The sequence below is a fragment of the Cnephaeus nilssonii genome (assembly GCF_951640355.1).
Source record: "Cnephaeus nilssonii genome assembly, chromosome: 15".
Classification (NCBI taxonomy): domain Eukaryota; kingdom Metazoa; phylum Chordata; class Mammalia; order Chiroptera; family Vespertilionidae; genus Cnephaeus; species Cnephaeus nilssonii.
The window spans coordinates 57917256-58424085 of record NC_137086.1 but is presented as its reverse complement, the minus strand read 5'-3'; the positions used below and the strand labels follow the sequence as shown (position 1 = coordinate 58424085).

The 506830-nt window shown below is 47.2% G+C and overlaps 4 protein-coding genes across 10 annotated transcripts; 2 read left to right on the top strand and 2 right to left on the bottom strand.

Annotated features, from left to right (window-relative positions):
- Nucleotides 1-90627: 90627 nt before the first annotated feature.
- On the bottom strand, nucleotides 90628-136244 carry BCL2L11 (BCL2 like 11). Of its 6 annotated transcripts, XM_079792795.1 has the most exons (5): nucleotides 134493-134810; nucleotides 133549-133685; nucleotides 133291-133380; nucleotides 105773-105882; nucleotides 90628-94745 (listed from the first exon to the last, which is right to left on the bottom strand). In XM_079792795.1, the coding sequence occupies exons 1-5, from the start codon at nucleotides 134753-134755 to the stop codon at nucleotides 94647-94649; spliced, it is 699 nt and encodes a 232-aa protein (XP_079648921.1). In that variant the 5' UTR covers nucleotides 134756-134810; the 3' UTR covers nucleotides 90628-94646. The 6 variants fall into 6 exon arrangements, with proteins under 6 accessions (XP_079648921.1, XP_079648923.1, XP_079648922.1 ...); XM_079792797.1 differs by lacking the exon at nucleotides 134493-134810 and adding an exon at nucleotides 136014-136244 and having other exon boundaries at nucleotides 133291-133685; XM_079792796.1 differs by lacking the exon at nucleotides 133291-133380 and having other exon boundaries at nucleotides 134493-134820.
- Nucleotides 136245-139068: 2824 nt separating this feature from the next.
- ACOXL (acyl-CoA oxidase like) lies at nucleotides 139069-391632 on the bottom strand (the record flags this gene model as incomplete). The annotated part of the gene is given in 25 exon segments (XM_079792227.1): nucleotides 139069-139147; nucleotides 139149-139261; nucleotides 166383-166420; nucleotides 166423-166474; nucleotides 185748-185810; nucleotides 185814-185818; nucleotides 199015-199102; nucleotides 223212-223323; nucleotides 228198-228240; nucleotides 228243-228263; nucleotides 228266-228305; nucleotides 247290-247321; nucleotides 247324-247377; nucleotides 248482-248534; nucleotides 276348-276464; nucleotides 330586-330620; nucleotides 363013-363145; nucleotides 366491-366521; nucleotides 366524-366562; nucleotides 367662-367761; nucleotides 372709-372807; nucleotides 373309-373431; nucleotides 378032-378112; nucleotides 390792-390866; nucleotides 391606-391632. Coding segments are annotated over 25 exon segments (1653 nt in total).
- On the top strand, nucleotides 277726-283201 carry LOC307111572 (high mobility group protein HMG-I/HMG-Y-like; the record flags this gene model as incomplete). Its single annotated transcript, XM_079791586.1, is given in 4 exon segments — nucleotides 277726-277758; nucleotides 282937-282988; nucleotides 282991-283014; nucleotides 283017-283201. Coding segments are annotated over 4 exon segments (294 nt in total).
- A 20541-nt stretch (nucleotides 391633-412173) lies between the features above and the next one.
- BUB1 (BUB1 mitotic checkpoint serine/threonine kinase) lies at nucleotides 412174-456338 on the top strand. Of its 2 annotated transcripts, XM_079792045.1 has the most exons (25): nucleotides 412174-412301; nucleotides 415268-415327; nucleotides 415407-415545; nucleotides 416310-416506; nucleotides 419163-419206; nucleotides 420280-420368; nucleotides 422957-423009; nucleotides 423095-423279; nucleotides 426768-426919; nucleotides 431239-431498; nucleotides 433230-433288; nucleotides 434883-435011; nucleotides 435106-435216; nucleotides 436364-436463; nucleotides 437440-437521; nucleotides 439245-439419; nucleotides 441092-441179; nucleotides 444290-444528; nucleotides 446043-446186; nucleotides 450894-451009; nucleotides 451309-451470; nucleotides 451649-451806; nucleotides 451907-452081; nucleotides 452610-452716; nucleotides 454608-456338. In XM_079792045.1, exons 1-25 carry the CDS (start codon nucleotides 412276-412278, stop codon nucleotides 454801-454803), a joined length of 3246 nt encoding a protein of 1081 aa, XP_079648171.1. In that variant the 5' UTR covers nucleotides 412174-412275; the 3' UTR covers nucleotides 454804-456338. The 2 variants fall into 2 exon arrangements, with proteins under 2 accessions (XP_079648171.1, XP_079648172.1); XM_079792046.1 differs by lacking the exon at nucleotides 452610-452716 and having other exon boundaries at nucleotides 454608-454765.
- The last annotated feature ends 50492 nt before the right edge of the window (nucleotides 456339-506830 follow it).

The following is a 506830-nucleotide window of genomic DNA, read 5'->3' as shown; positions in this document are numbered from 1 at the left end:
TGGCCCCCCGCTTCCTACCCAAGAGATTCAGACAGAGACACCTGCTCCAGGAAGGAAATGTCAAGATGGTCGCCTGAGCCTCATGTGAATGAAGTAGGAGTCCCAGGAGCTAGAAACCCCTGCATCCCAGTAAAGCAAAAATGTACCTGCCATGTGTGTTTAGCACGTCCTCAGTTACCTGTAAATCACCCAAAACGCCATCCCCCTTTTTCTCCTTTGTCCGAAATGTCATATATACTCAGTGTGGACTCACTGTCTTTAGAATTTCCATGCTTACGTGAATGTCCCGTGTGCACATATTAAAATTATTTTCTCTTGTGAACCTGTCTCTGTTCATTTGATCACTAGCCCAGTTAGAAGACCTTAGAAGGTGGGAGGAAAAGTGTTACTGTTTTCAGCCCCCACACTGTAAAACAGCATCCCTTTTGTGTGAAAGCTGAGCAACTAAGGCGGCAGGGCCAGAGCACAGCTGGGACAGGGCAGGGCGTCTCGGGCAGCAGGGGTTGAGGAGGGGGCCTGGCCCCTAGCATCTCTGTGCCCGGCAGCGGGCACCGGCTCGGTAGTGCCCAGATGCTGGGAAGGGTGGACCCCAATTTAAGAGGCTTCTGACCACCCTTCTACCATATATGCTACATCGTATACGTGCAAGCCTTAAAAGGGCCAGAATTTTCCTCCCCTCCAGTGTCCAAGTTTGGAACCACGTGTGTGTGAATGATCAATGCTGGCCTTCCATCTGGAGAGGCTAGAATGAGCCAGTGACCCCAGTCTTCAGACTGGAAACCAAGCCCCGGTCATAATCCCTGCCCTTTCTCTCTCTCTCTCTCTCTCTCTCTCTCTCTCTCTCTCTCTCTCATTCCCCCCCCCCCCCCCGTTTTCCATTTACTTATTTATTGTTCTTTATCCAAGTGTTGTGTGCATCTTCCCAGTGCCAACTGCTGTGTTGGCTTCCAGGCGACAACGGCCCCCCTGTTCCTGATCTCGGGGCTCAGCAGAGGAGGGGTTCCAGCCTGGAGGTGAGGGCACCGAAGGGGTGGCCCTGGGTCCTCCTGGAGCGGGTGCTGAGCTGCCCTGAGGCCCCAGAGCAGCTGCCGGGCCGCACTCTGTGAGCCCCCACCCCTGATCCTCTCCAACCCTCGATCCTCCCGCAGGGCACCCTCCGTGAGCCTGGGGGGGGGGGGTCCCAGCAAAGGCAAACGGATCCCTGACCATGCCAGGCAACTTCGAAGACGTCGGGCTTCCCTGGAAGAAAACAGACCTTCTCTGAGCTCCTGCCGTGTGCCGGGACCACACTGCGATGCTCCAAGGATGGCATCTCATTTCCATTGGCCGTGTCCTCAGGACAGCGTTTCCCTCCCACGGGGACCTGAGCCCAGCCGCGCCGAGTTAGAGAGCCACGCGCCAGCCTCGGTGACGGAGCGGGGAGTGCCCTTTCCTCCTTGGACAAGAGCAGGTTTGGAATTTGCCCCACTTTTCAGGAGTGTGTGCCCCATCGCACACTGGCGGTGAGTGTTCTTATCCCATGTCAGCCTTCCCCGTCTCGTGGGGTAAATCACGGGACCAGCAGGCGGTGGAGGCAGGGGCATTCCGGCCCAGGCCCTGGCACACCCACCGCCCTGCCCCCTCCAGGGCTCCACAGAGAGACACCTTGTGTTTTATAATCGAGCACATGCTATCGGACCTTTCCTGCAGGAGCCGGCATGGGAAAGCAGTCGTGTCCGTCTGCCGGCACAGCACAGCGTGGACGGCACCTGGGCATTGGCTTCCGCCGTTACCGGGCGCAAGCTCATCTGCTCCTGCAAAGCAACAAAAAGAAAAGAAAGAAACTGTTTTAAGAATCACATTATCACATTCAAAATCAACCTTGGGCCTCCCCATATCACTGAAGTGTAGAGATGCGTGCTCTCGGCCTCTCCTTGCTCACAGGAAGCTGGGCTCCTGCGCGCGCGTCCTGGCAGGGACGCCCTGAACCTGGCACAGGCATCTCACCGGAGCAGGGGCCTCACCTGTTCTCGGGAGCACGGCGCCTTGGGATGGACCCGAAACTGAGCAGAATCTTGATTGACCCTGTAGCCTGCGTTTCTGCCCCTCAGCTCCCCGCCACAGAGAGTACCGCTTTGGTCTCCCATCCCTCCCTGCGCTCCCTTTAGCCCTTGGGCTTCGCCCCCCGCCCCCAGATGCCCTCACGCGGGGTCTCTCCCCTCGACCCTGGGAGCGCCACATCTGTGGTTCTCAGCAATCCTGGACAGTTCGTGTGGGGGAGGCACTGGTGCCATCAGAACCCAGTATTGTCCTGTTCACCTGCCTTCCCCACCCCCACCCCCGCTCCTCTCCAACCCGCGATCCTCCCGCAGGGCACCCTCAGAAACAACACGCACTACTTACCCTGTTTCCTGCCAAAAGAGGGGTCCAAGCATGAGTGTGCGGGGCCGGGAGGTGCTGGGGGAGGGGGTCCAAACTTTCAAGGAGAAAAGGCTCAAGGGAGTGGGAGCCCAGGAAGGTTTACAGGATAGTGGGTTCCCTTGGGGCCTGGCAGAGGAGAAATTTAGACAAGCAAAGAGGCTGAGAAGGTGTGTTCTGAGCGAGGCAGGGGCCAGCCGGGCGGAGGAGGGACGGCTGGTGAAGCTTGGAGTGGGTGGTGGGCGCAGGCCCTGGGAAGGTCCGGAGTAAGACAAGGCTGAGCAAAAACCAGGAGGGGCTACAGGCTGTGGGGGCCTTGAAAGCTGAGCTGAGGGGCTGGAACCTTCCTCCGGGGGCAATGGTGCCTCTGAAGGCTTTGAGAGGGAATCCCTTTCACTGTCATTTGTGACTATTCCATTTTGGGGAGTAAAATTTGCAGTCAACTGCTTCTCTACATTCTTTAAAATATGTATATTTCAGAGAGGAAGGGAGAGGGAGAGAGAGATAGAAACATCAATGATGAGAGAGAATCATTGATAGGCTGCCTCCTGCATACCCCCTACTGGGGAACAAGCCTGCAACCCAGGCTTATGGTCTGACCAGGAATCGAACTGTGACCTCCTGGTTCATAGGTCAATGCTCAACCACTGAGCCACGCTGGCCGGGCATCTCCTCTATCTTCTTTAAGCATATGAACCACCCTCCCTTTTCTGGCCTTAAGGATCCCTGGCTTTAGTTTCTCAACCCTGCTGCTGCGGGGCAGCACCTGCACTGCCAAAGGAAGGCCTCAACTATGCAAGTCTCTCTCACAGCACAAGGGTGCGAGTCTGAGGTTCCTGGTCACGTAGGAGGGAGGACTCAAGAGGGAGAGAGAGAGGGGGGGGGGGGAGAGAGAGAGAGAGAGTCCCAGTCAGGATTGGAGGAGAGAAACAAGTGTGGGTTCATGGCAACAGGATCAGGGAGGGAGCCGCAAAGGGCAGCCGCTCCCTGCTCCCTGCTTGAAAGCATGTCCAGTGCAGCCGTGAACGGAAGAGCCCCCTTGTTTGGCTGGCACATCCTCTAATGTTCGTCTCTTGCCAAGCCCTGCATTTGCCAGAGAAGTGTGTGTGGCTCCCAGAGAGTCTGGGGTGTCCCAGGTGACTTGCATTGCTAATTCTCATAGTCCCATAGATAGCCTCCTGGTAAGCAAGTCCAACGATGGGAGAGGGGGTATTTGCTAACAGGCTCCTGCCTGTAGCCTTTTGTTAAATCAGACGAAGGCAAACATCCTAAAATCTCTTCCCTGAAGCAGATTTTTCTGTTTGAAACTTTTGGGGCAGGAAAAGGGGGTGGGGGGTCAAAGGTATTTTGTTGTTTTCATTTAGTGTTTTTGTTTCCTAATAAACAGCTTAACATTAATATACCAAAAAGCAGTTTCAAGGGGGCAGAACTCGGGTCCCTTCAGTCCCGCCTTTTAAATAATAAGGTTTTACCTCCCAGAACAGAAGCTGGCAGACTGTCCTATATTTCAATGACTCAGCTATGTAATCCTGAAAATAAGTCAGTTTCATTAAATTATCGAGTCTCATTTCAGGAGGTGGTGATGCAGATGGACTCCAAAGTGAAGCCCATATTGTGTACATCGGGTATCTAATAGGAGGGGAGCCTATGAAAACAGAAGAAAAAACAAAGCTTAATGACCGGAGCAAATCATAAACCAGTGTCTGCATCTGTAAGACTGTCAGCGGAGAAGGTTTCTGGATGTAAATCTCAAGGTTCCCTTGCTGGGATGAAGGCAGGCAGTGACGGTCGGTAGATCCTCCCTGTCTGCAGTGTGAATGCCTCTGGTGATGTCATCAGGTAAATCCTGTACGGTTTGCACAGCATCGGTCACTGAGATTGTTTAAGCTGTTGTGGCAATTTCTCAAATTTATGTCAAGTAGTTTGGCTGCAATTTGCAATTGCAAAACTCGGAGAAAAATCTTTAGTTCTCAGTAATTCCAAATCAAAGGATGGGAGGAAAAGAAAACATTAGTTTGGAAGGTTATAGCCAAATATTTAAGAAAATAGAAAAATTCAGGACCAGATTCAATTTATAGGTGAAAAAAGAACAAGCCTTTAAAGACAATTACTGAACTAGAGTCTAATATCCACAACTGTGTATTATGGATTCTATCAAAACACAGTTTCCCCCCATAAAATCATTTTTATCCAAGACAGATAAATTAAAATTACATACTACATTAAGTCCAGTTTCAATTTGGCCTGAGGATTTGCATAAGCACAACAAGAATAGCAAGTGGTCATATAGACTCTCTTAAATCTGCTTTGCTGGAAACTCATAAGGAATCTACAGATTGAACCTTAATTAGCCTCTCAGGGTGAATCCAAGCCACATAGTTGCTATCAGTCTTGGTCTGCAATACTTATAGGTTTGGGTAAATTCCTCAAATTCCTAAGGACACCAAAAATGTCTTGAGATTCTTTCTTTGCCATCTCCCAGGAAAGCGACCTTCGTTCCTTACCTGGAAAGATTGCCATGAATGGACTATGCAAATAAGGAAGGTACCAGGCTGTTTTTCAAGGGGCTTCTATAGGCTTCCAAAGTCAATCTTAATTTCTTAAAGCTTTCTGATGACACCCAAAGTCTATGCAAGTCTCTCTCACACATGACATTTTAGTCAAAGTCTTGGTTAATAAACCAGTTTACAATTGTGTCCTGTTATAAAAAGAACAGACTCTTACTGAATTCATACAAATAAATATATTGCCATGAAGATGTTAATATTCATTAAGGGCTTCCAAATTCTGGAGGGATAAGGTAGGGAGAAAATATGAATGCTTTAATATTGCTTATTCTATATAATAAAGAGGTGATATGCAAATTGACCATCATGCCCTCGCACAAGATGGCTGCCCCCATGTGGTCACAAGATGGCCACCACAAGATGGCTGGCAGGGAAGGGTAGTTGGCGGTGACCAGGCCTGCAGGGGAGGGCAGTTAGGGGCAACCAGGCCAGCAGGGGAGGGCAGTTGGGGGCAATCAGGCCAGCAGGGGAACAGTTAGGTGTCGATCAGGCTGGCAGGGGAGTGGTTGGGGGTGATCAGGCAGGCAGGCAGAAGTGGTTAGGGGCAATCAGGCAGGCAGGCAGACAGGTGAGCAGTTGGGAGCCAGCAGTCTCGGACTGTGAGAAGGATGTCCGACTGCCGGTTTACGCCCGATCTGGCAGGGATTGGGCCTAAACCGGCAGTCGGACATCCCCCGAGGCATCCCAGATTGGAGAGGGTGCAGGTTGGGCTGAGAAACCCCCCCTCCCAGTGCACAAATTTCATGCACTGGGCCTCTAGCAAAGGTATAATTTGCCAAATTGCTCTTAAAAAATAAGTTTTCTTGTATTTAGAAAACAGAAAGATGAACAATTAGCAATATTTTCAATAAAAAGTAATAAAAATTATAATTAACTTCAGTTCATTCAGTCCCATAATCAATTTTTGTTTATCCTGATTATTTGCCAGTATGTCCACGAATCCAGTTATTCTTTAAAGTTTTATTCATCTTCATTCTGTTTAAAGGTATGACCTGAAAATTTAATCTCAGAAATATGTAATTTAGAATACGTCAGACTCCTTTCCATGGATCGTTCTGAAGATGTGACATATTTCAAATGCATCAGAATAAAACATCAACTGTCTCTAAGTGACAAAATAATAACTGAAAATGACATGGTTATAGATCTAATTGTAATGCAATTGACAAAGGATTTGCTTTCTGTGTGACAACATTTTAATATAAAAATTAGAATTATAAATGAAAGTATATCAGAACTTTGTGGACTCTTGGAGATTTTCATATAATCTCTAAAGCATCCACTTTAATAATAAAAGATATGCATAGACCTAATTAGTTTAAAATTTCTCTTTTATAAGGAGTAAACAAATCCTTATGGTATTCCAGGGACCACTGGAATAACTTGAAGCCATTTCTAGGTTAAGAAGTCTCTTAAGACAGGCTCTAGTGGCTCAGTGGTTGAGAGTCGACCTATGAACCAGGAGGTCAAGGTTCGATTCCGGGTCAGGTTATGGGCTCAATCCGAAGTAGAAGGCAAGCAGGAGGCAGCCAATTTAATTTTAAATTATTTATTTACCCAGTGACATTCAAAGATATCAAACATACATACAGGCTAGCAAAACATTAGTTCTTAGGATTAAGATTTTTACGTAATCAAGCACCTGATTAACACAATATGACACATCACTATATGAATAAAACATAGAATCTTTGCTTTTTAGGCAGATACAGGAGAACCTTTCCCCCTGTAACAGACTGAAAAAGAACAAAACCAGTTCTATATTAGCTTACTTTTGATACTTAGGTTTATTTACTTAATTATATTTACTTTAATATTACTTAATTTAAATCATATAAAATTTCCTTTAAGACTTTTCTTTACAAACTTTCTACAACTTTTCTACTCCCTAGTTTACCTCTTTTTGAACTCATTTAGAAAAACAACCAACTTTAGAGCAACCCAATTTTTTTTCTATTTTCTAAAAGAATGTATTTCCATACTTTATACCTTCGATTACCAAACCATACAATTTCTTTCCAACCTAACTGAATTCTTAACTCTTGGAAACCTTTATTTCTAGTGACAACTAAAAGTAATTATCATTCTTTAGATTGGCAAATTTATGAATATATTTCATAACTTCTAGAAATAGGTTTTTTTCATTGGCAAACACACTCACACTTTCAAGAAACATACTTCAAATAAAGTACAAGATACATTCATTAACAGATCCAGATTTATTTTCTAGTTTCTCTGTAATAAGAAGCCAAAAGTAGATAAACTTAGGTCAATTAATGTTTTAGTATTTTGTTATTTCAAAATATCTAGATATTTAATACTTTTTATTATTTAATGTAGTAAAACTCTAAAGTTTTAAGTTACCAAAGACTTTGGAAAACTATGTTTGACATCCTATCTAATAAAGAGGGAATCTGCTAATTAACCATCACTCCGTCACAAAGATGGCTGCACCTACAGCTGAAGTCAAGTTCCCATAAGGAGCCTTAACAAGCAATCAGCAGGGACCTGAGGCTATGCCCGAGCCTGCCCCTGTGGGGCTTGACAGGGGACCTCAGGCCGTGTCTCCCACTTGGTGGGGCTTGACAGAGGACCTCAAGGCACGCCCCCTGCCCTGGTCTGGGCTGGGGGACCTCAGGCCACGCCCCCCATCCTGGCGCAGGGCCAGGGGACCTGAGGCTACACCCCCTGCCTAGCAGGGCTTGACAGGGATGGGACTGGCCGGGTCTGGATCTAGCCCAATGCGGGGGGGGGGGGGGGGGGGGGCAGCTAGGTCTGGGTCTCATGCAATTTTGAGGTGCATGTGGGTGGGCGGGGACTTGACTCTGGGTCCTGTGGTGAGCCCCAGACTCTGACAGGAGGAAGGTTTTCATATACATTTTACTAATTTTCTATCAGCTCTGACACTTCTATTATAGAGAAAGGGCAAATAGCAATATTAAATTATTTCCTCTAATTAATCCCCTTTTAATGTGCACGAATTTCATGCACCAGGTCACTAGTATAGTATATTATCATTACCAAAAGCTTTATCAAAAACCTTTCATTTTAGTTACATACAGTTATTAGTTCTTAGCAACTCTATGAGATTTTAAAGTCATTTTCTTGATAAATTTGGTAACAGAGATAAATAGCATGAATTTGCTTTTGTAAACCCAGGCAAAATAAACATATATTTTATATTAATAACTCTAAAAGACATCAACTGAACTTAAACCAGCTTTAATATAAAATATTTTCCCAGACCACATGATCTTGAAATAAACATTTGGGATAGTTTTTACCAAACACATAAACAACATTACTGATCATTGTAAAGAAGACAAGATTTTTCATTTGCCCTTAACAACTCTTAAGGAACTTGGAGGTTGGGCGACTTCAGCTGCTTAAGTTTTATTTTTTTAATTTTCTTAAATATATTTTTATTGATTTCAGAGAGAAAGAGAGAGATAGAAACATCAGTGATGAGAGAGAATCATTGATCGGCCGCCTCCTGCATGCCCCACACTGGGGATTGAGCCCACAACCCTGGCTTGTGCCCTGACTGGGAATAGAGCCCTCACCTTCTGGTTCATAGGTTGATGCTCAACCACTGAGCCAGGCCAGCCTGGTCTGCTGCTTAAGTTTTAAAGTGCCAGTTTTTCCCTTCAATTACCCTAGCCTCATTTACATTTCTAATTACCCAGCAGGAAGACTTGTTGAGACTCTCAATGAAAGTTGCAAAGGCTGTGAATGAGCAGTGGAAACTGCAAGTCTTGGCTCCCATTCTAGGAATGCTATATATGCAACATCCCAGAGAGCTGTTCAAACGGGAGGCTAAGTGCTGAACAAGGTTAAGAATATCCAGTCCCCAAAAGAAGAGAGAAAAGTTTGAAAAGAAGGTGTGCTGTTTGAAGCAGAAGCAAAACAGGGCGGGTCCATTAGGTTGCTGGGGTAATCTGCCCTGGCTCCTGGCAGCACCCTGCTGAGGGCAGACTTACCGCGGTGGCGGCCGTGACTCCAAGTTCTCACGCTGGGTTCACTCCCTCAGACAGGAGACTTAGCTCCACACCACAACAGTAACGGGAAATAGAGGAAAGTGCAGGCCTCCTGGCTGGCTCACCAAAAGCTGGTGCAGGGCAGCGCCCAGGGAGGCTTCAACCAGATCCAGGTCCTTGTCACAGAACAAGAAGGAATTCAAGAGCTGGCAGGAAGGTTTAGCAAAGCACGGTCAATTTACTAAAGCAATATAGTGTGCACTCGAGAAGTGAGAGCGGGCAAACTTGGAGAACGGGACACCACGTTGGGGTCTGGGTGGGAGGTTTTTCTTAAACGTGGGCAGGCGGGGAGGGACAGGGCGATCCTCTGCTTCTGACGCTGGTGGGTGACTGCCCACAGCCTCTCCGCTCCAGACAGCCATTTCTTTCTGGTCCTCCCAATTACAGGAAGTTGGGCAGGAGGAAGCCAGGACAGGTGGTCAGTGAAGGTCACGTCTGTGATGTCCCAGCCAAGACGGAGAAGGGGAGGGGTAGAGCTGAGGCCTTTGTTCCCTGGTCTGACTTTCCTGCTCACCACCAAGTTCTGGGGTGGCCTCTCTTGGCGTCCAGGACACCCCGTCCTGTTTCAGCCAGGAGTGGGGTGGGCTGGGGAGTGTCTGCAGGCTTCGGGATGGCCCCATCATGTGCCTGTCACCCGGCAGACTCAGGACGGCAATGCAATCAGGATCTGGTTCTGGAGGCAGGCCTGATGCCGGCTGAGGTCTGAGGGGAACAGAGCCCAGAGAGCTTTCTGCTTCCCCCGTTGGTTCCAGATGAGCCACTGCAGTATTTGCTTAACACTTCAGATCGAACAAGAGTAACTTGTGAATTTTTATTTCTAACACAGCTTGAATTTTATCCCATTTTCATTGGACTCCAGGCAATAAAGTCCCCCACTTCTATACCTGGAATTGTCAGAACAGGACAGAGGTGTGCCTGCCTCCGAAGGCAGAAACTTTTATTTTGTAGCTACTGTCTCTGCTCCTTAACGTCTGGTTTTGTGTGTGGGAGTCTCGGGGTGATGGTGCTGCAAGATAAAAGCTGTAATGAGAGAGAGGGAGGTGGGGAGGGGTCAGGTGGAAAGCAGGGCGGAGAGTAAACACTGCTCCAATCCCAGGTCCAGACTGCAGGGCACACAGTAGGTCTGCAGAGGGACTCCAAAGGCCTATGAATGCTCTCCATTCAGGAGTCCAGGCTTTTGTTTGAGTCTGGGCTACCTTCTGGGGAGGGGAGAACGGGCTGAACCGGTCTGGCGACTCTGGCTGGCTAACACTTCCCCTGGGGCCTGACTCAGTGAATGAAGTCATCAGGGTTTGGAGGCAGGTCTACCGTGTGATTAGCTTTTATCTCTGTGGTGAAGGAGCAGCCTCCTTTCAGCCTGGGAACAAAGAGGAAAGTGGCTGCCTGGAGGGCCGTTTAGTGCTGGGCCCCAACCAAGAGGCAGCAGTAAACGGAGGCAGCCCTGAGACAGTGGGGGGCGCCCCTGGGGGACGCGAGGTGAAGGGGGTGGCCCTTGCTATTCTTTAAACACGCTGTCCTGGCTTCCACCGCAGCTCGCCCTCTTTCTCCTGTCTCTTCCTGGCTAAGGCCTGACCATGGGCGCGGAAGCCTTGATAGAACCACCCAGGGATTTTTGAGTCCTGCCTCAACCCGCCTGCACTCCCCCAGTGAGCACAGCTCAGGACCTTCCGTCCCCCTCCCCCCCCCATACCCTCCAAGTGCAGGACACTGATTTCTCAGACCACAGACGCCATTATTTTTCTAAAGGGCACATTTGCTCCCGTCCTGCCTTTCGCTGAGGTTCCTACTTCAGAAACGCTTGAGCCTAACACTGAAGGCCCTTGGCGGTTCTCAAACTTAAGGCCGTGGGGAAGTTCAGAGGTGAACCAGGCAGGGTTAGGGTTAGGGAAAGCCCACCCTAACACTAACACTAACCTGTGCTCGTTTGGTCTGCAATTTGTTTCCTTAGTCTGGATGGAGACAAATATACAAGAGACACCAACAACACAGCAAGGGTGTTGTTACCATTTTCACATGGCCTCACTGTTGGGGAGACAGTAGGGAGGGGTGGGGAGTAAAGCTAGGACTATGGCAAAGCCAGCAAGGGGCCCAGGCACTTCCCCTGGGGTCCTGCCAGTGCAGGGTGGTACCTAAAGTGATGTCGTTTTAAAGTTTGCTCCTGGGCCTCACTTGCCTCACCCTAGTTAGCCCTGGCGATGGCAGTGCTGGCATGGAGTAGGGAGAAGGGATGGCTGCCTGTTGGCTTCAGCTAATCGTTGCCAAAAGGCAACACTAGTCCCATTGCTGCTGGCAGGCACAGAGAGGTGTCCAGGAAAGTCAAGGGCAAAATGAACTCAGAAACAGAATGATGGAGCCAGGATGAGTCTTAAGTTAGCATCGTGCTTCATGCAAGAGCTAAGGATTAAGAGCCAGCCGCTCCGCTGCCCTCGGCCCAGGAAGCAGGCAGTGGCCTGCGCCCATGTCCCGGGTGGGATTCCCTCAGGGTCTCAGGACCCAGACAAACCCCTTCACAGCTTCACGCCAGTTCTCATTGGGTAACAGAGTAAGAGAAAAGCAGGAAAGAAGAAAAAAGAATTTTTTTTAAAAAGCACACAGAACACATAATTGCAAAATAATAATATATTGAAAAATGCCAGTAATTCTAGCGGCTATAAATAGACTTAAATTTACCTACTCCAAGAGAGAAATTATCAGATTGGATTTCTAGAGAATCTAGCTATATCCTGCTTCCAAGAGACCATCTGAGACAAAACCACATAGAAAGGCTAAAAATAAAGGGATGGAAAAACATACACTGCGCCATTGCTAGCAATAACAAACAAACTATAATATAAGGAGCGAAACCACATAATAACCAAGACACCAAGCCACTGGGAAGCCATCAGAGTTCTAAATGTACGCACCTCACACAGGCACACCTCAAAGCACAGCCAGCAAACGGGCAGAATTGCCAGTGGTGGGCCGGAGAAACTGCTCTCTCCCCTCCAGCTGCTTCCGGCTGGTCTAATAATCACACAGGCGTGAGACCCAGTCGCAAGAGAAAACGACCCAGGTTCATGCATACCGATGTATGGGAACCCGCAGGCAGGAGAGAGTCAGACCCCACATGCAAGAGGCTCAGAGGTAGAGAGGGAGCCTGGGCAGGAGGGCATCCTGAGAGGGACGAGGTGAGGTGCCTCGGGGCTTCCAAGGGCCGCTGCCGGGAGAGCGCATGTTCAGTAATTAGTAGTTTGCCCTGCCATCGAGTTGGGTCAAAAGTCATCTCTGGCTTTAACTCTTATCTGGGGCCAGGCTCCTAATTTACATTCTTCTTGGTAGTTAAGGAGGGAGCAGAAGTTTCTCTTGAGCCCTCAGGGTCTCAGTTGCCTAAGCTCAGAACAATCTGCATTCCACAGAGGCACATCCTGTGGCGCCTCGTCCTGAACCCTGACAAAGGCAAAGGTTTTCACTCATCGAACTTCATCAGAAATTGGTAAAGCAAGCAACTGGGGAAAAGTCAGGATATAAAAGATTTGGGAAATAAAAGTAATGGGCATTATATAATGGCTGTGTGTGTGTGTGTGTGTGTGTGTGTGTGTGCACGCACCCAAAACTCTGCAACCAAAGATAAACAGTCATCACTTTCTTTGGCAACACACAGATCATTTAAAAAGTTGGCCACACACTAAGTCACAAAGGAAGACTCCACAAGTGCTAGAATTCACCCCAAATCACACCAATCCTATCCTCTAAGCAAACCCAATTAAATTAGAAATCAACTTGTATGTTTGTGACTCAATAACTCGGATGTTAAAGAGGAAATTACAATGGAAATTTGGGGGATGGACTGGTCATACAAGTATTCTGTACCCATAGAGTGGATGACTACTCAAAGAATATTTAGAGGTAAACAAGTAAGTGAACAAGTTTATTTTTAAAATATGAGATTTAAGGTAAATGAGCTGAGGGTTCAAAATAAGAATTATAGGGAACTTCGTGAACGTGATCAAAGATGTACCAGAAATGTACAGCAAACGTTGTAACTAAGGGTGCAACTTGGGAAGCTGCCCATCAACTCAGGAACAAGGCAGGAGGTGCCTTATCAATGTGTCAACACCCAGGAAACCACACGAAGGCAATAAAACAAGCTACAGAAATAAACGTAAGCATCAACCCAACGGCAAAAATGTCTTTATTTGCAGGAAATATAACTTACATAAACTATTCCAGTGGGAAGAGTCCAGCAAATATGCTAGATGTAATATCCACACACAAATGTCAGTCCCATTTTATGGATTAGTTATACCATTAGAAAAACAACAGGAAAAAATATCTCATTTAAACTGGCAACAAACCTAGAAGATCTCTGTGCGTACATTTAATAAAAAAATGTGCAAGTTGTTTTGGTTTTGACTTAGGTTGGAGGGAGCTTTTTTTGGAGAAAACTTGGGCCATGAAAGAAGCTGTGAGTCAGCTGAGTGATTTTCCATGTCTTGAATGAGAAACTAGACTTTATCAGCAAAGATGTCAATCTTTGCTTAATTACTCTCTAAATTCAAGACAACTTTATCCAAATATCCAAGGGCATTTTTTTAAAATTCAAACAAGCTGATAACCACAAAGACTGATAAAGTGATAATAACAAAGATGGTGAAATATTGGAACAGAGGTAGCAAACAGATCAGTAGGGAAGCAGAGAATTCAGACACTTCCCTATGCAGGTAGAAATTTGATATATGATAGAAAGATCATTACATATTAGTAAAAAGGGGGTGGATTCATTCAATAAATAACTTGGGAATAATATGTCATTCATACAAGAATAAGTTAGATACTATCACAACACATGCAAAAATAAAGTCTATGTTTATTAAATACAACAAGTGCTAGAATTCACCCCAAATCACGCAGCGTAAAAAGCAACTACTTTAACAATTTAGAAGAAAATATAGAAGACTATCTTTATAATCTCGGAGTAAGAAATTTTCTCAAACTAGATACAAAAAGACAAACTTTAATGCAAAAATTAGAAGACCACTTATTATAACAAATAGGATTACATTAAACTTTTTAAAACATTGTTCATTAAAAAGGTTAAATGTCAAGCCAGATACAGATATTTGCAATGCTGACAAAGAGCCAGAATCTGGAATATATGAACACCTACAAATCAATGAAAAAAAAAATAACACAAATAGCTCAACTTAAAAATCTGGACAAGTCATGGATGAGGCCATCCAAATGTCAAAGTAGCATTTGATTAGATGGTCAACCAGAGGAATGCAACTTAAACAACAAAGAGATACCATCTCTGTATTAGGCAGGGTTATCCAGCAAAATAGAACCAATAAGATGTGTAAATATTTGGAAAGAGATTTATTTTAAAGAATTGGCTCACATGATTGTGGTGGTTGGCAAGTCCAAAATGTGTGGGGTGGACCAGTAGGTTGAAGACCCAGGCAAGACATGAGGTTGCAGATGAAGTCTGAAAACTAGATTGCTGGAGAATTCTCTCCTGCTTGGGGAAGTCAGTCTTTTGCTCTACTCAGGCTTCAACTGATTAGATAAGGCCCACCCACATTATTGAGGGCAGTCTACTCAAAGTCCTCCATTTTTAATGTATATCTCATCCAGAAACATTCCCCCAGAAACACCCAGAGTAGGCCTGGCCAAACTGACACATAAAATTAACCATCACCATCTCTAATGCATCAGATTGGCCAAAGTGTGCATCTGCCGGTACCAAGTGTTGACACGCATGGGGAGCACTGGGAACTCACATTGTGCTGATGCTATGGCGTGGGGCCATCTTTTTGGAGGGCGGGGGTCCACACTGGAGAAACTCACACATATGTGCATAAATATAGACTGTAGCCTTGTGTGTAGCAGGGAAAAGTCAAAAGGAACTGGAAAACCATCAATTGGAAACAGATGAATTAACTGGTGATACCTCCACACATAGACTATTATACAGCAGTTAGAATAAAGGAGTTAGAGCAACATGTACCTGCATGGATAAATTTAAAAACACTGGTTTCAGAAGGATATATACAGTAGCGTATATTTCCATAAGATTTAAAAGCATAAAACAATACTATGTATTATTTATGGATGAGCCCTGTAGGAAAATCTAAAACCTATAGTTGACATTAATACACACTAAATTCAAGATTGGGGTATCTCAGAGAAGTAGGGATGAGGAATGAGGTCATGGAAGCCATCAGCTGTGTTTGTAACTTCTTATGTACTACTAGAGGCCTGGTGCATGAAATTCGTGCACGGGGGTTGGGGGGGGCGGTTGTCCCTCAACCCAGTCTTGGCCTGCAAAGATGCCAGCATCCCTCACCCCAGCCTCTAGCCAGAGGTTCCTTCCCTCCTTCTGCACAGCCTCTGGGAAAATGCTTGTCCTGGGGCCTCCTCAGGGCCCTGGCCCACGAAGCTCTGCAGTTTGGGTACTCGGGGGCTTGGGCTTTCAGGTCTGGCTTCCTCACCTGGCATGGTGAGCATCAGCTGCCATGGGAGCCTTGCCTCAGGAGTCGCCCCCTTGGACCATACTACTTGCGAGTGTGTATGGGGGGGGGGTGGCCTCGGCGGCAGTGATTTGATGTCTGTAGCGTGCCCGTCGGACACCCCCCCACCCCCCGCCCCCGCTGGTCCCGTCTGGACTGCTGGCAGGGGGTTTCCAGTCTGCGACTGGGGCTGCTGGGCTGCAACTGGGGGCTGCAGGTGGAGGACCCCGGCACCCATAGGGCTTTGTCAGCATCAGGAACTGGAAAGATCCATTTTTCTGGTTCCTCCCCTGCTGGGCGGACGCTGGGCTCACGGCTCCACAGGCCTCTTCCCTCCTGCCACAAGGCAGGCCGGGGCATGGACTCTGGGCACACGGACTCTGGGCTAGCACCCCAGAGGCCCCTTCCCTCCCGCCGCACAGCCGTGGCACGGACGCTCACAGCGGCACAGGCCTCTTCCCTCCCTCTGCACAGCCAGGGCGCAGACTCTGGGTGCGAGGACTCTGGGCCTGCGGCCCCATAGGACCCTTCCCTCCCGCCGCACAGCTGTGGCTCGGGTGCTGAGCTCGCACCCCCGCTGGCGACGTGAGCTCAGCATCCCGCTCCCAGTCCTCTGGCCAGAGACTTCTCCCCTCCCTCTGCAGCCAAGTAGCAGATGCTGGGCTCCCGTTGCTGGGGCAATGCCGCCAGCGTCTGCTATGCGTGCCGCCATTTTGTTGCAGAGTGATGGCTAATTTACATATTACTCTTTTATTATATAGGATTTTTAAAGGCCTGAAACAAATGGCAACATATTAACACTTAGTGAAGCTATGGGATGCTTCATTGTGTGGGTGTTTGTCATATACTTCTGTATACTTGTTCACAGATTTAAAATATCTCCCCGAGCCCTGGCTGGTGTGGCTCAGTAGTTAGAATGTATGCCTGCGATCCCAAGGATCTTGGTTTCAATTCCCAGTCAAGGGCAGGTACCTGGGTTGCAGGTGCGTTTCCCGGCCCCAGTGGGGGTGCGTGCAGGAGACAACTAATTGATGTGTCTCTTTCACACAGATGTCTCTCTCTGTCTCTGTCTCTGTCTCTGTCTCCCCCCATCTCTGCCTCCTTCCCTTCCACTCTCAAAAAATCAACGGGAAAAACATCCTTGGGTGAGGATTAAAAACAACAAAAATATCCCCAAAAGAAGTGTATAGGGAGGTGTGTGTGTCAGAGGAGCTACTGGAAAAATAAGCCCCCCAAGGAGCAGCCTGGATTGTTCCTACCTGCTGGTGATAATCCCCACAGAGCAGGAGCCCCGGGGACAAACAAAACACAGGGTGACAGATGCAGTGAACCCCCCTGTGGTACGATGAGTCAGGCACAAAGCGGGACCCCACAAAGACCAGGGCTCTGTCTGCTCAACACGGCCAGCGTGGGGCCATTCATGAGGCTTTGGGGCTGTGGTCATTGATTACCCTACAGCGTGGTGCTACTTTTCTCCAGAGAGCGGTTGGCCCACGTCCCTCATGTGAGTTATGTTTTCCTCCCAAGAGACCTGTGGACAGGAAAAGATTTGAATCATGCATGCAGGCAGGCATCACAGGGTCTCCTTCCAAGAATTGGCTGGCATTTAACTCCCCTTGTCTGGCCTTCTGCGTGGCTCTCAGGCTCAGGGGGGTGAGACACAGGGGCATGTGCTGAAAACAAGGCTCATCAAGGTATGAGTTCAGCCACCTCTTGCCTGAGTTTAGTTTGCTTTGTTTTTGCAAAGGGCGTTTTGTGTGTGTGTGTTTTAAGCATTTGTTCTCACAAAATATTTTCATCGTGCTCCCTAAATGGGGTTGAGAAATGAGAAAAGGGCCGTGTGGTAGCAGGAAATAGGGCTGAGATTTTCCACTGGGCTCCGGTCCCCGACCAGGGCTATTCATAGGGCCTGAGGCCTCGGCAGGTGGCCCTGCAGGGTGTCCTGCAGGTGAGTCACGTGGGAGGAGCTCATCTCCAGCCTTTGCACATTTTATATTTAAAAAATATATATTTTTATTGATTTCAGAGAGGAAGGAAGAGGGGGAGAGAGATAGAAACATCAATGGTGAGAGAGAATCATTGATCAGTTGCCTCCTGAACGCCCCACACTGGGGATCGAGCCCAAAACCCGGGTATGTGCCCTGCCAGGGACTCGAACCATGACCTCCTGGTTCATAGGTCGATGCTCAACCACTGAGCCACGCCAGTCGGACCACATGCTAAAGTGCTCAGATGCCTTTTCTCTGTGTGCTTTTTTCTCAGTTCTGATAGGAAGCCAGCCAGAGCCAGCTGTCTCCCTCCCCAGGTTCCCAGGGACCCACAAGAGCTGGGATGGGCTAGACCAGTGGTCAGCAAACTCATTAGTCAACAGAGCCAAATATCAACAGTACAACGATTGAAATTTCTTTTGAGAGCCAAATTTTTTAAACTTAAACTATATAGGTAGGTGCATTGTTATTAACTTAATTAGGTACTCCTAAGCTGGCCTTTGCTAAAAACTCAAGGGGCCAAAGAGCTGCATGTGGCTTGAGAGCCGCAGTTTGCTGACCACTGGGCTAGGCAAATAGCTACTGAACCAAAGTGAGTGGAAGGGGACAAGGCAGCAGCTTAGTCCTCGCTTTAATTGTCCCATGGCTCTCAGGTCCGCCTGGGAAGGAGCGATGGCACATGGACCGGGACCTGCAGATGAGCCCAGACATGGGCCCTACGGTCCCCATCGAGGCCTCGTCATGACTGGCTGAAAGGTGGACACCAAATGAAGATGAGGAGGACAGCCAGCCTGTCAGGACCCGAGGCCTGCCTGCCACCACCACCACCCCCCCCCCCCCCACACACACACACACACAGCCCATGCTGGTTCTGGGACATTCCCCACAACAGGAGCGCAGGGGTCCGCCTGGGCGGGGACCACAGGCAGAGCTGGAGGATGGATCCACGCTGTGAAGAAACTGCGCTGAGTCTGGAAACAAAGACGCTGGCTGGTACGAAGGGAAACGGAGGCCTCTTGGTCCTTCCCAACAAACGGGGAGATGCAAGGAAGTGAAAGCCAGCTACTGAGGCGCGTGATGTGAGAGGCCAGAGGAGCGCTGGGCTCAGTAAGTGGAAGTGTGCTGCCGGGCCCAGCGCGGGGCCCAGCGCAGATCTCCGGGAGGCACCGCAGAAACCCGATTGGAATTCCGGGGAGCCTCCCAGAGGCTGGGGCTCAGGGGCCTTCAGCTAAAGCGGGAGTGGACGGAGGCAGCTGCCCTCTGCCCACCACGCCCCTTCTGCTCAGCCCTGGCCTCAGAGGCTGCCCGTCCCCGGTGGAAGCTGGCACTTTCAGTATTAGTCCATCATTGCCTTCCTGTGTCATTCAGTTCGGTCTGTGGGTTGACCTTTGTCTTACAGATAAGATGACGAGCATATTTGGGTCACAAGACACTGTAACACCCACACCTGCTCCGTATCGACTGGCTCCATGGACCAGGCACTGGGCGGGGCTCCGGCCTGTGTCAGCTCACGGGAGGGCCTCCTGCCCAGGTATTAGGACCACCACTTTCCAGAAAAGGAAACGGAGACTCAGAGAGGGGGTGGTTTTTAATTCAAATCACACAGCCAAGTAAGTACAAAGCCAAATTTTGTCCAGAGCCACTTTCCATGCTCCTGGAGATACCCACTTTAAGATGAGAATACCACGATTAAATATTAGGTTTTCTCCTAGGATCGTGCATGGGCGTGAAGGCAGGAATTCTGTGGGACAGATGCCCCTTGCTATGTGTTGAAAGTGCCTAGCTGGAACATGGACAGAAACGGACATCAGCAGAGAGGAGGGGGCTCTGATAAGAGTTTTAGGGGCGAGGGGACCAGGCCGCCGCCCTCTCTCTGGCTCCCTCACTGCTTAGATGAGGCTGAGCCATGCAGCTTGCATCTCCCCGTGCGGTACTTTCTGACACCAAATACCTTGTTTCGATACCAGTTCTCCAACTGGCAACACCAGCTGCAAACTCAAGTCCCTTCAGGCACTAACTAGCAGAGTTAGAGAAGCCCCCACGAGTGAAGGCGCAGTCCCCCAAGACGGCCAGCTGCGAACGAGGTGCCCAGGCTGTCCTCACGTCTGCCTGTCTGACCACAAAGTTGGGCTTCCCCTGCCCCTTCCTCAGGTCCAAACATTTGCTAGAACAGCTCACAGAACCAAGGAAAATGCACTCCTTATAATCCCGGCTTATTATAAAGAATACAGCTCAGGAGCAGCCACATGGAGGAGATGGCCAGGGGCTGCCACACACACCCGTCCAGGTGGGCACCCTCCCAGCAGCTCCACATGCGCACCACCTGCAAGCCCCAGACTCCTTGACTTGGGTTTCTTAGTGGTCCCATGGCACAGGTATGATTGGTTAGCCACTGGCCGGGAGTCGGGGGTGGGACTCAAAGTCCTCATTCTCTAATCCTGGGGCTGGTTTTTCGGGCTGACTAGCCCCATCCTAAAGCTATCTGGGTCCTTCCCCTGGTCATCTCATGTGCAAAAAGAGACAGCAAATTCTACGGGTTTTAGGAGATCTGTGCCAGGAATCCAGATCCTGTTCCCCAAGGCCCAGGACCCCCAGGGCCCCAACTCCTAGGTTCTCAGGGAAACCTCCCGCTTCACTGTCATATGGAAACCCGGCAGCTCTGCGAGTCTTTTCCGGGCAGCCAGGAACAGGCCACATTTTGATTTGGCTTATTAACTGGGCCATGTTTTCTGTAGCTGACCCAAGCTGTATTCCACAGTGGCCAGAGAACCCACAGTCTGCTTTCTATTTGGGGAACTTAGTTATATTCCCTTTGTGTTGTAGTATGACCTTGTGTGCTCTGATTTTTATTTAAGTACACACACATTTTTCCATCCATCCATCCATCCATCCATCCATCCATCCATCCATCACCCATCCACCCATTTACAGTGCTCTTCAAACCGCTACAGAGCCTGGCACACGGGTTCTCACATTGGCCAGGTCACTCAACTCCCGGCTCCTCAGCATCTTGGAGTGTGTGACACTCACCGCCAGCCGGGCTCCTGGCCCCTGTGCTCACTTGCTCTGTCACCCGAGATGGCTGAAGGCAGGGACACTGCCCAGTCCTTGCCGGACCCTCAGGAGGACAGAACAGAGGCTGCGGTGTCTCCCGCCCTTCCGGTTTTGTCAGTAGGGCTGAGCCCGCAGAAAGGTGTGGAAGCAATGCACAGAACCCGAACTGTAGGTTATCGCTAAGTAACACTGATGAGAAGAGCTGCTCTTTTCAGAGGCAGGCAGCAGTCCCCTGAATCATGGCTCCCACCCCTGTCCTTAGAAGCTCTCGGAGCCTCTGTTTCCCTGTCTGTATCAATGCCTGTGTCTGGGCTCCTGGGACCTGTAACAACACCGCACGCAGACTGCCCGCACAGGCAGCCGATCGTGGTGGCCCCGGCTGGAGGCGGGAGCAGTGCCCAGCCGAGGGCAGCATCACCGCCGACCTCGTTCCCTTACTCGCTGGGTCCCATCAAACTCTCCTGTTGCCACAAAACCGGAGGAAAGAGAGCCAACTACAGCGCCCTGAGGCTGCGGTGGGCAGGCAGAGTCAGCCATACGGAGTAGGATCAACGTAAAGCTCATTAAGAGTAACAGCTGCCGAAACCGGTTTGGCTCAGTGGATAGAGCGTTGGTCTGCAGACTGAAAGGTCCCGGGTTCGATTCCGGTCAAGGGCATGTACACTGGCTGCGGGCACATCCCTGGTAGGGGGTGTGCAGGAGGCAGCTGGTCGATGATTCCCCTGGTAGGGGGTGTGCAGGAGGCAGCTGGTCGATGATTCTCTCTCATCGATGTTTCTAGCTCTCTATCCCTCTCCCTTCCTCTCTTAAAATATCAATAAAATATATTTAAAAAAAAAAAAAAAGAGTAACAGCTAATGCGACTGTCGCTCACCACGTGCGGGCAGGATGCTGACCGCTCCCCATGTGTTCGCGCCCCTAGTGCTCCCAGTGGCCCCATGATGTAGATGCTCTGAGGACCCCCTTCTGTAGGCCCTGAAAGTCACAGCTCACCCCAAGTCACCCAACTAGCAAACCGACCCACCTCCGGAGGTCCAAGGAGATCAGCTCTAAGAACAGGCGACTCTGCTCTGCGGCGACATCGGGGGCTGCTCCTGAGGGTTGGAGAGGCTGCCGAAGCCCCACCAGGAAGCAGAGGCTCAGGCTGGGATTGCGCCCTCCCACCCGCCTTCCCCTGCCCTCCCCCGTGGTCGGTGCGACTGCGGGCTCCACGTGGCCTCTCGTGCCTCTTCTCGAACCCTGAACTACGCTGCACGTCCTTTCCTGAAGTCCTCACATGTGAGATGCTCACCCGTGGCATCTGCGCCTTTCTCATTTTTACCAGAACCTCAATCTCTCGCCCTCGTCCACTTCTTGCCAGGCTAAGGGCTAGATAAGTTAGCTTTTGCTGTGGAACAAATGACCCAAACTTGGCCCCTTAAAACAACACACATTTCGCCCTGGCCAGTGTGGCTCATTGGTTGGAGCGTTGTCCCGTCCACAGGAAGGTGGTGGGTTCGAGTCCTGGTCAGGGCACATACCCGGGTTGTGGGTCCGATCCCCAGTCAGGGAGCGTACAGGAGGCCAACGATCCATGTCTCTCTCTCACATCCATGTTTCTCTCGTCAGGACATGAACACAGCTGGGCGCCCGTAACTCAAGGTTTCTCATGACGTTGCAGTCAAGCCATTGGCTGGGGCTCTGGGGCTTCTGAAGGCCTGCTTTGGGGCCCAGGGGTCTGTTCCCAAGCTCCCCCGGGGGGTGAGCCCGGTGTGCCCCTCACCCTGGGCCGCCCCACAGGCAGCCTCTTGGTGCTCAGACACTGTGACCAGCCGCTAGGCCCTGTCATCCCAGAGCAGGTAAGAGAGCACCCAGGATGGAAGCCACGTGGCTCTCTCAGGACCCCGCACTTTCACACCCAGACCAGCGCAGCCTGGCGTAGCCGTCAGTGCTTTCACGAAGCCCCGCTGTCTGCTGGGGCCGTGGGGTCACAGGGCCGCCTCCGAGACTGCCTACCACAGAACCCCCGTAGTTTCTCTTAAAGCAAAGGGGAGAAAGAGAAAGACCCGTATTGCATATCTCTGCTCTCCTCTGAGCCCTGGGGCTGGGCCAGTGCTGTTCTCGTGGCTTAAAAGCACCCTCCCCGGGCACGGGGACAATTTCAAACGGTCACGTGAAAAGAGCGGTTTCTTTCCAGGACCTTCTGTGACCCGCGTGGTGGGGCCTCTCCACAGAGCTGCCCTGGGCAGCGGGAGCGCGGAGGGCTCCTCAGGGGCTGTCAGATCCGCGGGCTTAGCCACGTACAGAGGGGCTTCGTGAAAGCACTGACCGCTGCGCCAGGTCCGCTCATCTGGGTGTGAGCGCTGGGGTCCTGAGAGAGCCAAGGTCGCCTTGCGGGGAGCCCCCAGTGCTTCCGGTGAGTGATCTGGGGAGGCACCGGCCTCCGGGAGCCCTGATTTCCAAAGGTTCTTAACAGAGTATGTGTGACACCCTCAGAATCACAGGGAGTCTGGGTGTCCCTGTGGGTGTCCCGTCAGCAGGAGGGTGACAGGGACTACCCTCTGACACACGTCTCCGCCTGGGCCACCCCATCTGGCTCGGTGCGCGTGGTGGTGGCTTCAGCACACGCCGTCCAGCGCCACCAGACCACGGGCCTGGAGCAGAACCGCATCAGGGAGGGGTGGCCGCGGGCACATGCTCAGGTCCAGGTGGGTGCCGGGCCCCTGGCCACACTGAGGCCAGGGCCTGGCCGCTCTGCTGCCAGCTCTCCCATGATCCAGGAGGGGACATAAGTCCAGATAGAGGGCCCATTTTCAGTCCTGGCCATCCCCTGCTGCTTTATTCTGCCTCCTGTACCCTGCTCAGGGTGCGTCCCCTGGCCAGCTCCTCCTGGCTGGGGAAACCGCTGGAGAAGGTGCAGATTCCGGTGGAGCCAGGTTGGCCTCTGCAGTTTCACACGCCCGCCCCACCCCAAATCCCGCCTCAGACCTCGCATGTGGGGCCCGCTCACCGGGTAACGGATCCCACCTCGGCTACCACGGCCACATCCAGGGGCAGGCGGCTGGCCTGTCTGGAGAGGAGGCTGCTGCGTCCTGGGAGGTGGGCTCCTGCATGAGGCCAGAGGCCAGACCTAGTCCTGCGGGTCACCACCAAGGTGGGGGAGGCACGGGATTCTGCGCCCTCCCTTTTCCTACCCAAATGCTAACTTGTAGCCTCTTCTAGATGCTTTCCCCATCGGGAAATCAGAAAAATATGGAGAATCTGTCAAAATAATCGATGTGGAAGAACCCCGAAAATGGTGTCATTCGACGTCAGCAATAGCCCTGCCCTTCTGCTAAGCGTCAGGATGCTTTCTGAGCAGGAAGCCAGACAGAGACATAGACACAAACAAATGTGTGAAGAACCGTCAGCAGGTGACAGAACGAGGGCGTGTTTAGTAAGAGGTTCGGATCTGGCAGGGATGAGCGGGAGCCCCGCACCGCCCTGGGGGAAGGACTGCAGCAGAGGGGACCCCCAGGAGGGTGTGTCTGTGTTGGAGCTCTACCCTGGGGCGGGGGCGCCATCCATGAGACAACAGAATGCTGGCACTGTGAGCCCCGGCCACAGCCCGGAAGACACAGCATGGGAAGTGTCTTTGCTGGTTTGTTGAAAACAAGGTACAAAAATCACTCAGCAGGAAAGTGAAGCTGATTGAGAGGAGAAAGTCCAAACTGGCTTCACAGCCCACTCAGCTCCGATCGCCCTGCTCTGCCCACACCCCCAGCCTGCAGCACCAGCCTCGCCAGCAGCGCAGTCCTCCCTGCAGTCCAGCCTGGGTTGCTGCGTCTGACACCTCCAGGCCCACCCCACACCTGCTCTGTAAGACTCACCTCCAACACCTCCTCCTCCATGTAGGCTCACACTGTCCCGGGGCCGCCCTGGCCTTCTCTTAGCCTGCACATCCCTCCTTTGCCATCCTATTGCCCGGGGCCCCTGGGAGCTGCTCAAGAGCCTGCCTCCATCTGTGGTGTGACAGAGTGCTTGTGGGAACCGGGGCGAAGGGGCGTGGGACATGGGACAGGGTCTCCTGGACGAAGTGGAGGTGAGTCACCTGTGAGGTAGAACCGAAAGGGTCCCCGTCTGTTCAGAATTACTCCGAATACTCCAAGTAAATTTTCATTAAAAAGGTATCTTTATTGTTTGAAAGTATTACAGATGTCCCCTTTTCTCCCCGACTGACCCCTTTAGCCCACCCCCACCCCCCACCCCCCACCCAGGCCTTCACCACACTATTGTCTGTGTCAAATTTCCATTTTGATGTTATCTCTGTGGTGAGTGGTGACTTTATGTCATTGCAGAAAAGGAGTGATGCTATGGGTCCTGTCTACAGAGCTGGCTTCACAGGCATTGGGACAGCCCTGCCAGGTTTCTGGGTTAACACACGGGACACAACACCGCTTTCCTTCTGGAAAGCTGCAGGAGACACGTGGCCTCCCGACAGGATCCATGATCCCACCAAAGAGGTGGAGGCGGGCCTGACTCCCCTCCTCTCACTGAGCACATGCTGACCTGCCCCCCTCCCCCCCCCCCCCGGAGCACCAGTCCTGACCCCCCTGGAGCCTGCACCTCAGCTTCCTCAGCCATGAAACGGAAGCAGCCCTGACCTGGAGAAAGACTCTGTTTCCTCAATTCCAAGGCACACAATTGTTCAGATTGTAATTATTCTGGAATCAGGATACGTCTTACAATTAGTGGGTGCACTCCATGTGCCATTTCTTTTTTCTTTCTCCCTCCCACCAAAAAAAAGAAAGAAAAAAGAAAGAAAGAAAGCTGTTTTTAAAACAATGGTGTCTCTTACAATCGATGACATCTTAGAATCAAAGAAAATAGCACTTAAATCGCGGGGTGCAGTGGGTGGTGCAACGTGCCTGACCCTGGCAGCCATTGTGAAAACCAGGCTTTGTGCTGCTTTAAATGCCTGTTGGTGTGAACGCTGAGCAACCAGGTTCCTAGAACCCCGAGGTCCTGGCCGCGCGAGGAGCATGGCAGACAAAGGGAGCGGAGCGTGGAGCCACCACATGCGGTCCTCGGTGCCTGTCTGGCCACTGGCCTTTGTACTTCTCATTCCGGATGCATAGAGGCGGCTGCCAGAGAGCAGAGGCAATCTCGGGACACACAGCCTCCAAGAGGCCTTAGGATTCCGGAAGTCAGTGGCCAGAGCTGTGCCGAGCCAGACAGGACACATATGGGAAGACAATTACGGGGAAGCCAGAGTGGCTGGAGGGGAAGAGGGCCGGGGGCAGGAGGAACCAGCATTGTGAGCAGGCCCGGGTCTGGGCGCTGGCGGCAGGTCCCGCACAACCTCACAGCCCAGGGTGCACGCCCTCGACAACCCCGCCCTCACAGTCTTCCAGAACAAACTCCACCCACATCTCAGAGAGCTTAAGAGCGCCGCTGGGAGTGCCACAGCACATTAAGGCACTGAGAAGTCCTGCAGCAAAGAAACTCACACATTTCTGTTTCATGGTCTTCAAAACCCTTTTATTTGATAATGTCTTACAAAATCGGAAGATTTTCTGCAGAACAGTCACGGGGCATGCCAACTGACAGCATGGGCATCACTCTCCAGTTGATCCTGGAAAGGAGAAGACAGCGGAGAAGTGAGGGGCAGTACTAGAGAGCAGGTTCTTCTGGGCGGTCCAACCCATGGCCGGGGCAAGGGAACACCTGGGGCATTTACACATCAGGACTGGCCTCCCCTGGGAGGTTGGCGTTGGCTCTCACAGGTGTCCCCAGGGCAGCACTGGTCTGACAGGGGTGCCGGCCGGGTGATGTGCCTGCCACGGTCTTGACACACGGGCTGAGTTGCTTTGGGGAGGGTCTTTTCTCGAACAGGAACTCGCACACAGGAAAACCACAGCAAGGAGAAGTCCAGGTGCCAGGCCGTGGGCTTTGACCAGAATCCGCCCCCGTGGAGAGGTGGTGGAGGCGGGGGGGGGGGGGCGGGGGGGGGCTGTCCCCACCCACTGGGGTCAGGGATTGGTTATGACCCAGCTTTGCTCAGCGCCGGGGACTGCCTGCTGCCCACACAGCCCAGATGTGTTTTTCTGACCTGCACGGTGACTGTTGAAAACCAGGGAAACTTCATAGAGGATCCAGATTTGGGGCTTCTCTTGACAAATTGAAAGCCTGGCCTTCTGGCGCCTGCACCCGGCAACGCCAGCCGGACCCGGTCACAGCGCTCCGCTCCACGACTGTGGCACTGAGACTCCCCAGCATGGCGGGCCCCACTCCTCTGACGGCTCGTGCCCGGGCGGCTTCTCTCCTGTGACCGGGCAGCTTCTCTCGTGTGCCCGGGTGGCTGCACTCCTGCCTGGCCCCACAGGCATCTGGGCTTGCAGCCTAGATGCAGACCATGTGCACACAGGAGAAAACATGTGTGTGTGTGTGTGTGTGTGCGTGTGTGTGTGCTTGTGCCTGCATGTAGTGCGTGTGTGCATGAGTGCACATGTGTATGTGAGATGCAGCTTGCACCCAGGTCCATACTCCCGGGCATGTGGGGCCCAGGAAAGGGGCTACCTTTCCTCCTCCCACCACGATGCCCGTGGATCAGAGGAGCTGTGCCTGCAGTTTCTCTCGGGCGCCGTGTTGCTCTGAATTCTGCACGATGGAGCACGTCACCCTCGAGAAGGGGAACAACTCGGGAGCTGGGAAGGAGAGGGCACGGCATCCCTGACACATTGCTGGGGCACCTGGAATGACATCTGGGCATCAGGATGCCGCACAGTCACGCCTGGCTTTGGGAAGGTCGGCAAGCGTGCCACCCGCCATTTGATGCCCAGAGAAGGTTACACTCGCCTCTGCTGTGGGTATAGCCACTCACAGCATCCAGCATTTCCTTCTGTCCCTCACGGCAGTCCTGTGGATCAGCTGTTTGTTGTTTTAATCCTGGCTCAAGGACATTTTCATTGATCTTTAGAGAGAGGGAGAGAGAGAGAAATATCGATCTGTTGCCTCAATGGGAGATGGAACCCGCAACCTAGGTTTGTGCCCTGACTGGAGATCGAACCCAGGTCCTTTCTGTGTATGCTCCAACCAACTAAGCCATACCAGCCAGTGCTGGATCGGCTGTTTTTATTTTCCTACTTCTCAGATGAGGAAATAGAAGCTCACAGAGGTTAAGTGATTGGCCCCATGTCACTGCCCATAATACAAGTGCCTATGCGAACAGCCAGAGTCCCCTCCCCCGCTGGCTGGGCCGAGCACTTCACACATCTTTTCTCATTTAATCCTCCCTCCCTCCCTGGGTCTCCGAGGGGGAGACCAGCCTGGGAGGGTCTGCCTGAGTTCTAAGCCCGTGTTCTGCCACAGTAATAAGACCAAAGGCCACACCTAAGGGCTGATTAGTGAGCGAAAACGTGGGATCAAACCCAGGTCTTCAGTCTAGATCCACGTCCCCCCGCCTCCCCCCCTCCCCCGTCACTGGGACTCCTATTCATTTTCAGTGTTAGCCTCCCGGTTCCCTGAGCAGAGACGACGCAGGATACTGGACAGGAAACGCCACCATCTGACCTCCACGGGCTCCTAACAGTCGGAGGCTGTGCCCCTCCTACACAGACCCCTGTGCTTGTGACTCTGCCAGTGCAGGGTTCGGCGCCAGCCTGGGTCCCAGCCCGGCCCAGACGCACTGGTGCCTCGCCTGGGACAGGAGCACAGCCTCGGGCACGTGTCCACGTGTCGTGGGCCTTGGGGCCTGGCGAGGTTGCACCTGGGTGGGGCTCAGGTCTGAAGCCGGGAAGGAGGCTCTGCTTCTCAGCACTGGCAGGGGGGCCAGCAGGCCACGAGCAACAGGGAGGGAGCCCTGAACCAACTCAGAGCAGGGCTGGAGGTGCCCTTGGGCACAATCCGGTTCCAGGGACAGGCCAGAGGGGCGCGCCTTCATCTCACACCAGCACAGCCACACATCCCGACTGCGGGGCAGGGGAGCCCCTGCCTGCTTCCCGCAGACCTGCATTGCCCGGGATAAGGGTGCAGCCACCCTGGGAAAGGCCTGCCCAGGACCTGAGCCCCCCACCCACCCCGCGAACTTATAAATCTGGCTGGCCCTGGCCCACTCAGCCCCCAAGTCCCCATGTCTCAGGCAGCAGGTGGCAATTGACCCAGCCTCCCCAGGCTCTCCACAGTGCCATGCCGAGGCATTCTGCTCTTCCAGAAGCTTCTGTGACCCAGGCCAGGTGGCTGCTGAGTTATTTTTCTCTGTCCCTGAGATGACCGCTAGGCTTATTACAAAACCCCAGGAGCCCTCACACTCAGGGGTCAGGATGGGGGAGGACAGGAGCCCAGCTCCCAGCTCCCATTTTCACACTCTGCCTGCAGGTGTGGGAGCTTCGCCATCCCCCAGGGGGAACCCACGTGGAGGGGACCATTAGCCCCCCAGCTGCTGGATCATGCTCCAAAATCCTTGACAATATGAAAACCTGTTTAGAAGAAAAGAAACAGAAAACACGGCTTCGTGGAGTTGAAGCAGCCCTGACAGGGGCCGGTCAGTTGAGCTGGGGGATTGGGTGGGGGGGGGGGGGGCGGGAGGTGTGGGGTGGTGAGAGCCAAGCACCAGCAGCCAGGAGGCCTTGGGTCCTGGATTGTTTGTCCAAGTACATCCTGTGAATGTGCGATGCTCCCTGGCCTCTGCCAGGGCCAGCTCCCATCCATCAGGCATTCTAACATTTGAAAGCAATTACAGTGGTTGGAGCTGTTGGCTGGGCCTGTTTTTCCCAACAGACAGCATCCAGGCGCCCATCCCCCCAGCAGAAGGGGAAATGCCACTGTGAGCGGCCTGGTCAGAGTCCCCTGAGGGGCACCGGGTCAGAGCACCTTGGAGGGAGGCCTGGGGAGGTGGAGCAGGAGCGGAGGACTCTGGCTCTGCTCTGACAGGTAGATGGATAGGAGCATCCCGCCCAGGACCTGAAGCGGGAGGCCCTCGGGAGGGGGATGTGGAAGGAGAGGGAGAGTCAAAGGGAGGGAGGGAAGAACATCTCCAGGGCAGGGTTGGCAAAATTCTCCTTCCAAGGAAAAGTGTGCGGGATGCGGGAGGGAGAGAAGGGAGGATGTGAGGATCCAGTTTCAATCCAGTTTTCAGGTGCAAATGACCTCTCTTTAAAAGCCCAAATCTGAGAAGCTGCCTCAACTCTTCCATCTGGGGAATGGGTCAGGGAGGGCTCCGGAAGGAGGATCCTGTGGGGGGTACCAGCTTGTTCTCGGAGCTTTCACTTTTGGAGCCAGAAGGGACCTCGCTCTTGAATGAGAAAGCCGAGGCCCTGGGCCATCCAACTGATTTGCCCAAACTAATGCAGCCTGAATTCAAACCCTGGAGGGTGCTCTAACCACTTCGCTCAGAGGGCCGTGGGACTTTCCAGGTGGGGAAACAGAGAGGAAAAAAATGTGGTGTAGTTAAGTGAGTCCGTTCTCGGCAACATGGAATTTATGATGGGCTGGAGCAGAGAGATTGTGGAGAGGGAGGAAGACTATAAAATAAGGTTGGATCTTGGGTCAGCAGGTGATTTTTTTTTTTTGGTTTGTTTGTTTTTTTCTTTTTTTAAAAAATATATTTTTATTGATTTCAGAGAAGAAGAGATAGGGAGGGATAGATAGAAACATCATAGATTAGAGAATCATTGATCGGCTGCCTCCTGCATGCCCCCTACGGGGGATCAAGCCTGCAACCTGAGCATGTGCCCTTGACTGGAATCGATCCTGGGACCCTTCAGTCCACAGACCTACGCTCCATCCACTGAGCCAAACCGGCTAGGGCTAGTACAAAGGTACTTCTGTTTTTTTCCTTAAGAATTTTCTATTTTATTGAGTTTTAGAGAGAGAGGGAGAGAGAGAGTGAAACAATGATGTGACAGTGGGACATCGGTAGGCTGCCTCCTGCATGCCTCCTACCAGGGATTAAGGATCTAACCTGCAACCCGGGCATGTGCCCTGACCAGGAATCGAACCAGCAACTTTTGGGTGCACAGGACGACGCCCAACCAACTGAAGCACACCGACCAGGGCCACCAGTGTTTCTAAAATAAGACAATGACTTGGTCAGAGCCACACTTGAGGACATGACCAGGGTGGCACAGCAGGAAGTGAGCTTTAGGTGAAAAGTGCAGAAGCTGAACTGCTGAGTTCCCAGAGGGAGGACAGGAGGCCCTCTGGGTGGTGGGGTGGATGGTGGGATGGGCAGCAGAGGGACCACTGGTGACAATGCCAGGCTGTGCCAGGTGCTGCAAGGGAGGAGAGAGGTGGCCGTGTGACCCTGGGCAGGGAGTTCTCCAAGCAGAAAATGTGGAAGAGGAGTACATTTGAAAGAGAAGACTGTTTCTATGGAGATATCCAACAGGCAGTTGAAAATGAGGGATGGGACCTTGAGAATCTCATCTCAGGGCTGAGAGGCAGATGGGGAGCTCAGCCCCAGTAGGAGCCCTGAACATGACCCCTCTCACAAGGGACTTCCATGTGGGTAGGTAGGGCCAACATGCAGAGCCATCAGCCCCCAGTGCAGGATCCAGCACAGAAGAGCGGAAGGGAGTGCGTGGCTGCCGCTGGCAGCGTGGGCCAGGGTGGGGCAGAGGACATCAGTTATGTCTTGAAGGAGGAACGGAGTCTGCTTAGGAATGGAGGAGACATGGAATAACTTGGGAGAAGGCCCAACAAAGTAACTGGGCCCTCGGGAATGGAGAGAAAGGGTTGGAGCTGATAGGTGGGTTTCGAGGACAGACCACTTGTCTCAGTGCAAAGGGAATACAGGGAGCAGTGAGTTGAAGAGGGCGCCATAGACTGAACCGCAAATGAAGGGGAGCTTTAAAGGAAACTGTCTCTCTACTCACATTTCTGACACCAAATGCCTGGGTTTTCCACACCAAGCTACTCTCAGTTCCCTGTAGGCACCAGTGGGATGTCCTATAACTTAATTCAGAGCATGAATTAGCATAGGCCCCACAGGTTAAGGGCTCAGGTCCACAAAACTCCCCCACTTTGGATGTCAATCACAAATAGCGGGTCCCCAGGTTGCCCACACTTCTGTCTGATTTGGCTACAAATTGGGGGTTCCCATGACCTCCTCCTCAGGCTCAATAGTTTGCTCTAACAGGTCACAGAACCCCATGACAATGTTTACTTGCTGCTATGGGTTTATCATAAGAGTGTATAAAGGATGCCTATGACCGCTGATAAGAGGCACACAGCAGAGGTCTGGAAGCCCGAGCGCAGGGACTTCTGGCACTTGGATGCATTCACCAACCCAGAACTTCTCCAAACCCCTTCATTTGGGGCTTTTATGGAGGTTCCAATACATGGGAGTGATTGATCCAGTCATTGGCCATTGGTGATTGGGTCAGTCCCCAGTCCCCCTCCTCTCCTTGGGGGCTGGGGGTGGGGCTGAACGTGCCAACCCTCTAATCACGTGGTTGGTTCCTCAGGCCGCCAGCTGCTATTCTGAGTCCACTTAGGGAGCCCACGGAGAGTCAGCTTATCAGCACAGACTCAGGTACGGTTTAAAGGGGCTTATTGTGAATAACAAAAGACGCTCCTCTCACCCCTAACGCTCAGGAAGTTCCCAGGGTTTTGGGAACTCCTGTGACTGGAACTGGGGAGAAGATTGAAGGGGGCAAAGTTTTTGCCACCCTGAAGCTGCCTTTGGGATACTGCTTTTAAGCTGTTTATTAAGAAACAAAAGGCTCAGACAGAATCTTTGACCTCCCGCCTCCTGCCAAGAGATTCAGACAGAGAATCCAGGAAGGGACCTTAGGATGCTCACCTTCGCTATTGATTTGAATGAGGACAGTGGATGGGAGGGTGGCTAGCGTGGGCCTGTTTATTAGATTCCTCGGGTCCCATTGCTTCTGGGTTGTCTAGCAAGAATTTACCTGCCATGTGTATTCTGCTCTTCCTGAATTATCTGTAAATCCCCTATTCTCACTTTTAAAATCTCAGACCTCTACCCGCCCAGGGTGCCCAGTGCCCTGGGCAGCTAAGGAGGAGGGAGACAGCGACATCTCCTTTGTCCAAAATGACCTATGTACCCAAGGCTGTCTCCCTGTCTGGAATTCATGCTTACGTGACTTCCCCATGCACATGTACTAAAATCTGATTATTCTCCTGTTCTTCTGTCTCTGTGAATGTGGTTATGAGCCCAGGTAGAATTTAGAAGGTGGGAGAAAATGTTTATTTTTTTAGCCCCCAACACCCCCTCCCCAAGATCTGCAGCTTCCTTGTCTCCCACTTCTACCCTTCGGGTAGTTCAGCGTGGCCACCGCCTCAGCCCCACAATGTTCATGCCCAGCCCATGGCCATGTGCAAGGCCTCCCTGCCTCGCCTGCTGCGCAGGTGTCAGAGGCCACAAGCAAGTGAGGTGAGGTCAAGGGTCCCCCTGAGTCTCTACCATAGACTCAGTGTCCTGGCTGCCAGCCACCAGGCTGCACCTACTGGCCTTATCTAAACCTGGGGCGGGGGCAGGGGAGGGGCGCTTCCCACTTCCCCTCAGGGACTGGCGGTCCTGGCAGTCCTGGGATCTCCTGGCGGGGAGCTCATCCTACCTGCCCTGCGCTCAGAGGGAGGCCCAGTGCTCAGGCCTTCGGATCCCAGCTGAGCTTCCTCTTTGTGCAGTTTAAGAAGGAAATTGTGGCGTCTCCTCCTCGTAATAAATGCCTTTGCATATTTGAAGATGGCAGGTAAGTCACTTTTGAGCTTCTCAGCTCCAAACTAAACGCTTGGCCCCTGAAACTGTAAGGCCCATATGCCCAGGAAAAGCACAGCAGTCACCGGGGCTGGGGGAGTGGGGGGTGGGTGGGTGGGGGGATAGGGCCTCCTGTCTCCAACCCAGACGGTGCTTTTTGGAAACGTGGTCTTCCTTCAGGTCTCCAATTACATGTAAATTCAGGAGCTGCAAGTGTCTGAGCCGGGGAGCCCGGTGCTGCCAGGCTCCGGCAGGCCCTGACAGAGGCTTCCATTCCTTCTGTTTCAGATGCATTTGGGGGACAAAAGGTACGTGGAAATTACTCAGAAGCCTAGTCAGCTAAAACTTCCTGTCCAGGTCCCTGGGGGTGTGATGGCACAAGAGCTTCCTGAGAGCCAGGCGGACTGCTGGGAAGGCTGCCCTCTGACCCCGAAGCTGGCCAGACCGGTTCTCCAGGTCCTCTCAGTGGGGGCTGGTAACCTTACCCTCCAGCCAGCCCTCCCTCCCAGACTGCCTTGCTGAGGGCCCTCAGCGAGGTCCGGACCACATTCAGATCCCTCCTCGCCTGCTTTTCACTGCGCTGTCTTGGGAGCCGGTCAGTGTCCTCTGTCCCCAGAGAGGTCTGCTCTGGGCGGCCGGGAGCTGGCTGCTCTCCTGTTGGTCTCCAGGCCGCCTTCTGCCTGCAGAGCCCAGGGCTGTAGCTCAGCTGCGCTTCGGAAGACAGAAGAAGAGAGTGCCATTACCAGCTCATGGCATCACTTACACACATTCAACACGTGTTTCCAAACAAAAGAAGTTATTTGGACAGGGCTGGTGCTTCTGAGTGCCATCTGGTTATCCCCAGCCGTGGATGTGGGCAGAGGGTCAATTAGCATGGCCGTGGGTCAGCCTGTGCCCTCGGCCTGGCCGGGCCTGTCCTCCCTGCTCTCTGCTCAGCCTGGGAGCACCCGGCTTTGCAAGGGCCGATCCTTAGGAGACAGAGTGTGGCCTGCACAGCTCCCGACTGGGAGGCCTCCACTGGTGCTGGGCCAAGAAAATGAGCCGCGTGGACGCTTCACCAGCGAGGGAGTGGGTTTCAAATGTGATGGCTGTGTTAGGATTTCAGTTCTGACCACACGAGCCAATGGGCCTTGGGAAGTCTTTGGAACCTGCCGGTCCCTGGCTGCGGTCTCCGCTGCTCCCAGTGCCCAGGACAGTGCCTGTCACTTAAGGAAACTTAAATAATGTCTTACTCTGTTGATTATTTGAATTAACTCATCAGAGAGGCAAAGCCCCACTTGGATAGTTGCGCAGTGTCTACTGTGTACCCTTCTCTAGGGGTTCAAAAAGACAAAAATCACACTTTCCTTTCCCAAAATGCCCGATGCATGAAATTCGTGCAAGGGGCTAGGCCCCCTCCGCCGTGGTGGCTGTCTCTGACTCGGCCCCCACCCCCGCGGCTTCGTCCGGAAGGACATCCGGTCTAATTAGCATATTACACTTTTATTATTATAGATAAACATGATGAATGTAAATAAACTATAAAATGATGTACCCCAACTGAGCCAAGGATTGCTCACAGAAGCACGGTCTCTTGCCAAACTCCTCTGTTTTCTAAGCACTTTTTCCTAAAACATATTGTCCAGGACAGCAGTTTCTCAGGGTGGAGTGTGAGAAAAACCCTGGTGGCAAGTGAATTCAGGACCAAGTTAGGCAGATTTCTGTGCACAGTATTTCTCAGAACCTTTAAATAAATAAAAACTTTATTGATATAGAATTTACATATCATAAGGTTTACTGATGTTAAGTGTGCAATTCAATCGCTTGTAGTATATTTAGAGAGTTATACAGCCATTACTACAATGTAACTGCACATTTTCCATCACCCCAAAAAGAAAGCCGTGGCCATGTGCAGCCACTCCCCACCCCCTTCTTTCCCCCATAGGCCCCATTAATCTGTCCTTCTCTGTGGATTTGCCAATTCTTGTCATTGTACATAAATGGAATCATACACAATATGTGGTCTTTTATGACTGGCTTCCGTGGCATGGTATTTTCAAGGTTCATCCATGTAGTAGCGTGTATCGGTGCTTCATTTGTTTTTACTGAGTAATAGTATCCCATTGTGTGCATATGTGACATCTTGGTTATCCAGCCATCACTTGGTGGACATTTGAATTGTTTCTGCTGCCCCAGGAAAATGTGTTCTTTCACGGGATCACGTGGAAAGCGTCCACAGACCCAGGCACGGGAGATTGTGGCGTGGCAAGATTTATTTGGGTGGAAATAGAAGGCTGCCCCCGGGGTTTCCAATTTCCCATCTCTGTCCTCCATGGAAAAAAGTCCAACCTCGTCTTCATCAAGGCCAAAACAAAGGCCAGTGTCCAGAGTTTCTGTTTCATATTAAAGCTCAGTTCTTCGGAGCCCGTCTGGTCTGCTGTGGGCCCTGTGGCTGCTGCACTCGCGTGGTCGTGTTCCCAAGACAGAGAACTCTTTGTTTCCTGGGATTGTAGTCGCTCAGGCTGGGGGAGAACCAGGTGCTTTTTCAAAATAACCAATCAGCTTCCCAAGTTTTTGCAGACTTCTTAGGGGTCCACCCCCTAGCCAACTGATCCCTTTCCCAGGTTAGACCAACAGGCCTCTATGGTTGCCATCTTGGCTTCTATGTGTATGTGCTCATCTCTCCCTCATTATTCTATCTCACCGCCCCCCCTCCAGTAATCTGTGGGGCATGCGTGAAGCTGTAATTTCCTTGGGAAGCCAGCCTATGCTCCCTAGTTGATTATGCTTAATAATGTCTACTTTCCTTTGCTTGCTTTTTTTATTAATATCCAGCCACCTACGCTAACATTCCCACTCTTTGGCTATCAGAAAAAATGCTGCTCTAAGCATTCTTGAGTGAGTTTCGTGTGACTATGTTTTAAATTCTCTGGGGTGTACACCTAGGACCCGAATTGCTGGGGGGTCATATGGTAACTCTGTGCTTAACTTTGGGGAACCGTCACAGTGTTTTCTAAAGTAGCTGCACCATCCAACATTCCCACAGCAACGTATGAGAGCTCCAATTCCCCCACATCTTCTCCAAGGCTCGTTGTTGTCCATCTTTTTTATTCTTCCATCCTCGTGGGTGTGAAGTGGCACCTCACTGTGGTTGTGATTTGCGTTTTTCTAATAAGCAACGATATTGAGCCTCCTCTCCTGGGCTGTGGAGCTTAACTATTGTGATTGCTTTGTGAATCTTCACAAGGGGATACAGTGGGCAGCAGTTCCCAATGCCCTAAACCATGGGCTCATCCTGGCAAAGGGCAGCGCCTGGAATTCAAGCGCACATGTCAAATGGGAAAGCACTGACCCTGGCAATATGGGTTTGGTGAACACTGTTAGGTCATTACTTTTAGAAGTTTTGCTTAAATTAAAGAAATCTGAGCTCTGCTGCTTTACATGGAATTTTACTAAAACAACAAGAACAAAGGAGACTAAAATCTCTCTCCTTGAAACATTGTGACGATCCTGTGTTTGATGGGGAGAGGTGAGGACTTTGGTTGCAGTGTGTCCCTCCTGTGATGAGCAGTGGCACATGCTATGGGATTGTCTGGTGCTCCTGTCCATGAAGCAGTTCAGGCACAGACCCAGCCCAGCCCTGGTGCCGAACACCTGTGCCATGCTAAGCTGCTCAGCCTGACAGGGGCTCCTGGGTCACAGAGGTGGCTGCACAGGGCTCTCGGCCACTCCAACCCCAGCTTTATCCAACACATGTAGTAATGAGGTCCTAGGTGTCCGAAGGACAGAATTTCCCAAGTGCTGGCTGAGGGGTGCCCATCCACAAGTCCACTCATTGTTCTGGCGTCTTCTCAGGCGCATCCTCCCTCTGTGGATTTTTTTTCCCAGCAGGAGACTGGCCTCATCTCCACGGGCACAACCACGACCTCTTCCAGGTCCTCTCACCGTGTCCCATTCCTCCAACCTCTCACCGTGTCCCTTTGCTGGCCCTGTGGTCATGGGCTCTGGGTCTCCTCCAGGGGCCTTCCTGAAGCCGATCACGTGGCTCCCAGACTCACTTCCCTCCTTCCCCCACCATTTACTTGCCCCCCAAGCCAGTCACAGCCCCTCATCTGAGTCCTGTGAGAATTCCTGTGCCAGAGGCTGAAGTTTCTTCCTCAGTACAATTCAAGTGCATCCCATCCTCCAACACCTCAAACCATGGCAGGGGTTATTCTTTTAGTAAGGAGATGGGGATGGAAAGGGGGACATCGGAGTCTCCTGTGTTGTATAGCCATGGCCTTGGCTGAACCTATAGGTGACCTGATTTTCATAAACCGCTATTTTGCTGTCTCCCTATTCTTCTTTGTGTGGAGTCAATGACACCTGCCTCCTTGGTACTTTACATCCCTCAGACCTCCTTCTAACAAATGAGAATAACTGGTCGTGCTGGGTGACCTAGGCCACGATCTCCGGCTTTTTCTCTGAGTCAGATTCCCCTGCTCCCTTCTTCTCAATGTCAGGATAGGAGAAGATCTCAGAGGGGCCCCTCACACTCAGCCTCATGGGCTAAAGGGGCACAAGGCCCACTAGGACCTGGGGACAGGCACTTGAGGAGGCCAGGAACCTCTCAAGCCCTACATTCTTTTCAGAAAATCTATACTAATAAAAGGGTAATATGCAAATTAGACCAGATAGACTGGATGTCTTCCGGACGTCCTTCTGGACAAAAGCCACGGTGGCGGGGGCCCAGGCAGAGGCAGTTAGAGGAGATCAGGCAGGCAGGCAGAGTGGTTAGGGGTGATCAAACCAGCAGGGGAGAGAGGTTAGGGGTGATCAGGCTGGCGTGGGAGCGCGGTTAGGGGCATCAGGCAGGCAAGCAGAAGCGATTAGGGACAATCAGGCAGGCAGGCAGGCAGGCAGAGCAGTTAGGGGTGATCAGGCAGGCAGGCAGAGCATTAGGGGTGATCAGGCCAGCAGGGGAGAGTGGTTAGGGGCAATTAGGCAGGCAGGCAGGTGAGCGGTTAGGAGCCAGCAGTCCCAGATCGCAAGAGGGATATCCCAGATTGGAGAAGGTGCAGGCCAGGCTGAGAGAACACCCCCGCCCCCAGTGCACAAATTTTGTGCACCAGGCCTCTAATATAGAATAAAGCTCTATAATTTACTTTATAATGGCTGTAGCTGATTATAAAGCTATAGTAATCAGTGGGATTTATGTCAAGATAGATATATAGATCAATGGAATAGAATTGGGAGTCCAGAAATAGACCCCCCCACACAAGGTCAATTTATGTTTGACAAAGGTACCAAGGAAATTCAATGTAGAAAGTGGTTCTGGAAAAATTTTCCAGCAATATACAACATAAAAGAAAAGAAGAAGAAACTCAATTCTTCACATCATATAAAAAATTAACTCAAAATAGATTATAGAATTAAATATAAGAGGTAAAATCACAAAACTCCTAGAAGAAAACAAGGAAGAAAATCTTAGTGACCTTGGTTTGGGCACAGATTTGTTCAATTCAATTCACACAAATCATAAAAGAAATAATCTATTGACTGAACCTCATCAAAATAAATAAATAAATAAACTTCTGCTCTTCAAAAGATACTTATGAGAATGACAAAGAAAGCCATATACAAAGAAGTTATTTATGAGAAGACAAATATAACTTTTTAAGTGGGCAAAAGATCTGAACAGACACACTTCACCAACGACTGTATAGGGCTGGCCAGTAAGCAAATGAAAAGGGGCTCAACCCTGTTAGTCATTAGGAAAATGTAAATTACAACCACAATGAGATACCACGAAACAACCACTGGAGTGGATAAAATGAAAAAGACTGAGCACACCGAGCCTTTGCAGAGGTGTGAAGCAGCTGGAATCTTCATTTACCGCTGGTGGAAAAAGAAGGTAGTATGGCCACTTTGAAGAGCATTCTGTTTTTGTTGTTTGTTTTTTCAGAAAGTTCAAAATATATCTACTGTATGACTCAGCCATTCTACCCCTGGTTGTTTATACAGTCCTAGAAAAAAGAAAGCAGAGATTCACACCAAGACTTGTACCCAAATGTTCATAATAGCTTTTATGTGAAATGATCAAAAATGGAAAGCAACCCAAATGAACCCCAGCAGATGAGTGCATTAATAAATTGTAACATATTCATACAATGGAATGCTACTCAAAAAGGAAGGAACTATTGTTGAGATCCATGAAAGCATGATTGAATCTCAATTATCTATATATATAAAAGGCTAAGTGACCAACTGTCTGACCCTCTGACTGACCGACCGGCTGGTACATATGACGTGCATTGACTTGCACATGCATGATACATATAAAGCTCTCGCTGGCGCCAATCGCACACGTGTGTTTTGATCTGTCATTGTCGATCATGAATTTGGTTGACACTTCTATTATAGAGAAAGGGCTAATAGCAATATTAAAATATTTCTTCTAATTAATTTCCTTTTGATGTGCACGAATCCGTGCACTGGGCCACTAATGTTGAATAAGAGAAGACAGGCAAAAAGGAAGATATACTATGATTCTAGTTATATGAGCTTTTAGGACATACAGCTAATCTATAGTAACAGGAAGCAGACAGATTGGCAGTTGCCTGTTGGTGGGGAGAGGGTTGGAAAGCTGAGGGAGGCACTAGAAAGTGTCAGAAGGGACCTTTCTGGGTAATGCATATGTTCATCACGTTAAGAGGACGACAGCTTCAGAGATGCGTAAATATGTCGCAGCTTCTCAGATGTAACTCTGATCAATACGGTGTACCGCATGGCAATCACACTTGGATAAAGCTGCCACAGAAAAAAGGACACATCGTCTGGAGCTACATCCTGAATGTTTTACAAACAAAATGATCTAAGGACTAGAATTTTCTTCAAGATCACACTGGAGTGTGGTGTGAAGTGGGTGGTGACACCGATCCCATCAGGAACGGCAGCACTGGGTGCCGCTGCTGTCACTTCAAGGTGGCGTAGAAGATGGGCCACCAGTTGGCAGTGGGTTCGTTTTCATGTATGTTTGAGCTGCTACATTGAAAAATGCCTACAAGAAAAAGGGCCCTAACCCTAGACTGTGGTACTGCTTACTGCCTAGTTTCTGTCTTTGGAACAGGTGAGAGGCCCGGTTACCTTGGCCAGAAACCTCATTAGGTTTGCTTTAGTTCAATAAAAAATGTGTACAGGTGATATAGTCTACAGGAATTGATTAAAATGGACGTGAAACACAATTAATCAATAATCAATTCCCGTCTTTTGGCAGGCTGAGTTTCCTCAAAGAAGGCACACATGGAAAGGGCTGGGAGATCTTGACAGGAAGGGTTTGGGAGGGCTGCAAAGCTGCCCTTGTGTAACATTTATAGATCAGAAGAGCGAATGTGCACCAAAGCAGTGAAATTATTGAGAAATGTGGACAAGCAGTTAAGGTAAACCCTGAAGGTCTCCTCCCCATCATTATTCTACCCCTCCACCCCGACCCCTTCAGCGTGGACACTGCAGCTGCAGGGGATGGATAATGAATGGCCTGTCTGAAATGTTCTTGAAGGCCCTGTTAATTCTCCTGTGTTAACTCCTTAGATTTTACTGTCTGCGAGGGTTGCTAACTTGCATCTGAGTGGAGGCATCCTGCAGGTTGGGTGTTGCATGGTGGGCATGCCGACAGGGGAGTGGGGACACAGGCTGCTGTCGCATCCCAGTCCACGAGGGCACCGGAAGAACACTGGTCACAAAGGTACTTAAGCCCACAGAAGTTTGTTTCTATGGATCGGGCATATTGTTAAGGTTGCCTGATGGATGTGTCTTTAGAATTCTAAATTCTAATTTATTGATAAAATGTTTGAAAAGATAATGCATTCTGGTGACATGAGCAAAATTGTGGAGCAAGAACCTTTAAAAAGTCTATCTTCTAAAAACACAACGATAAAATTGATAAAGACGTCCAGATCCAAGAACTCTTGAAATTATCCAAAGGTTTGCAGGTATCTGGGAAATGTTTCCTTAAGCAAAACAGCTGAATTTCACTAAGTACAGTGAGCTTTGGGGCGTTTTACCTTGCCCCTTGCCCACTGCCCCCTCTCTGGCTACTCAGTGGCCTTGAAAACTCACCGCTTACAGCCATGGAGTCTGCTGATTTTCTGGAAGACCCACTCGCAAGTGTGTCCTTATTTAATCTGACTTGGACTCTGCCCAGTGTGAAAAGCCATTTCCTCTAGTGCATTTGTCAAAAACATTTTAGAGCAATTGTTCAACTTCACGTAAGCTGGAAAATAATTGAGACAAACAATGGGCTAACCAAAAAGTTTAAAATGAAAACTGGGCAATGGGATGTCCCCAGGGGCTCTGAAAAGCTAGAGGCCATGAGCAGCATGCCTAAACCAGTCTGTGCATATGGCCAAGGCTGTGTGTATGCTCAGAAAAAAACCACGAAGGCCTTAAGCTCTCACCTCCAGCTACCTGGGATTCTGCCGAAGGCAAGGCAGGGCTGTGAGCTGCTGGGAGAGTGTGAGGAATCCTGAGCTGGTCAGCAGAGCCTGGGACTTCAGCGACAGCACAGCTCAGAGAACATAGACTTGACAGAAAGACATCAGAAAAGTCACTTCACAGACAACAAACAGCAACACCAACAAGCCCTGGAGAGTGGAGGGGAGAATCTAATTTCCAGAGTTTCAACAAAAAATTTACAAGCTATGTAAAGAAATAAGAAAATGTGGTCCACACAAAGGAAAAAGGAATCAATAGAAATGGTTCCTGAGGAAGCCCAGAGATCTTACTAGACAAAATCTTTAAATTTTGTTCAAAGAGCTAAAGAAAGCAATGGCTAAGGAACTAAAGAAAAGGCCCGGGCCAGGTAGCTTGGTTGGTTGGAGCTTCATCCCAAGGTTGCAGTTTGATCCCTGGTCAGGGCACATACAAGAATCAACCAATAAATACATAGATAAATGGAACAACAAATCAATGTTTCTTTCACTCTCTCTCTTTCTCTCCCCCTTCCTCCCTCTCTTTAAAAATCAATCAATAGGAAAAGGAACTAAAGAAAAGTGAGAGAAAAAATATCTCACTTAAAAAAATATGGAGTTGAAAAGTACAATAGCTGAAATGGAGAATTCATGAGAAGGGCTCAACAGCAGATCTGATCCAGCGAAAGAATCAGCAAACTCACAGAGAGGTCAGTTTAGGTAATCCGAACTAAAAAGCAGAAAGAAAAAGAAGGAAAATGAACAGAGCCTCGGAGATCTGTACAATACCATCAAGCCTATCAACACACACAATGGGGAGTCCCAGAAGGAGCAGAAAAAGAGAGAGGGGCAGGAAAAATAGTTGAAGAAATAATGTCTGTAAATATATCAAGTTTTATGAAAAAACATTAAACTATACATTCTGAGAAGCTGGAGATGGCTTCACTGGTGAATTCTACCCAATGTTTAAAGGGTATACACACAAATCCTTGACAAACTCTTCAAAAAATAGAAGAGGTGGACTACTTCCCAAGTTACTCTATGAGACCACTGTTACCCTGATAACAAAACAGACAAAGACACCACAAGGAACCCTCACCAAATACTAGCAAACTGAATCCAGAAACAAATGAAAATAATTATACACTATGACCCAGTGAATGGTTCAACATATGAGAATCAACGTAGTAAACCATATTAATAAAGGACAAAACCACATGATTATTTCAATAGACCAGAAAAACATTTGACAATATCCCAAACCCTTTCATGATAAAAAAAAAAACACAAAAACAAACAAACAAAAAAAACACACTCAACAAATGAGGAGTAAAAGGGAAGTCTCCTAACCTGCTAAAGGCATCTATGAAAAGCCATCAAGGAGCACCATGCTTCCTGATGGAAGACAGAAAGCTTTCTGTCTAAGATAAGCGATAAGGCAAAAATATCCACTGTCCTTATTTCTATTCAAATTTTTATTGGAGATTCTAACAGGGTTTAGGCAAGAAAAAGAAAGAAAAGTCATTCAAATGGAAAACAAAGAAGTAAAATCATCTTCAATTCTGTATATAGAAAATCTCAAGGAATCCACTATAAAACTATTAGAAATGATAAAGGGGGTTAGCAAGATGGTCAGATAAAGATCAATATTTTTTAAAAAATCAATTGTATTTATATATATTAACAAGGAATAATCCAAAATTTAAATTAAGAAAATGATTCAATTTTTATAATAGTATCACAGAGAATAAGATACTTAGGAATAAATTTAATCCAAGAAATACAAAATGTATATATACTCTGTAAACCACACAACATTGTTGAAAGACATTCTTTGTTTGTGGATTGTAAGGTAATATTGTTAAGATGGCAATGCTCTCCAAATTGATCGACAGATTCAATGCAATCCTTACAAAATCCAGCTGCCTTGTTGGAGAAATTTACTAGCTGACTGTAAAATTCATATGGAAATGCAAGGGACTCAGAGTAGTCAAAATAATCTTTAAAAGAACGAAGTTAAAGAACTCTCACACTTGCTGATTTGAAAATGTACTACAAAGCTACAGTAACCAAGACTGTGTGGTATTGGCAAAGGAGTAGATGTATAGATCAGTGGAAGCAAATTGATAGTCTAGGCATAAATCATGTACTTATGGAACTCAAGAAGAATTCTAAGACAATTTAATGTGAAAAGAATAGTCTTTCAACAAATGGTGCTGGGAACTGAATATCCACATGCAGAACAATGAAGCTATTCTCATCCTCACACCATACACAAAAATTAACTTTAAATGGATCAAAGACCTGAGGTAATAGCTAAATCCATGCAATTTTTAGAAAAAAAAAACCGTAAGTTTTTGTGACCTTAGATTAGGCTATGATTTCTAAGATACGATACCAAAAACACAAGCAACTAAAGAAAAAAAAGATAAACTTAACTACATAAAAACTAAAAACTTTTGTATTTCAAAGGACATTATCAAGAAAGTGAAAAGACAAAATGGAAAAAATATTTACAAATCATATATCTGACAACAATCTGGTATCCAGAATATATAAAGAATTGTTACAACACAACAATAAAAATGCAAATATCCCAATTTAAAAATGGGTAAGGAGTGTGAATAGGCATTTTTTCAAAGACATACAAATAGCCAATAAGAAAATAAAAGGAGGCTCAACATCATTAGTCATTAGATAAATGCAAATTAAAACCACAATGAAATGCCCCTTTACACCCACAGGGATGATTAAAATTTAAAAAAAAAAAAAGGTGTTGTTAAGGATATGAAGAATTTGATCCCTCAATATATTGATTGTGGGAATGTAAAATTAGTACAGCCACTTTGAAAAAGAGTTTGGCAGTTCCTCATAATGTTAGGCATAGAGTTACCATATGATCCAGCAATTCCATTCCTTAGATACATATATATCTAAGAGAATTGTAAATATATCCACATAAAAACTCATACATGCATGTTCATAGCAGAATCTATACTAATAAAAGGGTAATATGCTAATTAGACTGGGAGACCTTCCAGGAGACCTTCCGGACGTTCTTCTGGACAAAGCCATGGTGGCGGGGCCAAGGTAGAGGCCAAGAGGGGAGGGCAGTTGTGGGTGATCAGGCTGGTGGGGGGCGGGGCCATTGGGGGTAAGTAGACCAGCAGGGAAGCCAGTTGGGGGTGAGCAGGCCAGTGGGGAGGGAAGGTGGAGGCGAGCAGGCCAGCAGGGGGGGCAGTTGGGGGTGAGCAGGCTGGCAGGGGAGGCAGTTGGGGGTGAGCACACTGGCACAAGGGGCAGTTGGGGGTGAGCAGGCTGACAGGGGGGCATTTAGGGGCAAGCAGGCCGGCAGCAGGGGGCAGTTGGGGGCCAGCAGGCCGGCAGACAGAGTGGTTAGGGGCAATCAGGCATGCAGGCAGGCAAGTGAGCGGTTAGGAGCCACCAGTCCTGGATTGCGAGAGGGATGTCCAACTGCTGGTTTAGGCCCGATCCCTGTAAACCGGCAGTAGGACATCCTTTGAGGGGTCCCAGATTGGAGAGGGTGCAGGCCAGGCTGAGGAACACTCCCCCCCATGCACAAATTTTGTGCACTGGGCCACTAGTCTATATATATAAAAGCCTAAGCGACCATTCAACAATTCGACCAGTAGCTATGATGCACACTGACCACCAGGGGGCAGACTCTCAACACACAGGCATGGAAACATGGAACAGACTGATGAATCTCAGAGGGAAGGGGGAGAGAGGAGGGTGGAAAGAGATTAACCAAAGATCTTATATGCATACTAGAGGCCTGGTGCACAGATTCATGCACCGGTGGGGTCCCTCAGTCTGGCCTGTGGGGTCAGGCCAAAACTGGCAGTCTGACATCCCCCGAGGGGTCCCAGATTGTGAGAGGGCGCAGGCCAGGCCGAGGGACTCCACTGGTGCACAAATCCATGCACAGGACCTCTAGTTATTTATAATAGACAAAGAGCCAAAAGAACCCAAATGTCCATCAGTTGACAAATGAGAAAACAAAATAATAAAGTTTTCTTCAGCCATGAAAAAAGAATAAAGTATTGACACAGGCTATGACATGGTTTGAACCTTGAAAACATTGTACTACATGAGAGAAGCCACTCTCACAGGCGACCTAATTCATGGTTCCATTTATATGAAATGCCCAGCTCGGCAGATGCAGAGACACAGTAAGTAGATTAGTGGTTGTCAGGAGCTGGAGGAGAGGGAAGGAGACTGACTGCTCAGGGTGCCAGGTTTTCTTTGAGGGTTATGCGAATGTTTCAGAATTAGATAGTGGTGATGGTTGCACAACCTTGTGAATTCACTTAAAATCACTGCACTGTACACTTTAAAGGGGTGAAGTGTATGGTATGTGAATTGTAACTTAATTTTATGAAAAAGGTAATGCAGTCTAATGGTTCAAAATTCAAGACACAAGTTAGCAGTAAAAAGTCTTCTTTCTCCGACAGCAACTGCCTGTCGCCCTGCAGCCCAAGGCGCTTCAGGAATCCGTGTTCTATTGTTCAAAATGTCGTTCTGTGCACATATGTTCCCTTTCTATACTGTACACACTGCTTTGCACTTTGCTCTTTTCTTAGGAATTTATTTTGACTACAGTCTATCAGCCCCTTTGTATTATATATCCTGGGACCATTCACTGATGAGACATGTGTGGCGCTGCTGTTTGACTCTATCGTATCACGGTCATTGGTGAACAGTCTTTATCAAGCCCAGTCCAGATCAAGGGGCTTGGATTAGATTTGGGACACCCCTGTGCTGGGGTTTTGCTTTTGGCGCAGCCTGTGGTTATGTGATTCCTGGTGAAGACGTGTACAGCCGTTACTCCTCTGAACACCTTTACTCCTCTGAACACTTCTGTTTCTGGAGACTTCTGAGCAAACTCCTTACCTGAGTTACACAGGTGAAGAGACGAACTGGTCTGCCTTGGGCCATAGCAATCAAAGGCCAAATACAGGGACCTGGGGCCCTGCAGAGCCTGAGAGGTGTGCGGTCCCCTAGGGCCCTTCAGAGATGCCCGCCGACCTCGCGGGCATGGGTTAGAGGAGGAAGTACCAGAACGATTCCCCTGCTCCTCTCCTGGGGCCACACTGCTGATATTGTGCCAGGCTCCTTAAAATATCCATAACCTGAAGTCTTGGGGCCAATTTTTGTGTGTTCATTCATTTGTTCATTAGAAGTTTCTACTTGAGCACCAGCCAAGGGAGCTGCCCTGGGGCCAGCTCTCCCCTCTGCAGTCTCGCCACCACTGTTCCCGCCAGTTCTGCTACCTGAAGGGTCCCAAAGACCTCCCTCTGTGATTAGGAAGTCAGTGGGGCATGTACCCTGTGCGGTGTTCTCAGCGGCTTTCCAGTCCTTTCCAAGTGATGGTCCCTCGAAGCCCTGACAACACGGTGCCAGGAGCTCTTCCAAGTAAGAGGACCACGCCCTGTGGGGGAGGGTGCAGGAGCTCCCCACAGGGCCCGGACAGGAGGCCATGGAAGGGGACAGAGTTAAAGATGGGGTGGGCTTTAAAACTAGGGAAGCAGAACCAAGGGGGAGGCCCTGGATGCTGAGAGAACCTACCCCACAGCTTTGTGGGGAGGATTAAGTGAAACTGTGCGGTCATGCGCCAAACATGCTTAGGACAGTTGCTGCGGAAGGAATGTTGGCCTCAGCAGCGAGAGGGTGGAGCGAAACGGCTGTTTGCAAAGACAAGGGCCATCGAGGAAACTGTTTTGCAGAAACTGCAGAGGCCATCTGGCCTTGGATGAAGGACCTGGTGAGCGCCTGGGGCCACACCATTGGGAGGGCAACAAGGAGTCCGCTGGAAAGACCAACAGCCTGGCAGCTGCGAGAAGGGCCCACTTGAGTCAGAGGAACGAAGTGGAGTGGATACTCTCGGTTGGCAAGTAATTCTCAGAACGTAGTGTTCTCACCCCGCAAGTGGAAATAATTATATTACCTAACTCATGAGATCCTTGTAATAATATGTGTAAATGCCTGATACAAGATGAGTACAGGATAGATGGGGGTAGTGGAGGTGATATTTCGAGGAAGATTTTTTGGACTCAGCTTTGTTGGGCAGGGGTTTGAGGGGCTCCCTTAGGTAAGAGCCAAGGCCGGCACCTGGGCTGCAGAGGGTGGAGAAGCTACTCCATATAATAGAGTAGAGACTCCATGTTCCTGGCTGAGGGTGGAAATTCCGGGGGGAGGGAGGTCAGGGATGAGGTCTCAAAAGAGAAAGAATTTTGAGAAAGAAGACAAGTGCGCAATAGGGAATTTGTTTGGGCTTTGGAGTATGCATGGTTAGCCTTTTCCCTAGTCCCCTCAATGTCATCTATAAAGTCACCAACAGTTTTGGTTATCTCAGAGAGAGTTTGAGTTCTGTCTTGAGTTCTGTGATGGAAACCAGACCGATCCCATGGATGCAGGATCCAGAACAGGGCACTGCCGACATGGGGGACCTGTTGTTATTGCTATGACCACAGTGAGTCTAGAGGAGGGGTCAGTGGTGGGGACACGAGATGTGGATGTGGGCTAAGTGAGGGAAAGAACTCGGTGACTGTACATTCCTCGAACAAGCCCCAAAGGGAATCGTGTCAGGAAGAAGGAAGATGGTTTCAATGCCAGAGGTAGGAAAGGGGTCCCGGATGTACAAGTGAAGCCGGGATGGAGGGTCCCGAGCCCTACAAGGGCAGGCAGCACAGTACACGCTGGTGGAGGCTGGTGACGGCGCTGAGGACCAGGTCTTGTCGGGAGGCACGCATCGTGCAGTTGCACTTTTTCTTGTGATGGTCTTGGAGAAGGTCACATTTCTCAAGCTCCAGGCGCTGACATACTTTTTGTGCTCTAGTGCAGCGCTCGCCAGCCTTTCGGACCCCACGGGCCACCAGGGGTCCGCGGACCACCGGTTGGCGACCGCTGCTCTAGTGACAAGGTAACTGACTTTCATGTCTGAAGTGTCCACTAGAGGAACATAAACAGTTTAGGAAACAGAGTTCAGGGCTAAGAGGAGCTGGCGGGGCCTCTTTATTCAGGCTTACAATTCAGAGCAAGAAGTGTTGATTGAGTGCCTCCTGTGTACCTAGCGCTATACCCTTATTTCCAAACTGGAGGTGCAGGACCCTTTCCTCCAATTAACGAACACGTTTTAAGCGCCCCCTGCATATAGTTTTAGGTTCCACTGAAAACTGCCCAAGATGCCTGGCACATACATTTTTCCTTCCCTTTACCGCCTTGTAACTGTGTTCACTACTCAGGCCTATTTATAATCCCCTCAGCACTAATTTTATGGAAGAGACACTTGACTGAGCCAAAACCAGCATTAAACTGCATGTCCTTTGGTCAGTCTCAGAGTGGAAATCAAAACGAAAACGTGACGATGACAATAATGATGATCACAATGACATCATCACCAACAGCTGCTACGACCTATGGACCCCATAACATATGATCATCTGTTACCTCTATCCTCACCACAGCCCGTTTCACAGATGAAGAAACTGAGACTCAGTGAGAGTTGATCCCTTCGCAGGAGCCAGGCTTCGGTCACTTGGTCTGTAGGGCCCCTTCTTCCACTGAACCACATACTCGCTGTGGGCTGGGATGCCACCTCAGACCACAACCACATGGTGACAGCCCAACAGACGTTTCCTCAAGTGGGCCTAAGAATACGTCCCCGTCTCCCCTCCCCCCGTTTGAGGGGATATTCAGAAGTGGAGAAGGGGCTTGTTTTGCGACTCAGGGGCAGGCCTGGAAGAAAAGGGTCTTCACCTGAAGGTGTCCTGGGCAGAGACCCGGCCCAGCTCCCTTCCCTCAGCACCAGCTCTCGGCTGCTGGTGGGAGCTCCACCCTCAGAGCACAGCTGCGGTGCTGGGGGCAGGGGAGGGAATATCAAAGAGTGAGGCTGGGCCCAGCTTCGAGGTTTTGAGGTGAGAGGTGTTTAGTCCACGTGGCTGGATATGGTGACAAAACACACTGTCCACTGGGCTCGTCAGAAACCCTGACTGTGCTGGAAGCGGCTGACTCAGTAAACATGGTCCCCAAGGTGCTAGTTCACTTCTTGGTAAAGGGATTTCCAGAAAATTCTCAGAGCACATAAATAGCACAACCATAGAGACAAAGGTAATGATTCAAGGAATGGAGAAGTATATTCTCAAAAATGACACCCAAGTGAGCGCTGTGGTTCAGAAAGGGGTTTTTACATTGTTGTTGTTGTTTCAGTTTTGGCCTCAGAGAGGATGCGCTGCTGTGCCATCATCAGTGTCTCTGCAGGGGCAGGGGCCTCACGGGGGACAGAAAGACATAGGTAGAGAGACACGAGGACCCTCCCGGACAGTCCTGGGTGCACTCAGGAGAGCCCTGATCCAGCACAGGAGCATTTCTTCTGAGAAGGGAGCCTCTAGAAGTTTCTAGAGAACGTGCTGTGCGTGCAGTGCGCTGGCCCTGCTCCTGCAGCTGGGGTGCCATGTCCATCTGACGGACCGAGAAGCTACGTCTGGTCTTGATCTGGACTCTCTCCACACTGAGCACGCAGACATCCCAACAGACGCGAGAACTCTGGTGCTGCCAGGAGCACGTGGGGAGCTCCTCCAGTCCTGTCACGCCCGCTGCCGTGGCCTTGGGCTCAGGGTACGTTTCTGCATCTCCTCGATGGCCCACCCGTGACACCCTGCACCACAGCCCTGCTCCTGCCAGGCCTGTGCACAGCCTGCTTGTTTTCAGTAATTGCTCCTGGGAGCTGATCTCCGAAGAGTGAGGAATGGAGGAGCTCCTAGGAGTGGGTCACAATACAACCTCACCTGTCCAACGGGCTCTTTCCAGACCACTGTCCCTTATCTCCGGGAAGAACAACGAGATGTGATGTGAGATGAGCTCGCTGCTCTTTGCAGCAGTCTCTAAGCCAGAAACGTGCTTCCAGGGAAAATCTCATTTGGGGAAGTGAAGAGGCTAGAGTTCTTTATTTTGGAAATAGAGAACAACCCTTTTTTTCTCTCTTTCAACCAGAATATCAGCTCCCTGAAATAAAGAGCCAGTCAAATTTCAGGGACAACTGGGTGAAGGGGAAGAAATACCTGGAGGGCAAACTTTGTCGCATGAGCTGTGGGTCTTTGAATTCTGAAGGCAAACTGTTCCCCAAGGACAGAGACCAGACCTTCCTCACCCACTGAGCACCCTGCATGCATGAGGGCTTGGAAAGAAAGGACCAAAATGCCCATTGCCATTCGATGTCAGGCACTTTGGGGAGAGCCAGTCTGCCTTCCTTCCACCATTTCCAACCTCACACACACACACACACCTGATCTCTGGTTCCGTGGCCCCAGTGTGGTATCTGACAGTCCATCTTGCATCTAGCGGTCATGAACCTGTCACCAAATTATCTAGGTATCTTGCCACAGGAACCATAGCAACAGGCAGCTGATGACAGGGTGGGGTCCACTCTGAAGTCTGGTGCCCTGAAGTCTGAGCCAAGGGCGGGCTGGGCTCAGTCCACCTGTGTGTAGCGATCTTCCTGGATAGCAGCTCATCCAGGTGGGTTCCAGCAAGTTCCATAGGGTGGGTCTAATTGGATGGTCCTCTTGTTCTCGCTTAGAGAATGTAGCATATGCTAATTTTAAGATCCACTGTAGATGACTTGTTCAATCAGAAAATTTTAAAGCAATGTTTTGATGAACACTTAGGAACATAGAGAGACCAGTCCAATATTTATTGAACTAGTGACATAGGGACACATACACATTTGAAATAAACATGACTGGAAATGTTGCTTTTTTTCATCCTCTCATCCTTCAGAGCACCAGTACCTTTGTCATCACCAGATCCCTTTTTGCTTATGTCACAGATAACTCACTTCAGCTGCATCGTTTAAGATGCAGTGACTCAGTCTGAGGCATGCACACCAAGGAATGAAGTCACACAGACATTGATGGAGCCTGAGATGGAGCATTTTGCCCTCACCCCGTAGGTTTGTAATGTTTATCTGCACAGTGACAACATGGTACAGCATGGCTTTTTAAAGGATTGCAAAGGCTGGATGACACATTCAACCCCTGATGGTAATAGCTTCTAAAACTAGTCTTGTTTGAGAATGTTGGAGCCAATGGTTCTTTCCCAGATATGACGTTGTGCTTCAAAATAAATTGTTCAAAGTCATCAAGCAAATCAGTGCCCTGTAATATGAGAAGTTTTATGAGGATTTGACTCTATAGTGACTTCCTCTCTTCTGCAGTAAGAGTTGAGGAACCAAAGCAAACTTTCTGAATGTTGGGGTCCAGTTCAAACGCTGTGTGTGTGTGTGTGTGTGTGTGTGTGTGTGTGTGTGTGCGTGTTGGGGGTGGGTGAGGAGGAGGAGGCCTCAGTGTGTGTTGACAAGGTCACTGTGACGACAGCAGTGCCTTAGCAAGCCTGGGCCTGAGAAGCCAGCTCTCTTAAGTCCAGAAGGGCCAACAGAGCTGGGCTAGTCCAGCTGTCACTCACAGGCCGAGACTTTGCAGGCCCAGGGGACAGAGGGCTGTCCAAGACTGGAGAGCAGAGGACCGACAGGTTAAGGCTCAACCTAGGTCTCCTGACTCACAGTCTCTTCCCAGATTGCCCTTCCCCCTCAGTCATGGGTCCCAAATTGTCACCAGATCTCGGGAAAGCACTGGCTTTGTGTGGGATAAACACCAGCCCCACAGCACACCCAGTCATTACCAGGTCGGCCATTCTCATCAAGGTCTTGTGGTTTTCTTGGCGTTTTCTCCGGTGTCTTTCTCCCAAAACTTCCCCCTTCCCTTTGCTTATGTTCACAGAAACATTCGGCGGGCAGTGTAGCCCCAGTGACTTCTCAGCCGTCACTCGGTTTACCCATCTGGTTTCCCTTTGCAGCTCCCTATCAACTATTGTCTGAGGTCCATCCTCAGCTTCTCCAGCCTGTTGGGGGTGGGGCTCCAACCTACTTCTCTCTCCTTCCCCTACTCCTCTCCTGGGAAGACCTAGCTGAGGGTCCTGAGGGAGGAGCCGTGAGGTTAGATGGATGACATAATCCTTTAAGTCTTGGGAAAACAACCCTGTGGCTCCTGGCTCTCTCAGCTCTCATTTTGGTCGCCTCAGGGCACCAGGCAGCAGGCCAGGGAGCCCAAGCCCCACCCAGAGACTTAGAGCCTTGGGAGCACAGCCGTGGGCTGGCTACTGCTGCCTATTCCCCCTTGCCAAGCTCTCTATGGAAGCTGAGACAGGCCCCAAGACTCCCCCTGGTGCCCCCCAATGTCTGCAATTGCTTGATCACACACTGCTTCTACTACTTCCACTTCCTCTCCTTGTGTGTTTTGACTGTTAACTCTTAACCTTCTGACGTCAGAAAGTGGGTCAGCTGCGCTCAGGAAAGAGCAGGTTTATGGAAAGCTGAATGCCTATTGTTCTGGATCTTTTTTTTTTTTTTTTTAAGTGAGATATCTTGAAGAAAAATGAAGACAAAACACTGAAGGGTGCTGAATTTACAAAACTTAAGGGGGAAAAGTCCATCAGGCACAAAATGGATAAACAAATCCTGGCATATTCACACAATGGAATACTACCTACCAACCAAAGAAATGAGGTGCACATGGACACAAAGACATGGGTGAGTCTACCAGACACCATGTGTGAAGGAAACCAGACAAAGGAGCATACACTACACGAATCCATTCATGTAACATTCCAGAACAGGCTGAACACTCCATGCTGATGGGCATCAGAGACTGACTGGGAAAGAATATAAGGGGCTTCTGGAAATACTCTGTCTCACTCAGGGTGATGGTCTCAAATACAGATGCGTCTGTAAAAATCCATCAAGCTCTACCTTCGAGAATTATACACTTTACTGTTGTATGTTGTTGATTCAAGAACACCAAACTTATAGAGAAATTTTATTGAGATTTTATAGTTCTTTATGAATTCTAGATATGAGTCTTTAATTGGATATCAGATATTGGAATTATCTAAACATAATAATTCTAATGTACAGTTTGTCTTTTTATCCTTTTAGCAGGCTATTTCACCAACAAATGTTTTCAGTTTTCATGAAGTCCAATTAGTCCATCTTTCTTTTGTTTTTAGTGTCAAGTCTCACCTAGCCCTAGGTCCTGAAGATTTTTTCCTAAGTTCTTCTAAAAGTTTTATAGTTTTACATTGACATTTAAGTCTGTGGTCCATTTAAATTTAAAAAAATAATAATGGCTGAAACCAGTTTGGCTCAGTGGGTAGAGCATCAGCCTGAGGACTGAAAGGTCCCAGGTTCGATTCCGGTCGGGGGCGATGTTTCTATCTCTCTCTCTTCCTCTCTGTAAAAAAATCAATAAAATATATATTTTTAAAATAAAAAAATAATGTAGGAGGTATAGATTTAGGTTCATTTCTTTTGCCTATGGATGCCCAGTTATGCCAGCACCATTTGTTGAAACAGTTCTTTCTCCTTTGAATTATTTTTTTAATATATGTTTATGGATTTCAGAGAGGAAGGGAGAGAGGGAGAGAGAGATAGATACACCAATGATGAGAGAGAATCATCGATCAGCTGCCTCCTGCCCACCCTACACTGGGGATCCAGCCCACAACCTCGGTATGTGCCCTGACCAGGAATTGAACTGTAACCTCCTGACTCATAGGTCAAAGCTCAACCACTGAGCCATGCTGGCCAGGCTGCCCATTGAATTTTTTTTGTGCCTAGGTCAAAAATCAGTTGGCATATTTTTATGGGTCTATTTTTGGATTTTCTGTTCTGTTCCATTGATCTATGCATTTATCCCTCTGCCAACATCACACTGTCTTGATTACTGTTACCACATAGTACACCTTTACTTTTGGTAGAGTAATTCTCACTTTATTGGTATTCTTGTTCAGAATTGCTTAGTTATCTTAGTTCCTTTGACTTTCCATATAAACTTTAGCATAATCTCGTCTATAGCTACAAAAAAATGTTGCTAGTAGTTTCATAGAAATATTGTTAAAATTGTGTCTCAGTTTAGGGAAAATTGATATCTTTACTATGTTGAGCCATGAATAGAATATTTCTTTCCATTTGTGTAGATCATCTTTGATTTCTTTGATCAGCATACAAATCCTGAACATATTTTCCTAGATTTTCACCTAAATATTTTTTATTCATTTGTGATTATAAGTGTTATTTTATTTTTTAAAATATGTTTTTATTTATTTCAGAGAGAAAAAGGGAGAGGGAGAGAGAAATAGAAACATCAATGATGAGAGAGAATCATTGACCGGCTGCCTCCTTCACACCACCTACTCTGAGTCAAGCCTGCAACCTGAGTATGTGCCCTGACAGGGAATCAAACCATGACCTCCTGAGCCACAATCACGGAGCCAAACCAGCCAGGCAATGGTATTGTCTTTTAGAGAGGGTAAAAGGAGGGAGGGAGGGAGGGAGGGAGGGAGGAAGAGAGAGAGAGAGAGAGAGAGAGAGAGAGAGAGAGAGAGAGAGAGAGAAACATCGATGTGAGGCACATTGATTGGTTGCCTCCTGCATTGCCCCAACCAGGGCCAGGGATCGAGCCTGCAACCGAGGTATGTTCCCTTGACCAGAATCAAACCCAAGATCCTTCAGTCCATGGGCTGAGGCTCTATCCACTGAGCCAAACCAGCTAGGGCTAGTATTGTATTTTTAATTTTGGTTTCCATGTGTTCATTGTTAGTATATAGATGTACAGTTGATGTTTGATTTGTGTTATGTTAGTCCTGTGACTGGGTGAACTCACTTATTAGTTCTAAAAGTTTTTGTAAATTCCTTGGGATTTTCTACTCATATATAATCTGCAAGTGGGGACAGTTTTATTTATTTCTTTCTGGTCTGCATGTCTTTTTATTTCCCTTTCTTGCTTTATTGCACTAGTTAGAGCTTCCAGTGCTGTGTGAATTAGGCTTGTCTTGTCCATGGTCTTAGGGGGAAAGCATTGTGTTTTTCATTGCCCAGTATCATGTTAGCTGTAAAGTTTTTTGTAGATGTTTTATGAAGCTGAGGAAATTTCCCTTTATTCATATTTCCTGAGAGCTTTTATTATGAATAGGTATTGAGAGTTGGTTTGTCTTAGCTGCATCAATTGAAGTGACCGTGTGATTTTTGTTCTTTAAGCCTCTTAATACATTGATTGATTCTAGATGCTGAATCAGTTTGGCATCCCTGGGATGAAACCCAGTGGGCCGTGGAGTATTATTCTTTTTTACAGTGCCAAATTCTAGTTGCTAATATTTTCTTAAGAATTTTTATGTCTATATTCATGAGAGATAATTGGGCGTAATTTTTATGTACTGTCTTTGGTCTTAGTATCAAGGTTTTACTGGCTATATACACTGAATGGCCAGATTATTATGATCTCTGAATGCATAATAATCTGGCCACTCAGTGTGTGTGTATGTATATATATATATTAGAGGCCCGATGCATGAATTTGTGCATGGATGAGGTCTGGCCAGCCTGGTCAGGGGGAGGAAACCAGCGGTTGGCCGGCCTGCCTGCTGGTCAAACTCCTGGTCGAGGGGACAATTTGCATATTAGCCTTTTATTATATAGGATATACACTGAGTGGACAGATTATTATGCTTTCAGAGATCATAATAATCTGTGGCATTTCCCTTCCTTTTTTTTTTTTTTTTTTTTTTTACCATTTTTTGGATTACACTGTGTAACATTGGTGTCAATTCTTCTTTAAACATTCTGTAGAATTCTCCAGTAAAACCCTCTGAGCCTAGAAATTTCTTTTATGGAGTTTTAAAATAATAAGTCAAATTTCCTTAATAGTTACAAAACTGTTCAAATTATTATTTCATATTGATAAGGTGTGGTAGTTTGAGCTTTTCCAGCAAGGAGTCCATTTCATACAAGTTACTGAATTAGACAGATGTAGATTTATTTATAGTGTTTTCTTATTAACCTTTTGATGTCTGCAGAGTCTGTAGTAATGTCACCCATTTCATTCCTGATCTTGGTAACTTTTGTTTTCTGTCCCTTTTTGGTGAGTTTTGCTAGAGGTTTGTCAATTTTATTTATCTTTTCAAGTCCAGCTTTTGTTTTATGGATTTTTCTCTGTTTTTGTCTTCATTTCATTGCTTTCTGTTCATATCTTCTTATTTTCTTCCTTGTGCTTGCTTTGGGATTATTTTCCTCTTCTTTCTACAGTTTCTTAAGGTGAGAGCTTGGATTACTGATTTGAAAATTCTGTTCTTTTCTAATGAAAGTATTAATAGTATAAAATTTCTTCTTGGCACTGCTTTCATGCATCCCACAAATGCTGATTTCCATTCAGTTCCATCTCTATTTCCCTTGAGACTTTTTCTTGGATCCATAGATTATTTGGAAATGGGTTATTTGGTTTCTAAGTATTTCCCTGTTACATTGCTGTTCTTGCTTTCTACTTTGATTGCATTGTAGTCAGAGAACACACCTAACTGATTTCAATTCTACATTTTCTAAAGTTTTCTACGTTTTCTAAGGTTTTATGGCTCAAGATAAGATACGTCCTGGTGTATGACCTGTGGGCACATGAAAAGAATGTGTATTCTGCAGGTTTTGAGTGGACTGTTCTATAAATGCCAATTGCATTCTGTTGGCTGATGGTGGAGTTGAGTTACATATCGTTGCTGAATTTTTCTGGTTTTTCTATCAGTTGTAGAGAGAGGTCCTGAAGCATTCAACTATAATTGTGAACTTGTCTATTTCTCTTGCAGGTCCATTAGTCCTGCTTCACATATTTTGGGTGTCTGAGCTCCCACACACACTCTCCACTTACAATGCTGGAGTGAGGGCCATGGCTCCTCTTTATTCTGCCGGCTGAACCCCCTGGTCCTGCCTCTCTGCTCGGCCTCTGTAGCACCACCCCAGTGCGGTAGACATTTGGGGGCTGAGGTCCTAGTCTGTCTGCCTTTCAGAATCTTCTTATGCTCGTTTTATATGATGCCCAAGGTTTTGGCTGTACTGAGTGGAAGAACATGGAAAAGTGCATCTATTCCATCTTTCTGGAAGCAGAAGTCTCAGTGTTGCACTTTAAAGTCACGGATTTGATCTGCTTTATCGTGCTACGCTTGAGTGGCGAGCAGGGCCGGTGTGTCCCCATCTCTCAGGGGCAGCCGCTGGAGCGGAGGTGTGCACTGCACCAGGACTGCAGTGGGCGTGGTGTGTCTTGATGACGAGCTGGACACTGGGCCCTGCGGTATCAGAAGTGTTAGTTGGGCGGGAGCGGGTAGAGGAGTGGCCATATGATAGGAGGCGAGGGTACAGGTGCTGAAAGCACAGCTTCCTGCAGTCCTGGCACCACTCAGGCCTGCCCTCTTCATGCAGCCCCCCCCCCCCCCCCCCCCCCACACACACACACACTGATCAAAGCATCAAAGCAGGAGGAGCCTGGAAAATTGGGTGTTCAGTGCTGCCCTAATGCTATACCCCTTGGATGCCACATTAGCATTTTAATAGGGCTTTCCAGTCCCCCACCAGGCATCACCGGCACTTGGGCTGAGATCTGAGGAGAGAGGCTCCCCAGAGGCACCTGTCACCTGCTGGGCTGATGCTGCCTCCAGGGCAGACCGAGAGCGAGAGCAGGAAAGGAACTTGAGGTGTGTGGGGAGCGGGGCTCAGTCCTCCGGGACTGAAAAGAAAGACAGACGAGGAAGAAATAGATTAATTTTATTCTTCTCTCATGGATGAATGGGCATGTCTTCCCAGAAACAGAGCAGAGTTCCGGGCTGTAACTGTGATAATTGCCATCCAGCAGGGGCAGGGAGGAAGGACACAGGGACAGGGGCATGGATGGAGAGCCTAGGAGGAGTGTGGAGAGCCCTTTGTTCTCTGTGGCAGAAGAGCTGGTGGTGGAGCAGGGACGGTGAGTTGGGGATGGGCGGGGGTGGGGGGGGTGAGGAGGGCTGAGGAGGGGGGCAGAGGGGGGAGACAGCAGCAGAGGCGGTGCTGTGTAGAAGTGGGGAGGAACACGTGGAGTTGGGCCTGAGAAGAGCACTAAATATTCTGCCATGTTCTTAGCTGGCAACCCCAGGGTCTGTGTGGCAGACTTGGCCAACACCATGGTCTCCCGTGTCCCTATCCTGACTCCAGGCCCCTCCCCCACCTCACCTTGCTCCAGTCCTTCCAAGGCCACAGGAGACCCTTGCACCCCAACACAGCTCCACTAGCAAATGTTTACTCCTTCCCAGTGCTCCCACCTACTCCCCTCTTCCCCAGCCTGTCCCTGCAGTCACCCCTAACAACCCTCCACCCCCCAGCACGGACCCAGGTCCTGGCTGCCAGTTCTCCCACTGGCTTGGCCCCATCTGTGCTCATGACCATCCTGGCTCCCAGGACTTCTCATTTTTTTCTAGTCGGCACTCCATCATCCTTGACCCCCTCGCCCCATTGTCTTCCCATAGCACCTGCCCAGAAAACCCCAAACCCCAAGAGCACTCCAGCTGGTCATCCCCAGGGTCTGGGGCTCTGTGAAGAACTTCACTGATGTGGCTGAGAGTCACTGGCCCGGCCACAGCTGAACCATAGGCCAGTGCCCTGTGCCAAGCACCCGCTTCCTCCATGGCCCCAGCATCCCCCTCCCCGTCGGGCTGCCCTCAGCCTCCTCACCCCTCTCAGCAAAAGGCACTGCTCTCCATGCCTCTGGGACTAACTGCTCTCTTATCCATCCTGTGCGTGGCCCTGCCTCCCTGCTTCCCCTTCTTTCCAGCAGAATCTAAATCTTTGGATCACCCCACCCCCCCTTTTCAGAGCCAGCTAGTCTCTGTCAGCCTCTCTCTCCGTTTTCCTCAGAAACAGAGCTATTTGCTGAAAGACAACCTGCCAAAAGTCAAATTAGTCAGTGACCAAATGCCAATGTGTGAAAAACCAATTACTAGTAACCAAGTAGTCAACTCCACAGCCTGCCGAATCCCCCCAAACTGATTTCTGGTTATAAAACGTGTAAGATGTGTGCTGCACATTATTGCATGTGATGTTTCCAGCACTCTGCCCTTTCGGCTTTTCTCTCAATTACAAGTTTTACTCTCCGCTGCTGTCTTATCTTGGAGTTACGAGTCTGTGATTCACATTTCGGAGTCTGTGATGCACATTTCCGAAGCTCACTGCTTCGCAAAAGGTACTCACAAAGGCCGTGGTCCGTCACGAGCCTTTTGTCATTGTAACCTTTGGTTGGCAGAAAGATGGTCTTGCTCTTCAAGTGTAATTTGACACCATTTGCATCTTCTCTATTTTTTCAAAGTGGCTTGGCAGTTGGCCAAGTGCGAGTTCCTTCTGCATGTTAATTTCCACATATCCATGACAACTTCCCAACGGCTAACTCCCACAGTGGGAGTGGAGTCCAGTGTAGGCACATGTCTTCGAAATGAGGGTTGAAAGTGAGTGCACCTGAAGGAAAACCACTCCATTGGTACCAAAAACATATATTGTGCATTCAAGAAGCGGCCTGCTCCTAAAATATGCAAACCCACGTGAAATTGACATTTACCAGAAATGGACTGAGAAATCCAAAGCAAAATGTCTGGTGAAAATATACCTGACAACTGGTAAACCAAACTAAAAACAGCTTAACACAGGTGAAATGGAATCCTTCAGTGTTGTAGAAACCATAGAACACAAATTACTATAATGTTTAAAGTAATTCTCCAAAACAACCTGTGGGTCAATTCCTGGGATCATTCATCAAGGAAACTGGTTCTTTTTAAAGAATATGTATATTATTGATTTCAGAGAGAAGTAGTCATTGGGTACTTGGGCAGCATAAAGGTGCTACAAACATCTATTAATTGCACACGCAGAATGCATTTGGCTCTGCCTCACGGTAGTGGGCACACTTGCACCAAGACCTCCCCTTGGGCCCCATCATGCTTGAATTAGAGAGACCCTGGCCCTCTCTTGGCTTACCTTCTCAGCACTGAGGGGCCACGCATGGTGGGTGGTGGCAGTTGAAGAAGACAAGTGGTTTAGAGCTTTCCCTGGTGAGGCCATCAGCCCTCGAGGGGTCTCACTGCTGGGCCACTCCTTACATGCCATTGATGTGACCAAACACAGTCCAGGTGGATCCAAAGTAAGTGCCCCTTGGGCACTTCAGGTATAGGTATCACCAAGAGGGCAGCCAGGAAGGAGGTGGCACCTTGTATCCTAATCTAACCCAACAGGCTGATTCCTCAACACAAGGGAGACAGGTACCTAATTTACCACAAAGGATAGAACTCTTGCCAAGTCCTCTGAGAGAGGGAGAACCACTTCAAAATGACAATAAAGCTGTGTCTACAAACCACGGTATTCCTGGACCAGTGGTTAGAGTGACAAGCCCGCCATGGCTCTGTGAAGTATGGTGTGCCTGGCATCAATGGCCAGAGGTGAAGTGCTTGCAAAATGCTATGAAAAAATAGCCTTTAAGGGTGTAGAAACCCAAGGGAAAGACAGCAGGGCACTTTACTGGCTTGGAGCTCCTGAGACTTAAACAGTCTACAGATAATTATTTAACAGACACATCAGTAATCACATAGAAATACCAATGAAGAACCATATTTTAGCCTTGTACATTAACAAAAATTTACATTTTAATGACAATTTGTCACGTTGGCAAGGATATGGTAAAACTGCTATCTTCACACATTGCTCTTGACAGTATATATTTGTACAATCTCCCACAGGGGGCAATTTATCATTATGTGTCAAGAATTGCAAGAGTTCATGACCCTCTCTCCAAAGAAAGTAATCCAAGATGTGGAGGAAAATTTTATCAGAGTGTTCATTGTCATTTTGAAAGTCGTATCGAGTACTCAAATTATGGTTGATGACAAATGTTTTAATATTGTGTTGTGCATTGAAATGGATGATGGTGAGAACAATGTAGCAAGATAGAGGGGTGCTTGTGACAACAGGACACAACACCGTGGGTACCACAAGTGAGTGAAATGACCTCCACAGGACAGGGGAGCCTGAGCAGATCCACCTAATGATAACTGTGCTTGTGTCTGGGTATGGGGGATAGGATTTGTTTTGTGACATTACAATAAAAATATATTTTTTAGAGACTTGAGCATTGCCGTGGAGATAAAAAGGGCAACTGAGACTCTGTTCCAGGTGGGTGGCCTGACCTTCTAGGGACTGGATTTTGCTTTGGTTTGGACAGGGCAGGGTACAGACTGGGCAGAAGCCAGAACAGGCCTTTGCTACCAGCATTTTCTTGGGAACCTAGGAAGTGGGGGGAGTGACAAGCTGATCTTAACTGGGAAGCTTTGGAGATCTCACAAAAGGCCTCTTGAGAAGCCTTCTGACTCTAAAAGGAGGGGTCTCTGACTATCTGGCAGGGCCCTGAGGACCCCACGCAGAACCTGAGGAAGTGAAGACATCAGCTCTGAAGAGGCTCCAAGGAAGGAGGCCAAGGAGAGGAGCCAGGGGTAGGCTCATGGGCAGTAACAGCCACAGTGCCCGGGCTTGGAGGACCTGGAAGGACCTGGAGAAGGCATCTAGTCCTCCAGTGGGAGGGAGGTGGAGTAGGGCTTTGAGATGTGTTCATAATTGTGTCTTCAGAGACTCAAGTTGAAGGAGTCACTGGGCCAGGCACATAGGACACACATATAGGGTTAGTGACTAAATGGATGGGTGGATAAGTGAATGCATGAGCCTTTATGCCAAGCATTTGCGGGGGGCGGGGGGGGGGGGAGGGAGTAATAACATGATCTCAACTAGATCTGACATTGTCCAATCAGAACTCACTGTTCACCGTTGGTCACTGCAACTTGCTCTTAGAAACATCAAAACATTTTCTTAAATAATCTGTACTGAGAAAATTCATCAACCAGAAAGCATATATGGAGATACTGTGAGCTCCTTAGAGCTAAGCCCTGAGGATACAAAGACGTCTAAGACAGAGTCTGTTCTGCAAGGGGCGCCCCATTTACTCCTCAATCACACACTAAGGGCTTATTTTTGTCTCATATTCTATTACAGCCAACAAAATAAGGGGCATCATATTTGAAATGGGCACAATTGGTAATCTGGGGCATTGGAGAAGGTCATGGACCAGCGAAAAATACATCTGAATGTGAATCAGGTGAAGGCAAACATAATTTAGAGTTAAGAACAAATAAGAAAATATGCAAAATTCAGGGAAAACATTTCACCTGCTTGATCTGGGTTCTATACTCTTGTTGGCACTGGAACTGACTTTAACTCACCAGTTTATTTGCATTCGGACAAAGAGGAACCTAAAGCCCTTTCATTATCATAAAAGAGCAATTAGTCAGCTGGAAAGAATGTTCCTCCAGACAGCAATTCATCTTGGTCAGCCTGCTCTACGCTCCCAGGTCACTGCTGGGCTGAGTCATTGCGAGGCAGCCCCTCCCACACAGAGCCCAGCTGCCCCCTGCTCACCAGAGGCCCAGGGCCCCTACTGCAACCGCGGAACTTCAGGGTCTTGCTATTGGGGTTTTCACTGCTGTCAGCTTTTTTTTTGGTCCTTAAATAAAAAGCATAGTATTTGGGGGAAAGGAGACATATGTAAAACTTTAGACAATAAAAAGAAAAAAATAAGCCAAAACCAGTTTGGCTCAGTGGATAGAGCGTCGGTCTGCGGACTGAAGGGTCCCAGGTTCGATTCCGGTCAAGGGCATGTACATTGGTTGCGGGCACATCCCCGGTAGGGGGTGTGCAGGAGGCAACTGGTCGATGTTTCTCTCTCATTGATGTTTCTAGCTCTCTGTCCCTCTCCCTTCCTCTCTGTAAAAAAATCAATAAAATATATTTTTTTAAAAAGCATAGTATTTACTTCAAATTAAGTATTTAGGTAAAATTTGTTAAGATCAAGTCAGACCTTAAAAAATATGGATAAAATTGACATAATCTTGGAATCCAAAGAGAAAGGACCTTTGTTTTTATCTGGTTGTTCCTTCTGCTTCTAAACAGCTGTTTATTCTGTTTTATAAAGAACTCCAAGTAGAATGCTTAAGAGGAAAAGAGGAAGCAGCAGAATGGCAGGTGAACTATAAAGCAAGTTCTACACACACACACACACACACACACACACACACACACACATACACACACACCTGAATGGCTTACCAAACCCTTGAGAGTAATCCTCTCTAGGGCTGTGAGTAGAAACTCATTTTCTAAATTTTGCTTTTCTCTAATGTGTGATTATTCTGCATTGAACTTATATTCCTTTTGTAATTAAAACCAATAAAGGTCAAGTGTTAAAAACAATGGGCACGATGATGCTCTTTGTGGGGGAGGTTTTCCTAGTGAAGAACTATCTTTCTAATTAAGCTACATACACTCTCTCTCTCATAGCAATTTATTCCCCTTCCTCCTTGCTTTTGTTTTCCCTGGAAATGAAGAAAGCGGTCAGCATCCTCTTTAGGTCAGAGGGACTATACATATATCTTCATTTTTACTGTGAAAATTTCAAAAATACACAAAGTGAGCAGAAGAGTCTAATGTGCCCTGGCTGGGTAGGTTGGTTGGTTGGAGCGTCATCCCAACGCCAAAAGATTGCGGGTTCAATCCCCAGTCCAAGCACGTACAGGCGACATCTTTCTCTCACATCAATGTTTCTCTCTTCCTCTCGCTCTAAAAATCAATAAACATATCCTCTGGTGAAGATAAACAAAAAAGAGTCTAATGAACCCCATGTGCCTATCACCAGCTTCCATAATTATCCACTTTCTGTCATTCTGCTTTCATCCTTACTTTCATCTGCCTCATACCCCCACCTCAACCCAATTAATTTATATATACAATTCTTTTGGGTTTTGAGGTAAAGTGTATAGACTGTGAAATACACAAATCTTAACATTAAAAGTTTGAAAAAATATATATGCCTGTGTGATCCATGCCCCATTAGAATACAAAAATTCCCATCCCCCTCAAAAAGTGTGTTGGGTGGAAAACAGTATGGAGTTTCCTCAAAAAATTCAAAATAGAACTCCCATTCGACCCAGTAATCCCACTTCTGGGAATATATCCCAAGAAACCAGAAACACCAATCAGAAAGGACATATGCACCCCTATGTTCATAGCAGCACAATTTATAATAGCTAAGATTTAGAAACAGCCTAAGTGCCCATCAGCAGATGAGTGGATTAAAAAAAACGGTGGTACATCTACACAACGGAACACTACGCTGCTGTAAAAAAGAAGGAACTTTTGCCATTTGCAACAGCATGGATGAATCTAGAGAGCATTATGCCAAGTGAAATAAGCCAGTTGGAGAAAGATAAGTATCACATGATCTCACTCATTTGTGGAATATAATGAACAATATAAACTGATGAACAAAAATAGATCCAGAGAAAAAGAAATACTGAACAGACTGTCCAACCTCAGAGAGAAGACAGGGGAGGGGAGGTTAGAGATCAACCAAAGGACTTGTATGCATGTATATTAGCATAACCAATGGACATGAACACTGGGGCGGTGGGGGCTTATCCTGGGGGGTGGGAGTGGCTGGGGTGGGGAGGTCAATTGAGGGAAAAGGAGACATGTAATACTTTAAACAATAATACTAAAAAAAGAAATAGACAACCTATTTTTTTTTTAAAAAAAGTGTGTTGGCACCTTTCATAGTGTCTCCTCCTAACTTTTCCCGAAACAACCACTGTTCTGACTTTTCACCATAGTTAACTTAGTTGCTTGATCTAGAACTTCTGTTTATTGTTTTTTGATGTAATAAAATGGTTTCCATTATAAAAGCTGTACGTGTTAGAGAACATGTTGAGAAGAAAAAACCTAGAAGAATAGAAAGAAAATGGATAATTAATAGTCCCACTACAGAAAGGGAAAATAGTTAACATATTTATTTCCTTCTAGTCTCATTCTAGGTATAAATTTTGCTTGTTTTACATACCTGTGATTGTTTATAAAATTGTGTAGCATACTTTTATCTTCACATTGCTCCCATAATAGTTTCATATGGTAAGCATATCTCCTGTAATATTCTCAAAGGATAAAAATCTGTCAATGTAGAATTTAATGCCCAGCAAAAATATCCTTTAAAAATGCAGATGAAATAAAGACTTTTGCAGACATACAAAAGCTGAAAGAATTCTTCAGCAGCAGGTTCACATGACAAGAAATGGTAAAGGAAGTCCTTCAGGCTGAAGAAAAATGACAGGTAAAAATATGGACCTGCACAAAGGACAAAGGAGTACCAGACATGGTAACCAGCTGAGTAGATACATAGGACTTTTATCATTTTATTTAATGTCTTTAAAAGGTCATCGAGCCCTAACTGGTTTGTCTCAGTGGATAGAGCGCCTGCGGACTCAAGGGTCCCAGGTTTGATTCCGGTCAAGGGCATGTACCTTGGTTGCGGGCACATCCCCAGTAGGAGGTGTGCAGGAGGCAGTTAATCGATGTTTCTTTCTCATCGATGTTTCCAACTCTCCCTCCTTCTCCCTTCCTCTCTGTAAAAAATCAATAAAATATAAAATAAGTAAATAAATAAAAGGTCATCGAGGACCTCTAGTTCCATCTGAGATGAAATAGTCTCCCAGGTTCCATCATCTCACAATGACAAGTCCCTGGACATAACACAGCACAGCAAAGATATTGAGATTCAGAATAAGAATCAAGCCAAGTGCCCAAGACCCCAGGACTTGAAGAGCAACACAGCAGGATGTTCCCGGTCTGGTGGTTTAAATTTTTTGTATGTTTGTTTTTGTCTCCTACTCATCCTGAATGGGATACTTGTAACCCAAAACTGTCAATAGGCACAGAAAAAAATTCCAAGAAAAGCTTGCTTCCCCTAGCAAAGAACCCATAAAAGGTGGCATAAAAACAGAAACTTGTTTGAGTATATTTGCCCTACTCCAGCCAAACTGGTTCCCATGGAAGTTTCTGCTTCCTTGGGAAATTTTCTCTCACAAGATGTGGTCATTTCTACTTGCTTGTCTGTCTCTCCAATGTGGAGAGAAGAGGTTTCCACTGTGACCTCCCCTCTCTGACAGACCTAAGCAGAGTTGTTGATTTTTCAGTTTGTTCAGTTTTTTGCTTGTTGTTGGGACAGGATGATAATATCCCAGCTCCTTACATGACAGACCAGAAACAAGTAGTCAACTACTCTTTAAGAATGAAGATGCTCTAACCCCATGATCGGCAAACTGCGGCTCACGAGCCACATGCGGCTCTTTGGCCCCTTGAGTGTGGCTCTTCCACAAAATACCACGGCCTGGGCGAGTCTATTTTGAAGAAGTGGTGTTAGAAGTTTAAGTTTAAAAAATTTGGCTTTCAAAAGAAATTTCAATCATTGTACTGTTGATATTTGGCTCTGTTGACTAATGAGTTTGCCGACCACTGCCCTAACCGGTTTGGTTCAGTGGATGGAGCGTCGGCCTGTGGACTGAAGGGTCCCAGGTTCGATTCCGGTCAGGGGCATGTATGAGTCTTGGTTGTGGGTGCATCCCTAGTGGGGGGGATGTGGGAGGCAGCTGATCGATGTTTCTCATCGATGTTTCTAACTCTCTCTCCCTCTCCCTTCCTCTCTGTAAAAAAAATCAATTATATATATATATATATATATATATATATATATATATATATATATATATATATATATATATAAAAGAATGAAGATGAGCTCAGCCAGTGTGACTCAGTGGTTGAGCATTGACCTATGAATCAGGAGGTTATGGTTTGATTCCCGATCAGGGCACATGCCCGGGTTGCAGTCTTGATCCCCAGTGTGGGGTGTGCAGGACGCAGCCGATCAGTGATTCTCTCTCATCATTGATGTTTCTATTTCTCTCCCCCTCTACCTTCCTTGCTGAAATCAATAAAAATTATTTTTAAAAAAAGAATGAAGATGGAAATAAAGACATTCTCAGATGAAGGAAAACTAAGAGAATAACCAGAAGACCTACCATTAAGGAATATATATATATATATATATATATATATATATATATATATATATATTCTTTATTCTGAATCTTTTAATTGCAAGCGAAAAAGAAGGAAGTATTCGTATAAAGACTTTGGCTCCAATAGTCATAACATTATAACTTACAATGATAAAAAAGTGGAAACAGACCAAATGTCCAGCAACAAGTGAATGGAAAAACAAATTGTGGTACATCCATTCAATAAACTATTGCTCAGGAAAAAAAAAAGAAAGAAAAAATAAATGATTTATCATACAGACAACATGAATGAATCTTGAAAATAATTACATTGATTGAAAGAAGTCAGACCTAAAAAAGACTATATACTGTGTATTCCATTTACATAAAACTATAGAAAATGTATCAGACAATTAGGGATGGAGGCGAAAAGAAGGGAGAGCTGGGAGGGATTACAGGTGCTTGAAGAAAGTTCTGGGGGGTGGTGGTGGTGATGGAGATGTCCACTGTGTTGAGTGATGCTTTCATGGACACTGACATATGTGAAAACGGATACTGTACACTTTAAATGTGAGCAGGTTTTGGTATGTCAATTATACTGGAATAAAGCTGCTTTAAAAAATAAATAAAGCAGTGGAGGGTATCGAGACTTGACCCTGTGTGACAGCTCTCTACCTGGCCACAAACAGGTGCACACACCTGCAGGTGAGACAGGACCCGCCGGACGGCCCCTCTGCTGCACTCACTGTGCAAGTCGCCATGTCAGACCATTATGTCAGAGCATGGCTGCCTCCACACACTGCTCTGGTTTCCACATATGGGCTTCCTGTGGCATGTGGCTGCCAGTTACCCCCGGTTGGGGCTTTTCTCTTTGTTTAGAGAATCTGAGCCGGAGCTGTGCTGGAGCAGCGTCCAGGGGTGGCTCATGGGCGGAAAGTACCTAGGGCTGCCCACACACCAGAGTTCCCTACAGCGACCTCGGCAGCAATGCTCACTACTGTCTCCTCAGTTGTTTGTTTAAAAAAAAAAAACACAACCCCATGGTCTTGGTGTCAATCACTTCTACATCATCCATAAGATAGACTTCTTTTCTGTTCGGGTAATTTCCTAACGCTTAATTATTGTTGTTTTTTTTTCATTCTGTGGGAGATCTTGTTCTCACTAGAGAATGATGATCCCAACATTATACTCAGTCTGTCCTTCCCTTTTCTGCTTCCCTGGGCAGCCCCTCCAACTCAGCTGCTGTGAAGAGGCTAAGATTTGGGGGCTGTGCTTGGCACCCCAAATGTGCCAGGTCTTCTCACTAAGGTGGCCTTGCCTGGCACAGTCTTGTTCTCACAAGACAAACCTGTGCTCGTGCAAAGTCTCTTGTAGAATAAACCGGTTGCATCCGGTTAAGAAGGGGCAGAGCACCGTGGGCTGGGTTCCCGGAACCCCTCATCAGCTCTGCACCTCATCTCTCTTTGGCAGTACACCTGGGGAACCACTTGACGTTGCATCTGTAGGAGACGGGGAGGAGCACCCCGGGCGGTCCTGTCCTGTGCTGAGGAGGATGTCAGAGGACCATTCCAGCCAACTTCTGAGGCCGGTATCCCCCGCTATAGATGATGCTCAGAGCTCCTCAGCAGCTCACGTGCCCCAGGTCTCAGTAGGATGGGGTAGAACATCCTACCTCAGTCTGGCCGGAGGACCCAATGCTTTCCTCGCTCAGCATGCTGCCTTGCCACTGAGCCGCCACCACTCAGCACGGCCGCCAGGTCACCGTTCCCCACTCTACGGGTCACTGCTGCTCATCGGTATTTCCCGGGTGATTGCTAGGCAATTCCCACTGCTGTTTGCTGGTGGAGCTCACAAACCCAGTCTAATGGGTGCAGCAGAAGCCTCCGAGATGTGACCTACTGTACAGGAGGCTGGGCCTCCGGGATGTCAGGAATGCTGTGTCCTGATCCTCCGGGTTTCCCTGTAGATGAGCCACTCATCCACAAAGTCAAGGCACTGCTCTTTTTTGCTTAGAGTACGGAGTTCGGACTTCAGTCTGAGACAGGGTTTTGCACGGGGGAGTGATACGATCGGATCCGTCCAGAAAGGAAGCGGAGAGACCACCTAAGAGCCCCTTGCAATGACCCTGGGGGCAGCAGAGGGAGGTGCCCTGGACTTGCGTGGTGCGAGGAAGAATGAGAGCAGTGGATTCGTTCAGAAACTCTTTCGGAGGCAGAGTCAAGCTAGACTTGAGAGGCCCTGGATGTGGGAGTGAGGTGGCGAGGAGAAGCAAGGCTGGCCCGTAGGATTTGCCTTGAGGAAGTTGAGAAGCCAAGACAGTTAGAGTGAGGTAAAATCAGGCTTGGGACATACTATGCTTTGTTTGGGACAAATGTAAATGGAAAATGCCGGTTCAAATCTAAGCAGAGTGAACCATGGTAGGCGTGAGCACAGCCTCGGGATGTAGACGTTCAGGAGTCATGAGCATATAGATGATGCTTCAGCCGTGAGAGTGGACGAGCTCGCCCAGGGAGGCGGGGCATAGAGAAGAAAAAGGGGTGGGAAGTGCGCCCCACACAGGGCAGCACCTCAAGCAGAGGCAAGGCGTGGCCAAGAAGACGAAGAGTGGTCAGTGCAGTGGGAGGAGGAAAGAGCATGCGCCGTCAGGAAGCAGAGAATGAAGGGCAGAGGGAAGAGGGTGGCCCATTGTGTGTGGGATGAAGACAGATGTGTCTATTTGGGGACAACTAAAGGTGTTTGTCTGGAATTTACTCTCTGCCCACTTCCAAAGAGGATGTGTGATCACTTCTAGTGAATGGACTATAGTGGCATGCTGCTCCATTAAAGCAAACGGTTTTGAAAAGCCATGCAGAGGGAAGAGGAGGACACAGTCTGAGTAAAATCGTTACTGAACTTGGGCCTCTGTTCCACTGTCTTCCTGCTACCCCAGGGAGAGGAAGCCTCCCTTACCCGGCCGGCACCACTCGATCTGGGGGAGCCAGGGCCGCCGATGGGAGAGGCTCAGTGAGCAGGAACGCTGCTATCAGGAAGGCCGTTATTTTTCAAGCCAGGGAGCTTTCCATGGTGCGGGAGTTGGGCAAAGAGAATGGGTGAAGAGCCGTGTCACAAATCCGAGCAGCAGAAAAACCGCCCGTCCCAGCTGGTCAGCCGGATGCAGGTGTCCTCCCGTCCCGGCGCTGGGACAGGGATCCTGGGGCAGAGCGCAGCCCTGATGAGGGCGCCGGACCAGGGATTCACCCCGTGTCGGGCCCACCCAGATCCTGGCGTGGGCCGGTCCCAGACTTCCTGAAAACGCCCCCAGTGACTGCGGGCACCAGGGGTAAGTAGCCAGGGCCCAGGGAAGTAGCCTGGCTCTGTGGGAACCCGGGGCTCCCGTCCAGACCACACCCGGAAGAGCCATGGAGGAAATTCCCGAAGACGAGGCAGCGTGTCCACCCAAACTGGAAACGCGTGTTTTACTTCAGCGGCGTGATTTTATCAATATGTCCATTGTTTGGAAACTCCTAGTCTTCACTTATTTACTTGTTTGTTTACTTGCTTTGGGGGTAATGTAAATACTATTTATTAGTTTTAATTCTAAGCATTGACCTCTGAGCCATGCGCAGAGTCTCTTTTTTATTGAGGTATAATTAATAGGTAACGTTAGTTTCATGTGCACAACGTAATGACCCAATGGGTTTGTATATGTTTCAAAATGATCACAAGAAAAAATGTTGCAAGTATGGTGAGACCTAGTTTATTTTTTCACAAACAAGCCCAAATATTACTTCTCCCTTTTCCCCAATGCTTGTGTTCTCTCTATAGTTGCTTTTGGGGCAAGATTGAAGGGAAGCACAAAAGACTTGGTAGCAGTGTAGCCGTGCCCGGCTGGCTCTGTGCTAGCGGAAAAAGGCATTTCTATTCCTCAGGAGAGGCTGTTTCAAAGGAGAGCGAGGATGCCAGGCCAGGGCCCTGCCTCGCTCACAAAGAATTCAGAAGGAATGACATCCTCTGTGTGTGGAGACAACAAGTTCTGCCCCACAAGTGAGCTCACAGCATCACACGCAGTCCCACAGGTCTCCACGCGGCCTCGGTCTGGATCCAAAAGGGTTCCTGTGCACACACGTGGTGCTTCCGTGGCAAATTCATGAGAATTAGAACCTTCCAGAGAACAAGTATATTAGCCAGTAATCACCACCATCATCACCATGTTTTGTATCTCAAGAAGTTTGGGGAAATAGTCAAGCCTTTGGGTTTAGTTCAGCCTGTCTTTCATGGACGAGGCTGCCATGTGTCCTTACGGACAGCTCCCTGCAGGGGCCTGGTGAGGATGCTGGATTCTCCGATCTGCGGCCATGAGGGATGCTGTAATGTAGAAGAGTCTTTCAGGACTCGGACAACAGTTCACAACAGAATGGTAAGGAGAAAGGAAGTTTATTCCCAATGTGTGCATTGCAATGAACTCATTTTGCATATCTATCTATATCTTTATATCCATCCATCCATCCATCCATCCATCCATCCATCCATCCACACATACCTTTAAAAAAGGTGCACCAGAATGTCAACAGTGTCCTCTCTGAGTGTTTTATTTCCTTCTTCGTCTTAACATTTATTTTCGGGGTGATGTATCAGAGATGTGTGAATTCTTATAAGGTTTCAAAACAAGATACCAAGAGACACTGAAGGAGCCAAGAACGCCAGGGAACGCACCGGCTGGTGTGACAGTACAGCGGTGAGGTGAAGACCAGCCTCTCGGGCAGGCAGCCCCCAAGGACAGCCGCTCGCGCCCCTGAACCCTCCTAAGCACAGATGTGAGAGCCTCGGCGAGACCCAGCCTCCTGGCCCTGTGATCAACCTGTTACTGAGAATATCCTTGATGCTGTCACATCCATGTTTTCTTGATTTATTTTCTGGAGAGAGTGCACGGCTTAAAGATTGGCATGTTCAAAACCAGACACTGGAGTGGGCAGTGCCCTCAGGCCAGGCGATTAGGGTCCCTCCGTGACCTGCATCAGGGCAGGACACATCTTCCTGTGGCCCTGCAAACACACATCCTTCTCATCACCCAGCTTTCATTGGGAGCAGAGGTTGTGACTTGTTGCTGTTTCTGAGGCAGCACAGATGGTGGCCTTAGAGTGGGTGCTGGGTGATGGGCAGAGCTGATGTGAGGGGGCAGAGCCTCTCACAGCATCGCCCTTGGGTGGGGGCCAGCTCACCTTTCCCCAGCTCTGCCTGCCCTCCACCTATACTGGGAAGGAGGACGGTGCTGGGTGAGCAGGGCCTGGGGATCCAGGCGGCTAAGTGGGGGGTCAGGGGGGGAGGAAGGGGGGTGCAGGCGGATGTCGGTCAAGCAGCCTTCACTTTATCACCTGCAAATGGGCTCTTAGAGAAGCCCCCCGTGCGAGGCTGGGGGAATCCAGGTGTGCACGGAAATTGCCCAAATGCCCGGCTGTTATTGAGTCACAGGGTTGCCAAGAACAGACAAAACAGGAAAACACTAGAAGGTGATTCCTCAGGGGTGGGGATTTGGGTCTGTTTTGTTTACTGCTGTCTTTCCAGTGCCTGGAACAGTGCCTGGCACTGAATGAATGAATGAATGAATGAATGAATGAAACTTGCTAGTATCAAAGTAATGCACACGACAACGATCATGTGTCATTCTTTTGTGTATTAAGTTGCCAAAAATAGCTTCCTGAGAAATATACAGTCCTGGTGAAATTTCATGGGTCTGCTATGTATCTAATATTAACGACAGTATTTAGTAATGTAACTCTTTTGAAAACAGTTTGGCAATGGTGTCATTTAAAAGTCCCGACCCATTAATTCCAGTTCTATAAATTTATGTTAAACAAATAATCCGGAAAAAAGGAAAAAGCCACATGCATAAAATATTCCTTGAGATGTAATTTATAAGAGTGAAGAGACGGAGGCAGTCGGAGCGGCTAGCAATAGTGGGTGGTCAGATAACATGTGCTTATTGAGGCCTGAGCAGTAATGAGGCAAAGGGGTAAGTTTTTGTAAAAAAAGGTAGGATGCAACATAGTATACATATTTTTCCCTCTAGCTTTTGTCATCAACATCTTTTTATCTAAAAAGACCTCAGCCGAATAAGACCTACATACAGTATGCTACGTACCAGTAAGCATGCAGGCGGCAACTGGCTCACACAGTACATGGTCTACCATCCCTCCCACTGCCGGCTCAGCGGGGCCCCAGCCTGCAGGCTTCATGCCTCCGGATGGACAGCTGAGGCCGGGGAAGCGCTCAGGCAGAGTCTGTCATGGGGTCACCCACCCTGGAGCATCAAGCAAGTACAGTTGTGGGAAGAACATTGCTTAGCCCCATCTGATGACAGGATGCAGAATGTTTGCCAGAAATATTCCTTGGGGCTTTGGCAGAGCCGGTATTGAGCTGTACTTTCTGGTGGTGGTGATGGGTAGAAGCGGGGGGGGGGGGGGGGGGCACGGGTAGCGTTGGTGAAACAAGCAGCACAGCTGCGTCTCGATGGCAAAACCACACATGCATCCAGACACTTCCCTTCCTGCTGCAGGAGGCAGGAGCCAGTCCCCCCACAGGGGTGGCAGGTGGTTAATACGTGAGGAGGGATCCCGCCCTCGGAGAGCCTGAGGTCTAGCTGATTCCGAACAGGTGTGGTTCTCAACCTCTCCGCACACAGGATCACTGGAGAGCTTTCAGTCATGGCTCCCTGGCCCCTTCTTCCAGAGATGGAGGTTGAATTGTTTGGTGAGTGGTCCAGGGCACTGCGCTGTAGAAGCTCCCAGATGGCCTGTGTGAGCAGCCAGGTTGAGATGCTACAGTCTGTGGTATCAGGACCTACACTGCACACACGGACGCGGAGTCCACAGGCCTCAGAGGCTTGCCATGCGCTCAGCGAGCAGAGGCCGTCAGGGGCCCCCGGGTTCAGGCTTACGGACAGACCCACAGGCGGGTGCAAACGACGCTGTCACCTAGCAGCTCTGCAGCCTTGGGCAAGCTGCTCATCCCCTATGGGCCTCCCTTTCCCATCTGAGAATGGGATGCTGGTCACCATGCCAACCTCCAGGGCTATTCAGGACGGGGTGAGTCAGTGCAGAGGACTGCAGATGCCTCAGGAAACGGAGCAGGGCTGTTCTCCTAGAGGTCTGGGCGGAAACAGTGCCGTTATCGGAGAATTCGCTGCCGGGGACCTGATTGCGCTCCTGGGTGGGACAGAGAGCTGCTCACCTGTGGCTTATCTGCAGAGTGGACTGGAAACCTCACGAGTCAGTGGGCCTGTAACTTGTAGATAATAGGAAACAGGGAAAACGGAGATATGGCAGATGTGGCTGTGAAACGCTCCCAAGACCGGACTCGGGAGAAATCACCCCGAGGACTGCGGCTCTGCCGGCCCGGAGCCAGCCCCACAGGGAGCTCACGCTGTCCCTCCAGGGAGCCGGGCCAGGGACAGGAACCGCTCTTCCTCTGGTCACTTAAACCGAACAGCAAAGAAGTAAACATGGTACATTTTAGGAAACGTGTGATAGTCACTGGCCACACAGCTGCCAATTGCTTCCCCGTCACTGAGCTGGGAGGAGGCTCCCGGCTGACTAAATGAACTGGAGAGTGGCAGCCTGTCCCTGCGTGGCCTCCGGCCTGTAGGTGTGGCCGGCGGCTGCTGCCTGAGTCCTCCTGCTTCCTGGCTCAGCCGTGGAAGTGGCTGCAGGTCAAGGTCACGCCGCAGGGCTGCTGTGTGCAGTTCCCTGCCGTGGCTACCAGCCTCCCTGCCTCCCTGTGGCCAGTCACCTGCGAGCAGTCCTCAGGCTGTGTTTTGTCTTGAATTTTAAAACAAAAACAAAATCTCTTCTTTTAAAAAATGTGTGTGCAGTAACCATAGAAACCCTCTGTGCATGCACGTGGGTTCAGGAAAAATCCCTCCCGTGTGGTGTGTCTGTCTGGCTCATGTGGTCTCTGTTGAATCGTGGAAGGAAGTCAGACAGAGGCCCGGGCCTTCCCCACGCAGGTTCCTGCTTCAGCGAACCAGGGAACCCGCAGGAGGTGGACGGGAATAAAGACCCCACCCTGCTTCGGAGGGCGTGTGGTAGGCCGAGGTTCTGGTGCAGCCACTCATTTCCTCACTGTCGCAACACTCTGATCACACTACCATCAGTGTCTCCATTTTACAGATGAGGAAACTGAGGCAAGGGGGGCTAAGGAACACACCAAGAAGCCACAGCTACTAAAGGTGCAGAAAGCAGGACAGAATCCCAGGATGTGGGCATTGGACCCCAAGGTCGTACCCACTTTGCCAGGCTGCTGTGCACCTGTGAGGGGAGGGTCCTCAGCCCGGACCCAGCATTTCTCGGGAGATTTGACATGTAGATGGACAACCCATTCCTTGCTCCCCCACACACCTGCCAGGTCAGCTTCTAGGGGGGTTTGAGGCCCAGCGCCTGCACTTCAATTCTCTAGCTGGCCCCATGTTGGCAGGACCCCAGAAAGGGATCAGGCATCGCAAGGACTAAACTAGACGGTGGTGTCTGCGTGGACCTGCCGGGTCTCACTTCTCCTGGACAGACTCGCTCCTGAAGAGGCCTGGGCACGAAGCTCTGGGGGCTGCGGAGTGCAGCTGGAAGGTCGTCTTTCCGGTCCCTCTGGGAGCCGTTCTGCAGAGGAGCCTCTGGCAGCTGCACATAGAGTCCAGAGTCCCTGGCTGGATGCCCCTGCCTCAGAGGACTCGGCTCCCCTCAGACACGGTACTGAGCCTCCACAGGGAGGGGCAGCGCGTGGAGCTGCGGGCACAGCGCCCAGCACGGGGAACAGGCGGAGCAGGCTGCCGACAGGGGACAGTCAGTGACCCGGCCGAGCCTGGCTTTCCTCCTGCATTAAATGCAGATGCTGGTGACAACACCTACCTGGTCTCCACTGCAAAGCGTGAAGGGATCCGCCCATTTTGCCATCACCTTAGACACTCTTCATAGTCTTCCATTTCACAAGCCAGCGGTCCTGGGCATAGAGGTCATGTGCCCACTGTATGGAGTAGGCAGCGAAGGGGTTACAGCAGAGCTGAGGCCACACCTGAGCCTGCGGACCTCACAGTATTTTCACTCTGCTGTTCCAAGTGGTTCAGGAATGACGAGGACCACAACGGTGGTGGGACTGGGGCCTACCATGTAGGACCCGAGGCAGAAAGGGGGCACAGAGTGTATACCCCTCACTTCCGTTGGTCAGTGCTTCCAATGAAGGAGGAAGAGAGAACACAATTTTAAAATTATCTCTCAACACACGCGCGCGCGCGCGCGCGCGCGCGCACACACACACACACACACACACACACACTTTGGTTAGTGCGTGTTGAGTGCGAGTAGATAATGGGATCAAGAGGCTGTCCTGGCCATGCCTCCGCCAGTGTTCTCTCCCAGGCTCCTCTTCCTCCCCGACCGCGCGCGGGCATGAGCCCTGAGCTGCCCTCCTCGCCTCACAGGCTCCAGACTTCACCTCACCGGCCCCGCCAGCAGGGCACACGTGGGAAGGTCTGGGCAGCGCGGGCGCCTCCTCCCTTTCCCAGTTTCTTCTCGGTCCCTCCTTTGTCCTCCTTCCATCCTTCTTTGCCCCGTCTCTCCCTCTGTCCGGATTGGTACAAATTCTTAGAAGACACAACACATCCTCACTATCTTTTTAAACCATTGAGTTTTAATGATTTCAGAGAGGAAGGGAGAGGGAGAGAGAGATAGAAACATCCATGATGAGAGAGAATCATTGATCGCCTGGCTCCTGTACACCCCATGCTGGGGATTGAGCCAGGGATCCGGGCATGTGCCCTGACCGGGAATCAAACCTCAACCTCCTGGTAAATAGGTCGACGCTCAGCCACTGATCCACACCAGCCGGGCCGTCCTTGCCATCTTGATTTCTTGTCCCCCAGTCCTTTTGCCTGTACACTTAAAAAAAAACAAAACCGTCACCCGAGTATTTGTTGGTATTTTTAAATTGATGTTTTTATAGTGAGAGCAAGGGGGAGAGAGAAACATTGACGTGAGAGAGAAACATCAATCAGTTGCCTCCCGTACGTGCTCTGACCAGGGATCTAACCCACAACCTTTTGGTGTATGGGACGGCACTCCACCAACTGAGCTGCCAGGCCTGGGCGGCCCACACTTCTCATTAGGCTCAGAGCTGCCTGTGCTTTGTGCTGCGTGTGTCTGACACGGAGCGGAGGACGGGGAATGCTAGGAAGAGTAGGCCATGGGCAGCCATTCTGTGAGCCAGAAATGGGAATGACGCCGGTACAGGAAAAAGGAGGGCTCAGTCTGGCTTGTCCGGGGTTCCTTCCCACAAGGCCTGTCGCTGAGAGGGCAGGGGACTTCTGGCGGTGGGGGTCAGGGGCGGGGTCCCATCTCGAGAGCGGTCCTGGCTGCACTGTCCGGGCAGGGACAGCCCTGGCTGCAGAGCGAGGTGAGGAGCCATGCCTCCCGCCAGCCTTTCCACCCGAGACTCTGGAGTGGGGGAGGGTGCGTGTGGATGTGACTGCGTTAGGGCGAGCTTTGCTGGGATTACCTGAAGGCGCAGACAGAAAATGCCAGTCTGGTTAATCCCTTTTTACCCCTCCATATCCACCCAAGAGCCTGAGGCCAGGCATTTTGGCTAAAGGGCCCTGACTGCTTGTTCTAGGCCTGTGCACCCCCATCCCTGACCCCCAAACCCTCCCCCTGGGTCTGGGTGGTGTCCAACTGCACAGGCCCCCTGCACTGATCTCACCCCAACATCCTAATGAGGGTGTGAGGGCAGCCCCTGAGGGCACCAGGCTCCACCAAACCATAGGCAGAACCTTTAGGTGGGCTCTTGCCTACACAGACTCTGCAGGGAACTAATCCGCATGAGCAAGGACAGAGACGGAAGCCAGTCCTGCCCTTCCCCCAGACCCCCGCTGTCCACACACACACCTCTGCTCGGGAACCAGAGGGGGCGCCCTGACTCAGGCGGTGGGTGAGGCCCCAGCACCAGGCAGGTCTTGCCCAGGCCTGGCTCAGAGTGGAGCAGAGGGACCTGCACTCTGTTCCCCTCAAGGTTTCCTCTCGGCCTGGCCGCCCCTGTGAGGCGGGAAGGCAGGACCTCAAGCCGGAGTCACTCCGTCCCAAACTCTGGAAAGGACACCCAGGAGGCTCATGTCAGGTGGATGTGAAACGCTGACTAAATGGGAACCAACCTGATTTGGGGGGCCTTTGCCTTCAAGCTCTCCCGGGCCCCAGTGCCACAGAGTCAGGAGGAGACGAGCCCGGGCGGCAAGGGAGGGAGGGAAGGTCAGTGATGGCAGGGGGCTGGGGGAGTTAGTGTTCACAGTGGGGCTCTGAGGAGCCCCTGTTCCACTCAGCTCACAATGTCATAACCATTCACACTGTGCGGACGAGAAAAGGGAAGCTCAAGAGAGCCATCTGCCCAGTCACACAGCTGAGAAGGGACAGACTGGACGCACGTCTGCTCCTTCACACCACACAAGCCTGGCACGAGGCAGACAATGCATAAGGTTGAAAACGATGGATGGATGGATGGATGGATGGATGGATGGATGGATGGATGGATGGCAGAACAAACGGATCAACTACATGCTCTTGAGGCAGCACACGAAACTGTGCCAGGCTGGAGGAAAGAGCTAGCCAGCAGAGTGCCAGGAGACGCCTCAGGCCCTGGGAAGCTGTGCCCAGGGAGGCTGCCTCAGTGGGGTCTTGGGAGGGGTCCTCCCCCAGCACAGAGACCACGGGGCACAGCCTCCCACAGAACCCCAATGGACGATGGTATGAGACTTGCTCCTTTGCTGTGAATGCTCCACTGGATGTGAAGCCACCGAGCACTGGGCTTTATTGTCCCTGCAGCACAACCCAACCTGAGAAGCTCCTGGGACAAAGCCAGAGCGGGCGAGATGAGCAAAGTCCAAAGACACCAGACTGTGGGGTCTGAGCAACTAAGGGTCCCAGAAAGGGCAGCGGAAATGCCCCTGGAAGGGAGTGGGGTAGACTTGAAGGCTGAGCAGGGTCTGGAGGTGCTGAGGACCTGACCAGGCATGCTGTGGGGGTGTCCCGGGGGTCCTGACCAGGCATGCTGGGGGTGTCCCGGAGGAACTGACCAGGCATGCTGGCGGGGAGGGTTGTCCGGAGGAACTGACCAGGCATGCTGGACGTGTCCTGGAAGTGGGTGGAGGGGGAGGGAAAGGGTGATGCAGGACAGAGGTGTCTGAAAGCACTGGGAACGCCTGGCAGAGAAGGTGCTGGCCATGGTCTTAGAAGAGCAGATATCTGATGTCTTTCTCCCTAGGCCGGACGTGAGAGCAAGTTCAGCTCAGGCTCAATGCCATCTCATCACAATTGGGCCTGAGTGGCATGAGACCTGTTGTGACCTGGTGTCCCCACAACAGGGAACAGGCTATAGGGCCTTGTCTGTCTGGATCCAGGAAGGCAGAAATGCTGCTCTGTGCTGTTGGTTATTCTTTTCTTTTCTTTTTTTTAGTATTTTTATTGATTTCAGAGAGGAAGGGAGAGGGAGAGAGAGATAGAAACATCAATGAGAGAGAATCATTGATCAGCTGCCTCCTGCATGCCCCACACTGGGGATCGAGCCTGCAACCGGGGCATGTGCCCTTGACCAGAATGGAACCTCGGACCTTTCAGTCCACAGGCCGATGCTCTATCCACTAAGCCAAACCGGCCAGGGCATGGTTATTATTTTCTCATGCAAAGCCTTTGCTCAGTGTATTTGGGATTCAACAAGAGATGCTGTAAACCCAATGTAAGTGTCCATCAATAAACAAATGGATAAAGAAGATGGGGTACATATACACAATGGAATATTACTCAACCATAAAAAATAATGAAATCTTACCATTTGCAACAACATCAATGGACGTAAATGGTATTATGCTAAGTGAAATAAGTTGTTTAGAGAAAGACAAATACCATATGATTTCACTTGTATGTGGAATCTAAAAAACAAACAAAGCAGAAACTCATAGATACAGAGAACAACTGATGGTTGCCAGGTGGAAGAGGGGAGGGGTTGGTGGGCTGGGTGACAAAAAGGGAGGGAATTAAGAAGTACAAATTGGCAGTTACAGAAACAGTCACGGGGAGGTAAGGGTACAGCATGGGGAATACAGTCAATAACCCTATCTAATAAAAGAGCAATATGCAAATTAACCATCACTCAGATACACCCACAAGCCACACCCACCAGCCAATCAGGAGAGACTATGCAAATTAACCCAACCAAGATGGCTGCGGCCACGGAGTAAACAGGAGGCTTGGGTTGCCCCTGGCGATGGAGGAAGCCAAGCTTTCCACACACCCTGGCCAGCCAAGGCCTCCACTCGAGGCTACAAAGTTTCAATTATAGAAGATAAATAAATACCAGGGCCACCATTTGGGTCGCCTGGGGTTGTGGCCAGCCTGCAAACCACCATAGGCCCCTCACCCAGGTCGCCCATGCCCCAAGGGAACCCCCACCCTGATTCAGGGCACCCTTCAGGGCAAACCAGCCAGCCCCCACCTGTGCACCAGGCCTCTACCCTATCTAATAAAAGAGTAATATGCAAATTGACCATCACTCCAGCACACAAGATGGCAGCCCCCATGTGGTCAAAGATGGCAGCCCCCATGTAGACACAAGATGGCCGCCACAAGATGGCCAGCAGGGGAGGGCAGTTGGGAGGGACCAGGCCTGCAAGGGAGGGCAGTTGTGGGTGATCAGGCCAGCAGGGGAGGGAAGTTGGGAGGGAGCAGGCCTGCAAGGGAGGGCAGTTAGGGGCAATCAAGCCTGCAGGGGAGGGCAGTTAGGGGTGACCAGGCTGGCAGAGGAGGGAAGTTGGGAGGGACCAGGCCTGCAGGGAAGGGCAGTTGGGGAGCACTCAGGCCTGCAGGGGAGAGCAGTTGTGGGGGGGACCAAGCCTGTAGGGGAGGGCAGTTAGGGGTGACCAGGCCTGCAGGGGAGGGCAGTTAGGGGTGACCAGGCCTGCAGGGGAGGGCAGTTAGGGATGACCAGGCCTGCAGGGGAGGGCAGTTAGGGATGACCAGGCCTGCAGGGGAGGGCAGTTAGGGGCAAACAGGCTGGCAGGGGAGCAGTTAGGGGGTGATCAGGCTGGCAGGCAGAAGCAGTTAGGGGCAATTAGGAAGGCAGGCAGGTGAGCAGTAGGGAGCCAGCAGTCCTGGATTGTGAGAGGGATGTCCGACTGCCTGTTTAGGCCCGATCCTACTGGCAGTCGGACATCCCTTGTGGGGTCCCAGATTGGAGAGGGTGCAGGCTGGGCTTGAGGGACCACTACCCCGTGCCACCCCCCCCCCCCCCGCCTGAATTTCGTGCACCGGGCCTCTAGTATTTTAATAATTATGTCTGATGCCAGGAGGGGTACTAGACTTATTGGGGGTGAGGGTCACTTCATAAGTTATATAAATGTTTAATTACTATGTTGTAAACCTGAAACTAATATGATATTGAATGTCAACTGTAATTGAAAAAGAAAAAAGGCCCCTGTTACCAGTGGTCACAAACTCACAGATGGCACAAGCGCACACATGTGAAATATGGCCCAATGAATGACCAGGCAGCCCCAGCACCACACAGATGGTGTCTGGAAAGAGAGGGTGGTGAGCCCTCAGCCTGGGGGCCACTGTAAGAACAAGGTGACAGGCGGGTCTGAAGCAGCTGGGCACCTGGTGCGGGGAGAGGGGCCCTCTTGGAACTCAGTCCCCCGCTGGCCGTGAGAATGAACTCACAGAGGGGCTGGGGCGAGTCGGCAGGTCCAGGCCGTTGGATGAGTCAGCACAGGCCCGTATCTCTCTGACCGCGCTGAGCGGCAGTGACTGCTGTGCTGTCCATCACCCTTCCCCCTTTCTGAGTCCCGGGCAGTGGGAGTCCTCCCGAGTCCACTCGCACTGGGCAAGGCTTACTTACATTCTGGGCATTTTCAACTGGAACCTGTGGTAGGTGTAAGGAAAATGCCTTTCAGTCACAGGACACATGACAAAGATGGTTCCCGGCATTTGGGAACACGGGTAAAGAATTCTGTCCGTCTGAGCTGGGGTTTTGTTTGATGCTTCTTGGAAAGAAACCATTCGGCTTCCTTTATCCAGTCCTTCAGTTCTTCAAAGCGTTCCGAATCAGACAAAATAGAGCGTAAACAATTTTAAAATATACTGTGCTCCATCTTGTGAGCGCTCTTCCCTTCTTCCTCATAAGGTGTACTTGTAAACCCTGAAAAGCAATTCAGGGGAAGACGCCACTCAGCCCAGGTTCATAACAATGGAAGCGCCATGTCCCTGCCTGGGTGACTTAAGTCAGTGTGGAGCTCTTACACAGGCTGACATACATGACCATGGGGGCCAAAGTCCCGCTGTCACCTCTGCTTCTGGGTCTGGACACCTCAGACAGGGGTCTGCAGCCTGCGGGTGTGCCCGTTAACCCGCAGGCTCCTGCCCACTGTTCCTCTCCAGTGTCAGACAGCCTGTGGGCACGCCCGCCTCCCTGTTCATACGGTCCATATAGAACCGGCCTCGCTGGCTGTCCATGGGGTTTCAGCCATGGGGCGGGGGTGAGGGCAGGCGTCCTCTCACATCTCAGCCTGTCTGACTGTCTGTCTGTCTAAGCTTTTCTGCCATGAAGATGGCGGAGAGCCCATTCCCTTTGGTGTTCTGAGAACACGCCCAGAGGCCTCTTTGCAGACACTGGCAGGGAAGAGACTCGGTGCCCAGGTTGCCCTGACCATCTGGTGGGCAAGTGTTTAAGCCTGATTTCTTCTGGGGGTTAGGGGAACTCCTGCCTGGGCACTGTCCTTGGGGCCAGGCCCCACAAAGGGTGCCACCGGGCTCCGGAGGGGCGGGCGAGCCTCTGCCCCGCCACTGTCCATTCTTCTCAGAAATTGTCCAGGTGACTCAAGAACTATGTCATTCCACAGATGTTTCTTGAGCACCTACTATGTGCTGATGCTGGGGATGAGGGAACGGGGCCAAACAGCCCATATTCTCATGGAGCACAGCGCCCAGGCCTCACCAAGCACCGAGGCCCCAAGAGTAGGACCTGAATCCTCCCTGTCATCCCACAGCCGCTCTGAGTCCCGCCCTGGACTGGGCTCCGGGAGTGTGTGCGAGAAGACCACAAATGGACAGCGGGGAGGGCCACAAGGCGAGGGTGACTTCTGAGCAGACCGCTGCAGGGCTGAGGAAGTCAGTCGCGTGGACACTGGGGAAGAGCACTTAGGAAGAGGACAGGCAGCAAGGCTGGGATTCGGGAGTGAGCGTGGGTATTCCAGGAAACGCCATATTGTTGGACTGATTTCCCCAAAGTGTCCGTCTCTCATCACTGAGGAAGACTTCGGATTTATCCTAGCACCAAGTTTAGACAGCAGCTCACTGGTCCAAAGCACACGTGTCACCAAGCCGCAAGAGGCTGCAGCATCGAGGGGCTCCAGCCGCTAGTCCTCAGGGGTTTCTTTCTCAGAACCTGGCCAGCACCAGCTCGGGCAGCGGCTGTCCAAGGAAGGGGCTTAGAGGAGGCCTCCCAGCCCCGGGGCCGAGCAGGTGGGGTGTGGAAGGGGCCACTGTGAAGCAACAGAGGGGCCCTAAAAAGGAGAACCGTTGCCAAAGACTGGACCCACCTCTTAAGAAAGAAGTCGGTAATGTGAAGAGGCCCAGTGTTCCCACCACTCTTAGTTTAAGTGGCAAAAAGTGCAAATCGCAGTCTAGCAGCCAAGCACAGATGTAGGCTTTCCTGAAAAATGCTTTGCCACAGGATCCAATTCAGACATTTAGGCGCACGCACCCACCCCAGGGTCACGTGTGAGGGCCTCCTAGGTGCCAGACACGATGCTGGGCCCTGCTGAACCAGGACACTGCTGGATCCTTACCGTCCGGAGGCCAGAGAGACACAACTTCAGATGCAAGCCGGCAGATGGCTTGCCCGGGCTCAGTGACGGTGCCTGAAGCAGGAGCCTCACTGGGGACCCGCTGGCCTGCCCCCCAGGCTGGGTGGGCGCGGACACCCTCCCCTGGGCGGGGCCGTGCCATGGGGCTGTCACAGAGGCAGAGCTGGTGGGCTGGCAGCATCCTCCGCCCCCCCCCCCCCCACGTTCCCGCGAGTGCTCAGACCTGAACGCACACCCGGAGGCCTGTCTCACAGCTGCCTGCCTGCTCATCAGGGGATCATGTTCCTTCCCTGCTCCCGAGACCCCCTCACAGGTCAGCTTGCTGTGGGAGGCCAGCGTCAAGCACCCGGTGACTCACACCTTCATTCATTACCTGTCCCACTGCCCCGTGGGCCCAGCTAGGGCCCCTTCCCCGTCGCTGGCCTCACTGGGACATGGGCTTGTCAGGAGGAGGCTCCGTCCTACCTGACAATTGGTGGATCGAGGGGCTCCTCCTGGGCTCACGGCCTGGGGCTGCCTCCGCTACACCTGGCCGTGGCCGTGGCCCTGGGCCCTCCAGCCCACTCTGTCCTCCCACGCACCCGAATTTGGCAGGAGGCGTGGATGCCTGTGCCGGGGCAGGAGAGGGAAACAGACATGAGAACTGAACATTTCAAAACGACAACGAAACAAACAGAAGGCGCTTCACCAAGCGCTGTCCTGGGGACACTGTCCTTGGGGCACTTGACCAGTCCTGCCGCCACCGGCCCGTTTCCGGTCATCCTGGGCATCCTGGGCAAGCTGGCTCGTGGCTCCGAAGCCCAGCTACACACTGTAGTGACTCAGGAGCATTAAAAGCTACAACCCTGGAGCCCGCCGGAGTTTGGGGGCCCTGCAGGTGGGCATTTTATAAAAGCCCTGGGAGAGTCTAACGTCCTCCAGCGTTGGGGGCCCCCTTCCCATGCCGTGTCCCCCACGCTCCATCTCTCACGGTGTCCTCACAGTGTGTTTCACAAGAAGGTGGTTCATTACAGCCAAGGCCTAAATATTTACGCTGCAGGCTTTCTTCACTCAGCCAATGGTTTACAGTCCAACTGGCTGGGATTTCTTTCCAAAAACCCAGCGTTTTCTCTTTAAAATGAACTGATAACAGTTTCTGGATAAGCCCTGAGGTGAGCGGGCAGCTCCACACAACAGAGCCCTGGAGCTCCCCCTCTGCCCCAGGCCCCCCCTCCGGCCCCTCCCTGCTCTTCTCAGGAAGTGCCACCCACAGTCACTCTGGCACAGTCCTTCGCCCGGCTTCCCTGTTCTCTCTCCCTCCGCCCAGGCCCCAGGCCCCTGTGAGCACTCCTGACTGTCTCCACACATCTGCTCCCCACCAACAACCAGAGGGTCTCAATTACTTTTTAAATTTTGACATCATTTCAGACTTACAAAAACAGTGTAAACAACTTCCTTACAGCCCCCACCCAAACTCCCCAATGTTAACATCTTGCCCGTCTGCTTTGTCCTCCCAGGCACCCAAGATAATGAGAGTAAATTGCAGACACGGGGTCCTGTGTGAGGGCCTACGAGGTGCCGGGCATGGTGCTGAGCCAGGACACTGCCTGGATCCTTACAGTCCAGAGGCCAGAGACACACAGTTTCAGAGACAGTGATTAACCCCCCCCATGGCAGGGGCGAGAGCATTTACCTGCAAGCCATAGGAGGCCAGCTCCTGGCTGGGGGGTGATGGGAGTCTGCTTGGGAGCCCCGCTGGCCTGAACCCCGAGGGCTGGGTGGGCAGCAGGGCGTCCTGCCCTGGGAGGGGCCGTGCCTGCGAAGGTGCTCGCAGAGGCAGGTCATGACTCTAATTTTGCCTTTCTAAGCCCCTTTCAATAACACATGTAAATCAGGCCTAGAAACCAGGCCTTTGACATTCTGGTACCTTGTATCTCCTCCTTGGAGATAAGCTCCCTGCGGACGTAGGGCTTGCCTTAGGAAGAGTTTTCAGGAGACCTGAGGCACAAGTTACCCCACAGGAAGACTGGAGACCATCACTGTGCCCTGTCACTTTTCATGTCAGCGACCCACTCTTGATCAATGGCAATTTTAACAATCAGCCAATCACGTCACACCTGAATGGCTATTGTGTATAGAGAACTTCCAGCTTTTTTATTCAGTCCTTGCTGACAGGGAGGAATGATTCAGCTTGCGGCTGCCAGCCACAGAAGCCCACTCTGGCTAACTTAGCACAAAGAGAATGAGCACAAACTGGAGGGGCGGGCACTGAGTCCAGGGAACAAACAGGAAGTTGGGGAGCCAGGGACTGGCCTGCTGGTGGCCAGACAGCAGGCACCACAGCCAGGGAATGCCAAGCAGGCCCTGCAGCCTTCCTTGTCCAGCTTGCTTAGACCCCAAGAGCTGGGAAGAGTGTTGGATTGATCATTAGGCCCTGGGCCTGCTCTCAGCTGCACCGGGGTCAGGGAAAGGTCAAAGGTAGCAGGTGGTGGTTATAAGGGGGGCAATTGTGGATATAAGGAGGGCACTGGGTGGGCTGGATGTTGGGTAATCCCACCCCTCCCTAGGAAAAGCTCACAACAAATGTGCAGGATATATGGGAAGAAAAGCCCAGTGCGCTAAAAGCATAGGAAAAGAAGCCTAATGGATGGGTAAAAACACTACCCACCTTGGAAATCATCCTAATAAAAGAGTAATATGCAAATTAACCATCACTCCGCTACACCCACAAAGCCATGCCCACCAGCCAATCAGGAGCGAGTATGCAAATTAACCCAACCAAGATGGCTACAGCCAGAGTGAGCAGGAGGCTTGGGTTTCCCCGGCAATGGAGGAAGCCAAGCTTTCAGCACACTCTGGCAGGCCCAGGCCTCCACTCAAGGCTACAAAGTTTCAATTATGGAAGATAAATAAATCCCAACAAAAATGGCAGCAGCCATGGAGCTGGAGAGAGCAGGAGGCTTGGGTTGCCCCCAGTGATGAAGGAAGCCAAGCTCCCGCAGCCCTGGCCTGGCTTGGCCTCCGCTACAAAGTTTCAATTATAGAAGGTAAATAAATCCCAACAAAAATGGCTGCAGCCACGGAGTAAGCAGGAGGCTTGGCTCTGCTCAAGGCTACAAAGTTTCAATTATAGAAGATAAATAAATCCCAGATGCCAGGGCCTCCGCTTGGGTTGCCGGGAGGTGTGGCCAGCCTGCAAACCACCACAGGCCCCTCGCCCAAGCTGCCCAAACGCCACAAGGGAACCCCCACCCTGATCCAGGACACCCTTCAGGGCAAACAAGCAGGCCCCTCACCCGTGCACCAGGCCTCTATCCTATCTAATAAAAGAGTAATATGCAAACTGACCATCACTCGAGCACACAAGATGGCTGCTCCCATGTGGTCAAAGATGGCTGCCCCCATGTGGACACAAGATGGCCGCCACAAGATGGCCAGCAGGGGAGGGAAATTGAGAAGGACCAGGCCTGCAAGGAAGGGCAGTTAGGGGTGACCAGGCCGGCAAAGGAGGGAAGTGGGGGGCTACTGGGCCTGCAGGGAAGGGCAGTTGGGGGGGGACTCAGGCCTGCAGGGGAGAGCAGTTGGGGGGGGACCAGGCCTTCAGGGGAGGGCAGTTAGGGGTGACCAGGCCTGCAGGGGAGGGCAGTTAGGGGTGACCAGGCCTGCAGGGGAGCAGTTAGGCATCCATCAGGCTGGCAGGGGAGTGGTTAGGGGGTGATCAGGCTGGCAGGAAGAAGTGGTTAGGGGCAATCAGGAAGGCAGGCAGGTGAGCAGTTGGGAGCCAGCAGTCCTGGATTGTGAGAGGGGTCCCAGATTGGAGAGGGTGCAGGCTGGGCTGAGGGACACACACCCCCATGCACAAATTTCGTGCACCAGGCCTCTAGTCTATAATAATAAAAGCATAATATACAAATCGACTGAATGGCAGAACAGCGGAATGACCATCCCGACGTCCTTCTGGACGACCTTCCAAACGCAGCCGGGGCTGTGAGGGCCAAGGCAGTGGGGGCTGTGAAGGCCTACTCTTGCACGTATTTCCTGATAGGGCTTCTAGTCTTGTTATAAAGGTGATGCTTTCATAAATTAATATACAGTCATGTCATCCCATACAAGAGCCCTAAGCGATCTTTAAGAAACAAAACCTATTCAAAAATTCACATGAAAGACTAAAAGTAGAATGGCAGTGACAATCTTGAAAAATAAGGATGAGAAATTAAAAATATATAAAACCACAGTAATTAGAATAGCAGATTAAACAAAAAGAAGGTGCAAAGAAAATGAAGTTAGAGTCACACTGTGTAGCAATAAAAATAAATGTCAGGTGGATTAAAGATTAAAAAACTGTATGGTTATATGAATACGACATAACAAAATATTTAAAACTTTGGCATAGGGAAGGGCTCTTAAAATACAAAATATGGAAATCTAAGATAGATAAAACTGACTTCTAAAATGGCGACAGCCACATTAAGTGCACGACAGCAGTTAAAAGACATGCAGCGAAATAAAACATATTCACAAAAAGACACGTATGAGACTCTATAGGGCAGCCGTGTCCATCATAGCCCCAAAGTGGCACAAGCTCAGTGCTCATTCATGACGGTGCACAGAGAATACTATTTAGCAATAAAAAGGAAATTACTGATCATTGTAATGTGGTTCTCAAAAACATAATGCTGAACAAGAAACCGGACACAGACCACATACCATATGATCCCATTCAAATGACCCATAGAAACAAATCTATGGCGGAAAAATATCAGAATAGGGGCCGCCTCTGGGGACGTGCGGGGTAAGGAGCAGGAGGGAACTCTGGGAGCGCCGGGAATCGGGGTTGGGTGATAGCTGTACCCTTGGTGAAAAATGAGCAAGTGCACACTTAACCCTTTGCACTCGCTTGCTTTTTTCTCGATTCCTTTATTCTACTCGGGATTTAATTTTTTAAATACCCCAGATTTTACAAAGCGCGGCAGTAGAATAAAAAACTGGAGTTTCTTTTCATACAAACTTATTTATTTGGATTTTTTTTATATTTCAAATTATTGATACATTCAGAGTATAAAAAGAGCTGCTACCGATGCTAATCGTGTTGAGTCACACTCGACATCCGAGTGCAAAAGGTTAAGATTCTGATGCTTTATGGTATGTAAATTTCATCTAAAAACAAAACAAAATAACAAAAAATGAATGAACTCTAAATTATATGTATTTAGAGGAAGGGTGCTGATGACTACACTTTACTTTGAAATACATCACAGAGTAGGTGGATTGATGGCGGGTTGATATGTAGATGGGAGGCTGGGCAATGGCGCGTGGTGCTAAAATTCCTTCAACTTCTCTGTGTGTTTGCAAAGCTTCATAATGTTGGAGGAAAAATGGAAGCAACAGACTGCAGGGGAAATATTTCCAACATGAGATTTTTACCCAGAATACATAAAGAGCTAACTCTCAATAGGAAAAATGAGAAACCCATTTGAAAATAGAAACCTCTGCTAACACACACGTGTGTAGACACACACACACACACACACACACACACACACACACACAGCCTGCAGAGAAAAGTCTGGAAAAATTCACTCTCCTGCCTTGCAGAGGAAGTAGGCTGGGAGCCAGAACAACTTGATTTGAAATAATAAATGTACACACACATATCTACACACAGACATATCTAATTACAAGGCCAGATTCGTGTATTGCTTAAAATAAAGCTCAGCCACAGTCTTTAACCTTCCCCGCACTTCCTTCAGAGTAAAAGTGGCAAGTTATGCAATTATAGGATTTTGTAGTTTATATCCCCCAATCAGCCTTTAATTTCTGCACCCCCAATGCCCAGCACAGGCCAGACACTCAATGGGCCCTTTATAGGCGGCATGGTCAGTTCACGGGGCCCTCTTTGGCAGTTCTCTGGGGCCTGGGCAGATGCTGCAGACAAGCCCCTTCTCCCGGATTCCAGCTTTCGGGTTTTTCTTCCAGCTTTGAGCAGGGGTGAGATGACAGGGTCTCTGCCATCATCACTCACCAACATGGTTCCGAGCCAGCTCCCGATACCCCCTCTACCAGGTGCTGAGTCATATCTGAACACGTGAGTCGACACTGCATTGTCTCGCCAGCCACCTCAAACCTCTAGAGTGACTTGCTTTCAAATATAATACGCAGGATCGTCTCCAAGCGAGAACTCACAAAACCCACAGGCAGGTGATATACACTCTGTGGCTGGCAAAGGGTGGGTGTGGGCGTGTACACATTCATATATAATTCCAGCTGTTCCACCACCGTCTTGTGAAACGAATCAAACAGTTTACTAAAAACCAGTTGAAAAGTTTTATTTATATAAAATTCAGTAAGAACATAAAAAGATTGAGTCTTAAAAAAAATCTGCAACTATTTACAGCAGTATTGCACAATAAAGTGGCAATTACCCTGTCAAAATTCATCAGTGCAAACCAAAGTGAGCCAGGGAAATTGCAATACGAATGCTACATACGCTGGGTCCTAGGAACACATTAGTGATGAATCAGTATCCACACAGATCAGTGCTCTTGTACAGGAGTACCTGATGAGTTCCGACAGTGACGAGTGGTCACGGGACCTGGACATAGGACTCGGAGAGCTTCTCAAGTCTGGAACTGCCCAAGACAAGTAGTCAAGTTACTTCGCCGGGAGCTTGAAGATGCTCTTGCACGCCGCACTGTTTGGAGTAGAAGCTACCCCAGCTGGTTTAGCCTCATGTGTGAACACATCCCGCACACACGCACGTGCACAGTGAACACACGCAGGCACCAGGCTAAATCAGCAGGGGTGACAGACCATCTACACCAAACCAGGAAGAAGTCTCTCTAAAGCTCCCACATCTTAACACCCATCCCAGTGGGGCCTCCAACCTCTCCCGAAGCAGGACATCAACCTGAAGAAGCAGGCTGACCCAATGAGGGACCAAAGTTCTGGGCCAGGGGCCTGTACAATCAGCTCCTGAGGACAATTCAGCCCACACCTCGAAGCACCAGAAGCCGCACAGCGGGTGGAGACGGTGCAGCTCACCAGTTGCCAACAGGGGGTGAGTGGCATGAGCAGGTCCTCCAGTCGCTCTGGAAGCAGGAACCCCTCCCACCTGTCCCCTGCCCTCTGAATACTGAGTTGTCAGGTATAAATTTTCAATCTGTCCCAACTATCAATAACACTTTTTTTTCCCCCCCAAGACAAATCCTGGAGCTAATAGAATTTGCTTCCACGAGAAGCTAGCTGTTTTGGAACCAATAGAAAGTCACTGGGTATTTCCCGGAGAATTTTGAAGCCTGCCCGATTTATGGTCTCTCATTGGTGTCTAAACATGAGCTTTATCAAAGGACAGCAAAGACCAAGAATGTAAACCCACTTGACCAGATATACCAGGAACCAAAGCTGCAGGGCCACCGTAGGAAGACCATGTGTCCGGCAGTGAGCTGACCAGTCGCCACCTCAGAGTTAAAGCAAATAACGGGATGGGGAGGGAGGGGCGTGACAGAGGTCAACACTTTACAGAAGTTAAGACATTAAATAAGCAGGAAATAAATATACATTATGTCTACAAGTTACAGCATTATGAACCAGTAGGACACATTACACAGAAAAAGAATCTACAATATTTACAATCCTTAATTCTGAAAAAGTTTAGTAAAAAACAGTGATTTTTTTTTTTTTTTTGCTCATTTATGCTGTACAAAATTTTACAAGAAAGGTGAAGGAGACAATTGCACACAGACATCTGGCTCAGTTGGTAAGTAAAATATGATCTAATCTAATAAATAGTCAAAAATATGTACAATATTAAGAAGGGGAAACAGGAGACGGTTCGACTGAGTACATTTTTTTTTTTTTTTAATAAGAAGGAATTTTTACCTGGTTTCTCCACAACTAAAAACAAATTCTTCATAAACTCATTTCTAGGCTGGACAACGGGTAACTGGAAGAATCACTGTGGAGTTCCTGGGGGGCATTTATTGCATTTCTGTGATAATCACAGGACACTTTCTACAAATCTTGCGTGAGAAGATGTGGTCAAGGCACAAAACCCGCATCTCATAAATTTTCAGAATGGGAGCTATTTTTTTCTACAAAATAATAAAATATAAAAGTAAAAGGCATACCATCGTAGGTATACTTTCTGCAGGAAGCATCTTGATACACAGATACGTACAGTACAGAGACACCCAGCCATCTCTCATGTCCTGGTGCAACATCCTGTTCTTAATACTTCTACACGTCCTAGAATTACTTCCTCACACGCGTGGCCACGGCCAGCTGCCAAGCCAGAGGTAAAGGAGCGCGCGCAGCGGGCCCTCGGCCCGGGTTGCATCCTGCGCTCCCAGAAACAGGGTAAAGTGCTCCAGTCAGAGGGACTGGCACATGAGTACGGAGATCCTGGGAGCGGACGGGCCCAGAACCAAATACATCTTTGGTGTGTGTGTCCAGCAGGCCCACGGCCGCAATGTTACCAGCACCTCCAGCGGTGTGGCCTTCGCGCCCCAGCAAGGGGGTTTCAGACCTACCAAAAACACAAGCTCAGTCTCAACAGTTTTAAAAATATTCAAGACCCCAAGAAAGGATTTGGGGGGAAAAGAAATTTTAAAAAAGGAAGAACATCTGAGATCAAATATTTCTACATAAAGAAAGCGTATATGCAAAATATATATACACACACGTATATACATATATGTATACATATATATTTACACAAAACTATGAAGAGACACATGAATGAATGAATTTATCCTTGCAATTCAATTATGTGAAAACACTGGTCCTTGATGGGCCAAAAGGAAATGCAATAGCTGTTGGCACTGCTGACTCATATTTCTCTTAAAAAACTGTTTCATGATCTGAGGTTTGAAAAACTGTAGGAGTTGTGGGTTCACAGAATGATCTGCACCTTCCTTCCCTGCCCTCTAACTGGTCTCTCTCGGGTCTCCCCGTTGTTTAACTGCCTTTGAAATGACTGATCACCCGTGCGTGTCTCGCTGCAGTCCTCACAGGCGGGGGTGGAGGAAGCAGGGGACGCACAGAGGAGGCCCGGCAAAGCCGTTGTCCGAGAGAAAAGAACAAGTAGACAGCGGTCGGAAGGGACCGCTGCAGACGTGTGCCTCGCGTTTTAATGGCCCTGCTCAAAGTGGAAGGAAGCCTGCATTTCAAAGTGGGTACAGAAGAGTGGGAACCAGTGGTGGGCATCCAAGGCCAGATCGACTTGGAATTGGATGAAAAGCCAGGATGCCCAGGAAGCAGCCATCCAAAGCCCTGCCCACCGCCTGTGCCAATTCCCACGAGGACTCCAGTTTGGACTCCTGCAGCCAAATTCAGCCGCAGGTGGGCTTGCCAGCCACCTGGGGCCTCATGCTGAGAGTGCCTCCTGTGCTGAGGGAAAGCCTGCAACCGGAAAAGCCAACAGTGCCAAGGGCCCTGATACTGTGTCTGCTGTCACCACACTCCCTCTTCAGGACACTTGTACTTCGACGCCAGCCCACCAAACCTTGTGGAAACCAGTACCAAGCACTTCCCGGTTAGTAAGCTCCCCAAAGACTGGCTGAGCTGTGGACGACACAGGCAGATTCCAAGTCACGTTCTGGCCCAGTTACACTTGATCGTAAAGATGCACTGGACCAAATGTGTGTGTCAGCACCCAGGACAGACAGAGGAGCATCACAGAGAAGCCACAGATGCAATTACATGTAAGGAGGTAAGTAAATATTTACAAAGTGGGAGTGGCATACCAACACAGGCTGACAAAAGGCCCTTTACCCCTTTAATCAGTTCCATCTCATAAGAACTTTTTGGTAATAATGATTAAAAGAAGGCGAGAGAGGCAAGGGCAGGGAGGGAGGGGCCATATCATACACACCTCTCATGTTTAAAAGTCCTGTACAGTAGCCTGTAAAAATAAACTAAGGCAGCTTTAGAAATTAGCTGGCTCAGTTTCCACATGAGAGTTTCCATAATAGGTTCTTAAATTTTTAGTAAAAATTCATTTATGAGTTGGTTAAAAATTCCCATTTCCTTTTTTTAAAAAACCTGTTCTTACACCATTCTTGCATAAAATCCTGCTCCAAAGAGCCATGATTAGTAACATTTTTAAAAAGAAAATACTCTCTCATTTACATTCATAACAAACTACACTAGAGCCTCTGCCACATGGCGAGGAACCCATAAGGTCAAGTCCGCACGCAGCTCCAGGTGTCAGGCCACACCGGCCCCTCTGGGACCACCGCTGGCCGCGAAGCAATGGCGCCAGGAGGCCGTGACGCCGGGCTTGTCCGCTTGAACAAGTGAAATGTCTGCACACATCTTGGCTCCACGGGAACCCGTCGTCACTGCATCCTCCACACCAGACGGAGGATGTAACGCAACAGTCGTAAGACCACCATCTGGGGGTGGCCTTCTGCTTGTTGGTAATCATTCATTAAGACCTGGAACAACAAGAGGAAAGCTGCTTACTTTCTCAGCTTCACGGCCCTGAACCAGCCCGTCCCAGCAGCCCTTCCCCCCGGGGCCGGCGAAGGGAGGCCTCACCACCCGCGGCAGGAGGGGCACCTCCACCAAGAGCAGGCACACCGAAGGGTCTTCTTCAAAGAAAACTAAAGCAACCAGAAGACTGTTTGGAAAAGCAGAGCGAATCCTGGCGCCTTCGTGAGCCCCTCTGAGACCACATGTTCCTGTCACAGGCGATGCCCTCACTGGCCGCTGGGAGGGAGCACCGCCCGGTGCAGGAGAGCCACTGCCCGGGCCCCTCGGGCTGGTGTCTGCCAAGAGGGACAGGCCGCCAGGGAGGGAAGAATGACCCTGGTAGGTATGAGTAGCTTACAGCCCAAGTGTGTTTCAGACTCCCCAAAGGGTGAACTTCTGGGGGCTGTAATGAGGGTCCAGTCTCAGACCCCACGCCATCCAGACAGCAGCTGCCAGGAAGTCCCCTTCGCGACTTTCCCACAAGCCCCCGAGCACCGGGGCCCGAGCAGGACCGCGATAAAACCGAGGCATTCCCTGCTCCTTCTGAGCAGACGAGGAAGCCGGCCGGCCGGCGGTCCCGCAGGCTCCCGAACCACGGTCCGATTTTATCTGTCACACACCAGGTGGCTTTGTTTTGATTTAACTTTCAAAATCACTTGGCTTCTTCTGTGTGAGAAGAATTTGGGGGAGGTTTTAGTTCAGACTAATATTAGTAGGTTGAAAGAGGCTTATTCAAAATAAAACCACGACTTACTAAAATGAAGAAAGGGTGTGCAGTGCCGGGCTCAGCAAGCCCTTCGAGAGGGGAAATCGCAGGGCAGCCAGGTGCCAATGTGGCCTCAGCAGGACCAGAGAATGGGGTGAAAATGACACCAACCAGGGGGCCGGTCACATGGGGACAGACTTAGCCAATTTCCTATTCCAGAGCCACAGTGTCTGAGGAGGAGCCCCCCCAAAAAAACTCCACCCCCCCTCCCCCGCAAGGACAGCAGGGGACGTGGAGAAGGACAAGTCACACCAGGAGAGAGGAGGTCTGCCCACGTTTAGAGCTCTGCTTTGATCTCAGATGGAAAGGACACGCAGGGGATTCAAAGATGTGCTGGGAGGGGTTGGTGCGGGGATTTGTGGCTAAAGGAACACAGCACCCGTCCCCCCTCCCCCCGGCTCCCCACTCCTGACAGATGAGAAGTTGCTGCAACATCTCAGCAAGGAGCCAGACCGCCTGCCCTCTCAGACAGCACGCGTGACAACACGGCATACGCTTTTAAGCCAGCGAACAATTGCTTTTGGACAATATTCAACAGAGGAAGCCATTACCACCGATTCCAAGGGCTGTGCCAGCCCAGAAAACCCCCGACAGCTGGCACAGCCACGGAAGCTGCTGCCGGCTCCAAGGGTCCAGCCCCCACCTCAAAGCAGCCGGACGGGCATCCTGCTTCCGCAGGCTCGCTGCCCTCCAACACCTGCACCACAAAGCGAGCTCCAGCATGCTCTGGGCCCGACGACGCTCACACAGGGCCGGGGGCACGAGAGCCACGGCTGGGTGAGGACGTCCCGCCAGGGCCCGGCCATCGGCGTCATGCAGACCCTGCGGCCCAGCCAGCACGAGCCCGCAGACTGCAGGCCTCCAGGACGGGGAAGAAACACGTTTCCATTGTTTAAGCCCCTGTGTGGTCCTTTGGCACAACAGCCTGAGCTGACTCCCACAGCCTCTCGTTCCTGGTCCTTCACACTCTAAGTGAAAACAGCACCCTTCAGATTCGAGTCGTGGAACGCGGTTTTATTCTAAATCATAAAAATACTTCAGATACAAACAAGTTGTGCATCACAGTTCCCTGTTGCTCGCACACGCTCACAGGTACCTGAGTGCAGGGCCATCCCTGTAGGGGAATTCATCTCCATGGTCTAGATCAGGAACTGTACCTGAAGAAACTGACTTTAAGGCCAGCCCACGTGTCTGCAGGGACTCCTTCGCCATCAGTTTTGTGTCTCGCTCCAGGTACCCACTCCTGACAGTCTACCCTCCTCCCTGCAGGGTGCAGGCTCCAGCAGCCCAGGCCTGCCCGAGAGGGAGGGGAGGCGGGGCCCTGGGCTCCAACTCTGATGCCCATGCCTGCACTCACCGGGCCTGATGGGCAGTCCCGTGGTACGGGCACCAAGTGCAGCACAGCCACGTACAGCCCATCTGAGGGCCCCCGTGGCACTGGCCTCCGTGAGGATGGCTGCTGCCCCCCCCTCTGGGGCCAGGTACAGGTTCCCACCTCCAGGAGAAGAAAAACATCTAACATTCCAGAGAAACACAGGCCGGTGTCACAGTGGGCAGCAGAGCGCAGCCAAGACACGGAGGCTCCTTCCGTCAAAAGAAATGCAATGTGAGCACCTACGGAGCTCACCCTGGTGAGGGACAGAGCCAAACAGCTGAACAGAATCCTACGACAAGGGCCACACAGGGAAACCGGAGGGCAGAGAAGGAAGGAGGGCCGGGCAGGAAGGCCCAGGGCCCACCCCCACACGGGTCCCCAGGGAGGGAGGTTCTCAGGAAGGAAAGGAGGACATTCCAGAAGACCAGCGTGAGTAACGGCAGGAGGTCCAAGGGCCCTGCGCTGGGAAGGGAGCAAACAGTCCAGTCAAAATCGTGTTTTAGACAACACATGAGCATCTGATTTCTCACAATAAACCACAACAGAAAACAATGCCAAACTCCAGGGTGTTCCCTCCAATGGCAGTCCCTGAAAAATAAAACAGGAGGATGGAGGATTCATGGGCTCCCAGCTTCCCTGGGACAGGCGAGGCCCACATGACCCTGGAGACACTGCCTCATCTGGGCAGCAGGTAGAGCAGGGTCTCTGGGGACTCCCGACGGCTGGGGGCAGCCAGCAGGGAGGAAGATGCCCGGCCCATGTGCAGGGCAGGAGCTAGGGTGCTGCACAGCCCCGAGGCCCCCGTGTGCAGCAGCCTAGAGCACAGAGGATGACGACACATCATCGGCCACCCCCGAGGACCTTTTACAACTTCCAGCCTAAGTAACATGTCCCAGGTTACACTAGGGAATTTAATTGCATTTTAATGCCGAAATAACAGGCTCTCATCCCAAACCAGAGAAGCAGGCGGGTGGACACCAGGGGCCGTGTCCCAGGCCGCCTGGGATCTGGTGAGGAGGCTGGCCACTGCCCACCTGCCCGGCGGGGCAGCCTTCCTCTCCTGCAGAGAGAGAGGAGCCAGCCCGGAAAAGCCGCCCGGACACCCCAGGCCTCCAGCTCGGAGACAAGAGGACTCATCCACTGCCACCACAGAACTCAACAAGGTGCCACACGCCTGCCCTCCGTCTTCACAACCCCGAGCCAGTGTGGTGGGGAGACGGGCTCCACGTGAGAATCAAGAACCCATGATCCGTGACGCAGCTGCACCTGGAGCACACTGCAGGCTCCAGCCCACCGATCCGCCGCTAAGGCAGGGCCAACGACCGCGTGAGCACCGCACACCACGCTCAGCATCACTCCCACCGCGTGAGCACCGCACACCACGCTCAGCATCACTCCCACCGCGTGAGCACCGCACACCACGCTCAGCATCACTCCCACCGCGTGAGCACCGCACACCACGCTCAGCATCACTCCCACCGCGTGAGCACCGCACACCACGCTCAGCATCACTCCCGCCGCGTGAGCACCGCACACCACGCTCAGCATCACTCCCACCGCGTGAGCACCGCACACCACGCTCAGCATCACTCCCACCGCGAGCACCGCGCACCACGCTCAGCATCACTCCCACTGTGAGCACCGCACACCACACTCAGCATCACTCCCACCGTGAGCACCGCACACCACGCTCAGCATCACTCCAAGCAATTTTTTAACTCGCTCAACAACTCCTTTCTTACAAGGTTTCAACACCGAATGCCCAAGATGTCCTGAACTTCGGGTCTACCTTTCAGTGGTGACAGTACAGGAGCCTGAATTCTGGGCTGTGAGACCAAAAAGGACTCTGACAGAGCGGGAACTGCCCTGGGTTCAGGCAAGGGAGGATGCAGGGTGCCCCAGGATGGCGTTGGCATTCCCAGGGGCTGGCCCGGCATCTTTGGGCTGGAGCTGAGGGCCACCGTCACCAGAGGTGACAAGATGGGGTGGGGACAGAGAGTAGCCAGCGGTACCCAGGGAGGACCACCATCCCTCTGCCCATTCATAACCAATCCATCGAAACAGTATTTTAAAGGCAAGCGAAGGAGACAGGCTGCAGGACAAGGACCCCTGTCCACCGTGAGACCAAGGACCAGTCAGTCACACAGCATCTCAGCTTGGACTGTATGTGGCTCCGCCATCCACTGCTGCTCTCAGCTGGCGGGCCAATGCTGCTGCAAAGCAATCCCAAGACCAAGTTCACTTTCTACTTGTACCCAGGCAACATGGGCGTTCACACAGCTGTGGGCAGAACACCAGGCCCCGATGCCAGGTGCAGTGCTCCTGCTGGGAGCCCCGAGGGAGCTTGCCCAGACAACGCCCGGCTCCCTCCCGAGGCTCCGGCTGACCTGCCTGGGCAGCGATGCAATGTCAAACGTCACAGCAAAACGGCATTTGCATGAATGCCACTTTCCTACTTTTGATGCCTTATTTCAGACTCTGCCACAGTCAAGGCTTTTTGTAGGACCACGAATCACTCCTCCAGTTCACCGTAGTCAGGCCTGCCATGTCCTGGGTTTTCCTCCAACGACACGCATGTCCACCTGCGGTACGAAGCCACTGGCCCTGCCCCGGGCCAGGCTGGCTGGAATGAAGTGCTCCCATCACCTGTGAGGGTCACAGGAGGGGGGCCAACCAGAGGGCACCAGTGTTCCGAAAGGCCCAGCCTCAGAAACAAGCTTGTGAGACGTGCACACTAACCACAGCGCAAACCTCAGCGTGGCTCAGCTGGAGGTCTGTGAGGGCGACGGGGAGGCAGGGCGCCTGCAGGGGCCGAGGCTCACCTCGGGGACATCTTCATTTCCTCCTCCGGAGATGAAAACCCCCGTGAGACGCTCTGAATCCCCCTCCGGGCACCTGCATCTGCTCTGGTTACGTGTTCATGGCCACGTCCCCCAAAGGCAGGCGAGGCAGCGTGCAGGTGCCCCACGTGGCAGACCGAGGGAGCAGCCAGAAGTGTCGCCAGCGCGATGCGGCCAAGCCGGTTAGCACGCACCAGTGCTCGACCTCATTTCACTGCGCTCACCCCGACCGCACCGCCGCAGGGCCGAGGCACGTGTCTGCCAGGCAGAGCTTAAAACCCAGACAGGTGAACAGCTACTAGCACCTCTCCCTGAACTCCAGAGAACCGAGAAACGTTTCTATTATAGTTCAAAGTGGCAGAAGACAGAATGCTGGGACAGGGGCGACAGCGTGTCCTGGCTCCATACCTAAATGCCCTAGTTCAACCTTCATGACATGCCTAAGGGACTGCCCGACAGTGGAAGCCCATGGTGGGACGCACGGACTCGGTGCAAGGTCTGACCCCGAGGCCCCCACACTTGGCCGTGGGCTGTGTTTTCTACGAGATCACACTTGATCCTCAACAAGTCGTGGAAAGTCTCACACAAAACATGCAATCCACGGTCGCCATCATCTAGGCCAGCGGTCGCCAACCGTGAGGTCCGAAAGGTTGGCGACCGCTAATCTAGGCCATCTGCAGGCCTCAGGGAAAGACACACGGAGCGGGAGCCGCAGGAGGGGTGGCTCTGCCGCCACAGGCTCGGCGTCCCCGTGGCGGGGTCTCGGTCTTCGCCCTCTGGTCACTGTTCCTGCGGTGTGGAAACGGCATGAGGCAGGGGTGCAAGACTCTAAAACCAAACGCCCAGGAAAACACCCGCTAAACCTGAGAACTCACCAACAGCAGGTGCCAATCGATTTACCCGACTCCTCACCGCTTTGGCTATGAAAGCGGCCACTAGGAATCCATGTGAGCAAAGGGAGAGACAACTCATCATCCCAGGAGCGAGTTTACTTTTTTCTCTTATTAAACTCATTGGTTCATAGAATCACGCAGGTTTCAGGAATGTAATTCTGTAAGATCTGTATGTTGTATTGTGTGTTTAGTATCTGAGATGCGTATTTTTCATTATTCTCAACTCGGGCAGTAATGAAAAGCAGTTCATTTTATTAAACTCCAACATTCAGTTAACGCAGGCCTCAGAAGAACGCTGCCTGAGAACACGCAGCCCCGGGTTACGTTCAGTTTATGCTCGTACCAAGCAGGCTCAGCGCAGCCCTCTCCCGTGCACGTGATCCGTAAAGAATATCATTTATAAAAACAGCGTGTGAGCCCCTTTCTTCTCTGCTCTGGTTCATGCTGCGCTTCCGCCTGCAGGTTGTCCCTTTGTTTCATGCCCGCACACGCCTGGGACACAAGTAGGAAGTAGGCCTTGTGAACAAAAGACACCCTGTTCCTTGTGATCAGACAATGGAAGGGTTTTCACCCACCTCCTGGCCCATCCAGAGAATCTGCCACAGCTGTGTGTGCGGCTGTCCCCTGCAGTCCACCACCAGGACATCCCGTCACTGCTCAACAGCAGGGACCTGAGCACAAGCCGGCTCGGCTGCACAGGCCCTGGCACTGGGGGCTGGGGGCACGCTGGTTACAGGATGGGCCTAATTACCCCAAGAGCGTGGGATTCCAGGTCTGAAGGGGGCAGCACACGCTCAACAGCCTCAGGCTGTAAGCCTGGCCCATCCACACGGGTGAGCACACGCCCCCCTGCACCCTCGGACGGCCATGCCCACACTTGCTGATGCCCCTCCAGCAGGGAAGGCCGGGACCTGGATCGCCTCCTGCCGTTTCTCAGGGTGAAGAAACGAGCAGAAGCTATTCAGGAACCCAGGGGCACCAGTGCCACCCGTGAGGAGGCGGGAGTCAGGGAACAGGCTGCTGAAGCACAGGCCACCACACTGCACCGCGCACTCCCCGCAAGCGACTCCCCCATCACAGAGCCCACACAGAGCCCTGGCCTCTCTGGGAAGCCCTGTCCGGGGACGATGACTGTCAGCCCTGTGCTCACCTGTCCCCTGCAGAGCCCTGGAGCTCTAAGAGTCAGGACACTGTGCGGGTGCAGGTCGTTTAGCCACAAATCCATCTACCGTCCCACAACACTGTCCATGGGCCTCCTCTACCTGACACTGTATGTTCAATGACGTGGCGAAAAGACACCAGGCTGCTGCCACTGGCCCAACCTGTGACAATCTGAGCATCAAAAGTAGGTACTGAGTGTAACACATCCTCACCCCCTGAATTAAACAGGGACCCATGGCCTCGGCACATGCAAGAATCAACCAATGAATGCATATCGTTTTTTTTTTTCTCTCTCTAATCAACAAAATTAAATGAAATAAATAAAAATACACTGGGACCCATGAACTTGTGATGAGTGAAGCGAAAGCCCGGGGAGAGAGGAGAGCTGTCGCCCTGTGCACGCGTCCCTCCCATCACACACAGGGAAGTGCTGACTACAGCTGAGAGCACGTGCCTCCTGACACTGAGCAATGAGGACACATGTCCCACGGCTGGGACAGTGGGTCACGTGTGGGTAAGGCCCACCGACTACACAACATTACCACAACGTTGTTAGCTTCTGATTTTGATGACTACACTGAGGTTACAGAAGAAAATACTCTTAGTCTTAGGAAATACACACGGAAGTATTTAAGAGTAAAGGGACACCGTGTCTGCAATTTATTCCCAAATACTTCAGAAAACAACATGTACGCAGGTATCAGGAGAGAGCATTAGAGCAAGTGTGGGGAGGGTAACAGTGGAGAGCAGAGGTAGCAGACAGAAGAGGGCTCTTCGTACCGTTCCTGCAACTTCTGTGTAAGTCTGAAATGGTTTCAGGACAAGTCACAAAACCAGCCCGACGTGGCGTGGGGAAGCTGCTATCAGGTGGGGAGGAGGGGTGTCATCGGCTCTGCGGGTCATTTGGGGCATCAGGCGGAGTCCCAGGGGAAGGGAACACGCAGTGGACTTGCTCACCTGTGCCTCTCCCACTCCTGCTTCCAGGATTCAGACTCCACAGCTCCGTGTCACACGCTGCCCCACTGCCCTGACGCGGCCTGAACACACGACAACTACGCGACAACTTCCTCTATTGCTCTAACTGGAAAAACGGGAGAATGTCCTGTCAGGCTTCGCACGCTCCTGGCAGTCAAAGACCAAGACTTCAGAAAAGGGACTGTCATGGTATTAAAGCAAATACAGACACCGAGTATTTGAAATGCTAACATCGTTTCTCTAACCTTATATGGAGTACCGGTGTCCACTCGCCAAGGGGCAAAGCCTTCCGTGCGCAGCCAGCGTGAAAGTTCAAGGCATCACTTTCCCAAAAGGCCTCCCGTTTCCCCCAAATTTCCAGCCCCGATATTCAAGGATAAACCATCAGTGTGTGCAGACAATGGGCTGTTTAACACCGTCAAGGCAGGCATCTGTGGCTCTGGGGGTCACTGTGCCACTACCCTGAGCTTCAGAGTCTGGTGTTTGAACTGGCCACTTATAAAATCCGGAGGATACATTAGCCTCCTTTTTAGAAACATCAGGTTATAACCTGCAGTCTGTATGTCCCTCCTCCTCCCCCCAGTATCCCAGCCGACTTACATAGCAAAAGAATGCAATGAGATTTACACTTATCTTACCAAACACATTGAGAGCAGATAGGTTACATATCTGCAATAGTAGACACAACCATCTTACACATTAAACTGAAATAACCGTGGGAGGAGGGGGAGGAAGGACGGGAAGGACCGAAAGCTACGGACTTGGTAGATGTTGTCACCTCACCTTCAACAGAAAGACGAGGGGATGAAGACGACCTAATGGCCGCTGTCTCATCTGCCCGTGACTAGAACTGGTCACCCCTTCGACAGCCCACGTGAAGGGATGGCTGTGCTCCAACCCCACGTCATCCTTCGCCCTTGTCCCATCACTGACCACCTGAGGGCCCCGTAGAGAGGCATCACCCACGCCGCCTGGGCAGGCCCGGGGGAGAGCTTACTGGGCACCGGTACTCCATGTAAGGTTAGAGTCACGTACAGAACAGCCTTCCACACACCTGGCTCTGTGGCCGAAGGCTCTGGCACAGTCACCGGGAAGGACTGTGCTGACGTATCTGTGTCCGGAGCTCCTGGATACTGAAGGCGCCAGGGCCCTTGGGCCTCATCTCTCGGACAGATCTGGTCCCAAAGCCGGTGCAGGAGGCAGACCGGCTGCTGGGGTTGGTTCACTGCCGGACTCACCCACCCCGAGGGCCTCCAGGCTCCCCAGTGACCTACCCGCTGGATTATGGGCACAATCCAGAACCAGGTTTCGGATCTAGCCAGCCCACCCTCTTGCAGGGAACCCCCACCTTGGTAAGGGGACCAACATCCTGCATCCACTGGGCCCTCGCCCTGAGGAGTGCTGCCCGGCCACACACAGCACCCCCGAATGCCCTTCAGAGACACCTCGGCAGAGGAAGCGGGGAACAATAACTTTACTGACACATTATAAAGCAATCAACCCGTGAAAAACAATTACCATTTCAGATGGAGGCTGAGAAGGAACTCATGTTCTGTGAATGGTCCATGTCAGGTTAGGTCAGAATGCTAGACATTTTGCCGGCTAAAGACAGTATCATAAGAAATTCCTAAGTGACATTTCCCATTTAATGACAGAATCACACTGTCACACATTTCCCACCAATCACCACACACCACCCCCTCCCCCACAGGAAGGTCTGAAGGGGATCAGTGTGAGTTTTCTGCAAGTCCCTGATCCCCTTATGGAGATTCTACACCAAAGAAATGAAAGTCCCCCCATGAAATGGGAAACTGTCTCGATGTGCTTGAAAAAGCTTCAAAGTACGTTTATGGGCAGGAACACAGAAAGAATCAAAAGCTATAACAGGTAACGTCTATTTGCTTAGCAACCGCACCAGCATTCATGGTAGAAACACGGGGGTGTCCTAAGCTCGTCCTCCCTCCGGGAAGAAACGAGATTTAAAAATATCTTTACATGGAACGACAGTGTTCAGAAAGAAAAGAGACAGAGGGAAGTGACACAGTAGGAATGACATTAACAATCATTTCCTACAAAGTAAGATTTAAGTGTCTTCCTTTTAAATAACTAAACAGAAATACCTTCTTCATACATGGTTGTTTGAAAAAAATGTAAACCAGCCAGAATTCCATGAAATCACACACTGGCTAGTGAGCCCCTTACAGGACGTAGTCCAACATGCTCATAAGGGCCCCACTGAACTCTCAGAGTTGAAGCTACACACTCTCAAATGTCTTCATGGGGAAAAGGTGTCCAATGGTACCGCCTACCAATACCAGGCAAGCAGGAAATACACTGCGTCTACCAAACAAGACATGGGGCTCAATTAAAAAAAAAAAAAAATCAACCGCACACCCAAACATGTAAGTGGCAATCAACGTGGGGTGTAAAATCTTTGCGGCAGAGGTGTAATTTTTACAGGCCAGTAATGAATGGCCTCCTAATTCTAAAACTTTTCAATCAATGACGGTCCAAGGACAGCCAATGGGGCCAAAAGGACGACGTCACGTGCTCCGACCCACGTCACCAGCAAACCCCAGGGCCTCATTTCCTTGGCTGAGAGAGGATGGGAAGTTAAATGTTTAACTTCGACCCAAACTGACTAAAGGGAGTGTAGACACACCGATATGGACTGAAGCTATGGTAACATTTATGTGGGACTATTTCAAAGCATATAAATAACCCCCTTTTAGCAGGATGGTTTAAGGCTTGTGCTCACGAACCCCCTTTGCCACCTCGTGCTGGGTTCTGCAGAGCCACCAGCACGTCAGTTCAGCCGTGACACAAACGGAGCACGGGAAGGAGGAAGGGCAGGCCACACGCGGGCCGTGCCTATCACGTCTAGAACAAGCATGGGATGGTTACCGGGCGCTTTATTTTATGTGGCTGGGAGGGAGTGTGGGAGAAGAGGGGTAAGTAAGGAATAAGAAACCCTCATTACCCTCCGTGGGTACTGGGCGTTGAACTCGTCCCCGATCCGCCGCAGCTCCTGTGCGATCCACATCTCCGGACGCATGTCTGCAGGTAGGGCCTGAGACTGCCGCATGGAGGCTGCACCAGAACAAGAACAAGAATTACATCGTTTCCATGGTCAGGTAGACAGGTGTGCAGGCAGCACGCCCTTCGCACACGCGCACTCCTATTTCTGGGAGCCCCCTGACTGCCAGGCCTACAGTAACAGATCATCGTGGCTCACCCGCCACCTAACTCTGCATCAAGAGTAAGGGATGTCGAATGATTGCCTTTCTCGAAGTTGGAGTTGCAGCACTGCAAAATTCAAAAATTTCCCGGCCAATCAAACATATGCTTCCACTTCAAGAAGGCAAACACACACACAAATGAATAAAAATCATTGGACGCACTTGAGGACATAAAAATTGAGGTTGTCCGTAAAACAACTACGTTGATCTTCATACCAGGCACAACTCCTCGGGAACATTTCTAACATCGCAGAGGAGTAAGAGATGAAATGGTTGTTCGCTTAGGAGCACGAGTGCCACCTGAGAAAGGACACCGGGCGGGCGGCCTGCCGCGTGCCTACGCAGGTGGGTGCAGCGCTGGGCTGATTCGCCGGGGCCACCACAGGGCCAAGTCCCAGGGTAACTGTGTGTTCTGCCTATTAACACAGCCAATGGGTGCAAGTCTGCACCCCCACGTGGGGGCAGAAAAAGTTTTGGGTATAAAAGCAAAGGCATCTTGGATGAAGAGAAAAGCGGGAGGCTTTCGTTACACTGTCACCAATGCCCACACCTGCTTGTTAATGGAGCCACTGAAGCCACGTGACAGCCAAAATGAAAGGGAGCAAAAAGGCAAGTCTTCAGGACATCCACCGCGCATGGGAAGAGGTCTGCACACGCCCCCAGGAAAGGCCTTGCCCACACCCGAGAGCAGTGCAGAAACAGGCACTGGAAGCGACGAGCCTCATGGGCTGAAACATATCACATGCAACATGTTATCTTCTTGTTGAACTGTACTCGCAATTAAACACACACGTTCCATTTCAAACACCACAAAATATTTAAAAACCTATGGTAATCAGATCTCATGACAACATAAATATAGCTTCCTCTTATATTTTTTGCAAAAAAAAAATTGTTTTGTACTTTGTATTTTATTTATTGTTATAAATAAAACTGACATTGAGTCACAGCTTCTGAAAAGTACTTAAAAGTACAAAAGGGTTTGGTTTCAATTCCCTATCAAAGGCACGTACCTGAGTTTCAGGTTTGATCCCCAGCCACGGTCAGGGCAGCACGTGCAGGAGGCAACCAATCAATGTGTCTCTCTCACATCCATGTTCCTCTCTCTCTCTCTCCCACCCTCCCTTCCACTCTCTCTCTCAAAAAAAAAAAAAAAAAAAAAATCAATGGAAAAAATATCCTTGGGTGAGAATTAACAAAAACAAACAAAAAGTGAACTCAGTGGCTCAGTTGGTTAGAGCGCCATCCTGTACACCAAAAAAGTTTCGGATTCTATTGTCGGTCAGGGCACAACTTAAGGTAACCAATTGATATTTCTCTCTTTCCCTCCTGCTTCCTCTCTCTTTCAAATCAATACAAAACAAAACAAGTTTTAACCAAGTCTTCTCCAAACTGCTGCCCCATTCTAACTGTCCCCAGCCCCCACCCAAGTGAATCCCACAGTGATCCTACAAACGCAGCACCTGAGAAGCGCAGGGCACCCTGTGTGGGGTGGGAAGTATGGAGAGGGTGAACAAGCAGGAGCTCACACAGAACCTCCCCGGCGATCTGCACTCCGAATTAGGCCAGAGGGAAGCGGCTTTGAAAGGAAGGCATGGCGGAGAATGTAGGACCTGACAATGGGGAACTTTTAGGGTAAGCTAGGCCTGTCCCTGAACACCCATCTAACCACATAAAAATCACTCTGGCTGAACCCTTGTCATGCAAATATTTCCATGGTTACTATGTCAAAGTCCATAAAACTTAAATTTTAAATGACTAAACTGACAGGACACACAATTTCGGGGTAGTATGATGCCAGGTGGTGATGTAATAGTTGACTCACTTTTCCTGGGTTCAGCGCTCTTTAAGGATTGACCCCATTACAGTACCAAACCATGACTGTTCTTTTTATGCTATCAGCAATCAAGCATTCTTTCCTGACTTTCGAAACTTTTAGAAAGAGAAGCCACCCTTGAGGGAAGGAAAGCATCCTTTCTTGGAATGACTCCTTATCCACACCAGCGCCTGCAGAACGTGTCATGTGATCCTGCAGATGGCCCTGCAGGGAGATGCACCTGCAGGTGAGCAGGCCCGCCAGCGGGCCACCCCTGGGCCACTTAGAGCCACATCACCCACCTCTCCCGGGCTCCAGAGCCCACTCATGGCTCACCACACACAGCTTTTTTAAGGAGTAACCTGCTTTCAACCCTGGAGTCAGAAATAAAGAAAATGCCAACCATCCACAGAAAATCTGTGAAATACAGGTTGTTTTTTACAAAGCCGGTAGGCTGGTAAAACTGCTGCAAGTTACCTGATGCTAATAAACCAAGAGAGACACTGCCTTACCAGCAACTATGAATGCCCACGTGCCAGACCTCGTCCTAGCAGGTGTTCTGGGCACAGCAACCACAGAGGCCGAGCCCTGCCCCCACAAAGCTAACGTTCTTTGGATTAAATGCTAAGTTTTAACTAAATGCTGTTTGCTTTGATACAAAACAAAACCATTCCACCCGTTACTTTCCCTCAGCGGCAGCGGAAGCCTGCTGAATGTGTGTGGTTTGAAAGGCTCTGTCTGGAGAACAAAGATGGCGGTGTAGGTAAATGCCAGTACTCGCCGCCTCCCACAACCACATCAAAATTACAACTAAAATACAGAACCATCATTCAGAACTGCCTGAAATCTGGCTGAAGTCCTACAACCAGAGAAGGAAAGAAGAAAGCCCATCGAGATTGACAGGAGGGGTGAAGGCACAGAGAACGGGCTGGTCCGGCAACCACGTGTGCCGTCGTTTTTAGGAGGGATATCTAGGCTGAGCGAGTGGTCCCAGCCCCACACCAGACCCCCAGCCCAGGGTTCCAGAGCCAGGAAGAAAAGTCCCTGTAACTTCAGGCTGTAAAAACCAGCAGGGATTGTGGCTGACGCACATAGAAGCTGCTGGAGACCAGGCAGTTCCTCTTAAAGGGCTGGCACACTGACTGACTCAGATTCGCTTCCTCTGAGCGCCAACGCTGGGGCAGCGGCTTGGGGGGACCCAGGGACATAAGGGGAGGAACTGGGTTGTCTAGCACCAGGCAAAAACTTGGGGGCGGCTTTCTCCCAGACAGGAGTGCTTGCAGGGATTATTATTCCTGTACTGGGACCTCCCCCGCCACAGAGCTGAAGGACAGGCACCATATCTGAGTTTCCATCAGATTGGCTCACACTGTTTGCTCTGCCCTGGTGATTCCCTGAGACCCTGCCCCATCCAATCTGCAGCCCCACCCAAGCTGTTTGTAGCAGCTTCTCCATATGAATGGCCTGCCCTGGCTCAGGCTTCCATTGGTCCTAAAATCCCTCAAACAAACAGTAGCTGGGTTCAGTGTGCCCCATACCTCTCAATAAAGAGGCTCCAGGCCTGTCAATAGCAGGAGCCTGCCTTGTTTTACAGTTTGGCCTCTCCTGGGCACTTCCAAGCCCAACACAAGTAGCAGCCCTCTACAGATCTTTCTGTAGCTGCTGACAGGTAGCCCCAGGAAAGGCACAGGCAGAGGCTGACTGCAGGGGGGACCGCAGAGCCTGTGCACCCAGTGGACAGCTTCAGACCATACCAGGTTACAACTCTACATATCTACAAAGGACACACTCAAGGGGCAGACTCAGGGAGCACCAAAGCCCCACTGAAGCAAGTCTTCCTCCATAGGGGTGTCTCCTGCACAGCAGCTCTTCCACTGTAGTCACAGCTGGTCCTCACTGCCAGTTGGCCTGGGGGTCAATTCCTCCCAGCGATGCCAACAGCAATCAAGGCTTAACTATAAGACAGTGCACACAGCGTACACAAGGGTGTACCAACAGTGCCAGCTCAGGTGACTGTGGAGGCTGAGCCACTGGGCCCTACAGGACACCTATTACACAAGGACACTCTACCAATTCCAGGAGACATTGCAGCTCTACCTAATACACAGAAATAAATACAGGGATGCAGCCAAAATGTGGAAACAAACGAACATGTCACAAGTGCAAGAACAGAAATCTCCAGAGAAAGAACTAAATGAAAAGGAAGTAAGCAAACTACTAGATACAGAGTTCAAAACAATGGTTTAAGGATGCTCAAGGATCTTAATGAGAGCTTCAAGGGACTTAGTGAGAATTTCAAGGAAATTAGTGAGAACATCAAAGACATGAAAAAGGACCAGTCAGAAATTAAGCATACACTAACTTAAATAAAGGATAATTTATAGGTAATCAAGAGTAGAGTAGAGGATGCTGAGAACCAAATCAGCGATTTGAAATATGAGGAAGCAAAAAACACCAAATCAGAAGAGCAAAACAAAAAAAGAATCCAAAAACCTGAAGACAGTGTAAGGAGCCTCTGGGACAACTTCAAGCCTACCAACATTTGCTTCATGAAGGTGCCAGAAAAAGAGGGAGCAAGATACTGAAAACCTACCTGAAGAAAAAAATAACAGAAAACTACCTCTACTTGGTGAAAGAAATAGACTTACAAGTCCAGGAAGCACAAAGAGTTCCAAATAAGATGAACCCAAAGAGGTCCACACCAAGACACATCATAATTAAAATGCCAAGGATTAAAGACAAAGAGAGAATTTTAAAAGCATCAAGAGAAAAGCAGTTAGCTACCACAAGAGAGCACCCATAGGACTGTCAGCTGATTTCTCAACAGAAACTTTGCAGGCCAGCAGGGAGTGGCAAGAAATATTCAAAGTGCTGAATAGCAATGACCTATAACCAAGATTACTCTACCCAGCAAAGCTATCATTTTGAACTGAAGGTCAGACAGAGTTCACAAAGAAAAAGCTAAAGGAGTTCATCACCGCCAAACCAGCATTACATGAAATGTTGAAGGGTATTCTTTAAGAAGAAGAAAAAAGGTAAAAAATATGAACAGTAAAATGGCAATAAATACATATCCTCTCTAATAAAATGGTAATATGCAAATTAACCATCACTCCGCTACATAAACCACGCCCACCAGCCAAGCCACGCCCACCAGCCAATCAGAGCAAGTATGCAAATTAACCCCAATCCAAGATGGCTACAGCCACAGAGAGCAAGGTTTCCCAGGTAACAGAGTAAGCCAAGCTTTCCATAGCCGTTGCAGGCCTAAGCCTCCACTCAAGCTACAAAGTTTCAATTATAGAAGGTAAACAAATTCAAACAAATGGCGGCAGAATGGAGCTTGAGAGAGCAGGCCAGGGTTGCCGGCGGCAACAGGGGAAGCAAAGCTTTCCGCATACCCTGGCCAGGCTCACCCGCTTAAGGCTACAAAGTTTCAATTGTAGAAGGTGAATTAACTGCCACAGAAATGGCTGCCGGAGCCCCAGGCTTGGCTCCGCTCCAGGCTACAAAGTTTCAATTGTAGAAGGAAAATAAATTCCAGATACCAGGGCCTCCCCTTGGGTTGCCAGGGGGCGTGGCCGGCCTGCAAACCACCACAGGCCCCTCGCTCAGGCCGTCCCACACCCCAAGGGAACCCCCACCCTTATCTGTGACACCCTTCAGGGCAAACCAGCTGGCCCCCACCTGTGCACCAGGCCTCTATCCTATCTAATAAAAGAGCAATATACAGATTGATCATCACTGCAACACACAATATAGCTGCCCCCATGTGGTCAAAGATCCTGCCCCCATGTGGACACAAGATGGCCAGCAGGAGAGGGCAGTTGGGAGGCACCCAGCCTACAAGGGAGGGCAGTTGTGAGGGACCAGGCCTGCAAGGAAGGGCAGTTGAGAGGGACTGGGCTTGCAAGAGAGGGCAGTTGGAGGTGATCAACCCTGCAGGAGAGGGCAGTTAGGGGTGACCAGGCTGGCAGAGGAGGGAAGTTGGGGGCAAACAGGCTGGCAGGGGAGCAGTTAAGCATCAACCAGGCTGGCAGCAGAGTGGTTAGGGGGTGATCAGGCTGGCAGGCAGAAGTGGTTAGGGGCAATCAGGAAGGCAGGCAGGCAAGCAGTTGGGAGCCAGCAGTCCTGGATTGTGAGAGGGATGTCAGACTGCCCGTTTAGGCCCGATCCCACCAGGATCGGGCCTAAACGGGCAGTCTGACATCCCTCCAGGAGTCCCAGATTGGAGAGGGTACAGGCTGGGCTGAGGGACAACCCCCTGCCGTGCACGAATTTCGTGCACCGGGCTTCTAGTATATCAATAATTGAATCTAAAAATAAAAATAAACAAACAAGGAATCTAATGAGCAAAATAAACTGATGAATAAAATAGAACCAGAGGCATGGAAACATGGAACCGACTAACGAAACCTCAGAGAGAGAGGGGAGGGGAAGAGATTAACCAAAGAACACGTGCATACATGCATTATCTATGGACACAAACGACAGGGTGGTGAAGGCCTGGGGCAGGGCAGGACTGGGGGTGAGGGGCATAGGAGAAGCTCTTTCCTTCCTTCCTTAAAAAAATTTTCTATGAGGTCACAGACTATGTTGTAGGCCTCGGGGGATATATAAGTAAACAAAATAGATAAAAATTCCTACCCTCATGAAGCTTACATTTCAATCAGAGAGATACAGACAATAAGCATAAATATGTAAATTATAGAACAGCTTTAAGATGGCAAGTGCTATGGTTTAATAGAACAGGGTTAAGGCAGAGCAGGAGTGCTGGGGGCTAGGGAGAGGGGGTGAGCTGAATTGGCCTCACCTACAGGGTGGCATTTGAGCCAATATTTAAAGGAAATGAGATTAAAAGAAAGATAAAAAAAATGGTGAGACCCACATTAACTAGATTATATAAATTAAGAATAAATGCTTTATAATGGAATGACTACTGAGAAGCTAAGTCCCTTTAGAGGAAAAGTTACTTGCAGCTCTTCCCTTCTTCCCTGAGAGGCAAGATCTATAATCTATAACCCAACTATCATCTCAACTGTTAAAGAATAAAGTTTCCATCCTTGTCTCAGTGGTGCTAGCAAAGTTGTGAAACTCCAGTCAGTTCTGTTTGTGCATTAAGTGGTTTGGTCTCATGACCACTAACTGTAATCCACAAAGTGTCTTTCTATACATGAATCAAATGACACATGAAAATGGGAAATACCTTTCAAGAATATGTTACCGCTGGCCAGATGGCTCAGTTGGTTGGCATGTCATGCCATACACCAAAAGGAAAAAGGTGGCGGGTTCAATTCCCAGTCAGGGCCTATACCTAGGTCTTGGGTTCAATCCCCAGTTGGGGAGCATATGGGAGGCAACCGATTGATGTTTCTGTTTCTCTCTCTCTCTCTCTCTAAAGCAATTAGGAAAAAAAAAACATATATTTTTGGGTGAGGATTTAAAAAAAAGGGGGGGAATAGTTTAGAGATACTTGTGTTTGATATAAAAATACAAAGCATTGCCAAAAAGTTTCTTAGACAAAAAACATAAAATTGAGCAAGTTTCCGAATTCCTATACTGGTATAGTAACTGCAAACAATTATTGAGTCTCTACCATGTTTAGATACTGTGTTAAGTATTTTATCTGAACAATTTCTTTTTATTTATTTACTCATTCAACAAATACAATTAACCACTTATTTGTGCCACAAATCATCCTAGACTCTGGAGATACAGCAGGGAAGAAAGCAGACAAAATCCTTACCCTTATGGAAATGGCTATATAATAGGTCAGGTGGAAATAGTGCTAGAAACATAAATCAAACCAGGCAAGAGGGGGGGTGGGGAGCTCCTTTGAGTGGGGTGCTAATTTAATTTAGGGTGATCAGAGGTCTCCCTAATAGGATGATAATTGGTTTGCTGGGAAAAATTGTATATAGAAAGAAGATACAGCAGAAAGTAAGAACATGGTCAGTATTTTACTCTATTTTATAGGAAACTGAAGGCCTAGGGATATTGCTTTTACTGGCATATGTATGTTTGTGTCTCATAAGTAATAAGGGGCAAGTCTACATGACCCCTGGTCTACTGACCTCAAAATGCATCCCTTACTCCCCAGAATACCATTAAATTTACTCAAGAAGTTAAGCTTTTTCTTAACTTCATCACTAGTTTAATCTCAGTGACTGTCATAGTTGGTCTCATGTCACATGAGAACAACCCTACTAAGTCGTCAGCCTGTCAGTCCCACAGTGGTGCTGGTCAAAACCAGAATTAAGTTTGCTTAATTCCGTCCCACTGTCAGGGAGCATGTGGTGAAGGGGTCAGGTGTGGTCTCCAGAAGGTGCAGTTGGAACTGGTGGGGTACAAGGACCGCTCCACCCTCAGTCCCCTAATCCTATCTGGATACTTAACCCAACTACCCCCATTCTAACAATATAGTCCACCTATCAAAACGAGAACCTACCTTCCCATTCCTACTCTATAGAAAAGGTAAGTATCAGGCATAAGTATGTTTATTTTCCTATTTGCAAGATTCCTACCATCTTTAAATGCCAACACCTGATCAAAATGGGCCCTTATTCGAAACAAAAGCTCTTATAACTACATAGGAAGGTCAAATTTTAACTTCTGAGGCAATTTTACATGAACGCAAAAACTCTTCAAAGGGGAAATTCTGATGGGGTGTATTTTTACCCATAGGAAATGTAGTTTTTGCATTTAAGAAAGCATTTCACCCCATAAACATGGCACTGAAACTTAAAAAAAAAAAAGACAATGAAATATAAACTGCTTTAATGTAAACTGCTCAGGGCTGAAGGCCGCACAGGCCAGCTCCAACCCTGCAAGCACCCGAGCCAGGACCACCTGTGAGGAGGTCGAGTTTTCTAACCAAAAGCCCCTTATCAGTCCATGCTACTGTGCCAGGCACAGGCAAATGTGTGATGTCAGGGGAAAAAAAAATACCGTGAGGTATAGAATTAATCCATTTTTCTACACTGAGGGGGCAGGTGAAAAGGAAGGCATTTTTCAATGTCAAAGAACTTCAAGTCACTTAAAGGATGTGTGCTACTTAACAGACTGTTCTGGCTCAGCTACAAAACTATTTTCCAACCCATACGGTAATTTCAAATCTTAAAAGCTCAGCCACTGAAAACATTAATATTGTGGTTAAGTGGCTGATAGTGAAATTAGGCTGGGGCTCTCAGGAAGGCTTTTCTGTCGCACCGCCTGCCAGGGTGAGAAATAAAAACCAGACCGTCGCTTCACAGCGAGCGAAACATCAGTCACCCAACCCGTCACCCTCTGTTACCAAGGCAGGTGCTCAAAGGCACCGAGGCAGCCTCTTTCCACACCCAGCTGTCCCCTTCCTCTGAGGGGTGCTGTGGAAAGCCACCTAGTGGGGCATGGGGGGGTGGGGAGGAGTGTCATGTCACACCTGCATTCCCACCACTGCAGTCTCGTCTGGGGTACAGGACTGGCACAGCTCTCACTTCCGAGGTGGGGGGCGGCCACTTGAGTTCCCATCACGTCACTGCTGAGTGTCAAGTGCGGAACCAGAAACTATATTAAGATTCACGGAAATACTCACTTTACACAGTCTTCAGTCACCTACACATGCCGGGCAGAATCGAGATGAGGTTTCAAAGTAATCCACATGGATGAGGCTGAGAACCCAATTCTCAACTCAGAACTGAGAAAGGACGCCTGTCCCGGAAGAGACAGGGAATGCAGGGCTTTGAAGAAGTGATTTCTGCTTTTAAACACACAACAGAACATACTCGGGGAAATACGTGCACGCAGCAGGGACATCGTGGGGCCATCCGCCTTTTATTCCCTGAGCAGCATCTGATTTGGCCGAAAGCCATAAACGAATGGACCGTTTCTCTGTAGGCTCTCAAACCAGCACTACACTGATTCCAGAAGAATCACTCAGAAACGGTGAGTGGAAGCACTGCCTCTGCAGGTGGCCACGTTCCTGTGCAGAATAAAAATCCTGGGATGGGTGTTTAGCCCCGAGTATCACACCTGAGTGTCTTCAGAAACATCTACCAGTTCAGTCACCCACAGCTCACAAACGACCAGCCTCCCAAGGACTCCTTGGGAAACCCACCTGCATGATCGGCCGTGTTGCCTGCTCCAGGATTCCGGGGGAGCCCCAGGGGAAGGAGGGACATTGTCAGCCGGGAAGCTTTACTGCGGTCAACGCTGCAGGATCACCCCCAACTCTGCCGGATCGCAGACCTCAAGGAGCCAGAATCCAATTTTACACACCCACCCCTACCGCTGGGTCTAATTCTCGCATCATTTTTTGGGTAAATACTGTATCAATTCCACTGAGCCCCTGATGAAAACGAAAGGGTTTAGAAATGAAATAATGTGACAGTACTTGGCATCCGTGCCAGAAAGTTCCTAATCATGTTTCCCGGGTACCCAGCGTCAAGCGAGGACAGCGGCATTACAAACAGCTGCTAGGACGGAATACCACTACGAAGCTGCAAGTCAAAGCCAGGGTTTCTCTCCTTACCCTTGCGATGTGCATGGCCACTGCTTTTATGTGGCTGAGTTAGAAAGTCCAACCCCCTGCTCTGATCATTTGGAAACTGCCAGTAAACCAAGGCTGCGAAGCTGGGAGCCAGTGCCCGGGGTGTCTTTCTCCTTCCACCACGAGCTTTCTTAGTGAACTTAAGCTCTAAAGGCATTTTGGGCAACATGCTCGGCCTTTCCACTCATTTACTACTTTTTTTTTCTAACCCTCACCAGAGGATGATTCTATTGATTTTCAGAGAGAGAGAGAGAGAGAGAGAGAGAGAGAGAGAGAGAGAGAGAGGGAGAGGGAGGGGGGGGAGGGAGGGAGAGAGGGAGAGAGAAACATCCATCAGTTGCCTCCCATATGCACCCGGACCGGGGATCGAGTCCGTAACCACAGTAAGGGACGGTGCTCCAACCAGCTGGGCCACCCTGCCAGGCTCCACTCCTTTACTAATTCAGCATCGGGAGACCTAGTTCTCCACTCCGCCTGCAGGATTCCCACACACTTTACATTTGCTAGAAGCCAGAGACACGCCAGGAGCAACCCTAGAACCTGAGGTTTTATGTCCAAAGCCAGCTGGCTGCCTCCTGGTCAGAGAGAAGCCCAGCTCTCACGCCAGGTGGAGGCCCGTGCGGGAGCCTCTGCACCCTGATGCGTGGCAGCCCAGCCTGGACGCCCACGCTGCGTGTAGGGCCCGTTTCCCTAAGGTCCCACAGTCCTTGCTGAAGGCATCGGGTGCTACAAAGCCCTTACTTGCAGGGAACAAAAATGTTCCCTTCTAACCCCGACCTCCATCTTGACTCTGTTCCCTGGGGCTACAGAGTCTGTAACCCTCAGTCCTTAACCCTGCTTTTTAATCAGCGAAGCTGCCACTCCATGCTCCTCCTTGTGCCTTTTACCAGGAGCCGTGGGAAGACCCCCATCACCACCCTGGACCCCTCGGCCTGCTCCAGAAACCCGCCGTTCTGAGTGGTGTTTCGGGGTCTGCACTGGGTCTGGCCAGGCCGGACACAGAACATGGCTCTTCCTTGCTTTCCCACCACCGACTCAGCCCCTCTGACAGGCCAGCTGCAGCTCGAGGTCTGTAGTCTTAGATGCCTATCAGAGCCCTACAGGGGACCCGACTGTGCCATCTTATTTTGAAAAACAAAACGAACCCCCACACTCAGTACTGTCAAATGAAAGCCAACCCTGAGCTATAAGACAGACAAAAATGCCAAACCCCTTCTCCGGACAGTACAGAAAATGTCCTCCATGGACAACTTATTTCACCACTTACTCCATCAATACTATAAAAACAAATACATTTTAGAGAGCTTTAAAAAGTAAATATGCAACTCCATTCATTAATTTACGGAGAAATAAAGTGCTAACAAATCTGAAGTTGCTAGCTTTTGGTAACGAGACGTTATTCCTAGCCCAAAATCAGATCTTGGGGAGGAAATGTAAATTTAAACTACAAACATAAAAATTCCTGACTACAGAGCCAGTGTGGCTTCCTCTATGAACTTTAGCACTGGCAGCAGGAAACAGGTGACAAAAACCTCTTCTCCATTCGCATTAAGGATCTTAAACGTTACTGTGCTTCATTTCAATGCTAGCGAAGACCGAGGCATGGGACAGACACAGAATCCTAAAAAGCTACATCTTAAACAGCCTTTAAATGAAGACTGTAGAAGTCTACCAGGTTTGCGCAGGCAGGTAACGGTAGTAACGGTGACACACGGCGAGGCACCGGCCTGTCAGACGGGACACAGAGTTAGTGATAACTCACCAGCGAGAGGAGGCCAAAGGAAATCTTCCCTCTTAAAACCAATTCACGAAAAGCCAACTGCATAAAGGAAAAACAAATTTCACACCTCAACTCCAGACACTATTTTACATAATCGCAAAGATGTAATTGTCATGTTTGAACGTCTAATGGTTTAAATATTTGTCCTCAAAGCATATGTCTGTCACAGTTGGGCTGGCTGACTCCTCCCTAGAAAACTGGCAAAACTTGTGCGTCCTGACCGAACACATTTATGCTGAACGGTGGAGGCCGCCTCTAAGAGACACAGGTGAACACAAGCCCACAGCCTTTTGTAGAAACGGCCCTGAAAAGAAGGTCAAGCACAAGAAGGTCAAGCACTGCGTCCGAGGGCGGGAAACGGAAGGCTGCAGCCAGCAAAGCGTGTGAGCGCTGCATGGAGGCTTGAAGGCTTGGTCACAAAGGCGGCGTGAGCCGTTGCTCCACCCACTGACCAGCCTGTCCTAACCAGTCAGGCCACAGCTAACCTCTGCGCAAGGGCAATCCCCAGCGAGGGTCCTAGGCCCCGCCTGCAAACCACAGAGACCATGTCAGTGGCTGTGCTGGGTGCCCCACGCAGGAAAGGTGGGGCTACGGCCCCAATAGCCCAGCAGGAGCCTGAGATGTGCAGAAGCCTCTCCAGACGGCTGGCTTCGAGGGTCTTCGATCTGTTCAGGTCCACACGTTCCTCCCCCTCCCCGAGGCCCCTCCAGGGAAGACAGGGCTGCTGGCCCCACTCACACTGGATGAAGTGGACCGCGAAGCCCACTGTGCGATACAGATGGTACAGGGCTGTTCTAATTCAGTGCAAGCCCCCAGCCCCCTCCAGTACCCACACCCAACCCCCTCCGGTGCCCACCCGCTCCTCTATCAGAGCAGGGCACTGGTCTCCAGCCGGGTGGAGGGACCTGCACCCGGGGGCTGTAACGGGTCACTGGAAGGACCAGGACTTGACCGGGTCGCCTGCTGGAACTTTCCACTGCCACAATCACACTGTGCCATCAGGAAAAGGCCTGGAGAGAAAACAGCTCGTGGACTGTGCGCCAGGCTTTCCTTACAGAGAACACACGTCTAAGCTACACACACGGTAAAATCCAGGGACCAGAAGGCAACTGCGGGCACGCGGACACCGCATTAAATACTGCCCGAACGCTCATTAAATCTACACATCTTTGTGCTCCTGCTATACCACACACCATTCTCTGAAGTTGGCCAGCTGTTTGACTAGCTCAGGTGGAAGTAAAACCAAGGTCTATCTTAAAGCATTTTAACATAATGCATATCCTAACATACTGTATATCCAGAATTCATACTTTGTGTGAAGAGATTTCTCAAGGGACTGAAAAACAAACAAGAAACCTTTTGGTTTTTTTCTGCAACACTCCTGATTCCGGAGAGAAATAACTCAAAAAAAAATTGAAGCTATCGAGCTTGGCTGCACTAAACACCTCCACAGACGCATGTTCCTGGGAGAAAAATAGGTCCCACCCGCGTAAGCAAGAGTCTTCAAATATCTCAGGTTACTCATTAAGTCTATGAATTGTTTTAGGAATTGGAATGGGAAGCATGCTCTGGTCCAGAAATGTGACATATTTTGGGGGAGGGAAAAAGGTCCCGGGAACTCAGCTGACAAGGGTGTAGAAACTACCTGTTTTCACACACACCCCCTCTCTCAGATTGAGATGGCTCTTTCCACTTTTTAGAATTTTCGCTTCCTGGGGAAGGGCAGCAAAGCCCAAGATGGAGCGTCCTGGACTGCGGAGCGTGCCCGAGGCCAGGGTGAAGCTCACTCCCACACAAACCAGACTCCCTTTTCCCACTCAGACAATGACACAGTCCCCAGGCTCAGGTTTGCAGCTACAGCCCGTGCAGTCAACTGGCGTGTGCCTGCTGTGAGTGCAGAGGTGAGAGGGAGATGCGCTGACCCTCACACCAGCCCCTGCTCAGGGCTGGCCCTCCCATCCCTGTCAAACCACGCATCTGGTCCAAGGGAGAGAACAGAGGAAACAGAGGGAACCTGGGCTTCCCACAGGACTCGGGGGACACCAACTCACTCTAAGCAAACACTTAAAACCCTTGGGACCTTTTCAACATTAGTCCAAATGGGGCTGAACTTGTCCACCAGGGATGTGTCATCAGCACGGACAGCTGGTATCAGTCCGGCACCCCGCAGCCTGCGAGGAAAAGTTCCGAAGGATTCACGATGAACTCACTCAGAAGCAAAAACCACAATTTAAATGAATGATGGCCAAAGCAGCGGAACTCTCTCAGGAAAAGCTGTTTTAAATTCTTGATTGAATTCAAGCAAAGAATGTTTCTAACGTGAAATCAACAAGCAACAATCTGCCTCAACGGTGAAGACAGCTGCATTCTCTTGATTGCAGGAAGGAGCAGTTTAGCCTGTGTCTTGTCTCCAGACCTTCTCCTCCAAATACAAGGTAGAGTGGAGTTTCTGCCAAGTCACGTGGGCGGTGTTCCACTGGGTCCCAGGGCTCGCATTTCCAGGTGTTGCTCCGTGGCCCAAAATTTCCCACTGAAGCAGGTTCTTCTGCTCAGGGTGACATGTGATTCACTGGCAGGTCAGAGGTCGCTGGGACCCCCATCCACTCCCACCAAGCCAGTTTCTAGAAAAGACTTCCTTCCTTCTTGCTTGCTTGTTTTGGGACATGGGGGTTAGAATTATGGCAGCCTTTCCAGGCGAACTGCCTTCCCTGTGAGCTTCCTGTGCTCCTGGAGCCACCGCTCGCTGCTGTGGGAAGCAGAACATGTCATCACTGCCGTGGTACTGACCCTCCACGGGTGGGACCGGTCCAGCGGAGCAAGGAGAAAGGTGTGACTGAGGTCTCCCAGATGCTTTCTTTCCATCCGTGTACGCGAAAGCTCCCCGTGACCTCCGTCCTCACTTGATAGACGAGGACACAGAAGCTCAGGGACTCGCAGGTCTGCCCACGTGGCTCGGCGGTCGGAGGGATGGCCAGGATCCCATCCAACCCTGCAGGGAAGGCAGCCGAGGTCCCGGGTGCAGACTCCACCTGGGACCCCATCTAACGGAGGTGTTTCACAATAAAATACTCACGTTGCTACGATAAAAAGCAGATCCCAAAGAGTAGATTAGGGGACTAACACCCGTCCACAGCAATTCTGGGGATGGGCCGAGAGCTCGACCTCACCTGGATGGACTCTTTGCCAGCATAAAGGCCGTGGCAGTTAGTGAACCACACAAATAAAACATCGGTGCCACGCTGACACTGCTGGGCATGCCAAGAGTAAAGATTAATGGAGAGCAAAATTTAAAATATACATTTGCTATATTTGTTCCATTATAAATGCTAATGATGACTTTGCAAATACAAAAAGGAACACACACGCACAAAAAAATCTGTAAGTTGAATGCAAAAACATTCACTATCAACACTTTGATATCATTTCCTCCTAAGCTTTTTGTTATGCTTAGAAACTTTGAAACTGTGTTATGGACTAAAGGTCTGTGCCCCCCTCCACCTCCGATGTTGAAATCTAAGCCCCAGGTGATTAGGTCATGAGGGTGCAGCCCCCATGCTGGGATTAGTGCCTGATAAGAAGGTGAAGAACCGGCCTGCTCTCCCCCTCCTGTGAGGACACAGGGAGAAGGTGGCCGCCACCAGAACCCAGCCACATGGGCGCCCAATCTCAGACTTCCCGCTTCCAGAACCCCGAGATAAAGGCTGTGCAAGCCCCCAGTGTGGTATTTCTGTTACAGCACAAAAGGACTAAGACCAAGGATATCATCAACCAATGTGTGAGCTTCTCAACTTAACATTATGCCAGGAGCATGTCTGCATGTCACTATTCTCGTAAACACCATTAACACGGCACCACCATCCGTCAGAAGAGGAGTGATTGAGGGATGTTCCCAGACCAGTAGGGCTGTCTGCAGTTGTTTGGCTGGTTTAAGCGATGCCGTGATGAGCCCTTTTGTGCAGTGTCGGCAAAGGAAGGTCAGGTGCACTGCAGGGTCTGCAAATCAGGGCCTGAGAGCCAGTGGGTGGCAGGTTAGGGGTCGCTGGGTACCCACAGCCTGCACCCAGCACAGCACGGGACCAAGTCCCGATCTTTAAGACAGAGGTTAGGTTTGTGTCAAAAAGACCTCTGCAGAGACGGAAAGCAGTCTCAGGCCACATGCCCCAGCACAGGTCCCAGCCACGGAGCAAGCAAACGACGGAGGACAGTGACCAGAGGTGAAAGAGGCTGGAAATTCTGTCTCTTCACGACTATGTTAGAAACAGAGGCTGACCTTAACAAAGAAGGAATGGAGACTGGGGTGACTCAGGGGCAGGGAGGGGTGTGGTCCACGGGGAGTCCCCTCCCTGCACAGGCAGGGTGAGCAGACACCAGGGCCGTGAGGAGACTGACCCTGGCAAGAGCTCCACTTCAGTGGTTTGCAAGGCAGTCAGGAGCAGGCACCACCCTGGCAATCACAGTACACGCCTATCTTCAAACCTAACCCACGCCCCCTAACGTGAAACACACATCTAGGGATGAGTCATCTCTTTTTCCTGCCATACAGTCCAAACATGGAGAGCCATGGGCTTACTATTCTCTTAAATAAGAAGATGCCCTGTGGCACGTGGCATCGGACTTGAGCTACCATGTCGTTTTGAGGACCTATGTTTGCGAGCAGCACGGTGCACAGCCCCTGGGCACAGCTCCAGGGCCACGCGTGGGGGTCACCACGACAGATACTGCAGTTATTATTGGCAAAGAGTGGCTGGGATTATGGCACTATCTCTTTCCAATGTTGATTCTCTATTTCTACAGAGTAAAAATAGGGTGAAAGAGGTGATTTCTAAAATCCTGAGTAGTACTTTGCAGCCAGAGCCCATCACTACCACTCAGTTACAAGAAGATAGAGATTTCTAGTTCCATTCAGGCCCCCAGGACCTCCCTTTAGTACTAAAAGCCGTGGACACAACACAGCAAGCAAGCAAACACTGACAGGGACAGAGCACGGAGGCTGCCTGGGAACCCAGGGCTGGAGTCCGGTTTCATTGCCCCCCACACCCAGGGCCCTGCAGCACCGCGGAGGCCTCCCCTGGGCCCCAACGGGCACTGAGAGACAAAGCCCCAGGAACAGCCTGTTCTTCCAGCCAAAGGACGGGGGAAGGGGCCTGGCCACACCTGCCTGACTCCAGCCCAACACCGCACCTGTGGCTTCAGGATGCAGGGGCGGAGTTGATTTTTCAGTTGTGCCCGGCCCAGTGCAGCACTGGTGCAGATGCCACCACGGGGTGGGGTATGGGCAGGCTGGGCACATTGCTGATTCCCCAGCCCGAGGGGCAGAAGCAGGATGATTCCAGGCCCTGCCACTGAAGTGCTGCTGATCTCCACACTCTGCTCCCCTCCCCCACCATGGAAGCAGTGCCACCAGATTCCCCTTCCAGGGCAGCATTAGTGGGGTGGGGGGGGCCCTGAGCCTCCAACCCCACCAGCATGAAGGAGAATGGAGAACTCCCACCCAGAATGGGTGGTGGGAACAGGGTGGTGGGAGGCGGGGCTGATTGGCATTCAGCTGTCCCCACTCTGGTGTAAACAGAAAACATAGGGGAGCTGAACTCCCACAGAAACAAAGGCAGCAAGTAGGTTCCACGCCGCCCCCACCCCGTTCCCCCCAGCAGGTTTTAACAGGGGCTAGGGAGCTGAGTGTACACCCCAGTCAGACACAACGAAGCAGTGCAAGGAAGGACCAGCGAGGCCGAGGCGGGGAATCTGAACTTCCACCTCACCTGGCAGAAGCAGGCCAAACATTTAGAATTGAAAAATACAATTTAAAAAACCTCACTGGACGGGCTCAATAACAGAGTAAATGTGACAAAGGACAGAACTCAGTGGACATGAGAGCAAATTGACAGAATTTACTATCAGAACAGAGAGAAAACATAATGAAAAAAACACAGTCTAGGGACCTGTCCGACTACAACAAAATCCCAATAAAGAGCGAGAAACTGAAACAGTGTACAAAGACATAAGGCTAAAAACTTCCCAAAACTTGGCACAAAACATAAAACTACAGATTCAAGAAGCTGAGTGAACCCCCAAAAGGATAAACCCAAAGATATCAAGGGTAAGACATCATAATTAAATTTCTGGAAACTAAAAGACAAAGAAAAAAATCTTGAAAGCAGCCAGACAGACATGACACATTACTTATAGGACAATAATTCACAGGAGGGAAGATTTCTCATCGGAAACTGTGAAGGCCAGAGGAACTGACACGTTTTTCAAGCACTGAAAAACAACAACAAAAAACTGTCAATGGCAAATTCTATATCCAGTGAAAATGTCCTCTAAAACAAAAGGGAAATGAAGATGTTCTCAGATGAAGAACTAAGAGGGTTTTTGCCAGTAGGCCTATCACTCAAGTATGACCAAAGGGCCCTAGATGGGTTTTCCTCTGAGTAAAGGGTTGCAGGTTCAATTCCAGTCAAGGGCACGTACGTACCTTAGTTGTGGGCTCAATCCCTGGCCCCCATTTGGGCACATGCGGAGAGCAACCAATCAATGTGTCTGTCTCTCCACCTCCCTTCCACTCTCTCTAAAAGTCAATGGAAAAATATTCTCGGGTGAGGATTTAAAAAAAAAAAGAAAATGAGCAAAGGAAGTCCTCTAAACAGAAATGGTAACAGGCTTAGAACTCCCGGAAAAAAAAAAAAAAATGGAATGGGGAAAAATGGGAGTAATAATAACCAACTAGTCTACTTCTTGTGAGCTTCCTAAATGTATACGGAGGAAATAGTTAAGACAACTGTATCTGAAAAGCGGGGCAGGTGAGGGGACCTAGAGGAAAGTAAGGTGTCTACAATGCCGCTGAAGTTAAAAAAATGTTGATACCATTGACACCAGTGGACTAAAGTAAGTTACATCTGCATATTGTATTATCTAGAAAAAAACCACTAAAAAACTATAGAGCCATATATTTAAAAACACTATAAATAAATCAAGATGGACTGTTAAAAATGTTCAGACCCACAGTAAAGTTCAGAAAGAGACAGAGAAATACAGAAACACAGAAACAAAAGAAACACAAAGATAACACAATGGCAGAGCTAAGCCCTAACATATCAACAATTACCTTAAATGAAAATGGTCCAAATACAGTATTTAAAAGACAAAATTGGCAGAGTAAAACAAAGTCATGTAAAAATATGCTGCATACCAAAAACTTACTTCAAATACAACATAGTAGGTTGCAAGTGAAAAGATGGAAAAAGCTACACCATGTAAACATTAACACAGTAAGTCTTTTTGTTTTTGGTGTTTGTTTTTTTTTACAAAAAGCAGGAGTGACTACATCAATATCAGATAAAGCGGGCTTTTACAGCAATGATAAAAGGATCAATTAAACAGGAAGACAGGACGATTCTCAGCACCAAACAGTGTCTCAAAACACATGAAGCAAAACCTGATAGAGACTTTAAAGGAAAAACACAAATTCACCCTTATAGCTGGTGATTTCAACACTGTACTCTCAACAACTGACAGAACTACTAGGCAGAACGGCAGCAAGGAAGAAAAGAGCTAGAGGCAGAGGAAGAGTGAAAATTGGTGGAAAAAAATATCAATAACTTAAAACAACTTCTAATGAAAGTGAAAGAGTCAAAGCAGGACTACATCTGAGCACCAAGAAGATAACCACCAAGACTACAGAAGAAACACACCACTTCAGCCTAGACAACCAAGACGGAAATTGTTACAGCCTTTGCTCACCTTGTGTCAGTCATCAATTTAAATAGAAATTGCAGCCAGGGAATCACCAGAAGGCTGAGACTAGGAAGGGCAGCAATGGGAGAATTAAGAAAGATCTTCAAGGGCACAGAGGTGGCATTAAGAGTCCAGGCTAAGACCCTCCACACCCTCATATTCCCAATCAATATGTACAGATGCAAAAGCTGGACAGGGAAGAAGGCTGGTAGAAAACAACTGATTCATGTGAAACATGGTGTTGAAGGGGAGCTCTATGGTTACCCTGGACCACCAGGAAGATGAACAAGTGGGTCCTAGAGCAAAGTAAGCCTGAAACGTCATTGGAGGCTCATATGACAAAACTGAAGCTGTCCTACGTCAGGCACATCAAGAGAAGGTGGGCTCTTTGGAATAGACAATAATGTTGGGAAAAACAGAAGGCAGCAGGAGAAGGGGAAGGCCAACTATGAGAAGGATAGACTCCATAATAGAAGCCACAGGCATGAGTCTACAGCTGCTGGGGCCAGGACACTGAGCACATCACTCATTCGTGGGGTCACCAGGAGTCGGAGACAACTCAACTGCAGTCTCTCTCTCTCTCTCTCTCTCTCTCTCTCTCTCTCTCTCTCACACACACACACACACACACACAATGTATGAAAAAAATTACCTCGACCAAGTCCAGTTTGTCCCAGGTATGCAAGATAATGTAATAATGCACCTGATCAGACTCACATTAACTCGTATGACCATATCAACTCATGCAGAATAAACATTTTACAAAATCTAGCACCCCTTCCATCCATGAAAAAAAACACCTCAGTAATCAAGAAATAAAGAGAGCCTTCATCTTTTTAAGAAGCATCTACAAGATACCTATCGTTAACCGGGTACTTAGTGGTTAAAGACTGAAAGTTTCCTTCTGTGACTGAGAAAAAGGCAAGGATGTCTGCTCTCACCACTCTTACTCAACACAGCACTGGTTCCAGCAGTGCAAATGGGCAAGAAAAAGAAATAAAATGCACACCGATTAGAAAGGAAGAAATAAAACTGTCTTTATTTGCAGATTACATGACTGTCAAGATAGGATGCCCAAGAAATTTACAAAAAAACCTTTAGAATTAGTGAGTTCAGCAAGGCTGCAGGACACAAGATCAACACACAAAAATGAGTTACATTCCTATATGCTAAAAGTGAACATGTGGGAACAAAAATTAAAAATACAATACCACTAGTGATTGCTCCAAAGTAAATGAAACCTAACAAAACATGTATAAGATTTGCATGCTGAAAATTACAAAACCCAAAGACCTAAATACTTAAAGAAACCTGTCTGTGTGTGGATTGGAAGATGTAACATACTGAAGATGGACATTTGCCCCTAAACTGATCTGTAGTTTTAACACAATTCCTATCAAAAGCCCAGCAGTGGTTTTAAAGGCACAAATAAGCTTATTCAAAAATTTACGCGAGAAGGCATAGGACATAGGCTAACCAATTTTGGAAAATACGGAACACAATGTGAGGAGTCACTCTACTATCATGGCCTAGCATATAACCACAGCAATAATGGCGGTGTAGTGTTGGTGGAGGACCGCAAAACAGAATCCTGAAACAGACCCACACAAACATGCCCCCCGATTTCTGACAAAGGCACAAAGGCACAAAAGCAGTTAGATGGACAGTGGATAACCTTTTCAGGAGACGGTGCTGGAAGGAATAAACACTGATCTAAACCTCACATCTTACACACAAATTAATTCCATGTGAATCACAGATCTAAATGTAATAGGCAAAACTGTAAAACCTTTAGAAAAAAAGAGACGAGGCGAAAATCTCTGGGACCTGGGGCTTGATGAAGACTGCACCCCGGAAATGCGACCCGTAAAGAGAAAAACCGAGGGACTGGACTGCATCGCAATTCAAACCCTTTGCTCGACGAAGAGGATGAAAGACAAGCTACAGGTCTTGGACAGATCCAGTGACACTGGTGCACCCACACTGGGGAATACTCAGCTATGAACACCCACCACCACTGGCACACAGATCGGGGGGGGGGGGTGGGAGGGAAGGGAGGGAGGATCACAGGAATGTCACCAAATAAAAAAGCCAATCCCAAAAGCTCACGTAAAGTGTGCTGCTATTTCTATAGCACACGTGAAATGGCAAGGGTAGATAAGTAAAACCGATCAGTGTCTGTCAGAGGTCAGGGGCCGGGAGGGAGGAGGCTGTGGCTATAAAAGCGCAAGAGCAGGCCTGGGATGGAGCTAGTCAGTATCTTGATCGTGGTGGTGGTGACACAGACCCATGCGCGTGACAAATCACACGGGAAGTTAATACACACCTGCTGACACGTGGAACTGGTGAAATCTGAACAAGGTAGCTGGATTCTACCAAAGCCATTTACGGGCTGTGGGCACTGTACTGCCATGCAAGGCACTGTCACGATGGGAAATGGGGTAAAAGTTACACAGGCGCTCTGCATTCTATTTTACAATTGCATGTGAATCTATAATAGTCTCAAAATAAAGGGTGGTTTTTAAAAAAGAGATAAACTGTCTAGACAGTTATCAATCACTAAGTTTTATTTGGAACCAGTAAAAAAACCTTTTTTTCTTTTGTCACTTTCTATTTCCCTTGGGACCTACAAAGGGTCTCCACGAGTGAAGGCAGGATCTGAGCCTTCACAAAGCAGACTGCCCCAGGCTCCAGGGTGGCCCTGAGGGGCCCGAGGAACCAAACCATCCCACCTTCCGCCTTCTCAAAGCCTGCATGTACCAAGAGTTTAGAGAGGTAAAATGAAATGCATACTCATATGCTTACGAATATTTAAGATGTTTATAAAATGAGGTTAATTACTTTCACTCTCCTAAGTCAACAAAAGCAACCAGAGGAGGAAGTTTCATGGAAATGATGTGATGTGAGTGGGAAGAATCAGGTCCGGCTGCTAAAGCGCCACCGCAGAGGCCGGCTCCTCCGTCTGCAGGGCCCGCCCATCCAGCTAGCACACAAAGCCAGCCACGGGTCGCATTGGACATTCTGCTAGTAGCCATGCTTAAAAAAGTAAAAAAGAAACATGTAAGATTAATATCAAAAATACATTTTATTTAATGGCCAACACACACATGAAAAGATAACTCAACATCACTAATTATTAGGGAAACACAAATCAAAGCCATCATGAGAGATACCACCTCACATCCACTGGGATGGCTACTGTCAAAACACCCAGAATAACCAATGTTGGTGAGGATGTGGAGCAACTGGAACCCCGTGCACTGCTGGTGGGAGTGTAAAATGGTGCAGCCACACTCCTCAAAAAACTAAAACCAGAACTTCCATATGATCCAGCAATCCCACTGGGAACATGCCCCAGAGAAGTGAGAGCAGGATCTTGAAGAAGTATTTGCACACCTTTGCTCTTAATGGCATTATTCATGACAGTCAAGAGAGGGAAGCAACCCAAGTGTCCAGCGACGGGTGGATGGCTAAAGAAAATGTGGTCTCCACATACCATCCAGCCTGAAAAAAGAAGAAAATTCTGACCCAGCTACAAAATGGATAACCTTGAGGGCATTATGCCGAGTAAAATAAACCAGTTACAAAAGGACAAATTCTGTAGGATTCCATTTAATAGAGGAACTGAGAATAGTCAAAATCACAGACACCGAAAAAATGCAGGCTGCCAAGAATCGAGGGGAGTGGGAAATGGGGCGTTACTGTTTAATGGGTATCGTTTCAGTTTACAAGATGAGTAAGTTTTGGGAGTTGGTTGTACAACATTGTGAATTTACTTTTAACACTACTAAACTGTACACTTAGAAAAGGTTACGATAAGTTTTATGAGTTTTTTACCCCAATGACATTTTTTAAAAAATATCTTACCCATTGTATTCAAAATATCTCAACATATAATTAGTATGAAAAGGACTGGGCTATTTCGCCCTCTTGTTCATGTATAAGCCTGAAATTCCCATGTGAGCTGAACTGACTAGTCCCGCCTGAAGGTTCAATGTCCATCGGGGCTCCCTGCGAAGCCTGTGCTGAGCTAGGCCTTACCTGTCACCGCTACGTGACACACCTGATGGCTACATCCATGTAACTACAAGTATCTGGAAGGTCTTTTCCTTGGACAGGTTACTTGTCTCAGGCAGCTCTTTGGAAAGGCTATAGGCAAATCCTGAAGGCCTCGGAACATCTCCTGAGCATCCCCCTCTGCCAGGCCCTCAGGATTCGCAGAACATCGTGCCTCCTCTCCTCAGAGCTCACACTGAGAGAGGGGAGCGAGCAGGACCCTGAAGGACACAGAGAACACGGCTCCAACGTGCCGGGTTGAGTATAAATATTGTCACTTACCAAAGTGACAGGTGGGAGCTCATCACTAGCTTTCGCCCTTATCCTCACCTTTCTCAGCTCGTACTTTCAACAGTACTGACTACACCTTCAAAGCGTGACTCTGGACAGCGTTTAGTACAGTTTGTATGAAACACATCTGGTGAAAGTGTGCGCAACAGGAAGGGCACTCAGCCACCAGCAGCCGTCAGCGACTTTGATTAAAATCATCCTTCTTCCCTGAGAGAGCATCTGGCACTTCATCCTCCCGGGGTGAAAGGAGACTAAAACTTGGTCACGTGAACAGTCATCTCTCACAGATATTCTCTGAACGCAGCATCAGAAAATGGCTCAGAGATGTGGAGGAAAACGTGAAGGTGTTCCTAGCTGCTGTGCGTCCCCCACAGAAGGCCCTTTCTCAGCAGCGAGATGCAGGAACAACACTAATAAATAAAAAGCTGTTCTCCACCCCGTCTCTGAGCAAAAACCATCTATGGACATGGGTGCCCCTGGCTAAGGAGAACCCCCCCCCCCCCCCCCCGCATAACCTCACATTCATGCCCCACTGGAGAAAACAACCACAAAGACTTCTTTGTGAAAAACGTATTTTGCAATACATTATCAAAAGCTTCATTGACGATCTTAATGGATGTGGCCGAGTTAAGGAATAGTGAATATGGCCCAAAAGAAAAGAACCAAGTCTACCAACTCAGCAAATTTCAGTGGCCTTCAGGAACCGAACTATTTCACCAATATCCAGGAAAATGTTCTGCACCGCAAGATGGCAAATGTGATTCCATGGAATGGACTCTCATCTAACTGTTCTCTTCTCCCACCAGTCCCCAGGACTCCCCTCCCCAGCTCAGCCCCTCCTCAACTAATCTCCCAAAAACGAATCCTGAAAACTTACCTTGGTGCATTAACTTCAGACAAACTCTTTATAACTTATCACTTAATCCTATGCATTCCGTTACCACACCAATCTACTGAAGTGTAGTTACTATGAAATTACACCTCAGGATCCATCACTGCACTCCCAGGCATAACCACAACTTTGCTTAGTAACTGAGATTGTGATCTCTAAGGCCCTCCATCTGTCACCTCAAGTAACGGTGCGTATACCTTACGATTAGCTTGCTAAAGAATATGTCACCAAAAAAGCAATCTTGCCACCCTTACATTCAAAAGTACACTAACTGGCCCATACCTGGTTGACAGGGAGAAGAAACGATTCCTGTGCATTAAGCCACCACCTGCAGAGACTGGTTTGGTCTGCAGTGAAACACTGTAACAGCTTTTGAAGGCTCCTTACACTCATAGGTTGTTAAACACACACACACACCACTGAGCCCTGTTAATTCACTTAGTGAGCAAGAAAGCTGCGGGTTCATGTACTCAGGATTATTTTCATGGGCAGAAAAACATTTGCAAGCACCAAGAACTTCCAAGGTTGGAAGGAGTTCAGGAGCTGTACCAACAGCAGTAACGAAAGGAATAGCAGTAATAAAATTTCTGGCTCCTTTTCCCGAGGAGGGGTGCTAATAAAGTACAGTGGTCGCTTGGGACCCTGGGGGATTGGTCCCAGGACTCCTGTGGATACCAAAACCCATGGATGCTCCAGTATTTGCATGCAGGCGACAGCAAGGTGTGCCTGTACATCACTTCATGCACATGGATTCAGAGCAACATTCGGCACACACGGCAAATTCGGGTTTTGCTTTTTGGAGCCTGCTAAGTTTTTCTCCCGACTCGGCCCCCCCAAATATTTTCCATCTACAGTTGGTGACCCCTCCCTGGATTATGAAACCCGTGGATACAGAGGGCCGACTGTATCACTCAGATTTAGCATGAGACATGCAAGCAAATGTAGCTGCTGGTGTTTTTGTCATTTGTGCCTGCCACGTCCCCGGTGTGGACATCCTCTGACAGACAAGTGACCAACCCTCTAAGGTCTTTCTCTCTCTGTGACATGGGGACAGACCTGCACGGTTCTCACCTCACTGAAGGTTATGAAGACCAAGACCTACAGAATTTGCAAATCAAGATTTGTCATTGTCTTCTAGCAGTTAAGGATCTCCTCTGGTGACTTTGTGTCCCTTATGTTTTCATAGTATTAATATTCAATTTCTTAAGTCGATAATGCTGCCAACTTGCTTATATTTGGTCAAAGCAGGAAGGACTAATCTGGAGCAGAGGTAAAGGAGTCCCAGCTGAACCCTGATGAAGAGAGGAGCCTTTCCCATCAGTGGGGGACAGTGATTTGAACCCACACACTCCTCACCCCCTTGCTGCCTGTACTCAAAGTCACAGGCCAAGGGTGAAGGGTCTAACCAAGCTTGTAGTTGCCAATGTCTAAACATCGGGACATTTGGCATCAAATCTGCATTCTTGCATTATCTTACAAGAAAGCCTACCGACTGAGACCACACACCCCCAGGGCCACAAGTGGGCGAGAGGGGGCAAAGGCTCTCCAGTTTACCCTAATCCCACCAGGTCAGCTTCCTCGCTGCTGGTACGGCCAGGTGTTTCTGAGCATTGATTGCCACTCCGCGTTCAGACCCTAAAACTGCCTTTCATCCCTGAAATAAAAACCCATAATCGAATCTCATTAGGACCATGTTAAAACTCTCTGAGCCAACAAAATAAGCCCAAAGAAGAATGTGAACAGAAAACACCATGTTCATGGTTCTGTGCTGGCACTGACTACAGGTCAGTTTGCTTCATCTCTTCACACTTCTGGTTATGTTAAGCTCCCTGCTGTAAATGCCTTGAGTCCTTTCCAAGTGGAATGTCATTAATAAGTAAATCTTAGTGAACAGAACTTGCCATGTCACACAGTGACAGCAGCAAAGGACTCCAGCTTTGCTGCCCAATAAGCTGATGCTTGGACCTCAATTTATGGCTGCCACAAAACTTGGTATTTTTTTAAATGTTGGTTTGATGTCTTGACACCTCCTCCATTTCTATCAAAATATGGACTAAATCGGTGAAAGGATTCTAAAATGGGCTGTAAACGCCACACGCTACAGCCTCTCAGTAAATAGTCAGTCAGCCACAAGTCCACTGCCCCTTCCCCAGAACTGCTTACCCATTGCATTGAGATAATGGTTGAAGGCCTGGCAAGGAGGACTCGGGGTTTGTGTTGATTTGTCACAACTCATGGGTGCTGGGCTCCTGTCTGTGTCAAAAGAGAAATACCCACTGGAGGATCGAGACAGCAGGGAGGATCTTCTCACAAAGATGAAAAGCGGGGATCTGGTAGCAAAAGGCCCCGGGCTGGCCGGTGGGGCCAGCGGGCCCTGAGGGCTGCCGTGGGGGCAGCGGTCCCCTTCGCCTTCAGGATTACCTTGTGGCTCTATCTGTACAGAGCTGGGGGCCCCAGGCCTGAGCTGAGGAGGCCGCTCCGTGGGCTGTAATTGTCCACCTTCTCTGTCACACTCAGAACTTACATCAGAAGGTTGCTTTGCCATTTGGTCTTTTTTTCTGCAAGTAAAATAAAAACTAAGGTTACCTTAAGCAAAATAATCACAACGAATAACTAAATTAGCTAATTTTCATGTACTCGTTAGAAATGAACAAATACTTCAACAGTAAGTATGTTTCTCTGACCATCTTCCAGATAAGGATAAAAACATACGTAAAATAACAAGGGCATTATTATTTGCGTTGGGGGCACTAAACTTCCTGCCACCAAACAAAACACAGTGACAACATCAATGACTGGCGGGGCTGGTGCTGGAACACATATTCAAGTTTTGGGGGAGGCAGCGGGTCTGAAGCCTATTCACAGGGCTCTGCTCAGAGCCCACTGGACTAAGCCAGAAGCTCCCGGGGATTCTGATTCCTTGGTTCCCAGGACTAGACCCTGCGCTTGGGGCACAGGAGTGCGCGCAGAGGCAGCAACTGCAGCCGGCTGGCCGCGCTCCCTGCTCCGGCCCCATTGTTCTGCCGAAAGTGCTGAGGGCAGCAAGTCTGGGGAGCTTTGGCAAGGGCCGTCCGTCGTAGTAAGTGCGTCACAATAGAGTTTGTAACTCTGAGCCGCTCGGCCCGCTCCGCTCCCGCCCGTCCGTCCGAGGTCCTGCCCGCGGGGGCAGCGCAACGCACCCACCCGGCAAAACTTTCCGCAAGTCCAGCGGCACTGCTAGGTGAGCACCTCCAAATAGGGGGTCCCCGAAGCTGGCCCCGGGCGCCCCGACAAGTTAACAGTAACCCCGCACACTAGGCAACCCGGAGCGCGCGGTTCCTTCACCCTTAGATCCTCCATCTCCCCACGAGCAAGCTAAAACTCACGTCCGACCCTTCCCTGCCGAGCGTCGTGTCCGGGCCCGGGCCCCGCGGCGTTGTGCCCGCACCCTTCGCCGACCCGGAGCCCCCAGACCGTCACCGCGAAGGCGGCGCACCAGACAAAGCCAGGGACCCGCGCTCAGAGGCCGCGGGGCGGCGCAGAGCCCGCAGCTGGCCGCGTGCCCACTGCCGCGAACCGCTGGGCCGCCCAGGGTTCCACGCGCCGCGCCTCTGTCCCGCACCGCCCCGGCCGCCGCCGCCGGGAACATCCTCCCCTCGGCCGCTCCTCCCCTCGCGCACTGCGCCCGCCGTCGCCGGCTCTGCCGCCTCCCCGCGCCGCTGGCGCCGGTGCCCGCGCCCCCAATTGGCCCGCGCGCGCACGCTCCGGGCCCCAGCCAATCGCCAGCCGGTAGGGGCGGCGCCTACCGGCTAGGCCGCCAGAGGCCAAGCGATTGTTGACAAATTCGCCTCCGCGCGCGGCGCGGGCCGCGGCGGGGACGACGGCTCCCAGGACTCTGGACCCCAGTGGACCGGCTACCCGGCCTACCCCTCGGCCCGTCCCAACGCCGCGCGCGCCTCAGCGGCTCCCGCCGTCCAGAGAAGTCGGCCGCCTAGGTCCTAGGAGACAAAGCAGGAGCCCCAGGCAGTCCTCTGACTCCGGTCCCCGCCGCTGGCCGCCGCCTCCCCCCGCCCCCGCTCAGGTCCGCCCCCTCCCCCGCCGCAGCACTCATCCTTTCCAACTTCCTCCCTCTTCCTCCCTGAGTGCCGTGGTCAAGCACCAAATCCTAGTGGCCAGCCCGAGGGCAGGGCACCTCTAGCAGCACCGCGAGGAGTCGGGCTGCGCTTGGGCACGCCCGAGTCACTAAGACTACCCGACCGGCCCCACGGACGGAGCAGGTTTGCTGCCCGCGGTTGTCCAACGAGTGGCCCCGGGGGTGGAGGAGGAGGCCTTGGTCTCTCGCTGTCCGTGGCTCGGGGAGCCTGGCAGGTCCGCAGAGCGATCGCAGACGGGGCAGGGACCCGAATGCGTCCGAGAGCGTGGACCCCTCGGCCTGATGTGCACAAGAAGAGCCGAATCTCGTCAGTTAGTCCCCAGCACAGTTCTGCAAATCCCCGGCATCGAGCGCGCACCAAAGACCGGCTCCTGCCGCTCGGCCCGCGAGACTTCCCGGCCGGGCGCTCAGCTCATACGGCGCAGCAGCCTCGGTTCCCGGGCCGGCGCGGGGAGCGCGCGCTGCCTCTCCAGCGGCCCGAGACGTTGCACCACCCCGCGCGCCGCATCACGGTCAGGTCCATAGTTCCACTAAGCGCTAGCAGACTCCCGCAGGACGACATCTCCCCAAAGTGGACCTGCCTGGGGAGAGGACCCGACCCTCTCTGATCGCCGCTTCCCGCCGGGCTACAGGCGGGACTGGGCGTGTGTCTCGGCCAACACGTGCGCGGGAAGCGGGCAGGAGGTGGAACGTGTGGCTCCGGCGCCCGTCATCCACGCGTCCCGCCCCCGCCCGGGGATCCGGAGGTATTTACCTTGCGTTTCTCAGTCCGAGAGTCAGAGTCAGACATTGGGGGGGCGCGGGCCAGGGGAAGGCGCCGAGGTTGTGGCGGCGGGGACGTGGTGAACCGAACAGCCCCAGGCAATGCTGGCCTCAGTGGGCAGGGCGCGCCAGACGTCTGAGAGGACCCGGCGGCGGCGGTAGTGGCGATACGGGTCGGAGCGATCGGAGGAGCTCAAGACCTGTAGGCGGCGCGGAGCGAAGTGAAACCTGCGCGCTTGTGCAGCCCAGCTCCCCGCTCTCGGCCTTGCACCCGTGCCCAATCACTGTGGGCCCCGCCCCCGCCAAGGCCCGCCCCGCCCCGTCCAGTCCCACCCCTTGGCGCTACGGTCCCCTCCCCTCAGCGCTGCGTACCCTGGGGGCGCTAGCCCAAGCAGGTAAAGGCGGGGCCGCCGGCCGGTTCCCGCTGCGCGCGCCGCCCGCCGAACACCAGCCCGGGGTGTTTGCCGAGTGACTCAGGCTGCGGGCTGCCGTGAGTGCACCCTTCCCCCACCCCAAGTGCATCTTCGACTCTCTCTCCCGGTGGCGGGCGCGCTGTGCGCGTGGAACAGAGGGGGCGCTCCTGGCACAGTGAGGCCGCTCGCTGCCGCCCTCGGAGTCTCTGGAGGCGGCCCAGACCCCTGGACTCGCAGCTGGAGTTTCTCTTAGCCGCTCTGGGGCGAGCGCGAGGACCGGTTGGACCCTAGAACGCGCGGGGTCACGGTGGACAAGGGCGCCTCTACGCAACCCCCACTCCCAGAGTCTGATCCTCGGGCCGGACCCGATATTCGGGCTGCTCATCTTCCTCTGGGGCGCCCTGCTCATGCCACCTGCTGGGCTGCCCAGCCTTTCTCCCGCGCCAGACCTCCACTAAGCGGTGGAGCCATTAGTGGGCAGAAACCAGAACAGAGCGCCCAGCGATCCCCAAAGCCTCTTTCTGCAGCGCGGTTGCGAGACGGGAAGCGAGCGTGTACAGAGCAGGTAAAATAAGGAAATGAAAAAGTAACTTTAAAAAAATCCTTTTAAGAAAAAAGAAAAAGAAAAGGACCAAGAAGAGCTACGGCCTCCAGGTGAGAGAGAGGGTGGTGCCTCCGCCCAGTTGGGATCCTCAAGGATTTTTGGGCTCAGGGAACGGTCCTTTGGCTTGCTGAGGCCGGTCGGTGTAGGCGGCCGCGGGGTTCCAGCCTGCATGGGGAGCGCAGTACCTGCAGTCCCTCTGCCTGCGCGCCTTATCCCCTTACTTCTTGGAATCCGAGATCCCAGCCCTCTCCTTCCCGCGCGCATCCCGTGTTTCTTGGGGTCCGCACCCCCACCTGTCCTCCCAGAGCACGTCCGGCGCGCCCCTCCCTGAGCTCCCCAAGCTTTGAGACTCGCGATGTGGTGTGTAAGGTCGGTCCAGAGAAGAAATAGCTCTCGCCGCGGGGGAGCCCAGGCTAGACGGATTAAAGAAACACAATTTAGGGGCCGCTGTAACCAGCACCCCCTGATGGTAAAGGGATGGTCCTCGGTATTGTCCCGCTCTCTGGCCACTTGGGTCAGTTTTTGTTTGTGAGCAGATACAGAAAGGCACCGTGACAGCACAGCCCCAGATCAAAGTCTCAGTGCAAACTCGAGTGAGTCCTGAGTGAGTGAGTGGCCAGAGGGTGCAGGGCAGTGGGGTAGGTTTCCCTGTAGAAGGGTAGGACAGGCGTGGATGTGGCCAGGTGGACGCAGAGGCCGGAGATCTATCCTGACCGCGATTTGGAGCGTCTGCTCGGGATTGTCTGTGACAGCCGCGGGCGAGCTTTGCGCGGTAACCGCTTGGCGTGGCACCGGGAACCAGTCATAGAACCGGCTACGCCCGCCAGGAACCCCACCACTCCCCGCTCCCAGGTGCTCCGGGCCTGGACAAGGCAGGTAGGGGCCGGGAAAAAAGAAAAAAACAAAAACAAAAAAAACACGCCGAGGGTGTCGCCTGCTCCCGCGCAGCTCCACCGCCTCCTCGCTGCCCGCTCTAGCAACCCGATGAACACTTTAAAAAACAAAAGCGTGGAGGAAAGCTACCTATTAGGTGCTTTTATCTGGCACACAACCTGGAGGTCGGCCAGAAGGCGGCTGTTTAGTTCACCCAGACTGTGCTGGGGAGTTTGGGCGAGGGCCCCGCGCCGGTGGCCGGGAGCCCTTCCCGCCCAGTCCCTGGGCATCCAGAGGTCCTCCTGAAACCCGCCAGAGGAGGGGCAGCGTGAGAAGGGTGTTCGTTTGGCACGGATGGCGCCTTGCGGACGCGGGCGGAGCGGAGCGGTGCCTCCTCCACGACTCGTGGAGCGGGAGGACGGGGAATGACTGGAACAGAAAGGGCCGCGGGGACCTGAGACACGGGAAATCCGTGGCCCTCGCCAGGCACAGGGGAGTCGCCAGGGTCGTCTCTCCAAATCCCGAAACCTACTTACTGCGGTGCATTGCCCGTTCGGCCACCCCACGCTTCGCAAGCCGCAAGATAGCCTTCGCATCGCTTCATTTCTTTATTTATCGTGGTATCTGCGCTTCTAGAGAACATAGTACAGTTGCCCTTGGTGAAAACGTTATCCGCGCGCTGTCCTGCGGCCGGCTGCCGCGGGCCTGGGAGGGCCGCTGAGCTGGTGCTGGGAGCCCCCAGCGCAGGCTCCCATCCAGCCGCACATTTTCTCGCAGAGTCCGGGAGGCTCTGACTCACTGGAGCCGCTGAGCTGAACCTCTGCCCGTGGGCGTTTGATGTCTGTGCTTTGATTTTTTTTTCCCCCACTCAGCACCACAGTTTTTCAAAATCACTGGGAATCTTAGGCACCGCTGCCAGCGGGAGACTAAGGGTTGCACCGGCTCTGGGGGTCCCTCCGAAGCTTGAGAGGTGGCATGGGTGGTCGGGAAATAGGGAGAGGGCGCAGCACTGCGTGCACTCCCTTCCAGACAGCCCGGTGAGTCTCGCCAGCCTTGGCGGGACTGGGCTCCGTGGCCGGCCTCTGCTCCAGCTCCAGCGTCAGAGAAGCAATGTGGGTGGCAAATGCCAGCGAACCACCATCCTGCCCCTACATCCGCTACAACCTGGCGCCGGGTTGGGGCCGCCTAGAGCGCGCCCTTTCCTGGGCCTGGGGCTGCTGCAGCGCAGGGTAGAATGGCCCGCGGGTTGGCGATTCCCGCGATCTGTGTGTGCAGATAGGTGTGTGGAATGTTAAAGGCAGAGATCACCCTCAGGGCATCATCCTTCACAGAGTCACACAAGTCCAGCAACTGCAAAACAGGACACAAAGGATCAGGTCAGATGCTGGCTCACTCACAGTGGCTGGACGCCCACCCCCAAGCAACCATGCACCCAGCAGCCGGATTTCCTGGGACCAGGAGGGTAAATGCCTTCGATTTTGAATAACTCTCGCAAGCCTTTTTCATCTCAGAAATTCTTAACTCGGTGACACCTAGTCTGGCAGAAGCCCACTTATTCCGTAAAATTTGAGGGTGGACTCCAAATCAGCTGGAAGCTCCAGACCAGAGACTGAGAATTTATTTTTCCCCTCCTCTGCCCACTCCTGCAGCCCGCCTCCTCCCTCGGGTCCCCTCCATAGTGCCTGGAGTGCCACCCTCTGGCGCTCACAGGCAAGTGAACTGGTAGAACTTAAGAGCCATTGAACTTCAGAGACCAGCTGGGTTCTCCCCAGCAGCGCTCTCCCCACTCCACCTCCCATGTCTCCCCCACCCCCACCCCTAGGGTGACAGCAGGCCACAGCTCCTAAAATGCCAAGCAGTGGTTAACTGCTTGGGGGGGGGGGGGCAGGTGAGGGGGAGTGACGGCATTGGCAACTGTGTGTCTTCCACAGGGCTGCTGCTGGAAATCCACCACCTGCAGTTAGCACCAAGGAACCCCTCCAAGGCCCCGCCACCTTCCCGTGTCTTCTACAACCACTGGATAAGACATCCCCGCAGAAGGGAGGGGGAGATGCAGTCCAGTGACTTTGGAGACGCTGCAGTGGGTGTATTTTATTTCCTTTCCAGGGTTTAGATGCCAGTGCATTTTTATCACCCCCCCCCCCAAAGCTACCAAAAATAACAGATTGCTTTTCTAACGGTAAACAAGGGCTTCCCTTTCCATTAACTAGCTACATACTGTTCTCTATTTTTCACGTTGTCAGTCAGCTGTAAATTTCTTTCACCAAATTACAGTTCACCCCAGGTGTAGAGGGTTTACTTTGATGGTTTTAAACACATCACTTAACCAGCCACACCTTTGCCCTCCTGGGAGGGGTCATCCCTGGAGCGACACTGAAGTTGTGGGACCACAGCTCCTTGGCAGCAGTCCAAAATGCGATCCCAAGTGTTCAGAGAAGGGGAGTGGGTGGTCCAAAACTGGGGTGAGGGTGGCATGGGGGAAGAGCATGAGTTTTCAGAGTCCAACAATACAATACCTCTCCCTTTCAAATGTGCTCTATTACATCAGTAATTTCTAATGAAAACCTTCATTCTTTATGCACTGTGGTTAAGCACCATCAAATCAGTACTGAAAAGACTTTGATCATATTTGCAAGATGCACCGTGATGAACTTTCGCTGACCAAGATTTCAAAGTTTGTAATTAATACTCTTGACAAATCCCTGACTAATCTGTCAACTCTCAAAGTCTTTAACCACAAAGTTCAAAACCATGAGATGGGTAGTCCCTATACCTTCTACATATTGTGATACCAGTATTCAAGATCATTTTTCATTTGCGTTTGCATTAGGAAACTCAACCAATTTTTTTTTCATATAGTTAACAATGGGGAAAATTCAATTATTTGAATGAATGTTGTATGAAAGAGTATGGGTTTGGTCTGTCTGGTGCCAAATACAGAATAAGGATCCAGAAGTAGAAATTATACGAGGCAGATTTTTATTCAATATTTTTATAATTTTAAAAATAATAAAATAGACTGCATTTAAAAAGAAGGAATTGATGGCTGGTGCAGAAGAGGGTTGCCTCACTCGCACTAGTCCAGAGAGTAACCCCTCCAGTGACACAGAAGAGGAAGCTGTGTGCTGGCAAAGACCAGAGGTTGACTGCTAAGACTCTTTAGGGTCCAGATGGAAGGATCAGGCATCGTTCCTGTTATAATGTGTTTCACGGTGATCCCAGGTATTCTCCCACCTCTTCCTGTGAGGAGGAGGATTATGATGCTCATCCTTTCACTTACAGAGTATGCCCTGGGATCCTCGCCTGCATTAGGGACCGTGCGGGACACTGGAGGCTTCGTGGTGCTCTCTGTGGGACTTTTTACAAATATCCTACCTAATAAAAGAGTAATATGCAAATTGACCCTAACTGCCACGCCCACAAGCCACACCCACCAGCCAATCAGGAGCAGATATGCAAATAAACCCAACTAAGATGGCTACAGCCACAGAGAGCAGGAGGGAGGCTTGGGTTTCCCAGGCAACGGAGGAAGCCAAGCTTTCCGCCTGACCTTGCAGGCCTAAGCCTCCACTCAAGCTACAAAGTTTCAATTATAGAAGGTAAACAAATCCAAACAGAAATGGCGGCAGCCACGAAGCTGGAGAGAACAGGCCAGGGTTGCCCCTGGCAACAGAGGAAGCCAAGCTTTCCACTTGCCCTGGCTGGCCTGGGCCTCCACTCCAGGCTACAAAGTTTCAATTATAGAAGGTGAATTAACCCCAACAGAAATGGCTGCCGGCCACAAAGCAAGCAGGAGGCTTGGCTCCGCTCCAGGCTACAAGGTTTCAATTGTAGAAGGTAAATAAATTCCAGATACCAGGGCCTCCACTTGGGTCGCCAGGGGGCGTGGCTGGCCTGCAAACCACCATAGGCCCCTTGCTCAGGCCGCCCCATGCCCCAAGGGAACGCCCATCCTGATCCGGGACACCCTTCAGGGCAAACCAGCTGGCCCCAACCCCTGCACCAGGCCTCTATCCTATCTAATAAAAGAGAAATATGCAGATTGATCACCACTCCAACACACAATATGGCTGCCCCCATGTGGTCAAAGATCCTGCCCCCATGTGGACACAAGATGGCCACCACAAGATGGCCAGCAAGGGAGGGCAGTTGGGAGGCACCAGGCCTGCAAGGGAGGGCAGTTGGAGGCGATCAACTCTGCAGGGGAGGGCAATTAGGGGTGACCAGGCCAGCAGAGGAGGGAAGTTGGGGGCAAACGGGCTGGCAGGGGAGCAGTTAGGCATCAATCAGGCTGGCAGCGGAGTGGTTAGGGGGTGATCAGGCTGGCAGGCAGAAGTGGTTAGGGGCAATCAGGAAGGCAGGCAGGCGAGCAGTTGGGAGCCAGCAGTCCTGGATTGTGAGAGGGATGTCCGATTGGGATCGGGCCTAAATGGGCAGTTGGACATCCCTCGAGGGGTCCCAGATTGGAGAGGGTACAGGCTGGGCTGAGGGACACCCCCCCCTCCGTGCATGAATTTCATGCACCGGGCCTCTAGTGATCTTAATAAAAAATAAACTTAGGTAGGTAATGTAGCATGGATTATTATACAGTTACAGTATATATTATTACCAGGGAGCCCTTTAGGACTAACCGAAGTACTATGAAAGTTTAGTTTTCTTACCAAACATACACTTCCATATAAGTATAAAAATGATGCATGTTGTAGGCCCCCCACCCCATCCTGCCAGTATGTGACCCAGTTATGCCGGGCAAAGCACCCCAAGCCCACCATCTCTACAAAGAAAATTATGGTAAATAGCTTTTGAAAAAGCATCAATGAAGAGATGCCCTTTCAAAGTAAAAGAACACGAACAAGTTGTACGTTTTTGCAAAATGTTTTTAAAAGGACAGACCCAAAGTGGAGGCGGTATCTCTTTAAAAACAATAAGAACGTAAGAACCACTGGAACTTCCCAGTGAGTGGAATTCCAGAATATCTACTTTGAAGACAGCGGAAATACTCGGTCCACACAGGGCAGTATGTGGGTATGTTCATGTGTAGATTTCGGGAGGAGATTTAGAACATCATTTTGGCTTGCCACCCACACCAAGTTGCAGTAGGTTATTTCTTTTCCTTCTCTTTTTGGCTCTCCCTGCATTTTCCTTGTTCTGGTTGGGAGAGTAGGATGGCCCCAGATGGGCAAGGACTGAGCTTTGCAAACCCTATTTTCCCAGGGTGCTTAGGGTGCAAGGTGGCCAGTGCACTTGCAGCAACACCCAGCTATTCTTAAGACTCTGAGTACAGGGTGTTCCTCTTTCCATGTCCCCCACCTCTGCTCATGTAAAGTCCCTTACCCCAACTTGAAACGTCCCTCAATCACCCCTTTCTTGCCCAGGCACTGAGATACAGTCTTTCGATCCTTTGCACCAGCTGCCTGTGACTTGCCTTGACCAATGCAGAGAAAGTGACGTGGTATGAGTTCCCGTGGTTGGGCCTTCAGCAGCCTTGCAACAGCCACCTTGCTCTCCTAGAGCCCTGAGCCCACTGGCTGGCAGGAGCCCAGTCAGCCTTCGGGAAGATGAAAGGCCATGAAGAGGAGGACCGAAGGGCCTTGCCAACAGCCAGGCCTACTGCCAGTATGTGCGGGAAGTCATCATCTTGGACCCCCTAGTTCTATTGAACTAACATGACCACAGCCATAGTGTTAACTGCAGAACCTGGTCCTGCCCTGTTTCTAACAAGACTTGGAATCAACGTTTCAGCCTTCAATACACCACTCACAGGTAACACTTGTAAACCCTTAACTGCTACCTCTTGAACCCCCACCCTGAGTCCTGGAAGAGGAGCGACATCGGAGTCTTGCCTCCTGTCTCAACTCCCAAATAAAGCTCTTTTTTTTTTTCTCTCCAAAGCTGGTGTTATGCTTGTATGTGCATTGGCAGTGGACCCTTGTTCGATAACAACAGAGTGATCTGACCTAAGAATAGAATAGCCCAGTTGCCTATCCACGGAACTGCAAGAAATGAACAACTGTCACTTTATGCCACTGAGCTTTAGAGTGGTATCTACACAGCAATCAGTCACTGAACCCGATACCTTCCTTAAAATTCAAACTGGCACTCAGTGGACAAATTGGCATTCAGTAGGGCCAGCGTCAGCTGCACTTCTGCCACTTAATTATGTGAGGACAATTGTATAATACACAGCTAGCAGTTGATAGTGGAGTGTAGCTGACTGACAGGCTTGACTGTGGAAGAGCATTTCAGTCCTAAGGGAAGTAGTTTATAAAGCCAATGAGTGTCTGGGTGGTGGATACCTGAGAGAGAATTTCAGTAGTGGACTGGAAGACCCCTGCAGGCTACCCCTCACCCCACTTCCCTAGTCCCCAGGGCTTGCCTTACAACCATCTCTGTGAGAGGCTTTAACCTCCAACAAAAGCACTCAGTAAAAACAAAATGTCAAGGATGGGGAAGAAGGCAGCAAATATTTGCCACCAGGGATTAAGTCTTCTAAACGCTTGGGTCCTCCTGCACCATTCGTGGAGAGGAACGAATGGAGCCTGCTAAGGCCCAACCAGAGTCAGCTGGCGTGATTGAGAGGACTGACCTCTCCCTGTCACCGTATGTCACTGGAGCTGCAGCAGCTCCCTACTCCCAGAGATTTCTTAAGCAAGGGTGGCCAAAAGGGGTTCATCTGTAGAATGTGGGTAAGAAGTCTGGCCTCAGAGATGGTTGGGAGGGTGGAGTGAAGTAATTCTGTGAAGGCCGCTCTGTCAGCTGCCAAAGGAAGCAAAACAAAGGGTTGTCAACTCGTGTTCCCTAAAATACCATCATCAAGGCTTTGAAGGTTTTGAAGAAACTCATAAGCAGTAAGTTCTGATGTGAATCTGTCCATTAACACAGAAACTTGGGGGCTGAAGTGACAGGATGTGGGATCCAGCACATACATGGATGTGTGGCGTCCCACGTCTATCCAGTTGGGTATGCTCTGGTGCAAAGGTACTTCTCATTTAAACAGCTTTGAAGGCACATCAACACACATGCCCTCGTCAACTGAGTTGGAGGACTCCACTTGTGATGTGGTGGCAGTCTGAATATGACAAGCTGGGAATAAGTACCAGTATTTCTCATTTGACGATCTGACCCCTTTTATGTGTCTGAAACAAACATAATGATTGTGTGGGTGATTACCACCTTCTCCAGGTGGTTGTTGAAAGTATTAAAGAAAAGAACTACCAGCCTACATCACTCAGGTTAACCTATGTCATCAAGAGAAAGGTTGATTTGCCTTGGTTATGTGTGTGTATCATCCATGGAAAAGGCACCCCTGGTTGCTCTGTTTTTATACCAGAATCTGGTGTGAGACTCCTCTCCACACTCCTCCGTAGCCGCTTATTCAGATCTTCGCCAGGCTCTTTAGAATCTTGCCTCACCAGATTACCTCCCTCCAGTCTTGTTTTGATCTGCTCATTCTTCCCCGAAGCCCAGAGTCTCTTCCATTTGCTTCTCGAGTTAAAGCAAAATCATTGACTTGAACTTGGTCCTTCCATAGCGCTTGATTGACTGAGTCCATCACTGGTTCCTCATCCACCGCTCACACGCAAGCTGCACTTTCCACTTGGGCCAAGGACATGCATCTTGCCGTCAGGTGACGCTCTTCGTATCTCACTGAATCGCCACATTTGCCAGTCTTTCTCACTTGACTCACCCTAACTGAATCGGGTCTCTTTCAAGCTTTTGGTGTCTGGTTAGATTTACTGCCTTCCTAAAGCCATCCTAAAATAGTGTTCCCTAGAGAATATGGACAGGTCATGAACTTTGCTGAGCCCACTTCCTTCATCTGTAGAAAGGAGGTATTATCTCTCTCATAGGATTTTGTAAGAATTAGATTAAACAATAAATATGTAATAACATATTTGTTATATGATAAGTATAACAATGAAGCATTTAGCACTACTGACCTTGTCCCAGAGTAGATACTAGCTAGACATTAATTCCATTTGCTTTCCTATCACCTTGATTTTTCCTGAACTCCTAGTTCTTATCTATATATCTATCTTATATTAATGTATATTTGAAAATTTCCATTTGGCTTTTTTATAGTTTCAATGTCTTTGCTGAGACTTTCTATTTTTGTTCCAAGTGTGCTCACATTTGCTCACTGAAGCGTTTCTATGATGGCTGCCTTAAAGTCACTCACTAACTCTCACATTACTGTCATACCTTCCTCGTTCTTGGTGTGAGGACTGCTTGTCACCTCTCAGGCTCCTGCCCTGTCCTCCAAGGGACAGCAATGGCAGAGTGGCTGCCCCTGTACCTGAGGCCCCTGGGCTTTGGCTGCCTGGAGGACACAACCATCACCTTCACCCATGGTCCCAGGATGGCCTCCCATATCTACGCTGTCCTCGGGGAAGGGCCACCTGCCTGACCACAGGGTGCTGGACCCACTGTACAATGTTGGTTTTAAAGAGTGAGATTTTGGCGCACATCTTTCAGGAGGTCAGGACTGGTTAAAATAAAAGAAGAATGCCTGTCCTTACATTTTTAAAAATATATATTTTTATTATTGATTTCAGAAAGGAAGGGAGAGGGAGAGAGAGAAACATCAATTATGACCCACACTGGGGATCAAACCCACAACCTGAGCATGTGCCTTGACCTGGAATGGAACCTGACCTCCTGGTTCATAGGTTGATGCTCAACCACTGAGCCACATCGGCCGGGCTGCTCTTACATTTCTTACATGCCTCCTACCACATAGGTGCTCTCAGATCCAGTACCTCTAATAGTAGAGCTAAAATAACAGATTAGCACATAATGTGGGAGATGAGAGGGGGAAAAAGTTTATAATGGAAGCTGCCCCCAGGTGCCTGGGAAACCAGGGGATAGGGTTTTGCAGAGAATTCTCTCACTGAAGCTCACGGGGCAGCCAGGGTGTGGACTAGGCACTTTCATGTCCTAGTCCTGGGACTGCAGCCAGGACTTCCCGGCCCGATTCCTTGTGTGTGAAATGACAGAATTGGTGTGTCTTAAAGGTGCTTAGCGAGTGTGCCCTGCTTGGTACCAGTCACCATAGCTGGTTTGTCACAGAAATAGAAGCTTTACCAAACCAAACCACAAATAAACTTTCCACGCGATCTCCATTATGCCTAATTTTCAGAAGGAGTTTCTGCAGCCAACCTTGACTTTCTAAGGGATAGTTAGGTGTGGGTGGGCGGGTCATGTACTTTTCTGCCCATTCTTTTCCAAATGACTTGATTTTGGATTAATAAGATATTGAACAGAAACTTTAAAAGAAGGGGAACCTTAATACAACCAACAAATCATTTTTTAGTCTAAAGGATTGTGATGGGGGAATAGGATGAAAGCAACTGGAGAAATGAGGTGTCATGCTCCTTGTGTGTCATGCGTGGCCATCGCTGCTGCTGTAGCATGTAACAGATGTGCCAGGTGCCTCTGGCCTCCTCTGCCTGCCTTATTGCCCCGCCTCACCATGTTCCTCCATGCTTGTGCTGGCCAGCTCTAGGCCCCAGTGGACATTTCATAGATTGGGTCCCAGCCTTGGCCGAGGATCCGTCTCTCCCACAGTGTCTGTCTGCGCTCCACACCCCATCCCAGGTGGCTGGGCGTGGAAAGGCAACCAGGTACAGAGGCAGCACTGGGCTGCCTGGACTGGCCATCCTGCACCTCCAGCGTCTTGATCACAGTGTCATGCAGTCACACAGCCCTTTGCAGATGTCACCCAGGCTTCCTGTGCCCTGCTCTCTGCTGCCTGGCACTGCCATTCGCTGCACACCTACTGTGTGCCAGTTGACAGAGGAGGTCTTCATGTTAACTGCCTCACACAGCCCTCACCACAGCTCTGTCTGGTTCACCCCATTTTACAGATGAAGCCAAAGCTGAAAGAATTTAGGACTTTGCTCCAAGTTACATACCTCATAACTCAGGCGTCCTCAAACTACGGCCCGCGGGCCACATGCGGGTGTTTTTGCAGTTTTGTTTTTTTACTTCAAAATAAGATATGTGCAGTGTGCATAGGAATTTGTTCATAGTATTTTTAAACTATAGTCCGGCCCTCCAATGGTCTGAGGGACAGTGAACTGGCCCCTTGTTTAAAAAGTTTGAGGACCCCTGTCATAACTAGACCAACTGGGGCTTTAATCCAGAGCTTCCTGCTCCCACAGCCCAGCCGACCTACCATGCCTCCACCTTCCTCTTCATGCCTCACTCACAGTTTCCATCCCTGGAGGGTGTGGGGTGGTGCTTGCCTCTGTCACTGGAGCAAACCAAGGACCCTGGTGCTCTCCCTACGTCAGAGTGGATGTCCGTGCGCGCCTGCTGTGGAGAACATGGGTCTGCCCAGCACACATTCTCCCAGGGGACCAGGGCAGTAATGGGGCCAGGGGGACTGTTAGGATGTCACCCTTGGAGGAAGGTGCCAAGGACACTGGTTTCAGAGCCAGCTGCCAAGATGCGGAAAAGCTAGCCTGGTGGTCTGGATGCTCCTCCTGAGAAGGCCGAGGCTTCACCTCTCCAGAAACTACCCCTGCGAGGGCTGATCAGCCTGGAGGGTGTTCCAGAGACAGCAGGCTCTCCCGGGGAGGGAAGGCTCTCCCGGGGAGGGAAGGCACTGGCTCTGCAGAGCCCCCTCAGGAGGGAGGGGAACGCTCCTGCATGGTCTGCTCCTCCGGGCTACACTCAAGTCACCAAACAGTGTCCATCCCTTCCAAAGAGCAGCTGCTGACTGTCAAACTGTGACCAAGGACAACCACCACGATCTAGCAGTGACCTGCAGCTGCTACCACTTCTCGTGAAGCCTGAACTTCCAAACTCACCAAGCGCATGGAGGGCGCCTTGTCTTCTCTCCATCACACCCATCGCCTCTCCTGACGAACTGACCACACACACTCTTTCTCAGGGGTGAGGGGTAGGCCTGTAACAGCTAGTTTGCCACCTAAGCGCAAATGCCTGGCTAGTGGTCGACATTAAGAACACACTGGAAGCACTCCCATGAGGTACAGTCACGCTGTGTGCTGTCAGTCTACTCTCTCCTTTACCCATCACCACCGGAGAGGGAGCTCTGCTCCTGGTTTTACTGACACTGGCCAGCTCCTCAAGGCAGGGCCAGGCCGTAGTCTGCTGGTCCCAAGAACACATCCATTCTGATGGCTCCTACAACCAGGTTTCATCAGCACGCAATGAAATCCATGGTTCTGTTAACCAAGACACCAGTTTAATATGTTCTCTTAATTGATCTGTTTATCACTTGATAGAAATATTTACCATTATCTGAAATGTTAGAATGAAGACGTTTTCTTTTTTAGGGTACATGCCCAGATTGTGGGCTCGATCCCCTGTAGGGGGCGTGCAGGAGGCCGCCGATCAATGGTTCTATCTCTCGCTCTCCTTTCCTCTTTCTGAGATCAATAAAAACACATGTTTTTGAAGAAAACACCTTTATGTAGCCCAACTAGAGAGTTTATTTGAAGAGAAACAAATTTACCTTCAAAATGTTCTTCCTGGCCAGTTTGGTTCAGTGATTAGAGTATCAGCCTGTTGACTGAAGGGTTCTGAGTTCAATCCCCGGTCAAGTCAAAGGCATGTACCTGGGTTGCGAAGTCCCCAGCCCCAGTAGGGGTGCGTGGAGGAGGCAACCAATCGCTGTGTGTCTCTCTCTAACCCCCCGCCCCCTTCTATCCCTTCCACTTTCTGTAGAAATCAATGGAAAAAACATCCTTGGGTTGAGGATAAAAAAAAAAAAATTCTTCCCATTGTAGTGGTTTTCAAAGAAAAAGCACACAACTCTGTCATCTGCTAAGTATTACTAAAAATGCCCACTTTAGTAAAGGAGTGGGACCTTGAACCCTGCTGATGTGACTTCCAAGACATGAAACCTTCCTTCTCTCTAAAATGTGAGTACTTCTAAATATTATTGTGTGCTCTTCGGTTAGTAATGAAAATAATTTCTTTAAAAGTCTGGCATTTTCCATTACAAAGTATGCTTAATCGCCATCACCTAAGACAAGAATGCTGACACAGGTATCCACGCTAACCACTTAATAAGAACTTCTGACATTTATTCAAACTGCTACTGATTCATAAGAGGAAAAGCTTAAAAAGGAGACGAGAGCACATCGCCTTCCCTTTAGAATACAGGAAACCATATAAAGGTATTGGCAATGGAATTAAAGCAACCACAAGGCCGCCCTTGGTAGCTTTTTCTACAGACAAAGACATTTACATGAAACGAGAAAGAATATGAAATTAGGTGCTTGTAACAAAGCTTCACTATTAACTTCACACCCTTTCATATAAAAGAATACGGCATTTTCATCAACCCATAGTTCAGCCTTGTCAGTAAAGTCTCAAAGAAATGGGAACATACCCAAGAAGGGGTAATTTTTAGTCAATTTTTTTTTTCAAGAAGCAGCTCTAGAAACAGCCAGAACTAAATACGCAATAGGAGTGCAACGTCATTATGGAGAAATTCTGTGCCAGTGGGTCCTGGAACTTTTAATTTCCAAAGCAGTTTGGGAGAGCTTCTACTTCTAGTTAGGACGTAGAAAGAGTCAGGAGAACTTTGCTCCCATGGTGACAACCAGAAGTTGAACCCAAAGCGAAGTCAAAGATTTCTGAGGCTCTAGTCCAACATCCTCCCAGCCCCAGTGCTGAGAGGAGCCCTGGCCGGTGAAGCTCAGTTGATTGTGTGTCGTCCCAGCACCTATGGGTTGCCGGTTCGATTCCCAGTTAGGGCACATGCCCGAGTTGTGGGTTTAATCCCCCGTGGGGGATGTACAGGAGGAGCTGATCAATGTTTGATCTCACATCGATGTTTCTCTCTCTCCCTCTCCCTTCCTTTCTCTAAAAATCAATAAAAGAAAAAAAGAAAAGTGCTGAGAGGACCAAAAATGCAGAATGGGAGTAGAAGTGTGACCAGGCTAAATCCATGAACTCCGTCTAATTAAAGCAGCCCCTGCTCACCTTGACTTGAGGGGGAATCTTAACACTCAGCCCCTCTCCCTAACCCTAAGACAAAAGAGAGGGGAATAAAGAAAAGAAAAGAAAAAAAAAAGAAGAAAAATGTTATACACAATGTCTTGAGTACTATAAAAGTTACATGATGTCACCCCAAATCTAGAGAAAGCACAATATCGTGGGATATTTCATGAGATAAATGTAACCTCTAAAAAAGACCACAAGAAAAATTCTGGAAATAAAAAAATGGAATATTTGAGATAAAAATTCACTGGTGGATTTAATAGCAGATAGAACATTGTAGAACAAAGATCACTAAGTTAGAAAACAGATCAGTAGAGATTATTCTAAGTGGAGCAGAGAGAAAAAAAGAAAAAATATATGAAGAGAGCATCAGGCCCAGCAACCTCATGTGCATGCAGTTGGAATTCCAGAAGTCAGAGAAGGAAAAATAAAATTCTAGGAGATGTAATGGCTGAAATGCTCCCAATTTTGATAAAAAATATCCTCCACATATTCAAGGAAATTGAATTGGTGAGCTGTACGTCATCAAAATTCAGAACTTTTTACTCTGTAAAAGACTATGTTAAGAAGATTAAAGGACAAACTACAGCCTGGGGGGAAATGTTTGCAAGCTATGTATCTGCCACAGGACTAGTATCTAGAATATATGCAGAACTCTAAAAATTCAATGATTAAAAAACCCCAAACAATCCAATTAGAACATGAACAGAAAGATGTGAGCAGACATTTTACCAAAGAGGACATACAGATGTTATATAAACACATAGAAAATAGTGTTCAACATCATTGGCCATTGGGGAAAGGCAAATTAAAACCACAATGAAATATGACTGCATACCAGTCAGAGTGGCTAAAACAGAAAAACAGTGACACCACCAAATGCTGGTGAGGATGTGAAGATCACTCTGCAGGGCTGGTGGAGTGAAAACTTCACACCACTCGGAAACATAGTTTGCCAATTTTTAAAAGAAGATCGACATGTACCCACCCTAAACCAAGCAATGGTATTACTGGGCATTTACTCCAGAGAAATTAAAACCCATCTTCATAACAGTTTTATTCCTAACTAGAGGCCCAGTGCATGATTGAATCATGCACGTGTAGGGTCCCCTACACGCTTTCGCTTTTGATCGCGGGGGAGCTGGGTGCCTGTCCGCTGGTGCACCAGGCCTTTCAGAAGCCTCTGGCGTGGCAGAGGCTTCTGAAAGGCCTGGTGCACCAGCGGACAGGCTCCCAGCTCCCACGCTTTTGCTTTTGATCGCTGGTGCACCAGGCCTTTCAGAAGCCTCCAGCACGGCGGAGGCTTCTGAAAGGCCTGGTGCCTGAGTGGACAGGCACCCAGCTCCCACGCTTTTGCCTTCGATCGCGGGGGAGCTGGGTGCCTGTCCGCTGGTGTACCAGGCCTTTCAGAAGCCTCCGCCCTGCCGAAGGCTTCTGAAAGGCCTGGTGCCTGAGCGGATAGGCACCCAGCTCCCCCGCTTTTGATGGTCCGCAGTGGGACGTGAGCTCGCTGCCCCAGAGGCCCTTTCTGTGCTGCAGCACAGCCATGGCGCAGACGCTGAGCTCGAGCCACCGCTGGCGACGTGAGCTCAGCGTCCCACTGGCCCAATCGGCCACCCCGGCCACCCCGAGTCCCGCCCCCCCGCGCCTCCTGGCCAATCGCAGGCATAGCGAAGGTACAGTCAATTTGCATATTTGTCTATTATTAGGTAGGATAATAAGAAACTGGAAGAAAACCAGATGTCTCTCAATGAGTGAATGGTTACACAGACTGTGGTACATGTATACCATGAAATACTACTCAGCAATGAAAAAGAAACAGACCATTCACACATGCAGCATCTTGGGTAAATCTCCAGAAAATGATGCTGAGTAGAAAAAGGCAATCCTTAAAGGGTGCATGCTATGCAAGCCCCTTTATACAACATTCTTGAATGACAGCATCATTGAAATGGAGAACAGATCCGTGACTGCTAAGGGGTAAATGGGAAAGGGGGAAGGGAAAGAGTGTGGCTGTACAAGAACCCCATGAGGAGCCCATGGTGACGCCGCAGCTGTGTCTACACTGCCTCCCTGTGGCGGTCCTGGGTGTGGCATGGCGCACAGCTCTGCAGATGCTACCACTGCGGGGCTCGAAATCTCAGGATTGCTTCCTTCAAGCATGGGAATCTGTACTTCTCTACAAAGGAGAAAGGTGACTTAGCACCAGAAAAAAGAACAGCAACTACAAACACATTCTGTTTTATACAAAATGTTTATTTCTACCTAGAATATTAATTTCTACTTAAATGGGTGGAGTAGGGATCATTTCTGTTTCAAGTTTAGTAATTCACTTAAATTGTACTATGGAATCATGATAAAACCCACCTTGTCTTTAACTGTGACTGGGGTCAGCCCTGTCCACTTGGGTCCAGGGGAATCCCATCACCTGAAATTTTTTTGTGTAACACGGCTCCTCTTAGGAACAAATCCCACCAGTGGGCAGTCTCACTGCGCACCCTGGAGGACTCTGGTGGACAATGGGGCCTCAGACAGAGCAGCTGCCTAGGAACTCAGAGGCTGGGGCTCAGGAAAGCAGGGGCCCTCCCCTGAGGTGGTTACGCTGGACTGAAGGAAACAGTGACCCCGGTGCACTCCCCAGCCTCACAAAGCGGCACTGTGCAGCCAGCCGGGGGGTCAGCCAGGTGGCTGCCGCTCGGAAACCAGCACCGCAGGGGTGGTGACCTTGGGGTCTCTTCTACTGGCCAAACTGAAGAAACCAAGTTGCACTTGTGTTTCCTTAACCTCACTGGAATGGCCTGCAATTTTGGGTTCAACAGTGTATTTTGTGCCACTGAGAGCAGGCGTGGGCCGGGGAAGAAGGAGAGGGGAAGGGAGACAGAGCCCCCTTTCCAAAGGGCAGCGATCTGTCCTGATCCTACCCCGTCTCTCTCGGAGTGTCTCCAGCTCAGGGGAGGGACTAGACATGCGTATTCTCCTTGGTCCTGCTGTCTCCTGGCAGTGAACCAGGGCTCCTACAGAACAAAGTACCCCAGTCTGGGAGGGCTTTCAGTAGAAGATTTAAAAAAGTGTCTCAGTTGTGTTCCCTTGTGGCCACTCCACTGTGATGCCATTTCAGTAAAACTCGTGGCCTCCTGACCAAGGGCCACAAGAGGAGATGTCCGTCCCCACCCTGATGGGATGACGCCTGTGCTTACACTCGCACCAGCTTCTCCCTCTCAGCCTGGAGGACACAGCCAAGCGCACAACCTCCCCACTTGCTTGTAGCCAAGTCAGACGGGCCTACTGGGGGAATGCGAAGGGGGTGGGAGCTGGAGATCTTTCTCCAGTTCCTTACAGAGAAAAGCAAGAGCCCATGGGTAGTAGATGAGGGGAAGGGACTGAGAACCCTGACCTCCCCTTCCCAGCACTTCCCAGGGAGTATTTTCAACATCCTGTGCCTTTGCTCCCAGCACCTGACCATCTGTTAGGCTGCCTCACTCCAGGTGGTTTGAGAAAAGGGGGATAGAAGGTTGGGAAATCTGAGTGTCCATTAAAAAGAAACATTTCCCGCAGCGTGGAAACAGCCACCGTGGCCTTTGCAGGAAGCGAAGGGCACGGGTACCGTCCTGAAGCCTCAAGGGTACAGGTACGGAGTGTGCATTCATGAGCTGAGCATTTGCGGAGAAGGCTCACGTCCCAGCACCGTCTTCCCAGCTCTGAACTCTCCCGTAAACTCCCCCCGGGCCTGTTTTTCAAGCCCAAGCCTTTTTGCCACAAAGCAGTGACTGCATTTGTATTCTGCACTTAGTTCAAAATAGCAAATGAGGGTAGTCCATCTTCTAAATTTGAGGCAGCCATGTGGCGTCCTGGCTTTGGGGTCTCTGTGCTCTTACTCCAAGCCACGTTTCCTAAGGGCACATCACTGTGCCAGTGGCTGTGTCTGCTCAGAACTACTGGCGTGGCTTGGATGCCCCCCCTCAAAGGTGCCACCATGTGACTGACTGCACTGACACTGAAGCCAAGCCTTCGTGGTGGTTTTAGATTTGAGCAGATTCAGTCCAAAAGCCAAGGTCACTTGCCATCAACAGGCTCCCAAGGCTCCCTGGGTGCAGCCGGGTCCCTGAGTAGCTCCTACTCAGGAAGGAGAGGGAAGGTTCCTTTCCGTGAGGCCGACCAGGTGACGAGTGCTGGGTCCGCTCCCTGGCCTCTTCCCAGCAAGCGTGCAAACAGGCCTTGGGCTGTGCTGGGAACCTGGGCGTCACATGAATGTGAACACAGTCTTAGAGGCATGGGGGGCGGGGGCTACCCAGGGGCTGAGGCACCGGTCACCTGCTGCTGCCACAGAAACAGCACTCGGGAAAAATCAACAGGTCAGGACACAGGACATCGAGGCAACGTTTGGGCGAAGGAGGAACAGGTATGGGCATAAGGTGATCAAAGGCCCCGGGGATGTCAGGATTGCTGGGACATGATCTGTATTTGTCTTCTGCCTTCCTGAACGAGTTTTTTGTTTTTGACACCGCTACTCTTACAGGCAATCCCGTGTGCCCTGTGGGAGGGGGAGCAGAGGCCCTGCTGCTGCTGGGCTCTGCAGCCTCCGTCACCTCCCTCCAGGCCCTGTAGAGACTGTCTCATCACGTGGCTCCATTATTTGGGTTCTGGGCAGGAAGTAGGACCTGATTCAACATTTTGCTAAGTATTATTTTCACCACACTGAATAGGGTCTTTTTTGATCTGCAACCCACAGCTGGGCTGTGGTTCTCTGAACACACAGACTGAACACAGACGGAAAAGCATCCTCCTGTGGACGTCTTAGTGTGAGCTGACCACACGTCCACGTGCATTTGTTTCTTCTCCCTGTGCCGCCCAGAGCTGCTGTTCCGGGCGTGCTGGGCGCTGACGGAGCTAGCCAGCTGTGCCCTGGCGTTCAGGGAGCAAACACTCCAGTGAGAAAAATGGGGCTACTCCGTCTAAAGCTTCAGTTTACTTTAAGGGCTGGTATAAAGTGCAGTAGAGAACTCAAGGCCAAATGTCCACTTGCTTTAAAACACACCATTTTAAGAGGCTGAACTTTTTGTTCAGTTTTCTTTCGTCTTTTTTAAGCAAAATGTAAATGGCTTTTAGTGGCGAGACACAATTATTAACTGTTAGGTTACTTTGGAAGGCTTTCCTCCGTAAAAGGAGCCCCAGCTAATCGTTACTCCCTGATGCTGATCATTATCTAAAGCCAAAGAAATACAAAGGTCTAGGCTAGTGAAGACCGGAACAGGGTAATGCCTGGGCACCAAATTTTTCAAGAACAAAGCACACAATTGTCTGTACGCACCCTGCGAAGGTCTTAATGGGAAGGGAGTAGGAACCTTTCACTCGGGGCCTTGTTATGCCGGAGCCCCGGGGGCCACTGCCACTCGGCCACCTTGGAGCCGATGCCCTGAAATGAGGGCACAAAGGTGGAGCCAGCTCACCGGCCAGTTCAGGCCTGGGCACAGGAGACAGCGGTGAGCCAGGGCCTAGGAGCCGCACCTTCCCCAGTCGCCGTCAGCAGCTTCCCACTCCCCAGAGCGGGCACACAGCTAGGCACACTCCAGGGTGCTGGTGGCCATTACACAGGAGCATCAATGTGGCCCGCTCTGTCAGCACCAAAGTTCAGACAAAAGAAAAGAGATAGTTGTCACACCAAGAAGGGGCTGTGGGGGACTGGCTTAAATTAAAAAAGAAATCAAAACCCAGCCCAGCTCTCCTCTCCTGTGGGCCCCAGTCAGACCCCTGGGGGCTCATGCTGCTTTCTGGATATGTGGGGCCATTGTGCTGGCTCTGGGACGCCGGGCAGGCCGTGGTGAAGCTTTGGAACCAGGTCTGAGTGCCCCGTGTGGACCTTGGGGCTGCACATGAATGTGCGTCTTGCTTGAGCACCTGCACCTGGGGTCAGGAGCGCTGCTTCTAGGCTCCGCTAGAATCCCGGGCGGTCGTCTCACGCCCCCGTTTCTTGGTTTTGCTCATTTGTTACGTGGGGGTTGTCTCAGCCTTACTTACCCTGAAGATCGTTACAAGAATGACATGAGATTTTGTTAACATATAAAGAGGTCCATTGCTGATTATCATTAGACTGGAGCTGGAGCCTAACTCCTGGGCGTTCTGAAGGTTTTAATATCTAGAATTATCCCAGGCTGGTTGCTGTTTCTGGATGTTGAATTTTCTTAATTTTTTTTTTATTTTGGAATACTTTTAGATCTACAAAAAAGTATAGAGAGTCCCATTTGCTCTTCACCCATTTCTGCTAATGTCAACATTCTACTGAATTACAGCCCATTGTAAAAACTAGGAGGTAAAGCCCTAACCGGTTTGGCTCAGTGGATAGAGCATCATCCTGCGGACTGAAGGGTCCCAGGTTCAGTTCCATTCAAGGGCATGTACCTTGGTTGTGGGCACATCCTCAGTAGGGGGTATGCAGGAGGCAGCTGATTGATGTTTCTCTCTCATCGATGTTTCTAACTCTCTATCCCTCTCCCTTCCTCTCTGTAAAAAATCAATAAAATATATTAAAAAAAACAACTAGGAAGTAAATACTGGTCCATTTGTATGAACAAAATACAGACTTGATTCAGATTTCCCCAGTTTATCTACTACTGTCCTTTTCCTGTTCTAGGATGCCATATTGCATTGAGTCATCATGTCTCCTTAGTCTCGTCTGCTTTGTGATAGTCTCTCTGTCTTTCCTATTAATTGACACTCTGAGGCCATTTGGTTTTGCCTGACAGTTTTTCTCAGGCTTGGACTGAGGCTATGGGTTTTGAGGAACAGTGAAATGCTCTTTTCATCACATCATATCAGATCAACATGACTTATTACCGATGATATTAACCTTAACCACTCAGTTAAGGCGGGACCTACCAGGTTTCTCCACTGTAAAGTGACGATTTCCCTTCCCATACTCCATTCTTTAAAATGAGAGAGTCACTAAATCCAACCCACTCTCCCAAAAGGGGAAGTATCTACATAGATTATTTGGAATTCTTCTGTAAGGAAGACTTATCTCTCTAACCCACTTATTTGCCTATTTAATCATTTACTTATACCGAAGGGACTTGTGTCTGATTATGTTATACTTCGGTTTATAATGCAACTAGAGACCCGTTGCACAAAGATTCGTGCAAGAATAGGCCCTCCTTCCCCTGGCTTCGCTCCCAGCCACCAGGGAGGCTGCAAGTCCTTGCTCCCGGCCGGAGCACTGCTCCTGTAGCTCCCTCCACCCCCGCCTTCCCCCTCATAGCAGGTGTCCCACCCCACCCGGGTGCTCTGCGCCTGTGTATGCAAATTAACCCGCCATCTTTGTTGGGTTAATTTGCATATTCACTCCTGATTGGCTGATGGGCATCGCAGAGGTATGGTCAATTTGCATATTTCTCTTTTATTAGTGTAGATACTGCTATTTATTTTGTTACTCACACTGCTCCATCTTTGGCTACTGGAACTCCTTTAGTGTGCTTCCAGCATCCCAGCGCCATGCACCCAACTATGTGCTTTTTGTTGTTTTGTTTTTGTCTTGAGCACTTTCTGACTTCCTAGCTCTAGAATAGTGGTCACCAACTGGTGGTCCACAGACCATTGGTGGTCTGTAAGGTCTGAAAGGTTGGCAACCACTGCTCTAGAAGATATTCCAGGCTCATCTTGAGACCCACTTTACACTAAATTCATTGTCCCAGCCCTAGAATCAGCCATTTCTCCAAGGATCCTTGTACTTTTTGCTGAAAAATGGTATGAGAAACCAATAACTGGGCACTGGGTGTGCTTGTTGTTCCTGGGTGATATAAATTTTTATCCAAATAAAATAAGTGAACATGCTTTACATGAGAGAAATATGGGCTTTTAATAATTGTGTTACTTTGGGCACATTACTTCATCCCACTGGGTCTTAAGTTTCCTCATCCATATGCAAGGATGATGAAAATCCCTCAAAGTGCTGTTGTGGGGTCAAGGGGGATAACATTGATGGAACTTTCTGTTTCTGATACTAAAGGGCTATATTTTTTTTTTTAAAAATCTTCAAAACAACATAAAAAATTATAGGAAAATGGGAACCAAGACAAACAATTAAGAAAATTGCATTTGCCCTGAAGGCATTTACCATCTCCAGCAAATCTGAATTTTCACTTTGACATCGTGGTTGGGGTGAGGCAGGGAGTGAAGATAGTCAAAATCACGGCCAGCACCAGGGAAAAAAAATTAACAGACAGTAAGTTAAATGTCAAAGAACTACAATGATGGGGGAGGGTAAAGAAATTAGTGCCATTATTTGAATACTCTGTCTTCCAGGAAACCTCAAGCCTTGAATTTGGTTTAAGGTGGCTCTCAAACCCAGATTTTTAAAAAATCCTTACCAGAGGATATTTTTTTCATTGATTTTTGGAGAGAGTGGAAGAGAGAGGGAAAGACAGAGAGACATATTGATGTGAGAAAACACGTCAACTGGTTGCCTCCTGTATGAGCCCTGCCAGGGATGGGGCTGGGGAGGATCCTGCAACTGAGGTACATGCCCTTGACTGGAATTCAACCCGGGACCCTTCAGTCCATAGGCCAACACTCTATTCACTGAGCCAAACCAGCTAAGGCAAACGAAGAGTCTTTTCAGATGTCTTATAAGGGAAAGAAGAAAGTACCTTCACTTGGGCCTTCATATAAATCTTACAAATCATTTTTCAATAACAGTGACTAGCACACATTTAAAGATAATTAGACACCCAGCAGAAGCAACAGACAAATATAGACCTGTAAAGACGTGAACTATTGGAATTATTAGCTACAGACTATAAAACAACTGTGCTTCAATGCATCTACACGAATAAAAGAGTAAGATGCAAATTGACAGTACCTTCATGACGCCCACCAGCCAATCAAGAGTGAGTATGCAAATTAATCCAACAAAGATGGCGGGCTAATTTGCATATGTAGGTGCCAAGTGGCCACTCCGGGCCTCTGGGCAGTGTGGGAAGGTGGAAAGGTAGCTCTGGGCTGGAGGGAAAAGGCGGCTCCAGCGGAGTGAAGGCAGTGCCGGCAGCCAGGGGAAGGAAGGCCCATTCTTGCACAAATCTTCGTGCATCGGGCCTCTAGTAAAGAAATAAAAGACAAAACTGACTATATCTTTGGGGAACAGGAAACTAAAAAATGATGTGGATGACAAAAAAATTAAAAAAAAATCCTAATAACTGGGATTAAAAATTTATGGGGCAAGTTAACCAGTACATTAGATGGACCTAAAGAAAGGATCAGTAAATTGAAGTGTTATCATGTGAAAGCACCCAGATCAGTTTCAGTAATACTAATCATCCCAGTCCCTTTTGCTCCTTCACAAGCACACTTCTATTTAGCACCTCCAATTGACCGAGGGACCTAGACATTTTAGTGAAGAGAAGCTGCTAGCAATATTTCTGAAACCTGAGACTCCTGCAAAGAAGTGTGGTAAAAGTGGGAAAGCATTTGTGCCAGCTCCACTATCCTCTCCCTTGGGAATTGTAAGAAAGCCTGGAGAAGGGGCAGTGCTCCTGGCTGGCAGCTCAGAGGTCTGCAGAAGGCAGCCTTGAGATGTCCCATGGACCCAAGCAACCCAGATCTCACCCCACTGATACAGCTTGTTCCCAAGTGGCCGGCTGCTCCTTGCTAACCCCCCTGGCTGCTATGAGGACCTGGTAAGTGAAAAGTGTGGAAAGCAGGTTGCACTTCAAGAATACAAAAGCACTTCAATGGCTTATGTGAAAGTTGTTATTTTTTTTAATTAATTTTTATTGTTGAAAGTATTACAGATGCTCCCTTTTTTTCCCCATTGACCCCTTCTACCCCAAACCCATTCACTACCCCAACCCTTCTCCACACTATTGTCTGTGTCCATGGGTTATTATGCATATGCATATAAGTTCTTTGGTTAATCTTTATCTGTTTGAGATCCATCAGTCTGTTCCATGTTTCTATGTCTCTGGATCTGTTTTGTTCATTAGTTTATTTTGTTCATTAGATCTCACATATGTGATACTTGTCTTTCTCTGACTGGCTTATTTCGTGCAGCATAATACTCTCCAGGTCACTCCATGTTGTCTCAAAGGGCAAGAGATCTTTCTTCTTTACTGCTGCATCATATTCCATGCTATAAATGTACCACAGATTCTTTATCCGCTCATCTACTGATGGGCACTTGGGCTGTTTCCAGATCTTAATTATTGTAAATTGCACTGCTATGAACATAGAAGTGCATATATTCTTTCTGATTGGTGTTTTGGGTTTCTTAGGATATATTCCTAGAAATGGATCACTGGGTCAAATGGCAGTTCCATATTAAATTTTTTGAAGAAACTCCATACTGTTCTCCACAGTGGCTGCACCAGTTTGTATTCCCACCAGCAGTGCACAAGGGTTCCTTTTTCTCCCCATCCTCGCTAGCACTTGTCATTTGTTGATTAGTTGATGGTAGCCATTCTGACAGGTGTGAGGTGATATTCCACTGTTGTTTTAATTTGCATCTCTCTGATGATTAGTGGCTTTGAGCATTTTTGCATATGTTTCTTGGCCATCTGTATATCCACTTTGGAGAAGTGTCTATTTAGGTCCTTTGTCTATTTTATATATTGGATTGTTTGCCTTCCTTTTGTTAAGTTGTATGAGTTCCTTATATATTTTGGATATTAACCCCTTATCAAATGTATCATTGGCAAATATGTTCTTCCATACAGTGGGCTCCTTTTTCATTTTGTTGATGATTTCTTTTACTGTGCAAAAGCTTTTTATTTTGATATAGTCCCATTTATTATCTCCATAGTTTCCTTTGCTCTAGGAGACATATATTGCTATAAGAGCTGTGTGATATTTTGCTGCCTATGGTTTCTTCTAAGATTTTTATGGTTTCACGACTTATATTTAAGTCTTTTATCCATTTTTAATTTATTCTTGTGTATGGTGTAAGTTGGTGGTATAGTTTCTTTTTTCTTTTTTTTGCATCTATCTGTCCAATTTTCTCAACACTATTTATTGAAGAGACTGTCTTTACTCCATTGTATGCTCTTGCCTCTTTTGTCAAATATTAATTGGGCATAATGGCTTGAGTCACTTTCTGGGGTCTCTGTTCTGTTTCATTGATCTATATGCCTGTTCTTATGCCAGTACAAGGCTGTTTTGGTTACAGTGGCTTTGTAATATAGCTTGAGATCTGCTATTGTGATCCCTCCAACTTTATTCTTCTCAAGATTGCTGCAGCTATCCTGGGCCTTTTTTGATTCCATATACAGTTTTGGAGTATTTGTTCTAGATCTGTGAAATATGCTGTTGGTATTTTAATGGGATTGTGTTGAATCTATAGATTGCTTTGGGTATTATGGACATTTAAATAATATTAATTCTACCAATCCATGAACACAGTATATTCTTCCACTTGTTTATATCTTCTTCTATCTCTTTTTTCAATGTCCTGTAGGTTTCTGAGTATAGTCTTTTACCTCCTCAGTTAAGTTCATTCCTAAGTATCTTAATTTTTTTGTTGCAATGGTAAATGGGATTTTTTTTAGTTCCTCTTTCTGAGAATTCATTATTATTATTTTAAAAAATATAACCTTATTGATTTCAGAGAGGGAGAGAGCTAGAAACATCAATGATGAGAGAGAATCATTGATCGGCTGCTTCTTGCACACCCTACACTGGGGGATCAAGCCTGCAATCCTGGCATGTGCCCTTACTGGGAATTGAACCGTGACCTCCTGGTTCATAGGTTGATGCTCTACCACTGAGCCATGTACCCAATACCGGAGCACCTAAATATATAAAGAAACTTCTGGAGGACTTTAAGGGAGAGGTTGACAGCAATACAGTCATAGTAGGGGAATTTAACACACCACTGACTTCATTGGATAGATCTTCCAGACAAAAAATCAACAAGAAAACAATGACTCTAAATGACACACTAGATCAGATAGATTTAATTGACATTTACAGAATATTTCACTCCAAAGCTGCAGAATATACATTCTTCTCAAATGCACATAGGTCATTCTCAAAGATAGACTACATATTAGGCCACAAAACAAGTCTCTACAAGTTCAAGAAGATTGAAATCATATCAAGCAAGTATCTTCTCAGGTCACAATGGCATAAAATTAGAAATCAACTACAGCAAAAACACTAAAAAACATTCAAACACATAGAGGCTAAATAGCATGTTATTAAACAATGAATGGGTTACCAGTGAGATCAAGAAAGAAATAAAAAACTTCCTGGAACAAACGAAAATGAACACACAACAACCCAAAATCTATTGGACACAGTGAAAGCAATCTTGAGAGGGAAATTCATAGCACTACAGGCCTACCTCAAAAAAAAAAAAAAAAAAAAAGAAAGAAAAAAAAATTTATACACTGTCTAATCTACAACTTAAAAAAATAGAAAGAGAACAAGAAGAAAAAGCGCAGAGTAAGTAGAAGGAAGGAAATAATAAAGATCAGAACAGAAATACATGACACAGAGACAAAAACAAAACAATACAAAAGATCAATGAAACCAAGAGCTGTTTCTTTGAAAATATAAACAAGATTGATGAACTGTTAGCCAGTCTCATCAAGAAACAAAGAGAGAGGACCGAAATAAATAAAATCAGAGACGAAAGAGGTAAAGTAACCACTGACACCATAGAAATACTAAGCATTGTAAGAAAATACTATGAACAACTACATGCCAACAAGCTGGACCATGTGGATGAAATGGACAAATTCCTAGAAAAATACAATCTTCCAATATGTAACCAGGAAGAATTAGAAAACCTGAATAGGCCAATAACTACTGATGAAATAGAAGCAGTAATAATAAATAAATAAAAAACTCCCAGCAAGCAAAAGCCCAGGTCCAGATGGCTTTACCAAACATTCAAAAAAGAACTAACACCCATCCTCCTCAAAGTATTCCAAAAAGTCCAAGAAGAAGGAACACTTCTGAGCTCTTTTTATGAGGCCAGCATTATCCTAATTCCAAAAGCAGATAAAGACACTACAAAGAAAGAGAATTATGGGCCAATATTCCTGATGAACATAGATGCTAAAATCCTCAACAAAATATTAGCAAATCAGATCCAGCAATATATTAAAAAGATCATACTCCATTACCAAGTGGGATTTATTCCAGGGATGCAAGGCTGGTACATTATTTTCAAATCAATAAACGGGATACATCACATAAATAAATTGAAAGACAAAAAAATCACGTGATGACATCATTAGACAGAAAAAGCATTCGACAAAATCCAACACTCATTTTTGATAAAAACTCTCAGCAAAGTGGGAATAGAAGGATCATACCCCAACATAATAAAGGCCATACATGACAAACCCACAGCCAGCATCATACTCAATGGGCAACAACTAAAACTATTTCCCCTAAGAACAGGAACATGACAGGGATGTCCGCTTTCACCACTCTTACTCAACATAGTACTGCAAGTCTTCGCCACAGGGATCAGACAAGAGGAAAACATAAAAGGCATTAAATTGGAAAGGAGGAAATAAAACTGTCATTATTCAGGGATGACATGATATTAAACCTAGAAAACTCTAAAGACTCACTAAGTTTAATAAATGAATTTGGCAATGAAGCAGGATACAAAATTAACACCCTGAATGTTGTTGTTGTGTGTGTAGGTTTTTTGTTTGTTTGTTTTTTGTTTGTTTTTTACTGAACATTCAGGTTTTGTTTTTTAATATTAAAAAGTATTCTCCTTTTGCCCTGGTTAGTGTGGCTAAATGGTAGAGCATTGGCCCACGCATGGAAGGGTCATGGGTTCGATCCCTGGTTAAGAGCACGTACGTGGGTTGCAGGTTTGATCCCTGCCCTGGTCAGGGTGTGTGCAGGAGGCAACCAATCTCTCTCTGTCTCTGTCTCTGTCTCTCTCTCTCTCTTTCTCCCTCTCCCTCCCTCCCTCCCTCCCTTCCATTTTTTAAAAAAATACCAATGGAAAAAATATCCTCAGGTGAGGATTAACAACAGCAACAAGTATTCTCCTTTCTTCTTTCCAAAGTGGGCATCTTCTTTGTGAAGGGTGGTCTCCACGATCGCTGCCAGCATCCTTTTCTTCCCTGGATGTACCTGCTACTCCTCACAGGACGAGGTCTTCCCCCGCTGAGTCTGTGCTGGCCTTGTGGTTTGCTCTGGCCGGCGGAATGCAGGGGAGGTCATTTATATTCGTTCTGGGACTGGCCTATGAGATGACCAGCATCTCCCACTTTCTCCTCGGAAGCCAGCCATTGTGGAAAATGTGCGGCCACCCTGAGCCTCTCATGCTGTGAGGACGCCCCCACTGGGCCGCACAGAGAGACAGCGGCCGCTGCTGTTCCTGCTGAGGAGGCTGCCCTGCGAGCAAAGAAGCCAGCCTCAGCGCGGAGCCCCTGCAGGCACCACGTGGAGCAGAAAAGCCACCTGGCTGAGCCCCGTCCAGGCTGCATAATCATGAGAAATTATAAATGGCTACGGTTTTAAGCCACTATGTTTAAGGGGTCATTTGTTATGTGGCACAGATAACTGGGACTTCTTTGCATACACTTGTCTTCAGAATCTCTGTTCTTCTGAAAAGGAGAAAGATTCTTCAAGGCTATTTAGGGCCCGTGGTTGTCTAGCGCCTGCCGATTTCTCCACGTTTCCCTACCACACGAGACTTCCATTTCTTAGCGTGTTTGTCCTATGTGCTCCCCTTTCTATACCCATGCTCACGTCATCAGTCCTACTGAAGGCTCTGGGGCGTTGCCCCTTCTCAACTGAACCACCACCTCCACTTTGAACTGTCCCCTCTTCAAGGTCAAGCACAAGAATGACAGTCACTCCTAAGTGCCACCTGCCCTCTGAACTCTGCGCGTATGCTGTGGCCAGTTCATCAGGAAGCCTCTCCTCCCAGGTTTTGTTATTTGCGTTTTGAAAGTCAGTTTTGTGTCCCCAGACGTGAGGAGCTCCCTGGAAGGCAGAGGCTGTCAGCACCCAGTGGGCCTGGGAGAGGAGTCCTCAGCCAGCGCTGGACCGGTGATGCGCCATCTCACGTCTTTTCCTGTAGAGCAGAGTTTTGGTGGCGATTCACTGGCTCCCCTCATTGTCAGGTGCTGTGACTGTCCTGTTGAGCCCCCATTACTACCACTGACATAAGAATACCACAGGTCTTCTTTCTGAACACGAAGACCGAGTCAGTAGGTTTTGGTAAGAAGCAGGAACATGAAAATCACTTAATACTTTTTTTTTTTTTTTTTTGCCAAGACAAGGAAAACACTTTTAATTTCCTCCTCTCCTTCTCATGTCAGGAAGTTTATGCACAGTGAATCACTTCCTTGTCACTTAAACTGAAGTGTAACACGATCGTGGTAGGCAATGAAAACACATAGATGAAGTCCCAGAGGCATGAACACCCATGCGTGGAAACGGATAGAAGATTGGCAGCACTGTTTTCTGAGAAAGCAAAAAGCTGACAGCTGATCCGCAAAGGGTTGCTCTTGCGTGCCAGGGCGCTTACCTGGCTCCTGATCCTCGCGCGAGTCAGATGCTGATGTCCAGACACCAGGCTCGCTCCGGGAACACCAGCCTGGTTCCAGACAGCAGACTAAACTGAGGGCGGGGGAGGAGGAGAGAACCGAGCAGATAGCAATGTATTAGAGAATGCAGAATCCCAGGAGGGGAAAGAGCAATTGCATATTGTTACATTTCATACAATCACAAAAGTGAATACTTCCTTAATGAAAATGGTCACATTTTGGACATGCATCATATGTTTTATTTTGTAAAAAATAAAGCATATGTAAAAGTAGGAAGAATAGCATAATCAACTCTAATGTCTCCATTCCCGCAATTCAACAAATATTAACTCATGGTCAGTCTCGTTTCATCTGTCACCTCACCTACTTCTCCCCGATCCCAGGTTATTTAGAAGCAAAGTCCACTCCTAAGATATGTTAACACATAAATTCATATTTCTGGTTGCTTTCCTTCGCAGTTCAAGATGGTATTATTCAGAACGTTCATTTATAGTTTCACGAGTTGAGAAAGGAAAGCAAATATTTGAGCATGCTCTCATTAAACTTTCATAAAAACAGCATTACTCACATTTTGTTTCAGTATGTTTTTCCTATTACATTTCTGAAACCTACACACAGAACTCCTTTGCGACATCGGTGGCATTAAGCAATAATAAATGAGTTTCCCTGTATCAACGAGTAACTTTGAAATTAACTATTCATTTAGCTGTTAATAGTCAATAATTCCAAAATTACCTAGGAGTAGAAAGAATAGTATAGTGGACCTCCATGTCCCATTTCCCAGCTTCAACAGCTATCAACTCCTGGCCAATCTTGTTTTCTCTCTCCTCCCACCTGTCCCCTCCTTTCTGTATTATTGGGAAGCAAAGCTCAGTTGTAGCATCTCATCCACGAGCATTTCACCGTGTATCTCTAAAGCAGGGGTCCTCAAACTTTTTAAACAGGGGGCCAGTTCACTGTCCCTCAGACCGTTGGAGGGCCGGACTATAGTTTAAAAAAAAAAAACTATGAACAAATTCCCATGCACACTGCACATATCTTATTTTGAAGTAAAAAAACAAAATGGCAAAAACACCCGCATGTGGCCCGCGGGCCGTAGTTTGAGGACGCCTGCTCTAAAGGATCATGACTCTGTGGAAGTAAGATCATCTCAAAGCCATCTTCCACTCAAGCCACAGCAGCAAGACCCTCCTGTTCAGAGTCAGATGGCGGTGGCTGTCACCAGAAGAAAGGCCCTGTTTTCTGTGGGTCCTGAGACTCAGAAACCATGCAGCGTGCAGCCCTGAGCAACACAGGCTCTTCTTGTCCTGAGGCTCAGGGCACCCTTCAAACAGCATCATTATGAAGAGCCTCGGCGCTCAGTCTTCCCAGAGGGGTCACGGTACGGCCTCGTCGCTTGTCTGTGAACTGTGTTTAAGATGAATGATGGCTCTTTTATGACCTTGCCCTGGTTCTGGGCACTGGCTGCCTGCCGAGTGGAAGCTTCCTTGGGCTCTTTTATATAACAGCCATAAAGACTCTAGCTGTCCTACAGACACAGCGAGAGCAACTGCAACAGGGGTCCTCAAACTACGGCCCGCGGGCCACATGCGGCCCGCCGAGGACATTTATCCGGCCCGCCGGGTGATTTTGCCGCCACTGCCGGTCCTGCTTAGCAGCCAACTCGTCCCGGGCCCGCAGTGCGCATGTGTGGAATGTGCGCCGCACTCTCCGACTCCCCTCCAACGGTCTGAGGGACAGTGAACTGGCCCCCTGTTTAAAAAGTTTGAGGACCCCTGAACTGAAAGATGCCACAATACAGCCCAAAAACACGCTTTCTTGTAAAAATAATAAATCGGGTAGGTTAGGTGGCTAAACTGAATCACAAGTACCTAAGTAAACTTCATGTCACTACAGACATATTTACTGTGGATTCCTGGGTGTAGAAAGTGAAACCTCGTTCTCATTCCTCTGGGGTAAACACAGATAAAGATCCGTGATAAGGAACCAGAGCCAAGGAAGTATAAGTAAGCTTGTTTTTGTTTGTTGTTTTTTTAGAAATAATCTAGGTGTTCATCTCACTCAATCCAGAATCCTGTGTCAGTCAATGTTAACTAAGAAGCAGATGACACGTTCCCATTAGGATGACTCAGGAGAGTTTAATAGCAGATTTATACAGGTGCAGGGGAGCCGCCGGGCTAGGGCAGGACCCAGAGCTAGCAACTGCAGCCGTAGGTTTGGAAAGAGGAGGGCAGGGAGTGGCTACTGGGTCCTAGAAGAGAGAGCTCTGTAGACAGGGCCACCTTAAAAGGAGCTATGACCTTCAGCCCAGGAACACAGAAATCCCAAGGTGATCCCACAGGAAGGCAGGCAGGGGCAAGAATATCTCTCCCTCCTTCCCCCCCTCCTTCTCCCCCTCAACCTCTAGCAGGAGCTCTCTGTTCAGAACCTAACTGGACCCCCAGAGGGCAAGGATTCTACAGCAAGTTACTTCCGGATCCAGAGCAGTTTGGGGAGGGTGGAGAGTAGAGCTGGAGAGGTGAACAGAGGTGAACAGATCCCATCTCTAACCCCTGTGACAGATGGTCACCAGCCTCTAGCGCAGTCCATCCGACTCAAGCTGCCCACTTGGCCCCACAGAGCCCCTGACAAGCCCCTGACTGCCGACACCATTCCCAGGCCGCCTTCCCAGACTCACACCGATTTAAAATGGGCAAAAGATTTTAACAGACTTCAGTAGAGATGATAGACAGATGGCAAGAAAAAAAAAAAAAAAAAACATGTGAAAAGATTTCACCATCATTAGCCATGAGGGAACTGGCCCTTTTGGAATGGCAAAAACTAAAAAATACTGATAATACCAGGTGTTGGTGAGGATACTGATAAATGGGTCTCATACTCTGGGAATATAAAGTTTCTTATAAAACATACATTTATGGTAAAAGTAAAACATACATTTACCATGTGACCCGGTCAATTCCCTCCTAGGTATTTACCCTAAAGCTGTGGTTCTCAGCTGCAGATGATGTTTGTTCCAACAGACATTTGGCAATGTTCACAGACATTTTGCTTGTCTTAACTGGGTGAATCTGTGGGCATTTATAAGTAGAGTCCAGGAATATTTCTAAAAACACCCTACAAAGCTCAGGGCAGCCCCCTAAAAAAGAAGTATCTGGCCCAAATTGTTAACAGGGAAGATAAGATGGAGAAACTCTGGCCTAGAAAAAGAAAATGTATGTTTACATAATATAATAACCTGTGCATGAATTGTTATAGCAGCTCTACTTACAATCAGCAAAAACAGAACAACCCAAATGGCCTTCACTGGATAGACAGATAAAAAAAATTGTGGTACATCCACACTGTGGAATACTACTCAGCAATGAAAAAGAATAACTGTCAACATGTGCAGGAACTTGGCTGACTCTTAAAGACATGCCAAATGAAGGAAGTCAACATCCAAATATTACAAATTGTATTATTCCATTCGCACAAGATTCTCAAAAAGACAAAGCTATGGTGTTGGACAACATGTCATTGGTTCCCAGGGGTTAGTGGAAGAGGGAGAGGATGACTATAAAGCCACACCATGAAGGATTATTTCAGGCTGGTCAAATTGTTCTGTATCTTGATTGTACTGGTAATTACAGGGTTCTATCAATGTGTCAATATTCATAAAAGTATACACCGCTAAGCAAGGTCATTTTGCTGTATAATAATTAAAATGTAGCATCTTTCTATGTACAGGCTCCTCCTCCTTGGATACTGCGAACTCCAGTCCGAGAAGGCGACATCCTCTAAGGGTTCCCTGTATTGAACCCTTGTCCCTGCTGTCCTCCCACTGGTGTCCTTGCCGCTTGTCTTCCTAGCTTCCCGTAACAGCGTGCGCTTCCCTCTGTTACACATTCTGCCTCTTGGTGCAATTATTTGTCCATGTGACCATCTCCCTGAGCACAGCGTGATCAGGAAGGCAGGACTTGTGGCTCGTGCATCCTGGAATTCCAGCAGTGCCCAGCCCAGCATCAGGGCTCACCGTGCATCTGTGGGACTGAAAGCTCAGGGAGCCTGGGTTCCCAGGGGCGTAAGCCCACTGGGACCAAGAACAGAAAATATGGAGGTTGCCTGCGATTTATGACAAGTAGGCAGCCCATACCCATGGCCCAGGCTGCATAATAAGCAAGAAGCTGAGGCAGAAGGACCGAGTTGGACCTCTAGTGTCAGAGAAGATGAACAAAGCTTATTAATGCACGGTAGTACCAGCGTGATATCCGAACAGCTTCCCCAGCAACAACCCAGTTCTCTCACTGTGATAAAGTGCTCTGCCTTCTGCCTCAGACTTTAGCCTTGTGGGATCTGCATTGCTGCCTGGTAAAATTGATGGGCAGTGGTACCATCTCTTAGTTTAAGGAAATTCTCCCAGCATTAGCAAAAAGCATTGGCCTTGCAATTTCTAAGGGCGTTCCTTGAAATAGGAACTTATGAAAAATTGGACCAGACTGGAATGATGCCCATGTCTATTGCATGCAGCTCACCTGCCCAGTCTCCCCAGTGCCACCAGCTCCAGGTGAGAGCTCACACCTTCCAGAGGTGAGGACGTTTTATTTATTTCACTGGAAATGGGTGGAGGGGTCACCTTTGGTGTCCTTTTCTTTGTTTACCCAAGGAAGTTGTTCATATCAGACTTCCCTTCCAAATGGCCTGCACTGTTAATTCATCTTTAAAAAAATCTAACCTCCTCAATATTATTTGAGGCTTCTTACAAGCCTCTCTTCTTGAGAAAGGGGACAGGCTCGGCAGCTGGGTCTTTCTGGTGGCTCAGAGGACTCTGGGAGAGGAGGGTCAGGATGAAGGGGATCGTTTCGTTCTGAGTCTTTGGACACGGAGGAGCCCGCCCCACGCTCTGTGGCAGAGGAACCAGTTTCTGGGGGCTGAGTCTCACATTGGAGTCTGGTCGTGTGCTGGCGTCATGGTGATCAAATGTGGAGGGCACGGTCGGAGGAGAGACAGGCTACAGACAGCCAGCCCCAAGGTGTGTCCTATTTCATGCCTCATTGGAAAAGCCTACACATATCTGTATCCAAATGTCAGGAAATAGAGTGCAGAAAATTCATCTGCAGGAAACAACAAACTTGACAGGCCTAAAGGAGACAGGAGGGAAAGCTCTGGTGAAGGTAACCAGGAGCCATCTTTAACCAGCCTGCTGAAGGCCCCCGGGCAGGGCGAGGCCAGAGCTCAGCTGCTTCCGGATGCTGAGGGTAGACTGACAGGGAAATGCTCACTCTTCTACTGGGGGGCTGACAGCTGGCTGCAGAGCCACGCCTTCCTGCATTGCTGTCCCCTGTCTGTGGTGTTGCAGGGCACTGGCTTTACCATGGCCAGGGGGACGGGGAAATTCAGAAAGCACAGCTTTGCAGGCAGATGGGAGACTACTCCCGCCTCCACAGTCCGCTATGTAGACTGGCTCTGAACACACCCTTACTCTATGTAGACAGGTTAGGCATCCTGTGGGGAAGCTTTCTGCTAGGTGCTTCTCTCTGACTTATATTAACCCAGAATTGGCCCTAACTTCCTTCTGCTCCCAATTTCCCATCTGTCCTTAGCTTTGCAGCTATCACCACCACCCACCTGTCTTGGTGAACTTGACCATCCTAGGTACTTCACAGAAGTGGAATCAGACAGTATTTGTCCTTTTGTGACTGGCTGAAGTCACTTAGCATAATGTCTTCTTCAATTTCTTTCTTCAGTGTCTTTTACTTTTCTGAGTACAGGTCTTTTACATCCTTGGTTAAATTTATTCTTAGGTATTTTAGTTTAGTTCTGATATAATTGTAAATGGGTTTGTTTTCTTAGTATCCCTTTTGGATTGGTCATTATCCTATATAATAAAAGGCTAATATGCAAATTGTCCCCTCAACCAGGAGTTCAACCAGGAATTCGACCAGGAGGTGGGGCTGGCTGGCCAACTGCCTGCAGCCCCCCCCCCCCACCCCCCCAGCAAGCCCAGCCCAATCGGCCCTGATTGGAGCAGGCCAGCCAGACCCCACCTGTGTACGAATTTGTGCACTGGGCTTTTAGTTCGTATATAAAATGCAACTAATTTCGGGATATTTATTTTTTATCCTGCTACTTTACTGAATTAATTGACCGGTTCTAGTAATTTTTTGGTGGAATTTTTAGGGTTCTCTATATACAGTATGATGTCATCTGCAAATAACAGTTTTATGTCTTCCTTTCCAATTTGGATTCCTTTTATTTCTTCTTGTCTGATTGCTGTGGCTATGTTGAATAAAAGTGGTGAAAGCAGCCCTAGCCGGTTTGGCTTAGTGGATAGAGCATCAGCCTGCAGACTCAAGGGTCCCAGGTTCGATTCCGGTCAAGGGCATGTACCTTGGTTGCGGGCACATCCCCAGTAGGAGGTGTGCAGGAGGCAGCTGCTCGATGTTTCTAACTCTCTATCCCTCTCCCTTCCTCTCTGTGAAGAATCAATAAAATATATACATTTTTTTAAAAAAGTGGTGAAAGCAGATATCCCTATCTTGTTCCAATCTTAAGGGTAATGCTTGTAGTTTTTTTTTTTTTTAATATATTTTATTGATTTTTTTTTTTTTTTACAGAGAGGAAGGGAGAGGGATAGAGAGTTAGAAACGTCGATGAGAGAGAAACATTGACCAGCTGCCTCCTGCACATCCCCCACTGGGGACGTGCCCACAACCAATGTACATGCCCTTGACCGGAATCGAACCTGGGACCTTTCAGTCCGCAGACCGACGCTCTATCCACTGAGCCAAACCGGTTTCGGCAATGCTTGTAGTTTTTGTACACTGATTATGATGCTGGCTGTGTGTTTGTCATATATGGCTTTTATTACATTGAGGTATGTTCTCTCTATTCCTACTTTGTTGAGAGTTTTTTTTATCATGTATTAGAGGCCCAGTGCACAAAATTCATGCACTGGGGTTGGGGGGATGTCCCCCAACCTGGCCTGTGCTCTCTCATAGTGTGGGAGCCCTGCTATCGATGGCCCTAAAGAGGTAGGCCCCACCCACCCATCCAAGGATCCTCAATGGATTGCCCCAAAGAGATAGGTCAGAGCTAAGGGTCCTTGCCTCCGTGCAGCACATGTAGCATCAAGTCCCCGCTCACCCGCGTGTACTCGCTGTGCACACAGCCTCCTGGTGATGGATTGTTACAGAGTGAGGGCATCACGGCATGAGGGCGTGAAAACCACATAGGCTTTTATTAGTATAGATGGGTGCAGGATTCTATAAAATGCTTTTATTGCATTTACTGATGTGATTATGTGGTTTTCATTCTTCATTTTCTGTGTGTGGTGTATCATGTTTATTAATTTGTGGATATATTACCAACTTTGCATCCCCAGAATAAATCCCACTTGATCATGCTGAATAATCTTTTTAATGTGTTGCTGGATCCGTTTGCTAGTATTTTGCTGAGGATTTTAGCATCTATTATCCATCAGGGATATTAGCCTATAATTTTCTTTCTTTATCTGGTTTTGGACTTAGGATAATGCTGGCCTTGTAATATGAGCTTAGGAGTCTTCTGTCCTCTGAAATTTTTTGGAATAATTTGAGAAAGTTAGGTTTTAGTTCTTCTTCAAATGTTTGGTAAACGAAATCCAGGACTTTCGTTTGTTGGGAGTTTTTAAAAAATCATTATTATTATTAGTGCTTCAATTTCATTAGTTGTACTCTATGTGTTCATATTCTCTGAATCATCCTGATTCAGTTTTGGAAGATATGACTTTAGGAAATTTATCCATTTCATCCAGATTGTCCAATATTTGGCATATAGTTGTTCATATCATTTTCTTACAACCCTTTCTATTTCTTTGATATCAGTTGTTACTTCTCCTCTTTCATTTCTGATTTAATTTATTCTCTTTTTCTTGATGAGTCTTGTTAAAGGTTTGTCAATCTTCTCAAAGAACCAGCTCTTGGTTTCATTGACCTTTTGTACCTGTTATTTTAGACTCCATTTCATTTATTTCTGCTCTGATCTTTATTATTTTCTTCCTTCTACTGACTTTGGACTTTGGTTGTTCTTTTCCAAGTTCTTTTAAGTGTAAGTTATATTGTTTATTTGAGATTTTTCTTGTTTCTTGAGGAAGGCCTTTAATGCTATGAATTTCCCTCTTTGGACTACTTTTGCTGTGTCCCATAGATTTGAGGTTGTTGTGTTCTCATTTTCATTTGTTTCAAGGTATCTTTTGATTTCTTCCTTGATATCATTGTTAAGCTATTCACTGCTTGCCACCAGGTTTTTGTGTGTTTTTCAAGTGATTGATTTCTAGTTTCATACCCTATGGTAAGAAAAGATGCTTGATATTTCAATCCTCTTAAATTTATTGAGATGTTTTGTGCCCTAAAATGTAATCTATCCTACAAAATGTTCCATGTGCACTTGAAAATAATGTAAATGTTGCTGTTTTGGGGTAAAATGCTCTGAAGCTGGCCTCTGGGAGGGACTCTGGTGCAGGCCAATGTCAGTCACTGCCTATGACTGGCCCTGGGCAACCTGTTTGGAGCTACAAAGCAAGCCACTGTCTGTGGCTGCCTCTCCTGGGCCTTGGTGTGCATGAGAAGGACCAACCTGTGCATGAGGGCTAGCTTTTACCAGTACCAAGCCCAGCAGCAGGCCAGCAAAGTCTCAAGGAACCCCAAAATCTGCCTAAGCCTTCCTCTGCTGCCAGCTGCCTGTTAGGCTTAGTCACTGAAAAAGCCTCTGGTCGTACTCAAGTTGCATGAGATAGATTCTCAGTGAGTCACCTGTTAGGGACAAGTAATATTCACCAGATCAATACAGGTTCAAACTCACTGCCAGAGCTGAGTTTGAGGCCACTCAGCCAATGTCTCAGAGTATTCCAAGTCTGGTTGCTGCCCACTGGGTACTTGCACACCTTTGTGATGCGGTGAGGTCTCAGGGAGTTGTCAGGGTGAGACCAGTAGAGTTTATTAGGCCCAACCAGATCAAGATTTGCCCATGTAAAGGGAAGGCTCTGAACCAATTGGGTGTGTGAGGTCAAAATGTCCCCCATTCTAGAGCCACACAAATCAGTCACTGACACTCCCCGAGTTTGCCCAGACCTCTACACCCCAATCCAGGCACCTTACTCCTCAGCAGGGCACAAGCTCTGCTGGGTGGGATGACAGGAAGTCCAGAGGGTGGGGCTATTGCATTCCCCCAGGCTGATGCCATATGGAGGGAAGTGCTCCACCCAGGAAAAATGATATCTGCAATGTGGGAGAAGAACTCAGCTCAGGGATCCTGGTGGCTGTCCCTTCAGCTCTCTCCCCAGAGCCACAAACCCCAGTCTCTTCTCATGTAATTCTAGTCTGCTCTGCCCTCCCTCCACTGGCACCCAGGGTGAGTGGCTGTAAATGAGATTTTGTGCATTGGCCCTTTAAGAGGGTGCCTGTTGATTTTCAAAGCAAGATATTATGTGGGTGCCTCTTCCCAGCTCTGTTGTTCTAAGCTGGGGAGCCCAGCTTTCGGTTGAGACCCCATGCTTCTCAGGGAAAATCTTTGCAGCTGAGACATCCCTCCGGAATCTCAGCTGCCACCCATGGGAGCAGAGCCAACCCTTTTTGCATCTCTGCCCTTCCTGCCAGTCTTGCTGTGACTTCTTCTTTAAGTCCTTGATTATAAGGCTTTTCTTCAGCTGGTCTTCAGTTGGTTATTCAGGGCGATTGCTCTATATTTTAGTTGTAATTCCTGTTTGGTCCTGTGAGGAGGAGTGTGTAACATCCATCTATTCTGCCACCATCTTGGGACTTTAAAATGCTAAATACCAATATTCCAAAGTGTGATTAGTGAAACTAATCTTTCCAGAAGCTACTTTGGGAAAAAAAAAAAAAAAAGCATTCTTTAGTTAAGCATTGAATAACTACTTTTCTCTTCCTTATAGAATTTTAAAATTACAAGTTCAATTTCCTTAGTAGTTCTATGGCTATTCAAATTATCTATTTCATATCGAGTATGGTAATTTGTGTTTTTGAGAAATTGGTCCATTTCATCTAAGTTGCCAAATTTATGTGTGTAGAATGTTCTTAGTATTTCCTTATTATCATTCTGATGTCTACAGGGTGTGTACTGATACCATGTTTCATTCCTAATTAGTAATTTGTGTGTTCTCTTTGTTATTCTTGTTACTAATCTTTTCAAAGACCCACTCTTTGCTTCATTGTTTTTCTCTATTTTTTGTTTTAATTGCATTGATCTTTGCTCTTGGCTATTATTTCCTTCTTTCTGCTTTCTTTGGGTCTATTTTTCTCTCCATTTTTTTTTAGGCTCTTAAGGTGGTAGCTTAGGTTATTGATTTAAGGCTTTCCCCCTATTTCTTATGAACTATAAATTCCCCTCAGTGCTGCTTTAGTTCTGTCCACAAATTTGATATATTGAATTTTCATTTTCATCCAATTCAATGTATTTTTAAATTTCATTAGAAACTTTAAAAATTTTTAAGGTTTCCTTATTCCCCCATTACCCCCTCCCATCCCCCCTCTCATGCCCTCACCCCCATGTTGTCTGTGTCCATTGGTTAGGCTTATCAATAAAGAAATGTAAAAAAAATTTTTTTTAAATAAAAAAAAATTGAAACTAAAAAAAAAAAGGAAATGTAAAAAGCTAAAAAAAAAATTTTTTTTAAGGTTTACTTTATGTTTCAAGTGATGGTCTAACTTGGTATATGTTCCGTGGGCAGATGGAAATAATGTAATTTGTTACTGGGTGGAGTGTCTATTAGATCCTGTTTGTCAATGGTGTTGAGTTTTTCTATCTAATTGTTCTACCAATTATCAAGAGAGGGGTGTTGAAATCTCCAACTATAATTATGTACTTGCTTTTATTTTCAGGTCTATAATGTTTTGATTCACATATTTTGCAGCTCTGATATTTGCTGTGTACACACTTAACAATGCTACATGTATCTTCTTAGTGAATTGACCTTTTTTATCATTATGTAATGTCTCCCTCCGTTTGTAGTAATTTTCTTTGCTCTGATGTCTACTTTATGTGATGTTAATATAGCCACTTTTGCTTTCTTTTAATTAAAGTTTTCACAATAAATTTCTCTAGGTATTACTAGAACAACTAATAAAAAAGCTATTCAGAGAGATGTACCCCAAAATGCTATAGATAAATAAATATGATATTGTAAAAAATGCTCAAGTACTGCATAGTTAGGCAAGAAAAACATAAATGAAAAACAGAACAAACAGAAAAAAAATAAAATGGCAATCTTAAGTCTAAGTATATCAATAGTTATATTAAATGCAGTGTTCTAAATGCAACAATTGAAAACAGAGCTTGTATTTAAAAACATGAACCAATTACATGCTGCCTACAAAACCATATGCACATAGATTAAAAGTGAAAGGATGGAGCAACATTTCCAGTTCCCATCTGGTTACCAGCAGGGGAGCTGCCCCAGTGGGAGTGCCGAGCTCCGCTGCCATGATTAGGCTCCTTCAGTGTGACTTCCCACGTGGCTTTAGTGCTCACATGCCCTTTGCTGTGTGCAGTGAAATCTGCTACCCTCAACCACATGGCAATTCTGTCAATGTCTGGTGTTCCTGTCATTGAAACTCCCTGATAGAATGCCCCCAATTCTAGGTAAGTCACTCAAGAAGGGTCTCCTGGGCACTTCAGCATCTTGAGAGCCCCTGCTCTCTTCTCCCACTAACTTCAGTCCCTTCTCCCTCTAACTCCTGCTCCCTTCTCCCACTAACTTCAGTCCCTTCTCCCTCTAACTCCTGCTCCCTTCTCCCACTACCTCCTGTTCCCTCCACCCACTAACCCCTGCTCCCTTCTCCCACTACCTCCTGTTCCCTTCTCCCACTAACTTCAGTCCCTTCTCCCACTAACTTCAGTCCCTTCTCCGACTAACTCCTGCTCCCTCCACCCACTAACCCATGCTCCCTTCTCCCTCTAACTCCTGTTCCTTTCTCCCACTAATTCCTGTTCCCTTCTCCCACTAACTCCTCCTCCCTTCTCCCACTACCTCCTCCTCCCTTCTCTCACTAACTTCAGTCCCCTTGGAGTCAAATTTTGCTGTTACCCACAGGTGGCTTTCACCAAATCCTTCTAATTTTCTTATTTGTCTCAAGCAATGTCCTCACCTGCCCTCCACCCTGTCTCCTAGAACAGCCCAAAATGAAATCTGCCCCCGACAGCTGTGCACGGAGGAAGGGGGGCAGAGTGCTCAGGAAGGGACACCCTGCAGGTGTCCTGGGCCACGCCCGCAGGCCAGGTGCCCAGCGTGTGCTCTCACTGCTTTTCCCAACCCTGGGATTTCCGCTCCCAGCAGTTCTCCACTGAGAGATTCATTCTGATGATTGATAAAGAAGTGTCAAGAGCAGAGTAGGTGTAACAGCCTCGCCGATGCTGCCATCCTCCCCTGTAACTGTTTGCTCGTCTTAGCCAGGTGCAGGGAGGGCTTGTACCTGTGGCATTTGGCCTGGGTAAACCTGGTCCATTTCCCCTGGCAGGGGATCTTTGGGAGGGAGATGGATGAACTGCGCAGAGCAGAAATCCCCATGCCTTTCTCTTCCTAATTCCCCACCAACTGGGGAATTAGCCATCTCACTCTCTATCCTGACCCCTGGCCTGGACACCATGCTCTCAAAATTCTGGGGCAACTATTAGCTGCTGATGGCTTCCGCTGGGTTCCCTCTCAGAGATACCTGACTTTGACATTAACCTCTGGAAGTCAGGGAAGTTTTACAAGCGAAAGGAAGGGATATTGAACGCTGTAATTCCAAGAGAGGTGTAGCATGCTGGAAAAACGTGCACAGCACAGCCAGAGTGGGAGCTCTGAGCACCCCTCCCCTGGAGAGGCAGCTGTTGGGTCCCCTGCTTTGGCAGCCCGCTCTCAGGGCACGCATGAGTGCACCCGAAACACTCTATAAATGGAAAACTCAGAATACAGCTCTCGCACTGACCCCACCAGTAAACAGAGTGGAGCCCACACTGTTGGTTCATTTAACTTCCTGCAGGGACAGAGGCTTAGTTCAAATGCCCTCCCCCTCCCCCCCCTCCTCGGCGAGGCTGCTCTAAACCCATGCTGAGGTGGGCTCCCTAGAGGAGTGCTCCGCCCGCAGCCTCCCTTCCCTCCCTGCCCCTGCCTCACCGGACGCCCCTGTGCTTGCTTCGTGGGGCGCGATAAAGTGCCTGCTTCAGTCATTAGTTGGGACTCTACCTGAAGATGAGGCCTTATTGATGGTAGCACCCCAGGGCCTAGCACCATGCCTGGCACATAGTAGGTACGCATAAATGTTTTGGAAGAGGCACCGTGGCAGATTGTGCAGACAGCCACCAAAATAGCTCCTCTGTTGCCTTATTGTGGAGCCTGACGTTCTACCATGCGGCATGTGTTCCTTTAATTTACAAAGTTAGTCCTGTGAAGCCGAGATTCCGTTCCAAAATGACGACTTCACTGGGAGGGAGAACCGTCACCGAGGTTTGGGGGGTTGGTTTGAGGTGAGCCCTGCAGAACCTTCACACAGGGCGAACCTGTGAGGAATGCGGGGTGGAGGCTTTCCGGGGTCTCACTGGCACAGAGATAAGGAATAAGAGAAAAACCTTTATTTCTAGGAGGGTAGGCCTGAAACTTCATTTGTAGTCACTTGTACCTCTTTTCGCTTATTAAGTGAAAAAAATGGGTACATATTCAGGTGAGCCAGGTACCAGAAACACAGTTCCTGGCACATAATGGTATTCAGTACACATTTATGGAATGCCCTGTCTTAGGAGCATGTCAGCCACACGCTCACTTCTCCGTTAGTGGGAGTAGGTGGCGGGAAAAGAGCCGGGGATAAGGACCGGGCTTCTCCCTCGCGGGCCCTGCCGCCCTCCATGATCTGGGCCAGCGGAAGCCGCCACAGCACTGGCCCTGCTCATCCGGCACTGGGCTTGGAAATGCAGTCACACCCCAGATGACAACCCTCTTCTGTGTGGGAGGCAGATCCCATGACCAGCCCCACCTGGCTGAGTGGAGGCTGTGGGCAGGCCTGTGGCGCACACAGGATATCGGCTCCTGCCTGCGGCTCAGGGGCCCAGGATGCTCTCACAGGCAAGGCCAGGGGCCACCGTGGAGTCAGTGGGCATGAAAGAGCCACTTGCAGAGAGAGGCCGTGCCAGGTCACAGTCCTCCCTGCGCGTTTGGGAGGTGCTTGTAACTGAGTACCGGCTGCGAGGCTTGGTGCTTAAACTAGCTGCCACCTACACACGCTGAGAAAAGGAAGAAAGAGCAGTTAGAATGCAGGAAAGAGGGAAAAACCCCACCTCGCCCACTCGACAGGCTCGCCCAGCCGCTGCCAGCCGCCGTGAGGCAGGGACAGTCCCCTGCATCGCCTGCTTCGGAGCCGGGTGGTGTGGTGAGCTCCCATCTGCCTGAAGAGGCTGGGGCCTCCTCCACAGCACAAAGGCAGGCAGAGACCCTGCCAGGGGCTGAAGCTGAACCCGCTCCGGGGCCCAGCTGTGTGGAGGCCGTGGGCGGGCCGTGGGCAGGGTTCAGCTTCAGACCCCATGGAGTCTGAATGGCAATGTAAGGGCCACCAGGCCACTGGCTTGTGGGCTTTCTAAACCTTCTGAGGGAAGGGGAGTCGGTGGAGCGGTCACGCGGAAACATGTCTTTCTCCTCAAACGCAGCCATTCCCATGCAAGTTAAAGCCGCTTCTTGTCCCTGTGAAAACCCGCATCCGAACAGCCCAGGCCCGCTCGGCTGGGAGAACACGGCTGTTGCCAGGAAGAAGTTGTATTTTGTAAACCTGGAGGACGGAGGGGCTGCGTCACGTCATTCACTGGGGACTTCTGGTTTCAAGAAGGACTCAAGTGTGTCCGATTTCCTAGAACATCATTAGACAGAGACAGGGCTCGGTCTGGCCCAGCCAGAGGCGGGGGCCCTGGGGGAGCGCGGCCCGGCATGCTGCCGCCCCCACCTGCCCAGCACCCCCTGCTTGGGGCAGTGTTACTAGTGGCCGCGCTCCAGCCCCGCTCCCTCCTCTCGTCAGCGGTGACCTCCTGGGGAATGTCTGCGGCTCTCCTCCACCTGGGCCTCAGCACCTGGCCACTGTGCCACCCGCTCCGACGCTGCACCTGCCAGCAGGCTGACAGCAGACCTAGCGCAGCTCTGCGCGTGCCGCACACCGCGCCCCAGACAGTGCCCCTCTGCCCGCATCGCACCGCCCTGCTGGAGCATTGTCACCGCTGCAGCCGGGACGGCCCTGCCAAGCCCGCAGCCTGGGGAACAGAGACCCAGGTGGTGCTGCTGTTGCCATTCAGGCAGCCTGGTTCTTGACACCATTTCTGTAGCAGGGGGATGTGATATCGGGTCCTACCACACGGGGTCTCCAGCTGAGGCCTCAGGCGCAGTGGGCCTGCACTGCCAGTGCATCCTGCGGAATGTTCCAGGCCCTGGCTCAGCGTCACTGGGCCTGGAACATTCCGGGCCTTGCTCTGAGCCAGCCCTGGTCTCTCTGTCCTGCTCCAGTTCTGAGACCAGCCAGAGCTCCTTGGGCTGGCTCGTGCCTCCTGTGCAGGGAGCGGCACTTAGGAGGGTCACTCCCCGCCCAGGCCTCCTGCTCGCTCTCCTAAGGAGGCAGGGAAGCCTCCTCCCTCTGGGAAGGCTCATCCCCAGAGGCACCCAGCGGGGCTGCTCCAGATGTGCTGCAGAAAACTCTGAGAGCCACATGACGAAGCTGATCACTTCTATTTGATCTAGAAAATGATTGCAGACTGGCACTGAGAGGCCAGTCTTCCTGACAACGCCCTTCCCGTCTTTTTTAAGAGGAGACAGTTCTGGTGAGGGTGGGGGTAGGGGTGGGGGTAGGGGTGGGGATGGGAGCAGGAGCATCTGGGCCAGGCACTGGGAGCCCGGCAGGCAGGGCAGAGCTGGTTGACCGAGGGAGGGATTTTGGACTTGACTCAAAACCAGGCTAACCCAGTGCCCTGGTGTGCCGACAGTCATGGCTGATGCCCGCCATCCAAGCTTCGTTTTAATGGTGCCTCTTTCGCTCGCAAGAGTCCAGGTTTGAATGACGCGCTCTGTGATCACCCTCGTCCACGGGCCAGAGGATTCATGGCCAGAAGCCAATGCAGAGGCGGCAGGACGGACAGGGGCTTCAGGAACGTGGACTGGGAGAAGGAGAGGCAGGCAGCGAAGGGCCAGGCTCGTGCACTCACCAGGATGTTTAGAAAGGCAGGGTTGCTGGCAACCTCCAGGCCCAGCCTTGCAGAGTGTGGATGCTGGATGGGTCCCTGGACTCGTCCAATGCACCTCTTTTCCCAGAAGAGGAGGAAGGGCTAAGACAGAGAACAGTGCCCTGCCCACGGCCACCCCGGTGCCTGCCGAGCAGGGTCAGGAGCTGCCCCTGGGAGCAGCCCAGGTGCTCTGCTCTGGGAGAGAGGAAAAGGGACGACCCTGAAAGGCGCTGTGAAGGACGAATAGATGTCCTGGGTCGGGCGTGGCAGCCCCAGGACAGGGGAGAGTCACAGACTGTCCCATGGCTCTGGGCTGAGGAGGGAGGAGAGAGGCGGGGGAGGGGCTGAGACCTGCAGAGATGCTGGGTGTGGGACCAGAGCTGATCTGCAGCCACAGCGGAGTGTGGAGCGAGGCGGTGGGCTCTGCGGGCTGTGGCAGCGAGGGGCCGAGCAGACTCCCTGCCAGTAGAACTAGGAATGAGAGAAGAAACAGGGAAGTGTGGAGGGGAAGTAAATTGATGAAGTCTGAATCTTTTGTACCGTTCAAATAGTGGTGGAATCTCAGTGACAGGCCAACCCCAATGACAGCTGGCATGCCCTCAGCATCTCTGTCCTAGCCCCTTAGCAGGGCTCAGGTGGGAGAATTCAAAGGTGCCAACAGCTTTGACCTCTACTCAGGAGATGGGGAAACCGCGCCCTGGAGAAGCGAGCTCACTTAGAAGTGATCAGCTTCGTCATGTGGCTCTCAGAGTTTTCTGCAGCACATCTGGAGCAGCCCAGCTGGGTGCCTCTGGGGATGACCTCTGCGAACGGGCGTGCTGGGCAGCAAGCCAGAGTGATGCGGAGCCGGCCACACGGCACACCTGTGGTTTCATCACAGTCTCACCGCCCGAGTGGCTCTGGTGTGGTGGGGAGTGGGGTGAGCCTGGTCACCGGGGTGGGGGTCCCGGGAAGAAGCTCAGCCCAAGGGCCCCAGTTCCCTGCCCGCTAACTCGAGGTGTGGTGGTGCAATCACCCCACCCTCCCCCCGCCGCCCTCCTGGCCATCAGATGAAGGCTCCTGCCTCTGCCAGCCCGTGAGTCCCGACCTCACTCGGCAGGAGGCACAGCTGCAGGTCGACCTCCTGCAGTGGCTCTGCGGCCTGCACCCCACAGTCAGAGCACCTGTTCACGGGTCTCCGTGACCTCTGACCGCGGAGGGATGCAACAGATCGCATGCAGAGTGCCATTTTAAAACATCATATTCCATCCAGATCAGCATCTTTTGCCTGCAACCACTTTTCTCCCAATGAGGTTGAGTTAGATACTTCAGTGTGCCTGCAGGTAACCCGCCGTGAACAGCTCCCCCATGAAGCTCACACGCAACTGCGGGCAGGGTGTAGCCAGTGTCCCCCCGGCACCCGAGCCAGCTGTCCCACTTGTCAGCACAGAAATCCTGCCCACCACTCACTCCCACACCCACAGGGCACGCTCCAATATCTGACATAAAACCTCAATCTCCTGAAAGAAAATCACAAATAGTTTCAGTATATTTGAACCGAGCTCACATCTTCCTGTAGTGAAACTGCTTTGATGATGCCTGTTCAAATATCTGCAAATATTGAGAACACGCCCACAGACACCGTCCTCGGCTGCCACAGTCTCACAGTCTGCAGAAGCCAACGTGGGGCACGCACGCTGCGTGTCGCTGCAGACAGGCACATTCCAGACATTAGACCCACGACTGGAAGCCTGGCCCCTGACACCAGCTCCAGGCCCTGCCCTCTCTACCCGGCATGACCCGAGACGCCCATGTGCCTCGCTGCAGGTGCACAGGCTGTCCAAGCAGTGCCCGGCAGGCGCGCAGCACGCAGCACCGTGAAGACGGGAAGGGCAAGAGATGACGCTGGACAGCACAGGAGGACAGCGGCCGAGGCTCTGTGTCCCTGTCACCTGGAAGAGTGAGTGACTGGGCCCCACTGCTGCTAGAGGCCACAGAAACACATGCTGTGCCTGGCTTTGAAGATCCTTGGGGAACGGGTCTCAGTGTGGAGCCAGAGCGCAGTGTGCAAAACCATAAAATGCCGAGAAGAGCTTATGGCTGAGGGTGTGCCACTCAAAATGGGTGCATGATGCCAGGTCTCCCAGGCAAACCCAATAGATTTGTTGTCAGCATTTCTTTATTATAATATTAACATCACTGAAAGCAAGAAAAAAAAAGGCAGACCAGAAATATCACCTCTTAGGCAAATGAGCTGAAAATCCCTTACAGCGACACCCTGCTTTTTTCCACTCCCTTCTCAAGCCAGAGGACACCTGGCGTGGCGTTTAGGTGAAGAAACGGAATTCCTGGCGCACACGGTTTCCTGAGGGCACAGAAAATAGTGACATCACGGAAATGCGTGCGCCCCCAGGACGGCCCGAGCCCCGTGTCCAGGCGAGAACACGCGCCTTAGTTGTGAGTGAAAAAGCACGCATGTACCTCTGTGATTTGTGGGTAAGTCCCTGCCGTTTTCTGCCTCAAAGACAAAGTTTGATTTAAATGCATGTCGGGTGCTGGCCAGGTTTCCCACACTTTGGCTCACCTGTGTGCGTAGCCGACATGTAGGTTACACGCCACCTGTGCTACTTGGTCATTCAGAAGGAGATGAAAGGATTGTGCCCAAGAAATAAAGAAGCCTGTTTACATTCCAGGTCAAGGAATCTACGACCTAAGCCTCCCTTTCCAGGGGTGAGAATGAGCAGCCTCATTTGTGCAGCCTTCCCCACGGCGACGAAAAGTGAGGCTGTGGCAGACGCGGGGCGCAGGGGACCTTTGTCTTAATTAACAAGCGCAGTGAGAGTCAGGGAGTTGGGCCAAGCCTCATAAATCTGCTGAAAGAATCAAGACTCTGTCAGAGAAGCTTAACTAGAACCAACCGAGCCCTCCGGAGAATTAACAGACTCCCCGCTAGCGGCTGACACCCACTCTCCTGTCACTTGTCGGAGCTCCGTGGACACGGCTGTGCTCATTAACCAGCAACCCTCCTCCCGCCGATGACAAGTTTATCCCCGCCGAGCACAGAATCCAGAGATGATAAATTTACTACTGCTGGTACAAATGACGCTCTCCTCCGGCCAGTCAGCGCTGCCGGCGCTAAGGAAATCGGACTTCGTGTGATAAGCTACCTTCCTCAGCAGAGCCTGGTCCTCGTGGTCGGGACAGCGCCGCCCTGCCAGGGAGAACTGCTCTCACGTCGCTGGGAGGGAGAGGGCAGGATGAGTGGCCGCCCTCAGGTCAGCGGGCACAATGACAGCAGAGCACGTGGCCATTGTCACAGCCAGACTCCATCCTAGACCACAGGGGTCCTGGGTTCAGCCACCATGGGGCCCGTCCTGTCCCCCAAAGGCCCACGGTACCCCATTTCCTGTAGCCTCCCTCGCTGCACCTGCCTCTGTTGATCCGGCTGAACTTCCTGTCCCAGCCTCCCATCGTGACTCCCGCAGCTGAAAGTTTTCTCTTGGTCTGAACATGCCATGCCCCAGTGTCGACTCACGCAGACTGCCTGCCCCGGCCAAATGTTTAAGTCACGTTTCCCCAACCATCCTCTTCCCATACAATGGCCAAGACAACCTCAGGAAGGCTGGCAAAATATGTTTTAACAATCCATTCAAGTTGCGGTGAAAGCTCGAGCAATCCTAGCCCAGACAATTTATACACATGACACGCCCCCTCTTCCCATCAGGGGCCCAGTCTCATCCCACGCCCACTCGAGGGAGCACCCCTTTGTGCTTTGGCCCAAGTAAGCCCCGACCCACAGACCCCTTCCCTGCACGTTATTTGGACTGCGCTGTTCCACTTGGAAATGCCCCCAGGGGTCCCTGCCAGCCTCGGGTTTAAACCCACTTCTCCCAACAGGCGTTCAGCTGCCAGACGAGCCTCTTATTCCCGGACTCAGAGCCGCTGTTCACACTGCACATGTCATACCCGTCACTGCCGTCTGCCACCACAGCCCTACCTCTCACATCTGGGTCCCACAAAGCTGCCCTCCCTGGAACCCCGCAGGCCTGCACATCCGACCTCTCACAGCCACTGACCGCCCGGAACCAGCCCAGCACACTCGCCCGCTCACAGCTGAGGGACACGCCAAGCCCGCTGTTCTGACCCTAAGAATGTCATGTTTACAGACGCAGGTATTTTAATGAGAATTGTATCAGCAGCAATGAATTCTCACTAGTTAAGCATTTTCGGGGTTATTTTTTATAATTTTCAGTGTTACTTACAAATAAAACTCTTCAGTTTTCATCTATGATAAATTATGCTGCTCGGCCTTAACTGCTGTCAGTTTTCTCTGGTGCTGAGAATTTCCTCCACGTCTAAACTTTTCCTCTTGTCCAACCACAGTGCTCAGGACCCACAGAGGCTGGGCATCGCCAGCGCCCATGTGATGCCCATGGCTAGAGCCAAGGTGAATCACATAGAATTTTAAGTTTAAAAAAAATTTAAACATTTTAAAAAGAGTTAAGAATTGAAGCATGATTTGCTCATACAAGTGGCTCAACAGAAACCTGGAGAACGTGCTGAGAGCCGGAGCTCTGTGAGTGCCCTGAGGCGCTGCCCGCACCCACTGGAGCACACAGCCCCTGCCAGGCGGCCCCACCATGGGCCCCGCTTTGGACCTTCGGAAGCCGGCTCTCTGATTTGGCGAAGGTCTGTGCTGTGACTGGGAATCTAAACACTTGCTACTGGGCTGCTAGATTCTCACCCCCTCACCCTCTCTGAGGCCCACCTCCACGCCTCCCGTGCCCATCACTGGACTCCACGGTGACATTCCTTGTTGCTCAGAAGACGTGGCACCCAATCGAGCAGCTGATACCTTGAATTTTACATCCAATCTAGACCAGTTGGCTGCCAGGCCTCGCCCACCCTTTCCCCATGTTCCCCTTTCTGTGGGCCGGTCACCACCAGCCACCAGGTCTGCCTCCCCGCACCCCCACGGCTGCCGACTCTCCCTGCACGATGTCTCAGGGTGCGCCCCTGCCCACGGCACTGGTGCTGCTTCCTCTCTGCAGATCCTTTCCAACTTGATGCCCAGCCTCCCTCTCCCGCCACCTCGCCCACTGCTGCCGCCATGCAAAACCCGGCCCTGCCGGGGCCGCATGCCTCTCCCCACCTCCCCGTCTTAGCCCCTCTTCCCTGGGGCAAACCACGCTTTCTGACGGATCCTCACTATCGCTACTCCAGGCTCAGGCCTCGGCCCACGCAATCCTCTCCCTGTCACCGTCCACCTGGTAAGCCCTACCCCTCTCCCGGGCCCAGCTGGTGCAGCAGTCACCAGCGCAGGCCTAGTCAGATGGACTGGACTCCAAGTCCTCATCCACCACCTCCAGCTGCTGTCCTCAGACACCTCACATCCTCTCACCGAGCCTCCGTCTCCTCGTCAGTCCTCTGTGCAGACTGGGCCTTGGCCTGAGGAGGGCTGGGAGGCTGTCTCGGGGAGCAGATTGGCCCGGCATCAGCACCCCGTCCCGGGCACCTTTAAGAAGCTTTCTCGGAAGTTCCCTTCCTGTCCACATCTCGGTGTGGCTCGTACGCACTGGGGTTTTCTTTTTAGATCTCCCTTTAGTGTTCAGCTGCGGACGCTGAGCTGTCTCAGGCATGAGACTGTGAGCTCCCGAGGACAGTCTGTGTCTCCTGTTCTCTGACCCGGTTTTGCGGAACTGGACTGCAGTGCCTGTGGGCTCGGGCCCCGGCCGCTGAGGGTCATGGGCGAGCACCTCCCGCCCTTTCTGCACCAACAACAGCCAACCTTCCGGGTCAGGCCAAGCGGACGCCGGGCTCCCGGCCTCTGGCTGTCCCCTCGTCCTGGTGTCAGTGGACACGTGCTCCGCCCGCCCTGGGCTCTCCGCCGCCCGCCCTGACGGACCCTGAGCCCGGAGAGAGGGGCGGGCACCGCGGCCGCTCCCCGCCGAGGCCTGTGCGGCCACGTGGCCTGACCCCCATTCACCACGACACGCTGACATTTCACTCCTGCTCCCGCCTCCCTCCTCAACTTAAGTAGGAAAAAAACACTCAAAATGAAAGCATTGTGGTCTCTGCTCTGTCTTTGTTGCTGATTCAAGGGCTGGCTGCCCGGTGAGAGGGAGGGGTGCGCAGAACAAGCTCCCGCAGGCCAGGCCCTCCCCCGTCCATGCCCCCCTCCCTGCAGGCTGCTCCTGAGAGACTGAGGCCAAAACCTTGTCCTTGATTCAACATCAGCTGGGATGACTGCTCGTCGGTGTCCCAGTGCCGCACGTATGTCCATAGGAGACCCAGAGGCCTGCACCCGCGTCTCCTTCTCCTGGGCTCGACCTTTGCACCTGGTCTGACTGAAGCCGGGCCATGCACACTCTGAGAGAAGGCCCCCCTCTGCACGCGAGCTGCCGGGCTGGGCGTCAGCGTGTACAGCAGCCCCTCCCCGCAGCCCCTTGTGAGAGGGACGCAGGACTTTGTAACATGGAAAGACATCGAACTCAAGGAAATGGCTGCGCCCAGAATAGCTTTCCTGATGACATGTTGATGCAAATGTTGGGGGTGCGGGAGTAAGACACCAAACGCACCATGGAGCGTATCTTCTCTATGAAATGCGGCTGGTGCGGCGGGGACAGCGGGCCGGGCTGACCTTGAACATGGCACAGGGGCTCAGACATCCCGTCTCAGAAAGCTCTTTCACCTCCTCTCGATCCCTGTGACAGGAGCTTGGGGAACGGGGGTCCTGCCCAGGTGCCAAGCTTTAGCGAGCCGCTCTCTGGCATTCCTCCAGCACAGCCTTTCCCAGGGGCATGGGCAGTGCCCCCCTGGAGCCCACACCCTGCTTCTCCAGGTGCCCAGGGCTCAGGCGGGCACACTTCCTGGCGCAAATAGCTGGAGCCTCTTCCCTGGGAACGCGCTCCTCCTCCTGGGCTGGGCACGCCAGGCCTCAGGGGGACCACAGGCAGCTGCTGGTGGGGCACAGGCAGACCCTGGGCGTTGACACTGGAGGGTACACACAGTGTGTGTGTGTGTGTGGGGGGGGGGGGGAGGCAGCAGTGGGAGCAGCAGGTGAGCAGTGAGGCCTGTCCCAGCTGCGGGTCCACACCCCCCAGGAGCCCGAGGATTCCAAATTCGAGCCTGACCTTCTGCATGAGTGAAGACCCACGTGCCCAGGAAAATGGAGTGTTTTCTTCAAACACTTCCCTCCTCGACTTAAGTAGGAAAAAAACCACTCAAAATGAAAGCATCTGTGGTTTCTTGCGCGGTCCTCTTGCCCCTCACAGCGTGGGCAGGTGCGCGCCAGAATAAAGACCGACGCCGACACAGGCTGGCCCGGCTCTTCAAAGCCAGGCCCTGCGTTTGTCCCGGGAAAGTGTTGGGTCCGGCGGGAGAACGAGGCCTTCACTTCACATGCTCCTGGGAGGATGGGGACCAGCCTCTTCTCAGAGGCAGCGGAAATGTGGAGGCCGCCACCTGCCCAGGTCAGCGGGTCCCATCTGCAGGGATGCTCCAGCTGAGCACCAGGGGCCGGCTGTGCCCTGGGCAGTGCCCTCCCAGGCGAAGGCTTTCCTGGCACCAGGGCAGTGGGTCCCACGTCTCCGGCCTGAGCCGGCCTCTCCCTGGGAGCCCCGAAGGTCAGGCTCACCTGTGCCCACGTCCAGGACCCCGGCCGGGACCCTCTGCTCTTCTGTGGCACAAGGTGGGCCAGGGCGGGGCTGTCCCCAGCCCTCTTCTCTCCTGTGTGTGTGGCAGCAGTGCCCTCAGCTCATCTTGCAGAACTGTCACTCCAGGCTTCTGAAGTCCCCCACCCACCCCTTCTTCGCAACAGGGAGATGTTGAAAGGGCGAGCGACGGGAGGCCTTCGGATTGCAAGGAGAACGCTTGCTCTGCTTTCAGAATCAGCAGAGGGGAGCAGGGCCTTGTAGCTTCTTGGCAGCTGGCAGCTGTGGGGTTCCGGCCTCCTGCCATCGGGCTGTGAGGACAGGGTGTGGAGCTGCCCGCAGGCCCTCCATGCCAGGCGAGGCCCTGCCCCTGCCCCTGCCCTGCCTGCTCCGCTGTGGCCACGGGCCCGCTCCTCCTTCCGGTACAACATCTGCTGCAGAAGGCTGGCAGGACATGGCATGTGCCACACTCCCGTCTGCGACCACGTCTGGGGCACAGCGAGAGCGCATGGGCGGCCCCTCTCCGGCAGACATGCTCTGCACTAGGTCTTTCGGCCGAGTACCGGGACCTCGGCACCCCATAGGCTCACCTCCCCCACAATGGGAGGGGCCCTGCTTCCCCAGTGCAGACCCCCCTTTCAATCCCCCGCTACCACCTCCTTGCAGATCCTCGTCCTCTTTCTTGCTGGTCACACTTGGTCTCCTCCCTCCGCCCACCCCACCCAGGGCCTCTTTCTCCAAGGTCCCGGGCCAGGAGAAGTTCCCTCACGGAGCCTGCACGTGAAGTCGCTCTCCAGCCCCGTCCCTTGGCGGCATTCTACTGTCCACCCAGCAAAGGCCACGCTCTGTGATGAAGCGTTACGCACACCCACCACCCTCCCAGCCCACTGTCCCAATGTTCACTAGTGTTTCCGCCCCCCACCCCAAACACTTCCCCTCTGGTGGAGCAGGGGCTTGGGCAGTTCCTGGATGAGTCCTTCACTTTGTCACCTTCTCCCATGTCCACACCGTAGTCCCTCCGACAAGGCACTGCGCATTTCCCCCTTTGGGATCCTATTCATACTTCAAGGCCCAATCCCAAGAGGCCTTCCAAAAGCCATCTCAGAGTCCTGTGACGTCTGTGGCTCCCTGCACCTCTCACGGGCTCATCACATCTTACTCCCCCTGCTGCGCTGCAAAGCGTCCTGAGTCATCCTAGCCCAAAGCCTTGCAAATAAGAGGCACTGAAAATTTTATCTGCAAATAAATATCTTCCCCCACTCCTTTGACATGTGTAAGGACCCTGCCTTGGCGGGGGGGTGGGGGGGGTGTGGACGAGCAGGGACACCCTCTCCAGGCAGGCAAAGGGCCAGTTTGGCCAGGCCCTGGGATGGAGCAGCAAAGGGTCTCACTGACATCTTGGAAACCTTGGTCCTCGTCTGAGCCCTGGGAGAGAGATGCGGATGACTGGCGGCCAAGTTCCAGATGTGAGCAGTTCTGCAGGGGCTGGGCAGCACGGGAGGGGCCAAGCCCTGTCAGCAGCGTCTGGGCCTGGAGGACAGTGGCTTCCCTCTCTCCAAGCGTGAGCATCGCACGCATCTCCTCTGCCTCCTCGGGGTCTTTCCTGCAGAGCTGCTGGGAAGGGAGCCGCCTGCGGTCCTTAGCTCCGGTCAGGCATGACTGCATGAGACTCACCCACAGGTGGCATCTGGTGGCAAATGTGGCCATTCACTCGGCAGAGATAAGGGTGCAGCTCCCTGGGCCTCCTCTCTGGACCCACGGTCTTCCGTGTGTGTGGAGGCTACCATCCTCAGATAACGGGGTACTCCCCCCTCATTCCACGTGGCCCGGCTCACCAGGCGCCACTTGAGAGAGAAATTCTGAGTGATCTTTCGGGCAAAAAAAATCACAGTAAATAGCTTCATCGATCTCTAATTACACAGACGCAAAGTGAAATTTCCCACCGAAATGTCAGTATCCACCCCTCAATGCACCAGACCCGGGGTGCCGAGCATCAGGGAAGGAGGTGAACACCGGTGAGACATCGGTTTGCATTACCTTGTGGTCACTTCCCCTCTACCCGCCGGGCCACTTTAAGAGTATCTCAACCCGTGCCGAACCGTCACCCCACAGAGGCTCGAATGCTTCTTTTTTGCTCTGCTGTTCTCACATTTCTGAGTAAAAGCCATCATTTTCAAGTTAATAGAGCATTATGTTTTCTCTGCAAATAAAATCCCATAACTCATAAGCAGAGGGAGAGGCAACTTCAGCACAGGAGACACAGGGCTATTTTTCCTCCTGACATTTGGGATCTACGCTGGGTTAAAAATGATGTTTTTATCTCCGGTGATTTATCAAACTCCAGATTTCATAAAAGATTAACAGATGCACTGAAGAAAGAATACATCATCTTAATGCTTCATTTTGACACTGTGGGTATCTAAAAAGCATGTGTATCAAAGATCTCCCCTTCAAAAACCCCATAGTCGCCGTGATTTACACATTTAATTCTTGTTTTTAAAACACACTCCAAGTGAGAACATGCCAGGAGGCACCTTCAAGACAATGGTCACACTTGAAACATGCAGATTATTTATAGACAAAACACTCAAAGAACTGAAAGAAAATCTGGTCACCAACAGGCAGTTGCTTTTTCTATGTTTTTCTGTAGCCCATTTTGGTTTTTGTGTGGGTGGCTCATGTGAACTCAAAGGTTATTTGCTCAATGTTTTGTGAGACTAGAACATGTTGTCCTTTAGAACCTAAATTTAAGTGAACGTGTACTGCAAATATGCTTCTCTAGGACATGAGCCACGGGACCGTGTTTTTAACATAAAATCCTACCTGGAACTGCTACGATAGAGAAAAGTTCCTAGGCTCCTACTTTCATCAGCTTAGAAGGTCTTATTCTCAATAGAAGAGTCACAGTGTGAAGTTGCACCGTACAAACGGCTCCTTCCTTGTTTGTGTGCTAGCTCTGCCTGCCGACTGGGTGCTGACCAGCCTTGTTTTGAAACGTCCTAGGCTCCAGGCTGTGGGGTCAGCGTGGATGCACAGTGGACCTCCGTGGCGCATCACACAAGGCGCAAAGGAGCAAACCTGCCTCACAAGCAAGGAGGCTCGGGTTCTTGCCTCCGTGGCAGTGCTGAGCTCCCAGGTCAGGTCCAACAAGCACAGAGGGGCCCCGCCAGCGGGGCAGAGGACAGCCGTCTGTTGGGATGTGAATCCTCCTGGTGCTGTGTGACCCTGGGTAACTTACTTAACCTCTCTGTGCCTCAGCTTCCTCAGGTGGGCCCTGGGTAGCCGGTGTCCTTTCCTCGCTGCTTTCGTGGCGAGTAGACAGTGCTTGGCCATCACATTTTGCCCAGGCCGTGTGTTAGCTCTCCCATGATGCTAAGGCCCTAGGGCTCCCACACATGTTTGTTTTATTTTTTTATTTAATCCTCACCGAAAGCCCGTGATATAGAAAAAATAAGAGGCATTATTCAGAGTCAAACACAGGAAGAGTCCTGAAAGGCAGTCAGGCCAGTTTTAATACAGGCAAGTATGTGCTGAGTAAATATATACCCGGGGAACCTCCGAAAGTTTGAGAATGCTGGAATGCCCACTCCTCTGTGTTCATCTGTAGGAAGAAAGCCCTGGGAGTGGGGTGGGCGGGCTTCCTCCACGCCCGGTGCCTGAAAAGCCTGCTGAGCACAGCTCCGGGTCCGCCGGGCCTGGGTGAACCCAGCACCACACTTACGTGCATGGGGTCCCGGCATCTGTTCCCCCACTCAACGCTCCCCCCTCCCCCCCGTGCCTCAGTTCCCTCCTCGGGCTTTGAGAGGTCGTGGAGAAAGAAATGACAAGAGCCCCTTGGTGAGTGTGGCCCTGGCACGGAGGAGACACTCATCGACGGGAGCAGCAGCTGTCATCACAGTCACCATTGGCCGATGTCATCCGGGCCCAAAAGATGAGTGACGTGTTATTAGCATCCGGCCGAGCACGGTGGTGATGGGCAGACTGCCTTCCAGAACTTCCTCTCTTCTCGGTCCATTTGCTGATGAGGCACAAAATTAAAACCCACTATGGCCCAGGGTGGCCTCTCCCAGCTGCAAAGCTTCAGCTCAGTCCAATTTCTTCTTTTTCTGTTTTCAGAGCCACCACCTGTGTTAGCACGAAAGACCCTCGCAGTCCCCACCTCGCAGGCGCCTCCCCCGGATTTCCCTCGGCCTCCAGCCGTCTCTCCCTCTCCCTGGCGAGGATGGTGCTAGGCAAGTTCTGTGGTCAGGAGTGAGGGACCCCGGGCCTCCACTGCTCTCAGGAGTGAAGGGTCTGAGGTTCGGCCACGAGACCCTGATGGAGAAAACAAAGCCACACACGTTCCTCCCAACATCGGGGCCTCAAAGAAGCTTGTCAGCAGGATTCGTGGCCCCCCAGACGCCCTATCCTGCTTCTGCCACCACAGCTTCCAGGGAAGCCAGACAGAGAAAGGTCAGCCACAGGGACAGCTCCTCGGTCCCTAGACCACCTACTCCGGTGCTGGGACTGCTCTAAAGATTGGTGTCCCCTGCAGAGGTGCCCATGGGAAGGGATGGCAATAGGTCGTCACAGCCAGCGCCCTCCCTCCCACCCGCCAGACCTCCACTTCCAGCAGGAAACAGCGCAGAACCTGTTATTCAAAGAGCAAGGTGTGTGACCTGTGACCTCTGTCCCACCTGAGGTCAGGTTCACCCTTCTAGCTGGAGGGCACAGGTGTGTGTGTGGCGGGGGGGGTGGGGGGGCTTTTGCCGCTGAATGGAGGGCAAGGACTGAAACTCACACGCGACTTCTGGAGGAAGCTGGCATTCTATTTTTCTGAGCTCGCAGAATGTAATGCACATTCAAGGTGATGGTAAGTATCCTATGTGATAAAAGCATAATATGTTAAGTGTCCAACCAATCGGTTGACAGTTCAATCGGCCGCTTGGCCAGTCGCTATGACACTCACTGACCACCAGGGGTCAGATGCTCCCATGGGTAGGTTAGCTTGCTGCTGGGGTCTGGCCGATCGAGACTGAGCGAGAGCTGGACATGCCCTGGAGCCCTCCTGCGGTCCCTCCCCGGCTGGCCGGCCCCCATTGGCCCCAATCGCCGGCCAGGCCGAGGGACCCCACCCGTGCACAAATTCGTGCACCGGGCCTCTAGCATTTCCATAATTTCCCAGAAGGTGGATGTCGAATTGAAACCATAGCAGGGTGACTGTGGTTTGCATAAAGAACCCAGGGTCCCATTAACCACGGGGAGGAAGGTGCTGATCCCCTGAAGAACACTGGCACAAGCCCTCATGGAGCAAGTACAGAGATGATGCTTTAATAACACACTCCATCACAGTTTTATTAACAAAGAAAGTCCTGTTTGGAAATAAAACATCCCTGAGAGGAGTCTGAAATTAATCCTCCAAGAGGCAGAAACCCACACGATTTATGTATCCTAATTATAATTACAACTTGCTCTTAACTCAAACATTCTAAGTTATTAGTCTCTTTACTAAGAACCAAAAAAGGGACTTCCTGCAGCATAATGAGCACTAGTCACAGCTTCGAGAAGGAAAAAAGAAACCAAGAGACAGTTCCGCACGGAGCTGGATGTAATTTATTTAATAAAAGTGCTTAGCTGAGGAATCGGTACACCCTTAGGGGTTCAGACAGCTCCACGCTTCAGAACTGCTATTTCTAGGGCAAGATAAAAATGTGTATCATAGGAAAATAACAATTTATCATTGTAATGGTCACATCCCACTTCAGAAACCACTAGAGACTGCTTAACATTTTTATTTCAAACACGGTTTTCCCAGTCCTCAGGTGACACACGAACACTGATGCCAGAAGGCTTTTCCCCATTTGTTCCTAATAAAAGTGGCTGGGTCCCGAGCTCATTTTCATCTGGGGTGACGTAAAGGTCTGCACATTCACAGACTGAGCCTTCCCTCCCTCCTGTGCGCTCCTTCCAACGTCTCCAGGGGCAACATCAGGCGGTCACCGAGGATGGGGGCTCCTCTGCTTCTCTTCCCCGCCTCCCCACCCCCACCACCTCCCAGGCCTCTGCCGAGGGTCCGGGGCTATTGAAATGCAAAGACATGCTGCCCGCCTGCCTTCTTCCCGGGTCCCGCGTGCCCCGCGCGCCTACCTGGAGAACGCATTCTGTATCTGACAGGCCTCCACGTTATCGATGGATTTCTCTTCAGAACGTTCCCACGATCTGTAAATGTTGCCATTGAACTAATGCTTATTATTTTTCTTCTGTTACTTTATACAGCCAGAGCCTCTTCGTTTGGCATTAAACTTGAGGCCAATTTCCTGAAGATACCGTTGGTTACTAACCAATAAAAGGTCTGGGTTCTCTGTGCTGTGGCAACATCAAATCCTTGCTGCTTCTTCCTGGGGTTAAGGCTTCATACACTGGAACCTAACCTGTTTAGCTTTTCTCTTTTTCTTCCTCTTAAGGAGCAGGGATCTAACGGTTCCGTGTTGGCTATGGGAACTAAGGTTTTGGGAGAGTAGCGATTAATAGTAACAAAATGTTTTCACTGGACACGAAGTATGGGTCAGGCGCTTTCAAGTATCTCCTCAGAGTGGGGGGGCCCACAAGGTAAATCTCGCAGCATCTGCATTTTGTAAATAAAGGTGATTGAAGGTCAGAGAGGTTAATTAGCTCACCTGTAGTCACAGAGTGGGTTGCGGGCAGGGGGCTGGGAGGTGCGCGTAAAAAAAGGCCTCTGAATTCCGACAGCCTGACGGGGGATGAACCCTCCACCCACACGCCTAGCTTTCTTATGCCCTCAACCGTGGGACACGTGGCGCGGGGTGCAGCGGTCAGTGTTTCAAAGCGAAGGCACGAGTTCATGATTCTTTGAGGCCCTCTTCAGACTTATCCCACCTCTGAATGTTTGCAAGCTTTTCACCCAGCGTCCACCTGGCCCATCCGCGTCTCCTGGGAAGCGTGAGAGCCGTGGCCAGTTCCCAGGGGGAGGACCCCAGACGCTGAGACCACGGCCGGAGAGCGGAGCCTCGACAGTCCCCACGGAGTGGACGAGAGGCGGTCGCCTGGAGTGCTGCTTCATCACCCAGTGTCAGCCTGACCCATCAATCCGGGAGAGGGGGGCTTACAAGTGCCCAGGGGAGAGGTTGGTGCTGAGCACCAGGGCAGCCCAGGAAGCAGACACCCTGTGGGCTCCGGGATGAGGCCTCCAGGCTGGTGTGGACACTCAGACCCCCACCGAGAAGCGTGCGGGCAGTCCAACCTCCGCGCCCGTCGGAGGATAGCTGAATTCTACAAGGAGATCTCCCCTGAGAGGCTGGAGCGGGTACACGTGACTCGGCAGCTGGGTTTTGATTTGTGCTGAGAACGTGGGCTTTCTGGTTTCTGCATCTGAGCTTGATTAAGGTGAGTCGGTTCCCCCATGCCTCGTTTATTGTGGGCTGAAGACAAATTGAAATTTCTGGATCTGCAAACCAGGGCACCCCATCCTGCTCCTGAATAACCTGTAGGGAAGGACCCTTGCTCCCTCAGCCCCTGCCCTGGCCCCAGGGAACAGGAGGTGGAGGTCCATCAGGATCAGAGATGCTCTGAGGCATCACCGGATCCGTCCCTGTAAAAAGGTGGGTCCCAGGGGTGGTGTGCCTGAGGGCTCCCACCCGGCGAGGCCCCTGTGCTCTTGGCATTCACCTGCACACTCCTCTCCAGGCCTCCCCCGGACCCTGTGGGCTGAGCTCACCAAGGTCCCCAGGGCTGCCCTGTCTGTGCCCGCACTGCTCGCTGCAATCGCCTGGTCAGCTCCGAGGAGGGTCCTGGGCAGTCCCGCTGCAATGAAGGACGTGGCACTTTCCCTTCTGGAGCTGCTGGCCGGGAGGTCGCTGGGGCGCAGGCTTCCTTTCCTGGGTCACTGGCCCGACTCCTAACAGAAACCATGACGGACTCCGCCCCCGAGACAGTGCCCAGGGAGGCGGACTGGAGCCAGGCCCTGGAGCTGTGGTGACCACGCCTGTCCCTGCTGTCCTGGGTCAGCAGTGAGCCTGGCTGATGGGGAACCCCACACGGCAACCACACAGGGCCTGCCGTTCTCTTTCCTGCTCCCCATGGGGACAGGCATGATGGCAGATCAACTAATGAGTCTTGAGGTTAAACCACAATTTCAGGAATAATTGGGCATATCTTCATGGGTCTTACTCTGTTTTCAATGTGTCCTTTTATTTTATGCGATTTTGCCCTTTTGAGGTCAGAATACACATTCAGGGCTTCTCACCCTCAGCACGACGGACATTTGGGGCAGGACCATGCTTTGTTGTGGGGCTGTTTGTGCTGTAGACGTCCCTGCCCCTACCGACTAGCAACCGCTGCTCAGCGTGACAACCCAAAATGTCCCCAGCGTCCCTGCATGTCCCCTGGAGGGCACCTGCCTCTGGTTGAGGCCACGGCTCTCAGAGGCTGACCCAGGCCTGTGGCTTAAGGATTTGGCGCTGGTACTTGACCTCCTCCAGGCAGTGGTCCTGGGAAGAGGCTCTCCCTTTATCTGTATGCACCGCCCCTCTGTTTACTTGGGAACGGCCGTCACTGCTGGGCAGAGGGCCGCCGCTGCAGTCTGCCAGCTGGCTCCTGCCAGGCTGCTGGCGGCCGCGGGTGTTCAGGGCACTGCTCCTGGGGTTCAGTGTGGGGGTGAGGTACGGGGGGACCCTACATTCAACAGGAGCTCAGACTGGCGGGGAGACTGTCTTTTCCCGCAGTCTCCTTCCCAGTCTCCTAACCTCTGAGACCGTCAATCATGAATATGCAACAGGTCGCTGACCTCTGTGGACGTGCGCCAGAGACAGGCAGGCGACGTGGTGCAGACACGCGTTCCAGGCCCCGAAGACGTCCTCCTTCCTGGCCACCACCTGTCCGGTTGACAGAAGAAAAGGAAACATTGACGATAGTCTGACGGCACGCACTTAGCAGCAAGGCACATAACATTTCAACACGCCCTTACGTGTGGGCGTGTGGCAGGGCCGGCCTCGGCAACCCACAAAGCTATTGACTAGATGAGGAAATGCCACAAGTGTTTGTGCCCAGTTCATATGAATTCCTCACACGTATCAACGTGGCCACCACCAGGCGCCAATTCCGGACTTGTAACAGGCAGGCAAAGAACAATCTGAAGAGAGAGCATGTGCAGGCAGAAAGTGAGATTGTTTAATCTGCCACTCACTGCCTGAAGAGTCCTAATACCAGAACGAGCTACTTACATCTAATCAGCTGCCCGGGCCCGTGTGCTCAGGGTTGGAGCTGGGCCTGCACACCGAAAGGTCGCAAGTTCGATTCCCGGTCCAGGGCATGTGCCTGGGTTGCAGGTTTCATCCCCGGCCCCTATCGGGGCAAGTGCAGGAAGCAACCGATCCATGTGTCTCTCACATCAATGTTTCTCTCTCTCTCCCTCCTTCTCTCCCTTTTATTCTCTCTAAAAACCAAGGGGGAAAATACCCTCCAGTGAGGATTAACCAAAGAAAAAATCTAATCAGCAACAAAACCAACACACCGCCTCTCCCTCCTTCCTTCCACCGTAGTCAGGGGCACCAGTTGCTTTCAAATCGTCTCCTCACCGCCTGCCACCGTCCAGAGCTGGTACTGGTAGCGGCCTGTTTGACATGCATCAGAAATTAGCCCTAAACATGGAAACGAACTTATGGTACATTTAGGTTACATGTTCATCTAACGAATAGCTTTTGTGGGTCCACTCTGTGTGAGGTGTTCTTTCAGTCGCTCTAACAAAGGAAGGTTTTGTATTTTTTTTGCTTTGTTTGGTTTTTAGTTGGAGAGAGATGAGGAAACATAACTGGAATAAAGTAAGAAGGGAGAGAATACCGGAGCAAGAGAAAGGTGCCGAATCACGGAGCTGACAGTTAGCCGTGCAGGTGGAGTGAAAGGCAGATTCTTATCTGACCAGAGTTAAATTTGGCACTCCTGACTTTTCTGGGTTCCTTCTTGCCTTTCTTTGTTTCAAAACCTAACAGTTTGCTATTTAAACTTTTAGCAATTTTTTTTTTTTTTTGCAAAGAAAGAACATTCAAATAGAAGGGCAGACTGTATCTGCTCCCCGCTTGTTGTGGGCTCAGCCCGAGCCCCAAATGGAGGGCAAGCTGCCCCCCACAGCTCCCAGGTCCCGTGGGGGCCTGAGCACCCCTCTTGTGACAGAGCTTTGCGCCCATGGAAAGCAGCGCTGCTGAGAGCCGGCCCATCTATAATTCAACAGCCACCTGGGGCGGCTGGCACAGCTTGGAGGAGTAGGTCACGTGTGCCTCCGAGTCCCCATTAACTGGGGCGTCTGAGGACACGAGGGAGAGAATGTCTGACTCCCTGAATCAGTATCTCTCTGCACCAGTGTCACGGTTACAACCGACAAGGCTGGAGATTTGCAACTCACCAGGCACAGCCCAGAGGACATCTCCAGCGGAGGCGAGGACAAGAGCTGGCAAACACTCCGGGCCCCGAACTCTGCCAGCACACCGCTAGGAAAAGGCTGGGCAACCCATGCCAGAGCCAGCAGACAGGCTGCCTACACCTGCCCTGGCTGCCCCACCACTGCATGGGGAGAGGGGAGGGACACAATATTGTGCAGATGTGTCCAAACAGAATTGAGGGCACTTCTACATAGTTTTAAACTCCGTGTGCAGAGTGCGTCATTCACTGGCCTGACCTAGAGGGAAGCTGGCAGAGACGGCTGATGGGACAGAGCGGAACCGGCCTGAGATGGACTCAGGGGGAGGGAGGTGCACCTTGCAGAGGGCCCTTTGCAAAGTCTGCTGTGACTGCACCCCTCAGAGAGAACAAGCAAAAAGAAAAAGCAAGTCCAAGTGGAGGTGAAGGGCCCCTGAAGGCCTGCCAGCCAGCTTCCCACCACATGTCGGCACCACAAGCTGCTGCGGGACCCGCTCGAGCAGCTCAGTGTCCCCTCGCCCCTCCCCAAACAGCGAGGCTGGCACGACTCCCCCGCCCCCAAAGGATGACACCCAGGACCTCAATCACTTTAACAGAAAGGCAGCTTTGCTAGGGCAGATGCCCAGGAGAGTGACAGGCTGAGAATTCTTTATTCCTTTTTTTTTTTTAAAAAAATAATTATTTATTTTCCAACTACAGTTGACACGCAATATTAGATTAGTTTCAGGTTTCCAACACAGTGATTAGACATTTATGTAACTTATGAATTGATCACGCCAATAAGTCTAGTACCCACCTGATGCCATATGTAATTATTACAATATTATTGATTATATTCCCTCTGCTTTACTTTACATCCCTGTGATTATTCTGTAACTACCAATTTGTACTTCTAAATCCCTTCCCCTTTTACACCCATCTCCCCACCCCCCTCCCATCTGGCAACTATCAAAATGTTCTCTGTATCTCTGTGTTTGTTTCTGCTTAGTTTGTTTGTTTATTTTGTTTTTAAGATTCCACATAAAAGTGAAATCACATGGCATTAGTCTTTCTCTGTCTGACTTACTTCCCTCAGCACAATATGCTCTAGGTCTATCCATTCGATGGCAAGATTTCATTTCTTTTTTATGGCTGAGTCGCATCCCATTGTAATATGTCCCACTTCTTCTTTATCCCTTCATCTATTGATGGGCACTTGAGTTGCTTCCATATATTGGCTATTGTAAATAACGCTGCAGTGAACACATGGATTTGTTAGTTTTGTTGGTTTCTTTAGATAAATACACAGAAGTAAAATTGCTGGGTCCTTCCTTTGTCTTTTGTTATAGCCCTTGTTTTAAAGTCTATTTTGAGTGGCATAATATTGCTACCCCAGTTTTGTTTTTCATTTCCATTTTCATAAAATACCTGTTTCCATCCCTTTACCTTCAGTCTGAAATGAGTCTCTTGTAGGCATCGTAAATAAGGGTATTGTTTTCTTATGCATTCAGTCACTCTAGGTCTTTTGATCAGAGTATTTCGTCCATTTACATTTACAGTAATTATTAACCCTTTGCACTTGCTTGCTTTTTTCTCAATTCCTTTATTCTAATGCTAACCGTGTCGAGTCACACTCAACATCTGAGTGCAAAAGGTTAATAGATATGTAGTTATTGTCATTTTATCGTTCCCATTTTCTATCTTTTTTCTACTACCTCTTAAAGAAATTCCTTTAACATTTCTTGTAATACAAGTTTGGAGGTAATGAACTATTTTAGCTTTTTCTGTCTGGGAAGCTCTTTATTTGTCCTTCAATTCTAAATGATAGCTTTTCTGGGTAGAGTAATCTTGATTGTAGGTCCTTGCTTTTCATCACTGAATATTTCATGCCAATCCTTTCTGGCCTGAAAAGTTTCTATTGAGAAATCACCTGACAGTCTTACGGGAGCTCCCTTGTAGGTAACTGTCTCTTTTACTGCTTTTAAGATTCTCTCTTTGTCTTTAAACGTTTGCATTTTAATTATTATGTATCTTGGTGTGGGCCTCATTGTTTGGGACTCTCTGCACTTCCTGGAGTTGTATGTCTATTTCCTGCATTTGGTTAGAAAAGTTTTTCATCATTATTTATTCAAATAGGTTTTCAACTCCTTGCTCTCTCTCTTCTCTTGTGATGCAAATATTGGTATGTTTGATATTGTCCCAGAGGTGCCTTAAGCTATCCTCATTTTTTAAAAAATTCTTTTTTGTTGTTGTTGATCTGATTGAGTTTTTTTCTGCTATCTTATCTTCCAAATCACTAATTCCATTCTCAGTTTCATCTAATCTACTGTTGATTCCCTGTAATGTATTCTTCATTTCTGACTGTTGTTTTTTTTATGTTGTATATCTCCATTTTTATGTTTCCTATCTTTTTGTTGAAGTCTACAATAAGTTCATCTATTCTTCCCCTAAGTTCATTGAGAATACTTATAACCACTGTTTTGAATTCTGCACCTTGTACATTGTTCATCTCCATTTTGTTTAGTTCTTTTTCTGGTGTTTTGTTCTGTTCTTTCATTTAGGATGTTTCTTTGTCTCTTAGTTTTGGCTCCTCTTTGGGTTTGTTTCTATGTATTATGTAGAGAGCACCTGGGAAAGGCCCCTGAGCTGATTGTCATCTGAATCCAGCGGTGCCCGGCAGAGCCATGCCCTGGAAACATACCTTGCCAGAGGCAGGTGTGTTGTCAGCCTGACCTTCAGCTCAGGTGTCAGGGGGTGGGTTTCATTATCTAAATCCAGCCAAGCACCAGGAACAAACACGATTATCTGGGCCCACCCAGAAGTGACGATTACAAAGAAGCCACAAGAATGCACATAATCTCCTTTGTCTTGGGCTTTAATAAAACTTCCTGGTATTTTGCTGTATAAAATAAATGTGCTATATTGGCTCTGGGTCACTGTCTCTCTCTCAGAGGGACAGCTGTCCCACCTGGCCCCAGCTTTTTCCTTCTATCTCTGTGTCTGTCTCTTTCTTTCATTTTCTCAATCCCCAGCCGCCCCTACTCAGGAACCGGACCACTCTCTAGCTGCACTGGATGTGGAAAAGAGAGAAATATTTATAGTATTAGGTAGAGCTGGTACTTCTCCCAGTCTTGGTAGAGTGGTGGCCTTATGTAGTAGGTGTCCTGTGGGTCCTACTGACACAGTCTCCCTGGTCACCTAAGCCAGGTGCCTTAGGTGTGTCCCTTGTGTGCCCTCTTGTAGTTGTTTAGCCTTGATTGCTGTTGGCACGTCAATGAGAGAAATTGACCCTCAGGGTGATTAGTTTTGAGGATTGGCCATGATTACAGTGAAGGAGCTATAGTTTTGTGGAGTTCTGGTGCCTTTTGAATTAACTCTTTAGGTGTGTGGTTTGTGGAAGTGGTTGGGTGGTGCTGTGGTGTCGTCTAAAGCTGGCTACCAGGTATGTTGGTTCTGGGGACTCACAAAGGAGCTCTGGTGGAGGCCAAGGTCAGTTGCTGCCTGTGTTCTGCAGATGGTTTCCACTTGTGCTGGGCTTGGAGGTGCCTGAGAGAGGCTAAGCTGCAAACTGAGGCCAGCTGCTGCTAGTGATGGGGTTGCTTAGCAAGAAGTGTGGGGCACACTGAGGCCAGATTATGCTTGTTTGGGGTTTGTGAAACTTTGGGAAATTTTAGAAATGTCCACAGCATCAGCCAAGACAGGCTATTTGTATGGAAATGCCACTGAAAATGGCTTGGTTGGGCCCACAAATTGGGTAGGGCAGTGTCTTCGGGAATTACCAGGGTGGTGGAAACAGAGTTAGCTAGGTAGATGGAGAATCAAATATGGCACCCATCTGCTGGGGTGCATGCTAGGTGGGGGAGGGCTCAACAAAAGAACAATGGCTTCTGCCAGCATACCTGTCTGGGATAAATCTGACCCTCCAGCCCCCGCCCTGAAGTTAGACAGTTCAGTGTCCTCCTCCCCGCGCCCCCCCCCTCCATTTATCCCTGGTGGCCTCTTGGACTGCTGCCCCAGTGCTGGAGCTCAAAGGGAGTTAGTCCATTAGAGAGTAATCCATGTGTGGGACTTTTAAGAGGAATGCCTAGGCTCTAGCTGGTTTTGCTCAGTGGATAGAGCATTGGCCGGTGGACTGAAGGGTCCCAGGTTTGATTCCGGTTAAAGGTATATGCCTGGGTTTCAGGCTCGATCCCCAGTAGTAGGTGTGCAGGAGGCAGCTGATCGATGATTCTCTCTCATCACTGATGTTTCTATCTCTCTCTCCATCTCCTTTCCTCTCTGAAATCAATAAAAATATACTTTTTTAAAAAAGAGGAATGCCTGGGACTGTAGCAGCCTTCACCTCCAGCCGGGAGTTATAGGGACTTCTATTCTAGACACCAGAACCCTGGGCTGGGGTTCTTGGTGTGAGTTGGGACTCCTCGCTCCTCAGGGGGGATCTCTGCATCCCAGACATGCCTCCCAATTTTTAATTGCCACACGTGGGTGTGGGACCAGCCCGTTCTGCATCTCTGTCCCTCCTACCAGTCTCCACGTGGCTTCTTCTGTATATCCTTAGTTGTAGGACTTTCTGTTCAGCTAAACTTCATGCAAGTCTCAATGGCGGTTGTTCTGTAGTTTTGTTCTAGTTTTGAATTCAAATTTATTGGCTGGAAATAATAGTCTGAAGCCAAATGGAAGCTGCAGTGGTCCACATGTCCAGGTGGGGTGGCCTGGGACAGTGTGTGAGGTCACATTTCCTTCTACAGTTGTGTGGTCAAAACAAGCAGATCAGGTCAAACTGTCTCAGGTGCAGCCTCAGTGCCAACTCCAGAATGTGTGCCCACCACTGGAGCCCAGCTGATAACTGCCTGTGCAGTGCACAGCCCTTTAAACATGAGTTTACTGCACAGACAACACTGTGAAACAACAGAAGTCAAACAGCCAACCCTCCCACCTTACAAAACCTTAAGGCAAGATTTCTGGAGAGATGACTTTTCAATGCCATGGTTGTTCTTTACTTCAAGCCATAAACCTGCTACTGAATTGGCTGTATGCAAACTAAATTCTTCTTAAAATGCTTCAGACATCAGGCCCTATTTTAAGCCCTTTGTTGCATTTACTCATTTAGTCTTCAGAGGTCCTGGAGGGTAGGTATTATTGATCTTTCTGATATCTTCATTTTGCAGGTGGAAAACTGTAACACAGAAAGGTTGAGGGACCTGCCCAAGGTTGCAGACTGATTCAGACTGGTTGCTGAGGTTTCTGAGCCTGTGTTCCTAATCATAGGCTATACTGCCTCCTGATGGACTAACAAGGAGTTAGTTCCCTGGCAATATCTGTGCCTCCCAAAAACACAGTTCATAAGGATGCACTGTCACACATGGTCACATTTAATGTGAGCCACACCCCACACTTACAGCCTGTAATGAAAATAAATACTTATTTCCTAATAAATCATCACACAGCAAAGACAGAGCTTTGGTAACCCCTTCTGACTTCCCCTTTGGTAGGTGCCCAAATCTTCTTTTCTAGAAAAACCCAAATGACTTTGGACAGCAATATAGCCAACTGAAAATAATTACCTCCCTACAGAGGACCCATAGGGATGGATAGTGAGGTACACCTAAATATTCAGGTGTAAATATTTGATAGTAAAAGACTAAGTGCTTCCCTCCTGTGATTGGGGAAAAGATGAGGATGCCCGTTACCGCTACTGCCATTCAACATTGTATTATAGGTCCCAGGCAGGGCAATAAGGGAAGAAAAAGAAATTAAAGGTGAAGAAGTTGGAAAGGAATAAGTAAAGCTATCTTCATGCAAAAAGACATACTTTTCTATGTAGAAAAACCTAAGGAATAACTACTAAAACTTCTAGAAATACGCAAATTAAGCAAAGTCACAAGATAGAAGATTTTGATAAAAATCAGTTGTATTTTTTATATTCTAGCAATGAACAACTGGAATTTAAAAGAAAAATGTCATTGCCATAGTATCAAGAACATGACATACTTACAGATACATTTTACAAAATAGTGCCATATCTGTACATGAGAACTGCACTGCACGGCCGAGGGGAATGTGATAGGGGTGCCCAGACAAAGAGGGCGATGCCGTGTTCATAGGGCAGGAAAGTCTGTATCGCTAAGATGTCACTTCTCATGTTGAGCTATGGATTCAACACAACGCCAATCAAAATCCCAGCAGACGCCCGGCCGGTGTGGCTCAGCAGTTGAGCGTGGACCCAAGAACTAAGAGGTCATCAGTTCAAGTCCCAGTCGGGTGTGTGTGTCGGGGGGGGGGGGAGGGGTGTTCCTCTTTCATTGATGTCTCTCTCTCTAACCCTTTCCCTTCCTCTCTCTCTCTCTAAAAATCAATAAAAACATTTAAAAAATATTTTAAAAAATCGCAGCAGACTTTTTTTGGGTAGACATTAACAAGTTTATATTAATAAACTTAAAAAAAATACACAAGACCTAAAATCATCAAAACAATTTTGAGAAAATTAGAGGATTCACACTGGTATCAAGACTTACTACAAAGCCATCGTAAACAACTATATTGTACTGGGATAAGGATAAAAATATAGATGAATGAAAAAATGTATAGAGTTCAGAAATAGAGCCACACAGTATTGCTCAACTGATTTCCAATCAAGGTACCAAGGTAACTAAACGGGCAAAAAAAACCCCACAAAAAAACAAAAACAAAAACAAACCCACAAACAAACAAAAAAAACCAAAAACAAACAAACAAAAAACCCCCACAGTCTTTTTAACAGTCACACCCAGGGCCCTTTGTCTCCCACACCTGCCCCCTCCCCTGGGGGCTAGACTGCCCCAGCACCCCTTCCCTCAGAAGGAGGCAGGGGGCAGCACCGCAGAGCAAGGGAGGGAATAGCTCTTGTCGGGGAGTGAGCCCCTGGATGCACAGCTGGGACCCCTGGAGAAACACCCACGCCCAGGAACGATGAAGGACGTGAGGTGTGAAGGGGCGCAGTCGCGAGGACTTGCTGAGCACCCCATGTCCCCGCCTAGGGGAGACACTCTGGCTTTACAGCGCGTCTCAGGAAAGTCCAGTAACAGTCCCTCCATCACACACTGAACACCGACGTCTGGCTCCAGTGAGTATGGTGTGCTGGGCGGGGGTGAGGGGTGGGGGGTGTCCTGCGGTCCTCCGAGTCCCCATCCCCGAGAGCATGGAAAGCACACTGTGCCCTGGCACTGCCGGGCAGGTACGGGTTCCCAGCACACGTGCTTTCAGACACATGCGCATGCGCACGCGAGGCTGCCTCTGCCCTGATTTATGTCCAGGCCCAGGACACCAGGCCTCCCGCATCAGCATCAGACACTGGTGTGTGCAGTTCTCTCCGCCCGCCTCCGGTTCCTCTGGTTTCAAGAAGTGCCCCCGCCCAGCTTCCCGCCCCTGTGTCCTTCTCTAGGCTCCCACCCGGTGGCACATCCCTCCACGGAAGCGCCTGCCACTGCAGTGTGAGTGCTGCTCCGGCCCGGGCAGGACAGTGACCAGCCCAGCCCAGCACAGCGGTCGGGCCAATGACCACAGGAAGGAGCCCCTCACGCAGATGGGGTGCCAGTGGGCATGGGTGCAAGGAGGGAGCGGAGGAGAAACTGGATTCAGAGCACAGAGAGACAGCAAGAGGGAACTGGGCAGAGAGCTGTGGGGTCTGCCAGGCTTGCTTCTGCATCTCTTCTCTCACGTGCACTGTCCTCCACGCTCAGGCCTGGGCCTGGCAGTGTGAACAGACCCCAGGACGAGTGGAGTCCGTTCCCAGCCAAGACCTGACTGTTTCTGTCACACACACAAGCGCTGCAGGAGTGGGGGCCACACGTTTGATCTCACCTGTTCCTGAGTCTCTTCCCCTCCACGAGGCTTAACCGAAACTGTCAGAACATGAACTCGATAGGGTCTTGGCAAAGGGCTCCTCTAATCGACTCTATTACTTCCTAATTTCTCCTCCTTTCCCTCTTGCGTGCCAAGCGAAGAGTCTGCTTCTGATTACCGGCCTTTCAGACTAGAAAGCGATCCTGGGTGACTCGTGTCTCTGGTCATTTAGCGTGCATTTGAACTCCACGCTCCTTCAATCGCTCTTGATGACTTTTGACAACAGATATGTAAATAAACAGATGCTTGATAGCTTCTCCCTTTCTTAACAGCCTCCTCGTTTTAAAAGCCCCTCCCACACTTCTGGTTCTGGTGGATAGAGGAGCAGAGGGGGGAGTCGGAGGCCTTGAATAGATTTCACAGGCACCAGCACGCGCCCCTGGAACACGGTCAGCTGGCGCGATCCTGTTTCAATAACACGGTCCTTGCATTCAGCTGAAGACGATGCGATGGAACCTGACTGTCCTCACGGCAGCTTAAAGCGGACATGAGGCAGAATGATGAACATTTAATACGTGAAAGAAATGAGGCCTCAAGATCTGTTTCCTGAATCTCTGCAGCAGCTCATCTGGTGCTCGGCCCACGAGACGCTGGAGGAGGCATTGCAGGGGCTGAGTGGAAGGCAGTGGGCACGGGGGTTCAGGCTGAATTGGCAAATAGGGGGTTGGGGTGGAAAGCAAGGAACACACTGCAGTTTGGACTTCCCCAGGGCTCTGTGTCCGCCGATGGTGTCCTATCTTCCCAGGGCACAAGCTGGAGCCCGGGGATATCCATGACTCCACCTTCAGCGTTCTCCCCATCACACTGTCCCAGTGTCACCAATAGCCCCTCATGCTCAGGGCACCATCACACAGCTCGGGCTGCATCCTAACTCTTCCTAGGGGGTTGGTACTGTGGCCTCCTAAAGGGTCACCCTCTCAGCACTGACTCCAGAATGATCTTTATGACACCAAGGTGGGCAGGCCATGCCCCATCACCTGCAGGGAAGGTAGAAGGTTCTCAGCCCTGTGCACAGGGTGCACCAGGCTCAGTGAGGACCCACGGGCCGCCCCAGTCACCTTCTTTCCAGCCTTTCTAGCCAGGACCGGGATGCCGACTGGCTTGCTGCTCAGGCCCTCACTCATATCCATGCCTTGCTTCACAGGCCCTGCCCCGCTCTGCCTGGGATGGGGTGGAGAGGAATGCTCTGCCGCTCATCATGCAGGCTCAGTTCAAAGACACTCTGCTCTATGTGCCACCCGCCTACAGAACGGGCGGCCCTCCCAACGCTCAGAGCCTCTCACTGCACCTCCCCCTGCACCTGAATCACTGCCACCCACCCCTCCCGCTGCAGCCTCCCAGCCAGATGCTCGTGCCCAGCGAATTGTGTCATTGGGAGCAACATCTTTCAAATGAGGAACTACTTAATAAAAATAAAAATGGTTACAGGGCATCTTTTTGTTTGTTTATTTAAATATTTATCTGAAGCTCCAACAAAGCATTTCCATTTCACTGTCACTGGGAGGCTAATAGTTTTGGCTAACCTTTGAGGAATTCTAAAACAGCCCATGATTAGAACGTGAGACAGCCTCTGTGTGAGCTCTGTGTGCTCAGGGAGAGGAGCTGAGACGCTTGTGAGAAGCAGCGATTTAACACTGGGATTAACAAATTACAACAGAACAGCCTATTCAAACAGCATGCGGCGCCAGCTCTGGGGAGCAGGGAAGGAAGGGGGCGGGCCCCCAAGAGCTACTGCATGAAGTCTAGGTTGATAAGTGTCTGGCCCTGTACCACGCCACGAAGCTGGCAGGGGGGTGGGTGGGACTTAGCGCTGCCTCAGTGGAGAAGCTCAGCAGGGAGGTGTTGCCATACATCATAGAGATGTATGACTCCCTCCTTTGCACATTGCTGTTTCCCAATGTCAACCACCACCTGTATGTTTGGTCCTAAGTGCCAGCCGGATGGAGGTCCCTGCCGCCACCGGACAACTTCCCTTTTCTCAGTCTTGCAACAAGTTGTTGGCTCTGTGGCAAAGTACCACACCCTAGGCTGCCCCTCATTACAAATGTCCTTGGTCCTAGCTAACCATGAGGGTCTGCCCACAGTCTTTGTGGAAGGGCAGACTGAATAAGAATTATAGGCTCATTCCAGTTGACCCCAATACTACAGTATCCAGTACCATCAAGTCTGAGGACAAGTTGACCCCATCATCACGAGAGCTTCATTCAAGCCCTCAGCTAATATCATACTCAACAGTGAAAGGCTGAAAGCTTTCCCTCGAAGATCAGCAACAAGACAAGGATTCCCACTCTTACCAGTCCTGTTCAGCATAGTACTGGAAGTCCTAGCCAGAACAATTAGGCAAGAAAAAATAATAATAAAAGGCATCCAAATTGGCAAGGAGAAGAAAAATTGACTATTTCTACCAAAACACCATTAGAATATATGCATTCTGTGAAGTTGTAGGACATGAAATCAATATACAGAAATCAGTTGCATTTCTATCCACTAACAATAAAATAGGTGAAAAAGAAAAAAAAAAACTATCCCATTTACAATTGTATCAAAAAAACAATAAAGTACTTAGGAATAAATTTAACCAAAGAGGTGAAATATCTGTTCACTAAAACATTGATGAAAAAATGAAGATACAAATGGAAAGATATCCCATGTTCATGGATCAGAAGAATTAATATTGTTAAAATGTCTATAATAACCAAAGCAATCAATTGATTCAATGCAATTTTTATCAAAGTTCCAAAGGCATTTCCCTTAGAAATTGAAAAAAAAAATCTTAAAATTAATATGGATCCACAAAAGACCCCAGATAGCCAAAGCAATCCTGAGAAAGAACTAAGCTGGATATATCACACTTCCTGATTTCAAACTATATTATAAAGTTATAGTAATAAAAACAGTATGGTACTATAACACACAGACTGATGGAATGGACTCAAGAGCCCCCAAATGAATTCTCATATATATGGTAGTTAATCTTTGAAAAGAAAGCCAAGAATACTCAATGGGAAAGGTAGTCATTTAAATAAATGGTGTTGGGAAAACTAGATAACCACACAGAGAGGATGAAAGTGGATGTTTATCTTACAGAAACCACAAAAACTAATTCAAAATGTATTAAAGACTTAAATGTAAGATCTAGAACCATAAAACTCCTAAAAGAAAACATTTTAAAAAGCTCCTAGACATTGGTCTTGGCAATGATATTTTTGGATACAACACCAGAAACACAAGCAACAAAAGCAAAAGTAAACAAATGGGACTACATCAAACTAAAAAGCTTCTGCACAGAAAAAGAAACAATAAGATGAAAAGGCAGCCTATGAAACGGGAGGAAATCTTTGCGGACCATTTATGTGGTAGAGTTTAATATCGAAACTATGTAAGGAGCTCATATAATTCAATGGTTTTAAAAGTCCAATTTGAAAAATAGGCAGATGACCTGAATAGACATTTCCAAAGAAGAAATACAAATGGCCAACAAGTACATGAAAAGATGCTCAATATCACTAGTCATCAGGGAAATGCAAATTAAAACCACAATGAGATATCACCTCGCAAGTGTTAGAATGGATCTAATAAAAAAGACAAGAGAGGGAGCTGGCGAGGAGGTGGAGAAAGGGAGCTTTTGTGTACTGCTGGTGGGAAGGTAAATTGGTGCAGCCACTATGGAAAACAGTATGAAGGCTCCTCAAAAAAAAAAAAAAAAAAAAAAAAAAAAAAATGGATTGCTGTTTGACCCAGCGACACCACTTTGGAGTACTTATCTGAAGGAAATAGGAAATGAAATCACTATCTTGAAGAGATATCCTATGTTCATTGCACCATTATTCACACTAGCCAAGATATGGAAGCAACCAAAGTGTCCGTCTATAGATAAATGGATAAAAATAATGTGTGTTTATATACAATGGAATATTATTCAGTCACGAGAAAAAATAAAATTTTGCCATTTGTGACAACATGGGGGGGGGCGGTTTGAGGGCATTATGCTCAGTGAAGTATGTCAGACAGAGAAAGACAAATACTGCGTGACCTCACTTATATGTGGAACCTGACAGCACTGAAGTCACAGAAACAGAGGAGAACGATGTCTGCCAGGGGTTGGGGTGGGGAAATGGGGAGATGTTGGTCAAAAGATACAAACTCCTAGTTATAAGATGAGTATGTTCTGGGATCTAATGTACAGCGTGGTGACTACAGCTCACAACACGCCCCCTCTGGGATCGCCACGTCACCACCAGGCAATGTCACCACTGCCTCACTGAATGTCGTTTAGTGGAATCACACTTATTAACTCTTTTGTGTCAGGCTTCTCTCACTATACCTAACGTCTGTAAAATTCACTCGTGTTGCTGCTTGCAGCGTAATTTATCCCTTTTTATTGCTGAGGACAATTCCATCGAGCGAATATACCACAATTGGTTTTTCCAATGTCATCATAATGAACTTTAGGGCTGTTCCCAGTTTTAGGAAACAAACTTTTAGGTTTGTTTCCGCTTTGATTGATAAAGCGGCTACAACCATTCTTGCACAAGCCTTTTTGTGAGCATGTTTTCATTTCTCTTGGGTAAATGCCTGGGAGGGAATTGCTGGTCACAGGGTGAGTATATATTTAACCGTATGAAAAACTGCCAAACTGTTTTCCAGAGTGGTTACCATTTGACACTACCAACAGCAAGTATGAAAGTCCATGTTGCCCGCATTGCCACAGGATTGAGTGCTATCAATCGTTTGCATGCAAACCACTTCAGTGTCACGCTATTTCATTGTGGTTTTAATTTCTATTTCCCTGATGACTAATAAGATTGAGCAAAGTTTCATGTGCTTGTTACCAGTCTTTCATCTTCTTCAGTGAAGTGTCTTTTCAAGTTTTTTTTTTTTTTCACTATAATTGACTTTTATTTCTTTCAAAGAACTACATTATTTAGAGACCATGATGGTCTTTTGACGTGTCTACTTGGTTAGGTTGCCATCTCCAGTTATTCATTCCATACTGGTGCTGTGAAGGCGTTTTGTGGATGTGATTAAAACCCATAATCAGGTGACAGGCAGGAAACATACTGTGGATAGTCAGGGCTGTGCCTGATTCATCAGTTGCTAGGTCCTGAAGACGGAGCCAGGCTTCCCCTCGCTGGGCAGCAGCCTTGCCGCCCCGCTTCCCAGCCTGCTCTGCTGACAGTCTGCCCTGAGGATGTCAGACTTGCCTGGCCAGCCCGGGACTGCAACTATGGAAGTCAACTTCTTGCAGTATCTTTTATTAATGATCTCCCACTGGTTTGTCTTTTCTGATTGAACTATACCGACACAGGGAGAAAATTTTGCTTTTTAGAAACAGTATTGCCACAGAACGTTGGTTGAAGTAGAGAATAAACAACCAAGAGAAGCTATCCGCCTAGTGAATGCAGGAAGTACAGCACCTCATAAAACTCTTTTCAAGTGTCTCATGGCATTTTTCTTGGATTGTGTCTCTACTAGAGTATTAGTAAAAGTTCTTTACATATTCTAGATAAAAGTCTTTTGTCAGATCCATGTATCGTAGATAATTTCTCCAAGATTAGGGTTGGCCTTTTTGTTTGCTTAAAGAACAAAAATATTTTTAATTTTGGAAAAAAATCCAGTTAATCAATATTTAACTTAATGGTTTGTGCAGCTTTGAGTCCTAGACACTTAGTGGATTTTCACACAGCCAAAACATGCAGATCTTAACCAACCAGCACAGAGGGGATACCAACGTAGAAGATACATAGGAGCAAAATAACCTAACAGTGTCACAAATGAGTGACACAACCTCACAGAAGAGTGTAGAGAAGGAAAAACAAGTGAAAGTTGGAAATCCGGAGGAATTAGAATACTATTTTGGTTAGATGCTGTAAAGCTAGATTCACAAACAAAACCACTGTGTTCTCTCCTGAAACGACTTAGTGTGTGCACTAGTGAAGACCAAATAAGGAAACACACTGTAGACAATGAAGGCCAGGTTTCTCACTTTCTCAGAGAAAGAAATTACAAATATGAAAGGGAGAAGACCTGTGGTTTGGGATTGAAATCAGAACTCCCACTGTGAACTTATGGTTTCCAATATACATACATACAGATCTCTGTGAGAATGTGTGAGTTAGGAAACATACATGCATGTATATAATTCCCTAGCCTAGCTCAGAACAGGCGGAGAGGCAGTGACACCCAGTAACGATTAGTACACCCACCAGGTATTGGTTCTTCAATACTTTTCTCCAGTAAAAGGAACCAGGGATTCTTGGAGAAATGAATGACTCCAGGTCTGGCAGGGGAAATACAAGATGCACCTGGAACATTCTGTGGTGCCTGAAAATAAGTAAGTGCTAAAAGAGAGAGAGGATGGGGACATATCACGGAGTCAGAGGGGCTAACCTTAAGGAGCTCTCACTGGCCACAGCTGGAAGAATGAGAGCAAGAAAATAAATAACTATAGTACTGATTGTAGTTCAAACACAGGATAAATATCTGTGAATCCACAATGATATAAACTGAATAAATAAGCAACCAGAGAAGGAACATCTCTTGCTTCTAATTCATAAATGTAGCAGAAATAGGGAAATAGAAAAGTCCCCACTAGGCAAGCACCTCTGTAGCATTGTTACCAGGAAGATCCATAAATGGACACTAAAACTAGTGGGCAAAGTTTGAGGAGGACGAGAATGTTTGCACAATGAAATGTCAGTCTATTATCTGCTCTGGGTGACTGGGTTACCTTGATAAAACCACTAACTGTCTTGATGCTCAGGTTGCCTATCTGGAAATGGGCAGGTCTGACCAGATCTCCCTGAGTCCAGCTCTCACTCCAAAGAAATGACTGCATCTCCCCTGTGGCTCTCAGGGACACACTTCCTTTTCCTTTCCTTTCTCTTCACTTCCCCTTTCTTCTTTCCTTTCCATTCCTTACCCATAATACATTTCTCTAGAAAGAGAATTTAGGTTGCTTTCTATGATAGAAAGAGAAAATTAGAAGTGAGGGGGAAGAGAGAAAATACCTCTCTTAAAAATTAACTGGGTTGCATCTGGCCATGTGGTTCAGTGATTGAGCGTGGACCCATGCACCAAGAGGTCACGGGTTTAATTCTTGGTCGGGGTGCATGCCTGGGTTTCAGGCTCGATCCCCAGCAGGGGTTGTGCAGGAGGCAGCCAATTGATGTCAATATTTCTCTCCCATTGATGTTTTTATCTCTCTCTCCCTCTCCCTTCCTCTCTTTCTAAAATCAATAAAAATATATATTTTTAAAAATCAGCAGGATAAAGAAGGGAGAGAGAAAAACATCACAAAACAGAAACATTTCCTACGACCAGAACCAACAAAGAGGGAAGTGCCGAGCTAAGGCCCGGGAGCACCATTCACAGGGGAGCAGGCATCGGCAGCCACGGTCTTCCTGCCTGTCCCTTCTGGGTCTTTCTACCACCACCTGCCCCTTCCTCACTGCAGCCACCACAGGGAGCTTCCTGTGAGGTACAGTTGGAAGCTCCTCTCTCTGGAGCTTCCCAAGTTTAACCTTATTTCTCACTGAGGAATGGGATTACGTTCCCATTAAAGGATTTTCAAGCACCAGTCAGCAGAGAGGGGGGCCACTTTCGGACAATGTGGCCTTTGCTTAGGCAGCACCCAAGCTCTGAAGGAACAAAGGTCCCTCCATCAGGTTGTCCCAGCCTTCTGGTCGTCTTCCCAACCCAACTCGACCACAGGAGTCAGAAGGTGTATCAAGATCAACATGAACTATGAACTCAGGAAATTTGGTTTCTAATCCTGTTTCCTGTCTTTGATGATCTGTCTCTGGAACAAAGTTATTGATATTTCTGTGCCATAAGTTTCTTTTTAAAAAATATATATTTTTATTGATTTCAGAGATGAAGGCAGAGGGAGTGAGAGATAGAAACATCAATGATGAGAGAGAACCATTGATCAGCTGCCTCCTGTACACCCCACACTGGGGATCGATCCCACAACACGGGTATGTTCCCTGACCAGGAATCAAACCATGACCTCCTGGTTCATAGGTCGATGCTCAACCACTGAGCCACACCAAATGGGCTGTGCCCTGAGATTTTTAGTAAAACATCTGCTGTTCAGGCCACTGTGTTACTTTTAAAGAATGTAACAAACACAACTCAGCTGTTATCTCTGCTCCCCACCCCACCCTCAAACTCCTGGAGAAGCACCAGCAAGCCAGCACGAGGTTTCCTCTCTGGATCCTTGGACAATGGCCTTTTCCCAGCTCCTCTCTGGAGCTCCCGGCTCCCAGGCGGCCAGGGCTCTTGAAGACTCGACTGCTGCAGATTCCAACAGCCCGCCCTCCAGCACCTGCTACGTGTGTGCCCTGCACCTGCCAAGGCAGGCAGCTTGCATTTCCACAGACAAGAACTCAGATAAGATTCCAAACCCAGCACGGTGACCTGAGCGTAGACGCTGTCAGTCTAAAATTATGACAGGAAGACGGCCTTTACAGAAATACTAAGATTGCATGGTGTTTTGAAGATCTAAACTTAGAGCTTCAAAGTCACATGTGCACAAAAGAGCAGTCAGGTCACACACTGACCAACAATGAAAACTGTAGGTGAAATTAATTTTTCTAAACAGAAAGCTCTGGAAAGTTACATCTCTGATAACCTTATTTCCAGCCTCTACCAATTCTCCATCCAAATATAAAATTCTGAATCAGGAAAATAACTGAAGGTTGTTGTTTCCAAGTTAGTTTGCTGCCGCTGGGTTTTGAGCGTGACCCATTTGCACTTCACCTCCCTTCTCCTTGAGACTCAGCTCCAGTGTGGCCAAGGGCAACCTACACCTCACGTTTATAAACCCTGAGGGGAGCCGCTAGTGTGGAGAGACAGACGTGCATCCATACCTGGTTACCTGCAATGATTCCCATCCCGTCTGTATTCCCATCCCTCCACCTGCCCAGCTTTCATCAAATGCACATTTGACACTAGTCATTTGTTAAACATATTGATTACTGAGGAGGGTCTGTATTTTCTCCACAGATATTTCTCCATAAAATGACCCAAGTCCTTAACAGAATATTCTCAAAGGGAGAAGTGGTTGTTCATGGGTTTTTTTTTTTTCTTCCCACTAATGGGAAATGATGCAGCCACCACGATGGGCAACGTTGGTGACGTGAGTTTGGAAAATGAGGAAGTGGGGTTTCTGAGGGAAGGTGCGGGGCTGGGCTGCCTCAGTGGCCACCCACACACCGAGGGGCATTTCCGGGCCCCGGGTGGAGTCAATTCTGGCTACACCAAGGAGGGAAAGGCATATTCTCTCATGAGGACCTAGGTCTGGACTCTCCCGGCCTGACTGCGAGCTGCTGGCCCTTAGCACTGGTTCCAGGTCAGAGGCAGAGGCACCACTGAATGTGCAGAGAGGCTCGGCAAGGCACCTCTAAAATAAAATGTGCTTTTGAGGAAAATTACAGCGCATTATTAAAGAGCTGAGGAGAAAAGGAGAGTTCTAAACCCCACTCATGTTTTTTTTGCCTCTTTAAAAGATTCTCAACAAAATCGCATGGTTATTCTTACAGAACCCTGGCATTCTAGATGAGATCACCCACTTTTGGATACTGTCCAAAGACTCTGGTCCAGACTCTGTTTGGGTCAGACATTCAAACTGCTGGACGGACCATTTTATTTCAAGAGACATGAAATTAATGAAGGCAGACCTAAGCCAACAGACAGCTAGCTGAACAAAAAGCTGAGCCAAAATACAATCTAAAATACGGAAGTCAATATTCTTTCCTCTACCCTGGTAGGTTTTGTCCTAATTTAGCGCTTAGCTCGTTCTTCCCTGCGCTAACCTAGTGGCCTTTATCCCAAGGCAGGGGCATGTCTTAAACGTCTTTGCGCTTTTCCCACGCTTGGTCCTAGAAAACGGGATTGCTCGGCGACTATTTAATTGCCTTGACTATTTAACTGTTTAATTGATTTAATTAATGGTAGTAACTAAGATGATTAACATGAGTACAAAGTTTACCATTTTAAAAAATGCTTTTTAAGAAACATATGCTATGTGATTCTATCCTTGTGACAAGTCTGTATGTGCCTATTCTTACCCCAAATTTATAGTTGTAGAAGCAGAGGCTCAGCATGGCAAAGTATTATCTGATTCTAAAATCCTTGTATTTCTTCACCTCGCCACATGCCTACGATTTTTTTTTAATGTTCAAAAACCACACCCATCTGTGTGTGTGTAAAGGTTTTCTTTGCTCAAAAATCAGAAGATCAACACTTGTGAACAATTTGTTCTCTGGCAGAGAACAGTTATGGGCAGAAAATAGCTCTGGGTATTGAAAAAGCACCGAAGAGCATCTAATATCATGCTGAAATAGAATTAAAAGTAAGTGTTTTACAGTGGACCTATGTTTCTCCTGCCAATAAAATAAAAATATGAAAAGGAGATGTCAGATTTCCTAATCCTGAAGATAAAGCATGAAAACGTTGAGGAAATAAAGTGTTGGGAAAACGGGTGTGCAGAGAGGGGACCCCTGGGAAGGACAGTTTGGTTCAGCGCTTGTGGAGAACAATCTGGCAGCGTGTCAAGTCGAAAATCTGCACACGGTTAGGCATGCTCACTATGGCGCTCTCTACAGTAACCGAAAAGCTAGAAACATCAGAAGCGGTAAAGTAGCATCGCCTGGTTCGAAAACTCTTGCTTTTCATTTTGTGATCATGTTCTTACATGAAAAGAATGACATCTTATATTATTAAGTGGAAATGTTGGATAAAACATTATAGTAATCTCTTTTTTGTATTTTGTTTTAAAAAATATATCAATGCCAAAACTACTGAACACGTTTTGCTTTCAGATGCTGTATTAATTATCTATTGTTGTGCAACAAATTATCTCCAAATTTAGCATCTGAAAAAAAATAACTTTTATTCTCTGACATGATTTCTGAGGGTTAGGAATCTGGGTATGTCTTGATTGGGTGCTTCTGGCTCAGGCTCTCTCATGAGGTGGCTGTCAAGTTGTCAACTGCTCCAGTCCTTGCCATCTCCGAAGACATGCATAGGGCTGGAGGAAACCCTTCCATGCCCGTTCACTCAGGTCTTGGCAAGAAGGCTCAGTGCCTTGCCACATGGGCTGCTCATGACACTTTCCCCAAGTGAGGGGAGGGAGGGGGAAGAGGAGGAAGGAAGGAGCTAAGACAGAAGCCACAGTGTTTTTATAACACAGTCTCAGAAAAGACACCATCACTTGGGCTGTGTTCTATTGGTCAGTGTGGGGCCTATATTAGCGTGTCACTACCTTGAGGCAGGGCCACTGAAGGCCATCTTGGGCTGTGCCTGTCATAGCTCATCCTCACTCTTGCCCAAAGCCCACAAAAGTCTCATCCCATTACAGCACCAGTTAAAATCCCATAATCCCATAATCTAAATCCAGTCTATGTGCACATGAGGCTCCTCAGATGTCATTCCTTCAGGACAGTTCCTCTTAGTTTAAAGTCTGTTGACTGAAGAGACAAGTCATCTGTCCCCTGGCCGGCCAACATGCAAAAGTAGAATAATGGTAAGGTAGTCACCATTTATACTCTTGCCCATAAAGAAAGAAAAATGGGAGGCATACAGGGGCTAGTAAGCCACAGAAATTCTGAAATCAAGCTGAACAAATGTCAGAAGTTCCTTGACTGGGTGTGTCCCACTGAGCCCAGTTCTTATTGTCCATGGCTCTTGGACTCACCCTCTGGGCTCTTGGTTCTTCCCTCCTGGACTTCCAACCTCCAGAACTGTGAGAATACAAATTCCTGCTGTTTAAGCCACGCCCCCCCCCCCCAATCTCTGTCATTGTGCTATGGCAGCCCAAGCAGACTAATTCATCCTTCTGAAAGATATCTGAAAACGTCTTGCTATTGCCCAATCCAAATTTACTCTTCTTTTTAAAAATCATTTTTGATGCATATAACTACACATTAATGTATATAATTTGTTTCTGTATAAAATGCATGTGATTAGATTTGTTCCTAATCTAATCTGAGAGTCTGTGCTTTCACTCAAAGAATTGAAACCTTTCATTTCATGTTAGGGCCCATTTCAGATCTAACCTCCACCTTCTAGAGGTGGAATCCCAAGGGGTTTATGACTGTAGGATGGAAATGTGACAGAAGATGCCTCTCGTGGCTAACTGTGGACTGAATTTAGGGATCACATTGTAATGGGAAAGTTGTGTTCAAGGAATCACCAGATCAGTGCATTTCAAGATCAAATCCTTACTCTTCGGGGTCAGGGAGCAGAGACTTGCACTTAGCCCAATCACAGAAGAGACAAAGGGGACCTCACAATGACAAGGAACCAGATTTCAGAAAGCGATCCCTGGGAGCAGGCAGCCGTGGGAACTCTGCAGCTCCCTGCGCAGCCTCAGTGTAGGTCACCAGGAGCAGCACAGGGTCTCCGAGGCCTCCGAGAACAGAGAACGCGCTTTCTCACTCGTCCTTCGTTGCTCTGTCTCCGATCACACAAACTTCTGGTCACTTAGTTATCTTTTCTATGTCTTCTGTGGTGATTTGCATAACAAGCATCCTGTGTCTAGTACCCATGTTAACTTTCCATTTAATAAAACATGTATTTTAATCTAAGTTTCTCTAATGATCAAAGTCAGAGCAAAACAATGTCTTTTGCCTACCCTGCAATTAAAGTAAGAAGCTGAGCAAGTTTTTACTTTACTTTAGCTTTTATCTTACCCTAAAATTTATTATAAACCCAATCTATTATATAATCAACCAGTCAAGGTTTTTTTTTTAAATTCATGTTTTTCCCAAAAACATTTTTAGCTTCTGAACTTTGTAACTATATTTTAAAAACACAGGGACTACCAATCCTTTTATATCTTGACTTCCTTATATTTAAGTTATTAATTTTGATTTTTTTGTTTGTTTTAGAGAGGAAGAGGGAGAGAGAGAAAAAGACATCAATGTGAGAGAGAAACAACAGTCTGTTGCCTTCCGTATGCACCTGACTAGGGATCGAATCCACAATCTGGGTATGTGTCCTGAACAGGAATCAAACCTGCCACCTTCTGGTGTATGGGTGATGCTCAAACCAACCGAGATACCCAGCCAAGGTGAATTTTTATTTATTTATTTTTTTAGTGTCCTGTAGAGTAAGTCTTTGAATAATTTTTAAGGAAGGCCAAATGGGTGAAATTGCTTCTGATTCTTAGATATCTGAAAATGTCTTCCCACTGCCTGGACTCATGGGTTAAATTTGGCTTGGAATGGCACGCTCAGATCATGAAGTTTCCTCTTTAGAGAAGCAGATATTTCTCCATTTGGAGCTGGTGAATAAAAACGGGAGCTAGCCTTATTTTTTCCCTTTGTAGGTAAACTGTTCCTTTCTGTCTGGTTGCTCATATGATAATGTCTTTTCTCTAGATATGGGCATTCCCTCCTCCTACCCCCCCCCCCCCATCAAAATCTTGATTTTTTTTTTTTATACTAAGGGTAATACTTTCTATTACATCTGTGATTATTATTTCTGCTCCGTTTGTTCCAGCATTTTCAGGAGGATCTGTTATCCACAGTTTGGATTTATACTACTTTCACTCTGTGTCTGTTATGATCTCTTGCCATTCCATCTGTATACTAAACACAGTCTTGGAAAGCGGGTTCATAGATTATATTTTGTCCATTGTCAAGTCTGCTCGCTGGTGCAACTGTAGCATTTTTGTCTTTGCATCCTTCTCTCATTTTGGCTGTCTCCATGATTGATCAGGGCAGGTTACCTGGAGTGACTTAGACTCACCTGCAGGGTGGCATCGGGCAGGGCCTGACCTCAGATCTGTATGAGGAGGAGGGCCTGCCTTGGGCCGCCCTGGCCCAGTCCCCAGCAGGTATCATCAATCTGGCTCTGATGCACCAGGTTGGAGCCAAAGCACGATGTGCTCCCAGGGATGCTCGGCCTCCAGAGCGTTTCCTAAGGGAACATCTATCCCCATGTGGTACTCATCCTCCTCCCTCTACTCCGAGGTGTACGGGAAGTTGTGATCTTGGAATCCATGTGAAAACGAAAGGAGGCATGCATGGGGCCCCCATTTTGGCCCTCTTGGAGCCTTATTCCCATGCAGAGGGTAACAGTGGTCTGGTTTCAGGTTACAAGAGCCCGGCCCCTGAGCCTGGCAGAGGTTGGGATAAGCAGATCCTCTCTTGGGTCTGGTTGTCTATTCAGTGTTGTGATGAGAAGATAAAACAGATGTTGCTGGGGTGGGGACCAGCCCCACAGGCACTGTACTTGGTGAACATTCCCTTTAGATTTCTATCAACGCTCATGCTAGGTTTGTGTCTTTGCAGAGAGTCACGAGTGTTTTCATAGGAAAGAGTGCATCTCAGGCCAATCCAATGGTTAATTTTGACATATGCCTGGCACACTTCCCCCCAGAGAACAATGCACTCGTTATACATAGAGACAATGACTTTTCAATCCCAATTAGGGCCCCAGATTACTTCATTCACCAACTCCCGTGGCAGCCAAATGCTGCTGGCGGGTGGGATCCTGAAGATGGGCACCAAGGGTTCCACTACAGCGTGGGGGCCTCCAGCGCAGGCAGGCGGTCAGCGCAGTGGCCGGCAGGGAGTCCGTCTGTTCCCCGGAGCTTGTCTTTACACTGATTCCGCCCCGACCACAATCAGCAGACAGATCACCAGTAAGAATGTGTCTTACTCACATCAAGATGGAAAGTATAACATGATGTATCCTTACCTTGTAACACATTCTGGCCACCAAACCCCGCTGAAGAACCCTTTCGCGAAAATTCACAGCTTTCCACAGAAAGGTGAGATTACTGACTGTGTCCGTGTTCAATCCCAGGAAACTGAAGGAAAAACACAGTGACCATCATTCTTATTTGTCCTCACCAAGGAACACATCTGAAAGAAATAGACGGGGCTTGTGTTTTCTAAAGGGATTTTCTTCCAGTGGAGAAGTGGTGTCAGTGTATAACCGCGCCCTTGGTTCGTGCTTCCGCCAGTCTTTGCCTCATGAATGTGTGGCTCTAGTTTATCTACATGGTGGTCCTCACGGTATAAAGATAATTTGGTTTCCTGCTTTTCCCACTATAGTTGTTTTATAAGTAATGTTCAATATTTTATATAGTCTTTCTTCACTCACAACTATATAACGTCCATCAAGTGGGTTTTCCCTAATTTGATCACCATTGTTGGGCATGTGGTATAATAATGATGATATGTGAACATTATTAATAAAATATACTTGTCACAAAATTTTTGTCAATGAATACTATTTCTTATATGCATCATGTGTCAGGCGCTGGGCTAATTACTGCTGTGAATTATTCAGTGATTCAATCATTCTACGATGAAGTTATGATAATCATTCAATGTAGAGTCTGAGAAACTGAGGCTCAGCAAGATGTGGGAACCTCCTCAAGGTCACATGGGCAGAACACACTCAAGCTTGGGTTTTGTCCCGGGGGACACTCGGATTAAGGGAAGAGGAGCAGGAGGGGCAGTGAGGGGTGTGGGCAAGCACACGGTAGGGCGTGCCACAGAGAGGGTGGCTTTCTTCAGCACAGAGATGCCCATCTTCCCCATCGGGCCAATGAGGAAATGGAGGCACAGAGGAGTTGAGACTTAGGCACAAACAGACTCCAAACACCCAGTGTGGGAGCCGTGCCCTGCCTCCCTCGCCTCGTCTCAACGACTGAGCCCTCCTGCAGTCCAGAGGGGGCACATGGGTGTCCACGCAATGGCGGCTAATTGGAGGGATTTCAGAGCAACAGGAAGTTCCCAGCCCATCTTTCCTTACATCCCCGTCTCCTCATGTGCATGTCCTGTGACTGCCATCCTGCTGCTGCAGTAGGGTGCGAGCTCCGCATGGCTGAGAACCCATCACTCTGGACCGCCAGTGCCCAGGGAGGTGCCCAGGTCACAGGTGGATGACAAAGGCTTTTCTTAATATAAGTAATAATCAGAGCAAGTAAGGTTTGGGGACTTACGCAGAACAAAGACAGACTGAATCAGAACGTCTGACTGTGTGGGAGAGAGATGTGTACTGTTTTGGAGGTTAATAACCGAAACAAAAATAAATGGACTGGAACTTTCCAAATATTTACAATTGGAAAACTGCCTTTGGCGCATCTCAAGTCTGTCCTGGAACATGTGCTGGGAGCAGAGGGTTGCACATGGGTGAGGGGCTGTTATGCTCTTGGAGTGAGGAGGCCCCGCTCCGCTGTCAGGAAAGGAGAGGAGAGGAGAGGAGGGGAGGGGAAGGGAGGGGAGGGGAGAGGAGAGGAGAGAGAGAGGAGAGGAGAGGGGAGGGGAGGGGAGGGGAGGGGAGGAGAGGAGAGGAGAGGAGAGGAGAGGAGAGGGAAAAGAGGAGGGGAGGGGAGAGAGAGGAGAGGAGAGGAAGGGAGGGGAGGGGAGAGGAGAGAGAAAGGAGGGAAAGGGAGGGGAGGAGAGGAGAGGAGAGGAGAGGAGAGAGAGAGGAGAGGAGGGAGAGAAGAGGAGGGGAGGGGAAATGAGGAGAGGAGAGGAGAGGAGAGGAGAGGAGAGGAGAGGAGAGGAGAGGAGAGGAGAGGAGAGATTCCTGAGCAAATGGAACTGGTGCCGATGGAGACAGTTCTGTCCTTTCACCCCTTGTATGTGGGAAAATTTCAAACTAACCACCTGGGCCAAGGCTATGGGAACTATGAAATGCCCACTCAGGACCAGGCATAGTGAAAAGATGCACTGACTCCATAGAGGGTGCAGGACAAACTGAGACATTAAAACTGAGAGGTACGTGAGACAGTCCTGGGATGCAGGGGCTGATGAGAGAGACTATGGTATGAACAGACAGGAGTCTTCTGAGCAGTAGGAAAAAAGGGAAAGAAGGACAGAGTATAGCTTTCTTAATTCCACTTCATGCCACCAGTTGTGGAAAGTCACACACTGTCATTTATGTGTTTCCCCTGTTTTTAATCAGGATTGTAAGATTATATTTTCTAATGAACAGTTTCCTTAGAAATTAGTTCAATACATTTGGGTTATGGAGATCAATAATCTGCCTCCAAATAAAAACAATAATTTTAAAAATACACAAAGAAAAAATACATGTAAGCTGCTCAAAAGTAGAATAAAGGAGACAATACATTTATGAGCATAAATCAATGAAGTAGGAAAGAGAGGTAGGACAGAGCAGATCAATAAAGGAAAAAGCTGGTTGTTTTAGAAAATATAAACTAGAAAAACATCTGATGAGATAAAACTGTACAACAATACAGAAGAGAAGACACACAAATAATTTTAGCAATGTCAAATGGGAGATAACTACAGACTAGTGAAAGCAAAACAGGTAATTAGAGAATAGTATGAAGAACCTTATGCCAATAAATTAAAAAACAAATGGACAAATTTCTAGAAAAATACCATTTACTATAACTGACACAAAAAAGTCTAAATGGCCTTAAAATAATTAAATGAATTAAATCAGTAGTTTGTTTAAATATTCCCCCAGGCACAGATAGGTTTCAATTAACTTATAAATTCTTCCACAGAATAAGAAACTATCTACTCCCACAACAACTTTATGAGACCAGAAAAGCTGGCTATAAATTCCAATCAGGAAAGTAAGAGAATGGGAAACAGTATGCCAGTCAATGTACAGAAACCCTAACAAAGCTCTGGCCAGGTGGCTCAGTTGATTGAAGTGTCACCTATACACCAAAAGGTTGTGGGTTTGATTCCCCATCAGGGCAAATACCTAGATTTCTGGTTCGATCCCCAGCCGGGGTGCATACAGGAAGCAACTGATCAACGTTCCTGACATGGATGTTTCTTTCTCTCTCCCTTCCTCCCTTTAAAATCAATAAAAACATATCCTCAGGTGAGGATTTAAAAAAAAAAAAAAAGACACCATAAGAAAAAATCTAAAAGAAGCCACAAACTTGGAGAATATCATTGTAACATTTATAACAACAAAGGACAAAAAACCCCTAACAGTCCACAAGAATAAGAGCAAGGCCCTGGCCACGTAGCTCAGTTGGTTGGAGCATCATCCCAATACATGTAGGTTTCGCATTCAATTCCTGGTCAGGGTGCATGTAAGAGCATATAATGAATGCATAAAGAAGTGGAACGACAAATGGATATTTTTCTCTCTCTGAAGTCAATAAAGCCCTAGCCGGTTTGGCTTAGTGGACAGAGCATCAGCCTGTTCAACCTGTTCGCAGGGTCCCAGGTTCCATTCCGGTCAAGGGCATATGCCTCGGTTGCAAGCTCCCGGCCCTGGCTGGGGGCACGTGGGAGGCAACCGATCGATGTGTCTCCTTCACATCGGTGTTTCTCTCTGTCTCTCCCTCTCCCTTCCACTCTCTCTAAAAATCGATGGAAAAATATCCTCGGGTGAGAATTAAAAATAATAAATAAATAAATAAATAAATAAATAAATAAATAAATATTAAAAAGAAAATAATAAGACAAAAAATAGAAAAATTGGCAACACACATGAACAGGCATTTCACATTAGAAGAAACATAAATGGCAATAAACATGTGAAAGCACGCCCAACTCTCACAGCAACAGAAAAATGCACTGTAAAGTCAGTGAGAGACCTTTTCCTTACGCTGTATTGACAAAAAGTAAGTCTCATAAGGCCAAGTGTTGGCACGGAAAGGTCTTCACAGGACACGTGCTGCTGGCAGGTATGAGCTGCACAGTCACGTTAGAAAGCAACCTGGCCCCAGCGGGTGACGTGGAACACTGACCTCTAGGCAATACATACTGCGGAGGAGGGTTTTCCAAACAGCAGACTGAAAATCACCAACGAGTCATGAAATCAGTTTAAAGGATTGAGATCAGAATTTTTTTAAAATTTAAAAACATCCGAAAGCAGGATGAGCAAATAGGATAAGCATCGTTTCATGGCGTGTTTACGTCAGTTGGGCCTGTTGGGTGGGGTGCTCAGTGGATGTGTGGGTGTGACAGTGACGTCAAATGTCTTTCTTTTTCTGAGTCATGGCAGCTAAATGGGAAAACCCTGTAGGAACTCTGGATCATTTCTCCTGAAAACGTGGACAAGGTTCCTTCATAAGAGCTTTTTGCAAAATATCGAAAACACAGCCTGATTGGCCGCTGGAGATGAGAACGGTAAGTAGATGATGGTGTGTGCACGTGGTGAAATGTAGTGAGTGAGGAGAGCTCTTCAGTTACACATAACAGCTTGGATGGATCTTAGAAACAGAATCCTGAGTGACAACAGGCAGCCTCAGAATTCCACATACTTCACACCTTATTCATCAAGTTTAAAGTCCATACTAAAAAAAATCAATAAAGACAACCAAAAGCATGATCCAGAAGCCAGACTGTCTGGGCTCAACTCCTAGCTCCACCCTTCATTAACATGCCACCTAGGGCAACATCCTTAACCTCTGAGCCTCAGTTTCTCGTCTGTGAAATGGAAATAATAACCTACCTCATGTTTTTATAATTAAAACCTATAAAGGGCTCAGAACAGTGAACACGCAATAAAGAAGGAGCACAGTAGAAAGAACAGAATTAGCATCATTACGGTTTTTAAGTTGGGGAGTGGGTCCACGAGCGTTCATTTTACATATTCGTGTATTTTTGTACATAAACCAAGTAGTACACATTTCAATCGAGCGAGCTGCCATGACAAGGCTCTGTGTTCTTGGGCTCAATAATAAGACACTGAGGGCCGAGGATGGTGACAGCCTGAGCAGTTTCGTACCTGGTTCTGAGCTGGTCACCCCCAGACTCGGCCCAGCTTCGGGCAGGCTAACAAGTGGCCTTTCTCCATCTGCCTAGTGTGTTGAGCCAGCAGTTCCCGCACCACAACCTGCGTACAGAGTTACCATTTGTCAGTCATTTGTCCAAAATGTAAAAAATACCAGTGCCTTCACATGCTACAGCCCGGTGAGTTCTAGTTGCTTCTAGTAAACTCCCTGCAAGGAACCAATGACCTCCTCCTTCCAGGGTCCCGTCTGCCCCACAACAAACGAGTGGAGCTTACCATCCACTCTCATCCCTCCCAACGTGGCCAGCAGCTCCCTCTCCTCCGGGACCCCAGGCACAAATGCTGGTCCCAGTGCCACTTACTTCAGCTGCCACTTCAGATAAAACCAACTTGCCTTTCCTGGACCAGTCAGACATTTGGTCTGTTTTCTTTCGTGCCTCTGACAGTCTATGGCTGATTAGGTTTGGGTGGAAAAAGCATTAAAATGTACACGTAAAACCATCTCCATCCATCTCCTCCCTCATTCTCTTTAAAGCTATGATTTGGTCTGAACGTACTGCATGCTCTTCCAGGTTTGTTAAAGATGCTCGTGGCTAGCCTTCGGCAGAGCCAGGCCCAGCTGGTGGCAGCAGCTGCCAGGCCTGTCAGGGAGGCCACCTTGGCCCACCCTGCCCACGAGCCTCCAGCTGACCGCCTTGGTGAGAGCGGCCCAGGCAAGGCCAGCAAGGAATCGCACTGGGTGACCCCGCCCAAACGACCCACAGAACCATGAGCTAACAACTGTGACTTGTTTTAAGCTACTAAACTTGGGGATGGTTTATTATGCAGGAATACATAGCTGATTCATTCTCCTACAAAACCAGTGTCAGAATATTTCCTTCTTTGTTTTATATACGTTCATGTTTTGTATAGAGATGCTATAAAGTATATATGCCTTTGACCAGCAGTATATCATAAGTAGTATTTTTGGTTCACATTGCTGTTTCGAATTCTAGCTATCTGTTTAATGGCTATATGTTCAGTTAGATATTTAGGCTGTTTCCAATTATATAGTGTCACTAATACCTTGACATCAGTACATTCCAACAAAGAGCACTGCCCTCTTTCTGGTTGTCACCTAAGGATAAATCCATGAATCAGCCGACACGGAGGTTTTGGTAAAGGCCATCCTGCCTATATGAGGGATGCTGGTAGCTCCTCCAGTCATGTGACTGCGAAGCTCTCCTGGCAGTGGTGGCAGAGCCAGGTGTGCAATTATTGGACAGTGTCACACCATGTCCTGTCCAATGCCATGTGGCCAAACAGAAGCAGCGGACTGACAACCCAGAGCCTCATGCAGTTACACCGGAGATTTCAGGTTCTCCCCACCCCGGCCTGTGGGAGGACAACACTCCCTGCCCCCTGAAGCCAGAGGTGGCCACAGGGCCCACTTTAGGCAAGTGACATGCAAGCTGGTGTGATGCTCCCACTTGTGACTGCTCCCTAACTCTGGCTTCAGTCTATATCCGAGGCTGCCATGCCAATTCCATGTATAAATGTGGCATTTTTAGGTCTTACAATGTTGTCAGGTTTATTATAAACTAGACCCAGTGCACAAATTTGTGCACGGGTGAGGGTTCCTTGGCCTGGCTGGGGATCAGAGCCGATCAAGGCCGTCTCGCCCAGTCCCAAATGGGGCCAAAGGGGGTTGGCTGGTGGGGGAGGGACCACAGGAGGGCTCCAGGGTGTGTCCGGCCCTCTCGCCCAGTCCCAATCAGCCAAACCCCAGCAGCAAGCTAACCTACCAGTGGGAGTGTCTGCCCCCTGGTGGTCAGTGTGGGTCATAGCAACTGGTCAAGCAGTCGACCAAACGGTTGACCAATGGGTTGGACACTTAGCATATTATGCTTTTTATTATATAGGACTAGAGGCCCAGTGCAGGAAATTCGTGCACTGTGGGGGGGGGGGGTCCCTCAGCCCAGCCTGTGCCCTCTCACAGTCCAGGACCCCTTAGGGGATGTCTACCTGCCGGCTTGGGATCGGGCCTAAGCCGGCAGTTGGATATCCCTCTCACAGTATGGGATCCCTCTTTCAGTCTGGACCCCTAGCTCCTTACCGCCTGCCTGTTTGCTGCTCCTTACCACTGGGCTCACTGGTCCTTAGCACTGCCACAGAGGCGGGAGAGGCTCCCACCACCACCACTGTGCCACCAGCCATGAGCTCAGCTTTTGGCTTAGCGGTGCTCCCCCTGTGGGAGCACACTGACCACCAGGGGGCAGCTCCTGTGTTGAGCTTCTGCCCCCTGGTGGTCAGTGCGCATCATTCTGCCGGTCATTCCACTGTTCAGTCAACTTGCATATTAGGGTTTTATTATATAGGATTACTTTCCTTTTGTTTCTTTTGAGTATTGTCTTGAATTCTTGAATTTATGCCTCTAGATAAATTATACTATCTATGATTTCATTTCAGGATAATAAAGGGGTGTCACAAAATATTGTGACACAGGAGCATTGTCCTGTACAACGAATGGTACTGGGTTCAATTCCCAGTTGGGGCACATACCTAGGTTGCAGGTTCAATCCCCAGACCCAGATGGGGTGAGTGCAGGAGGCAACCAATCAATGTTTCTCTCTCACTTCGATGTTTCTCTCTCTCTCCCTTTGCCTCTCTCTAAAAATCAATGAACATGTCCTTTGGTGAGAATTTAAAAATAATAATTTATTTATTTATTTATTAAAAAGAGGGCATCCGGCCTAATAAGTTTAAGAATCCTTGTATTAGGGATCGAAGGACGTGAACATTAGTATGGCTGCTATACAAAATAAAGGTGAAAATCAAAACATCTCCAGCAGAGGCAAAAATGGAGGGAGATTGGTGAATTTTAACTAGAATTAAAATTATAATTCAAATTACATTAGTAATCCAGTTTTGTTTCACTGACACATCACTAGGATTAACACTTATATTCTTTTTATTTTTTCTAATCTGTTAAGTTTATGATGGCTGTACCTCTAACTCCCTCTTGGTACAAGAGCACTGTCATCCCAAGAATTAAATTTTGCTTTCTCTTTACCTCATACCTTTATCTTTCTTCATTTGTCTTCTTGCCGTTATTGCTACCGGATGACATAGAGCACAACAACCTGTGTATGGCCTCCTGTTTTTCTACTGCTGGAAGGTGAATGCTGGGAGGTCAGAGTGTCCACCGTGTGCTGTCCAAGGGCGCACAGCCGCGCACTGCAAGCTGAGCAATCTTTCCTGAACCCAGGGCTGAATAATAGACCCCCTTCCTGTGTCCAGTATCTCATCCAATCTAACCAATTCCTGAATAACTTCCTTCTGCTTTGGAATGACATAATTATCCAGTTCAGGCGCTAAACACAACGGAAAAAATCACTGGGCCCTGGCTGATTTCACAAAAGCAGATTTTTTTTGCTCCTTTCTTTTCTCTTTGCCTCTTGCTTTTGGCATCTTTCCTCCTTTTCTAGGTCATGAGACAAGAAAACATGATTTTAAAAATGAGTTTATTTTCTGCTGCTGAAGCTCCTGTGGTGAAAGATTAAATGATTGAAGCCATCAGCTACCATGGGATTTGGGGATAACACTCTCTAGATCCAATACTTCACTTGATAAATGACCAGGGGAAGACAAAGATAGAGCAGTCACCTTCTCTATTGGGCGTCCAATGAAGACGAGCTCGCTTCACCTAGGAGATGTGTCCAGAATACACTATAATGTACTATGTGTGCATACATACACAATATATGTACTATATACTAATACCAACATGCTACATGCTACATACTAATATACTGTATACACACACGTATACCCATATAAGTATTTTTAACTTTCTATTTTAAAATAATTATAGATCCCCAAAAAGTTAGAATAGCACAGAGAGGTATTACTGTCCAGTCATCACCCAGATTACCCCAAAAGTGAGATCTCACATGACAGCAGCAATTATCCAAACCAGGAAGTGCAATAGCATTTTTATACATTCAATGTTCCCGTTGTGCTGGGGATCTCGTTATTTAAAAATGAACTGAAAAGTAGATCACTCTGCAACGCGAAGTATCCTTTTTGCAATACAAGTAATTACCTCCTTATCTAAGCCTGGGGTTTTTAATACTTATACCATATTTTCCCAAGATGACTGGTGACGCTATTTCTCGCTAGGTGATTGTTTTTGTGGCTGAGCCATTCTCCAGTTCTGCACGTGAATTCCCTCCGCCGCCCTCTGCGCGTGATTAATCCCCGGCGGCTGAGCCTGGTGCACCTGTTCCCGAGCCTTCTCCGGAGAACTCTAGGGGCCTGAGCAGTCAGCACAGCGACATCCTTCCCTCTGGAAAAGATCCACCTGCAGGTGGAATCACGCTCATCTACAGCCTTGGAAACTCTGAGTCTAGGCAGTTGTGCAAAAAATGACATCATAAGCATGCATTCATAATGGATATCATATGTATCAGGCCACGGCAATCAGGTAACATCAACAAGAGTGAGTTTTTAGGTCAAATGGCTTTTCAAGGCATCTATGAAGCAACTAGCATTTCCATGCATGCAGCATCTCACTGATTTATGCCAGGCTCAGTGAAACTTGGATTAAAAAGTCTAAAAGGTAGGGTCTAGTGCCAAGGCAGAAACACACAGAGCCAATGAGAATAGAAACAGGTGTCTAAGCAAAGCCACCAGACCTCACCCACTCTGCGACCAGGACAAGCCAGGCAGTGGGGTTGCACTCAGGTGTGAGCCACAGAGGGCGATGGAGTCATTCAGAGTGGCAGTACTTATGGCATTGGGGACCCAAATAATGCCGAGCAGGACTGGCCACAAAATTTGGGGCCCAGTGCAAACTGTACGACTATCCAGCTTTCACCCCAGGAAGCTGGATCTGGTCCCCGGGGTCCCAGTAGGACCATTAGACACGAATGTACCTGCATGTCCTGCATCTGTATTACATCTACATCCGGCCACCTCGGTGCCTGAGGGCAGCCCAGGTGTCACCCGGGTATAAGGTTGAAGGAAAGACCAAGTGGATGTGACTCACCACCAAGCATTCTAGCGCTTCATTTCTGTTAGATGCTGAACAACACATCAAAATAAGATTCTTTGAGGAGAATTTTTAAAGATTGCCTAACTAGAAGAAATGAATGAGATAGGGAGGGCCAGGGAGGGGAAAGAACTGCTTTAAAACACATAAACCAACACGTATACTGCTCGGAGTAATTGCTGGGCCTTAAACATGAATTTGAAATTTATTTCTGAGGATGGATGTGTCCAAAGCAGTGATTTAAGCCCTGCAAAAATTCATGCACTTCCCAAATGAACTCAATAGTGGTTAATTTTTTGTTTGTTTAATTAAATGAATGAGATAGGAAGGGCTGGGGAGGAATCTGTTTTCTCAATGTCTCTTCCCCACAGAAAACAAAGTGCGTCTTTGTTGTTTTCCTTCCTTCATTCCACCCCCCCCCCCTTTATGGAGCACCTACTATGTGCAAGGCATCCACTGTCAATAGAGCTTCCAGTCAATTGGGCTTCCAGTCTGATAGAAGAGATCAGCACAGGAACACGCACGACACTCTGGGGGCATCTGTCAGAACCCGAACCCGACAGGCACAGAAGTACAGCAAGTCAAAAGGAGATCCTTTTCTGTGATGATCAGGGAAGACTTCTCTGCCCTCCACCCCCTCTCTTTCCACATTTGCTCACTGATCTATCTCAAAAGGTATCTTTCAACCATGAGAAGGCCACCATTCCATGCACCTGGCCCAAGCAGAATCTGGACTCCTCCTGCCACAGACGTGTGGCCCTCCTCCTGGGCTGCTGGGACCCAGCTCACACAGCCCCCTACCCAAGCCTTGCCCTCCTTCCAAGACTCCACTTAACCTTCCACCCTGATGCTGGGCACAGCCCTGCTGCTTTCTGCCTCCATCCTGATCAAGGCCTTGCTTCTGGAAACACTGCCCGCAGCTGTAAGGAAAGCCCCTCACAAGGTCCAGGCCAAACCAGATCCTTGGCACCACATGAATCCACTATGCATTTACTGAGCACCTACTGTGTGCCCTGCATGACACTAGCAACAGGCGAAGGATACTGAATTTTCATTATGTGGACAGGCATGCCTCGGAGATTCTGCGGGTTTGGTTCCAGACCACCATAATAAAGTGAGTGTTTTGATAAAGTGAATTCTATTTTTGCTGAGGTGTGTGTGTGGGGGTGGGGTGGGGTGGGGGGGGTCTTGCTTTCATTTTGTAAAAAATGCAACATCTGAGAAGTACAATAAAGTGAACCACAATAGAACAAGGTGTGCCTGTGGTTAACACTTTGTGACCCTCACTTAACCCTCCAGAGTCAGCCCCCCATTTAGAGATGTGGGAGGGGGGCTCAGGGAGACCAGGGACTGGCCCAGGTTGCTGCATGCCAGAGGGGAGGGACTGAGCCCTGGACCTGCAGGTCAGTGGCATTTCTGTCAAGTCTGAGGCCACATTCTCTTGGACAAAAGTCAGTGGAGGTGATGGCAACCCCTGGGGTGGGGGCAGGGCCTGTGTGGCCTCAGTCCCACGCACACTGAGTTTCAGGGGCCTGCTGCCCTTATGCTGGTCTCTGCCTGGCCCTGAAGACTTGGACCCCCTGGTCAAAGGGCCCCAAGCAGCTCCTGTAAGAACCCCAGGAGTGAGTCCTGACCTTCCTCTCCCTGTCTCCCCATTGCCCACCCTGATGGACCAGCCATCTGTGACTGGCCAGCTCACAACAGTGGGGCTGGCTCAGGAGCATCCCTACCCTGCAGGACAGCAGCTGGTCAGCTGTCTGCTCCCAGATGCCATGCCCCCACACCCCACACAGACTTTCCTTTCTGGCCGACACCTTCTCTCACTAGAGGGGGAAATGCCCGGCTCACCCCCAGCTCCCATGTAGCTGGGACCTCAGCAAATGGCCCAGTCCTGGTCTGTGGACCTGGAGGAACCAGCTGGGACCCCGGGAAGGGTTTGTTGAAGGCGCTGAGACACCAGGAAGCACACCCGTGTTGTGGAGTTGGATTCCGGGAAGAGGCTGGGGGTCCGAGGGAAACAGCCCCTGAGCCAGGCATGGGGTCCTCATGTGGGGGCGATACGGGTTCTATGGTTTAGGAATCTGCAGCCAGTGTGTCCTGAGGGGTAAACCCCCCGCCCCTCACCCCACAGCAACTGGGCCCAAGCTGAATTCCCCAAAGCTGATTTGTCCACTTGCCGAAGTCCAGGGCCTCCTTGCTGGCCGCCCAGGTTTCTCACCACACGCCCCCCCCACCATGGCCTTCCCTCCCGCTCCCCCCCCCCCCCATCTCTCCCTATTCCAGAAGTTTCCATGCAGTGCATGCAGGTGCCAGGCCATTCCCGATTATCAGGTCCTAACACCAGCAGCAGCGTGTCCAGTGTCACGGGAATAGATGTAAGTGTGCAAACTAAAGGACCATAAGGAGAATGTTAGTAAAAGAAATAATATAAAGTTTTCTATAACTTGACTAATGTACAACCCTCCCCCTGAGGAAAAAAAACATTCCCCTTAACCCCCAATGTTGACTTAAGTTGTTTCAAATTATATTGTTACTGAAATACGTGCAAACATAAAACTAGATATAAACACCTTTGTTTATAGCTCTTGTTCAACTATAAACGATGAAATCGAATACAAGCAAAGTTACAAAACCAAGAGATCCAAATCAACGGCCTAACAACATGTGGCCGGCTGTGGTGTGCAGCCTGGACGTGGTTCCTCGGGCGGGTTCTGCCGGCTGTGCGGGCTGGGGGAGGAGCCCCTTCTCCCCTGGTCTCGAATGCCTGCCACTCCCTCCCTCCAGCCGCACACCGTGCCGCCCTCGGCCTGCACCTGGCACAGATAGAGAGAGAGCCTACATCTCCTCTTTCCTGGTTGGTTCCTGGTGACCTGAGGGGTATTATTTGGTGCCAAAGGGTTTCAATACACGGACACCGGAGCTGGAACCCACAGCGGTCCCTGGTTGTATGGCTGTCATCCAGATAACCTGCACAACACACTTAAACGATTTGTTTAGATCACCATCAAAAGTAAAACAAACAATAACACATCCTAGATTCCAGTTTGGAAAACAATGCCAAACCCGTCAGCTGTACAGAAAAGAGGACGTCATGTGGGAAGCAGAGAAGTGCAGACAGACAGACTGGCCGGGTCCTTTCTCCCAGGCTCACACGCGGAGTCCAGAGGAGAGCTTTCCTACGTGTGCATCCTCCCAGCATCCCTCCAGGCCCCCAAGTGACCCCATTTGTAAATGCTTCGCATCGACTCTGTGCCCTGAGCAGATCTTCCAGCTGCCTCCTCACTCCATTTCCGATGCCGCCAGGCTGGCCTGGGCACCACATCGCCCGTAGGCTGAGCCTGGGTCCCCAGCTCAGGCCTGGCTGCTCCACCATGGCCCCCACCACCCTCACTGGGCAGGCCTCCTGGGTCTTATTCCACACACCTCCCCCTGCTTTTCCTGCCATCATCAGGGTGATTCTGGGTGTAATTCCCCATCTGTTGGTCTTGGGGGCAGATCCCTGCAACCATCTCTCCTAATTCTTCCGGGGCTGGCAGCCCTCAGCCTGGCACCCGCTGTCTCTCAGAAGAGGCCCTGAGGAGAGGAAGGCTCTGGTCTTTCCGTAAGCAGAGCTGTCCTCCACGCCATCACCCCTGCCTTGGCCACCGGGTCTCAGCCCTGTACTGCGGGTGCACCATGGTGCTGCCACGCACTTCACCAACCACCCCTCCCGTGTCAGGACCATCTGCCCTTTCCTCCTTCTGGCCTGACCCCGGGGCGCACACAGCCAGGAGGTGGGGGCCCAGTGAGGAGGTTCCTTCAGGTTTCCTGTGTGGTTCCTTCCAGGATAAGAGAGACCAGGTTCTCCAGCTGCGGCCAGGTCCAGTCCTCACCTGATGCCACGTCCCAGCCCAGCACCTGAGTCCTGCTTATCTGGGAGGAGAATTTGGAATTCTCCCCAGTTGTAGGGGTGGGAGAACACCAGGGCGGGCGAGTGAGGTGTGTGGGGGAGGGTGCAGGGAGAGCTTTTCCTTTCTTTGTTACCCTTCACTCTTTCTCGTCTCTCCCTCAGCTTTCACATTGAAAGGAGAAACTATTTTTAAATGGTTTTAAATATACTTGATTTTTAAAATTCAAGCCAGTTGAAATGGTCTTAAAGAAAGTGCAAGTTTCCTACCCAAACCCCTGCCTCCAGGAATGACCATTCTTAGCAGCGTTGTTCTGCTGGGAGGGGAAGTGTCCAGTGTCCAGGTCAGCCAGACTCCCGTGTCCCGCCCCCGGGTGCCTCATATTACCCGTGCTTTTCTTGAGTGGTTTTGTTTTCCCCCGAGTCTTCATGAACTTTCCCCCTTTGTTTCATGAAGAAACATATGCCTTTCCCATCACATCACTAAGATCTTCCTGCTTCTTAATTGTCCCATTTCGAAGCAAATCGCTTCCTTCTTCACCTCCTTTTGATTCCTCTGACTTCCTGTTCCAATTTGGACTAACTGTGTCCCCGGCTTGCCGCACCACTGCCCTCCAGGTCTATCTTTAAGCATTCTCCTCTTGGATTAGTGCCAGATAGCATACATGTCTTCTAATTCTTAATGCCTTTCACGCTTTTCTGCAGTTCATCTACAAGGAACACTTTCAGAAAGTGCATGGCACACATTTATCAAGCATTGGAAGATCTGTAATTCGTGATTTCACCACAGATTTCATCAAAAATTTGGCCAGCTATAAAGTTTTACATTCAAGACAACTTTCTTCTGAATTCCAAGGCATTGTTCCACTCTCCTCCATTTTCTAGCCAATCTAAGTGTGCTTCGCAGACAACAGCCCTGCATCACCCAGGAGCTGGGAGCAATGCAGAGTCCCGGAGCGCCAGTGTGAACAGGACGCCGGGGACTCCGGTGCGCTGGAGAGGAAGTGCGGGCCAGCCTCTGTCCCAGCGGCTCAGGGGGCCGAGGCCAATCTGACCCTTTTTCTTAGGAATGTGTTTTCAGTCTAAAGTCTGGGGGCTCTCTCTCTCTCTTGGTCCTTACTTGGTACTCTCTTAGGTTCTGACATTTCCAGTGGCCCCTGCCAATTCAAGACTTGTGCCTTCCTTCACATCTGGAAGTTTTTCTTCCTGTATTTCTCTGGTTTTATCTGCGTCTCTGTAGGATCTGTTCCCTCTTTCCTAGGTTGATCATCCATACCTCTTAGCCTTTCCCTTTATTTCTCTTCACTTGGGTTTTCTGAGCTCCGTTCTGAGAAGTTTCCTCAAACTTATCCTTCAGCCCCTATGTTAGATTTTTAAACTTTTGTGAATGTATATTTTAATTTACTATATTCTCTGCACTATGGTTACTAGGGCTTGAACTATGGTTCTCTGAATGCTCGTTTTTCAGAGCAGGCTGTTCCTGTTTTTTGAATAAATCACACATCTCTAGGGACACTAATTGGTTTTAGTTTCTCTGTTTAGTTTTCTTCAGCACCTGTAGTTCTATTTGCTCATCTTGCTCCTTCTTTTTCATGTTGTTGATTTTCCTTAAGTGTCTCATCATCCTCATTAGATAATATTATAGAACTCTTATTCTTTTGCTTAAGTATGATGATGGTATTGTATTTATGTAAGAAAATGTCCTTATTGTAGACAATGAGTGTTGAAGTTTTTAGGAATGATGTGTCTAAGATCCACAATTTACTTTCAAATGTGAGATAGAGATAGAGATAGAAAGAGAGATAGAAAGAGAGAATAAGAAAGACAGCACTGAAATATAGTGGAGTATTAACACTGGGAAGTGGAGAGTATTCACAAGTGTTTTGTGCTAGACTTTCCATTTTCCTCTTGAAATTTGTTTGAAAATATTTATAGTAAAAGTTGGAAATAAAAAAGAACAAAACAAGAATCTCTGAATATCCCGGAGAGAGTACCTCTGGGGCCCGGAGTCCCTAGGGGATCAGCTTTCCTGTAGGAAGCCAGGTACCAACATGGTCTTGAAGCAACTTGGGCTGGAGGTCATTTGCATTTCTATAAACTTGCTAGTCTTGCAGAGTGATGAACAATGTCTGCAGTTGCTGACTAATATTCTTCAGGAAATCTGCCCAAGTGGATTAGGAGGGCTCCTGTCCTGGCGAATCTCTAATGAAGCAAAAGAAAGTGAAAATGGGATTTCATGGGTGTGGGTATAATTGGATTTGGTGGAGGATATGATTAAATTTCTCCAAGGGCCTCCAACCCCTGCCCCAGGAAAATAATGAAAGGGTCAGAAGACCCTCTGTCTTGCTGAGGGACCTATGCAAAGCCTCAGAGGCTCCACAGCACGCGCCTGCCCTGCCCACAGCCCCTCACTCACGGGACAGCAGTCCCAGCACCTTCAGGGGCGCCAGTCTCCCCTTCAGGCCCAGGGCTGTCCCTCAGTCTCCTAACAGTTCTCTCTCTACTTCAGTAAGTGGGGTGAAAGCAGAATCCAACCCGAGCAGGGAAGCCTCCCCAGCAGGGGCAGCTTCCAGCCCTCAAGTGGAAGGCCAGCTGGGCAGTCGGGCAGCCAGCACCACCTTCCCCATCACCGTGTGGGTGCCAGGCAGCCTGAGAGCCCCGGGGAAAAGCCAGGCATGTCAACGGATAAGTTTCTTGTTAGGGAGTGTCGACAACTGGCAAGCAGAAGGGCTGACCCCAGCCCCGTACAAAGCTAACATACGCAGGGGTCTTGGTTCTCCCCACAGGAGACCAAGCCTTCGCTGGGCATGCGGCCCCACATCCTTCCCAGGGTGGTTTCCGGGGCTGGTCAAGTGCTCGGAAGTGGGAGGCAGCCATCCTGCAGACAGGAGCCTTCACAGACGGGCCTGCTGTCTCCCACCCTCTCCTGCTCTCCATCCCTGCGACTCAGCATCTGCCCAGAGACACCCACAGAAACAGCTCCCACCTCGGCTGTGCCCACGGGGTCCACCCATCAAGTCCACTCCACTGGCTTTCTGTTCTCCAGAGTCTGTCCAACTCCTGGCCCCCCAAGGACACCCCCCCTCCCACCGTCAGTGCCGCTGAGGGCTGTTGCCCTCTGTTCTTTCCTCCAGTTATTCCCCAGGGTTTTGAAGAGGGAGGAGCAGCGTCCTGGACCAGAAGTCCTCCTGGTTCTAGGCCTCCGGCTCATGCTGCAGAGTCTGAGTCTGTCCTCCCGGTTCTGGTGCTGTGGGGTCGCCTCCCCAGCCGCCGCCACCTTTCATCTTCCCTCTCCCAATCCTAAGCCAGGAGGGCATCTTCGGATGCAGACACCACTGCGGGAGCAGGAGGGCGGGCCTGACTGCTGCTCTCTGGAAGGCCTGCTTGGGGGGCCGGCCCTGGGGCGTCTGGGAACTTGGAGGTGGGAGGGCGCCCAGCATTCGCGACTGGTCAGCGTGGCTGGCTGGGCCTGAACTGCTCGTGCAAACACTTTGGCTTATGCTACCACCTGTTTTCCTTCTGAAAGTGGAATTTTGGAGGGTGCTCAAGAAAATGGGGATCGTTGTAATAGTGTCCACAATAAAAATGAAGCTTAAAAACGCCTCATGCTGGGTCTCTAACGAGCCTTCCTGCAAACAAGGCCTCCCACGGGCTGTCGCCCGCCGTCCAGGAGAACGGGCCTGTCCAGGCGTTGTGACTCCAGTGGGCGGGGCACGCACGCTCCCGGTTCCCTTCAGACTCCCCCCAACCTTTCCCCTTGCTGACTCGTGTTTCGTCCTCTTGCTACAATAAATCACAACCAGAATCACAACTCCATGCTGAGTCCTGTGAGTCCTCCAGAGCACTGTCAAATCGAGGTGCTCGTGGGGACCCAACACACACCACACCGCTTACAAAATAACTTCCCGCCCTCGACACGCGCCCATCGCAGCGTGGGTGCTGTTATCCAGCACGTGTGGGAAACGTGTCTGCCTGTAAAAATGGCCAAGAAGGTCCACACTGCCTGGTTTTAGGGTCTACGGTGACCTGCCAGAAAGGACAACCCGCTTCCATCCTCAGCCTGCGCTCTGAAGTCCGAGTGTGGGTTCTTCCTGTGCGTGCGCTCTACCTGCCCCGCGTGTGCTGGCACATCATCTCCTCACCCCCCACCCCCGTGTGCTGGCAAACGTCCACCCCCCCCCCCCCGTCCCCCGCGTGTGCTGGCACACGTCCTCCCGAGCAGGCGGCCCAGTGTCCCTGCACGCCTGCTTCCAGGTGCGGTCAGTGCCCCCCTGGCACGCCCCCTGCTCCCACCCACAGGACAAAGAACAAGTCCCCATTTCTCCACATGCTCCCACTCTTGCACAGTGAGAAATGGTGACCACTCCCACATCCAAATTAAACAGCCTTTCCGTGGGACCCACAGGGGGAGCTTCAATTAAAGGTCTGAATTACAGCTTCCAATTCAAGCGCTGTTCACTGCACCTCAAGTTTAAAATACTTGCCCTAAGAGAAAGCTGCCGAAAAACCTCTCACACTTGGGTCACCAGCCAAGAGGGACATGTGAATTAGTGCAACATCTAAATTACTGAATATTCTTCACCAGTATTTGTAACGGAAGTGTTTATCTCAGGAGGGAGATAGAAGAACAGGCAGTTTTTAACCTACCCACATTAAATGGTTTCTTAAATAATCCCCCCCAAATCGTGTGCTTTACTGGAGATGTTTCTAGAAGTTAAGATACGTGGGCAGCAGAAAGGTGTTTAATATCACTTTCCACATGTTCCTTATTAGTATACAGAAATGTGATTCATTTTTGTGTATTGGTATCATATTCTGCAGTCTTGCTGAACTGACTTATTAGTTCTAGGAGGTCTTTTTGTAGATTCCTTGAATTCTCTTTGTAGGCAATGATGTACTATGCAAATAAGTACAGTTTTTATTTCTTCCCTTTAATCTTTGTCTTTTATTTTTCTTGCTTTATTGCACAGGCTATAACTGCCATCTCTGTATTGAACAACAGTGATGCTAGTGGGCATCCTTGGCCTATTCCTGATCTTAGGAAGAAAGCACTTAGCATTTCATAATTAAGCATGATGTCATAGTTTTTTTGCAGGGGCTTTTTATCCTTTTTAGTCAAGGAAATTCTGCTCTATATCTAGTTTGCTGAGAGTTTTTATCATGAATTGTTGTTGGATTTTGCCAAATGCTTTTTTCTAAGTAAACCAATATGATCATGATTTTTTTCTCCTTTAGTCTGTTAATAATGGGTTGTATTTATTGACTTTTGAATGTTGACGCAGCTTTGCATAGCAGGAATGAATCGCACTTAGTCACAACATAGAATTCATATTTATATATACTGCCAGGTAAAATTTGCTGATGTTGTTGGGGATATTTGTATCTAAGTTCATGTGAGTTACTGATATGTGGTTTTTCCTTTTCTGTTCTCTCTGTCTAGTTTTGGTAATCGAGTAATACTAACTATATAAAACTGAGTTAGAAGTGCTCTTAATATTGCTTGAATCTTATTTTTTATCTTTGTCACTCTTGATACAGTGAGCAATTTTATCAATTCTTTTCAAAGCAGCAGCTTTTTATTTCATGGATTTTCACTACTGTTCTCAACTTCATTGATTTATGCTCTTTCCTTTATTATTCTCTTTTGTATGCTTTATGTTTATTTTGCTCTACATTTAGGAGCATAGATTATTGATTTGAGGCCCATCTTCTTTTTTAAAGTAAGCATTTAATGCTATGCATTTTCCTATTAACATTGCTTTATCTGCATCCCATGTATTTTGATATGTTGCATTTTTATTTTCATTTATTTTATATATTTTTCAAATTTCCTTTGAAACTTCCTGTTTGGCCTATGAATTGTTTAGAAGTACGTTATTTAATTTCCAAGTTGTATAGAGATATTTTTCTTGTCTTTTTGTTAACTTCTAGTTTCATTCTATTCTATATAATAAAAGCCTAATATGCTAAGTGCCCAGTCATCCAGTCGGCACGGCCATTCAACCAATCAAAGTGTAATATGCTAATGATATGCTAAGGCTGCTCAAACCACTCGCTATGATGTGCACTGACCACCACGAGGTAGACGCTCCGACCGGTAGATTAGCTTGCTGCTTGGGTCCGGCTGATCAGGACTGAGTGAGACACGCCGGACACACCCTGGAGTCCTCCCACGGTCCCTTCCCAGCTGGCCAACCTCCCGTGTCCCTCCCCAGCCCTGATTGTGCACCAGTGGGGTCCCTCGGCCTGGCCTGCACCCTCTCGCAATGCAATCCGGGACCCCTCGGGGGATGTTGGAGAGCCGGTTCGGCCTGATCCTGCAGTCCAGGCCGAGGGGCCCCACTCTAGTTATGGTAATAAAATATGCTCTGCATGACCTAATTCTTTTAAATTTGTTGAGGTTTGTTTCATGGCCCAGAATATGGTCTACCTAGATAGATGTTCCATGAGTGCTTGAAAACATATGTATTCTGCTCTTGTTGGGTATAGTGTTCTATATAGTTAACCCTTAACCCACACTGGTTAATTGCATTGACCATGTATGCAGGTGAAGATCCACATATAACTAGTCAGCCCTCTGCATGCATTAATTCCCAACCACCAGTAGACCCTTAAACAACATGGATTTGAACTGTATGAATCAATTGAGAAAAGACCATGTGTAAGTGAAACCACTCAATTCAAACAGGCATTGCTCAAGGGTCAACTGTGATCAATTAGATTCTGTTGGTTAATTGTGTTGTTCAGTCCTTCCATGTTCTTTCTGATTTTTGGTCTAGTAGTTCTATCAAATAGCTGAGAGTGATGTGTAGAAGTCTCCAACTATAATTATTGATTTGTCTATTTCCTCTTTTATCTCTATCAAGTTTTTACCCCAGTATTTCACTATGTATAGTTTTATTAGTAGTTGCTCTAAGTATCATTGTGTGTGTGTAAGTGTGTGTGCATATGTGTGGGCATGCATGTGTGTATGTGTGTGGGTACGTACGTGTGTGTGTGCGTGGGCATGCATGTATCATAGTCTAGTGGTATTGATGTTTTATCACTTTGTGATGTTTAGAAACCTCACTTACATTTAGGTCTTTTTTCTCTCCCCTTTAAAAAAAATATAATTGTCTAAAGTAGTTCCTCATACACATTGAGCATTTCACCAAAAGAAGTTATGATTGTTGCTTCAAACATCAAATACAATTTTTAAAACTCACGACAAGGACAGTGTGTTATATTTACCCCTACTTTATATATTCCAGCACCCTTTCCTTTTTGGAGTTCCAAGCCTTCTTTTGTTATAATTTTCTTTTCTGTTTATAGAACTTTCTTTATTCATTCTTTAAGAGCATATTGACTAACAACAAATTCTCTTCGTTCCCCTTAATCTAATAATATCTTTATTTCCCTTTCAACCTGGAAATGCATTTTCACTGGGTATACAATTTGCAGTTGACTGTTTTCTTACAGCGCCTGGCCTCCCTGTCAGATGAGAAGCCTGCTGTCATTTGAGTTAATATTTCCCTAAAAGTGATGCATCATTTCTCTGTCTGCTTTTGAGATTTTTTCCTTGCTCTTAGCTTTCAGAAGGTTAATTATGATGTAACCTGTAGTGAATTTCTTCGGTTCATTCTATTTGGGATTCGCTCAGCACCTTGGATTTTCACTTTCCTGTCTTTCGGGCATTGTTTCCTTGAATACTTGTTAATCCCCATCTGCTTTCCTCTCCTTGTGAGGCCTTAGTGATACAGATACCCTCTTATGTTCTGAGGTCCCCGAGACTGCTCATTTTCATCCATTCTGTTCAGACTGGGTAAGTTCTGCTGTTCTGTCCTCAGTTTTACAGATTCTATTCCCCGTCATCTCTGCTCTACTATCAATGCCATTCTGCAAATGTGCTGTTTCAGTTCTTGTATTTTTCAATTCTACAATTTACATTAGGTCCATTTTGTTCTATCTTTGCTAAAATGTTCTATTATTTTTATTTTTTTCAAGAGTATTTATAATTACCTTTGAAGTTTTATCTTTGTCAGATAAATCCAACACCTGATTCTTCTCAGTGTCATCATCTGTTGCTTTCTCATTCAAGTTGGCTGATTGTATGATGAGCGATTTTCCTACTGCATCCGGGGTGATTGAGATTGAATTTGATCTTGACCACAAGGTCTGGGTGTGTGTCTATGTTCAGCTTCCCAGTGGGTGCTGTCAACACCATTCTGGCAAAACTGGTGCACTGCCTGGCATGGCCTTGTTGCAGAGCGGTGAGCTGAAACTTCAGCTCCCTCTTGGTCTTGCTGATACCTGCAGAAAAGAGTGGGAAAGCAGAGTGCCAACCAGCCCAACTTCCCATCACCTCTTCCTGCCTTTCACTGATGCTGGATAAGGGCAGAGGTCAAGCTTCCACTGGCTCCTTCTAAAACTAGGAGAGGGGGATGTGGACTATCAACTGCCCCAGCTCATTCCACCACTGCCAGGTGTGGATGGAGGCTCAGCTCCCAATGGGCCTCTTTAGTAGGGGGGTGAGAGGACCGGGAGAGAAGGGATCAAAGTGTCCACTAGTCCTGCTTCTCACTGTCTAATTTAGTTTCTTGTTGCTATGTGAGTGTGTAGCTTCAGCTCCTCGATGGGCCACCGCACCAGCGATGGGTCATGTGAGTGGTGACCAGCCCTGACTCACACGTCCTGGTTGTCAGGTGGAGGTAGGGGCTCAGCTCTCCAATGGACCGTGCTGACACTGGGGTGGAGGGTTGGAGTATACTAGTGATTAGCTCCACCCTACCTCCCCTCACTGGGTCTTATTGCTGCCAGCGGAGGTGAAGGCTGGGCTTGCCAAACGGCTCTGCTGACATTACCATGATGGGAGGGTCTGCGCTCCACTCACTCCGCCAGGCAGGTCCCTGAGCCCCACTCACTCCACCAGCAGGGGATGGAAGGTTAGTTCCCTGCTCAGCCCCACCGGGTGGGCAGATGGGGTTGCTACACCTGCTGCCTGCTTCTGCCTCCTCAGATTGGAAGTCAGGGGGAAGACCAGTTTCGGCCAGGCCCTGCTAAAATTGGTGTGTGTGTGACTAATGTAAAGGGAGTGTTGCCAACAAGTTTTCTGCCATTAGCACCTCTCCGTCCTTTGGCTTGGGAGAGCAGGCTTTTCGCCTGTGCCTGTGAGAGACATGCCCTGTCCAGGATTTATGGGAGGCAAGGAGGAGACCCAGAGAGCCGACTGCCATTTCCTTCTTCTGGGAAGCCTGCCTCCTTCCTCCCCTTTCAGCATCTGTCTGTGCTAGTTCGTTGTGTTACATCCAGGGTGTTTCAGTCAAGAGGTGGCCCTGGGGGGATGGGGCCACACCATCTTAGCAGAACCTGAAGTCCCTATTCTTCTTTTTCAATGTCAAATTGTGCTCACATTCCATGTACAATCTTATATCACTTTACTTATCACTTCATAAAGTTTTTATTTCTATAATAAACTCTAGGTAAGTATAATTTTAAAGGCAATATAATTCCCCACTGAGTGGCCAGAACACAGTTTACATAATAATTTTCCGATTGTTGAAAATTTAGATTCCAACATTATTGCTCTAATAAATAATATACCAGTGAAAACATTTGTGCCCTCGAGTTTCTCTGTATTTAGGATTATTGCCTTAGGTAGCATCCCAGAGGACAACCCCACACGGCCCGACAGAAACATGGACGAGTGCCCCCTTTTGTTCTCGCCTACACTGGGCCTCCAACACACTAACATGCAAGCCAGTTTGATAGAGAAAAGAACACGGTGCTACGCATGCCCTCGCGTGCACTTCCCTGATCACTGATGAGGCTGATCAAGCTCTCCTTTTGTAAATTAGCTTTTCACATATTTTGCCTGTCCATCTTCTGGGGCCTTACATACTCTTTGGGACAAGCCCTCCCAGCAGAAGAATCTGACTCAATATGCCCAGGTAGTTTTCTTAAACAAAACAAAACAAATAAAAGATAGAATTCAACGTCAAAGGTCAGCGAGGAGAAAAATGTAATCCCTGTTCAACTACTGCAAAAAGCAGGTGCCCGGCAGGAAAACCCTTGCTAATTACAGGAAGACGTCAGATGAAGATGAAACATAGGAAACACTTCCGATCCCTGGGTAACTCTCGATCCTGAAATTGCTGCTGTTTAAGAAGAATAAACATCTCCTGAATCTTACCTGCAGCATAACAACATTGTCACCTTCAAAGTGACAAACACATCCGTGGCACATTTTAAGCCTGAGATTTGGATTTCCATCATGTTACCTTTTTGCAAAAGAAGAAGAAGAAGAAGGAGAAGGAGGAGGAGGAGGAGGAGGAGGAGGAGGAGGAGGAGGAGGAGGAGGAGGAGAAGGAGAAGGAGAAGGAGAAGAAGGAGAAGAAGAAAATGCCCTAGTTGGTTTGGCTCAGTGGATAGAGCGTCAGCCTGCAGACTGAAGGATCCCAGGTTTGATTCTGGCCAAGGGCACATGCCTGGATTGTGGGCTCGATCCCCAGTAGGGGGTGTGCAGGAGGCAGCCGATCAATGGTTTTCTCTCATCATTCATGTTTCTGTCTCTTTCTCCTTCTCCCTTCCTCTCTGAAATCAATAAAGAAATATATTTTTAAAGAAAAGAATCACATTTTAAATTTTCAATCCCATCATTATAAAAGACTAACATTTTATTTGAAATTTAAAAAGAATACAGAAAATTGAGAAAAACAAATTAACTTATTTCTCCTACTCAGAATAATCATGCTAAGAGTTTTGAGCCATCACAATAGCTTTTGCTGCATAAATTTTATGTTGGTTATTGCCTTCAGTGGTGGTAAAAACATTTAAAAGTAGTCACATCATAGTTTTTTTCAAAATATTTAAACAAATCATGCTAATTTTTTCAAATCTTATAAGTTCTAATAAATGTCAGGTATTTAGTGACTATACCCTACAATATACAGGAGAATGGTGTTTCCCCTCCCAGCCCACCCCACTCCTTTTAAAATGAGCAAATATGCCCTAACCAATTTGGCTCAGTGGATAGAGCGTTGGCCTATGGACTGAAGGGTCCCAGGTTCGATTCCCGTCAAGGGCATGTACCTTGGTTGCGGGCACATCCCCAGTGGGAGGTGTGCAGGAGGCAGCTGATCGATGTTTCTCTCTCATCCCTCTCCCTTCCTCTCTGTAAAAAAAATCAATAAAAATATATTTTAAAAATAATAAAAATAAATAAATAAAATGAGCAAATATACCTATGCTTCTTGGAAGACAACATATAAACCCTAAATTGCCACTCTGCATCTTAATATCATTAAATATCCTGCATCTTAAATTCGCACTCCAGCTTTTAGCTAGGTTTTTCCTCGTTTTTACCTCCTGAAACCCTCCCTTACATGGCAGGAGCCTGCTGCTCATTTCCAAAGTGTCGATAATGTTCCTGCACAAACTGGGAGAATCAGCTGCTCAAGAGAAAGTCACTCAGCCCCAGGCAAACCGTGAAGGGAGCAAAGTCGCCCTTCCTGTGGCCACGGGCCCTCTCTCCTGACGGCCCTGAGTTCCATTTCTTCCAGCTCCTTGCTCTCCCCATTAAACCCCCAGAACTTCCCACTCTCCAACCTCCCACAAACCCAGCCTGCCTCGGGAAGTCGTGTCAGCGGCAACTGCCCTGCCACTCCTGCCAGGAGCACCTGCCTTTGGCCTTCAGCTCTGCCTGGGGCGTGACAGGATCTCACCCTGTGGACACGCTCAGGCCACTGCGCTGCGCCGGCCGCCAGCTCCCAGGAGGGTGCTCCTGAGGGCAGCCGTGCACTCCCATCTACAGGGACCCTGACGCCTTGGGGACCGGCTTCACCTCTGAACGTGGTCACTCGAGGCACAGAAGCCATCACTTCCTGCACATCGTGCAGTCCTGTGAGCGTCAGTGCCTCCCGCCCAGTGGTGTCCCCTCCCCGCCCCCCAGCACGGGCAGGCCGGGCTCCTGGAGACGCGAGGTAAGGTCAGAGAGCAAAGGCATCCACAGGAATCCCGAATGGCTGTCCTGCAGGCACGGGGCTGTGTTTCTGGCTAAGCCAGTCCGTAGCATTTCCCCCGGAGAAGGTCAGCCTCTGCCTCCGCTCCACCAAGCACAAGGCCAAAGCCGCCCACAGGCAAACCACACGAAATTCGATTCTGCCTCCCGCGCCTCGCCCAGCGCTGCCTCATTTCCGACATCATCCTGCCACGTTTGTCAAGGACCCACCACGAGCCCTTTCCAAACTCTCACGTACTATTTCACTTCATGTTCCACCCACACAGCAGCCCTGTGAGGCCGGCGGTACCCATTTTACAGATGAAGAAAGCGAGGCTTGTGGGCTATGTTAGTGTGTTCTTGAGTAATCTCTCAAGGTCTTGTGAAGGAAAGATAACACTGAATACAGTACCTCAGGGTTAGGCAGAAGCGCTAGGCACAGAGGCATAGCCGCTCAGTGCTCAGAACAATACGTTTGCAGAAACAAAACACATTTTATTTACGCTTTCTGCTCTAGTTTCACCCCGCGAGGGAAGGAGGAACAGGATCTCGCTGCTCTGCGACACCCGCATTTAAACTGCTCCCACCCTGCCCCTGAGCCGGGCCAGCGGGCGCTAACAGGACCAGACGGGTCACCTCCTCCCAGGGCAGCAGGATCAGGAAAGGACACCAACACCCCCCCCTCCCCCCCCCCCCCCCCAACAGGCCTGGGCCCTGCGAACACCAACGTCTCATCCTCACCAGCTCCTTGAATGCAACCGAACGGGCTTCTCTTGCAGGTGCTGAACCAGCTCCGAGCCCCTGTCCTGGCTGGAGGCTCGAGTAGAACTGCCTGACTGTTCTGAGCACTCCGGACTCTCAGGGCCCCGACGGAGCTGCGGGGACACGGCTCACAGCCCTTGCCCAGCGTGGGAGCCACCAAAATGACCAGCAGAGAGAAACCCAGAGGCCCACCACCCCCAGGCGAGGCAGTGCTGTGGCCAGCAGGCCACCCCGTCTCAGATGCCGCGGGCTGGCTGAGGACCTGATTTCCTTAGAACAGGCCAAGGGGCCCTTCCTCGTCGATGGTGAAGACCTGGGGGTCTCTGAGGAGGCCTCTTCAAAACTAGCCAAGCTCCCCACGTCCCAGGCACTGAGTTATGAGAACATGTGCTCCAGGGCAGAGACAGACAGCGGCATAGAGAAGTAAAGCCCGGGGCTGGCAGTCAGCTCCAGCTTCTTGAGGGACTCGAGCTCCATATCTGTGGCTCCCAGTTCTTTGGGGACAAGTTATTATAAACCGTGTGTGCACATGCCCACACACAGATGCCTTAAATGTTATTTTCTAATTAAAAAATTAACTTTTAAAATTAATTACTTAAAGCAGTACATGAGCATTGTAAAAACAAACCAACAAATAATGAAACTGAAGAAGAAAAGATAAAAAGTCATCCATGATCTTACGATGTGGGTACCTGAGAAAGAAAGGCCACAAGCGACAGACTTGGGATAGGAACTGAGGAGAGTAAGAAGGGGGTAGACGTTGGGGGGGAGACAGGTGTGGAGACCCCAAAACCAACGAGCTGATCCGAGCAAAGGGAGCCATGGAGAGTTCTAGGGGGAGGAGGAGATGACTGAGGGGGAGGCACCTGTGCGCTGACGCCTCGCTGGGGAGTGGGCTGAACTCTCGCCCTGTGTGTGCATCTTGGCTGGGGATCTCTCCATTGCAAGACCCGATGATTTGGCCCTCAGTGTAGCTCAAATTAAAGCGAAAACTTTACTTTGGGGAGGCCTATCAAAACATTTCAGAGTGTGTGCGTGAGTGTGCGTATTATGGGCTGAACTGTGCCCCCCTCCCCCCAATCCGTATATTTAAGGCCTAACCCTCAGGACTGCAGAATGGGGCTGTATTGGCAACAGGATCTTTAAAAAGGTAATTAGGGTTAAATGAGGTCATGGGGGTGGGCTGCGATCCACTCTGCGTCCTTATACGAGGAGATCAGGACACAGACCCACACAGAGACCACGTGAAGACCCAGGGAGGAGGAGAAGAACATCCATAAGCCAACGAGAGGCCTCGGGAGGAACCAACCCTGCCAACACCTTGATCTGGGCCTTCCAGCCTCCAGGGCCATGAGGAAATGAGTTTCTGTAGTTTAAGCCCCCAGGCTAAGCACTTGGTGATGGCAGCCCCAGCAAATTAACACAGTGCGCCCGTGTCAGGTGCTACCCTGCATCTCGCTGGCACACAGCCAGAGATAATCGATGTGCCTGCTGCTCGATGTGAATAAAGCCTCCGGAGTCTCGGGACGGCCTCTCTAGGCACCACCTCCAGGCACTCACAGCCCCTTGGGCTTTCATTACAAACGAAATGGTGGTTCCCGGCGTTTTTGTTCTTTCCACACAGAAATCTGCGGTAGGGGTGTCTGCTTGTCCATTTCAGATCGGGGGTAGGAGGACAAAGATGAGAAAAAGGAGGGGAGTGAGAAAAGAAAGAGGTTTCATCCAAAAAAAAAAAAAAAGTGAATAATATTTTCCATTAGCTTACTTCACTCTTAATATATTTTTAAAAGAACCATGGAACAGACAGCGGGAACTGTAAATTCCATGCGCCTAAGGCCAAAGGAGCCCTCGGGAGACGCAGCCGGGATCTGGTCTCGGAGAAGCGCTCGGCCCACGGCTCCTCTCTCTGCCTCTGGGTTGCATCGGCCTCGGAGCCGGTAATTGTGACTGTCATCTGGCTGTGTCCCGTTGCAGGGGGAGCCCCACTAAACATACTTTATGATTCAGACTTTGCACACCGAAAGCTTAATATTTCCCTGCTGTTTATAACAGCTCTGATTTTTTTTTTACTGTATGATTACATTTAACAAGTGTATGGGAACAAATTAGAAACAGGCTTTCTTTCCCCTTTTAAACAAATTGAGGGTAAATTTTGTTTATTTGAAGAAGAAGAAACAGACAAAATCAATCTTATCTGTGAGGAGAGGGTCAGTTGAACATAAAGACCAACCAGGAAGGGCTATGTGAGAGTTGCATTAATTTTATGCTGTGCCTTTCCCCACCCTGAGTGGGGGAAACTCATATATGTGACACCCAGAGTGTGTGACATTCACTGCGCCCTCTTCTGGGACAGCCAGATCTGGGTGGGGCCTCCTGACACCCCAGTTCAAGATGCAGAAATGGTGGATGTTCTGATGGAATGAGGGCACGTTGTCCCACCTGCCCCACGTGCTTTGAGGTGACACTGCCCTCTCAGGCTCATGAGCTGGGGACGGGGGGTGGGAGAGAATCACTTCTGGGCCCTTCACCAATTGTATATGGAGGGTCTCGTGGCACTGTCATGACGCCACACGTTGCAAACTGAAAACGTGGTCCTGTCCTTAGGAGAGACAGGTGTTGGTAATAAAATAAATTAAATTAAATAGGTAATTAAAGAATCTGTGACTAAGTGCCGGGGGATGCGGGGGAGGGAGGGTTGGAGATCTAAGTTCATGAGAAAAAAATACCAAGACAGAACTCTTCTAACCGATGCCAGAGGAGTTCACAGGGGCTGTTTAACTTGAAAACGTACAGGGAGTCAGCAGGGTCAGGAATGGGAAGAAGCTTGCTTTGCCACACGAACAGCCTGTGGCAACACCTGAGGCCACAAGGAGCTCAGAATGTGCTCAACAGGAGACGAGGCTGGGCTGAGCCGGGGGAAAGTGGCCCAAACACAAGGATGGAGAGGCAGACGGGGCTCAAGGGACTTGGGGTCTCAGGCGCCATCTTGGTGCAAGTTTAGGTGCAATAAAGTCAGGAGTAAGATGACTTGCGATTTTAAAAGATGGTTCTAACTGCCGACTGAGCACGGCCCAGGAGATGAGAGAGAAGGAGTTGATGGCGTGAGATGGGACACTGGTGGCAGGGAGGTTGGGGGAGGGTTTAGTGAGGGCTGGGTGTGCACGGGAAGGAGGAAAGCTGGACCACATGAACAGCAAGTGTCCGGGGCGGTGCTTACTGAAGAGGAAAGTCCTGGAGAGGAGCCTGTTTGCGGGGGAAGACCCAGCGTTCACCTCTGTGACGGTTAGAGGTGAGAATCAGTGAGACATCCAGGAGGACTGGCCAGGACAAAAGTTAGAAACAACCTCTGGCGATGTGAAGATGCCTGGGATGGAGATGTGAATCCAAGAGTCCTTGGTGTGTAAGCAGTATTTTAAACCTCAGGGAGGGACAGGGTTATCTGGAATGTGACTGCACAGAGAGGACTAGGCTCCCTTTCTGGAAATGGCCACACTCAGGGGTCAGGTGAGGAGCACTGGCTGAGGGGACCAAGAGGACAATGCAGCATGAAGGACCCAGAAGGCATGGGTCCTGGGAGCTGAGAAGCGTGTGTCCTGAGAGCTCAGACAGGTGAGGACCAAGAGAGCTTTCAGACTGATCCACAGGAATCAACGGGAAGGACAGAAACAGTTTGTGGAATGGAGAGAGAGAGAGAGAGAGAGAGAGAGAGAGAGAGAGAGAGAATATGCAAATTAGGCCAGGACTCCGTAATGGGTCAGGACCAGACAGGAGGAGGTTGCGCATACAGGTAAGGCCCGGAGCAGAGACGAAGACAGAGTCAGGGGGCCTGCCCGAGCCTGCACAATGGCTACGGCGGCCCCGGAGCAGACACAAGCAGGGGCGCCGGGGGACACTGCGAGTTAGGCGTGGGTCCCAGCTCCCCGTGGGGTGCCTCCTAGCACAGCGGGAGGCAGGGCGCCTCCTCACGTGATTTCATTTGTTCTCTGGGCCTCTAGTAAGGTGATAAAGAGAAATACTCAGAGGCTGAACACAATAAGAAAGCATGACTCCAACAAGGGTGGCAGGTGCTGAGGACCTGTAGGAGGTTAAAGACACCTTCACAGCACAGTCCTTGGGAAACAGTGCTCACCATGGCAGAAATAACACCACCCTCACCCGAGGAGGTAATGAGGAAATTCCAGCCTCAGCTCTGGCCATGGATGGGGCAAAAACACCTCTCAGAATTTTCGACTAGCTCCTGCATGCATTGCTTCACGTGGTTCTGCGGCCTGAGTCCATGAGGCCCCGGGAGCCCATGCAGGACCCAGGGTAAAGTGGACTGCAGTCTCCAGGCACCTGGCAGTCGATGCCGATCCTCTCTGGCCTGAATTACCCAGATAAAGTTCCAAAATCATGGGATCAAAAAAAAAAAAAATCACAAAACACAAAACATCAAGGGAATCAAAGGAAAATTAGAAGAGATAGACAACCAACAGAGTCAAAACCACAGAGATACTGACGTTAGCCTAAAACACCTACTAGTAGAATGAGATAATAGAAAGAACGTAAGAGACTGTCTTCAAAACGGCAATGACCTAAATTTCCCAGAATTGTTGAAAGACACGAGTCCACACATTCAACAAGCCCAAATGACCCCCAAAGGGAAAAACAAAAAGGAAATTCATATTTAACACAAGATAGTGAAAAACATAGGTCACCAGAAAATAAGTAAAATAGCTTAAAAGAAGTAGAGAGCAGATTAGATTGCTATGAAAAACTGCAGTTAGACAATGAGAACAGTTACTAACTGAAGGCAGTGGTGTCAGCAGCTACACTCTGTGGCCAAATGCCCACGTTTGAGTCTTAGCTCAGCCAACCAGGAGCTGTGTGATCTCGAGCACACTGCTTAAACTCTCATTGTCCACATACTAGTACATGATATTGGGGTCATAACAGTCTACTTTGTAGAGCTGTTGCGAAAATCACATAAATTCATGTGAAATGTGAAGACTGGTGCCTGGCATAAAGCAAGAATTCAACCAAGTTTGCTATTATTATTTTTAAATACCAGACATTAGAACATTTTAAAAACCATACTCAAGTAATTCATGATTCAAATAAATCATGATGGAAATTAAAACAGAATTAATAAACAGAAAATCTTATGTGTTGAATCATGGTTGATTAGTCAACACAGTCTTTTTTTTTAAAAAGTTACAACTTCAAATATTTATAACAGAAAAGGAGAAATGGTAAAAAGTAATGAGATAATACCCAAATGAAGGTACTAGAAACAAACCCAAAGAAAGTAGAAGGAAAAAAAACAATAAAAATAAAAGAAATAGAAAAAATAAACAGATACAACCTGCAGAGGACCGACAGAAAGAAAAGTTTATTATTTGAAAAAAAATATGAAAATATCATTTCAAGAGACACAGAAATGGGGAAAGTAAGCAATATGAGGAATGCAAAGGAGTGTGACTACAGATAGAGCAGAGTTGAAAAAAATATGAATGCATTATAAACTTTATGCCAATAACTTTTAAAACTAAGAGGCAATGGACAAATTACTAGAAAAATATAAATTACTAAAATAGACACAAAAAGAAATAGAAAGCCTGAGTAGCTATAACCACTCAAAAAAAGAATCAGTTATTCAAAATGTTCCCAGAAAGAACAAATGAGCCTTAGATGGCTTCACAGGTACTTGTACAAATAGCAAAGGAACAGATCCTTCAGTTTTGTACAAACTCTTCGAGAGAATAGAAAAAGGAGCACCTCACCCCCAATGATCAAATGAGGGTGGTATAACTTTGATATGCAAATTAGACAAGGGCAGTACCAGGAAGGAATAACACAGTCAACCTCACTTATGATTGCAGATGGAAAAATCCTAAATGAGCATTAGCAGACAGAATCAACAGTGTATTAAACACACACACTCACACACACGCCTCCTCATAAACTAAGGGTAGAACAGACCTTTCTTAACATGATAAAGAATGTATGGAAAATACCCACCCCAAATAGCATCCTCAACAGTGAAACAGTGAGCACATGCCCAAGTTGTGGGCTCAATCCCCAGTGTGGGGCATGCAGGAGGCAGCCGATCAATGATTCTCTCTCATCATTGATGTTTCTATCTCTCTCTCCCTCTCCCTTCCTCTCTGAAATCAATTTAAAAAAATTGTTTTGAGAGTTTAACAAGCTTGCTGGATATAAGAGCAATACATAAAAGTCAACTCCATGTCTATACACCAGTTACAAAAGATTGTTAGAAACTGCTTTAAAATCTATCACATTTACTGCAGTAGTTGTCTGCTCAGCTCCCATTCTCTGAGAACTGTCTCTATCTACATGAGGAGGGAATCAGCAGGCGTGTTCGTGATACGTGACCCCATTTCCTAACCAAAGATGACTAAGTCAGGAAGGACTCAACTCCAACTGAGCTGGGATGCAGCACCAGACCTGCAAGATCCATCTCAGTGCAGCTGAAATGGAGAAGCTACAGACTGCACAGCTGAAGGGCAGCCTCAAATGCAGCAGAGCAAGGAGAGTGGGTAGACACCAGAGAGGCAGAGGCTGAGACCGTGGGAACCAAGGCACCAGAGCCGAGCCACCCAGACACCAGATCCATCCCCAGTTCCTGGCCCTGGGAGCTCTGGACTCCCTCTCTCCCGTAGCATGTATTCACTCTCCTTTCCTGCTTGAGCAAATTTGAAAGGGGTCTCTTGTATCCAAACAAATCTTAGCAAGATGATCAAATGCAGAAGACAACTTGGGAAGCTTCATTTCCCCCTCCTATTTCCTTGATGTGATGGGATGAAGCATGAATCATCATAAAGGAGGGAAAAAGAGAATACAGTAGATTCAAAATTTGGCAAGTTGGCCCAGGATAAATGCCAGCTCTAGCCATTATTCTCTTATATGCCTGGATGCTATCCATTCTATAACAAAATTTATAATCACCTTCTTTACGCCCTAAGAAGTTTGGGCTGACTGAGCTCTTCAAAGGAATGTTGCCAATAAAAATGGATTTTCCTTGGGTCATTTAGGTAATCACTCTTTTCTTTATCAGTGACGAGGGTCAGTTTTACTGCCCAATGCTCTCCCACTCTAATTTGCCTGACAAGATAAGACCTACTAATTAATGTAAGACACAAATAACACATGTGGATTTTCTCACTGTGAGAAGCTCTTTCCCAGTGATTACAGGTTCACAGCAAAACACAGAGTCTTGCTAAAAAAGCATGGATTATGTTCAAGGAGAGTTAAGTGTAGAACATGGATGAACTCGGGGTCCAAAAGCAAAGTTATCACCCTTCTGCCCCCAAAACAAGCAAGGGAGAAGGGCCTTGGACTTGCAAGATCTGAAGTAGCACCCCAGCCTCCACCTTTTACTAGACCCAAAGAAATAGCCTCTCATCTCTGGTCTTAGTTCTGCCGTCCGTGGGAAAACCATGAGGATAATAATTCCACTCACTGGACTACTAGAGGACTGAAGGTGGCCACATCTACACAGACGTGACACTTTATCTACCAGAGGCTCACATGTCAGGAGGTCAAAAATGGAAACATCTTAAAAAAAAATAAGAGCCAATTCCTTTAATCTTAGAGCAAGGTTCTTTCAAAGATGAGAAATAATTTATCATCATGAAGTGATTTCCATTGTGCTGTCTTTCTACATCCCTATAACCAACAGGTGATTGTCTGTGTAATGTTCAGAAGGTGGCAGCAAAGATGAGATTCCTAGAATTTAGTCCAGAGCCCCAGAATATTGGGATTCTTCTTGAAGACCTCCACTCTACCCAGAGAACGGAGCCTCTGATCCATGAAATACAAAGGGAAGGAGTCAGTAAGAGACCTGTTAGTGCCCTTGGAAGATCAGGTTGAGGCTGAGCAAAGGGTCTGGCTGATAAAATCATGTTAACCACTGAGAAGGCCCTTTCTCTGGGGGTCAATACTTGAACCCCAACCAAGCTCTTTTCAGAATAGTTGCCAGATCCGACCTTGGGCCCTTTCAGAGTAGGGGCTATACCTGAACTCCTTCTTCTCTACTACACAGTTACTTGGTGTTAGAGTGAAGCCCATCTTGTCCCTCCCCTGCCCACATACGCAATCCTAGCCATGACCTTCAAACTTAGAACTGACCCTCCACCAGCATCGCTGGCTGCACAAGGTCCAGGCACCAGCCAGGATTTTTCTTGGCTGTTTCTTCTTAAGAAATTGGATGGGGAGCCAAGTGGTCTCGGCCATGTTAGATCCAAGTCAGGCTGACCTACTTATCTGCTTTGCGAGATACAGGTCCAGAGGATTGCTGTGGAAGACTCTTATCCCAGGCAATAGTAAATCTGCAGCGTCCAGGATGGAAGGGTGAGCCTCCAACTGTCCTTGGACCAGCCCGCCTGCCTACAGGACTTCGTGTCCAGAAGAGCTCCCACTCCTCCTCCGGGCTGGGCTCACTCACTTTGCTCTTGGATGCCTGAGCCTCATGCTTCTCGTTCTGGCTCTTCCGTGATCCCAGCACTCTTAGCTGCTTGCATTCGCATTCCCTCTGCCCCTACTCCTCTTCATCACCCCAGGGAACCAGGAGTATGTGTGAGAGCCAACAGTAGGAGCAGGACCCCCGGGAGGGGAGTCAGGGCTTGAGCTTCAGCACAGGGACCTCATGTCACCTCTGTCGGATCCCAGAGTTCTGCTTTGCTTATTTTGGGCCTTGGCTCTGTTCCAGAAAGTGGTCGATGCCAGATGAATGAGGTGGGGCTGAACCTCCCCAGGGAATTTAGTCTTGGACCAATCAACTAAATAACCGGGGGGCGGAGGGGGGGGGAGTGGGGGAAAGGGCTGGCCATCACACTCTTATTTTAATTTACAAACACTTGTAATTGCTTTAGTGCTCTCTTATGCAACCTTTACAATATAAGCCTCCAGCCATTGTCCAGCTGGATCACGTTTCCAAACAGCTCACAGCAGCTCTGCATCCAACATGAAAGGATCGGTCAGCGCGTGCTTGCTGATAACCTTATCATCAGGCTGGGCTGGAGCTCTCTGAGACCTTATCTTGCTCCAATTCTGTACAGATCTTTCTTCGTTCTGCTCTGGCCAGGGTTGCTCTTCCACGTGAGATTCTGGAACAACACAGTGGAGAGGAGAGGAGCAGCTGGGGGCTGAGAGGAGCAGGCTCTCAAGGGGGGCCCAATGGAAGGGCCCCAAATCCTGCCGTGGAAACCGATCCTGAGGCCAGTGAGCTCCGGAGTGGTGTCTTCCAGTGTTGACGTCCAGGGGCCAACGTGCAGGCACAGCCCCTGGCCAAGGACACCCAGGTACAGGTGACACTCACAAGCCAAGGGATGCTCTGTGAATAAAGAATTTGGCTGTGCAAGGCCAAGTCCAGCACCTGGGGCTTCAGTTACAGCCCCACCCCAGTGGCAGCGCAGGGAAACATGCGGCCAGTCCAGGCTCCAGCCTGTCTCTGTAGATCCTAATGCTTTGAAGTCAGATTTGCTGAGTCTGTGACTTACTTCCATGGTCCAAGGCCACACCCCGAAGAGTCCCAACCAGGCAGCTCCCACATGTGTCTAATGGGTCATGGTGGAGGAGGGGAGAGGAGCAGGGGAGAGAGCTGGGGTCCTTCACTGTATAGGTCATACGTCAGAGATATTGTGGGTTTGGTTCCAGATCATCACAATAAAGCAAATATGGCAATAAAGCGAATCACATGCATAATTTGGTTTCACAGTGCATATAAAAGTTATGTTTACACTCTCCTGTAATCTATTAAGTATGCAATAGCATGATGTCTAAAAAATGTACATACCTTAATTAAAAATTCCTTTATTACTAAAAATGCTAACCATCATCTGACCTTCAGAGAGTTGTAGTCTTTTTGCCTCAAGGTTGATGAAAATGCAGTACCTGCAAAGTGCAATAAAGCAAAGAGCAACAAAAGCACGTGTGCCTGTAATCACGCCCAGGAAAAGAGAAGAGGATGAGTCAAGCATTTACTGAGCACCTACTATGTGCTAGAATTTCAGAGATAAGGACACGGAGGCTCCCAGGGTGAGGTCTAAGGTCACGGAGCTCTGGCGGGGAAATCCCACCCCCATGGGCGCCCCCCCCCCTCTCAGAATGCCCCTCTCCACAACACAGCCGTCAGAGGCAGAGATGCAATCTGGATTCTGCGTCCTATCTCTGATGACTGTAGGAAATTCAATCTGGGTGTGTTGGAAGAGGAGGAGAGGCAATGTGCAAATACAGTTAATATCAACGGTTGATGCCGTCACGCCATAAAGAAGGAAGGAGGGAAGCGGGGAGAAGCAGCAGAGCCTGCAGAGCTCCGGCTCAGTGTTTCCACATGGGCAGGTGAAGGGTTTGCATCATGTCTGATGAGGCCGGTGGAGTTCTCACTTACACACTGAGACTTAGAAGCCAACATGCAGGTCGCGTGTGAGCACGAAGCCCTGGCCACTGGGGACGGCGCGGCTGCAGGCCAGGAGCTGGCTTTGCTTCCAGCTCCTGTTCCAGTCCCTCCCTGACTCACAGAGAGTCAGGGTGAGTAGTTTAATCACACTCCCCTCATTTCCCTGCAGCACAGGGAAAGAGCCGGGATCACCTCACAGGACTGAGAGGGAAAGGAGGGTCTGGTCCTCCAGCCAGCCTCCACCATCACGGAAAGAGACGGTTTAGCACTCACTTCTGGGCACCTGCAAACGGGCTCAGGAGGGGGGTGACCTGCCTCAGGTCGCACAGCTGCAAAGTGATGGGTTAAATTCAAACCATACTCATCCCACTGAAATGAACCCAGCTATTTTCTGGAGCATAAGTGCACAGACTCTGGGTTCAAAGCCTGGCTTGATCGCTTTGTAGCTGCTTCACCTTGGACAAGTTCTTTCATCTCTCTCTCTCTGGCCTCAGTTTCCTCCTGTGCAAAGTTAGTCTAATCTATAATAATAAAAGCGTAATATGCTAATTAGACCAGACATCCTTCTGGACCACCTTCAGGACAAAGCTGCGGCAGGGGGGGCCAAAGCAGAGGCAGCCACTGCAGCAGTGCGGGCCGAGCCCCTTGCACGAATTTCATGCATTGGGCCTCTAGTAAAAGTATAACAAACTCATTAAACTTGGGAATTACCTAAGTTACTATGGGTAAAGCATTTGTCAAGATGCCTATCCTATATAATAATAGCATAGTATGTAAGTTGTCCCCTCGACCTGGAGTTCATCCTGGAGTTCGACCAGGGGACGGGGCCAGCCAGGGGAAGGGAGGGAGGCCTTGGCCAGTGGCAGGCAGCAGCTGCTAGGGACCCTACCAGTGCACAAATTTCGTGCACTGGGCCTCTAGTGTGTATAAGAAGTGCTTAAAGACTATTAACAAAAACAAAGGAAAAGCAAAGAGGCCCCTCAGGGCCTGGGTCCTGGGCCATGCACACTGAGTCTCACATGGGAAAGGCTGCCCATTCATCACCAGGGAAATCATCTGGAAGGGCAGGTCTGGAGTACCCCACGGCGGGCAGTACCTCATCTTTGGTGAGCCTCCCAACAGTGAGAGGCTTGTTAGGCTGAAGTAGGACCTGTATGCACATGCTGGGTGTGATGGGGTCAGATTTGTCCAGTGATATCTCCCCATTCCACAGAGCGGAGTTCAGGCTTGCTGCCTTGGAGCTCCCCCAGGCACCCCAGTGTGATTTCCTGAATCCTCTTCTGGCCATAGCCCACCCTATCAACATGGACTCTAGGGTCAGACAAAGCAGGCTTCCCGTCCCTGGAAAACCGTACAACTGCTCTGAGCCTCAGTTTCCTCATCTGCAAAGTGGGGATAACCAAAGTAGCCGCCTCAGAGGATTGTTCCTGGTTTTAGGATCATTATGTCCTATTGATGAATCAGCCCCTTTGTCACTATGAAATGACCTTATTTATCCCTGATGATATTCTTTGCTCTGAAATCTACTTTATTTAATATTAACAGTCACTCCAACTTTCTTCTGGTGTTAGCATGGTATATCTTTTTCCATTCTTTAACTTTTAAACTATTTATTTGTTTTTATATTTGAAATGTATTTCTTGAGTCTTGCTTTTTTATCCAATCTGACAGTCTCTATCTTTTAATTGAGCTATTTGAATTTAATGTGTTTATTAATATATTTGGGCTTGCATCTACCATCTGGCTATTTGTGTTCTATTTCAACAATCTCTTCATTTCCTCATATTTATTCTTTTCCTGCCTCTCTTTGTGATAATTCCACTAGAGGCCCAATGCACAAAATCTGCAAGGGGCTCAGCCCTCGTAACCCTGGCTGGCCCTCGCAGCCCCTCGCAGCCCCTCACAGCCTCGGCCAGCCCTTGCAGCCCCGGCTTCATCTGGAAGGTCATCTGGATGGTCGTCCGGAATGATGTCCGGACAGTCATTCTGCTGTTTGGTCTAATTAGCATATTAGCTCTTTATTATATAGGATTTTAATGACTTTGTTGTTTTATTAGCTATAGCTCTGTTTTATTACTTTAGTGTTTTATTACTTTATTACTTTGTTTTATTACTAATCTCCAACTTATCATAGTCTACTTTCAGGTAATATTATAGTTCACCTATAGTGTGAGAACCTTATAATAGTACATGCTCCTTTTCTCCCCACCCCCCCTCTTCTTACCTTTATGATATTGTCATACATTTTACTTTCATGTTATAGTTTTATGTTAACCTCACACTACATTGTTATGATTTTTGTTTAAACAGTCCATTATTTTTAAAGAGAGTTAAATACTAAAAAAAAAACACACACTCTTATATGTTGACCCATATTTTGGAGCTTTAAATTCCTATATGTAGATCCATATTTCTATATGGTATTATTTTCTTCTGCCTGAAGATTTTCTTTGATATTTCTTATAGTTAAGGCTGTTGGTGATAAGTCCTTTCAACTTTTGCATGAACATGTCTTTATTATACTTTGTTTCCTGAAACATAACTTTGTTGAGTATAGAATTTCAGATTGATTTTTTTTTTTAGTATTGTGGTTCCACTGTCTTCTTGCTTGCATTTTTCCAATGAGAAATCTGCTATCATCCTATATCTGTTCTTATACATAACACTAGGGGCCCAGTGCATGAATTCATGCACCTTGAAAGGAACTGTAGGCCACGAGGCTGTGGTGGGCACAGGGGCGGGTCTCGGCCCATCCTCTGAGCCCCCGCCCAGCCCCTTTTGCCACAACCCCCCGGTCCCCTGTCTGCCAGCAGCTCCACTCCCAAGCGCTGATGGCATTGGCCCCACTTGCACCCGCTGATGACGCAGAGCGATTGGGGCCAGTACCAGCAGTGGGTGCAAGAGGGGCTGTCACCGGCAGTGGGTGCGAGAGACAGTTGCTGGCCCTGATCGCCCTTCAGGAGCAGGGGGAGGTGGAGAAGCCCTGATGGGGCGACTGGGGGCTCGCACCCACTGACAGCACCAAGCGATAGGGGCCAGTGCTGGGTGCCAGCAGTGGGTGTGAGTGGGGCCAGCACCAGCAGCAGGTGTGAGCACCAGGTGGGACCGCAGCAAGAGGGAGCAAAAAATTTTCAGTAACCACCAGAGGTTTGCCTCGATGACAGGGACTCGCAACCCGCCTTGGCCTGGCACCACCCCCCCCCCCCCCCCTCACCTGTTCCACCATCCCACCGCAGCCGACACCTGCCATGTTCCACTTGCACCCCCTAGTGGTCAGTGCACATCATAGCGACCAGTTGTTCAGTTGTTCCACTGTCCAGTCTATTTGCATATTATCCTTTTATTATATAGGAGTCACCCACCCCCTTTAGCTCTAAGTCTTACATTATTTAAATCCTGTGTGAGCATCAGCTACTGTTCCTTCTGATCCTTTCAGGTGACTCTCCTCACACACATGTAGCAATCAGCACTCAGCTGAACATTTAAAGGGAGCCTGCTGAGATCTCCAAGTTCTCTCTTGTCCAGACAAGTTCTCTCTTGTTTCTCTTCTGTTAGGTCATCTATCCTATGAATCCTAGATGCTTTGGTCTCCTTGGATGCTCAAGTCTTCAAATCATGAAGTTTGCTGTGCTTTGCCTCAGTTCCCCCTCCCAAGGCACAGCCTGGAGACCCTCTCAGGCAGTAAATGGGGCAATTATAGGGCTCATCTGGTTTATTTCCTCTGTCTCAGAGAGCACTGTCCTTCAATGCCTGAGGTCCAGTGTCTTGCAAACTGTTCAGTGCAATATATGAACTACACATGCACACACACACACACACACACACACACACACACACACACAATCTAGTGTCCTTTTTTCTTTTTGTTTTAGTCAGAAGGGTACACTTACTGCATGTTACTTCTACCTGGTTAGAAGCAGAAGTCCCCTACTGCTTATCTGATGAAATCTTAGGGCCTCCCAGTTCCATGCCCAGTATGCAGTGTGCCCCCTCCTCTAGCTCTTAGAACAAGGACATGTACCTTGTCCACTGCTCCACAGAGAGAGAGGACTTAGAAACCCTTAACAAGGACTCTTAATCAGCAGTCATTAGACAATGATGTGTTTGCATGAATAATAAGTTCCAACCAGTATTGTTCATTTGATAATCTGATTTTAGGGGGCAAAAGTCTTTTTGTGTGTGTGTGTGTGTGTGTGTGTGTGTGTGTGTGTGTGTGTGGTATAAAATCTAATTTGTCCCAGGTTGTAATGCACAAAAAGTAAAGTTGAAAAGGTACATAGGGTTGAAAAAAGTTTGAGCTTGGAAATAAAGGGGTTAAAAGACAAAAATATGATTTAGTTCTACAGTTTCACTTCTGTTGTGTACTCTGCATTCATCTACTTCACTGCTAAGTAACTAAATGTCACTCTTGCAACATTCAGCCTGTCACCCATAGAAAGCAGTGATGGCCATGGCTCCTTAGAAACAGCCGGCCTCAGATTTTCTCCTGGTTTCCTGACACAAAGTGATGTTATTAACATCTACCACTGCCCCGGCTGGGTGGCTCAGTTGGTTGAAACGTCATCTTATACACCAAAAGGTTTCGGGTTCAATTCCCAGGCATGGCACATACCTAGGTTGCAGGTTCGTCACTGGGTCAGGGTGCATACAGGAGACAACTGTCTGATGTTTCTCTTCTCTCTTGCTCTCTCCTTCCCCCAACCTCCCTCTCTAAAATGAATTTAGAAAACATATCCTCCGGTGAGGATTTTAAAAATTAAATTAAACTTAAAAAAATTTAAAGCATGTTTTTTAAAAAAAATCTACCAAGTGCTAGGGAAACATTGAAATGTAGGGAGTAAGTACCTCAGAATCCAAAGATTTCCACAGAGAAATTAGAAATTTAAGAGCAACTCTTTCCTCACACACATGCAGCAATCAACTCCCTGCTGAACACGTGTGGGAGCATGAGCTCCGCCTGGACCTCACCCTGCTATCCAGTGGCCCTATCCAGGCATGCTGTCCTCACTGCCCAGCACCACCAGGGCAGAAATGACCCCTCCACCCTCCACATTGCAGACAGACCTGCTGTGCATCCACTCTCCCAAGATCCACAATCAGCCAAGCGGACAGGAAGAGCCAGTCATTCTTTGTAAGTGTCAGTGCTTAGGGGACACTGAAAGACCTTTATTTATTTATTTCCCATTTCCAAACACATAACCTGAAGTCCCAAAGGGCCAAATTAGTAACCTTCCAGCGAAAACTGAACTGTCTGAGATCTAGGTCTCAGCAGAAGCCACCCACAGCCTGAACTGGAAAGTGTACCCCCTGAAACCCCAGCTTCTTTCTATCATCCTGGATGCTCTCTGATGACCTGCAGCTCTCAGCTACATTGAGCAAGGCCCTTTCGTCTGATCACTGAGTCTGGGCTGTGTTTTAAAAATAACAGTTTAATAAAATGAAATCAGTTTAATGCATCACAACTAGCTTTTCTTAAAATGATATAAAATGAAAAGAAAATACTAGAGCACAGCTCAGGGGTGAGGTAAGCACTGACTGCTTCAGGAGATTTCTCTCTTTGATGTTGTGTATGTAGGTTTGAATATACAGGGTAGTAATGAAAAGGGTACCTTTTACTTTGGGTCAAGGTCTAGAGTTGATCAATGTCATTGATCCCACAACTATTAAGATTCGTGTTTAACTCCTGGTGGGAGTGGAAATGGGTATAACTTTTGTTGACAATACAAACATTGTCTAAATACCTGATCTCAAGGAAACAATCACAGCTAGGAAAAAAATAGGTACTAATCAACTGGTTGAATAAATTTGGCACATCTACGTGGTAAATGGCACCAGCCATTACAACTGCACTGCAAAGGAGTAACCATACCAACTCTTAGGTGAGAAGGGGAGTTATGGAATTTTAAACACAAATACACACACTGCAGAGAAGAATGCGATGTAAGTGATGCAATAAGCCCAGGAAGGGTGTTTGTGGATATATTTACTTTCCTCTTTGTGTTTGTCTGTCTTTTCAAAAACCTCTACAATGGATACGCATTACTTTTGAAGTTGGTAAAAACAGGACAATAAACATGATGTTTACCAATACAGTAAATGTGCTGAAATATGTCTAAAAGATGCATAAGCCACGCAAAGAGGTGGCTTTCCGTGTCGTCTCAGCAGCCCTCAGATTCCAGTCCACACGCCCTCACCCCTGGAGACCTGCCTGAAGACGACTAGTGTATGGAAATCCAAACTGACAACAATGAGGAGATGCTCATGCTTGCCTCTCAGCAAATCTCTGCCTCCACCAACAGCCTGGCAGTACGTGTTGATGGACACGAGGGTGGGGAGGGGAAGGGAGGAACAGTGTCTGGTTTGTCTGCAACATGGCGGGTGGAGGGGTCATTTCTGCCCTGGTGGTGCTGGGCAGTGAGGACAGCATGCCTGGATAGGGCCACTGGATAGCAGGGTGAGGGCCAGCTGTTTAAGGCAGGCCCACCAGGGCTCAGCATTGGAGGGGGAACAGCCTCTCAGAATGGAGCACGGGGCTGGGTCTGAGGATGGAGGGCATGCAGGACAGGAGGAGGGCAGAGGCCTCTGTGCAGGGAGGGTCTGATGCCGGGGCAAGGAGACCACTGGGCGCGCCGGCCCATGAAGGTGTGAAAGGAAATGAGCCACGGGAGGGAGAATAGAAGACTCAAAGACAACAGTGGCTTTGAGCAGACCCTCGGGTTGAGTGACCTGCCACAGGCCTCAGTATCTGAGTCTGCCCAGCACCCCCAGCAGTGCCCCCACTTTCCCCTGTGCGGGCTGCCCTGCCTAAGGGTCCCTCCAGGTCTTACCTTCCAGCTGCCGGCCTAACCCTTCTTGCTGTGCCAGGAACCCCTGAACTGTTCCCAGGTGCTACCAAGTCCTGTTTGAGGGGCAGCCTCCCTGCAGCTGTAGGTGGAAACGGGCCCCTGGCAGGGCTCTGACAGGTCAGGGGACTAGGGATGGTCATAGGGAGTCACTGTGCTTGGCCTCCTCACGGGGCCTCACCATCCCCATGCCTGCTGTCACTTTCTTCTCCATTCTTCTCCTCCATGTAGACACCACACAATATCCCAGAGGAGAAAAGCAAGCATGTCCATCACCACCACCATCACCATTACCACCACCACCATCACCAGCACCATCACCACCACTACCATCACCACCATCACCACCACCACCATCACCACCATCACCATCACCACCACCATCACCACCACTACCATCACCATCATCACCACCACCACCATCATCACCACCACCATCACCATCACTACCATCACCATCATCACCACCACCACCATCATCACCACCACCATCACCATCATCACCACCACCACCATCATCACCACCACCATCACCATCACTTCCACCACCACCATCACCACCACCACCATCATCACCATCACCACCATGACCACCACCATCATCACCATCACCACCATGACCACCACCATCATCACCAGCACCATCATCACCATCACCACCACCATTACCACCATATCCACCATCACCACTACCACCATCATCACCACCATCACCACTTCCACCACCACCATCATCACCATCACCACCATCATCACCACCACCATCACCACCACTTCCACTACCACCATCACCACCACTTCCACTACCACCATCACCACCACCATCATTACCACCATTACCACCACCATTTCCACCACCACCATCATCACCATCACCATCATCACCACCACCACCATCACCATCACCACCACTTCCACCACCACCACCATCACCAGCACCATCATCACCATCACCATCACCACAATCACCACCACCATCACCATCACCATGACCACCACCACCACCACCATCACCACCACCACCATCACCACCACTTCCACCGCCACCATCATCACCAGCACCATCATCACCATCACCATCACCACAATCACCACCACCACCACCACCACCATGACCACCACCACCACCATCATCACCATCACCATCACCATCACCACCACCACAATCACCACCCCCATCACCACCACCATTACCACCATCACCATCATCACCACTACCACCATCATCACCACCATCACCATCACCACCACCACCACCATCACCATCATCACCACCATTATCACCACCACCACCATCATCACCACCACCACTACCATCACCACCACCACCATCATCACCACCATCACCACCACCATCACCACCACCATTACCACCACCACTTCCACCACCACCATCATCACCATCACCACCATCACCACCACCACCACCACTACCATCACCATCATCACCACCACCACCACCATCACCACCACCACTACCATCACCACCACCACCATCATCACCACCATCACCACCACCATCATTACCACCATTACCACCACCACTTTCACCACCACCATCATCACCATCACCACCATCATCACCACCATCACCACCACTTCCACCACCACCATCACCACCACCACCATCATTACCACCATTACCACCACCACTTCCACCCCCACCATCATCACCATCACCACCATCACCACCACCACCATCACCATCACCATCACCACCACTTCCACCACCACCATCATCACCAGCACCATCATCACCATCACCATCACCACCATCATCACCACCATCACCACCATCACCACCACCATCATCATCACGACCACCACCATCACCACCATTACCACCATCACCATCATCACCACCACCACCATCATCACCACCATCACCACCCCCACCATCACCACCGCCACTATCACCACCATCACCACCATCACCACCATCACCACCACCACCACCATCATCACCACCACCACCACCACCACGATGGACACGATCACATGCATGACTGACCACAGCCCCCATTCACGTGTACTCCTTTACTAAGCCTACTTCAGAGAAATGACCATGCTGGTTCTCAGATGAGAGAGCACAGGAGGTGCTCATTCTCACGGCCATCGTTCACGTGGGGGAAACCCTTGGGCCCTGCCTGTGTGAAGGCCCAGACCACTCACCTTGCCCTCCCTGGGCCTGGCTCTGATGCAGAGGCAGGGAGTCCCCTTTCGAGACACTCATCCCCCCTTTCCCTTACTACAACTGCCCTTGACCTCCTCTTGACCCCTTCTCATTGAGGCTAAAACTCTTCATCCATCACCTCAGGTTCAGAATTGCTGTTTGAGGCAAATAATCAGCCAAGTGCAGGATTAAACTCAGGCTAAAGGTCCTGCTCTCCACTGGGAGGCAACGTCTGAAGGCCCAGGAAGCAGTGCCGCCCCAGGGTTGCAGACACAGGGCTGCCTCTGGGGCTGAACCACAGCTGCCACCACAGCTGACTCCGATAGTCCTGCCATATGACCAAGTCACAGGTCGACAGCCCACACCTGCCTGTCCTGCCCTCAGAGACCATCCTGGGGCCTCTTCTCACCAGCTCTGGGCCCCACAAAGTGCAGAGATTCCCCTGCCTCCCACCGGTGTCTCTGCTCTCAGGGTGGTGGGAACAGGGCACAGGTCCCTGCTAGTCTCAGTCCCCCCAAATCCTCAAAGATTCATACGGGGTTTCTCACCCCTGGTGCCCCTCACTACATAGCCCAGTCTGAGGCTGAGGACTGGGGACACACCAAGCCGTCTAAATGTGAGGCACGTCACCTGCCTCCTTCCCAGGCTAGAAACTCCTGGGTCAGCTCCTGCTCTCTCCCACGGGCCTAAAAGACTGGAGCAGAGCTTTGCTCACCTGACCTCATTGGCTCTTACCCATCCTGTCACCAAGTTCAATGGCATTTACACAGGTCACAGCACCGCCCAGCAGCGGAGTAGCCAGCAGAAGCAGGGCTCCCCTCCCTCTGGACCCACAGGTGTGCTAAGGGTAAGAGGGGTGCAGGGGGGGGGGATCACTAGGGCCTGTGGAGGCAGAGGGAGTTGGGGGTCAGGAACCCGGCCTGATGCCGACCAGCTACTGTAAACCCCCAGACAAGGCAGTGCAAGCTGCATGCAGCAGGGTCCAGGCCCGACTCAGCAGCACTGTGTCTGTCCAGGCCTGGCCAGCCGGGCTGCAGACACAACAAACAGAAACAGGGGTGGAGACAGGCCGATAGTCACAGCCCCACCCTGAGATTTAACAAGCAAGCGGGTGTTGGGCAGCGGAGAGGTACCAGTTTCATTAACCTATTTCCTCATCTGCTGAGGGAGAGGGAGCAGGGTCAGGGAACTAGAGAGACACGGGAAAGCCAGAGGCGTCCAGAAACGCCAGCTTCTCCTAGGCTTGTTTGGGGACATGGACAACTCTCCCCCGACTGCGACAGTTCTTCCCGGGACCCCCTCCCACCAGGGGGCACAGAAGGAAAGCAGAAAGGTGAAGGAGGACAGAGCTGTGATGGGGACTCAAGGACCAGAGGGCACAGGGAGCCGGAAGCCAAGGAAATCTGAAAGGTCTGGCCATGAGCCTGCAGGGGTGAGGGCGAGGCTCTGACTGTCCTGCTCAGTGCTGTCACCTGCACAGCCATGCTCAGGGCTCAGGGTTATTAATTAATTCATTTCCATTCATCACTTCTCGTTTCTGCCTTTGAAACCTAAAGCTAGAACATGACCCCTCACTATGTCTCCAATGTTGGCATCTGGGGAGTGTCTCCCTAAAATCAAGAAAAACTTTAATTTTTAGTATGAGTGGTGATACACCTCTTAAAAATCAAGATATATTGTTTGCCCTGGCCGTTTGGCTCCGTGGATAGAGTGGCAGCCCGCAGACTAAAAGGCCCCAGGTTTTATTCCAGCCAAGGGCACGTACCTTGGCTGCAGGCTGGATCTCCAGCCTTGGCTGGGGTGCGTGCAGGAGGCAACCAATCGATATGTCTCTCCCACATCGATGTTTCTCTCTGTCTCTCCCTCTCCTTTCCACTCTCTCTAAAAATCAATGGAAAAATATCCTCGGGTGAGGATTAACAAAAACAAAAAATAAATAAAAAATGATATAAGTTTAAATCCAGCTAAACAATAAAAATGGAGATGAAGAAAAAGGAAACATGATGCACAAGACACGTTATGTTCCATATAAGGACATGTGTGTATACACATGTAGGATATATGCCACTCTCTGTTGTGTGGTCTAGTCACCCTTTGTGTCATGGGCTTGTAAACAGTGTGAAAAGACTGCAGGGATCCTTGATGAATGGAATTCCTCCGAGGGGATGAGCACCTCTCACTCAGGAGATTGGACATCGCATAAGGAAGGAACAGAGAGCCTGAAGCTGGATCCATGAATATTATCCCAGTTGAAGCAAAGAGAAAAAAGATAGGGGAAAAACCATCACTTCCATGACTAGTAGACAATACGAAGCAATTTAACATCTGCATAATTAGAGACCCAGAGGAAAGGGAAGAAAGAATGGGTAGGAAAAAAAAAATTTAAAGAAATAATGGCTAAATTTATTTCCAATTTAAAACCTCAACCCACACATCCCAGAGGCTCAACAAACAACACAAACACACAAAACCACAAAACCACATCTAGGCCAGTATAATCAAACTCTGAAAAACCAAAGAAAATCTTAGGAGCAGCTGGAGTGGGAATATAAGGAAACAGCCAGAGATATGATGGCTGTTCTCTCATGAGAATCAAGGAATCAAGAAAAATAAAACTATCAACCCAGAATTCTGTATCTATTGGCAATGTTTTTAGAGAAAAGAGAGAAATAAAGACTTTCTCAAGAAAACAAAAACTGGAAAGAATCTACTGTTAGTGGACCTATTCTACAAAAAATGTTAAAAGTTCAGGCAGAACAAATATAGTATCAGTTAGAAACTTAGATATGCACAAAGAAATTAACAATGTTTAGAAATGAAATAAATAAAAATAAAATGAAATTTGATTGTTGTTATTTTTAATTGATCTAAAACATAACTATGTAAAAAAAGAGTAGCAATGTGTTTATAGCATATTTAGAAGTAAATTATATGAAAACAGTAACAGAAAAAAGGATGGGAGGGAGGAACTGGAAATACAATGTTTGTGATCCTTACACCACATGGGGAGCAGTATAATATTATTTGAAGGTAATCTCTGATTCACTAAGATTTATACTGTAAATCCCAGGTCAACAGTTAAAATGTTTTGAAAAGAAGCATGAGTAATAGATCAATTAAAAAGATAAAATGGAATAATTAACAATGTTCAATTAACCCAAGAGCAGACAGGAAAAAAGAAACAAAAATAGGGAAAATAAAAATCAGCTAACAATATGGATTTTAATCCAAAAATATAAAATATCACTTTAAATGTCATTGGTCTAACCATACCAGTTAAATGTTAGAGATTTTCAAGTTAGATAAAAAGCCAAGACCCAACTGTATATTGTTTTACAAGAAACCCACTTAAAAATATAGGTAAGTTAAAAATAAAAATATGAAGGATGATGCACCATGAAAACACTAAACAAAAGAAACCTGGAGGACCTGTATTAATACCACAAAATAGGCTTCAGGGCAAGGAATAGTTTCAGGGATTTAAAACAAAATTACATAATAGAAGAGTCAATTCTCCATAAAGTCATAGCAATCCTGCACATGGATGTATCTAAAAAATAGACTCAAAATACTGAGGCAAGTACTGAACTAGACAAATTAGAATGCCAACCCTCTTCTCTCGGTCATTAATGGAGCAGGTAGGCAGAAAATCAGCAAGGAGTATAATCAATCAACTTAACCTAACAGACATTTATAGGACTATCCTCCCACCTGTAACAGATCACACTTTCTTCTTAACGTGTGCCTGTGTGTGCGTGTGTGCGTGCGTGTGTGCGCGTGGTGTGTTTCCTTGGCCATACATTTAAAAGAACAGAATTCATGTAGAGAATGTTCTTGGGCCATGACTTCTAAATAACCAAAGCAGTCAAAACAGATGTCTCAAGGAAAATTTTAAACTATTTTGAACTGAATGAAAGTGAAAATGAAAATACAACATATGAAAACCCGAAGGAGGCAGCTAAAGCAATGCTTCGAGAGACATTTTAATGTGCGATGATTAGATTAGGCTGAAGAAAAGAAAAACTATACCCTAACAGTGTCATCTAGTTGGTAACGTTTTTCTCACAGTGGTACAGATTCGCAATTCTGAAACTAGTTTACATGCATACTCTGATCAAACAAGAAGACCTATTGTAGCCTGGTGACTATTTTTATAACTGGCAATTTGTAAACATAGTCACTGGGCTACAATAGGTTTTCTTGTCTGACCACAGTATGCATGTAACTTAAAGTACAACAGAGGGAATATAGTCAATAATATCTTAATAACTACATATGGTGTCAGGTGGGTACTAGACTGACCAGGAGGTCACTTCATAAGGTATATAAATGTCTAATCACTATGGACACCACACCTGAAACTAAACAATGCCTGTATGTCAACTCTAACTGAAAAAGTTTTTAATTTTAAAAAACACATTGAACACAATACATAAGAAAATGTAGTGTAAATACTGAGAGTCAGCTTTCTCAGTCAGAGACAGACGTTACAAATGAGGAAAAGGAAACATGCTGGAATAAATCCTGTGGTGCTGGACTGGGGTCGGAGGGCTCAGTATGAACTCATTTGTAAAATGTTGCTACATATACTGATGGACATACATTTCCCAGCCTCGTCCTCTGAGCGGGACTAGACCAGCAACCCTCCAGCTCTAGCCAGCCCCCCAGCACACAGACCTCTGGCTCTGAACATCATTCTACAATAAAAGGAACCAGAAGTTCTGGGGCTGGGACAGGAAAAAGGAGAAATGCACAACCCCGGAGCATCTTAATGAATTAAGGAAGTGCTTTAAAAAAAAGTAATCATTTCTAAAGGATATAGCAGTGAGCTCAGTGGGAAAAATAATTGCGATCACTCATTGATGTCTACTAAGGGCAAGGAACGAAAAGTGGCGGTGTGGACACACACACACGTCAGGTGTTTGACAACTTTGCCCTGAGCAATGCTGTAAGGTGTTCCTCTCCACATCTGTGTGTGACTTACTTAGTAGTCCAGCTTATGTCCTGTCTGTGTGACCATGTTTTGCCAGAATACTAATGAACACATGGTATGCTAACTTAACAGAATTGCCTTACTTGATACTTTATTAGAATATCCAGGCTGTCTGGTCACTAAACTATTTGTGAGAAATGGGGACCAGCCTTGAGTTTCCCATAAGAAATTGGTGCTTTGTGTGAACGAAAGGGGCCACATGCTAACCTGACAAGCTCAGGGGAGGCCTGCATGGCGCTTACAAACTCAGAGACCTAAAGTAACCACAAAGGGTGGTCTGAAATCAGACTTTAACTAAAAGCAGTTATGGTGGGTAGTTACGTCCCAGGCTGATATCTTCACTGACAAGGTCAACCTTTACCTTAACTGAGCCTGTCTTTTTGTATCTATAATAACATACACTTGAAGTGTCTGTGTAACTTGTAACTTCCCTTTTTCCGGACCTCTTGGGACACAACCTAATGTGCTGGGTGCCAGGACAGATACCACAAATTCCTTCATTATTATCATTATGTTAATTGTTCCTGCACCCACCTAAGTATATGTCTATTATTTTACCTTTTATCCAATCCCAGGGGTTTCCTTGATTTGCTTTCTCCTGAATCTCTAGTTTATCACCAATGAATTTCATGTAACCCATCTACATCCCTTCCTTTGATTACAATGTATAAATATAGGTATAGCTCGCCATTCTCCGGAGCATTATCCCAATCCATAGACATTCTGCTTCCTGGCAATTGTCAACAGATTGGCTCAAATAAACTCACAAAAAATTCTTTACAGGTTTGAATGTTTTTATGTTAACATTCAACTAGGGTGTGAGAACAATAAAGAACAGCATATCATTTAAAAAGTGTTAACAAACCTGCATGCACTGGCTAGGTGTTTTTTGACTTATCATTAATAAAAGAATTCAGGTAAAAAATAATTTTAAAAATATTAAGCTTAAGACAAAGCGTGCTTGTCCACAACCAAGGGAGTTTATACAGCGTTTGAGACCTAAACAGGTTTGGCAGAAGTTGGACAAAAGGATCAAGAGATAAAAGACGATATGGGAGTCAACATAAAAGAGCTCCCAAGGCCAAAGCTGGAACAATCATAGCAACTAAACAAATAAGATAAAGAGGAGAGGGAGAACTTCAGTCAAAATTCCACATCTCCAATAAAAATGTTCAGCCAACTAGGATCAGAAGGGAACTTCCTCACCGTAACAGAAGGCGCCCACAAGACCCTGCAGTGAGTCTCACACTAGAGGGGGAAATACTGAATGTTTTTCCTCTAAATCAGGAAAAGAGGCCCGTCCACTCTCACCACTGCAAGTCAGTATTGTAGTGGAGGTTGTCAGCCAGCCCAGCCCGGAAGGGAGCCGTCTGAACCTGGTACCTTCGGGATTCTACGGAGACTTTATCATGTACGCACGATCCATCATCCACTCCATTTCCAGCTCCTCTCTGCAGGATGGGGGTGGGGCTGAAAATCCCAAGTTTCTAATCATGGCTTGGTCTTTCTGGTGACCAGCCCCCATCCAGAAGCCCACCCAGAGTCACCTTGCCAGAATAAAAGATGCTCTTATCGCCCAGAATATCCCAAGAGTTTCAGGAGCTCTGTGTCAGAACTGGAAAGGGCAGCCCCCAGTGTCTGATCTTCAGCATGCAGTGATGACCCACAGCTGCCCGGGTCTGAGCAGGAATGAAGAAGGCCTGGGTGAACCTACAGTGCTGTTACTGCTGTTTATTACAGCCGGGCTCCCCTGCTCCCGACATATTCATACACTTTGATCTATTTTTGAAAACTTCACTGTAAATTAGAACCTTTACCAGAGGAGAGAAATTGTAAGTGTCTGGCTCTGTTTCTCTTAGAAACTCTGGAGAAAAGCTGGTCCAAGTCTCCTCAAATTCTCGGTGATCCCAGTCATCTGGGCACAGATGGCCAGATGTGAGCACCACTTGTAACTCGAGGGCCAGGTTAACCACAGACTCTTTCACGCTCGCAGTGAGAAAGTGAAGCTCCTGCCTCTCCTCTCAGCCCTATCAGTGCCAGAGCCTCAATTCACCTGAGAAAGCAAACCCCGAGGGCATCTCACCTGCTGGCGAAGGTCAGGGCCAAGGTCGTGGCCAGGTGAGGCATCAGCAGAAGGGTCTGTGTTTGGTGCTCAGTGGTCTTGACCTCTTCCTTCTCTTTGGGCCCAAACTGCCTCCAGCTAGAGAGAATCAAATAAACACAGGTTTACCCAAGTCCAGTAGGCAGCTTCGTTCCCAGAGCCGAAAGGACCAAGTGGCCTTTCAGATCGAAGCCATTATAACACTTCAGAAAACAGAATAAAAGTCTCTGACAATGTGGGTAAAACAATCAGGAATTAAAAAGTTCCTGAATACAGTGAAACAAAGCTTTCCTGCCCTTCTGGAAATTACCCTTCCCGCGTGGAATATTTTTTAAAGCAGCATGTCTATTTAGTACACAGAGTAATTTACTCCTTAACATTTACATGGCATTTCACAGTTCCAAGTGTCCCACGATCATTAATTATTCAGCTTTACTGTTAGTGACATAATTAGTAGGATGGGAGCAGACTCCTAGACCATATTTCAAAAGGACATTCTCTACAGGAAGGCGATGCTCATGCTGGTGCTCCTGTCAGACTCACAGGCGGTCATGCCGTTCAGCCCACTCAGGGCCGCTCAGCTCCACAGAGAAGGTGCTCTCCACATCTCGCCTGGGATCCTGTGCTGCATTTTGCTCTGAGGCAGTTGTGTCTGTGGACAAAAGGGGCCACATGCTAACCTGACCAGCTCAGGGAAGGCCTGCACAGCAGTCTTGCAGACTCAGAGACCCAAAGTAACCACAAAGGATGGTCTGAAATTAAACTTTAACTAAAAGCAGTGATGGTGGGTAGTCACCTCCAGGCTGGTATCTTCACTGACAAGGTCAACCTTTACCTTAACTGAGCCTATGTGTCTTTTTGCATCTACGTATAATAACAGACCCTTTGAAATGTCTAGGTAACTTGTAACTTCCCTTTTTCCAGACCCCTTGGGGCACAACCTAATGTGCTGGGTGCCAGGACAGATACCACAAATTCCTTCATTATTATCATGTTAATTGTTCCTGCACCCACCTAAGTATGTGCCTATCATTTTACTTTTTATCTAATCCCAGGGGTTTCCCCGATTTGCTTTCTCCCGCCTCTCTAGTCTATCACCAATGCATTTCATGTAACCCACCTACATCCCTTTCCTTTTATTGCAATGTATAAATATAGAAGTAACTTGCCATTCTCCGGAGCATTATCTCAATTCATTAAGGTTCTGCTTCCCTGCATATGTCAACAGTTTGGCTCAAATAAACTCACAAAAGTTCTTTACAGCTTTCAATGTCTTTTTATGTTAACACATCCATGTGGACTGAGTCTGTCCTTTGATCAGTTTATACTGTGGTGTGGGACTGTCCCCCGAGGCAACACCATGGACCATTCTTGCAGCACCCTTCGGCCCATGGTAGGTCAGCCCTCTGCCCCAGGCAGGCCAGGCCCTACAGTCCTGGGTGGGGCAGCATCCTGTCTTTGTACACCTCTGATCTTTATGTTGATTTCTGAAAGAAATTTCACACACACATATGCACACATGTACACACACATGCATTTATGCTCACACGCACATACACAGGCATATACACACAGAAGCACAGTCTACATTAGCAAACAGGGCACACTTGTGCTTCAGACCCCAGTGAAATGAGGATACCCATCCATCCTCAAGGAGAGAGGGGAAGTAGCAATTTTCTTAAATTTTATACTTGATACTTCATTTGTAATTTTTAGAGTACCATAATCTTTTTAGTGGATAAGGCATCTAGAGTCCATTCCTGGTCCTGTAGCATAGGTGAGAGGTGGTTAGGACCCAGGTGACAGTGAGCATTGTGAGGCAGGTTTTCTATGAGCTCGAGTTCCCAGGCAGTCTGCACTCACAGCTTCCTGTCCCAGGAACACTGCCCGCCCTGCCCTCTGTCCACCCCACCCGACACAGCAGGGTGTGGGACCAAATGAGGCCTTAAAAACTCACCACTCCAACAATGGTGACATCACAGTGTTGGGTCATTTTACAAATTCCATTTGTCCCCACCCTCTTGACTTTCATTTTTAAATGCTGTGATTATAGTGTACCCTATTCTATGGCTGTTTGCCTAAAATACTGTCTACTAAAACAAAACCAGACACGGCCATACCCGATCCACTCCTCGGGGGGATATCTGCACGCCTGCCCATGCCTGCACTACACTAGATGCTGGACACCCACCAGGACCAGGAAGGCCAGGCCCAGCCACTGAGCTCACAGCCCGCACACAGAACCAGACCAGTTGGCATGAGCAGGAAGGCCCTGTGCCAATCACCGTATTTTCCATTTGCTACCAGAAGACCCTTTCAGGAGCCTTCACCAGTGATAGCAAAAGAAGAGACTGACCTCAGACCTTCTCATTTCAGTTTGTTGAAAAGTAATTATAATAACAGTACAATTTTCCAGAGCTGCCCATCAAATTTTCTGATTCGAGTGTGCAGTCTCAGCCTAGGCTCAGCACACACAGACATTCAGTGTCTGCAGAACGAACAAGTTTCACCCACTGAGACATGCAGATAAAGCCCAACAAAGAGGCTTGCTCAGGACCTCAGGGGTCGTTTTTGATGCTGGATCTGAGCCCTTCCCTAGTGTGCCTCAGTTTCCCAATTGAGGCACATGCAATCATCCCATTTCCTCTTTGACCCTCAGTTCAATTGGCGTGACAGGCACAGAGCAAAAAGAGGCCACCAAGGGTCTGAGTGGCAGGCCTCCGGTGCCTTCCATCACGGTGATAAGAAGGGGAATTTAGCTAAGTTTCCACCAAGATACAAGATGACTTCCCAAAACTAAGGGGATTTCACAGCAAGATCTGGATTCCCAGCCTGCCCGAAAACTAACAGGAGCCAGCAACTCTGGACCCCATTCCTATGATGTCATCAGCTGGAGCTCAGAGGCCTCTGACCCCTCAGCTGGGGCCTGGTTGCCCCCTGCAGTCCCCAGACCCCTGTCACTCACTGACATTACCTGCAGGCCTGGGAGACTGATTTTCAGCCCCTGCCTCAGTAGATCTCCCTTTTCATCAGGAATAAATTCACACCATCATCCTAACTTGATCAAGTTCTGTGACCGTGAGTCTGTGAATTCATTAGGAGAACTCCCAGAGGAGACAGACACTGCTCTGCCTGGCTCCTACAGAGTGACGCCTAGGTGCCTCAGCTGGGCATCCAGGAGCCGGCTTTGGCTGTACCTGAGTGTCCCAACCATCTGTTGACCTCAAGAAGGAATATACTTGCCAAGAAGGACTCCTTGTGGTTAACTGGGCTCAAAATCATAACAGAGACTAGGAGCCATTGTTTGTACAGGGGCTTCTCATGCAAACTACATTTCCTGGAAAAGCTGCAGAATGGGCTGCCAAGCCTCCTGCACTGTGTTCCTGCAGGCTGAGCAGTCCCTTATAAAGGGGTTCCAGGTATCATCTTTTAACCAATGGGCTGAGACCTACCCTGTCCAATCAAAACTGCATTTGCATCTTTACTGACCCAATGAGAGCAGCTCTGTAACACCAATCTGAATGTGTTATTCCAACCAATCAGGCTGTGCAAACTTGGGTTCTTCATTAGCATAAAAATGGACCAATCAGGAACCAGGACGAGAACTTTCTTTATAAAAAGGGGCCTTCCCTTAGTCTGGGGGAGCACACGTTCAGTTTCCACCTGAGGCTGTGTTTCATAGGCTGCAAACTGCTCACCTGAACAAAGTTTCTCCTTTCACCACCCCAGATTGTGGACTCCTGTTGGCCTTGAATTGGTGGGAGGAACCTTTCGTTGACAATTTTCTTGCTAAGACCCTTCAGACACCTTCCCAGGGGGCCTCTGTGCAGCCAGAGCTCTCCGTTTGCAGCCAACCTCACCCCTAACTGCCACACATCACTCCTGGTGGCTGAGCCAAACAACCTGCCTGCAGTGAGACTCTCTCCCTCCTCTGCACACTCTTCAAAACCCAACCCAGTCTGAGCAGAAAGCTGCCTCTCCTCAGAAAGCCCAAGCGTTTCATGCTCCTCCCACACGGGAGTACTTTTCCCTTCGCACTGCCGTGTGCACCTGTATTAACCACAGGTTTCGATGCGTTGACATCTGGGCCCTTGCTGACACCGAAGGGACTGCCCCTCCCAGGGCCAGCCAGTTCCTAGAGAGAGCAAACGACTCCTCTGCGAGCACATTTCCACGGCAAACCAATCAACGTGAGCCCACACCCCAGCCAACCACCACCTTTGTCCTGCTTTCCCACTCAGGGCCACGCATCTCCCCAGGGCTGGGTACCAGCCAACCAGGAACAGCCCCCATGCACCAGAACCTTCAAATTGATCCAACTAGCCAGTCCTAACCCTGTTAGCCTGCTGCCCTCCCTCCACATTCCTTCCCATTGAAACTGCAGTGAAGGCTGGTGTCCAGGTCTCCCCATGCTCCCTCTGCCTCCTGACTGCCCTGGTGCTTCCGGGGTGACCCTGTGAAGCATGGCATGCCCCTCCTCTTAGGAACTGTGAGAGCAACTTATCTTCTCAATGGCAGACATCACCATTTCTGAATACTAACAAAATCTGTGTTTTAAACAGTCCTTGTGGCAGGACTCAGAGCTCGCTGAGGGCAGGCTGCTCCGCCTTTGGGTGCCCAGCCTGGCCAGGTGCGGTCCCCAGGAGAGACAGAAAGAAGAACGACAGACTGGAGTTGGGCCAGGTCTCAGCAGCTCCATCCCCTGCCCTCCTCATGCTGCCCACCACTGCTCCTTGAATGCTTGCTTGGTGCTCAGTGTTCTGATAAAAGGATCTGGGTGGAGCAGTGGGCAGTGACGACAGGGTAGAGGAGGCAAATAAGAGAAAGACCCAGCCTGCCAGCAGCCCCACCCACTGCTGGTTTGTTTTGTGTTTTTTGCTATGGTCTGAAAAGAAACCAATGAGTGGGGAGAAGGCGGGCAGCACCACGCTTTCCCTCCCTCTGGACCGACACTGACTCCCCAAAGCAATGAGCCAAGTTCCTGCCAGCCTTGCCCCGAGATGTGTTCTTTGGCTTCTCCAGGGGAATGTGTGACTCTACAGGCTCATCCTTCTCCTGCCCAGAGATGCAGCCAGAGGTCAGCCCCGACAGCCACCAACCGCCCCAAAGCTGGCAGCCGGGCTCCAGCGGCAGCAGCAGAGAGGCGGGCCTCAAGACCGTGCTCTGAGAGGGCGTGGGCAGTGCGGGCGCCCTGCCCTGCCGCTCTGTGGTCACCCTCCTGACCGCACTGAGCACCGTGCAGGCCCCGGCCCTCCTCTGGCTGCCAGGTCCTGGGGCTCAGCCCTGTGGCCGGCCAGCAGCCACTGCGCCAGGCGCCCTTACTACTCCAGGTTACCATCTGCATGGGCACATGATTCTTCCAGTCCTTTTCCTCCACTGGGTTACTATTTCTCCTTAAAAATACATGCAAAAGCTATATTTTCCTCTGTAAATGTAATTTGTAATTTCAGTTCTGGAAAAAATCTCAAAGTCACTGAGCTCAAATTTTTCCTGATCTTTAGAAACAAGTGACGTGTGTGCACGTGCACATCATCCCCGTGAGGATGCAGCCGCCGCTCCGAGTGCTGTGAACGATGCTGTGTAAAATTACGGATTTGAAAAGCTATTTCTGGATCTCAACAACTTGTAAGAAAGAGAGGAAACGTCTATTTTGGGTTGTTTTATTTCATTCCCACTCAATTCTGAACACGGCTGCTTGAAGCAACATTCATGGGAAGTGACACGGCTATTAATCAGCAGCGGCTACTGCCCGGCAGCCACGCGGGGAGGCCGTCCCGCCTTCCTGCGCTCCCTCCGGCCGCTCCTCCCAAAGGAGGCCAGTGACCTACTAAAAAGATAATTGCTTCGCCTGTTTCCTGCTCCGCAGCATCACTGCATCGGCCTACTCTGATGACGTCCCCTCAAACCAGAAGGAGAGGAGCTTTGCAGCTGGGCCTTTGCCTTCACCCCAAGACTTCCTGGGGTGCCAGCCGCTTTGCAGGCAGACCTGTGCCGAGACGTCAGGCTCAGCCTGTTGCAGCCCCCTGTTTTGGCGCGCAGACTTCTAATGTATGTGTGTGCCATAGAGACAAATGCTTCTTTAACTGTAGCCTCCGCTGTGGTTCACTATGGGAGAGGGCCCGAAGGAAGAGCTCTCCACGAGCCCTTCCGTCTGCAGAATTCCCAAGGAAGAACTTGTGCACCTTCCACCCGCCCATTCTCCTCCTCCCCTCAGCAGGCTGTCAGCCCAGCACCAGGGCCGGGAAGATGACCCCCAGTGGTTGGGATGGATCCATGACAAGGACTGTTTTTAAACACGACTGTATTTCGAGAGGGAGAGAAACGAGGTGCTTTGTTGTCAGTTCCAGAAAGGCCGATGCGGTCCTCTAATGGGGACTCCGAGCCGGGCTATTTCTGGCGCTGGCGCGGCTCCAAGAAGGCGTCCAGGTTCGGGAAGCCAAGGCCGGTCCTCAGCGCCCAGCACCGTGGCTTCTAGCAGCAGGAGCGGCACCACAGGCCTGCGCCCAGCTCGCGCATCCCAGCCATCGCTCCTCACCTGCTCCGCAGGGAAGGAAGGTGAGCGAGTTTGAAGTCCAGCCAGCCCTTGGCCTCCCGGCAGGAAAAGGATGGCACTGAGAAGCGAAGGTGGGCAGGCCTCGAAAGCAGCCTCCACGGAGCCCAGCGCAGTGCCAGCACCTGAGAGACCACGGGGCAGACCAAAGGGGAGCAGAAACAAGGGTGCTGGCAAGACCTGGAACACCACCAGGACTCCAGGGAGGAAGCCAGGGCAGACCAAAAACCTGGAGAAGGAGGAAGAAGAGGGCATCTTGCAGGAATCCTCCGAGAAGGAGCAGTGACCGCGCCACCATTCCTCACTGAGGAGCAGGTTCCTTCTGGGACAGCTCCACTCCCACTACTCCGCCCCTCCTCTGGCCCAGCCACCCTCACACACACCGGCGCCCGCCTGCCGGCCACACCACACAGCACACCAGCCGGGCCCTGGTGGCCGAGTGGGGAGCAACTCTCCTTTGGTCTGGTTCCCAGCAACCCCTCACCCCATGCCATCCCCCTGCCCTCCTGACAACACTGATTTCCCACTTGGCCGCACCCCATGTCTGCTGCCTCCCTGCTCCCTCGGTGGTGGGGACATTGCTGACTGGGTTCTTGGTTTAGGGGATCCCTTTCCCATGCTTACCTCTGGCTTCCCTTCCTTAAAGGGGCCCGAGCCCCATCTCACTCTGACATGTCCACAGCACTGTCCTGGCAGCAACACCTGTGGCCATGGATAGCGCTGTTTGACCCCAAGATGCCCCAACTAACCTGTCTCACCAGGTGCGGCTCTCACCCTTACCTTCCTTCCATGAGGTGCCTAGCCCTGCACCAGGTTGACAGCGCTCCTGGGGCACAGGAGGGAAGGCAGAAGGGCTGTGAGCCCCCAACCCATCTGCTTCCACTCCCTCACATGGGTACTACAAGGAGCGAGCCTTGCCCACGCCCACCCCCTGCTCCTCCCCACCCCCCAAGGTTCTGGTTCCATCTTTCCTCTGTTCACAAACTGCCTCCGCACAGTTGTGTTGTGATTTGTTCCATGTTTCATTCTTAGACACCTGTCATTGCTGCTGCTACCAGCGCCAAGTGTTCACCCTCACTGCCTCCTGTCTGCCCACACTCCCCTCCCAGATGCTCTTCGGAAGGGGCCAAGGGCAAAGCAGGCTGGGAGTCGACTGCCCCAGTCCCAGGGAAGATGGGGCTCTGCCCCTAGGATGCTGCAGCAGAGTGAGCAGGAGGCCTGTGTTGACAGCAGAGAGTGTAGGGCCACCTTCTCCCCCTGTTCTGCTGAGGAGGAGGTAGCCATTATTTGTCCCAGCCTAGGCCTCCCCTCTGGTTTCCTACTTGCAGTCATTTGAATAAAGTATATCCGTTTCTGGGGAAGGAAGGAAGGAAGGAAGGAAGGAAGGAAGGAAGGAAGGAAGGAAGGAAGGAAGGGAGGGAGGGAGGGAGAAAGGAAGGAAGGAAGGAAGGAAGGAAGGAAGGAAGGAAGGAAGGAAGGAAGGAAGAAAGAAAGGAAGGAAGGAAGAAAGGAAGGAAGGGAAGGAGACTTCCAGGGAGCAGAGAGCCATGTGAACTTGTGAGCACAGACCCTGGTGCCATGTGTCTCAGCCAGACAGGGCAGAGATACAGCCTTGGCCGATCCTTTCCCCTGTTCTCAAAGGTCCCCCCAAACCAAAATGCCAGGAATATGAAGGTCCCACACAGGAAGCTGTGGGTTTCAAGTTGTGGCCGGCGTCCAGTGGGCTCTGGCATTCAGCCCCCTGAGGCCATGGAGCAGGCTGCAAGACCAGGGGGTGGGATTCGCACTGTCTCCCCCCACAAGCGATGGACAACCTTGTGGAGACCCAGGAGCCCTTCAGCTAGGAGATAACATGGGGCAGAAGAACCTGCAGCACTGTCTCCATATTTCCAGCGAGTGGCCACTTCTGGACAACATTACAGCCCGAGGGTGTAGCCAGTGAGCCCTGACTGTCAGGAACCAGGGGAGGCGGGCCTGAGTCACCTGGATCTGAAGGGTGGCCAATTCCAGCTTCTTCCTGGAGGGTGCATTGTACAAACAAGAGTGGGTCTGCCCACCACACCGAGGCTGAAACCCCTTTACAGTAGACACCAGTGAACAGGGCTGCCTTGCCATTGAGTTTGTTCCGGATACTCTTCTGGAACCTCATGCTGCGCACGGGAGGCCAAGGGACCAAGTCAACATCACATCACCTCAGGCATCACGAGGGGAGGCAGGAGATAGTGGTTAAAACCCAGGCTCTGGATCAGACACACCTGGTTTACACAGAGATCTGACACCTGCAGTGTTATCCTGGGCAAGTTACACCAATTTGCTGCACCTCACACTCCTCAGCCATAAGACGGGTCTGCGAGTGATGGTGAGGACTGAGATATTTCCGTACCTGTTTAGTACCATACCTGACACATAGTAGGTGTTCAAGGCATGGCAGGTGCCATCATCACACTCATTACCATTATTCCCAGTTCCTAGGATTCCCCCCTATTCTATTCATTCTTGATCTAGAAAAGCCATTTAGAAATTTCCCCAAAGAAGCACTCTTTCTTTTCATTTAACCCGAACAAAGCACTAACCTATCCTATAGCACTAAAACTGCTATAAAAAGAGTTTCAGAGGGAAGAGGAAAGTCTCTTTCACCCAACCTTAAAGACACTGAAATTGCTGACAGCGAAGAGAGTAGGCTGTCTACTGAAGTGCTAGAAAAGGTGTGTGTGTGTGTGTGTGTGTGTGTGTGTGTGTGTGTGTGTGTTAGGAAGCATATGAAGCTCCCTAAGAGCAGCTGCCCCTTTCCTGCACCCTAGAACACCAGTCAACTCTTCTTTTCAAATCCAAGGGAGGGACAGAGTGGACAAAACGAAGCCAGAGAAGGTGGTGGCAACCTTCTTGTTGCCATCGAAGCAGCAGCTTCTGCCCAGAGCCCACAGCCGCCTCTAGAAAGGACCCTGAACGTTGTTCAGATAGTCCCCACCCCCCAAGAAATTAATTCACTTCCTAGAATCACAGCCTCAGTAATATCTGTGAGTGGCATGGTGGTTAACGGTAGTCGTCAGAACTGCGACTCCTTGAGATTTCTCCTTTTTTAAAAATCATATCCTAATGAATACAAAACAAAATTATGGTGTGGGAGACATGAAGCCATAAATTATAGCTGAGACTGCCTGTGGTGGGCTAATGATTTCACTGTGGGATTATTTTCATGTTTTTAAAAATTGCATCTGGCCGAAACCGGTTTGGCTCAGTGGATAGAGCGTCGGCCTGCGGACTCAAGGGTCCCAGGTTCGATTCCGGTCAAGGGCATGTACCTTGGTTGCAGGCACATTCCCAGTAGGGGGTGTGCAGGAGGCAGCTGATCGATGTTTCTCTCTCATCAATGTTTCTAACTCTCTATCCCTCTCCCTTCCTTCCTGTAAAAATCAATAAAATATATTAAAAAAAATAAAAAATAAATAAAAATTGCATCTGTATAGAGAAGTCTTCCATCATGAGCACCACTGCAGAGATACTGTAGGACTCCCAGCACTTCAACCCTCCACCCACCCCCCCAGCCCCCAGCCAGCTCCTCTCTCCTCTTCCCATCCAGCCTATAGCAGGTGCAGGGTCTGTGTGCATCATGTCTGCCCAACAGCCAGCCAGAGCCTGCCAACATTCTGGGGGATCCCGTGTATGTGCAGTGAAAGAAAAAAGGCAGACAAGAAGGCCCAAACAAGCTCCAGGTCCCCCCCCCCCGACCCCCAGAAGGTTGAGCATCAGATGACAGCCATCCTTAGGGTTGGCATCCATGTATTAATGCTTTCAGCTGACTTTAGACTCTCCCTGGCCAAGGGACATGCCTGAGGACTTAAGGGCAGGCTGCTGCCTTCACATTCCCTTTTAGTCCACAGCCTGAAAGGTAAAGCAGGCTGTCTACTGAAGTGCTAGAAAAATTGTGTGTGTGTGTGTGTGTGTGTATGTTAGAAAGCATATGAAGCCCCCTAAGAGCAGCCGCCCCTTTCCAGCACCCAAAAACACCAGTAGACTCTTCTTTTCAAACTCAAGGGTCTTTCAATCCATTAACATGGTATGTCTTCCCAGTTCTTTAGATAATCTTTTATCAATGTTTTGTAGCTTTCAGTCTATAAGTCCTATACATGTTTTGTTCCATTTGCACCAAAGTATTTAACTTTTTATGAGCAATTGTAAATGGTATTATATTTTAAATTCTGGGATCTTTGTGTTCATTGCTAGTATATAAAAATACAATTGACTTTTGTATGTTTATTTTGTATCCTGTGACCTTGCTGAACTCACTTCTTAGTTCTAGCACTCTTCTGGAAATTCCTTGGAATTTTCTACATAAACAGTTACATCATCTTGTGAGATAATGGGGAAAAACATATATTGGTCTTTGATCCCCGATTCTGGCACAGAGCTCTTAAAACCTTTGTCATTTGCCGAGTGATAAGGGAGTCTTTTGTTCTAATGGGGTGACTCCAAGTGGGCTCCTGATAACTCCTGGGTGAGGGCTGGTCACCTGCAAAACTAAGCCATGATTAGAAGCTTGGAATTTTCAACCCCACCCTTCGTTCTCTTGAGGAAGAGGAGCTAGAAATGGAGTTAATGATTGATCATACCTGTGATTAAGCCTGCATAAAACCCCAAAAGGGTGAGGTTCAAAGAGCTTCCAGACTGACTAATACACCCACACTTGGAGGATGACACACCCCAACTCCACGGGGACAGATGCTTCTGTACGGAGGACCCACCCAGACCTTATACTAAGCACCTCTCCATCTGGCTGCTCGTCTGTGTTCCTTAACCTGTATTTCAATAACGGTTGTTTTCCTGAGTGCTATCAGCCCCTCCCGCATATGAATCAAACTTGAGGATGAAGTCATTGGAGCCTCTGATCTGTAGTGGGTCAATCAGAAGCACAGGTGACAACCGGAGCTTGTGACTGGGGTCTGAAGCGGGGGTGGGACAGCCTTGTGAGCCCTTACCTACGAGATCTGACACTGCATCTAGAGTGTCAGAACTGAGTTAAGTTGTGGCACATCCAGTTGGCATCAGGCTTGGTTATTGTTGTGAGGAAAAACCCACACACATTTGGTGACCAGTATCAGGAGTGAAGTGTTCTGGGTGAGTAGTAAAGGAGGTTCAGAGGACACAGTAGCACACAGTAGGAAAGAACTAGGTTTTTCCCTACATGTTAGGGACAGAAATAGAATATTGGGGACTAGCTATTAGTTATAAGAAATATTAATTATATTCTGCTCACCCTGATTGTTTTGTTCTGATTAAAGAAAGCACATGGCTGGGAGTTGTATGCCCCCACGACCTGGGAGTCAACCTTGGACCTGAGAGTCAACCTTGGAATGCATGCAGTCCATTCTCATTCAAGAACTATTATCATGGAAAGATTAACAACTTTGTTTCCCAAACAATGGAGTTGCACCTCTGCCCACATTGCCTGCATCCCCATGCCTGTAATACCCATTTTGCATACCCACTCTTATTCCTTTTGCCTACTTCCCCAGGTAATTTTGGTCCCACCAAATATGAGCAGCTGGCTTATGGGGATTGCAGAGCAGAGTTTTGTGGATGAAGTGCTGCGCTCCCATACCACTGGCATTATGGGAATAAGCACTCCTATGTAATTCAACCCTGTCTTGGCTTAATTGGCTTAAGTAGTGACAGGCAGCCTGAACCTATTGGTTGTCTGGTTTCATACAGAGAAAAAAAAAATTAGATTTTCCCTTTTTTACATCTGAATGTAGAAAAGTTTTATTACTTCTTTCCCAATCTATATGGTTTTTATTTATTTTTCTTGCCTTATTGCATTGGCCACAACTCCCATCACTATCCTATATAATAAAGAGCTAAACATGCTAATTAGATCAGATGGCAGAATGACCTTCCTGAACGACCTTATGGAACGACCTTCCAGAACAACCAGTGGACCAGGTGTGGGGAGTGGGGACGCAGGGCCGAGAGGCAGCTGAGTCCCTTGCACAAATTTCGTGCACTGGATCTCTAGTATTGAATAAGAATAGTGAGAGAAGATATTGCTGCCTTATCTCCATAGAGGGAACATTCACTCTTTCACCATCAAGTATAACGTTGAAGTTATGCTCTTTTTATATGATGATATTCCACTTTAATAGAAAAGATCCCTCTTATTATTTTAAAGCTTGTTTTATTTCACCTGGGCATATTTAAGAGCCTTTTTCATTTTTTAAATTTATTTATTTTTCTTTTTTATTGAATTGATCAGGGTGATACTGGTTAATAAAAGTAGGCAGGTTTCAGGTACACAATTCTACAACACATCACCTGTACACCATGTTGTGTGTTCACCACCCCAAGTCAAGTCTCTGTCCATCAGCATTAACCCTCCCATACCCCTCCTCCACTTCCACAACTCCCTCTCATCCCTACAATCACCACACTGTTGTCCTTGACCATGAGTTTTTCTCTTTTTTGCTCAATTCCTCCCCTCTCCCCAAACAGCCCATCTCCCAAAAGTTGTTAGCTGCTCTCTATTTGAATCTGTCACTATTTTGCTTGTATTAGAACCGTGACCTCCTGGTTCATAGGTCGACGCTTAAGCATTGAGCCATGCCAGCTGGGCTACCACAGCTTTTTTATATACTTGAATTTATGCTCTTTACCAAGTTGAGCAAATTTCTCACTATTTCTATTTGAATAAGTTTTTATTAAGAATGTAAGTTAAAATTTTCAAATGCCTTTCTACACAAATTGATAATAATTATGTGATTTTTCTTCTTTAGCTTATTATTATGGTGGATTACATTGATTTTTAAATATTAAACCAGCATTGCATCCCTGGAATAAACCTCACTTGGTCATGTTGTATAAGTCTTTTTATCCATTGCTAAATTCTATTTACTAATATTTTACTAAGAATTTTTGTGTCTATATTCATGAAGAATATTGCTCTATAGTTTCCTTTTATTATATTGTCTCTAATTGGTTTGGGGATCAGGATATGGTTATTTCTACAAAATGAATTGGAATTCCTCTTCTATTTTCTAGAAGAGTTGTTCAGAATTGTTAATTCTTTGTTAAATGTTTGGCAGAATTCTCCAATGAAACCATCTGACCTGGGGATTTTTTTTAAGAGTTTTAAAATAATTCAATGTCCTTAATAGTTATAGGGTTATTCAAACTATCTCTCATATTGGGTGTTTTGTGTTTTGGGAAGTAATGATTCATTTCATATAAGTTTTTAGATGTTCCCACTTACAGAGTTGTTCCCACTATTCCCTTATTATCTTTTTGGTGTTTTCAGTGTCTGTGATATTACCCATTTCATTACTTTGTGGTTTCTCCTATTGTTGTTGTTTTTGTTGTTGTGTTTGTTTGTTTGTTTGTTTTTTGGTCAATCTTAGGTTTGTCTATTTTATTTATTTATTTTTTAAAAAAAGCTCTGCTTTACTGATATTCTCTGTTGTTGCTGTTTTCAATTTCATTCATATCTGCTCTTATCTTTATTATTTCATTCCTCTGCTTCCTTTCAGTTTATTTTGTTCTTTTTCTAGGTTAAAGAAGAGCTTAAAAATTAATTGGAGGTGGAAGTTAGATGTTGAATTGGGACTTTTCCTCTTTACTAGTGTATGCATTAGTGCTACAACTTTTCCTCTAAGAACTGCTTGAGCTGTATCCCACAAATTTTGATATATTGTATTTTCATTTCCATCCAGTTCTATAGTTTCTAAATTTTTTCTTGCGAATTTCTCTTTTTACTGTGGTTATTTAGAAGTGTCTTGTTTAGTCTACATGAATTTGGAGATTTTTGTTGTTGTTGTCTTTCTCTTACAGTTTTCTAGTTTGAATCCTATCATGGTCAGAAATGTACTCTGTGTAACTTCAGTTTTTAAAAATGTGTTGCAGTTTCCTCTATGGAACAGAATATGGTCTATCATGGTAAGGTCAGGAGGCACTTGAAAAGAATGTGTACTCTGCTTTATTGATTTATTTGTTTGTTTATTTTTGGTGGTGTTCTGTAATATCAGTTAGATCCTGTTGGTTGATGATGTTGAGTTTCCCTATATCCTTGTTGATTTTCTGTCTAGTTCTCATACCAATTGCTGAAAGAAGAATGTTGAAGTCTCCCACTATAATTGTGGATTTGTCTATTTCTCCTTTCAGTTCTACCAGCTTTTCTATCACATATTTTTCAGTGCATATTTAGGATTACTATACCGGTATCTTTTTGATAGAGTGACCCTTTTATCATTATTGAATGTCCTTCCTTGTCTTTTGCAATTTCTCTTCTCTGAAGTTTATGTTATATGAAATTAATGCAGTCACTCTGCTTTTCTTTAGCTAATCTTTCCAAAACTTATTTTTTCTATCCTTTTTCATTCAACTTGCCTATATAATTATATTTGAAGTGAGTTTCTTATGGACAGCATAAAGTTTGGTTATAATCCACTTTGCCAACCTGTGTTTTTTATTTTATTTTTTTTTCAATTTTTTTATTAAGGTATTATATGTGTACATATCTTACCATTGCCCCCCCCACACCCCACTCCCATATATGCCCCCACCCCCCAGAGTTTTGCATCCATTGGTTATGCTTATATGCATGCATACAAGTCCTTTGATTGATCTCTTATCTCCCCCACCTCTCCCTAACCTTCCCCTTGTAATTTGACAGTCTGTTTGATGCTTTACTGTCTCTGTATCTATCTTTTTGTTCAAGTTTATAATGTTCTTTATTATCCATAAATGAGTGAGATCATGTGGTATTTTTCTTTCATTGACTGACTTATTTCACTTAACATAATGTTCTCCAATTCCTCCCAGGTTGCTGCAAATGATGAGAATTCCTGTGTTTTTTAACTGAATTATTTAGACCATTTACATTTAGTACAATTATTGATATGTTAGGGACTAAGTCTGACTTTTTTCATTGTTCCCTCTGTTTTTTATTTCTCTATTTTATTATTCTTGCCTTTTTAAAGATTATTTGAACGTTTTAAAAATTCAATTTTGATGTATATATAGCATTCATGAATGTATCTGTCTGTATAGCTTTTTTTAGGAATTGCTCTAGCTATATATAGCATTACATATATATGCTTATCACAGCCTACTGTGTCAATATTTTACCAGCTCAAGAGAAGAATAAAAACCTTACCTCTATTACATCCCTTTACCCTCCTCTGTGTATGATATAATGGTCTTAATATTTCCTCTACTTTCATTTTTCATATAAGACAGCATTATAACTTTTGGTCCAACTATCAAACATAATTTAGAGAACTCAAGAGAAGAAAATGTATTGTATTTATCTACATTTTTGTTACTATTTCCTTCCTTCCTTCCTTCCTTCCTTCCTTCCTTCCTTCCTTCCTTCCTTCCTTCCTTCCTTCCTTCCTTCCTTCCTGAAGCTCCAAGGTCCCTTCTTTTGTTTTCTTCCTGTTTAGAGAATTTTCTTTAGCTATTCTTTTCTGATTTACCTGACAAATTCTTTTAATTTTCATTCATCTGAAAATGTCATGATTTCTTTTTCATTCCTGACTGATGTTTTTGTTGGTATATGGTTCTAACTTGATAGTTCTTTTCTTTAAGGGCTTAAAAAGAGTCATGCTTCCTTCTGGCCTCCATGGTTTCTGATGATAAATCTATGATTCAAACTGTTCCTTTCTCACTGCTTTCAAGATTTTTTATTTTTTTTTCAGTTTTCAGAAGTTTCACTAAAATGTGTGTTGGAGTGACTTTGTATGGGTTTATCCTCTTTGGAATCTACTGAACTTCTTGAACCTGTAGGCTATGTCTTTTGCTAAGTTGGGGGGGTCAATCATTATTTCCTGAAGTGCTTTTTCAGCCCTGCTCTTTTTCTCATTTTTTTCTGAGACTTCAAAGACATAAGCATTAGATCTTTTGTTATAGTCCCACCAGTTCCTAAGGCTGTCCTTGTTTATTTTTATTTTTTAGTCTAGTTTCTCTGTGTTTTTCAGATTGGGTTATTTCCATTGTTTTATTTTCTAATTCACTGGTTCTGTCCTCTTTCCTCTCCATTCTACTGTTAAGACCATATACTAAATTTTTTACTTACGGTACGTTATTGCATATTTCTATTCTAATATTTCCATTTGGTTCTCCTTTATATCTTCCATTTCTTTGCTTAGATTTTCTTTTCTTAGCCAAGACTTTCTATTTTTTCATGTTTCGAGTGTGTTTGTAATTGCTCTTTGAAGCATTTTTATGATGACTGCTGTAAATATTTTTCAGGTTATTCTCACATGTCTGTCATCTTGATGTTGATATCCGTTATTACCATTTTTTCCATTCAGTTTGAGAGCTTCTGATTCTTTGTGTGACAAGTGATTTTTATTGGAACAGGTACATTTTCAGAATGTATTGTGAGACTCTGGATCTTATCTAAACCTTCTGGATTACCCTGACACAATGTAGCAAGGAAGGGAGTCATTCCTGACCAGTGGAGGTAGAAGGGTAGGTTCTCACTTGGTCTCCATTGGCACCCAAGTCATGGGGATGAGTTCCTCGTTATTGCTGGGTAGGGTGGGAGTTCTGGCTCCCCAGGTAGTCTCCACTGACATGCAGTGGGTGGAGTGTCATTGCTGCTGAGTGGTAGTGAAAGTTCCAACTTTCCCCTTGGCCGCTTCTGACACCACTGCAGTGAGAGGTGGGAGGAGGTGCGGAGTAGAAGTCGATGTCCATGCTCCCCATATGGCCTCCACTGACACCACAGATGTGGAGCCCCTCTCCCCTGCCATGGTGAGAGTCTCAGCTCCCTGCATGGCCTTCTCTGACAACACCATGTTGGTGGAGCGGGGGCACCTCGTTACAGCATAGGTAGGGCAGAAACCTAGACCTTTGCTGGCATGGGGCAGGAGGGCACAGTTCTTTCTGTGGTGTTTGACTAACGTGCACCAATACTGTCTGAAAGTTTTCTGTCTTGCTAAGTGTCCTTTCCTTTGGCTAGAGAAAGCCGACTTCATTGAAACTGTTGTTTGGCTGTCCTCATTGGTGTTTCTGGGTTGTCAGCCTCCTTGGTACCCAGTCTAGGGTAGATGAGACAAAAAGGGAACAAGGGATTGCCCACTATGTCATTCCTTGGATTCAAGGCCTTGCTGGTCTGCTTTCTTGTCTCCACCTTTCAGAGTCTCCTTGTATTTGTTTTATATGTAATGTCGAGGCTTTTTAATTGTCCTTAGTGGGAGGAATAGAGAAAAGCATACCTACTTCATCTTCCCAGGAGTGTGATCCTATTGTAAGTTCCCAACCATGACATATTTGGGTTTAAATTTTAGTAAGTTCATCTGGCAGAAGTATGATAATGGATTGATAATGTATTAGACTTATTTAGCTTCCACATACATAAAGAGAGATAGAGACAGAGAGAGAAAGAGAGGTCATGCAGAAATGTTAATATATAACATGTCCTTCCTTTTAAAAATCTCTTAAAGATGTACCACTACTTTCATAATAATCTATCGTGAATAAGGAAATGTTACATGGTAAATGTGTATAAAATTACAGACATCTCAATGCCAGAAAAAGGTAAAATGGACAAGTATGTGTGTTACTATCAAGGGATAATGAATATCTCCAGCATATATTAATATATTCAATTAGCAATATATCATGAAGAGTTCTATATACTGTTTTTCTGTTTACCTAGTAATATTTCATTGTAGGTAATTTCCCATGTCATTAAATTTCCTTGAAATCACAATTTTAATGATTTCCTTAGGGTAAATGTCTAGAAAAAATATTACTGGATCAAAAAAAATGTAATCCTTTTTTTAAAGATCTAGACACATATCACCAACTAACTTTCCAAAAAGATTGTATCAATTTTTATCCCTTTTCCTAGGGCATAAGATTGCCCATCTTATTACACTTGTGCCAGAGCTGAGTATTGTTCTGTCCAAAGTTTTTGCTAATTTAACAAAGTAAAAAATGACCTCATTTTAATTCACTTTTCTTTGATCACTATAATTTAGTTTGTTACATATTGATTAGCCATGAATATTTTTTCTTTAGTTTGTCGGTATTACGTTGCCATTTATATACGGTGGTGCTAGCATTGTTCTTATTTATACATAAAGGCTTTTTATATATTAAGGAAATTAAACCATTTTCAGTCATATTTGCTTAACTATTTCTCTACTGTGCCATGTTTTACCTTTGCTTTTGAAATATGTACATTTTTAAATTTTTACATAATCACTTTAACACTTTTTTGGGGGGGATTTTTTTCTCTTCGGAATGTTTTTAAACTACGCAAAAGGATGAGTCACTTTTCCCCTTCATCTATGTTATTTTGTGGTTTGTTTTAACTTTAGAGATAAGCAGAGGTGAGAAATGTAGGTCTAGCCCAGTGAGATACAGGAATAAATCTACTAACACAGTTCACTGCAGCAAATGTCACCAGGCTGACCTGACCCAGGAAGGATCTATGAAGGTGAACAGACTTGCTCAGATCTGCTTAAAATAGCCGGTCCCTGGTCCCAGACAATTCCCTTGATCTTCCTCCTTCCAATCGACTTGGCAGGCAAGTCCTTGCTTTAACCTCTCTCCCACTTTATTCTCTAATCTGCCAGGAAATTAATGCAAGTCCTGAGCCTCCCTAAACACAGCCTTTTCCAGGCGTGCTTTTTCATCTTTGATTCTCAAATTGAAATAATATGTAAAAGCAAGCTTTGCTATTCTGTTGGCAACAGCATATGTGCCTTCAAGAAATATTTATTTTAGGAAAACAATCTCTTTGAGTGGGTCTGTATTGTAATAACCACCCCTCCCAGCATAAACTAAACACTTCATTCTCCATCTGTTTCTATCTACCCAGTTCTTGGGCCTCATTTATGTCCAGCATCTGAACGTCAGGTGTCAGATGAACACATCTGTCCTTAAAGCAATGGAAAGTCCCCTCAGCTGGAGCTGTCCCAAGAACACTCCCCCATCGGTTTGCTGCCCTGGGCCGCAGGTGGGCCTGCGTGGTGCCTGTGACAGGCGCAGGTTCCCGGGGATTCATTTCATGACATTCGTCCTTCACCGCCCAGACTCCCTACCACGCTTTGCCCTGAAATGTCCACTACCCTGTTACCTGGCCCCAGGCCTCCTGAGCATTCCCAGCGGGCCGTGCCATCATCTGCGTTATGACGAGCCCAGCTCGTTTCTTTGAACTGATGTATCCTTGCACATAATTAAAAATGTAAAACAAAATAACCCGACTGTTGTTTTCTTTACAAAAAACATTTCCAAAGTTAACAATTTATTATTCCTGTGACAAAAATAATTCATCAGCTTCGCAAGGATACTGCCTGGAAATAAACTTCCACAAGGTCATTTGAGTTTTTGTGTATGATCTTAGGATACTGGAAAGTTTCCAAATCATGGGATGCTAAAGAACGTGACGCAAGGTGACAGCGTGGTGAGTGCACTTCGAAGGGGCGCGGGGAGACGAGTCAGGCTGGACCCCAGAGACGCCACCAGGAGTCAGGAGCCAGGCTCCCTGTTCCACACTCTCAGCTCTGAACCTGGGACAACAGCAAACCTCTGGACTTTGCTCCTCAAGGGAACCTGCACAGACTCAACCACGTTTGCTAACCTCCATGCAATGGTACTAATACCCAAATACTTCACTTAACCACTGTCATACAGATTTAAACAGAATGCAACAATATTCTCTCTATAAGAGATGCACCTTAGATTCAAAGATATACATAAGTTCAAAGTGAAATGATGAAAACAGGTACATCATGCAACCAGAAGAGCTGGAATGGGTACGCTAATATCAGAAAATAGACTTAAAAACAAAAATGTTACTAGAAATTCAGAGGAACACTCTATAAGGAAGAAATAAGCTACCTGTGTTTGCAGATATCGTGAATTTTTATATAGAAAATCTTAAGGAATCCACTAAAAATCTGATAGGACTAATAAACAAGTTCAGCAAGGTTGCAGGCTATAAAAATCAACATATAAAAATTAATTTTATTTCTGTACACTAACAATGATCAATCCAAAAATGGAATTAAGAAAACAGTTCCATTTGTAATAGCACCAAAGAGAATAAAATACACAGGAATAAAAATTTAACAAAAGAAGTGTAAGCCTTATACACTGAAAACTACAAATATTGTTGAATAAAATTACATAGCTAAATAAATGAAATATATCCCACGTTCCTGGCTGGGAGATTTAATATCATTAAGATGGAAATAGCCTCCAAACTGATCTACAGAGTCAATGAAATCCCCATCAGAACCCAAGCTGCTTTTCAGAAATTGACACAATGCTCCTGAAATTCACACGAAAATGGAAGGGACCCAGAATAGCCAAAACAATTTTTAAAAAAGAATAATGTAAAGCTCACACTTCCCAATTTGAAGTCTTACTGCATAACTACAGTAATCAGGACAGGGTGGCATGGCATAGGATAGACACATAGATCAATGGAGTCAAATTGAGAGTCCAGTAATACATCCTTACATTTGTGGTCCATTGGTATTTCCATGGGGTGCTGAGGCAAATCATTGGGGAAAGAGCAGTATTTTCAGCAAATTGTCCTGGGACAACTGGGTGTCCACATGCAAAAGAATGAAATTAGAGTCCTTCCTCAGACCATACATAAAAATTAACTCAAAGTGAATCACAGACCTAAATATAGGGGCTAAAACTCTAACGCTCTTAGGAGAAAGTGTAAATCTTCATGACATTGGTTTGGATAATGGTTTCTTAAGTTTGACACCTAAAGCAACAAGAGGAAGGCAAAAAAAAAAAAAAAGACATGTTGGACTTCATCGAAATGTAAAACTTCTGTGCTTCAAAAGACATCATCAAGAAAGTGAAAAGACAACCCACAGAATGGGGGCAAATGTTTTCTAATTATCTATCTGATAAGGGACTTGCATCCAGAATATATAAAGAACTCTTGCAACTCACTAGTAAAAATAACCCAATTTAAAAATGGGTATAGGATCTAAATAGACATTTCTCCAAAGAAGATATGCAAATGGTCAATAATCACATGGAAAGATGCTCAATATCACTAGTCACCAGAAAAATGCAAACCAAACCCCTGATCAAATAGTACTTCACCCCACTCGGATGCCTGTAATAAAAGAGACAGACAACAACAAGTGTTGGTGGGGAGGTGGAGAAATTGGAACCCTTAGGTACTGCTGGCGGGAAGGTCAAATGGTGCAGCCGCTTTGGTAAACAGTCTGGCAGTTCCTTAAACATACAGTTACCATATGTCCCAGCAATCCTACTCTCAGGTAGAGAGACGAAAACATACAACCACACAAAACTTGGGCACGACTCTTAATAGGAGCATTTTTTCACAATAGTCAAAAAAGTGGGAGCAACTCAATATTCATCAAGTGACACATGGGCAAATAAAATGTAGTCTATCCATACAGGGGGATATTATTTGGAATATAAAAAGGAAAGAGGTTCTAATACATACTATGGCATGCATAAATTTGGAAAACATTATGTTAAGTGAATGATGTCAGTCACAAAATAATGCATGTTGTACAGTTTTACTAATATGAAATGCCCAGATAGGCACATCTTGAGACAAAAGGTAGATTACTTCTCATCTAAGGTGTAAGGCGGGAGACAAGTAATGGATGTGACTGCTAATGGGTACAAGATTTCTTCTGGAGGTTGACAAAAATTTTGTTTAAGTTAGATTGTGGTGATGGAAGCACAACTGTGAATACGTTAGAAAGCATTGAATTATATACTTTAAATGGGCAAATATTATGGTAGCTGAAATATATCTCAATAAGGCTGTTTGTTAAAAAAAAAAAAAGAAAGAAAAAAAAGGCTGGGGCAGTTGATTTTACTTTGTCACGAGCTCTTGAGTCCCAGCCCCAGAGTCAGAAACTCGCTGCTGTGGACGAGGCTGCGTGTGCCTCTCACCCAGGCGGGGACGGCGCGAGGCAGTGCATGCGCGTGTGTGAACATGAAGAACCCACAGAACAAGGCAGAATAGCAACAAAAGTGTCCCCATATGTTCATTTTGAAGGTACAATGGGGGACTGCTGAAACGGAAGACAAAGCCCATTCAGGAGCAGCCCACGCCGAAGGCATTCTAGACTGAGCTGCAGGGTAGCTGGCCTGTTGAACAGGGACTGGGCAGGCGCTTTGGTCTGCACTGCAGTCCCCTTTAGAGCAGACAGGTTTGGTCTCCTAACTATGGCTTCCCCTTTGCTTGTACAGTATTCTGTCACAGGATTCTAATAGAACCTGAAAACTTCCTTCAGGTTCTATTAGAATCCGAAGCTGCAACCACTAAAGGAAGGTAAGTTCCAGTGAAGCGTCCCTGTCTTCCTGTCCTGAGGTGTGGCTGTGTCTCCAGGTGATCACCAGCCCGGGCCAAGTGGAAGCAGAGGGCTTGGAGGGCGGCACACGTTAGACCAACTCTACGTACCCACCAGAGTGAGAGCCTTGGCCCCATTCATCTGAGTCCACTGACTCTCCTGGGGGCTAGGAAGGGAGGGGAGGCGGTTCCGGTTATTACTGGGATGTTATGTGTAAGCGCGTTGGGGATAAAGAAAGGAAACAAGAATTTATGGAGCAACTGCCCCTGCTGCTCGGTGCACTCACAGGAGCTACAGCAGTTATTCACAAAACCATCTTTAAGGGAGGCATTATGCCAGGAAACCCGTTTCCAGAAGAAGCCCAACCCAGCGGAGCTGCATCACGTAGCCTGAGGCCCCAGGACAAGCCAGGCCACGTCAGAGACTGACCTCAGCTCATCCCTACTTTCTAGCCTCTGCTGGGCGATTCTGCGGGGGCACGAGAGCCATGGCCAGTGACCATCCCCATGGCCTCTGACCATCCCCCTGGCCAGTGACCATCCCCATGGCCAGTGACCATCCCCATGGCCAGTGACCATCCCCATGGCCTCTGACCACTCCCTGGCCAGTGACCATCCCCCTGGCCAGTGACCATCCCCCTGGCCAGTGAACCTCCCCATGGCCAGTGACCATCCCCAGGGCCAATGACCCTCCCCATGGCCAGTGACCATCCCCAGGGCCAATGACCCTCCCCATGGCCAGTGACCATCCCCAGGGCCAATGACCCTCCCCATGGCCAGTGACCATCCCCAGGGCCAATGACCCTCCCCATGGCCAGTGACCATCCCCATCGCCAGTGACCAGCCCCATGGCCAGTGACCATTCCCAGGGCCAGTGACCATCTCCAGGGCCGATGACTAGTGACCATTCCCCTGGCCAGTGACCATTTCCATGGCCGCTGACCATTCCCCTGGCCAATGACCATCCCCAGGGCCAGTGACCATCCCCAGGGCCAGTGACCATCCCCATGGCCAGTGACCAGCCCCATGGCCAGTGACCATCCCCAGGGCCAGTGACCATCCCCTGGCCAGTGACCAGCCCCATGGCCAGTAACCAGCCCCATGGCCAGTGACCAGTCCCAACCAATGACTAGTGACCATCCCCATGACAGTGACCATCCCCATGGCCAGTGACCCTCCCTATGACAGTGACCATCCCCATGGCCAGTGACCAGCCCCATGGCCAGTGACCCTCCCTATGACAGTGACCCTCCCCATGGCCAGTGACCAGCCCCATGGCCAGTGACCCTCCCTATGACAGTGACCATCCCCATGGCCAGTGACCAGCCCCATGGCCAGTGACCCTCCCTATGACAGTGACCATACCCATGGCCAGTGACCAGCCCCATGGCCAGTGACCCTCCCTATGACAGTGACCATCCCCATGGCCAGTGACCATCCCCATGGCCAGTGACCAGCCCCATGGCCAGTGACCATCCCCATGGCCAGTGACCATCCCCATGGCCAGTGACCAGCCCCATGGCCGCTGACCAGTCCCAACCAATGACTAGTGATCATCCCCATGGCGAGTGACCATCCCCATGGCGAGTGACCATCTCCATGGCCAGTGACCCTCCCCATGGCCAGTGACCATCCCCATGGCCAGTGACCAGCCCCATGGCCAGTGACCAGCCCCATGGCCAGTGACCAACCCCATGGCCAATGACCATCCCCATGGCCAGTGACCAGCCCCATGGCCAATGACCATCCCCATGGCCAGTGACCAACCCCATGGCCAATGACCATCCCCATGGCCAGTGACCAACCCCATGGCCAATGACCAGTCCCAACCAATGACTAATGATCATCCCCATGGCGAGTGACCATCTCCATGGCCAGTGACCAGCCCCAGGGCCAATGACCAGCCCCTTGGCAGTGACCATCCCCATGTCAGTGACCAGCCTATGGCCGATAACCAGTCCCATGGCAGTGACCAGCCCATGGGCCAATGAGCAGGAAGGGCATTGAGTCTGGGTTAGCGGGCAGCTGTCATCGCTGAGGGAAGCAGACTTCTAAGACTTGACTGACTCTAAAGTTCTCACTGAGACAAAGGAAGGCAGCAGCAGTCTCTCTGTTTTAAGCGCACTAAATAGTTATCAGCAGGTACATTCTTGGGGGAATCAGTTTAAAATATTAATTTATTCAAGTAATTGTGTTTCTCTTAAGAGAAATGTTGGGAGTTGTAAGTGTCTATGAGGACAGGAGAAGAGACGCCCTCGGCTGCCAGCAAGAGCAAGTGGCGAAAGCTTCCAGGACAGAAAAGCAAGGACAACACTGGGATATTATCCAAAAGGAGAATGCTGGGCTTTCTGTCCAAACCCGAAAGGCAGCACATACTTTAAAGAAACAGGAAATTAACCCCAGAAGCTCTGGTAATTGGCTCACACTGAGCAACACGTGTCACGGCGGCCACTTGGAGGGGCGTTGGGGGTGGGTGAAAGGCGGGGGTTCGGGCCGCCTTTGCTCTCCGCTCTCATTGGAAGGTGGGAGCATGATCAAAGGAAGCAGAGGAACCAAGAAGCGGTGCCCTGCCTTTTAGATTAGCCGCCTGGTCCTGTGCAAAAGCATTTTGATGTATTTTAAAAGAAGCCAAATGTCCACTCCACACAACGAGATCTGAAAATTCAGAACATGCTAACACAGTCAATGATTTCACTTCCAGATCCAAGGTCATGCATCCCAGGCCACCACTGACACGTGGAGGCTGCCATCTGCCTGGAGAAACCACACCATGCCCCCATTTCCAAAACCGCGTTCTGCAGATCACTTGCGAAACAACAGCATGCTCAGGACAGCGGCGAGGAACCGGACCAGGGTTAACGCATGGCAAGCCTGTCTGACATGTCATGCGGAACCAGCTCAGTGACTGGCAGATCTCAAGAGCAAGTGAGAAATGTTAGCCAGACACCACCTTGCAGGCAGCAGGCCTGGCCTGCACTGGGGGCTCAATTAGCCCAACTGAGACCAGGGAGCCATCCTACAAGATGATTCTAGGCCCAGAAAAGGGACAGAAACCCGAGGTGGCAAAGCATTCCCTTGTCCTTTGAGGCTAATTCTAGGCAAACACTAAACCCTGGCATGCAGCAGGGTCTTGGGAGAAAGGCCAGGCAGGTGGGGAGACTGCAGGGATGCACGGGAAAGGTACATCTGAGAACATACCCATTTGATGCAGCCAAACAAGTGTTAAAAACAATGAACAGTGTTTAATATTAAAGTAATAGCTGCACATGGGTAAAAAACGGTACAAAAACAGAAGACTTTCTCCTTCTCCACCCCTGCCCGCTGTTAGCGATAGTTGCGTATAAGTCCATCAGAAAGCATGTGCACACACAAGCACATGTGTATCCAGCCAGCCAGCCTTTTCTTTACACAAGTAGGATCATGCAGCACCTACTATTCTGTACCTTGCTCTTTTCACTTAATAACATAGTTTGAGCTGTTTATATTCATGCATATTACCCTCCTACCCCATTCTTTGTGACAATCACATAGTTTCTCATGATATGGGTTAGCTACTTTTTGTGTAAGCAATCTCCCTGAGAGATACTAAATGTCTGCACTTTCCATGCTAAGCAAGCTACCTTTTAACATGCATTCTTACTTTTCCACCAAGCACAGTGTATCTTTAAGTACAATTTTAGAAGAAAGTTCTATTACAAAGAGAGCAGGCATTGTCCTGACAAGTGTGGTTCAGTCGTCTGGGCATTGTCCCAGGCACCAAAAGGTCACTGGTTCAATACCTGGTCAGGGCACATGCCCGGGTTGTGGGCTCGATCCCCAATAGAGGGCGTGCAGGAAGCAGCAGATCAATGTTTCCCTCTCACATCAATGTTTCTCTCCCTCTCTCTAAAAATCATTTTTAAATCTTTTTTTTTTTTTAAGAGAGAGTGGGCATTAGTAATTTTGGTGAATACTGAGAATCAAGAAGTTATTGAATAATAATAAAGGCTCTTTAAGTAAAAAAGAAGATGTTTGTCCCTAAAACAACCCCATGCTTAGCAGGGACACAAGGTGCCATTCATCAGGGCCACATCTCATTTCCCAGAACCTGGAACCGAACAAGTTCTCTGGGAATGCCAAAGGATGGACAGACAGACAGATGCACACCGAGAGACACACAAAGACCCACATCCCAGTCAGTATCCCAGCCTGCACCTCTCGGCTGCAGCACATCCACTCCTTGACCCCAAGATCTCCTCCTCCTGGAGGCCATCAGGTGCCAAGTTGCCCCCTCACATCACTGACCCAGCTGCAGCCAAAAGGCCAGCTCTGTGCTCTCCGGGCCCTTCCTGCCCTCACTCCTGCCTGCTGCCCCCGCCTTCCTCCTACTCCACCTGGACCTTACTGTCCAGCCACACTCAGCTGCCCACCATCCCAGGACACCCCTGCCACTTCACACCTCTGTGCCAGGGCTGCGGGGCCCTGTCCGGGAATGTCTGTCCTTTCCCTTCCTTACTCAGCGAAGTCCTGCTCATCCTTCAAGGCCAGACAGAAGTCCTGGGGCCTTCTCCCCCGACACCCAGGAGCCCAAGGCCCCTTCCTGCATCTGTGCATGGCTTTCTCCCTGACCAGACGGGAGGCCCTGGAGGACAGAATCCCAATCTCAGGCACCCGGATCCCCAGCACCTGGCATTGCTCAGGACAGAGCTTATGCCAAGTGAGTGTGGCTTCTTCTGCCCCCTCAACTCAAAGATGCTGCCCTATATGTGCCAAACCCCAGCTCTGCCTCGCATTACTGGACTTCAACAACGGCCGGCACTCCCTTCAGCTCCACCTGCCCGGCACCCCCATGACCACCTGTCACGAGGCCCCCATGCCCGCTGACCACAGTCAGGCACCAGCCGCAGCTCTGACCCTCTGTCGGGGGATAAGCCTGCTGCCCTCCTCCTCTGGGAAATCCTTCTTTCTCTACTGCCTTTCTAAACTAATACCTACCACCCTGGGGAGGAAAAGAAAGGGACTTTGTCACTGAAAGAGCTTCACTTAGACACACTGAGCAGTACAGTCACTTTCCATCCATAAGGAGGGGCGAGCTAACTGAATCTAACAGAGTGTGAGTCAGCAATTTAAACTAAGGCAGATCCTTAATGACAGGGATGGTCTCCACGACAGATCGCCCGTGAAAAAGAACAGCTGCATGAACACATATAGATTATGCTGCCACTCGTATGCAAAACACACATACATCAATGCATACAAGTCACCCAAGCTGTCAATAGTGGTGACCTGGGCACAGGGCCTGGACCCAGAGGGCAGAGAGGCAGGGAGCACTCTAAATTTTATAACATGAATGTGCTCCACATATCACTTGTGTAATTAAAAATAAAAGTTAAGAGTGGATCCGAATACAGCAAATGCTCATTCCTTACTGCCTTTTAGGCGGAGTCTTCTCATTGCGCTCGAAATAGAAGTTGAGTCATCACTCCTCCGAAACAGCCTTTTCTTCACAGAATTGAGTCTCATGCTTAGTTTCAGAATGTGAAATCGGGCCGTGAGCTAGAAATGCAAAGTTAAAAGGACAAGTAAAAACAGAGGTGTTTGAGAGGCAGGTTTGAGGAGGCAGCTTCTGGCAGCTCTGGCCCAACCCCACTGTACACCCCACCACCATGCATCCCCCCACCATGCACCCCCTCACCGTGCCTCCCCCCCCACGAGCACACACCCCACCGTGCACACCCACCGTGCACACCCCACCATACATACACACCCCACCATGCACACCCCACAGTGCACACACCCCATCGTGCACTCCCCCACCCCCACCGTGCACCCCCCCACCTGCACCCTCCACCGTGCACACCCCACCATACATACACACCCCACCATGCACACCCCACAGTGCACACACCCCATCATGCTCTCCCCCACCCCCACCGTGCACCCCCCCACCTGCACCCTCCACCGTGCATACCCCACCGTGCACACCCCCACCATGCACACACCCTACCACCGTGCACACACCCCTCCACCGTGCACATGCAGTGTCCTGCTCTGACCCCCACCAGCCAGGCCACAGGGGCCTCAAGCCAAGGTGTTCCATTCCTTCCTTCAACATTTACAACAGGAAACATACAATTACATTTTTTAACAGCAAACTTAGGTTTGGGAATATTGGTTCTTATATTCCCAGTTTGTATTGATTTTCCCAGGAACCAGAAATTCTCCTGAAGGCCCTGGTTTAGTTCTTTCAGAAGCATGGAAAAATAGAAATACATACACTGTACAGAAATACTAAGAAATGGAACCATCAGCCGGCACTGCGGGAAGCAACCACCTTCCTGCCACCTTGCACGGCCTGACATCCGCACGCCACCCATTCGCTGGAAGAACTGACCAGCAGGTGTCTCATCAGAGCAAGATTTGCTGGCCATGCGACCACAGTGAGACACCAGGAACCTGGGTTCGAGACTGCTCACTGACAAAGTCTACCCAACCCCAGAGCCCCAAGCCAGTGGGCCAGCACGTTCCCCAGGGCCGGGGCCAAGAATCGGACTGTCTCACGGGAGTGAATGCCTGATCAATGCTGCAGACCCACAGTGGAGGGGAGAGCCACCGCCTGGAAACAGCGCGGGGCACACCCCCATCGTACATCCCCCTGGAGGAACGCGTCAGCAGCACGCACCCTCCTGGGAGGGACCTAGGGCCAGTCTCTGAGGAAAGGCTACTCCCACGTGGTCAGCAGGCCTCACACGCCCTTAGCTGAGGGCACATCTCCACATGCAGTACCTGCCCAAGCCTAGAGAAGGTGCCTTCCACTGACACATCATAGGGTGGAGTGGCTCTGGGTCACTGCACAGCCTACATCTTGCTGTAGAAGAATGAACAGCTTTCGGTCCCATGAGCTGGTGGACCCCTAAGAGGTGTGTGTTGGGGGGCTCTTGTGTTCAGTTCTGGGACTTCTCCTCCTCCTGGGAACTGGGAAAATCTTCCCTGAGCATCTTCCCCCGACCTGTCCCGTGGCCCCGGAGAAAGCTGTGTGGGACATGCGCTGAGAAAGGACAGATTTGAGCGAGTCGCCAGAGCAGCTGAGCAGGGCTAGGAAGGGACTCGGTCTTCCCCAGCAGCGACCACGCTGCGCACTGTGCCGCGTCCGCGGTGCAGAGGGCTCTTCTAAGCACGGCGCCACTCCTCCCAGTGAGGGCGCCTGAGTGCCTCTGACTTACCCTCCCTGACAGAGAGGAGCATTCTAAAGGTCCCGGCCATGCAGTTACATGTCACTGTCTCCGGCAGTGAGGGAAGGGAGTGCAGTTGGCTGGATGCAAGAGGAGGGAACAATGGCAATTGGAGGCAACCCAGCCTACATTTGCCACCCCCCGCCAAAGAAATACAAGTCACATGAGCTGTGAAATTAGCCATGCGTGCAATAACACCCCAATTAGCTCTAATTTCTACTCAAGGGCATAGATGTCTGGTTCTTAAAGACTGCTCATTACTAAAGGCAAAACAAAGGACCTGAAATTATATACACCCCCATACAGACAAGCATGCCCACATGGAGCTCACGGGTCCTAGGGGAGACCCTGGGGCCCACCCTACATGCCGGGTGCACAGCTGTAGGCAGCCTGACCCTCCGGAGTGGGACGAGACCATCTGGGAACCGGGGAACTGCCCTGTCACCAACCGGCTGGGAGGCTTGGGGAAAATCCCCAATCATCTAGGCTTCTATTCCTCCCATACTTATTCACGGTTTTCTTTTTTTTTTTCTTTTTTTCTGAATATAAAGCTATGCACATTCCCTGTAGAAAACATGGAAAGCCCAGAATAAAATAAAGAGGAAACCCATCATGGATCATTTCATTGACAAAAAGCAACTGCTGTTAATATTTTGAAAATGTTGCTCCCAGGCTTATTTTATGCATACTGATCATTACTTGTACACTTTGGGAGATAATTAGAGTGTACTGCACACAACTTAATGTCTAGACTTTTAAAAAACACTTTAATTGATTTTTAGAGAGAAAGAAAGGGAGGGGAGAGAGAGAGAAACACAGATGTGAGAGCAGAACATTGGGCTGCCTCCTGCACCCGCCTACAGGGGATCCAGCCCGAAACCTAGGCTGGTGCCCTGATGGGGAATCGAACTGCTACCTTTTGGTGCACAGGATGACACCCAAGCAGCTGAGCCACATCAGCCAGGGCAATTTCTAGTTTTTGTAATCCAATAGCAAAGCATGACCATCTTTCTGTGTTATTAAAGCTGCCTGAGTATTACCTTCACGGCCATATAATATTCCATTATAGGAATGCATCATAACGGGTCAGCCCGCTCCCACGGTTACATTGCTTCCAATTTGTATACTATGGGTAACAGAGGGAAACATCTTTGTACCATGAAATGTTTGGTGCCTCTCGGATTATGTTATTAGGATGAATTCTAAAGGTCCTCGTCATATGTTTACATTTCACTTTCTCCGGAAGTGAGTGCATTGGCTGGATGGAAGAAGAACAAAACAACATCCAGTGAGTGTGAGCCCCTCAAAGGTGGGAGCTGCTCCAGGGCTCCAGCTGGTGGCTGTCCTGTGGGCCAGGAGCCAGGGCGCTGCTGGACTGCCCACTTTTCCAAAGAAGCCGGAAACGCACCGTCTCTGGGGACGCGGAAGCACTGGCAGCAGCGGTGCACTTGCCCTTCAGGCTGGCCGGCAGCCCCCCCTTCCCCCCCTCATCTCTCCACCCCCCCCCCCCCCCCGCTCCCGCAGCGGCCACTCTTCCCCGGGGGACCAGGGGGACCGTGGCTTTCCGGGCATGAGCAGCATCTTGGCCCCGTTAGGGTGCTGGAAAGAGGCTACAATGCGTGTCCCAGGGCCACACCACAGCGTTTTCTAGCTTGCACCAATTGCAAAACTCGGTTGTTCCTTCTCTCTGTTTCTTCCCACACATGGAAACGGCCACAGCACCGACCTCTAAGTCCAGCTAGAGTCCCGAAAGCGGAACCAGAGGCCTGTGCGCTCCTCCTCAATAACTCGCCCCTCGTGTCCAGAAATCAGGCGAGTTCCTGTCCCGCAAAAGCCTGGTGCTCCAGGAGGCCGGCCCCCGGGAAGCGAGTGGCTAGGGCCTCGGGGGCTGAATGGCAGGGAGGCCGGGAGGAGCAGCGCTGTGCGAGCAGGTGTGCACCCACCAGGCCTGCCCCGCACGGGCCGCGCAGCTCTGACAGCAATCACAGCGGGCCTCCACAGCGAGAGGGAAGAAAGGCTTCTGAACACCCAAATCCCTGGTCACAAAGCCCACGGAGGTGCCTTTTATGCCTCTGCCATCTGTCATTGTAAACTCCACAACAGCCCCTGTGCCTCGCGGTGTGGATGGTCCTGTGGGGTCACCGGGAGCGGCTCAGGCCCCTGACAGCAGCACAATGTGCGCCCAGGTGAGGACCGGGAGACAATCCTCCAAACAGACTCGAGGGGTCAGCGGCTCAGAGAGCAAGAGCCACTTAAACCCTCTAATTGGAAATAATTCCGAGGTTTTCAGACATGACGTAGTGACAATAAGGTGCAAACACCGGATTAGTGACCTCGGAAAGACAGAGCACTTTTGTTCCGTCTTTGCAAGAGCAGGATTTCGCCCAGTGTTTTCAAATTGCCATCAACTGCCCTGCGTGAATTTGAATTTAAAGTTTACAATTTAATAACAGCCAGGGTTAGGTCCTGAGTTCCCCGTTCCAGGTCAAGGAGCAGGACATATGTGAGGGACTTGCGGGGGAGGGGGGAGGGCAATAAAGCACAGAAAGTGGCCAGCCAGCATTTTCACTCTGGTCCTTCCCAGAGGCAGCTCACCAAATGCGCACCTTCAACTGCTGTCCCAGGGGAAGAAGCCACATGCATTCTCAGTGGTTTGGGTTTGATTGTTGCCTTTTTCTTTTCTTTTTTTCTTTTTTTCAGAGAGGAAGGAAGAGGGAGAGAGAGATAGAAACATCAATGATGAGAGAGAATCATTGATCGGCTGCCTCCTGCATGCCCCTACACTGGGGATCGAGCCCACAACCCAGGCATGTGCACTGACTGGAAATCAAACCCTGACCTCCTGGTTCATAGGTCGATGCTCAACCACTGAGCCACGCTGACTGGGCAGTTGTTGCTTTTTAAAGCCAGCCTTGTCAAGGACCTTAGCTCTAGACAAGTTTTCTCATTTTGTTTTTCTGTTATTTTAATATGCTTTAGAATTTCACTGAGCTATACAAGCAACACAAAAGAAAAAAGTTTCTGGTTTGGTTTGAGAGGTATAAACATTTGCAAAACTCAATATTGAAATAAAACCATTTTTTCAAAAGGCACCTTGTTGCTCCTAGAAGCCTTGCAGAATTTACTGCCGACGTTGGTCCAGTACAGTGACAGTTCCAGCACCATGAACAGCTGGCAGGGCAGGGCAGCCCCCGGGTGCAGGGGCAGGGGTCCCAATACCCAGACACGCCCACCGCTGCTTCCTGGGGGCTCTCGTTCTGGGCTCCCTGCAACGTGCTGGGCTTGAACACTCTCCCAGCCACAGAGTGGAGGAGCTGGACTTGAACCCCAGTCTGTCTGTCTGCCTGTCTCCTAAGCTCCCAGTCTTTGCAGTGCAAACCTGTGTGCAGCTCGGGCCCAAGAGGAAGGCGCTCAGGGGCCCCTAGCCTTCCGCTACCTTGAGTGAAATACATACTGATGTCCTCCAACGAGCTGTGAGCAGCTGGGACAGTAAGCGTGCCCAGCCCAGCCAAGCTCCATGCCACTCAGGGAGCCTGAGTGACAGGCGCCCGGCCTGTGCTGCAGCTGGGGCGGCGAGGGGTCTTCCCCGAGTCTTTACACAGGAATGCAAGCAGCTGCTCAGGTGACAGGCTCACGTGCACACGGAAATGGAAAGCTTGCTTTCCTGATAAAAAACAACGTGTGAAACCAGCTGCAAAATTGCAAATAAACGCAGGAAGTGGAAGGCGGGGCCTGGGGCCAGGCGGTGTGTGAACCGGACTGGGACTGAGGTGACTAGACATCCCTGTGGCCAAACAAAGGCTTCCCAGGGTTCCAGAAGCTGCCTCTTCTCTGCTCTCTCTTTTTTTTTGGGGGGGGGGGGGGAGGGAAGATTTTCAAATTTACTTGGTTTAATTTTGTTTTTAATTAATTAATTAATTAATTATTGTTGAAAGTATTACATATGTCCCCTCCCCCCCCCCAATAACCCCTTCTAGCCTGCCCCCACCCGCGCCCCAGGCCTTCACCTCCCTATTGTCCGTGGGTCCTCCGCCCTCTTTGGGGGGACAGACCTAGCCTGGTCCCACAGTCAGGAACCCGAGCGCCACCCTCACCACAAGGTGAGCTTGCACACACCTCTCCCTGGGTGTCGCTGGGCACCCCACAGTCAGGAACCCGAGCGCCACCCTCACCACAAGGTGAGCTTGCACACACCTCTCCCTGGGTGTCGCTGGGCACCCCACAGTCAGGAACCCGAGCGCCACCCTCACCACAAGGTGAGCTTGCACACACCTCTCCCTGGGTGTCGCTGGGCACCAGGCACCTGCTGAGCACACACCCTCCACGCGTGAGGAGTAAGAGCTCAGCGCCGCCGCCCGCGCCCCTGCCCGCAGAGCCCCCGAAACCAGAGTCCGAACGTTGGAAATGGAGTCAGCTTCCACCTTTGACCAAGCCCCTGCCATGGAGGCCTCGGGGTCAGTAGCAGCTGTGAGTCCCCCGCCTGCTCCCTGAGCCCCGCTCTGCCTCCCTCCTGCTTCCTGCAGGTGCACTCCTGCCCCGGCCGGCCCATGTCTCCCTGTCACAGGGCTCTGATGAATAGATCGTCTGTGTTTTCCTTTCGCATTCCTTTCCAGGGCCTGGACTGTGTGCCAGCGACCCAGCTGTGCATGTCAAGTAAAATGTATTGGGGCCGGCGGATTCTCACATGGCACCAAAGCACACGGCACGCAAAACAAAGGCCACCCACCCACAGCCTGCTCGCTGGAGCAGGCTCAGCTGGAGCAGCGGAACCGCCTCGACAGCCGCCCGCACCTCCGAACAGCCGGGCACGCGGCACCATTTCGTGTCATGACGCCATTCTCTCTCTCTCTCTCTCTCTCTCTCTCTCTCTCTCTCTCACTCTCTCTCTCTCTCTCTCGCTCTCTTTTACATTTTTTAAGATTTTTCAAATGTAGTAATGCAAAATGCTTCTGTTTTTAATCTCTCTGTGCCAGCACTAACATTTCACAAAGCCCGGCAGATAAAATCAGCTCAGGTTGAGTATATCCTGAACACGAGGCTATAACTGATTCAGCTCGGCAATTTGACCTTTAACTGTCGGGTAGAAGTGGAGACACGTGCTTAGAGAAATGGGGAGTTTCTTTTTATGTTCTGCACAACGGGCCCACCCCTCCTCAAGCATGTGAGCTCTCGCTAAAGCAGCAAATGCTTAAACACTGCGGGAAAATCTGAAGGCAGCTTCCTGTTTCACCCGCGGGGAGAAGAGGGGTCGTTTCCACCTGAGCTGAGACAGGGGGAGCGCAGAAAGGGCCACGGAAACATTCTCTTCCTGCCGCCGCGATATCTTAAAGGAGTAGCATTTGCACTTTGTTCCATAACTAAATAAGATGAGCTCAGGCCTAGGGAAAGTACATGTCTGCAGCCCAGCCCGGGTCCGCCCGTGACTTCTGACATTCTGCGCTGCTGAGGAGGCCTTTCTTCAGCCTGCTGCTGAGGGTGCCCTCCCAGCCGAGGACAGATGTGGCTGCAACGCCTTGTGAAACAAATGCCACGCAGCAGACCGCCACCGCAGGCTCACACACCTGCAGGTGACATCACCGCTCTATCTCGCCCCAGAAATCTATTAACATGCAGAAGCAGGTGTCATCAAACCAAACCCACTCTTAGAAAGCGTTTACCTCATCCGCCTGGGAGTGCAAATGGCAAACGAGATGCTGAACTTCCATTCACCTTCCTGGTCCGGCTCGGGCTCCCCGGACACCTGGCCCCACGCACCCCAAGGACTCCACATGCAGCCAGAACAGAAGCCTGCAGAAAGCCCGCTCCCGGGATATTGCATATTCCTTTGTTTCAGGGAATTCTGTCTCTTTGGCAAAGGTAGTTGTTAATACCAGGTCAGCCTTCACTAATTTCTTGACCCTGAAACAACTTTTCTCTTTGCATCTGTGACTGGGCAGACGGAAGGTACTCAGTATAGGCATGGAGCACATTTCTTAAAATGATGTACTTGGGATTCATTTCAGAATACTTCAGTAGGAGGTAAAGGGCAGGATAGAGATGAACTAAAATTGTCAAAATTTGATAATTCTAGAAACTGGGAGGTAATTGGAAATCCACTATGCTATTCCATTTTGTGATTTGAAATTCCTCAGAATAAATATATTCTTATTTTTAATATATTTTTATTGATTTCAGAGAGGAAAGAAGAGGGAGAAAGAGATAGAAACACCAATGATGAGAATCACTGCTTAGTTGCCTCCTACATGCCTCCTACTGGGGATAGAGCCTGCAATCGGGCATGTGCCCTGATTGGGAATCAAACCAAAATCTCCTGGTTCATTGGTCAATGCTCAACCACTGAGCAACACCGGCCAGGGATACATATATAGTATTTAAATACACTGAGTGGCCAGATTAGTATGATCTCTGAACACATAATAATCTGGCCACTCAGTGTATATCCTTTATAATAAAAGGCTAATATGCAAATTGTCCCTTCGAACAGGAGTTCAACAGCAGGCAGGCTGGCCAACCGCCCATGTCCCCTTCCCCTGGACCCCACCCATGCACCAATTCATGCACCGGGCCTCTAATTTATATATACTGAGTGGCCAGATCATAATAATCTGGCCACTCAGTGTATGTAGCAATATTTCCAGTTGTTAGCCAACTCCTCTTCCCTCCCTCCTTCGTAATAGAATCCCAATTTTGTTCATGTAAGTCACCTTCCTCCATGGACCCACTGTGCTTCACCAAGCCCATCACAGTCATCCCAATTCTCTTGCTAACGACCGCCTTAGCAGTGGGCAGGCGGTGGATCTGGCCAGTGAGTGTTGAGGGAAAGTCCCTTGACAGGTTTCTGGAAAAGAAGTTCCCATGCTGCTACAGAGAAGAGGAAGGGCTGGGTGGGTCCCCTTCTCCGGATAAATGCTGCTGTGTCCGCATGCGACAGCAAGACCCTCAGCAGCCATTTTGCGACCATGAGGGAATCAGCCAAAATCAAAACCAACCCGCTGAGTGTGACAGAGAGGAAAGATCAAAGCAAGCCCGGTCCTGCAGGGTGTCACCAAGCCACGAAACCCCCTCTCTGAATCGGTCTCACTTCAGGAATCATTCAGTTACTGTTTAAAACAGGTGAGCCAGTTTCCTGTTACTCTAGCTGAACGCATCCTACCTGATGTAAAGTAACTGTTCAGTGAACCAAAGAAAGAATAGATGAAGACGAAAGAAAATAAAGGGGAAGACTGGTGTAGAGAGAATAACCCAACAGTCTTAGCAGCAGCACAAGTTTTAGTAAAGTCAACATTGTTGTCATTGCAAGCAAGGGCTGATATTTACATTATCCATGCCCCTAGCACACGGGGTCTTCTCTCTCTTATTGAGCAGCACGCAGTATATATTTTACTTCTCTGGAAGCCAATCGGACCCTTCCTTCTACCTTCTCTCATCAAGTTGCTCTTTGATTTGTTTGCAACATTTCCTCCAATGGTATCTCAAAGTAACAGCTTCATCCAGGTTAATGGGGGCTCCCAGGAGACTGGAAAGTCTTTATAAAGCAGCTGTGTGGCCTTGGACAAATGCCTCACCCTCTCTGAGCACTAGTGCCCCCATCTGGAAGACAATGATGTCCACTGTAGGGCTGAGAGCGTTGAACGGGGAGGCATGCAGCCTGTGGTCTAAACGCAGCCGTCGCCAACCCTTCGGACCTCACGGACCACCAGTGGTCTGCAGACGACCGGTTGGCGACGGCTGGCCTAAAGCATAGCTCACAGCCATTTCATCCACATCAAGACCGGCTCTAAGGTCAGGGGTAACTGTTGGCAACTGGCAGAATCACTGCTTTTTCCTCTAGGCGTGTTTTCAGGGATACAAAAAAAGTAACAAGTATCAAAGAAGAAACAATAGAATTTTCTTTTTTATGCAGTCTTGTCTCCCACACCTCACATTTATTTTTTTTCCGTACCTACTCTGATCACAGAGGACATGTGATTAAAAAGAAGATGCCAAGAGGTATCCTTTCAAACAAAACAGGCAGCCCCTGGAGCTCAGTCAGCTACCCCAGCTGGAAGAGAGCATCTCGGAACACGGGCTGGTCGCTCCTTCCCCGGCCCCACTCCAGCCTCTCCGGTGTGAGGCATCGAGGTGGGGGCAGGCTGAGAGGAGCCCTGGTCTCCAAACCCTCGACCCTCCCCCAGCAGGGCAGGGCCACGGTCTCCTCCCTTTCCCAAGGGAGGACATGAAAACGCATGAAGCCTGGTCCCTCCCGGATCACTGAGCGGGGCCACTCCCCAGGGTTGAGCAGGCGCTCTCCAGACTCTGCCACCTGGGCAGCCCGCCTTGGTTTCTGTCACATCATCCCTCCACCTGAAGTCTCCTTCACACTCTTCCATAAATCTACTCTGTTCTTACGGAAATACCTTTATTTTAGAAGAAAGGTTTCCATCAGCATCACCTGCCCCTCCAGCCCAAGCATCATTTAATTGCTCTCCCACAGGCTGCAGTCCCTGCTGATGACCCCGTACAAGCACCCCGCCCCAGGGCTGGGCTGGATCATGGCTGTGAGCAGCATGAAACCACCACAGGGCCCCCAGAGGGGTTGTTGCCACACTTTGGGAAACACATCTTCTGTTGGGAGTCAATGACCTGAGTTCGAATCCCCATGTCCACCTGGTGTAAAACCACAGGTCCCACCTCCTTCCTGAGCCTCTGCCGGGAAGGCCCAGGTACATAGAGAGGGTCATGTGGGAATTGTAACCACAGTGCCAATTCTACCCTCCACCACATCTGCCTGCCAGTCTCCTGTCCCTCCTCCAGCAGTTGTCTCCAGCCCACCAATAGGCTACAGCACGCACACGCGCACACACGCACACGCACACGCACACGCATGCCCAAGTTCACCAAACATTCCCTTTATCACCTGTACGGTGCAGTGTTCCCACCGGTCCCCAGAGGCAGACGTGTACGTAACCTCTATCACGCCATGGCAGACACTCAATAGGAATGAACAAAGAAATGGATTTACATTCAGTTGGAATTTTTTTTAATGTCCCAGTGTTATTTCTTTTTCATTTTAAGATTTAAAGATGGGAGAAAGGGAGACTGAAATGGGACAGTCAAGGCAAAACAATCAGTTACCTTCCAATTTCCTGTCACACCTTGTGGATTATCAACAGAGCGGGACCTCCTCCCGTGTGTCTCCAATGACAGCCAAAGGCGGGCGGAGGTGGGCGGGCTCCCACAGGCGCCGGGGAGCCGAGCTGTGGATGCGTAGCTCCAAGTCCCTGCACAAACCGCAGAAGTGGGCTCTGGGTGCTGCCGCTCAGCATTTGTCGATCCATTGAAAGCGATTTGATGTCTGTGTTTAGACAAACAAGCAAGCAAACAGAATGGAACAAAAAGGTTTCCAGGGAACACTGGAGCTTTTGTCAACACAAAAGCCAACCCAGCACAGGCCGGCCCTAACGACGGGGACCCTGGGCCCAGGGCAGGTCTCTCATCTTGGCACTGGTCACATTGGGCCGATGATGGATGTGCCTTGTGGGGCGCCCTGGGCCTGCAGACGGTAAGCGGCATCCCTGTCCTCCACCCACGGGATGCCAGGAGCACCCTCCCCTGAGTTGGGGCAGCCAATTTAGAGCCACTGGACGAGGAGGGGTGTAAATAAGCGAACACTAGATGTGTCTGTCACCTCTTTCAAGAGGCCAACACAATGCGAGTGGATGGGTGAGCCTGGGTTCTGGGGGCAGGAATGCTATGGACATTGTGCCTCCAAGCACCCCCTCACGTGGGCGCTACCCAGATGGGGACTATCACACAACAGAATGAGCCACTGTGACAAGCAGTCGTATCCACCTTACAAAAGACGGGGGAGGGGAAAGGGACACGTTTACTTCGCTGCAGGGCACTGGACTCGACCAACCTCACAGGGAGCAACCGAGTGGAAGGTGGGGTGACACCTGCCACATCTGCTCGGCGGCCAGGGGCCAACAGGGAGCTGCGTTCTCACTGCTCGGTCCCTGGTGACATCTGCAAACAGCTGCACCTACCGCCTGGGTCTCCGGCCAGTCTGTTTTCCAGATGGATGGCGATGGATGAGATGAGCAGGGCTTCTTGGAACGTGACCTCAGGCACCTGCACCTGGGTGCTCGCTCCTCAGAGGGGAGCAGGCCAAGCCCACATGTCCAACCAGCCCCTACGGCTCAGTGGACCACAGACTGCAGAGCCGGCCCTGACATCCCCTGGCAGCCCTTAGATGCCCCCCCCCCCCCCCCCCCCCCCCGCTCCACCCTGGCAGCAGCCCTGTGATGAAGAAAAGGTCAAAGCCGATTGCCTCTGGCTGAACCGCCTCCGCCTGAACCGCCTCCGCCAAGAGGGCCTCACTCAAGCACTTTTCCAGCGGAAATGTCCACGGTTGGCAGAGGCCTGCCTGCACCTGTGAGCGGTCCACGGGAGAGCCTAGAAAGACCAGCGCGTCACCGTGGGTGCCGTCACATCTCCCGGGAAACGCCAGTGAGCAAAACCGTCAAATCCGCGCCCGGTGCCGGGAGTACAAACACAACATAATTCCACATGCGGAATCCCGGAGACCTTACCCCAAAGCATGTGGACACAGGACCTCAGCGTGGCCTCAGACAAGGTGGCCTCGGCTCCAGGAGCGGCCAGGCTCCCCCGGCCTTAGCGCTCTTCAATTCAACTCCACTGAAGTGTAGTCCAATTACAGTGAAGTTCTCCGGTTTTCGGCGTTACAGTTTCATGAGTTTTGACAAGCATATACCGTGGTCCCCCCTTATCACAGAGGACCCATTCCAAGACCCCCCAGGAGGTGCCTGAGACCACAGGTGGGACCAAACCCTATCTACACGGTTTTTTCCTACACATACATACCTGTGATGGCTTACAGGTATACATTAGGCACAGTAAGAGGTGAACAGTAATTAATACAATAGCACAATTGTAACAATATGCTGTATGAGTTACATGGTCGTGGTCACTGTTTCAGGGGGTCCCTTGCTGAAGACCTCGCCAAGGCTCAGTGCTTTCTGGGAAACACGTTGCGGGCCCTGAGACACAGGCTGCTCGTGTCTTCCACCCACAAATGCAATGCCCTTTCCACCTAAGCGAGCCCTTGGCACACGCCGTGGCCATGACTTTTGCAGTGTGAGGAGCGACAGCAAATCTAGCATGAATTTCTTTTTCCTTCTTCACAACTTCACGGATCGAAGGTTCATTCTTACCGTAGATCTTAGCAATCAAAGCAGGTGATTTCTTTTCTTTCCTTATTAAATTGAGGACTTCTACCTTTTCATTTATAGCAAACACTGTTTGGCTTCTCTCTGGCATATCCGAGTTACCAACGTCACTACTCTTGCGCCTTGGGACGTGATTAAGTAAAATAGGGGACTTGCCCACAGCACTGCGATGTCACAGCACTCGATCTGATCACAGAGACGGCTCCCAGGTGGCGAGCGGGTGGGGAGCATCTACAGCTACAACACAGAGACGCTGGGCAAGGGGACGGTTCGTGTCCCAGGCAGGACGGAGCAGGACGGTGCAAGATTCCATCACACCACCTGAACAGCATGCAATTTAAAACGTATGAATTGTTTATTTCTGGAATTTTCCATTTAATGTTTCAGATGGCACGCAGTTGACCACAGATAAATGAAACCATGGAAAGCAAAACCACTGTACAGTCATGTAACCACCACACTCAAGATTTAGAATATGTCTATCGCCTCCCCAAAAACCACTCATGCCACTTTCTAATAACCCCTCCCCCTGCTCCTGTCAACCGCTGATCTGCTTCCTTCCCTGAGCTTCCCTTTTCCGGAATGTCACAGAGATGGAATCACACAGTGTGCACCCCCGTCTGGCTTCCCTCACTCAGCCTAACATCTTTTTACTGCCGAGTAAACCGGGCGGATTGGCCACAGTTTATCCGTTTCCCGCTGAAGGGCACCTGGGCTTGGTTTCAGTGTGGGGCCATTCTGAATAGAGCCGCTACAGTCATTTGCACATGAGTCTTTGTGTGGGAGACGTTTTCATGTCTCAGTGTCGTACTCCCAGGAGTGGAGTCACTGAGTCGTATGGTCCGGTACTGTTGAGCCCACAAAAAACCACTGGGTGTTTTCCAGAGCGGTAGTTTTGGCCTTCCCTCCAGCAGGGTATGGGAGTTGGACTTACTCCATGTGCTCACTAGCACCTTCACATTGTCAAGGTTTTAGTTCTGTGTTTTGTTGTTGTTTGAGGAAACTGTTTGGGTTTTTGTGTGTGTGTGTGGTTTTGGTTTGTGTTTTTTTTTTTAAGCCATTCTGATTCATGTGTAATGGCACCTCATTGTGATCTTATTTTGTGTTTCCTTAATGATCTTATGATATTGAGCAGCTCATGTCTCCACTTGCTGCTTACAGCTCTTCTTCAGTAAAGTGTCAGTTCAAGAATTTTCACCCTAACCGGTTTGGCTCAGTGGATAGAGCATCGGCCTGCAGACTGAAGGGTCCCAGGTTCGATTCCGGTCAAGGGCATGTACCTTGGTTGTGGGCACATCCCCAGTAGGGGGTGTGCAGGAGGCAGCTGATTGATGTTTCTCTCTCATCAATGTTTCTAACTCTCTATCCCTCTCCCTTCCTCTCTGTAAAAAAATCAATAAGATATTTAAAAAAAAAAGAATTTCCTGCCCATTTATTAAATTCCTTTTTTTTGGTAAAGGGCTATAAGAGTCTTACACATATTCTAGACACTAGTCCTTTATCAGGTACATGTTTTGAAACTCTTTTCTCCTGGTTTGTGGCTTGTCATTTAGTTCCTCAGCAGTGGTTTTCAAAGAGCAGATGTTTTTAATTTTGATAAAACCCATTTTACCAACTTTTTTGCTCACAGTGTATGCTTTTTGTGTCAGAGCAATCTTTGCCTGGCCCAAGGTCACAAAGATTTTCTGCTGTTTTCTTCTATAAAGTTTTTAGTTTTGCCTTCTACTTTCGACCATCGCCCATTTTTGTTTGTTGTTGTACATGTTATAAGGTATGAGTTAAGAGGTTGGGTTGTTTTTTGTTTTAATGGATGTCCAGTTGTACCAATACTGTTTGTTAAACAGATTGTGTGTTTCCCTTGAATTATCTTGGCACTTCTGTTGAGAATCAATTGGTCATTTATGTGTAGGTCTACTTCTAGACTCTCCTGTCTTCCATTGACCTATGTATCTGTCTTTGTACCAATAGTACACTATCTTGATTGCAATTTTACAGTAAGTCTTAAAATTGGACGGTGTAAGTCTTCCAATGTGTTCTTTTTCAAAATTTCAAATTTATATTTACATATAAGTTTTTTAATTAACTTGTCATATTTTTGAATTAGCTTATCAGTACACAAAACATTTAAATTTATATTTCAGTTTTAATTTGGGTTGTGGAATCTCTAGAACAATTCGAATTGGGTGCCTTATCCTTTTAAAAGTAAAGAAGTGGTCATTTTTCAGAGATATTATAAAAGAAAGACTAATCGGTTCCTCCCAGGCCCACCCGCACAGGATGGCTTTGCTGACCGGCCCTGGCCCTGAGGGCTAGGCTGTGGAGTCCACATGTTCTGATGCAGAGGTGTGCATAGGGGCCAGGGGACAGGAATGCAAACTGCCACTCCAATCTGCTGCCTCAGACAGAAGGGGAAAGACATGGAGTTGAGGTCTGGCCTTCAGCAGCCTGAGACCTAACAACAGAAAGGAGCATGCTTCCTTGACAAATACTTGAAAAGGCGTTGAGTGTAGGAGCCATTGGACAGTGAGTGGGAATTCACTAATGCAGAAGAATGAGGGGAAGTTAACTCCTCAAAGAAAGAGCAAGAGCAAGGGGTAGGGAGGCAAGAAGCCCAGGCTGCTCAGTGGGAGGAGGTAGGTTGGGATAAGGCCTGGGATCCCAAGCTGAGAATCAGAATTCTGATCTGTGGACACAGAAGCCCAGGGAAGCTTCTGAGGGAATGGGGGGAGGCATGATTAGAGCTGTGCTTGAGGAAAAACCCCCTTGGTGGCAAGCAGAAGTTTCCTTGAAGACAGTCCTGGGGATGTGGCAGCAGACATGATGAGCAGGTCTGACTGGGGCAACAGCCAAGAGCCTGGACCAGAAGGTCCCTAAAGGATAAGGCTACCAACATGATACCCGACATGAGATTAAAAGTGGATGGAGAGGCCCAGGATGACACAGCCATCTCCTTACTCCCCTGGACCCTGAAAGCACCTACAACTCAGCCAACACATTCACAACCCCAGCTGAGCTCTGTCGTGATCACTAACAACAACCTTGGCCCTCAAGAACGTCACTAGCCCTGGCCAGTGTGGCTCAGTTGGTTGGGCATAGCCCTGTGTACCAAAAGGGTGACGATGGGTGTGTAGGAGGCAGCCGATCAATGATTGCTGTTTCATTCTCACATCCTTGCTTCTCTCTCACTCCTTTTCCCTTCCTCTCTCTCTAAAAATCAATTTAAAAATCTTTTAAAAAAGCCCTAGCTGGCTTGGATCAGTGGATAGAGCGTCAGCCTGTGGACTGAAGGGTCCCAGGTTCGATTCCAGCCAAGGGCACATGCCTGGGTTGTGGGCTCGATCCCCAGTGGGGTGTGTGCAGGAGGCAGCCGATCAATGATTCTCTCTCATCATTGATGTTTCTATCTCTCTCTCCTTCTCCCTTCCTCTCTGAAATCAATAAAGAAATATATTTTTTTAAAAAAGAACATCACTAGGTAAAAGCATATAACTCAAGCTATCCCACAAATATTCTTATTCTGCTCTCCGGGGGCAATATTTTGTATTAAGGTCATCTAAAAAAATGCAACCTTCGGAAAGATGGCTTTGCTTTTCAGATTCTACCACTGGGGCTGAATAACATTCTTGGCAACCCCATGTATAAATCTGTGAAACCTGAAAGAGAGGCAGATGGAACAGTCAGCAGAGAACCCCAGTGACAGAAACAACTGTTCTCTGGAAGGGGAAGAAAGGGCAGAAAGGCATCTTTGTTTATTTTTACAAAATTTGGAGAACACAGTCTCCCCCAGCTGTCTCCGCAAGATCAAACCAGCTGCAAATGGGAGTCGAGAGGGGTTTGCCAACATCAAAATCAAAGTCCAATGGGCCCGTGCCCTGTTTCTTCTCTGTTCATCCCTTGGGATGTCAAGATGACAATTTCATTTGTTCATTGATGCCGCCTGCCCATTCAATAAGCGTCTGATTCATCTGTGAACTTCAAACCCCGCTTCTAATCTAAATCAGAACACAAAGGCACCACCCGTTCACTTCCTGGTCGGCCCTCTGAGTTCTCGCAAAACCAACACAGAAGGCAATCTGGGGCGACTGTTTAGTCTCGGACCCACGTTATCCCACCAGTCCAGCTCAGGGACGCCCAGACCTGTGGCCACATGCAGGCTCCCTGCTTCTCCCTTCCCCTGCCAGCCTCGGGGGATGCCAAGGACTTTTAGGGGGTTGGTACCTATAACCTGGGTACCAAATCTGGCCTTTCTTAGGGACTATAAAACCCACAGAAAGAAGTCAGTTGTGGGAAAGAGACATCTTCAGGCTCATCTATCAAGTCACGCCCCTGTGGGCGTCCACTGAACTAGAACAGAGCCAGATGACGAGAATCTGCTTCCATTTCGTGGCGTGGCTCAGTGGTTAGAGTGTCAGCCTATGCACCGAAGGGTCCTGGCTTTAATTCCCAGTCAAAGGCAGGTACCTGAATTACAGGTTCCATCCCTGGCCCCTATCAGGGTGTGTTCCAGAGGCAACCAATCAATGTGTCTCTCTCACATCCATGTTTCTTCCCACACCCCTTCTACTCTCTCTAAAAGTCAATGGAAAAAGTATCTTCCAGTGAGAACTAAAAAAAGACAACCAACAAAATGATAAAAACACAGCAAAATACTTCTGATGGGGGTCATTTCGCTGCTCTCATACTCTGCTTTCCTGAGCTTTTCTTGGAAATGTGGGCCTAAGTGCCACATGCAAAACCCCACGCTGTTGGGTCCCGAGACCTCTCTGCCGTGTCAGAGGTTGAGCGTTAAAGCGGCATAGTCACTTCTGGGCCCGGTTCACGGCAGCGGGGTTCCCGCCAGGAGGCAGCAGGCTTCTTCAGGCTGTTGCACGGCGGCAGGCAGGAAGATCATCTAAACTCTCAATCTTGCAGAGAAAGAAAAAAACAAAACACCCACGCAGTGGGGAACAATTTCCCCACTGTGTGGGCGGCGGGGCCCCGAGAGCTGTTATCTGCAAAGGGCACTTCTGGGGGTTACCCAGCTGTCACCACCGTGTGGATTCCACCCGAAAACCTCAAGCCAAACAGTGGGGAATGAACATCAAGAGACAATTTTCCACTCTGCGAAAATGACTTGACTTTACAAAAATAAATGAAAACTCCACGATAATAAACGAAACGTGTGCGGGACCTGTTGTCAAGCGCCCAGGTGGTCAGGGCAGATGCTCTTCTTTGCTTGGAACATCTATACAGTAGGAACAGGGCGCCATCATTCCCTACTTCCCCACTCCTCGGCACCTACCCCACACGATGTTCACGTGCACACACACACGCGCGCGCGCGCGCGCACACACACACACACACACACACACACACACGCTCCTGTACCACACAGACAGGTCTGAGGAACCGGTCTAGCAGGAGTTAGAGGCTGACCCACCATGTCTGGGGACAGGAGTGGGAGAGGCAGGGTGTGCTTGGGTTAGTGAGCAGGGAGATTCCTTACCTCTGAGCATGTTCGTTGTAACAAGGGAGATGTGATAGCGGGGGCACCAATGCACATGCGTGGAAACAGAACCAGGCCCCCCTTCAAGCCTGGAGACCCTCATCCACCAGGGCCTCCTGCTCCAGGCAGCTCTGCCCTGTGTGTCTGCAGCAGCCTGGCCACTAAAGTTAGAGGATTTTAGTGACTTCTTCTCCTCCTTCCCACATTCATGTCCTTGGAGTCCCCGCAGTTCACTCCTCTTCGTCAGTGAACCATCCTCCCAATAGTGTTACCTTAGAACCATGTTTGCCCTCTCCTGTTCCTTCACCCGCCCTCACCTACTACAGGAGGCTGCTGGGTTTTCTCTGCCATTTCTCTTGGCGCCACTCCTCCTGTTAGAATTTTGGGAACAGACCTGGTGATTAGAGCCTGATGTTCCAAACCTTGTTTCTAAAGATCCCCATCATACCATGAGGACCCAGGAAAGCCCTCAATTCCATCATGTGAGTTCTGGGTCAAAGCGACAACAGACATGGGAACCATTCTTTTTAAAATGTTTTTTTAAAAAAAATATTTCTTTATTGATTTCAGAGAGGAAGGGAGAGGGAAAGAGAGATAGAAACATCAATGATGAGAGCAAATCATTGCTTGGCTGCCTCCTGCACGCTCCCCCTACTGGGGATCGAGCCCGCAACCTGGGCATGTGCCCTTGACCAGAATCGAACCCGGGACCCTTCAGTCTGCAGGTCGACACTCTATCCACTGAGCCAAACAAGCTAGGACCATGGAAACCATTTATCAGTAGCAAATGGTCTGGAATGACCTGGAACTATAAAGGCATAGGATGCATCCCCATTTAAAAAGTAATGGCAGTTCCTCAAAACCTAAAAGGAGAATCCCATATGATCCAGCAATTCCACTTGTGGATAAATACCCAAACAAATGGAAAGCAGGATATGAAAGAGATACTTGCATGTGTTCATAACAGTATTATTCACAACAGCCAAAAGATGGAAACAATTCAAGTATCCACTGACTGATGAATGGGGTAAACAAAATGTGTATATACTTACAATGGAATATTATGCAGCCTTGAAATGGAATGAAATTCTGACATGTACTGCACCATGGATGAACCCTGAGGACATTCTGTAAGTGAAATAAGCCAGTCACAAAAATAAAAATACGTATGATTCAACTTATATGAGGTTCCTAGAGTAGTCAAATTCAGAGACAGAAACTAGAATGGGAGTCCCCAGAGGGTGAGAGAGGGAAAATGGAGAGGTAGTGTTCAATGGGGACAGAGTTTCAGTTTGGAAAGATGAGAAAGTTCTGGAGATGAATGGTAGTGATGGTTGTGGTTTTTGTATCCATGGAGTCAACCAACAACAGATCAGAAAGACTCAGAAAGAAAAAAATTCCAGAAAGTTCCACAAAGTAAAACTTGAATTTGTCACATACCAAGCACTGTGCTGAATCCACATGCATGAAGTGATGTGCAGGCTCAGCTTGCTGTCGCCTACACGCAGATACAGGTTACATGCAATTTTATATTTACGCCATCCTATATAATAAAAGCCTAATATGCTAAGTGTTCGGTCATCTGGTCATCCATTCAACCAATAAAAGCGTAATATGCTAATGATATGCTAACGCTGGTCAACTGCTCGCTATGATGTGCACTGACCACCAGGGGGCAGATGCTCCGACTGGTAGGTTAGCTTGCTGCTGGGGTTTGGCCGATCAGGACTGAGCGAGACGGGCCAGACATGCCCTGGGGCCCTCCCACGGTCCCTCCCTGGCTGGCCAAACTCCCACATCCCTCCCTGGCCCCGATCGTGTACTGGTGGGGTCCCTCAGCCTGGCCTGTGCCCTCTCGCAATCCAGGCTGAAGGACAACCGCCCCCCCTCCCCCGAGTGCATGAATTTCATGCACCGAGCCTCTAGTTTTATATAAGGGATTTGGGCATCTATGGATCTTGGTATCCTGGGCAGGGCAGGGTCATGGAACCAATCCCCAATGGATACCAAGGGACAACTGTACTTAATACCACTGAACTAACTGTACACTTCTTAACCTTTTTTTAAGGGTTAAAATGATAAGTTTGATACTGTATTAGATGATTTTACAAAATAATTAAGTATTTGACAAAAGGATGGCAGTTTCAATTAATCTAAATAAGCTAGTAGGACTTTTAAAGAGGGGACACAACCAGAAACCCACACCCTTCATCTTCCTCCTCTCTGAGGACAGAGGTGGGTGACAGGGCCAGACAGCAGGAGGGCCACAAGGGCCACCACAGGGCACAGCGCCATGCAGGCCTCTGAGAGGAGATAATCCCCCTGTGCCCCTCACCCCAGAGGCAGGACAGACGGCAGGCGAGGGCAGGTGGGGCCTGGCCTGCAAATGGCTCTTGGCGACATGTTAGTAAGTGCCATCTTCCTGCACACGAGGGATTTCCCAGAAGATGGGGTTTCTTACCCTCTCCCTCCCACACACACAATTTACAGACACAGCTGTGCTCCCTGGAACTTTAAGAATTCCTTATATTTCAGAAGTAATTTTTGGGAAACACAACCTCTAATAATGCCTTCATTATTTTAAAATGTTGATACACAAGGTCAGATGCTCCTCGGGATGTTCTCACCTTGGCTGCTGCGAACTAGATGTGCGACTCGGACATCGACACTGTTAGAGGCCCTGCCCAACCAGAAAAGCCTGCCCATCATCCGTGAGTGATGGCGATCACTTCCTAACCATCCTTTCTGCTCCCCGAGTCTTCCAACTCCTGTGCAGGGGACACACAGATGCTGTGGGCAGCCGCTTGTGAATACTGGCTTCATTGCTCCGCCATCCACTCCGGGTCCCCGGCCCCCGAGGCAGTGTGAAGGAGCCTGGAGCTTGCAGGGGCGTCTCAGTAGATGTCCCCTCATTTCCTCCTCCTCCATTTCATTACTTTCCTTTCTAACTTATTTAGATTTCTGTTTGTTTCTGCTGTACATATGCAAATATCCATGACTCTCTGCTCTGTACTCGACACCCCAGAGCCAGGACAGGGGACAGGACAGCAAACACCCCTGGACACACAGCACAGGGTGGCTCTGTGAGGGCACAGGTGGCCTGGCTGGAGGACGCACTGTGCTGCCTGGGTGGGAGGGGCCTGGATCCCAAAGAGATTTGCTCACATACCATAGACAGCTGCTGACCTTCCCCTTGACCCCATCCAGCTCTGTGTCGGGCTGTTGTTCCGAGGGGTGCGATCGAAGCTTGTGGTTGAGACTGAATTGTTAAGGCTGCAGAATGTAGACTGAGGCAGCCCAGCTCAATCCTGTCCCTCCACACCTTCCCCCACACTCTGCCTCTCCTCCAATTGATGTCCAGCAGTGGTTTAAAGACTGTGTTCTCAGGACCCATAGGATCAACCTGCCAGGGCAGCTGCCTGAGTGCTGGGCCCACCTCCCACTCCCCCACTTTAGGGAAATAGGAGTGTTCAAGATTCGCTTCCTCTAAGAAGCCCACTTTGATGGGTTTGCTTCCTCCTGTAAGGCTGTGTCTGCCCTGAAGTCTTCATCACACATTCTCATTGTGCATCCCAACTCGTCAGTGAAGAAAACAGTGTCTTCAATCTCTTTTCACAAGGGCTCCAAATAAATACTCCAACACTTGACGGAGTGACAAATTGCGTTTTCCAAAAATGGCCGCATGAAGATCTCCCACCTCTCATGCTCTTATTCTTCCACTGAGAGGTGGGGTCTCATCTGTGACTGCTCCAACCAACAGAGTAGGTGGAAGGCTGACCACAGAAAGGAAACAGCTTCCAGCTGGCTCTATCTTTCCGGGACACTCACTCAGAGGGAGCCAACCCCTGAGTTGTGAGGAAGCCCATGTGGAGAGGAACAGACCCTCAGCCACGAACCAGCATCACCCACCAGACACGGGTGACCGAACCTTCAGATGACTTTGCCACCCGGTCTTGAGGCTGCCAGCATAGGCCCCACGCTCTGTGGAGCAGACACAAGCCATTTTTTCTTTTAATACTAGCTTATGGAGATATAATTCACATACCATAAAGTTCACTCTTTCAAAGTGTACAGTTCATGGTCTTTAAAGCATTAACAGAGCTGTGCAGCCATCACAGCCATCTGATTCCAGGCCATCCCACCACCCCCAATAGAAACCTTGCACCATGAAGCCACTCCCCGTATCCCTTCCCCCGCAAACCTCCACAACCACCAATTCACTCGCTGCCTCCATGGACCAGCCCACTCTGGACACTTCACCCCAATAGGGTCATACAGTACGGGGACTCCTGTGACCAACCTCACTCACCCAGCATATCCTCAAGGTTCTTCCACATTGAGGCATGCACCAGCACCCCAATCCTCTCCAGGCCAAACAATATTCCATTCACTCTCTATCCATCTTCTCATCAACTGACGGACACTTGGGTTGTTTCCACTTTTTGGCTGTTATGTGTAATGCTACTTGAACATTCATGTTCAGATTTTTGCATGGATATATGTTTCATTTCTCTTGGGCATATACTTAGGCGTGGATTGTGGCTCACATGGTAACTCAGTGTTTAATCATTTGAGGAACTGCCGGACTGTTTTCCTTAGTGGCTGCACCATTTGACATTCCCACCAGCAGTGTATGAGGGTGCCAAACTCTCTACATCCTCTCCAACACTTGACATTTTCTGTTTTATTCATCCTAGTGTGTGTAGATACAAGCCATCCTAACTGCCCTTTCCAATTCCTTGTTAACCTCGAGGAGTAATATACCTGCTAAGAAGGACTCCTTGTGGTTCACTGGGCTCAAATTCATAACCAGAGTCTAGCAGCCATTTCTAGCAGACTGGGCTGCCAGCCTCCTGCACTGTGCTCCTGCCGGCTGGGTCAACTCCTATAAAGGACTTCCTGAAATCATCTTTTGCCCAATGGGCTGAGACCTGTTCCATTTGTCCAATTGGAGCTGCACAGTGATATTCTCATTTGTATATTTACTGACCAATGAGAGTGGCTCCACAACAACCATTCAGGATGCATGATTCCAGCCAATCAAGACACTGCTATGTGAACCAATCAAATTGCATAAATTTGGATCCTTCATTTGCACAAAAATGAACCAAATAGGGTGAACACATTCTCTATATAAGCAGCCTCCTGTTGTCTCAGGGGAGCACCCTTTCAGTTTCCCCCAGAGGCTGCATTTTCCTGGTTTGCAATGTTCACCTGCATGTTCTCTCCTTTTACTGCACCCCAGACTGGGGACTCCTGTTGGCATTGGATTGGTGGTGGCAAACTTGTTTTTTAATTTATTGATTTTAGAAAGAGAAGAGGGATAAAACCATCAATTGTTTCACTTATTCATGCATTCATTCATTGATTCTTGTATGTATCCTGAGCAACCAACTGAGCTACCCGGCCTGGGCAGGGTGGTCAAACTTTTGTTGTCACCTCTGACCCACTGTGTGCTAGAGCATAGTAGACGGTAGTTCAGTGACACCAGACAGCCATAGAAACGGGGGCAGATTCCACAAACGAGGCCACGGAGGAGCAAAGCTCTGCCCTGTCTAAAATCGACGTCCCTCTTTCCCTTCATCACAAAGGTGCTCCTGTCAGCTCCTGCAGGGCCGTGGCTTGGGGTCTACCTTTCCTCTCAGACTCACCCACATTTCTTCAGCGAGGCTGGGCTGCCCTGGGGAAGGGCCCAAAGAGAAAACCATTCACAATCCAAGCTAAGTGCTCCTTTCCAGAGCACATCCTGGCCCTCAACCATGGGAGGCGCATCCTAACTGCTGCCCACGGTGGTAAGAGGACATTCTCCCTTCCCAGAGGAAGAACGTGGTCAGCCCGGAGAAGACTCCACCAGCCCAGTGCGGTGTTGGTGACAACACAGAATGGTGCCAGGCACCCACCACGCCGTGGGCGAGGAGCAGGGATCCTCTCACAAACACAGGCCTGGGCCAGGGACCAGCACAGGGACAAAGGCGCCACATAGCCACCCGCAGGTCTATCCGACCCCACCTTCCCACTGGATCCCTCCTTCAGGAAGGCTGATGGTTGGGCAAAGTCCTCTGTGCAACAAAGTTAAAAAGAAAGTTTTCTTCTCCAGCTCCACTCAGACTGGGCGTTTGCCTAAGCTGGAACTCTGCTCGGAGCCACCACGGGGTAACCCTCAACCCCACGGGAAGAGTACCTTTTGTTCCCAAAATGAAGGAGAGCAAGGTCTGAGCTCTCCTAGGAAGAGGCACCTGTAGGCCTCCTGCAGAATCAGGCAGCTGCTTCTCCTCACAGGCAGGGCTCATCTGAGAAGTCACACTGAAGGGCAAGGGAGATGATAAAAACCTCAATCTCTCTCCCCCACACACACACCACATCCAGCGCCCAGTAGGCATTCGCGTCCAGGGTCAGCTGTCCACACCAGCGTCCTCATTGCAGAGCAGCCGTGCATCCTGTCGGCTGCAGGTTTGGCTGTGCTCACAGGGAAGGGCATGCAGCCGCCCTGGGCAGGCACACTTAGGATTCCAAGACATACCAGCCATGGCAAGCTTCTCTGGAGCAGCTGAACTCTGCGGGGCCCAGAAATGCCCACCACGGATGCTTTGCTTCACTCCTGTCCGGGGTTCCAATCCAATCCTGCCCTCTCCTACTCTAACCTACACAGCTCACAGCAGCGGTCAAAGGTCTTGGTCATGGCCCACTTTACTGCCCATTCCCGCTGAGATGTGAGCCTTGCACACAGTGGTTCTAAGCACTTGAAGAAGGCAAACTCGTTGTAAAAGCAGACACCAGGGTTTGTTTGTGGAGAGCTGGCCTAACGTCCTGAGCTGCGCCCAGGAAGGTGAGGCGGAGCCTGTCACCGGTGGGCGGAGCTCTGGGGAGGCTGTTAGCCCAGTAGATTTAAGGACAAGAGGGACGTGCTGATGGCCCCTCCACTGGAGCTGGATTGCATTTTAATAATGCAACACTTTAATACAGTTTGATGTGTGCAAAGGGGAAAGATTGACTCAAACATCTGATGCAATTGAGACCAAGGTAGAAATCATGCCACGAGATAAAACTAGGCTTTTCCCCATTCTCAGATGGACCTAAGATGGGAGGGGGCCTGCGTGGAAGGGCCGGGGCTTCCCTGGCTCTCTGGTTCGCATCTCACGCAGGACACCCCCAACTTCGGTTCTCACTCTTGGACAAAGTGCATTGCTCACTTCTGTGTCCCTGCCCTGGAACATACTTTTTTATTTTAAAAGCAACATGCTACTACCGTCACCTCACAGAAAAGCCTCGTTCCTCCAAACAGCGGCTAACTCTTGCCCGTCAACTAGAACAATGTTATCTAACCGCTGCGGCACTGACATCATGGGGAGAGCAGCCACCGACATGAAGCTCAAAGCCTGCAGACTGGAGCAAGCCAATACTGCCAAGCATATTCCTTTAAGAAAAAGTAAACTTTACCTGTGGCTGTAGCGAATGGCTATCGTCAACCCAAGCTGTAATTAAGAGAGAAATACACATTAAATAATATCCAGAATATGCTGAAGTCACCAGAAAATTAATTTAATTTGGTCAATAATTTTTAAACGTTTCCTATTGTGCCCCATGGCGAGTACTTCATAAATAACACATTTTAATAATAGCTCTTCAGTTTCAACATAGCTTTTAGGGGATAATCACATTTTGAAAGGGTCTTTATGAGGCCTCCCATATTTCACTGTGCACTGAACAGAAGGCATCTCTCCTCAGGAAAGACTTCCAGAACAGGGCTCTTTGTTTTCCCCCATTTTTTCTTTAAAAAAAAAATTAAAACGTTCTTTATTGAGGTATAATTGACAAATAAAGCTGTACACATTTAAAGTGTACAAGTTGGTGATTTGATAAGTGTATACACTGTGAAATGATTACCACACGTTACTGTGTTCAGCAACATAATTATCTGTGTTCACTGAGAACGTTTAAGATCTGCTCTCAGCAACTTTCCAGCACGTAATACAGTTTGTTGGCCATAGTCACATGCTGTACACTAGATCCCTGGAACTTACTCATTTAAAACTGGAAGTGTGTACCTTTGACCAGCATCCCCCCATTTTCCTACTCCAGCCCCTAGCAACCACCATTGTACTCTCTGTTTCTATGAGCAAAACAAGGCTCTCTCGACTCTTGAGACAAGGAACTACAGGGTGGGACTGCTCTGTGTGCTGCTTCTGAGGTTTGCATTAGAAGAGGACCATGTCCTCTGTCCCCCGTACCCCATGGGACTGACCACCTGGACCAGAACCCCCCTGAGGGGTCACACTGACTCCATAAGCTTGACGCCAACAGGCCACAGCTCTGAGGACAGCAAGTCAGTAAGGCTGTGAATCACATGTGACATCAAGACGGGAAACCATAAAAATCCTACAAGACTCCATAGGCAGCAAAATAGCAGACATATGTCATAGCAATATCTTTACCAACACAGCTCCTAGGGCAATGGAGACTAAGGAGAAAATAAACAAATGGGACTATATCAAAATAAAAAGCTTCTGCACAGCAAAAGAAACCATCAACAAAACAACAAGGAAGCCCACTGCATGGGAAAACATATTGGCCAATGATATTTCAGATAAGGGTCTAATCTCCAAAATTTACAGAGAACGCATACAACTTAACAAACGGAAGATAAACAACCCAATCAAAAAATGGGCAAAGGACCTAAATAGACACTTTTTGAAAGAGGACATTCAGAAGGCCCAGAAACATATGAAAACATGCTCAAAGTCACTAATCATCTGAGAGATGCAAATCAAAACGACAATGTGGTACCATCTCACACCTGTCAGAATGGCTATCATCAACAAATCAACAAATGACAAGTGCTGGCAAGGATATGGAGAAAAAGGAACCCTCATGCACTGCTGGCGGGAATGCAGACTGGTGCAACCACTGTGGAGAACAGTATGGAGTTTCCTCAAAAAATTAAAAATGGAACTCCCATTTGACCCAGTAATCCCACTTCTAGGACTATATCCCAAGAAACCAGAAACACCAATCAGAAAGGATATATGCACCCCTATGTTCATAGCAGCACAATTTACAATAGCTAAGATTTGGAAACAGCCTAAGTGCCCATCAGCAGATCAGTGGATTAAAAAACTGTGGTACATCTACACAATGGAATACTACACTGCTATGAAAAGAAGGAGTTCTTACCATTTGCAACAGCATGGATGGAACTGGAGAGCATTATGCTAAGCAAAATAAGGCAGTCGGAGAAAGATAAATATCACATGATCTCATTCATATGTGGTATATAATGATCAACATAATTTGATGAACAAGAATAGATCCAGAGAAAAATGGCAGGGGAGGGCGGTGGTTAGAGAGCAACCAAAGGACTTGTATGCATGCATATTAGCATAACCAATGGACATAGACACTGGGGTGGTGGGGGCTTGCCCGGGGTGGGAATGGCTGGGGGGGGGGCGGTTCAATTGGGGGAAAAGGAGACATATGTAAAACTTTAGACAATAAATAAATAAATTTTTAAAAGAATAAAAAAAAGAGAAAGTGTGTACCCTGGATGGTGTGGCTCATTTGGTTGGGCATCGGTTGGTGGTTCCATTCCTGGTAGGGGATGTGCAGGAGGCTGTTTCCCTCTCACATCAATGTTTCTCTCTCTCATCTTCTCCCTTTCTCTCTCTCTAAAAAAGAAAAAAACAACACACAAAACAAAACAAAACAAAAAAACTTAAAAAAGAGAGAAAATGTGCATGATCACTGGGCACAGCACCAGTGAGGGCCCAGGTGACCCAGTGATTCCCTCTCTACTCTGGGGGTGTCGTGAAAACCTCTAAGGCATAACTAGGGGTCCAGTCACAAGGCCTGGGCCTGGCCCTCGGCTCCTTCCCACAAAGTCAGTTGTGGACATGGAAAAGTCAGTCCAAGCCCTAGCTGGTTTGGCTCAGTGGATAGAGCCTTGGCCTGTTGACTGAAGGGTCCCAGGTTCGATGCCAGTCAAGGGCACATGCCTGGGGTGCAGGCTCGTGGGGGGCATCCAGGAGGCAGCTGATCAATGATTCTCTCTTGTCATTGGTGTTTCTATCTCTCTTTCCCTCTTCCTTCCTCTCTGAAATCAATAAAAATATATATTTTTTAAAAAGTCAGACCAACCATTTCTACTGCTAACTGCCTAACAGAAAAAACTATCCTAACATATATATAAAAACCCAGGGTCCTTAACAACCGACTGAAGGCTCGACTGAAGAGAGAAGTGAAATCATCACTGAGATTAAAAAATAAAAATGAAAGCACAATGACTCTGTCCAGCGCGGCATACAGAGTGCCCCAGCTACTGAGTGACCTGCTCAGCTCCAGAATAACCCTCCGCTGCTGTCATCCCACATACACCCCAGTGCAGAACCAACAACAATGGGCCATCAGCCGTCTGGGAGACTGGCCTCGGCTTTATAAAACACCTATCTCAAAGTGAAGCATGAAATATACAACAAGCTGATGTTGTATCACACTTGCCCGAATTTATACACAATCTTTCTCAACTAAGCTTATATTTCCTCTGCGACTTAGGCAAAAAGCAGAGGAAGTTGCTTTGGGACAATCAAAAACTTAAAGAACAAGGAGGAAACTATTTGGGGAATGAAATAAAAACAGAATCTACAGCCAAAGGTCAGGAGAGCAAATTATAGATCTCACATGCTGGGTAATTCTTACGTTTCCTGGGGTTAAGAGTTCTGGCTTACAGTTAGGCTAATTATAAGATAATTTCACCGACGGCATATTTGGATAAGCTTCGGAGGACTGTTTAGTTGGCGGCTTTTCCGCAGCTGAGAGGCGAGCCCCTGCTGGGCAGGGAGGAAGTGGCGCTGGAAGGACAGCCCTGGGAAGACGCAGGATGGGCTGCTCGGTGGCAGTGTGCTGGTTAAGCAGGGCTTGCCAGTAAACCCCTCACAAAGGTGAATTTCATTCAGCATTATTAGTGTTTTCCTGGCTTTTGAATCAAATATGTTTTATGCCATTTTTTAAAGGACACCTCTGTAAGGAAGAAAGTGTGAATCTTGGAACCTCGCAGGCCGGCCGCAGCACGTGCAGGCCTCCGTGTGCACAGGCCTGGGGCAGCCGCACCAGAAACCAGGTGACCAGAGCCCTTGCAAAGGCACCAGTGCCACATGGGAACCAGCTTACGGGTGCATGGGAACGCAGCATTCCCAGTCATTCTGCAAATGAGGCCAAAACCCCTTATGGAAAGCACTGGATCCAATTAGGCAGCTCTAAGAACATACTAGAACAGTCTGGAACAGTCCTTGTGAGCCTCACCATGAAACCCAGGTTGGAACAGGCAAAGAAGCCAGTTAAGTGGCGGAAGGAGCCTCTGGTGCTTGCTCCTCACTCCTGCATGTTATCTGACCGTGAGGAGGCAGGGGACAGAAAATTCTGAGGCTTCTGTGCCACAGCACGGACCAGGTAAAGGCAGCTGGTCACCACTGAGAGCTGGCCGGAGACCCTTCTCCCTCCGCCTGAGGAACCCCTGGCAGCCAGTCAGGCCCCACCAAGAAGCATCAGCAACTCAGACAGCCTTTAAGCAAGTCTCACTGCATGTATTCACACATATACCCAACACACACGCCCACACACATGTGCACACTAGTGTGCATACACTTCCACACTCACATGTATGCATGTGCACATACACATCGCCCACTCAAGTGTGCATACCAAACATGCTCACACATCTACACATGCACTCATACATGCACATGAGTGCACACATTAATATGCATGTGTGTGTGTGCTTGTGCATGCACTATACTCGCATGCACACACATGTGTGCACCAGCACATATACATTCATATTGGCATTCATACCCCATGTGCACAGACACTGGCATTCAGAGAGGCCCATAGAGCCCCTGGGACAAAGGGAGGCCTCAGACAATTGACCCTTTTGTTGCTGGTCTCAGCAGGGACCCTGAGGAGAGGGAAGAGGGGGGCCGGGGGTTGGCCCCTTGACCCCGGCCCAGCAGGGCTGAGGCCCAGGGACAGGGAGGTCAGCGGGAGTTCTGAGCTGCCACCCCCTGGAAAACACCCCCAGCACATACTGTATTGCCAGGAAGCACTTAACAACCCCCCATTTGGAGCATTTCTTCTTAGATTTACACAGTTTGTTAATAACAAAATTAAATCACACTTTAATGGCAAGGAAAGAGTAATTTAACATTTTTCAAAATCTCCACCAGCTACAAAAACCTTTTTCCTGCTGCTTCAGCCTGAAAGTGCTCCTTTTTTGGAACAGCTGACTGAGGCAGCTGTTTTGTATCAAGTCCGAGCTCTTTCTATATGACCCAGGGAGCTCAGACAACAGGCAGGCGTTCCTGCATTAGGGTAATCTGAGAATAATTTGCCATAAAACACCCAGAAGTGCCCCAGCTGTGGCTGGATACACCCTATAAAGTACCATGTAGACCGCATGGATCTCATAAAATAATCTTAATAATTTTAGAAACCGATTGCTAAAACACACTTTAAAGTTTTTTAAAGGAAAGGAGCCGTTGACACTGTCTTAGAAGCCAGAGGGAGCTCCCCTTACGTGTCCACGGACTGTCAGTGTCTCTCCCCGACCGAGGTGCCCCTGATACTGCGAACCCGTTTCTTATGGGTCCACTGTGCTGGGTGTTCAGTAGGTGCTCTCACACACAGGTGGGCAGGGGCAGGGGAGGGGCAAGAGTCCAGGAAGTACCAGCCCCCCGTTACCCAGCTGGGGACAGCTCAGAGTGCGAGTCAGAACATTCTAGACCAGGGGTGGCGTGCTGGCAGGGGCACCTTCACAGGGTCACTCACCAGCCACAGCCCTGACACTGGCACTCCTCATCTCTCGAGAAAAGCTGGAAACCGAAGGTTTTGTTATTTAAAAAACAAAACAAAAAAACTCCCACATTTTACATTGATTTAAATATTTTTCAAATACTGGGTGAGTCAAACAAAACATGTCAGTGGACGGGGCCAGCGGGCCGCCGGGCTGCAGCCTCTCTGTGCACCTGCCGCGCTGCCGGCCTCTCCTCGGCTTCCCCAAGCTTCAGCTCTGACGTAATGCGTTTGTGACAAACCTGGGGGAAGCATTGGTATTATTTCTGAGTGTCCCCTCCCTTCCCTATCCTATACTAATGTGAACCTTTTCCTTTCGTTTACTTCCCTTTAATTTCAAGATCCCAAAGATTTAGAACATTGCAGAATAAACTAAAAAAAAAAAGCTTGTTTATTATCCTCCTGCCTCTTTACTTTTTCTTTTTTTATATACTATTCCTTCCCGTTTTATGGGAGATACAGAAAAAGAGCAGGCAGGGGAGAGGAGGCACGGCATGGACAGCATCGCACATAAATGGAACCATACGTGCCAGCCTTCCCTTCCCCACCCCCTCCCCCACCTCCGCTCAGGCCACTGCCCCCCGCCCCCCCCCCCCCCCCCGACGGCGCCTCCAGGGCCGGTCCTCCCCAGGCATCACCCAGAGCTTCCTCACCCTCCGTGCCTGACTCTCAAAATCCCCATCACACACACCACAGCCACCCTCCTCAGCCAGGGCCCTGTCTAGGGCTTGCCTATGCTACCTCCTCCGAGAAATGAACCTTGCTGAACCAACAGGTGTGGTCAGCTCAGCTGCAAGGAGCTTTGTGGTCAAGTCTCTGCCTTGTCTTGCTGTTTCCTCACTGTAAAATGGGAACCGTGCTCTCTATCTCGTGGGTGGTTTAGGCAGATTCACTTAGAGCTCAGAGATGAGGCCCAGCAGCAGCCTCAGCATCTCCGAGGAATCTGTGAGAGATGCAGATCCTCGGGCCTGACGGGAGACCTACTGAATCAGGGGTGTGTGAGCCAGGCCTCCAGGCGAGGAAGCCCCGAGAGGACTTAGCATGTGCATGGCACAGGGAACTCTTACTAAGTGCTGTGGCGACGATGATGACGGTCGTGACGCTGCAGCTCACAGTAAAGCTATTTCACTTCACGTCTTCTTCATGTCATTTCAGCGTCCTACATGCAACGTCAGAGGGCATAACCGCTGTGAGCTGGGGCCCTGGCAGGCCCAGGGTGAACTTGGGAGGGGAGGCCTCCTGGTGCACCCAGGTGACCAACCACATGGCAGGGAGAGCTCCACGCCCTGCGAGGGCCACGGGATGCTGTCGACGACGACAAGGGCCAAGGGCCAGCCTCACAGGCTCCCCCCCCCCCCAGCCCCGCCCCACCCCGCACTCCTCTCTGTCACTCCCATCAAAGGAGAAAGAAGACAGCGGGAAAGGCTGGAGGAAGAAAAGCAGCAGCATGCTTTCCTTACAGAGTTTATTTCATGACATTCATTTCATTACTGAGTTTATTTCCCGATCCTTCCTTGTCCCTTAACGTTAAATTTTAAAAACAACAGAAAACTGAGGATTCGGAAAAGAAGGGGCTGCTACACTGTGCAGGCTCCTTCCAGGACTGTCAGAAACCTGGCGATTCAGATCAAAAGCTTTCAAGACCTGATACAAAGGACAAGTGGCTAACTCAGTGGAAATTAGCATTGAACTAACATTGAACTGTAGGCGTGGTTGTTTAACCAGCCGAAAAACACAGGTTGTTTTTAAGTCTCTAAGCCCCAGATGACTGCAGAAGTCAGACCGATTCTGCCGCTGCTCCTCCCACTGTCCCCAAGAGCCTAAGCCCGGCACCAACACTGTGGACTTAAAGTTATAGCGCTGCTGGGGGACCCTGGAGATGTTTCACAAGGACTTGCTGTGGCCCCCAATTTGCCCCAATTAAAAACATGTGTGAGTGTAGAGTTGCTGCCCCCTCAGTGACCGCCCCTGGGACCACTTCTGCTAGGCATTTCCCAGCGACAAAGCCCTGAGGCTCTGGCTGTGGAGGGAGCCTCTGCTCTATGCCCCCTTCCCCCCGCCACCCCCCTGCAGAGAGGACCTGAGACAGAGGGAAGGAGCTGGCAGGCCCAGCAAGCAGAAGGGCTTTAGGAGGCCAGTGTCATCTTCGTCACCGTCATTAAGTGGCTAAGGCCATCCCTGTGGCAGCCCAGTGAGCTGCAGCCGGACCTGGTGACTCGGCGCTGTCTCCGGCCCCCAGAAACAGGGCTGCCCAGAAGTTCGCTCCAGGAACCCCTGGGTTCATACAGCTTGTCCATGAATGTATTTTTTTAGGTTTCAAATAAAATAATTGTGGATTTTGGTTTTTCCTTGCTTCTCTTGATATGAACGGGTGGGTATCTGATATGCATAAGCCACACACACTTCCCAGAAAGCCTACTTCCATGCCCAGGAAACCAGCACACCATGGGCTGGGTGTGTGCGCCTCCAGCATGAAGCGCCGAACCCGGACACCTACACGAAAACCTAGATGAGGTCAGAGGAGGCCGAGAGGAGGAAGAGGCTAAAGAGAAGAAAGGAAACGTGCAAGGGACCAGAGAGAAAAAGCAGGGGCCGCCCGCCAGTGCCGTCAATCACAAAAGCATTTTAGGACGTTTCTAAGGTGGATTTGGTCTGTTAGTGTCAGAAAGTGAAAGGCCTTTCACAGCCCGTCACAGAGCTGAGAGACCCCGCCGCAGCTTGCTGACCCACGCTGACCCCAGGCCCCACCAGAGTCCGAAGCAAACTCCCAGGAAAAAAAAAATCTCTTTTTCATGTAAAACACAAGCATAGTTTTAAGGAACTTGTTTGAAAGCAAGAAAAGCACTTTTATTCTAGCTTTTACCTACTTTCTCCTCTTAAGTTTTACTAATATTACACAAAACAAATAAATAGACAAACAAAAATTCCTTTCACCCATAATGAGGCATTCTGTGACTTATGAGAGCAGCTGTTTAAAAAGTGTAGAAAATCCATTATTGAAAAAGAAAAATATAGCTTGGCCAGTATGCTCAGTGGTTAGAGCGTCAGTCCACACACCTAAGGGTCAAGGGTTCAATTCCCAGTCAAGGTCTAGTACCTGGGTTGCAGGTTCACTCCCCACCCCCAGTTGGGCATGTGTGGGAGGCAACCAGTCAAAATGTCTCTCATCAATGTTTTTCTCTCCCCCCGCCCCCAGTTCCTCCCCTCTCCATCCCACTCTCTCTGAAAATCAATGGAAAAAAAATATCCTCAGGTGAGGATTAACAAAAAGAAAAAGAAAAATATATTCTTAAATTAAACTATTCATTAGGAGATAATTGTAGATTCACGTGTAGGTATTGGAAAGTATAGAGAGAAATACAACAGAGAGGTCCTGTGCATCCTAGCCCAGTTCCTGCCAATGGGAACTCTCACGAAACTGTGGCCATATCACAGGGTATCACAGAGAGTACAGTAACATTGGCCAGCCAAGCTGCAAGACGTCCTGTCCCTTGTGTTGCCCTTTACAAATGCACCCAATCCCTCCCACATTCACCCACGGTTTAGACCCTGGAAATCATCGTTCTATGTTCTATTCCTGTAGTTTTGTTTCAAGAATGTTATGCAAACGAAATCATACAGTATGTAAACCTTGTGGGATCAGATCTTTCCATTCAGCACAATTTCCTGAGGATTCGTCTGGGTGGTCACATGGACCAACAGCCATTCCTTTTGATTGCTAGGTAGTATTCCACAGCATGGATGTACCACAGTCTATCGATCTGTTGGAGGACATCTGGGTTATTTGCATTTGAGGCTATTGTAAGTAAAGCTGCTATGGACAGTTGTGTGCAGGTATTCACATGAACACAAGGTTTCATTTCTTTGGATAAATGCCACGTAATTCCTATGCCTGTTTTTGTTAGATTAATGTGCTATATTTTTGTCCAAAGATAACTTTCATTCTTTGTTAATAAATAACCTATTTTTTTTATATTTTTATTGATTTCAGAGAGGAAGGGAGAGGGAAAGAGATAGAAACATCAGTGATAAGAGAGAATCATTGATCGGCTGCCTCCTGCACACCCCCTGGTAGGGATGGAGCCCACAACCCGGGCATGTGCCTTTGATGGGAATCGAACCTGGGACCCTTCAGCCCTCAAGTCGACTCTCTATCCACTGAGCCAAACCGGTGAGGGTGATAAATAACCAAGTTAGAAATGAGCAATTAAACAAAACACTCAGCTTTGTGGGAACTGCTGGGGCTGTCACTGTCCTTTCGCATCAGGCATCCCTAACACCTCTCTCTGAGGGCTCGGGTGAGTCTCTAAGACTTCTGAAACACCCGGCACTCCCTGTTCTCTCTCCTCTCTGCCATACCTTCCTGCCACTGGACATGCCCAGAAACACCACCCAGGCCTTCAGTGGAAGCAGAAATCACGCCATTCACAAGAAAATGAGTGCTTTCCAGGATTCCAAGAAAAACCTTGCCTGGGGGCCCTAGACATTTCTCCACCAAGACCTCAGAGCAATGTGTAGGGGGACAAGGACACTGGATGTGGTGCTGTCTTTAAAAGCAAAACTTTATAAAGAACATATATGTCCACCAGGAGGGCTCTGGTTAGAGTGGACTACCAAGCACTATATTTTTTAATTGATTTGAGAGAGAGAGGAGCACTCATTTTCTTGTGAATGGCATGATTTCTGCTTCCACTGAAGGCCTGGGTGGTGTTTCTGGGCATGTCCAGTGGCAGGAAGGTTTGGCGGAGAGGAGAGAGAATAGGGAATGGTGTTTCAGAAATCTTAGAGACTCACCCAAGCCCTCAGAGAGAGGAAAGGGAAAAAGAGAGAAATATCAATTTGTTGTTCCACTTATTTATGCATTCATTGGTTGATTCTTGTATGTGCCCTGACCAGGGAGTGAACCCATAACCTTGGCATATTGGGATGATGCTCTAACCAACTGAGTTACCGGGCCAGGGCTACCGTGCACTATTAAAAAGATTGAGGAAGTTGTCTAGATACTAACTTGGAAAGACCTCCAAGAAATAGTATTAGGAGAGAAAAAAAAAAAACAGCAGGAAGAAGTCACCTCCTGCATGGCAGTGTGAGCCCTCTCCAGACTGACCCTTCTACAGATAACAGCTATAAAACTCAGGCAAAACACAACAACTAAACTGCCGAGTATTCTTAAGAGTAAAAATAAGCAATCAGATTGTTGAGGAGTGTCAAAAATTTGAAGTAGCAACTGGCACTGGATTTTTGTTGTGTTTTTTTTTTCCTGGTTTTTGCCCTGAAAGCCTGGGTGGCTAACTCAGAGAAAACCTGTTGCCTTTCTGGCTGGAGGAAATAGGTAGGAAAAGAAGCAAAAGGCAACTTTGGTCACTGGCATATGAGGAGGAACCTGAGAGAGACAGGAGCAGAAGAAGGGGCCCCTGATCCAGTGCATGGACTCTGGGTGGTTCTCAGGTGACCAGTGTCTAACAAGGGTGGGACAAGGCAGAACAACGAAAGCTTTAAGAATTGACTCAGACATGAACCCATAGAAGGTAAGACAAGAGCTCAAGGTTAGGCCTTGAGTCTAACCAGGTTAACTCCCTGCTAAAATAAACCCTCAATGTTCTTCAGAAGAATATAGCATAACTCACAGTCCCCCCAAAATAACATTCACAATGACCAGAAGATAATCCAAAGTTACTCAATTTCTGAAGAATCAGGAAAATGTGACCCATTCCCAAAAGAAGACTATCAACAAATGCCTACCTTAAAGCAACCCAGGTGTTGAAATGATCAGATAAGGGCTTTCAAGCAGATATTACAACCATATTCCATGAGATCAAGGAAAATATGCTCTAATTAATGAAAATATAGGAAATCTCAGCAGAGGAAGAAAAGATAAAAACAAGATGCAAATAAGAACTTTTGTATGGAAAATACAATATCTCAAAATAAAACTTCACTGAATGGCTTAATAACAGAATGGAGATACCAAAAGCAGAGTCAGTGAGCTTGATGATAGAGCAATATAAATTATCCAAAAGGGAGAAAAATATTTTTAAACGGACATCTAAGATGATATAAATAAATGGAGAGATATTTTGTATTTGTGTATTAGAAGATTCAAAATTGTTAAGATGTCAATTCTTGAGATCCCAATGCAATGCCAATCAAGTTCCCACCAAGTCAGTTCATAGATTTGACAAAATGACTCCAAAATTTATATGAAGAGGAAAAGGACCTAGAATAGCCAAAACAGGAAAGAAGAACAAAGTTGGAGGAGTCACACCATCCAACTTCAAGACTACAATAATCAAGATAGCTTGGTATTAGAGAAAAAATAGACACAGAGGTCAATTGAACTGAACAGAGAGCCCAGAAATAGCCCCACATGAACATAGTCAACTGAGTATTGACAAAGCTGCAAAGACAACTCAACCGACAAAGGTTCGTCTTTTCAGTAAATGGTGCTAGAACAGTGGAACATCCATATGTGGCAGGGAAAAAAAAAGTGAGCTAGACACACCTTAGACCCTAAACAAAATTAACTTGAAATGGCTCACAGACCTAAAGTAAACTGCAAAACCATTAAATTACTAGAAGAAAACATAGGAGAAAATCTACATGACCTTGGGTTTGTGATGAGTTTTAGATATGCCACCAAAAGCACAATTCAGGAAAGAAAAAAGAAATATATTTAAGTTTATAAAAATTAAAAACTTCTGCTCTGTCAAAGACACTTTCTTTATTAAGAGAATGAAAAGCCACAAATTGGGGGAAAATCTTTGCAAAACACATACCTGATAATGGACTGATATCCAAATATCCAAAGAACTCTTAAAACTCAAGAAGAAAACAAACAAAATTTTAAAAATGGGCAAAAGCCCTGGCCAGTGTGGCTCAGTTGGTTGGGTATCACCCCATGCACAGAAAGGTTGTTGGTTCAATTCCCAGTTGAGGCACATGCCCTGGTTGTGGACTCGATCCTTGGTAGGTGGCATCCAGGAGGCAACCGATCGATGTTTTGCTCTCACATCAATGTTTCTCTCCCCTTTCCTACCACTCTCTCTAAAATCAATAAAAATATTTTTTATTGGGCAAAAGATCTGAAGAGACACTTCACCAAAAGAAAAAAATATATATATATATACACAGGGGAAATAAGCATATGAAAAAATGCTCAACCTCACATGTCATCAAGTAAATACAAATTAAAACAACAATTAGATCCCACTGCACACTTATTTGAATCGCTTAAATGCAAAATACTGACAATCGCTGGCAAGGATTCAGAGCAACAGGAACTCTTATTCGTTGCTGGTGAGAATACGAATTGATAGAGTCACTCTGGAAGACAACTGGGCAGTTTCTTACAAAGATAAACAGTTTTATTATAATCCAGCAATAGCGCTCCTAGGTATTTACCCATATGATCTGAAAACTTATGTCCACACAAAAACCTGCATGCAACTGTTTGTTGCAGCCTTATTTATAATCACCAAAATCTGGAGGCAATCAAGATGGCCTTCAATGGATGACTGGATGAACAAACTGTGTTACACTTACATAGTAGAACACTGTTCAGCAGTCAAAAGGAATGAGCTATTAAGCCATGCAGGAACATGGATAAATCTTAATCATAGATTGCTAAGTGAAAGAAGTCAGTCTGAAAAGGCTACATACTGTATGATTCTATGTACTGGTATATGACATTCTGGAAAAGGCAGAGCTATAGAGTTGGTTAAAGATTAGTGGTTGCCATAGGTCTGGGGAGAGAAGAAGATTAATAAGTGAAGCACACTGAATTATTTGGGGGTGGTGAAACTATTCTGTGTAATACTGTAATGGCAGGTACATGAAACTATATATTAGGCAGACTCATAGAACTTTACAGCACAAAGAGTGAAATGGTGCATGCAATTTTTTAAAAAATCACTTAGAAGTTGACAAAGGGATCTAAGAATAAGAATGGAATGCAAAATCACCTAACTATCAAATCTATGAAACAACCTCACTGAAGGGGGTGAGATAAAGGTATGCACCAAACTAAGGAACTCTGGAGCTGAGCACAGACTGAAGGCAAAATGAACTGAACATGAGCACCGCACTCCAGCTGGTAGAGCTGCTTCCTGTGGGGTCTGAGTTAACAATTCTGAAACCACTAGACAGGGATGGCAAACACAGGTTTTCAGTTGTGAGTAAGCAAAACACAGAGTTCAGTCTTATATTGTTTTTTATTCATATCTATATATATATAAAAAGGCAGCTACCTTAACGGCTATAACGACCTAACAACTGGTCGCTATGACGCCCACTGTGGCCAGCAAAAGCCAGATCAGGGGGTGGGGCTGGTGGCCAACCTTGTGGCCCCTCCCCCTTGCCGGCCTGCCCCTGATCGCACTCTCCCACTCCATCAAGAGCGGGGCCTGCTGGCCAAATGTCCCCTCCCTCCCCCCAGCCAGCCGCCCCTGATTGCAACCCCCCACACCAACCTCCTGCAGTCCCTTCCCCCCACTAGCCACACCCCTGATGGGCCCCCACCACCCTGATCAGCCTGCAGCCCCTCCCCCCCACTGCCCCAACCCTGATCGCCCCCCACCCCAATAGGGGGCAGAGCTGGCTGGCCAATTTCCTGCAGCCCCTCCTTCCACCTGGCCCCACCCCAGATCGGCCCCCCAACCTGAACAGGGGCAGGGCCAGCCGGCCAACCACCTATGGTCCCTCCCCCAGGCCGCTGGCCCCTGATCGGTACCCCCCACCCACCCCATTCAGGGGCAGGGCCAGCCTGCCCACTGTCCACAACCCCTCCCCATGGCTGGCCCCACCCCCAATCTGCCCCCCAACCCCAATCAGGGGCAGGGCCCGAAGGCCAATCGCCCACGGCCCCTCCCCCCAGCCTGATTGGGCCCTGATCTGGGCAGGCTGGCCAGTCAACCTCCCACCATCTCTTCCTCCCAATAGGCCCAGCCCTGATCCACCCTGATTGGGGCTGGGCCAGCCAGACCCCACCCATGCAAGAATTTGTGCACTGGGCCTCTAGTTGCATTATGTATTTGTATTACAATTGTAAACCTACTTTTGCCCACCCCTGTGCATGTGTGCTGGAATTGACCAATTAAGTAAGTAGATGGCAGGTGGTTAAAGCCACTGTCAGAGCAGAGCAAGGGTCACAGACAAGCAAGGAGAGCAGTCTAGGATGATCTGCATGGTAATGGACTAGAGTTGAGACATCAGTATTTAGCTTACTATAGATACAGATGGGCACATATTTATAGATGTCTGTATAGATGCAGGTTATTATACAAACACATATTCCCTTGCTCTGTCAACTGAGACGACCTAGAAGTAACAACACTCTAGTAGCAACAAAAACACCCAGCACCCAAATCTTGTTCTCTAAAACCATCCTTCAGTAAAAGGAACCAGGGCTCCTTGGGGAATGCCTAATCCAAGAGCCTGGGGTACATGACCATGAGTCCAGAGGTTCTGAGAGCCCAGCTTTAATGAACTGCCCTTGAGGTCACAGTTTGGGTAAAATCCAGCTAATGTGGATATGTATAGATAAGGTATGAGGTATGCAGCCATTCTTGCCATACAGCTTCCCATATGTATTTGTTGGGAGATAAGATCTGTAAGTAGGTCATACGTATTATTCGTTAAAAGTTCCTAATCATCCTCTGGGTATTCAAACACAGTGGACAAGGGGGCATTTCCACACTGGCCACAGGGTCCCTTCCTCCCACTCTCATCTCCTGGGCTCCCTTGACCCATGCCTTCCCAGCAGCATCACCTCACTGCTGCACTCTGTCCTTTTGCAATCCAATAGAATTTCCACATCTGGGCCAACCCAACCATCCTATTTCCCTGCCATGATCCCAGGTACAAACCACATTGCCTGGCACTGCCACAAAGGTGAGTTAGACCCGAAATGCCACTCAAGACCTGGTCTTCAGTGGGCTCCAAAGCTCTCTTCTTCCTTGCCTCTCTCCTTGCCTCCCACCCTGTCGCCCTCCATGGCTGTGAAGACCGAGCCTTCTCTTCTGAAGTTTCCACCCAAATCTTAGCACCCACTCCTCAGACCTTGCCCCACCACCGCATTCTTGAGAGAATAGAAATCACCAGTTAGAATGCTGAAACTTACTGTGTTTCCTCCTCCCTTCATATTTCTGACCCTCCTGTCTCTGAGGAAGAAACATCTACTTTGGTTTCAGGGTCATCCCTCACCTGCATTTGACTGTCATGTCATATGTCTCCCTGTGAGCTTTCCACCAGTCACCCGCCACCCCCTCCCTCTCTGGCAGCATTAATCTCTCCCTTCCTACTTCCTCTTTCCCCTCTGGGCTTAAACTCAGGTCACTCCTACCTCTTAAACTCCTCAACTCCACAAGCATTCAAACTCCAGTCTCATATGACCTCCTTTGGCTGAAGGCTATGTATTCATATATGGGTTCAAATCTCAGCTCCATGACTGAACAGCTGGATGACGCTGGGAAATAGCCAAGAGCCGTGGTCAGCAAACTGTGGCTCGCTAGCCACATGCGGCTATTTGGCCCCTTGAGTGTGGCTCTTCCACAAAATACCATGGCCTGGGAGAGTTTATTTTGAAGAAGTGGCATTAGAAGTTTAAGTTTAAAAAATTAGGCTCTCAAAAGAAATTTCAATTGTTGTACTGTTGATATTTGGCTCTGTTGACTAATGAGTTTGCCGACCACTGGCCAAGAGCATTGGAAAGTCTATGGAGGGCTCCTGCATGAAGGCCCTGTGTGAAGAGCTTCACTCATAATGAGACATTCTTGGAATCATCCTCGGGGACAGGGCCAATATATTTCAGAGAAGAGGCACCAAGTAACTTGCAAAAGTTCACACAGCCAGAGGTGGAACTCACACCCTGTCTCACACCGAAGCCCACATCCTGTCTCCCAAGAAGGCTGACAATCTGGTCCTCGTCCCTTATCTATCAATATCAATATCAGTCCCTTCCTATGGAGCTCCCGTAGAAGAGAAGGAAACGAGGTGTGGACAGCATTTAGCACACAGTCTGGCTCTCTGAAAGGAGCATCTTTCAGCAAATGGTGCTCATTGCTGTGGGGTTACTGACCAGACACTCCTTGAAATTTTCTCCTCTTGGCCTCAACAAAGCTCTGATCTTCTGTTTTTCCCCCTGTTTCTCTCACCCACCTCTTGCATGCCCCATCGTGCCCTTCAGCTTACCATTTAAATGTAGGCTTTGCCCAGAGCTCATCATAGCTCCTTTTTCCCGCACGATGTCACCTACGCCCCAGCTTTAGCCAGTGCCTCCCAGAACCTCCACTGCTGCCTGATGCCTACACAAACTCACACCTCCCACCCTAAACCTGTTCCTCCTCTGTGTTCTCCATTCCTAACTAAGGTGTTCCCTGAACCACAAGCTAGATCTCGCTGCTTCCTTCCTTAGAAACCATCAGTAGCAACCCGTTGCTAACAGAATAAAATGCAAAATCTTTAGCAAGGCAAGACAGACCCTCACAGTCTGGTCCAAACCATCTTCCCAGCTGCCTCCAACAGCCCAGTCTGCTGGAAGGTGGGGTTCATGCCTCTCCACCCAAGATCCATTCTTCTCCCAGCTAATCACGCCCAGATCCCAGCCATGACCTTCCTGCCCTGGGGCTCATCTCCAGACTGGCTGCATTTGTCTGTCTCCACTTTAAAACAAAGCTCAGAAAGCAGCAACACTCCAGGCACCAAGGGAAACCACCCACTCCAGTGTCCTGGAGATTACACTTCTACTGACTCACGTGTCCTAGTCACGCCCGCCCACAGGCCATGCCAGGCTGGCCGCCAACTGCCACAGGGCAGCCGCCTGCTCATGAGCTTCATCGTGCTCCCAGGGCCCCCACACAACACAGGATCCTCTCAGGTTTACACACTCTTCTTTACTCAGAACTGAAACCCCCGGAAGGCAGGGACTTGTACCTCTGTTCTATCCTCCAAAACTTACAATACTGTCCTGCCTTTAATCCATCTGTGGGTCATATAAAACATGGGCTTATGTAAACTGACTCCTCCCTTTTTAAAATTCATTGTATTTTTAAAACAGTATAGGCACAGAGTTTACTTTGCATATTAAGTGCCTCTAGTGATTGGCTGCTCAGAGCCAGGACTCAACACTGACCAAGGATTCTCTAAATGTAGGGAATACTTCGCGGCAGTTGAAGGTATCATTTGGCTGACAAGGGGAATTCTTCTCTTTGATTTTTAGTTATCTTCATTGTTGAAAGTATTACAGATGTCCCTTTCCCCCACCACTGACCCCTCCACCTTGCTCCGAGGGCTGGAGTGTGACTGAACAAAACCTGACTGAGAAGGGGCCGGAGGAAGGGAAGTGCGAGGGAGAGCATGAGGTGAGCAGCCCCAGTGCCTGCCTCCGTGGCAGCGATTTGTTCAGGCATGGAAACCGGAAACCGGAAACCGGGGCATCATCTCACAGTGCTAATTAGACAAAGAAATGAGATATGCAAATGTTTTTTAAAAGTCTACTCACTACAACATTCTCACCAGATGAAAGTTAACAAAGAAAATACAACCTGCTAGGGTCGCTCTGGCACTAACACCATCGCGTCGCCCTGCAGACCTGACCTGTGACATCCCTGGGAACAAAAGTCAAGTTCAAGTCAAGGGGATTTAATTCTCAGAATGTCACATAGGACAGGTCAGCTCAAAGGTCAGAGGTCACCCAAGCAAGAGGCATGACAGTTTCCAGAAACTGAAGCTGTTACACTTGGAGGCCCTATGCCCAGCACTTCTCAGGGTAGCCTCAAAACAAAGGGTCTTTAGCAAGAGGCATTCGGGGGAACCCTCTGGGGCCCACCACCTGCCCACACACGTTGTTTGCCCTTGCCAAGCCACCTCAACTCAGGAGCTGCTGCGAGCCCTGCGTGAGAAAATGCACCCCGAGCATCACCCGCCCAGCCCGCTGTGGGCGGTCAGCACTGGCCAGCCTCCTTCGCTCCTCCCGGGCCTCACTACCGTGCAGATGCCCGTAATGGGCTGGGGTGCCCACAGGGCTGAATCAGTTCACAGGCATTTCTTGAGGGCCTCCCATGCACCTGAAGTGTGTGACACCCCTGCCTTCTGGTAGCCGACAGTCTGACAAGCAAAGGAGAAGCAGACCACAGTTAGCAACTGGGGCTAAAGGGGGCTGGGAGAGCTGTGTGCCGGGAAGCAGCAGGGCAGCGGGTTTCCTGGGAAAACAGCAGAGCAGGTGAATGGGAAAGGGACAGAGCAGAGGGGTCGGCAGCCCAGGAGCGGTCTGTCCAGAGCCAGGAGGGGACGAGGCCTGTTTGAGGAACCGCAATACGGTCTGTACTCTGGTATATGCCATCAGTTTCCTCACTCAGGACGAATTCCCCCCAGCTCCTCCACAGTTTGGGGCTGGAGCTGCTCTCTGAAGCTTTAACCCTATTACACAGCTGTCTTCAGGGGACGAGAAACTATCCCCAAACCCGCGAGTCATCTGCTCAGAATAGCACTCGAGTCTCAACAATGTCGTCAGCCCCGGGAGGCTCGCCCATGAGCAAGCTGCAAGCGCAAGCCAGGAAGCCGGGAGCCCTGCAGGAAGTCAAACAAACCCGTCTCTGCCCCGTACACCTGCCTGGACTGAAAATACCTGCGGTGGGCAAGTTCAACGCTGAGAGACAAAGGTCTGGGTACACACATAGAAATGGAGAATGTGTGCTTCATGTTTTTTGAAGGTTCGGATCAGGGTTCCAGGGCCTATAATGCATTTAAAATGCCACTCACATCTGATCTCCATGAAGCTGTGACCTGACTTTTTCCTCCAAAGAAGCCTTCCCTCCATTACTGAGCCCATCCAGCCAGCCAGCCACCCAGCCAGCCAGCCAGCCAGCTGTTTAACAAGTGGGTAATTAAGTTCCAAGGACAACAATGACCCAGAAGACACAGGTCCTGCTCTCTTGAAAGTGCCATTCCCAAAGAGTAGCTTCAGAAGTTGGGGACCCTGGGCTACACCTACTTGCCCTTGAGTCTGCTGAGCAGCAAATAAAGGTGCTCCCACAGAAGCCCTCCCCACCCAGAGCCAACTTTGCAGGCAGGATGTGCCTGTTCCTCAGTTTACCTTCTCCTGCTCTAGCAACCTCTTCAAATCCAGGCCAAGTTTGACCCAGAGGCATTCCCTATAGTGTAGGCAGAACCCCCCTCCCCCACCCCACCACCACCCCTGTGTTGTATTGTGGTGAGGCCACATATCCTACAGGGCCGGGGACTGTGCTTCTCACTGGGTACCTGGCAGCAAGCACACATTTTAAATGTAAACTACATCCCCTCCTTCTATGGTCCCTCTATTGGAGTTTTGAGGCACCTCCTACCTGGCTTCTGTACAAACTGAGAATAAACCAGGCAAGAGCAGACACAGGCCAAAATATTACCTTTTCTAGTGATTCGAGCCCGGCTAGAGGAAACGGCTGGGGGAAGGAACAGAGGGGCTAACCTTAGACACACTTGCCATGCAGTCCTGCAGCACTGCCCAGGGAGGCCTCCTGGGAGAAGGAGCCTTCCCCGGGCCAGTCCTTAATACCTGCTGCTGGAGGAGGAGGAGGAAGGAGAGCAGGTCTACAGAGGCCCCAGGTCTTGCTATCAAACTTCCCAACAAGGTGGCTCACTCCGCAGCCCCTATGGCAGACTATGTAAAGGGTGGAGAAATCAGTTGTTTATTTCAAGGAAAACCTCTACTGATGGAGGCAGAGGAGGTGCCCCCTTCTTAACTCCATGGATGAATTCAAGCCACATAATCAATCACCAAAGCTAGATCTGCTGTCATCCTTGGTGTCTCACATCCAATCCACACCAACATGCTCTCTATTCTGTCCCCTACCTCACTCCATATTCTCTTCCCCACCCGTTCCACACCAGCTATGCCTCGTGTCTTCCTTGGACCATTATCATCATCCCAGTTGCCAACACTTCACCCCTCTATCTTTTACTTACCAGACATGACAGTCTGTCTAAAATGCATATCTGATCACATCCTTGTCTTGCATGTAACCCTTCCTTCACAGTCTCCCCACGGCTCATGAGTCCTTTTCTGTTATGGCGTTGGCTGGCCTGCCAGCTTGGTCAATGTGGTGGAAAACCACATGACCCCTCGAGCAGCCATCAAGCTCTGGCCATGACAGCCCTCTGTTCATGCACAGTGGGCCGCACCGGCTCATCCCTCCGTGCCTTCACACATGGTCTCCCCTCTGCCTAGAATGTCCTTCCCCACTGCCTTTGCCAAACAATTTCTACTTGTCCTTCGAAAGTCATGTAAGGTCTTTGGGGGACTCCATTGAATGGCTTCACCTAATCCTGGTGGCCCTTGGTACAGGACTAACCTCATATTGGCAATCCCTCGACACCCCCAACCCTCTCTATCCCTCTAATCAACCCCAACCAACCCTCGGGTAAAATTAGATGATTCAGAGAACAGAATTCTGAAAAGCAATTTCCAGTTGCTATCTACAGAGAGATTATAGAAGCAATTGTATCTAAAAAAAAAAAATTCCTAAAGAAAATGGATAGATAAGAGAAAGAACTCTTGAAAATTAAAAATAACTGTGCAAATATAAATGTATACTCAGGAAAATGTCCAGAACATAAAGCAAATTCTGTTGAGAAATATAAGGAAAATTTTTAAAAGCAATCAAGACAAAAATTCCAACTTCCAACTAATCAGAGATCTGAGAAAAACAGAATTACCAAAGAACTAGTAGGAAAAAAAAATCCAGAACGCAAGGAGATACCAGTTTTCAAATTGCAAGAACCTACTAAGTGCCGTGAAGGATAGATGAAATACCAGACCTAGACATGTTGATAAACTTCCACAAATCTAAGACAGACAGCTTACAGAAATGAAATGCAGGTCTCTCATACATGTGGCTTTTCACTATCAAACTTCATGCTTAGAAAACAAGTTCACCTTAGAAGTCTCAGCCGAACTATCAATCAAATGTGAGGGCAAAATACAGACCATTTCATACATACAAAGAATCAAAATAGGACTACATATACCTTGCAGAGGAAATTGCTTAAGGATAAACTATAGCAAAACCAGAGAGAACCCATGCAAAGGAACAATATGGGATAGAAGAAAAAGTTGAACTACTCCCAGAAATCCAGTGGGAAAGTACTTGGATGATGACTGCTGTACATCAGGCTCAAAAACAATAGATCAAAATTAAAATAAGAAATGAGTGGGCTCCACAAGATCTTCAAGGAGAATTATGGATGATTCCATGCAAGAGACAAAATGAGCAAGAAGCTAGAAGACATTACTGATATGGTGATGTGGGCATAAAGACATTTGCTTCTGCTCCCAACAAGAAAACGAAGGTAGTTGGTAACTGTAGGGGAACCAAAAGCACAATGATCTAAATACCAAGCAAAGAAAAATGTGATGTGATTTTAAATAATTTATAGAGTGTGAGAAGTGGTTCCATTTGACCTTGTTCTTCAAATTGTAAAGCTGTTGTGACATTGGACCTGTAGGAAGAAAATAGAATCCTCATTGAAAACATGGTTCTACAGTGAACAATGCTTCAGAGCCCTGGCCACAACAGTGTAACCTGCAGTCCAAGTTAGACTGTGTTTACAGAATAAGATGTCAGTGCCTCAGCCTTGGTGATAGAAAAGTCAGTGGTCCAGTCTACACAGGTGGGAGCAGATGGAAAGGATCAAGGGATGTTTAGGTAAGAAATGGAGGTGTAAGAGTATTTACAGGTACTGTGACAATTCTTTGGAGAATTAAAATAATAATGTAATAATAAAAAATTATGAGGGGGGGGGGACTGAAAGAGGAGAGAAAAATGAGGTGTCACTTAAATGAACTTAACTCTTATCTCTCATAGCAGAAATGTGGAAATCTCTAGACTTGGTAAATAGGAGAGTTGTAATACACAAATATTCCACTAACTATCATTTTGCTTCTCTTTTTAGTGCCTATAAGGGACATGTAGAGACAAATTTAAACAATCCAGTTTAGGTTGTTTTAAGTTTAAAGAAGTGTGAACTTTTTTGGTTTATTATATTTTTTTGTGGTGGGCAAAAAGGTTCAAAATTATTCCATTGGAGTAAGCTCAAAATTAAGCACACTTAATGCATGTTCATCATAAAATGAACCTTTTCTCATAAAAGGACATTGAATATAAAGGCTGGACAATCCCATTTCCCCTGACCCCCTGCTCCCAGCACATGGATGCTCAGGACCACAGTGACCCACAGCTATCAAAGCCGGCGGTGCCACTAAAAAATAAATCGGGCCCCAGGTCACAGAGGGGAAGGAAGCCTGTCTCCTGGCCTAGCGGCTAACCATTTGGCATCTGCCAAATCCCAGTTTGGGTGGAATATCCATATTTTTAAATGTAGACAAACTTTTTCAATCTTTGGTTTGGTTTGGCTTGATTTGGTTTGGGTTGGTTAACCAAAGCAAATACAATCGTGCGCCAAAGTGGCCCAGGAGTGCAGTGAGCAGGGTTTAAGCCAGACTCAGAGAGCCACTAAGTTGAGAATTACAGAAGCAGTGCCAGTGGTGGACCCGGGACTGGCCAGCGCGCTGTGAGGCCCAGGACTCTGTGCCATTACCTCTTCCTATATATCAATTTTCTCATCTTGAAATGGGAATCATGACAGCACCCGTGTCACAGGCTGTTATGATGATTAAAAGAGTCATGATGGGTATCTCAGTTGGTTAGAGCATTGTCCCAATATGCTAAGGTTGCAGGTTTGATCCCCGGTCAGGCACATACAGAAGGCAACCAATGAATGCATAAATAAGTGGAACAACAAATCGGTCTCTGTCTCTCTCCCCCTTTTTCTCTCTCTCGCTCCTTCCCTCCCTCCATCTCTCAAATCACTAAAAAAACAATTTTTTAAAAATATTTTGGGGTTTTGTTGTTGTTTTAATATTTTTTTATTGATTTCAGAGAAGGAGAGGGAGAGAGAGAGAGAAACATCAATGATGTGAGAGAATCATTGATCGGCTGCCTCCTGCACGCCCCCTACTGGGGATCGAACCCACAACCCCGGGCATATGCCCTTGACCAGGATCGAACCTAGGACTCTTCAGTCCACAGTCCAATGCTCTATCCACTGAGCCAGACCAGCTAGGGCTAAAAAACATTTTAATAAAATAAGTAAAAAGAAATAAAAAAGGAAGGATGTGTAAAATGCTCAGAACATGACCCTATACATTCAGTACAAGTCAGTTATGTATTGGCTGTGGTTTGAGCCACTGCCTTTCTCTTGGGGAAACTACTAAGGGACCGATTCATCTGCAGGGCAAAGGAACGGAGTAACAAAATGAGGAGAGAGGGAGGGGGCGGGGACCTGTACAAGCGCCTGCGCTATGTGGAATATCAAGTTTCAGGTCGAAAGCTCCTAAGGACAGCAACCGACCATTAATCATCCTCATCTGACCTTCTGCACACACAACACGCCCCAAAGGCACGCAGCAGGGTTCCCGAGGAGAGAAGAAGCCCCACGGCTCAGCCTGGCAGCCTTCTCCCTGCCCAGGACCCAGCCCACAGCAACTCTGGCAGCAGCATCACTGCCTCCCTCGCAGCAGCACATCCACCACCCCGGGTCTGAGAGACGAGTTGCCCACAAGCCCTGCTCACGTGCTGATGACTTAGATGAAGGGAGCTCTGTTCCTTTAAGTGCCATCACAGTTTCAGACATTGAACATTCCTGGGCCACATCAAATGGGAGGGGGATCCCCAAGACTTTCCTCTTCTACAGCACAGAGCTGCTCTGCATACACGTGCTCTCGGGCCGTCCGTCTGCAAACATGACCGCAATACTTCATTCAAGGGGGAAGGACTGGACGCCAACTCCCAGGTCCCTGTGCCAGAGAGACCTGGAGGCCTCCTTCAGGAAGTTTCCATAAAAGATGTGCACTGGGCTGTAATCTCCCTTCCAACAATGAAAACTCCAGGAATCTCTCCTTATGAAGCACCAGAGGCCCAGTGCATGAAATTTTGTGCACTGGGGGGGTGGGTCCCTCAGCTCGGCCTGCGTTCTCTTGAAGGCCTGCGCTCTCTCGCAGTCCGGGACCCCTCGGGGGACGTCTGCCTGCTAGGAGCGGGCTTAATCTGGCAGTGGGACATCCCTTTCGCAGTCCGGGAACCTTTGCTCCTTACTGCCTGCCTGCAGCAAAGGCAGTAGAAGCTCCCACCACCACCACTGTGCTCGCCAGCCCAGAGCCCGGCTTCTGACTGAGCAGCGCTCCCACAGGGGGAGTGCACTGACCACCAGGAGGCAGCTCCTGCATTGAGCGTCTGCCCCCTGGTGGTCAGTGTGTGTCACAGCAACTGGTCATTCCACCTTTCGGTCAATTTGCATATTAAGGTTTTATTATATAGGATTCCTCTTCATACCACCACCACCCCTCGTGCCAGCATCACCCCGGAGGTTTCCTCACCCAGGAACCCCCCGTGGGACTGAAACATCTGACACTGGACACGCCATGAGCCCCTGGTGGGCACACACCCCTCCTCTAGCCATCTCTGCTCACTGCCCAGGTCCTGTTGAAGCACGTGCTCATGGACTTGAGGTAAATTCACATTGGGGATTTTTTCAAATCTCCATTTCAAATAGTCACAGCATGTGAAAGGTACATTACAAATGGTTATCTGCGGTTGCACTGGGTCTTGAGCTCTCTGGTCTTTGGAGAACAAGGCAACAGACTATCTTTTTAAAAATAAACGTTTAAACTGCAGTTGTTGAAAATGTACGTAACTGCCATGGAAACACCACACACAAAAATACTTAACCATTTCACACCCACCAATAATGCAGCAAACACGTCTGTAAGACATTTGTGAATCAATTGTACCCTGTTCACAGTCAGCCTTGAACCAGACAATACCCAGCTAATGCACCCCTGTTCTCCTTAGATTGACCACTGGGCAAAATCTGCACTCACAGCTGATACGAAGCTACCCTGATATGAACAACAAAATCCTCGCTACTCCTTAACAGAGGAAAGTGTGAAGAAAAATAATCTGCGAGTCATTATTGGTATTTGCTACCCTCTGGTGGTCAACCCCGTTTCTGCACCAGAAACTGGAAACTGTATGCACCTCACAGAGATGGCCCCTCTGAGGGTCATCCAGGCCAAAGCCTTCACTGCCTAGACTTCCCCAGCCTCCGAGCAAAATCCTGCTGCTCTGCTCCCCTTGTCCGCATGCACACGTGTGTGTGTGTGTGTGTGTGTGTGTGTGTGTGTGTGTGTGAACACCAAGGAAAGAATGTCAACCCAAGTAGAAGGACATGAGCAAAGCACACATAATGCGTCTAAAAAGACAAACATGCACCTGACACAGGACAAACCTCCATGAGAACCGCTGACCGGCTTCCTCACAAGTATCAGCAGAATAAACATCAGTCTTTACGTCATCGATCTCCATGACGCACACACTTGACTTCATACGTTCTCAACACACTACTCTGCGGATCCACACTCTCCCTCACTCCACCCTCCACTGTGCCCTCTATTTAAAGGGCAGAGGCCTCACTGTGCTCATTATCAGAGTGTTTTCGTTTCTATCCAACCCCACGCAACTCAGGCTCCCACTGAGCCCTGGTGTGTACGAGGTGCTGTGGAGATGCTGGTTTTCCAGCACTGGCTACTGGAGGGGTCAGGCTCTGGAGGACGGGGTGCCTCCGGCTTCTCCTTACACACACCTGCCTGGGAGTTCTTCTAAAATATGGTGCTCATCACATAGGTAACTGCTTTTCTCTAGAACTTTCATCGTTACATTCAGTCTTTGTAGTGGGATGGGTAGATGGGTGGGTGGGTGGATAGGTTGATCAATGGGTGGTGGATAGATGGGTGGTGGATGGGTGGATAAATGGGAGAGTGGATGGGTAGGTGGATTGGTGGATGGGTAGATGGGTGGATGGAAGAGTAAAAATACTTCCATGATATTTAGTGCTCTATTGGGCCCTGCACTGAGACTTGAACTCAAAAAAAAAGACATGAACTCTGCTCACTAAATGTTCTGTTAATAATCATAAAAGTGAGATAAATCTAGCCCTGGCAGGTGTTTCTCAGTGATTAGAGCATCAGCCCACAAACAGAGGGTTTCAGGTTTGACTCCTGGTCAAGGTCACATACCTGGGTTGCAGAGTCGATCCCTGACCCTGGTTGGGGCAAGTGCAGAAAGCAACCAATCAATATGTCTCTCTCTAATCAATGTTTTTCTCTTTCTCTCCCCCTCCCCCTCCCTTCTTCCCTTCCACTCTCTCTAAAAATAAATAAAGCTTGACCAGCATGGCTCAGTGGTTGAATGTCGACCTATGAACCAACAGGTCACAGTTAGATTCCCGGTCAAGGCATATGTCCAGGTTGCAGGCTTGATCCCCAATAGGGAACATAAAGGAGGCAGCCGACAATGATTTTCTCTCATTGTTGATGTTTCTATTTCTCTCTTCCTCTCCCTTTCTCTCTGAAATCAATAAAAACATTAAAATAAAAATATTAAAATCAATGGAAAAAAATATCCTCATTAACAACAAAAATGACATCAATCTAAATGACAAGAAGAAATGAACATAAAATGATTGCAAAAGAAAATAAAAGTAGGTGATTTCCTAGCAAGAATTAAACAAACCCCTGATAGTTTTATCAGGGAAGCCACAGAAACTGAGGTTATTAATTTAGGGGACTGAGTGAGCTTCAACTCAGAGAAAGGTTTGTGGTCATCAAGGCAGGTAGAATGGCACACTCTGCCATGAGCTGGCCATCCCCTTTCCCAACCAGTGACAGAAGCACACAGACAGCACTGCAAAGCCAGATGCACGGGCCAGAGACCAGGGGGAGAGCACTGATGTTGGGACATCTCTGGGGATGTGTCTGAGCCGGGTGATGGCGAAGTTGCAAAGCAAGACCAGAGGGCAGCAGAGACACGCAGCCTCGCCCAACGCAGTGCAGGCCCGAGTTACTGCACCACCTGTGTCATTTAAGGCCACCTCTGACTCAGAAGCACACTCAGATGCCCCAACCTCCTCTTCCTTATTATTCTAACTCTCCATGGACCCGTACGATCAGATGATCTTAGAAAGGTCATCCAAGGATTCTCTTAAAAAAATGGACTCTACCACCTCCCACAGACCCTTTACTCATGTCCAACAATGCTCACTGTCAGGAAGGCCGTGTGTCTACCACAAGTTCTGAGTATCCCAGCTGAACCAGTGTCTTCCCTTTGCTCTCCCTTCAGCCCCACAGGTGGGAAAAGTTGCCCACCATCTGACATACTGCTCTCTTTATGACTCAAAAAGATGGTCGTTCAGTCTCTTCTCTCATGACCACGTGTCCTTCAATGAACCCCAGGAGAAAAACCACATGGCATAGGCTCCACTGCTCCCATCCCATCCCCCACACACAGCTGACCATGGCCATGGCCACTTTTCAGCTGCATCCAGACTCAGTCTCCCAATTCTCCACCCCCAGCTCCAAGCAGCTACCACCATCGAGAAGTGAGTATGTGTTGTAAACACTGTTTATCCTCATAACCTCCGTATACCTGAACGTCATTATATAAAGGCCCACATACCTTGTAATGACAATGACTGCCTACATGAATACATGACTTAGTACAGGCAGGCACAGGTACTGACTCTCTCGGGTCCTCCGACAGCTCCATGAGGGAGTGCTGTCAGTATGTTCAGAGGTCTGAGGAGGTTCAATCACTAGCCTGGGCCATGCAGAGGCAGGATGCAAATCCAGATAGGCTGCTTCCAAAGTCCTTGCCAGTCGTGACCTCGCTGTGGAGTCCAGAGCAGGCACACATGCCATCTGTTTTCATGCATGCTGATCCCACTTGTGACACCAGAACCACACCTCCTGGGCCCCTTCCCTGGGAACTGGCCCGGCACTGGGCACTGGGGCAAGGTGGTGAGGAGGAGCATCGCTCCTACCAGCTGCAGTCCTGGTGAATGCCACGTGAGGTGCTTCCTGCCCCGGGCTCACTGGCTGGCTCTCAGCCTCCATGACCCAAAGTTGTAACTCAGGTAATTCGCAGCTCAGGCACACATGTGCTGGACAGGTTGCCTCTGTTCCTACTTAACTCTATCCCATCTTTCAATAATATCTACATGTCAATCTTATCTACACAACATGGGGCCATCTACTCCCTTAACCAGGGTCAAAGGCCACATATTCTGTGCCCATCTCAGGCAAATTCTTTTATTTTTCATGCCTCGGTTTCCCCCAGATATAAGGTGCATGGGTATACCAATAGAAATGAGTTAACATCTGTAAAGCACTTATCACAGGAATGGCTTATAGTAAGGGCCCAATAAATATCTGCTCATAATAGTGCTGCTAAAGAGATACGTTAACTTATTGAATTTTCACAATGTTTCCATGAGATGACTATTTTTGCCTCATTTTTACCAATGAGAAAACTAAAGCTCAGAGAAATTGAAATTATCCCCAGGCCCACTCCACCCTAGTGTCCCACCACCCACAGCAGCAGGCCCTGAGCCTGTCCCTGGTGAGGTCTCCTTCCTGCCCACAGCTGGGAGTGGTGGCCTCACCTGACAGAACAGTCACCTGAACTCCCAGCATCTGTCCTCTGCCTGGCGGACCATACCCTGGGAGGCCCGAAGACCCTTCCTGCTGCCCCCCAGGTTCCCCTGGCCGACCGTTCAGCCCCAGAGGGATTTGAGCCTCTCCACACCACCATGATCTCACCAGGCAGGTGACAGACTTGCCAAAAGCTGGTGAGACAAGAAAGATCCAGCTGATCATCTCCCTCAAAGAAATGAGAGGAGCAGAAACAGTGCTTTCTGGCAGCCGCCCGGGTGGACATCGTCTGCTCAGGCCCTGGGCCCCGCACCAGAGGGGGGTTCCCGCCTCCCACACCCCACCTGCCTAGAGGCAGTCCTGACCTTACTCAACATGTGGACCCTGCAGGATGCCCCACGTGTCACCAGTGCACTACATGAGGTGCACACCCCCAGGCAGCACCCCCACATCACCAGCGCCTTGATCCCACCTGCACCCGACAGACTTTGGCAACCACGGGCCTCCTCACAGAGCACGTGAGCGAGCATGTGTATGTGAAGCCGACAGGAAGGGTAGTGCCTGGGGCAGGACCATAGAGAGGAAGGGAGAAGAAGGCCTGTTGTTCTGGGCCAGGGGCTGCGTAGCATTGGAAGAAAGAGGTAACAACATCCTTCTTTTCTTCCCAGTCACTATGGGAGTGAATGAGGGTTGGGGTGAAGGGCACAAGAACATGTACTTGCCTCTGCCAAGAATCTTGCTGGGTGCTCAGTGGTTAGAGCATCGCCCTCACACCAAAAGGTCTCGGGTTCAATTCCAGGTCAAGGGCACGTACCTGGGTTGCAAGTTCCATCCCTGGCCCCAGTGGGGGTGCGGGCAGGAGGCAACCAATCCATGTTTTTCCCTCCCTCTCTCCCTCTCCCTTCTTCTCTCTAAAATCAATAAAACATATCCTCAGGTGAGGATTAAAATAATAACATAAAAGATTAGGGAGACTCCTCAGAAAAAACAACAGGCTACCTTCATTGACATTTCACACTCCCTCTACTTCAGCCTCCAAACTCAGGGTGACTTCCCAGTCTCCTTCCTCCTTGGGAAAGGGACGCCCAGCCTCTCCACTCGCACCACCTCCACCCTTGCCAAACATCTTAGTTTCCTGGTCCTTTTGTTCCTGCTAATCATTTAATTTGACATGGCATTTTGGACATAAATGAGAGGACGGCTATTATGGCAAGCCTTTAAGAGAAATCTGAAAGTACTGAGAAAGGTTATGGAAATGAGAGATAACCATGAAAAGTAAGACATCTGGGCAAAGTTTAAAAGGACCCTGTATGCTCAGCCTTGAATGAGTGTCACTGTGGGGAGCCGCGGTGACAGTTTTCTAATACACAAGGAATGCACGTCCGAGAAAGGGATCCATTTTCTCACTCATCAGTGCGAGCAGAACGAGCAGGACCGGCTCAGGTTTCAGCCCAGAGAACATCTGTCATATGTTTGAGCCACAGGAGAGGAGGAGCTGCCAAGAGGGCTGGTGAGATCATCCTCCCAGACGCTGGCGATGAGGTCACAGTGGCCAGGGTTGCTGTCCATCACGGCCGAGCGAGCAGAGCCCAGGCCTGCCAAGCTCTGCCAGGGGTCTCCCATCACTTGGCAAATCCACCTCCTGGGCAGGGCAGGTGACAGTGGGGGAGGGGGGCGGGGGTCACTGTTGCTTCAGACACCCAAGAATCTGAGACACCATGCACCTCTGTAAACGCATCAGACCGCCTCACACCTGGAGGCCAGGATCCAGGCATTTGTTTCCTGGAAAAGACCATGTAGTTCTTCCCTACAGGCAAGTCCAATCTGCCCAGTAACAGCAGCAGCAGCACCAGCAGCACCAGTGCCACTTGGGTAAGAGCACTGAGCTCTTGCTCTACACCAACACAGCACCCCCTCACTCATGCCTCACATTAGTGGAAAGCCCATTTTACAGAAGGAGAAACTGAGGCCGAGAGAGCTGCTGACTGGCCCATGAACCTACTGCTGGTCACGTCCTGGCTGAGATTGGAGCCCAGGGTATCTGGCTTCAGAGCCCACGATCGGGAGAAGGCCTCCACTCTGCCGGGAATGAAGCACGTGTGTCAGACGCCCAACAAGGAATTGATGGCAGTGTGGCCCTGCAAGAGCCTCTGGGGTCGGCAGGGGCTGGCCCCTCAATGATGTCCCAGAGCCTGGAGAATGCTGCCTTTTAAAAATCACCCATTCTGTCTCCCCTCCCTGCACCCACGCCCCTGCTCCAGACCTGGGATATGTCACATCAGCTCTTTGCTGGGAGGCCACTGGGACAGAGGGCTCCTGTGCAGACTTCTGTCCCATCATCACGGGCTCATCTGGCTTCTCTCCCTTTGCCTCTCTCTGGAGTCCTGAAATGGCTTCTATCACAGACACGAAGTTGGTTTCCTCAGCATTTGACGCCCGTGGGCGCCCTGGCCTCACCCTGTGCCTACATGACAAGCTTCTCTGGGGCCTCGTTCATCCCCCGACAGTTCAACCCAGGGGAGCAGCTGAGCCACTCCCCACACGGGACCTCAGAGCTGCACATCCGCTCACCCCCTTCAAGAGCCACAGAAACACAGGCGCAGGGGCAGCGCCCCAAGTGGGCGTCAGTCGCAGGCTCGGCACTGAGCACGTTTTCAGCGTCACAGCTGTGCCTGCTGGTGGGAAGGGCGCCACACAGAACTGGTGTCTGGCAAGCTTCCTGTGAACGGGACAGACCTGGGAGAAGTGATGAAGGAAGAATCTTCCTACTATTCAGACGACTGTGTGCTGATGTCAGGCCTGGAATCAGGTGAATGAAATGTATTCCTTGTTGATGGCAATGTTGGATCAAGCCACCAATGTGTATCCATGGGCATCTTCATTTTCTTCCAGCTTCACCAAGCTCAGGGGAGCTCGAAGCAGGCTTTTCCCTCATGCAAAGCGACAGAGAGGGCTCAGAGAACACAGTGCTGAGTCCTGAGGGCGGGGGGGGGGGGCCTTCCAGAACTTTCTCTCCTGGCCACTCTTTCCAAACCAATATATGGAAGAGTTGGGGAAGGGGAGGCAGAAAAGGCCTCTGCAGGCCTGACCTCCCGGACTCCAGCTGGCAGTGCTGATGCCACACCCCACGTGGCCCTGTGGACTCAGCCGAGTCCTGCCAGCCTCACCCACGGGGCAGCTCCGGCTGCTTCTCAGCAGACATGCTTGTTCTGAACCAGCCCTGCTCCCAGAGACACAGTCTGTGGCTCTCCTGCCACAGTGCAATGTCACCGCACCATGACTGGCAACATACAGCTGGCTGCAGATGAACGGCAGACCCTGTGGAAATAGTGTGCGGGAATGTTCCGTGTGGCCAACTGGCACTCTTGGTCTCTACCTAGTGACCGGCCATCTTACACCAACTGTGGCTCAGGAAGCTCAGCTCCAGGAATTATCACCCCCGGGACATGCAGAGAATGAACAGTGAGGTAAGTTAAATGAGCGTCAGCTACCTTCATGGCGCCGATAGCCTGGAAAGTCACCGCTAATCTCGAAGGGGTCAGTGCTTCCAGCATCGCGTTGAATCTCCCACTCTTGTTCTTAATAGGGGAATGGTGCTGCCCATCTGGGGGCACGGACCCAAACCTGTGGTGGGGGAGAGGCAGTGGAAAGAGAGGTGGGTTAACAAAGGAGAAGAACATGGCACCCCCAGCAAGGGGGTCAGGCAGCTCCCACCTGCCCACAGGGCAAGTCTCACGGCCTCACATCCTGCAACCTCCCTCAGGAGACCGCAGGGCAGGTGCCTCCCCAGGAGATGCTGACAAGGAAAAGCAGGTTTTCGGGCTCGGCAGTGGCCCTGACAAAGACAGGCATGAGGGCAGCTATCATCAACCCAACACCAGAGCCTGAGTGTGAACACCATCCATAAGTTGTTGCGATATAATCCACACCATAACCCTCTCCCCCGCTTTTAAAGGGTGCAATTCAATGGTTTTTAGTATATTCACAAAGTTGTACAACCATTGTCACTATCTAATTCCAAAACATTTCATCACCCCAAAAAGAAACCCCATACCATACTCCCCACCCTTCAGGTCCCAACAACCTTGATCTACTTTCTATCTCTAGGCATTTGTCTATTCTGGAAATTTCATGTAAACAGAATCCTACAACTTGTGGCTTTGTGTCTGCTTCTTTCACTTAGCATACTGTTTTCAATTTCCATGTATGTTGTAGTATGTATATAAATACTTCATTCTTTTTTATGGCCAAAATGATATTCCATTGCATGGACCTACCATATTTTGTCTACTCATTCACCAGTTTATAGTTATTTGTGTTGTTTCTACGTTCTTGGCTGTTATGAATAATTATGCTATGAACATTTGTGTACAAGTTATTATGTGGACAGATGATTCCAATTCCCGTGTGGACAGTGTTTTCATATGTACCCAGGAGTAAAATTGCTGGGTCATATGAAACCTTTAAAATTTTGAAGAACTGCCAGTATTTTCTAAATCAGCAAAACCACCTTACATCCCACCAGCAATGTATGAGGGTTCTGATTTCTCCAACTCCTTGCCAACACTTGTTATCATCTGTCTCTTTTATTAGAGAGACTAGAGTGGATGTGAAGTGGCAATTCAATGTGATTTCATTGGCATTTCTCTAACAACAATGATGTTCAGCATCTTTTCATGTGCTTATTGGCCATTTGTATATTTTCTTTGGAGAAGTACCTATTTGGATTTTTGCCCATTTTTTAATTGGGTCATACATCTTTTTCATTGTGGGACTATAAAAATTCCATTTATATTCTGGATAGTAGAGCCTTATGACATACATAATCTTCAAATATTTTCTCCCATTCTGTGAATCGTCTTTTTTTTTAAGCATAAAAGTTTGCTAATTTTGATCAAGTCCAATTTATCTATTTTTTTCTTTGACTGGTTGTGCTTTTGGTATCACATCTAATAATACATCATTGCTTAAATCGAGGTCACTAAGAGTTTTATAGTTTTAGCTCTTACACTTAGATCTATGATCCATTTTGAGTTCATTTGTATATATGAAGTAAAGATCCAACTTTATACTTTTGCATATGAATATTTAGTTGTCCCAGCACATTTGTTGAAAAGACTTTTTTCCCCCATTAAACTGTCTTGTCACCATTGTTGAATATCAATTGACCATAAATGTAAGGGTTTATTTCTAGACTCTCTGTCCTATTCCACTGTGGAGATGATAGATAGATAGATAGATAGATAGATAGATAGATAGATAGATAGACAGACAGACAGACAGACAGGTATTCTTATGTCCATACCACACTGTCTTGATTACTATAGCTTTGTAATATGTTTTCAAATAAGAAGTGTGAGTCCACCAGCTTTGTTCTTCTTTATCAAGATTGTTACCACTATTCTAAGTCTCTTACATTTCCATATAAATTTTAGGACCAGTTTCTTACTTTCTGCAGAAAACAAAAGGCAACTGGGATTTTGATAGCGATTTCATCATGTCTATTTACTGACCCATTTTTGATCAAGTGATAAACCAACACCCCCAAAGTGGGACTCCTCCCACAAAACATCTGTGTTGCTGCTGCTGTTCTGTACTATATGTATGGGGGAGTTGACGGCGGGGGGTGGGAAGGGAGGGGGGGTGGGCGGGAACGGCAGCCTACATGTCCATGGAATGGCTTTAAAATCAAATCTTACTTATCAAAGAGTATTCTATGTATGCTCCTATCTTCTACAGACTGGGTAGCTTCCTATCACTTTTCTTTCTGGTCTAAACTACTTTCTAATCTCTGATGCATTAGATGAATGCTAAGCCAGTGGGTCCAGCTTCTGGGAGAGGGCTGTCCAGGCCACGGAGGCCCCGTGAGGGTGGGGGCGATAGGGAGAGCTCACACCTGTAGCTCTGCTGCCCTCCGCCCCATCTCCCAGTGGAGTGATGCCATGGTGATCAGGAAATGTGCAGGCATCTGGGGTCCTGGGCACCGGCTGCTCCTGGGGCCTGAGGGCTTCACCAGGGACGCTGCAAAGAAGCCTTTGTTACGTCCAAGCAATTCAAGGGCTGCGGGCGGGGGAGATAACAAACAGAATTGGGTCCACTTTAAGTCTGTTTCCCACCCATTTTTACTAAATGTTTGGCATCCATGCCATTTATCTGCTGACAAGAACTTGCAAGCAACAAAAAGGAGTGAAGTGCAAATGGAAAATCCATAGGAAAGCAGGAGCGAGCCTGACTGCTTTACAGATTTACCAGTAAATGTGGCTGTGGTCCGGGATTTTAACTGGATGCAGGAAATGCTGCTGAGGAAAGGAAAGGAGCTGGTGTCTCTGAGCCTCTGCAAAGAGCGCTGTGAGCCCCGGACTACGGCTGGAGAAGCCGCCTTCACCTCACTGTCTAGCCACCTGGGCCGCACCCCGGGAAGCTGGGCAGTGGCCCTGAGCACCTGTGACAGTATCCACCCAGCAGCGCTCGTTTTAACACCTGCAACACAGACACTAACACCCTAAATACCCAACAATCGTGACTGAGTACCTAAGTCATAGATCATTTATTTCACGGTCTTTCACAGCAGTGTTAACAATGACCATGCACGTGTGTTTACTGTTGCACAGAAACATCTGACATATAAGGTGAAGCAGAGATTCAAGTTATAAAGAAGAATTCATAAGAGGATCTCATTCAGTAAACTCAAATATATTTCTCTCTTTAGATAGGTATATCACCAGGGAGAAAAGTCTAAAAAGTTAGACGTTAAAGTATGACATACACTATGTCAGGGTAATAGCATCTTGGATCATTTTAATTTTGTCCTGTTTGTTTACCTGCATTTTCTAGTTAGTTGTCAATAGCCGAGCAGGAGTGGTAATGAGAACAAAGTCCTGCCCGCAGCTCAGGAGGCCAAGAGCCAGGCCCGGGCTGGGAGCAATGAGATCACACGTGCAGGAAATGAGGTAAGGAGGGACCACTCACTTATCCAGCAGGCTGTCCCTTGCTATCTGAACTTGTCAAATATTAAAATCCCATTATCCACCGCAGGCAGACCTAGAGAGAGCAGAAAGAAAAGGAGCTGCAGGGTGAATCCACGCCAGCCTCAGAAATGCTGTCTCTGCTACTCCTAGGCCCCATGCCACTTGAATGCAAAGTCCTTTCCAGAGTGTGATGCACTGTGCGAGGGCTGGGGGTGGGGATGCTCTTTGCTGTTGCCTTAAACAGCTGTGCCTTCCTGGGGTCTGTGGGGCCACGCCTGCCTGTCTGAGCAGTTGCTGTGATGGGAAAGGGCGAGTCCAGGCAGCAGAAAGAATGTCAGACAGAACAGAGAGGGGAGGAAAGCCCTTACTCCCCCAGGAACGCAGAACACAGGTGCCTCTCCATCCCAACAGACGGGCAAATGTGTCAAGCAAATGCCTAAAAGACAATGAATCTGGCCACAAGGACCAGGATGGCAGCAGGTGGGTGGGCGACCTGACTGCCAAGAGGCTTCTGAAACCTGCCAACCCACTTCCTCATGACATGTCGGACCTGGGTCCCTTTGTTCACTCACCTTGGGAAGCCTTAGTCTGGGGGGAGAACATCTCTATTTAGAACATCATCCTGGACAAGGACACACTTGAATCTGGGAGCTCAAGGACACCACGCAGGCTTTCTGAGGTGGTGGTGTTTCACCTCGTGAGGGCCAGCCCCTGCTCTCAGTAACACTGACACCAGGGGCACTGTCAGAGGGGGGGCCAGCCAGGGCTTTGGTCCCGGTTCCCACGGGACACATGCAAAGCTCTCACAGACACACCTGCAGCCCAGTCCTGCGGCCTCGCAGTGCCCAGTGCAAGAGGCAGCTGATGGATGTTTCTCTCTCATCCATGTTTCTAACTCTATCCCTCTCCCTTCCTCTCTGTAAAAAATCAATAAAATACATATTTTTAAAAAAGATAGGAATAAAGCTTTACAACTTCCTGGGGCAAGACACAGTTGATCGCAGATAACAGTGTATAACATCTAAATGTCTGGTCAATTTTATCATCACAAATATTACAAGAAAAACACTGCCCTGTGCGTGGGTTTTCAGGGCCAAGTGCTCACTGGGGAGCAGTGATGATGAGGAGAATCATTCTCGTTTTCTGTGGTGACCAGCCTTTAGACCGTCTACCCACAATGAGCTGGGCGAAGACCATGGCGTAGTTCCCGTGCATGGCATTTCCGATGTACATCTTCTCAGCGTCTTCGCACAGTATGTGGATCACAACCTCCTACAGAAACAGCAAAGCGACGGCATTTCTCTTCTTAAACCTCATTCTATCACCTCGGCTCAGTGCAAGGACGACTGTGAAACACCTGCATCGTGAAGTGCGCCCACTCGGGTAACGTCACAGCAGAGGAGACAACAAAGTCGTCTGACTCAGCTTTGTGAGGTCAAGGCCCTATGCCACCACCTCAGCTCACACACTCACCTCCACCTCCCATGAAAATGACTAGAAATGAAAGCACCTCAACGATTCTTCCATCAGGAAAATAAGGTGCCAATTTTCATTGGATAAATTTTCATTGGATAAGAGACCTCCTTCCTGGTCTCTCTGTGATAATGGTGGGCTGACACGTGTGCTACTCCTGAGCCACCGGGCTTCAACATCTAAAGACTTTCTTCAATGATCAACATCTTTCTCTCTAAACACACTGAGGCTCTGATTTTAAATAATCCAACACCCAGACCCCTAAAAGCCCAGTAATATCCATTCTGCTCTCCATACACCCCTGTCCCCCAAACATCCCACCTATGAGGTTCACAAGACAGGATGGACGTCCAATGACCTGGGGCCCAAGTCCATGTCTATGTGTTTCCTTTTGTCTGCTGGGCATCACTCCTTCAGGACTAATCACTTGGTTTCTCCTGCCCATCCCTGTGACCCGGGCCATGAATATCACTGCCTCCATGAGAAAGGCCTGTCATTCAAACAGCAACCAACTAACCAAAGGCCAAAACAGTGTGCTCAATGCCAGCAAAACCAACAAGCAGCCATGCCCTGCTCCCACCACTGCTTAGGCCCTCAGCCCATACCATTTTGACTTGTATAAAGAGAAATAACTTAGTTAAGGCTTTGATGGCTCTTTCAGAACTTCCCCAAAAAGGTTCACACATACAAGCCCTCAGAACCATTTGTAAATGATTCTCTATCTTATAAGAAAAAGAATCTTATATCGCATGATCTCACTCATATGTGGAATCTAATGAACAAACCAACTGATGAACAAAATAGATCCAGAGACACAGAAGCATAGAACAGACTGAGGAATCTCAAAGGGAAGGCAGGGGTCGGGGGGCTGGGTGGGGAGAGATCAACCGAAGAACTTATATACATACTAGTATATGCATAACCCATGGCCACAGACAATAGTGTGGTGAAGGCCTGGGAAGGGGGGGAATGGAGGGGGGGAAAGGGGACATCTGTAATACCTTCAACAATAAAGACAAAATTTTAAAAAGAAAAGAAAGAGAATCTTAGAATGTGTCATACAGGTTGTCTCCTTAACATGATCAAGGATTCCAGCTCAAAACAGTCTGAAAAGAACCCTGATCAGGGAGAAGTGGGAAGAAATGGAGGTTTCTGTTTAAGTCTCTGCTCAGAACTCGGTTTTCCTTCCTTACCCCTGGAAGCCAGCAGTACAGGATCGCAATGGACATGCTCCCCTAACCGGTTGGTTCTCCCTAATTTGGCTCACCACCTGCGTTACCCTGAAACACCACAATGGCCAGCTCTGAATACAAGGCACCTGGGACAGGCAGGGGCGTCCAGGAGAAATACACATTTAATTGGAACCGACAATATTGAAGATGTGACTGAACTAAACCAACAAGCTATTGATCATGGAAAGATTATCTCAGGTTTCAGATTCGAAAGTATGTAGATTCCACTTTCCTTCTGGCCAAGAAATACAGTCTTGAAGCCTAAGAAAACCCGCTCTGACATATGTTTGCGCAGGCAAAGTTTTCACATGTGCAAGGGCTTTGCAGAGATATAAATGGACATGGCTGAATCCTTTTAAGAGAAGTCTCCGGAGGCTGCCCTGGTCTTGGCGGGCCAGCCAGGACTTCTCAAAGAAAGGAACTGTTTGAGGCTGGTGCAGTAAAAAACAAACAAAAAACAACAACAGTTCGTGTGGTGAGGCGAAGATTACACCTCCAGGGAAGGAGGGGTAGTAGCAGAAACCACTGGCCTGGCAGGAAATATGTGGGGGGAGGGAATGGCAGGAGGCCACCAGTCCCCGTAAACATCTGATATACTCTGGGAAAGGAGGTTTGTCACTTCTGGCAAAAACACTTGATTTGGAAAGTTTGCATCAGCCCAAATGCTGGCGTTGTAGCTGATCTACATAATGCACACCATGTGTGCCGGCTCCCAGTATCATGCTTTGCTGAAGGCTAGCATAGTGGTCACTGCTGTAAGTTCTAAAAATTAAGATGGCCCTGGCCAGTTGCTCAGTGGTTAGAGCATTGGCCCTGGTACTGAAGGGGCAAGGGCACATACCTCCATTGCAAGCTCAATCCCCAGCCCCAGTCAGGGTGTGTGCGGGAGGCAGCCAATCGATGTGTCTCACATCAATGTTTCTCTCTCCCTCTCCTCCACTCTCTCTAAAAAAATTAATTAATTTTAAAAAAATCAATGGATGCCCTAGCTCAGTGGTCGGCAAACCCGACTCGCAAGCCACATGCGGCTCTTTGGCCCCTTGAGTGTGGCTCTTCCACAAAATACCACGTACCCTAATTAAGTTAATAACAATGTACCTACCTATATAGTTTAAGTTTTAAAAATTTGGCTCTCAAAAGAAATTTCAATCGTTGTACTGTTGATATTTGGCTCTGTTGACTAATGAGTTTGCCGACCACTGCCCTAGCTGGTTTGGCCCAGTGGATATAGTGTCGGCCTATGGACTGAAGGGTCCCGAGTTCGATTCCGAACAAGGGCACATGCTCGGGTTGCCAACTCGAGCCCCAGCAGGGGGGCGTGCAGGAGGCAGCCGATCAATGATTCTCTCATGGTTGATGTTTCTGTCTCTCTCTCCCTCTCCCTTCCTCTCTGAAATCAATAAAAATGTATTTTAAAAAATCAATAGAAAAATATCCTTAGGTGAGGATTAAAAAAATAAATAAGTAAAAATTAAGATACCTTCACCCAAGAGATTTTAGCATCATTTATTTGTGAAATTTAGCACAAAGTATAAAAATAAAACTTTTACCTCTTAACTATCCATACCACCACCCAACCCCCCCCTAAAAAATAAATAAAACAACCAACATAGAGGAAGGAATAACCCAAAACTGTGAGAAGCTGGGACAGTCCTCAAGGGAGTGGAGGCTCTTTGATACGCTCTAATAGTTTAAAGGGACATGAAAGAGAAACACACCAGCACACGAGGCCTCCACCTCCTCTGTGCTATCCTCCGGAGACTCGGCATCCACCAGAGTCCCTGCATCATTATGGTTTCACACCTGGGAGCTACCTCGTTTGTGCTGTTTAGGGGAAATGAGACCAGCACGGGGAAATTATTTTTGTGGAAAAAATAATTGTAAGATGAAACAAATAAATAATGTGGGTGAGGGTATTTTTCCCTTTAATAACAGCAAGGTGACTTCAATACCATGGTTAGGGAAGAGGAAAAGTTGGTCAGCCCAAACCCACAAGATGTCAGCCCCCATCTCTTAGCAGGAAAGCTAAGCTGTGAGGGATGATCACACTAGGACCCGAGACCTGCTCATGAACTGCACAGCCAGAATCAGTTTCTTAACCCCTGTGAGCCGCAGTTTTTCCACCTGTAAAATAGGGACAGTAATACCTTCCTGTAGGTATAGAACATTTAACCATGTGGCAGGGAGGGCTAAGCCTGTGCCTGGCACGCACGTGCTCAATGAGCAGAAGCAGCGCGCTGACAGTTCCTGGGCTGTGAGGGGATACAGTACACGATGCAGAGGGCGTCTGACATGGTGAGCCTTCACTAAAGGGCGGTCCTCACTGTTGCTGTTATCGTGACCTTGGACATCACCAGCTGCTGAAGACGACCAGCACCAGGGCAGGAGGAAAGGCAGGGCACCCTCCCACACAGCCCTCACTGAACCTGTCATTCTCAACACTGAGCACCTAGTATTTGTGGGTCAGGAAAACCTACTTACAAAAGCCCAGGCTCTAAAGTCCAAACTCAGCAAAAATGAAGACCTGGTCGACCAGCCACACACACATGCATTGGCCACACCCACACTCATGCACATACTTGCATACTTACATGTACACAAAGTCATTTCTAGAAAGAACTTCTAAATGTGTTTGTTCCTTTGTAGGTCTTCTGGATACCCAATATCAAACAAGAAACTATAACGTAAAGTGAAATAAGTACACATCTGTTTTCTCTATTCAGGGGGAGTAGGAGCTAAAGAATGGGGGTGGGGATCTGCAGAGCAGGGTTGCTCGTGGCTGGTTGTTACCCACAATGGAAATATTAATCGAGAGGGTCATGCATCTCAAGCAACTTTTAATTAATGATAAGGGGAGGGAAACTCTTGGAGTTCATCACATGTAGTAAATAGGAAAGGTACGACTGTGAAATGTTAGCTTTGGTTGTCCTATGAATTTTCGTGCAGGTAACGAATAAGAGCATGGCACCGTGCCAGCACAGAGGACCTAGCTCCAGGTGAGGAAGACGCAGCACGGACTGTGCCCTCCTGCTGCACAGTGCGCTGGAGAGTACCAACAATGACATCCTTTCCTGTCACTCACCTGCTATTGTGAAGAAGGACACCCAAGCAGCTTTGGCATCTTTCTCATAGAGTTGTCATAAGCATTATTTATTGAGTGCATGGAAGGTGCTTAGAACAGCACCCACCACATAGTAGGTGCTGTGTAAGCACTGACTGGTATTATACTTGTGGAGGTGAGCACAGCACTTGGTAGGTGCTGTGTGATACTGGTATTAGACTCCTGGAGGTAGACACAGCACACAGTAGGTGCTGTGTAAGCACTGGTATTAGACTTGTGGAGGTGAGCACATGTCCACCTCCACTGAAGCACTTAGATGACTGCTGTGAATCAAAGTGCCTCATGCCAGAGGGCACACCAGAGGGTATGAAGTTGGGCTCGGTCAGAGGGGGAGACACTGGTTCTGTGCAGGTGACCTACTGCCCGGAACTACACAAGGGGAAGAATCCTCACCTGTACAGAGAGGTCAAAAGTGGCTTCGGTCTGGATCCTTCTCACGTTGTTCCCTTGGCCCCTCTCGGTCATTGCAAACATCCCAGTGTATTTCTGCTCCTGCAGTTAATCAGATGTGAGAAGGGGGTTAGCTGCTCAGGTGGCCACTCTGACTATCTAACTACAGACCTTTCAGATGATTAGGAATGTTGGTGAGAGAGGAAGAGGTGAGTTGGAAATAATTATAAAAATTATAATCCAGCCTGGCTGGTGTGACTCAGTGGTTGAGAATCGACCTATGAACCAGGAGGTCATGGTTCAATTCCAGGTCAGGGCACATGCCTGGATTGCGGGTTTGATCCCTCATCATTGATGTTTCTATCTCTCTCTTCCTCTCCAAAATCAATAAAAACATATTTTAAAAAATTATAATCCATCCTGGTGACAGCTAATGTGATGTTAAGAATATGACAGGCTCAATGTAATACAAAAAAAGAGAAGAGAGTGAGAAATTCTCATTCCAAACAAAGTTCTGGCTGACACTAATCCTGTTGCATTATTTTCTGCATAAGCATTCGTAAACACACACACACACACACACACACACACACACACACACACACACTCTAGCCACTGTGAATTTTTAAGGCTCTCCATAAAAGAAGGCTGAAGCCTCTTGGTTACATGTCCCAGGCTTTTGAGATTCCTGACTGCACCACCAAATAGCCAATAAATTATTCCACACTGGAAAGAAGGACAGCACAGGCCATTATGAGCAACAGTCAACAACTGAGTCGCAGCTAGCCCCCAGTCAAACACCATGCCCTCCCCTTTACCCCTTCAGACTCCAGTTCCTCTCGGCAGACATAGCTCACAGTTCACGAGAGAGAGAGGCCACTCCAACACCACAGCGAGTCAGTCCTCCATCCCGGGTGCCCTGTTCACCCCATCAAATGACTTCTGAACGTTCATTCTGCCTGTGTGCTCAGGGTCCAGCTCCCGAGGCCTGGGATGAAAGACATGCAACTGAGCAACAGGAAGGCGAAGAGGCTGGCTGCATCAGACCCCCGCGCAGCTCCCCCTGCTGTGGGACCTGGGACAAATGACACAGAAGCCCTCAATCCCCATCTGACAATGGAGTGAATGATGAGCACCCCAACTAATGAGCACCCCCGCCTTCCAAGCACTGAGCTCCATTCACACGAGGTCATTGGTTCTCATGACAACTCAGAGAAGAAAACATCACCCCTACTTGTCAGATGAGGACCCCAAGGTTCAGGAGAGGGAAGTGACCTGACAGGGCTGTGCTGGAGGAAATGGGCAGGGCTGGGGTTCAAACCCAACCTGCCTGGCATCTAACAGCACTTCATGAAACTTCTGCAATGATTCGGTGAGGGTCAGCAGCCAGGACTTCATCCAGTCTTTTGTAAACCCTGGGAAAGTATTGCTGATGGAGGGTGGGTGAAGAAGGGGGTCCCCTGGCTGGGCCTCTAAGCTTTAGATGGGGACTAGATAGAGGGATGGCCCATCATAGCAGGGAAAGCTGGGCAAGAGCTGGGGTGCAGGCTGATCCCACCTCAGTCTACTCAGTGAGCCTCTCCCTGGAGAGTGTTGGGAAGGGCTCAGCCACATCTCAGGGGTCACGGCCCCAGCACACACCCAGGCCTGGCATGGAGCACATCACAGTTGTCACCAGCTTCCATTTGAACACAGCCTACGAGCGGGCATTGGCAGTGACGTCTTCATGGGAGAGAAACTAAAGCCACTCAGGCCACTCACCATGACCTCAGATGTAGAGGGAACGCGCCAGACCTGGGACTAAACCCCAGAGACTGGACGTGTGCCAGGTCATTGGTCTCCCTGCTGCCACTGACCCATGGTCTGGCATGTGGGCCAGGAAGCAGCCAGCACCAGGCTGTGGCAGGCCAGGCCCCTCCCACACAACAATGAAGGCAGGTCTCCCAAAGAAAATTTGTGAGCATCCGCCGCTTTTCATTCCAAGAGCCAAGGGGATACACTGAGGCACTGCAGGCACTATTTGCGACAGTGGTGACCCCAGTAAGGACAGTGCTATGGACTGAACTGTAGCCCCCAAACTTCATATGCTGAAGTCTTAATCCCCAATGCGGTGGTATTAGGATATGGGGCCTTTGGGAACTAATTAGGCTTAGCTGAGGTCATGAGGGCAGGGCCCTCACCATGGAATCAGTGTTCCTAGAAGAGATATCTGAGAGCTATTTCTCTCTCTCACTCCCTCCCAGCCTCCCTCCCTCTTTCACTCTCTCTTCCACCATCAACCCTCTTGTGAGGACACAAGATGGCAGCTATCTGCAGCAAGAGGGTCCTACACAGGAACTGGACCTGCTGGCTCTGATCTTGGATGTCCAGCCTACAGAATGGCGAGAAGATAAATGTGTGTTGTTTAAGCCACTGATCTATAGTGTTTTATCATTGCAGCCCAGGCAAACTAAGACCGATAGTAAGATGACTCAAGTAAGGAAGGGACCAGTTGTGGGAAGAGGAAAAGGAGGCAGGTCACGCTTCTTTCAGCCTTGAGTCCCTCCGGACCGAATCAGTGTTTTTGGCAGAGGTGTTGGGCGACTCCCAAGCTAAGTGAGGATTCCAGGCTTCCCTGGCACCTCTCTTTCTTTCCTGCCCCTCACTGTGAGCTGTTTGCCGAGCCAACCTAGCGGGCCAGCACTTGGCTGTGTGAGCACAACGGTGTTTGTCCAAAGCGCTCAGGAACACCCGAGTCTGTGGGTAACAGGCATGGAGGGAAAGGAAGGCCCGGCCTGTGGGCACAGATGACAAGATGAACTGATGCTGACACCCCTGCTCAGGTGAACAGCCAGCTCAGGGAAGGTGAAAGGAAGTAGGCAGAGGCCACCAGCGGCTCTAGGCTGGCAGGGAGGTGGGGGACGCCCTGCCCATCCCAGAGCTCACAGGCACTGCTCCCAGTACCCTGCACCCATCCCTCCAGTGCCAGGAAGGGGTTTTAAGCAGCACAGTGATCAGAGAAGCATTTAAAAATATCTATTTCTCTAAATCTACTCAGATTTTTGTTCAAGAGAACAACTTCTTAAAAAGCTTTTGATTGAGAAAAATTTCAAACAAAATAGAAGAGTATGATGGACTAAAGATGACCGACCTCACAATTTTGTCCCCATTCCACACCCCAGGTAATCTTGAAGTTTATCCCAGATGCCCTGTCATTTCGTCCCCAAGCAGGTCCTATCCATCTGAAAAAGGGAAATACTCTTTTTAAAAACATAACCCTAAAACCATTATCCCACCTAGAATATAACCATTCTTTAGTATCACCAAATATGTAATGTACTCATTTCCCCAACTGGCTTGGAATTTTTCTCTAGTTCGTTGCTTGAACCAGGATCTAAGTAATGTGCACATGTTGCAATTGGGTGGAATGTCCCTCAAGTCAGCTTGGACCACAGGCTGCCACACCCCCCCCCCCCGCCCCCGATTCAGTCAGACATTCCCTGCAGGACTCAATGCACCAGGCTCAATTCCATACCATAGAGATTCCAAAAGAGCCCCACCCACAATTCAGGGACACCCGTGGAGATTTCCCAGGTCACACTCCACCGGACCTGGCTGAAGAGAAGGCAGGTGGCGGGGCGAGAGGGACCCTGAGTGTAGACCAGGGTCCTTCATTGTTTCTGAAAGAGGGGACTATCTGGTGCATCTCTGCTGAATTTCTTCTCTCTGGAGCCACAGCTGATGCATCCAGAAGGGAAGGGACCTTGACTGGCTCAAGTCCAGGGAGGCCGGTCTTCCCAGAAGGACCTTATGGTGGGTGCCATCACCCAAGTGGGCACTCATTCATTTCTTTGGTTTTAGTTCCTCCATATTTTTGATGACTACACTGCAGAACAGAAGTAACTGCCACCTTGGACTCACCATCGATCCACAGGCCTTCCTGTCTGGTCATTCTCGCATCCTGTTCTAGTTTCATTCCCCCTGTGGGAACATCAGACTGAGGTGTGGATGTGGGGACTAATTCTGAGGCCCAAGAGTGTCCACGGAGGGAATGATATATGCAGAGCCACATGAATGACCCTCTTCTGGAGACTTGGGGCACCGTGAGGGGCCGCGGCAGGCATGCCCTTCACGCCACTCAGTCACCATCTTTGGTGAGCTGGGACACACAAAGCAAGCCCACTGAGCTGTGCCATTTTATACCCATTTGGTCAGCACAGTGCAGAAGTCTAAGACTTCCCAGTGCTGGGCACATCCACACAAAGGAATACAATACAGCAGTCAAAAGTGAACAAGCTTCCGTTGTGCATCCTTCCGTTGTGCATCCTTCTCAAAATGGCAAAACTACAAAGAACAGATTAGAGGTTGCCAAAAAACAGGGATGGCGGGGGTTGGAGGCAACTGCAAACGGGTAGCACTGTGCATGTCTGGGATGATGAAACAGTTCTCTGTCTTTTTTGTTGTTGTTAATTCTCACCCAAGCATATTTTTCCATTGGTTTGTAGAGAGAGTGGAAGGGAGGGGGAAAGATAGAGAAACATAGATGTGAGAGAGACACATCGACTGGTTGTCTCCCACACATGCCCGGGGATGGATCCTGCAACCAAGGCATGTGCCCTTGACCGGAATCGAACCCATGACCCTTCAGTCTGGGGGCTGACGCTCCCACTGAGCAACTGGCTAAGGCCAGTTCTCTATCTTGATTGTGGTGGTGTCTGTCTGAATCTGTGTATGGAACCTAACTGCACGGAACAACACATACACACACACACACACACACACACACACACACACACACACACACACTCGAATGTGTGGAAAGCTGTGAATCTGAACAAGATCTGGTCCAGTGATCACACTGAGGCAGTGCCAATTTCCTGGTTTCTTACTGCATTACAGCTTCGTATGGTGTCACCTCTGATGGAACCTGGGTGAGGAGTTCTTATGACTCTAGGTACTACTTTTGTAGCTTCCTGTGAGCATTATCATTCCAAAATGAAAAGATTTTAAAAGATAAATATGAATGCAGTGGCATGCAACCATATGGATCCATCAGTGATGACAGTTAAGTAAAGAAAAGAAAATCACAAATGATTGATATGGCTTTTATAAAATTAAACAAATACAAATATTTGATTGATACAATGCAATAAAACCCAATAAAAGGAAAAGCAAAGAAAACACAAACACAGGATTGAATGCAATGAGTAAAGAGGAGGTTGGGGGATGGGTTATAAGCTGTACATTTTACAAAAATCTGTTCCCATCAATAGACTGATAGCTGCAGGAGCCCTTGTCATTCAAAACCAAGTGTCAGTTCATGAGGGCGGTGCCCAGTCCCTCTCACCTTTACTGCTGTGGCCATGTCTGCCGTGGAGAGCACTTCTATGACGAGGCTTCGGCTGGCAAAATTCTTTGTTTTCTCTGCCTGGAAACAGGACAGACCCAATGTCAAGGTTTCCTTATGGTTTTCTGAACTTATGGATTAACAGTTATATAAAAAACATATTTACTTTATAACAAAAATGCAACACAGAGCACTTTTTAAATGAGTATTAACCCCATCATCCTACGGCAGTAAATGTTTTCATTCTCTCTTCCGGTGACTGTCTGGTCTCTGACTATATATAAGAGCTTCAAGATGATGTTCTTACACAATAGAAGGTCAGCTGTGTCTGCCTGCAGGCCAGACTCCCGACAGATTCCCTGGGGCCTTGAGCTGCCTAGCAGGTTTGCCCCTGGCGCTCCACAGCTCCGCAGTCCTGCCGGCAGCCTGTGCGCTGACCTCTGGTCAGCCGGAAGGCCTGGCTCCAATCCAGGGACAGTCTTGATAAAGACAGAGGAGTGGAAGGTTGAGGACACAGGAAGAGCAATATTCTTTACTTCCCTGTCTAACCTAGATCAGCTCAGGCTTTGCTCATTTAAACCCGCCCCCTCACTGCCCCATCTCACTGGCTGTACACAACAGCCACGAATCCCAAAGCCACATGAGCACTTGCTTCTCCACCAGCGAGAAGTGGGACGGTGCAAACGATTGTCACTGCTTTGCCTTAAAATTTCAGAGGCAGGGGCATTTCCTTAGCAGGTGCGGGGCCCCTGACCCACTATTAAAATTACTACTAGTCTTCCTTACTCACCAGTCTCTCCTGAGACCCAGCCAACAAAGCTGGTGCTTGTGGCCTGTGCGCACATGTGCGTGAGTGTGTGTGTGTGTGTACGTGTGTACTATGCGTATTGTACATGTATATGCATTGTGTGGGGTGTGTATGTGTGTGCACATGAGCATGTGTGACTGTGTGTATACGTGTGTAACCTGCCCCACAGCAGCAGGATGAGAGCCGACCTTCCGCAAATGGTTCTCAAGTTTCCACATGGGTTTAAGCTCTCTCCCCATTGCACTTTGCTTTCCCCTCCTATAGGTTTTTACAATGTTTCTCTCAAGAATTATTAATTTTATCAAACAACACACTGTCAAGACTTATTAGTCTTATCGTGGCTCCAACCCAGTGCATCTTGTATTGATTATTTTCTAAAATATCTCCAGGCTCTAGTATGAACCATCGCGTGGCTCCGGCTCCAGCTCCGGCTCCCACTGGAGAGCTAGTTACCATCAAATAATAAAAAACAACTGGAGAAGATCTTTGCAGGCTTTTTCGAAGGGCCCAAGTGTCCTCTGTCTCCCTAATGCCCACAACAACCCTCCACTGAGGCTAAGCAGGACAGGAGGCACTGACCCCATGTAACAGATGGAAATGTCTAGGCTCAGAGAGCTCACAAGGCTTGTCCAACCAGAGTCACCCAGTAAATGGCACCACAAGGGCCTGAGTCAAGTATTTCTGTGTCAATAGCTGCCTTCATTTAGACTTGATATATTCAAACCAGGCTCAATGCCCATATCACGAATGTCTGCTCCCCCCCAGCCCCCACTTACTGTCCCACATGGTGTGATTAAGCTGCAGGAAACCTGGGACTCTGGAGACCTAGCCTTCATCACCAGTGCATCCCTACTTTGTACTCCAGTGAGCACGTGACATCAACGTGTCCCTGTGACCAGGTGATCTTCCTGAGGGTCACCCGCATGGTGGCAACAAGCCCTTCCTCCCCTTACAGCACAACTCAGCTATTGCCAACCTAAACCACCATGAGTAAGCAAGTCCCGTAAAACCTCCAACCTGTCATAGTTTTCTTCACATTTCATTCTCTCCATTTATACTGTTGATGGAGGAGTATGACCTTGTCATTAGTGGTATACATCTGGGTCACGTTACCCACCAGTTTGAAATAAATTGCAATCATATTTGCTAAAGCTTCAACCCCGAATTGAGCCTTCTTGGGGCATATAAATTGTTTCTGACGCTTACTTTCCTTCCCCAGTCTCTGCACGAGAAGGCGAACTTTGCTATTAGAGCCGACGGGCAATGCCAACAGGAGTTTGCCACTGATCTCTGATGTTGACTTAAGCACTCCTTCGGTTTGGTCCCCTTCCAGAGTCAAGCAGAAGTTCCAGAACTAAGACTAGGCTTAATTTGATTGACTGCCCTGCTGGCATTTATTTTTAACATCTTCCCCATACATAAATTCTCCTCTTTAATCATTTCTGATTTGTTCATTGTTGTTAATTAAGGAATGTGTAATATGGACAAGGGGACTCTCATTCAATTGGCCACATAATGAATTGTCTGTGCGGATAATGATCAATCAATAAACGATGTGTATTTCAGCATACACTTTCACAGTATTTCTGTGTCAATAGCTGCCTTCATTTAGACTTGATATATTCAAACCAGGCTCAATGCCCATATCAGAATGTTAATTTGTAGTAACTTTATTTTTGTAATATATTTTATTGGTTTTTTAAAGAGAGGAAGGGAAAGGACTAGAGAGTCAGAAACATTGATGAGAGAAAAACATCGATCAGCTGCCTCCTGCACACTCCCCACTGGGGATGTGCCTGCAACCAAGGTACATGCCCTTGACCGGAATCGAACCTGGGACCCTTCAGTCCGTAGGCCGACGCTCTATCCATTGAGCCAAACCAGTTAGGGCAGTTTGTAGTAATTTTAAATGATAATGGTTCCATAAATGCATGGGGAATATACTTAGGCTCGGAGTTTATCCTAAATTACACCCCACACTAATTACATTTCTGCTTATTAAATTCAGTCTCAAACAAAAAGCAGGTACTTTTCCCTAAAGCAGCCGCCATCTCTTTGTAGAGCACTTGATGTACTAGAACTTTAAGGCATAACAGTCTGTCACAAATCAAATTCTACAAAAATGTATATTTTTAGTTTTATGAGTCCCAGAGAGTCTCTAGCTAAAAGGCAGATATAGTCTTCTTCCACTAAAGTCAACTTGGTCCAGCACTCGGGGTCTATCATCTGAGCTGTCTTTCCTCTGACGTTAAAAGACCCTCGCTGCCCCCTGGCAATCCACCAGCAGCCCCTGGTAGGTGCCAGCCAAGGAGACTGGGCAGATGCCTGATCTTTGCTTTCTCATATCAGTCCCCAAACAGACATATTTGCTTCTTTTGCCTTCTGGTTTCAATTTTTTATTCTAGTTATGTCTTCTCAGTTTTATTAAATACAAGCCCTTTGCTATAGTTAGCCTCAAATTATTTTAGAAAGAGAAGGGGTCAGAGTAAAATGTTCAAATAAAATAAATAAATGGGCTTATGGACTCACTGATCCTGGTCGAAAGAGACCTTTGCCTCTGGGCTAACAAGTTCTGAACCTCCCTCCAGAGCAGAGCCCCAGCTGGGCCCTTCCTGCATCTCCCACCATCAGCTGCCTGGACTCTGGTAACAGCCTCCCCACTGGCCTTCCTGCTTCATTTGGCTCAAACATCAGACACTATGGTGGTACTAATATTATTAATAATATAATTAAGATAATATTGACATAGAGTGCAATGCCCAGAGCTTAAGTGCACGAGTTCTGGTCAATTATCTACCCTTGCAACAATAAAAAAAAAATCACAGAATGTCCCCATCACCTCCAGAAAGTGTCCCCAGGCCCCTTTTCAGAGCATCCCACCGCCACAGGGAACCACTGCTCTCTCTTATCACCATCATTAGCTTTGCCGGTTCCTGACTTACAGGGACCAGTAAGGATGTGCTCTTTTCTGTCTGTGTTCTTTCATCCAAAGAATTCATCCTGCTTATTGGCAGTTCCTTCCTTTTAGGACTGAGCTGTTTGCCACCTATGAATATCCCACAGTTTGTCCAATCTCTTCCTGATGAATATTTGGGTGTTTTCAGTTTGAACTTATTATGAATAAAGCTGATATAAACATTCATAGACCAATCTTTTTGTGGACATATTTCCCCCAGGAATGCAATTGCTGGGTTAAAGGGCAAGTTTCTGCCCAATAGTTTTTCAAAATGATTGTACCATTTCCTCTCCAATCAACAACCCATGAGAGTTCTAGCTTCTCAGTCCTCACCAGGATTGTCAGTCTTTCCCATTTTCAGCTATTTTGAAGGGAGTGAGATGTCATCTCATTATGATTTAAGTATGGTTATTTTTATTGATTTGAGAGAGAGAGAAGAAGAAAGAGGGAGAGAGAAAATATCAATGTGAGAGAGAAACATTGACAAGTAACCTCCTATAGGCACCTCAACTGGCAATCAATCCTGAAACTGGGTATGTGCCCTGACTGGTAATAGAACACAAGACACAGTGGGGGTGGGATGAGGGCATGCGACAGGGGGTAGGGGAGGCTGGGGGAAAGTCAATGGGGGTGGGGGGGAAGGAGATATATGTATTACTATGTGTAATAATTTAAACAATAAAAAAAAACCCGAACACATGACCTTTAGGTGCACAGGACAACACTCAACCGACTGAGCCACACTGACCAGGACTCATTATGGTTTAAACTAGAGGCCCAGTGCATAAAATTCATGTATTGGAAGATTTCCTAGCAGTTGCCAGCTGCCGGCCAGGTACTCCCTCCCTTCCCCCTGCCCTTCTGCCCCCTGGTCCAACTCCTGGAAGAACTCTGGTTGATGGGGACAATTTGCATACTACACTTTTATTATATAGGACTAGAGGCCCAGTGCACAAAATTCGTGCACAGGGGCGGGAGGGGGTGTCCCTCAGCCCAACCTGCACCCTCTCCATTCTGGGACCCCTCTAGGGATGTCTGACTGCCTTTTTAGGCCCAGTCCCACCAGGATCGGGTCTAAACAGGCCGTCAGACATCCCTCTCACAATCCAGGTCTGCTGGCTCCCTACTGCTCGCCTGCCTGCCTTCCTGATTGCCCCTAACTGCTTCTGCCTGCCAGCCTGATCACCCCCTAACCACTCCCATGCCAGCCTGATTGATATCTAACTGCTCCCCTGCCAGCCTGTTTGCCCCCAACTTCCCTCCTCTGCCAGCCTGGTCACTCCTAACTGCCCTCCCCTGCAGGGTTGATTGCCTCCAACTGCCCTCCCTTGCAGGCCTGGTGCCTCCCAACTGCCCTCCTCTGATGGCCATCTTGAGGTGGCCATCTTGTGTCCACATAAGGGCAGGATCTTTGACCACATAGGGGCAGCCATATTGTGTGTTGGAGTGATGGTCTATCTGCATATTACTCTTTTATTAGATAGCATAGAGGCCTGGTGCACGGGTGGGGCCAGCTGGTTTGCCCTGAAGGGTGTCCTGGATCAGGGTGGGGGTTCCCTTGGGGCATTGGGCGGCCTGAGCGAGGGGCCTGTGGTGGTTTGCAGGCCAGCCACGCCCCCTGGCGACCCAAGCAGAGGCCCTGGTATCTGGAATTTATTTACCTTCTACAATTGAAACTTTGTAGCCTGGAGCGGAGCCAAGCCTACTGCTCGCTCCGTGGTTGGCAGCCATTTCTGTTGGAATTTATTTACCTTCTATAATTGAAACTTGGTAGCCTGGAGTGGAGACCTGGGCAAGCCAGGGTGTGCGGAAAGCTTTGCTTCCTCAATTGCCAGGGCAACCCTAGCCTCCCGCTCTTTCCAGCTCCATGGCTGCCGCCATTTCTGTTTGGATTTGTTTACCTTCTATAATTGAAACTTTGTAGCCTTGAGTGGAGGCTTAGGCTGGCAAGGGCAGGCGGAAAGCTTGGCTTCCTTCATTGCCTGGGAAACCCAAGCCTCCCTCCTGCTCTCTGTGGCTGTAGCCATCTTGGTTGGGTTTATTTGCATACTCGCTCTGATTGGCTGGCTGGTGGGCGTGGCTGGTGGGTGTGGTTGGTGGGTGTAGCGGAGTGATGGTTAATTTGCATATTACTCTTTTATTAGGTAGTATATTCATTTCTGAGAAGACTAAAGATGTTGACCACATTTTTATATGCTTGTTGTCATTTCTATAGTTTTATAGAGTGTCTGTTCACCATTTTAAAATGGTGTTGTCTTTTTATCATTGAGCTCTAGGAATTCTTTATATATTCTGGGTACAAATCCCTTGTAAATGGGCATACATTTTTGTGGCATAATCCACATTGCAGATATTTTTTCCTACTTTGGGAATGCCTTTTTTTTTTCACTTAACAATCGATGTCTTTTGATAAACAACAGTCTTCTATGTTGATAAAGTCCAAGTTATCAGTTCTTTTGTTTACATGTTTAGCTCTTTGGGGATCCTCTTGAAATACCTCTGCCTATCCTAAAGTCAAATAGACGGTCTCCTTTGTCTTACTACAAAGTTTGTAATTCTAGAATGTTTGTAAGGATGTAATTCTAGAATATATGTAAGGGTGTCTCAACTTATTTCTGTGTGTAGTGTGAGGTAGGGATCAAGGTCAACTCTTCCTTTGTTTATCTAGTTGCTCACACACCATTTATTGAAAAGACTTTTCCCATGGAATTGCCTTGACAACATTGTCAAAAAATCCACTGATCGTGTGCCTGCGGGTTCATTTCAGGACTCTCCAGCTGTTCCATTCATCTATTTGTCTGTCCTGTGCCAATACCACATAATCTGAGTGTCTTATAATAAGTCTTGAAATCAAGGGATGAGAATCTTCCCAGTGTGTCCTTTTTCATAATTGCTTTAATGATTCTAGGGTGTTTTTTTATTTGTTTCCATAGGCTTTTTGAATTGACTTGTAAATTTTGATGAAGGCACTACAATATTTTAAAAATAAGCATTGTGCTCTACTTCCCTCCTTCCCCTCCCCCACCTCCACCCTCCACTGTAAAAACCCTCCAATGACTCCAAAAGCAAGAAAATCCAACCTTCTCCCTGTGGCCCCCACGTGGGGCCCTTCGTAGTCTCTGCTCACTCTCTGCTGGGGCCTCGAAGTCGGGAGCCTGGGCAGAGTGCTGGGAGGGCTGTCATATAGGCCGTGCTTCTCCATTGGCTTCTGCTCTCCCGGGGCCCTGGCGACTCCAGGAAAGCCCCATGCAGGAATGATGCAAGGTGGCAGCCCCATGGCTCTGTCTACAAATATATTTCTCCTTTCACAATAACAATATTGTAGCATTCTGACAGTTTAGGATTTTCCAGTTCTTGCCTTAAATTCCATGCCTCTTCCTACCAAATTCCTTGCTGCTATGGAAAGTTTTCTGACTATTCCTGCAATCACTAACTTATCAATATCAATGGCATGTAATGATGAACCTATATACTAGTGACATTGCCACGTTGACATGTGCACTTCCTCTTCCGCTCATGGAAAGTGCATGACTTTACTTTCCTTTTAATGAAAAACAGTGGTTGATTTTGTACACCGCCATTTTGTTGAATTTATTAGTTCTAACATTTTGTGTGTTTGTGTGCAATCTTTAGGGTTTTCTACATATAAGATCTTGTCACCTGTGGACAGAGATCGTTTTACTTCATTTCCAATTCCCCATGCTTGATTTTCACCCACAGCATTTACAACCATGTGACACACTATACATTTCTTGGCTGTGAGTTTAGTCTGCCTCCTCCTAGACTAAAATGCCAGCTCCATAAAGACAGGTATTTTTGCCTGCTTTGCTCACTGCTTCTTGAACAACACTTGGCTCATAGTAGGTGTTCAATAAATAATTGTAAAAGGAATGAATCACTTCACCTGGCACATAGGAGGAAATTAGCAATGGTTAGCAAATTATTAACTTACTATTTCATTGCAAGAATAATTGTGACTTAAAATGAGACTATTTCATTATGTAGGATGGTTTAGAGCGCAGAATTCCAGCTGCAGGGGAGTCCATGGGTGGGTCCCAACTCACTCCCTGGCACTTCCTTTCAAGTAATCCCTGTGGCCATCACAGGTGACAAGTAGGTTGAGGTGCCAATCTATACAGAAGAACTTCTGTAAACAGGCTGCTCTGTCCTATTATCTTTGCTCATATCCTCCACGGCCTCCCTTGGGGTCAGGCTGGCCTGGCCAGGGTACCGGCCAAGTGGCCTGCGTCCAAGTCCATGAAGCTCAAGCTGGATCAGGGACTCTCGCCAGAGACAGCACACAAGATAGAGCCAGGGGCAGCCCCATGGCTCACTAGGATAGGCCTGGGTCCAGTACAAACAGAAGCCAGAGGGCCAAGGGCAGAGCCAAGAGCTCAGAGTAGGTCAGGAGCCAGCGCTGGGGTGGGGGAGGGTGCCCCTCAGGGTCTGCAGGACCAGTCAGCTGGGGTTTGTGGGCAGCAGGGCAGGACTGGGAGTATGGGCTGGTGTGAAAGGCCAGTGGCAAGGTCCAGAGAGCATAGACATCCTCAGCCTCTTGGTATCCTCCCTGCTTCTTTCTAGCCCCCGCCCCCCAGTCCCAGGCTTCAGAGTCACGGCTCCTGGGAAAGGCTGCTCCTTCCCGGGTCAATGAGGAACTCAGCTGGCACTCCGTCACTGCCAGGTGCCCTCTCAGATTCTAACCTTAGAATCTCCTCCCATTTTAGATCTGATTGCCCACCCAGTACTTCTCTAAATACAAAACCAAAAACCATCCCAAATGGAGACTACCTAAAATGCTGATAGAAATGATAGGTAATTGTAGTATAATAAATATACACTAAAGCCACACATCTGCCAATTCCCCTACATGCTGAGCTGAGATTGGGCTTCCTGAGAAAACAATGGGTAACTTAAGTCAGCAGTTCTCAAAGTTTATGGTCTTCTGGACCTCTTTACACTGATCAAAATTGTCAAGGATTCCACCCTGGCTGGTGTGCCCAGTAGTTAGAGCATCAACCCACACACTGAAGGGTCGTGGGGGTGTGATTCCCAGTTAAGGGCACATATATGGGTTGTGGGTTCAATCCCCCCCACCCCCCGCACCAGCTGGGGCATGTGTGGGTGGCAACCAGTTGATCTCTCTCTCTCTCTCTCTCTCTCTCTCTCTCTCTCTCTCTCTCTCCCCCCCCCCCCATCCCTCCCTCTCCCTCTCTCCTCCTCTCTCCTCACTTTCCTTCCTCCCTTCCACTCTCTCTGAAAAGCAACAGGGGGAAAAAATAGCCTCTGGTGAGGATTCACAACAACAACAACAAAAAATTATCAAGGATTCCAAAAAGTATGTGTTTATGTGGGTTATAGCTATCAACTTACCATCCAGTGATTAAAATGGAAAAAACTTAAATATTTATTCATTTAAAAAATAAACCCATGTTAATGTAAATGACATGATTCTTACATAAAATAACCATAATTTCCAACCCCCTAAAAAATCAGTGAAAACTGTGGCACTGTTTACATATTTGCAAAACGTATTTTAGCATCTGGCTTAGTAAAAGACAGCTGGACTCTCTTACCTTTCTCTATACTCAGTGTGCTGCAATATGCTGTTCCGGTTGACATTTATGATGAAAACCTGGTATCATGCACACAGGTAGCTGAATGTCTACTTTTAAGGTAGAACCTGAAAGTGTCTTGGGGGCCCCAAGGGTCCTGAGATCATACTTTGAGAACCACTGGTTTAGACAATGATGACGCTACCCTGCCCGCCGCTCATGTGGACCATGGGGAGGAGATCAAGCAGAGCTCAGGATGGGAGAAAGATGGCTGGGGGAGTCGCTGAGTGGATGCTTCATTATCCACATATCTCCCCACTCCTCATTCCACCTTCCAAGAACAGCCCCAGCCAACGGGCTCTCTCCTGGGACAAGGAGCATTGGGATGGAGCGCTCCTAGGAGTCAGGCCTGAACTACGACTGGCAGGGACCGAATGCTGAATGGGGATGATTTGGGGGAGATATTTCAGGGTCCCAGGAAAGTGCTGGACTGTGCAGCAGCACTCCAGCCAGCCAGCACCCCTCATCACCCCCCTGGGATAGTTCCGTGCTGAGTGGACTGGCCTGAGTAAAAGCCTGCATAGCAAGAGTTTGGAAAACTCCCAGATGATGCTAACGGGCAGCCAGGGCCAAGAACCGCCAGATGTAAGATGCTCAGGAAGCAGACCACCTGGGTTTGAACCCATGCTCCATGGATTATATTGCAACTCACTAATTGTATAACTTCAGGCCAATTACTCCACTGCAGTTTACTAATCTGTAAAAATTAGGGATATTGTGACTATTGCATGAGTTCATTCATTGAAAGTTCTTAGCATTGTGGCATAGAGTATGTATTCAGTAGATCTGAACTGTTATTTTTGTTTTGTTTTGTTTGTTTTGTTTTGTTATGATGGCTTGGATGCAGCTTCCAGGGACCAGTGTCTCTGAGGAAGTGGCTGCACACACAGAACAAGTCACCCAAGGGGATCCAGTCCCAGCACTGCCACAAGATAAATGTCACCCCTGGGTCCTGTGTCATCTGGAAATTTAGGGAGTCAGCAACACACACACACACACACACACACACAAACACACACACACACACACACACACACACACACACACACACACACGGGATCCACTGCTAGAATGCTCAGGCAGAGAAGGGACAGGTAGCTGAGAGGCACAAAAGTGATATCAATGGAGACAGGTACAGGAAGTCGAGGAGTTGCAACGATGGTGCTCACAATGGGCCTGCGTGTGTGCATGCACACTCTGTAGTCAAACGCAGACACTGCTTTTTCCTTTTAAAATTATTGGAACATCTCAAATCTATTGCAGATGGAAAAGGGGAAAACACAGTGGAAATATTTTAATGGCTTATTCTTGGCCTGGGGACTGTCCGTAGAGAATTGGAACGAGTGGGCTCGCTCCTCATTTGTCCTGAGAACATCATCATTACACATGACACACCACGTTCTGCCTCGGAGCTCAATCGGATCAGCCACGAATGTGAACAGAAACACAAGAGAAGGGCCGGGGAAGGACCTGGAACGCTCTCTGAGCAGTCAGCACAGCCATGACTCACTATTTTTATTAAGAGGCAGGATGAATCATGTAACACTTCTTCTAGAATTACTGGGCACCGACTGCTCCTCCAGCTGTTTACAGGGTGGAACTCGAGAACCTTCAAGCACAGATGTGCTGCTGAGTCTCGTGACCTCCTCCCGATGAGATGAGCCCGCAGCACCAATGACCGACTCGTTCAATTTCCTTCGGGTTCACTGGCTTTTGCAAATTCCCACAGAGAGAAGCACCAAACAGGCTGAAATAACTAACAGACATGAATACCGGAGGGCTCGCCCAGGGCCTCCTGGAGGAATTAGAGCTGGTCACCCGGGCCAGGGCTGTCCAGGCTGCTGAGGCCACGAAGGGCGCCGTGAAAACAGGAAGATAATTGGATCCAGGAGTCCACACGCCTCATCAGGAGCGAGTTTGCACTGGCTAATCCTTCAGACTCTGGGTCGAACAGCAATTAGTCAACACCTTTAAAGGATTAACCCTCACATCCGGGTCCCAGGTACTGACACTGAGAAAAGCCACAGGCGTGTTGGGCTGATTAAGGGACAGCAGCCAGGCTGCATGTTGGGGTTTCGCCTTGCAGCCCGCCCCATGCTGATGCGTTCGGAAGCCAGACTCTGGTAGAGAAAGTGGCTGGAAGCAAAACGGTTTGGGTTTTCTCTTTTTTCTTTCCTTTGTTGGTTGTATTCTAAACGTTGTGTTCCATTGACAGGCGACTTACTAACTTGGTACGAAATGATTTACAGGCTTTGTGAGCACGCTTCCCTCTATCATGCGGGTGCTTTCCTTCCACACGCTCGGCATGTACAGGTGACAATCGTCACCTTGGAGGTGGCCACAGCGCCTTAACAGGAGGTGCCAAAGCTCTGAGATGCCGCGTTCTGTCCTTGCATCCTCAGGACCGCCAACCAAAGGGGGCGACAGGGTGGCGATCTGTTCTAAACAAGGACCTCAGACCCCACTTCAGTGCGGACCCTCAGTCCACAGAGAAGCAAGCCCACAGCCGTCCCCTGAAATGGAAGACCCCCATCCCCAAATCCTCAGATTCGACCCCCACAGACCCCGCAGGCTCACTGCAGGCTGGTCCGCTTCCCAGCCACCTGCTCACTGAAGTCTCTCCCCAGGTCAGACCCCTCCCCAAGTGGGTCACCAGGAAGCTTGTTTGTTTGTGCTGAAACCGGTTTGGCTCAGTGGATAGAGTGTCAGTCTGTGGACTGAAAGGTCCCAGGTTCGATTCCGGTCAAGGGCATGTAGGTTGGTTGTGGGCACATCCCTGGTAGGGGGTATGCAAGAGGCAGCTGGTCGATGTTTCTCTCATTGATGTTTCTAGCTCTCTGTCCCTCTCCTTTCCTCTCTGTAAAAAATCAATAAAAAATATTTTTTAAAAAAAGAAGGAAGCTTGTTTGTTTGTTTTTCCCATGTAAAGTGTTAGGTTCAAGGACACCATAAAGCTGAATAAACGGAAATAGATTTAAACCTGGCTAAAATGTATAGCTCCTAATGCATCACAGAGGAACTCTCAAATCACACACTTTGTAATGAGGCTAAATTAAAATAACCTAACTGAATTTAGAATGGCAATGGTTAGCCAAACAAGGCCCATACACTTCAGACAAGTCTAAAATGCCTTAAAAGCCTCTAAAAGCAGTTATTTACATTGCTGAGGTATTTGAGTTTTATGCCTAAAATTATATTGGTTTTGTGAACAAATACTTCCTTACTTCTGCTGATCTCCCGGTTCCTTAGACTGAGAGGAGTGAGTGAGTGGCCCAGGGCGGAGGGAGAGCAGGGCAGAACGGGGGGCTGAGGAAAGCACACCCCATACAGGCGACACTGGCAGTTCCCCAGGACACACAACAGCAAAATAACAAAGACACGTACCTGTTCCTGAAAGGTGCATCTTAACAGAGGCAGACCCAGGGTGAACTTCACTCTCTCAAATGTCAAAGCACTCGTCTCCTCCACTCAGGTTGTACCTGTGAAGGCGAGATTCACAATGTGTGTCAAGACGCTGAACTGGTCCTGGCCAGTGTGGCTCAGTGAGCTGGGTGTCGTGCTGGGCACCGAAAGGTTGCCAGTTCGATTCCCTGTCAGGGCACATACCCGGGGTGCAGGAGGCAGCCGATGGATGTTCCTCTCTCACATCAATGTTTCTCTCTCTCTCCCTTTCTCTCTCTCTACAAATCAATAAAAATATTTTTTTAAAAAAACTGACGCCGAACTGATTGGATTGCTGGTGGCTCTGGGCAAACAGACATCCCCTAGTGTCTTCCTGTGCTACTGTGCCTCAGAGCAAGTCCCCTGTGTGTGTAACAGACCATGTGGTCCATCCGGGTGGTCAAAATGGAAGGAAAGAAGGGTTTCCTGACAAGACTCCAGGTAGAAAAGACATTTTCGTGTGTCTGTGGTGACCCAAGAGCAGCATTGGGGACACGGGGGAGACGGGAGCTGTACTTTGGTGGCCACGAGGAGTGTCGTTTAGGCCTAGGGAGCAGAGTTTATCAGCAACCTCCAACTGGCCCCCTTGCAGTTCCCTGTATCGTCTGCCTGAGTCTCCCGGCAGGTGGCTGAGAAGGCAAGGTCCTAAAGCCAGGTCTTTCTTGCTTCAGGAAACCTTTGCCCAGCGATGCCCCCATGAACACTGCAGCTTCCTCACAACCTTTCTTCTCTCCCTCCTCCCAGGGGTCAGCCCTACCTGCACACATTCTGGAGGTCCTCCCATCTCCTCCAGCTCCCTTCATTACCCTTGTCAGGTCATTGGTGCCAATTCGACATCAACAGGGCTCCCCAGCTCGGGGTGCAGTGAAGGAGGAGGCTCCCCTCAGCTGGGTCGTGGTGTGAGGCGGCCTCTCCGGCTACACAGACCTGCTCCTCCTGCTGGGCTCCGCTCTGGTCCTGCAGAACATCTCCAGGGTTTCAGCTGGGGGAGGGGCAGCCCTTAGCGGGAGGAACCTCAGTGTAGGACCAAAGGCTGTGCATCTGGAATCCATATTTGCACGAGGATGGACTAGTCAGGAACAGGGGCCTCTCACCCGCGTAGAAGTGGCTGCTAGGCTCTGTTTTTGAAATGTGAGCCCAGTTAGCTACCCAAGAGCCCTACTTGGTATTTATCTTCTTCCCCGGAGCCAGCACCCTTCAAAGATGTTTCCCCCATAATCACTTGCACTTCCAGTCTCATCCTGGTGTCTGCTTCTCAATGAACTTAAACTGACACAGGAGGGGAGGTCCTACTCTGCCACTTAACATGTCTCAATGCAAAGCACGGCCTGAGCCTGGAAGAAAACTCGACGTCCTGGCTCTGTGCCCGTGTGACCAGCATCAAGTGACCTGGCCTCGGGTCCCTCTGTGCTCCCACTCGTAAGATGAGAACAGTAACTGTACATAACTCAGAGGATCCTCATTTCAGTGCTTATTAAGCCTGTGCTTGCACATGCGTGGTAAGTGCCCAGGAATATCAGCTGCCATTCATACTCTAATTATCCCCCTCCTCCTTCTCTAGGGCAGGAACTGCTAGACCCATTGCGACAGTCCCAGAACCAAAGAGTAAGCCCCATGCAATGGTAGCTGAACTTACACTTATTTGGGTCCCTACAATTTTGTTACTGAATTCAAGGGGTTTACTGCTTGGGGTGCTCTATTCAAAAACGAGATGTGGCTGTCCCGGGTAGTTTTATTTATTTGCAGCAAGTAAAAGAGACAGGGAATTCATATCCAAAGTTCTATCTCCCCGAAGAAGGGAGACTTAGCCACTGCTTATATTACACTATTTGGTCTATTACACATATATTTCTTCTTTGCAGCTAGAAAAATTCTAAAACTGAGGAGCTATGATCTCAAATAATCAGGTTGTAAAAAGGCCTCATTAATTCAACAGGTGCAAACAGGCAGATAGGCCAATGGAATGAAATAGAATGTAACAAGTAAATACACATGGAAACTCAGTATATGTAAGTCAAAGCTGGAATAGCAAGTCACTGGGAAAAACAAAGCACTGGGGACATTCCAGTTGCCTAGCCAACTCGGGGCAGGGGGGCGTGGAGAATTGGATTCCTACCTCACATTATATACCAGAATAAATTTGAAACAGATCAATGATTTCCATGGAGAAAAACAAAACCACAAAGAATTAAAATCAAACATGAAGAATTCTTTCATAATCTTAATGCAAAAAAAATTAATCCTTTCTAGTATACTATATACAAGCCATAAAGAAAACATGGATTTTTTTTTAAAAAGGAAAGCATCAATAAATGTGACTACATAACAAAAACTTCTGAATGACAAAGACACAATAAGAGTAGTCAAGAAACAAATGACAAACTGGGATAAAATATTTGTTACTGGTGTCATTGCAAAGGGGCTACTCTCTCTAATTAAACAGTTCCTATAATATATCAAAAACAGACAAACAGGTGGGCCAATGATTTGAACTGACTGGTCCACAGAATAAGAAATACAAATGACACTTAAATATATATTCTTATATATCTGCTGTCACATGCAATAAGAGAGGCACAGATTCAAACTGCACTGAAAGGGCAATGTTTACCTATTACATGAGCAAAACCCAGACAGTCAGATAACACACTGCATTGGCAAGGTGGCTGTCATGCACTAGCCGGGAAGGAGGGAGGTATGATATGATTGGTACAATCTATCTGTGCAGCAACCAGACAATATATACCAACATTACACATGAACCTGTCTTTTGACTTGGTGATTGCACTTCTAGAGACTTCTCCTTGATGTCCTCATACATGTGAAGAGTATGCATAAATTAGAGTAATATAAGCGATGGATCTTCTTTGTGTAATTACCTGTAGTATTTATTAATTATAAGTTCTGTAATCAAAAAAGAAAAATGTGGATCAAGAGAAACCTAAAATTATACAGACCAGACAGTAAAGCCTAGGGGAATGGCAGGAAGTGTGTTATTCAGACAAGATTCTAAAACATACTATCTATTTTCTTCACATTTCCACTCCAGTAACTTTTCAATGAAATGATTACTATTCATCTATTTTTAAATCCCAAATTTATTCTCACATAAACTAAGTTTACTGCTCATAGTGATACCAAACATCTCATTAGAATAGAATAATAGTAATGATTTTATGTCAATCTATGTAGGAAAATCAGACACAATAAAGAGCAGAGGAGGACCATTAATGCACAGATAATACACACAGAGACCAAAGGAACTGCAACATTATTTAAAACTATAAAATGAACATGCCTCAAGAAAGCTGGGTTACTAATAAACAGCTCTCAATAATCAATACCCATGTTCCTTACATTAAAGAAATTTCTCTACCATTCACAACAGCATGGATGGACATGGAGAGCATTATGCTAAGCAAAATAAGCCAGTCAGAGAAAGACAAATATCACATGATCTCACTCACTTGTGGAATATAATGAACAACATAAATCAGTGAACAAAAATAGATCCAGAGACAGAGAAGCATCAAACAGACCATCAAACTTCAGAGGGAAGACGGGGGGAGAGGGGTAGTAAAGAGATAAACCAAAGGACTTGTATGCATGCATATAAGCATAACTAATGGACACAGATACTAGGGGGGTGAGGGCAGGTCCTGGGGGCGGGGGTGGGGGTGGCCGGGGAGAGGTCAATGGGGGGAAAAGGAGACATATGTAATACTATATGTAATACTTTAAACAATATAAAATTTTAAAAAGAAATTTCTCAACAGAGACACATTAGGACATTTTAATTAAGGTGTATTTTTCCCATTCCTCTTCCCACCCGTACCCCAAAATGCACTACTGGGGTGATTCTAATGTTTCATGAGCAGAAATAGCTATTCACTATAGAGCTGTAACAGCAAACATTGCAAACACCTAAAAGTTAATCAACAGAAGAGTGGGTAAAATACAATACAAATACAGTACAACCATGCAATGGGATACTACATAAAAATCAAAATCTCTTAGTATGCCAATATGGGGAAATTTCCAAAGTGTGTTTTAAATGAAAAAAGCAAGGTATAAACAAGTGAATATATTACTTTTATAGCCATGCTATATAATTTTTATAAATGGAGGGGAAAGACTATATATTTGCTTGCATTTGGACGGTTTTTTTAAATCTCTTAAAGAATCCACCAGAAACTCATAGCAGTGTTTTATCTTTTGTGTACGTGGCATAGATGTGGGGGAAATATAGCAGACAGGGGACAATACCTTTTTATGCATTCTGACTTTCGAACCATATTAAAATAAACCACACACCAAAAAAAAAAAAAAAAAAGTTTAAACATTAAATTATACACTTAAAATAACCACTAGATGGCGCTTGTTCTTCATTGAGCTGAGACCACAAGTAATTTCCTTTTAACGGAATGAAAGCTGGATTTAAAAGTCTTAGAAACTATCTGCCTGAAAGCTTGAACATTAAGAATATCTAATTCCTAACATTTTTCAAGAAAAAAAGGTGATGATCTCTGCAATGGAAAAGTCGGGGTTTTAGGAAGACACCGGAAGCTCTCCAAATTCCTACACAACATGCTTAGTTGTTTACATATTTTCTGTCTTTAAATATCAACCTCCACATTTAACAACCGTAGTAGGCCACCTCAAATAACATTTGTATAACAATGGCGAATGAATTCTAAACAGTAATGTAATTTAATAGATATAATTTCTCTTTTCTGTTTTCTTGGGTCCATAAAATATGAAGATATGGAAAATATTCATCTCCATGCCTCAGATTATAGAGAGAGGCCCTAGGGAATTAAGAGCCGTGGCAGGTCCATTGGTGTCAAGATTAGGAGCTGAGCCTCAAGGCTGGGGACACCTCAGGGTCAACTGTGGGGTTACAGAGAGGGCCCAACTCAACCCCCAGCAGCTCTAGCATCATCTGATTTATCTATTGATGTTCTGTGTGGGATTTAGTGGGGAAAACGTTCTATCACTAAGAATAAGATTGAAAACCTCTGAGCTAGGAGGTGCCACTGGCAAGCACTGAAACAAGTGATGCTCATTTCACCTTCCCTCAGAGAAGCGCTGGTATGGGCCTTCAGTGTAAAACACCTCTGCAGGAAGTCTCACAAGTGAAATTGTTACCAAACTCAATGGGTTCACCCCGTGGGATGCTCTATTCAAAAACAAGAGGAGGTTATCACAGGTAGTTTTACTTATTTGCAGCAAGGAGCCAGGGGCTCTATATCCAAAGCTCCATCTCCCCACACAGAGGCTTAGCCATTGCTTGAACAGCACTATTTGATCAATTACTGTTAATTTCCTCTTTGCAGTTGGCTACATTTATGTCAGTTCCCCCTCAAGCTCATCTTGTTTGCAACTGGTCTGCAAAATACTGTGCTACATTTTAACATTTAGCAAGATTTGCACTTGGTAAGAATGGCCCAAACCTTGACATCCTTGTCCTATCTGAAGAATCAGAACCAATTACAAGGTACTAAGTAAAATAAAATTTAAAAAAATTAAATCTTAAACACTTATTAGAGTAGCTAAAATAAAAAATACTGACAACACACCAAGTGTTAAGGAGGATGCAGAGCAATGGGATCTCTCATTTGATGTTGGTGGGAATAAAAAGTAGTGCAGTGCCGTGGTCAGTGTTGCTTAGTGGTTAGAACATCGGCCCACACACCAAAGAATCAAAGGTGCAATTCTCAGTCAAGGGCACATAACCTGTGTTGCAGTTTGATCCCCAGCCCTGGTTGGGGCAGGTGCAGGAGGCAATCAATTGATGTGCCTCCCTTCTCTCTCTCTCTCTCCCTCTCCCTCTCCCTCTCCCTCTCCCTCTCTCTCTCCTCCCTCCTCTCTTCCTCCCTTCTACTCTCTCTAAAAATCAATGGGAAAAATTTCCTTGGGTAAGGATTAAAAAAAATTTTTTTTTAAGAAGTGCAGCTTCTCTGAGAGAGTCTGACAGTGCTTTCTAAAGTTAAACATACACTTGTCATCAACCCAGCAATCCCACTCCTGGGTATTTAGCCAAGAGAAATGAAACTCTTTGTTTACACAAATATGTATACATGAATGTTCATTGCAATTTTATTTGTAATCGCCAAAAATTAGAACCATCCAAATGTCCCTCAATGGAGGAACAGGTCAACAAACTGTGGTACAAGCACACAATGGAATATTACTCAGCAATGAGAAAGAGTAAGCTACAACCTGGGTCTCAAAGGCACTGTGCTGAACAAAAAAAGCCAACTCAAAAGGTTATATATTGTACTAGAGGCCCGGTGCACGAAATTCGTGCACTCAGGGGGGGTCCTCAGCCCAGCCTGCACCCTCTCGCAGTCCGGGAGCCCTCGGGGGATGTCCGACTGCTGGCTTAGGCGGAGAGCAGGCTTAAGCCAGCAGTTGGACATCCTTAGCGCTGCTGTGGAGGCGGGAGAGACTCCTGCTACTGCCGCTGTGATGGCCAGCCGTGAGCCCGACTTCTGGCTGAGCGGCACTCCCCCTGTGGGAGCGCACTGACTACCAGGGGGTAGCTCCTGCATTGAGTGTCTGCCCCATGGTGGTCAGTGCGCATCACAGTGACCAGTCCTTCTACCATTTGGTTGATTTGCATATTAGCCTTTTATTATATACTACGGGCCCGGTGCATGAAATTCTTGCACAGGGGTGTGTGTGTCCCTCAGCCCAGCCTGCACCCTCTCCAATCTGGGGCCCCTCGAGGGATGTCTGACTGCCCATTTCCAGGATCGGGCCTAAACAGGCAGCCGGACATCCCTCTCACAATCCAGGACTGCTGGCTCCTAACTGTTCACCTGCCTGCCTTCCTGATTGCCCCTAACCGCTTCTGCCTGCCAGCCTGATTGATGCCTAACTGCTCCCCTGCCAGCCTGATTGCCCCTAACTGCCCTCCCCTGCAGGCCTGGTCACCCCTAACTGCCCTCCCCTGCAGGCCTGATTGCCCCCAACTGCCCTCTCTTGCAGGCCTGGTCCCTCCCAACTGCCCTCCCCTGGAGGCCTGGTCACCCCTAACTGCCCTCCCCTGCTGGCCATCTTGTGGCAGCCATCTTGTGCCCACAAGGGGGCAGCCATCTTTGACCACATGGGGACAGCCATCTTGTGTGTTGGAGTGATGGTCAATTTGCATATTACTCTTTTATTAGATAGGATGATTCCAATGTTACAACATTCTCCAAACGACCAAATTACAGTCATGGAGAGATCAGTGGCTGCCAGGGGTTAGGGTTGTGGGAAGACTCTAACTGATGAGGAAACACAGAAGTTTCTCTGTGGTGATGGAACAGTTCTGTATCCTGATTGTGCTGGTGGTTACACAAGTCTACATGTGAGCCACACACACACACACACACACACACACACACACACACAAATATCCTCCAAAAGGTTCAAAGAGATAATTTACAAGAGAAGATAAACAAATGGCCAATAAGCATAAGAAAAGTGCTCAATGTTGTTAAACCACTACAAGGTATCACTACACACCCACCTAAGTGACTAAAAACAAATTGTTTTTAATGACAAAATCAAATGTCAACAAGGACATCGAGCAATGGAAATTCTCATGCTTTGTTGTAAAAACATAATATGGTACAATCACTTTGGGAAAAGTCTAGTGGTTTCTCATAAAGCTAAATACATACCTAATATATACCTATCCTGACCTAACAATTACACTCCTAGGTATTCACCCAAGAGAAACAAAATGACATGTTCATATAGATTCTTTAGAAGAATGTTCAGATCAGCTTTATTCATAATCTCCCCAAACTTCGAGATTATGAAACAGCCCAGGCATCTATCACTGAGAGAACAGATAAATAAGCGATTGTCTGGTCATAGAATGGAATATTACTTAGCAATAGAAAAGAATGTACTCCACACACAGAAGGGCATGTATTTGTCTAGAAAACAGTACAGAGATGCCTGATCACTGGCATCTCTGGAGGAAGCCAGCTGCCAGGAGACTTCTGCTGCCTCACAAAGAGGGCCACCTGGGGAAGAACGGGGGTACCACCAACAGACACGTGTGTGTGCCATCTTGAAAATGGCTCTTCCAGCCCCCATCAAGCCTTCATATATGTATGACTTCACCCCAACCAACACCCTAAATGCAACCTTCTGAGAGACCCATAGCTACCAGCTAAGATGCTATGAAGTTCCTGACCCAGAGAAATCTTGTTAGATAATATGTGTTACTGTTATAGATGGCTAAGTTTTAAGGTAACATGTCACAAATCAATATATAACTAATAGATATGTGTGGGAACCCCTTTCACGTCCCGCGTGGTTCAGGGTTCCGGTTCAGGGTTCGGGTTCTGGAGAAGGCCGCACACAAATGAAAGAGACTAGAAAAGTATTAATTTGGGAATATTGGGGGCCAGGTGGAAGCCCACCTCTAGTGGGAGGACTACCTCCTTGCTTTGGTCTTGCCATCCTTTTTATTCAGGATTGGGATACACCCATTGCCTTTAGGCAGGTAATTCCAGTAACAGGCAGATTATCTTATCAGTAAGGATTTACATGATTATTTGGTGGGGAAGTTGCCTCAGTTACCATTGTCTTAATTAGATAGGGAGTGGTTGGCTCTGACCTTTCAGAGCTTAAAGGTTGACCAGCCTTCCAGGTTCCCTGTCCACATCTCTCTTAGTGGGACAATGATCGGTTTCCGGTAGATATGGTATTGTCACTCACACACACACACACACACACACACACACACACACACACACAACTGCTGAGCATAAACTAGTATCTTATTTTTAAAATACATTATTATCTATAATACACCAAGAACAAGGCATGAGTCACAAAAGCACAGCCAATGAATTATCATAAAGAAAATACATCTGATCATCTCTACCCACATCAAGGAAAATGCCATTACATCACCAGCACCCAGAATCACCCCTCAGTCACTTTCCTTCTTCCCTGCCCAGTGCTAGCTATTCTCCTGGCTAGTAACTCCGTAAATTATTTTTGACTGCTTCTTAATATTAAAAGACTGGGGCTAGACACTATATATCTTTTGTGTCTGGTTTTTTCACTCACCATGGCCAATCAGATTCATCTTCAGTATCTATTGTACAGATATAGTTTTCATTGGTGTGCAAGGATTAAGTTGAATTAATATACCACTAAAAACATGCTAACTGAACATATTGTGTGAGGTAAGGCACAGACTGTTCACAGCAGACTTCAGTGTGTGTTGTAGGAATCATGGAACCATAAAGTGCCAGAGCCAGGAGCCCCCTGGAGCTTGTCCAATCAGTTCCTTCTTTTAGGTGATACAGCAGGGCATGGACTCTAGTGGAATAGCATGGCCACTGTGCTGGGGTTTCAGCAGGGAAATGGGTGATTTGGGAAGCTGCTTTATAGTGTCCCCGTGGGTCCCACTGCTCCCAATCTGAGTCCTTTGGAAGTCCCAGTTTTAGCACTGAAAGTCCCACCTCCAGAAAGCTCCTCAGTCCTGAGCAAACCAGGATGTTGGTCTCCCTGCTCCTTTCCTCAGTTGGTTCCATCACTTGCACGATGGTAGGAGAATGCCCTTGGTCTACCACTCAGTGTCTGCAGAGGCATCTACTGTGGTCATCTTTGCCATTACTTCTTAGAATATTTTTTCTGTCCCTCCTTTTTCTCTTCTCCTTCTGTTATCCCCATATGTGTATGTTGGTACACTAATGATGTCCCACATTTCTCTGAGACTCTTCATATTTCTTTGTGTTGTTGTTATTGTGTGTGTGTGTGTGTGTGTGTGTGTGTGTGTGTGTGTGTGTTTAATTTCTATTCCTTAGCTTCTCTACTGCTCTGGCTTTGAGTTTACTGACTTCTTTTTATGACGACTTAACTGTTGAGCCCCTCTAATGAATCTTTCATTGTGGTTATTGTACTTTTCAACTCCAGAATTCCCACTTGGTCCTCCTTTACACTTTGTCTCTTTATTGATAGTCTCTATTTTATGCACCATCATTATCACACCTTCCTTTAACAGTTTCTTTTAGTTCTTTAAACATATTTATTTATTATATACTAGAGGCCCGATGCACGAAATTCATGCAAGGGGCTCAGCCCTCGCAGCCCCTCACAGCCCTGGCTTCGTCCAGAAGGACGTCCCGAAAGTCATCCTGTTGTTCGGTCTAATTAGCATATTAGCTCTTTATTATATAGGATATTTAATACTCACCTGAGGATATGTATTTATTGATTTGAGGGAGAGAGGGAGGGAGAGAAACAACCATGTGAGAGAGAAGCATCTACCGGCTGCCTCCTGTACTCACCCCAATCAGGAATTGAACCTGAAACTTACATATGTACCCTAACCAGGAATCAAATCCATACCTTTTGGTGTACTGGGAGAAGCTCCGACTAACCAAGCTACCTGGACAGGGCTAGGTCTTTTTTTGTTGTTGTTTTTTTGCTAATCCTTATCCAAGGATATTTTTCCATTGATTTTTAGAGAGAGTGAAAGTGGGGAGGGAGACAGAGAGAAAGAAACATTGATGTGAGAGAGACACATCCCAGGGCCAGGAATGGAGCCTGCAACTGAGGTGAGTGCCCTTGGGCAGAATTAAGCCAGAGACCCTTCAGTCCTTGGGCTGGCACTCTATTCACTGAGGCAAATCAGCCAGGGCAGGGCTAGTTCTTTAAACAGATTTATAATCACTGCTTTGAAGTCTGTCTGCTAAACTCCAACATCTGGGCCCCCTTGAAGCACAATTTTCACAGCAACCGAAAGATTCAATCAATGTTCCACAGAAGAAACTGAAGGAAGGCTCTGTAGCTGACAAGAGGGGTAAGGAGGTGCACAGAGCTAGGCAGGCCAGTTTGGAGAGAACACAGCCTGCCATTCATCAGTGCTCAGGCTGCAAGACTAAACTTATGAAGAACCAAGTTGCCTCCAATCAGTAAGCACTAGGAAAGGGAAAGAAATAAGTCCTCTGTTCTCTAGACCCACGCCCAGGTGGAAATGACAGCTATCACTTGGGTCCTTCATATAAATGCCAGGACAGCATGCACAACTGAACATTCTATCTCAGGTTCCTAGGGAGGGTGTTGGGGGCAGGGTGCTGGGGTCCTCCCACCCCCCCACCCCCATCTTTCTTCCCAGGCTACAACAATTCAGTGTGGACACTGAGTTTTGAACACATGGGCATTTTCTGAACTCACAACACACTCGAGGATGAACAAGGTTTTCTAAGATGGGACTTTATATCTCCCTTTCTACAAATCAACTTTACTGTTAATATTTCATAGTCCCCTAAATCATTCATCAGCTTTCTGTATTGAGTCTACTAATAAATATTCACTTTTATATGAGGTTTCAGCAACACATCTAATACTGCTATTCTAAGTAGCTCTAAATTTCCCAGGGAAAGAAAGATATCTGTTCATCTGTGATTATTTGCTTATGTCAAATAGGCTGAACCTATGGAAAATAATCATTTTTTTCTAATGTAAATACAACACTAACTTTGATATCATGTGACAACACAAGGTTGCTCAAGAACTGAGTGAAGAACTTTGTGAGGTTATAGGACAGGGGACCTCAGAGAATCATTATGAAGACAAGGAACGATATTGCTGTTTTCATTTTAAAGATCAGGAAACTGACTCCCAGATTTGCTGCTTCTTGGGAAAGTCAAGATTGGAGCTCATGTCCTCTGATATGGCCTGCTTTTCCTTGTTCAATAAGTTTATGAAATTACTAGAGGCCTGGTGCACAAAATTTGTGCACGGGGGAGGGGTGTCCCTCAGTCCAGCCAGCACCCTCTCCAATCTGGGACCCATTGAGGCCCGACCACCCATTTAGGCCCGATCCCAGTGGACGGGTGGTTGTATATCCCTCTCACAATCCAGGACTGCTGGCTCCCAACTGCCCTCCCCTGTAGGCCTGGTCCCCCCCAACTGCCCTCCCCTGCAGGCCTGGGTCCCCCCCAACTATCCTCCCCTGCAGGGCTGCCCCCCCAACTGCCCTCCCCTGCAGGCCTGGCCCCCCCAACTGCTCTCCCCTGCAGGCCTGCCCCCCCAACTTCCCTCTGCTGCAGGCCTGGTCCCCACCCCCCCAACTGCCCTCCCCTGCTGGCCTGGTCCCCCCCAACTGCTCCCCTCTGCTGGCCCGGTCACCCCTAACTGCCCTCCCTGCCGGCCTTATCGCCCACAACTGCCCTCCCTTGTAGGCCTGGTCCCCCCGCTCCAACTGCCCTCCCATGCAGGCCTGGCTCCCCCCCCAACTGCCCTCCCCTCCAGGCCCGGTCACCCCTAACTGCCCTCCCTCCTGGCCTGATCGCCCACAAATGCCCTCCCTGCTTGCCTGATCACCCACAACTATGCTCCCCTGCAGGCTTGGTACCCCCCCACACACACCAACTGCCCTCCCCTGCAGGCCTGGTCTCCCCCAACTGCCCTCCTCTGCTGGCCCAGTTACCCCTAACTGCCTCCCTGCTGGCCTGATCGCGCACAACTGCCCTCCACTGCAGACCTGGTCCCCCTCCAACTGCCCTCCCCTGCTGGCTTGGTCTCCCCCAACTGCCCTCCTCTAGTGGCCTGATCACCCCTAACTGCCCTCCCTGCTTGCCTGATCACCCACAACTACGCTCCCCTGCAGGCCTAGTCCCCCCCAACTGCCCTCCCCTGCAGGCCTGGATGCCCCCCAACTGCCCTCCCCTGCAGGCCTGGGTCCCTCCCAACTGCCCTCCCTTGCTGGCCTGGTCTCCCCCAACTGCCCTCTTCTGCTGGCCTGGTCACCCCTAACTTCCCACAACTGCCCTCCCCTGCAGACCATCTTGTGGTGGCCATCTTGTGGTGGCCATCTTGTGTCCACATGGGGGCAGCCATCTTTGACCACATGGGGCGGCCATCTTGTGTCTTGGTGTGATGGTCAGTTTGCAAATTACTCTTTTATTAGATAGGATGATGTTGGAATAACAAATCACTGAAAGGCCAAATACAAATAAAAATATTTCACTTACTGGCCTCCCTAATAATTTAGAAAATCTATTAGTCATTTTAGATACATAGAAATTTGAAACATTGAAATTAGCAGATAAGGTAAATTAGAGCTTTAAAAGAAGAGAAGGTTGTAACTGTAACTGCACACTTCTTTTTTAAAATATATTTTTATTGATTTCAGAGAGGAAGGGAGAGGGAGAGAGAGAAACATCAATGATGAGAGAGAATCATTGATCGGCTGCCTCCTGCATGCCCCCTTCCTGGGGATTGAGCCCACAACCTGGGCATGTGCCCTTGACCAGAATCGAACCTGGGACCCTTCAGTCCACAGGCCAACGCTCTATCCATTGAGCAAAACCAGCTAGGGCTCCAATTAGCAACTTTTAAGAAACAAACAACACTTTTGCCGGCCTTTAGGTATCTTCTACTTTTGTAAAAATTGCCAGCATTTGAGAGTCTACAGATTTTCTTCATCAAAGTATCAAACTGTTTCTTCGTCAAACTACCATATTTTCCGGCATATAAGAAGGCTTTTTAACCCAGGAAAATCTTCTCAAAAGTCGGGGTCATCTTATACGCCTGGTGTCGTCTTATAGGGCGGGTGCTGAAACTTCCAAGCTGGACTGGAGAATCTGCGGTCACCGCATATGGTGTGGGGAGCTCAAAAACGGCCGCACTCCATTCATTTCAATGGACCCAGATGGAAACCGCAAGTGTCTCTGGTCAGCTCCTTTTTGTGCCGCATATGGTCTCCGTCCGGCTCCATTGAAATGAATGGAGTGCAGCCGTGTGCTTGCCGCATATGGTGGGGATGCGGCCGCGGCCGTTTTTGAGCCCCCTCCCCCCCTCTCCCCCACTGTATGCGATGACCGTATGAAAGCAGCAAGGGCGGCACTGTACAAGTACGGTAAAAGAAAATCCACTCACCAGGATTCGTGGAAAGAAGTGACTTAACCCCGTCCCGATGACAAGGTGAGGGGGCGCCTCACCAGGAAGGTGTAAGTGAAGGGTGGAGCAAGCTGCAGGCGTCCGGGACGCCCAGGGTATGGACAAAAGAGATAGAGCTGTGCCCAGAAAAACACGCCTCTTTCACCCATCTGGCCCGCCCTTGTATCCTATTACCATACCTCCTTCTCTGCTTCTCAGATCTCGCTCCTGAGGACTGCAGTGAAGCGGTATTGCTAACTCGCCAGGGACTTGCCAGGCACTTGCTCTCTCTCTCTCTATTGTTTGTTATCTTCCTCCTATCATCATCAGTTCCAGTATGGTTGACAGCTTAGAAAACAAACAGCATGGCAGCTCCCATGGGTTTATTGTCTTATCCTTCCTTTTAGCTTTAGAGTGAATTAGGAAAAGTTTAATCCACTTGCACTGTTTTATGTTTACATGTTTGACGACAAACAGCCTTATGTTTATAAGTGACAGTTTTCCTGCTAAGTACCTGCATGTCATAAGCATTTGAATTAAAATTACCATATTGAAATCAAATCTGATGTTCTTTAAATTTTTATTTGGTGTGTGTTGGAAGAGGGGTAGTCTTATAGGGCGAGTATATCCCAAACTCTCTATATATTTTTTAACATTTTTTTATATATTTTATTGATTTTTTTACAGAGAGGAAGAGAGGGGGATAGAGAGTTAGAAATCGATGAGAGAGAAACATCGATCAGCTGCCTCCTGCACACCCCCCACTGGGGATGTGCCTGCAAACAAGGTACATGCCCTTGACCGGAATCGAACCTGGGACCCTTGAGTCCGCAGGCCGACGCTCTATCCACCAAGCCAAACCGGTTTCGGCCCAAACTCTATATTTTTACTGGAAAAGTTGGGGGTTGTCTTATACGCCAGAAAATATGGTATTTGGAAGTTTTTAATTTATCCCTGAGACTGAGAGAGAATGTGAAGCTCTTAGAAAAAAAAAAACCAGCAGGGACCTAGCTGGCATAACCCAGTGGATAGACCATCGGGCCTGGCATGTGCACCGTCGAATGGTGGGTTCAATTTCCACTCAAGGGTTTTGGGTTCACCCCCAGAGCCCAGTCGGGGTGCGTGCAGGAGGCAACCAGTGGATATGTCTCTAACATCTTTATCTCTCTCTCTCTTTCTCTCCCCCTTTTTCCCTTCCACTCTCTTTGAAAAGCAATGGAAAAAATATCCTCAGGTTAGGATTAACAACAACAAAAAAACGGCACAGGAAACTTCATTTAATAAGCTCCTTCATATAGCCTTTGAACCACCTGCCTGCCTTCCTGCCATTGTGCCTCGTCTTGCTCTGTACAAGGACAAATGCTTGGTGACACTCCAACTCCACGCATCTACAAAGTAAGCCTTCTTTGGCTTCAATGGCCTCTTTCTGCCAATTCTCCTAGGCCACCCAATTTATCTTTCTTTTCTTTTCCTGACATACTGAAGATGTCAGTGTGTTCTGAGAACTCTCTCTCCATGAGATCTGATTCCCTACTTTACCTTCCATTGCTCTGTCTCCAAATTCAGTTCAAAGTCTGAAAATTACTGTCTTCTGCCTCTACTATCCATCCCTCCTCCTGTTCCCAATAAATCCTGACACCACCAGGTTAATTAATCTAATAGGGACATTAAGATGAACACATTGTGGCCCTGGCTGGTGTGGTTCAGTTGGTTGGAGCATTGTCCTGTGCACCAAAAGGTCTTGGGTTGTTCAATTCATGGTCAGGACACATACCCAGGTTGCAGGTTCAATCCCTGGGAAGCAACCGATTGGTGCTTCTTCTTCTTTCTCATCCTCTACCTTCCTCTCTCTCTAAAATAAAGGAAGACAAAAAAGCTTAAAAAAAAAAGATTAACACATTATGTAGGCAGGTCATTGTAGTTCTCCCTCAGAATAAGAATTATGGCAGAGAGGGACTTCCATAAGTAAGGACAAAGAGAAATCATTCAGTAAACCAGAAAATTATTCCTGGAAACATGCCAGTCCATTTCTATTCACCGACAATCATAATACTTGTTTCTATGACTCCTAGATATACCCATAGTGATTGGCATGTGGGCTTTATCATGGCTCACTGTGTCTTTTTTAAGGGGCACTGTGGAAGGGCTACCCAGAATACCTCCATAAACAAGCCTGGTGGGAGAGGAACCCCTTGTAGCAAAAGTGAAGGAGGGCAATTTTTTTTGTGATTTTTCATATTGTTTTTATTGATTGATTGATTTTAGATAGAAGGGAGAAAAGGAAACATCAACTTGTTATTTCACTTATTTATGCATTCATTGGTTGATTCTTGTATGTGCTCCGACAAGGTTGAAGGATCAACCTTGGCATATTGGGATGATGCTCTAACCAACCGAGCTACCCAGCCCAGGGCATTTTTGTGGCTTCTAGAAAATAAGTTAGAGCTGAGTGTAACCACCATGAAGTTCAATGAACATAATACTTGGTCATGATCAAAAGACCCAGTTATGATCATGACCAAGTATAAACTCCTTAATCTAGCCTTTAGGATTTGAAATCAAACTATCAATCCAGACTTTCAAAAAGAATCTCCAGTGGAATTATAAAGTACTCCAAATAGCTGCAGCAATCTTGAGAAAGAAAAACAAAGTAGGAAAGATCACAATACCATACATCAAACTATACAACAAAGCCATTATAACCAAAACAACAGGTACTGGCACAAGAACAGGCATACAGACCAATGGATTTAGAACACAGACCCCAGAAATTGACCCACACCATTATGATCAATTAATATTTGACAAAGGAGGCAAGAACATACATGGGATAAAGACAGTCTCTTCAACAAAAGGTGCTGGAAAAACTGGACAGATACATGCAAAAAAATGAAACTGGACCACCAACTTACACCATACACAAAAATAAACTCAAAGTGGATAAAAGTCTTAAATGTAAGGCATGAAACTTAAAAATCTTATAGGAGAACATAGGCAGTAAAATCTCAGACATCTCACATAGCAATATGTTTATGGATACATCTCCCAGGGCAAAGGAAACTAAGGAGAAAATAAACAAATGGGATTAAATCAAAATAAAAAGCTTCTGCACAGCAAAAGAAACCACTATCAAATTGAAAAGGGAATCTACTGAGTGGGAGAACATACTTTCCAATGATACATCTGATAAGGGGTTAATATCCAACATATATAATGTACTCATACAACTCAACAAAAGGAAGACAAACAATCCAATTAAAAAATGGGCAGAAGACCTGAATAGACATTTCTCCAAAGAGGACATACAAATGGCCAAGAGACACATGAAAAAATGCTCAGTCACTAAACATCAGAGAATGCAAATTGAAACAATGAGATATCATCTCACACCTTCAGAATGGCTATCATCAAAAAATCAACAAACAAGTGCTGGCAAGTATGTGGAGAAAAGGGAACCCTGGTACACTGCTGGTGGGAATGCAGATTGGTGCAACCACTATGGAAAACAGTATGGAGTTTCCTCAAAAAATTAAAAATGGAACTTCCATTTGACCCAGCAATCCCACTTCTGGGAATATATATAAAAAACAACAACAACAAACAAACAACACCCCAAAATCAATCAGAAAGGATATATGCAGCCCTATGTTCATAGCAGCATTATTTACAACTAGAGACCCGGTGCATGAAGTTCATGCATGGGTGGGGGGTGTCCCTCAGCCTGGCCTGCACCCTCTCCAATCCAGGACCCCACAGGGATCGGGCCCAAACCGCCAGTCGGACATCCTTCTTGCAATCCAGGACCACTGGCTCCTAACCACTCACCTGCCTGCCTGCCTGATCGCCCCTAACCCCTCTGCCTGCCTGCCTGATTGCCCCTAACCCCTCTGCCTGCCTGCCTGATTGCCTCTACCTGCCTCTGCCTACCTGTCTGATCACCCCTAACTGTTTCTGCCTGCCTGCCTGATGCCCCTATCTGCTCCCCTGCCGGCCTGATCGCCCCTAACCGCCTTTGCCTCGGCCACAATGGCTTTGTCCAAAAGGATGTCCAAAAGACGTCTGGTCTATGCAGTATAATTAGCATATTACCCTTTTATTAGTATAGATAGCTAACATTTGGAAACAGTCCAAGTGCCCATCAGTAGATGAATGGATAAAAAAGCTGTGGGACATTTACAATATGGAATACTATGCAGCTGTAAAAAAAATAAAAAGAGGGATCTCTTACCTTGGGGGATAGCATGGATGGACCTGGAAAATATTATGCTAAGTGAAATAAGCCAATATGAGAAGGACAAATATCACATGAACTCACTTATTTGTGGAATCTAATGAACGAAATGAATTGACCCACAAAATAAGACCCAGAGCATGGAGGCATGGAACAGACTGACATACCTCAATGTGGGGTTGGGGAGACAAAAAGAGATAAATCAAAGAACTTATCCTATACTAGAGGCCGGTGCATGAAATTTGTGCATGGGCGGGGGGGGGGGGAGGGGCCTCTCAGTCCCGCCTGCACCCTCTCCAATTTGGGACCCTTGGGGGATGTCTGATTGTAAGCAGTTGTACATCCCTCTTGCAATCCGAGACCGATGGCTCCTAACTGCTCAACTGCCTGCCTGCCTAATTGCCCCTAACCCCTCTGCCTGCTGCCTGATCACCCCTAATCACCTCTGCCTGCCTGCCTGATGCCCCTAATTGTTCCCCTGCCAGCCTGATTGCCCTTCACCGCTCTCCCCGCCGGCCTGATGGCCCCTAACTGCTCTCCCCTGCTGGCCTGATCGCCCCTAACTGCCTCTGCCTCAGTCCCCGCCACTGTGGCTTTGTCAGAAAAAATGTCTGGTCTATCCAGTCTAATTAGCATATTACCTTTTTATTAGTATAGATAATAAAAGCCTAATATGCTAAGTGTCCAGTTGTCCATTCAACCAATCAAAGCATAATATGCTAATGATAAGCTAAGGGCACTCAACCACTCACTATGATGTGCACTGACCACCAGGGGACAGACAGTAGACTGGTCAACCAGTCGTTATGATGTGCACTGACCACCAGAGGGCAGATGCTCCAACTGGTAGGTTAGCTTGCTGCTGGGGTCCAGGGATAGGAACTGAGGGAGATGGGCCAGACACACTCTGGAGTCCTCCCATGGTCCCTCCCTGGCTGGCCAACCTCCCGCATCCCTCCCCAGCCCCGATTGTGCACTGGTGGGGTCCCTTGGCCTGGCCTGCACCTTCTCACAATCCGGGACCCCTTGGGGGATGTCAGAGAGCTGGTTTCGGCCTGATCCTACAGGCCAGGCTGAGGGACAACACTGGTGCACGAATTCGTGCACTGGGCTTCTACTATACTTAATATGCATAGCCCATGGACATGGGCAATAGGGTAGTGAAGATCTGGGATGGGGGAGCAGGGTCTAGGAAGAGGGGGTAGGGGCTGGGAGGAGGGGGGAAATGGGAGATATCTGTAATACTGTCAACAATAAAAATATATTTAAAAATGAAAAAATAAAATATGAAATAAAACACCAAAAAACAAAACACACAAAAACAAAAACAATCTCAATTGTTCATTAACAAGAGTCAAGGGTGATCTCCCTCAGTACCCTCTTATATACCAGGAATGACCTCCCCCAAACTCTCCCCACCCACATCCATCCCCACCTCAGGGCCCAATTCAACACCCCCCTTCCTCATGAAGCTTTATCTGACCAACAGGCCCCATTTTCACACTCTCCTCTTAACACTCCTAGCAGATAGTCTGAATACTCACTCATTTAGCACTTAATACACACATATATAACACCTTTAAACAATTTTCTATGACTGTATCTTCATCTCCCAGGCAAAACCACTAGTCTTATAAGGACAGGATCTGTCTGAGTTAATTATGTATAAATCCAATAGCACTAGTACATGATGTTGGATGTTCAATCAACATTTCCTAATTGATGACTGAGCTGTTATCAAGCACAAGTTGAAATCTTGAGCTGGTGGGACTAAAAATACGCTAATTCCTGTGATGGTTAGCAGAACCTAACATTTATCTAAAGAGTGAGTATCCTCTGAGTAATAAACCCACTAATAAGATATGTGTGTAGATCCAATTGATCAACACCCTGGGAGAAATTGTGGACTCTGAGACCATCAGTGTTTCTAAAAGCTGCTAATTAATTATTATTTTTTTAGGTATTTAACTTAAGAGCCCTAAAAGAGCAAACAATCCAAACAGCCTCTCTAGAAGGAATAATCCCATGACTAGTCCTTCATATTTTATTTGCATTGTCAAGAGGTTCTTGAAACAATCTTGAGAGGTAAATTGGGAAATTATGAAAGACCAAAGGCCCAGAGGGCTAGGCTGACTCTTTCTGCTCCCTCTTAGGTAGGAAGCATCAGCAGATTACATACTTATTGGACATCTGGCCTCCTTTATAAAGAGGTCTCTTTATTTATTTATTTATTTATTTATTTATTTATTTATTTATTTTTAATTTTGTAATTCCTGAGAACTTGGTCTCCAGAGCTCCTAGTTCCACAAAAAAAAAAAAATAAATAAAAATAAAAAAAAAAATAAAAATAAAAATAAAAAAAATGTTGAAAGCTGGCATTCCAGGACATCCACGCAGCTTTTCAGATCAGTTCAATCAGATCCGTTCAATCAAGCCCAGAAGTCTCCAAGGGCGCCTATGCTGTGTATAACCAACCCGGAAGTGCCCACCAACCTGCCCTCGCGCTCTAGTCACTAAGCCAACAACCGCGAGGGTTTTTTTCTGGGTCATTGATGAACTGCCCTAACTCTCTCGCCACTGCATTACAGGCTGTGGGGCGAAACTTCACCGGCGTTAGCATCTCCTTTCTCTTCTTTACAGCGTTAGACTCTGAACAGAAAGCTGCGGGATGTGAGGTGCATAGTCTTGCGGGGTGCTGGGTTCACCCCACCAGCCCATCTCCTATACCCCAGGTTCCGCGGCCTCGAACGACGCCACGGTCTGTACCCACAAAGGTATTATTTTTCTTCTTTCCATGAGCCAGGCACAGTGATTCTGGTTCATATATTTGAGAGGAGTCGAAAAGGCACCACTTTCGGGACTGGGGGCCCAGGCCCCACTTTTTCGCCTGGCGGGGCCGGGGGAGGTGTCAGGGTAGGTATTCATCTCCCGCAGTGACTTCCCTGGGATGATCCCTGGGGGAGCCAGTTGCAGCGTGAACAGCTACGAAAAAGATCCACTCCCCATGCCTGAGCCAACTTAGAGAACGCCGCCGCCCCTCACCCCCTCAGCCACTCGCGAGCTTCCGGTTTGTCTACGGCCGCGGAAAGTGGGAGGAGCTGCGGCCCGCTGGGGGAAGGACTTGGTCTCCTGGCAACGGCCCCGGCGATTGGCTAGTCCGACTGCAGCAGAGGCCAATGGCCAGGAGCTTGGCTAACGCTCGTCATTGCTACTGCGGCTGCGCTGGAGATTCGAATTCGCGGCGGCTCCTCACTCCGGGTGCTGGTGGGGCCGGAGCTGGCGTGTCCTCTCGCCATGGACAGCCCGGAAAACGTCTTGCAGTGAGTGTGGGTCTGGTGGGTGGGCGTGCGTGCCCTGGGGCACCTGGGGTTCCAGCCTGGGGTCTGCATGTTCCGCCCTGCCGGGTTCTGCCTCCTGCTCCTCTCGCCCCTTTCCGCGGCCTTTGACCCCACCCCCTCGTTGCCCACCCAGGCTGTGGCCCTTCGAGTCGTGGACCGACTCCGCCAGGTGCCCGCGTCTCCCCCCAAACCTGGCATGTAGCGGTGTGGGGAGATTTGGGCAGTTTTGAGGCGCTCAGAGCCCCGCTTGTCCTCCGTGAGGAGCCCGCTCTGGGCCTGCGCCTCAGGGGGACAAAAACCCAGCGCAACCAGAACCTAAAGCTGCGTGTAGGTTTACTGAGAAACTTTCAAGGCCACTTACTCTTGTTGTTAATCCTCACCTGAGTTTATATTTTTTAGAGAGAGTGCTAGGAAGGGAGGGGAAGAGGGAGGGAGGAAGGGAGGGAGAGACGGAGAAACAGAGAGACAGAGACATCAATTGGCCTCCCCCAGGCCGAACCTGCAACCTAGGCACCTGCCCTTGACCAGGAACTGCGACCCTTCCCTGCGCGGCCTGACCTCCAACCACTGGGCAACACCGTCCAGGGCTCAAGGCCACTTCTTAAAAACAAACAAAAAACTCTACAGAGCAAGGGGAGAATTTAAAATTGCTCTTACCGATCACCCCACAGTCAACTTTTAAAAGCCTTTGAATGACGTGTACTTTAAGAAATAAAATCTACACTTATTGTTATTGATGTCAGCCTCTAATCATTTTTTAAATTCCCAAGCCTTTGATCTATGACTTAGGCGACTTATACCACGGTTTCAAAATCACTTAAAAGTTAAACTTATGTGACAGCACCAGGGGAATCTTACTCTCTGGGATCAGGAGATTCAATCAAAATAAACATCTATTTTCTCTAAGACTTTTTCTTTAGCCTTCAATGTAGCCGCCAAGGATTTCACTTCCAGAAGCTTGCTTCCCTCCCCACTCCCCTTAAAAGGAGAAATCAGGCATTTCTGACCTTATTTTCACTTTCTGAAGGCTTTACATTGGCCTCTGCTCTAGTGAATTGGACATTTCGGTATAGAGTGGACTTGTCATGTTTCTAGGGAAATTGGGTTGCTATCACACATGAAATGTTTGCCTTGGACCTGACATTGTAGGGATTTATCTGCTATGAGGCATGAAAGGGAGATTCATAATTTAGAAAGTTTTTGATTTTTAAAAACAACTAATATATTAATATAGTTGCAAAAAAGATTTAGAAAAGTATTCACTGAGATCTATACCTGTCTACTCTCCCACCATCCCATATATAACCATTTTCTAGTTTATTTTTCAAGTGTTTCTTGTGCAAATATAAATATTTATATTTTAATAATATATTAATGTTAATATATCTATGGTTGTATGTGTACAATTCCTACCTTTATCTCACATAGGATGTAGCAGGGTATATACTACTTTTTTTACTTAACACTATCCTTGGAGATTTCTCTAGCAATATGTAGAGCTCTTTATCATTTTTTACAACTGCATAATATTTCATGTACCATAATTGATCTGAAAAGTCCTCCGTTGGTGCATACTTGGTTGTTGACAGCCTCTTGCTATTACAAATCTTGCTGCCGTGAAAATCCAGTATTTGTGGCATTGTGCACATACACAGATGTATTGTCTTCTAGATTTACAGAAGTGGGTTTGCTAAATAAAAAAGTAAATCCATCAGTAAGAGGGGTAGCAGCAAACTTGTGGGCACTGTCTCATGGTGCTGGTGGTGACAGTGAGGATCAGTGTGGGAGAAGTCTTGGGGATAGGGCAGGGAGCTCTCTGCAGCTGTGTGTTTTAGGACTAAGCTCAGAGGCCTTGGTCTTTTTTTCTGGAAAAGTGCTGCTTCTGACCATCCTGAGTGATGGCTTTCTTAATTTTTATACTAGTAGCCCAGTGCACGGATTCGTGCACATTGAAGGAAATTAATTAGAAGGTGGCCATTGGGGTGGGACTGGGTGAGATGGGCTGGACACGCCCTGGAGTCAACCTCCTGTGGTCCCTCCCTGGTGTCTGCAGAGTAAGCGGGGTCCCTCTGGCAGGTGGGGTCCCTCGGGGGAAACCGGCTCTCCGACATCTCCTAAGGGGTTCTGGAGTACGGGAGGGCACTCTGCAAAGTTGCTGTCGTACAGGGTATGGAATGCAAACAGCAAGTGTGCAGTAAACCAGATTCGGGGCTACAGTGCCCCAGCAACAACATAACCCACAGCTAAAGGTGGAATCGTGTAGCCCCACGAGGAATTGTGCACCCTCCTCTCTGGTATCGGGGTGCATCACCCGAGAACCACTGCTGCTAAGTCACTGCAGTTCAGCAGCTCCTGTGTTGAACGTCTGCTCCCTGGTGGTCAGTGCACATCATAGCGACCGGTCAGATGGTAGGGGGGACACTTAGCATATTAGCCTTTTATATATATATATAGTTAACATTTGAATTGCTAACTATATATTTAAGATTTTTGTTTTAAGGCAGAGGTCCTCGAACTTTTTAAACAGGGGGCCAGTTCACTGTCCCTCAGACCGTTGGAGGGCCGGACTATAGTTTAAAAAAAACTATGAACAAATTCCTATGCACACTGCACATATCTTATTTTGAAGTAAAAAAACAAAACGGCAAAAACACCTGCATGTGGCCCGCGGGCCGTAGTTTGAGGACGCCTGTTTTAAGGTATCTATAATAATAAAAGTGTAATATGCTAATTAGACCAAATGTCCTTCCAGACGACCTTCCTGATGAAGCCGCGGCTGCAGGAGCCACGGCCGGTGGGGGCTGAGGCAAAGGCAGCCACCGTGGCGGCGGGGGCTGAGCCCCTTTTACAAGTTTCATGCATCGGGTCTCTAGCATAAGTATAACATACATTTTTTGCTTTTAGGTATTATCCCTAATATCCCATGTGCATATTTTTCTCTTTTCTAGAATGTTTGAAGCCCACATGCAGAGCTACAGGGGCAATGACCCACTTAGTGTATGGCAAAGGTTAGCATTTAGTTTATTTATTTTCTTGAAACAAATTTTTATGTTGCCTTGAAAACTAATATTATCCATATTTTTCTAGTTATATGCAATGGATAGAAGAGAATTTTCCTGAGAATAAAGAATACTTTATAGTTCTATTAGAACGTTTAATGAAGGAATTTTTAGAAAACAAGAGATACCATAATGATCCAAGATTCATCAATTATTGTTTAAAATTTGTAAGTATAGATCCAGATTCATGATCATATTATACTTTTGCTCTTTTCTCCCAGGTTTTAAGATGATTTTAGACTGTCTTAATTCCTCGTGTTTTCAGTGATAAACTTTTATGGTCAGAGATGTGTAATTTAGAACCTTTTGGCTTCTGTATGGTGGAGTCTGATTTAAACCCTCCTTCTCTGTGTATCAGGTGTATAAATGTTACAACACAAGGTAGAAACTATCAATTAAAAAAAGCTTTGTCACAAGTGTGTTTGGGATGGGGTCCTGAGAATAAATTAAATTCATTCCAAATAATTAAGAAAGTATGAGCTCTCAGAAACTAAATTTAGTACTCAAAGGATAAGGCTGCCTTAGCTTATAGACTTTAAAAGGCTTGGTCTCATTAATCTTGAAATAATGGCTTGGGAACGTGAATTCTAGCAATAAAATCATAAGTGTAATGGCTAGAATAAATATGGATTGGGTCACTAAATTACAAAATACTAGGATAGAGTCACCCTATAGAACTTGAGCAAGCTCGATTAAACAAAAGTAATACTTTATATAGTGGGTTATTATAGAGTTCACTATGTTGGGCAATAGTCTTGGTAGTTATGGGGGATACTGAATGTATAGGAAAGGAATGAGCTTCACTTTTAGGTTTGTCATCAGAACAAGGGCTTTCCCCTATGCAGTACAGCCTGAAACCTCTGGTTGATTTGGGCTAGACCTAGACCACAGGTTCCTTTGTTCTCATGTCTGTTTGCTTTGTGTTTCTTAGGCTGAGTGCAACACTGACCCTCATCAGTTTTTTGAGTTTCTGTACAACCATGGGGTTGGGAAGCTGTCCTCTCCTCTGTACATAGCCTGGGCTGAGCATCTGGAGGGCCAAGGACAGCTGCAACATGCCAGTGCCGTCTTCCGGAGAGGAATTCACAACCAGGCGGAACCTAAAGAGCTGCTGCAGGAACAGTACAGGTAGTTAGAAAATGAAGCTCTGTGTGGTGTTTCCTGCTTTGAAATGTAATATTTGCTCTGGAGATAATGTTATTGTCATCTGTTTGTTGTGGAAGATGTGGCTAATAAGAGTGGAAAGGAAAGAAACTGCCCAGAAATAATACTTCCAATATCTTTTCTTCTGCCTCTGTGTGTGTTTTGTGTTTGTGCATTTTAACAGTAAATTGTACTGTATGTCAGGTTGTATCTGTTGAGCTCTATAATGCTATTAAGAAATTATGAACTTTTATATACTTACTAGAGGCCCCTTGCAGGAAGATTCCTGCAATAGGGCTTCCTGCTATGGTCTCCGCTGCCCCGCCTGCTTCCCTCCCTTCTCCGCAGCCCTGCCGGCTTCTCTCCCTTCTCCCCACCCCGCTTGCTTCCCTTCCTTCTCTGCTGCCCCGCTTGCTTGCTTCTCCGCAGCTTCGCTCCCTTCTGCAGCGCTTGGCTTCTTTCTACGCTGTCTTCAGTCTTTGCTCTGGCCTGGATATGCAAATTAGACGCCATCTTGGTTGGGTAAATTTGCATACTCGCCCTGATTGGCTGGTGGGCGTGGCTTGTGGGTGTAGCAAAGGTACAGTCAATTTGCATGTTTCTCTTTTATTAGAGAGGATAAAGTAGTTGATAAACCTGTCTCAGAGTTCTGTCACAATTTAATGGTTAAACATTTTTATAAAGAAAAGCATAATAGTCCAGGCCAATATTTTCAGTGATTAGAGCATTGGCCCAAGCACTGAAGGGTTGTGGGTTTGATTCCTGTTTAAGGGCACATACCTGGGTTGTAGGTTCAATCTCGGGTCACACCATAGCACGTGCAGGAGGCAACCAATCTATATCTCTCTCTCACATCAATGTTTTCCTCTCTGTCTTTTTCTCCCTGTCTCCCTCCCTTCTACTCTCTAAAAATCAATGGAAAGAATATCCTCGGGTGAGGATTAACAACAACAAAAACTATAATCTTTCTTCTTTTTTTTTTCTTCACTGGAAGATATGTTTTTACTGATTTTAGAGAGAGGAGAGTGGAGAGAGAGGAAGAAACATCAATTCGTTGCCTCTTGTAGGTTCCCCAACTGGGGTTCAAACCCACAACCTAGGTAAGTGCCACAACTAGGAATTGAACCTGCAACCTTTTGGTGTATGGGACTATGTTCTAACAAACTGAGCCACTTGGCCAGGGCAAAACAACATATGTTAATGGATAATTTTGGTTTCCACAATTGTTTACTTTTTCTGTGATTACGTAGTATCCTTCATTTAGGGAAATGAAAGGTATAGAAAACTAAAAAAGCAGAAGAAACTTTTTGGCATTTTAGTTGGCTTTTTGGCATTTCTCTGCTTTTTACAGGATAGCAGCCATGCTTTATGTACATATGCAGCTTTACGTCAAGATTATTTTCCCTCATCATTAAAGTATCTCCTAATATATTTCCTATTTTTAGCTAGTTTCTTCTGATAGATTCTCAGAATTGACACTACTCAGTGAGAGGATATAGGAAGAGTTTTAAGGCTTGTGATACATATCACCAGATTTCCTACTGGAAAGGTTATACCAGAGTTCTGCTGGTCCCTCTTTAGCAGCATATGAGAGAGTTTATCTCACTGCACCCCTTCTAGCATTTAATATACTCTTTTTTTTTTTTTTTTTTTTGAGAGAGAGAGAGAGAGAGAGAGAAACACAATTTGTTGTTCTCATTTATGCATTCATTGGTTGATTTTTGTATATGCCCTCACTGGAGATTGGACCTGCAATCTTGGCATATTGGGATGATGCTCTACCAGTAACCACCTGAGATACCTGGCCTGGGCCCCTTGTGCTCTTTTTAATAGTAATTTTGACAGTTGAACTTGTTTTTTCTAGGAGAATTTAAAGCAAATCTAAGACAGCAAAATATTTTACCCCAATTACTTCCGTAAACACCTGTAAAAGTTGATTTCTTGTGGAACCTTACACCATTTTCACTAAAAAAAATTATCAATAATTCTTTATTATCTAATTTTCAGTTATTCATTGCTATGTAATTTTTTTTAAACCATTGGTTTGTTTGAATTAAGAGTAAAATCAAATTTGGCATCTGGTTGCCTTTGGCTATATGTCTCTTAGTCTCTTCATACTGTGCACTCTTGCTCACATCATTCAAAAATGTCAGCTCTGGATGTTGCATGTGACTTGACAGATTGGCTTGATGTTCAAAAATGCCATAAAATGACATTTAAGTTCTCACAATGTGAACAATTCTATATGTGCCTTTATAAGTAGTAGCTTCTTCCAAACATATTCATTATGTTCCAGGTATATAGAATACTTAAAAAGAGGGTTTAAGTACCCCATGTTGGAACATTGGCATACTTGGTACACAGAGAAGAAGGGTGCATTTGCTGTATGGGTTTAAGAAATACTGATATAAACTGTGCAAACTGATGAATTTTCTAGTCTGAATCTATTGGGTGCGAAGACAATCCCAGAATTTCTTTTTAAGTGTTGGAGCAACTCTTGAATTCATCTTTACATTCTCCCTTGATCTCAGTCTTTTCTAGCTTAGAATAAGCTACTTGGCATGTTTAGGTTTTGCAAATATGTATTAAATTGAAGTGGATTATCTATATTGATTATTTGTGCCTTTCTACTGTCATTTAGGTTATTTCAGACACGTGTTACCAAAACCCATTTGCCAGCTCAAGGTAAAATAATGTTTTGTAAAATATTTAAATAGTTGCTAATTTAGTCTCTGATTTGCACTGCTTCCCACCCCCTCCATCCCCCTTAAACGGTTTTTTTTTTGGTTTGTTTTTTTTGTTTTCAGTTTTATTGATTGTATTGTCTTAGGTCAGGCGTCCTCAAACTACGGCCTGCAGGCCACATGCGGGTGTTTTTGCCATTTTGTTTTTTTTACTTCAAAATAAGATATGTGCAGTGTGCATAGGAATTTGTTCATCGTTTTTTTTAAACTATAGTCTGGCCCTCCAACGGTCTGAGGGACAGTGAACTGGCCCCCTGTTTAAAAAGTTTGAGGACCCCTGTCTTAGGTAATGGGGAAGGTACCATGTTTTTCGGCATATAAGACGATTGGGCGTATAAGATGACCCCCAACTTTTCCAGTTAAAATATAGAGTTTGGGATATACCCGCCCTATAAGATGACAACCTAGCGTATAAGACGACCCCCGACTTTTGAGAAGATTTTCCTGGGTTAAAAAGTCGTCTTATACACCGGAAAATACAGTACTCTTAATCATATTAAGGCCTGCTTAAATAGCACTGGAGATCAGGGGCTCTGTATTAGCACTTTAAAAGAGCAAACCCAAAAGAAATACTTAATTTCATTGTATTCTTAGGATTTAAAAAAATAAATTAAAATTGCCCCAAATTGAGAGTAGTACTTATTCTAGAGTCTATCTGTTTTGATTTGAATCAAATGTGTTTAATGCAACTTTAAAGAAATGTAGTCATTTTCTTCCTTAGAAATAAAGATTATATTTAAGCAGTAAGTGTGGACTAACTTGCCCTTTTTTAAAAAAATAACTACAGTTTACAATATTTTTGGGTATTTCCTTGGGCATTTTGAATTGATCAGAAAACCGTTTCTACAATATTTCTCTTATCTAAAAAGTGTTTTAGTTCTACTTTGTGAGACAGTGTTGAAAGAGCTGATTTATTTTGTAATACTTCTATTGAAAGATCGGGAGAATATGTTTGTAATAATTTTTAATATGGTTTTTATTCCTATTTATTTCATTATTCCTCCTGCCCCATAGCTAGAACCTCAGAACCTCTTCATAATGCTCAGATTTTAAACCAAATGATGACATCAAAATCAAATCCAGCCTGTGTTTCTAAGAATCAGGTAATAACACTTCTGTAAACTGGGGATGGTATTGAACAGTAATCTTCTGCCTTACACATCCTATGACCCTAACCTCCCTGTCATCTACTTGCACCTGTGGTGACTTTCTGACCTGTTGTCATCTATCACTGCTCATTTCCAATATTAAATTTTAAAAACACTTAAATGAGAGAGAGAGAGAGAGAGGGAAACATTGATTTGTTGTTCCACTTATTTATGCATTTATTGGTTGATTCTTGTATGTATGTACCCTAACCAAAGATTGAACCCGGAACCCTGGTGTATAAGGAGCTACCTGGCCAGGACTCCAATATTAAATTTAACTTACTGACTGACCACACCATCTTACATTTATCTGACCTAGGCAACCCCACTATACAACCTCCTGTGTCCATACGCTGATAAGCTCCCCAGCAGCTTCTTCATTTTGTTCTGCTGGCCTTCTCAAGACCAGGAACCCCTACCCTGGGCCACACTCACCTGGAGGCTCCTGAGCCTAGCTTTAAAAACTGAGCCCTGGCCGTTGTGGCTCCATCTGGTTGGAGTGTTGTCCTGAGCAATGGAAGGTCTCAGGTTCTATTCCTGTTCAGGGCACATATCTAGGTTGCAGGTTCAACCCCTGGTCAGGGTGTATATGGGGGCAACTGATCAATGTATCTCTCTCAGATCGATGTTTCTCTCTCTTTCTCACTTTTACTCTCTCTCTCTTCCTTTCTCCCTCTCTAAAATCAATTTAAATCAAACCACCTCAGCTTCAGGCCCTGGCTGGTTAGTTCAGTTGGTTACAGTGTCCTCCCAATATGTCAAGGTTATGGTTCGATCTCTGGTCAGACCACATAGAAGAATCAACCAATGGATGCATAAATAAGTGGAATAACAAATTGATGTTTCTCTCCTTCCCCACCCCCTCTCTAAAATCAGTGAATAAAATTTTTTTTAAAAAAAACCTCAGCTTTAAACATTGGTATCTGTAACATCAAACCCGGGCTCTACTACTTCAGGCAATTGTATTTCCAGTTTCTCAAGCACTCTTTATATTGTATGTATCTCTTATTTTATATATATCTTGTTTCCCGTTTCACTCTAATGTCAAATTATAATGAATTTAAACCCCTTTTTATGCTCTTCAAATTTGGAACTTGGGACGTGACTCTAACCTCTCCCTCAGGAGCTGGCAAAAATACTATTTCATTGATAACAGCAGAAGCCATCAAATGACATCTGTAATCTGCCATCAACCCATAAATGTAACTGCACCCTTCCCTGCCATCTCCATAGAAAAAGGAGGCTTTTCACCTGAGTTTGTCTTTACTCCTCAAGGTTTTTGCCCTGTCAAGATCTCTTCTGCTCTAATGGCTCATTGAAATGTAAAAATGCTCATCTTGCCCTAACGGGTTTGGCTCAGTGGATAGAGAGCATCAGTCTGCGGATTGAAGGGTCCCAGGTTCGGTTCCGGTCAAGGGCATGTACCTTGGTTGAGGGCACATCCTCAGTAGGGGGTGTGCAGGAAGCAGCTGATCCATGTTTCTCATCTATTTTTCTAACTTTCTATCTCTCTCCCTTCCTCTCTGTAAAAAATCAATAAAATATATATTTTTAAAAATGCTCATCTTTCCTTCACTCAGCCTTTTTTCCAGCATCTTTCCTGGCACAACTGCTTTTTCAGAGTTTTCTGGGACCTCCTTTAAGCTATATCCAATGGAAATGGCTCTGACCTTACCTTACATGGCATGTTTTCTTAATGTAACACATTTCTCGAAGTAGAATATGAATTTCTAATTTTGATAGATACTCACACTTCCAATTTACATCCTACACATTCATGCCAGCCTCCTTGTTGCTTCCTATTGTCCAGACTGAGTTTTTAGACGGCAGTGATGGGTCTTGTTCATGGTCACATTCCCAGGACCTGGCTCAGGACAGGCCATGTATGAGGTATTCAGTAAATAGTTGTTTAGTGAACAGATGCTAGCATTGGGAACTTGTAAGGATAGAATAGTACCAGAAGAAAATCTTAATGATTAAAAATGTGGCATTTTGCAATGTTAATCCTATGACACTTAGGCACTGTGGCCCAGCTCCTAGACTGGATTGAAGAGAATAAGTGCCTGCCCTTCTCTACTACCAAGTAGAGAATTTGTAAATCACTCTCTATTGGACATTTTAGTAGAAGTTACAACCAGTAATGCAAACTCTAGTTTCAGATATCTTTATATATATAAAATGAGAAATAAGCTAATTAACTGGGACGCTGTAACTGGTCAACTGGACAGGAAGAGGTTTGGGGCAGGGCGGCAGGGGACTCTGTGGGCCTGTGCTGGGGGAGGGCCTGATCAGCAGCGGCCGGGGCTGCTTCAAGGGCCGGAGAGGGAGGCAGGGCTAGACCGGCAACTTGAAGGTGGACGGCACTGCGTGATTTCAGATTGTGCGCTGGGCTCCTAGTTTATAACTTAAAAGAACATAAATAAATCTATGTGATCATGGAGAGGCCCTTTAAGCGTTTTCATATTGTTTTGTGGAATAATTTGTGTGATGGTTTCTTTTCAGGTATGTGAGTGGTTTTTTTTTTGTTTATTTTGTCTTTTTAGGGTTCAGAAGTTTCTAAACTAACATCTTCAGCTTGTGATAAAGAGTCGAATATGTAAGTACATTAATTTATTCCTTAGTTTTCATCAAGAGCTGCTTTTGTATAGTGTTGTAAATAATGTGTTTTTTTCCCATTATAGGGAACAAAGGGTGGTCTTGATTTCTAAATCAGAATACTCTGCACATCCCTCTCTGACAGCCAGAACTGACATTCAGCAGGTTGTTATGTACTGCAAGGAGAAGCTCATTTGTGGAGAGTCAGAATTCTCCTTTGAAGAGCTGAGAGCCCACAAGTACAATCAACGGAGAAAGCATGAGCAGTGGGGTACAGCAGTTTTGAGTTTTTTTATATCACTAAAATCCTTACTTCCAAGTAACTAACATATTTAAACAGATAATTGATGTGGTAAAAGAATCTGCAAAGTCTCCAGCTCATCCTATCAAAAGCCTAGACATCTTTGTTCATTGTTATTGTGGTAGCCTTGTTGTCAAAGGGGTTGGAGATGAAACAGCACTAATATAGAGATCCATACCAATGTTGCTTTAGATTTTAGTGAAATAGATATTTTAAAACTTGATTTACCTTTTAGGTGAACTTCTATATATAGCAACTCTAAATCACTGGGTCAGTTATTTGTACTGTCAAAGGATTAAGTTAGGAATTGGAGTTAAGAGATTTTTTCAAGATCTGCAATTAATACAAATAAGACATTTAGAAGGAATCCTCTGATAAAGTGCTATGTTACTTATGACTGTGGAGGTGTCCAAGGTTTTCTCACAGGGAAAACTGAATGTTAACACCCAACATTTGTACTTTTTTTTTTTTTTCTGTAATCATGTAGACCTTGGAGGAAAATGAGCCTTTGTTCCACTCAGGACTTATACCATCTCAGTTATTTGTACTATAGTCACTCTGCTAGCCTTCCTTTTTTTCTCATTCATCAGTACCTGAAAGAATAGTCATTTAACACCCATGGAGGACCCATTTTGTGCCATGCACAGATGCATTTTTCTTTCACATGTTGTGACCTAAAGTCTTAGCCAGATGATTTGATTTGTATGACATGGTTATATAACCCAGTCATTGTAAGTGGGATTACCCACAATGTACTTGACATACTGACTCTTCAGAGAGCTTTAGTTTTATTTCTTCTTAGATTTAAATATTTTAAAAACGATTCCATTTTCACGTGATTTCCACAATCATGTTTATTTTAGAAATATTTGGTATCATACTGTGTTATTACCAAATATTGTTGATCAACATGTAAATTTTGTAATTTACATGCCCTGATTGTAAAAGTAACCATGCTGATGGCTGATAAAAATGATAATTAAAAGGTGAATTCTATCAAGCTACACTGGTGGATTTTACCAGACATTTACAGAACAGTTAATACCAAATCTTCTCAATCCCTTCCAAAAAATAGAAGAGAGGGAACACTTCCAAACTCATCCTATCTAATAAAAGAGTAATATGCGAATTAACCATCACTCCGATATACCCACCAGCCATGCCCACCAGCCAATCAGGAGCGATTATGCAAATTAACCCAACCAAGATGGCTGTGGCCATGGAGAGAGCAGGGGGGAGACTTGGGTTTCCCCAGCAATGGAGGAAGCCAAGCTTTCCGCACACCCTGGCCAGCCCAGGCCTCCACTTAAGGCTACAATGTTTCAATTATAGAAGATAAATCCCAAGAAAAATGGTGGCAGCCATGGAGCTGGAGAGAGCAGGCTAGGGTTGCCCCCGGTCACAGAGGAAGCCAAGCTTTCCACCTGCCCTGGCCAGCCTAGGCCTGCACTCCAGGCTACAAAGTTTCAATTATAGAAGGTGAATTAACCCCAACAGAAATGGCTGCCGCCACGGAGCAAGCAGAAGGCTTGGCTCCGCTCCAGGCTACAAAATTTCAATTGTAGAAGGTAAATATACCCCAGATACCAGGGCCTCAGCTTGGGTAGCCAGAGGACATGGCCGGCCTGAAAACCACCAGAGGCCCCTCGCCCAGGCCGCCCCATGTCCCAAAGGAACCCCCACCCTGATCCGGGACACCCTTCAGGGAAAACCAGCTGGCCCCCACCTGTGCACCAGGCCTCTATCTTCTTATCTAATAAAAGAGTAATATGCAGATTGACCATCACTCCAACACACAAGATGGCCAGCAGGGGAGGGCAGTTAGGGGTGACCAGGCCAGCAGAGGAGGGCAGTTGGGGGCAAACAGGCTGGTAGGGGAGCAATTAGACATCAATCAGGCTGGCAGGGGAGTGGTTAGGGGGTGATCAGGCTGGCAGGAAGAAGTGATTAGGGGTAATCTGGAAGGCAGGCAGGTGAGCAGTTGGCAGCCAGTCCTGGATTGTGAGAGGGATCCCAGATTGGAGAGGGTGCAGGCTGGGCTGAGGGTCACACCCCCCCCCCATGCACGAATTTCATGCACCGGGACTCTAGTATTATTATAAGGCCAGCTTGATTCTAATACCAAAACCAGACAAGAACACCACAGAAAAAGTATAACAGGCCAATTCTCCTGATGAACATAGATACAAAAATCCTCTACAAAATACTAGCAAACTGAATACATTAAAAAGGCCATACACCTGGATCAGGTGGGATTTATTCCAGCAATGCAGGAATGGTTCAACATCCACAAATCATTGAACATGACACATCACTAAACAAAAGGATAAAATCATTGATCATCTCAATAGATTCAGAAAAATCATTTGATGAAATTCAACATCCATTTATGATAAAAACTTTCAGCTAAGTGGGTATAAAGGGAATGTACCTCACTATAATAAACCCCACTACTAACCCCAAATTCAATGACAAAAGCTGAAAGTTTTTCCTCTTAAGATCAGGAACAAGACAAGGATGCACACTTTCACCACTCTGATTCAACATGGTGTTGGAAGTTCTACACAGAACAATTACACATGAAAAACAAAAGGCATCCAAATTGGAAAGGAAGAAGTAAAACTTATTTGCAGATAGCATGATATGTGTATGGAAAAACATCAAAGAAGTGTTAGAATTAATTTAAAAAATCATTAAAGTTATAAGATACGAAGTTAGTATGTAAAATACTAGGCTAAATGAAAACACTCAAAAAGATATATGCACCCCCATGTTTATTGCAGCATTATTTCTAATACCCAAGATAAGGGTCCATCAATACAAGAATGGATAAAGAAATTGTGATTGATACATCTACATACATACACTCCCTGGGATATTATTCATCTGTGAAAAATAATGTAATTTGCCATTTGTAAAAAATACGGCTGGACCTTGAGGGCATTATGCTAAATGAAGTAAGTCAGGGAAAGACAAAACTGTATGATATCACTTCTATTTGGAATTAAAAAACTCATAAATACAAACAGATTGGTGGTTGGCAGGGATTAGGGTGAAAGGAGTAAAGGGGGTGAAATGGTACAAACTTCTAGTTATAAAATAAATAGGTCATGGGGTATATTGTACAGCATGGGGACTATAGTTAAACTTGCACATTTATAAGTTGCTAAGAGAGTAGATCTTAAAAGTCCTGATCACATGGAAAAACATTTTTTGTAACCATGTAAGGTGACAGATGTTAACTACTTACTACCTTGTTATCAAATATAGAATCATATTGTTTTCCCTGAAACTAATAGTTATATGTCAATTATACCTTAATTTAAATAAATAGCTGGCAAAGTAAATATATGTTTTAGTGCTGATAACCTAATATATATGGAAAAGACTAGTAAAATAATTGCAATCCTATGGCCTAAATTTAAACTTTGCATTCAAACCATTTATCTTTTCTAAAGTAAATGAAGATAGACATTATATGAAAATGAAAGAAGCAAATGCTTTTGAAGAACAACTACTGAAAGAGAAAATGGATAAACTTTATAAGAAGTTGCATCAAGCGGGAGAGACATCCCAGGAGCACCTTCCTGCTTTTCAGGAAAGTCCTGAGGTATGTGTGCTCTTTACTGATGCTTGCCATGCCATGGATTTTCTCCTTTTTATTTGCTCCTTTCTAGGCCCTATTTTTAATTCTGATGTTAAGTATGCATGTACATGTTTATATATTTCTGTGCAGTGTGGGGCAAAAGTATGCTATGTGGAAAATAATATAATACTTAATAAATAATAATACAAGAATAAACTCTGCATTTTGAGTACTCACAACTGTAAACTTACTTTTTCCACACCCTGTATTTATATATTTATGATTCTATTGGAACGTTTTGTTTTTTCTCATTTATTTGGATTTTCTTTTTTGCATAATTTTTTTCCTGGGATAGTTCCAAGAAATTGTTAAAAGAATTATCTTGGGCTTTTTTTTGCTATATTTTCTTGGTACTTACTACCTCTGTATCCCCACACTCTCTCTAAAGAAACTGTTCAGTTATGTTCCAATGTTCATTGTGTTCAAATGCATCAGATATATTCTTAGTTTCACTTTTCTTGGCCACATATCCCCCATAGCCTTCTGTCTTGGTCCTCTAGGCTGGCCTGGGGCAGATGTCCTTCGCTTGCTCCTCTCCTAGGTTGTATCCCTGTTTTCTCATTCCCTTGTCACTGTTGCTCCTTTACATCTATCTCCATTTTGGTGGCACATAGTCTCCAAGAGCTTTTTGTAGAAAAGCATATCTGAGGGTTAATTTTTTGAGATCTCACACATGAAAGACCTTTATTCCACCCTCACACTTGGGTGATAATTTGGTTGCTCAGGATGTCCTGGAAGGTAAGTCACCACATTTTCTCATCCTTGAAGGCACTGCACCCCTGTTGAGAAATCAGCTGAGAGTTATGGGAGCTCCTTTGTAGATAACTGCTTTTTGTTGGCTGCTTTTAAGATTCTCTTTTGGTTTTAAATTCTGGCATTTTGATTATGGTGTGTTTTGGTGTGAGCGTCTTTGGGTTCATCTTGATTGGCACTCTGTACTTCTTGGACTTGTATGTCTATTTCCTTCACCAGGGAAAGGGAAGGAAAGTGTTCCATCATTATTTTTTCAAATAGGTTTTCAACCTTTTGTGTTCTCTCTCTTTCTCTCTCTCTTCTCCTTCTGGTACTTCTATGAAATCCCTTAAACGATCTTCATTTAATTATTTTTTCTTTTTTGATGTTTTAATTGTGTTTTATACTACTTTGTCTTCCAAATTGCTGATTTGATTCCTGTCTTCATTTAATCTGCTATTGATTGCATCTAATGTATGCTTCATTTTCGTTATTTTTCATTTCTGACGGTTCTTTTTTATGTTTTCTATTTCCATTTCATGTTTCCTGTCTCTGTTGATGTTCTCACTGAGATCATCTGTTCTCCTAAGTTCATTGAGCACCATTATAACCAGTGTTTTGAACTCTGAATCTGATAGATTGCTTGCTTCCATTTTATTTAGTTCTTTTTCCAGAGTTTTGTCCTATTCTTTCATTTGGGACATGTTTCTTTGTCTCCTCATTTTGGCTGCCTCCCTGTTTGTTCCTATGTAGTAGATATATCTTTTGTCTTTTTTTAAAAAATATATTTTTATTGATTTCAGAGGAAGGGAGTCCGGGAGAGAGAGAGAGAGATAGAGCACCAATGATGAGAGAGAATCATTGATCAGCTACCACACTGGGGACCAAGCCCATAACCTGGGGCATACACTCTGACCAGGAATCGAACCGTGACCTCCTGGTTCATAGGTTAATGTTCAGCCAGCCACTCAGCTAGGCCAGCCGGGCTAGCTGTTATGCTTTACGTCTTAGTAGGGTGGTCTTGTGTAGTAGGGGTTCTGTGGGGCCCAGTGGCACAGTCTCCCTGTTCACTTGAGTCGGATGCTCCAGGGTTGTCCCTTGTGGGAGATTTGTGTGCCCTCCTGTTGTAACTGAATGTGTTGGCACATCAGTGGGTGGGATTGATCCTCAGGCTGATTGGCTGTGAGAACTGGCCATGATACTACAGTGGACAAGCTGTTCTGCAGGGGCTGACCCCACGGAGCACGGCGCCAGTGCCTGTCAGTCCACCCTTTGGGTGTGTCATTTGTGATGCTTATTGGTTGGTGGTCTAGTGTGGTCTGAAGCGGGCCACCAGGTGTGTGTTTTTTTGGAGCTTCTTGGGTGTGTCTTCAGTACAGGACAAGGTAATCTGCTTCCTGTGTCCAGCCCAGTGCCATCTGGTAAGAGCTACAAAATAATCTCCAATTGGTAGCTGTCTTTGCTGGGGATATAGACACCTGGGAGAGATTATGCTGTGAACCCAGGCCACTACCACTAGTGCTTGGCTGGGGGCCGATTAGTAAGAGGAACAGGGCAATCGGAGGCCACAAGAGGTTCAGTCAGTGTGTGAGTCTAGTGGGGCAAGGGTTAGAGAATTACCAAGGTGGGGTGAGAATTGTGTTAGCCAGGTTAATGGAGAGCTCTATAGTACCTCAATTCTCTAACTCAATTCATTCCAGAAGGCTGTTCAAGAACCAATTTGTTAGAAAACCAAATCATTTTTTCCCATTAGAAATCATGTAAATTGAAATAATCCATTCTAGACCCCCAAATGATTCCCTGTTTTAACCTTTCTTATATATAGTACATATCTAATATACTATTTAATCTATAAATAAACACTTTTTTTAAATTTATCAAATCACCCCCTACTAGCCTTATATCACTTTCAGCACTCATTCCAGAAAAGTCTTTCATATCAGCATGGGGCATCTTTGCTTGTTCCTATATCATTGCCTCTGAAATGCTGTCACTGGTTAACCAACTGCTTTTCTTTATCCAAATCAACAACAGTTTTTCTACCTCTTTGTCTGTGATCATTGTTTCTTTCACACCCTTAGCAACATTAGCACTCTTGATGGCCTCTTGATGTTTTACAATTGTGCTAATCCTTGATTTCCCCAGCAACAAAAACATTCTCTCCTTTGTTGCCTGAGAGAAACTTTTTTTAAGCTGAGGTATCAGCTTGAAAGGGTTGTGAGTTCAAAAACCAAAGTTTGGTTTGATAACCGAGACATTTTTCAGTGAACAACTTGGTCAAGAACCAAATTGTTCAAGATAGAAGACATTTGAGAAATGAGGTTTGACTATATATGGACCTGACCTGTGCCAACTGTAGGCTGTGGGGTTGGGGCCATCAAAGGAACAATGGCTCCTTACTAGCACTTCTTTCTGGGATATAGCTGCCCCTCCCGGCCTCACCTTGAGCCTTACCATTCAGTTCCTCCAAGTATGTTCCTGGAACTTTTCAAGCTGCTGTCCCTTCTCTGAAGTTTAGGGTGAGTGTTTGTGCTCAGACCCTTTAAGAGGATGCCTGGGACTATAGCAGCTCTCTGTCTCACCCAGACGGAATCTTCTGATTTTTCACTTCCTGGCACAGTGCTCTTGGATGAGGAGCCTGGTGTGATGCTAGTACCCTTCACACCTCAGAGAGGACTTCTGCAGCTGAGCTATTGTTCCGATTCTTAACTGCCACACGTGGATTTGGAACTGCCTGCCTTGTGTCTCTCTGCCCCTCCTACCTGTCTCAGCATGGTTTCTTGATGGCCTTAGTTATAAGACTTCTATTCACCTAGTCCTCAGGTGGTTTTCTAGGGTGGTTCTATAATTTAGTTGTGATTTTGATGTGGTCATGGGAGTAGACCAAAACACCATTTACTTACTCTGCCATCTAGACCGGAAGGTGTGAGTATGAACGTCTTATATTTTGTCCTTTTGTCTGTGAAATAACTATTTTTGCCCTAGATATTTGGTATTAACAATTTGTAAAAATATTTTTATATGGTGAGGAATTCACTCTTATCTCTTTAAATTTGGTAATAAAAGCATATACAGTTACACTCTACATTGAATAGGAAAACAAAGATTTTAAGTGAAGAGTTTGTTGTCCGTCTTGTGTAAGCCATGCTTGTTTGTGTGGCAGTTATAATTGTAGTTTATACTCAGAGAAAATAGCTACCAAAGGTAAAATTTTGATGGAAGGAACATTATTATGAGTATTTGATAAATTGACTTGGTCTTTTCCCAAAATTAAGTGAAGAGAAATAAGCCAGTTCTTAAATACTAATAAAACTAGAGGGGGTGTTATTTCAGTGGTTTGAAGTTTGAGGTGCCAGTTGTGTCTATGGTCAAACTACAAAACCATCCGTCATGTAGAATGGTCCTTTGTGTTCTTGTTGACTGTTCATTTCAGAATACCTCAAGGGGAAAGGAATCTACTGAAGACAGATGCCAGTGTTTGAAACGCTGTAACACCTAATTACTAAGATTCTGGACTTCATGGCTTTGCTTTTGTTTGCTTAACATGACAGGTTAATCCAGCATGCATGGGGCCAAGTGTTGGCTCCCAGCAGGAACTGAGCACTCCATCTCTGCCAACCATAACTCAGCAGACCTCAGAGGGCATGGGAGAGAAACCCAGACAGGCACCTGCTGCTGTTCCTCCTGAAGCCAATGCGGTCACTGTTGCTTTGGTGTCCCCAGCCATCAGCCAGAGTGCAGCTCCTCCTGCTCCTTTGGCAGCCCAGCCAGGGACAGACTCCATGTTTTCAGTGGCCGGAAATGATACCAGGTGAGCCAGAGTTGGTCCAGTGATGACAGTGCTGTGAATGGTGTCTCTCAGTTTCTTACATAGTTTACAAAATCAGAAGCAAGATGTAAAAGACAGCTAGTTCCTGTTTGTAAACCAAGTTCCCAAAACTTTAGCCCCAAATCTTGCAGATTTAACTTCTTTCATACTTCTTTTAGAGTATGTGTTTTACTTCATACTGCTCTCTTGAATTAAAAATTTTCACTACACTGAAACTCAACAGTCTTTTTATAACAGAAGAATATACATCTGTTAAACTGAAACTGCCTTTGCTTACTACCTCTTACTGAGTACACATAGGGATTATTACAGTACAAACAGTTTCTTTTTTTTTTTTTTTAATATATTTTATTGATTTTTTACAGAGAGGAAGAGAGGGATAGAGAGTTAGAAACATCGATGAGAGAGAAACATCGATCAGCTGCCTCTTGCACACCCCCTACTGGGGATGTGCCCGCAACCAAGGTCAGGCCCTTGACCGGAATCGAACCTGGGACCCTTGAGTCCGCAGGCCAACACTCTATCCACTGAGCCAAACCGGTTTCGGCCCAAACAGTTTCTTAACATATGTTCTCATCTTCCTTCTGTCTTCCCACCAGGACTGGTTTGAGATTAATATCCATTACACAATATCTATATACTGCTGCAGAGGTATCCCCAATTTTGAGGGATTTTTCTAGATTTCTAAAATACAGTATCATATCCCTTGTTTTGTTTACATTTTTATCTTCAGTTTCTCTCTTTCAACATATAACCGTTTTATTGATCTATTAGAAAAAATAAAAGCTAAATTAATTTCACATTCTCCCTTTGGGCTAAACTCTTTAACACATATTATGGTTCTTAAGTACTGTTTTTCCTTAATGTCTGCAATTAACTTTTGTCAATGATTTCCCCTGGAAATAAGATTTTAAATCATCATGCTTTCTCACTCACATTAAGGTAATAATTCAGATCTGGGTACTCTACCATGTATGTAAGAAGAGGACTGTTGTATGGGAGTCATGATTCCATTAGGTCTTCATAGTTAATTTATGCACCCATAAAATGATAGAACAGCAGCAGTGACATGCCTTGTAAAAATGATGCCTGTCCAGCAGCCTCTACCAAGGTGATAAAATTAAAAGTGCTATACTTTTTACTTTATATCTTAACAGGATCTGTTAAGAAAATTTTAGCAGTATTAAATGGATGAAATCCATTATCACAACTAACTGAAAACAAACTGATATAAGTGTCTTTTATGCCATTTTTTCTTTCTTAATAATCATTAAAATCTGGAGAACAATGTACTGTGTCAACTGGCTCATGACGAGTGGTGGCCATGTAGCTAAAGCTCAGAAGTGCTTTTCCTCACCATGACTCAGGAGAGCTGTGTGTTAGCCCATTAGCCTATGTGATGAGTGGGAACATTTGAATTAGGGAGTCATTATCCTGCAGTACCACATGAAGGAATGATTAGCATGCTATTAAAATACATAATCACTGTGTCAGGCAAACATTAGTACCTGGCCTATAATTGTAAGAATTCTTTTCCTCAAAAGGAAATGGAAAATAATAAGACAAACATTTTATTTACTTACACTGTAGACCTAAGCAGTTCTATCCATTTTTTTTTATTATTATTTTTTTTTACCAGTAGGTTTGTAATTGCTGACATTTTTTTACTATTATTTTTGAGAGTTAGTGTGTCTTAAGAGTTTTCTCTTCCAGATGTGTTACTAGAACTACTCAGGAATTCAAGCCACAGATCAGAGCAGAGATGAAAGAAGGTAATGTATAGTTACAATACATTTGCTTCTGACCTGTTTCCCAGGCTTCTCCAGGTCGCTCAGAGGTCTGTGTGGTGGCCATGGTTCATGAAGCTGTGTGTTAGCTTTCCTATTAGAATATAGGGGTTAGATGAGTCCTGGACCGTTTCAAATAGAGATAGAAACCTACTTGTTAGTCACATCTTACTAGTTAGAATCTTTTGGAAACTTGATTTGTGAAAACCTTACTGTTACTGTAAATTTCTCAAGTTCATCTAAAACAGGAGTCAACTTTAATATGTCATGAGGTAAGAAATGTGATTAAAGGTTTAATTAGGGGTATTATAGTTCTATTTGGTATTACTTTGTTAGAGGCATTTGCACTAAAGTTATGTAAGTTTTATAAGTAAAGTAAAACACATAGCTTGGACATTCACTTCTCCCCTCCCCCCCTCCCCCCCCCCCCCCCCCCCCCCCCCCCCCCCCACATGTGACTGTGACATCCTTTCCAATGACAGTTCTCTGGGAGCAGAGCTACTCAAAAACAGCTGGAGACCCCTGCATTGAACCCAGACTTCCTGAGCACTTTCTAGGGGCCTGGCACTATAGTAGGGAGTTAGGTGTCATAAATAGAAAGGACAAAACCCACCTATGTGGAGGGGAAAGGAAGTATTGCTGTTGGAGAGGTGGATCAAAACTATAGAAGTGACCCGGGAAGATGTCCAAAAAGAAAGTAATATTTAGTGGTCAAAGCCTGGAAGAGGGGGCTGCTCATGTGGCTAGCTTAGAAAACCTGTTTCAGCCCCATGCAGAATGACCCTCAGGTGGGAATGTCCCTGATGTATCTAAGCAAGGCAGGGGGGTGGGGGGTAGGTGCGGCTGGAGTGAACAGAGGAGGAGGAAGAGAGAGATTTGGGCCTTACCTACCTCATGGGATTATTAATAAGACTAGAGGCCCGGTGCACGAAATTCGTGCATGGTGGGGGGGTTTCCCTCAGCCCAGCCTGCACCCTCTCCAATATGGGATCCCTCTCACAATCTAGGACTGCTGGCTCCCAATTGCTCCCCTGCCTGCCTTCCTGATTGCCCCTAATCGCTTCTGCCTTCCAGCCTGATCACCCCCTAACCACTCCCGTGCCAGCCTGATTGATGTCTAACTACTTCCCTGCCAACCTGTTTGCCCCTAACTGCCCTCCCCTGCAGGCCTGTTCATCCCTAACTGCCCTTCCCTGCAAGCCTGGGTCCCCCCCAACTGCCCTTCCCTGCAGGCCTGGTCGCCCCCAACTTCCCTCCTCTGCAGGCTTGATTGCCCCCCAACTGTCCTCCCTTGCAGGCCTGGTCCTTCCCAACTGCCATCCCCTGCTGGCCATCTTGTGGCGGCCATCTTGTGTCCACATGGGGACAGCCATCTTGTGTGTTGGAATGATGGTCAATTTGCATATTATTCTTTTATTAGATAGGATAAAAAATGAAAGTACATTAGTAATGGAAATCCTTAGTGATAATTATGAACAATAATAAATGTTTTAATGTAATACGTTTCTTATATTGTATACCTTTTAAATAATTTTGATTTCCCTACTAATATTGCATCTTGTCCCTGTTCCTTTAATAGGGTGTGAAACACACAAGGTTGTTAACACAAGTTCTTTTCACACAACTCCAAACACATCCCTGGGAATGGTTCAGGCAACACCATCCAAAACGCAGCCATCACCCACGGTGCATACAAAAGAAGCATTAGGTAAAGCCTTTGGTTGGAATGTGTAGCCTCTGACAGCAGATTAATGAAAGGTTTTTGCAGCCTTGTTTACAGTTATTCTTTCTACTCCTTTAAGGGTTCATCATGAATATGTTTCAGGCTCCTACACTTCCTGATGTTTCTGATGACAAAGATGAATGGCCATCTCTAGATCAAAATGAAGATGCATTTGAAGCTCAGTTTCAAAGTAAGAATTTGTTTAAAACTGCTAAGTACATAGCATTGTAGATGGCTGTCATAGGAATATCAAGGATTATACAAGAAGTGGCCCTACCCTTGATTAGCTTGCCACATAAGGGCAGAGAATGTGTGAAATTAAAAAATCCGAGAATAATAGTGCCAAAGAAGGACTAGATCCTCATGGGTAGAAACAGCTGGAAATGGCTGAGTACTTGAAGTCTGACTCGAGTCTTGCCTGGTAGTAGAATGGCAGGGGTGGATTGCTGGAGGCCAGCAACTATCCTGCATTTGTCTGGAATCAGTGTATTCCTGCTGGAAGCCAGGGAGAGATCATGATAAACTAAGCCCTGGCCATTATGGCTCGGTTGGAGCATCGTCCTATGCATCAAAAGGTCAGGTCACACAGCTAGGTTGTGGGTTTGATCCCTGATTGGGGCACATGTGGGAGGCAACCAATCAATGTTTGTCTCTCTCTCTCTCTCTGTCTTTCTCACTTCCTCTCTCTTTTTATCTCGCCCTTTCTCTCTTTAACATAAATTAAAAGAAAACACAACAATATTAAGATCCAGTTAGATTCAGGAAGATCTGAAATATAAAGCTACAATGGTTAATTCTTTCTTAAACAAAATGGGGAAAAAAAGCCGCCGAGAGCTTTGTTAAGTGAGTCAGGTGACAATAACAATGTTTTAGGACAGTGGTCGGCAAACTCATTAGTCAACGGAGCCAAATATCAACAGTACAACAATTGAAATTTCTTTTGAGAGCCAAATTTTTTAAACTTAAATTTCTTCTAACGCCACTTCTTCAAAATAAACTCGTCCAGGCCGTGGTATTTTGTGGAAGAGCCACACTCAAGGGGCCAAAGAGCCACATGTGGCTCATAAGCCACAGTTTGCCGACCACAGTTTTAGGAGAATGATGAACACCATGTTTTTCTATGTGGCAAGAACTTGAATGCGAACCGCTGTGACCATAATTAAGTTACTTTATCTCAATATATAGTGACTTATCGCATTACCTAGTATTTGAAAAGCTGCTATCACTTCTTTTCTGTGAGCTATTATTCCATTTCTTATTTAGAGTTGAAGTTTAGCATAAAGAATAATGTTTTCTCCCCAATGTAATAATTAAATGCTGTTTTTCCTATATTGCAGAAAAGGCAAGATCTTCTGGAACTTGGGGAGTCAATAATATTATCTCTTCTTTGCCATCTGCTTTTTCCGTGTTTGAAGATGGAAACAAAGAAAATTACGGGTAAAGAAACACCTAGTTAAAATCACCTTGTAGGAGATTCCACTGTGTCTCAAGGCAGTGAAGTGGCAATAGAGTGGTCTGCCAATCAAGTGATCTGCATGACAGTCCCAGCTTGCCACTGATGATCTTTCTGACCACATGACCAGATTATTGCTAACCTTCCCCATATCCTCAGTGCTATGCAGGAGTCAAAAGAAAGCGACCTACAGTAAAAGCTTATAGTAGTAAATTATCAGAGAACTGAGGGGTTCTGTGGATTTGAACTTTTATTGGATGTGAATGAATTCTCCAATCCTAATATCTGTACATGCTCTGTTTATATTTGCAGGATCAGTTACAAAAGGAGGTGGCTTATGCAGGTTCATACTGCAGAGATAATATGTTTGAAGGCTAGGGGAAATTACATTAGAGAGGGTAGCTTCAGGAATTTTCACTATTAATATTTTGAACCGTGGAAAGAGAAGTGCCGGTGTGAATTAAAGATATCACAATATGGATGCGATTTATACTGTGACAGAAAGGAGAGAGGGCCTGACCAGCTCTCAGAAATTCCATAGGTAGACCAAGCACTGGAAATAAATCAAATGCATGGCATCCCTGACCTGTGGCCACACCACTAACTCTTTTTGTTCCTAAAACTTATAGCTCAGTGTAATAGAAACTTTTGTATTTTCCACCCTCACTGAAGTGCCATATTTTTCGGCGTATAAGACGACTGGGCATATAGAAGATTTTCCTGGGTTAAAAAGTCGTCTTATACGCCGGAAAATACGGTAACTAGTTCCACTCTTATCTACATAGTCACATTAATTCAATTTGCACTCAGTTTTGCTACAACTATTGCAAAAGTAAGGAATATATATCTAAATACTAACTAGTTAAATAGGATAACTGGAGAATGTTTCTAACGCTCAGGTAGTAGCATTTATTTCCTTGGCATATTTTATTATTTATAATTTTACAAATCTTTTCTTAGATTACCACAACCTATAAACAAACCCACAGGAGCCAGGACTTTTGGAGAACGCTCTATAAGCAGAGTTTCTCCAAGACCAAAGGTAAGTAATGTCTGCTCATCTGTGAAATGGTCTGACCACTCTTCCCTCTTCGTTTTACCAAATAGTTGTGACTAATAAATTAGATAGTTTATGTAAAACTGCTGAAAAATTATATGTTATATGAAGAGTGCAATTTTGGGGTACATTATTCTACAATTATTTGAGTATCTAGTATGTGCCAGACAGTGTGATAGGTATAGAAACTGAAAAAAGAATCTGGTGTGGTCCTTGCCCTCAAAGATCCTGTCCTCTATATAGGAGGACAGGGGTGAAGAGTGGGGTAGAGAAATACACGTTTCCTAGACCTGGGAAGTGAGGCCTACAAGTGGACTGTTAGCAAAAGTTAAATTGGAATGATCCATTGTCAGGTATGGCAGCAGACAGGTGTCACCTGTTTGTTGGCCCAAAGCATTTCTCTGTTATAGCAGCTCTGTGTTCAGCCACACTGAGCTTCCACTCTAGCCCTGAGTATTACCAAGCTGTACTTCTCTTTCTCTTCATTTACCCCAGGCTGCCCTCTGTTGTGATGTGTCAGAGAGGTGCTAAGAAGCTCTGCTAAACCCTGAGTCATGGTTTTCATCCCATAGTGGATTCTTTTGAATTAATTATCACCCAGCTTTCTAATGCTTCTGGTGGACTTTGACCTTAACAATTTCCCAAATAATGGGCTAAATTTCAAATATAGTAGCATCATCTCATAGGTGCATTTTAGTGAACTATTCAACTACGTGTGCTTTGACTAAAAAACCCACAATGAGTTATCCTTACATTCTGGCCCTAAGCATAGGCCAATTGCTTTATCCTGTTTTCAGCTGACAAAACAATCAGCCAGCTTTTCCTGCCATTGTTGGAAGAGACATGGTGGAATTTATGAAGACCACAGTATATATAAAAAACAGGGGTGGCATTTTTATGGGCAACTAAAGAGCTATGGTCAAGGGTGATTCTGACTTAGCAGTTTCTGCCTTTGTCATAGACTCTAAAATTGACCTTTGTGTTCTTGGAGAAATAGCTGATTCTAGGGCTGGGGCTAGAAAAATATAAACAAGCCTAGAATATCTTACAGTGCCAGAAAGTAAAGAAGTTCTTAAAAAGAAGATGGAACACAGAAAAAGAACATGGGAGCCAACCTGAGCAGCCAATGGCCAAACCTGGGACAACATAAGCAAGAAAATAAGTATAATAGGGTAGTATTAAATTCTTACCCAAGAAATAAAATATTCATATTGCTATAAATAAAATGGCAGAGAAAGAACAAAGCATCCTTACAGAAGAACTCCAAGTCAGGTAGAAGGAATGAGTGGCTATAGAAAATGGCTGACTGTCAGAGTCACAGCGATAATAATTGTTTCAGGCAAGATCCACAGGTGAATATTAAAATTAGCTAGTGAAACTTTAAGAGGAAAACAGGGTATTTGTATAGCCTCAAAGTAGCTCACCCACATTATTAATTAATGTGGTGGTTTTAGCCTTTGTTCACAAATTCTTTGATGTTCCTCTATCCAGAAATTGGAGCTTAGTTTACTTTCTTTTGAGTGTAGGCTGGACTTACTGACTTGCTTCTAACAAGTAGAGTAGGGAAAGTGATTGTGTGTTAGCCAGAATTACACCTGTTTCCTCTTTCATTCCTCATTTTTCTGAGTCTTCAAAAGCATTAATGTGTTAAATTTCATGGATGACACAGGGAGATGGTTGATTTTTTTCAGTTCATCTTTTGTTGCAGGAAGTACCTCATGCTGAAGAGTTTTGGGATGACTCGACAGTATGGGGTGTCCGCTGCACCAAGACGCTGGCACCCAGTCCTAAGAGCCCAGGAGACTTTACATCTGCTGCACAGCTTGCATCTACTCCTTTCCACAAACTTCCGGTGGACTCAGCACACGCTCTGGAAGATAAAGGTTGTGTAACAATACTTATATAGGGTAAAGGTTTATGTTTTACAACAAACAGGCCACGCAGACAGATTAAATAAAAAACTAATGAATATTTATATTTTATTAATTTGATAAGAGTAACAAATAACAATTTTTAGTTCTTGATATTTGTCTACAAATCTCATTACTTTAGAGGCATAGCCAAGTACTAATAAAATGTTATGTATTTTTAAATATGTTTTTATTGATATTTAGAGAGAGAGGAAGGGAAAGGAATAGAAAGAGAAACATCCATGAGAGAGAAACATTGATCAGCTGCCTCCTGCATGCTCCTCTACTGTGGATTGAGCCTGCAACCCGAGTATGTGCCCTGACCAGAAATTGAACCAGTAACCTCTTGATTCATGGGTTGACACTCAACCACTAAGCCACACCATCATGCAGGAAATTTTATGTTTTAGTGATCTGATTTAGTGAGACTAATGAGAAAACTTAAATATTCTTATTTCCCCAAAATGTAGTATTTCTATATCAAGATCTTTGTATATCTGAATTGTACCATAATATATAACATTCTCATTGAGCACAGATAGTTATTACTTATTAACTGCTGGCCTACAAAATACATATATAATGAGATCTGAAACTACTTTACCTTTTGGAAGACTACTGAATTACTAGCCAACTCTTGTCATTGCTGACACTTTTTTTTTTAAAAAAAAGCAATTATTCACTGAAGCATGCCAGTAAAAGAATTGCCAAGGAATTTCACTCCCCTAGCTTAAAAATGTTTAACTAAAGGGATAAAAAATTTTTTTGTCAAGTATTAACCCAACATGGTATATTTCTTTTCTGAATTTCAAAGAGGATGTCAGCTGAAACCTGGACAATTGCCAATTATTACCACAAGTTTGCCACTTTAATAAAGAAATGTTTTTAAAGTTTTTTTCCCCTCAGGAAAACTTTCAGAGCAGTCAAAAATTGGCTACAATCATAGTATTTGTCACTTTGGTTCTATAAATAGGAGCTAATGTTGTAGTTTTTAAAAATATTAGCACCTATTTGGTGAGGCAATATTTGATGAAATTTAATCCAGTGTAATACTTGGCTAGACATAGTATTAACATCACTTGGTAGGAATTAATTCTGTATTTCTGCCCTATCTCATCTGTTAACAATAGATGTGTGGCTTTTTTTTTTTTTTTTAGTTAAAAGGAGTAGTAACTATTGCCAGGGAGCTTTCTGATGTAAACATACTATGTCATTCAATCAACTAAACAACAGACTGACTGAAAGATACCAAAGAAAGACACCTCCTGAAGCCTAGCAGCCTTTTATATTCCATGTCCTTGTCATCAGGTTCTCCCAAAGCACGGTGTGGCCTGCCTCCCATACCAGTAACCTCCTATGATTTGGTCATCCTCCCACAGTGGACCTGCCCTTCTCCAGGCCCTATTCTCTGAAGGACTGTATGGATTAGATGTATAAAGTTGAAATGTTCACATATATTAGTAATAGAATGTTTTTTAAAGTGATTTTCCCCCCATTTTAAAAATCTTATAGCACATTTACCATGGAACACTATTCTAAAATTATAACAAAAGTCACTATAAAAAGGAATCCTTGACTTATAAACATAAACTCGTGTGTACACCCGTGTCCACATAACGTCTACCTCTAATTTTTTATGTTTCAGAAAATGTGATAGCAGCACAGTGCACCCATGTGACTTTGGATTCACGTGAAGAAAACGTGGTGCAACCTTCAAAAGACAGACAGTTTAGGTATGGTAAGCATTTCATTCTAACTTTGCTTCAAGATGTAATAGAATTCCAATCCTTAAAGGCTAATAGCTTTTTTATGGACTCTCAGCTTTAAGTCAGAAGGTCCTCTCTGTGGATAGAGTAATTAATCTAAATATGGGGTACATCGGGGCTGTGAGAAAAGCAGTGAGGTAGCAGAGAATCCCTGTGGGAAGAGTTTCTGTATCTGTTTTCCACTCATTTTGGGAGTAGAACTGCAGTACTCTTGCCACACAAAGACCCTGACAGAGACCCTGTTGCAGAACTGAGCAAACAGAATTCCTTCTCTATACCCATTGTAGTTAAGACAATCAGTCACTTTCTTTTATGAGGCAGAAGATACAGTGTTTAAACTTAGGAGTTGGTGCGCAATGCAGACTTACCATACATTAATGTTTTGCAGAAGTAAAATTCCAACATACTTGAGTAGTCTGATAGACACGGAAAGTAGCTATAATCTTTTGAGCATTTATTATATCCCAGAACAGTGGCTATACTTTTCATATACTATATCTTTTAGTTAACCTTACAGTAACTTCAGTTATAGGAACTAGTCTTTTCTTCCATTACAGACGAGGAAACCAGGCCTAGAAGGCTAAATAAATGACCTAAAGTCATACAGCTTCTTATTGGAAGCACGGGAACTTGAACCCATATCTCTTATTTTAGAAACCTTGCTCTCACCACTGGGCTGTGCTTTTGTTACCAACCCTTCACCCCTTTTTCTTTTAATTAGAGAAAAGGGATTTCTTTTTTCTGGTACATTTTTAATATTCTTTTTCTTTTTTACTTTATTTTTATTGTTGACACTATTACAGATGTCCCCATCTTCCCTCCACTTCGCCACCTCCACTCACCCTCCTCCCCATTTCCCTCGGGCCATCAGCACACTACTCTCTGTCTGTGTGTTATGCTTATATGTTCTTTGGTTAATCGCTTCGCTTTCTGTCATCCAGTCCTCTGCCCTCCCTCCCACAGCTGTCAGTCTGTTCCATGTATCCATGCCTCTGTTTCTATTTAGTTTGTCAGTTTATTTTGTTAATTAGATTCCACATATAAGTGAGGTCATATGGTATTTGTCTTTCTCTGACTAGCTTATTTCACTTAGCATAATAATTTTCAGGTTCTTCCATGCTGTCACAAAATATAAGATTTCCTTCTTTTTTATGGCTGCATTGTATTCCATTGTGTAAATATACCATGGTTTTTTTATTCATTCATTGACTGAGGGGCACTTGGGCTGTTTTACAGATCTTGGTTATTGTAAATAATGCTGCGATAAACATAAGGGGTGCATATATTCTTTTAAATTGATGTTTCAGGATTCTTAGGAAGTGGGATCACTCGGTCAAAAGGCAGTTCTATTTTTAATTTTTTGAGGAAACTCCATATTTTTTCCACAGTGGCTGCACCAGTCTGCATTCCCACCAGCAGTACATGAGGGTTTCCTTTTCTCCACATCCTCTCCAGCATTTGTTGTTTGTTGATTTATTGGTGATGGTTGCCATTCTGGCCGGTGTGAAGTGATATCTCATAGTGATTGTAATTTGCATTTTTCTTGACCATTTTTTCATATGTCTATTGGCCAGCTGTATGTCCTCTTTGGAGAAGTATCTATTCCGGTCCTTTGCCCACTTTTTAATTGGGGTTGTCTTCCTGATGTTGAGTTGTATAAGTTCTTTATATATTGAAAATATATATCTTTATATAATTGGAAATTAACCCCTTATCAGATGTATCCTTGACAAATATGTTCTCCCATACAGTGAGTTCCCTTTTGATTTTGTTGATTTGTTTTTGCTGTGCAGAAGCTTTTTAGTTTGCTGTAGTCCCATTTGTTTATTTTTTTTCCTTTGTTCTCTTGCCCTAGAAGACATATCAGCAAAAATATTACTATGAGAGATGTCTGAGATTGTACTGCCCATGTTTTCTTCTAGGATTTTTATGGTTTTGTAACTTACATTTAAGTCTTTAATCCATTTTGAGTTTATTCTTGTGTATAGTGTAAGTTGGTGGTCTAGTTTCTTTTTTTTTTTTTTTTTTTGTACCCACCCAATTTTCCCAATACCATTTATTGAAGAGACTGTGTTTACTCCCCTGTATGCTCTTGCCTCCTTTTTCAAATACTAATTGACCATATAGGTATGGATTCATTTTGGGGCTTTCTGTTTTGTTTCATTGATCTATATGCCACTCTGCAGGTTGAGTATTGATTTGTGGTTTACAAATAAATTTTAGCATGCACATCCTATATAATAAAAACCTAATATGCAAATCAACTGAACAGGGAACTACCGGTCACTATGACATGCACTGACCACCAGGGGTAGACACTTAACACAAGAGCTGCTCCCTGGTGGTCCGTGCGCTCCTACAAGGGGAGCACCGCTCAGCCAGAAGCCCAGCTCATGGCTGGCGAGTGCAACAGCAGTGGCCAGAGCCTCTCCCGCCGCCTCGGCAGCACTAAAGACCCCTCAGAGGATGTCCGACTGCTGGGAGTGGGCTAGGCAGGTGGACATCCCTCGAGGGGTTCAGGCCAGCCTGAGGACCCGCCCCCTCCTTCCGTGCACAAATGTCATGCACCAGGCCTCTAGTGAATTCATAAATATGGAATCCATGAGTAATGAGGTTGAATGTACAGATGTATATGTGTGTGGAAATGTACCAGTGTTGGCTTGTTGGATTGCGGTTCACACTTTCTGTTTATTTCAGTGTTATAAAAGAAGGCATTTTGTTTAAAGGTAAGTGTTCAGTCTTGGTGACGGTACTAATGCTCATATAATAGCTTGCGGGGTATAAACTGGTTCCTCTCTGTTCCCTACTAAAGAATATATCCTGTATTATCTACCAATTTATTGAATATATTACCACACCTTTTATTTATTTCTAATCATATGGCACTAGCTGTGTATTTGTATATTTTTGTTTTGTCTGAAGAAAATACTTTAATCATCTCTTTGAAGCAATTTTGAAATATCATTCCTAGAATGAAAAGGAAACTGCTTTGTGAGACTTTTATGTGGTCAAATCTAGTAGTCTTGTAATCACGTGGTGTTTAGTTTCATCCTCTTTCGTTCTTTTCACACATCCAGTCCAATTCAAGAGAAAAGCCCAGAAGCAGCATTCCCCATCAATGCGTCTTCAGCATCCTTACTGCATCCGAGCCAGCCAGCTGCAGGTGGCATGCTGACCAGCGAGGCAGAGCGAAACCTGAAAGCTTGTACACTCACAGATACTAACCTTACTGTTGTGGGGGAGCCATCAGGCACCAGTGCTGGACTCCAGGCAGAATGGGTGCAGCCTCGTTCATTTGGGAATGTCGATACCTCAAGTATGAATAGATTCTCAGTCTTCATTGTGCCCCTGAATAAGGATAGTCGCCTAGTAAAAGCTGCTTCATGAAAAGCTCAAAGAGCAGGGACTCAAATGTCATTCAGAAAAAATTTACATGCTTTATCACATTTGCCAATGTTAGAGGGCAAGTTCATTCATTTTAATTTAATTTTTTTCTTAATCCTCACCCAAGGATATTTTCCATTGATTTTTTTAGAGAGAGTGAAAGAGAGAGGGAGAAACACAAAGAATGAAACATCTATGTGAGAGAGACACGTCAATTGGTTGCCTCCCGCACGGGCCAGGATCAAACCTGCAATTGAGGTACATGCCCTTGACCAGAATCACACCTGTGACCCTACAGTCCAAGGGCCGATGTTCTATCCACTGAGCCAGACTGATTAGGGCCATTCATTTTAATTTTAGGAAGTGTCAAAAATACCTGTTGGAAGAGGAAATTGGACTTGGAGGGCATACTATGTTTCAAGCATTTAATATAATACTCTTGTCTCCATTTTACAGAAAAGTAATCAGGTTCGAGGTTAAGAGATCCCCAACCCAGGCTGCATGAAAACATCTTGCATAATGGTTAGAAGCCCAGCCTCTAGAGGTAGACTGGCTAGGTTCTAATCCTGGCTCCCCCGCCTATGAGGTCATGTGATCTTAGCTGAGATTATTTCAGTCCTCTGTGGCCTTTCTGTAAAGTGGTGATGATGCTAGTACCTACTTAGTCTTATTGTAAGGACCAAGTAAGTTACTAACTGTAAAGTACTCAGAACAGTGTCCTACATAGGCTTAGCACTAAGTGAATGTTAATAATGCTGGATTAGGCTTAATAACTGCCACTAACTTTTTCTTCCCTTTAAAAATGATTTCTCTTTGTGAACCCAAAATATCTCATACATACAAATTGCACATAGGTAGGGTCCATATTAAAAGGCAGCATCTTTTGCCCTGCCAGGGTGGCTCAGTTGGTTGGAGGGTCATCCTATATACCAAATAGGTTGGGAATTCGATCCCCCGTTGGGGCGTGTACAAGAAGGAACTGATTGATTTTTCTCTCACATTGATGTTTCTCTCTAAAATCAAAAATGTATCCTCAGGTGAGATTTTTTTTTTAAAGGCAACATCTTTTGTAGACATAAGTGAAAAAGCAATTCAGAGAATATATATCAGAGCATATTAGAAGTACCTAAGAAATACGCAAGTCTCCCTTTAAGACATGTACCCATAATTGTGCTAAAGGCAGTATCTGGCAGTTCCAGATGAGAAACAGGTGCCTTTGGTGTTGATTTCCTTTGTCTCAACTGAATATTGGTTTAAATTATAGATCTAAAATGACAATGAACTATACAGAACCATCATTTAGACTTTTGAATATGGTGTTTATTATTTGAATTAGTGCTCTTTACAGGTGAGGCTTTTGAAAGCTTATTTAATGCATGTCTCCACTTGCTTTATTTGTAATATCTTAGGTACTAAATTGATTTATTTTGTTCCCATTCCTTTAAGACTTCACTGTTGAGAATCCATGGGATGATCGATTGATTTTCAAGCTTCTGTCTGGGCTTTCTCAACCAGTGCGTTCCAGTCCAAATGCTTTCGAGTGGCAATGTAAACTTCCTGCCATCAAGCCCAAGACTGAGTTTCAGCTGGGTGAGAACTATGTAGTAGTAACTTTAAACTCTTATTTCTCTGTGGGAAGTTTGTGGTGATTTTGCTTCTGGCACCACCATCACCTCGGGAAGGATATTAAGCCATAACAGTAGGTAACATTTTGATTGCTATTGGGGCTCTGATGTCTAGAAGGCCAGTTGACAATACGTATCAAAATTAAAAATGCACATACTTTTAGATGCAGACATCACTTCTATGGATTTCCCACAGATATACTGCATATATCCCAAATAACCTGTGCATGTAAAAGCAGCAGATTGGAGGCTACATAGGTGCCAATGGGGACTGCTTCAGTAAATAACTGGATATCTCTGCAGTGAAATGCAGCTCTCTGTATTTGTAGGGGATGGCCTCCAAAACATGCTGTTAAGACAAAGGGCAGACTAGTATAATGTATTGGTCTTTTATATATATATACTAGAGGCCCATTGCACGAAGATTCGTGCAATAGGCCTTCCTTCCTCTGGCTGCCAGCACCAGTTTTCCTCCGGCACCTGGAACCCAGGCCTTCGCTCTGGCCGCCGCCTTCAGTCTTTGCTCTCTCTGGAGCCGTCAGTCTTCACTCTGGCCGGAGCGCTGCTCCTGTAGCTCCCTCCACCCCCTGCCCTCTCCCTCATAGAAGGCATCCCACCCTGCCCTGCTGCTCCGTGCCTACATGCGTGCTGCCCTGAGGCCCAGAGAGGCTGGAGGGTGGGGCTGCCACCATCTTTGTTGGGTTAATTTGCATACTCCTGATTGGCTGGTGGGTGTCGTGAAGTGATGGTCAATTTGCATATTTCTGTTTTACTGTTGTGTATATATATTGATTTCAGAGAGGAAGGAAGAGGGAAAGAGATAGAAACATCAGTGATGAGAGAGAATCATTGATTGGCTACCTCCTGCATGCCACTCACTAGGGATCGAGCCTGCAACCCAGACATGTGCCCTGACCAGGAATCAAACTGTGACCTCCTGGTTCATAGGTCGATGCTCAACCACTGAGCCACGCTGGCCAGGCTGCTTTTTGTTTCTTAAAAAGAAGATCACACATATGTATATTCATATTTGATAGTATTTCCAGAGAACTTTTGAAAGGTACTCCAAACTAATAAAAATGGGAGTGGGAAACAGTGAATGTGGATAACAATGGGAATAACATTCTAACAACATACTTTCCATACATAATTCACAGACTCCTTTATTAACATTTTGTTTTAGTGCAGTACATTTGTTGAAGTTGATGAGCCAATATTGCTACATTATTATTAACTAAAGTTTATATTAAGGTTCTCTCCCTTAGTGTTGTTTTGAGAAATGTGAAATGACGTGTATCCATCATTACAATATCATACAGCGTAGTTTCACTGCCCTAAATGTGCCCTGTGCTCACCTAAAACCCTGCCCACCACCCATCTTTTTACTACTATCTCCATAGTTTTTGCCTTTTCCAGAATGTCATATAGTTAACTCATACAGTATGTAGACTTTTTAGATTGGCTTCTTTCATTAAGCAACATGCATTTAAGATTCCTCCATGTCTTTTAATGACTTAATAGCTCTTTTCAGTTGCTGAGTAGTAATTCACTGTCATTTATTTATTCATTCACCTATTGAAGGCTATCTTGTCTGTGTCTGAGTTTTGGGAAATTATGAGTAAAGCTGCAGTAAACATCCCAGTGCAGGTTTTGTGTGGACATAAGTTTTCAGTTCATTTGGGTAAATATCAAGGAGTTTTTTATTGCTGGATTATATTGTAAGAATATTTACATTGTCTTCCAAAAGGGTTTTAGCATTTTGCATTCCCACCAGCAAAGATGAGAGTTCTATTGCTCCCATCCTCACAGCATTTGGTGGTGTCAGTGTTTTCGGTTTTAGCTATCTTAATAGACTAGAGGCCTGGTGCATGAAATTCATGCATGGGTAGAGTCCCTAGGCCTGGCCGGTGATCAGGGCTGATCTGTGGGGCTACCAGCAGGGCGATGGAAGCTTTACCCTCCCCCTCCCCCCCCCCCCCACACCGCCGTCACCTGCTTTTGGCTGGCCTGGGTGCAGCTCTTGTGTTGAGCATCTGCCCCCTGGTGGTCAGTGTGCTGGTTGTCCCACCATTAGGCTTTTATTATAGAGGATGTGCAGTGGTATCTCATTATTATTTTTAATTTGCCTAATGACATGATATTGAACATTTTTATATGTTTACTTGCCATCTGTATATTTTCTTTGATGAGTTATAAATCTTTTGCCCCTTTTTAAGAATCTGGTTGCTCTTTTTCTTAGTGTTGAGTAAAAGAGTTCATTGTATTTTTTAGATAATAGTGCTTTATCAGATAAGTGTTTTGCAAAGATTTCCTTTCAGTCGCTTGACTTGTTTTTTCATTCATTTCTTTCACAGACCATGCTTTTTTCAAAAAAAATTTTTTTTCATTTTATTGATTTTAGAGAGAGAGGGAGACAGGGAGGGAGATAGAAATGTCGACCAGCTGCCTCCTGCATGCCCCCTACTGGGGATTAAGGCTCTAACCCAGGCATGTGCCCTGACCAGGAATCAAACTGGCAACCTCCTGGTGCACGGGACAAGGGTCAATCAACTGAGCCACACCAACCAAGGCATACAGATCATGCTTTTGTTGTATCTAAGAGGTCATTTACAAATCCAAGGTCACCTAGATTTTCTCCTATATTGTCTTCTGGGTCTTGTATTTGATAGTTCTGTGTTTTATATTTAGGTGTATGATCCATTTTGACTGATCTTTTGTGAAAAGTTCTATATCTAGGTTTATTTTTGCATGTTGATGTTCAGTTATTCTATCACCATTTGTTGAAAAGATTCTGCTTTCTTAATTGAATTGCCTTTGCTTCTTTGTCAATGAGCAGCTGACTATATTTGTTTGGGTCTGTTTCTGTGTCTATTTCTCTCTGTTCCATTGACCTATTTGTCTGTCCTTTCACCAATACCACAGTGTCCTGATTGTGGTAGCTTTTATAGTAAGTCTTGATGTTGATGTTAGGTTGTGTCAGTTCTTTGATTTGTTATTCTTCAATATTGTGCTGGCTATTTGGGTCTTTTTTTTTCCCCATTCCTTTTTTAGAGTGGAAGGGAGGAGAGAGAAAAAGGGAGAGAGTGAAAAACCAGTGTTGTTTACCTCGATTGGTTGCCTCGCACATGTCCCCCAGTTGGGGCATAGGCTCGAACTGCAACCAAGGAACATGCCCTTAACTGGGATTTGAACCCTTAATCCTTTGGTATGTGGACCAATGCTCTAACTGCAGAACAACACTGGACAGGGCAGATCTCGTACATATTTTGTTAGATTTATACCTAAGTGTTTTAATAAGCTTTGCATACCTGGAGTGAAATGTTAATGGTATTGTGATTTTAATTTCAAATTGTATTTATTCATCTCGGTACATAGGAAAGCAACTGACTTTTGTATATTAATCTTGTATCCTGCAACCTTGCTATAATCACTTATTAGCTATAGATTTTTGTTAATTCTTTTCTGGATAGACAATACGGTTGTCATCTGTGTACAAAGACTTTTATTTCTTTTACCCCAATTTGTATGCCTCTTATTTCCTTTTTTTTTTTTTTTTCACCTATTGCATTAGCTAGGACTTTTAGTACAAATGTTGAATAGGAATAATAAGAGATATCCTCACTTTGTTCCTGATCTTAGTGGGGAAACATATCTAGTTTCTCAACAGTAAGTATGGTGCTAGCAGTAGGTTTTTTGTAGATGTTCTTTATCAAGTTGAGGAAGTGTCCCTCTATTCCTAGTTTGCAGGGAATTGTTAACATGATTGAAAGTTGAATTTTATTAAATACTTTTTCTGCAGCTATTGATACGACTATATGATTTTTATTTTTAGTCTGTTGATGTGATCAATTACTTTAACTGATTTTTTAATGTTTAGTCAGCCTTGCATACCTGGATTAAGTCCCACATGGTCGTGTTATAATAATTTTTTTACATTTTTTTGGATTTGATTTGCTAATATTTTGTTGAAAATTTTTGCATCTGTGTTCTTGAGAGATACTGATTTTTAGTTTTCTTTTCTTGTAATGTGTTTGCCTGGTTTGGTATTAGGGTAATGCTGACCTCCTAGAATGGGTTAGTAAGTTTTTCCTCTGCTTCTATCCTTTGAAAGATATTGTAGAGAATTGGTATATCTTCCTTTGTTTGATGAAATTCACCAGTGAAACCATCTGGGCTTGGTGCTTTTTGTTTAGGAAGGCTATTAATTATTGATTCAATTTCTTTACTAGATATAGGCCTACTCAGATTGTCTATTCCTGTGTCAATTGTGGTACATTGTTTCTTTCAAGGAATTGGTTCATTTTATCTAGGTTATCAAGTTTGTGGGCATAGAATTGCTCATAGTATTATCCTTTTAATGTTCATAGAATCTGTAGTGATGCCTCTGTTTCATTTCATTGATAATAGTAACATACTCACTTCTGATATTAACATTGTGTGTCCTCTCTTTTTCTTAGGTAACCTGGGTATGGGCTTATTGTCTTTATTGATCTTTTAAAAGAATTAGCTTTTGGGGTTTTTTATATTCTCTATTGATTTTCTGTTTTCAACTTCATTGATTGTTTTTTTTTCCCCCTCTAGTTCTTTTTTTCCTTCTGCTTTCTTTGGATTTAATTAATCATTTTGATAAAGTCTTTTTTTCCCCCCCACTTTGACATATCTGTGTCCTCAGGTTCTTTGCTTGTCTACATTGATCACCTTCTTGGAGAAGGGGCTTTTGCCCAAGTCTATGAAGTTACCCATGGAGATGTGAAGGATACCAAAAGCAAACAGAAATTTGTTTTGAAGGTAAGTGATCTGGGCAGCTTTTTGTTTAATAGAGAACTGCCTTTTAGAACTTTTTTTTCTTTTTTAAGACTGGTGGTTTCTTTCATTTAGGTATATAGCCCCCACTTAAGAACCAAAATTATCCTACACGGACTCAGAATTGCCACTAAAATTATGTTGCAACAAGTTCCATAATGCAGCAACACCACACAGCTTGTTATCACTTCCCACCCATGTCCTTCATTGGGATAGAAATTGCTTTCCTGCCATCATTTCCAGAATGTGAGACTGGATTTGAATGTGACACACTTGGTTTGCAGGTCCAGAAGCCCGCCAATGCCTGGGAATTCTACATTGGGACCCAGCTGATGGAGAGACTATCACCCAGTGAGCGACACATGTTTATCAAGTTCTATTCTGCCCACTTCTTCCAGGATGGCAGTGTATTAGTGGGAGATCTCTACAGCTATGGAACATTACTGGTAAGTGTATTAACATTGATGATGTGGATATGAATCTGAAGTTCTTTATCTTATGCCTTGCACATACCTTGTATAGTTGGAACTTTTATTGGAGTGGTAGGCTGGGGCAAAGCTCTTGACTTGAAATTTTATTGATTCTGTGTAACCAACTCATGATTCTACTTTCCATTGTTTCTAGAATGCTATCAATCTCTATAAAAACACCCCTGAGAAAGTGATGCCTCAAGCTCTAGTGCTTTCCTTTGCTATCAGAATGCTGCACATGATTGAACAAGTCCACAGCTGTGAGATCATCCATGGAGACATTAAGCCAGACAACTTCATACTTGGAAGCAGGCAAGTGTTATGTTTTTAACAGGGCTCTCCTCTTACCATTTGGCTAGCAGACTTTTTTTATTATGCTCATGTGGCCTGGTCTTGTTTGTGTTTAATACAGATTTTTGGAACAGGACAGAGAAGATGATAATTTAGCTGATGGCTTGGCACTTATTGACCTGGGTCAGAGTATAGATATGAAACTTTTTCCAAAAGGAACTACATTTACAGCAAAGTGTGAAACATCCGGTTTTCAATGTACTGAGATGCTCAGTAACAAACCATGGAACTACCAGGTATAAGAGTTAACTTGAGAGATTTGGAAACATTTTTCTTTATTATATTATAACTTAATTATATTTTCAGAATTAATTTGAACATCTAGTTAATATGAGCTGCTCTAGTCTCCTGTCCTGGGATTTAGGCCATGCTTGAGTGTTATGTTCAGTTATGAGCACATTCCATGGCACGAGGCTTTGAAGTGCAGTGAGAGCGGAGGCTGGGGTCCCAGGGCCAGGAGTTAGGAGGCCTTCCAAACTGTCCCTGGGGGAGGGATTCGAGTGTTATATTTGCCTCTGGGTGACAAAAGAAAGGACTTAGAAGGACACAACAGCTCAAGGAGGAGAGAGCTTTCAGGGACCAGTGGGTGCTTCCAGCAAAGCCTAGACAGGCATTCACTAGGGCACATCAGTGGGATACAGATCAGATGATGTCCAGATTCTTCAAAAGTAGCATCTGTGTAGCTTGCTGAGTAAGTTAGACATATTAATATACTGGTGTGTGCATTGGTATTTTAGATATATAGACCGATATTTTCTTTGTAGATTGATTATTTTGGAGTTGCTGCAACCGTGTACTGCATGCTTTTTGGCTCTTACATGAAAGTGAAAAATGAAGGAGGAGTCTGGAAGCCTGAAGGTCTTTTTAGAAGGTGGGTATTAGCACTAGGAGAGAATAAATATGGTGGTGTGTTGAGTTCCATCTCAGCGGGGAATGGATCTCTGCCACTGCATGGAAAACCCATGCCTTGGTAACTATGGTGATATGGCTCAGTCCTGGGTGCTGGGTACAGTGAGCAAGTTCCACAGCTTCATTACTCTGTTCCCATCTGTGACAGTGTGGCAGCCAGGGCCCTCCTACAAGCAATGAAAACCCCTGGTTGAGTGGTTGCCTCCTGTACGCACCAATCACCTGGTGTTACCAAGTCTCCAGTTGCTTGTTTGTCTTCTTGCCTATGGAAATGGAAATTATAATCCTCCTGCTTACCCTAGATGTTTATTATGAGAAGCAAGAGAAATAATGCATGCAAAAGTGCTTTGTAAATTATAGAGTAATATGATGAGGCAACTATCCATCACAGGGTAGCGTTTTAAGTCCCACCCCTGCATGACTGTAGTTTTTCTGAGATTGTTTTCTCATCTATAAAATCACAATGGCAATTAATGACTAACTAGGATTCTTCCTTTCAACATAGATGGCTCTCAATATAATGTGTGAGTGAACTATTGGTAATGTTTAAGCTGAGTATTCGGTACATGTATGCTCATTATATCATTTACTAGAGGCCTAATGCATAACATTTGTGCAGGGGTGGGGAGGGGGGCTCTTCAGCCCAGCCTGCGCCCTCTCACATTCTGGGACCCCTTGGGGGATATCCGACTGCCGGTTTAGATTGGGCCTACACAAGCTGTTGGACATCCCTCTTGCAATCCGGGACCCCTGGCTCCTAACTGCCTGCCTGCTCGCTCCTTACCTCTTGGCTCACCGTTTCTTAGCGCTGCTGTGGAAGCAGGAGAGGCTCCCACCACCGCCACTGTGCTCACCAGCCTGGCTTCTGGCTAAGCAGCGCTCCCACTGTGGGATTGCACTGACCACCAGGGGGCAGCTCCTGCATTGAGCGTCTGCCCTCTGGTAGTCAATGCACATCATAGTGACTGGTGGTTCTGGTTGTTCCGCTGTAAGGGTCGCTGAGCTTTTATTATATACGATACTTTTTCTTACATGTTTTTGAAATATGAAAACATGTTGAAAAAGACATTCACCCTAAGTGTACAGCCCAAATGGATTTTTACAGACCTTACAAGAAGACCTGTCAATAGTAATTGTATAAAATGCAGTGTCTGTACATAAATAAGAGGCCCCAGAGGAAAACTTACAATATGCTTTATTCTGCATGACTCATCAAATTTAGCAACTACTTTATGCTTTCTCTTGCTCGTCATGGAAGGACCAGAGTATTATTCAGAGGCTTCAATCTCTGACCAGAGTAGCCATAAGTTAACTCTAAGCAGGCCTGATAATAATGGGCTGGATTTCCTGCCTGGACACAAATTTCCCCCAGTGCATTATCTCCATGTTCTGGAATTTTTGCAGATAGGTTTAGCCATTACAGTGGTTAGAACTTTAAATCAGTGCTCTGTTCTGAGCAGCCTAACCTGTCTGCCTGTTCCTGGCATGGATGCAGTGAGGCTTGTCAGAGCCATTGACCAGATTACCAGATCTGACAGTATTGGAAATACGCGTATTGAGGAACAGATCAATAGTCTTAAGAAAAAAATTAAAAGAGAAAGGTTTTCCACTGAAGAGCTATTATTACTAAGACTACTTTTCTTGAATCACTTTTTGGGAACAAGATATTTATAGATGTTTAATTATATCTCTTATTTATAAATAGATTGAACATTCCTTTTCTTGATGCATTGAGTTGCATGTAGGTGAAGGTTGTTAATGTTCAGTTCTCCCTCTCTGGGAGTCAGAGGCAAGAGTGGGTCCTACATATTGAATGCTACATATTATCCTTTATTTGTGCTTTGTTTTCCCAGGCTTCCGCATTTGGATATGTGGAATGAATTTTTCCACATCATGTTGAATATACCAGACTGTCATCATCTTCCATCTTTGGATTTGTTAAGGCAAAAGCTAAAGAAAATATTTCAACAACACTATACAAACAAGATTAAGACCCTCCGTAACAGGCTAATTGTATTGCTCTTAGAACATAAACGTTCTCGAAAATAAGACCACTCCTGAAAAATCACTTTGTAAATGCTGGCCTGCTCACTTTGAGCCTTAGTGCCTCCATGTTTATTGTTTGTGTAAATGTTTCTTTCTTTCTTTTTCTTTTTGTAAATGTTTCTTTTTTAAAAGTCTATAAAATATATTCATGTGAGCACTTGGTTATGTCAATAATTCAACAAAATACACAGCTTGATAAGGTTCCTGTGTAGCACAGCTGCTCTTTGGACATAAACATTCATGAGAAGAATTGGGGTGTGGACATTCTCTAAAATCAGTGTTTACACTTACCTGTTCACTCTAAGCCAAAAAAGGGCCAAAACAGCTTTTTTGTTTTTCCCTTCCAAATTTGAGGGTTTGTATTTATGTAAAATAAACAAAAATTCTCGAAACATAGCCAAGGGACTCAAGTTGTTATGAATAGTTTCCCTGTCTTATTGCCTGTTCTGCATTGCTATCTATGGGAAATATTAAAGTGATAAAACTTAGGCCTCTTCATTATTTAAAAATACCATTCAAAGGAAAATCTCACATCTTGAAAATGGCCTTATAAGCTGTATAAGTCATTAAGTTAGCCCTAAAATTATAGTAGCCAACTTATCATTTATTAATTTTTAAAGCTGGAAGGGTCCTAACAACCTGAACTGAACTTCCTCCTTCCTTCATTAGCATAATGAAGGAAAGCCAATCAGGCAGCACCCAGTTCAAGAATCCATACAACTGCTTCCTCCTACACTGACTCCCACTCCTTTTCCCCATTCCAAAAGCCACCACCACCCACTTTTTGTTGTTGTTTTGTTTTTTTGGTTAATTCTCAACTGAGGATATTTTTTTCATTGCTTTTTCAGAGAGAGTGGGAGGGAGGGACAGGAAGAGAGAAACATCGATGAGGGTTAGCTTCCTCGCCCTAACTGGAGGCAGTGAGCTAAACTGAAACACGGTACAGGAACAGGTACATGCCCTGGATCAGGAATCAAACCTGAGACCCTTCTGTGTGTGGACTGACACTAACCACTGAGCAACGCTGGCCAGGGCACAATCCACTTTTTGTGAATCTTTCCAAAAGTGATTTTATGCGTATTTCTGACACAACTAGCAGAATTTTTTTCCCCACAATGTATAGTAGAGAGTATATATGGCATAGTCACATTGAATGTTAATGGCTGTGTAATACTCAGTTATCTGATACATCTGTAAATTCCTAGAATTTAAATTGCTGGGTTAAAGGTGAGTGCATTTAACATTTTGTGTCAATATTTGCAAACTGCCCCCATGGGGCCTGTGCCAGCCTGCATGGAAGCTTTTGTTCCCTACACCTCTACTAACATCACAGCTCTGTAACCTTTACTGCTGTGACAGGTGAAAAATGGGATTTCCTTGTGGTCTTCATTTGCATTCTCAGGAATTACACCAAATACATTCATATATTCAAGAGCTGTGTATTTCTGTGAACTTGATCTTTTATGCACATTTTATTTGGATTGTTCCTTTTCAGGTTACTTTGTCAGAGCCCTTGATGTATAAGATGCAAATATTTGTTCCAGTTTATTATCTGTTTTTGGCTTAACATTTCTGTTGCCATGAAATTTTTTTATTTATTTTTTTATTAAATCTTTATTGTTCAGATTATTACAGTTGTTCCTCTTTTTTCCCCCCATATCTCCCCTCCACCCGGTTCCCACCCCACCCCATGCCCTTACTCCCCCCCGCCCCCACTGTCCTCATCCATAGGTGTATGATTTTTGTCCAGTCTCTTCCCGCACCCCCCACACCCCTTTCCCCCTGAGGATTGTCAGTCCACTCCCTTTCTATGCCCCGATTCTATTATATTCACCAGATTAGTCTGTTCATCAGATTTTTTATTCACTTGATTTTTAGATTTACTTGTTGATAGATATGTATCTGTTGTTCATATTTTTTATCTTTACCTTTTTCTTTTTCTTCCTCTTCTTAAAGAATACCTTTCAGCATTTCATATAATACTGGTTTGGCGGTGATGAACTCCTTTAGCTTTTTCTTATCTGTGAAGCTCTTTATCTGACCTTCAATTCTGAATGATAGCTTTGCTGGGTAGAGTAATCTTGGTTGTAGGTTCTTGCTATTAATCACTTTGAATATTTCTCGCCACTCCCATCTGGCCTGTATAGTTTCTGTTGAGAAATCAGCTGACAATCATATGGATGCTCCCTTGTAGGTAACTGTTTTTCTCTTGCTGCTTTTAATATTTTTTTGTCTTTTGCTCTTGGCATTTTAATTATGATGTGTCTTGGTGTAGTCCCCTTCGGATTCCTTTTGTTTGGGGTTCTCTGAGCTTCCTGGACTTGTAAGTCTATTTCTTTCACCAGGTGGGAAAAGTTTTCTGTCATTATTTCTTCAAATAGGTTTTCAGTATCTTGCTCTATCTCTTCTGGCACCCCCATAATTCTGATGTTGGTACACTTGAAGTTGTCCCAGAGGCTCCTTACACCGTCTTCATATTTTTGGATTCTTTTTTCTTTTTGCTTTTCCGGTTGGGTTTTTTTTTTGCTCCTTTGTATTTCAAATCTTTGACTTGATTCTTGCAATCCTCTAGTCTGCTCTTGGATCTCTGTATATAATTCTTTATTTCAGTCAGTGTATGCTTAATTTCTAGTTGGTCCTTTTTCATATCATCGAGGATCTCACAAAATTTATCGGCCTTTTCTAGAAAATTCTTGAAAAACCTTATAACCGTGGTTTTGAACTCTATCTCCAGTCGTTTGTTTTCCTCCGTTTCTTGCATTTGTGACCTGTTTCTTTGTCTACGCATTTTGGCTGCTTTCCTGTGTTGATAGAATGGCTTTGTGTGCTAGGTGTCCTATAGGGCCCAGGGCTCAGCCTCCCCAGTTACTGGAGGTGGACACTCTTGGTGCACCCCTATGTAGGCTGAGTGCACAGTCTTGTTGTAGTTAAGCCTTGATTGTTGTTGGTATTACTGGGAGGATTTGACCTCCAGGCCAATTGGCTGTGAGGCTCAGCTGTGTCTACAATGGAAGGACTTCTGTGCTGGAGACACCCTTATGGGGCAAGACTTGCTTCATTGGGGCTTTGGTGCTCACTGAGTCTGCCACCTGAGTGTGTCCCTTATGGATCTGAGGAGTTGTAACCTGGATGGTCCTACTCTGACCCCTGGGTACACTGGCTCTTGGATCTCCAAGGAGGTGCTATTTTAGCCTCTGCCTGAGGCCACCCAGCAGGAGCTGTGGAGAGATCTGCATATTCCTCTTCTTTGGGTTTTGGAGGTGCCCAGATGAGGCCCAGCTGTGAAGCAATGCAAGCTGCTATGGGCCCTTGGGCCTTCTTTTGGATGTTCTGTATCTTTCTGACTCAGCTGCAGTTTTTAGGTAAATTTAGATTTCACAGGACCAGGCCATTCATATGCAAAAGTTTCTGCGCACAGCTGGGGTGGCGTGGAGTCACAGGGTGGAGCAAACAGCAATGGCTTCCCGTCAGCCCTGCCCTAAGAGGCTCCCAGGTCTCGGTGTCCCTTGGTAATCGCTGCAAGCACCTCTGAGAGAAAGCCCCCCTTGAGTTCTGCCCACTGGCAGTCCAGTTTCTTCCCGTATGAGTCTGGGTCACCAAAGTCTTGCCCAAAACTGGAGTTCAGAGCAGTCGGGAGCTTGTGTCTCTCTGTGGATTGAAAAAGCCAGCTGAGTACTCAGTTGCCAGCCCTCTCAGCGCGTGCACCTCAGTACCTCTGCACTTTACTTCCGCAGCTCCTCTGAGTCTCAGTGTGCTTTTCTCTTTCCTTCTAGTTGTAGAATTTCCACTTAGCCAACCTCCCTGTGGTTCTGGATGATGTCTGTTTTGTCTTTTAGTTGTAGTTTGGAAGTGGTTGTGAGAGGCAGCAAGTTCAGGGGTTTACTTATGCCGCCATATTGGTTTCTCCTCTGTTGCCATTAAATTTTTTAAAATTTTGTGTTATACTCTGATTCATAAAGTTTTAAATTACTTTTTTGCATTTTTTTTGTTATAAAATGCCATCCTCAATTGAGAAATAAGAAAAAAAAGTCTCCTAATTTCAAAGTTCAAGTAACCATCACTATGGAAATTCTTATTTCATATCTTTCCTGTTTTGTTTTAGTGGTGTGTGTGTGTGTGTGTTCCCTTTCATATTATAGATTGTTTCTTTTGCTCTGCAGAAGGTTTTTCTGGTTGATGTAGTCCTACTTGTTGATTTTCACTTTTGTTGCTTGTGGTTTTGTTGTCATCCAAAAATTTATTAACAAACCCATCATTGTCAAGGAGCTTTTCCCTGTTCTAGGAGTGTCACAGTTTCAGGTCTTATATTGAAACCTCATGTTTACTTTTGTGAATGTTATAAGAAAGAGGTCCAGTTTCATTCTATTTTAAGTGAATATGCACTTTCCTCAACACAGATATGGAAGAGCTTTTCCTCTATGGAGTATTCTTTGCTCCCTTGTCAAATAATAGTTGAACCTATATGCAGGAGTTATTTCTGGGCACTTGATTTTGTTTAGTTGGTCTAGGTGTCTGGTTTATGCCATACTGTTTTCAATACAACTTTGTAATGTAGCTTGAAGTCAGGAAGTGTGGTGCAGCTTTGTTCTCCCTCAGGATTGCTTTGACTATTCAGGATTTTACGTGGTCCCTAAAAATTGTAGGGCTTTTTAATTTTAATTTTTAAAAAATATATTTTTATTGATTTCAAAGAGGGAGAGGGAGATAGAAACATCAATGATGAGAGAGAATCATCGATCAGCTGCCTCCTGCATGCCCCACACGGGACTGAGCCAACAACCCAGGCATGTGCCCTGACTGAGAATCAAACCATGACCCCGAGGTTCATAGGTCAATGCTCAACCACTGAGCCTTGCTGACTGGGCTGGGACTTTATTTATGTTAAAAATGCCATTGGCATTTTTATAGTGGTTGCATTGAACTAAAGATTGCTTTGATTAGTGTGAACATTTGTTGTTAATCCTCACCCAAGGATATTTTTTTATTGATTTTAGAGAGAGTGGAAGGGAGGTGGGGAAGAAGGAGAAAAGCATCAGTGTGAGAGAGAAACTTCAATGTGAGAGAGACACATGAATTGTTTGCTTCCCACATGTGCCTGGACCTGGGCCCAGGAACTTGCAACCAGGTAGTGCCTTTGACCAGGAATCAAACTCGAGACCCTTCAGTACATGGGAGACTCGGTAAACATTGAGCCGCACCTGCCAGAGCTTCCATTGATTTTTAGAGTGGAAGAGAGTGGCAGAGAGAGAGAGAAATGTCGACTGGTTGCCTCCCGAATGAGGGTTAAACCTGCAACCCAGGTACTTCCCCTTGACTGGAAATCAAACCTGAGACCATTCGGTGTGTGGGCCTACGCTCTAACCGCTTAGCAACACTGGCCAGGGCTGGACATCTTAACAATATTTCTGAGCCATGAACACAGGATGTCATTCCATTTATTTGTATCTTCTGTTTCTACTATCAGTGTCTTCGTATTCAGTGTACAGAGCTTTTAATCCCTTTGGTTAAATATATTCCCAAATATTGTTTTTGAAGCTATTAGTGGGATTGTTTTCTTTATTTCTTTTCCAGACAGTACATTGTTAGTGTATAGAAAGGCAACTAATTTTTCTATTTTTATTTTTAATTTTCTAACTTCACTGAATTTGTTTAATAGTTCTAACAGTTTTGTAGTGGAGTCTTAGGGTTCTCTGCATATAAAGGCACATCTGCAAACAGGATTTTACTTCTTCCTTTCTGATTTGCATACCTTTTATTTCCTGCCTAATTGCTCTGGCTAGGACATCCAATGGTACATTGAGTAAAAGGCACTTTGTCTTTCCCCAGACCCGTGGTCGGCAAACTGCGGCTTGCGAGCCACATGCAGCTCTTGGGCCCCTTGAGTGTGGCTCTTCCACAAAATACCACAGCCTGGGCAAGTCTATTTTGAAGAAGTGGCGTTAGAAGAAGTTTAAGTTTAAAAAATTTGGCTCTCAAAAGAAATTTCAATCGTTGTACTGTTGATATTTGGCTCTGTTGACTAATGAGTTTGCCAACCACTGCCCCAGACTAATCACAGGCATGGTGATGCTAAGAAACACTAGGAAGAACCTCCTTAATCCCAAACACCGGCTCCCTAACCTCCATGGCTGAGTAGCTGAGGAATTTTTTGTTCCAGAGTAGTACAAGGCTACAATGACTGCTTTGGATGTAAAAAATGAATAAAACTCGGGGGGGAAATTCTGACAGGAAAGTAGGACATTCTTCATCTTTCTCTTCACTGAATCCAACTACACAGGTGTAGCATTTTAAAAACTAAGTATATTTCAGAGGAAGTAGTTGCTGAGCCTGGGGAAAGGTGGTGTGGGGCACACATTGTGAGGGGTTGAATGGGTTGAATGGCTGCCATGTCTAAGGGCTGTGTGAAGGGGAACCCACAGCTGAGCTTTGAACACAGAGATACAGCCTCTGCTTTTTCGTAAGTTGTTACCCAGGTATAGGTATGTACTGTACAGTTGTTGCCTTTAATTGGAATTTTCAGGTTTTGCTGGGACAGGTGTGGGCCTGTGGCTAAGGTAAAGGGAGTACCAAGAGCATGAGACGCTGAGGCTGCTAGTCTTTTGGAGGTTGAAGCAGCATTCAAGCTTCAGAATCAAGTCCCATTTCTGCAACTCACAATGTGACTTTGGGCAAGCTTCTTCACCTGCCTCAGTGTCCACATCTGTAATGTAGAACCTTTTAACAGTGGATGTTATGTGAGGACAACATCCCCCATAGGGCAGTGCATGGCAAATAGATGATAATGCCAGTGAATGGATGTGTGGGTGGATGTGTAGAGGGAGGGAGTGAGGGATGATGATGGATGCATGCATGCATGTGATGGAAGGAAGGATAGATGCATATATGCATGCATGGGTAGAGCAGCTGGAATACATGGTCTTCCAAACTGGATTGCTAATGAGGGTTGGGTCACCTGATAGGATCCCTGTGCAGACAAGAGATACAGAGGAGAGAAACTGAGATACCAAAAAGCAGTCTGTACTTCATAATTAAATTACTTTCTCCAAGGCTGGCTAGTGATCTGACTCAAACATGAAGGACACAATTTAATTTTGTGGTGCTCTGAGTTTTATCAGCTTTCATTATTCATAAAAGAACTTTTTTTCTTCCCCAAAGAATCACCTGTAATTAGATCTGTCTCTCTAACAGATCACTAACGTCTACTAGAATATTTTGTTATATTCTAAACCATTTTGGTCACAAAATTTCCATCTGCATTCACGGGATGAGGGTGAAGCCAAGGTCAAGCCACATCAAGGTGTAGGACACAGGTTTTTCTCCACAAAGAGAGCTTAGGTTTTGGTGCAGTGAAGGGGAAAAATCCTGAGTTCTGTTCTTCCTACAAATAGAGGCTTGTTTGAAAAAAACTAAAAAATTTAAAATGACCTCCAATTCCCTCACCAATGTGGCACCTGATCCCTGTGTGCACTGTGTGCAGAAGGCCACTCTCAAAACCCTCCATCAGCCATGCACCCTGGAGCACCTTCCCCAGACAGCAAAGTGGCTGCATTGGTTGCAGCCATCACAGCCACACTCCCACATCAGCAAAGAGGAAGCAGATTTCTTCCCTGCATCTCCCCCAGTTTGTAAAGAAAGGCTTTCCTGGAGGTCCCTCTGTCTCCTGTCACAACCACATGCCCCTGCCAAAACCAGACATTGGCCAGGGGAACAAGCCCATCCTGCCTGGTCTAGAGGCCTGTCTCAGGCCCTGGGAGGAGGGGCCCAGGTGGTGGTTGCAGCTCCTGCCCAGCAGTTCAGGGGTGGGACTCGCCTGGAGGGGTTGCTTCCCTCTCTTAAGAACGGAAAGCCACAGCCCTGCCTTGCTGTGCTCCTTCCAAGAAGGTGGGGAGGTGGCACGCATTCTCCACGGGTGGTCAGCATGCACATTCTGACTCTGTCCTGTGCTTGCTGCTGTGGTCTCCAGTGGAGTCCCCACCAGTTTGGTTCTCCATCAGCTCTTGTCTTGGGAAATGCGATGCCAAGACACCGAGAGCTGCCCACGTGTTCGAGTCACACCTTTGTTCAGAAGGTGCACTCTTTGTCTTATCCTGGCCTTAGCTCCGTCTCTGCGGAGAGGGTTGTGGGTGCCTTCTGTGATTCCTTCTGGCCTGGGAGGCACTGAGTATTTCTCCTTAATGTTGAACAACGCTGTGCACTGCACCCTCAGGAGCTCTTGCTAAATTCTGTCTCCATGTCACCACGACATCAAAGGCCGTGACTAATTAATGTTACCACACACACTGTTGCAGCCCAAATGGGCCCTTGGAAAAGGATGGTTAATCTCCTAGGTTTCCATTAAAATTTACCTCACAGCTGTCCCTCCCTGTGGGCATAGGGTTTCCATTGTCTTGGCAGTTCACACATTAGAGTGAGCAGGAATCAGGGCCTGCTCTGCACTGCTCGCTCAGGTAATTTGTTCTTTGGGTTATGGTTTTCCTGTCTGTGAGGTTAGGATTGGGTCCAGCCCATGGCACTCAGGTCCCTGTGGCCTGGTGTTCATGGCCACACGGACCTTCCAGCTTAAGCCTGCTGCAGGGAGGTGATTTCTGAAGTTTGGTAGCAACCATACTTAGGTAAAAACTGCTGTTTGAATTTTAACCCTGCTATTCTGGCTTCTGCACTCACTTACTTGCTTAAACAATAGGGTAGTTACCTCAGCTTCCAGACTGAGACCTGGAGACTCACAAAGGTAATTTTCCTGTGCCTGTGGACCAGAACTACAGGAGATTGATTCCCACTGACTCAGTAGCTCCAGGAGTAGAAACTGTAGATAACCTTTAGTAAGGTGAGCAGACGTCCCTCTTTTGGCGGGACAGTCCCGATTTTTAACAATTTGTCCCGCGTCCCGCAGTGTTTTAAAAAAGTCCCGATTTTTGGAAAGAATGCACGACAAGCTAGGGAACTGCGGGAGAAAGGGAAGGGAATATACGGTTTTCGGCGGCCATGTGGCTATTTAGCCAGGATATGAGTTTTATATTATTTTTGTTAATTTTATAATGTTAAACTTTAATAATAACAAATAATTGTTGAGAACTGATTATCGAGCCGAAACCGGTTTGGCTCAGTGGATAGAGCGTCGGCCTGCGGACTCAAGGGTCCCGGGTTGGATTCCGGTCAAGGGCATGTACCTTGGTTGCGGGCACATCCCCAGTAGGGGGTGTGCAAGAGGCAGCTGATCGATGTTTCTCTCTCATCGATGTTTCTAGCTCTCTATCCCTCTCTCTTCCTCTCTGTAAAAAAAATCAATAAAATATATTTTAAAAAAAAGAACTGATTATCGAGAACTGCTTATCAAAGTTCGCATTGTTGATCAGTTGTTAGAATTCGACCACCATTGTTTGGACTTAATGAACAATGGCATTTTTGGGATTGGCAACAACGAAAACATTTTGTAACTGTCTCTCAGATGATACACATCGTACTGCGTGCTAGTAAGCTAGTTAAACAAGTGATGTCATTACAAATCATCTATTCAGATAATTTAGGTAAGTAATTTATTTATTTCATAAATACATAAATTTTCTTGAATTTAGCAGACAGTACTTGTATTATTTATATTTTATAGTGGCAGCAAAAAGTCTAGCGCCGACCTTGAAAGTGACATGACTTATGTTACGGCAAATTCAGAGGAAAAATAATACAAGTTAGTATTGTTATTATTTAGAAAGAAATATAGGATTAAAATAATTTTTAAAATATAGTTACTTTATAACAATCAAATTAATTTAATTTATAAACTAACAATAAAATATGTTCATGTAATTATGTACCTACTTACTGTGTTTTTAAGCAATATGTATATAATAATTTATAATATAATTTTAAATTATTTTTTTTAGATTTTTAACATAATGAGTAAGAAAAGAGGATGCAAATTCAACAATGATCTAAGAAGTGAATTTCCTTTTATTAAAAAAACCAAAAGCGATTACAATATAGACCAAATTTTTAATCAAGAAACCCCCCCACTCCCCTCAGCCCGAAACCGGTTTGGCTCAGTGGATAGAGCGTCGGCCTGCGGACTCAAGGATCCCAGGTTCGATTCCGGTCAAGGGCATGTACCTTGGTTGCGGGCACATCCCCAGTAGGGGATGTGCAAGAGGCAGCTGATCAATGTTTCTCTCTCATCGATGTTTCTAACTCTCTATCCCTCTCTCTTCCTCTCTGTAAAAAATCAATAAAATATATTTAAAAAAAAAAGAACACCCCCCCTCCCCCCCGCCCCTGTCAATGGTGTCCCGCTTTACCAATGTTAAAATCTGGTCACCTTACCTTTAGAGATTACTGACTCCACTTGGTTCTGCTTCTGTAAAAACCTGCTTTCGCAAAATAGGGCCACATTCCAATGTTCAATAGGATATGGCTTGGAACCCCCCTGCAGGTTGTTCCCAGCATTTAGAATTTAGAATTTAGAACAAAGGAAAATTTTTGTGGTTTGGGCCTTTAAAAGGACTGCCTTACACCTAGGACAGCGCGGTCGTAAGTGTGGCCACCTGCGGGTGGTGCTCTTGCGGCCGTCCTGGCCAGCTCAATAAATCCTTGCCTGCTTTTTTAAAATCAATCAGCAGCCTCCAGTGGTCTTATTCTGACTCCAGGGTTCGACCCCACAACAATTTCCTGAGCAAGTACAGAGGGCTGCTCCTTATGATACCATTTAAGTGCACCGCACATAGTCTGTAATCCTGATCAGCTGACTGTTACCGTCTTTGGCGTGGGAAGTAGAGCTGGCATCTGCTTTAGAAAACCAGGAGTCTGAGCGGGGCCCTTCTAGTGGAGAAAGGCTCTGGCAGTTTCATGTGAAGGTGACTGAGGAAGTACTGGTCGTGGCTGAGGAAGATGCTAGATTTCTTATAGCATCTAGAGTTTTATAGCATCTAGACCAATGGAACCGTAAGCAAATACACCAGTAAGTAGCAGGCAAGAGTGAAGGGCCCAGGAAGGCAAAAAGAAGCTATCATTCAGCACCGATGGCCCTTCTTATAACTTGTTTCATGACATGTCCCAAGGTTTGGGAGTGCAATCAGAGTGGACATTTGGGCTGAGATCTGATCTGTCCAAAGAGCACTAGCTATTACAGGAGACCAAAGAAATCCAAGGACGCTTCAAAGAAATGGAGGGACACTGTTTAATATGCCGGGGGACTCAGGGAACATCCTTCCAAATCTGAGTGAAGGAACATGCATGGGGCCCTCCCTTATATCTCTCTGTGGTCCTTGTCCCACAAACATGGATTATGCTTCAGGTCCTTTTCGCGGGCCTTGCAATAAGGCCCCCAGGTGTTGGGGGTCTCCAGGCCATATCTGACGGTCTGGCCTGGCGCCAGCATTACTAACCCTCCCTCTGGGCAGTGCACTGTTCACAGTAACGGGTTCTGCAAGACCAGTATCTGGGAAGGAGATAGGGACTTAATTATAGGTTACCAGGAATGTACACTGAGCTTGCTGGCTTGGATTCAGATCACTAGCCCAAATATCAGGGTTACATTGGAATTAGCCCTTTTTAGCCTTCTCAAACTGCCCTGATGGTATGACAAATGGAGAACCTCATGTTTTCTCAGAGCATCATATCAAATAAATTAACATTCTCATCTGCATTGACTCACTTGGAAGAAAGAAACCGATATGCCATGAGAAGAGAGAAAGTGAGAGAAGAGTTCAGAGGGCAAGGGAAGAGACAGGCGGAAGGGGCACTGGACAGTTTACTAATGTCAGCACCAGCGAATGCCCCACTTACTGAAAACTCTGGATTATAATTCTCTGTAAAGTTGGAAATGAGAGGTGTCCCACATCAAATCAGGTATGGTCATTCTTAGCCTTTTTCTTCACATATGTCTTTGAGTCTATGATAATAATGATAAACACTTCCTAGAAAAATGTACACAATACACACAAAATCCTGTTCTTTAAGAACCACTAGTTATAATACTCAAGATGAAACACACACACATATAATATGTAATCCTGATCAGTTGACTGGCATAAAATTTCTTGCATCAAACCTAGTTTCATTCTAAAAGTTAAGCCTATCTCCACTGTTAATGTAAAAAAAAAAACCACAAACAAACAAACAAACAAAAACACGATTGAAACCTGTAAAGAATGTTTGTGAGTTGATTTGAGCCAAACTGTCCACAAATGCCGGGAAGCAGAACCTCAATGAATTGAGATAATGCTCTGGAGAATGCAGGGTTACATCTGTATTTATACATTGCAATAAAAGGAAAGGGACGTAGGGGAGTTACATGAAATCCATTGGTGATAGATTAGGGAGGTGGGATAAAACAAAGCGGGGAAACCTCTGGAATAGGGTAAAAAGTGAAATGATGGACATGTGGTTCTTTTACAGAGATGGACTCAGGATATTTTAACGTAATTAACAGTTGACAATTAACTTGATAATAATAACAATGAGGGAATGTCCTGGTGCCATTTGTTGTGCCCTGAGGGGCCCGGGGTAAAAAGGAAGTTACAAGTCACCCAGACATCTCACAGATATGTTATCTTAGAGGCAAAAATGCAAATGGGCTCAGTAAAGATCTAAGTTGATCTTTGTCAGGAAAAATATCGGCATAGGACTTGACTACCCACTATAACCTGTTTGTAGTTAAATATTTAATTTTCAGACCATCTTTTGTGGTCACTTTAGGTCTCTGAGTTTGCAAGACTGCCACGCAGGCCTCCCCTGAGCTTGTCAGGTTAGCATGTGGCCCCTTTCGTCCACACCACTTTGTCTGTCCTGTTAGCTTAAGAAATTATTATTACAGACCTGTTTTTATAAGCTTTTCATATATGCTTGCAAAGGGCTATGAAATTTTACCATGGTTAAGTCTGAAGTTAAAACGTCCCTAATCTTTCCTTACAGATTGTGGCAGAGTGCTAGTTACCTTCCAATATCCAGTTCTCCTTCTGCATCAGTGACTCAACTATATAATTACATTTTTTAGCCTCTCTTGCAGCGAGGTGTGGCCATGTGACGAAGCTTTAAGCCAATCATATGAAAGCACTGTGCTATGCTGATCTTCTGAAAAATCTCCCTTTTCTTCTTTTGTCCATCTGTCTGGAATGTAGCTAAAACAGCAGGAGATCAAGAGCCCCCCTTGGCCATGAGTTTGAGGTTTGATGGGCAGCACTGTCTGTGGACCCTTCGACTAGAAATAAAAATCACTGGAGAAGTCACCTTGTTAAAATTTTCATCAAAGCAACATCCCCAGCACCAAAAAACAGAAGGCCATGTGGTACAGGCTCGTGGATTGAATGGGTGCTGTGAATGAATTGGATGAATGAATGAATAAGTTTACTCCAGACTATGTAAAACAATGATCATCAAGTCCTCCCAGAGGATATTCAGCTATCTGTAGGCATATGCAAGGCCTCTGATTTTATCACAAAATCAAACTCCTGCTTAATTCAAATCCTTTCATTAGCCTGAAGTTAGAGGAAGTTGTGAAAGTCTCTGCCTGTCACTTTGTGCACAACTGAATTAATTTATTTTTCAAAGAGCTAACATTGTCTCATTTTTCAAATATGTGAAGGAGGGGAGGCCTTTGCAATAATTTTATGTGACTCTTACATAAAAATGTTGAATAGGATGATTTCTTCAAGCAGTTTAATGAACTTGAAATTCACTGAAGGAATTTCCTTAAAGAACAAAGCAACAGTTGGTTTAGCTGTGTACATTTCTGGTGCTGGCAATACTATTAAAATGACTGGTTCAGATTCCTGTGAAACTAAAAAGTCACAAATTAGGCTTTTGCAGGAATATAACTGTATTACTTGGAGGAAAAAATAAAGAATCTTAAGTAGATAAATTTGTGAATGCTGTTAGACATTATTCATTACTTGATTGATTAGCTTTTAACACATCAGTGAGCATTTTGATTCTCTCAGAACCAAAGATTTAGTATATTTAGATTTGACTACCAATTTCCCTTTTAAACCCATTATTGCATAGAACCATTATTGCATGGTTTGGAAAATAGTGCCTTAACCAATACTCTATTAGGATCTTGCTCCACTTTCTTATAAGATTGGTTAAGTGGTTTGAGATGGACATTACTGGTGAGTATCATAGGGTTCTTTTTATAAATGAAAAATTTATCATTCCATTGGTGGCAAACTTTGTTTCATGAAAATTTAAGTACCTATTTTGTATTTCTGCCTAAACAGAAAATTATCCCACCTTTGTGTAAGGTAGACTGCAGACAAACCTCTACACAGATATAGCAAAATTTTTTATAAAGTAGCCTATGATCAACTCCATAAAGTATTCTAATTGAAGCCCCAAATTAATCATGTGGCATGGGAGGAAGAAGTAAGATGTTAGCTTTGTAAGTACAGGGCAAGAATTAAAAACCACTTTTTGAAAGAAAATCACTATCATGAAAATGATTAGAACTTTTACACTAACTTTTTGAATATGCCATGTTGAATAGCCCCCAAGTAAACCACAGCCAACTAAATAAGTTCATGTGTTGAATATAGTTAGAATTAGTCTAAATGTCTCAAGGACATTTGCCAAAACCAGCTCATTTTGCTTTTGACATGTTTGATATATTAGCTGGTATCTGACAGTAACTGGCCGCAGCATAACTTGCTTGTTGAGATTGTGCCTGGTACGTGCTAATAGTATCAGCAGAAAGGAAAGAAACTGTGTTTATTCCTGATAAGTGAACGAGGGGAACGAGTAGAGGAGAACAGCAGACTATCTGTTTACACATTTTGCCGCCTTTGTATCAGCATGGTCAACTGGCCACATGATTTTGATGTGGTCTGTTTTTTCAAACCACTATGTCCTGTCCCCTTGCTCCAAAGAGCATCCATTTTAAAGATGAACGAGTGGATTGAGGTCACAACTTTTCATTTGCACAAAATTTTTAAAAGTCAGTTTTTTATGTATAAGGATTGAATTTCTGATTTGGGGCCCATTTTACATAGTCCTCAACCAAATGATCCCATCCCACATACAGATTTAAGCTATTCCAATCGCTCTCATCCACACGCAATGCTGTGCCGTCAGAGCACATGGGGCACACAGAGCCCTATGGGGGTCCGGGAGGTGAGCCTCAGTGTGTGAAACTAGCCTCAGCTCCTGTGTCCTGTTTGTTTTAGGAGAAGCATCAGAACTGTAGGATTTAACACTCCTGCTTGGCTGCTTCTTTTCCAGAACGCTATGTTAAATTGAGTTGATTTGCTCCAAAAGGCCCACACATGACAAGTTTTTCAATTGACTGTGAGAGCAGAAGTACAAGGGAAGGTTCCATTATATTTGAAGTAATACAGCACAATAAACAATGGGGGTTTCTGAGCTGCGTTCTCATGGAGTGTGCATTCTGCCTGTCTCGAACTGTTTATTTAAGGGTCTATTGCTGTATTTTCTAGTTTCTTCCAGGGCCCTGGGTGGCTCGCCTGTAGAGAGACAGTTGGGACAGTAAAGGAAAAGCTATCCCAGGCCCCCCTCTCTTCAGTCACAAGGAATGTGTGCCCATGATGCCCGGCCCACATTATGGAAGGAGGTAGGAACAAAGTATAGCCCAAGACCCTGTTTGGAGCTTTTCTTCTTCTCCTGGCCTTTGTAAGAGCAAAATGATTTGTATGCTATAGACATATTCAATTCGATTAGCATGCTCTATTTAAATTCAAATTTAAATAGCTTGCTTTGCAATTGAGTAGAAACCCACTTATTTTTTTAGTAAGATATTTTAGTTGATTATCAATCAGTGGTTAAGGATGTGGCCAGGGATGCGGGTGCATCTAGGGATTACTGCCTGGCCAGAGCTGGTTCTGAGAGCTGTCAACTGTTAGATCTGGTGTTTCAAGTGAGGTTGTTATGAAAGTAAGATTAGAAATGACTAACTAGAGGTTCCCATATGCAGGAGGTAAGTTCCACGTCTGGTCTAATGTGCTTTGCTGTTTTTCTCTGTACGTGGATATTCGTTCATTTGTACCGAATAGAGAATACCTTTTGGTCAAAAGTAACACTAAGTTTTTAGATTTTACTTTATGAGCATCATCTTTCCAGGTAATTTAAACTATAAATTTTGTTGGATATTATAAAAATAGAATAAAATTTTGTCTCATTTTATATGTTAGTAATAAATCTGTCAGGTAATCAGCAACTTTTATTTTTCTATGGCATTTGTATCAGAATTGATCAGTTAATTGTTTTCTATTATTAGAGAAGAGAAGCTAAAGAACAATGATGTAATTCATGTATGTAAACAGTTGAAAAGTTAAAAAATTACTGGCTTGATTTCAAAGTTGTCTGCCATGATTCCTAAAATATATAATGGGCCCAATACCATTAGCCTGGACCTCTTTTTGTTGCTTTTCTAAACCTTTTCTGTTTTTCTAATGTTTAAATATTCATATTCAGGAATGTCTTTAACCTAGTAATGCCTTTTTAAAAAAGTTTTCAACATTTAGGTTAAATTTCAATAATGTTGTGATATAAAGATTGGCCCCAATGTTTTCCCCTTAATTTTTAAACTTATTTTTTAACAAAAGTATAATTGCTAACTTAATTGTTAGGACTATCTATTGATAGTCCCAGCAGGTGAAAGCTTAGCTTTCTCACTCTACTGTGGCCTTATTTCCCTCCCTCTGTTCCCTCAACATGTATCATAGTTTTTATTGAATCAGATACATTTTTATGAATGTGCAAATATTTTTCACTGCTGAGCCATATAGTTCTTTGGCTGTGCCTCTTCCTTGTATATCCTTTATTCTCTTTCTCAAATATTACTGAAATCTAGCACTTTGACACTTCTCCAGGATAATTCAATCCCCCTCTTTCTAGCCCACATAAACTCACATAACCCTGGAGGAAGGGCTCTGAGCACAGGTAGGGCCTGGATAGAATTAGAGGGAAGGAGGGAGCCCCTGTGTGAAAGGACCCAGGACCAGTTCCCTACCCAACTCCTTACCCCCATTCAGGCAGTGTCTGCATCCTCTCCTTCCCTCTGGGCCCAGGAGCAGAAAATAATGGAGGAGACAGTGCTGCTGCAGGAGGCTTCCCTGAAATATGAAATAGAGCCCAAGGAGCAATTTGGGGCCTGGTTCTGGGCCCTGGAACAGCTCAGCGAGGAGAGGTGAGTCTGGGCAGGAGTTGGGTGAGGGCAGGTTTGGACTCTCCCTGTTGGTCAGTCTAGAGAACCTGTGTCCTTGGCTCCCTGGTCCTCCCCAGACCTTGCTGTGTAGCAATTCCTGGGGCTCCTGAAACTGGGAGGGACACCTGAGGTGTGGCTCCTGGGAGCTCACAGGTGCCACTCTGTCCTGCAGTTACATCCGGTCCTGCCAGCTGGAGCCTGGCTCCTAGTTGGCCAGTGGAACACTCAGACCTTTATTCTGAGACAAAAGGAAGCCATTGAATGACTGACAGCAGAAGTGGAAACGATTCTTTTTATTTTTTTACTAGTAGCCCGGTGCACGAAATTCGTGCACATTGAAAGGGAATTAATTAGATGAAATATTTTAATATTGCTATTTGCCCTTTCTCTATAATAAAAGTGTGAGAGATAAAAGGAAATGAGTACAATGTATAGGAAAATAATACATAATTTTATTAATAACTAAACAATAACAAAATGATATAACAACAATAACAAACTCGTAATATAAAAACAACATTGATGCAAATAATGACTGATAAAGTGATTAAACTTATTCTAATATCTCCCTGTATACCACATTAAGAGTAAAAACACTTTCAGAGTGCTTGACTAATTTCCCTTGAGATAAAGTATTTACAACTTTAACTTTAACGTAACATGCTCTTTGAACTCAAGAGAAAGCAACAGCCGTAACTGGATTGGCTCAGTGGATAGAGCGTCGCCCTGTGGACTGAAAGGTCCCAGGTTCGATTCCAGTCAAGGGCATGTACCTTGGTTGCGGGCACATCCCCCGTAGAAGGTGTGCAGGAGGCAGCTGATGGATGTTTCTCTCTCATCGATGTTTCTAACTCTCTGTCCCTCTCCCTTCTTCTCTGTAAAAAAATCAATATAATATTTTTAAAAAATACTTTAAAAAACAGAGAGAGAGAGAGAGAGAGAGAGAGAGAGAGAGAGAGAGAAAGCAACATTAACTGACCATGTCCAAAAACGGGTTCAGGTAGGAATATTCCTACTCTGTCTAGAGTTTGTCCTTGTGATTTATTAATAGTCATCACAAATGCTGGCATAATGGGAAACTATCTTTGAATTAATTTAAATGGGTGGCCAGTGTCAGATGGGGACAAATCAATTCTTAGAATCAGAACAATCTCTCCCTCTGCAGATCCTGTTAATATTTCAGCTTTGATAATGTTAGGTCGCAATCTTTTGATAATAAATCTGGTACCATTACAAAGACCCCATTTACTATTAAGATTTCTCAATAGCATGATGATTGCACCCACTTTCAATTTTAATTTATGACACGGCATTCCAGAAGGAGTAATACTATTAAGAAATTCAATAGGAAAATTTTCCTTTTCAGCATCATCTGTTGAGTCAATGGAATCATCACTCAAATAGGTGTGAAAATCTCCATCAAGTATATCTAAAATTTCTTCATTTAATTTTTGAACGTGCTCATTTTTTGAACAAAGAATTGCACATTTAGATATATTTTTAATATTATCTATAGATATACTATTTCCAAAGGTGGCTTTAATAATAGATCCATTAAAATCATTTCATGGGGAATTTCAATAATATCCATTCCTAAATGAAAACTGCTATCAAGTTTGCCATCTCCAAGTTTTACTAACCATTCACTATAAGCAGAATCCTCTGATCTCATATTTGTTTTAAGAGACAACTATCTGAAACATCCCCAAACACTACAGTACTTTAAACTTATTTGTACTATGGCCAATCGTATAGCATGGTGGCACAAAAATCCCCTCTGAAAAGAACTTTCCCACCAAATGCAACATTCAAAGTAGCGCCAGCAAGAGCTTTATATGTATGGCACGTGTGCGAGTCAAAGTTTATTTTTAAATTTCCAGTGTGTGTCATATGTACTGGTTGGTCAGACGGATGGACAAATGTCGGTCACTTAGCCTTTTATCTATACAGATTATGAGTCATGATTTTACCTTTTTAAAAAATTATCCTTTAATACCTCCAAAGCACAATGAGTAAGAATCTGAAGGTTTATGTGGCTTCTATTTGGTTTCTAGGACAAAATTCTTTCCTTTACCCATCACTCACTTCTCTCCTTTTATTCTTGAATGTTAATTCCAACATAATTTTTGTAACACCTCTTGAAAATGATCCCACCAAGTTTTTGATAGTCCACATGATAAAACTTACAGAAAAACTACAGCATGAGACTTTCATTCTATCACTAACTTCTTCATATAACTGTAATTCCTCAGTCTCTATAGAATGAAAAAGGAAAATAAAAGTTCCTTCTCTCATTCCAAGGCCTTTCTCAGTCAGGCAACCAAAAAAGAATGAGCCTACAATTCATGCCATGTAATCTCTATCAGGCATAATTCAAATCAAATCCCATCAGGCAAAGTCTGGGATAATTAAAATGTATAAGAGAATAGTGGTGACCTGGGGGAGAACTTATGAAACCTTGTCTCCTGCTTTTGCTGAATATTATTTTTGTTATGCTAGACTCCAAGTCCCTATCGGGGACCTGGTCAGACGGCTGCGGGCGCTAACCCACACCGCCTGCCCTGGTCCGTGATCCGTGATCGTGGACCTGGGCAGGCAGCTACGGGCGCTAACCCACGCTGCCTGCCCTGGTCCGTGATCCCTGATCGGGGCTTTGAGTCAGCCGCTGCTGGCGGCAGCTGACTTGAAGCCCCTATCCAGGACCTTGTCAGCTGGCTGCCGGCACTAACCGCCTGCCCCAGTCTACCATCATGGCTTGGATTCCACCGGCAGTGGGCGCTACCCCCTCCCCCCGCCATCTTTGCTGGCTTAATGTGTATATTTGCTCCTGATTGGCTGGTGGGCGTGGCTGGTGGGCGTGGCTTATGGGTATAGCGAAGGTACGGTCAATTTGCATATTACTGTTTTATTAGGTAGGATTTTATTGATTTTTTACAGAGAGGAAAGGATAGGGATAGAGAGTTAGAAACATCGATCAGCTGCCTCCTGCACACCCCCTATTGGGGATGTGCCCACAACTAAGGTACATACCCTTGACTGGAATCGAACCTGGGACCCTTCAGTCCATAGGCCGATGCTTTATCCACTGAGCCAAACCAATTAGGGTGGAAATGATCCTTAACATGATCTCATTCTCCTGGACTTTGTCCTCATGGAAAACATGTTTGGATACAAAAATCTCTTAGGTTTTAGGTAAAAGTTTATTGAAGTAAAACAATACAAAATATTCTTCTTAAGAGTGGCTCAGCAAATACCATACATTTTCCTAGCAATGCGTACATTTCCACAGGATGGGGAGGGACACCTCCAATGCTTGTTGGAATGGTAGAAACTAGGAAGATGATAATGATAGAATGGGCTCTCTGGGACCCTCTCTTCCAAGACAACCAAGAAAAGAGGGAACAACAGTTGTGCCAATAAAGGCCGCAGCCATGTGCAGCCTATTCGCTGCACCAGCTGTGTCCAATGCCTGCCCAAGGACAAGGCCTTTAAGAAGTTCGTCACTGGAAGCAGTAGAAGCCACAGCCTTTAGGGACATTTCCAAAGCGAGGGTCTTGGATGTCTGCCATCACAGCAAGGAATCAGGTTCCATTCTCACTATGTCGGAAGGACCGAACACCCCCACCCGCGTCAGACCTGTGGGGGCTGCCCCATGACCCCCACCAAAGCCCATGTAAGGAGCTAAGTCTTTAAGGACTGAAGCAACATTGTCTGGAAAAAATTAAATGAAAAATGTACTTTTAAAAAAATGATAGAACTGACCCTGAGGTAAGTCTTCTAAGATACACTCCATAATAACTTAATAAAGGGAGAAGAGAAGACTAAAAGAAGGAAATGTGAAATTTAAAGATAAGGTAAAAGAAACTTGAATGGAGTAAAACATTTAATACAAGCAGTGAAAACTGTAAGAACTAAAACATAATTTGGGAAGTTGTGACTTTTTATCTGACATTAAAATAGATTTTTTTCTTCAACTATGTTAGAACAAAATTTTAAAGACAAGAAAAATCATAAAGAAAATGGAATAATAATAAGCTTAAAGAATGGACAGAGAGGATGAATAGATTGGAAATAGAAATAAATATAAAATAGTCAGCAGAGAGCAAGGCAATAGAGAGTCCTAAGACTATGCTGAGAAACGAACCAGGCAGAATAGACCAGTGTAGAAATCAGAAAACGTGTGTGAAGATGAAGGAGAGAACAAATCCAAGATATTTGTGTGTCTGTATCTTGCTGCATTAATGTTCTGGGATACAATTAGTCGAGTGCATGTACTTCTGAATCGAGTGTCTTGCCACAATACACTTTGATTATAGGCATGGGATTTATTTTTACAAGTACTGTTTGGTTCAGAAAAATATTTAAACAACTGCCAACTTTCAGGCAAACCTGCTTGTTTTTCGAAGTAGATGATACTGGACACACTTCTTTAATCCCATCTTCAATACTCAGATATACACAGATAATTTATATCGAGATCACACAGTTATAATTTTTTTCTTGTGGACACCAAAATTCTTAAGTCATCAGTTTATTTATTCACTAATTTACCCCTTGGGCTCTGCATCCAGTTGATCCATATTCAGTGATGCCTGACACGATGCTACATTGTAGGGTACAACAGGGAACAAAACAGAGCCAGACACTACCGTCAAGGTCCACAAGGTAGAACAGATATTACACTAGTAGAGCATGTGAACAGAGTGCCACAAGGCCACAAAATAAAAACATGGGATCCTGTGAGGAAATCCTAGGGTGCCTATGAAGCTGCTTGGACCGTGTGACCAGGAAAGTCACTCTGAGAAGAACACGCATAAACTGAGACCCAAAGGTTGAGATGTAACCAAGAGGTCAAGAGCTGAGAGGAGCATCAACCCACTCCACAGGGGGAGGCTGGCTGTAAGAAGCCTCTGTTTGATGTGCACAAGGAATCAGAGAAGGTCAGAGTGTCTGGAGCCCCCTGAGCAAGGGAAGGTGGGGTGAGATGAGGTCAGAGAGAGGGCTGGATACCAAGGAGCTATATGTGCCAGGGAGGAGTGTGGCTCTGGTTGTGAAGTACACGGAAAAGGATGTAGCTCCCAGAGGACTGCCAGGACGGAAGTTATGTTATGAGGCAGGTACCAGTGACACAGTCCCCAATGCTGAGGGCCCCAGTCAAGTGGTGGGGACATCTGAGCAAGTCACTCTGGTATGGTGCTGACAGAGGTCTAGGGCACAACCCCTTGTCTCCTGAGGGATATCTCCATCGCTTTGAGCCATCACTTTGAGCCACCACTTTGAGCCCAGCACCATGCAAAGATGTCCTTCTATTGGAAATTACTAGAAGATAAACCCTCCCTCAGTCCTCTGACCTGGTGTTTCTCACACGGTGCAATGCCTTACAGTTTGAAACTATGAATAAAAGATTTTATTAAAGAGCAGATATTTCTTTCACCTTTATACCACAGTCAACCATTTCTCTAGCCTTCTGAAATCCAGTAGTTGTTCCTGCCAAAGACCAAAGAGCCAGACGGTGGGACAAGTTGGTCACCCCACATGTGCACCTACTATTTGCTAGGCACCCTGAGAAAGTACAGAGAGAAAGTGAAATATAACCTTTTCCTTGAAGACATTACCGGAATGGCAGTGGTATTGTTGATGCTCAGGTGCCTTTATCTTTTCATTTCTGTGTATATGACCATCTCTCACCCACAGGCACCCATCTGCATGGCAAGGAAGGGGGTGCTTTTCTTTCACCTGGGCAAGACGAATGTGTGTGATTGGGACTCTTACAGCAGAAAAAAAGAAACACATTTGGAATTCAGCTTTGGACTACTAAACCAGAATTTCCAAGACAGTATTTTGGAAGTCATACTTTATTATTAAGATATAAAGTCGATATTCCCTAAGTGCCAACTAACGTGTGAAAAGCCAGACCTGCCTGACTTGAATAAGTGCGAACATGTCTCTTCACGCATTGCCACTTCAGTGGACCAGGCTTTCTGAGAGGAGACACACTGCGGCTGCGCGTTTCCAGGGCTGCCACCCGCCCCTCACTGCTCCCAGCCTCCACCAGGAAGTCCCGCCCCTGGCGGAAGTTAGACTGGGTGCATCTGGAAGATGGTGGCTTTCCGGTGCTCATGGCCTCAGGAAGCACGAGGCAGGCATGGGCCCGTGGGCGGAGGGCTGCAGGCAGGGCAGGGCCCTGAAGCTGCTAAGCCCACGGTGAGGAGTCCGCGCTGGGACCTCCTTGGAGGAGAATTCATTGCAGGTAGTCCCTTAACTTCCCCAGAAGGTGGCCAGGGCAGGGCAGGGCAGGGCAGAGGGCAGGCCGGATCCGGATCCTCCTGGCCTGGGGATTCCCACTCTGCGGGCACCAGCTGCTTAGGGAGCCGGCCTTCTGAAGTCAGGGTGTTAGTTCATCCTCACCACGGCCAGTCCCGCTCCTCCCTGCACAGTGTGATGGAGTCCGGGCGCCTTCCTCCTATGTCTCCCACCTCCTCCCCCTCCTGTGTGAGACCGGGATCCTCCACAACCTGATGGTTCTGGCTGGGACAGAATTTCAGGGAGATGTAGTCAGAGCCATAGACCTGACCACCGACAGCAGGTCAGGCATTCATTGGACGTGAACACAAGAAGTTAATGGTCCACTCCTCACTTAACCTTCACTCATGGCATGAAGGACACCAGATATGACTGGTTCCAGGGAAGCCATTGTGGTGCTTCAGCTAATGGCATCCCCTGAATCCTGTGCCCCAGCGATGAGCTCTCCTGATGCTGCGCCCATTAAACTCCAGTTCTGTGGGGGTAGGAAGGTCCTCACGGAATTGAGAGTGGGTCACCAAGCCCTTGGGGTCAGTCACTGAATTGCTCTTGAGTCACTTAAAACTAAAATCAGGTCTCTGCTGATTTTTGTTAAAATCCCATCAAATGAATATATGTGCTTAAATAACTTCAGTAACATGAACGGTACTGCTATTTTTAAATGTTATACCAAGTTATATTTTATTTTGAAGACATCAAATAAATTTAAAATTTGAAATAATTAAATAATCCCATTCGTGTGTTCAAAACATCCAACCTGAGTGGCTTTTAAGCATGAGTTTTTCTTGATATCTAAAGAATTCTAATTTCTCTTTTTTAAGTTATATTTGAACATAATATAGTGGCTCTTCAGGTTTAGCATTAGTGAAGGTGCTGGAATGGGGAGTTTACAGGTTAAATGTATTTATTAACTAAAGAATATTCCAAGTCTATAGGAGCTGGCCTCTGTGAAGTCATCGTACCATCCTACCCATCTGTGCCTTTCTCTGGAGTCTTCTAGCATTTAGTTTTTGCACTTTGGCAGTGACACTGTATATTACAGTCTAACCTGTTGAGCTCACCTGCACCCACAATTTAATTAGCCCCCACTAACCTGATCTCCCCCCAGGTTTCTTCTTCCGGCTTTTGTTCCCCAATATTTAAATCTTTCTCATCCAGTGTCTGAGTGGCTGGTCCCACCTGCTAGTTGTCCGGCACAGCTGTGTTCCTCCAGGTCTAGGTCTCACTTCCTGACTGTACCGTTGACATCCATCCAAGCCATCCTACTCTGCCTCCTCCTCCTCCAGTCTCAGCCTGCATTTCAGAGTGAGTGCTGTTACATATGTATTGTTGTGCGTTACAGACAGAGATGCGTTTGAACACTTCTAACAGTGCTGTTTTGCCAGGGAACCAGATGGCTGCTGGCCAAAGCGCACCACCTTGTAGAAGATGAGGGGGTGGACTTACAGGGGAGGTTTGAGTGCTGTGGTGGGTTGCTCTGTGCTTCATTCACCAGTCCGTGCTGTTGTCTATCAATGCTGTACACTCAGACTGGTTTTCAAAGATTATGCCCTGAGGTAGTGTACACCCTATCATATGTATATCTATGAGTTAATCCTATATAATAAAGAGGGAATATGCAAATTGACCATCACTCCGCCATAAAGATAGGCGTGCCCAGAGTGGAGGCGGGGTTTCCATAACACAAGATGGCTGCACCCACAGCTGAGGCAGAGTTCATATTACGAGCCTTAATGAGCAATCAACAGGGACCTGAGGCTTCACCTCCCTCCTGCCCCCGTGGGGCTTGACAGGGGACCTCAGGCCATGCCCCCTCTACCCTGGCACCAGGCCGGGGGACCTCAAGTTGTGCCCCATGCCTGGCAGGGCTTGACCGGGGACCTCAAGGTGTGCTCCCTGCCCTGGTGCTGGGCTGGGGGACCTCAGGCTGCTTCCCCTGCCCTGGTGCCAGGCCAGGGACCTCAGGCTGTTCCCTCTACCCTGGGGTCAGGCTGGGAGACCTCAGGCCACAACCCCCAGGCGGTGGGGCTATACGGGGGACCTCAGGCCGTGCCCCCCACCCAGCAGAGCTTGACGGGGACCTCAGGCCACGTTCTCTGCCTGGACACCAGGCCAGGGAACCTCAGGCCATGCTCCCCTGCCTGGCGGGGCTTGACGGGGGACCTCAGGCCACATCCTGTGCCCTGGCACTGGGCCAGGGGACCTGAGTCCACGCTCCCCGTCTAGCGGGACTTGACAGGGGACCTCAAGATGTGCCCCCCTCCCCGGAGCTGTCCTGAGGGACATCAGGCTGATTCCCCTGCCCTAGTGCCAGGCCAGAGGACCTCAGGCCGCGCCCCTGGCCAGGCAGGGATTTACAGGGGACCTCAAGGTGTACCGCTCCTCCCCATCCCAGTGCTGGACCAGGGGACCTCAGGCCACGCCCCCTGCCCAGTGGGGCTTGAAAGAGGACCCGAGGCTGTGCCCCCTTCCTGGTGGGGCTTGATGGGGGGCCTGAGGCTGTACCCCCTTCCTGGCACCAGGCTGGGGGACCTGAGGCTGCACCCCCACCAAGTGGGGCTTGAAGGGGAACTTCAAAGTGGGTCCCCTGCCTCAGTGCTGGGCCAGGGGAACTCAGGCTATGCCCCCTGCCCAGCGGGGCTTGATGAGGGACCTGAGGCTATACTCCCCCCGCAGTGGGGCTTGAGGGGGGACCTGAGGCTGCACTCCCCTTCTGGCGCCAGGCCAGGGGACCTGAGGCTGTAACCCCCCACTCGGCAGGGCTTTACAGGGGACCTCAGGCCATACCCCATGCCTGGCAGGGCGTGACATGGGATTTCAGGCCTTATCCCCAACCTGGTGAGGTTTGATGGGGGACCTCAAGGCGTGACCTTCACCCACCTCAGGCCATGCCCTCCACCCCAGCACCAGCACCAGGCTGAGCGCCCCCCCCCCCCCCCGCCCGCCAAGGGGGATTGACAAGGGACTGGATGGGTCTAGATCCAGCCCAGTGTGGGGTGACCAGCCGGGCCACGTGTGATTTTGAGGCCCACGTGGGCGGGCGGGAACTTGACTCTGGGTCCTGTGGTGCGCCCTGGACTCTGACAGGAGGAAGATTTTCATATACATTTTACTAATTTTCTTTCATCTCTGACAATTCTATTATAGAGAAAGGGCAAATAGCAATATTAAAGCATTTCCTCTAATTAATCCCTTTTAATGTGCACAAATTTTGTGCACTCGACCACTAGTTTTAATATATTTTTGTTGACTTCAGAGAGAAAGGGAGAGGAAGAGAGGTAGAAACATAAATGATGAGGAAGAATAACTGATGGGTTGCCTCCTGCATACCCCCTATTGGGGACCGAGCCAGAAACCCAGGGCATGTGCCCTGACTGGAATTGAACTGTGCCCTCCTGGTTCATAGTTCAATGTTCAACCACTGAGCAACACTGGCCGGACTTATGCATTAACTTTTAAAGTACTGACTTTCAACATAAACATCTAAGGTTCATTGTTCCTGTGCTGAGACCTCCCCAGTCACAAAGCTGACTGGTAGCCATATTTGAGTTTCCATCAGCGTGGCCCTCACTGTTTTCTCCACCCTGGTGATTCCCTGAGACCCTACCCCATCCAATTTGCATCCCTACCCAAGAAGTTTGTAGCCAATTTTACATATGAGTGGCCTATCCTGGCTCAGGCTTCAGACTTTGTTCTCAAACAAGCAGCAGCTGGCATCAAACCTATCCATAAAAGGCCCAAGACTCTGCACTAGCACCAGCCAGTTTTGCTTCACAGCTGGGTCTTGCCTGGACACTTCCTAGCTCAAAACAAGTAGCAGCTATCTGCAGATCTCTCTAGCTCTTGCCAGGTGATCCCAGGCAGTGGCTGACTTTGCCAAAGAATCTGTTGGACAGCTTCAGATCATAACAGATTACAACTCTGCACATCCACACGCAACACACTCAAGGAGCTGACTCAGTGAGCACCAAAGCCCCACTGAAACAAGTCCTGTTCCATAGGGGTGTCTCCTGCACAGAAGCTCTTCCATTTTGGATGCAGCTGGTCCTCACAATGATGGCAACAGCAATCAAGGCTCAATACAATAAGACTGTGCACACAGCCCACACAGGAACACACCTACAGTGCCCGGCTAGGTGACTGGGGAGGCGGAGCCACTAGGCTGTACAGGACACCTAATACACAAGTTCTCTTTACGGATTCCAGGAGACATAGTAGCTCTAGCTAATACATGGAAACAAACACGGAAGCTGCCAAAATGCAGAGACAAAGAAACATGTCACAAATGAAAGAAATGGAAGCAACCAAGCTACTGGAGACAGTTCAAAACAATGGTTCTAAGGTTACTCAAGGATCTTAATGAAAGTTTCAAGGGACTTAATGAGTGCTTCAAGGGAATTAATGAGAGATTCAAGGGACTTAGTGAAACTTTCAAGGATCTTGGTGAGAATGCCAAAGACATAAAAAAAGGACCAGTCAGAAATTAAGCATATACTAACTGAAATAAAGAATAATTTACAGTAATTCAACAGTAGAGTAAAGGATTCTGAGAATCAAATAAAGTATTTGGAATATGAGGCAGCAAAAAACACCTAATAAGAACAAAAGGGATAAGCATAAAAAGTTATAGAGGTAATGTAAGGAGCCTCCGGTACAACTTTCAGTGTACCAACATCCCCATTATGGAGTTGCTAAAAGGAGAAGAGAGAGAGCAAGAGCTTGAAGAAATAATGACAGAAAACTTCCCCCACATGGTGAATGAAATAGTCTTACAAGTTCAGGAAGCACAGTAAGTTCCAAACAAGACGAACCCAAAGAGGCCAACATCATAATTAAAATGTTCAGGATTAAAGAAAAACAGGATTTTAAAAGCAGCAAGAAAAAAGCAATTAGTTACCTACAAGGGAGTGCTCATGTGACTGTCAGTTGTTTTCTCAACAGAAACTTTGCAGGCCAGAAGGGAGTGGCAAGAAATATTCAAAGTGATGAATAGGAAGACTACAACCAAGATTACTTTACCCAGCAAAGCGATCATTTAGAATTGAAGGTCAGATAAAGAGCTTCACGGACAGGAAAAAGCTAAAGGAGTTCATCACCACCAAGCCAGTATTACATGAGATGTTGAAAGGTATTCTTTAAAAATAAGAGGAAGAGAAAGGGAAAAAAAGATAAAAAATATGAACAACAAAATGGCAATAAATACATATCTATCAGAAACTGAATTTAAAAATCAGTTAAATTAGATTTCTAATGAACAAAATAAACAGACAAAATAGAATCAGAGGTATGGAAACAGAACAGACTGACAAATCTCTGAGGAAAGGAGTGAGGGGGATGTGGGAAGATACTAAGGAAAAATCTTATATGCATGCATTAACTAAGGACACAGACAACTGGGTGGTAAAGGCCTGCAGTGGGGTGGGATCTGAGTGAATGAGGACCCTAAAGGGCAAAGGGGAGCATCTGTAATGCTCTCATCAATAAATATTTTCCTTGAAAAAATAAAGGATTTAGTAAGGAAGGGAAAAAAAAGGGTATTTATATGTGTTCTGACTGGAATTAAACTGTGACCTCCTGGTGTCATAGGTTGATGCTAATAAGTATATTAAAACTATTTAATTACGATATATACATATAAAAATAAAAATAAAACATGGTCTATGTTTCATTTATGTATTTTAGGTGCTACAGTAAACAGTAATCACAATAGAACTTAGCTATGTTATCATAGCCTTTTCATATCATAGTTCATAAAATATGACCTACAAAATTTCCTGCCTCCCACCAGAAACTGTCACCTGTCATACCTCTTCAGTTTGTTATGCTGGTAGAATTCCTGGAATTATTTGAAAAGTCAGAACCCAGAAGTAACACTTCCACTGAGGCAGAGACAGAGGAAGCAGATTGCAAGTGGCTAAAATGGCAACATTCTTCTTGAAAAAAATGAGAAATTTAAGAAATGTTTGTCTTTATTTACTATTATTCCTCAGTGACAGGAACTTCCCAACACTTTAACTTTTCTGTCTCCTAGAAATTCTATCAAATAAATAATTACATATTAATTATTTATTATTGTAGACACTCTGTAACTCCCCCCATCTAAACAAAACCACACAGAAAAGTTACAGGGAATGGAAGAGAGCTGGAAGGAGGAGAAAATATCTCCCAGCACTTAGTGAGGGTCTCAGCCCCCTCGACATCGGGACATTAAGAACTAGCTGCACAGGTCTCATTGTCGGAAAGGAAGACACGGGGATTCTTTCTGGCAGTAATCAGTAAAATCTGTGTTTCATACCCTTTTACACTAAACTTAGGGATATCTAGTGTTTTGAAGAAGCAAATGCAGATTTTCATGACATTCAGCTTATAAAATGTAATCATTGTCTCCTGCTTAGAAGGAAATACACATAATTTCAAAATGGTTGGTGAATGGAGTTACCTATAAATGAAAATGAAAATGTGTATTTGCTACAAGGACTAGTTTTGTAGATAAAAGTCTAGAAAATCAAAAATTGAAACCCATTACATATTTTTAAAAACTTTTTAAGAGAGAAAGAGAGGAAGGCAGAGAGAGAGAAATATTGATTTGTTGTTCCATTTATTTATGCATTCATTGGTTGATTTTTGTACCCTGACTGGGGATCAAACTGGCAACCTTGGGACATCTGGACCAGGCTCTAACCCACTGAGCTATCAGGCCTGGGTGTAACCCATTATCTATTTACCCATAAAGAAATTTGGAGATTTATTTTTTTCAGTATACCTAAACTTGTTTTAGCATATGATGTTTTAAAGGTGAGATCAAATGATAAATACTGTAACAGTAATTTTTATGTGTTTCTCTATGTCATCTATATTGTATAGTGATGTTTGCCTAATATCCAAAAAATGTTATTGCATAATAAAAAGTATATTAAATAAAAATACTCTTTTGTTTTATGAAATTTGGGTTTTTAAAAAAATTAATGATGTAGTATTTCTCTTAATAATTCAGTGAATAGATCAGTGCTGTCTAATACACACATTTTTGTGTCTAAGCATGTCTATCAAAATGTTAAAATAATTACTTTTATACACAAATTTATGTGAAATACATTTTATTTAGCTGTTATCTTTCCAGTAGTTTGATACAAAAATAGCATTTGATATGGAAATGACAAAGCAGAGAGGTGTCATTTGTATGTAATTTATATTAGCTATCCAGTAACACTGCCAGCTAACAAAATTTGTTTGAACATCTATTAATCACTGAATTATTATTATTTTTAGTTTCTAGGTGGATAGTAATCTTGCAGTTTACATAGTACCTGAAAAGAAATAAATGAAGTCTAGACCATATTTTATTTTTATTTATATATGTACAGTATATGTTATAATTAAGTAGTTTTAATGTGACAGTGTTTAAATAAATGTATTACATTCATTTTTCTCTGGGATTAACTTTCAGCCAACAGAGTAGGGGTATTCTACTACTTCAATAACATTTTAGAATAGTTTTTTTTACATTAAAAAATGGCAAATGAAAAAATATGTTAACTAAGAGGAATGCTTATTTTTCTTAACCCTTGTTAGTGGAAGAAGAGTAAAGTGTAAATGGAAGAGCTTCCTCTAAACTAATTTTGTAAAAGTCTTTTAATGGTTCCCAAGTACCTTTAAAAGTTTCAGACATAGCCATAGGAATGTGTGTTACTAAACAGGAATTCTTTGTCCCTATTTAATATATCTGCATTACGGTTCAGGTGTTTGTGATATTGGCATGAGTCATATGACACAGTTGGTTATCTTAAAAATTGCTTCAGTTTTTAAAAGTATTTTTAGGCTGATACATCAAATTAGCCCATTTTAAAATTTTATAAAGGAGAAACAGCTGTCTTTAAGATAAAATCTTTTTTTAAAAAACAGTTTGCTCATTATCAGTAAACATTCTATTAGCAGTGCTACACCTAGACAAGATGGTAAGGTAGGAAAATAATTTTTCTCTTTTTTTTCTCTTTGGGTTCCCTACTCCTCTTGGCATTTGGATTTCCTCCCCCCCCCCCAAGTTTTTAGTGTTCTCCTGGTCTTGCCTTTGTGGAAATAAAATCTTCATAAAGCAAAGTATTAGATGGTTCATGGTATCCTCCTTGGACTATTTGCATTTGTACAGAGAAGAATGGTCTAGGAAACCAATAATTGAAACCTACACACATACAGAAAAGAAGAAGAAGAGTGAATGAATGTCTTCCTGCGTGAATGGTGGATGCCCTGGTGAATGAATGGTGGTAGGCTTTAGGCATGGGAAGTCTTTATTTCCCCGAGACTCCTACTGTGTAAGTGATGGTCTGTCCTGTGAGAAGAGGGTCTGCCAAGTAGATTCTGCCACTATGCTGCTTTACCATACATCTTAGTAATTACTCTCAGCCACTGACATGTAGTGTGAACTTTACCTTTTGTCACTTGTCATACCAGCTTGAGATCAAATCCCTTTTTTGTAGGGAGGCATGGGAGAGGAGTTGGCTGAAGTCACCTGCCCCTGCCTTGACTTTTCCAAACAAGTCTGAGCCCCCAGGTGTTTACTTGCTTGAAAGACACTACAAATACATGTGTTATATCAAGGATGCTTACCCTGCTGATAGTATCTAATAGTTAATTTTAGTTCAAGCTGTTGTTACAATAAAAGCCTGAGAAGGCAGATGAACAGGGCTGTTTTGGCTCCGATAGCCAAGCAGTCCCTTAGCCTCTCGTTCACAGAAACGTGTCAGAGTAATCCGTTCATCCATCCCTCAGGGTCTGCTGGTCAGTCCCGGCAATTGTTGTTTGATTGTCTGTTGAAGGCTGGAAGACCACATTCGTTCTGTGGCCCTATTGAACACGTGGCACCAGATACTGTCAGAGGGCGAGACTTAGGACATGACAAGGTATGTTCTATTTTTGACACATCTTTATATAGCTCTATAAACTGTATAATAAGAATCCTAGCTAATAACGCAGGTAGAGTCTCCAACAGAGTCCTCTTTCTGGTGTTGCCTTATCTTTACTTTTTCTCTCCTTTGCTTTGTATACGTGAACACATTATGATTTCTAGGGTTGTGGAGGAAAAAGATAATAGAAAAGATTTCCCTTTTTTCAAGTTTTATTGGGGAGGATAATCTTTTGTTTTATAGAGTAACACTCTTTGTTAAAGGAAACCTCTAATTCTTCAAAAACAACTAATTCTTCATATGCTAGTAATAATTTTTACGTTTTTTTCCATTAAAAGAATCTGTATCTTGAGCAAAGCACCAGCGGTAACTCTATATAAAGCAAAAATCATTCATTTTCGGTTGCATGGGACCTGCTCTTTTAGGAGTCAGGCGAGTCACAGCACAGAGGTGTCACTGAATGCACAAACTGCCACTACTCCTGTGTGAGTCACACTTGGTGATTTTGGACAGCGCATATTGGCATTACTGATTTTTGTTACAAAAATACATGGGATATATAGTTGGCCATGTCACCTTAGGTTGATATTTGCTTTCTAAGAGGGTATTGAAAAGGGAATCTTTCTTATTTTCTTATTCCAATTGTGCTTTTAACTTTGTAGACATACTGGAGACACTCTTGATTATCTCTCCCACAGAAATAATCATTGTAACACTCCTTGGAGAAAGAAAATAATCCAAGATAGTCTCTATTTTTCTAAGCCCTCTAAAGCAGCAGTCGCCAACTGGTGGTCCACAGACCACTGGTGGTCCGTGAGGTCTGAAAGGTTGGCAACGCTGCTCTAAAGAGCTCAATTTTTCCTTCCCCACTTTCTTTATGTGCAAAATGAAGGCTGGGAGGAGGCTTTCTAAGTAATTATGTTATAAAATCTAGGTCACACATTTTATTTCATGTATGAAAGGGTACAGACCTGTCCAGTTCTTTCTCTTTTTAAAAATGTATATTATGGATTTTACAAAGAGGAAGGAAGGGTAAGGGAGAGAGAGTTAGAAACATCGATGAGAGAGAAACATCGACCAGCTGCCTCCTGCATGTCCCCTACTGGGGATGGAGTGTACAATCAAGGTACATGCCCTTGACTGGAATCCAACCCGGGATCCTTCATTCCACAGGCTGACTCTTTATCCACTGAGCCAAACCAGTTAGTGCTGTCCAGTTCTTTATTAACACTTTTGCTTTATTAATAACTTTCTCCAAGTAAGGGATTCTGACTATTTTTTGTTTCTCACCTTCCCCTTTTCCTCATCCCCTTGCAAAATCCCACATATACAGTTCACATGTCTTAAGTGTAGAGGTGTTTGCTAATGACTCATCATATGTTTAAAGACTGTTGTTCAACTTTTCACAACTAGGAATCTGATTTTAGAGCTATATCAATTGATTTCCAATCCAACAGAGAACATTCTGAGGGTCTGACTCAGATGGCAGTAAAACTGCTTGTATAAATAAAATAACTGAATTATTGGTTTAGTTCAAGTCAAGGTATTCTCTGAAACTATTGGGAATTTTGGTAGGAATTTATAACTATTAAAATTTGAAAATTATGAACAGAAGATGGCTGTTGACAGGAAGGCAGACTGTTCAGGCAAATGGAAATGAAAAAAAAATAGCTGGGGTAGCAATACTTATATCTGACAAATTAGATTTCAAAATGAAGGACATAAAAAGAGATAAGGAAGGCCACTTCATAATACTAAAGGGAGCAATCCAACAAGAAGATATAACTCTGGTAAATATATACACACCCAATACAGGAGCACCCAAATACATAAAAAACCTCCTGGAGGATATCAAGAGAGAGATTGACAGCAACACAATCATAGCAGGATATTTTAATACCCCACTATCACCATTAGACAAATCCTCTAAACAAAAAATCAGCAAAGAAACATTAATCCTAAATGACTCACTAGACCACATGGAATTAATTGACATCTTCAGAACATTTCACCCCAAAGCCACAGAATATACATTCTTCTCAAGTGCACATGGATCATTTTCAAAGATAGACAATATATATTGGGTCATAGACAAAGTCTCTTCAAATTCAAGAAGATAGAAATCATATCAAGAATCTTCTCAGATCACAGTGGCATAAAACTGGAAATCAACTACAATGAAAACAATCCAAAAAAATCAAACACATGGAAACTAAACAGCATTCTATTAAACAAGGACTGGGTTACCAGAGAGATCAAAGAAGAAATAAAAAACATCATGGCAACAAACTACATTGAAAACACAACAATCCAAAATCTACGGGACACAGCTAAAGCAGTCTTGAGAGGGAAGTTCATAGCTCTACAAGCCTACTGCAAAAAAACAAAACCAAAAACAAAACAAAACAAAAAAACACCAAAGAAACAATGTTAATAAATTACCTAACCCTACAACTCAAAGATTTAGAAAGAGAGCAACAAGAAAAGCCCAGTGTAACCAGAAGGAAGGAAATAATAAAGATCAGAGTGGAGATAAATGATATAGAGACCACAAAAAAATATATAAAAGATCAACAAAACCAAGATCTGGTTCTTTGAAACGATAAACAAGATTGATGAACCTCTAGCCAGGCTCACCAAGAAACAGAGAGGACCCAAATAAACAAATCAGAAATGAAAGAGGAAAAATAACAACAGGCCCCACAGAAATACAAAGGATTGTTAAAAAATACTATGAACAACTCTATTCCAACAAACTGGACAACCTGGAGGAAATGGACATATTCCTAGAAAAATACAACCTTCCAAAACTCATTCCGGAAGAATCTAAACATCTCAATAGGCCAATAACTATAGAAGAAATTGAAGCGGTCATCAAAAAGCTTTCAGCAAACTAAAGCCCGGGGCCAGACGGCTTCACAGGGGAGTTTTACCAAACATTCAAGGAGGAACTAAAACCTATCCTCCTAAGACTATTCCAAAAAATTCAAGAGGAAGGAACACTTCCAAGCTCCTTCTATGAAGCCAGCATCACCCTAATACCAAAACTAGATAAATACAACACAATGAAAGAGAACTACAGGCTAATATCCCTTATGAACATAGATGCCAAAATCCTCAACAAAATTCTAGCAAATCGGCTCCAGCAGTACATCAGAAAGATGATACACCATGACCAAGTAGGATTTATCCCAGGAATTCAAGGATGGTACAATATCTGCAAATCAATAAATGTGATACATCACATAAACAAATTGAGAGATAAAAACCACATAGTCACATCAGTTGATGCAGAAAAAGCATTTGACAAAATCCAACACCTTTTCTTGATAAAAACTCTCAGCAAGGTGGGAATAGAAGGATCATACCTCAACATAATAAAAGCCATATATGACAAACCCACAGCCAACATCATACTCAATGGACAAAAACTAAAACCATTTCCCCTAAGAACAGGAACAAGACAGGGATGCCCACTCTCACCACTCTTGTTCAACATAGTACTGGAAGTATTAGCCATTGTGATTAGACAAGAAGAAGAAATAAAAGGCATCCAAATTGGAAAAGAAGAAGTAAAACTGTCCCTATTCGAAGATGACATGATATTGTACATGAAAAACCCTAAAGACTCCATCAAAAAACTAATAGACTTAATAAGTGAATTTGGCAATGTAGCAGGATACAAAATTAACGCCAAGAAATCTATGGCATTTCTATATACCAATAGTGAACTTACAGAAAGAGAGACTAAAAAAGCACCCAAAATATTAAGATACCTAGGAATAAACTTAACTAAGGAGGTAAAAGACCTATATGCGAAAAAAATACAGGACACTGAAAAAAGAGAGAGAGGAAGACATAACAGATAGAAGAACAATCCATGTTCATGGATCGGTAGAATCAACATCATTAAAATGTCCATAATACCCAAAGCAATCTATAGATTCAATGCACTCCCCATTAAAATACCAATGGCATATTTCACAGACCTAGAAAGAACTCTCCAAAAATTTATCTGGAATAAAAAAGTACCCCTAATAGCCTCAGCAATTCTGAGAAAGAAGAACAAAGTAGATGGGATCTCAATACCAGATTTCAAGCTGTATGGAACAAAGCCACTGTTGTTCAAACAGCCTGGTACTGGCACAAGAACAGACATATAGACCAATGGAATAGAATAGAGAATCCAGATATGGACCCAAACTACTATGCTCAATTAATATTTGACAAAGGAGGCATGAACATATAATGGAGTTAAGACAGTCTCTTCAATAAATAATGTTGGGAAAATTGGACAGATCCATGCAAAAACATGAAACTAGACCACCAACTTACACCATACACAAAAATTAACTAAAAATGGATACAGGACTTAAAACATAAGATGGAACACCATAAAAATACTAGAGAAATCCACAGGTAGAGAAATCTCAGACATATGCTGAAGCAATTTCTTCACTGATACTGCTCCTAGGGCAATGGAAACTAAAGAGAAAATAAACAAATGGGACTACATCAAAATAAAAAGCTTTTGCACAGTAAAAGAAACCATCAACAAAACAACAAGGAAGCCCACTGTATGGGAGAACATATTTGCAAATGTTATCACTGATAAAGGTTTAATCTCCAACATCTACAGGGCACTTATACAACTTAATAAAAGGAAGATAAATGATCCAATGAAAAAATGGGCAGCGGACCTAAATAGAATGTTTTCGAAAGAAGACAGTAGGCCATGAAAACATGCTCAAAGTCACTAATTATCCGAGAGATGCAAATCAAAATGACAATGCGGTACCATCTCACACCTGTCAGAATGGCAATCATCAACAAATCAACAAACGACAAATGCTGGCGAGGATGTGGAGAAAAAGGAACCCTTGTGCACTGCTGGTGGGAATGCAGACTGGTGCAGTCACTGTGGAGAACAGTATGGAGTTTCCTCAAAAAACTAAAAATGGAATTACCATTTGACCCAGTAATCCCACTTCTGGGACTATATCCCAAGAAACTAGAAACACCAATCCGAAAGGATATATGCACCCTATGTTCATAGCAGCACAATTCACCATAGCTAAGATTTGGAAACAGCCTAAATGCCCATCAACAGATGAGTGGATTAGAAAACTATGGTACATCTACACAATGGAATACTATGCTGCTATAAAAAATAAGGAATTCTTTCCATTTGCAGCAGCATGGATGGACCTGGAGAGAATTATGTTAAGTGAAATAAGCCAGGCAATGAAAGATACATACCACATGATCTCATTTATGGAAAATAAAGAACATTATAACCTGATGAATAAAAATATAGATACAGAGGCACTAAAGCACAGAACAGATTGTGAAATTACAGCGGGAAGGCTGGGGAGTGTTGCGGAAGAGGGAAATAGATCAACCAAAGGACTTCTATGCATGCATATAAGCATACCAATGGACCCAAGACACTTGGGGTGGGATGGGATGAGGGCATGCGACAAGGGGTAGGGGAGGCTGGGGGAAGGTCAATGGGGAAAAAAGGCGATATATGTACTAATATATTTAATATTTTAAACAATAAAAAGTTTGAGCTGAAAAAAATTGAAAATTACTTTCTAAGTTTTCTAAGATATAATAGAACCAATTTTCTTTTAATCCTAACCTGAGGATATGCTTATTGATTTTAGAGAGAGGGAGAGGGGAGAGTGATAGAAAGAGAATCATCTATGTAAGAGAGAAACATTGATTGGTTGCCTTCCGTATGCCCCCTGACTGGGGATTGAACTCACAACCTAGGTATGTGGCCTGACTAGGAATTAAACCCACAACCTTTCGGTGTATGGAATGATGCTCCAGCCAACTGAGCCTAGCAGCCAGGGCCTGGAACCCTGGATCCGGTTTTCAGGAAAGAAAACCTTATATTAATCCTAGAATTTCTGCATACCCAAGGTCCAAAGTTCAGCTAAGTCAGTGGGAGTTGATGGAATACCTTGAGGCCTTTGAGTTGATTTAGCTATAATGTATGCAAAGTGCTCTTCACTGTGCCTGGCTTGCAAGCACTCTCTTGTGATTTCAGTCTGCCTCCCCTGTTTTCTATGTTACTGTTACGTGTTTTCTTTAAAACAGTTCTAGTCCCATAAATTTTGCTGCATTTCTCTGAAACCTTGGCCCTGAAATTTGGAAGCAGAGAGTTTAAAATTTTAGCATCCAGTTAATATTTCATTGGCATAAGCTCATATAGTCAACTGTTATTCAAATCCTGATTTGCATAATTATATAAGAAGTAATTTTCAATATATCAAGAATCTCTAAATTATATGTAATTTGCTGTGTTCTCAGTTCAGGTCACTACATTTATAAATTTGTTTCCCGTTTAGATCACATTTTCTTTTGCATTATTTTAAATCTCATCATGCTTCCTACAAATGAAGGCTATTAGATTTGTGGTAGATTCTATAAGAGGAATTGATTTAGGTGGTTATGAAAAAATAACACCTGTAGGTGGGATTTTTTTTCATTTTTGTTCTTGGACTTTAAGTAATTTGTAATATTTATTGGAGCTGGATAGTTACTAAAAATGCTAATTGGTACTTTGCCCCCCTCTATCATAGGTCCAAAGATTTGATTTACTTAAAAATTTTAAATTTATTTTAAACAAAAGAAATTTTTTAGTTAACCAAAATAAAATCATTACTAGTTTAGAAAATAATTAAAACACTTTTAGTTCATTGATTGACAGCCTAAATGTTTCAATTTTGTTCTGACATACCTGCATATCTGTTCTCTAAATGTCTTTCTTGCATGTGCTAGTTTAATACTCTTTGCACAGAAAGCTATGTTCAAGATCTTTATGTTAAAATATTTCCCAAATATGCAACTTCATTTTCTTTCCTCTAAATTACTTATTAGTTAATATTCTATCAAATCGTTTTGTACGCAGTTGACTGGTGGGTTTAGGTGTTGTAATGTATGAGGTACTAACTGGAGCATCTCCTTTCACTGTGGATGGGGAGGAGAACTCCCAAGCTGAGCTACTAGGTCGGACTTAACAAAAGAAAATGAATGAATGGTTACTTCAAAGGAACTGATCAAATTTCTGCAATTTGGGTGGTAGAAAGAAATAATTTAAAATGGAGATTGGCAAAATATGTTTAAGTGCTTAACTTATATTTATAATTAGATAGGATGTAGATACAGACCCTTTATAATTCCTTATATTTTATGGGCCCAGAGGGATTTTAAATTTCATAGGGAGTGTGTCATAATTTTGGTGTATTCTGAAGCACTTAGCATTGGCCAGGAGCTGCCACAGCCCCCAACCCAGTTGTGTTCCCTGCCAGAGCCCTTTGGACTATGGGGCCTAGAGCCGTTAGGAATAGGGGCTCAAGAGCTGTTTAGAATGTGGGGTGAGGAGCCTTTTTTGAATGTGGAGCAAATAGCCGTTTAGAATGTGGGGTGAGGAGCCTTTTTTGAATGTGGGGCAAAGAGCCGTTTAGAATGTGGGGCAAAGAGCCGTTTAGAATGTGGGGTGAGGAGCCGTTTGGAATGTGGGGCGAATAGCCGTTGGCAATGCGTGGCGCAGAGCTGGTGGGCACAGAGGTGGTGGGCCCAGAGCCAGTGTGCGCAGCGATGGACGGTGAACACAGCCTCAGGATGGACGATACTGTCCGGGAGCTCATGGAGCTCTTTCTACAGAGCCCGCTGGTGACTTGGGTGAGTGCACCTGCCTCCCTGTCCCATTATTGGGGCCCTGGCTCCTCTCCCACTTTGCGCTGGGGTCTCTACCGACCCCACCCCCTGGGCCCTGGCAGTCCTGGGACTCGGGGGTCTTCACAGGTTTCCAAACAGGGGCGGGGGTCCTGGCCTGGGGGCCTGAGGTTTTTCCTACTCTGGAGCCCATGCACCAGGTGCAGGACCCCGTGGCGCTCCCAGCCCTGGACTAAGATGGGTTCACCTGCTCCTGCCTGGGCACTAGGCTGCCGGTCCTGGAGTGGACAGGGTCTGAGGGGGTCACCCGATCCCTGTGGCTGGACCACTGGGGAAAAGCACTCACTCCCCCAAAATATCCTGGTGTAGTGTTTGAACTCGAGACCAGTCAGTGGATGGCGGTGATGGGTGAGGATTGGGGTGTGTCTGAGTGGGATTGTGTACCGGCTGGGATGGGCACAGTGGCTCCAATAGATCAGAGACGTGAGAAATGCGTTGAAAAGTCCCTTTTATTTTTCATGTTCTCCTGTCCTGTGATGCTGGAGAAAAGTGGCGAGAAAGTTTGCCTCCTGCTGTCTCGCATCTGTAGCGGGGATCCGGGCAGGGAGACAGGCCCTGGGGAAAGTTGGGCTTGGTGCCAACTGAAGCGAGGGTGGGCACTGGGTGACCCTTCAGCCCCCAGGGGCCCTGCTCACCGTTGCCCCGGAGAGCTTCAGAATGTGCACGTCGGGTAACATTTCCTGCTTTCTGCCTGCACTCCCTCCTCGCAGGTGAAAACTTTGAGCCCAGTCGCCAGCGGCAAGGAAGACAACCTGTACATGCACTTGGTGGATGGCAACTTGCTGAACCAAGTCATGCTCGAAATGTAAGTTGTCCTCACAGGCAAAGGACAAAACTGATGCTCAGAAGGTTTAATTTAAGGGTGTAGAAATGGAGGAACCTGAGTTGCTGTGGGAGGGTTTCTCGTGGGCCAGTGGTACCTCAGGACGTGGGCCTTTTTGCTGCCATTCATTGGGGATGAAAAACTCCAGGACAGTGGGTGGCAGTTTGTTTGATGAAGGATATTTGGAACTGAAGGACTGTCAAGCACTTGGTGTAGATGGTTCAACTAACTTTAAACTCAGGTATTTAATGTGGTTTAAACAATGAAGTTTAAAAATAAAACTTGGGGGTGGGGGGTCATGGAACTGTAACGGACAGTGTCTGGCTACAGGAAGTGTCGGGTGGGTTGGAAGCCCTGAGAGTGACTGAGGGTTCACTCCTGGTTAGGACCCTGTTTCTGAGCTCTTTCACTGCATCTTCCACATTCAGTTGCCCCATAGCGAGTGTAGTCGGTTAAGTGGCTTCTCAAATCCTGGATTGAAAGCCACTGTGTTAGGAGCGGCACAGGGAGTCAGAATGCTGAGGGACCGATTTGGAGCCTCTGAAACAGGGTCTGGGGGAGGTGGCACTTGTGTTTTTTTTAAATTTTAATTTATTTTTTATTTTTTTGGAATGGGAACTATTTATTTATTTATTTATTTATTTATTTATTTATTTATTTATTTATTTATTAAGGTATTATATGTGTACATATCTTACCATTGCCCCCCCACCCCACTCCCATATATGCCCTCACCCCCCCAGAGTTTGCGTCCATTGGTTATGCTTATATGCATGCATACAAGTTCTTTGATTGATCTCTTATCTTCCCCACCTCTCCCTAACCTTCCTGCTGTAATTTGACATACTGTTTGATGCTTTACTGCCTCTGTATCTATCTTTTTGTTCAAGTTTTTAATGTTCTTTATTATCCATAAATGAGTGAGATCATGTGGTATTTTTCTTTCATTGACTGGCTTATTTCACTTAACATAATGTTCTCCAATTCCATCCAGGTTGCTGAAAATGGTAAGAATTCCTTCTTTTTTATGGCAGCATAATATTCCATTGTGTAGATGTACCATAGTTTTCTGATCCAGTCATCTACTGATGGGCACCTAGGCTGTTTCCAGATCTTAGCTATTGTAAATTGTGCTGCTATGAACATAGGGGTGCATATATCCTTTCTTATTGGTGTTCCCAGTTTCTTAGGATATATTCCTAGGAGTGGGATTACTGGGTAAAATGCGAGTTCCATTTTCAGTTTTTTGAGGAAACTCCATACTGTTCTCCACAGTGGCTGCACCAGTCTGCATTCCCACCAGCAGTGCACGAGGGTTCCTTTTTCTCCGCATCCTCGCCAACACTTGTCGTTTGTTGATTTGTTGATGATAGCCATTCTGACAGGTGTGAGATGGTACTGCATTGTTGTTTTGATTTATATCTCTCGGATAATTAGTGACGTTGAGCATGTTTTCATTTGTCTCTTGGCCTTCCTTCTGTCTTCTTTGGAAAAGATTCTATTTAGGTCCGTTGCCCATTTTTTTATTGGATCATTTATCTTCCTTTTATTAAGTTGTATAAGCTGCCTGTAGATGTTGGAGATTAAACCTTTATCAGTGATGCCATTTGCAAATATGTTCTCCCTTGCAGTGGGCTTTCTTGTTGTTTTGTTGATAGTTTCTTTTGCTTTAAAAAAGCTTTTTATTTTGATGTAGTCCCATTTGTTTATTTTCTCTTTAGCTTCCATTGCCCTAGGGGCAGTATCGGTGAAGAAGTTCTTTTGGCATATGTCTGAGATTTTGCTGCCTGTGGATTCCTCTAGTATTTTTATGGTTTCCCGTCTTATGTTTAAGTCCTATATCCATTTTGAGTTTATTTTTGTGTATGGCGTAAGTTGGTGATCTAGTTTCATTTTTTTGCATGTATCTGTCCAATTTTCCCAACACCATTTATTGAAGAGACTGTCTTTATTCCATTGTATGTTCATGCCTCCTTTGTCAAATATTAATTGAGCATAGTGGTTTGGGTCAATATCTGGATTCTCTATTCTGTTCCATTGATCTATATGTCTGTTCTTATGCCAGTACCAGGCTGTTTTGAGAATAGTGGCTTTGTAATACAGTTTGAAATCTGGTATTGAGATCCCTCCTACTTTATTCTTCTTTCTCAGGATTGCTGTGGCTATTCGGGGTCTTTTTTTATTCCAGATGAATTTTTGGAGAGTTCTTTCAAGGTCTGTGAAATATGCCGTTGGTATTTTAATGGGGAGTGCATTGAATCTATAGATTGCTTTGGGTATTATGGACATTTTAATGATGTTGATTCTACCAATCCATGAACATGGTATGTTCTTTCATCTGTTTACATCTTCCTCTATCTCTTTTTTCAGTGTCCTGTAGTTTTCCGTGTATAGGTTTTTTACCTCTTTAGTTAAGTTTATTCCTAGGTATCTTAATTTTTTTGGTGCGATGGTAAATTGGATTACCTTTTTAGTCTCTCTGTAAGTTCACTATTGGTGTATAGAACGGCCATAGATTTCTTGGCGTTAATTTTGTATCCTGCTACATTGCCGAATTCATTTATTAAGTCTATTAGTTTTTTGACGGAGTCTTTCGGATTTTTTATGTACAATATCATGTCGTCTGCAAATAAAGACAGCTTTACTTGTTCTTTTCCAATTTGGATGCCTTTTATTTCTTCTTCTTGTCTAATTGCAATGGCTAATACTTCCAGTACTATGTCAAACAGGAGTGGTGAGAGTGGGCACCCCTGTCTTGTTCCTGTTCTTAGGGGAAATGGTTTTAGTTTTTGTCCATTGAGTATGATGTTTGCTGTGGGTTTATCATATATAGCTTTTATTATGTTGAGGTATGAGCCTTCTATTCCCACCTTGTTGAGAGTTTTTATCAAGAAAGGGTGTTGGATTTTGTCAAATGCTTTTTCTGCATCAATTGATATGACTATGTGATTTTTATCTCTCAATTTGTTTATGTGATGTATCACGTTTATTGATTTGTGGATATTGTACCATCCTTGAATTCCTGGGATAAATCCTACTTGGTCATGGTGTATCATCTTTCTGATGTACTGCTGGAGCCGATTTGCTAGAATTTTGTTGAGGATTTTGGCATCTATGTTCATGAGGGATATTGGTCTGTAATTCTCTTTCATTGTGTTGTCTTTATCTGGTTTTGGTATTAGGGTGATGCTGGCTTCATAGAAGGAACTTGGATGTGTTCCTTCCTCTTGAATTTTTTGGAATAGTCTGAGGAGGATAGGTTTTAGTTCTTCCTTGAATGTTTCGTAAAACTCTCCTGTGAAGCCGTCAGGCCCCGGGCTTTTGTTTGCCGGAAGCTTTTTGATGACTGCTTCACTTTAGTCCATAGTTATTGGCCTATTGAGTTGTTTAGATTCTTCTTGATTGATTTTTGGAAGGTTATATTTTTCTAGGAATATGTCCATTTCCTCCAGGTTGTCCAGTTTGTTGGAATAGAGTTGTTCATAGTATTTTTTAACAATTCTTTGTATCTCAGTGGGGTCTGTTGTTATTTCACCTCTTTCATTTCTGATTTTGTTTATTTGGGTCCTCTCTCTTTGCTTCTTGGTGAGCCTGGCTAGAGGTCCATCAATCTTGTTTATCCTTTCAAAGAACCAGCTCTTGGTTTTGTTGATTTTTTGTATTGTTTCTTTGGTCTCTATGTCATTTATCTCCGCTCTGATCTTTGTTATTTCCTTCCTTCTGGTTACACTGGGCTTTTCTTGCTGCTCTTTTTCTAGCTCTTTGAGTTGTAGGGTTAGGTAATTTATTACCATTTTTTCTTGTTTTTTGCAATAGGCTTGTAGAGCTATGAACTTCCCTCTCAAGACTGCTTTCGCTGTGTCCCATAGATTTTGAGTTGTTGTGTTTTCATTGTCATTTGTTGCCATGATGTTTTTTATTTCTTCCTTGATCTCTCTGGTGACCCAGTCCTTGTTTAATAGCATGCTGTTTAGTCTCCATGTGTTTGATTTCTTTGGATTGTATTTATTGTAGTTGATTTCCAGTTTTATGCCACTGTGATCTGAGAAGATGCTTGATATAATTTCTATCTTCTTGAATTTGAAGAGACTTTGCCTGTGACCCAGCATATGGTCTATCTTTGAAAATGACCCATGTGCACTTGAGAAGAATGTATATTCTGTGGCTTTGGGGTGAAATGTTCTGAAGATGTCAATTAATTCCATCTGGTCTAGTGAGTCATTTAGGATTGCTGTTTCTTTGCTGCTTTTTTGTTTAGAGGATTTGTCCAATGGTGATAGTGGGGTATTAAAGTCTCCTACTATGATTGTATTGCTATTAATCTCTCCCTTGATATCCTCCAGGAGTTTTTTTATGTATTTGGGTGCTCCTATATTGGGAGCGTATATGTTTACCAGAATTATTTCTTCTTGTTGGATTTCTCCCTTTAGTATTATGAAGTGGCCTTCCTTATCTCTTGTTATGGCATTTACTTTGAGGTCTATTTTGTCAGATATAAGTATTGCTACCCCAGCTTTTTTTTCATTTCCATTTGCCTGAAAGATATTTTTTCATCCCTTCACTTTCAATCTGTGTGAGTCTCTTGTTCTGAGGTGGGTCTCTTGTAGACAGCATATATATGGGTCATGTTTTTTTATCCATTCAGCCACTCGATGTCTTTTGATTGGAGCATTTAGTCCGTTTACATTTAAAGTTATTACTGAAAGGTATTTGTTTGTAGTCATATCTATTTTTGTGTCTGTATTCCTTCTTACCTGTTTATTTCTTCTTTTTAAAGTATTCCCTTTAGCAATTCTTGCATTGCTGGTTTGGTGGTGATAAACTCCCTGAGTCTTTTTTTGTCTGCGAAGCTCCTGATTTCCCCTTCAATTTTGATTGATAGTCTTGCTGGATCTAGTGTTCTTGGATTCAGTCCTTTGCTTTGCAACACTTTGTATACCTCCTTCCATTCACTTCTAGCTTGTTGTGTTTCTGTTGAGTAATCATTTGACAATCATATGGGTGTTCCTTTGTAGGTAACTCTCTGTCTCTCTCTTGCCGCCTTTAAGATTCTCTCTTTATCATTTATATTTGCCATTGAAATTATGACATGTCTTGGTGTGGGTCTTTTGGGGTTGATGCTGCTTGGGACTCTCTGTACTTGCGTAACTTTTATCTTTCCCATATCCGGGAAGTTTTCTGTCATTATTTCTTCAAATAGATTTTCTAATCCCTGCTGCTCTTCTTGTCCTTCTGGCAGCCCTATTATACGCATGTTACTTCATTTCATGTTGTCCCGAAGCTCCCTTAGGCTTTCCTCCTGCTTTTTAATTTTTTTCTCCAATTGCTGTTCAGATTGAGCTTGTTTCTGTACCTGATCTTCTAACTCACTAATTCGGTCCTCTGCTTCTTGTAGTCTACTGTTGAAACTTTCCATGGTGTTTTTGATTGTAGCTATATCACTTTTCATTTCTTCCTGATTCTTGCATAAGTTGTTGATTTTCTCATCCATCCGATGTATAAATTCCATGACCATTACTCTGAACTCCTTTTCGGTCATGTTGCAAGCTTCAGTTTCACTAATTTCCTTTCTTGGCGACTCCACATTTTCTTTCCTCTGTGAGTTATTTCGTTTCCCCATTCTAGCTATCACCAGAAAGCTCAAGCTTCTGTTTGCGTGGACCTGGGCTGTGTGCTGTGGGGACTTCGCTCCACCCGAGTTTCACTGAAGTGCTCTGACACTAGGACGTGTGGCTGCCTTTGGTTGGTGGGAACCAGATTTGCCCAGGGTCAGTGTCCCCAGTGTTCCGTGTGGTCTCGTGTGCACACTTAGAATCAGGGGCCCTGTCTGCACCACACTGTTGGTATGTGCCGAAAATGAGATCCTTAGCATGTGCCAGGAGTAAGAGTTTCCCTGTGTCTGCACCAAGAATCGAGTGTCAGAGTCTCTGTTGCCTTGTGCGGTTTCTCGTTGAGAATCAGGGTCCCTGTGTGTGCATGCATCAACAATTGGGGTCGCTGGCTCTTAGTGTGAATGTTCTGTGAGTCAGGGATCCCAGGCAGCTGTGTCCGGCGTGCCAAATTCCCTGAAGTGGAGCTGCGTCCTGTGTGTGCTCTCTCTACTGAGCCAAACCGGCTAGGGCGCACACTCTCAAATTCCTGAAGGTGAGCTGCCTCCGTGCACTCTCCCAGATCCCCCGAAGGGGGGTGGAGTCCGTCCTGCACGCCAGATTCCCCAAAGGGAAGCCCCTCTGTGCACGCTCTAAGATTCTCCGAAGGGGAGCTGTGACCTGCAAGCCAAATTCCCCCAAATTCCCCAAAGGGGAGCCCTCTGTGCGCACTGACAGATTTCCCCAAATGGGAGCTGCTTCTGTCCCGCGCGTCAAATTCCCTAAGGGGGAGCGCGTCCCTGCGCAAAGCTCTGCAGCTTGGGCGAGGGGCGGGTCTATCAGTTACTTTGGCTCTATTGCGAGGCTGAGGGCACTCTGCAGCTTGGGCGAGGGGCGGGTCTATCAGTTACTATGGCGCTATCCGCGCACCTGCGGGGAGGGGGATAGGCTCTTTGACTCATGGAAATCTGCCGGGAAGTCTGGATTCTTGTTGTTTGTTGGTCTGAAGCTGTGATAGCAGTTCTCTGTCCCCAGTGGCTGCAGGGTCCTGGTTTGTGTCAGAAGCCAGGATCCGAGTCTCAGGCAGCCCTGTTTCTCAAGATGGCATGGTCTCCGCGTCCGCACCAGCCGCCGAGAAGTGTCCGCTTTGTGCGCGGGGCTCCGCCGTCTAGGACTGCCCGGTTAGGCAGCCCCTTGGAAGACCTGCAGAATCTAACTGACCCTAGCTCATACACACACACACACCACACACGTCTACACTCTCCTCTATGGGTTCATCACTCACACTCTCTCTCTCCCTACCTTCCTGCCGGTTGCCATCTTTTTTCCGGAATCCATCCAAGGTGGCACTTGTTAGTATGCAGGCGGGACCACATCCTCTCCTGCTGCTGAATTCTGCAGAGCCTGTCTGACTGACAGCCTGCCTCACGGAGGTGGTGGCTCCTTCCTCTGACTCTGTTTTTAACTCAGAAATGGCAGAGGAGGTATTGGAACTTAGTGTCATTGTGGTTCTTAGGAACTTGAAGGAAAAGGGAACATCCTAACGTTCTCCATGGACCAAACCCTTATGCTCACCTACTCACCTGCAACTAAGCTGTCTGACTTGGGCATAAACCCTTTGGCTAATGAGAATCAGCTTTATTTGTGGCCCATGCAGGAGGAGGAGTTAGCTTTGGCATATTCAGAAAGTGGTTTAGTCCTAACCTGTTTGGTTCAGTGGATACAGTGTTGGCCTGCAGACTGAGGGGTCCCAGGTTTGATTCCGGTCAAGGGCATGTACCTTGGTTGCAGGCACATCCCCAGTAAGGGGTATGCAGGAGGCAGCAGATTTATGTTTCTCTCCCATCAATGTTCCTAACTCTCTATCCCTCTCCCTTCCTCTCTATAAAAAAATCAATAAAATATATGTTTTTTAAAAAGTTAAAAAAAGAAAGTGGTTTAAGTAGACTTACCTAAAAAGATCTATTTAAGAAATTTCCCAAGAACATAGCTCCTTTTGTTTTAATACATCATGTGCTATCATGCTGTGGGAGAGGTAGAAGTTTCATTTCTAATGTGTTTTTTTCAAAAGCCCTACCAATCTTACCAATCTTACCAACCCTGAATTTGCTTAGATTAAAAATGACAAATCTGTTAGCTTTGACAACACTTCTCTGAGAACACTGACGAAAATGAGTTTTCCTGGGATTGTCCCGTGGCATAGTCAGGTTCTGGCAAGTGGTGTGGATTGACTGGAAAAGGGGTGCAGGAGAACTGGGAGGGGTAGAGGTTTTCTATCTCATGACTGGAGTGTGTTTCATTTTTAAAAACTCATCAAGCTGTAACTTAAGATGTATGCATTTCACTCTATGTAATCTCCTCAAATAAATAAAAAAAGAACCCCAGCCCTTGTGTCCACAGGTAGGGAACCAGGGGGGACTGAAGTCCATGCATCTCTCTTCCTAGCTGCTTGACGCTGGGCATGGCACTCATCACCTCAGTTTGCTCATCTATGAAATGGGAAGTGCAGTGCCCCCCTAAGAGATGGTTGTGAGGATTAGATGCGATGATGTGTGAGCATGTAGCACAGCGCCTGCCATGTGAAAGGTGTTTGTGTCAGTTACTCACTTATGTGTATACCCTCCTGATCCAGGAAGGAGTTGAGGCACCCCGTAAAAATAGTTTTGTGTTTCTTCAGTCTTTCTCCCACATTCTTAGTCCCCTAGATTATGATAATCCATAGCCTGAGCCCCTCCCAGTGAGTTCTAGGACAGAACTGGACTCTGGGACCCACGTCCTAGCCTCACATCCGACACAGTACTGAAGCTAAGCCTGTGTTTTCACTTCTGCCAAGTGGAGAAATGTAACTCACCAGCAGGTAAGGCTGTTCTGCTTTACTGTCCATGCTGGGAGCTCCAACTGCCTGCTGTTCACCTGTTTGGATGAACTGTCCCCAGGTTGACAGGACCTGAGGAAAGAGAGCAGCAATATGCTAATGGCTTGCTGGAGCTCAGATAAAGGGCCTGTTACCTAACACTTCAGAGCCACCAGGAGGTTGGCAGGGGCTCAGGTGCCTGCACCTGGGAAACTGAGGAAGGCTGCGGTGGTCTCTGAGCCCTGGCCTCCCAGTGACATGTGTGCCTGGGAGCAGGAAAGCCCTGTGAGCTCAGCTTTCTGGGGAGGCCCTGGTCTAGGAGAATCGCTGAATGAAAGCGAGGCTTTGAGGGCCGTGGATGGAGATGCATGGGAAACTTGCCGAATGGCTCCTCTGTAAATGCAGAATCTCCGGGTACCCACTGGTACCCCAGGGAAAAGAAGGTGTCTGATTTACGTTGCACACATTTTTCACTGTCTAGTGGGAAAGTCATCTAAGAGCTTTGACTCTAGCATCAGAAGGTGTCTGATTCACGTTGCACACATTTTTCACTGTCTAGTGGGAAAGTCATCTAAGAGCTTTGACTCTAGCATCTAATCCCCCCGCTACCAGTTACTAGTTTATTACTTTGGGCAAATTCCTTAAACTCTCCACCCCTCCATTTCCTGATCTGTAATAAGGGATGGAATTTCATAGAGCTGGAGAGGATTAAAAAAGATCATGTATATAGAAAATGCCCAACAAATGCCCATCATCATTGTCATTAGAGTAAGGCCCAGAACTGGTATGTGTGTGCGCATGTGCCCGTGTGCCTGCATGCCTGTGCTGATGTGCATGTACTTGTGAGAGTGGACACCGTTTTGATTTGGCCCAGGTTGGAATCAGCAGCGCTTGCTCTGTTTTCCCGAAGCAGGAGAGGAGGGGGTTCACATCCTGGGCAGAGTGGGATAGACTTCCCTTAGCAATAGTTGGCTTGTTTGGATTTGGTTCCCAATAGTCTTTCTCTGCCCTGAGAGCCTTAAAGGAGGGAGTCTAGATGAATGATCATGATAATTAGTCTGATTGTTCAGGTAGTAAATGCCAGGGCTCTTTTGGAGTGTGATTCCAGTTAGTACTGCCCTTCAGAGCTGGTGGGAGAAGCAGAGGGTCAGAGCCCAGGCCCCACCCTGGTGCATGGAGTGTCTTTTAGGTGCAGGGAGCATCCCTGTGTGCTGAGGCCCTTTGGCTGCTGGCACTCCTGGGGAGGTCCCGTCTGACTTTTAATCGGGCCTTCATTTGCCAGGGAAAGATTTCAATTCAGTCTTGGCAGACACCATATCTCATTCGCAGACATTCTGAGGATGACTGTTTACTCCTGTTCCCAAATGGGCAGTCGGGGCTGCCACAGCCCCAGCCCCAGTGTCCTCTCCGAGTCAGCTGCTGGTGTCCTGGTTGAATTTCAAACACCTTGTGGTGGTGGTGGTTTTTAAATTGTTTTTCCATTGACATTTGAAATGTTTACTTGTAGATTTTTTCCTATTTGTCAATTTTATATTAATTATTGGCTTCAAATGAGCCTAATGGCATTGAGGACGATTTCTGTTTTTCTCCAATCTCTCCTTTGTTACTGAGGGGGGCAGGTTACTGTGGAAAGAGGAAGAGGCCTGCCTCTCTTCCATCAGACCAGCTCCCAGGAGGCTCAGCGCCCTAATGAACCCATGAAGACAGCCCTCATTTGAATTATCACCCTCCCTGTGTCCTGGGACAGTAACTGTGGGGAAGGGCTTTGTTATGAAAAGCAGGAGAGGCAGCAGCTAAGGCCTCCTGTTGAGTCTGTCCTCTTCAGATAGGAAACCTTTTTGGAGCCTGAGAATTTTGAGAAATATCCTGAACACATATCGATGAATGAAGTTATAAGTCACTTGATTGAGAATTCTGGTTTCATCACAACCAGATTGGACTTTTGCTGGAGAGTGGAAAGTAAATGAGGCTTTGGGGGTTCCCACATGAATTGCTTGAGTCTCTACTCTTAGCCTGTCTCCTGGGCAGTGGCATACACCATATAGTCCCACAGACAGATGATGTCTATTTTTGTCCAAATGGAATTGTGTCCCTAGAATGTAAAATCAGAGGACAAGCCAGAGACCCAGGCTGGTGACAGAGGAGGGGAACCCATGTGAAGTAGAACATTAATGATTTTTATTGATTTAAGTCAGAAAACGTACCATGTTTCGCCTTTCTTTCTTTTTAAAAATATTTTATTATTATTATTATTATTATTATTATTATTATTATTTTACAGAGAGGAAGGGAGAGGCCTAGAGAGTTAGAAACATCGATGAGAGAGAAACATTGATCAGCTGCCTCCTGCACACCCCCTACTGGGGATGTGCCCGCAACCAAGGTACATGCCCTTGACCGGAATCGAACCTGGGACCTTTCAGTCCGCAGGCCAATGCTCTATCCACTGAGCCAAACCAGTTTCAGCTCCCCTTTCTTTCTTGATGGTTCATATATTTTGGTGTGTTCAGTTTCTAACTCTCTTAATCTTTAAATATATTTTGGGGTGGATTATCGATTTTTACACAGTGTAAACTTTTGGGTCTGCATTGCATTTGGTGGTGGTTTGTGGGTGCTGCTAGGAGTGGGAATGGAAATGACATTGACTAAGAGCCTGGGGAGGGCTTGTCG

Coding starts and splice junctions, on each gene's coding strand:
- BCL2L11 (XM_079792793.1), bottom strand. CDS start 134,755: ATGTTCCCGGCGGCGGCGGCCGGGGCGGTGCGGGACAGAGGCGCGGCG. Junction 133,686..134,492: donor TCGGCAGGGAAGGGTCGGAC/GTGAGTTTTAGC, acceptor TTTTACTTGCAG/AAAAAAAGACCAAATGGCAA. Junction 94,746..105,772: donor ACGCCCAGTACCCACGGAGG/GTAATGAGGGTT, acceptor TTGTTGTTCCAG/GTCTTAATGAATGATTACCA.
- BUB1 (XM_079792045.1), top strand. CDS start 412,276: ATGGACAGCCCGGAAAACGTCTTGCA. Junction 435,217..436,363: donor ATTTGAAGCTCAGTTTCAAA/GTAAGAATTTGT, acceptor CCTATATTGCAG/AAAAGGCAAGATCTTCTGGA. Junction 437,522..439,244: donor GAGTTTCTCCAAGACCAAAG/GTAAGTAATGTC, acceptor CTTTTGTTGCAG/GAAGTACCTCATGCTGAAGA.